General features: G+C 37.8%; 3 protein-coding genes across 7 annotated transcripts; 1 reads left to right on the top strand and 2 right to left on the bottom strand.

The window, feature by feature from the left end:
• Nucleotides 1-8,025: 8,025 nt before the first annotated feature.
• On the top strand, nucleotides 8,026-19,333 carry ABRA (actin binding Rho activating protein). Its single transcript, XM_080802161.1, has 2 exons — nucleotides 8,026-8,764; nucleotides 17,412-19,333. Exons 1-2 carry the CDS (start codon nucleotides 8,100-8,102, stop codon nucleotides 17,887-17,889), a joined length of 1,143 nt encoding a protein of 380 aa, XP_080658287.1. The 5' UTR covers nucleotides 8,026-8,099; the 3' UTR covers nucleotides 17,890-19,333.
• Nucleotides 19,334-26,633: 7,300 nt separating this feature from the next.
• On the bottom strand, nucleotides 26,634-103,362 carry LOC308341128 (oxidation resistance protein 1). Of its 5 annotated transcripts, none has more exons than XM_080800811.1 (15): nucleotides 102,865-103,362; nucleotides 87,402-87,484; nucleotides 82,932-83,039; nucleotides 81,889-82,002; nucleotides 75,604-75,756; nucleotides 68,041-68,225; nucleotides 64,457-65,214; nucleotides 59,729-59,897; nucleotides 57,677-57,839; nucleotides 37,542-37,622; nucleotides 35,540-35,665; nucleotides 34,642-34,794; nucleotides 32,298-32,393; nucleotides 30,415-30,488; nucleotides 26,634-28,548 (listed from the first exon to the last, which is right to left on the bottom strand). In XM_080800811.1, the coding sequence occupies exons 1-15, from the start codon at nucleotides 103,061-103,063 to the stop codon at nucleotides 28,413-28,415; spliced, it is 2,598 nt and encodes an 865-aa protein (XP_080656937.1). In that variant the 5' UTR covers nucleotides 103,064-103,362; the 3' UTR covers nucleotides 26,634-28,412. The 5 variants fall into 5 exon arrangements, with proteins under 5 accessions (XP_080656937.1, XP_080656939.1, XP_080656938.1 ...); XM_080800813.1 differs by having other exon boundaries at nucleotides 102,965-103,186; XM_080800812.1 differs by lacking the exon at nucleotides 37,542-37,622.
• A 15,655-nt stretch (nucleotides 103,363-119,017) lies between these two features.
• LOC308341129 (oxidation resistance protein 1-like) lies at nucleotides 119,018-484,285 on the bottom strand. Its single transcript, XM_080800816.1, has 4 exons — nucleotides 484,136-484,285; nucleotides 393,272-393,436; nucleotides 236,415-236,611; nucleotides 119,018-119,126 (listed from the first exon to the last, which is right to left on the bottom strand). The coding sequence occupies exons 2-4, from the start codon at nucleotides 393,292-393,294 to the stop codon at nucleotides 119,068-119,070; spliced, it is 279 nt and encodes a 92-aa protein (XP_080656942.1). The 5' UTR covers nucleotides 393,295-393,436; nucleotides 484,136-484,285; the 3' UTR covers nucleotides 119,018-119,067.
• Nucleotides 484,286-576,716: the final 92,431 nt, after the last annotated feature.

The following is a 576,716-nucleotide window of genomic DNA, read 5'->3' on the forward strand; positions in this document are numbered from 1 at the left end:
TGGCTTTCTCTCTCTTTCCCTCAATACATACACATTTATACACACACACACAAGCACAGAAGAGGATGTATATAAGATTATCAGTGCTCTATAGAAAGCTTAAATAAGTGAAAACTAAAACTCTCCCTTAGATTTGGTAATGAAGAATTCATCTGTGACTTTGAATAAATTAAGTTTGTGGAAAGAAACCGGAATTGTGAGTTGAAAGAGTTGAGACGTGAACAAAAGGTCACAAATTAAGGAGCAGAGACTACCTTTAAAATACACTTTTTTTTCTTCTTTGTTGAAATATAAATTGACATGTAACATTGTGTAAGTTTAAGGTATACAACATATTGGTTTGATATACTTTTTTTTTTTGGTAAAATTATTACCACCATAAAGTTAGTTAGCTAACACCCTACCAGGTCACATAAAGACACTTGGCTATTAAGGAAAGGAAAGTTTTATAGGATCACCTAGATAGTCAGGGCTAAGAAACTATATATAGACCTCCTTAAGAAGCTTGTTTAGAGGGTGGTGTCACAAGATTGTGAAGTCTTGTCTTTCAAGGTGGGGGTGGAAAGCAAGGAGTAGGGAAATAATTTGTGTTAGAACATAGTCATTAACAGCGCTGACTCTTAAGCCAGAGGGCCTGAATTTGATCCTGTTCTAACTCTTATTAGCTCTGTGACTTGGCAGAACGTAGTCTCCATGAGCCAAAATGATGCCCTAATCTGTATGAGTTCAGATCTTTCTCCCGAGTTCCAATCACTACCTTCTGAATCAAAGCCTAGATGTCCTGCAGGAATCTCCAATATAGCCAAAATTTAATATAGTATTTGTCGAATTCCCAAGTCTATGCCTCTTGTATTTCCATTCTTAGTGAATGAAGCCATCTATGTAAGAACCCAAGCCAGAATGCCCACGTTTATCTAAATGCCTTCATTTCTTTCACATGTAACTTCTCACTGTGACCAATTTATATCAATTCTACCTCCTCATTTCACCTGAAGTACTTATGCCCTCTTGTCCAACTTTACTGCTGCCATCTTGGAGTCGGTTTCAATCATCTCTTACCTATACTACCCTCCTATAGCCTCTTCCCAGCTCCCTTGCACTTGGCCTTGAGCCACAAATCCCCAGTTTGGATTTGTGAATCAGGATTCTAGGGAAGGGAGAGGGCACATAGTTGGTGGAAAAGAAAGTGGAAGCATCTGCCCATTGGCTGGAATTTGGCAGAGTCAACATTGTAACCAGATTGGGCAGATGAGGTCACCTCTCCCGTCTCCCACTTCTAATGGTGGAAACAATCCTGGTCTGCCTAATTTGGAATTAACAAGACTAACTGAAATTTCTGAGTTAGAAGGGCTTAAATGGTGTTGGGGAAAAGCCATAGACCCATCCCTCTACCCCAACCCCCAAAATCTTGCTCTTGTAATACAGAACTTCTTTTGGACTAGAAAAAAAAAAAAAATTCCTGAGCCTCTATTCTTGCCCACACACTACCCTTGAATCTATCCTTCATACCACCAACAAAGTGAATTTGTTAAAAATTTTAATCATGCCATTCTTCAGGTCAAAACTTTATAATATTAGAATTGAAACTACATTTTTTATCAGGGCTTTCAAGTGCCTCCACAATCTGGCCCTGACTATTTAGCTCTCTATCCTCAAATGATAAAATGATGCAAAGTGGTCAAATTCTGGATACTTTTCAAGGTGTATCCAACAGGATATACCAGGGAACTGGATGTGAGATACGAGAAAAGAGGAGGAGTCAAAGATTACTCTTGGCCTGAGCAACTGGTAGAACAAAGTTAATTTTGAGCTGAAAAGATGAATACTGTGAGAAACTCAAGTTGGAGACACTCAGTTTTGTACACATTAGGATTGAGCTAACTATGAGGCAGACATCCAATGAACATGAATACCAGGTTGCTGAGTATATGTGCCTGGAGTACAAGGGATAGGTCAGGATGGGCATAGAGGATGGGCATAGATGTTTGTCATCATAGAGATGGCATTCAAAACCTTGAGTTCACCAAGGAAGTGAGTATACATTGAGCAGTGATGAGGACTCAGTTTTGTATAGTCCAATGTTAAGAAGCTGGGGAGGAGAGAAAGTACCAGCAAAGGAGATTAAGAGGGGGCAACCAGTGATGTAGGAGGAAAACCTAGAGAGTTTTGTTCCAGGTGTCAAGTGAAGAAAACATCTGAAGGAGTAGTAACTATTCTAATGTGTCAAATGTTGAGCTAGAACAAGTACATTTAGAACCAATAATTGATTATTAGATTGCATAATATGGAAGTTATTGCTAACTGGACAAGGGTGGTTTTAATACATTGTGAAGGTAAGATATGTTTGGATTGGGTTCAAGAGAAAACAGGAGACAGAATTGGAGACAGGCAATATATACAATTCTTCCAAAAAGTTTTACTGTTAAGGGGAGTGGAGGAATGGAATGGATATGGGCCCAAGAGACTATTTTTTAAGGTGGAATAAATACCAATATTATTCATATTTAAATAGATATAATAAGCATTTACGTGTTTGTTTTCTGAATTAAGTTAGTGTGACTATAGTTTGGTAATGGGTTTTGTCACATTTGTTCTCTGAAATTTTCTTTAGTCTTTGAGAATATATATAAATTGTTATTGTCTACAATGTAAAAGCGTATACTTCATTATTCATAGAGGTTTGTAATGTAGTCTGTGAATCTAGGTTATTATGTAGAAGATGGCATCATAATCCTCAATAACAGTATAAATAACAATACAAATAGTTTCCATGTGGTGCTCTTAGTGTACTAGGCAGTAGGCTAACTGCCTATAAACACAATAACAACACAAGAGAAGTCAAGATTGCCATTTTCAGACAAGGCAATTGAGTCTCAGAGAAATCAACTAACTCTGCAAAGGTACAGAGATTCTGAAAGAAGATCCAGCATGCAAAAACCAATCTGCTTGAACCCAGTACGTGGGTTACTCATCACTACACTCTTTAAACCTACATGGTGAGTCTCTGCTGGACCCACAGTTCACTAGAATCTAGGACGGTGGTTCTTAACTCTGAAGCTATGTTAGATGAAGGCAGTGCTGGGACTCCACCCAAGACCTGTCTTCAGATCACTTTACCGTCTGTAGTTTTTGAAGCCCCACAGGTAATCCCAATGTGATTTAAGATTCTAATGTGATTCTCAGTGATTGTAAACCACAGAGCTCTGTATTCCAGGAGATTTCAGGAAAGAGTCTGCACTCAACGGAGTTATCGCTAGTACATAACTGAGACCTCATCTGACCCTCATCATGCTGAGGGAAACCTTTTAGACACTGCTTTAAAAGCCTCACTATAAATTACCTTAAAATAAAACGCTATAAATAAGCTTTCTCTCAGGGGCGCCTGGGTGGCTCAGTGGATTAAGCCGCTGCCTTCGGCTCAGGTCATGATCTCAGGGTCCTGGGATCGAGCCCCGCATCGGGCTCTCTGCTCAGCGGGGAGCCTGCTTCCCCTTCTCTCTCTGCCTGCTTCTCTGCCTACTTGTGATCTCTCTATCTGTCAAATAAATAAATAAAATCTTTAAAAAAAAAAAAAAAAAAAAAAATAAGCTTTCTCTTGCAGCCTCCAACCCCTACAAGTGACCCCAATTGACCCTCCCCTCTGAAGACTCACCCCTGCCATGTGTGTGGTATTAATCCTATCTTTCATCAAACAGAATTATTTAAGGAGCTTGAACTTTCTAACCCTATGACTCAACGTCCAGGTATGAATTACAATAGCCACATATCAAGGACCTACACATGCTGGGTGTGCTGTTAGTGCTTCACAGGTGTGAACTCATTTAATCCTCACCCTGACCCTATGAGGTAGATGCTCTGATAACACTCATCTTACAGTTTGAGAAACTGAATCAGAGGGAAAGCAACTAACATAGCCCAGGTCACCCTGGTCACCAGAAGAGCCCAGATTTCCACTGGCTTCTGCTTGACCACAGAGTCCGTATTCCTGGTTACTCAGGACTCAACATCTCCACAGGCATGCCTCAGAGCTTCCTCACTTCAAGATGGAAGCCTTTCCTTCCCAGCACAAATCCTCCTCTTTTCCTGTTCTTTCCCAGCTAATGGCACTTCCTCACACCCATCATTTAAATTGAAATCTCCAGAGCATCCTTGACATGCGTTACCCACACAACTAGTCGGTCTCTCTGTCCTTTTGATGTTCCTCCTCAGTGGCTCTCAAAGCTTTCAGATCCTCCTTTGGTTCTACCTGAGATTATTTTAGTAACCCCTGTAAACAGTCTCCCTATCCTAGTTTCATCTTCTTCAATCCAAACCCCACTTTACTGGTTCTAGATTGGATCACTTGGCAATGCAAATTTGAGAGTGCATTGGGCTTAAAATACTTCAGTGATACAATGAGCCCCAAACGATGAAACAATGACTCCAGAGCAAGGTGTTGTTCACAATGTAGCTCCAACTTAATTCCTCAGAGGCCTGTCGTGCCTCTCCCTAGCCCCTTATCTTTACCCCATGGACACTGTATGCTCTTCTCCAAATTCATAAACTGGGGGCCACAAACAATCTTATCCAAAGACATGCTGCATCATGTTGGCTCACCCAGTACTACTGTGTGTGGACATGTGTATGTGTGTGTTTGTGGGTATTAACTGTCACCATTTAAAGAACTGGGAGAGTTTTTGCAAAAATCCACATTTCTTACCTCTCTTGAAACATTATTTTACCAGTTCCTCATTGTCCTTACCACCCTATCTTGCATCCCAACCCAACTCACCTCACACATTTGAGTGACCTGTATGACCTGCAGGCATTTGAGTTTGTGATCTCTACTCCAGGCTGCTGGAGGGTCTCTAAGTGTATCACATATCTTCATGCCTCTGTAACTTTTTTTCTTCAGATCAGAGTACCCTGTTTCTACCTGCTAAGTTCTCTTTATCTTTAAAAAACAAACAAACAAACAAACAAACAAGAAAAGGATCACCATTTTTGTGAGGTCCTTCCAATAACATCAGTCACCATTAGCTCAATGATCCCATAAAGCTTTATTTCTATTTCTAATGTAGCTCTCCCCACACTATTAAAGCTGTTATGTCTGTTCTCTTCTGGGTAAATCGGGAAAACCTTGAAAGTAGGTTCTGTTTTGCTCAGCTTTCTACCCTCTCTCACATTGCCTGCCATCATGTTTCACCCATCATATACATTCCATGAGCACTGAGTAAATTCAGTTGAAATCAGAAGCTCTTTCTGTCCTTTATTAAAGTCTTTTTATACCCACTTTGTGAACATGAACTAGTAAAGGAACTATTACTTTATGTAGAAAGGATCAATGGTATTATTGTTTCAGATGAGCTTTGAGAAAATGAAGGCTTCTGAAGTCTTTTTAGTAAGAGCATAAGCTGATGATGAGGGTTGGCCCTACTTGACTTCTCAGGGCATTATGCAAAGAAGTCTATAGATTCAACCCCTTACCCTCTTTAGTATTGCCTGGATCAATCAAGTAAAAACTAATATTTTTAAAAAAGATTTTATCTATTTATTTGACAGAAAGAGAGAGAGAATAAGTGAGGGAGTGGCAGGCAGAGGGAAAAGGAGAAGAGGCTCCCCACCAAACAAGGAGCTTAATGCGGGCCTTGATCCCAGGACCCTGGGCTCATGACCTGAGCCGAAGGCAGAAGCTTAACCCACTGAGCCACCCAGGCGCCCCAAAACTAATATTTTTTTCAAAACACTTTCACACTTATGACAAATTTCTTAGGTGGTAATTACTTCATTAAACAGCTCGGCCCCTTCACCTACAGTTTCTAATCTCATGTTTTCATAAGAAATTCACATTGTAAACTACTTATTTCACAATATCTTTATCTTTGAGACTCCATTTTCATTTATTTTGCATCTTCTATTAAAATAGAAGAATACAGGGGCGCCTGGGTGGCTCAGTAGTTAAGTGTCTGCCTTCGGCTCAGGTCATGGTCCCAGGGTCCTGAGATTGAGCCCCCCTGACCCCCGCCACAACCTCTGCTTCTCCCCCTCCCACAACCTCTCCCCCACCTCATGTTTTCTCTCCCTCTCTCTCACTCTCATGTGTGCTCTCTCTCAAATAAATAAATCTAAAAATATAAAGTAAAAAAAAAAAACTAATAAAATGTACATAGGTAGTATATAGACCTTGCTTTAGGGAAGGAATGCCCAAAGTAGACATGAGAAGGAAGCCAATTTTACACACTCTTCTGGAGAAGTAGGAATGAAGAACCACGGTTACCATGGAAGTGAAACCTCAGAAGGAATGACCAGATGGTTAGGAGCTGTCTCAATTTTTTGCCAAGACCATCTGCTGACAGTCCCAAGCCCCAGGCAGTGGACTGCAATGCTTGTTAATATCAAAACTCCAATAACATTTTGCTCCCTCCACTTCATCTCCCTCTACCAGAATTGAATATGGAGCACGTATGCACAGGGAAAAAGAAAAGTTCCTGGGATAGTCAGTCGTAAATTGTCCTGGACTAAGTTCATGGGTATCTCTAACGAACCCCATTCCTTCCCAAGGCATTCCATGTGGGATGAAGAGAATCTAAGAGGAACCAAAGAGTCTGCAGCACATCTACATTCCAAGAAAGTATGCCAGAAATTTCAGACTCAGATTTAAATCTTTATTTTATTAGTTTTCTTTCCTTGTGATCTAATTTCCTCCTAATCGAGAAGGATTTTTTTTTTCAGTTAACATTATCAGATGCTGTTGAACTCAGAGTACACATCTGACAGATTTCTAAATGGAGTATTAAATCATCTCCCAAATTGTTTTAATCTTAGGAGGTAAATGACCTACATGACGAAAAATTGACATCAGCATATTGTTTAAATGAAGTTGTTTCATCATTGGAATTAACTATCTTTGGTGGAGTTTTTATGCTCTTAGACAGCAGCTCTCCATCAATATTGATTAGAGGAAAGGACACTGTTCAAAGTCACAGAACTGTTATGTGAAAAGAAATTCTATTGTCTTACTTTAAACAACTATTCAGTGCTGAGTCCTGAGCAATTTTATCTAGTTTAGCACGCCACCTATATAGTTCATTTTCTCTCCAACTGACCTATTCAGTCCTTTTTTAAAACTATATTTCAATCTTTATTCTGAGAATTGAATGAATGGCTTTTTCTGCATGAACCCAAAGGCCTGTAAAAGAAGGGTATATAGTTGAAAACAAAGTCAAGTGGGATTGTTTCTGACAGCATTCAGTTATTTTGTCTTTAAGTGGTGTTTTTTTAACAAAATATTTTTTCAAAACATTTGAGAATATTTATACTAATAATAATCTATGAAATTCAACATGTGTGTAGATCTCAAAGACTTTAAATTGGACCAAAATTTTGACCATTATCTTGTCTATCAAAATAACCTCTTAATGTAACAATTCAATCTTGGGACCAGAAAACCTGGCCCTTGTCTCCCCCTTATCTGGGCCTCAGTTTTCCCATCTGGACAATGAAGGTTGGATGAGATGATTCTAAGGTCTCTATTGAATAGCAGTGACAACAAAAGAAAAAGGGAACTTGGGATCTTTGATAGAATAAACAGCATGAGTTTTGAATCAGACAGATCTGGGTTTGAATCACAGATATTATTAGCTGTAGAAGTTTGATTTCATTGTACTCTGCTACAAAATGGGACTTAATTAAGAGCTATATTGAGATTTAAATGAGAACAAGCCTATAATATTCCTAGCACAATTTGTGCTCATATTTTATGGTCCTATAAATGGTAGGACCATATTTTAAGGTCAGGAAGAACATAAGGCTGAGCACATGATCAACTCTAGTAATTTCCACTCTGGCACTCGAGAAGAAAGGGAGTGCATATCACTGTCCTTTAGCAGCAGAGATATTCCTCTGCTGTGATGAAACTGGAGACGTCAGGGTTTAAAAAAAGTACACCATCAGGAGAAGGCACCACGTCTTGGCAAGAAATGTTTAACATAGTTTCCACCGTCACCAAACTCTTCCCCACCCACCCTCACACCCTGCTTCTATTTAAACCTCAGGCACTCCCCAGGTTCATACTCACGTTAGCCAGTACCCAGGCTACCGGCAGAGAAGAGAAGGGTGGCATGGCTCCGGGAGAAAAGGAAAGAGAGGAGGCCCCAGCCAAGCGTGCCCTCCGGAAGGTACGCACAGCCACCCTGGTGATCAGCTTGGCCCGAGGTTGGCAGCAGTGGGCAAATGAGAACAGCACCAGGCAGGCCCAAGAGCCCACAGGCTGGCAGCCAGGAGGGACCCAGGACGCACCCCAAGCCCCTAAGTCGGTGGTCAACCCCACTCTACACCAGCAAGCTCAGAGCACCCCAAAGTCCCCCTCCCAAAAGTCAGAGGGACATGGAGATGGACAAAGTTCAGAGGGAGCCACCGAAGTCTCTCCTATCAAAAGGAAAGAGGTGACCAAAACAGTTGTCAGCAAAGCTTATGAGAGAGGAGGGGATGTGAGCCACCTGAGCCACCGATATGAGGACGGCGACATTCCTGGAGCCGGGCACCCAGAAAATGACATTGACAGAATCCTCCACAGCCATGGCTCCCCGACACGGAGGAGGAAATGTGCCAACCTGGTATCCGAGCTGACCAAAGGCTGGAAAGAGATGGAACAGGATGAGCCCACGTGGAGGAGCGACAGCATTGACACAGAGGACAGCGGCTATGGAGGGGAGACCGAGGAGAGGCCCGAGCAGGACGGAGAGCAGGCGCTCACCACCAGAATCAAGCGCCCCTTGCCTTCCCAGTAAGTGAATGCTCCCCTTTGGCTGCTTATACTGCCTCTGAGCCCCAACCAGCCATGGGGGGACTGAGAGAGCAGGAAAGTGCTCCCAAAGTTAGAATGAGAATCTTCAAAAGTAGGCAGGTGGCGAGGTCCTGTGGGGAAGCCTCTGCCTCTGGGCCCAAGGGGCGGTACCAACCTAGACATGGACCTCTGGGTCAAGGGCCTGTACTTTCCTGTTTCTTCATTATGTTTTGAACTGAATACTCCAGTTTTAGCTTCAACAAAGATGAAGCCACCAGAGAAAGATGTCTGCTTTGGGTACATCTTTAAAATAAAGTCTAGGACAAGTAGCAAATTGGCTTATTTCTCTGCAGAAAATGTGCTTGCTGGTAGACTAAGACTGGGCAAATCTTTCCCGTGTCTCAAACCAATCTATAGCATTATCGGGGGGCATGTCTACCCACATAGTGCCCGTGGGACACTGGTCTCTAGGACCCTGTAAACTGCTGGGAGTCTGCCATCTAACTTGAGAGTAGGCTCTGAAGTTAGACAGACCCAAGTTCAAATTCCAGCTCTGCTCTAACAATAGTTGATAATATCGTATTATACTCAAATATTATATATATTATACTCAAAAGTGGCTAAGAGAGTAGATCCTAAGTGTTCTCCTCTCTCTCTGTCTCACACACGAACTGGTTATTTTTCTAAGCCCATTTCCTCCTTTGTAAAATGATAGCAAGAGTAAAATTTTGAGATAAATTCTATTGTATTGGAAGAAGTAAAGGAGATTAAGGCTGCCAAGAATTCAGCACAGTACCTGCTCCCTATGCTCCATATATAAAAGCTGTTATTATTCACATCGATTCTACTATTTGGCAACTTTTCAAACTTTCAGAGAAGGTTTGTTCTGTTGGTAAACAATGACAGAAATGCTATTAAAGCTAGGTCATTAAAATACCACAATTCTAAGACATTTAGATGTCAAATACACATACCCCCCAACAGAGGCTGAGCCAAACTGATACAGTTATTCAGACAAAAAATACGTATTTCCTTTTAAGACAGTAACTCCATCTCCATATAGTAGAAAGTCAGGGTATCTCACTCCACAACTATAGACTATCAAAATATGTGAAAAGCCTCGATATGATGAATGCTTACAAACTGACTCCCTTTGGAAATATTAGTCACGTAGGTATGCTTCTTAAGCTTTATGAAACAATCAGAAAGAAAAGAACAAAACTGACACCAAATTTGACAAAACCTGTCATACAGTTTGTGACTTTAAAGGTGTTTTGAAAGAATTAGAACTATGATATCGCATGCTTTCAAGAAACATGAAATGGCAAATCTAGATAATTGTAATGATGCTCACACATTTAGCACACGCCACAGACGGCTAACATGCTCTGTCCTTTTCTCTCTCACGATCTGATGAAGCAGGGATTATTCCAATTTACGGAGGGGAGCACTAAAGCTCAGAGGGGAGGTGTACCTCCCTCTGAGGGAGCAAGTTAGTAACAAAGCTGAGATGTGCTTGTCTCCAAATGCGGTGTTTTGAAACAGACATCGTGCTATCACTCAGTGCCTTGAGGATGCTGTGGAGAGATCTGGATTTGTGCTCTACTTTCATTAATACCGAAATTCATAATCAGAAATAATAATTCTGCCAGGAAATATGGAACTGTAGTCTGATTCTGGCCTTGTGGATTTGGGGTATGTGTGTGTGTACACGGGTGTGTGTGCCCTTGCTAGAAACGAAATCATAGAACCCAACAGAATAAAGATTGAGGATGGCACAAAGATCTTCTGTCAGCATGGTTCAGATTGGCTTGAGGTGGGAAGTGGACGACAGCCTCTAATGCATGTAGTCTTCTTGGGCACTTTCTACGTTTCTTTATATGTTTATTCATTTAATCCTCACAATGTTCTCATGGGCAGGTCTAAGTATTCTCCACATTTGATAGATGGAGCATAAGATAAAGACATAGTAGAAAATCTGGATAAGATTTTATAGCCTATGGGACTTGAACCCAGGCATTCTGGCTCTTGACCCCGCTCTCTTCACCACACTCTAAACAGGAAGTGGGGACTCACATACAGGACCCTTCTCAGGTTCTTAAAATCAGACACGTACATGGACACCTTCTTAGTGTGATGAAGAGGTGTATAAGTTTTGGATGAGAGACAATTAGGTTTGAATCATGGTTACTTTGGCAAATCCTGTCTCTTTGTCCTCACCTAAAAAAAAAAAATAGATGTAGCTCATAGTTATTTTGATATTGATTATGCAAAGCAATGGACCCAGAGGAACTCCTTAATAATTTGTACACATTATAATACAGGGACCATTCCTTGTGATCCCAACCCTACAGGATACTAGGAGATTGGTCCTCAGGGTTGGGGCAGAGGATTGGGATTAAATCTCCTCTTTCCTCCTTTAGTTCCTTTCTCTTAGTCTTGAAGAACATAGGGTACCAGAATGTTGTACACAGAAACAACGTCGCTTAGTGTCAGCAGTAACCCTAGCTGTGCCCAGGAAGCTTCAGCACAAGCCTGATGGGACTCTCAAATGCTGCTTGAGAAATGATCGTGACATTATTAACTAAGCCTGTGTGAAAGGAGATTCTGTTCATTTATTTTTCATTCTAAGCACCATTCTTTACCCATACCCACCAACAGGGAGAAAATTATGTATCACAAATGTTTAAGTAGAAGGAAAGAGAGGTTTTTTGGTGGTTAAGATGTTCTATGGATTAAAAAAAAAAGTCAGGTTTGGTAAAAAGTAGAGATACTCTTTACTAACAGATTTGCTAACTGGGTTTAAGTATGAAAATGGTTTATATTTAATGCTTTATTTTAAAAATGTTGAGTGTTTTGATTGTGTAGTTACATGACTTGTTTGGTCCAGCTCCTTTAGACAAAGGAAACTGCCTCCCTCTGCCATACAGTAATGGTGCAATATTAAAGTGCCAATCATGCATTCATCCTCCCCACGTTACACTCAGCAAAAATAGTAATAGTGGGGAATGAGAATGCCATTTTATAGATAAGGGAATTGACACAGAGAGACACTAAGAAATGTATGCAAGTCATAGAGTTAGTACGTGATTGAGTTGGGAAGGCTGATGACAGAGCTTATGTTCTTAACCACTCTGTTAGACTGATTCTTTCAGCAGAGAATGGGCTCAAGAAAACTAAAATAGAGGTCAAAGTGTCAGCTTAATTAATGGAATCCCAATAACACCCTAAGTGTAAAGTCTGGGTACAACTATATTGAAGGATTTTGCTAGAAATAGAGCCGAAGTATGGCTTTCTGCTATTTGACCCCAATTCTAGAGCATGGAACCCTTTCTATGGGTCTGAGGACAGTTACCAATGGGCAAGAAGAATCACGGGCCAGGCCCCCAAACCTGACTGATAACAGACAGGGTTAAGTGTGACCCTGTGAGGGGCGTGCTTCCATTCATCAAACTGGCTAGACTTCCTGCGGAGAGGAGCAAGCAAACCAGAGGAGCAGATTCTCCCCGGCACTTCCCTGGGAATTTGGAGAGGGTGGCGGAAATTATTTGCTTTACTGACAGAGAAATGTTCCTGGGCCAAGAGGAGAAATGCTCCCTCTACAGGAGAGTCTTTGGGGTGGGGCCATGAAGGCAGGTCTCTGCTCTCTTCACACAGATTCAAGACTGAGACCAGAAAATGCCACCTGGTGTCTGGGTGGTTCAGAGGGTTAAGCCTCTGCCTTCAGCTCAGGTCATGGTCTCAGGGTCCTGGGATGGAGCCCTGCATCGGGCTCTCTGATGAACGGGGAGTCTGCTTCCCCCTCTCTCTCTGCCTGCTTGTGATCTTTCTCTCTCTGCCAAATAAATAAATAAAAAGAAAGAAAATGTCACCTCCAGGCCCTGTGATATTCGAAACATCATTTGGTGATGCAGGTGAAGGCCACCTCCCAGAGAATTTCCAGCGCCAGAGAACTTGGTTAGGTTTGAAATATACCTTCCAGAATTTTTATTTCCTGTGGGGTTTATTCATATTAAATAATGTACCCACATAATTATTACTCCAAAATTATAAAACTATGATGCAATTCGTTCCTGTATTCTCATTAGATTGCTGAAAAGCCCATTCACATGAGAAAGCAATACTCAAACTGATGTCATTTGATAACAGATGATAACAGATAAATAAGTTTCTGAATTTGTTTCAGTGAATGAACGTACATTTTCCAATTAGAATGCTTATAATGTCTCGTACGGTTAGTTACTTTGCACATAATTGGATAGGGAAAATATTTGTTGATTGACTATAAGAGAATTTGTTTATTAATAATGAAGAAACCAAGAAGCCAAGTTTAGATGAAGTAACTACTATCTTAAAATATGGGTGTGATGTCAGTCTTTGAATATTGCTTTGCTTTCTATAAATTTATACTATACTATCTTCCTAAAGCTCAATCTAAACTATTATTCACATTTTTACTTAAAGATTAAAAAAAAAAAAAGGATTAGCTGGTATACTTTTTCTTATGTTCATTGACCAAGAAGATATTTAAAGTATAAGATTTTCTAATCCTGGGCTACCTGGGGGGCTCAATCATTAAGCGTCTGTCCTTGGCTCAGGTCATGATCTCAGGTCCTGGGATCCAGCCCTGAATCGAGCCCTGCATCGAAAGGGAGTCTGCCCCTCCCTTTCCCTCTGTTCCTGCCCTGCTTGTGTTCCCTGTCTCCCTCTAGCTCTCTCTGTTAAATAAATAAATAAAGTCTTTAAAAAAAAAAGTTCTAATCTCTAATCCTGATTTAAGCATGAACTTTCAGGCTTTTTAGAAACTGGAAATACAAAAACAATACAGAATGTTTAAAAGATAGAGACAAATACTCATTAAGGTATTCCTCCTGGTACTTCATTTTTTATAATCTACGTTCTAATTCTTGCTTATTAGACAAATTTCTTTGCTTTCCTTCTCTCCTATTTTTTGGGAATTACAGTTTGACAATATAACAAATGGACATTAAGATTTAGGAGGTGATTTTGAAAAGATAAATGCTTCACTTCCTCAGAGATTTATTAACTCACTAATTTCAACCCTATCCCTAATGACATAGGGTTTCAAGATTCAGGGACTTTAAGTTCCTAATGCAAATTAGAGGGGAAAAAACCCTACATCAAGGAATCAGAGGCCCATATAACATACAGTTTAAACAAGTTACCTTGGGAGGCTAATTTGAATATTTTTTCTTTCTTTCTTTCTTTCTTTCTTTAAATCATAAAATCAATATGATACCAACAGGAAAGATAATTTTTTAAAAAAGAAAAAACAACAACTGCCATCTGGATACTAACAATTATTTTCAATTGTACACATGCCACTGATTTCCTCATCTTGATGTGTACGCATTTTATATAGTTAGAATTTTACCATGAACTCAAATTGGTATTACTCTGATTATCTTCACAGATGTCTTTTAATGGCTACTTTTTAAAAAATTATTGAATATTCAATAAGATCCTAAAACAGTGTCTGACACACAGTCAGTGTCATAAATACCTTAATAAAAAGATGGAAAGTATGCCAACTTGGCCAGAAGTTTCTTTTCTTTTTTTTTTTTTTTTGATTTTATTTTTCTATTTCACAGAGAGATAGAGCGAGAGAAGGAATATGAGCAGGGGGAGAGGGAGAGGGAAAAGCAGGCTCCCAGCTGAGCAGGAAGCCTGATGCCGGGCTCCTGTGATCATGACCTGAGCCGAAGGCAGACACTTAATGACTGAGCCACCCAGGCACTCCCAGAAGTTCCTTAAAGGAAAGATATACAGTAGCTCCCCCTTATCTGTGGGAGATATGTTCTAAGACCTCCGTGAATGCTTAAAAATGCAGGAAATATCAAACCTATATATCCTATGCTTTTTGCTATACGTACATGTCTATGAAAAAGCTTAATTTATAAATTAGGCACAGTAAGAAATTTTAACCACAATAATAATAGGACAATTATAACAGTGTACTATAATAAAAGTTATGTGAATGTGGTCTCTCTTTCAAAATACCTTATAGTTCTATACTCACTCTTACTCTATACTTACTCTATACTCTGTACTTACTCTATACTCTATACTTACTCTATGCTCACTCTATATTGTTCTTTACTCACTCTTACTATGATGGTGTGAGATGATAAAATGCCTACGTGATGAGGGGTGGCTGTGTGGCTCATATAAGTGTCTGACTCCTGATTTCTGCTTGGGTCATGATCTCAGGGTTACGAGTTCAAGCACCATGTCAGGTTCCACACTAGGCATGGAGCCTGCTTGGGATTCTCTCTCTCCCTCTGTCCCTCCCCACTCATGTGCTCTCTCTCTTAAAAGAAAGAAAGAGGAAGGAAGGAAGGAAGGAAGGGGAAAAAGAAAAAAATGCATACGTGATGAGATGAAGTGAGGTGAATGATGTAGGCACAGTGAATGTAGTGTTAGGTTACTATTGATCTGATGATTCATTAGAAGGAGGTTCATTTGCCTCCAGACTGTAGTTGCCTGTGGGTAACTAAACCTGGGAATAAGGGGGAACTACTAAAACTTACATTTTATAATACAGGACGGAACTGTAGTCAGTATTTGGGAGACACAAGTATGAGTTAACAAATTATGCCATTCTCCTCAATGTCTTCTGAGATGTTTCGAGTCTCTTCTCTAGCAGGATGTCCCTGCCTCAAATCAGGTATGAGCTTTGGGTTATGCTGGGATGGCCCTGAGCGCGTTATTCAAGACTACGCTTGTCATGTATTGCCATGATTCTAAGGGGAGAAGGCATTTGCTCTCATCTGATAATGAGATCAAGCAGCCCTTACTCTGGGATGCTAAACAGGGACAGTCTATGGAGAGGCAGGTGGTGGTGAGGACCCGCAGGGCTGAGAGAAATCCATCCCATTTCAATATGGTATAATTCCTAGCACTTTTCCATACGTGCGTGACTTTTAAAAATTGCAGTAACTGTGTATAGTTTTTTACGTGCTATTTCCCAATTTACTTTGTCACGTGTTTTTGTCCAAGTGGCTACAAAGAATAGCAGTGTTCTACCTATCAGCCGTACCCCCAGTTTGAGCTCTGTCGTAATAATGAAACAGAATGCCTCAAGAATAGTTCTGAACACATAAAACATGGTAATTAGTGAAAGTTTGCCATCTAGTGGCTGTTAATGCCTCTTTTGAAAATGTTAATACAAGTACATGAGTCTCCCTATCCATGTCTGTGTGTCTGTGAGTTTCCTGACTTTGGATAACCAGATTTCAGGAAGTGAGGTTGGGTAGTAAGGAATACCCATGTTGGACGTGTAACTGGGTTTTGAATAGAGATTTGTGAACGTTTGGAAGAAAGGGCTGCTTAGCTCAGGCACACTGCTCACTCCGCAACTGCAGGAGGCTCTGCACCTCCAGTCCCAGTGCTTCTAGGCGTGAGGCCACTTGGTGCAGGGGAGAAGGAAGGGTGGGTGCTTGTGACGTTGAGGACTACAAATCTGATTTTCCATAGTCCAGGAGTTCATGTTTTACTCACGAAGGCAAAGAGATCTAGGAAAAAGGGTCTAGGAGACTGGATATGAAAAAGAGAAATCTCTTAAAGACAAATTTTACCCATTTTAAAATTGGCCTGTACCTTCATGTCACTACCGATCCATACTTTCAAGGCTGTTTTTTGTTTTGTTTTGTTTTGCTTTTTGTTTAAATAAGAAAATGCATTCCACATTGCAAAGACACACACGCCTGTGAAGCACAACTCATCTACTTATTGGACTCTGTACCCGTGGGAGTGACAGACATCCCTGCACAGTGGGGAGGCATTGACTTCAGCCTCAGACAGTGGGTGTTTGAATTCTACCTTTGTCACTGGTTTAGGGGAGTATTTTGCAGAAGTTGCACACAGGCCTGGTTCAAATCCCAGCACTATCACTTACCAGGTTTGTGACTTTAAGCGAGTAATTTAACCACCCTGACCTCAGCTTCCTCATCTGGGAAGTGAGAATAGTCAGACCTGTCTCATAAAATGGTTGTAGGAATATTAATATAAAGTATATAGAAGAATGCCAGCACAAAGTATTCGATAAATGTTACTATTGCTAGCAGCTGTCTTCTATCTTTACAACTTGATATTCCAAAATTTGTGGCATATCATTGATACTAATATAAATATGTTCTCATCAAAAATCTATATATGAACATATATACATATGTGAATAATACAATGTATATATGCTACTATAATAAGCCTTATTTTGGGGAAATAACTGGTTTCTGAAGTCCTATACAAAGTGGTTTCCCTTAAAACATTTATATGATTCCAATGCTAAAATGTCATCAACATGTAATTTTAAGACATTCATGTTTACATTATATTTGTGAAAAGAAGATTTTTTTTCCTGACATAGAGTTTAATGTTTTTTATAGTACACCAAAATGAGGACAATGGTCGTTGTCAGCTCTCCTCAAGTAAAAATAAAGAACAATGGTGTGACTGTTCTAATTTTTCTTCTTTCATTTCTAATTTATTATCTTATGATTATATCGTTTATAATGAAGAAAATTACATTTACATAAAGACGCCTACGCGCAGGAAGTACAAAGACAAAGCAGCACTTGGATGTCAAGTATCAGGATCTTGATTCTTCATTCTCTCTCCCTTTTAGGGCAAATAGATTTACAGAGAAACTCAGCTGCAAGGCCCAACGGAAATACAGCCAAGTGGACAGCCTGAAAGGGAGATGGCAGCAATGGGCTGACGAACACATACAATCCCAGAAACTCAATCCTTTCAGTGAGGAATTTGATTATCAGCTGGCCATGTCCACCCGCCTTCACAAAGGAGACGAAGGCTATGGGCGTCCCAAGGAGGGAACCAAAACGGCGGAAAGGGCCAAGCGAGCTGAGGAGCACATCTACAGAGAGATCATGGACATGTGCTTCATCATCCGCACCATGGCCCGCCACCGACGAGATGGCAAGATCCAGGTTACTTTTGGAGATCTCTTTGACCGCTATGTTCGTATCTCAGATAAAGTGGTGGGCATTCTCATGCGTGCCAGGAAGCATGGGCTGGTTGACTTCGAAGGAGAGATGCTATGGCAAGGCCGAGATGACCATGTCGTGATTACTCTACTCCAGTGAACCTTCCACAACGAAAGCCAGACTCGACCCACTGCTGTCTTAATGCCAAATGCTAATGCAGTAAAAATTAAAATGCAAACCACTCTGTAATAAGTTAGTAAATATTAAACAATTTTTACATAAATGACTTTTTGAGACTCTATTTCTGAGGAAGTTTGAAGATTTTGAAGAAGTACACACAGCCTATCAGAAGGCATTAGAGTGTTATCAGTATACAAGAATGGCATAAATATTTGAAATTCTACTTACCCTTTAGGCAAAAATATTTGGCTATTAGTTGCAGAAATTATTATAGATCTTTAAGCAGTTGCCACATCTAAGAAAAATGCTGATTTTAGGTAAACATTAGCAGAACATAGTAAGATGTGTCATTTTGGGGGAAAGAATTCAGTTAAGTCTGGCAAAACTAAAAATATTCTAAGAAGCTAGACTTTGTATTATTATTTCTATCAAATCATCACTTATAAAATAAACACGTAAGTAAAAAGTATCCAAGTAAGATGTGGAAATTGATGAAATTTCTCTGTTACCTTGGAATTTAAAAGATTTCCAATAGGAGTTAGTTGTCCTTTTTGTATGATTTGCACAAATCACATAAAAACAAACATCGCTGGTGTTCTTAAAGCTAAAAGAGAGGGTGGTATGTTTACCGTCACCGTGAAAGTAGTACACAGGTGAGAGATTCAGAATTAACTGTCTTTGTAGGACTTCTTGGAGGAGTTTATTTTTTCTCAAAACATTAATGCATCATGCTTCTTACACTTATGTCAGTGTATACAATGAAGTAGGAATACAGAAAATTCTACAATGAAGTGGAATATTCAGTGTAAAAGAATCTGATAGAATCATTGGAAAATTAGAAACACATTTGAGTCATTTTAATTTTCTTGATGCTCTAACAAATTTTATGAAATACCCAAGAGTCATAAAATGGCATTATTAGTTTTGCCAAAGTAAAAAAGCTGTTTCATATAATGACAGAAAAGCTTAGTGGGCATTAATCTGTTACTTATTTTTTCTCAGATTTAATGTGTCTTACAAAATTCTAAAAACCAACTAAGATGTGAGGTTTTAATTCTTACTAATTTCACTAAAAGTTGGTAATTATAGTACTTTCGTGTTAAATACAGAAATTAATGTCAGATTATAATACCTCAAGGTAACAGATACATTCATAATTGTTAGATGTTAGGTTTACTGTAACGTATGGATTAAACTACTATAGGAATTATCTTTGTTTTCACATATGATTCTCTTTCAAACTGAAAGTTCCAATATCTTCTTAAAGAAGAATGTGTATTTTTGTTTCCCTAATAGATTTGTTAAATTACAAATTAATGACCAATATTTCTAAACAGAATTTCATATAAGATCTACGCTTCTATCACAGTGAAACCTATGTCAACATTTAAAGTCATGCACAAGAATAAAAGATATTTTCTATATTTTCTGTTCTTGTTTATATATTACTGTTTTAATGTTATATTCCACAATACCACTTATTGTGCTTGAAATACAACAAAATTATAGAGTGCAAATTGGGTTACTTCTAGTATTCGTGGAATATTTAGACCAAGGCTTCAAAAGAATTTCCTCATATTCAGCTCCTAACGATAACAATTATTCAGCCACTGGAGCAGATAGTCCAAACTTCGTTTTGTCGGAATCTGAGGATGGAGTTAGAAAAGTCTTCTCAGAGAGCCTGCATTAACACTCCTCTGAATAAGGTATGGCTGTGAAGTCGGAAATCTAGTTCCCTTAGAGGAAAATGCCTGCTGTGTGAGAGAATTTTATCCTAAAACTTCATGATAAGAAAATATGTAGTTGAAAAACAGCTTTTAGACAAAAAAAAAAAAAAAAAAAAGTAGAACTCGGGTGGTAAACGTCCTTATAGATATTTTTTATAGTTGTCAAAATAATGAAACTTACACATGAAATATACATTATCAGTAGCATTTTACCAATGGTAATTTTATATACTCAATAAGCAAAGTATACAATCGGTTTCCAAATCTTCAGAATTTTTCTTTTCTGAACTTTCAATAAGAAGTTTTAAGAGTTTGGGGGCAGTTGAAATGTACTTTTTAAATACCCCTTCTGTCCAGACCACCAAATGTTTGGTGACTTTCAGTTGTTATAACTTGAAGTTTTAGGACTTCCTGATTCCCAAGTTCACCTTCTTACCATTCTTCCCACCGACCCCCAACAGGAGGGAAGTCCTGTGTTCGAGTTTTTGCACCTATATTCATTTGCCTTCCACTGTGAATTTGCCAAACTCAAGTTCCTTTTCTCAATACTACCAACAGGTATATTGGGTGTTGATTCTCACATGATGTGGGGATAACTCTGTGTAAGACAAAACTTTGAGTCAATGGGAACTCATGCTCAGGGAAGTGCTGCCGAACTTCAAGTCACTCTCTTCAGAGGTAAGAAGAGCAGAAGTCCATCTGGCCCCTGCTAAAGTGGCCTCTTAGTGAAGATGCTCCCTTAGGATTCCTAAAATGTTCCTTTTTATCCCCGATACCTTCAACATTTCTTAGTACACAGTAAGAACAGAGTTAATGTCTATTGAATTATTTGCTTTACAAATGCACTGTATGATCTGACCTCTCAGGCTAGAGGTTTTCAGAGAACTATGGTTCACTTACCATCATCCCAACAAGGGTGCCTGACGACTTTTTGTGCCCATTTTGGGGGCATGTTGGTATCTAACAAAATTACCTTGCATTTATTTTTTCTTAATTTTTTAAAAGATTTTATTTATTCATTTGACAGAGATTGCAAGTAGGCAGAGAGGCAGGCAGAGAAAGAGGGGGAAGCAGGCTCCCTGCTGAGCAAAGAGCCCAGTGTGGGGCTTGATCCCAGGACCCTGAGATCATGGCCTGAGCCGAAGGCAGAGGCTTAACCCACTGAGCCACCCAGGCGCCCATGCATTTATTTTCTGACCAAGAAATTCTACTTCTAAAATTTTCCTTGAAGATAAAACAATATGAAAACATATGCATAATGCATTATTCATTATTTTAAATTGTAAAATACTGGAAAAACCTAATACATATGGGAACATTGCTGAATAAATTACGGTACATCCACACAATGGAGGCAGTTCTAACAAAAACAAAAATCTTTTGAGAACTGGAGTTATTTTTAGTGTGTATACATATGCATGCACACATATACACATACTGGATTATATATGTGCATGTTTGTGTGTATATATAAGTGTACGTATACACACACACACACACATAATAGAGGATAACCAGAAATAATGAAATTGATTTCCTGTAGGGATAGGGGGAATTGGGTTCAAAAAGACAAAATTCTGCAGAGTTTGACTTTTGAATCCTTTAAATCCTTACATATACAAAAAGTAAAATTAAATAAAGACAGAAAAAATGAAATTGAATATAAACAAAAGTAATAAATCGAATTCTATTTCAAATTCTTAACCACATGGATAAAAAGTGTACATAAGTCTTGAATACAATATTTTGATTAAATATCTTCAGTCTAAAGACAAAAAAACAACCTGCAAAGCAATATTCTATTTTTGTTGTACAGGTGTAGCAATTCTGAAACTATAATGGGTATATTGTCAGATTAAGCAAATCAGGAATATATTGGTATCCTCACAGTGGGAGAAGATACAAACATGGAGGGAGGGAAGACAAGGAAGAAGTCCGTAATGTTAGACCGCTATTAGAGGTGTTAGTGTGCGTTCATGATGTGGATTTACTTCCTGTCTCCTAAAAGGCTTCCTAGAAGCAAAGCCATCGAAGCAGCAGCAAGCACATCTAACATTCAGATTTCTGGGTGCCTGGGTGGCTCAGTTGGTTAAGCGTCTGCCTTTGGCTCAGGTCATGACCTCAGAGGCCAGGGATCCAGCCCTGCTCTCTGCTCTCTGGTCAGTGGGAAGTCTGCTTCTCCCTGTCTTCCTCTGTTCTCTCTCAAATAAACAAAATCTTAAAAAAAAAAAAAATTCGGATTTCAGAGTATCATTCTTCTTGAAAAGGAACATGTCTACTTGGAGAAAAGGCTGCTTCTAGGATTGGGTTACAAGAAGTACAGGTAAATCTGGAACAGGGCCAAGCACCCAAGAAAATGGAAGAAATGTACAGAAGTCAGTTTGACAGGGCACTCACTGGTTAAATATAGGACAGAAATAGATTATAACACTTCAAACTAAAAAAAAAAAAAAGCCATTAGTTCATACCAATAATACATACTCAAGTGATAAAAGAAAGTTCTTACAGTAAATGCCAACTAATGAATGTGCTGAGAATGAAAGAAAAATCATTTTACAACAATTTCTGTAATTCAGGCAAGAATTCTTAATGGATACCAAAAACCTGAAAATCTAGAGAATAGAATAACTACAGTATTAAAGTATTTCCCCACGCATACCTTATTAATTACAAAGGGAAAATGACAGTAATGCAAAAGCATAGTGGACACTATATTAATCAATCAATCCAAGCTATTATCACCAATAAGGGGATAAACATATATATGTGCATCTTTATATGCAGAGAACACAGCATCACTTCTGCGGTTTTCTTGCCAAAAATGCATAACCTAAATACAGGAAAAAATTTAGACAAAGCCACGCTGATGAACATTCTATAATCCTGAGCTCTTCAAACATATCACTCATAAAACACGAAGAATGACTAATGAGCTCTTCTAAGTTAAAGGAGATGAAAACAACTAACTGTAATGCAGGATCCTGGACTGGATAATGGATCAGGAAAAATAATGCTTTGAAGGACATGATTAGGACTATTGGTGAAATTAAAAAGTAGATGGCATATTAAATCAAAATATTGTATTACGTTAGATTTCCTGAATTCAAACACTGTAGTGTGGCTATCTAAAACGATACCCCAGTTCTTAGGAGATGCACACAAGTACATATGTAAAGTGTAATAGAATTGGATTCAGCATAATGGGTGAGTGGATGGATGTGTGGTGGAAGGGGGAGATAGTGGGGAGAGGAAAAAGCAAATAGTTCTGTAAACATTCTAACACTTACCTCTTGGTTAAGAAATCCACATATTGCTCTTGGGTATATACCAAGGAATTAAATTGCTGGTCAACAGCTTAGCTTTAGCAGATACTGCCAGGAAAAATGTCCAAAGTTGTTTCACTTCACATTTTCTTTTAAGATAGACTTTATTGGGTATTTATTCTAATACTCTAAGGAATTGCCAAAGTTTTGTCTTTTTCGTTGAACTTTTTCGATTTGATTATATATTGTGTGCTTGAGACATCCATTACATCTGTGTATTATACAAACCTTCCACCCTGTTGCTTGCCTTTTCACTTTTAATGATTTTTGATGAAAAGTTCTTAAAATTTTAATGTAGTAGAGCTCATTTCTTTCCCTTGTGAGTGCTTTTGTGTCCCATTTAACGAATGTATTCATACTCGAAGTTCATGAAGATATTCTGTATTGCTTTACTATTTTACCTTTTCCATTTAGAGCTACCATCTGTAATTTTTGTATGTGGTGTGAGATGGATCAAGATTATTTGTTCATTACACATATCCAATTAATCCAGCATCATTTATTTAAAAGAGCATACTCTCCACTGAGCAAGTACCATCTTTTCAAAAAAAAAAATTTTTTTTCTGGACCCTTGATTTTCTCTCCTCTGTAAATCCTTTGACCAATATCACATTGTCTTACTTAGCTTTTTAATCATAGTATCTGGTGTTCAAGACTACAGCCTCATTCTTCAGTGCTTCCTTGGCTATTCTTTGTCTTTAAATTTCCACATTAATTTAGAATCAACTTAATTTCCAAAAATAAACCTGGCCGAGATTTTCACTGCCAACAGAGATTGATTTGGGGAACTGACATCTTTCAGTATTGTATTGTCTTCCAATCATGAATATGGTATATAAAGACTGAGGTCTTTTTTTTTTTTTTAAAGATTTTATTTATTTATTTGACAGACAGAGATCACAAGTAGGCAGAGAAGCAGGCAGAGAGAGGAGGAAGCAGGCTCCCCGCTGACCAGAGAGCCCGATGCGGAGCTCGATCCCAGGACCCTGGAATCATGACCTGAGCCGAAGGCAGAGTCTTTAACCCACTGAGCCACCCAGGCGCCCAAGACTGAGGGTTTTTTTTTTTTTGCTATATATGCAATATTTTCAATGGTATTACAAAGGGCAATATTCTAAGCTTCATTTTCTAATTGTTGGTTGTACATGAAAAATGAAACATTTTTATATTGAACTTGTATTTAGTGAACTTGCTTAATCTAAAAACTAATTCTAAAAGTTGGATCTTTTTGAAATTTTCCACGTCCACAATCATGTCATATACAAATGACATTTGAAGTTCTTCCTTCCCATTCCTTAGGCCTCCTTTGTTGCTTTTTCACTGTTTGAAACTTGCGGAACCTGGTTGAATAGAAGTGCTGATAGCAGTTATTGCCAGACTTCCTATCTCTGGGAGGAAACTTTCAGCAAATCACCATTAAACATAATGTTTCCTGTACATCTGTCAAGAATAATTTTTTTAATCATTAATGATTAAGGAAGAACCTTTCCTAGTTTGCTGAGTTTTTATCCTAAAACTGGCCGTGAAATTAACCAAAAGCTTCTTTTGCTTCTACAGAGATGATCGTGAAACTTTTTTTTTTTCTGTAAATCTGGTAAATGCTATGTTGAAATGTTAACTGCTCTTGCTTTCCTGGAATAAACTTAATTTGGTTATATTATTCTTTTATATACGGCTAATTTGATTTGTGGCTATTTTATGTAGGATTTTATACCTATATTCATGAGAGACTGTTTTAGAACTTTACTTCCTTGTAAGGATTGTAAAGTTTTGGTATCAAGGTCACGCTGGCCTCAAAAGGCAATATCCGAAGTTCTCTCTTAATACCTTGGGGAAAGTTCATCTAATTAAGACTGACTTTTTTTCCCTTAATACTTAAAAGAATTACCTAGTGGAACCATCTGGGCCTGTTTTTTTTGTGGACTTTTTTTTTCATTAACAAACTCAAATTCTGCAATACAAAAATCATTATTTCTTCTTGGGTCAGGTTTAACAAATTCTGTTTTCCAAAATGTTTTTTCCATCTTACCTACATTGTCAAGTTTATTGATGTAAAAATTTGGTGACAATATGCTCTCCTTTTTAAAGTCTAGAAGGCTCTGTAGTAATGTCTTTCACTTTTCAATGGTACTTTTTCTTCATCTTCCTAGAGGTTTAGTTTTATTTTTTTTTTTTTTTTTTTTTTTTTTTTTTAAAGATTTTATTTATTTATTTGACAGACAGAGATCACAAGTAGGCAGAGAGGCAGGCAGAGAGAGAGGAGGAAGCAGGCTCCCTGCTGAGCAGAGAGCCCGATGCGGGGCTCGATCCCAGGACCCTGGGATCATGACCTGAGCCGAAGGCAGAGGCTTTAACCCACTGAGCCACCCAGGCGCCCGAGGTTTAGTTTTATTATTCTCAGATTTTGTCTTGTGTCCTGGTTTAAATTTTACTGACTTCTGTTCCTATCTTCATTTTGCCCTTTTATTTTTATTTTTTTTAAGATTTTATTCATTTATTTGACAGACAGAGGTCACAAGCAGGCAGAGAGGCAGGCACAGAGAGAGCGGGGGCGGGGGAGGAAGCAGGCTCCCTGCTAAGCAGAAAGCCTGATGCGGGGCTTGATCCCAGGACCCTGAGATCATGACCTGAGCCGAAGGCAGAGGCCTAACCCACTGAGCCACCCAGGTGCCCCCTTACCTTTTATTTTCATTAGGCTTAATTTGTCGTTGTTCTAGCTTCTAGAAATGGAGGCTTAAGAATCTTTTCTTCTGCCTATCACTTAATATTACCATATCCCCAAAATTTATCAAGAATTCTCTCTTTTCACTCAGTCTATAATCTCCAAGGGCATTTCATTTGTAAGTTATGGCTGCAATATCTACTTATATATTGTTGATTCTAAAATTTTTTAAACAGAATGAAATAGTAACACCCCTCCCCATCAGCTCTCTAATTTCTCATAACCAACCTAATTTCCCTATCTGCTGCTTCTCTTTTTCGTACATCACTCATATCAATGGATAATTTACCCAGTTCCTAAGTAAAACACCTAAGAATTATCCTTATCTCTTTCTGATAAGTAGTAATGAAATTGTGTTAACACTAATTCCTAAATCTCTTTCAAATCCATGCTCCCTTTCCCCCATTCTTCCTTCTTGATCACTATTGCTACAATTCTTATTCAGGCCTCATCATTTTCCTCTGGACTGTGTGTAAAGGCTTGTCTCCTGGTCTCAATTTTTTTTTCCTCTACCAATCTAATTTTCAGAGATCTTTCTGAAGTGTAAACGTGATTGTGTGATTCCTCCACTCGAATTTTCTTAATTGCTCCTCTGAGATTAAAAAAAAAAAATCTAAATTTCTTGGCATTGCACATAACGAAATTCTTTATGCCATCAGTCCTACCTTGCTATGCACTCCCCATCAAAAAAGAAAATAACGTAATTTAAAAATATCAAATGACTTGCGTACTTCTTCACAAGCCAAGTACCCTCTTTTCCTCATTTTTTAAACTATGATGCTCTCTCTACCTGAATGCATCCTTCTATCATTACTATTACCACCAACACCACGCTACCCAAAACTACTAAAAGCATTTTTTACACATAAACCATAGTAGTAGCCTTAATCAAAGACTTCTTAGATATGAAAGTAACTTGATTATTCAATAAATCCAAACTCAAATTTGTATTTAAGTATTTGATTTTATTTGGTATATACCACTATGACCTTATTGTAACTGAAATCCAATACAGGATTTTTTAAATTATTTATTTTCTTTTAATTATTAGTCAACTCCACAAAGACAATAATACTGCTGTGGAAGACCAAAGGGGGAAAAATGATGTATTTATTTACAATTCTCTATATTGTAAACATTTAATCTATATACTGTAACTAACTTATAATGAGAGAGCTTTACATAGACAAGGAAGTGATGCCCACATTTCTATTCACATTCAGCGATAGCGTATTAAATAGATCAGATTTTGTTTTCCATTAGCATTATGCTTTCTTTAGATAATTATCTAAACTTTCAAAAGATCTAAATATATTCAAGTCCTATACAACTAAAACTACTAAAGCCAACATATTTGGCTTATAATTTCCTTTTTAGAATAATTTAAAGTGCTATAAGCAACCTGGCAATCAACACTTTCTATAAGAACAAAACTACCTTTAAACATTAATTTACAAGATAATATACAATGTTTATCTGGAATAGCTGAAATTTCAGCACAAGGTCACTGTCACATGTATAACAGCAGGATTTTTTTTTTTTTTTGCATAACATGAAGCTTTGAAATTAACTGATGAATGACCGCCACAATGGCATATTATTGGTTTCCTACAAAAGAGGATAAGAACTACTAGTATATTCTATCTTGTCTTTGTTTTTTTTTTGAGGTCACTTGACAGTAAGTTTGCATATTCAACAAGTCTACTGAGTTACAATATTGTCTACTATAATCATTGCCCTTTTATAACAGCAAATGCTAATGGTAGTTAATAACATATACCACTCAAAAAAACACATTTTTTCCCCTTTTGAACAGGAACCTATATTTTGGGAGTTGGTGTGCAAGAAGGCTAAAACAACAGAACTATAAAACAGTGTATCTGACACAATATGTTGAAGAAATATGTATCTGTTTCATAGTTTTTGTACTTATGATAATGCCCTGCTAAGCTACAAATACGTAAATAGTATATTTTCTCGCTTGATATATTAAGTCCACTAGAATCAAGTTCTCATTCTCCTTTGTATTATATAACTTTACCAGATAATCCAATCATGAAAGCATATGCCCAAACCTGCAGATCATGTGCACTGTGGTCTATCACAACCAGAATTCTCTTCAATTTTCATTTTTATTAAAATGAAATTGAGAATACCTAAAAATTAATAAAGAGAATGTTTTAGTATGAATTAAAACTAGAACTCAGTGGTTTATGGACTATTCGTTATTTTGGCATGTGTTTTTTCCTTCACAAGAATGACTAAGTTGAGCCTGTCCAAAAGTCACCTGTTGCAACCTCACAAATATCTCACAGCATTATCTAGTCTTCATTCTCTCAATGTCCCAATTAGACTGCTCTAGTAAAACAATCAACAGAGTTTTAAAAATAATAAACCAAAAGAGGTTCAAAAAAAGAGCACCATCCTATTAGGAGACTGAGATAACATGGACTATAGATGAGGTGGTTACTATGATTAAAATGCTGCCAAAATTCTGACAAAACTCAAGCTGTTATACTGCATGGACCCACACCATGGTCTAAACCTAAAAAACCCTGGGACAGAAACATGATTTTAAAAATAAATTCTAAAATTATAGCTGTAAAAAATGGTGATATGATTAATTTTAAAGCACAAGTGACATGTTACATTGTATTGCTTAACTTTCCAAACAATGCTTGTCCATGTCAGGTTTGGGCCATTATCCTGCTAAGACAGAGAGCATTACATTTATTCAAAAGCCCAGATTTCAATGTCTTGAATAAAGAAATCTTCCTTCTTAGAAAGTGTATGATTCCCAAATGTTTTACAAGAATGGCTTCTTCCATGGTAGAGATCTCCATCAAGCCAAAGGGCAAATTCTCCCCTGCAATACATAAAAGAAAACAGTTTTAGCAATAATCTCTTAATACTTACGCCCTAAGTTGTAAGATAAATATTGCAGGGGTTGTAAAATAATAATTTTAATGTGACATTTCAATATTCAAAACTCTAAAATCATTCATTTTTTTCAAACCCTTTCCTACTCCTTTCCATACTAGTACAAGGCAATTTTGGTTTGCTCACATCCCAGTATAAAAATCACTTATTGCACAGATTAAGCAACAAAATGAATCCTCTAAAATAACTTCACATAGAATTCTTTTGACTGTACAGGTGCCACTCTGTTATTCTTTGCCTGGTATTACGAGTTTCTTTTTGGTAAATGGTTTTTATATATTTGACATGAGTTAAATATTTAATGTATTTAACATGAAAACTCCTTCTCATCTAACATTAACATGCATGGTTAATGTTAAGAGTTCAATCTCCAGTTCACAACTTAGGAAACTTTAGACTTCAGTTTGCTCCAGGTCCCATATGTAATAGATGTTGAAACCAGAATCTAAATCAGGTCTAACTCCAAAGCTTATACTTAGGCCATCACATCATGATTTACATTTGAGGGCTCCTGTTTGGAATTCTGGAATATCAAAGTCCGTGTTGCTCTAGGTTTCTGAGCTTGGAGAAGGAGACATGGTCTTAAGTTGCTATCAAAGGACCCAATGTTTAGTTTAGCTAACTGTAATCATGTGGTATAATCAAAATCAAGTCCCAGCAGACATCTAATGACATTATGTATGTTATTTTCAAAGATTCAAGGCATCTTTAACAGCTTGAAATTATCAGCCATTTGCCTGTGAGGACTTCCTGGAGAGCTAACTGAATCACATTAAGACTACCAGTTGGAAGTAGGGCTAAATGACTACCTACACCCCACCAATAAAAAAAGGTGTAATTGGAACATATAAACATATGCTGATTCTAACAACTAAGAATAATATGGTTTTTAGTTATCTGATTAGGTCCCTCAGAGAAGGCTATAATAACCATGGTAATTTTTTAATCACTGAAATCATGTCTTCCAAACACCTACCTATAGAAAAGCTTAAGAGAAATTTGTTAGAATCACTCAGGATAATGAATATTCTTGCATACTAACAAGATTCTGCAGCCTAAATCAATTATTGTAAACCCTCAGCTGTGGGAAACAAATAATACTTTTATAAGTTTGGGAATTATTTAGCATAATTTATATCTGGTCCTGAAGGATGGAGAGAAATACCAAAAGAAGGAGTCAACGTTTGCTAAGAAGCACTATTTGAAAAGTCTAGGCTAGGAGAAGTAGAGCAAACTACTTCCAAACACTGTCTTTTAAAGACTGAATAAAGTTGGGGTGCCAGAATAAACAAAAGTTCTCATAGTGCTTGCTATGCAAAGGGAATCAAATTAATGACTGAAGCATACTGTTAAAAACAAAGCAAATAAGAAAACAAATTCCTATTATTCTCCTACATATCAATCCAAATAAGTCTCCAGGGTAGAAGAAAAAGGAAGCAATTGGATCTTTTTAATACATTGGGAGAAACAACATACCATCACGTTTTTTAAAACATTTGAGAAGGTCTAAGATATTAGTGTATTTCACTTTCACATACCAAGGAGTCACTCTACTCTAAAAGATGGGTTTTAATCAAAAGGGAATCAACAGCATTTTAAAATGAATGAACAAGTATTTTATCAATCGTTTCACATACTACATGTAAGTACCTCCCTGTGAACGTATTTTCTTAATCATAATATACAAATTAAGATTCTAATGTCCAAACTTTTCAAAAATAACTGATTTTATAAATAACACAGATGAATAGTTTCTTTAAACACCTCATCGTAAAATGTTCAAGAGACTTACCCTCCACCACCAAAAGCTAGTGAATCCATGTCTCCTTTGATAAAAAACATATTATCTCCTGTCCACTTAAAGACCTACATAAATAAAAAGAAAGCTTTAAATATGTAGATGAAAACAGTTACTATGTAGAGTTAGTTCTCCTAAATCCTAAGTACTTAACAAAGCCTAGACTGATAGTAAGAGGAATAGTAACAGTACGAACAAAAGACTGGGCATAAGGGTCTGATGCTTTGGGCTTCAGTAGTTGTATGACTAAGTTTAAAAGCACACAACTTTCATTTCCAATTCCTCAAATCTTATTATCTCTTTACACATAGTTCTCTTTTCTTATGTATGTGTCAAGAACTGGGTGGTTAGTGAAAAAAGTTGAAGCAGAAAATCAGTTAAAAAATTAATATAGATGCCATTAACTTTTACCATTAAACATAAATGTACACTAATTTGATAATACTTTGCTATAAGGCCAAGGTCTTTTCTTTGGATACAGATTTGCCTATCATCATTCTTATGTAAGCCTACTACATATGTTTATGGTTTCTAGTTTCAATTTTTTTAAAGAGCAGTGAGGATATAAAAGCACTTAAGAAGTCCAAGAGCAAAATTTCTAGATGTTCATATTCTTAAATATCTTTTTTACTAATCTTCCATGGGAATTTTACTTAAACCTAATAAACAGCCATTTCTAGCACCGCACCTCACCTTTATCAACTTTTTCCTAAGTATTCATTATAGTTTTCAATAAAATAAACTTTTTAAACTTTTTTTCAATAAAATAAACTTTAACATTCGCTTTTTCATAGTTATAAAACATCTAATTTGTAACATTATCTGGTAGAAATAGCATAGAAAGATTTAAGTATAAGCACAACTGATGCTTAAAAAATCTGTAACGGGAACCTGGGTGGTTCAGTCAGTTGGCCTCTGGCTCCTGGTTTTTTGGCTGAGATCATCATCTCACGGGTGGTGAGATCCAGCCCCACGTCAGGCTTCATGCTTAGTGGGGAGTCTGCCTCTCTGCCTCTCTCTCCCCCTGCCCTCACCCCCAACCCGCTCACACTTTCTAAAATGAGTAAATATATCTTTAAAAAAAAAATCTGTAACAATTATAAACTTCCAGTTAGCTGCAGGCATCGGTTATATTTTATGAGGGAACAGAAAGCACTGGTTAATCTGGTGAGCCAGTTGAAGCACAAGACATCTAGTGTATTATCAAATCCTTCCTATTCTGCTCATCATAGATACTATTTTTAAAGACTACTTTTTTAACCAACTGTGCTGATTCCTTTTTCAAGATTATAATTTCACTCTTAGGAAAGGTCTGACACACTTTGAACTTTAATGTACCTAAGATGCTGCGACTGCATGCAATGTTTTAAACAGTCAACATATTGACTGAAATTCATGTACATCTCTACATTTTAGATCTTACTGGCACTGGAATGTAGTCAATTTAAGTTAATCAAGCCATAATAAAGAAAAAGAAGTCAGGTAATTAACTGATTTAAACCCAAATGATTTATTTTTTAAGTTTTCAACACTTACATCATGCAACTTAGTCACTGAAAGTTTCTAAGAATTTCACAAAGGCAATTCAGAACAGTAATAATGATGTATACTCCTTACTGAGACCATGATGTATGTCTGGTACTATGTCAAGTGTTGTATATATGATTCTCATTTAATTTTTAAACAATCTTGTTACATTTTATGGTTCCCATTCTATCCATAGGAAAGTTGGACCTCAAAATGGTCAAAAAGTGCTAAGTTACAGTTAGTAAAAGACAGAGATGAGAGTCAAATGCAAGTGTATATGACTACAAAGTGCATGTTCTTTTCATTATGCCATCTCTTTATAAACTGGATTTTGGAATAATTGTCCTTACCTCAAACTCTGGACAGAACGTAAAAACAAAGGTCTCTCCAGTACCATAAAAGCCATCACTCACTTTAAATGGCTCAGATGCTAATGCACCAAAAACCTAAGGATTAAAAAAAGGCATGCTCAATGACATGACTATTAATTTGCTTCATTAAGTATTACCTCATTATTTAGGTTTAAGATGTAAAAACAACCAGAAATGTAATATAATTTTATCTACTTCTACTTAAAAAGGAAAACACGATCAGCTGTTATGAAATTTGCATTATTGTCAAGTACAAAGCCTATCACGTTCTCAATGGAAAATTTTTCCTAGTTTTGAAATCTAAAAGGATGCTTATTGGGGTGCAATGGTGGCTCAGTCATTAAGCGGCCGCCTTGGGCTCAGGTCATGATCCCAGAGTCCTGGGACTGAGCCCCACACTGGGCTCCCCGCTCAGCAGGAAGCCTGCTTCTCCCTCTCCTGCTCCCCCTGCTTGTGTTCCCTCTCTTGCTGTCTCTCTCTCTGTCAAATAAATAAATAAAAATCTTTAATTTAACAAAAAATTTAAAAATTTAAAAAGGATGTTTATTATGACAATTAAACAATCTCAAAAAGTGATTATCGGGGCGCCTGGGTGGCTCAGTGGGTTAAAGCCTCTGCCTTCGGCTCAGGTCATGATCCCAGGGTCCTGGGATCAAGCCCCGCATTGGGCTCTCTGCTCAGCGGGGAGCCTGCTTCCTCCTCTCTCTCTCTCTCTGCCTGACTCTCTGCCTACTTGTGATCTCTGTCAAATAAATAAAATCTTTTAAAAGAAAAAAGTGATTATCACATTTCAGGACAACATATATGCACAACACGCGTACAATAAGGATAACAAGTTACAGAGGGATTACAGGATTTAGGAAAGCAAAAACCCTTTTGCACGGGTAAACATTCTACTACTAAAATGGTATATGCTCTTTTTCTCTTCATTAGACAATAAATTCAATGAGGGAAGGCTTTTGGTCTGAATTGCTTGGACCTGTAATGCTATACTTTTACACAGAACAAGATACAAAACATAAATAACCTAAAAAAAGAATGAGTGAATAAGGAACTGGGACAAGGTATTTCAATGCTCTGGGTCTAAGTTTCCACATCATAAAACAGGAATGTAGAGAGTTTTATAGATGACTTCTATAGTCACTTTAACAGTCTTAATTTTTGATAATCTGTTGATGATCTACTTTTACACTATATTTTTAAAACAGACATTCTTACTGAAAGGTGTAAGCATATATATATATATATATATATATATATACACACACACATATTTCATATAAATATAAACACACAGCTCAATGTGGAATTATCACAAAGCAGTGTCATTTGACTTTCATTTAGAACAAGAAACAGAGCATCATCAGCACTTCAGAAGCTATCCCTGTGCCTCCTTAGCATCACCACCTCACTTCCCCAGGGAAGTTAAAAAGCCAGAATACCATAGATTTGTTTTGCCCATTTATGAAATTTCCTTAAATGCATTTCTAAGACAGTTACTCCTTAGTGTCTGATTTCCAACTCAATATAACATTTGTGACACGAATCTATGCTATGGCATGTAGTAAGCAGTTCCTTCATTTTTGTGCTGCAATTACCTTTTACTGGGTGTATAACTTTGGGGAAGTTGATGAAATTATTTTAGTCATAGTTACTCTTCTTTAGAACAGTGATGATAGAAGTATCATAGAGTTTTGATGATTAAATAAGATAATGCACATCAATGATTAGTCAAATATGTGGAAACAGCACAATAAAGATGTCAGCAGTAGTAGTGTTTTGTTTTTTAAATTAATATTGCTATTTCATCCTGTCATTACTCTCCAATCTGAACTAACTGACCTGAATTAGATGTTTCAGGAACAAACCAAAACCAATACCAATATTTCTCTTGCTTACTTACGGTTTTGTTCTTGGTATCTTCTTCACACAATTATCTTTAACTTTCAAAACTATGCTTCAAGACTCCATAATTTTCACCCTTTCCATGAACTTCATTCTCACCTTGTCCAAATAGATATGAACACCCCTTTCGCTTTCTCTAGGTTCTCACTACATTTGGCATATTTTGCTTATTCCCGGAGATACTAGTATACCTAAATGTTCTTTTTTACCGGACTTATAATCCCTTAAAGGATTCATGCTCCTATCTATCCTCTGTAGCACTCAAAAAAGCCTTCTATATTATAAGTTCTAGTAAAATTATCAGATAAACTTAATAAAAATGTACTAATGGAAATAATTTTTATGAAAAATATATTAAATGTTTCTTTTAATTGTAAGTTCTTAAAGGGTAAGGTGTCTATTTAGTTATTTTTCATACCTGCCCATCACTGTCTTTAATCACCATCAGCACTGGGGTGTCTAAACCTGTCATTGTTCGATAAAGAGTCTTCAAGCTTGTGCCATGCTTCCCAGTGCCATAAACAAGAGTCCATGGATAGCCAATTGTTCTTGGTGGAAGATGCTTGGTAAGCTTTGAAAAAAAATATGTTAACATTTTACTTGATAGCTTATTGTCAATATACAAGACAGTAATGTCAGCTGCAATGTAATGGTACTTTATAAAATGTAGGCAACAAAAATAACAGTAGGAATTATTCTCAAAGATACAGAGATGCATAAAGAATAACTGTACACTTCTCAGAATGAAACAGTAATTGTGCACCAGGAAAAGAAAGGAACATGCCAAATAAGGACATGGATTAGAAGAGAGACAAGAAATAGGGTTTACTTATTGTTTTTACCCTCTGTATTAAATTAGCAGAAATACTGAATGGACTGTTAGATTATTAACAAACTCTCAAATAATGGGCCCTAGAAACTGAGCTTCAACATTTTATAGCTGTGTGACTTTGAGAAAGATACTAAATTTCTCTATGCCTAAATTTTTTCACTCATAAAATACACACAATAAGAGTATCCAACTCTGATAGGTCCTGTAAAAAACATATGACATAATCACATAAACCAAGTAACTACTACACAGTAAGAAATCAAAATTTTGGCTATTACAACACCTCATCTAAATTGCAATTGTTTATTTTAATGTCTGCTCCTAACATCTTCTGTTACTTTAGTTGCTATATTTTGTTTACTTTTATTCACAGGAAAGGAAGACTAATAGCAGTAACCCTACTTCTTTAGCTTGAAAACAACTGAAAAGAGGCCGTTTTACTCTTATGGGCACACACTTAGAAATGCACATATGTATGTCATACCTTTTCAATTTGATCTGGCAGTAAGAGTTCACTGGGATCACTTAGGTTTGGTCGAAAAGATTCAGACTCCAGGTCTGCTTTCAATGGAGCAATCTGCTTTGAATTTAGGTCTTCTCTTGTAGTAATCTAAAAAAGTAAACAGCAGCAGCATGTTAATATAAAACTGCAACATACATTAAACAATGTCTGCCTTTTGAGAGAAATAAAACTTTGTACCTTAAAAAAGTGGGCTAAAACTTTAATTTAGGATTTTAGAAGTCAAAAGATGTTCCATCTAATAACAGTAGTATATCCAAGATAGGAAAAGATTTTTTAAATATAAACAGACATTTTTCTCAACCACTATATGATGGAAAGATAATGATTAACAGCCCTATTTCTGTGTGAAAGGAAAAGTCACATGCAAACTTTAATTTTCCTGCTGAAGGGCAAAAGTGAGCCAGCTAGCTTGCTATTTATCAGTGCTATTTAAAATATGTGGGATTTTTTTTTTTCATGGTAAACATAAAATTTGCCAGAAATTTTAATTAAGAAAACTTTCTGGGTGCGAAAATTTTAAAGAATGATCCAAAGAAAGTATAGCTTTTCATCAGTATGTGTGCATACATAGATTTATTTGCTTCACTGAAAAATTACCATTACTTAGAAAATGACTTCCTTATTATTACTTTCAAAACACTTTTTGTAAATAGAGTTGGACCACACAAGAAATTTAAAAGTCAATTTTTTCATACCTATGTTTTAAGAATTAGACAAATGTGACGCATTAAAAAAGAATATATGCTTTTGCGTGATGGAAATGATCCTAAAACGGTATTCTTAAAATGATAAAAATGTCATTAACTCAAAACAAACTTGGATACAATCTATTCTGTTGATACTTTTTCATATTTTATTATTAGTAAATTATTTTATAAAGTACCATTATTACTTTTATTTTAATATATAAAATGCAGTAACATTGGGAAATAAAAGATATAAAACATAACTATTATTGATGTAACTTTTAAGTCAGAAAATAGAACTCTATTGGAGCAGATAACTAAAATGCAGCAATGTACAGCAACTGATTCCATTAAGAATGAAATCTTGCTAAATTATTTTGTTCCTTTAACAGATTTCTTACCAAACCTAAACAGCATATATTTTCAACCAATACATGTTCTAGAACTGTATTGTTTTTTGATGAGAAGTTAAACTATATTAATTCCTTCACATCATCAGCATGTTTTACCCTTATTCTGATGATGTGAAAGGTTAAAAAAAAAATCCAAGGCAGCATGAGAAGCATTAAAAGAAAAGAAAAATTCAGTAGTTCTAGCACAGCCATGAAAACATCATCTCATTAAGAAGAGGAAAGCAAACAATAATACACAAAACTGAAAAATGAGTTCAATTGTATCACTTTGTTTCGTAAAAAAAAAATCACAAAGATTATTTCATGGAATTTTAAATAATTTAGTTCTGATATCTAGGATATTATTCTAAAGTATTTCTAATACCAACCAGGAATACCTCAAAAACAGAAACAATTTATCTCATTAAAATATTTGATGTGAGGTTGATACAACTGAAATAACCTTAAAGAAGAGAAAATATTTAAGTCTTGTTACTCATTAAAAGGTTTTCAATTGTCTGATAGTACTTCATCTTTCAGATTTTATTTAGTAAAGATTCAATCTCAAACTCAAAACATTCTTCCAATTTTAAAATTAAATGAACACTCCTCATTGCTCTAAGAAACACACAATACTGAGAATAGCTCTACAGTGACAGAAAATTCCTCTGAATATTTTTAAAATGAAAAGATGACAGAAAAGATAATCCTAGAGCTCTTCAAAGCAAAACTGGACTCTTTAAAAACAAAAAGGAATTTTCTGATGGGTTATTTTAGTGCCACAGTCAAAACAAATCCTTTAAAAATGAGATTTGCCCTGACGGAAGACACTAAAAACAGGGAGTGTTCAATCTCCGGAGGGGTTTAAACTACTGAATGGGGCACCTGGAGACGTCTGCAGAGTGTGCGTAGTTCTTCAGTATTTAGAGCATCGATCCTGCGGTGATACTCAGCCACTGACACTACCTGAATATGGAGACAGGAAGACAATAATTCCACTGACAGTTGAGAAAAAGAGCCAGAACAAAGCAAAACAAAAAAATGGAGAAATTTAAATGGAGAAAGAGAACTGTATTCAGGGTTTCTTTCCCCACTCCATGCTGAAAATCCAGGAGACACCGATATCAAGCTATAGTGAAATACACATGAATGAGTTTAAAACTGCTACATCCAACTGGTTCATAATATAAGGTTTATGAACTGCTTCATATAGACAGAATTTGATTGAATAAACAGAATTATAGTTGCTATTTATAAAGGAAACACTACAGAAAACAACATGCTTTGCTAACATCAAAGACAAAATCGAAGATAACATCTAAAATCATAACGGCAAGCATTTTACGAAGAAAAGGCAGTTTCAACTCTCCCCTCCAAATCAGTTTAGCTCAAACATTATATCTTAAAGGCAATGCTGGAAGAATTTCTTCCAGGCAAAGATAAGAAACATACCCATGCCATATGATCTGTATCAGAAAAAGGAGGAGGAAGAATAAGAAATAAAGTACATTAAAAAACCTAAGGTAGTAAGAAAAATAAGCTCTAGAAAGTAAAAATTAGATTTTCAAAAGTGTATCTAATCAACAGTACCTTCTCAGGCATGTCAACTTCAGTCTTTCTACAGGACTCTTTTCAGTTTTTATCTTTACATTATTTCTTTATGTTGGTACTGTAATAGGTATCTGTGACTAAAACTTAATGGCTTTCCCGCATTCTGAATTCCTAAGAAAAATTCTTTACCTTCTTAAGTGCCTAGATCAGTCTCTTGCATAATGCAGCTGAAAGCTATATATGAAGTGGGGCATTAGTATAAAAGTCCATAAAAACACACAAGTTTCCTCAGGTTGATACAATAGCTACAACTTTCTCAGATCATGACCTAATTCCTAAAACAGAAACCATAATATGGTGAACTCTGGTTGTGCCATAAATACGTGCTGACTCTCTTGAGCTATGACAGATTGCTCTTATGATCAACACAGTTAAACCACTGGCTTGGAAAGAGTTGACTTCTAACCTAGGTTTTCAAAAGCTCTTCTTCTAACCAACTAAAATAAATTAACCACCCATATACACTGAGGTAACTCTGACAAGTTATATAAGCCTGTTGAAAGCTATGAAAGACATGAGAATAAGTAAAAAGGAAAAGAAACTGAATAGATATGTTTTCTTATAATATTGACTTTTACAAATTGACAATGCATGCAATGTGATGGCTGATTCTACTTACAAAGAAATGGTTATGATCTCTAGAGCCCTAGAGGATCAGATGTATCTGAGTTTGGGCCCTTTATTTATTTCTCCATAAAACAATGGAATTAATAAGACCACATACAAAATACATTTTTTTATGAAATAAAATGAGGAAATAAAATGCACACATACAGGACATACTGTCCTGCACATAGTAAATGATAGCTATTATTGTTAACATTATTTTTGCTTAATTATTTTTCACAAATTACCCTAAGGACTAAAGGGTAATGTCTGAAGAGCTTCTTTACTTATTTATTGATTGATAGTATTTATTTATTTATTTATCCATAGTAAAATACTTCAGTTTTGAGAGCTCAACTATCTTGTATACCATGACTCTTCTGAAATTAATTTTAAATTTCAGGATTAGATAAAAATATTAAAGACTTTTCTTTTTTTTTTTTTTAAGATTTTATTTATTTGCCAGAGAGAGAGAGAGAGTACACACAAGCAGGCAGAGAGGCAGGCAGAGGCAGCGAGAGAAGCAGGCTCCCTGCCGAGTAAGGAACCCGATGTGGGACTCGATCCCAGGACCCTGGGATCATGACCTGAGCCGAAGGCAGCGGCTCAACCAACTGAGCCACCCAGGCATCCCAAGACTTTTCAATTAAGAACAAAAAAATTTTCAATAAAGGTGAAAAAGAAATTAGATCTTAAAAATTTAAAAAATCACAGCCTGTTTTTCTATGACCAGCAAAAGAAATCTCCACAAAATATTAAATGGCCAGCTATATTTTTCTTTTTTCCCCCAGGATGTTCAATCTGATCAAGTCTCCTAGCCAAGAGTTTTCAAATTATATGACTTATCTACTCCTCTGCATTCCTTCTATCCTTCTGGTTAACATTAATTTTATACTTATTTCTACTAAAGCTCCTTCTGTTACCATATTAAACACATTTCTTTGCTAGAAGTAAAATTAAATTATGCTCACAAAAGGAATCACTTAAAGCTAACCATATCAATATCACTGAGTAGGAGGTATCACTGAGGGAACCATGAACTGCCATTATATAAGTATAAGCTTATAACATTTGGCAAAGTCATAGTTTCTTTTTACTGTCACAAGTCTACCTTTTCTCATTCACACTGTTTTTGTAAAAAGCTGCATTTTGGGACTTACAAACTCATCACTTCCTCAATCCTAATATTTCCTCAGGCTATAATGAATGAAGATACAAGAAACTGTCAAAAGAGTCTGAATTAAGAAAAAGGGTGTGAAATCAAATGAGTACAGAAACATAGGTCATAACAAAATAAATGAATAAAAACATACAGATTCCTAGTATATATGATTGAACTGAATTAGTCTTTTTTTAAAAGATTTTATTTATTTATTTGACAGACAGAAATCACAAGTAGGCAGAGAGAGTAAGGGAAGCAGGTTCCCCGCTAAGCGGAGAGCCCGATGCGATGCAGGGCTCGATCCCAGGACCCTGGGATCATGACCTGAGCTGAAGGCAGAGGCTTTAACCCACTGAGCCACCCAGGCACCCCATGGAACTGAATTAGTCTTAAATTAATTTTTATCCCTTTGGTAAATCATACTTCATGTACAGAATTTAATTACCCAAAAGATGAAGTAGATTAAGTAGAAAATGGACACATCTTTACAAAATGTCCTATACCAATTAAAGATGCAGAGTTTGAAGAAACAAACCTCAATTAAAATATATTCACTATCTTGCTAGAGTCATTTCTTGAGGAATAAAGTGGTTTGCATATACTGCCAACCCCCCACTGTAGGAACTAAGTACTATGACCTACTCTCTACAGAACTGAGTGCTACTCTCCAGTCTTTTCAGTCTGACAAAGGACTCACACACAGAGAAAGTGTTTTCCTAAGCACTTATTTTCAAAGAATACAAATGTAGGGGCAAGATCAAATCCACCAATCTCTATCACAAAGGGACTAACAACCACCAGTACAGAACAAAAGCTAAAACTACAGAAAACTTACAGTTTCTGTCAGAAACTGTAAGGAGTAAGGAGTAAGAGTAAGAGTAAGAGTAAGAGTAAGGAGTAAGAACATGTTCTTCTCCTAGACATAAAGACCAATGCTATGGTCTAATAGTCCTCCTTCTAGGATGTTCGGTATTTCCCCAAGATTACCCCACAAAAAAAAACCCAAAATCTCCCTTCCCCCAACTTCCCGGCAGACTAACAAAAGTCTGGTAGATAGCTGTGAATGTGACATTTTTATTCCTTCCTTATTCCTTACTTTTGTTTCTTAGTAAAGGGAAATGGAGTAGAAAGACAAATATTACCTAATCAATGCCATTTATACTTAGTTTGGTATATGTTTAATATACCAAAATATGTTTAATAAGGAGGAAATCTAAGTTGCAGTAGCTAACAAAAGGGCATACAACAGCATCCTTAAAATCACATAAACTTCTATACACACACACACCAACATCTTTATTATAAAATAAGACCTGGTTTATGTTAAAACTTCGCTCCTTTTTTCCCCTAAATGACTACTTTCAAAGTAACACTTCATGGGACTATAACAAATAAGGTATAAAAGAAGCAATTAGAGAATCATAAATTAGCCAAAAAGTAGAAAGAGGGAAAAAAAGAGATCCACAGTGATTCAAAACCAGAACATATTATCAAAGTTTTGATTTGAATAAATCTATATTTAAAATTACTTCCTCTTAAGTATATTTGTAAGTGACTCAGATTTTCATGAGAAGGCAGATATATTCCCTGTTCTTTTAGTCAAAAAGAAACCTGTTGGGGCGCCTGGGTGGCTCAGTGGGTTAAAGCCTCTGCCTTCAGCTCAGGTCATGATCTCAGGGTCCTGGGATCGAGCCCCGCATCGGGCTCTCAGCTCAGCAGGGAGCCTGCTTCCTCCTCTCTCTCTCTGCCTGCCTCTCTGCCTACTTGTGATCTGTCAAATAAATAAATAAAATCTTAAAAAAAAAAAAAAAAGAAATCTGTTAACCACTCAAAACCACTCAATTACACTATGTGTATGCTGCTTAAGCTTTCTGGAACAATAAATGTAAGAAGTGAATCTCAAAAAAGGGAATAATCTTATTTTCTCCACAGTATGTCAGAGAAAAAGAATACTCATTACAAAATCTTGAAATATATAAATCCACTATTACAGTTGGATATTTCAAAGCTCCTATCTCAGTCATTTATAAATCCAGCAGGCAGAAAATCAGTAAGAACATAGTCAAACTGAAAAACACCTCAATTAACTGGATCTGACATGTATAGTCTACTCATCCAACAACAGAACACACATTCTTCTCAAACTCACATGGAACATTCATTAAGACAGACCACATTCTGGTCCATAAAACATAACTGAACAAATAGGTATTATAAAAAGTATGCTCTCAGACCACAACAGAATTAACTAGAAATTATAACAGAGAAACAGTGGGGAAATCCCCAACTACTTTTCAACAACACATTTCTAATTAATGCACAGTAAAAAAAAGTCCTGGGAGAAATTTTAAATGTTTTGAACCTCATGAAAAAAAGAAAATTCCAAAGTACTGAAATTTTGGGATGCAGTGAAGACAGGAATTAGAGGAAAATTTATAGCATAGAATGCATATATAAGAAAATGAAAGATCTAAGATCAATAATCTAAGCTTCCATCTTAGGAAACTAGAAAAAGAACAAATTAAATCTGAAGTAGAAGAAAATAAGTAATAAAAAAATTAACAGAAATCGATAAGACTGAAAACAAAATACAGAGAAAAATCAATGAAACAAAGAGCTAATTCTTTGAAAAGGTCCATAAACTGATAAATCTCTAGCCAAGCTAACTAAAAGAAGAGAAAAAAGAAATGAATTACGTCAGAAATTAAAAGAGACCATCACTATTGATCCCACGGACATTAAAAGAAAGGAATATTACAAAGATTTTATTTATTTATTTGAGAGAGAGAGAGAGAGAGCATGAGAGGAGAGAGGTCAGCTGGAGAAGCAGACTCCCTGCCAAGCAGGGAGCCTGATGTGGGACTCGATCCTGGGACTCCAGGATCATGACCTGAGCCAAAGGCAGTCGCTTAACCAACTGAGTCACCCAGGTGCCCAGAAAGGAATATTATAAAGGACTCATTACTTATAACTTTGATAACTTAGATGAAATGGACCAATGCCTTAAAAGAAACAAACCACCAAAACTTACACAAGGAAAAACAAAACAAAACAAAACAGATCAACTGAGTAGGCCTATATTGATTAAGAAATTTAATTAGTAACTACTTATCTTCCAAAACAGAAAATATGAGGCCCAGTTCTAGCCAACTAAAATGAATTAGTTACCAGGAAACATCAAGATACTCTACAGAAAGCTATGCAAACTTGTTGGAAGCTATGAAAGACGTAAGAATAAAAAAACGGATAAACTGAACAGATTTCCATTAGTGCCATTATTATTATATTAACTTCTGCAAAGCAACAATGCATGTACTATGGTAGCTGACTCTGTACTTAAAAAGAAAATTATGATCGCTGGCATCTGGATTCACTGATAAATTCTATCAAACATTTAAGGAAGAAATTATGCTAATTCTCTACAGTTTCTTCCAGAAAATAGAGGGAGATGAATTATTTCCCAAATCATGAACTAAACATCTGAACAGACACCTCACCAAAGAAGATAAAACAGAAGGCAAAGAAGAATATGAAAAGATGTTCAATATCATTCATCATACATACAAATTAAAATAATGGGATACCACTACATACCTATTTAGAATGGCTAAAATCAAAAGAACTAACATCAATGCTGGTGAGTATGTGGAGCAACAGGAATTCTCATTTACTGTTGGTACAGTGGAAAACGGTATTGCTGCTTTGGAAAAGTCTGGTAGATTGTTACAAAACTAAACATACTCTTACATAATCCGGCAACCATGCTCCTTCATATTTACCCAGATGATTTGAAAACTTATTTTCACACAAATTCTTCATGTAAAACAGCCTTTTAAGTTTCAAAACTTGGAAGTAACTAAGATGTCTTTCAATAGGTGAAAGGATATATCCAGACAACAGAATATTAAGTCAGCACTAAAAATAAATGAGCAATCAAGCCATTAGAAGACAGTGAGGAAGTTTACATGTATCTTATTAAATGAAAGAAGCCATTCTGAAAAGTCTACATATTGTATGATGGCAACTGTATGATACTCTGGAAAAGGCAAAACCACAGAAACAAGAAAAAGATCAGTGGTTACAAGATATTCAGGTAAAGAGGGATAAATGGAGGCGGCACAGGGAACTTATAAGGTAGTGAAACAATCCTGTATCATCCAATAATGGTATATGTCATTCCACAGAATGTGTAACAGAAAGAATCAACCATAAGGTAAAATACTGACTTTGGGTGATAATAACATACAATGTTAGTTCATAAATTATAACAAGTATACTGTAACAATACAAGCTGTGAATAACAGGAGTACTGTGTGTTGATGGGGGGAGAGGTAAAAGGGAACTCTCTACTTTGCACTCAATTTTTCTATAAACCTAAATTGTTCCAAAAATAAAATCTATTACTTAGAAAAAATCAGGGGAAGGATAAACACAAAATTTGGGGAGGTGGCTAACAATTTGGGGAAAACATGAAATGACAAGGAGAAAGAACATACAGGCTGATACAACTGCTTTGATAATGCTCTAGTTCTTTAGTTGGGTAGTGGTATCATAGAAACTCACTTTATTATTATGCCTCCTAACTTGCATATGCAATAAATATACTTTTCAACTACTAAGTCAAATCAATAAAAGAAAAAAACATTCTACACTGAATATATATGCATATATCTTTTCAGTTAGGTTGCTGACTAGAAAGCAGATGTTTTACATACAGTAAGATGTATATAAATACTAGTTAATAAATTTCCTGTGAACAGGTACTACAGGTAGGCAACACAGTATAGCAGAAAGAATACTGGGTTTGGGTGCAGACCTCTGCCTTATTTTTAATTCTGGTTTTTAGTAGTTTTGTGAAGTTGAACAACTGCATTTAATCTCTCCATTTCTATGTCTTTCAAACAGAAATAATATTTTAAGCACTTTATGGGGAATAAATGATAATATATATAAGCCATATATCAAAATAAACATTGACACATTAAATATACAAAATAAATGTTAATTCCCTTCCCCTGGCTATACTGTAAAGATTTTGAGAGAGAGTAAAAAATTTAAGGGCCCAGGCTAAAGCGAGAATGCATGGATTCAACCAGAGCTCTGACCCTTATTTGTTGTAATATGACTGCCTTTTGTTTCTTAAAATGGAGATCAGAGTAGCAATTTTCACAATGAGGATTAAATGATGTTAAGTGTTTAGAATAATATAGTGTTATTAGCATACAGTGTTAGAAGTAATTATTTTTCTCATTAATATGATCATTATTATCTTGAGCCAAGGTCACTGGAAGATTTTTACATTTAAAGTAGCTCTTCTTATGGACTTTTTCTTACAGAGATGTAAATAATTTATCACAGGATTTTTTTTCCCCTATTTTCATACATGAAAGCCTAAGTACAAAAAAAAATTTGTCTTGTCACATGAAGGCCTAAATATAAACAAAAAAGTTGACTAATGAAATATTGACAGAGATAAAACAATGTTGGTATATTTAATGATTTGTGACTTTAATCTGATTAAGCCTAAATTCTTATTATAAAATAGGCTTATAATGCTCAAGCAAATTACTATTGACAGATATTAAAGAGCCAGGATACAGCATATGGTTACAATGAATAAATAAATAGTTAGAAATTATAAAGTTTAGGTTGTAGGAATAAACTCTAAACTGGCCTTAAAAAAATACAGACAGGAAAGTTAAGCATGCTTGATCAATATGGTTCTCACTGAAGTTCAATGGCAAAGGTTTAACTTCATTCCATGTATTTTAGAACATATTTTACCTATTAGTTATTAGTTAATGTCTCTGAGCCTTAAATTAACTCATTTGTAAAATGAAAATAATCTACATCTGGTTAACACACACAGTTACTATAAGGTGAAATATGACACTATATACATGAGCATTTAGAAAACTGTCATGGTTTACATAAATACATAGCCGTATTAATACTAGCTATATGACAGTTTATCAATGAGGGCTACAGATACCATTCTACTAATCCAGTTGAGTAAAGATATGATGAATTGCGAAAAGCTACAAAATATTTGTTATTCTATAAGAATTATTTTCTATTTTTGGTTTTAAAGCACAAGAATCCCTTCTCAGGCAAAATCTTATTAGGGAATCTCAATCTACAAAACAAGAACTGCTATCCTTTTAAACCTTATTTTCTTACGCTTTTCTTCTGCCTTACAGCTACTAGGGTATCCACTCTAAAACAAGGAAAACAGCTAGAAAACCAGAACCTGAACTTGTCCACACCACACATCAAAACATATCACACTGTATTGTCCCATTTTTAAAAATACATCCTGGTGAGGTAAGGAATGTGACAGTCATGCTCTCTGTGCTCCATGACAGCTTAGTTCAGTAACCATTCATACCTGTTCCCTCATCTTTAAAATGGGGAGTAATGCTGATTCTACAAGGTTACTGTGAAGGTTAAATGAAATAATATATACAGTACATGTATGGGCAGAGCTGAAGACCAGTGCGAAGCATGCACTCCTATCTGATAAAACCACATAATAGCTTCCTATAAGAGTAAAAACAGGAAATGTTGAATGGGTTAAGTTTGTGATGCACATTATAATAATCCATAAAATTCAAAACATGCACATTTTGTTTTGCCTGTATTTCTAACAGATTAAAGTCTTAGCAAACTAATTATAAACACTTATTTGAACTGCAAATTAAAAAAAACATGAATGCTCTCCACAGTTCTTGGTTTAAAAAAAAAAAAAGCTGTGTTAACTGGCTATTCTGATAAATCTGTTCACAATTTTAACAAATTAAATCATTTCAGATGCCTACTTCCCTCTGTGCTGATGTATTACATAAAAAAAATTGAAATTATTCAACTTAAACATAAAAAGACATAACAAAGTACTCTCAAGCCCAATAAAAACACCAGTTGAAATAATTTTGGTATTTTTACATGCTTAACATTTATGGGTGGCAAATGCTTTGGGGGCATCTTCCTAAGTCATTCTTGGTTCTAAGTATTTACCTAGCTTTATTTAAATCACCAATAGTTACAGTAAAAATAAAATTAATATTCATAAGGCAAGTTATAATCCTGAAATCACCACAGAAAGAACAACTGGCAATACATTTTCTAACAATAATGCACACACATTTTTACTGAATAGTAACAGGATTCTCAAAACAGTAAGTTGAAATTTTTCTTGACTAGAGAGAGTATCTTATAAAGTTTTATAATAGGTAGCACAGCTGGAAAATTTTAGGATAGCTTAAAAAAAGCTTTTCTCAAGATTACTAAAATAATTGTCTTAATACACAATATTACAAATGCATCTAATTTGGGATCCAGTCAATAAAAATTAAAGTTAATTCATTCTGATGGTTCTACTCAATTTATTTTTAAGAAAAAAAAATTCTGAATATTTTCCTACAACATCTTAAATTAAAAATTAAGGCAGCAATAAAGATTTTATAATTTCCTGTTGATGTAAAATAGGAAAACCAAAATACTTTTACAAAACAAAATTCCAGTTTCTTATTCATTCCTTTTTTGAAGATATTTAGGATTAGCAGAAGAAGCTTAAAGGTACTTTTCTGTAATCATACAACTTTGTATTCTATAAATATTCCCTTTGCTTAAACTTTCAGAAATTGTATAATTTTGCATCATGTCACCATAAAAAGACTAGTAAACAGACAAATTGAAATCATTGACTAAGATTTACCAGAGTGTATTTATGATTAATTGGTTGATGTCTTCTCCCTTTTTTCCCATACCAGAGACGAGACATTTCCTTTCCAGAGCAAATTAAGTTATATCAAATCTCATAAGGACTGTTTTAAAAAGCATTCTTCCTCTGCTAAAGATAAATTTTCAGCACAAGAGCCCTACTACAGTGACAAAACAGTTTGCTACAGACAAAGATTTGATTGACAAGACAGAGAGCTAATCACTAAGTAGTTTCTATTGCAAAGATAGTTCTGAGTGGAGACTGTAAAGCCAGGGAGGGAAGAGAAGGTTTCTCATGTTGAAGTTTGGTTGCACTGTAGCCAAATGTGCAAAAAAAAAAAAAAAAGGGCTCAAAACTTTAAAGACACAGAGCATGTATTTGCAAGCACCAGTACACTAAGAAGCACACTAAAAAATCTGTCATAAAAAAGTACTAAGTGCAGTTTCCAGAATCCTTCCTAATGTACACAAATGATTTCAACTAACATTTTGTTGTTTTGCTCATGCATACATCCATTCTTTATTTAAATCTAAATATCCAATAAAATGTCATCTTTTATGTGAGCATTTTTTGAGCAATGAGACATCTTTTGAGGACACTCCAACCCTCAAATTTTACAGAATGTCTATGTAAAAGTGATGCCAATCCACTACAATAAATCCTATACAAATATTCAAGTGACCTGAAAATTCCTTTACCTGTTTATATAATCCATTTTTAAACTTCATTTTCTAATACCTAATTTCTTGAAAAGGTACTTACAATTACTATAACCAACCTATACTTCACTAATCAGTGAATATCAATGCATAATAGTATGCCTGAATACTTCTTCCATTTTAAACCAGCTCCTACCCACACCTCCACATTCCATGATGAACATGCACAGAACACAGCTCACTCCACACTAAATATCCTCCCTCCTATTCACACCAGCTACTCCCCCATCTCCTCAACCAGCCCCACACACTTACCCTAAGATCTCTCTCCCATAGTCCTTCATCTGTAAACTCTAACTATCTCCACATGGATCTTATTACACATATAGTGCACCGTAGTCACTACCACCCCCTGTCACGGCACACCCCCTACACACACCATTACATGATTTGGTGGTAGTGGGCTGCCATTTTGAAAACCTTTTATCACTTCTAGACAGATTTTCTAAAATTAAAAATATTATATGTGTACCCAAATGTGGCTGAAATACATACATACACACCCCAAGCACAGGACAGCTTATTTTGCTGGTTATCCTATCAGCATCCATCCCTGCACCTTCTTCCTAATACAGCTTTGATTTTGCTCAAGTATCTTTTCAGCCATGTTTCTGAGAAGTCTTGCTCTGCACCTGGACAGGATGGGTCCTTACATATCTAAACCAGTAGCTCTCAACGTTTAGCTTGCATCACAATCGTCTGGAACATTTGTTGACATACAGACTGCTGGGCTCCAAAACTGGTTTCTGATGAAGCAGACTAGAATGGAATCTGAAAATATGCATTTTAATAATGCTGCTGCTGCTTATGGTCCAGGGACCATGCTTTGAAAAACAACTAAACCACAATGAGATGTTACCTCACACCTGTTAGAATGGCTATTATCAAGAAGGTAAAAAATCACAAATGCTGGTGAGGCTATGGAATAAAGGGAACCCCTGTGTAATATTGTTAGAAATGTTTGCAACCATTATGAAAAAATTACAGAAGTTCCTCAAAAAATTAAAAATAGAAATATCGTATGATTCAGAAATACCACTCCTGGGTATTTATACAAAGAAAACAAAAACACAAATCCAAAATTATACATGCATCTCTGTGTTCGCTGTACATTATTTACGACAGCCAAGATATGGAAAGAACTGAAGTGTCCATTAATGGATGAATGGATAAAAAAGATGTTGAGATATATATATATATATATATACACATACACACACACACACACACACATATATGTATATATATAAAATGGAATACTATTTGCCTGCCAAAAAGAATGAAATCGTGCCATTTGCAACAATATGGTTGGACCTTGAGGGCACTATACTACATGAATTCAGACAGAATAAGACAGATACTATACAATCTCATTTACACATGGAATATAAAACAACAATAAAACCCAAGTTCACAGATAAACAGGTGGTTGCCAGAGCAAGGAGCTGGAGGTAGGCAAAATGGCTGAGTGGGGGCGGTCAAAAGCTACAAGCTTTCAATTCTAAAATAAATATGTCCCGAGGATATAACATACATCTTGACTATAGTTAATACTGTATGCACATTTGAAAGTTGCTAGAAACTATATCTTGAAGTCCTCATTATGAGAAAAAGAAATTAATATAGAAAAGAAATTAATATAGACTTGTTGCGGTGACTATTTTGAAATACACACAAATATCAAATCATTATGTTGTGCACCTGAAACTGATGTTATATATCAATTACACCTCAATTATAAAACAACTGTTTTAAGCTATTTGAGCATGGTTTTGTTTCTTGAAGCTAAATACTTCCCTAATCAATAAACACAATATTTAGCAGACATAAAAAAATGAGCTCAGTAAATCTTTCTTGCCCTTTTTATTCATAGTATTTAGAAAACATAATTAAGTCATTTAAATATTTCTAGACATCCCAGAGTTTGAAAGAAATCTCAATTTACCATTAGCTTAAAATGACAGACTATAAAATGAAGCCCTTTTAAAAACAACCAGTTTAAAGGCTGAACAAAATTCATAACCTATTCTCATGATTCAGATATCCAGTAATCTCCTTTCCTCTACTTTCTTTATTGGTGCTGAAATTAGATCTGATTTCCTCTGAGTTAGGAGTGGTCTACCAGGGCCAACTATACAAAATCCACCCTACTCAATATTTAAAATAATACTTTAGAAGTAATTTTAATATTTAAAAGAATAAATTAGTTGTTCATTGCCTGTATATAGAAATACAATTAATTTTTGTGTGTCAAAAAAAATTAGTCTGGGTGCGCCTAGGTGGCTCAGTGGGTTAAACCTCTGCCTTCAGTTCAGGTCATGATCTCAGGGTCCTGGTATCTAGCCCTGCATAGGGCTCTGCTCAGCAGGGAGCCTGCTACACAACCCCCCTTTGCCTGCCTCTCTGCCCACTTGTGATTTCTCTCTGTCAAATAAATAAGTAAAATCTTAAAAAAAAATTAGTCCGTCATTCATCCATTCTGTCTCTTCTCACAGTCTGTATTAAACAACATTTTGGATTTTTAATGGAAATTTGATAGCCTGTAACTTTTGGCTAGTTACTAAGGGAGAATATTAACAAAAAGCAAAACATTAGTTCAAAATTTTCCTGAAGTAGATAACATCCTAAGCTGACATTTTTATTAGTCAAAACAGAATATGTTAGGCATAATTAATGAGTGCCAAATGATAATATGAGAAAATTTATGAACAGTCTAGAACTGGAGATCTACTCTGTAGCATAGTGACTATGGTTATACTCTACAGCATACCTGAGAATTTGCTAAGAGGGTAGATTTTATATTGTGTTCTTATTACAATAATAATAATAATAATAAAGAGGGTAGGAAGAAATTCTTGGAGGTGACGGATATATTTATGACTATGGTGGTGGTTTCATGGATACATATTTGTCTCCAAACTTACCAAGTTTTATATATAAATTTGCACAGATTTTTGTATGTGAATCCTACCTCAATAAAGTGATTTAAAAAATACTTAATATAGAAATATTATTTAAGACAATTTGTATTAACTCGTATATTCTAATTGCTTTAATTTTTAAATACTTCTTTAAGAACTTAAGAAATCTGTGTCTGCAATGGATATAATGACAGTCCTCCAAATTCTAATTGTTCTTAATGCTTTTGATTTTTACCCTTTTGTCAGATTTACTGAATTACTTTTGGAGTTCTGGTTTGTAATACTATGTGATACGATCAATTTTAAAAAGTGTATTTTTCTTTAATTGCTTTTATCCAAGACATGTGACCTCTCTCATTTTAGTGACTTAGACTTATAAAGAGTACTTTCATTTTGAACAAAATCAATTCTGTATGGATTTTGCTGACTAGGCAAGGAGTGATAAGTAATTTTGTCTTGCTTTATTTATTGCCTCAATTTCAATTTTGGCATTACTTGTGCCTTAATTAAAAAAAAAATCCTTCTGTTTAATAAAATGAATATCAGAATATCTGACAGCTTAAGAAATAAAATATTCACCAAACAAATGAAGTCATCTCAGAAACCAAAAATCAAATGAAATATATTCTTCTTAATATTTTGGCAAGGGTGAGAAGTGATGAACTGACATGATATCCTTCTAATTCTAATCATTACTTTTAAGAATGAAAAATACTATTATGCCATATAATCTACTGGCACATAATACTAGTAAACTCATATTTTAAATTTTAGTCAACAAGTATAAACCTGGAGGTAAACATCTAAATAAATCAATGAAAGCTAATTTAATAAAGTCAATTTCTTAATTGTTTTTATCATCATAGGGGCACTTAATTAGTAGGTTTGTAGTATGAAAGATACTGAACTGTAAGTGGCATAAAATTAACTTTAGAGATGAAAAAATGGAAAACTTTTTCAGCCATTTCTTATCCCAAAAGGAGTGAAAGTCAACTCAAAGAAGTGGAACAACAAGCAACTGTAGCTTAAAAAGCTCTGTTTTTGAGACCTGTATCATCAAGCAGCAAGACTGGCACGCCCAACACATGTGGCATTTTGAAGCCCAAAAAACTTTCAGAGGATTCTAACAGAATCTCTAAGACTATAGGAGATTATAAGACTGATAGACCATTAGAGTCTATTAGAGACTCTCAAGTTGGAACTTAGGGTTGAGGGTGATAGAGCCTGAGGGGGTGTCGTCATTGAGCCATGTGGTGAGCCTGGTGACAGGATAAAACTGACTTACATTACACTGCAGTATCACTTTTACTTCATAAGAAATTTTAAAAATTCTTTTTATATAACATCAGATAAATTAAAAATATGAATGCAAAACTCATTTGAACCTTAAGGATAAAACAGGCTTCAAAGATTTTTTTAAGCTTATTACTGTGGCTGCTGTGTTAGACTATACTACTAGACTCTTGGGTACTTGTCAGGTACATCAAACTTTAAAGACTATTTGATGGACAAGTTCAAGAGGTACAGATCAATGAATTGCAGAGTGATTAAGTTTCTTGGTTTCCCTCTCCTTGTAGTGCCTCTGAGTATACAATGTGATAAAAATCCTTTCAGTGTGTAAGGGAGTTATGCCTGAAGTAATTCAGCCTGGCTGTTATTGATACAAAAAACAAACAAACAAACAAACAACCGTGCTTTTTTAAAAGTCAAGGCATAAAATGATTAAAGAAACCTTTCTCCACAGTGAACCAAATTTACAGAATGCAGATGCAACACATATAATATGAGGAATATTTTGAAAAGTATTTTTATACAACGTAATTTGCATCACAGGACCTTGAAAAATAAAGTGTGGTATGACCAGTACAGTCTGAAAGAATCTTCCAGAGTCTTAGCACTACATATATTCAACACAACACCTAGGGTAGCACACTGGTTTTTCCACTGCTACTGTACAATGTCATCCCCTGAGGAGCTATACAGAATACTGATTTTCATTTGGTCTGAGATGATCCTGAGGCAGTAAGTTTTTTGAAAGCTCCCCCAAATGATTCAAAGGTTCTGGCAAGATTGAGAACTTGGCATGGTGAAAAGGACAACTGACTCTGAATTATAGATTAATTGTTATGATTTGTTAATGAGGATTTTAGCCAAGTAAGAAATAAACTTACAGAAATTATCAATAAAATAAAGATGATAGTCTATGATTAAATGGGTTACTCTAGATCTAATACAGAAGAACATGTTAGCAACACTAATAATTTTGTTATCAGCAAAATCCAGACTACACAACATTCTAGAAAAAAAATCTGATTTCTTAAAAATGAAAATTACAAGAAAAAAAAAAGAAATGCACAAAGAAATGGACAGAGAACCTACATTTACAGACTTAAAGAGACATTTTAACTGAACATTTGGAGCTTAGTTGGATCCTGATTCAAGTAACAAATTGTAAAACTTTATTCATATTACATGTATTTTATAACATATTTATGACATTTGAAGAAATGGAAACTGGACACAAAGAAGGATTACAGACGGAATAAGCTGATAAAGCTGAGTGATGGTATATGCAAATTCATAATACTTTTTATCTCTATTTTTGTACGTTTATCAAATCACAGCACTATCATGAGGAAATAGTGTCAATAAGCATCTTTCCCATCTTTACCTAAACACCTTCCTACACTTTGTTCAAATACCATTAGAATACTTCCCTTGTCTGAAAATCTATAAAAACAATCCCCATCAAAAATCAAAAAATAACATTTTTCACAAAACTGCAAAGCCTCACATAAAACATTACACTCGCTACACATGTTGCTCTACTTCTTGTCACTGGTGACAAGAAGGGAAACTAGGGAAAAGAATCTACAATGAATAGTTTCTTTCCGGTTGCAACATTATTGAACTCCAACAGCAGAAGGATTCATAATTAAGGAACTCATTATGGTTGGAAAATACAAACTTGAGGTAAGCTGATGTTTTTATGCTATTTTATATTGACTAAACTAGAAAAATAAAGAGTATATGGTAAAGAATATCAGTCTCTTACATACCTTAGTGTAATATGCATAGTTACATGCATTTATATGTTATATATATTATATGCATAGTATTTCTCAGATTCTTTCTCCAAATAATCAGGAATCTTAGAATAGAGGCTCTTACTCCTGACCATCTAAAAATCTGGCTAGCCTGCTCTTGGTGAATGCAGGTTTCTATTGCTCTCACCTCTCTCTGGAATTCACTATACAATCTCTAGTACTGTACTTCTTCCTTCCTTCCTGTATGAAACTGGCTCTGAGGATATAGTCATGTATGAAACCCTGCCCTCTGGTGCTTACATTGGGAGAGGGACAGGAGGGACACAGAAGAGAAACCGGAGCAGAGTAAATTAATCCTATGCAAAAGTTTTCCAAATGTACAAATTTCTGGTTAGCAATGTATTTTTGCCTAAATAGCAGTGAGGGATACTAACCTCCTAAGTATTACTAGCTGCTTTACTCAAACAGACTGATGTCCAAGTTAGCTGTCATAATAAATTCATCCTACATTCTCCAGTCACCTATTCTTTACCCTGACATAGAAAAAAGCCCCCAAACAGCAAGCACTTCACATTTTGAAGTACTTTTCTTTTACGTAAGTGCAAAAAAATTCCATTTTTAAAACATTAACATTTAATGTCATTATACATTTAATGTCATTATACATTTGTTCACCAAGCGTGAACCCTAATGTAAACAGACTTTGGATGAAAAAAAAATACGCTTTTTATTTAGGCACTTAGTAACCATCAGGCACTAGGCCAGCATGGTACAAGAGAAATGCAATGCAAGACATATATAATTATAAATTAATTATAATTTTTCTGGTAACCACATTAAAAAAGGAACAAGTTAATTCTGATTTTTATTTAAATCAATATATCTAAAATACTGTCATTCAAAATTAATGGTATTTTACACCTTCTTTTAATTCTTAATCTCCAAAAGCCAGTGTGTACTCTATAATACAGAGCATCTCAACTCAGACTAGCCAGATTTCAAAAGTGCTAAATAGCTACATATGTGTAGTAGCTACTTTATCTACAGGAATTAATATAATTTCCATTACAGCACCTCTCAATTCAGACATTAAATTTTCACAGGAAATATCTGATGCTGTTTAGAGTTAGGTTTATTTAGATTTCATAAAACTTACAATTGAAAAATTCATGTATCGTAGTTGGTCCAAATGTACAAAAAACTTATCCAGTAACTGAATCAAATATCCATTTTAAAATTTAACTGAAAGTAAGTAAAATTAAAAATTCAATTCCTTAGTTGCATTAGCCACATTTCAAGTACTCAACAGCCACATAATAAAGATGTGGCTACAATATGAGACAGCACAGTGCTGTTCCTAGATAATGCAGCAAAACATTTCTAAAATTAATTTCTCTCTCATTTCCTTTTTATTTTAGAATTAATTCTGATTGAAAACAGGTGAGGAGACATTTATTTTTTCTTCAGAAGTTATGACCTGCAGAATCTGCCACAAGAACTAAGGCAGTTCCTTTGAATCAAAATAGTCAATAATCCATCAACAGTGATAGTCAATTATTTCCAAGGTTATGTGCTCCAACCCCAATGGAGAAAAGTTCCTTATTTGATGGAAATTATTGCAACCTCCCTTGCCACCCAAGTTAGAAACTCCACTGTTACTAAGCTGTCATTAAATCCTGTCGTAATACCTACGTTATACCTGTTTAAAAAACTTAATTTCATCCCGTTCCACTCTACCTTCACCTGTTGCTATCCTAGTACAAGTAGTTATCTTTGATCATCTGAGCTACTTTAAAAGCCTCCTAAAGCTAATTTTAAATACACAGGGATTTTACATATGTCAATACCCATGCAACTAACTGTCACCCAGAAAAAAACAGAGTATCTCCAGTATATAAAGTTCCCTCCTGTCCCTGAACCCCTCAACCCCCCAGAAACAGGTAGTCTGATGGACTTCTGATTAGTTTTGCCCTGGTGAACTTCATATAAATGCATATAAATTATACAGTATATATAAGTTATATACTGTATAAATTATATAGTATATACTCTTTTACGCCTGGCTTGGTTTAATTAAATACATTATCTATGAGATTTATCCATGTTGTTGCCTGTGCAAGCAGATCTTTTTTATTGCTAAGTTATGTGGAATTTTATGAATATTCCCAAATTTACTGATCCATTCTTCTGCTGACAGACATTCAGGTTGTTTCCAGTTTGGGGCCTACTGCGAATAAAGCTGGTATGAAGATTAATAATGTTGGTTTAAGTATTAAAAGAACCCAAAATAAATGCTCAGTATATGTTACCTCTTTCCCTCCATTGTATTGGAGTTACAGTTGAAACTGAAGCTGTATATACTACACAGAATGAAATTAAACAATCTAAAATCAAGTTGAAAGACATGCCATGTATACCTTCAATCATTATACATGTTAAGTACATGCACAATAAATTCATATTCCACAAACAACCACAAACATTAACACCATATGACTGACAAAATATACGCCTGTTTAATATCACATTTTAGCATCTGCTCTATATTTTCTAATGCATCATGAAGACATTAATCTAGGCAACCAGAAGAGAAAAACCAGATTTTGTCACCTTATCATTCTGATAACACAACACATGTAAAAACATGATGTGCAATATTAAAAGATGTATCTTTAACCACTATTAAGTGGTTACAGAAAGTTAATTAGTGTTATTCTGGCCATTTAAACAAGTTCAGTAAATTTTAGCATATGAAATTTTTACACTTCGTAAAATTAGCATCAGCTTCCCTAGCATTATTGTAAATTCACTTCAAAATAATGCTCAGGTATGGACTTAGAAGGAATGCTAATTGGCATGAATGTGTTAAATGATTGGTGCACTTCCTCCACGGGAGGTTATATTAAAATGAATCAGATCAGAAATAAATGTTTTATAAAAATTAGTAAAACAGCATTTAATATTCTAAAATCCACTCAAGGAAAGTGATTTTATTGCCAAGCAGTTCTCTCTCTAACATTATAAGGCAAAAGGAAAATGATAAACAGTAAAAAAAAAAAACAAAAAACCAAACCAAGGTTACTAATCAGATTCATTCAATAAACACATGAACAGAAAACCTTTAAGAACTACTCTTTTGTACAAAGATCACTTGCACATTGCCTGTACTACCATAAAGCTATAAATTCACACAAAGTAAAAGGATCAATGAAATCTTCACATTTTTCTTCTCACCTCCCATTCTCTGGCTGCTGCTTCATTAGAAGAATCCTCATTTGTTTCAGATTCTTCAATCTTTTTCACTACTATAAATCCAGGTTCTCTGGTATATTCACCAGTATCTTCTGCATATATTTCTGGACTCCACTGAATGAAGAAGGCATACAAGTGGTCTGTCCTGTTAGAACATATGACTGTTAATAACAGACCTACAATTCTGTGCTCCTAACTATAATTACAAAATGATATTTGTTAAATGACTTCACAAAACTTGAAGATATAAAATACACACAACATATACCATGCTTTATTTAAAAAGATAACGAAGCCCAATGGCAGGAAGACATTAACTTCAAAAAATTTACTTGGCTGTGTTAAGAAATTTACTTGGCTGTGTTCTGTGTTCTGAGAAACTCAGATTTTCCTTGGCATGCTTTTGAGTAAGTTTAGATGCTGTCCATGGTAATTTTTTTTTCATCTTTATAAAGAAACTAGTGGGGTGCGTGGGTGGCTCAGCGGGTTAAAGCCTCTGCCTTCAGCTCAGGTCATGATCTCAAGAGTCCTGGGATTGAGCCCTGCATCAGGCTCTCTGCTCAGTAGGGAGCCTGCTTCCTCCTCTCTCTCTGCCTACTTGTGATCTGTCAAATAAATAAATAAAATCTTAAAAAATAAAAAAATAAAATAAAGAAACTAGTGATGGGAAAGGAAACTGAACCGGCAACTGTGACCTCATTCACACAACGACCTAATTATCTAAAATACAAGTAAACAATTTACTAACTGCCTGTTTTAAAACCTGGACATCATATAGAATTTTCCCATGTTAATAGAAATTTAATTTGTTTAACTTTTAAATGATACCAGGAACACACAACGTATTATTGGTTCAGGGATAGATGATCTAATATTTTAAGTCTCTCGCTCCCATATTCAATTTTGTTTACTATAGCAAAACCTGCTGTTACCAAAGATAATTACATCCTTGATAAACTTATTTGAGGATCAAACACACATTTCAAATATCTATGTTTTCTTGGCTATTAATTAGCCAGGATAATTGAATTTTAAAAAAGGGATTATCATTACCTGCCCTGAGGTAGTGGCCATACTGTTTAATATGGTAAGGAACATTCTTGCTCTAAGACATTTTTTTTTGAAGTTTTTATTTACATTCTAGTTAGTTAACATATTGTGCAGTATTGGTTTCAGGTGTAGAATTCAGTGATTCATCACTTAAATATAGCACCCAGTGCTCATCACAAGTGCCCTCCTTAATATCCACCACCCATTTAGCCCATCCCCTGGCCACTTCCCCCTCCAGCAACCCTCAGTTTGTTCTTCTATAGTTAAGAGTCTCATGGTTTGCCTCCCTCTCTAAGACATTTTAAGAGGTTTCTTTACCACTAAAACTAGGTACACATTTACTTTTTTTTTTTCATTAAATCACAAAGAGGAATAAAATTTTAAATGGGGTAAATTAAAAAGTATAAAGTAGGAGCTAAATAATTTTAAGGGATGCCTGGGGGCTCAGTCAGTTAAGCATCTGACTGTTGGTTTAGGCTGAGGTCATCTCATCATGGGTCTTGAGATCCAGCCCTGGAGTTGGGCTCCACACTCAGCAGAGTCTCCTTGAAGATTCTCTCCCTCTGCCTGTGTGTACGCCCATGAGCACGCTCTCTCTTTTCTTTTCAAATAAATAAAATCTTTAAAAAATTAATTTTAAGAAGATCTAAGGTCAATTTTTAATCATAAACTATTTTTTAAAAGTACTTTTCCACTAGTGTTAAGTGATACATAAGAGATCATTTTAAAGATTTTATTTATTTATTTGTCAGAGAGCGAGCAAGCACAGGCAGAGGCAGAGGCAGAGGCAGAGGGAGAAGCAGTCTCCCTGCCGAGCAAGGAGCCAGATATGGGACTCGATCCCAGGACACTGGAATCATGACCCGGGCCGAAGGCAGTGGCTTAACCAACTGAGCCACCCAGGCATCCCTAAGAGATCATTTTACTTCAAGGAATCTCAATAATGTTTTTGAGCTTTTTTTTTTTTTTTTTTTTTTTTTTTACCTTTCTTGTGGCACAGCAAACCAATACTCGTGTTTCTTATCTCTTTGTGCATACTGTTGCATTGTTGCACTTGCTTGAGATACAAATGTTTTCCTCATTGGTTTTCCAACTCTGAGACACAAAAACTTATGTAATCGATGCCTTCTCTTTTCTTTTAAAAGTGCAGAACCTAGAAATGAGATAGTGTTCATTCAGTTCTCATACACCATGCTTAAATAATTTGGTTTAAGAATGTTTACCTCCAAACTTCTGACAATACAGAATAAAATTTAATTACTGAGAGTCACTTAGATGAATTTTCTTAGGCAACTTTTATTTTCTTAAAAACAAGATTCATGAACTAGCACCCAAGTTATGAACTGAAATTATGTCTAAGCATATTAGGGAAAAAAAAGGGAAAGTTTTAAAAATTCTTGCATTAAATTTTTGCTTGGAACAACTATATTAAAGCAATTACATGCACATATATAATTATCTGCATATTCTCTATCAGCCTTCTAAAATAACATCTAAATAAATACATTTGTAGACTCTTAAGAGGCTTACTTTAATATAGTTATTACAGAGAAAAATTTAATAAAAAATGTTTCTGGAGCTTTTCCATATATATGATGTAGGATAAAACAGTCAGTAATATCCTGGATTCAGCCACCTGTTTGGATAGTTTATTATGAATTATTATGAATTATCTCTAACTCTTCCAAACAGAGATGCTGACATAAGGTATACTGAGGGTCTGAAATTATAACCCAATTCAGGATTTGGGACATTATTAGCTTATGAAGGTGGTATACTGTGGAAGAAAAGGGAACTGAGCACTAGTCATAGCTTCCTTCTGTATAGTATTGTGCAAGGTGCATAAATCTATCTGAGCCTCAATATTTACATCTGATTAAAAGAGTGAAATTTTACCATTTCCCCCACAATTATACTCCACAGTTCCATATTTCTTAAACCTTTTCCTTATATTATAAAATCACTAAAGATCAGAAATGTGGAGTATTTCCCTACTACAGAACCTCAAATTACTTAAAATTAGTTACTTAAAACAAATTTTCATTCCCTGCCCTTTCAAAAAGAACTCAAATGATAATACAGGTATAATTATATCTAAACTTCTCAATTTCTCTCATAATAGGAGCTCCAACCCCATCTAATCCCATACTCCAACAAACCCACTAAACTGAAAGCATTCTACCACATTATCAGGTTAAACAGAACCCCTTTTATTTTTTTCCAAAGATTTCAAAACATAAGGCAACCATCAGACACAAAGATAACAAAGACATTCACACCAGCATTCTTTACAATATCAAAGATAGGAAATATCCTAACAATATGAATTGTTACTAATGAATATATTAACAGCATGGAAATGGTTAAAATACAGGGCCATTAAAACCCTCTTACACTGTTGGTGGGAATGCAAACTGGTGCAGCCACTTTGGAGAACAGTGTGGAGATTCCTCAGGAAATTAAAAATAGAGCTTCCCTATGACCCTGCAATTGCACTGCTGGGTATTTACCCCAAAGATACAGATGTAGTGAAAAGAAGGGCCATCTGTACCCCAATGTTTATAGCAGCAATGGCCACGGTCGCCAAACTGTGGAAAGAACCAAGATGCCCTTCGACGGATGAATGGATAAGGAAGATGTGGTCCATATACACTATGGAGTATTATGCCTCCATCAGAAAGGACGAATACCCAACTTTTGTAGCAACATGGACAGGACTGGAAGAGATTATGCTGAGTGAAATAAGTCAAACAGAGAGAGTCAAGTATCATATGGTTTCACTTATTTGTGGAACATAACAAATAATATAGAGGACAAAGGTAGATGGAGAGGAGAAGGGAGTTGAGGGAAATTGGAAGGGGAGGTGAACCATGAGAGACTATGGACTCTGAAAAACCACCTGAGGGCTTTGAAGGGGCGGGGGCTGGGAGGGTGGGGGAACCAGGTGGTGGGTATTGGGGAGGGCACAGATTGCATGGAGCACTGGGTGTGGTGAAAAAACAATGAATACTGTTACACTGAAAATAAATAAAAAATTAAAAAAAAAAAGCCATATTTTCAAAAAACTGTAATGACACAGGAAACTATTCACAACATAAAATGTTAACTGAAAAAAAGGATACAACAGCATAATCCTGATTTTATATAAATATTATACATGTATAGATACATACAAATACCAAAATTGGTATACATATGTATTTAAGTGTGCATGTATATACACATACACACCAAAAATCAATGATAAATACACCAACTGTTAATAATGATTATTGCATTGATGAATTTCAGATAAAATTTTTATAATTTTACTATAAATCTACATTTGTCAAATGTTCTTTAAGGAACATTCATTAATTCTGGATAAAGAAAAAGGTATTACAAAAGAATTATTTAATCTTTTATAAAACTTTGAGTAAATTAATTCTTTAACATCTACTAGATATCATCAGGATATCTAAAAAAGATGGTGCAAAGAAAATTCAGTACAGGTTATTTTAAAAACTGAATCAAACTTTTTGGATTGCCGGTGGGAAGATAAAATATGTAGCCACTGTGAAAAACAACTGGGGGGGGTTCTCAAAATTAAATTAAACACAAAATTACCACAGGAACTAGCAAATCCGCATTTGGGTATATATCCAGAAAAATTTAAAAGAGGGATTCGAACAGATATTTGTACCCCAATGTTCACAGCAGGATTATTCACAATAGCCAAAAGGTAGAAACATCCAAATGTACATTAACAAAGGAATACATAAAGAGAATGTGGTATGAAAAGTTGACCAATGAATGATGCAGGGGTTAAGGACATGGAATCCCCACGTAGTCAAAAATCTGAGTATAACTTTTGACTCCCCAAAAACTTAACTACTAATAGCCTACTGCTAACTAGAAGCTTTATCAATAAACAGAAAGAGTTGTTTCACACATTTCACATATTGTATTATATATTCTTATAATACAGGAAGCTACAGAAAATAAAATGCTAAGAAAATCATAAGGAAGAAAAATACATTTAAGTACTGTACTGTATTAAAAAGAATCATGTATAAGTGGACCTGCACAGTTCAAACCCATGTTGTTCAAGGGTCAATCGTATACTGGAATACTGTAGAGCTTTTAAAAGGAAGGAAATTTTGAAACATGCTACAACACAGATGAAACTTAAAGGCATTCTCCTAAGGGAAATAAGCCACACACAAAAGAACAAATATTGTATGATTCCACTCACATGAGATGCCTAGTGTGGACATAAAAGTTCATAGAGACAAAGAGCAGAATGGTGGAAGCCAGGAGCAAAGGGGAGGAAAGAATGAGGAGTTACTATTTAATGGGTACAGTTTGTGTTTGGAAAAATGAAAAAGTTCTGGAAATGGATGGTGGTAATGGTTGCACAACAATGTGTCAAGGTACTTAATGCTGATTAATTTTACACTTAAAAATGGTTCCTATGGGGGCACCTGGGTGGCTCAGTGGGTTAAGCCTCTGCCTTCGGCTCAGGTCATGATCCCAGGGTCCTGGGATCGAGCCCCACATCGGGCTCTCTGCTCAGCAGGGAGCCTGCTTCTCCCTTCCTATCTGCCTGCCTCTCTGCCTACTTGTGATTTCTCTCTCTGTCAAATAAAAAAAAAAAAAAAAAAAAAAATTAAATAATTAAAAAAAAATGGTTCCTATGGTCAATTTTATTCTATGTACATTTTAGCAATAAATTACTTTTGAGTTTAATTTAAAAAGTTTATATGCAAATTTGATTGATTTGGAATCAGTATTTTAATAGAATATAAGAAATGTTAGCTAAGATACCTGAACTATACCCCACTTAACCCATTATGTATTGAGGGGAAGCTATTGTGAAATAAGTCAAGCAGAGAGCCAATTATCATATGGTTTCACTTACTTGTGGAGTATAAGGAATAACACGGAGGACATTAGGAGAAGAAAAGGAAAAGTGAATTGGAGGAAATTGGAGGGAGAGACGAAGCATGAGACTGTGGAAACAAACAGGGTTTTAGAGGGGAGAGGGATGGGGGGATGGGTGAGCCTGGTGGTGGGTATTAAGGAGGGCCTGTATTGCATGGATTGGGTGTAATGCATAACGAATTATGCATTGGAACACTGAAAAAATAAAATTATAACAAAAAAGAAATAAAACACAGTCTACTACTATCATTTTCATAAGTACACAGTACTAAAATCCAAAACTAAAAGAGAAATTTTTTTTTTTAATTTAGCCTTGGTGTTTTTTAAAGGAAAACATTTGATCAGACAATGATGAACTTCTGGATACTTGGAATAATTTAAGAAATACATTTTTATGTCTAATTGCACTTTTAAAAAAGATAGAATAATAAACTTTGGCAATTACAAACTGCAATTACAATATTTTATGTGTGGTGAAAAAATTTTAATGAGGTAACATACCAAGAATTAAGAGAAAATGGAGAAATCAAAGGTATTACAGAGCTTGTGTGCATTTTCAAGAAATTGTTTAAAGACAGAACGCTGTGAGTCAGGAGTATCTAAACATGGTGGAAAAGATGCTCATTATGTGTACAATCCACCATGGGATAAAAGACCTTAGACCAGGACTATAGACTACATACTTATTCCCAGAGAAATATCAGTCAAGGGCCACTAGATTATCCCTGGGGAAAGAGGGAAACAATATGCCATAAGATGAATTAACTTTATATATTCCTTAACACTTACCTTCTATGTCAGCAATTGCTATTTTATGCTTAATTTCTTTTTGTGACACCTGCTGAATATTTTCCCTTTGCTGTTTAGTCTGTTGCATGGTATGAGTTTTCCAGAGTTTCCGTAGCTCTTCTACCTCTGTCTCTGAGTCCTGATTTTGCTCCTTTCCTTGTTTTCCTTTGTTGACAGTTGACTTTTGTTTAAAATCTGCTGCTTCCCCACAAAGCATACTTTCTTTTTCACCCTCTTCTGGATGTAGTGAATTCTCATTCAGAAGAAAATCCTGGTCTGTATTACCTTTTATACTTATGCTTTGTTCTTTAGGGCCTGACATTTTCTGAAAATTACCTGTAGCCTGATCTTCCTTAGTGGCCCTTTCAAGATTATTTAAATCTGTTTTAAGAGAAGTAGTCCCAGCTTCATTTGTAGAATGTCCAGAATCAGATTTTAAGTGATCAGGCATGTTAGTAGACTCTGATATGGCTGTTAAACATTCTATGCCACTCTGATTGACAGTCTGCACAGATTCTGATGACGCACCAGATGATTTATCTTGCCGAAGTTCATCTGAAGAGATAAGCTCCTCCCGTATGGGAGAAAGTTCTGATTCTGTGAACACATCCTCAGAAAGAGACTCCTCGGTGCTCCTCGGAGCTGTGCTGGCACTATCGTTACCTGCATCGCGGGTTCTGGAGTCTATTTCATCAGTATGACTTCTTGTCATTTTCTTTAAATGGCAGAAGTCCCTTCCTGATACCTGATCTATCTCTCTGTCAGTAAACAAAATTAAAAGTTGTTACTTTTTAAATTGCATTTTATTTCCCACAAATGTAACACTGAATTAGTCATCACTAAAAAGGTTTCTAGAAAATTGTATAGTATATATCTCAATAGCATATCAAAAATTTGATTTATACAGATAGATCAAGTAATTGACTCAAGCTTTTGCAATGATTTCTTGAGACCTGGGAAACATCAACAGAACTACTTCCTGAATTAATCTACCTGAAAAGAAGTTGGAAATTTAAGTTTTGGGTGAAGCTATAATTCTACATTACAATTTATTCATTACTGGAATATGGAAAATAAGCTTAGATAAAATTATGATAAAAATTTTAAATGTCTTAAAAAATACACTGCTATTACACACATGGATACACGCACACACACAGGGCTTATTTACATTTAAATAGAGATTACACTAAGATATGCAGCTCAAATGCAAAGCTGAAGACCAACTGGAATAAAACGGAGCCAAAAATACTTACAGGAATTCTTTGGCCTACCAGCAACAACTCTTAATAATTCAGAAAGAACTTGTTCAGCTAAAGGTTTAGATACTAGATATGTGAATGGTTCATAATTCTATCAAGATTTCCATGTTTAATGGCATTTATATATATGAGCACTAATGTTCAAAGTCAGTTTAAATTTTGGAAGGAAGCAGTACAAACGTCTATATAAAGCATGAAATGGAAGTCAGAAATTTTTAAAATGATGGTTAAAAAGCAGTTTGTGACAAACGGAAAATAACATGAGTTTACAGTGGGAAAATTACTAACATTTATGTAAATTTAAGAACAGGAGATGAGATGAGACAAAAATAATTGGATATCTCTGGATGGTGAAGCTGGATAACTCTTCTGTTTTATTCTTCCTTTGTAGTATTTTTCAAATTTTATATAACGAATATACATAACACTTTATAACTAAAATAGGTAAAATTTTATTTTTTAAAAGGGTATCAGCAGAATTTCAATTTGTGTCTGTCTTGTCTCCCTTGCATCTGATTTGCCATAAAAAACATAAACATCTAATGTCTCCTATTAAAAATATAATAGTGTCATCTACTGGTGATCCACTCAAATTGCATCTATAGGGTCTTGGAACTTGACAAAATGCAAAAGTTTTGAGAAACTGTACGTTTAAGAAGACCATGAGGTAAGAGATAAAGTTAGCAAATGTAAGAAGACATATGTTTGAATAAGGGCTGTAAAACCTTCAGAGTTAATAAGCTAAAACTAGATATTTACGCCAATGATTTTGCTACTGCTTAATACAGTTCTAGAATAATACCTTTGAAATCAACTTTCCAAGCAAAAGACAGAAGAAAAATCAATCAAACCTTATGCCTCAGTATCACTACACATGACATTATTCTGCAAAACTACTTGCTTTATTTATCTAATCTACTGCCAAATAGTGTTTTTAATTAATTCACAAGGTAGGACTGAAAGGTATTTCTTTTTGGAGGAATTTTTTAAATGTATGAATCAAATGCACAGTCTTACCAGGGACATTCTAAATAATAAAACAGTGATTTGCAAGAAGAGGAGCCCTACAGCATCCTAGTGGAATACTTACAGATCATTCAGCACAAGAGAATTCCAAAGTATCAAAATGAAAGTAGAAAAGCAGGACAGAGGAAAGTGAATCTCACAGTGACTGACAATATATGCATATATATGTGTAATATATATGCATATATATGTATATATTATATATATGTATATATTATTTTTTAAATCTAATCCCTTACTCTTTCACCTTTGTCTCATTCTTCCACCCGCCCCAATAATACTTACTTCCCGAAAGTTACTTTAGATAATGATCTACAAAAATAACTAAAGTAGAAGATATTCTAAGAAATTATCTGCACCCCTACGGATGAGTTTACCAAGCCAAAATAATATCTATTGGATGGGAGGTATAATGGAGAGTTTTTGAATAAGGGATTTTATTCTACTACACGTATCCTAACAACTCATGTACTCTGCCTCAGAAACAAAAATAATTTGCTCTTCTCCTATCCAAGCAGTTCTATACCATAAGGGTTAATTTTCAAACAATGATCCACATCCCCGTGGACTAATAAAGGGATATATATCTCAGTATCAGTTAACCTGAAGCCAGTTTTTAAACTGTTGACAAAGTATGTGTGAAGGAATGGGGAGTATTCTTTTCTGCTGTCATTCCTTTCTTTGAATACTACTTTCTTCTTTTATTTCTTATTCCTCCCTTTTCTCTCCAGTCATTCCTTTGGTCAAGCAAACTACTTTCAAAGGCTGTGCTGGGCTGCAGTCTCACAGCTATGTTATTTGAATCACATGAATCCCTGACCTGTATATTCCAAGCATAACTCTTTCAAGGTTAACTGAGAGAGGAGGATGCTCATGGGATCTCCCTCAAATCTCTCACCAGACCCTTCAGGCTCTTCTAAGAAAAATTTGAAAGCTACCCTAGTCTACTTATACCACCTTAAATTAGTAACAGAAATAATTTAAAAGACTGAATGCTGCATTTGAATAAAAAAGGCTGGTAAACACTAAATTAAAAAAGGTTTACAGGTTACTTTTAAATATCCCATTTCCTGACCAAATATACAAATATAAATCTAGAACAATTCCTAATTATTCAAGGTGTGTTATAAATAATCTTTTCAATACTATATTCTTTCATAACTGATAAAATAAAAACCAGTTTTAATAAAACTAATTAAAAATACTTAAGAATAGAAAAAATACTTAAGAGTATTAAACGAGGGTCAACTATCTAGATGTAATAAAATTCCAAAGGAGTATAAACACCAGTCTTACATGGGTAAGGATTCCTTTATTTTGCTATCCAAAATTTCTTTGTACATTGCAGCTGACATCACCTCTTCCATTGGACACATGATGCCATATTCCTCACAGCCATTCTCTTGAACCAAAGGGTCAGTTTTATGTGGATCAAACATTATATTATTTGGTGTAACTAGCAGCACACCACTGACTGTGCCCTAAGATGAAAAAAGAAAATGACATTTAATGTTCAAATTTTAAATTTTCAGAAAGTATTCTAGCTGTTTTTACTAATTTTGTTCTGATGTTAGGCCATCTGTTATATATAAAAGTAGTATATCCAAGCACTAAGACATTCTCATGAAAACATTTTTTCATTATGGTTTACATTAATTTGCATTCTGCCTCCTGTGTTGTTCCCTCACTACGGGTACCAAATATAGTTTCATGTGCATAAACAGGTTTAATAAATAATGTGTTGATAATTCAATCCAGTATAAAATAAAAATAGCATAATCTCTTCAAAATGCCTTTTTAAAAAAATCTGTATCAACTGACTCTGCTAACTACCTAGCTATTTGACTTTGGGCATGCAAAACTTCTGGGCCTCAGTGTCTTCATCCATAGGAGTAGGTAGATTAGATGACTTCCAGGGTACATAGTAACCATTTTTAATTTAATCATGAAAAGTTATGAACTTTTATATACATTTATATAAATAGCAATATAAATATGAAGTCCAACCTCTTGTTTTGAAATAAGCAAACTGAAGTCCATTAGAAGCCAATCCCACTAATTATTAGCTAATACTTATTGAAAGCTTTGTATGTATCACATTTTACAGACATTATTATTCATTTGATCTTCACAAACACAGCCTGAGATGATTACACAAAAGGAAAAATTAAGGTTGTGAGAGGCTAGGTAACTTATCCTAAGTAATAAATAACATAGCTAACGTGGTAGAACGTAAGTGGTAGAACGAAGATTCAAAATCCAGGCAATCTGTGCCTTTTACTAAAATCCCTCCACATTTGAATCTAAACCACAATCAATCCAACTCAGGTGCTAAATACTCCTTAATCCAATTTTTAACTCCTATTCTACTATATTCTGTAAGTGTAAAAATGTAAAAATGAAGAGCCGTAAGTAGTTACTTCAAAGCTGTCCTGTCTTTCTCTGAAGCTATTGAGGAAAAGAAAAACTAAAATCTGCTTGATTTGGTATAACATCCCCCTTCAAAATCCATATTCAGCTCTGTAAATTTACCTGGCTTAACTTTAAGAATATGAAACTTAAGTTATGACAGACACTACTATTAAAAATGATCAAGTAAAAGAGTAAAAACAGATAACTCTACTTAAAATGGTCTCCCATCTAGGAGAAAGTTATTGCACATGTTCCAGATAATAAAACATGCTTACCATTTGTAGTAACTGCATGCAATATTGGAGAGAAGCATGTGCATGTGTGTTTGCATTTCGGTGAAAAAAAGGCAATCAATCTGAGACTCTAAACAGCACTTTTTTTTTTTTTTTTTTAAGTTCAGACCAGGGACTACCTAAATAAGGAATAACTTTATATAAACCATGGCCTGATCATATTTTGATGGACATTTTAAATAGATTCATATATATAAGTTTGTATTCCTGGATCACATGCTAACACAAATCAAAGAGAGATGGTGAGGTATGTTGTAGGGACATTTACATTGCTATGGATAATCTAAGAAATAGACAATCAAGAGTAGAGTATAGGGGCGCCTGGGTGGCTCAGTGGGTTAAGCCTCTGCCTTTGGCTCAGGTTGTGATCTCAGGGTCTTGGGATCGAGCCCTGCATTGGGCTCTCTGCTCAGCAGGGAGCCTGCTTCCCCCTCTCTCTCTGCCTGCCTCTCTGCCTACTTGTGATCTGTCAAATAAATAAATAAAATCTTAAAAAATATATATATACAATGTAAAAAATCTTAAAGGTTTCTGATTCTCTATCTTCCCTTACTCTATCTCACCTTCTATAAACTTAAGTTATATGAGAAATAAAACTTAAGTTACTTGAGTAATCAGTAAGAATTAAGGAAAGCAGATGCCTGGTTGGCTCAGTTGGTTAAGCAACTGCTTTCGGCTCGGGCATGATCCTGGAGTCCCAAGATCGAGTCCCACATCAGGCTCCCTGCTCAGCGGGGAGTCTGCTTCTCCTGCTGGCCTCTCTCCTCTCATACTCTCTCTCTCTCAAATAAATAAAATCTTAAAAAAAAAAAAGAAAAAGAATTAAGGAAAGCAAACACCAAGCAAAAGCAAAAACTCTGAAAGACCTCAGTTCATTCTTGATTTCATAAACTTCATGTAAGCATTTGTTTTAAATAATGTTATATTATCAGGTTCACTGGCATTGCATTACATATTATCTTTAACTTCAGAGTATTTTTGCAAAGACAATCACTAGGTGTATAGGATAGAAAAGGCCCAGAATTAATGTATTGGTGTGTAGGATAGAAAAGGTGTATAGGATACTGTGTGTATAGGTGTATAGGATAGAAAAGTCCCAGTGTTAATAATAATGCATTAATTCACTAAACCTGTTAATACTGTAATACTGCTACTTTCAGTAGTGTAACTACAGATATCATTTGAAAAGCATCTCTAAATTGTGCTTCTCCTTCTTAGACCAGAAGGGGCTAAAGCCCTATCTCTCAACACTAGTCTGTCCAATCTGGTAATGTTACTTTGTAGGAATTCACCTTTTTTTGCTGCTTTTGCAGATGTGCTAATGTATTCTTTAAGTTTCTTTCCTTGACTCTAGGTGGGACTCTGAGGTATTCTGTCAGATGTTATTCTCTCTAAATCAAGAGTTGGCCATAAGAAACACCCCTTCAACATAAAATTCACAAAAATCTTTTGACAAAGTACTGCTCAAATTTATCTAACGAAGATCAAGTTTGAAATCATAAACCCAAACTAAAGCATTCTTGGTTTCATTCTGTTTAAATGCTGCTTCATAAATCTGAACATATTATCAGAAGCAAGAACATACTATAGTAAGCAGTTTCCAATTAAAATATCTTCTTAATTCATATGACCTTCAGAAACTTTAAGCACCGATTTCTCTTCAGTATTAGTAACTCCCAATTCCTTATTAGTAACTCCAATTCCAATTCTCTTCAGTATTAGTAACTCCAATTCCTTATTACCTGACTAATACTCCATGGAGAAATTATTTCTATTAGAAAGTAAAGCCTGTCTGTAAAAGTTATCACTTACACTACAATATCTGTAAATACTGGAAGATAAAAAACGATTTAGGAATACATCCCAGCAGAGAGAATAGCATTTACGGATCTTGTTTTTTCAGTCTTAAGTCCACTGTAACCTATTACAATTTTGTAGATAAATTTCCACAATTTTTACATAAATAACCCTAATTACAATAAAACTATAGAAAGAGCCAGCCTTCAGCAGATGTTTACCTTCCAAGAACATCAGGCTATAAGCTGCTCCTAACCCTGCCAATGACTTTATCTTTGCTTTGATACTTACATAAAAATTTTATTCAGATAGTTACAACTGAAAATTCTGCTTCCAGCCAAGAACAAATTCTGCCTAAAACTACTAAAGCCACACACACACAATACATGAAATGACTGTTTTCAGCTATTCGAATGCTTGACAATGATACCCGAATAAGGGAAAACAAAGAATATGAACTCTATAAATGCCCTAGCATACTGAGTGGAGAGTTTCCAGGCCAGAGGCAGAGAAAGGAGAGATGAGCACTCCCAACTGAGAATGCTTAGAGATCCATAGAAGGCCTTCGTTCAAGTTTCCAGCTGAGCACTGAATGCTACCTATACGTATGGCAACTATCCCAGGACAAGAAAAGCAGCAGCACTCCAAAGAAGTGGAGGAAACAACTCATAAAGTCAACAGAGAAAGGAATAGCTTGTGTTTTTACCAACCACAGCAAAAAAACCTTATAATTTATAGAGCCCCAGAAAACTCAGAAGGGCATTGTCTCAGTAAAGAGAAAAACTAGCTAGAGTTGCTTTGGTCCTGCCTGACAAAACTTAAAACAAGTTATGTTATGATCAAACTGCTTCTAAAACACAACTGTGTCACAGAAAATAGTACAAGTATACGTACAGAAATATAAAAATACCCAGCACCCAAGAAGATAACATTTGTATCTGATAATCAGTTAAAAGTTACTAGGCATAAAGAAAAATAAAAAAGTAACTCATCACAATGAGAGAAGTAAATAGGAACAAACCCAGAAATGAGAGAAATTAATTAGTAGAAAAACATTAAGACAACTTTTATAACTATATTGTATATTTTCAAGAATATAGAAGATAGACTGTACATGATAGTTATGGACAAGGAAGATATGAGAAGCCAGTTTGAACTAAGATATGAAAACATGCTCAATAGAATTAATAGCAAATTAGACATGGCAGAAAAAACATTAAATAAACTTAAAGGTATAGCAATTGAAACTGTCCCAAACAGAAAGGAAATAAAAAGAACAGAGTACCAATGAGCTACAAGACACAACATCAAGCAGTCTAATATATACATAACTAGGGTTCCCAACAAGAGGAGAGGATGGAAAAAAAAATCTGAATAGGACTCCAAATTTTCCAAATCTGATGAAAACTATACACCAACAGATTTAAGAAGTTGAGTAATCCTAAGCAAAACAAACAGAAAAATATGCCAAGGCATATTATAATCCAATGGTTCAAAGTCAATGATATCGAGACTCTCTTAAAGAGCTGTAGTCTGAAAACTACAGAAAAACTTACGAAAGAAATTAAATGGGACACAAAAAAATGGAAAAACATGCCATGCTCATGGATTGGAAGAATAAACATTATTAAAATGTCCATACTACCCAAAGCCATCTACATATTTAATGCAATCCCTATCAAAATACCACCAGCATTTTTACCACCAGCTAGAACAAACAAACCTAAAATTTGTATGGAATCACAAAAGACCCCAATAGCCAAAGCAATCCTGAAAAAGAAAAGCAAAGCTGGAGACATCATGATTCTGGACTTCAAGCTATAACTACCAAGTTGTAGTCATCAAGACAGTATGGTACTAGCACAAAAACAGACACATAGATCAATAGAACAGAACAGAAAACCCAGAAATGGACTCAAAACTCTATGATCAACTAATCTTTGACAAAACAGGAAAGAATACACAATAGAAAAAAGACAACTTCTTCAACACTGGTGTTGGGAAAACTGGACAGCAACATGCAAAAGAATGAAACTGGACCACTTTTTTACACCATACACAAAAATAAATTCAAAATAGATTAAAGACCTAAATGTATGATAGGAAACCATCAAAATCCTAGAGGAGAACACAGGCAGCAAACTCTTTGACCTTGGCTGTAGCAACTTCTTACTAGGTATGTTGCTGGAGACAAGGGAAACAAGGGCAAAAATGAACTATTGGGACTTCCATCAAGATAAAACCCTTCCACAAAGCAAACGAAACAATCAACAAAACTGAAAGGAAACTCTACAGAATGGGAGAAGATATTTGCAAATGACCCATCTGATGACAAAGAGTTAGTATCCAAAATCTATAAAGAAATTATCAAACTCAATACCCAAAGAACAAATAATCCAATCAAGAAATGGGCAGAAGACATGAACAGACACTTCTCCAAAGAAGACATAAAAATGGCCAAAAGACTCATGAAAACATGCTCAACATCACTCATCATCATGGAAATACAAATCAAAACTGCAGTGAGATACCACCTCACACCTGTCAGAATGGCTAAAATTAACAACACAAGAAACAACAGGTGTTGGCACGGATATGAAGAAAGAGGAACCCTCTTGCACTGTTGGTGGGAATGCAAGCTGGTGTAGCCACTGTGGAAGACAATATGGAAGTTCCTCAAAAAGTTAAAAATAGAACTACCCTACCACCCAGCAATTACACTATTTACCCAAAGGATACAAAACTACAGATTTGAAGAGGTATATGCACCCTACTGTTTATAGCAGCATTACCTACAATAGCCTAACTATGGAAAAAGCCCAAATGTCCATCAACTGATGGATAAAGAAGATGTATACACAATGGAATATTACTTAGCCATCAAAAAGAAAGAAATCTTGCCATTTGCAACGATGTGGATGGAGCCAGAGTACATTACACTAAGCTAAATAAGTCAGTCAGAGAAGGTCAAGTATGGTATGACTTCACTCATGGGGAATTTAAGAAACAAAACAGATGAACATATGGGAGGGGAGTAAAAAAACAAACAAACAAAAAAACCCGTAAGAGACTCTTTTTTTTTTTTTTTTTTTTTTTTTTATTTTATTTAAGATTTTATTTATTTATTTATTCGACAGACAGAGATCACAAGTAGGCAGAGAGGCAGGCAGAGAGAGAGGAGGAAGCAGGCTTCCTGCTGAGCAGAGAGCCGGATGCGGGACTCGATCCCAGGACTCTGGGATCATGACCTGAGCCGAAGGCAGAGGCTTTAACCCACTGAGCCACCCAGGTTCCCACCGTAAGAGACTCTTAAAGATAGAGAACAAACTGAAGATTGATGGAAAGAGGTGGTGGAGGGGAGAGCTAGATGGGTGATGGCTATTAAAAAGGGCACTTGTCATGTTGAGCACTCGGTGTTGTATGTAAGTGATGAACCACTGAATTCTACTCCTGAAACAAATACTGCACTGTCTTGTGACTAACTAGAATTTAAATAAAAATCTAAAAGAAGAAAAAAGAGAGACTCTTAAATGCAACCAAAGAAAACCACAAATGTCATGCAGAACATCAAATATAAAAACTGTAGAAGACTTCTCTTCAGAAACCATGCAAGTCAGAAAACATTGGAGTTCTGAAAGAAACATCTTTAAAGTTCTGAGAGAAAAAGAAAACCATATATGACTTAAGTTGGTAACATACTATAGTTACTTTCTAAACAATATCTGGAGTTTATTCTCCAATTCTGTGTTACTTTACTATATTCTCTCTGCATGCTGAAAGCTCTTTGTTTAAAAAAGCAGCAGGTGTGGAAAGATAAAACATATATTCACACTGGGATTGAATTCTTGCCCTGATAGAGAAACCTTGGACTTATTAACCTTTTCTGAAAAAAAATTTTTTTTTCCTGTGAAGAAGGAATAGAACTACCAACTTCACAGGCTATTCTGAGTTGATGAAATACTTAAAATACCTCATACAGCCTCTGGTATATAGTAAATAATAAATAGTAGTTATTTTCCTTTTTGTGTGTTATACCAAGTTTGTAAGAGTTACCATTCCGAACAGTGCCCAGCAGTGGTCATTTTACTTCAGTTTTTTGAAATACTCTACCGAGAGCAAATCAGCTATACTCTATTACAGTAAATTTATATTCCATTACCATTAACAACTGCAAAAGACCACCACATTCTAAATTAGTTATAAGCAAGGTCCATACTAACCCAAACTAGTATTTCCACCAATATCTTCAAATATTCAAGCAGTTGCTGATATTGACAACTTAAAATGCAAATGCCCTATTATAATATTTCAGTAATAAAGCATGATTAATTTTTTTTTCTAAAGTAGTATTCATTACCTTGCCACTGGTAATATATTTGCAATTAATTTTAAGAAATTTCTCAGTAAATGCTTCTTCTTCCTCAGAAGTTGAAGATACAACTCGTGCAGGTCGAATACCAGTAAAAGTAGATAAGGGAGTTGCTTCTTTCGGGTGGACTACGTCAGGATTCTTTAAAATAATAATAATAATAATAAAGGCACATCAGAGAACTAAATAAAAATTAAATTAGAACATTTTTAAAGCCAAATGAAGTTTGCCCCAATTCTCATCACATTCTTGGACGTCAGTTCAAAATATTCTTTTTTTTTTTTTCTTAAGATTTTTATTTATTTGAGAGAAAGACAGAGACAGCAAGCAAGCATGAGGCGGGAGGAAAAGAGGAGGAAGAGGGAGAAGCAAACTCCCCATTGAGCAGAGAGCCTAACACGAGGCTTGATTCCAGGACTCCAGGATCACAATGTGAGCTGAAGGTAGACTGTTAACCGACTGAGCCACCCAGGTATCCCTCAAAATATATATTTTTTTAATTTAAAAAAATTTTTTTGAAGATTTTATTTATTCATTTGACAGAGATCACAAGTAGGCAGAGAGACAGGTGGGGAGGAAGGGAAGCAGGCTCCCCGCTGAGCAGAGAGCCCGATGCGGGGCTCGATCCCAAGACCCTGAGATCATGACCCAAGCCGAAGGCAGAGGCTTTAACCCATTGAGCCACCTAGGTGCCCCAAAATATTCTTAAATAAAAAGAAATAGGAAAGAATGGCACTGTGTTCACATTCAATAAAGATCTCTAACAGAGCTTAAACTTATATTTTCAATGATTTCTTAATGGGATATATATTTATGGATAATCTGGAAAATGTGAAAACTACATCTCTTGTACCCGCACACTACACACACACACACACAACACACACACTCTCTCTCAATTGCTCCTGAGAAAACAGTTTACTAAACCCCTTAGGTGTTAGGAACAGAGAAAAGACAGAGTGCTTGTCTGTGATACTTAGGTATTCCATTCACTGGAAGAGCTGTTTAAAATATTATGCTACACAGTTTATCAATACCACTGTATAAAGTAGTAATTGGTTAGATCACAGAGTCTTGACTTTTTTTAATGCCATGGACCATTCTCACATTGAGACTAAGAACTTCCTTCTCAGAACGTATTCTGAATATTTAAAATAAAGGATTATGAAGAAAAACAATTAAAATGAAACACAATAATCGAAACATTTAAAATTTAGTTATAATTTTATTCATATTTATAATAGTTATATATAGTTGATACATATATCCTTCTTTATTAAACATTAATAAAACCCAGTGTGGACTGATAATCAAAATTTGAACTATATGGCTATAAATAGTATTTTTAATATGTAGAACTCAAAAATGATTTGAAAATATTTCTGAGTTCTACTGGGGACAAAGTCACAGGTATGCATAGTGCTACTCTATAGTTTGTTTATATTCTTAATTTTCGAAAAATATTATATTTCATTATAATTCACTTAAAGTTGTTTATATCCAAATTCACAGACCCCCTAGAACTCATGGGTTCCCCCCAAAGTTCAACATTCTATACAACGTAGGAAGGCTAGACAAATGTCCTTTATTCTTTGTCTTAAATACCTCTAGAGGCATTTTATACTTCCTGAGTAGATGAACAGTGCCTTATAGAATAGTGTTCATAGTACCAAGGCTCTTTAGAGCTTTAAGATGAAAACTGGCACTTTGGATAGTGCTGAATTGGCCTTTTGAAATAATAAACAAGAATGCCTCCTCTTCAATCTCAAAGATTTTGAGATACTTGAAAAGCACTCTCAAATTTTAACATAACTTTTTCTATTTCAATAAATGGATCTAACTCCTTAAGTCTGTACCAGGACAAAATTTTAGACTTCCTTTCTAAAGTTTATTCCCCTTCTCCTAGTAGATACCCAACAGATATTTTTTGAAGGAAGAACAGTACAGAATATAGCAAAACAATTATATTTAATATACTATGAATGCATTTTTTAAAAACCTAAATGGAATTAGATTGTTAAAGATGCATAACACTGTTCAATCATTAATATCTATTAACAAAGTTCTCAATCTTTTCATTTTATAATAAAAACTAATAACTTTACACTTACCCTCTTGTCTCTGGTAATTATCATACCTGAGTTTTATATGATTCATAAATTCATTCAGCACACATCATTTAAAACGAGGTATTAGTAACAACAACATTAATGGATGCTTATGACTATTTGTTATATTTAAGTGTTATATGAACCTTTTCATTTTACTTTCAAATCATTCATATTAGGTATATATATTATTACCTAAGTTTAAAGGGCACTATGGTTAGCCACGTTCAGTAACTTGCCCAATGAGTAAGACGAAGCTGATATGTAAAAGCCACGTTATCAACATTTGAACTAGTGAGCTTCACTGCAACACTTACACCTTACCTTTCAAATATTTTTCTAAACAATTGATAAATGTGCAAAGGGACTAAAAGCCAATTCCAGAGCCAATGGAAGGCCCTCTGCAAGCTGGTACAAAGCTATCAACAAATTTTGTTTGACTTCAGTTACTGCCAGTTGACAACATTACCTACTACGTAACCTAATCATTTGCAAAAACCATATCAAGAAACACTGTCAAATGCTTTCCTTATATGAAGATAATACCTCGTTGAACAACATGATCGCTTAGGTTCCCTCAAAGTCTCAAATTCTACAACTCAGTATCTATAGCAATCCCGATTTGGCAGTGTAATCCTATTAAAAAGAATACATGAGATTAGCGTAGTAAATGCTCAAAGTATAGCACATAAGCACGTAAGAGTACATTTCTTTAAAAAAAAAAAAAAAAAGCAACGCTTAGAGGAATTGTAATTAGATCTCATCATAACTTATATACATGTACATTACCATCCAAAATATCAGTATGTCTATGTAGCTGGTTCTGTTGGTATTTATAGATTCTGATGCTTTTTTGATTTTTTAGTTTTTAATTTTTTTAGATTCTGATTCTTAATGCAGTGATTTTGAAGCTCCTGCATGCTTTCTGAGATTTCTCTGTGCAATTCTGTTTTAGCCACTAGGGACAGAAAGGTCCTTAAAAATACTAAGTATAAATATTTATCTAATGAGCCTCAGTCACTGTCCCAAATGTTCAAATGTGCAAAAGCAAAGCATCACTAGAACAACTGAAGCAAAAAGGTTGACTTATGGTCATCTTTTTTTGTACAAGATGATTAAATATTATACATTACGATTTTTCCAGCTATGAAGTGGTCAATAAAATGTAAAATAAATGTAAAATAAACACTGTTACTGGTCAGGTACTGGAAGAAATGGATAGCACATCAACTTGAATTAATTTAAATAGTTTAAAAATGGAACAATTTACAAAGATATTATGCAGTGTATACAAAAATCCAGGGCAAACAATAGAGGTGTCCTTATTACCCACAGGCCTAAAGGGAAGTAACAGATACCACAGAGACAGAGGGCTCTTGTGTCTGATGAGATGAGAGGTCAAAGCATGTAGCCACACCCTGAAGTGTGGCTACATGCAGGGAAGGAGCTAAGAGAATAAATATGTCCCCCTCTTGCTCCTTTCTCTTATCTTCTGTCAGTGGTCTTGAAAGACCAAAACTAAGAGAAGCAAAAGGTCAAGGGAGCCCACTGATGTAGTCTAAAGCCCAAGGAGGGTGTACAATGGGTCTAGAGGAGAAAACAAAAACAGCCAGGCCAAGTGCTGTATCTCCTAAGTTTGAGGTCAGAAATAAATGTCAATACTTTCAAAGTACTTAGAATTGTACCTGACACATGGTAAATTTTAGCCGTTTCTTATTTGCTCTTACACTGGTTCTGCCTTCTTCTATGTTTCTTCATCAATATGTGAAGAACAAAATGGGTAAAAACTACTTGACCCTGGAAATTCTCAAAAATAATATTTTTATTTTGAAATAAATTACCCAAAAAAACCCACTGGGATCCTTTGCTAACAAAGCCATGAACATAATATTTTAGCCTCCATGGCAAGCTACTACAGAGCTGAACATCAAAGAAACCTATGGGTGCTTATTAGAATTATAAACTCTGACAATTTCTGGAAAAGCATGTAACAGTGCTAATAAACATTATAATTACTGTAATACAAACATGAATTATATTTAATAAAACATAAGATTCTTGCTTCTAAGGGACTTAGAATGGGAGACCTAAATCCAATAATTATATATGGAGATATAAACAGTAGAGATATGTAGAAAGTTATATAGGAGTATTTTATCTTGTGAATCTAGTAATGAATATATTCCTAGGTAAAAAAACAAAATATAACTAAAGTTAATAAAATTACTGTTCAAATTATTATTATTATTATTTTTTAACTACTGCCTACAATGAGATAGCAGGTGATGACTATCACCCAGGGAAAGGGAAAACTTCTAGGAGTCAATGTTTCTCAAGTCCTTCCTGGATTCATCCTAGGGAGAAAAAATTTATTCATATGACCAGTCATATTAGACTTTCTGGGCATCTCTGACAGCAGCTGAGTTACTACAGATTGAAAGGTCATTCATTAAAAGGTCATTCTTTCCCTCTCTCCCAGTAACATGGCAAAAGTGAGGAAGAGACCATTTTCACAAAAGAGGCTTTGTTGCTCCCTTTTAGCATTCTCTTCTTTTTGATCTTACACTTGTCAAGAAAGCTAGTTGGTAATAACATTTGGGTTAAAGATGAAGGAGAGAAAAGGACCCTACAGTGTTTTAGTCAGGCAGGATACTACAGTCAAGTTTTCACAATTCTGCTTTAGGGTTCGAAAAGGAGGGTAAAATAACCTAAGGCTACATTGCTCTCCTTTGTTGTTAAACTGCTTATGAGTACAGCAATTTGTGTCATGGGAGAATGGCATGGCCATGTTCAAAAAAGTTTTCTTACATCATCTGGTCCAGCACTACCTACTCATTAGAACCTGACTTCCGCTCTCATCAATGGTGAAAAATGTAATATATTCCTTTTATGAGACTGCGTTCTAAAGTACAGTGCTGATGTATTTATACAAATAACATATCCAACAAATAAATATTTGGAAAATGACCCTACTTCTCTCACTCTCTCACACACAAACACACCCAAACACATACTAAAAGCCCCTGGACAAGGAAAAAAAGAGTTAACAGTATTTCATGTACTTTACTCCATGAAAGAAGTGGAACTCGTTTAACAGTATAGCTTAGAAATTAATAATGTCTAATAATTTGTAGGCAAATTAATATTATTCGGTATCTTAAACTTTGAGTGCAAATTGGGGCAGAGAAAAAAAGATGCCTCCTAAAGTAGGCAAGACAACACAGAAGACTCTCCCACAGGAATCTAGTCATTTAATAGAGGAATAGACTTTTTTTTTTTTTTTGAGGAATAGACTTTTATATGTAAACATAATCACTGGGTCATAAAAAAGGAAAAATTATGATTAGTACTAATTTACATAAAAAGGTAAAAAAATAATTTCTTTCAGAGAGATTTTAATTAAAATTATTAAATACAGTTTGGGTCTTTAAAATTCATTTATAAAATGTAACTTATATAAAACATTCCTTAAAAATGCTAGGTAAATTAATCCACTATTAATTACTCAAAATACTTGGAAGAATGATTAAGATGATGGGATTTTTTTTTAAAAGGCAGTGTATCAGGGGCACCCGGGTGGCTCAGTCAGTTAAGTGACTGCCCTCAGCTCAGGTCAAGATCCCAGGGTCCTGGGATAGAGAACTGCATCGCATCAGACTCTGCTCAGCTTCTCCCTACAGTCAGCTTATCCCTCTGCCCCTTTCCCCTGCTTGTGCACTCTCTTTCTCTCTTTTTCAAATAAATAAAATCTTTAAAGAAAAATAAATTCAAGAGTTCTAACTGCTGTAGAAATAGAGAAAACTGAAAGAAAAATCCAACAGGACATGGACTTCCTATCGTGTTACCGTCATGCTTATTAGGTAAAACTCTTTCTTTACTTAAATTATTACATGGTATTTATAAGAGAATGTTGATGAATATCTGGACCACCACCAGTAAAAAAAATTAATTAAATTAAAATAATTCATTTTATTATTAAATTAATTTAAACTGCCTGGTTTAATAAGAATGTTCCCTTTAAAAGCAGAAATTTATAAATTTATGTAGCAAAATAAAAAGGGAAAATTGTCTTAACCATAGTCAAAAAAGGATAAAAAATCATGATGATATGTACATACATAGTGAGATTTATTCATAGCTATCTTTGAAAAATAGGGACACTTACAGTGGCCTTATCAAATTCAGTCTCAGAAGATGTTGGCGACAGAGGACTTATAGGGCTTAGAGATGGAGAGCTCTCAACACTGGAGACATATTCAGGATCAGGAACATATAAAACCTTCAAGAAAGTATTCACATAAAAATTCAGTCAAACTGAAATATCAGTAACGGAATGGTGTTCTAAAAGCAAGTACCATTAACAATGATCTTCACCAATAAACAGAAAAAATAAAAATCTTCAAATTAAAAGAATATTTTTTACCCTAAAATTCTAACAGTAAAAAAAGATGTAAATTCAATTTAGACAAGCTTGATAATAAATACTGTCAAAGATAGGGTGGGGAAACAATAATTCTCATGTACTCTGGGTATTCATCTTAGACGACAATCTGGTAATAGCTGGCAAAATTTAAGATGCACATATCATTTAACTCAGCAATTTCACTTCTAGGATTTTATAGAAATGTCTGCATATAAAAAAGAGAAAAAGATATAGAAGAGTGTTCCCAACAGCAATATCTATAATAACAAAGGAGCTGAAACAGTCTAAAGCTTACTGTGCTTTGTTAATATATCAAAACAGTCAATACCACCTACACATGAAAAAGTCTGAGGTCAAGCCATACTTAAATAAAACATTTTCTAATAATCAAAGTTAGATTTTAAAAAAAGGGAAAGGCTAGAATATTTCTGAAAGAGGATACAAACTATAAATGTGGTTGCTTCTGGAAAAGGAAACTGGAAGTCTGAGATGGGATAATTTAAAATTTTTTATCATGTACATGTATTGCTTTGAATATTGTAATAAGCTCTTTAAAATTACATTTGAAAAGATAATTCACAAATATTATCAATCTTAGTAATTTTCAATTACTAAGAAAAATTAATATAGATATGGGACCACTTTCTCTTCTAGAGACAATATGATTTGTTCAAAGCATGCATAAAATTATTCCTAAATTTTCTATATTATTAACTATACTGCAGTGGATACTTTCTGTGTTGCTACTGAATGCTTCTAAATACCAATGAATTAAAAAAAGATACCTGTCCAGTAACAACTGCTCGGGAGAATAACTTATTTAACTGAACAAGTTCGTTGGGCGTTGTATCAAATTTCAGGGCTATACTATTCAAAGAATCCCTTGATTCAACCTGTTTGAAAGAAAAAATAAGTTTGATCTGTTAAAACAGAAAAACTAAATCATGAGGTTTAATGTTATTAAGATGTCTGTGGACCAATCTCACATTTCATTAACAAGTGGTATTTTCCATCTTTAGATATTTTCCATCTTTCTATCTTTAATTAACTTAAGAAATTTTGTGCTTTGCTGGCAAATGGCCTCAAACTATTATTATACAGTGTATATGCTTTATCATAATATATCACAACTATACGTGGGCCTCTACTTCAAGTAATTTCCAAATACAAAATATAACTTACAAAACACAAATGATTTTTATCTTACAAAGGCTCTAAAATATATAATTCCTCTGAATTGTTTCTAAAACATATGGAACCTAGAAACACACAAATTCTATTTTAGCAAAGTATGCCTGTATCAAACTGAAGATGCTATTTCTAATGATCTTTACATACACATCCTTTCATTTAATTGTATAAATTAGAAAACATATTTGAACCAAAGTAATCTGCTTCCAAATCATTAATATCCTTTAATGATTGTATTTATAGAAATCTTAAGTCATGGGATTTTGCCAATTTCCCTGAAAGAAAAAGTCACTAGATCAGTCAATACAGTCCTTTGGAGTCCTCTATATATAAGGCATTATGACAGCTCTGTAGGATAAAATCAAGTGCATCTAAGTGGTTTTAGTGCACAAGGGATTTAAAATCTAGTTGGAAAATAAGAAAGACCAAAAAGGTTATATGAGGTGAAGAGCAACTTAAATGAAACAACAAATATAACAGAAGTTCTGAATATGGATAGTGTACCGTATTTGCTCCAAATTGTCCAGGAAAGATTGTATTAAAAATATTTAAAAGCTGGATTTTGAAGAAGGAATAGGAATTTGAGAAGAGAGAAGGGAAAGAACATTCAAAGTGAAGAGCACAGGACTGACGTGTTAGGAGACAGAAAAAGTACAACACACTAATGAGTTTAGGACTTTAGGAAGGTGAGTAACTAGTGTTAATTCTGAAAAAGGATGAGATTAGAAAGGCATTTAGAATTAGGCTGGAGAAGACTTTCAAAGTCAAGAAAAATAGATATGTATGTAATGTAAAAAAAATAAATATGTAGTTTTCCTTTAAGGGTTATATAAAACTAAATGTGTGACAAATACATGGGATAATTGAATAGATTTGTTTCCTTCCTTTTATGCAAACTTTCTCATCTATGTAATGAGAGGATCTATCACTTACCCTACTGAGATAATATATGTAGAAGCTCTCTATAAACGAATTTTACTTTGCAGTAACATCTCTAAGTTTCCAAAATACTTTCATATTGTCTCGCATTTTATCCTCACAATGATCTTATTAAATGGAGTGAGTAAAGTAGTAAAAGACACCAATAGTTAAAAAGCAAAGAAGATATATAGCTTGAGTGACAACAGGTCTAGGATTAATGGGAAAAGAGAATAGATGCAGAAAAACCAACTTAACACTACTGCAGTAAATGAGGTTAAAAGTAACAAATACAAACAGATTAAGGTATATAAGGTTTCCAAGTAAGACTCAAGAAAGCATTCATGGAATGAATGAGGTTGTGATGATGGTAGTAGCAGCAGCAGCAGGTCAGGGGAGCAAATGGTAATAAGCAACTGATGCTGAATCCCAAAGTTCCAATCTGGATGAATAACAGACTGAAGGGAAACAAAAATAAGAAAATCAAGCATTGGACAAGGATGGAGAAATTGGTAAGAGGTTTGCTACAATTTGGTAACTATCAAATGAAAGTAGGAAATACAAGCATCTAGGAAGGTAAGAATAGAAAAAAATTGGAGGCTCACTTCACACAGTTTATATAGTAAAGTTCTTAAGATCTGTAATAGATTGTAAATGCAAAAGTGAAAAGAAACAAGGGACCACTTATATTTGGAATCAAGAAGAGTAGAAGAGCCAGTAAAAGAGACGGAAGATACAGTAAAACTGGCAGCAAGAATACCAGGGCAATGAAATACAGTCCAATTAGTTTCAAGAACAAATAGAGGAAAAACAGGAGACATACTCTAAGAAATGATGGGTGATAATGTTCCAGAACTATGAATGACATACTCCTCAGACTGAAGAAACACAGTAAGTAAAAATTTGTCTGAATCAGGACTTATTACAGTGGCACTGCAGAACTATATAAAGAAAAAAGGGCAAACTCCAAAAACAAACTTAAAAAGAGAAGACTGCCTAGAAATGAATAAAACTAAAAAGGCAACAGAGGGACATAAGACAATGGATTAAAACAGTTGTCAGAAGACTGTCAACCTGATAATCTAAATAGACAGGTCAACTAACAGGAATGAGGGTACAGTGAAGACTTTCAGACATCACTTGATTATCCATTCCCAGATCCTCACTGAAAACAACCATTAAGAAGAGGAAAAACCAGAAACCAGAAAGAACGAACAATGAGCAAAAAGCAACAAAGGAAAGGCCTCTGGGTTTGATAATTAGAAAATCATTAGTGCCCTTGGAAAAGGCTCTTTCATTAGAAAGGTATACAAATATTAAATTAGGAAGAAAATGACAATGTATAGCATTTTCAAGATCTATTTTTGATTCCTACTGAAAGTGATTTCACAATTAAAAACATAATGTATGTGTGTTTATATACATACATATAAATTATTTTAATTTTAAAGCTATGTAAATACAGTGATTGATTTATACTATATTTAGGTGGTATAAAATATATTTAAGATAGATCGCAAATATTTCAGAACAAATTCTGAGAGCACATTATGATATCAAAAGTTTTATTTTAAGAGAAATACTGAGGAAATAGATTTTTTCCTCAATATAATAATCATGCTATATAAGTATTTTATATAAAGATGTTATATGAAAGTTTTATAAAATTGTCATAAGAACAGAATATAAGACAGTAAAATTTTATTCAGATTTTAGAAATAGAAATACACTTCTTACTTTCTTCTAGGATTTGGCGTAAGGAATAGACTAAAAAATAGGGAGTAGAAGTCTAAACAAAGACCTGCAAGAGAATGTTTTATAACTTTTCTGGGTAATACTTGATTACTCCTCAAAGGTCACCTGTAACGTTAAGGAAAAATATAACCTCAAGTTTCAACCACTCCCCCCATAAAATAATGGTTCTTAATTTAAATTTCATTCTGTTACAGAGAACACAAGTTTTATTGAATTATAAGAAAAGAATGGTAAACTCCTAAATTCAAAATGAACTACACTTTTACAATGCTTCACAACCGCATTACATGTGTAGATAACATCGTATGCCTCATGCCTATAATCCTATGCCTGTATAAACACTAATGAACACATTAAATTACATGACCCATTATTTTACTGTTTGAACTTATTTTCTCAATTTCTCAATCATGCAGAGAGGGTACAAGCACACTCAATTGAACTTATACTTTAAGATTCTTTAGATGGTAAAAATAATTCTACCCTAAATACCTGATTCCCAACCTTTTAAAATAATACTTAGAATCTCAAAATTATCAATTATACAATATATAGAAATAAAGTGTAAACCAAATTTTTGATAATTTTTTTCAATTTTAAGGATACATGGAAAATAATCAAAATCAAACCAAGACTGGAAGGTTTCATGACACAAATGCAGAAATTGTTTAAAACTGCTATTTGCTTCTTAATAGGGTTGTAACATTAGAAAACACAAAACAACATAAAATTAAGGCCAGTTAAATAACTGTTTATAACTTCATTAACATTACGTAAATAAGCAACATTTATATATAATCAGATAAGCATTACACCACAGACTAAAGTGGATTTCTCACTTCAGTTTTCCATAGTAACCAGAAATGTAAAAAGCTGACTGCCAGAGAGATGTGAACGTCATTTGGAAAACAGAAAGAAGTTCCATTTCAAAGCTAAACAAACTTAGCCATAAAACAGTGCAAATAATCATGATGTGAGAGGTTATTCTGGAAGATAAATGTCAATTTATCTTTTCAGTATTCTATCTGCCATTTTCATTATACTTAACACTGCTGGGCATGTAATGAAGATCACATTTATAAGAGAGTAAATATGTTCCTAAAAGCCTAATCTAATAAAAAGGATTACAACACAGGAATTTTGACTCCCCGTAAATTACCATCTGCAACAAATTAAACTTGCTGGGTAACTGTCTTTGTACCACACTTAACAAAATTTCTCCTTAAGGAAAAATAAAACCTAAAATACAATTAAGAACTCAAGTATGATTAATAAAATAGTTACTTAAAGGCAAGTATTTTTGAAATAAGGCAATTAACGATCTTTGTCTTATTTATTATAGTAGAAACAAAGAATGTCAACGTAATACTCTTGCAAAGACAATAACTTACTGTATACTCAACAGTTCCTTTAGGTTTCTGAAAGGACATTCGTCTCCCATCTTTCTTGTCTAAGGTCTTCTTTTGGCCAGTGTCTGAAAGAAAATGAGGTAAAACTATTAAATTTGTTTTCCTTCCAGAGCAATGTCAAGGACTGTTAATTAGAGCTCACTGGGCAATTATCTAGTAGACTTACTACTACTACAGCTTGCTTCCTGGGATTCTCTGCTCTAAAATGCAACCAACTGCTGAAAAACGAAATGTACCTTCTTGCTCACTAGCTTGCTTGCTTTAAGAACTGACCAGTATGAGACACTATAATAACTGCAAGTCAATTCAAAATATGAGCAACTGTCGTGAAAGGATTATTAAGTGTTATTAAAAACTGAATTGTGGATCATTTCTTTCAACCTATCTAACTTGATTACAATTAACTATATATTTGAAGATATTATTATTATTATAAACCAAACCAAGTCTGTAAAATATAACATTAGTCCTCACAGGAAAAAAATAACTCCACTTCTAAAATCATAGTTAAAGATGAAGTCTTCTCTATGGAATTATTTCAAAGTATTAAATTCCTTATTTATATACCATAAAGTAAATTAAGATATGCTTTTGTATATAAATAAACTTTAGTGCATTTCATTTCAGATAAAGTACTAAATATTTTTTACTTGCTTATCAAGGCATTTCACTTGAACATGTCATTATCACCAAGATTATGGTACCTGTTTCACTTTAAATTTTGCATTTAAAAAATCTCATCTATACTTCATGCAACAACCATTACACTGAATTGATAAATACCACTCCTATCTAAATAATATAAAATGATTAAAGTCAATCTCTAAAAAACAAAAACCAAAACTGAATAAGATAGTTGGGTAAACAGTTCTAACAAAGCATTAATAATAGAACTAATAAGTCTGAATATCAAAAAAGTCAGTTAGTTTCACGGTGCTTAAAAAAGCTCTCCTTCCTGATCACCTAAGGTAACCCAAGTCTCTGTTATTGATCACATAGCATTTGTATGTCTCCTTCTATAGCATCTGACTCCGTTTTAAGTCTCTATCTCTTTTTAATCCCTTCCACTAAATGGTAACCTGCAAAATACTGTGCTTGCTTTGTTCCACAATGCCTCCTCAGTGCCTAACAGCCTGCCATGGCAAGCATCCAGTTTGAATGAACTAATGTTCTGAAGCAACAACTTAAATTGTACCTAGAACTATCACAATTTTCATAAACCATCATTAACTTTCCATAAAGAAAACCAGACAAAGAATTATGGCTCAACCATTATGTCCCTGGGGGTATCCGCCATTATGCCCCATTCCCCACTTTTATTTCCTAAATATTTACAGAATTCTTAAAAACTGAGAGTGGAAAAAAATGTAAAAACTCAGAAAAATAGGCAAAACATATAATCAGACAATTCAAAGAGAATATAAAAATGGCCCTTAAACATATAAAAATATTTTCAATCTAACTGGTAACTAGAGAAATGCAAATGTAACTACACTGAGATACCATTCCTCACCTATCAGATTGGTAAAAATTCAAAAGCCTGACTACATATTGTTTGGCTACAGAAAAAACAGCATTCTTCTATATTTATGGTAGGAACGTAAAATGATATAACGCTTATGGAAATGACTATTATTTTTGCTTATTGTAACCTTTTTCCTCTAATGAATAGCATATATTTTAATTTGATTTTATAATAAAACATTAAATTATTTTAAATCTAAAACAATTTTAAAGGTTTTAAATAGTAATTTCTGTTCTTTTCATAAACAGCAGAGGGAGCTAAAAACACTATCCTCATTTTGCTATTTAAACTTAAGCAATGCCGAGTATAATTACAGATTACTTTTAACTAATAATATATATCCATCCTTAACTGATTTTAGGAATAACCATTAGTGTACATTTACTTTGCCTAACTGAAGTTTTTCAATTTGTGTTTCATAATATCCCAAGAGTTCACTAAATACTTAATCACAATGAAGTTTGCAATTGCTCTCATTTTCGAGAGTTCACCATGGAATGCAGTTCAGAGCATGAAAACCAATGTACCAGATTTCTATAGTTTAAACTTTAAAATAAATTCAAAGTATCCACCTTAATAATTTACAATTATATATTACTTTAATGTTTATTACAAAAACAACTGTAAAGGTTAATAGCCAATTATTAAAACATTTATTCATAAATATAACTACCAGAACACAATGGAACAAACTGATCATTCTACCAGTATGAAAACAGAATCACATAATCACATTATTTGAGACTTTCTGAAAATAATTTCAGTTGCCACCAAGCCCAGTCTCTTATTGGGTAATCGTAATACCTTTTTTTTTTTTTTAAGATATTATTTATTTATTTGACAGATAGAGATCACAAGTAGGCAGAGAGGCAGGCAGAGAGAGAGGAGGAAGAAGGCCCCCTGTCGAGCAGAGAGTCCGATGCGGGGCTCAATCCCAGGGCCCTGGGACCATGATGATCTGAGCCGAAGGCAGAGGCTTTAACCCACTAAGCCACACAGGTGCCCCCATAATACCTTTTATAAAGATAGTTACCAGCATAAAAGAATCTAGACAGTGAGTATGGAGAGGAGAGGTCTTTTTCTTCTTCCCCACAAAAGTTATTACAGTTTAGAAATACAGATTTGTGATTTAACAATCAAAATAATAAACATTTATCAAGTGCTCAGTATGTGCCAGCCATTGTTCTAAGTACTTTACATTTATTACTTTATCTGATTCTTCAACCCTATAAAGTAGCTATCATTATTATCCTCATTTGACAACTTAAACTGAAGCACACTGTTGGTTATTGCAATTGGGAAAATGTTACTGGCATCTAGTGGGTACAGGCCATGCATGCGTTACACATTGCATGCTAAACAATGTACACCACATTCCCCTCATAACAAAGAACTCTCTGTCCCAGAATGTCAATACTGTTAAGGTTGAGAAGCCTTTCTATGTACCCAGCACCTTATATTATTATGTGTGGGATACAATAGGTGTTCCATAAATTTCTGATAGGAAATGAATATATAAAAACTTTCCCAAGGGGAGCCTGGGTGGCTCAGTTGGTTAAGCCACTGCCTTCGGCTGAGGTCGTGATCCCAGAGTTCCAGGATTGAGTCCCGCATCAGCTCCCAGCTCTTCTCCCTCTGACCTTCTCCCCTCTCGTGCTCTCTCTCAAATAAATACATAAGATCTTAAAAGAAACAAAAAAAACAAAAACAAAAAAAAACTCTCCTCAAGATACAATTATCTCGATATATTGAAAAGAGCAAGGAACTTGGATTTTACTCTACCATTGCCAGATGCAGACACTTAACATGTAATCTAGAACAATAAACTCCCATTCTAAGATGAATCCTACAAACTTCTATATTCTGTGTTTTCATAATTTGGTCCAAGATATTTTATAACTTCTACTCTAATTTCTTCTTTTGCTATTTAGAGAGTATTACTTAATTTGCCAACATAATAACAGTTTCTAAAATTTATTTATTGGTTAGTGATTTCTAGAGTAATTGCACCATGGTGAAAGAAAATACAGAAGTTCAAAGCTTTGAGATTTGTTGAAACTTGCTTTATAATCATATGTAAATTAGTAAATACTCCATAGGTACTTGAAAAGAATGTGTATTCTGTACTGTAGGGTAGTGTTATATGTGTGTGTATCATACATACATTTAATCTATCTTCATATCAAAAAGGTCAAGTTTGACAACTGTGTTTTCAAATTTTCTATATTTATATTGATTTTGCTTTTGTATGCTTATTCTGTAAATTACCAATACAGGTTGTTAAAATCTCCCACTAGAATTGTGGGCTCTATATGGTCCCTTATAAATTTTTCTCCTTTGTTTTCTGTATTTTGAGACCATGACACTAAGTTCAAATACATTAGGAATTGTTTTGTCTTCCTGGTAAATTGAACCTTTCCTCAAAATACTTTTTGCCTTAAAGTTTGCCTAGTCTGATATTATACCAGCTTTTCTCCCATCAGTGTTTACTTTTTCTTTTTTCTTTTTTTTTTTTTTTTTAAGATTTTATTTATTTATTTGACAGAGAGAGATCACAGGTAGGCAGAGAGTCAGGCAGAGAGAGGGAGGAGGAAGCAGGCTCCCCGCTAAGCAGAGAGCCTGATGCGGGGCTCGATCCCAGGACCCTGAGATCATGACCTGAGCCGAAGGCAGAGGCTTTAAACCACTGAGCCACCCAGGCACCCCAGTGTTTACTTTTTCTTTAGATTTTCAACCCTTCCTTATCCTTACATTTTACTTTTTTTAAGAGTTTAAGTAATCTTTAGGCCCAACATAGGACTCAAACTCACAACCCTGAGATCAAGAGTTGCATTCTCTTCTAAGCCCTATCCTTACACTTTAGATATGTCCCTGAAGTAGGACCTTATTGTCTATTTGTCTGTTTTCTATTTGTCTGCCAGTTCTGTTACTCTCCTTTCTTTCCTTCTTTTGGATTACTACTTATTTTGTTTTCCACCCATTAATTTAAAGTTACGCATTCTGTAATAATTCTATTAGTGATCAACCCAGAGGTTACAGCCTGAAATACTGACTTATCAGTCTAATATTAAAGAGTACTTCTAGCCTCTTCCTGGACAATGTAAGGGAACTAAAATCTGTATGTCCCTGCCAAGACTTAAATGCAATTATTATTAGGTACTTTAATTATATACATATATATTTTAAAAAATACTATAAATCATTACTTTTCTAGACTGTCAACATTCACTTAGTTTTACCCTCATATTTACCATTTTTATTGCAACTCTGAGTACTTTTACAGAGGACAGACTTCTAGATTGGCAGATTATTTCCCCCTGCTTTTTAATTTCTACTGTTTCTGTTGGAAAATCAACGGTTAATTCTACTGCGACATCATTAACTGTTTGTTCTGATTGCTCTTAAGATTTTTTTTTAAAGATTTTTTTTTTAATTTGATAGATACAGAGAAAGAGCACAAGGAGGCAGAATGGCAGGCAGAGGGAGAGGGAGAAGCAGGCTCTCCACTGAGCAGAGAGCCCAATGTGGGGCTTGATCCCAGGACCCTGGGATTATGACCTGAGCCGAAAGCAGCCACCCAATAGATTGAGCCACCCATTGAGCCATCTTTTAAGACTTTTCATCTTTGGTGGGATTAGTATTGATTCTAGTAGAGGTTTGCAGGGATGCTTACATCTATGAATTAAAGTATTTCATCAGTTTGGAAGTTTTAAATCTCTTATTAAATAATGCTTCTGCCCCACTCTCTCTCCTCTCCTTTAGGGACTCAAATATACACACATTAGAACTTCCCATTGCATTTTTATTAAGCATAACCTTCTCCCATATTTCCTATTCTTTTGTCCCTCTCCCTTTATTTTTTTAAAAGATTTTATTTATTTATTTGACATGGAGAAAGAGATGGCAAGTAGGCAGAGAGGCAGGCAAAAGGAGAGGGGAAAGCAGGCTCCCTGGTGAGCAGTCTGATGCGGGGCTCTATCCCAGGACCCTGAGATCATGACCTGAGCCCAAGAAAGAGGCTTAACCCACTGAGCCACCCAGGCGACCCCTCTCTCTTTATTTTGAATATTTTCTTCTGACCTACCTTTCAATTCACTAATTCTCTCCTATGGTGTTGGCTAATTTGCTGTTAAATTCATCCACAAAGGTTCTAACTTGGATTATATTTTTCAGTTCCAGAATATCCATTTTTCTTTCTTATATTTCTTTCTATAAAATTCTCAACATGGCTATTTTAAATCACAACTACAATATCCAGATTCACTGTTGTTTCTGAGGTCTCATTGTGTGCCTAATTATGTTTTGTGTGCTGCATACTGTATTTGTGAAACTGTCTACTGACAGAATTTGACACACGAAAAGCTGTATTTCTCCAGAAAATATTGTTTCCTTCTGTCAAACAGCTGAGGACACTAGCAATACCAGATCTTGTTAATGAAGATACAGGAATGATAATCTGAAACTAAGCCAATATCTTACGAGAATCTACCTACTTCAGTTTCTCTATACCCTCAGATACAATGTTTAAGGGTCCTAAGTGAGAGTTCACCACCTCGCTTATAGTGGGTCTTATATTCTATCTCTTATCCTTTATACCTGTATGTTGTTAAAAGCACCTTTTAATCTCTCAGTTGCTATTTCTGGAATCAACACATTACCCAGGGAAAAAGCAATCCCAAATTAGAACTGCTCTTCCTTGGCCTCTGTCCTCACTTAGATCCTAGTCTGGTTATATCAGTTTCCTTTCTGATACCTTCAGTAAAATTTATTTTGCTTTGGCCCAGCTCTTCAGATTGTTCTCGGCAGGAGAGTCTGAATTACCCAGCTTGCTATTACCGGGCTCAGAAGTCCCAAAAGATGTTTAAGCAGCGATTTGAAAAAGCAGTATCGGAACTTTAAATTAAAGTCATTTTGGTAGTAGAATGGAAAAGGCAAAACTGGAGGAATAAAACAAGCCTATAAACCAACAATGAAAATAGCATGAGATCCAGTTTTAAAATACTAGAAGTCCAATACTATAACTGAATATTCTAATTTGGGTACTAGCTACTGATAAAAAATGTGATAATTTAAAAAATATTGAGGTGGGAGTCAATATTTTCACACACAATAATAAAGAGTAAAACTTCAAAAGCATCTTCTAAACTACAAGAGATATTCTGATTACAGCTTTTCTAATTAACTGATTCCCTCTATAATGAGGTAGGACAGGGAAAAAAATGCCTGTATTTTCAAACTTTCACTTCTAATGACTCTTTATCCACAATCAAAACAAAAATAAATTTTAAAAATCCCTTGAGTTCTCTTCAACTTTGTACACATGCTCTTCTAGATATCACACTATCTTTCTGCTTCTTTTCATAGTCGAATGCTTGGAAATGAGTCTACTTTTCAGTCTTTACTCCATCACCACCTACTAATTCCACAATGCACTATAATGGCTCCTCTCCTCCTAGGTTCACTAAATCCTGCCTTGGTAAAGAAGAGCAAACTAAGTGGCAAATATGATGGGCCTGTTCAATTTTATTTTATCTGATCTTTGTGAATCAGTCAACTAATTCCTTCTCAGTGCTCATCTGCCCCTTTATTTGGTAATATCTCATATTGTTCTTGGTGTCCTACCCATTAGTTGTTCCCCTATAGTGCCCCTTTTTCTATCCAAAGATTTTTTCAGTGGTCCTCTCCTAAGTAAAAAGCTCCATTACATAAAGTGCTATATAGAGAGAGCCTTGCTAGTTAAAGTTGTTTATCAGGGACCAACAGCATTAGCATCACCTGGGTGCTTCCAGTGACCGCAACTTCTAGTAAACGCAGAATCTCAGGTTGCACTTCAGAACTACTGATTCACAACTGATACGCATGTGCAATAAATTTGAGAGGCACTGTTAATAGAGCTTTTTGAAAGGATCAAACTTGCAGACTGAATAACTAACAGAAGAAATGCGCTTCCCTACTGGTGACAGAAATTTTCAAATCTCTGTCAAACTAATCTAATAGTTTTCTAAAATAGTCATTGTGATAGACTACATTGTTACTGAGTATCCTGTATTCTTTCCTGGGGGGGGGAATATAAAATACACTACATCGCACTGATGTCTGACGTGGCCATGTGACATGCTTTGCTCAATGAAACATGAACATAAGTGATGAGTATTCCAGGTAAACTGTTAAGATCCACATTATAATTCTTAACTCCCTTTTTCCTCTATCTCAAGACCAGGGCTGTTTCATATAGTGGCTGCTCCCTCAACATAGATCCTAGAGGAAAGATGTAATTCCTAAGAGTATTAAACATACACACAAGTACACATAAATCTGATTATTCCCTCTCTACTCCTGATTAAATAATAGAGCGTGGAAAATAAAAGAAGAATTCATGCATAAAAAGCAAATCACCTACTAGGGAGAAAAAAGCAGTCTAGCTTGCTTAACACTTCTTTAAGCAAACATTATTCAATTCCGGAAGACTGAAGTTATGCTAACTATATCAAAATAAAAATTCCAAGAATGAGGAGGGCTTGATAAAAGGACAAGTGGAAAGTACTGAACAATGGTATAAAAATGTAGCTGAAAAACTAATTGTGAATGTTAAAAATATGAAAAATGTAAAAATAATGAGTCAGTATCAGGAGATGGTGAGAAAAAATATGGGAGATGCTAATGCCATCTGAAGCAGGAATTAATAATACCAAGGTCTTAGAATTTTCTCAAAATCTATTTAACTTTAGACACACCATTTAGAAAATACTTTCTTAGGGCAAAAAATACATCTTTCAGTTACCCCTCCCTTCAAGCCTACCATACATCATTCTATCTGTATATATACATAGATCTGGACAAAAATGCTTATCCTAATATTAATTATGTCTCTGGATGTCTAGATTGGAGGTGGCTTTTAAACTTTAATCTTTGCAATATAGGACTTCTTGATAGTTAGCATACATGAATTTTACGAAAAAAATGTCTTACAAAAGACTGGAAGAATATAAGATTCTATCTTCAACATTTCTTTTTCAAGCATATATATGTGTCTTCTTTTCAGGAACTTTTCATTGTCACCTCACTTTTCCTAAGGTCTTTATCATACTGAGAGACTGCCATACAATTTAAAAATACATCTCTTTTCAGAAACTGAATTACAAAATATCTGGTGCATGTCCAAAGGGCTTGTGAAGAAAAGACAAAAACAAAAAATAAACAAAAACCCATTGTGGCTCAGTAATTTGAGACACAGTTTTGAGGAAAATAGTGTTTGTTTTTTTTAACCCTACCTACACATTAGTCACCTGATAAACTTAAAATTAGTTGAAGTCCTAAACTTTTGGTTTATGATTATTATTATTGGTTCCTAGATTTTGGTTTATGATCTAATCTTTGATTATTGTCAGAGCATAGAGATCTCATGCTAAGAGTGGGGACTTACCATCAGAATTTTTTAAAAAATCTACCCAGGAAATTCTAATGTGCAGCCAGTGTTGAGACCCATTGCTTAAAAGAATGCTTTCCAGGGGCACCTGGGTGGCTCAGTGAGTTAAGCCTCTGCCTTAGGTTCAGGTCATGATCCCAGGGTCCTGGGATCGAGCCCCCCGCATCAGGTTCTTTGCTCAGCAGGGAGCCTACTTCCCCCTCTCTCTCTGCCTGCCTCTCTGCCTACTTGTGATCTCTGTCTGTCAAATAAATAAATAAAATCTTTAAAAAAAAAGAAAGAAACAAAAGAGTGCTTTCCAATGACTTTCTGCAGTGATAGAAATAGTTTATATCTGTGTTATCCAATATAGTATCCACTAGCCTTAAGGCTTCTGAGTGCCTGCAGAAGGCAAGTAAGGCTGAAAACTAAACTTTTAATTTTACTTAATTAAAATTTTATTTCTGTAGAAAATTCTATTGAGTAGCACTGCTCTGGAAATCTAAAATCTAGATTTTATGTATGATCTAAAATCTGTAGTTTACAATCTAGCACCTACCCCTCAGTTAAGATACACCATCCGATTAACTATGTGTCTGTATTAATTTCTTTGGCCCTGTCAGAACTGCTTTTATTAACTTGCACTTTGTTGTTATACCACTGAACCACACTAAAGGATGGTGTTAAAAAGTAGCTTTTTGAAATTAGAGGCTATAGTTAATATAAAGATGGTAAGGATACTTTTTGCTATATTGGAGTTCCATGAGAACTTCTCATTATTCTACCACCAATAGTGATATTCCTGCAATGAATGGAATTTTCAGCAATGATGGAAATGTTCTATATTTGTGTTATCCGTTATAGCAGCCACTAGGCAAATGTGGCTATTAAGCACTTGAAATGTAAATAGTAAGGAACCGTGTTAAGGAATCTGGATTCTGGACTCTATTTCTGAATCATCCAATATGATAGCAATAAGGCCCACATGCGGCTACTTTAGTTTAAGTAAAATTAAAAATTTAGTTTGTGTTTCTCCTGCCCGTCTAAGCAATACATTTATTTTAGGGACGCTAATTTACGTCTGGTTACATTTCCCTTTTTTCACTGACTGCTAGAAAACAAAGGCAAATTTTGGACCTTTCTCTAACACACGAATTTGACCTTAAAACATGCCCCTTTTTTGTTCAAGAAAATTTATCAAGAGTCTCGTACTGTAAGTTTGTTGGTGACCACAAAGAGAGCCTTTATAAACAAAAAACTATTTGTAGTTACTTTATTTTTTAATTAAGGTTTCACTTATTAAAGTACAAATATAAAAACCTAGCTTTCCCTTAAGCCTTCAACTATAAGTGCGTTTTATTTATATATCTAGTAACTCCTAATACACTTCCCAAGGTACTTCTGATAGTTGATTAACTCAAACAGAAAACAAACTAAATATTCTTAAATAATCCTATTTATAAACCTGGGTAATTAAATTTTCTCACATACATTAAACTGCATTTATAAATTTACTATATTCTATTTTAAACACTTAAATTGCCTCTAACAAGTAAACCTTTCTAAGAATGTAACTGTAGGTAAATACATTAGAATAAAGCTTTAAATATAATTAAGTTATAAATATTCTCAGTTTCTAAATTAAGCCAAATACTTGCACCTTTCAATTTCAAAAACAATTACACAAATACTCATTTTAAATTGTATTTACAAGACTAATCTGTACATACTCTAATAGGCCTAATTCTCTGAAACACAATTTTTTTTTGCGAGAGAGAGAGAGAATCTTAAGCAGGCTCTGTACTGAGCCTGACGCCTGACTTGACACGTGACCTCACCACCCCGAGGTCATGACCTGAGCCAAAATCAAGTGGGAGGTACATTTAACCAACTGAGCAACACAGGTGCCCCTGAAACACAGTATTTTAAAGACCACATACACTGATTACTCCTAAACTTACTTAAAAAAATATTAGTACTAAGCGTTTAATAAATGAAATATATTACCTGTACTTATTCCTAACCTTACCATGGAAAAAAAGACCCATTTAGGAAAGTAGTGATTCTCAATGTGTGGTCCTTAGACCAGCAGCACCAGTATTACTTGGTAAATTGTTAGAAATGCAAATTATGGGGCCCAACCCAGAAGTACCAAATCAGAGTTTCTTGGGAAGCAGCCCCTCATTTTTGTTTTAACTAGATTTTCAGGTGATTCTGACATAAGTCCGAGAATCACTGTTTTACTGTAGTGTCAAATATTCAGAGACACTTTTGTCCAAAAACACAGATAATACAGGGGCACCTGGGTGGCTCAGTGGGTTAAAGCCTCTGCCTTCGGCTCAGGTCATGATCCCAGGGTCCTGGGATCTGGCTCTCTGCTCAGCGGGGAGCCTGCTTCCCCCTCTCTATCTCTGCCTGCCTGTCTCTCTGCCTACTTGTGATCTCTGTCTGTCAAATAAATAAATAAAATCTTTAAAAAACAAAACAAAACAACAAAAAAAACCCACAGATAATACAAAAGATTTCAGTTTAGCTGTCCTGTGAGATGAGAAGCGATTGTAAAATAAGGAAATCTACCTCATGTTTAAGGAAAAAATACGATGACCTCAAACTTACCATCTGTTACCATGAGAGCAGACTGAGATTGTTTATCAAGGTGAAGTTCTTCTCCCTCATCTACCCCTCCGTCCACCTTAGGCAATGACACTAAGACTACAGACATCTAAGGTCACTCTCCTCCACTGACCAACACTGTGAGTTTTGGGGTTTTTTTAATAGTTACTGCAACAACTGGTCCTCCAAATCTTTTAGAGCCACTTAGTCTTTCATGGGTTCAAAATAAACTATTACCATAGCTTCAATGACAACCTATCCTATGCTTTACCTCTTTTAACTTGTTTTAATTTAACATCATACATGATAGAGCTCTGCATTCTTCTCACATTTTTTTTCCCTAACATGGCCATCACTCTTAGAAATATGAAGATAACACTCAAATGGATTTTACATCCCTTATTTCTTTGTCTGGCTCAGTTTCTTCATCAGAAAAATGGGATAACCGTATCTATCTTATAGAGTTGTTACTAGGATTAATTATTTGATAGTGCCTGCCCAATGTTTCTGGCAACGATTATTTTTGTTACTGTTTCCTCCTGCAAGCTAGTGTTTTAACCACTAAAACTAAATGAAAATAAATTTTAAACAGGACCAAGTGAGATGTGTTTAAAGTATACTGTCACCAAGCAAGAAAACAGAGTTGACATAGCAGGGCAGTTTATAACTAATCACAGTAAGTTGAGACTTAAACTTGATAAATCTACTTATTTACACTTATTTTTTACTGTATGACCCAGTAAGGTGAGTACTTTTAAAGGCTAGGTGAAACAAGTCAGAGAAAGACATATATCCTATGATTTCACTCATGTGGAATTTAAGAAACAAAATAGATGAACATAGGGGAAAGGAGGGAAAAATAAAATGAGAAAATCAGGGACGGAGACAAATCCTAAGAGACTCTTAACTATAGGAAACAAACTGAAGGTAGCTGGAGGGGAGGTGGGTGGGGGGATGGGGTAATTGGATGATGGGCATTAAGGAGGGCACTTGATGTAATGAGCACTGGGTGTAACATGTGACTGATAAATCATTAAACTCTATGTTAACACTGTATGTTAACTAATTGATTTTAAATTTTAAAAAAATGAAGAAAAAAAAAGGCTACATAGTATAGGCTTATGGTCATGCTCCCAAACAAGAACTATACTCAAGGTCCAAAAATTTTTCTTGAATCAAGTCCTAATTCACTCTAGGCAGAAATAAGAATTGCAATGGTGTGATAAGCTCCTTAATGTGTCTAAGTTCCATTTATGGTTTTTTTCTGGGCAACTATATAATGATGGAGTCAGAAAACACTAAAAGCTAGTAAGAGCAAAAGCAGTCACCTAGGAAAGGAGTAAAGGCATCAGTAACACTAACAGTATAGTAAGTGGTTTGTTTATAGAAAGAGTGAAATCAAAAACATTTGACCAGAATTTTATCTAATTCATCCTTAATATGTCAACAGTAAAGGTATTTTATCAACATCATTACTGAACCCAAAACGGGGCAAGATCACTACAACGGGGTCCTGGAGTGCAGCCAATTTACCAGTCTGGATGTGTCTGTACAAGAAATACTGCAATAGTACACAGGACATTTTAAAGAATTGAAGGCAGGGGTGAGTGATGATAGGAATCTTAAGCAGCTATTACAAAAATCTGAAATAAAGGTAGTCACAAGCAGAAAGGGCAAAAGAAATCTTTCAAACAGACTAATACTCATACCAAAAGACAGAAATACAAATAAATAAAGAAAGAAAAGAAAAGAAAAAGAAAAATCCTATAGCCAAATCCATTGGGTAGGTAGCTGCAAAGAGTTCTCATTTCAGCAAAGGCTAACTAGAAATAAAGCACCACCTATTTTTCACTTGTATATATACACGTTGCCTCTCAAAGGAGTCAATCTAGGAGGCTACACTTATTCTAAAATTGGTAATCAAATTATTGCTGGAGCACTTATTTCTTGAACTGCCTTTAGAACTCTGTAGGCATAACTTCATAGACCCACAATGTTTTTACACCCAAATGCTATTTTCTAGATCTACCACCCATCATTTTCACTTGTTGTGTTCTAAATGAAAAAGAGCTCCAAAATTGAGAACCTCTGGGATCATCTAATCAGTCTCATTTATAAACAAGGAAATATAGGACCAAAGAAATTAAGTAAATGTACAAATTCTTTCAGCAAGTTAATGACAGGATGTACCTGCCCACCTGAGTGTGGTCATAACTGGGACATCACGAGGCCTAACTTGTGTCAGAGATCTGGGAGCACCATAAATATTAAACAGTGTGCCATGAGTTGATAAGGCAGCCTCAACAGAAGAGGAATTTTAAAACTGCAACTATGAAGGAGAGCATCAGATATAACAGTCTGCTCAATAAATGTCTTTGAATAAATGAATCTGATGTTTATGTTTGTGCTCATTAAAATACTGGTCATATTCCTTCCTGGTTAAGTTACACCACATATCTCTGAATCCTCCATCTACCTATTCATACGGTTTTGTTTTTTTTTTAAATTTATTTATTTGACAGAGATCACAAGTAGGCAGAGAGGCAGGCAGAGAGGGAGAAGCAGGCTCCCTCCTGAGCAGAGTCTCAGATCTAGAGGCTGGTCACCTATCATTTGTTTTCAATCAGGCAACTAACGACTCATTTTAAAAATCTCTTATTCAAACACTTAAAAGGTTCCATCCCCATCCTTGGTCCCTCCTTTAGGAGAATTCTGCATCTGGTTAACACTTCCAAGGAGAAATATAGTATCCCCCGACTTTTTCTTCTTTTATTTCCATAAACAGGAATACTAAAGAGGATATGTTATGTAAAGTGAGGAAAAATTATTTAAAGGGACCATGTTAAAATTAAGACTTGAATATTCAAGTTTCTTCAAAGTTTAAATTACACACCTACACACACTGGACAATAGATGTCTCCACTGTTTCACTGCTTTAAAATGAACGGCAGGATGTAGGGCTATGGATAGATTTTACACTGTGAGGTTTTCTCTATTTTCTAAACCCTCTAATGCTGGTAGTTTACTCTCGGAACACCAAAATGTATATTAGAATAACAAAAATATAAATGACTAAGAGAGATCTGCCACTTACTAACTTAGAGGAGGCCAATGACACTGGAGAAGTTATCATATGCAGTAGCTCTTCAATGAACACTTTAAAACTCCCTAAGATATCAGTATCGTGCCTTTATGGCTGATTTTTTTTTTTTTTTGAAGAAACGCTAGGAAGTCATTATGATGGAAAAATAAAAAAAAACTAATACAAGAGTGGGTATACTTGTCATTGAGGGAAAAAATAGTCTGCCAAGTTCTGCCCTCTCAAGATTACACGCAGCCTTTCAAAGTATACGGCACAAAAATCAACCTATGTTCCGGTGTAAATTAAGCATTTTCTTTCCCAAAGTAATATTAAGTGAATCTTAACAGTTGACAAATTTCAAATAAAAACTGACCCAAACCAAAACGCCAAACCCGGCAAGGCGATCTTAATTACCTCAAAGACGAAAAACACCGGCATCATAATTGGTTCAATATTCACCTCCCAGTGGGAGGGGAAAAAAAGAATGGATCAGACCGTCCAAGTACTTGGCGGGGTAAAGAAAGTCGAGACTAGGTGAAGAAAGCAGGAAGAGCAGAGCAGGAGAAGCTACGACGCAGACTGCCGAAAGTCTTCCGTCCCTAGAGCAGAGCGAGTCCTTCCCCCCTCAGCCCCTCCCCGCTAGCCGCCCAGCCACACCTGCCAACGCCCCGCAGAGCGACCCCCGCCCACCCAGTTCGCGAGCGGCGCCAGCTGGGGCCGCGCACTCCCACCCCGAGCCCTGACCTCCGCCGCCCCCAACTCCCGCCCCAGCCCTCAGCTCGGGTCGGCCGCGCGGGAGGTGAAGGAAGGCTGGGCTCACCAGGTCCCTCCGGGCTGGACGGCGCCGGGGGCCGGTGGGGCGGGGACCCGCACCCGGGGTCCCCCTGGGCGGGCTCCCTCAGGTAATCCTCGAAGCGCACCTGCCGGGCTTCGCCGCCACCCCCGAAGCCCCACAGGCGGTTGGCAGTGCCCCGCAGAAGGCGCCCGCTCTTCCCCGTGAATGTGGTCAGGTAGTCCATGCTGCCGCGGGGCAGGGGCCCAGGAGGCCGACGGTTTTCGCGGCGGCGGCAGCCACTGGGTGCGAGGCCGCCCGCCCCTGCGACCCGACCGGGGGCGGTGGCTCCGCGCGCCTCACAGGAGGCGGGGAGGGGGAGGGGGCTTCCCTAGCTTGGCCCGGGGGCGGACCATCAGGAAACTATGCGTCGGGGGTGGGGGAGCAGATGGGGGGGCAAAAGTTTTTGAAAAGTTAATCTTGTTGCTTCCAAACGCCAAGTCAGGCAAAACTTCGCTTGTAAAGTAGATGCATTCTTCCTGGAGTAGATTCGCGGACGAAAAGCTGGCGGCTTTTAAGCAAGCCGGACCCGTCCTATCTGCTCCTCCACCCCCCCGTCCGGCTCCAATGGAGCAGGCCTGCCCCGCCCTGCCCCGCCCCGTCCGGACCCGACCGGACTTTCGGGACTGCTGGGGAAAGCAGGGGAGGCTGAGCTTTGGGGCCCTAGGGCTGAGCAGAGGATAAAAATGGCCCAGGGAGGCTCTGCTGGAGTTACGTAGAGTTCGGGGGCCTAGGAGTGAAGTGTCAAAAAGTTTGTGTAGGGGGGGGGCAAAATTCAAAACTTTTGCAGCGTGTAATTTTGGGGGCTCTGTGGGGGTAGGGAGGAAGAAGGGAAGGTTGTTTTAAGTCAAAACTTTGTAGTTAAAACCAACTTAGATAAGATGCTTCTTACCAAGTATTATGAGACCATATTCGAAGAATAAAGCATTAATAGTCACATTTTAAGTTCGTTGTGACATTACGAACTGTTAAGAGTTTGACATTTCATGAATCCGGTCCTATAAAGCAAGGTAATTAAGGGCTTTAGTGTGCAACCTTATTCTTTAGGCAGAGAAGAAGTCATGACTTTTGACATTTACTGAGATCTGATTATTCCTGTCGTTTCCTATCTGTTTATATCACTTTTAGTTTTTTGCATGCATTAAATAAATAAACTCTCTTTCTTGGAATTACCAATTTATTAACGTATGTGAAGAAAAGGTCTGAATTACTTAAGAGTTGAAGATTTAGTCATACCAAATAATGGAGTCCAGAAAAGCCTTCAGGAACTTAAGCTTTTTGCCAAACCAAAAAGATTATCCCCTCCTCCCGCTTTCAAGATGATCTTTTTCCCACCACCACCTTTCAGCTTAAATTCTTACTAGAAAAAACTTCACCATTTTAACAATATCATCCCCTTTATATCCGGTTAAAAATACACAATGTTTGGGCTGTACCCCCAGGGTGTAACTCTGTTTGTGAGAAAGGACCCAGAAATCTACATATCCAGCAATCATCCCTGTGTTCAGATGTTCTGGACCTCCTACCGGACCCACCTGGTAGAATGGTAGGTGGCTCCTACTTTTTCTGAGATTTCTTTTTGATAAGGAAGCATTACCACCCTTAGCACCACTTCTAAAATCTCACAGAGTCTCGGTAAGCTTAAAAATCAAATTGGAATGACTTAAGTCTAATTCTGATTAACTAAATTGAAATTCTTTTTCTGAAATATGTTTCACATATAGAAATATCTAATTTAGTCTGTGATAATCATATCCAAATAGTGTCTGAGTCTTTTACGCTTGATTGAATCTGCACTTTTATATCCAACTAAGCAGGAACCTGTACTCTTATCAGTTCGAATACAGGTTTACAGGCAGTTGGCCCATCCGTTTTTTTTTTCTGCTTCTGTTTCATAGAAAGCTAGAGCTGCTGGAGAAAAAATGTATAAACTTGATGATTATGTGCTTTACAAATTTTGATTTAAACTCAAGTAAGGCCTTAATGTCTCAAAAATCCTTCTATTCATATAATCAATCAGCTTTTTTTCTTATTCTTCACATTTGTTGTCTGAATCATCACTATTCTCCTGAAGTTACTAAATTCATCACTCTAATATGTTACCTTGCCTTCTGCATGAGAAGTCATTAGGCCATCACATATGAACACACTCACTTTTCTTCTCTTTTTTTCTTCAATCTACAACAAGCTCATCTTCCTTTACTTTGCCTCAGAAGTAACTTCTGTTCATGCCATTCCCTCTCCAAATTAACTTTTTAAAAATTTATTTATTTGAGAGAAAGAGAGAGAGAAAGTGAGCTCACAAACAGAGGGGGGGGCCGGTGGGGACAGGAGTGGGGGCAGGAAGCAGCGGAGGAACAAGCAGATTCCCCGCTCCTGCTGAGCCAGGACTCCATCCCAGGACCCTGAGATCATGATCCTAGCCAAAGGCAGATACTTAACCAACTGAGCAACCCAGGCACCCCTCCAAATGAACCCTTGACCTTAGTCTGGTTTATATTGCCTTTGACTTGTCAATGTTATTACTTCTTCCTTGCATTATTTTCTCTCTCTTCACTCTGGATCCTTCCCCTTTTCCTACCTATATCATTCACAGAAATCCTTTCCATCCTTAAAAAAAAAGTTTCCTTGTACCATGTCTGCCTCCCTTAGCAACCTTCACCTCATTTTAAAATATACCTATTGGGGCCCCTAGGTGGCTCAGCAGGGAGCCTGCTTCTTCCTCTCCCCACCCCACTCCTTGTGCTTTCTTTCCCTGTCTCTCTCTCTCTCAAATAAATAAATAAAATCCTTAAAAAATTAATAACATAAGAGAAAATATATTTATTGAGGTACAATTTATAAACCATATAATCCACCTGTTTAAGGTATACAATTCAACAGATATTGTACATGTACAGTTGTTAAACCATTACCAAAAATCTAATTTTTCAACATTTCTAACACCCCAAAAGGAAACCTCTTACCTATTTGCAGTCACTCTCCATGCCCACCCCCCAGGAGCTGGTGACCATTAATCTACCATTTGTCTTTATGGATTTACCTTTTATAGATATTTCATACATATGGAATTATATACTATCTGGTGTTTGGTATCTGACTTTTTTCAGTTAGCATAATGTTTCTGAGGCTTATTCATGGTATAACATTTATTATTATTTTATTCCTTTCTATTGAGAATAATATGACACTGTATGGATATATCACATTTTATTTGTCCATTCATTAAGTTGATGGGCATTTGGATTATTTTCATTTGTGGCTATTATGAAGAATTTTGCTGTAAACATCTGTGTACAGATTTTTTATGGACATATGTTTTCATTTCCCTATATGTATAATAATGTAAGTTTAAGGTATATAATGTGTTGATTTGATACAATGCAAAATGACTACCACAATAAGGTTAGTTAACACCTCCATCAATACACACATTACTTTTTTGTGTGTGGTGAGAACATTTAAGATTTACTCTCTTAGTAATATTCAAGCATATAATGGTGACTGTCTCCTATAGTCAACATGCTACACATTGAAGCCTCAGAACTTTCTCATCTTAAAATCAGAAGTGTGTACCATTTGAACAACATCTCACTAATTCCAACCCCCAGCCCCTGGCAACCACAATTCTAATCTCTGTTTCTATGAGTTCACCTTTTTTAGATTCCACATGTGAGTGAGATCATACAGTATTTTTCTTTCTTTGACTTTTGTTTCCCTTAGCATAGTGCCCTCAATGTTCATCCATGTTGTTGCAAATGACAGGATAACCTTCTTTTTTAGTGGCTGAGTAATATTCTGTGTGTGTGTGTGTGTGTGTGTGTGTGTGTGAGAGAGAGAGAGAGAGAGAGAGAATGAATCTTCTTTATTCATTTATCCAATGATGGACATTTAGGTTGTTTCCATGTCCTGGCTACTGTGTATAATGTTGCAGTGAACATGGAAGCGCAAATATTTCTTTAAGATAGTGATTTCATTTCCTTCAGATACATACCCGGAAGTGAAACTGCTAGATCTTATGGTAATTCTAGATTTATTTTTTTGAGGACCCTCCATACTGTTTTCCACAATGGCTGTACTAATCTATATTCCTACCAATGGAGCACGGGTTCCCTTTTGTCCACATCCTTACCAATACTTGCTCTCTCTTCTTGTTTTGATGGATAGTTATTTTAATTGTTGTGAGCTGATATCTCATTGTGCTTTTGATTTGCATTTTTCTGATGATTAGTGATGTTGGACATCTTTTCGTGTACCTGTCGACCATTTGTATGTCTTCTTTAGAAAAATGTTTCTTGGGGCGCCTGGGTGGCTCGGTGGGTTGGGGCCTCTGCCTTCGGCTCTGGTCATGATCCCAGCGTCCTGGGATCGGGCCCCACATCGGGCTCTCTGCTCAGCAGGGAGCCTGCTTCCTCCTCTCTCTGCCTGCTTCTCTGCCTGCTTGTGATCTCTGTCTGTCAAATGAATAAATAAAATCTTTAAAAAAAAATTAAAAAAAAGAAAAATGTTTCTTGAAGTCTTCCACCCATTTTTTTCATTGGATTCTTTGGGGTTTTTTTTTGTTTTTTTGTTTTTGCTATTGAATTTTTAGTTCCTTATGTATTTTGGATATTAACTCCTTATCAGATAAATGGTTTGCAAAGGTTTTCTCCCATTCTTTGGGTTGGGTTTTCATTTTATTGATGGTTTCCTTAGCTGTGCAGAAGATTTTTAGTTTGATACAGACCTACTGGTTTGTTTTTGCTTTTACTGCTTGCCTTTTTAGTATCATATCCAAAAAATCACTGCTAGGACCAATGTCAAGGAGCTTTTGTCCACGTGTTTTCTTCTGGGAGTTTTATAGGTTCAGGTTTCACATTTGCATCTTTAATCCATTTCGTGTTAATTTTTGTGTATAAGTTAGAAATCCAATTTCATTCTTTTGTGTGTGACTATCCAGTTTCCCCAATACCATTTATTAAAGAAACTGTCCTTTCCTCCGTGAATATTCTTGGCTCCCTTGTCAAATATTAATTAACAGTATATGGATGGTTTGTTTCTGGGCTCCTGATTTTGTTCCATTGGTCTATGTGTCTGTTTTTATGGCAGTACTATACTGTTCTGATTACTATTCCTTTGTAATATAATTTAAAATCAGGAAGTATGGTGTGTTCAATTTTCTCCTTCTTTCTCAGAATTGACTATTTAGGGTCTTTTGTAATTCCATATTAATTTGGGGATTATTTGGTTTATTTCTATGAAAATGCCACTGGATTTTTGAGGGATTGCACTGAATATGTAGAACACTTTAGGTAGTAAGGACACTTTAATAATATTGTCCTAATACTTGAACACAGAATACCTTTCCATTTATTTTTTTTTAAAGATTTTATTTTTATTTATTTGACAGACACAGATCACAAGTAGACAAAGAGGCGGGCAGAGAGGGGGGGGGGAAACAGGCCCCCTGCTGAGCAGAGAGCCTGATGTAGGGCTCGATCCCAGGACCCTGGGATCATGACCTGAGCCAAAGGCAGAGGCTTTAACCCACTGAGCCACCCAGGCGTCCCCCATTTATTTTTTTTATGTCCAATCTCTTCTTCAACGTCTTATAGTTTTCACAGTAGAGATCCTTCTCCTCTTTGGTTAACTTTATTGCTAAGCATTTTGCTGTTTTTGATGCTATTATAAATGGTTTGCTTTATTTCTTTTTTGGATAATTCATGGTTAGTCTATATGAATGCAACTGATTTTCTATGTTGATTTGTATCCTGCAACTTTATAAAATTCATTTATTTATTAGTTCTAACAATATTTTCATGAAGTCTTTAGGATTTTCTGTAGATAAGATAATGTTCTGCAAATACAGACAACTGCATTTCCTCCTTTCATATTTGGTTGCATTTTATTTCTTTGTCTTGCCTGAATGCTCTGGCTAGAACTTTCAGTACTGTTGAAAGTGGGAACCCTTGTCTTCTTCCTGATCTTAGAGGAAAAACTTTCAAACTCTCACACTGAGTACGATGATAATGGGCTTGTCATATATATGGCCTTTATTATGTTGAGATACCTTCCTTCCATACCCAGATTTATTGAGAGCTTTTGCCATGGTGGGATAATGAATTTTGTCAACTGTTTTTCTGCATTTACTGAGATGACTGTATGATTTTTATTTTTCATTCTACTAATATGGCATATATATAACATTTATTGATTTGCATATATTGAACCATTCTTGTATCTCAGGGTTAATTCCCACTTGATCATGGTATATGATCTTTCTATTATGCTGTCAAATTTGGTTTGCTATTATTTTGTTAAAAATGTTTGCATCAATATTCATGAGAGATATTGTTCTGTAGTCTTCTTTTCTTGCAAACTCCTTATCTGGCTTTGGTATTGGGGGTAATGCTGGCCTCATAAAACAAGTTCCAGAGTGTTCCCTCCTCTTCCATTTTTTTGGAAAAGTTTAAGAACTCGTGTTAATTCTTTAAATATTTGGCAGAATTCTCCATTGAAGCCGTCTGGTCCTGGGCTTTTTTTTTTTTTTTTTCTTTTTGTGATATTTTTGATAACTGATTCAGTCTCCTTACTCACATTTGGTCTGTTCAGATTTTCTTTCTTTTTTTTTTTTTTTTTAAGATTTTATTTATTTATTTGACAGAGAGAGAGACACAGCAAGAGAGGGAACACAAGAGGGGGAGTAGGAGAGATAGAAGCGGGCTCCCCACTGAGCAGGGAGCCCAATTCGGACTTGATCCCCAGACCCTGGGATCATGACCTGAGCCGCCAAAGGCAGACACTTAAGGACTGAGCCACCCAGACGCCCCTGTTCAGATTTTCTATTTCTTCATCATTCAATTTGAGTAGGTTGTAGATTTCTAGGAATTTATCCATTTCTCCCAGGTAATCCAATTCTAGGCACACTGGTCTCTTATGAACCTTTATATTTGTGTGTTATCAGCTGTAATGGCTCCTCTTTCTTTCTAAATTTATTTATAGCTGTTTATTCTTTCTTTTTCTTAGTCCAGCTAAAGGTTTGTCACTTTTGTTTGTCTTTTCAAAAAGCCAACAGTTAGTTTCATTGATCTTTTCTATTTTTTTCTGGTCTCTATTTCATATTGCTGCTCTGATCTTTTGTTCCTTCCTTCCTTCTAACTTTTGAACAAGTTTGTTCAAAGTTCTTTTTCTAGTTTTTTGAGGTATAAAGTTAGGTTGTTTATTTAGAATCATTCTTTTTTCTTAAAATTTTCTATGAAATTATCTCACAGTACTGGTTTTGCTATTTCTAATAGTTTGGGTATGTTGTATTTTCATTTTCATTTGTTTCAAGATACTTTTTGATTTCCCCTTTGGCCCACTGGTTGTTCAAGAGGGTGTTGTTCAGTTTACAAATATTTATGAATTATGAATTTTTTCCAATTTTCTTACTGTTACTGATTTCTAGTTTCATACCATTGTGGTTGGGAAAGATATTTTGTATGATTTCAATCCTTTTAAATGTACTGAGACTTGTTTGTGACTTAACATATGATCTGTTCTGGAGACTATTCAATGTGTTCTTGAGAAGAATGTGTATTCTGCTGTTGTTGGATGGAATGTTCTGCATATGTTCTGTTAGGTCCATTTGGTCTAATGTGTAGTTTAAAACCAATGTTGGCTGACTGATTGGCTAATCCATCTATTGTTGAATGTGGGATATTAAAGTCCTTTATTCTTACTGTATTGTTACCTGTTTCTCTCTTCACATCTCCCTTCACATTTTAAAAAGTATATTTAGGGGTGCCTGGGTGGCTCAATTGGTTAAGCCACTGCCTTCAGCTCAGGTCATGATCCTGGAGTCTGGAGATTGAGTCCCACATTGGGCTCCTAGCTCTGCGGGGAGTCTGCTTCTCCCTCTGACCTTCTCCCCTCTCATGTTCCCTCTCACTCTCTCTCTCTCTCTCTGTCAAATAAATAAGTAAAATCTTAAAAAAAAAAAAAAGTATATTTAGATGCTCCAATACAGGTGTATCTGTATTAATGATTATTATATTTTCTTAATGAACTGACATCTTTGTCATATTATAATGACCTTCTTTTGTCTCTCATTATGGTTTTTGACTTAAATTCTATTTTGTCTACCTTAAGTATAGCTGCTCTTGCTCTCTTTTGCTTTCCATTTGCATGGACTATCCTTTCCATCTCTTCACTTTTAGTTTATGTGATCCCTGAAGCTGATGTGAGTCTCTTGTGGGCAACATATGGTTGGATCTTGTTGGGTTTTTTTTTTTTTTTAATTCATTCAGCCCCTCTATCCCTTTTGATTAGAGAATTTAATACATTTACATTTAAATTAACAGGTAAAGATTTGATAAGTAAGGGCTTACTGATGCCACATTATTGGTTTTTGACTGTTGCTTAGTTCCTTTGCTCCTTTTGTCCTCTTTTGCAGTCTTCCTTTGTAAACTGATAGATTTCCATAGTGGTATGTTTTTATTTCCTTCTTTTTATCTTATGAGTATCTATCTACTTCAGGTTTTTGCTTTCTGGTTACCATGAGTTTCACATAAAACATAACAGATTATTTTAAGCTGATAACTTAATTTTAAGAGCATGGAAAGACTCTTGGGGCTCCTGGGTAGCTTGGTACCTTCCACTCAGGTCATGATCTCAGGGTCCTGAGATCAAGCCCCATGTTGGGGCTCCCTACTCAGTGAGGAGCCTGCTTGTCCCTACCCCTCTGCTGCTCCCCCTGCTTGTGCTCCCTCTCTCTCTGTCAAATATATAAATAAAATCTTAAAAAAAAAAGCCTCTACATTTTCACCCCTCCCCCATTTGTTTTTGATCTCTCAATTTACCTCTATTTTGTGTATCCACTACCAAATTATTACAGCCAAACTTATTTGTAATACTTTTGTCCTTTAACCTTTTCACTAGCAATAAATGATGAACAAACCACCATGTTATAGTCTTAGAGTATTCTGAATTTCACTATATACCTATCTTTACCATTGTGTTTTATTTTTTCATATGTTTCTATGTTACCAATTAACATCCTTTTATTTTAGCATGAAGAACTCCTTTTAGCATTTTTTTTTTTTCTTTTTTAGGGCAGATATAGTGGTGATGAACTCCCCCAGCTTTTATTTGTTTGGGAAAGTTTTTAACTTGCCTTCATTTCTCAAGGACAAGTTTGTCAATTCATGGAAATCATATAATATCTAACTGGCAACTATTTTATGGGATAGAAGTATCAGCACTCAAATTTCTGATGGGATAAGCAGAATCACTGATGGAATTGATGAAGCAGACTGACAATAAGCCAAGAGTTTTTGTAAGTGTTAAGAAACAAAGGAATGAATCTGTTTTCCATAGTATATCTGCATCTGCTAGTAAACCTAAAGCCTAACTTGGTGGATAGCCAAACTGGTTACGCTTGACATTAACGCTTTCTGTATTCAAAGTCTTACTACTCCTTTCTCCATTGAGTTACACTTGCATTCAAACTTATCATAAGAGACTATCACCTGTGTCTAAATTACCACAGAGGGGAAGAGTATAGGTCATTGTCTGGATATAACTGTGATCAAAAACCAAAAAGTATATTACGAAGATTCAATTTGACAGAATGGGAAAGAACTTAATATTGATTAAAAACAATTCCCCTCTAGTAGATGCAAATCCAGGATACAATCACTACAAACACTACTTAAAAACCAAGTAACTTTTGCTTAATTTGAAAAGTGTCAAAAAGTATCAACTACTACACTTACCAGAAAAAACAAATAAACATATGTAGGTAATCAAATCAAGCAAGGGCCTAGTAATAGCATCATTGAGAATTTTAAGTGAAACTTAAGTCACCATAACTCACATCAAGTTGCCATATAGTTATTTGAGGACTGTTTTTATATCCTGCATTAACTATTTATATCCAAAGTTGTGAAAACTTAGTAAGACTTTAAAAGTCTTTAGGATCAAAATCCCAAACAGAAGTGTGATGGTATGAAGGCAAATATTTGTAGTCTCTTTCTACTGCAGATTTCTTTTTCTGTGTGTACTCTGTGTGGGGTTGCAGTACAGTATTTACTTCTACAGATGGGACTACATGCATAGCCATGAAGAAGTCTACTCTTAGTTTCTACCTTTCTGGATTCTTCCTCTCCACCTTGTTCCACTTGTCTCTTAATTCTATAATAGGTCTTCGTATGTTGCTGCAACTTCTTCTTTGTGTTTATTGGATAGAATTTTGATATTTCATGTTCTTTTTTTTAAGATTTTATTTTATTTTATTTTTTTGACAGGCAGAGATCACAAGTAGGCAGAGAGGCAGGTGGGGGGGGGGGTGAGGGGGAGCAGGCTCCCTCCTGAGCAGAGAGCCAGATGTGGGGCTCAATCCCAGGACCCTGGGATTATGACCTGAGCCGAAGGCAGAGGCTTAACCCACTGAGCCACCCAGGTGCCCCGATATTTCATGTTCTTAATCTAAAACTGATAAGTGAAACATTTGGATGTGTGGCATATTAAATGCTTTATTTTAATATATTAATTTTAGTATTAATATTAAATATTTTACAGTTATAAAATATTTAGTTATGTTTTTAAAGTGATTTTAGGTTAGAATGTATTAGAAATAATTTTCCTCCCTTTGCTCTGTATTTTTTTAATGTATTTAAAAAATATAAAGGCCAAAATGTAAAGAAAGAACAAAGTAATTTGGGAGAAACCTAAACCTGCTGTTAGTTAATACTTTTACACCAACATGCCAATTTCTAGCTTCAACTCAGAGCTGCTAATTAGGTATTTGCTTTGTTTTGTTTTGTCTTCCTGTTGGTGGGGGAAACTGAACCCTGGGCTCTATTAATTCAAGAAGAAAGCAAAGCATGGCGTTAAAAAAAGAACCTGACTACAAGTCCATCCATCTCTCTTAAAGAAAGTGCTCAGCAGCAATGCCAAGTTCTTATCAATATTCCACTTATTTCAGCCATGGTACATGAACAACTAGTAAGTACTGAGCATAGTATTTGAAAGGAAGAGAACCTACTCATTCCCAAAGTGTATGGAGATTCCCTGACTCCCCACTTCCCCATCACAAATAGCATTTGGGAGAGATGCTAACAATGCCAAGGTGAATCAGCCACAATTCAGGTAGCATATGGAAGAGAAACCCAAACTTAGATGGTCAATGTCAATCTTTAAATGATCCAGCACGAACTGGATAGGTTTAATTTGCAAAGGAATCATGCACTGGTTATTTTCTTCCATTGCAGAGCTACTCTTAAATCTCAGCTTTCTTAGAAAGCAGCAGAGACAGCAATATAACCATATTCTGTGTTGTCCTAACAAGCACGAAGGAAAGTTTGACCATGTCCAGCCACCTCTCAGGAGAGAAGCAGGCCACGCCCCCCTATCCCACTCCCCTGACCCTATCCAGGGACTCCTATGGATGTTCAGCTAGCTCTATACAACCAACAGCATCAGCAGCAGTGGCATGCAAAGCATCTATTGAGTGAGGTGATTAGGCCTCTTTGTGCCTACCTCTTTTCTGAGACTCAAGGAAGGGGTAGGAGGAGATTCCTAAAATATAAAGAGAAATTTTATAACAATGTTGTTGGGCTCTCAGATTGAGCTGGTCCTGCTAACATGCTGCATGATACATAAGCACATGTATTTATGTTTGCTCTTAAACCCTATATATTATGTGACATGAAATCCCAGCTTCTAGGTTCTCCCCTCTTAAACCCAACTCCAGCACTTGCAGTCAGGGTAATCTTAAACCCACAGATCTAACTGTTGTTTTTCCTCTACTTTTAATAAAAACACTCCTTGTTCACAGCAACAGCTTCCTGTTGATAATGAGAATGGGCTGTGAAACCTTTTTCAAAATGCAAATTTCTCAACTCAATCCCACTGATCCCCATTCCAGGGCTGTAGGGTGGGGCTCAGGAGCCTACTCCAATTATGAGCCCTGCTCCTTTGTAGTTCCTCTGGGTGCATCTGCATATTTAGCTCATGGGAAACACACAGTAGTTTCTGAAATAAGGCCATACGTAAGATTGGTTTGGCAAATATTGAGGAGAAGCGATGTATGAGCTTTATACTCCAATGTGTAAAGAATGACCTCTGTTCAAAATCCAGGCAATGCTTCCCACTCCAAATGCCTCCGCCCCTGCCTCAGCGATGAAAGATACCACCTGCTCCAGATGGTACAGCTACTAGATGGGGACACCATCTGCAACAACCTGGATGCCTGAGAAACCTTGTGGATCAGAACTCCTCCTCTCTAACCTCAGCCTGAACTGGGCATATAATATCGGCAAGAAATCGAGAAATAGACACTAATTACAGCAAGCCATCTAGGTTTGGGGTTCATCTGGCACTGTAGCATAAGCTTAGCCTACTCTGATACAAGCATTACAAATGCTTACTTTACATTTATTTGTATTACATATGCTGAGTTAATATAGGTTCCCCCACTATTTGAAAGTGGGGCATTTCTATGAAACCTTTCATCAGCCACAGTGGTATAAAGGGAAGAAGCAATTACCATTAATTTATATGGAAAAGTTTTTGAGCATTCCCAGAATAACCAAAAAAATAACCTCTCTGTGGCTTGGCTGATATCTTAGGACACATCCTGCTAACAGATGCACAAAATAAATCCAGATAAAGATGTCCACACAGTTCAAGGCTACAATGGCTTGATGCTGTGATGCTGAGTGTGGATCCCAGGAAAGGAGGTTTGCAGGGCTGTTCTCCCTGCAGTGGGCAGGGCTGCTTCTTTAAAGACTTGCTTCAAGACAAACACCGAATGCTGTTTTTACTTTTGCCTTTTGTCCCTAAGAGCAAAAATCCTCTTTGGATTTCTTTTGGTTATCCAAAAGAGGCATTATGGTAGGTAGGTCTTGTGTAAAGGTGAAGTGGTGTAACCTGAACTTTCAAAAATCGGGGGATACCTGGATGTTGTAGAGCAGCTGATTTAGGCTGTGAAGTTAGTACATTTTACTTCTAGGCCTCTTGCATCATTTTCATATTCTGAGAAGTATTTTGAGGTTGCAAGACTATTCACCTTGGGGCACCTAGGTGGCTCAGTCAATTAAGCATCTGCCTTGGGCTCAGGTCATGATCCCAGGGTCCTGGAATCGAGTCCCATGTTGGGCTCCCTGCTCAGCGAGGAGTCCGCCTCTCCCTCTCCCTTCCCCCTTGCTTGCGCTTTCTCTCTGTCAAATAAATAAAATCTTAAAAAAAAAAAAAAAGACTATTCATCCTTTTTATATCAACTATGTATGTGAATAAGGATTTTCTTGACATTACACAACCAAAACACAGTAAGCAGAATGCTGAGGCTCTGATGCTAAAAAGAATCCATCCATCATCTGTCATTCCCAGTTTAAAACTGGTATTTCATGTACATCAGCCTAATTCAATATATGTATTTATAATCAGAAAATATCATAAATTTGAACTTGTATGATACACCTATGCCCATAAAATGCTATTTTTGGTATGTATGGGTTTTATGTAAAACTTAATAGAAAAAGTTTGAAAAGAATTGCTTTTAGAGCTACAAAGGAAAAGTTCCAGTTTTCTTTCACAGGATGCCCTTAACATATTAATAGCAACCTTATTAGACCTGAGAGAGGCCTTGGTGTTTATCTAGTTGAGCCATTTATTTTTATCGATTTGTTAGTGAAGGCCCAGATTCATCAAGTGAGTCTCAAGGTCAGATCCTTGAATCTGCACAGAGCCAGAAGAACCCAGGGCTTTCCTCCAGGGAGTGCTGCCTCATGAAGTACTCCATCTTTGGGGCTGAGCAATTAATTGTGACGCTCTCAATTTCCCCAAACATTTGCTGAAGTGGCATGATGGCCCATAAAGTGTTTCTCAGATGTGAAAGCTAGGTCAAACTATCGATTTATTTTTGAGATTTAGCTTTTTTATCTGTAAAGTAAGAGCAAATAATGCCTATCTTAGAGCTCTACTGTGATTAGAAAGGATATCACTCATGTATCATGTGAGGCCCACTGTTCTTTGGCCTTCAGTGAATAAATTTAGATTTATTACCTTCAGATGTCAGCCTACACTTCTAGATCAGGGTTCAGCAAAGTCTGGTCCATGGATCAAATCTGGCCTGGCACCTTTTTTGTGAATGTGGTTTTATTGGAACATAGCCACACCGGTTCTCTTATGTATTATGTGTGGCTGCTTTGGGGCCTAAAACAGCAGAGGTGACTAGTTGTGACAGAGAACTTATGGCCCAAAAGCCTAAACTATTTATGCCCTTGCTATGCTCAGAGAAATTCTGTTGACCTATGTTCTAGATTGCTGAGATCATTTTGAAACTACTTTTTGTTCTTCTACCCACAGTATCATTACATATCTCTTTCACTGAATCAGGCACAGATTTGTCTCCATTCAAGCTGTTCATAGAAATGTTTAATGAGACACGGGGAAGGAGAGGCCTAAGGCACACCACAAGAGACCACCTTCATGGCTGACAGTGATTCCATTCCCTGGGCTCAGTTATCTGAAGAAGTATGAACCCACTAAATGATATTATCCATCAGTTCTCATTTACCAACAACGTTGTGTATTTGCTAAATGCCTTCCTAATATACAGAAGAAGATGAGGTACAGACCCCTCCATTTTCCCCTCCCAAGTGGTTTCCAAACTATGTTGTTTCTATATCCTTCAATTCCATTTCAACCCCATTTTTTGAAATCTGAATTATTCTTCTAGTTACAGTTTTCTGGCAGATCTCCTATTATTGGTGCAGAGATTAGTTAGCTGTCATCAAACCAGGTTATTATTCTTCCTGGGCATACTACATTTCCCAGCTTTCTTTTCGATCAGGGGTGGCCAAGTGACTAAGATCTAGTCAATGGAAGGCTTGCAAAAGTCATGTGTGCTACTTCCAGACCTGGCCCAGAAGAGCATCCCATTGGTAACCCTCCAAGGTCTTTTCCTTTTCATAGCCTGGAAGCAGATGAGCATGGACACCCGAGAGGCCATTTATTAAAGATGGCAAAGCCACAGTTGAAAACAACCTGGGTCCCTGAATCCATCCTTAGAGAAGTCAAGAACATCTTGGATTTGAACGTGAAATAAATTTCTATTGCATTTAAACCATTATATATGTATTTTGATGTTTGTTATGAAAGAGCATGTAATTGTCAAAAATACAGCTATCATTACTGTTATATTACTACCAAAATATCACAGGAAAATATCCTAATAACTCAGTTTTCTGGACCAAAGAGGTTACAAGTCATGCAAAGTGGAGGTAGGTGGTCTTTCACTATAGTCTCACCTATCTTGGCCTAAACATGTCCATTTCACTGTTTTTGTTTTGTATTCTGGTAGCTTATTCTTCTTAATTGAGAAAAATAAAGTAAAATAGGCATCATGCTTGTTCTGCCTTTCTGTTAGTGTACATCTTCCTCAAAAAGAGAGCCTCACATTTCCTTCTTTTTCTCTTTAAGTCTAGGACTTCCCTTTTTAACAGAATGGCCCTAGTTTCTTCACTGTTTCTAAACCTCACTTTTCTAAAATTTTACTCTCTGTTTTGGCCTTTCTGACACTCTTTACAGTTTTATGACATTCTTTCATATGTCCTTGGTAATATGTCCTTCATACTTTCATCTCTTCTAAGAGCCAAGCTCAGAGAACATCTTGTTAAGTCATGCTGCTTCCTCCCCATTTTGTTTTCTCATTAAGATTATTCATGCCTTTGATTTTCATTGCAATGCTACCATCTCTCATGAAGGCCTTAGTTATAGTCTTTGAAATTAGATTAAAATGTCTTATTTGTTTATTATCTGTCCCTCCCTACTATCATTCAACAAGGACAGGGACTCCCTTTACTGCTTAAAACATGGCCTGGCACATAGTAGGCACACAGATATTATATTTGTTGAATGACTGAAATCATGTCTGTCTTCTCTCTAAATTTGATCCTAACCCAATTTTCTAAAGCCCAAGAATCAGATATAGTTATATAGAGATATAAGTTTAGTTTATTTCCTCTCTTCATTATTAAGGAATACCAATTTCTAATACTTTTCTCTCCAAGAGTGGTTGTCAGCCTTGGCTCCAGATTTTAGGACTCCTGTGGAGCTTTTGAAAATTCCAATGCTCAGGCCACTCTCTAGATTAATGAAATCCAAATCTCTCACAGGTAGGATACAGACATCAGGAAAGGACATTCCCCAGGTGATTTCAACGTGCAGTCAAGATTGAGAATCACTGCAGAGTTCCTGTTGTTTCTGTAACACAGTCTTTCCTGTTACTGAAAATTAAGTCCAGATATCAGTAAATATTATGACATCATCTTGAGAGGGAATGTCAGTAATGAACATATATCAATTGTTTACTATGCCAGGCACTGTACTCAAAAGTTTTTTTCATATATTATTTCCTTCATACCTCATGTCCACTCTGTGAGGGAAGTTAATGAACCCTCCCCCTTTTGCATACAAGCTTATGGGGTTAGAGAGGTTAAGGAAAGCAACACTATCATTCAGGTCAGTCAAGAGTCTCTCCGGTGTTTGCTCTCAAGTTATTGATGCTACAGTCTTCGGTCATGGGCAATTTTGCCTCCCAGAAGGGTTTCTAGATTAAAACACAGGACTCTCAGTTAAATTTTAATTTCAGAAGAATGACAAATAAGTTTTTTAGTACAAGTCTGTACCAAATGTTGCATGGGACATACATGAAAAAGTTACTTGCTGTTTATCAGAAATTCAAATTTACCTGGGCATCCTTTATTTTCACTTGCTAAAACTGGCAACTCTACCTGTACGGAATATTCAGCAGTGTCTGGAGATATTTTTGGTTATCAAATGAGGGTGTGATACTACTGGCATCTAGCAGGTTGAGACCATGGATACTGTTTAAGATCTTATAGCGCTTAAGACAGCTGCAGCAACAGAGAACCATTCGGCTTCAAACGTCACTAGTGCCCAGGCTGAGAGCCCCATATCTAATGGATGTTGGGATAGATTAAGTACTCCTGTAACAGCATCATGCCTCTGGCAACTTTTATATTCTGTCTTCAGAAAGCCTTCTTTCTTTATCTTCCCTTCTTCCTTCCTTCCTTCCTTCCTTCCTTCCTTCCTTCCTTCTTCCCTCCCTCCCTCCCTCCAAGATTTATTTATTTTAGGGAGGGAGAGAGCACATGGGGGCAGGGGCAGAGGGAGAGACTCTTCAAGCAGACCCTTCAAACAGAGTGGGCAGCCTGATGCAGGGGCTTGGTCTCATGACCCATGAGATCATGACCTGAGCCGGAACCAAGAGCTGGATGCTTAACCAACTGAGCCACCCAGGTGCTCCAGAAAGCCATATTTTAACCTTTGTCTAGCTACAATAATATGTAATATTCTCTTGCATTTGTACTTTAGTAAGTTGTGCCCAGAGATATCGGACATCTACTGCTCCTGGTGCATCCGCATCTCAAGACAGAGAAGATACAGGGCAGGCTATTGCCACTTCCTGACATATCTTTGTGCTTTCTCTTTCAGTCCCACATTTTCGCCTACAGCTTCAAAATCTCTGTGGTCCTAGTTAAGACACCCTACCCTCTGAAGCCCTCCTTGCACGGATTTGACTTAACTACAATGAGCAGAGAAATCTGGGACTGAAAGAAAGGTGTGATAAAAGCCCATATGGCAAAGGGAGAAGATAGCTGCATGCCAAATGGTTTATTGTTAATGGGATGATGCTTCTTTAGCTGGCAAATTTGCATGTTGTGAATGCATTTAGCATGATGGCAAGTTTTTGAAACTTCAAAAGTTGTGCTACCTTGCAGATGTTTTCTCAAAACTTTAGTAAAAGAATACTGAAATGAATTTTATAAAGGATTTATAAATGTTTTATAAAACATGCATAGCTTGTGATGAATACATCTAAGTAAATATACTTTATAAGATGCATATTTTCTTGTTTGATTTTGGAACCTGTTGAAGACTATGTTGGGTATTCTTTCAAGTATTATGATCAAACATAGGATGTATTTGGTACAAAGAATTTTAAGTACCTCTTTAGGAATTTAAGCTTAAACATTATATCATGTGCCGGAATTTTAATTTCAAGATTTAATTTGTTTTTCTCAAATGTAACTTTATTATATTCACTTTAGGGTATTTCTAAAAACTGATTTGCAAGGTAATTAGTGTCAGTTTCATGCCACCAAAGGTTAGAGCTTAAGTAATTAAGCAAAGATCACTTGTTATTTAAGCCTTTAAAAATATATGCTTATTTTTACTACTTTTATTTTATTTTATTTTTACTATTTTTAAATAGAGGACTATTGTGCTTGAAAATCATCACACTCACTACTTAAATCTCCCAAAAAGAAGAGACCATGAGTTCTGAGTTATATAGAAAAGAGCCATATTCAGAGGTCTACATATCCTTAAGGTCCCAATCAGAATCATCTGCATCAGCAAGGGGATAAAGATAATTACTACAAAAATCTCATATACAGCTAACTGAAATATATGGACACACATACTTGCATTGCATGTGTCATATAGTGGATCCTTAATAAATACAAATTATTTGCACTCATCCAAAATTTGATATTGAGTGTTTATAAAATATGTATGTGTAAATCTGCACCTGGGGATGTTAAGAGTATAAAGAGAGAAAGAAAAGAAATAGGAAGAAACATTGTCTCTGTAAACATAATGCTGCTTCTTTGATTTACCAAAGATAAACCAAAGCAGGGCGCTCAAAGATTTTAGACTTCGTGGCAGTGACAGATTGCAGAGAGGTTATAAGATTCTGTGTATTTTCTCCCAAAGCGTTCCACAACTACCTTAATTATACTTATCTTACCACACTAATTGTTTATATTTCTGTTTTATTTGTTTCTCTGTCTCTGAAACTACTACTACACCTGTCTACATTAATATGACCTTACTACTCTATTGTCATCTGATGCATTCCAGAAGCATCCCAAATGACACATCAGTTTTAACAGAAAAAGCATCAGCCAACAGTTCACACACCCGAACTCTTTGAACCCCCTGCCTCAAACCCTCATCTTATTCTATGAATACTAAACCACCATATCATAAATTATCACATATATCCTGATCATGACTCAATCCTAACAACCAAAAGACATGACTTAAACTTGAAAATCTCAAACATACCAACTATTTCTGCCCACCTTCCCCTGACCAACCACCTTCTAAGCACTACTAAGGCTCTTTGAGGTGGTATTCTCCTGATTTCAGTACTAACTCAGCTTTGTCTTACTAGAAAGTGGTTTTAGAGATATTTTGGCAAACCAGCTTTTGACACGTCCATTAGACTGTGAATTCCTAATGGGCTGCGTCTGTATCTCATTCACCTTAACTGCAGTTTTTTACACAGTTCCTCTGAGCAAGTAGTTCTCAAAGAGTCTTTGGACCAGTAGCATTAGCATCATTTGGGATTTTTTTTTTTTTTTAAGATTTTATTTTAGGGGCGCCTGGGTGGCTCAGTGGTTTATTAAAGCCTCTGCCTTGGGCTCAGGTCATGATCCCGGGGTCCTGGGATCGAGCCCCGCATCGGGCCCTCTGCTAGGTGGGGAGCCTGCTTCCTCCTCTCTCTCTCTCTGCCTGCTTCTCTGCCTACTTGTGATCTCTGTCAAATAAATAAATAAAATCTTTATTTAAAAAAAAAGATTTTATTTTATTTATTTTAGAGTGAAAGACAGCTAGTGGGGAGAAGAGCAGAAGGAAAGGGGAAGAAGGACAAGCAGGCTCCCCACTGAGCGCAGAGCCTGAGGCTAAGCTCCATCCCAGGACCTGAGTGGAAATCAAGAGAACGCTTAACCACTCACTGAGCCACTCAGGCTTTTAAGAAATGCAAATTCTCAGGTTCAACCTTAGCCCCACTGGATGAAAGGATGGGTGGAACCCAGCAATCTGTGTTTTAGTCAGCCCTCCAGGTAATTCTGATGTTCTGGCAAGTTTGAGAACTACTGTAGATTACAGCAGATGGTCAATATTCAAGAAAAGTACAGAAAATAGTGATGAGTATCAAGGGAGGTAGCATAATTCCTGGTTCAAGTAGATAAAGTACGACATGGCTTCTTAGAGAAGTGACAATTTAGCAGGGACTTGAAAGTTTAGTCAAATTTGAGAACAAAGGCTGAATACTGTGGGGTTTAAGGGTGCTGGACTGCATAACAGAAAACACTGAAGGAGGCAGAAGCTAAAATGTGAATGTCTACCTAATGAATTTGGACTTCCTTCTGTTGGTAGTAGGGAGTCACGGAGGGTATGGTGCCCTTAGGGATAGAGAACTATAAGGGAAACAAAAGAAAACTAAACAACACAAAAAACATTGTGTTTTAGTGGAAAAACTATAAAGTATATAGTAAACTCAGCAGGATTATCTGATTTTGACTCTATGGAAGCGACTTTATAACTCTATAAATTATAAAAACTGATAGCAATTCAAAATAATTCCTGTCTATAAACAAAGGCATTCTTGGGGCACCTGGGTGGCTCAGTGGGTTAAGCCTCTGCCTTCTGCTCAGGTCATGATCTCAGGGTCTTGGGATTGAGACCCATGTCGGTTTCTCTGCTCAGCAGGGAGCCTGCTTCTCCTTTCTGCCTGCCTCTCTGCCTACTTGCGATCTCTCTCTGTGTCAAATAAATAAACAAAATCTTAAGAAAAAATAAACAAAGGCATTCTTGTCTATGTGAATTCTATCCAATAGACTGAACTGGCTTTCTTCACCAGCAGTGGAAGAACGTGTCTCCATCTGCACTTTTATTTCAATAATCCTCATCTATTAATATGTCTGTTTGGATTCGCCTTTGAACTGGTTGTAACATGTTGCTGGTTCTTTCATTAATGAGTTAAATACAATATTTAAATATGCTCATTTTTGTCTGTCTTGATTTTATACCTTTTTTGGGAGAAAATTATCCTTAAACAGTATTCTCTCACTGCCTTACTTCTCGGGTGTGTACACACATACATTAAAGCTCTTTCTTTTGCTATAATAATATTCTTCTAAAATACGAAAGAAAATAAAATTCTTTACTATATTTAGTAATTCTTTGGACTATGAGATGTTGCACCCTATTTCCTCTCAAATATATCTACAGTTATAAAGGCATTTTAGGTATTTTGAAATAGTGCTGTATTTTATAATGAACAATTTTAATAGCAGCAACATGGTTAGGAGAAACAACAAACTATTCTAATTACAATTCTCTAGCCAAGGATTCTAATACTGTGCTATAGCAGAGCAAACAAGCTGAGGGGTAAAAGAGGGTGTAGAACATGTTTAAGGAACAGCAGACGATCACGGTTTAAGTACCAGGTTTTGTTTGTACTGACTGAGGGCTAATAAGCAATACATACAATTTTACGCAGAGACTGCCACTGTGGTGGGAACAGAGGGAGAGACTAAGTAATTGGGCATCTACTAGGAAGAAGAGGGAGAGAAAACAACTGGAATATCTACAAAATTGAAAATCACACACATTTCACAATGCAGCTTCCTATCCATAGGGAGCCTCACGGGAGCATAACCTAAATCAGAGAAGTGTTAAAGGACCAGCACCTGAGTGTCAGTAATTCTCTGACTCAGAGTCAGAACCAAAATTCTTTCCATTGTCCTGTTACTCATTTGTTCCTCCTAATACGAATTTGTCTTAAGGAAAATCTTAGATGCTGTAGATTATTCCATAAAATCTAAACCAACAGACCAAAATACAGTGCCATCTAGGAAGAACTACTTGTGGTTCAGACGGGAAGGTTTCTGAAAGCACATTCTTGCTTGTCTGCTGACTCACTCTGTAAGCATGAGGCACCTACTAAACCAGTCAGGCGTCGGTGGCTCATCTATAAACGTATAATGTCTACAGCTCAGGATGCTGGCTGAGTTTACTATTAAGTCTTTGAGAACCATTCTCAGGTTTCTACAGGAGGAAGCCAGAAAACATGAAACATATTACCACAAATACTGCCACTTCATTAGTTGCAAAAGTGGTTGGGTTTTCTTTTTTAATAGCTTGGGGAATTCTCCTTTGCTCCCTTTTCCAGACACAAAAAATGATGTGCTATACAGTTGGTAAGTACATAAAGGGTTTATATGATGTTGAAAGGAATGCTTTTCTATATGACAAATACATACCAGCTTAAAAGGTTTCCTATTGATCACATAACATCAAAAGGCCTTAGTCTGCACTTAAGCATAGACTCCCAACACAATGAGATCAGTACAGGACTCTAGTAAACGCTTGGTTTGGACGAGTATATACCTTAACATTTTATCTGTCAGCCATTAAAGTGAACTACCGGAGAAGAGTGCCATGATGAGAGCAAATACAGGGCTAGAACAAAAGCATCATCAAATGCTTTTTTTTTTTTTTTTTTTTTTTTAAAGAAAACATAACTAAGGCATTAAAGCTAAGATCAATGGCCCAAAGTATTCACAAAGCGCAACACCTACTATAGGATCATTTTTGAGAAAAGGAGCTTGACGGATCTGGCTTTTGCCAGGACTACCTGAAAATGCCCCCAGACCAATGAATTTGTCCTATTTTAAAAATGCTTTGGAGAAAGCTTCTCTGGCATCCTGTTAAATGATTAACCTTTCTTACTATGAGAAACTTCTTGTAGTTATTTCTAAAATTTCTAGAGCATAAGCCTACTTCTTTTGGTATTTTTTTAAAATTATGAAAAATATTGGGACATCAGGGTGGCTCAGCTGGTTGAGCATCTGACCCTTGGTTTCAGCTGGGGTCATGATCTCAGGGTCGTGGGATCAGACTCTGTGCTCATGCTCAGCATAGAGTCTGCTTGGGATTCTCTCTCTCTCTCCCTTTTCCTCTGTCCCTCACCTCACCCCCCTCCCCACTCACATGCACTCTCTCTCAAATAAAGAAATAAAATATTTTAAAAATTATGAAAACTTCTAACATTCAAAAGTAGAAAGAAAAAGGCAACCTACTGAATGAGAGATTTGCAAATGATATATCCAATAAGGAGCTAATATCCAAAATATATAAAGAACCTATGCAACTCAACACCAAAAAACCAATGTGATTTAAAAATGGGAAGAAGACATGAATAGACATTTTTCCAAAGAAAACATACAGATGGCCAACAGACACATGAAAAGATGTTCAACATCACACATCATCAGGGAAATGCAAACCAAAACTATAATGAGATATTACTTCACCCCTGTCAGAATGGCTAAAATGAAAAACACAAAAAATAACAAGTGTTGGTAAGGTGGTAGAGAAAAAGGAACGCTCATGCACTGTAAGTGGAAATGAAAACTGGTGCAAGCATTGTGGAAAACAGTACGGGGGTTCTTCAAAAAATTAAAAGTAGAATTGCCATATGATCTAGTAATTCCATTACCAGGTATCCACCCAAAGAAAATGAAAACACTAATTCAAAAAGATATATGTACCCCTATGTTTGTAGCATTACTTACAACAGCCCAGATATGGAAGTAAACCAAGTGTCTATCCACAAATGGATAAAGATGTGGTTTATATATATATATCATTTTACATATATATAAAACAGAATATATATATAATCACTTTATATACATATATATAAATTACATATATAGATGGATAGATATAGAAATAAAACAGACTATTTCTCAGCCATAAAACATAATGAGATCTTGCTATTTGCAACAACATGGATGGACCTAGAGGGTATAATGGTAAGTGAAATAAGTTAGTTCAAAGAAAGACAAATACCATATGATTTCACTCATCTGTGTAATTTAAGAAACAAAACAAATGAACAAACAGAAAAAAAAGAAACAAAAACAAAAAACAAGAAACAAAAAACAAATTCTTAAACAGAGAGCACACTGGTGGTTGCCAGAGGGGAAAAGGGTAGGAGGATGGGTGAAATAGATAAAGGGGATTAAGAGTATATTCATTTGATGAACACTGAGAAATGCACAGAATTGCTGAGTCAATTATATTGTACACCAAAAACTAATTTAACACTGGATGTTAATTATATTACAATAAAAAAATTATAAAAAGTGTAAGAGAAAGAACATCTGATATAATGGTAGGTCTTCACACATTTGAAGTTAATAGACAATGTCAGAATGTTAGAATTTTTTAACAATTAAAAGATGTTACTTATACAAATTTACATGGAAAAACTTTGAGACAGTATCTTTTGGATGAGGATTTGAGGGTAGGTATATTTTGCCTCTGAAATTGTCTAGTTCTCAATACAGTCTGAAGTCTGATTTATTTACTACTAATGAAAATAAAACCCAAAATGAAAAAAAAAAGTAGAAGAATAGTATGACAGATTCAACAATTTTAAAGATTTTGCCACATTTGTATCACCTATTGCTCTTTTCTTTGCCAAAACATTTTAAAACAAATTCCAGATATATTATTTCACTCTTACATACATCAGTTTACATGTCTAAATTTTAAACATAAAAAAATTGGACATCCATCGTTAAGTATGAGGTGCCATTATCATTCCTTTGTAGAATCCAAGACCTAGCCCAAACCCAACCTCCCCAATAGGTAAAAATGTCTTTTTCTATTGCCTTGTTGAATCATGATCTAAACAAGGTCTACCTACTACAACTGGTTAAGTCTCTAGTCATCTAGACCAGAGCTTCTTAAACTTTATGTGCAAATGAATCACTTATGGATCTTAAGACTCACTAGGGTCTGGGGCAAGACCTGAAAGATTGCATGTCTCTCAATCTCCCAGGTGGTGGCAATGTTGCTGGAATCAAAGTGGACCACATTTGGAGCAGCAAGATCTTAGCAAAAGCCCCATGATATTTTTTTTTTTCCATGCCCTTGGCTTATTGCAGAAATATGTCAGTGATCCTGGGCTATGTCCCATGGTCTGAATTTCCATGTTTCTTTCCACGTGATATTATTTAACTTGTTCCTCTTCCATTATCTTTACTTTCATTAAATAACGTTAGCTTTAAAAACTTGAATATTCAAGGTCACCTTGTCTGTGATTCAAGTAACTACTTACTCTGTTTGAGCATCAGATGCTGTATGGTGACTGTCTTATTAAATAGGTGGCTCTAGAGTCCGAATTCTATGATTTGATTTCTGCCTTCATCACTTACTATTGTATGACTTTGGATTAAGTTAATCCCCCAAGCCTCAGTTTTCTCATCTGTAAAATGGGTTTAATATGTATATTGTATACTACTGTGAAAAATGGCATATGGCAAGTGTTCAATAAATGGAAGCCATTATTGTTACTGACGTTGTCATCTTTTTACTTCAAGTTACAATATTTTAGTTTCTGGGACTTTTCTTCTAAGTCCTAAAACTAACTTTTCAGCTCTTTGTTCATTTAGACTCTCCTATAAATCAGCTATAACTTTTCTTTTCATTTTTTTTTTTTAACAGTACAGATCACAAACTAGGCAGGACCTTAAGAGGGAGCATATTATGAGTTTTCAGAAATTTTCCTTTTCATGTTTTAATTTCTCTCTTTTTTAAGATTTTATTTATTTATTTGAGAGACAGAGAGAGAGAGAGCGAGCATGAGCAAGAGGAGAGGGAGAAGCAGCAGAGAGCCTGACACAGGTTTGCATCCCAGGACCCTGGGATCATAACCTGAGCAGAAGGCAGACACTTAACCAACTGAGCCACCCAGGTGCCCCTTCATGTTTTAACTTTTCTTTCAGATTACCATGGCTCATATAGCCTACAAATAAGACTGATTTTTAATCTTATATCTGCTCATCCAAGTACATCTTTCAAAGGGGGTTAGTTCTTAGTAGTTCACCATAGAAATTTAGGTAATAAAATTGTACAAAATGAAATATTCCAAACCAAACATCTTAAGTGTATATTACAGAACTAAGGGAGTTTGTTGTTCATTCATGTAAATCCCACATAAATTATATAGACTTTTTGTGTGTTATCAGTAATAAAGAAATGTTTTACTATCAAGACTGAGGTTTAGTCAGGGAGTAAATCTTCAAGAGATTACTGAAGTTGAGCTTATAGGACCAGTTTATATTTCCTTCTTTCTTTAAGAGGTTTCCGAAGTTTGGTGAAAATCCGCACATTAAACTTCATACTTCGGGTACAATCCCAAACAACACAATACCTCTTGAATTTTTTTATGACTGGCCATAGGAACAGAGCACATGAATTATATGGCCGTGAAGTCTGCAATTGCAAGTTGAAGCCGTGACTTTCTTTATAATAAATTCCATCAGCACAGAGAAACTTAAAGAGTCATCTTTTTTACAACAAGCAAATGCTGGCTCAGATGATCAGGGCCAAAAAAGAAATTAGGCAACAAGCCCAACATTATTTTACACTTCGGTCTTTTTTCTTTTCCTTTTGAGCTTTCTTTTTCTCAGATGTCTTTCCCATGAGACTATGAATATATTTGTTTCAGAGATGTATTCTCTTAGTTTAACATGAAGAGTAAAGTGAAAAAGGTAGAACTGGCAAAGAGTACTAGGGACAAAGCTAAAGAGCCAAGGGGAATATTTGAAAGTAGTTACTTTTGAAGAGTTATATGCAAAGGCAGCTACATGGTAAGAAAAGAGTAGTGGTATTACCATAGTTTTACTAGCATGCAGTGGTTTGAAATAACAGTATTAACCTGTGATGCAAGCAACTTAGTTATTTAACTAGGAATCAGATGGTAGCCTACATAATTATGTATAGCTTAACAAAAGGCAGCAAAAATTTAAATTTTATACACCAAAAAGAGTGTTGTATAAAAAGTACCCCTTTGGGGTACCTGGGTGGCCTAGTCAATTAAGTGACTGACTCTTGATTTCATCTCAGGTCATGATCTCAGGGTTGTGAGATCGAGCCCCGTGTTAGGCTCTGCTCTTGGCATGGGGCCTATTTCAGATTCTGTCCCCCCTCTCTGCCCATTCCCCCTCCTCCTGCTCACATGTGCATACAAGCACACTTTCTCCCTCTAAAAAACAAAGTGCCCTTTTTTTTTCTGCAGCTATTATATTTTTTCTTAGCTATTTTGTGTGTGTGTGTGTGTGTGTGTGTGTGTGTGTGTATAAACTAAAACAAAATCAAGATCGATACAGAATAAGCTTTACCCAACAAGGACAAACCATCTGTTACTAGAAAATAGAGCATTTCACTTGACAAGTTGCTTTATTCCCAGACATTTAAATGCATTTTACCTGAAATTACTGCTTAAAAGGCAAACACAAAATGGAATTCAATGTAATAAAACTACCCAGAAATGAAATAGCATATATAACATACATAGCCATGTTAAAATTTTAGGCCATATCTGTTTTCCCACATTCACCCAGAAAAAGGGAAAAGGCACAGAAAATGTGTTATGTCATCAATCACTGTAATAATGGATGGCCTTACAAAGCTAGCTCTACACTTACGTGATACCACTTAAAGGTAATACCTGTTTCCACATTAAGCATAGAGAACACTACTTTTTCTCCCCAAACCTTTTCTTAAGATCTGAAGGGTAGGTCTAAATGGATCATGTCCTGTCTTTCTTCATTCTTAATATTTGCAAGATCTTAATCTCCTAAGAAATCTTCTGTCTTCCCAAAATGTATTTAGGTTTAGGGAACATATCAATAACACCTTTTCAATGAATATAGATATTTTCTTTCTTCTTGTCTAGGCTATGAACTAAATATTTCCAGTGTCTCTGATTTTTTTTTTTAAGATTTTATTTATTTTTTTGACAGAGATCACAAGCAGGCAAAGAGGCAGGTGGAGAGAGGGTAAGGGAAGCAGGCTCCCTGCTGAGCAGACAGCCCAATGAGGGGCTTGATCCCAGGACCCTGGGATCATGACCTGAGCTGAAGGCAGAGGCTTTAACCCACTGAGCCACCCAGGTGCCCCAGTGTCTCTGATTTTATTTCAGTTTTCAAACTGCAAGTATTTAAAAAAATTTTTTTTGCACTGTGTCCTGATGAGGGTTATAGAAGTACGTAAGGTATTATACATCACACATAGCAGACATCGCAATTCCCCAGAACAGAGGATGAAAGCTGCACTGAAGGGATTGTTTTCTCAGTTGGCTATTACATCACTGTATCGGTAATACGTTCCCAAGAAAATTTATGTTGAAAATCACTGAACACTTATATATTCTTAGGATCAAATTTTTATTAGTAGACTGATTATGATCTCCTATGGCATGACCTAGGTCACTACTGACACAGAGTAGTCATTCAATAACTATTTGTTAACTGAATTAAATGAATAAACACTAACGGAGTGTAAGGAAAGCACATTATATGGTCACTAAATGCTCTCAATCTAGACTCACATCCATAAAATATTCCACCTTTTACAATTCATTTTAGAGCTACTTAAAAATAAAAGCCACAAAGATATTTTGATAGATTTTTTTGTGTGTGCCAAAAAAAAAGACTAATAGATAAATATAAAATGTGGTGCCTAAACAGTCCAAGGGTGACTATTTCTGAAGACACCCAATTTGCCTTCTTTATTTCATGTTCCATCCATACACAGAAAAGCAACGGCTGTTAACCATCCTCACGAAGTGGCAGCGAGCATCACTGTATATACCTACAGGACTGGGTACGTGCACACTCCAGTGTAAAGAATTTCAAAGTCGTCTTTCCAGTCTTCCAATTCTCCTTTCTGCCCCTCATCTCTTCCCACCTGCATGTTGATCTTTCCTACCTTTCACTATTGAAGCACTACTTGAAATATTAAGTCAGTATTTTCTCCTTCGCCAATGATTTCCATGCCTGATGACCCATTCCCTTAATCCAGAAGCCACTTCTGTGCTCGGTTGACCCCGTGGTGTTATTTTTCTAGGCTTCACAAATGAGGTCAGGTCCCACTTTATACAGCAAAAGGCCAGAAGGAAATTCTCCAAAGGGAACTGGTATAATCTTAATTTGAAGAGAACGCTACAGATCATTTTTAGCAATTCCCATTTAACTCTCCTTAGCATTTACCGAATACTGGTGCAGCCTTGATCCCTATAGAAGCAAAAGGCCTATCGGTCTCTAACCCTACTCACTGTGCTCCACACTCATACGGTAGCCACTGAGATAAAGAAAATAGCTTTGTAGGTTAAAAACAGAAGAATACCTCTACACAGTGGTCTCAAATCTTCAAATGAATTAAGTGCCTTACTAATTTAGGTCTACCCTCGCTCTTATGAGACAGGTTGTTTAGTAGTGTTGCTTTGGAGTTCTGCGGCTCCTGATATGTTTAACTGATAAACTATTTGGCTGTTTCTGGATTTATAAGAGGAAGTTACTATATGGATGGCTCTAGGATACTAGCTAGCTGATCTCTGACTTGTAACTTAAATTCTAATTTTGGTTACACACTAATACTCTTGAAACAAAAATCTGAACACATTAATCTACTGAAAAATACATTTCAACACAGAACATGGCCTGGCAAAGGACAAATGTTTTTCACTAGAAAAGTATGAAGTTCTCATAATCTTAAATTTTTTAAAAATGGCGAGAGCTACATCATTTGGTTGACTTTCAAGATCCTTTGAGACTGTACTTAGAGTGCACTATGGTCAAATGGCAGGAGTTCATACAGCTTTTGACCCATGAGAATGATTTGCAGGTGTATTTTAAGGTTAAGTTCTTATTACTTATTGGTATATTTTTACAATGCCCAACATAGACTTTTAGATTAATTTATGCTTATTCTGCTCTCACTAATGACTAGAGAAACAGAAAGGTATGCATTCCTTCTTCTAATACAAACAACTCCTTCCTTTCTATTACCTTAATAAAGCAACCTTTTATTTATCTACTATTTTTGATTTGCTAAAATGCTCATTTATCTTCCCTTAATAATGCTGGGAAGCGGGGGTCAGGGAGCTAAGATCGAGCTGATATTCATGATATCCATCTTATACATTAGGAAATGATACAGGCAGAACAAATAACTTTTCTGAGGTTGTATAGTTACTTAATGATTATAGGAAGAGCTGCTATCTAAAATCCATTCTTCCCTTCTTCCTTCCAGATTCTATTTGAAATAACAATATACTTAGCCAAAAAAAAAAAAAAAAAGGCTATTTTTTTCACTTTCTTTTTCTAGAAAGCCCTGTGACACAGTTCTGGACACAGACATGAACATGAAGTGAAGTGAAGTTTTGCTTCACTGGTACAGGTGCCCCTCCTTCCTTTCCCACCTTCCTCCTGTCTGGAAGATGGATGTGATGGCCAGAGGTATAGCCTCTTCGAACCATGAAGAAAGGATGAAGAAAATTTTAAAGAGACTTGACATCCTGAATTTATATCAGTGATTTCCTACTTCTAGATTTCTTCCACAAGAGAAAAATACAGCTTTATGTGACGGTAATCAGGGGGTCTTCACTCGCAGACAAATGCAACTGCTCACCTTTAGAGTAGGAGCTGGAATTCAGGTTCTCAGTTTTCAGCTCTGTCATCTTTCCATTGTTGTAGACTACGGTGCCTGCTAACCCTAGGCTACACCTGGACTTGTCATTCCCAGCACCCAGGAGGGGTGTTACATCAAGTCCTACAGCATGAAAACAAGGGTAGTATCACATCTTGGATTTTAATGGTTACCTCTCTAGCTTTAAGCAAAAAAGTGAAGTAACCAGAGGCTGTTTTTGATATTTCTCTCCCTCCCTCTTTCTCTCTCTTCTCTCTCTCTCTCTCACATACACACACACACACACACACACACACGTGGGCGTGCGCATACATTCTCACACACACACACACACACACACACACACACACACACACTTACTCAAATCCTTTCAAGGCCTGCCCATTCCTTTTTTTTTTTTTTTTAAAGGATTTTATTTATTTATTTTGACAGAGAGAGAGCACAAGAGAGCACAAGCAGGGGAGTGGCAGGCAGAGGGAGAGGGAAAAGCAGGCTCCTTGCAGAGAGCCAGATCAGATGCAGGACTCAATTCCAAGACCCTGGGGTCATGACCTGAGCCAAAGGCAGTCACACAAACCAACTAAGCTTTAACTTGAAGCTCTCAGTTTCTTTCTTCTGCCTATCTACCACCAATCAACACTGAAGGGTGAAAGGAGAAATGGAGAATTATCGTCACTGAAATAATTTATGGGATGTAAATATCATGATAGGAGGTTATCTGCGAGATGACTTGCAAATCCACTCAAACCTCTAAGACTGGAAAGCATTGAAGAGTTACTTGTGAGTGAGGGGTTTCAGCAGCACTCTCATCTCATCTAAGTAGCTACTCTGCTCAGTTTAGCCCCCTTAAACAACCTCATTGCCCCCTCCAGCCCCAGCCAATGCAGGTGGCAACACAGCATAACGCAGAGATTTGCTGCTTATTGTTTAGACCTGCCAGGTCCTAGAATTAGAAGAGTACTTTCTAGAAACAGGGAAAGGAAGGAATGTACTTCTGCTAATTCCGTACGTTTAAAAATATCGTTAGTAGATATTTCAACTGTGTAATACAAATCAGGTAATTAAACGCTTCTGCTTTTTAATATATGTCTGGCATGCTATGAACCCTCCAATAAATGTTCCTCCCGGCACCTTCCTCTTTTTTTTTTTTTTTTTTTTTCTCATCCGCTGTCATGTTACTTGGTGTAAAAAGCCTACTTCCTCTTTCAGATCAGTCTATCATAGTCTTTATATTCCTCCCACGAGAATGTCAGTTCTGCTGTGCCTATCAAGCGAAACAAACAAACAAACAAACAAAACCCAACAAAAACAAAAACGAAGGACACTCAAGCAAAAGATTCGGTTTCTAACCTCAGATTTATGACTCTGGCTAAATGATCCTGAGCAGAGCATTTGCCATTATGGCATCCCAGTTTTCTTAGCTGGAAATATAGTGAGGTAGCTTCACCTTGGAGAGGAACTTTTCAGTTCCAAGATTCTATCGGTTAAGCCCATGTTTACACATATGTCATTAATCTCTGCAACAATCTTGTGGGGAAGGAGAGTCACATTATCCCCATGTTGTAGTTCTAGAAAGGAGAGGGGAAGGGGGCTCTATGACTTGACCACTGGTACAGAGCTGGCAGGTAGCCATGCAAGGAACTAAACCCAGAGATTAGCTGCCTTCTTTCTCTGGAGAGAAAGCCAAGCCACCTGATATAAAAAGGAGATAAAGGAGGCACCTGGGTGGCTCAGTGGGTTAAAGCCTCTGCCTTCGGCTCAGGTCATGATCCCAGGGTTCTGGGATCGAGTCCCGCATCGGGCTCTCTGCTCAGAGGGAAGCCTGCTTCCCTTCCTCTCTCTCTGCCTGCCTCTCTGCCTACTTGTGATCTCTGTCAAATAAATAAATTAAAAAAAAAAAAAAAAGAAAGGAGATAAAGGAGGTCAACCAGGTGAGATTTTAAGGCTCACCCTCAGACTCACAGATAGAGGCAGGGAGTTTCACTTCCGTAAGACATGGGATTTTAATTTGTAAATATACCCTACTGTACCACATCGGCTTTGGACTGTGTAGTTGTTGAAACTCTCGGGGAGAGAGGATCCTGTTAGGCAAGTTTGAACGAAAGTTTATTAAAAATAATGTTTGCCCTCCTCTTCATAAAGAATAACGATAATCAATGAATAGTATTTATTTTATAATTTAACATATGTGTTTATGCTGATATATGTGAACTCTATATTTTCGGGAATTATTTCCGTCATACAATTACATACTAACCAGCAGAACATAAACATTCGTGAATTTAAACTATTAGTCTATTCAACATGGAAACATGGAATATGCACACTAGCAATGATGACGGTTACTTTGCTAACGGCTCCATCCTGTATTTTTAACCCATTTCCTCAGGGGCCCTGGTAGTAGTTGGCTGAAGAGAACCAGGGACTGGTAGTCAGAAGCTTCAAGCTCTGTTCCAGGGACCTGCACAGACTCACTCAGTGACCATGTGCCTATCAGTTGATCTCCCTCCTGCTCTCAGATGTGAGACTTCAGGAGTGTTGCCTAACTTCACTAACCTCTCGGAAATGCTACGAATGTAGGCTATGACTCTGGAAAAAGTAAGTAGAATCCGGAGGAAAAAAGCGTAAGATGACTCTTACCCAACTTAGAATGAAGCCTAACTATTACTTTTTAAAAGAGAATTTAAACATTCAAGAGAATTTAAAATTATAGATTGTAAAAGAAATATTTCTAAATGTTGATCTCCTCTCCTTTGGTAACAAAATCCCTCAACTTTATGGAGGGAAATGATTAGAAAAAGGGGGTAATTTTGTCTTCTCTTCACGCCCTTTGACCTCTCTAAGTCTGATTGTGCTCCTTCATAAAATCTGATTGTTATTTGAAGGGCTAGGGCAGTTACACAGTGAATGGAAAGAGGAATTCTTCATTTTTGAGAAGCAGCAAAGCCCCACATATTTTGAAATTCTGTTCAGAGTTTGCATCACTTCTTTATCTGTTTGCCATTTGTTGGGTGCCACACATTATGCTCAGCTCTAAGAATACAAAGACCATGAAGATATGGCGTCTACACCCATGGAACTGCCAACAGATCAGAGAAATTAGATTATTTCAAGAAATTATGACACTACAGTATGGGGAGTATGAAGATGAAGGGGACGGTAGAGGTGCTAGAGGCATCCAGAAAAAGTAAAGCATGTGGTTTATCAGTTGACCTTGGTGGGCAATGGAAGCAAGAAAAAGAAGGTCATTTTCCAGATACTTTAAGTTTTATAGTAATGGGTTTAAAAAAAATGAATATTTAATCAAAGTGAATTGTACACCTGGCAATGAGTCAGGCAGCAGTCAAGTCTATAAAAGCACCGGTTTTGGAGTTGGATAGATAAAATTACAACTCCATTTCTGTCTATGGGTGTGACCTTGGGCAAGTTGCCTGACCTCTCAAAATCTATTTCTTTGTCTGGAGATTATAAAAGTATCTACACCTCATGGGGTTATATGAAGATTATGTGGGAGAATACACATAAGCACCCAGCCCAGTCCTTGAAACCTGGTAAGATGGTAAGTGTTCAGTAAACACTGGTTACTAGTAAGTACTCTATTTACATTTTCTCATTGAACTCTTGCAACGATCCAATGGATAAGCATTCCTAAAATAGGATATAGAACACAGGAGATGCTAGGAAGATAGGTTCCAAATCATGAAAGAATATATGTGCCATGATAAGGAGTCTGGAATATATGTAGCAGGCAATGGTAAATCTTTTGAGGGTTTTTTAAGAGAGAACCACTGAGTTCTATGTTTCAGAAAGATCCTTAAGATGACAGTGTGGACAATGGGTTGGAAGGGCAGGGAGAAGGAAGAAAGGTTAGGAGTCCAGTTAGGAATTCCTTGTAATAAGTTACTCTGAGTAACAGTAGTATGGGAAATCCTAAATGACTCCAAACTCCACCTCCTCCTATATCTTGTCATGGCAAAAGCTTTAGGGCTTGCCTAAACACCGATTCCTTCAACATATGAACTGTACCAGCACTAGTGGTCTTTTCAGATTCATTTTCTTTGTTATTAAGTGGCATGAGGCTGGCATCTGTGAAAGGCAACAAATAAGCTCCTTGATAGAACTGGAGGAACTAAATATCAGTGTGATTTTTTTCTTGGCTGCAGGGGAGAAGTCAAAAACAGATGTTCTAAGAGCATTGGGGTTTGTTACCTTTATCATTTTTTTCATCTTTATATATAGATGATGTCATCATCATTTGTCTGTACATTGACTTGAGAGTAGTAAATCACACAATAGGAGAGTTGATGCAAAACACAGATGTAGAATATCTCATTGTACTATGGATTTACCACCACATACCTAGTGTTTTATCTTTTTCTGTTTCAAAAAGCCATTTTTCCTTATTATAGCATTTAATGTTCCCACTATAAAACAGGAATCTCCACTCACTATTTTTGCTGGAGACTGTCAATAGTAAAAAAGTATACACAGAAGAGCAAGGAATGCAATGGAAGTTTAAAACATGTTGAAGGCTACAATTTTTTCCAAATGCCAAGAGGTAGATAATTCAGGACCGCTCCCTTGTTTATGTAACAGTATTGGAATATTAACCTTAAGAAATTATGAGAAACCAAGTTTTCTTTTGAAATACCATCTCTTTTTATTCTGATTTTTTCCCCTTTCTACATGTGCTCTGATCCAATTTTGCTTAACAAGACTTGCCTTGATTTCAGTTGTTTGCATAATAGGTACTTACTTGTACTTCGAGATACAGGTTGGTAACATGACAGAGAACTATCTGGAGAAAAGAGTCACGATAGAAAGAAGAAAAAGTTTCAGCATTTTATGTTTTTCAAGATTTGCAATTTTAAAATGATAAAAGCAAAATGTGTGCTAGCCCTCTTAAAAAGTTATCGAACACATTAATATCATGTTGCATTTAAAGTATGTTATTGATATAAATTTAAAAATTGGTTTGAGATATTTATACGAGGAAAATTAGAAACTGTAAGTGTTCTAAAGAATTTTTAAAGTTATACAGTATTTATGTAGTGTGTTTGAAACTGAGAAAAGGATCACAACACTAGTGAATAATAACTATGAGATCTTTTCATGAAGTTTAAGACTTGGTGGTAGCAGTTGTTTTTTGATTACAACATCTATAATGTTGGGGTGCCTGGGTGGTTCAGTTGTTGAGCGTCTGCCTTTGGCTCAGGTCATGATCCCAGGGTCCTCGGATGGAGCCCCGAATCACCATCATCATCATCATCATCATCATCATCATTGGGCTCCCTGCTCAGCGGGAAGCCTGCCTTTCCCTCTCCTACTCCCCCTGCTTGTGTTCCCTCTCTCCCTGTGTCTTCTACCAAATAAATAAATAAAATCTTTTAAAAAAAGGAGAATCTACAATATTGAATCAGAAGATCAGCTCTGAGACTTGGAAGAAAAAGCAGAGGAAAAAAACGATTCTTAAATACTATCACAAGTTTAATAAATGTGTAAGAGTTTTTTAAAAAACAAACAAACAAGAATATTAGGGGCATCTGGGTGGCTCAGTGGGTTGGGCCTCTGCCTTCAGTTCAGGTCATGATCTCAGGGTCGTGTGATCAAGCCCCTCGGAGAGCGTGTTTCCCCCTCTCTCTCTGCCTGCCTCTCTGCCTACTTGTGATCTCTCTCTCTCTGTCAAATAAATAAATAAATAAATCTTAAAAAAAAAAAAAGAATATTAGATACTTTATTTATTTATTTGTTTGTCTGTTTATTTATTTATTTATTTTTACTTGAGAGAGAGCAGGGAGAGGGGCAGGGAGGGGGGAGGCAGAGGGACAAGCAGCCTCCGCGCTGAGCAGGGAGTCCTGTGCAGATCTTGATCTCATCACCCTGAGCTCATGACCTGGGCTGAAATCAAGAGTCCACACTTAACCGACTGAGCCACCCATGTGTCCCCCAAATTAGATATTTTTAAAGTAAAACAAAACAAAACAAAAAAAATTACAACCAAGATGACTCATCCAGATAGAAAAAAGTGTTAAGAAAACACAAGACCAAAGCAAAAATAAGCAAATTAATTTAAAAATATGAAAAATGACTGAATTAAAAGCAAAAACCCACCAAACTTCAATCACAGCCATGTCATACAGAGAATGACATTTGTATAAATCCTGTAGGCAAAAAGCAGGAATGACTAGTTTTTAAAAACTGATTTCCAAAAACACCTTAATTTAACCATCAAAAGTTAATAAAAGTTAAAAAGGCCTTTTTAGGGGCACCAGGGTGGCTCAGTCAGTTAAGTGTCTGACTCTTGATTTCAGCTCAGGTCGTGATCTCAGGGTCATGAGATCAAACCCATGTCTGGTTACAGGCTTAGAATAGAGTCGGCTTGCGATTCTCTCTCTTTCCCTCTACCCCTCCCCCTGCACCCACACTCTCTCTCTCTCCAATAAATAAATAAATAAATAAATAATCTTTTAAAAAATTAAAAAGGTCTTTTTAGTTACTAGTCTGAGACAGTAAACATCATACCTCTACTTAATAATTTGATTTTGAAAATTAAGTAACAGAAATGTGGTTAACTCCATAACCCGGACTTGCCTTTAATAAGTAAGCTTGATAGCTTCAACCCTGAGATATTTCTCATATATCTAGATTGATTTTTCATTAAAAAATTTTTTTCCTTGTAAGAAGTTATGTGGCAACACACACACACACACACACACACACACACACACTAACACCTTGAACAGAGCAAAATAGTACTTTATGCTAGAAAACAATTTTTTAATCTTGAAAATTATAGACAGAGTAGCATTTGAAAAGATATGAACTTAAAAGAGCAAATTTCAAGCATATAGAAAAGAAAAAGGTATGTATGCATTAAATAAAACTAATTCCTTTAATAAACTTATAAAGAATCTAAATCCTTTCATGATAAGGTAGGCATATGAATAAATAGAAGAATATAGTTCAGTCTCAAAAAAATTTTTAATTGTCACATATGATGTCGTTTCAGCAAGCTAGGGAAACATGATTGATGACGCAGTGTAGAATTAGCCTGGTGACCAAGGCCGGGGAGGCTACGGGACCTAACCTGTGATGAACTCCAGTTTAGGTTGTCGGCATCTCTCACTGGACTAATCGACTGTCCTGTTTTCTGCAAATCCCTGTTCCAGAATGAACTATTTAATACTCAAATCTGACAGGGAACATCAAACGATGCATCAGCTAGCCATCCTGTAGGATCAGTGACGTGGCTGAACAGAGTATGCAGACCCTACAATACACTCATGTGCTGTTAGAATGAATTTAGTCATCGTACAAGCTCTTCTTGTTTTTCCTTTTTGGCCATGATGAGCCCTTCCTTATACTGAAGCCCCGAGCTCATTTCAAATCTGGCTAAAAGGCAGTTCTGACTTTCGGCAACTCTGATCAAAGAACAGGGAATCAGGATGAGCGTGTGTGTGGTGGGGACTGGGAGTTGTAAATCTCTCTAGCAAGTCATGTAACACTTATATCCTATCTTTTCTTCACCTACAAAATGGAAATAATGTTAGTCCTGCCTACTTAATGGGGATGTTAGGGAACTTTCTGTGCAATTGGGATGTATGTTAAAGGTCTTGTTTTTTTTTTTTTTTTTCCTTTTTTTAAGATTTTATTTATTTATTTGACAGAGGGAGAGGGAGAGCACAAGCAGGGGGAGCAGCAGGCAGAGGGAGATGCAGGATCCCAGCTGAGCAGGGAGCCCAATGCGGGACTCAATCCCAGCACCCTGGGATCATGACCTGAACTGAAGGCAGACGCCCAACCAATTGAGCCACCCAGGCGTCCCTGTTAAAGGTCTTTATGAATCCTGCAGTGCAGAGCAAATTCAAGTAATTCTCTACCAGAAATGGTAGATTTATAATTGAGACACCAGTAAAGAGGAATAACAATTCCAGTGCTCACAAGCAGAAATGATGGCTAATTATGAGTGTACAACAAGTCACTGGCTAACTCTGAGACCTCGTTTTGTCACTGTTACCACTCTCTCCAGTCATGCTTGTATTCTTTGTGTTCCTTGAACCAAACTCAATTTCACCCCCCCCAACCTTTGCACTTACTGTCATCTCTCTACATGGTTAGCGACTCTCTTGGGTCCCTGTATGGCTTCTCATCATCTGGGTTTCAACTTTAATGATACCTGTTCATAAATGCCCCATTGATATCTAACATCATGGTGCCACTGCCCTGCCCCACTCTAATCTCATGTAATCATTTTCTTTTTAACATTTATTATCAAAAAATTGTATTTCTTCTTTTAGCTGTTCATGGATAAAGTCATCACTCTGCAAGAGCACTGTGCCCTTTTTTGGAAGAAGGACCTGTGTGACCAAGCAGTCCGTCACCAAGCAAGATCAAACTGCCAACATTCTGGATGACAGGAAGTTCATAGTGACCTTGTCAAATCAGAGAAATGATCAGCTGGAAATCTGACTTTCCCAGAGGAACCAGGTGAGGAAAGAAAACATACAAGGACAAAAAAACACTGAACAGACTCAGGATAAATTGACTTTTTTTTCCTTTGCCCTTTTATATATAAGATGCTAGAACTGGCATAACATATTAAGCAAAAATAACCATTTAGAGAATAGAATTTCTTGTTCTTATTTGTCAGTACCCTGTAACCAGAATCCTATGAAAAAACAGATTAAAGTAGCCTGAATAGATGAAACTGACAATTTTCTATATGATGCATTTGGATAAGTAAAGACATTCTCTTAAAAATTAAATTCAAAATGTGTGTACTTATTGTTCACATAACTCATTTGCCTATAATTTCCATTCTATAGCATATGGAATGTTATTTTAAAATATTCTCTCTTAGTCTCATCCTCTAAGGCACATTTATTCGTTGGCATCCCTCAACATCCTCTTTCAAAAAAAGTCTTCTTTTTTTTTTAAAGCAGGCTCTGTGCCCAATATGGGGGCTCGAACTCATGACGCCAAGATCAAGAGTCTTGTGTTCTACTGACTGAGCCAGCCATGCACCCCTCTCTTCACTTCTGAGATACTTAATTCCCTTCCACTCCCTATTTACCTGCACCACAACTCACTCTCCAAGGCCCTGCTTTCAGCTTTCAGCAGATCTATATTTGGTGTTTCTTCTTCTAAATTCCAAATCAGAATTATATATAACCCTACTATGACACTTGAAGTACATGATTATAATTGTGTATGCGTCGGTCTGTCTCATTGGAGTCTACTTGTATCAAATACGTAGTCCCAAGGGCTTAGGTTTTACAAAGCACAGCAGGCATTCAATAAGTGTTTTCATCTGATACTTTTCCATAGCGCTAATGTCTTTTTTTAACCATTTCCCATCTGTTCCTTTATTACTACTGTTTGAATGTCAACATGGGTGGGATTGGGTGCATTTGTTTCTATATTTTTCCACGGTAAAAACTCATACCTTCTTTGAAAAAAATAAAATCCACAAGTAATGGAGTGAAGAGGTTTTGCTGTGTCTGGCTGTGCTGTTTAAGCCAGACAACTGTCAATTTTCCATTTAACTGGAAGGAAAGCATATTGAAGAAAATCCTGGCGAATAGATGAGCTATATATAGTTTTGTTTTTCCAATTAATTTACTCAGTCACGTAAGTAAGAACCATACAGTGGTTTGAACACCGACCCCGGAGCCAGGGCCTTAGGTTTGAATTGTGGTTCTGACATTTGCTAAACTGATTTGACCTTAGTCAAATTTCTTTATCTTTCTGTGCCTTAACTTTCTCATTTGTAAAATGGGGGTAATAATTGTACCTAATGCACAGGGTTGATCTGAAGATATATTCAACGATTATTTATTTAGGATGTATACATATCAGGCTCTGCTCTTGATAGGAGCTGTCAGACATGGAAAAAAAAAAGACAAAAATTCCTTCTTCATAGAGTTTGTATTCCAGTTAGCATAAAAAACATAAATACACATATATGTGTTAGTGATAAGAGCTATGGAGGGAAAAAAAAAAAAAAGAGGGAAGAGAATTAGGGGGATATGAGCTGTTAAGGAACAGGTGGGATATGAACTTGTAGATAGATGGTCAGGGAAGTTCACATTTGCAAAATCAACCTGTGAATATAGATTAAAGAAAGTGAGGGTCCTGGCAGCATCAGTTGCTATGGGGGGAGCCTGGAAGGCAGAGGGAACAGTCATTACAAAAACCTTGAGAAAGAAGAATGTCTGGTAGGTTCAAGGGACAGCAAGAAGGTCAGTGCAGTTGAAGTAGAGCGAACAAGGAGGAAATTTTAGGCAATAGGAATGAGTGTGGTGCACACTTGTACCCATGAGGGGGGAAATCAGCGATCAGATGAGGCCCTGGGCACTGTGATGGCAACTTCAGCTTCTGAAGAGAAGCAGGAGCTCCTGAAAGGGTTAAGCACAGGAGTGAAAGAATGAGATTCTGTCTTAGCATTTTCCTCCAGTTTAGCTGTCTTACTGAAAGCTGACTGGCTGGGAATGGGGTAGGAGGAGGGGGACGAGGGAGTTGAGAGGTGTTGCAGGGGAGAGCAAAAGCAGAGGGAAGGAGACCAGTCAGAGGGTACGAGTTAGACTGTAATCGTAGTCAAAAGATGATGGAGTTTGGACCCAGGAGGAAGCAGTGTGGGTGCTGAGAACCGGGCGGATTCAGGATCTATACTGAGGGTACAGCCAATAGGATACCGGGGCTGATAAGATACAAAGTGGGAGAGGAGAAAGAAGAGTCTAGAATTACACCAATATTTCTTGGTCTAAACATCTAGAAAAGTGGTGCTTCCATGAACTGAAATGAGCTAATATAGCTTAATGTATGATTCTTACCATTATGCTAAAATGTATTAACACATTAATTAGTTAATATATGTAAAGCTCTTAGTATAGTACTTAATACCAAGTCACCCCAAGGTCAATGTTTGCTGTTATGATGAATACATGGAGATGGGAAAAATTAAATCCCAGCATATATTCCATTTAAATATGGGAAAATGTTTATGTTAGAGTTACAACTTTTGGTCTTCAGAAGTGCCTGGGTGGCTCAGTCGCTCAAGCATCTGCCTTCTGCCCAGGCCATGATCCCAGAGTCCTGGGATCGAGTCCCGTGTCAGGCTCCTTGCTCTGTGGGGAGGCTCCTTCTACCTCTGCCTGCCACTCCCCCTGTTTGTGCTCACTCTCTGACAAATAAATAAAATCTTAAAAAAAAAAAAAAAGATTGAAATGAGAAATTGGAAGACTCTCCATTGGCAGAGAAAGAATAGGAAATGTGAATTTCAAGTAGTGACCAAACTCCGTCTTCTTCAATTCCCCTTTTCACATCCAAGTCCCTTTAAAAAAAAAAAAAAAAAGATTTTATTTATTTATTTGAGAGAGAGAGCAAGCAGGGAGAGCAGCAGGCAGAGGGCAAAGCAGGCTCCCTGATGAGCAAGGAGCCCAATGAGGGACTCCATTCCAGGACCCTGGGATGATGACCTGAGCTGAAGGCAGGAGCTTAACCAACCGAGCCACCCAAGGCATCGCTTGCAGGTGCCTTTAATACTGGAACTCTTTCTGTTCTTTAGTCTTGCCTCTTGAAAGTACGACTATCCTCAAAAACAACACCACCACCACCACCACCACACACACACTACCTTTTCAAAGCAGTCTGTTTTACACTCACTATAGCAATGGACTTTACATTAAGCGGTAGTATGGTAAGTACCACTGAAGTACCCTGTGTTTTGAAGAAACAGCAATGACACTTATTTTTTACCATTATGTTTTCGAAACTGTGAAACCAATACAATGAAAATATGAGAGAATGCTGAAATGCACGGAAATATCCTAACCAGTGTAACCTGAAGCGCTCCTGGGTTTTATGCAACAGCACCTGTGTTTGTCCGTGGAGTTCATTTCTCATTGGAGAGTTGTAGGTGAAATTTCAAGCTGAAAATATCTGAAGTCTTTTTCATGGCAGAGAAAGGGTCCTGGCTATGGAAACGACTATGTGACTAATCCTATCTGGCTCATTGATTTTGTACCTGTTCCCCTTCATGAATCTCTAGAACCAGACAGTGGGACCCTTTCCACAATTACCACTATGATTTGTATCGTTCACCCCAGTGGGCATTAGCTTATACCTATAATTCTCTTTCGGTAGAAGGTAAAGCTCTATTAAAATGTATGTTAATGGGCATGTTCCATTGTAGTTTCAGTCTTCATGTATAACAGGGCCTGGAAAATGGGTAAACTCAGGGACCAACAAACAGACAACAAATTAAGGTTTGGTTGCTTTGACTGGACTGAGAAACTAAAACAAATAAATGAAGAAAGAAAGCACTAACTGCTGGCAACCACCCCAACCACCTCCACTGTGTTTTCCTCTGAAAGTCGGGGGCATTAGAGAAAATTCTTTGTCATTCAGTGATTCCAAAATCCACTGTTAAACATACTTATGTTATTTTTTTCTAAAGCCAAAGCCTTACAGTAACTTACAGATCGATTTGTCTCTTAAGTGGAAGGAACAAAGATAGGAAAGGAATTTGGGAATCTAAGTACCTCTTTCATTTTTAATGTCACGGAGGTGCTGTGGGCTGTGGTTCCCCTAATTCAATAAAGGATACAAGTTCTGGGACTGGCACACATTCAGCACTGGGATTCAAAATAACTAAAGTTCTAATTGGTGGAAGTCTACTGGAGACAGATTTCACAGTGCTTCTTGTGATTCCGGGAGTTAAGGGACCCTATTGTTATTTCCAATGATAATTAAAATGCAGAACTTACTCTTTTTAGTTTGGGACAAATTCTTGAATTTCTCCTTCTTTCTTCTTTCGAACTTTCCATTTACACATAATTTCATCTAATAACGTTTTGTTTAATATTGATGCTTAAAATTTATAGTCAAATAATACTTCACGGTTTATAAAGTACTTTCATATATATTTCATATTCAGTACTTTCACTGGTTCAAATTTTTTTTTACAAACCATCCCGACAATCCAATGATGAAGAAATTATTCAGGGGCACCTGGGAGGCTCAGTGGGTTAAGCCTCTGCCTTTGGCTCGGGTCATGATCTCAGGGTCCTGGGATCGAGCCCCGCATCAGGCTCTCTGCTCAGTGGGGAGCCTGCTTTCCCCCTCTCTCTCTGCCTGCCTCTCTGCCTGCTTGTGACCTCTCTCTCTCAAATAAATGAATAAATAAAATCTTAAAAAAAAGAAATTATTCATACTATTTTCTGTTCTTTGGATATATAATTTGAAGCTCTCAGAAAAATTACTGGATCCCTAAGTACTCATAGTTTTAAGGAGTAGAACCATAACTTGAACTGAAGTCTTTAGTTTTAAAAATGTGTACTCTTTCCATCTCATTACAGTTAAATTTTGGTAATTAATTCACTAATATAATTCTCTGAGTATTTTCCAGAGGAGTTCAGTCAAGATAGTTGGTTCAGGAACAGATAGAATCACAGTGTTAGGGAGTCAGGGTGAAGGGAGGTAGTGAGGAGAGACCAAAATTGGTTATGGATAAGCCACATAACAGAAAAAGAATACTCTTAAAATATTCAAATGTGAAATGCACAGCATTTAGTATATTGTACAAGTAATAGATCAATCTGTATTTTTACTGCCATACTTCATCAGATCTAAAAAGAATGTCTTATAAGATGCACCACCAAGAGGAAAAAAAGGAAAACAAAAACCTGCTAATTAAACTACGATACACCATTGATCATAAGACACTTGCAGATTTTAAAAAGCTAAAATGTGAAAGAAAAAAAAAGGGGGGGCCGATCTTAGAATCAAAAAAGTAGAAGTGGTAACTGCAGGGAATAAAAGTTCTCGATATTGGTCATAACACAACCTTACTAGACAATCAGTAAGCATTTATTAAGTGCCTGTGGATGAGCACGATGAAACAAAATGTATAATCTAGGTGAAGAAGCTTAAGTGCTACATATGAAATATTAATTACCATCCTTCAGTTTCACAATGTTGACCACTGTTGAAGAAAACAGATCCACTTATGCAAAAAGATGTCCAAGTGTGCAAGTGTCAGGAGAGATGGTAAAGGAGGGAGGAAGGAGAAGAGGAAGAAGCTGGGGGAGGGGAAGATGGCTTGGGGGAGAGCTAGAAGAATGCAGGAGGGGTCTAATTTAACCAGAAGCTTCACTGAAATTCAACAGTGGTCTGAAAACTGTCTTCACCCAATGTCCTGATTATATAAATAATAACTGCTGTCCTGGATGTGAAATGTTACTTTAAAACAATAGCAGCTTTGAGAAAAGGGTGCACGTGTTTTTATAACATCTATAGCTTCATGTCTAACACTGAGGATTTTTCCATTCTTGTATATTTTTTAAATCATGAAGATGGAAAACTGAACAATAGAAATAGTTCTCAAATTTGAACTAAATATAATGATTAAATGTTGGGCAATGCTTCGAGATTAAATTGTGTTATGACTGGTTATCAACTTCCTTAATGACTGAAAAGCTTTAGAATTTCTGATTAAAATTGGAGAGTTGTGTGAGCTGAAACTAACTAATCATCTAAATATTTTACTTGGGCATTTTGCGTATATCATCACAAAAATCTGTGTGCTGAACTGGAAAGATGAAATTAGATTGTTTCTAATTAAAAACATTTCTGTTTCTGTAATGAGAGTTTCGTACATAAATTGCTCTATAATGTGAAATAACTGCTTTTGAAATTACTCAAATAAAAAGAAAAGATACTCAACCTTTTAACTGTGCATTATGCTCATAAATTTATTTCTGAAATAATTTGAAAGAGATATGGTAAACCACATTTTACATTCTGATGTTATCATACAGTTGCTGTGATTGAGGAAAAACTAACCTAATAATGGTAATCACTTCTTTTGAGAGGTAAAATTATAAATAAATAATAATGCAGGGCAATTTCATTTTTAAAAGTCAATAATGAATTCCATCTGCTGCACACCATTAAAAATCAAGGAGGTTACTTACATGCTTCAGATCCTTTTATATCTTTATTCCTTCCACTTAAAAGTACAGGTCGATCCATCAATAATAATGTTATTTTGACTTGTTTGACCAAAACTTAAAAAAAAATGATGAAAACCTCCTATTTCTCTCCTCCTTTCTCTGGAGCCCAGACAACTTAAAGGAATAAAATACTAAAGGAAAACAAATACATTTAAGCAAACTGCTAAGAGGATGGTTAGGAGAAACTACTGAAATGTATTAACAGCCTTTGAAACCCAGAGCAGTGGTGATAAAATCTGAGCGTGTGACTCGATCACTATTATTTCCCTAACTGTGTACAATTTTTCAGTTAGGGACAAGGGAAGACCATATGGAAGTCTTACTGACAAATGATTTCCTGCGAATGCATGAAAAGAAGTCACTAACGACTTGTCATAAATGCTCATCGGACATAAAAATAAACCCTAAATCACTATGTCTGAACCTATTTCTGAGAGCACCTCCTGATAGAATCGTATTTAGCAGCACCACCTATAGCAAATCAGGGACAAAAAATGTACATGCACAGAAAGTCTCTTCTATATCCTGTATTTAGATTTAGTATTTCAACGGAGTTTACTCCCTCCGGGCTTCCCTACCAATCATTTCCTTTCTAGAGGCTGTAACCAACATATCCATAGCTTATCCGGATTTTGAAAAGAGAATAAGTCAGCCTTATCTGACTTTCCAAAAATGACGTGTTTAAAGCAGAGAGCACTTACACATACCTTTGCGAGTGCAGAACATTTCTGAGGTCCTCCTCTCAAGCCTATTCAGCCAGTACTATGCTGCTTTCAGGAAGAGAGGACAGGGATTGTGGTTCTTGTGTTTCCCTGGGTAATACAACACTTCCTCTCCGGGAGAGTGCCCTCTCCTCCCACCGGGTGCCTGACCCCTGGTGGCAGTGTGAGAGGTTCGGAAGTTTCTGTTTCTGCACACAGGAAACTGTACCCGCCTTGTGACTGTGGACTTGTTCCTGGCTCACTGAACGTTTTGGAAACAGTGCCAGCATGCTCTGCATAATGTTACCAAGTTGACCCTACAAGTCTGTCATGGAGTGAGATAAAAGGACTCGGTATCTAACTTCTGTACTGTTTCTTATCATAAAGTAAATCAATGGCATGACCACTTTTAACGAATCTCTATTATTCAGTCTTAATAGCACTGACAGGCGGTAGATTTGATAAGCTGGATACTAACATTCCCAGTGTTTTGTACCTTTACAGATTTTTAAATGCTGTTGGCTCACTGTCCAAACATAAGTTTGATTTTTTTCCCCAGAAACACCCACTGCATCATGAGACAGTGTACCTTATACTAATTTTATACTGTTACAGTTATTTCTTTCCGTATTTCTTCCCTATTAGAACAAGGAAAGAGTCTGCCACAACATCCCTCATCGTGCTGACCTCTTAGTAATTGAGTGAATGGATAGGGGTCATAATAACTCTCTCCTTCCTACCTGGTCCCCTCTTAATCCACACTTCCTGTTAGCTCTATTGAAGTGGATGGCAGCCTCCATAGCCTGACTCTCCTGGACTCCCTGCTCATGTCCTTCAACGTCAGAAGATTTTGGTGGACACTTCTCTTTTATTCTCTCCTGTCATTACACCTTTATGAGATCCTTCAATGCAGCTCACTGAGACATAATTGTTCTGTATTTTATTTGGGGGTAGGAATCACAATCATAGGGTATAGAAATGTTAACTCAGATCCTTGCAAGTCCAAGGACTACTGGATGCCAAGACAGGTGGGCTTCAGGGACCAGTTAAAAGATACAAAGGACACTGAACACTGTGTGCAGACTCAGTACACTGTAATGAGCTGACAATGGTTATAAAAAAGGCAGAGTTCATGTTCAGGACAATGACACTCTGTATCACAGCAAGAATACTAAGATTCTCAATGCAATACAGAATCTATAGACTTTGCCAAGTTCTGACAGCTCCATAATAAACTACTCATCGCCCAGTGAAGAATCTCACCAAGCCAGAGATTTTTAGAGGGAAATGTAGTAAACTGGCAACATGATTCATTCTCAAATAAAAATTTATGATGTCTCATCTTTTCTATGGAGGTATTTTGTATTCACTACAACTCTTTATTTGGCTTCTTTAAGAATTCAGCAGTATTCCCTGTGAATGATATTTGATAAGACAACCTATATAAAACTTCTAGTCAAATTCTAGTCAAATTACAGCATTCTGCTGTAAGTTGGGGCTTAATAGATGCTAATTTCCATTTCTTTCCTTAAAGACGTGGCTAGCTTAAAGTAATGCTAATAATAACAGTGCCTTATTTACGTTTAATGCTTTCTTATTTACAAAGTGCTTCAATTAATATTCTTATGTTATGCACACAACCACACTGGGCGATGCTGTTTTATTCTCAAAAGTTTTGCCAACTTAGCTATATAGAGAAAATTAATGACAGACTGTTTCCCTGCAGCTTTATATGGTGCACAAAAAAGAGAGGACAGAAGTGTTGTGAAGATGTCCTCATGTTCATCTTCAAATAATTCAGCATAGCTGCAGACTCCCAGGGAAATAAAAGCAGCAGGTAAAAATCAGGAAGGAATTGGCTCTTTTTAAAAGCAAGACTTCATGTTAGAAGAAGAAACACACATATAAAAGCCCTGGACAAAATATAAATGCATGGTTTTCAACATCTGCGGAATATGCAAAGGAGGGCTTTGACATTTTTATGTCTCACATAGCCGGTAATGCTACCTATATTTGCATTGCGTTTGAATGTGAACAAGAAAGCTACGAAAACACTTCCACATTCATATCAAACACAGTTGTGAACTGGGATACAACAGATGCCTCTCTCAGGAAAGAACTACGTTCATATTTATGTGCTATATCTATACAACATACCTATTTCCCAATGTTTTGTCATTTGCTCTCATTAGGAATCTGTTAGGAGTTAGACTTGACTCACTTGTCAGCTAAGTGTAGTTCTTTCAGGGTTTTTTTGTAAGATGAAATCAGTGCTTTAATTGTGCTTAGACCTGTCCATTAGGCATCCGATGAATAGTTTCCTGTGAGAGTACTGGCTCTTAGACATTGCTTTTTCCTAGCTGCCCATCATCTTTGGGATCCAGGCTGCCAAAGAGGTTCTCATTTAAAAATATTTTAAATGCTGTGATCAGATATGCCACTGCTCCGACATCTCCTTTAGTTTTTATTCTAGATTCTTAGTTTTTAATTTATTTTTCTAGTTTAGTTTTCATCTATTTTTTATATCTGTTATTATAGCATGTAGATTAACCATTTTATGATAATGTGATTTTATTTTTTGAAAGCATTTAAAAATTTTATTATGGTAAGAACATTTAGCACAAGATCTATCCTCTTAAAGAAATTTAAGTGTATAATACATGATTGTTGACTATGATAATATGACTTTAAATGTCCATGTTTGCTGGTTTACTTTTATGACATGGAGAATTCTGCCTGATTACATAATTAGAGCTTGTTCAAAATGAATTTTTTTTTTTTTAAAGATGGTAGAGAAAAGACCCTTTCCTAAAGGAAAATTTATGATAAAAACTCTTTCCAAGACTTGGGTAATTTGGGAGTCATGTGATCTTCCTATTTATAGATGCTAATTGCTGGCAGGTAGGATTATAAAAAGTACTTTTGGTAATATCACCTTACAATGCCAAGGATACAGTCTTAACCTGAGATGTGATTGGACGTGTGTACCCTTTTCAAAATGCACTCTGCAAAAGAACAGAACACTTTGGCTGGTCCAGAGAAGACATGTAGCTTCTTTAGGAGAAAAGTCACTTATCAAGCATTTAATTTTTTAAATTTTCTTATTTTTTGAACAGAGGTGCTGTTTGTTTGTTTGTTTATTTATTTGTTCATTTGACAGAGAGGGAGATCACAAGTAGGCAGAGAGGCAGGCAGAGAGAGAGACTCAAGCAGCTTCCTGCTGAGCAGAGAGCCCGATGTGGGGCTTGATCCCAGGACCCCGAGATCATGACCTGAGCTTAAAAAGGCAGAGGCTTAACCCACTGAGCCACCCAGGTGCCCCATGAGGTGCTGTTCTTAAAAGAAATTCTGAACTGCTTAAAAGTACCCCCTTATCGCTGGATATATAAAGGGTATTTTTATATACCCTTTTTATATTTTATATACCTCCCAAAATTCCTATAAGTTTCGCATGCATGAAAGAGCTTTCACTAAAGCAAATCTCGGAGCATGTAACAAACTTCATGTTGTTTCCCGAGCTTCCATTAATTCGAGGCCAGCCTGTGTTAAAGCACGGGGTCACAGCGCTGACTCAGACATCTGATACATACGGGCTTTTCCATTTTCTTCCTTCTTGTGAACATACTTTATGACTAAAGAAAAGAAATCTCTTCTAGTTCCGTGCTTTTTCTCTTAGGAAAAATGTCACATATTAAAGAAGGAGCACGTTTTCCATTCTCTTCTTGCCTCCTGTTAACGTTTCTCAGCAATCTGTACTCAGCAGTCAGCGTACCTCCTTGCCTTGTCTGGGCTGCATCAGCCAATGCAAAGGTTGCAGTGAGGAACAGTTAAGGCTCCCGGACCAGTCTGCTTGGGTTCAAATCCCTGTTTCTCCACCTTCCAGATAGGAGGTCTGAGATCAATTATTATCCTCTCCACCTCTGTTTTATCATCTGTGAAACCACGGTTTTAATACTTCCTACCTCATAGGGCTGCTAGAAGAATTAAAAGATGTAATAAATACCTGATACTTAGAACAGTACTTGGCGTGTAATCAGTACTCAATAAATGCTAGCTTGTTAAATTATCATTATGCAGAGAGTGCTATAAAAGCATGTGTAGATGTCTCACATATTGCCCACCATCTCAAGATAAGCCATGTTTATATAACAGTCTTTAGAGTACAGAAATTTCTTAGGATGAACCTTTAAAACAAAGCCTGAATAAACAAACAAGCAAAAAAGTGGAATCAGACCTATAAATACAGAGAACAAACAGGGTGGCTAGAGGGGAGGAGAGTAGGGGTAATGGTCAAAATGGGTGAAGGGGAGTGGGAGCCACAGGCTTCCAGTTATGGAGTGAATAAGTCATGGGGATAAAAGGCACAGCATAGGGAGTATAGTCAAGATACTGTAATAGACTTGCATAGTGACAGATGGGAGCTACACTTGTGAACACAGCATATGTGTACAGTTTCGTATCATTATGTTATGCACCTGAAATTGTAGCACCAACAACTTAAAAAAAAGAAAAAAGCCTTTCACTTCATTCTGTATTTTTATGTTTTTTTTTCTTAATTTTAATTCCAATATAGTTAACATAATGTTATATTATTTTCAGGTGTAAAATATATTGATTTAACAATTCTATACATTACTCAGTGCTCATCATGTTAAATGTAGACTCAATCCCCATCACTTATTTCACCCATCTCCCCACCAACCTCTCCTCTGGTAACCAATAGTTTGTTCTCTAGGTTTTTGTTTGTTTGTTTTGTTTTTTTCCTTACTTGTAGTAACAATTACTATCAAAATACTCATTGGGCCAGAGACCCCTATGGTGTTAGTGAAAGACCTGCCCCTCATGTAGCATACTGCCTACACTTGTGACTTCATTGGCCAGCCAAGTTTGTTCTCTATAGTGGAGTTTGTTTTTTGGTTTGTTTCTTTTTTCCTTTTTTGTTTGTTTCTTATATTCCACATATGAACAAGATCATATGGTATTTGTCTTTTTCTGACTTATTTCATTTAGCGTTATACCTTCTAGATCCATCCATGTTGTTGCATATGACAAGGTTTCATTATTTTTTATGGCTGAGTAGTATTCCACGTTTTTATCCATTCATCTATCCATGAGCACTTGGTTTGCTTCCATAATATAGCTATTATAAATAACGCTGCAGTAAACAGAGGGGATGCATATATCTTTTTCAATTAGAGTTTTCATATTCTAAAAAAAACTTTTAACTGTCTGATTCAGAAAATTCAAAATCTACCAAGAGAAAAAGTGCAGAAAAGAAATAAAGAAAAACATGAAGATCAGTCATCATGCAAATGAGTTGTAGGCTTGATTTCAAGATCCAATAATAACGTTTATAGAAGAAAATGAATGATTATACATATAACAATCTATACAGTACATCAAAATTATGATACCCTGAAAGAAATACATTAAAGTTAATGTCTGATTAAAATATTTACATCAATCAATGGTGCTTTGGTGACTACCTAGTAGTATGTATTTTTAACTTCTCACTTTATAAATTATTATAATTATTAATTATAAAATTTCACTAGATATTAAAAATGTACTTTAAGTATACTGTCTTCATTTCCATATGATGTTCTGCTTTAGTTTCTCTTCTACCCTTACTTATATTTATTTCACATAAACTTGAAAAGAGTATGCTTATCAGAAAAAGGTTTTTTTTTTTTCAGCCAATCTTTAGGATTATGGACATCAAGAAGGGGAAACAACAAAGATCAACAAGAAGAAAATAAAAGAGAAAAATGATAAAGTGATTAGAGACTGATTAAGAAAAGAAAATGGAATACATTTCATTTTAGAAAATAATTCAAGATCTTCCAGTCCTACAAATTAATCCTGGAAAAAAGTAGTTCTCTTGAAAAAAAAAAATAGAAAGAACTCTTGTTTTTTTGTACATTTTTTTTACCAATTAAAATAAATACCAATTAAATAAATTAAAATTATACTATATTTGCTCTATTTAGACCATGTGGCTAGAAACTGCTGTAAAAACTGGAATTCATTACTTTATTTTTTAAAACAATGTATTACACTTCCTGACAACAAAAGTCATGGGCGCCTGGGTAGCTCTGTTAGTTAAACATCTGCCTTCGGCTCAGGTCATGATCCCAGGGTCCTGGGATGGAGTCCCACATTGGGGTCCCTGCTGCTCAGTGGGGAGCCTGCTTCTATCTCTCCCTCTGCCTACTATTCTGCCTACTTGTGATCTCTCTCTCTCTGTGTGTCAAATAAATAAATAAAATTTTTTTTAAAAGTCACTGCCATAGCACAAATGTAAAATACTCTCCATCACTATCTAAAGGCTAGAAAGATCCTAGATTTCAGCTAGGTTAATTTTGGAATAATCAGGAAAGAATGGGGATGGAGAGGAGCAAAGAGAAGAGACTGGGGTGTTCAGGCTGTCTGACCAGCGATGCTAGTTTACACAGGACAAAAGCTTTGCCCCACCTGCTGTCATCTTTCTGATAGCAACTGTCCAGTTCTCCAGGGTCTATCCAGTTCTGGCTCAGTAATTCTTAGGGCAACATCTTTGCACTTGACAAACTCCCTCACATTGTCCTTGGCCCTTAGTATCCCCTTTCCCCGCAAAATGCATGCAGTCTAGTTTGTGTTCTCAGTCTAAGTACAAAAGGATGAGGACAATTAAAATCGATACCCAGACTAAATCCTACCTGACAGAGTGGATTCACTGCTCAACATCACAGGATCTGGCCCTTTCACCCTTATCCTCTTGCTCACTAACTGTAACACACACGCCTTCTGACTATTCCTTGAACACACCAAGCATGCTCCTGGCCTAAGGCCTTTGCACTTGAGGTTCTCCTTTTCTTATAAAGTTCTTCCCAGACATTGTCCTGACTTTGCTTCATCATTATATTTAGGTTCCTGTCCATATACCCCTTCACTAGAGAGGTCTTCCCTCACTCCAGCGCCCAAGGAAGCACCCACTGTATGCTTTCCTTTCATGACACTGTCACTAACTGACATTACACATTTCTGTGTTTCTGAGTAGTCATCTTCAGTAGAACTTAAGCTCTAAGAATGTTCAAGTCCTCACATCCCAAACACCCTCTGAAACACTATAGGAGGTCAACAAGTATCTATCCAATGACCCAACCAGAAGTTACCAGGCATGTAACAGGTGTTCAATGAGTATCTGTGGAAAATCTTGAGTGAATGAATATGTACGCACTTTATGCTAGTTTCAAAAACATATTTATAATGATCCAATTTTTTGTTATTTTGATTTTAATTTTGATTTGATTAGACTTGGAGTGTCATGAATGTTCTCTAGGGGAATGTCATTTAAGTTGAGATTTAAAGGAAGAATAAATCAGGCAAAAAGGACTATGTGTTCCACAAGGGGTTGTAAGCAGGGGAAAAGGAAACTAACTGTTCAGGACAGACAGACGAACATGGGCAAAGGCCTGGTGGCTAGAGAAAGCTTCAGCTGAAAGTGAAGTGTGACTGTAGCATGGTAAGGGAGAAGTCAAGACAAATTCGGGCAAAGAGAGAAAAGAGATAGAAGATGAGAAAAATAAATAAGAACCAGCACCTTCATGTGTCTTGTCAGTTATTTGGAGGGGGACACATTCTGAATGCAGAAGACCACCTGGGAGGGGATGATTATAATCCATTGTGATACTGAAGCTGAATAACAGCAGTGAGGACTGAAAGAATAGATTCATTGATGAGACTTTACAGGTAGGATGGTATAGAATAGAACAGGAATCCTTGAGTGATTGTAGCTGTGCTGGTGGGGGAGGCAAGGTAGGAGAGGTGGAGGAAAGAATCTAGTTTGGTAACAGAGAACAATGAAGAGGCTCAGGTTAAAGGAAGACCTTTTTTTTTTAAGATTTTATTTATTTGGCAGAGAGAGAGAGAGAGAGATCACAAGTAGGCAAAGAGGCAGGCAGAGGGGGTGGGGGAAGCAGGCCCCCTGCTGAGCAGAGAGCCCACCCAATGTGGGGCTCCATCCCTGGACCCTGAGATCATGACCTGAGCTGAAGGCAGACACTTCAGCTGAAGGCTGACTGAGCCCCCAGGAGCCCCAGAAGGGGACCTTATAAAACCAACTGTGGAAAGGTTGATTTTGAAATACCTGTGGAATATCCTAATGGATATGTTTAGTAAACAGTTGAATTTATAGGTCTATTGTTAACCATAATTTTTTTTTGGCTAGAAATTTAGATTCAAGCATCATTTGCTCAGAGATCTGAATTAATATTGCTTAGGACAAACGTATTCTCATTATTCTTTATCTAGCTTCAACTACTGTTAATATTTTATCCCTTTCCTTTTACATTCGTGTTTTCTTTCTGTGATATTTATGTGTACACACACATACACACAAGCAATGTGTGTATTTGCTGAACCATCTGAACATAAGTTAGATGTATCATGGCGCTTTGTCCCTAAATACTAATGTATACTTCCTATGAATATAGATGTTTTTACATAACCACAGAGCTGTTTTTAACTTCAGTCAATTTCACACTGACATAATACTTTTAGATGATCTGCTGTCCGTATTCCAATTTTGACTACTGACCCAGTAATGACTCCAGACAGCATTTTTAATTCTCAAATAAAGGTCAATTTCTTCTGCTACATTTAGGTTTCAGAATTACACAAAAATCTAAGAACCACATTCAGGAGTTGATTTTGTTTGCATTTTACTACCTACAAAAGAAGTACTAATATTTACTTATATTACTAAAGCCCATTTCTTACAGCTTCTTATTTTTTTATTTTTAAAAAAGATCTTATTTATTGAGAGAGAGAAAGTGCCTGAGAGAGAGAGAGAGAGAGAAAGGGAGAACGAGAAGCAGAATCCCCACTAAGCAGGGAGCCTGACACGGGGCTCAAACCCAGGACCCCAGGCCATGACTTGAGCTGAAGGCAGACAGATGCCCCACTTCTTACAGCTTTTCAAATTCTACAGTTCCTTCATCAAAAAAGGGGAAAAAACACCAGGTGAATAAAAATGAGTTGCCCAGGGGCGCCTGGGTGGCTCAGTGGGTTAAAGCCGCTGCCTTCGGCTCAGGTCATGATCCCAGCCAGTGTCCTGGGATCGAGCTCCCACATCAGGCTCTCTGCTCAGCAGGGAGCCTGCTTCCCCCTTCTCTCTCTCTCTGCCTGCCTCTCTGCCTACTTATGATCCGTCTGTCAAATAAATAAATAAAATCTTTAAAAAAAAAAAATGAGTTGCCCAAATTGGCCTCCTCTGTATAGTATTTGTTTTGATACATTTTATAAGTAAACAAAGCTTCTTAATGTACCAGATACCATTCTTTCTCTTACTAAGATCACCTAGTTTGAGTTATATTCCTTTTTTCTCTCTTCGGGAAAGGAAGCAAGTAGGAAAGGATGAAGAGCAGTGGTGGAGGGGGGACAAAGTCTATTCATAGAGTATTGTTTCTAATTAAGGTCACCTTTAAGAAGTATCGAAATTAGCTAGAGTTAATTCATTAGGTTGTCAGTAAGAGTTCAGAGTAGGACAACATAAACCATCAACATTCCAAACCTTGCATGACCAGAGTGGCACAATGGGAGGCTTTATTTATAGGAATCCTTTGCACCCACTTACAAAGTTGCTAAACTGGTTTCTGTTTCCTTTGTGGGTGTTTTGGTAAAAGAAGAAAAGCATGCTTTGGCTTGTCACTGAGAGCTGATCTCAGTGGAAAGGGAACTGACTTACCAGGATTATTTACCTCCACAAGTGCCCTAATTTAACATGGGTAAAAGCCACCCACACATGGACAAATGCTTTCCTCCCCACACCACCCCTCTTTTTATGCAGATATAAGAAATGCACCTGGACTACTCTGCAAGCCATGTCAAAGGCAGAGGTTTGTCAAGTCCTAGATCTGTGATTTAAAAAAAGGTAATAATACATACAGCAGTCTTTAGCTGTCCACAGAAACCACCACCAAGATGACCAAACTATGGTCATCTTATTTCTTCTATGTTTGCCATTAGGCTACTGGAAGATTTGCTGCTAAAATACATGAACTCCAGCGAGCCTTCATAAAACAGACGCCTTAAAAACAAAGTCAAAAGGTAGGGCTCCAGGGTAGTGGTAGAGCTAGGGGCTGTGAGATCAGATATATCTGAGTCTGAATTCTCCCTGTCCCTGACTCTTTAGCTTTGGCTAAGGTATACAAAGCTCTCTAGCCTTCAACTGCCTCTCCAGTGAAAAAGAAGAAATAGCACCTACCTGCCAGGGCATTACATTAGGATTAAATAAGATAATGCAGGTAAAATGTCTAAGTGCAATGTCTGCCAAATGGTAGGTGCTTAACAGGAATTCCCTGAGCCCTTCAGTGTGCTGACAAAGATGGATTAAATACAAAGCAGGACTGATTTAAGGCTGAAGGTATGGAAAGGAAGGACCCGAGGGTTCTTGGGGGTGGAGGCACAAATCAGTGAAGGAAGGAGAGCACAAGAAGGGAGGCTCTGCCTCTAGTCCTGACAAGGGCACAAGCACCTTGAACTCAGGAGAGCACTTGTGAGGGTGGGAAGGAGTACATGTTCACGTGTGCGTGCCAGGAAGTCTAGGGCCAACCTGGCAACCAGCAGGGACAAAGGATGTTTTGAGTCAAAAATGGTCACTTGAATTCTGGAGATATTCTCTGGGACACACAGAAGACTAAGGAGCAGTTTCCCAGTACAAGCTGGACATGTGGTGCTTTCAGCTTGACAGAAAGTTCTACCTGGGGGAGGTTGGCTACATACAGTGAGCTGCCACCCTCACAGAAAATATTCTCAAGAGAAGCGTAGCGAGAGAACAGGAAAGCCATGGACCATGTGTATTCAGGTCAGACGTAACTACCCTGTTCTTTATTTTACAGCTTTAAAGACAGGGTGCCAAAACGACTGTGTGTAAAAGGTACTGAAATGCAGTGGGGGAGGGCTCTGTGCTTATCTGGTTTCTGGGACATGGGTCATCCCATGTCCTCTTTAACAACAAAAACCATTCAGAGAGAATTGCTTCCTTTCTGGGGTTTAAGAATAGCAAAAACTCACACGTCCCCTGTGTGTTTACTAAGTGGCAGGTACTCTGCTGTGGTAGGCAGAACAAAGAACCCCTAAAAGTGTCCCTGTCCTAATCCCTGAAAGCTGTGAACATGTGACTTTGCTTACACAGCAGCACAGAAGAATTAAGGTTGCTTATTAGTTGGCCTTGAGATAGGAAATTATCCGGATGGGACTAGTGTGATCACAGGGGTTCTCATAAGTAGAGAAGGGAGACTGGAGAGTTGGTGGCTGAGTGAGTGAGGGGATATGAGAAAGACTTGACTGGCCACTGCTGGCCATTGGAAGATGGCAGGGGGCCTCCCCAAGCTGGAAAAGGCAAGAAAATAGATCCTTCCCTAGAGTCTCCAGAAAGAAAAGCAGCCCTACCTTCATATTGACTTTAGCCTTGTGAGAAGCATTTTGAACTTCAGACCACCAGAGCTATAAGATAATACATTTGTGTTACTGTAAGCCACTCACTTTTTGGTAATTTGGTATAACTGCAACAGGGAAACCAAATCATCTACTAAATACTTCACGTGGCACATCTGAGGCAGGACCTCAGATTAATAATTTAATCTCATTTTAGAGAAAATTAAAAAGAAGTGCTCGAGAAGCTTAGAGAAGTCCTACTCTGGTGTGATACCAAAGTCCATGCTCTTACCTGCTCTTCTCTCACCTCCCAAATTCTTCTTCTTCTTTTTTTTTTTAAATTAATTAATTTATTTTAATAAACATATAATGTATTTTTATCCCCAGGGGTACAGGTCTGTGAATTGCCAGGTTTACACATTTCACAGCACTCATCATAGCACATACCCTCCCCAATGTCCATATCCCCACCACCCTCTCCCGCCGCCCCTCCCCCCAGCAACCCTCAGTCTGTTTTTTTGAGATTGAGTCTTTTATGGTTTGTCTCCCTCCCAACCTTCCAAATTCTTCTAAAAGATCTCAAGAGGGGCTCAAGTTATCATTTTCCTTTCTTCTAGAAAGTTCTTCAGTATAGTTCTACTTGTTCAGAGATACTTATGTCATGATATAATGGGACAAGAATGGATTTTCACACTTAATAAAAACAATATGAGTATTTTCTAATTAGGGTGACTAGTTACTTTGTAGTGGTTGCTTTCAACCAGGAAATAAAAAGGGCCTTATCACAAATAACTAACTTCCATTCATCGAAGCTTAGTGTTTATGTCGTTTCAACCTAAGTGCGAAGTAGGGGATATGGACAGGGTTTTTAAGCAAGTCTTTGCTCACAACATTAAATCCTAGTTCTCTGTCCTGGTTCTTCCCCTGCAGAAGGCAGCTGGCTGGATTAGAGCAGGCTATTAGGTAAGACTCGGCTGAGTCTTGCTGGAGAAGGAAGAACATTTGATCTGTACAAACAGACCTCAGACAGAAACCAGCTCAGTAATGCGGAAAGGCTGCCATACCTTCCCCTTGTGTTTTAATTCCTGTAGTTTTAATTCCAATAAATATATTTTTTTAACATTTTAGCTTTTAAACTTAAATGATTACAGAGTTTGTTTCTCTATGAATTGTACAGTAACCTCTTCCAAAAGCTTGCCTTCCCCAAGGAAATCTTTTCCTCACACCCTTTCTTTCAGCACAAGGGAACCATTTTACCCTGGTACAGATTAAAAGTCCCAGGATCTCACCTTCTTCAACTTGTCAGATTTCAAGAAATCTAAGCCGAGGAGAACATTATGTAGTGTCTGAGCTATTAACTGACCGTAATCTGATGTGGCTTTTTATCATGAATGATGTCCTGTAGTACCTCAAATGCTTTGTGCAAAGAGATTATGAATCATAAACACATGTACCAGGCCACACAGACACGCTCACACGCTTGTGTACATATAAAACAGCTTCAAGCATTTCTTCAAGCATGAACCTCTTCCTTCCTGTTGTAATGTTAGGCATACTGCATACACTTTTTGAGAACCACTGTGAGAACAAGAAAAACATGTAACAATTATCAAATACTAGGCATGCCTTTTATGTTATTACAAATAACTGTACAAGCATTTCTTAATCAGCTGTGTGCTGGAAAGGCAATAGACCGTTTTATTCAATAAAACTCTTCCTCTTTTCTCTTTGTCCCTGGTTTAAAAACCATTCAACCCAGCACTCTAGTAAAGTAACTGAGTTTGTTACTGCTTAAATTTCTGCATCCGTCCAAGGAAAACAGATGGATGAGGTCAAAAGCAGTGATCTCTAATGCTTCAAGTCTTAATAAGAACAATACTCATAGAATTTCACAGAAAGCCAAAAATTAATACCATATCTAAAGTGGTGGTTATCGACAATACTGTATATGACAGAAAATGAAAAGATGGCATCTAAGAATTTTTAAAGTTTATATAAATATGTGGATTTATCCAATTAATTACATATTTTGTGTTCCCTGTTAAAAGATGGTACATTTGAACATATATTCTCATGAATACAGGGATAAGTTTTCATTCTCTCTCCATTAGTAGCAATGCTTTGTCCTGAGATAGCCCTATTTTCCTGTTTTGCAGTTCTTGGCTATTAAATACCTACATTTTTCATATAACTCAGTAGTCCATGACTGTGGAACACAGCAAATCTTACAGGAAGACAACAAATTTGGGAAGGGAAGCACACGTTTAGGAGTCAAATATTTTGGCTCTAAAACAAATTAGTTGCATAAACCTTAGATAAGTCTTTTAAATTAAATTTAGTAAGATCCCTTCCTGTTCTACCACCTATTTTAGCAATATAATTAACCAAACTAATCAGATCAAATATTAATCAGCACTAACTATACCTCAGAATAATTGCATTCCATTTGGAATGATCAATGATAATGTCACCACATGGAGGACCAGCTTACATAAGGGGAATTTTTTTTAAAGATTCATTTATTCATTCTGGGGTGTGTGTGTGTGTGCATGCATGGGGGGATGGGCAGAGGGAGAGAATCTTCAAACAGACACCCCTGCCACCCTGAATGCAGAGCCAGATGGGCCTCCATCTCATGATCCTGAGATCAGGGCCTGAGCAGAAACCAAGAGTTGGACACTGAACCAACTGAGCCACCCAGGTGCCCCATAAGGGCAATTTTTAAGTCAGTAAGGAAGCGCTAAGAAACATATATTGCCGAATTTATGATTGAAAAAAATCATTAAGTCATCCATACACATAGTACGCATGGTTTTGTGGATATACCACATGTAGAGAAGTGCTTAAGAACAGTAAAGTATGTTTTAAGGAAGAACAAAAGGAAAAGGAGAGCATATACACTAATATTTGGACTTTCAAACCACATTGTGTTTAAGATAGCTATGAAACCTTAGTGGGGAATGGGATACGGATGAGGAATTACACAGTGTTTCTGTCTTCCTGTTGGTATACTCTACTTTTTAGTTCTGTTATGCAGATTAAACTCTGTAATTTTGATAGATTTATTTATTGTGAGGTTTAGGTGACAGTAATGGAGGCACATTCTATACTTTATATGGGGTTTGAGTAAGCTCAAGGTGATATGATTTCACTGCAGCTACAAGTGGTGGACATGTCTAGGGATGTCATCCGAGTCTACATATCCCCCATCCCCATACAGGGGCCTATGCTGGCATATGGATAGTCATGAGCTTTTCCTTGAGCAGACTGTAGGATGAGGTCTCATCTGACTCTTGACTCAAGAGTTGCTCTTCCATGGGCAGATAGTCTGGGCAATCTCAACTAAACGATGTATTCTGAAGATCAGAGACTGTGTAGAGTTAGAGCCTAACTGAAATTGTAACAACGAAGGCCATGCACAAACTAACGGATAAGGAAAGAACTAGTCTACAGAGGAGAATGGAAATGACTTAGAGTGAAAATGAAAGATCTTGGGGAAGCAGGGAGAGAGACAACTTTGACTCCTGACTTTCTAGGGCCAAGTCCTGTCTCCATAAAACCCAGAGTGTGGGTATTACCGCTTGCCCAATCATTATCATTTTTATCTTTGTTTTGACTATGATTGGGTCGGTTTTAGTTTCTTGTGACTCAGTCTTGACTCAAAAGAAAACCACCATTTTAACAGTATGAAACATGCTGCTGGAAAATTTATATACATTTGACCTTACTAAAGCTCTGAAAAAATATCACTCCTATTTTATAGGCAATAAAATGAAAAAGTAAAGTTTTGTTCAACGTTGTAGAGTTTTGTTCAACTCTGGAATTTTCAACTTAGGACTGCCCATCTCCATCATGCCACACAACCGGCACCATTACACCCGAAGACGGTTTCTTCTTAGTAGCTAACAAGGCTCCTCCACAATCACAGATGTCTTTGTTTGCTTGGAATAACTGCAACCATGTCCAGAATTCCCCTAGGGTGATGGTGCGTCCTTACTCTTATACAAGGAAGCCAAAGCTGCCGTTGGAGGTCTTAGCTCTCAGCCCAATTTTGTAAATAGGGTGGTACTACATACAGGGGTTGAGGTCATAATGGGTAACTGGATCTTTCTGAAAGTATGGGCCATTTCAAAGAACTATAGGTGAAAAATTTCCAACTACTCTTTAAGCACACTGATGGTAAGACACGTTTGGGCCTGGCACATAACAGGAATTCATATATCTAGAATGTGATGGTTAATTTTATGTGTCAACTTGGCTAGGTGATACGCCTAGCTGTTTAGTCAAATACCAAGTGTGATGTTGCTAAGAAGGTAATTTTTACATGATATAAACATTTAAGTCTGTGGATGTTGAGTAAATCAAATTATCCTCCATTAATATGGATGGGTCTTAGCCAATCAGCTGAAAGTCTTCACAGACAAGACTGAGATTTTCTTTCTTTTTTTAAGATTTTATTTATTTATTTGAGAGCAAGAGAGAGCATGAATGGTAAGGAGGGGCAGCAGCAGGGGGAGAAGCAGACTCCCTGCCAACCAGGGAGCCCAATGTGGGGTCTGATGTGGGGCTCAACTCCGGGACCCTGAGGACATGATTTGAGCCAAAGGCAGATGCTTAACCGATTGAGCCACCCAGGTGCCCCAAGACTGAAATTTTCTGAAGAACAAGGAATTAGGGCTCAAGACTGGGACACAGAAACTTTTCCAGCTTGTCTGGCCTGCTCTGCAGATTTAAGACTAAAGATGGCAACATCAATTCTAACCTGAATTTCCAGCCTGCCAGCTTGTCCAGTGGGTTTCTGATGTGCCAGCTCCCACACTACATGAACCATTTTTAAAAAAATAAATATCTAGACATAGAGAGATGGATAGATTATATATATTTTATGTATTCTATATATTTTATATGTACATATATATAACACATATATAATGTATAAAAATAATATATACTATTTTATATATATTTCCTATGGTTCTGTTTCTTTGGAGATATTTTATATATATTTTATATTTTATTTTATATTTTATTATATATATGTATATATATATGTATTTATATATATTTCCTACAGTTCTATTTCTCTGACTAATAAAGTTGGCTGAGGTTGCTGGAGTAGAAGCATTTGATTCAGGAGACGCTAAAGAAAAAAATGTAATTTCGAATCCGCAGGCAATCCTTTGTCAAGGTGAAGGTGGAGCTCCGAGTGGAAGGCACTAACCTTAGCAGAATATCTTAGTGAGTAATTCAGTACAAACCTAGGGCCAGAGCTGAGAGTGGAATGGGGGGTGGAGAGCTCAAAAGCTGTGTAACCTTCCTGGTTCCTGGACATCGTGGAGAGCTGGAAGCCAGATGGAGGTTACTAGAGGAGACTGCAGAAGACAAGCAAAGGTTCCAGCCATGTGTCAAGAGGCCGGAGTCTGACAAAGAAATCCCCTGTGTGGAGGAGTTGTGGGTAAGTTCTTAGGAACAACAGTGACCGATACTGCATCTACTGATACTGAATACTGTTTCTTGCTTTTTGCAGCCCTCACCACTTCTTCTCTTCCAACCTCCAATACCCAATAGAGTGTCACTCTTAAGGATTAGTTGTGCTTTGGGGATCAAATGAAGAATGCAGCGTTTCCAGCTTGAAGTACGGTGGGCCAGTGAGCAAGGTTGTGCACCCAGCAAGTGCTGTAACAAAGAGCGACGATTAGAGGCAAAATGACAGGGAAGCAAGTTGCATGTAGTCTGACTCAGTGACAGCTGTTCTTGAAAACAGTGGAAGGTCAATTGTTCATACTTGGAAGAAAAGCAGTTTAGGTGAGATAGCAGGGTAAGTGTTACAAGTAATAGCTGAGAGCAAGTATTAGGATAAAACAATCCTGAGATTAAACTCTACCCCACTGTTGACCAAAGGGCGATGATCTTAGGCAAGATCTTTTTCTGGCCTATTTCCTCATTCATAAAATTGGGTAACTAAAAAAAAAAAAAAAAAAATCCTTTAAAGTCTTCACAAAGAGGGTACACACACAGTACAGAGCAGACTACCCAGCACATAGAAAAAATTCAAACAACAGATATTATCATTAATAAAGAGATGCCTGCACGACTTCTAACGTGGTTTGCAAATGCCGCTTAATAACTCACATTTGTGCCTGATGCTGAGCTGTGACAGTTTTCTTTCCCTCTGAAAGCCGAGCTTTCTGACTACACAGCATCCTGGCTTATCTCTTCACCAACAGGAAGTCACAGGCCTTTTGAATTTTTTTTCCCTGATCCATTTTTCAAAAGGTGTTTGAAAATACACTTAAAAAGTGGTTTGGAAAAAAAAAAATAGAAGATAGTTTGGGTTTTTACAAGAGCGTAATTGTTGGTTTGAGGTCAAGTGGTATGGCGAATAATTAGTACACTGCACAGCCTGGTTTTTCAAGTTTTTCCACTTAATCCCTACAAATGCTTTAGGTTGCTTCTGTTTATTCTGGATTTCTACAGCATTTTCAAGGAACTGTTTCCTAAGACATTTTAAAGTGCTTTTTTATTAAAATTTAAAGTTCTATTAAAGCTTTTATTTTTAGGGAAGACCACTAATATTCAAACATCTACACAATACAGAAAAGTAATAAAAATAACAACCATCCATCATAAGCCCATCACCCACAGGCAACCATTATTAAATAATATGCAACCTAATACACTGAATACATTTTTAATTGCCACTTCTTGAGATCTACTGTAGAAATCTTAACTAATAGTTTTAACTCAGAAGGATAATAGTATTATCCATAATAGCTATAATATATTAAGATATTTTAAAATATTATTAAAACTTTAAAAAATATTAAAATATTTTAGAATATTATTAAAAACTTTTTAAAAATATTAAAATATTTTGATATTTTAAAAATGTAGAAAAACAAGATGACAAACATTAAAAGTCATTTTTTTGTTATTCCTTTTGTATATTACAAACTATATAAAAATATTGTACACTCTATGCATTTGGAGGGAAACTAGTTTGAGGATGAGGACACATCAAGACTTCCTGATTTTAGAAATAATTTGGGGAAATCTATTAGAACAAATTCACAAATATTTTCATAAAGGATGACTAGCTTCCTGACATTATTCTATCTCCTCCTGGTGCTTACTAACAGATCCTGACTCCAGCCACATGCAGTTGGAATATAAAGAGAGAGGTCAGGCCAGGCAGGAGAGAACAACAGAAAACAAAACAAAACATTGGAGCATACCTTCAAGATACACAGGCTGGGATAAATTAACAGAGAAATGTTTTGCTTTTGTTTTTGTTTTGTTTCACCTTTAAATCGGCAAAGATGCTTTTAACAGCAAAAAGAGTCGGTGGTAAAAGTGGAGTCAAGTTCTCATATACCATTGGCGGGAATGTAAATTCGTCTCACCTGTCTAGAAGATGATTCAATACATCCGAATTTTAAAAATCATAAAGAATTTCAAACCCATCAGACCCAGCAACTCCCAATTCTAGTGGTTTACTTTAAATACTGAGAATCATAAAGACAAATGCCATATGATTTCACTCATATGTGGAATTTAAGAAACAAAACAAATGAGCAAAGGAAAAAACAACAACCAAGAAACAGACACTTAACTACAGAGAACAAACTGATGCTCAGCGGGGGGTGGGTGGGGTGGGGGGGGATGGGTGAAACAGGGGATGGGGATTAAGGAGGGCGCTTGGGATGAGCACTGGATGAAGTATGGAAGTGCCGGATCACTGTACTGTGCACCTGAAACTAACATTAACAGTGTATGTTAACTATACTGGTATTAAAATAAATTTAAAAATGAATATTTACTAGGTCATCACTCATAAAAAGTACAAAGAATAAAAACTGGTTTAACCATACAATAATAGAGGAATAAGGGACTGGCTAAACACTTGAGATTAATATACAGTGGAATATTATGCAATCGTTAAAATTCATGTTTTTACTATTAAGCCAATAAAAAGTAAAATGAACTATATTACCATCCTAATTTTAAGACAAATAATATTTTATATATAGACATGCATATATATATATGCATATAGACATTTATACACATACATATGCAAATACATATTAATGTATATCTAACTACTAACTTCATGAAATACAATATTTCTTTTCTTTAAAAAAGATGTATGTATGTATTTATGCATGTATGCAAGGGAGGGGCAGAGGGAGAAGAAGAGGGAAAGAAGCAAACTCCTCACTGAGTGAGGAGCCCGATGTGGGGTTCAAATCTCATGACCCCGAGATCATGACCTGAGAGCCAAAATCAAGAGTTGGACACTTAACCCAATGAGCCAACCAGGCACCTCAAAATATAATAATTCTAAAACTGAGCACCATCTTCTGACCCTACACTGTAGGCCAAAATGTCCATCTCTATTCTTTCAAGATTTAGTAAATAGCACTATCATCCACTCATTTGCTCATGCCAAAATCCCAAGAATCATTCTTGATTATTTCCTCTCTTTCCTCCTTCAAATCCTATTTATCAGCAGCCCTGTTTCAATTTCAAATTTATTTAAAATCTTTCTACTTTTACTGCCAGGATCCTACTCCGAAGCTGCCCTTATCTTTTGTTTGGATCATGACGGTGACTCTAACTGTTCTCCATTCTTGCCCCTCAGTTTACTCATGAAGATCATGTCATTTCCTTTGTGTTAATTTGCTGTTGTTGTGTAACAAACTGTCATGAATTGAGAAGCTTAAAAACAACACTAATTTATTATCTCATAATTCATTATCCAGTTTTTTTGGAACAGGAGTCCAGGCATTGTAGGGTTGTCTGTTCAAGATCTTACCAGGCTGGGGCACTTGGGTGGCTCAGTCAGTTAAGAGTCTGCCTTCAGCTCAGGTCACAATCCCAGGTCCTGGGATAGAGCCCTGCATCAGGCCTCCAGCTCAGTGGGGAATCTGTTTCTTCCTCTCCCTCTACTGTTCCCCCTGCTTGTGCTCTCTCACTCCTTGTGTCAAATAAATAAAATCTTGAAGAAAAAAAAAAAAAGGATCTTATCGGGCTGAAATTAAGGTGTTGGCAAGGGCTGTAGTCTCACTGGAGCTTCTTCCAAGTTCACTGTTTTTTGGCAAAATCTAATTCCTTGCCATTGTAGGTCTGAGGCCTTTAGTAACTAGACACTACCCACTGTTCCCTGACACATGGGCCTTTCCACACAGCAGTCTGCTTCCTAGAGCCAATGGAAAAGCATATTTGCTTTATCTGAATATCTCTGACTTCTTACAAAGATCTCTAGACCCTCTTTTATTTATTTATTTTTAAGATTTTATATACTTATTTGAGAGAGAGAAGGAGGGCACAGAGGGAGAAGCAGATCCCCTGCTGAGCAGGAAGCCTGACCCGGGGCTCAATCCCAGGACCCCGAGACCATGGCCAGAGCCACTCAGGTGTCCCACGAGCTCACTTGATTAGGCCAAGTCCATCCAGACTAATCTCCCTCTGGAATAACTTAAAATCAACTGATTAGGGACCCTGATTATATTTCCAAAACCCTTTGACCTTTGCCATACAACCAACATGGGAGTGGTATCTTCATATTCATATTCATATTTCTGCCCATGATCATTGAATGGGAAGAGATTTACAGGGAATGTATACTGGAGGATAAGAGTCTTGGGAGCTTGTATGGAGTGTACGAATTCATATGTTGAAAACCTTACTCCATTGGGATAGTGAGTGGGGCCTTTTGGAGGTCACTAGGGTTAGATTAGGTCATTCCATTCCAAGATGGAATCAGGTCCTTATACGGAAAGGACCAGAGCCCTCTGTTGGCCATAAGAGGATATATCAAGAAAGCAAACTAAGAAGAGTGTCTTCCTCAGACACCAGATCTGCTGGCATCTTGATCCTGGACTTCCCAGTCTTCCCAACTATCAGAAATAAATGTGTGCTGTTTAAGTCACCTAATGTGTAGTATTCTGTTATACTAGCCTGAACTTGCTAGTACAGAATTCTACCGTCCTCGGCTCTGGGTGACAGTATCTTGCATCATGTATTTTCTCTTTAATATACTTCTTGTATTTTCTGAATTTTGTACACTGACTATATGTTAGCATTTTTCCTCTTCAAAAAAATCTAAAGTCATGTCATTCTTCCACTTAAAATCCTTCCGTAGCTTCTCATCATGTTCTTAGAAAACTCTGAACACCAAGATGTCTCTGCGTGATCTGGCTCCTGTCTGCCTCTTCAGCTTCTATTCCTTTCAGAGAACTTTTAAATTATTTTGTGTTTTGTCCATTTTCCTAAACAGACTGTACATCTAAGGAAAGCAGAGCCTTCCTCCCTTGTATCCCAGGACCTAGCTCAGTGCCCAGTACCAAGAAACAGTTTATATGTCTTGGGATGAAACAAATGTTAATGGAAAATAGGTCTTTTTAAGATCAGCCTATATAACATGAGCAATACAACTAAACTGAGATAATATAGTCAAATATGAGGATGCTTCTGTAGTTAAGGAACTGACTGTCGCATCCATGAAGCAAAGAGTTAGAACCCTCAACAGTGACAGACTCTCAAGTAACAATCACAAAACAGAGAGGCCTATGGATTCTTGCTGGTCAGAGTAATATACTGTTAAAGTTCACAAATCATTGTTATTAATATCCTCAACCACAAAAGAGACTACTTTCACTATCGTCACTGAAATAATTGACATAAAACTTGGCAGCTTCAAAAGGTGATGAGTTCTCGTCACTGGAATTGTTCCAACAGAAGTGAACGGCCACTTGGCAGGAATTTTGAGAAGGGATCTGAAGCTTGGAAAGTAAGTCAGAAGAAACTGCTGTTTGGGTTAGGCTAAGTCATAAGGTAGCAAATTGGGGGTACATAGGCCTCATTTATTTTGTGGATGGGTGTGTTTGGAAGACACAACTTTATTTTAAATTGGTTTTAATGTCTTTAGATACGGCATAAGCTCTCGAATTCCTGTGGTTTCTATCACTCCTATTATTTGCACATGATGGATATAGTCATTTACAACCCCAAAGAAGCATGTGAATTTGCAACTGTTGGACTCTCCAAGGACTCTTTCAACAATATATAAAGGACAAGGTGACATGTTAAGAGAGTTGTTGAGATGGAGGGATGTGAACTTTACACTAAGAATAATCATGGCTGCATGATTTGCAAACCCTTTCTCTACTCTTTATCCTTGACATTCTAGCCTTATAAAATCTCTCATTAACTTAAGCTTGTGGCTCACTTTGAAGATTTTATCTGTTGTAAAAATATTAACTTAACCTTTCCCAGTAAGAAACTTGATAACAATCCAATACATCTGTGGGCCCAAAGAAAAAGAATCTCTTTTTGTTCCTGATTGAAGAATAAATATGACCCAGTTCAGATATTTGAAGAAAGATACATAAAGTAAGGAGTCTCTCGAATCATGCAAATATTGACTTCACCCTCAAAGTTCTTTTTACTTCAGAGCATTGAGTTACCACTGTATTTAATTAGTAAACATTTTGACCACTGTGGTGGACTGACTTCATGTCTTTCCACCAATTTTTACTGTTTCAGATGCTGAATTAGCATCTGATGAAGGGATGCTGACATTTCTTCCTCTCAGTAATAAACAGCCACTGGGAAAAAAGAACAGTTGTGTTGTGTGTGAGAAGGACCTAACACTATCCTCTTACTTGCCCTTCAGCGAGCCTCCTTAATGAAAGGAGGATTCTACAGAATCTACAGGGTTGTCTCACCCAGTGGTTCCTCGTAAGATAGAAAAGGTTATCTTCACACCTGTGTGTGCTTACGCAAAGGACCGTTCACACCTTTGCCTTCCTGAACCATGTAGGAATCAGACATATTAGGGATAAGAACAGAGGCTACAGGCAAAAACTGTTTGGAGAAATAGCTAAAACTAGTGTCAATCTTGGAGGATAAATGAATTTCATAGGTCACACTGTCAGCTTGATCAAATATGACCCAAGTCACTTAGCCATTAGTGATCCATAATCCATAACTGATACTAATGCACATATGATAGCATTTGGCAGGCAATAATATATTCTCCACAGAGGCAGGCTCAATTTAAGGCAGTTACGTTTACTTAAAACACGAGGCACCTCCTGTTAATTTTCTGAGAGCGAGATATGCCATAGTTTGAATTAAATTTTTCAGACTATATTCAAAGATGAAATTTATACTAAAATTTCATCCTGACTGTATTCCATCTGGATCATATGAAAATAAATATTAAGCCCTTCAAAATTAGCAAAGTTCTGCTCATGAGTTTTGTTTTTATATTTTTATTCTTTCCAAAAATATTAAAAGGCACTAGATGGAATTACTATCCAGCTATGTAATACACAGCTTAAAAACAGTTGCCTTTTGAATTTTGCAACTTTTGGTTCACTGAATACAAAATATTAAGCATAAGTCAAAATTAAAATATAACCTCAGATATTCATGAGCAGTTTTTTTGTTTCATGGAATACACTTGGGTTGCTAGGGAGGCAATTTCACACAGTAATAATAATCCCTTTGTGGACTCTAAATATCAGGGATCTGCAGAAATGCAGACTTGCCAAGCTATCTGATTATTTTTAGAAAATGCTCTAAAATTAGGAGATTAAAAAGCACATACAGTAAGGACTCAGACACACAGCACACACGTCTGTGAATCATTAGCACCATCACTTATGATGATCTTTTTTCTCTGGTCTGAATTTTATTTGTGATTAGACTGAGTATCTAGGGAAGTTGTAGTTGTGCAAAAAGACCATTTTGCTTTTAGCTCTTTCCTTTACTTCATTTCAAGCAGTTCAAATTCTATAGAAAAAAACTGAGTAGTAGTTGGAGCCGAGTAATAGTTGGAAATTATTCCTTTCCACTGCACTTCTATGAACTGCCTTTGTTGTTCTGAATATTCAGGTAAGCAAAATCATCTCCACACTCTGGCTAACTCACTCTCTCATATAAATAAAAATAAATAAAAAAAAAAATGCAGGGTAACATACCCCCTAGCCTCAGTCCCTCTTAACTTGCTCTACTTTCGTTTTTTCCCATCGTATTTATTTCCTCCTAACATACCAGGAAATTCATTACTTTTTAGTTTTAATAGATAAGCTCCTTGAGGAGCTTATGTATTGTTAATTGATGGATCTCTTGTACTTAGATGGGTTCTTGGCACTAGTAGCTGCTAATAAATACTCACTGAATTAACTAAATGAGTTACTAGATAAAAGGGAAGTTCGGTAGGAATTTTTGCAAAAATTTAGACTTTGAAAACAATATATGGTAGACTGAAATTACAAAATTAAGGATAAAGACCACTTGAAATACATTTTCAAAAATCTAAAACCTTATTCAACAGTTTTTTTTTTTTTTTTTCACAAGTGTTCCTATTGACTGCTCTCTCTCTAACATGGATCTCTTCGCCTGCCGCTAGGCATGCCACAGTCCCCATTTCCAAAAATACTGAATTCTAATTTCAGTGAGTTACAGAGAATTTGAATACTGCTCCAAGAGTTTTATTTGCTACCTTTATTGTATATGCCTCATTCATATTAGCCTGTGGGCTCATTTACAAGCAAGGAGGAAAAGGCCACTTCCACTATTCTTGCATGCTGGTAAAAGTGACCGAAGAAACTAGATAAACGCTGTCTTTATTTTTTCCCCCACGAAGTATAGCTCCGGCATTCTTAAGGGGAAATGATGCCTCCATTTGAATAGAGAATGTAATGATGTGACTGATTGTTAATAAAGCAAAAAGCAAGTTTCATGTGTGCTTCTTTCTCAGAGGGACCATGACTCTATGTAATTTTATTTTATTTTTTTTTAAATGATGCTTTTTTAAAATAAGATTTTATTTATTTATTTGACAGAGAGAGATCACAAGTAGGCAGAGAGGCAGGCAGAGAGAGAGGTGGGGAAGCAGGCTCCCTGCTGAACAGAGAACCTGATGTGGGGCTTGATTCCAGGACCCTGGGATCATGACCTGAGTCGAAGGCAGAGGCTTAACCCACTGAACCGCCCAGGTGTCCCGACTCTATGTAATTTTAAAGCAAGGGTTGCAAACTGGTGGTCCACGGGCCACATGCGGCCCACATCTAGAATCTCCCACTGGCCACTCTCCCTTCTGGGTAGTACTTGCTCCTATAGGCAGGGAGATTATATAAGACTGAGCACCTTTTAAGGAAGAGAGACCAGTTCTGGTTCCTTTGTGTTCAGACTCTGTTGTCTGTGTTTCATAGATTCCTTTTAACTATTAACAGCAGTATGAATCAGTCTATTTTTACCAGTGTCCTTGGGCTCCAGATCTCATGCCTCAGATCACCCCTGGCTGACATCCTCTGAAATTTTAGGTACCAGTGATTTTTGGTCTCATTAACTGAACTTGTTCTTCTTAGAAGAGATTTTGAACTCATTCACACTCAAAGCAAAAAGACAGATGAGAACTTCAAGTCTCCAAATAAGAGCTACCACTCAAATGAATAATAAAGTCTTAAAATGAAATAGCAGATAAGTAAGCAGTAATTAGGGGAAGGGAACAGGTTTCCACGCCTCCATTCTTATGTGTAACCAAGAGGCCCCCTGGCTTGACTAGTTAACAGGGCACCTTTAACAAACTGCCAAGTGAACCAGATGGTTAATTTAATTTTGAATTAATTTCAAAGTTGACAAAACTTTTCTTTTACAGAGCAATATTGGTGTTAAGATGCCTCTTAGCCTGCTTTTCTTTAAGGATTTACTTTATTGGAAACAAGAAAAAAACCAGCCCTCAAAAAGAGAGAGCCACATGTCCTATCAATTACCAGAGAATAAAAACTAAAGTCTCAACAATTTAATAGACACTTACGTTTTACTTGCCCTGTTTGAGATTGAGGTACGGGAGCTGTTCAGCTGGGCTTGGCGGGACCCTCAACTTCATTCCTTTCTGCATACACCCTGGGCAAATAATCAAAACAGAGTCTACACCTTGAATTTATGGTCTTACATTCTATAACCAGACTAGGTTAAATCAGAATCAAGTAAACCAGGTGGACCAAGAACCTACTACGTATATGCCCCCATGCTAGGTCTATACGCTGTTTGCCATGAAAAGACCAGTTGAGTCAATCCTGGCACTATTCAATATGGCACCTGTATGCAAATTACGAAGAAAAAGAACTCCCCTTGGCAGATGCCTGCCAAGGATATCAACAGGGCCTGGTGTCATGGGGCTCATTGGTTTCGTGAGCAGAGTTGAGGTTGGTTTTCAGCCACAAATCATAGACTTGGTTGGGTCGATGGCCCTTGTGAAGGGGTCAACATGCAGACTTACACACCTTAGGCCTCGGGAAGAAGGAGGTCTAGGTGGGACAGAAGTTATTATTTTCCAACGAGTTGCCTTTACCAACTCTTGTCCTCCCTCCTACAATTTATTTTCCTTCTAATATCCAGGGTGAGCTCCTTACTAGGATTAAGGCTATTCTTCTGATTAAAATTCTCTAATAATTTCTTAGAATTTAGAATAAATTTCTTCCATAATTTAGAATAAAATCCAAGATCCTCAGCATGACCTAGACTCTGGTGCTTTCCCTGCAGGCTTCTCTAATACAGCCACGTGGCTCTTTTTTTCTCTGGCACCTAGACATCCCAAACTCACTTTGCACGCACTGTTCCTCCTGCCTGGCTTGCTGTCCCCTAGATCTTCAAAAGCTCGGTTTCTCCTCTTTAATGTCATCTCGCTCGAGAAGACTGCCCTCAATACTTCTGGAGTCAGAGGAGCTGTGTTTCAGGGCCTGGTTCCACCTCTTCGGATCACTCCTGCCTTGCCTCAGTATCTTCACCAAAGGTTAAGGTTAAGGTTAAATTTAAATAACTGCTTGAGAGTTGCTGTGAGAATCCAATGAAGCAAAGCATAGAAAGCACTTGGAATCATGCCTTTCGCTTGCTCTTCTCACAGGGACCTGTAAATATTAGTCATCAATATTACTACTGAGTGTATCAATCATAAACTTAAGTATTTTATTTACTGATTTTTTTCCTATTTGTTGGCTATTTATTCACACGAGAATACAAGTTTTATCAGTGCAGATTTCTTGGTTTTCACTTCTCCATTTTGAGTATTTTCTAACAGCACCAGGCTCATAGTTGGCATCCAAGAAGTCATTTGTTGACATTTAATATGGGAAGGACAATATGGCAAAGCAGGAATAAGTGGCTTTTCAGTAGTCTAATCCTAAATCTTCCACCACTAGTGTAACCGTGCTCACCTCAGGGACTCAGTTTCCTCTTTAGTATGGCTCTGCTATAGGGGGGAGATTTAGCTTGTTAATTTTAGAAGCTATGATGTGTGAAAAAGCCAAGTTAGGCACCAGGCAGCAGGGGGCAGCAGTGTGTCAAAAATGCACCTGTAGCTTGAGGACCCAGGTGTCCTCTCCCTTTCCTTTAACTGAATAACTTTACATTTAAATATTCCACCAAGTCAGTATGTCTTGCAAGAAAAAGAAAAAATGGACACCCTTAGAGAAATAACGTGTAAATTCTTTTCTTCCTCTAAAAATGGAGTTTTCAATTCAAGGATCAAGAAAGACTCATGCTTGCCTTCTGATTTTATTTCCAAGTGGAAAGCAGTTAGTCATGGGACCTTTAAGAATCAGATTTTAAAACTGTGCTGATGGTGGGAGTCATAGGTCCAGTTCCACTGTTTAGAAGCTGCCTGACCTTGGAATGTTGGGAGTAAGTAGTAAAAGGTACCTTATCTGTAATAACACTATTTAATTTTCAGACCAACCCTATAACTCATAGATATTAAAACACCAAACAATAAGAGATTAAATTATTTGTCTAAGATCATGCAGCTGAGATATACAAACCCTGATAGGAAGCTTTTAACTATTATGTCATACTGTAAGAAACTGCTTGGTTTGGGGCATCTGGCTGGCTTAGTTAGAAGGGGACGTGGCTCCTGATTTTGGGGCTGTGAGTTTAGGGGTAGATTACATAAATAAATACAGAAACTTGGGGCGCCTGGGTGGCTCAGTGGGTTAAGCCTCTGCCTTTGGCTCAGGTCATGATCCCAGGGTCCTGGGATCGAGCCCCACATCGGGCTCTCTGCTTACCCGGGAGCCTGCTTCCCTTCCTCTCTCTCTCTGCCTGCTTCTCTGCCTACTTGTGATCTCTATCTGTCAAATAAATAAATAAAATCTTTAAAAATAAATAAATAAATATAGGAACTTAAAAAAAAACCCTCAAGCCTTTAAAAAAGAGAGAGAGAGAGAGAGACTGCTTGGTTTAAAAGTAAATGAGGGGGGGCACCTGGGTGGCTCAGTGGGTTAAATCCTCTGCCTTTGGCTGGGGTCATGATCTCAGGGTCCTAGGATCGAGCCGCCTCGCATCAGGCTCTCTCCTCGGCAGGGAGCCTGCTTCCCCCTCCCCCTCTGCCCGCCTCTCTGCCTACTTGTGATCTCTCTTTCTCTGTCAAATAAATAAATAAAATCTTTAAAAAAAAGTAAATGAGGGATTCCACGTATTTCTTGTAAATAAATGAAAACAAAGACGGAAGAAATACATTCCTCCTTGCTTGAAAAGTTAGATCATTAAATAAGAGTCAGTGTTCAGTTAACCCGATATCTGAAAGTGCCACGAGAAGTAACTCAAGTGAGCTCAGGTGTCCTCCTGAGATCCACCTCATACCATCATCCTGCTTTCTTTCTACTGCTGCTGTTCATATGTACCACAGGGCTCAGCAGGCCTCACAGCAACTCTCACCTTCATGGGCCTCTCATTCTGAGTCTAAATCTGCATCTTTCCTTTCTCTGTCCTCAGGTTTTCTAGTACTTGTTTTGCTTTTTCTCTTTTCCCCCAGCTCAAAAATACTGGTAATGCCCATCAGTTCATATACTAAAAATTCCATCTAGAAATACCATAAGAAGGAAATACACACCAGAAAGAGAGGGAAACGCATGGAAGGGCATCCAGAAAGGTTTCAAAAACAGGGAGAGGCGCAAAGCCAGGTAGGGGAGTGGATCTAGGCCAGGCAGCAGCCTTAAATGTGCACACCCATCTCACAGAAGCCCACTAACCATTGCACATTGACCTGTTTGGACTGCCAGGAGAAGGTTAGCCTAGTGTTTGAGAACATTCTTTGGTCAAAGTCCGTCTTAAAAAAACAACTGTAAAGTTGTCTTGTATTTTCAAATTCAGCTATAGAGGCATGACAAGCAGGCTTTCCAGAGGTATTTCTGTGCGTCTCCAGTGATCCCAGAGTGCTGCGTGGCATGGGTACTCTCTTTTCCCATTATGCACTCTCCCAATCTCCTAGAAGGGGATTTCACACCATTTCCTTTTTCCTAAAAGAACCCTCATTAACTCTCCCTCCATCCATATTCTCAGTTGATGATCTTGCTACCTAATTTATTGGACAAAGTGAAGCATTCAGAGAACTTGCACAGACTCTCAGGGTCACATCGACCCTCCTACTGGCACCTGCCCCCCACTAGCTCAGCTTTCTCATGTGCTCCTACTTTTCAGCTCATTTAGCTTCCTCTTCTCTCACCCATTCAAAGACAATCCTTCTGAAACTCTGCACTGCATATTGTCACATTCGCCCCTCCTTGCTGGATTACTCTCATTCACATCAAAACATGTTATTTCTCCCACCCTAAAAAAGCCCTCCCTTGAGCCAATTTACTCCATCGATGGGCACTCCCTTTTTCTTTACCCCTTTGCAGAAAAATTCTTTGATTTCCTTTATTTTCCATTTCTAATACCTCTCATGCTCTCTCTTAAATCCAGTCTAGTTGGGCTTCTAGGCTTACTATTGCACTGAAACTGTTCTTGTTCAAGTCATCAGAGCCCTTGACCTTCATAGAAACAATGGTCATCTGAATTCCGATTCAAACCTTGACCTCTATACCCCTTCCTCATACACTTTCTTTACTGGCTTCTAGGAGATCACAGTCTCATAGTTTTTCTCCTATTGAACTGGTTGCCCTCTTTTGCCAGGTCTTCTTCTTCCCAAACTGAAGACACGCAGGCTTCAGTTCTTGGTCATTTGTCCATGCTTATTCTTTTGGTGAGCTCATCAAGGTTTTATTTATCATCTACATATTGAAAACTCCCAAAGCAATTATTTCCAGCACAAAACTCCCCCCACCCCCAACCCCAGATTCACATAGCCAACTTGCTTATTCTCCACTTGTACCCCTTCTGGCCATCTCAAACTTAACATGTTCAGAAATAAATTCATGAATTCTCTGTAAACCTGCTCTACCCTCATATTTCCCATTTCACATGAGGGAAAATCCATTTGCTTGGGCCAAAAACCTTGGAGGAACACTTAACTTCTTATTTTGTTTCTCTTTACTTTCTCTTTACTCTCTCAAACACCACATCCTACCTACAAGGAAAATCTGTTGGCTCTTCACTTAAAATATAAACAGAATGTGAGCACTTTTCATTACTCCATCACTACCATCTTGGTCAAAAACGTTACTATTTCCTACCTGAACCCAACAATAACCTCTAACGGGTCTGTCTGCTTCCATTCTTGTTGGTTCAATGGTTTCCATTTTCAATTTTCTCCATTTCAGATAGAATGAAATGTAAATCAGATCTTGCTATTTCTTTGCTCAAAATCATTCGTCACTGTTTCTTTCACTCTGGGTAAGGGCTGTAGTCCTACGATCCAGAATAAAAGCTTCTAAGATGCTATATTATGTGATCCCCATTATCTCACCAAACTTATCTCCCACTTATTCTCCCCTGTTCATTTCATTCCAGTCACATTCACTTGGATATTCCTGAAATGCATAAAGCAAGTTCCTGCCTCTGGGCCTTTCTTTCTGTCTTCCTGGAATTCTATTTTCCCCAGGTATCTGCATTGCTAGCCTCTCACCTCTTAAAGGTCTTTGCTCATTTTTGTCTTCTTCTTAACGAGATTTACCCTTACTACCACTAAAGAAAATTGCAACACACTCCCAACCTGGCACTCCTGATCTACATTTATCATTCTCTTTATCCATCAGCACTTATCACTTAACTTATTATACAATTTACTTATTTACAATGTTTTTTTTTTTTTTGCCTTTATCTACTTATATGTAAGTTCCAAGAAGAACCAGATTACTATAGTATGTAGAATGGTGAATAATGAGATAATGTAAAATTAAAAAAAAACAAAACTGTTGTAAATTCAGTCAGGCAGAAAATGTAACTTGTAATCTGGATAATAGGTGTATTACCTAGTAAATTAGTTCAGACAAAAGTTGCCTGAGATGATAGGAGAAAAAAATTAATAAGGGAACATGTGATTTACTAGGTTGTTAAAAGGGGTGGGCTTGAAAAGTCCCATTAAAAGAAGAGATTTGGCTTGTTAACCTGTATTTTGGTAGATTTTTCTATAAGTAGCACTGAGAAACCCAGAATCACCATCCACAACCCAAATCAATGACTACAGTCACTGTAATAGACTGGAGATGATGATAACCATCCCCTTGGTTGAACTGTAATTTTTATCACCAGGAAAGCATTCAAAAAAATCAGAGAGATGATGAAGAAATAAATATTACTCCAATTGGATTTGTGTGTATTTTCTACAACATGGTGATTTGATTGTTCTGTCTCTTTACAATCTAAGTTTTAATTTTTAATCACAATCCTATGAACTAAAAGAAGCCAACACTTAGTACTCATGGGCTTCTTATTAAAAAGCAGTTCCTCCAATTCCTTTCTTTTTCCACTCCCCAGAGCCAACCTTGAACTCTCTCCATTCTGAGCTGCTTCAGCCTGAACTGATGTATAGAATAGCTCTCTCAGTGGAACTGCCCCTCAGGAGATGCTCTTTACTTCTTCCTTAGAGGTGTCTCTGTCTTCTGGATTCTACACCTTTCTCTTTTTTGCTTTATTTTTTTGTACTGATGGGGCACCGAAGAAATGGGGTATGGGAGGGAAATTTTAAAGACACACATGTATGAAAATGGCTTTATTCTACTCTCACATATTATTTATAATTTTATTAAAACTTTTGGTAGGAAATAATTCACCATTAGAATTTTGAAGGCCATTGTCTTACAGTTTCCTGCAGAGAAGTTATGTACCATTCTGATTCTTGATCCAGTAAATAAATATGTCCTCCAGAAGATGTGAGGACCTTTGCTTTGTCACAAGTTTTCTTAAGTTTCATGATAATATGCCTGGGTGTTGGTTTATTTTTATTCATTGTTCTTGGTAATGGGATCTTTCAAATTGGAAACTCAAGTCTTTCAGTTTTGGGAAATCTTCCTGAGTAGTTTCTCTGACTTTTCTCCACTCAATTTTTCCTTTGCGTCCCTCTTTCAAGCTCTTGTTTAGAAAATGGACTTCCACTACTGGTCCTCTAATTTTTCTATTTATTTATCTCCTCTTTTCTTCTTATCCTATTTGTTTACTTTGGGGAAGAGTTCCTTTAAAAGGCTTTATTGAGTTTTTCATTTATGCAAACATATCTTTAATCTTTTAGAGCTTTTATTTTTTGTTTTTGAATATTCCTTCCTGTATCACCCTATTTGGGTTTATGGATACAAAATATTCTGTTGAGAGTATTAATGATGTTTTAGAAGCTCCCCCCTCTACCCCACCCCTGTACATTTTCTGTTCCTTCCTCCCCCCCGCCCCCCGTGCATTTGGTTTGGTCAATATTCTCATATTAGAAGCTGTAATTTAAGAGTGCTTAAATTAAGAATTTAAGAGTGTTTAAATTCTGGAATGTACCTCAACAGCTTTCCCATTTAAGAGCAGGACACGAAAAAAGCTTATTGGCAATGAGGCTTGCGTGCTGTACTCTCTACTGTAAGATCCTCTCGTGGAGCTGATTCATAGAATTCTTAACGTCCATAACTTTAGGTCTTTTCTCTTGGGTAAATCTAGTTTATAAACAGACGTTTTAGTCTTATCTTTCAGACTCAGTATCACCAACTGGCTTTTGTGAACTGTACACTACAATTTGGTGCCTCTTAACTTTTCTGTTAGCTTCCCTAACTCCTAAGCCATCTGCTTTCCAGCCTCCAAATTGTTCCTGTTATTCCCTCTTTTGCATTTTGCCCTTTGTCCTATATTTCCTTTTTTTAAAAAATCACTTTACTGTCATTTAAGTTGAGTATTGAAAAGAAACAAACCTTTATGTTGTCTTTTATCTGCCATCTTTAATTGGAAGTCTTGCTTCCAGGCATGATTTTAGGATGTTTGAAATGCTTCGGAGAATCTAATTTATGACATTTATAGACTTGATTTATTAGTTTTATAGGAGTTAAATATCTAAAAATACTGACTTACTGTATTTTATATTTGCTCCATTAAGCATTTATAGCATTTGTTTAAAAAAAAAAAGTACAGTTTAAAATGTTTGAAGAAGCTTCTTTAACTAGGTTTGTAAATGGGAATAAATTTTAAGGGAACTTAGTCTGTTAAGTTTATGAGTTAATGGAATCAAATAACTCTATTCTTATGTAAAAATGCCTAGACTTATGAATTGTGCTTACCCCTTAAAGAAAAACTGTGCTTTCTAATTAATATTCAGTTTACAAGCTATATCTCTAAGCAGAAATAACTTTAAAAAGTCTTTTCCACAAAACACAATCCCTTCTCCCAACTGATTGAACCTGGAGGACATTATGCTAAGTGAAGGAAGTCCTATGCAGAAGAGTAACTCCTACATGATCCCACTTATATGAACAATCTAAAATAGTTAAACTCATAGAAACAGAGAGTAAAATGGTGCTTACCAGGCGCCTGGGAGAATTATTAGTCAGAGGGTACAAAGTTTCTGTTACGCAAGATGAGTAAGTTCTAAAGATCTACTGGGCAACATAATGGGTATAGTTAACAATAATATATTGTATACTAAATAAAACTCTAAGAGGGTAGATCTTATGTTAAGTGTTCTTATCATAAGAATAATTAAGTAAGAAGGGTTTTGGAGGTGATGGATGTTTATGGGATAGATGGCCTCAAGGATACATGAGATACTTATCTCCAAACTGATCAAGCTGTACACATAAATATATACTGCTTTTTGTATATCAATCATTACCTCAAAAAAGTTTTTGATTTTTTTAAAACCCTAATTGGTGAGAATATGTTAAAAACTAGCATAACTAGATCTGTCAGATGTATAGAAGCTATGGAGGTAGAACTTTGTTTCAATTTTGTCTGAGAACCCCACTGTTGAAACTGTGAAGTCGGTACGAAACATCTCCATATCCTAAAAGTGACGCTAAGGAGACTATAACATTGGTTCGGCCAGCACTGGTCCACCACATACCTAAAAGGTATGAAACAGTTGATATGAAAGATGTCAAAAAGGAACTTCTTTGGAGAAAGTCATCAGAATATTGAGTTTCCACCCCAAACCCCATATGGTTTGGTCAAGAACTAGGGAAATCTTCCTTCTCATGTCAAGCCAAGTGAGCATCTTCAAAGTGATTAGTGAACCTAGCTGAGCTGCAGCTGGCTGGCCAGAGAGAGAAGGAGTCTGTGTAGGTATTGACCTTCACTCCCACCAACGGCAGAGGAAAGTAGTGTATTTTCTGGAAACCCGATGCCACGGTGCGTTCCTACCAAGATCCCACAGTAGCTAATTCTGTGGAATTGCTTTAAAGGGTATCTCACGCAAGAGGGGGACACCTAATGAGAGAAAGGTACTCCAGAAGACATCTGAGGGACTGGCAGTTTGGAATAATTATATGTAGTTAAACATTCTTTGGTATAATTCTTAGAACTTCATAAAAATCCACCCACTCTCTGAAATCAGTATTATAACAAAATAAGTCAAATAGTTTTTGACTATGTTGTTAGTGTCCATCAGAAAACGGTGCTCCCTTGTTATTTCATTGACTAAACTAGAAAGACTAGAAAGAAATCAAATAGTATTATAACTATGGTTGCACATTACTTATTATTTTCCTACTACTACTAAAAAGGCCCCTGGAGAAGTCAAAGGTCTCTGTTTTTCTCTATTCTATACCAATTTTCTCTAAGAAATCTTCAACTTGTTTCATGGCCACTTTGTGATCAGTTTCATAGACTTCTCCAAAGTCTCACTGTATTATGTATTAATGATTCCTTCATAAAATAAGCCTGCTAATCAAGTGATAAGCTTTAGCAATTATTTCTAACAATAGAAAATACAACACTGCAGTTTGTTGCTTCATGAGGTTTTTTTTTGGGGGGGGGGGGTTGTACTTTATAAAATGTAGTGTTTTCCCTCCAATTCTGTTATTACACAGCCTTACCCAAAATTTCATAAGGAATTTGGCTTTTTAAAATTAGCAAAGGCTAAAGTTGAAACGTAAAAGACTATTTTTATTTAAAAATAAAAGCACTCTCCATTGTTGAATACATATCCCCCAAAAGAAATTATACTATGTTCTATAATGGCAGGAACATTCCTATTTTGTTCATCATGCTAGATAACCGTAACACAGAATAAATACAGAAAAGAAAATTGCATTGTCCTCAGGTTTGCTAATTTTACATGTCTCGCAGAACAAGTGCCTTGTTTTTAGCTTATTATTAACTTTTACTCTTATACTTCCACTTAATCTTGTCTTACGTAACCTAACAGGCTTTTGTTATTTTTATTTCTTTTCAAGTGAGCCACCCTGAGTTTTAGCCAGTATCTGTTCTTCTTTACATTAAAAAAAAACTGTCTTGCTATGTTTATAACAATTGTTTTTATGAATTATCTGATAGCATTAGAAAATTTATCAGTCACTGGCTGTAAAAGGTGAAATTTTCTGATTTTTCCCCCACATTAACAATTCTTTTGAGACTCTAAATATTTTTTATCTTACTGTGAATACATGTGACATTAAACACATTACAATTTCACTTTGTTCCTCTGTTCTAATGTTTAGCGTGAAAAAGACATTTGCCTCTACAAGTTTCTACTAGTGAAATAAGAAATGTAAACAAGAAAAATCAAATGATACTAATAGAAATAAGATAAGTGTCCTTAAGAGGTTTTTTTTTTTTTTTTTTTAAGACTCATACTGCAGCATCAGAATATTACAGACAACTAATGTAACTAGTGCTTTTTTCTTAAAGTCAAAGGCTGGCAATTTCTGGTACTTACTCTCTAATAGGGTCACTATACAAATATCCAAATCCACTGTTACTTGGATAAGATTCTGTCAGTTGGTTAATTTCCATGCTTCACTAGCAGGACGTGCTTTCCCCCAAATAATGATGCATGTTTCAAGTAAACGAGAAATAGGAATATAAAAGGAATGATTTCAGAAACTTACTTCTCAGCTTCAAGGATATTGGGCATATTTCCTTGGAATTCAGCCTTCTATAGCAGTGGGTTGGTGGCTTCTCTTTCAAACATTCTTGCTATTTCACTGGGTTTATTTCCATCCTAAATTCTAAATATTCAAGTACTAAGTGTCTTTGAATAGCATCATTTCCCTCCATCTTTACCAGACTGTTAGAGTGAGAAGTCTACACCTTCCCACTTGTCTCCCTTGGACTCATTTGAAGAAGCTTTTAGAGCTGGATAAGACAGTGGAAGCCAAAAGAATGAAGAAACAAATACGTGTTTTAGGTTCAAAGAGCAAGTTACTCATTTACTCAAGGAATGTTCTGGGAAATATTTAGCTCCTGAAATTAAACATTTAGAGGCCTTCAAGGATAGTACATTTTTGAAATAAAAAATAAATTGCCTCACCAAAACCTGAAAAAGATACAATGTTTTACAGACAATAACAAGTGTTGACAAGGATGTGGAGAAATTCCATCCCTAGTGCACTGTGGGTAGGACAGTGAAATGGTGTAATCACTATGGAAAACAATGGGGATGGTTCTCAAAAAATTAAAAATGGAACTACCAAAAGATCCAGAAATACTGCTTCTGTATCTATATACACAAGAATTGAAAACAGGGTCCCAAAGAGATATCTGCACACTCATGTTCACAGCAACGCTACTCGTAACAGCCAAGAATTAGAAGCAACCCGATGTCCATTAATTGGTAAGTAAATGGAATGCAGTATGTACATGCAATGGAATAATATTCAGCCTCAAAAGGATGGAAATCTTGTCACATGCTTCAATATGGATGAACCTTGATAACTTTATGCTAAGCACACAGGCTTTCTTCACTAATAAGTGAAATAAGCCAGTCACGAAAAGACAAATACTGTATGATTCCACTTATATAATCTCTCTAAAGTCATCAGATTCAAAGAAACAAAGTAGAATGGTAGTTACCAAGGGCTAGCACTAAGAGGACAAGGGGAGATGGGAAAAAGTCATTTATGGGTATAAAGTTTTTGATATGCAAGATGAAAAAGTTCTGAGCATCTCTTTCACAACAATGCAAATATCCTTAACACTACTGAATTGTATACTTAAAAATGGTTAAGATGGCTTAAAAAAAGATACAATGATTGGAACAATCCTTATTTAAAATATTCTCTGGTATCATTCTGTGTATTTAGAGTCACAGCTGCCAGTCAGTCACACACAGGAATAAAATGCTGGTCATCTGGCACAGGACAGAGAGTAAATGGGAAGATGGAACAACCTTGTTGATACGAACAATACAAACACCACTGAGGTGATGAATGTGTTACCAGATGCGCTAATTATTTTACTAACCAATGAATTTACTACTGAGTCCAGAATTTAGATGCAAGTAGGACAATGAAATTAATCTATTTTATGAACTAATGATTGATCTATTTTACAACCATATTAAATTTTTAAGTTTTTTCCTTCTTGTCTTCCTGTCATATTTTTACAATTATATATATATGTGTACTTATATATGTACACATATATAAGTACACACACATACCAAAAGTTAGACATACATACACATACAAATAGAGTATATATGGTCAATTTTTAATTCCTCACAATGTTGACCAGGAAGCTATGCTGGTCATGAGAACTATGATTTCTACCCCTGAGCTGTATAGAACTAGGTATATCCTATATATGAACTTCTTCTTTGCAAAGTCCAGACAACTTCTATCAGAGTGACCACATATGTATCCACATTAACTTATAATATCAACTAGTAGGAAAATTATTTTATCAATCTCTGTATTTCTGCTTTAGGGAATTATGCTGTAGCAGTCAGTAGAGCTGGAAACAGAACAGAATATAAAGAACAGTTTAGGTATAAAGTTGATAACACCAAGTTATCACAGAGATGGCAACTATAGGAAGCCCCTACTAATTCTAGGGCTGGGGAACAAAAGGAAGTGTTTGTAATCATTAAACCTAGGAACTTAGAGAAGGGTCGCTCCTGGAGCGAACCTGGTTGCCAAAGTAAGGAAGGGAGCTCAGCAGCTAAGTATTCGCAGGAATGGCAAGCAGAGTTCCTGCTCTCTCAGGCTTTGCATTTTCCTTCTGGCGCCCTCTATGGGCAGAGCCTGAAAGTTAGCCGCTGGCAAAGCAGAAACTTGGTTCTCAGGAGGCCCAGCCTGGTCTCACAAAGCTGAATCCACAAGAGTGGATTTCGAACTGAGAGAAGATAACTTAAAAACAGGCAGATGTAGAAATGCGTTCAGTGTAATCCATCATTTGATAAAGGAAATTTTGAAATTTAACTGTCCATGTGATTAGTTCAGAAAATCTGCAGATGATTACTTCAAGCTAACATTATAAAAATATTTCATACATTTAATTATTTTCTGGATAATACAATGAATTCTTCTAAGTAAAAATTAAAAATTATTCCCCCCAAATACAAAGAAACAGATTTACATGGAAGAAATGCTACAAAAACTGTACATAAACATTTCATTCCTATATGCAAGATGAGTTTATATACAATTTTTAAAAATACTTTTCTGGTTTAAATTATTGCAGTTCTCCTGACCTGAAATACGATTTTAATTTGTAAAATGTCTGCAATATTATTTAAATAACAGGAACATCCTGTCTAAATATATAATGATGTCTGACTTAATTCAAGAATTTTCTTTCTAATGTCATAATGAATGACTAATTACCATTATTTTACAGAACAAATAATTTAAATAGCATCCAAGAGACATGCCCAATAGACCCTCAATAAACTATTTAACTAGACCACTGAATATTATTTAAACATAATATAACTTTAATTATCTCTATTAGAATAATACATATACATTTTAGAACATTTAAAAGATACAGAAAAAGTAGAAGAAAAAGATAATCTTACCAGCCCAAGAAAATCGTAGTTGATACTTTAGTGCATTTATTTTCAAGATATGTCTTTTCAATTTTTAAAAGTTATGATCAAATTCTGTGTGCAAAGTTATATCTAGCTCTTTTATTATAAATGTTTATTTTCTGGGATATTAAAACTTCTTGTAAAAAGTTCTTATTTTAGGACTTTTTACTATTCTTCAAATAGACAAGCTTGATTCAATTAAGTGGCATTGTTTTAAAAATGTTACAATTTCAAAAAAACAGAATTTCAGGCTGTTGCTGGTGGTGATGGTGATGGGGTGTGTGTGTGTGTGTGTGTGTGTGTGTGTTATAAACAATACAAAGTCTCTATCTCTTCTCTTGATCTCTCCACTACCATTATTTGTTGTTAATGTGTTTGTTGCTCTTTTTTTTCTTTTTAAAATATTTTATTTACTTATTTGACAGAGAGAGAGAGATCACAAGTAGGCAGAGAGGCAGGCAGAGAGAGGGGGGAGCAAGCTCCTCACTGAGCAGAGAGCCTGATGTGGGACTCGATTCCAGGACTCTGAGATCATGACCTGAGCCGAAGGCAGAGGCTTAACCCACTGAGCCACCCAGGAGCCCCTGGGTGTTGCTCTTTTCTAATTTGCTGTTTTTAATCTGCCAAGGGCTTGGAAATCATATAATCATAAGTGTTAGGATTTTATCCAAATTTAGAGTTAATGTGCTTTGAAATGAGAATCTGAAATCTCTCCTCTGAGAAGACTGCATGAGGTTTGGCACATAAATAAATGAGGGGTCATTTATTTCAGCAATTCAATACGTGCTCATTTTAAAAAATATATGTTCTTCAAGATTCTTGGCTGAATCAAGTTGGTTGGTATCATTAAATTAAAATTAAATGTAAGCAGATATCATTAAATGAGATATTATAATTCCCTTTTACTTAATTTCGTGACTCAGTCGGGCACATGATAGTTTATATTTGCATTAAAACAAGGGAGGAATAAATGACTAAAATAATAAAATTTAATGTAGACATGAAAACATTGCTGGTGCATATGAAATCATACTCCAGGCTATCACAGAGGGTCTGCAAATGTCCTTTTCCAAGTGAGGCAACTTTAATTTATTTAATTATAACAATGGTAGTGAGGGTGATATGAAAGAGATTAGCAGAACAAGCTGGAGAAATTTTCAATATTCTTTGTGGACAGTGGCTTAGCAATATAGATCTAGAGCCTTTAAAATTTTCCTACCTTCTGATTCAATTTCATTTTTAAGATTCTATTCTAATACTTCAAAATGCAGACAAAAATTTATGCACAAAGATGTGCATAGTAACATTATTAATATCAGCAAAGAAGTATCTAGTACTAGCAGCAGAATAAATCCTGGTACTTCTATAGGTTAAGTTACTGCAAACATAAAAACTGCTATTAGTATCCCGTTTTAATGATGTGAGAAAATTATATAATATTAGGTTAAAAAATGCAAAACTGTGTCCAATTACATGAGTAAAAAGAAGACTCTCACGGAGAAAGGTCATAAAGGAAATACACCAAACTCTTAACAATGGTTTTCTCTGGTTAGTGAAATTATGGTTGATTATTAACTTTTTTAATGTTTTTCTGTATTTTCCAAGCTTTCAAAAGTGTACATTTTTAGAGATCAGAAATAAACAGTGCATATGTTAATTATTTTTAAATGCTGGATTCTATAACCCATGGTAACTGAAGTAGAAACATTATTCCCATGTACACCAGTCGTATATTCTGTTCACGTTAGTTTATATTTGGACAGCCTGGAGCGCTCATTGAGAAAATTTGGGCAGATGCATCATTTCAGCTTTGGTGGACAGGAAGTTATACAGCCTCTTTTCTCCAGAGGCTCTCTACCGGAGCCTCCTAGTTTTCTCCCTATCATACATACTCATCCTCTATAGAGAGAGAGGGTTTAACTGCGTACTACACTGTCCAGCACTTAGTTTCTGGCCAATGAGAAATGAACAGAAGCAATGTGATGACTTTTGGGGCTTCTACAAAAAAAAGTTCTGTTAACTTCCTTCCCTTTCCCCTCTTTTCATGGTTAAAATGTAGATGTTAGAGTGGAACCCTAGAGAAGTCTTTTTTGGACCAAGGGATGGGAGATGAATATTAAGGATGCCAGAGGAACTAGAGTAAGTCTCTCCCGTTGACACTGAAAAACCTGTCCAGGACTGCTCACCCTCAGACTGCTGTATGGGGCAAAAATAAAATCTTTTGGCCTTTATTATAATAGCCAAATTAGTATCCTAACTAATCTGCTGTTCTATCTGGCAGAAGCAGCTGGATTTGGTTGATTACTTTTAGAAGATTAGCTCACCATTAATTACACCCAAACTAAAATCACTATATTTAGGACCCATTCCCCAACATTTAAATAGCTAATCTTAAATAACCCATTCTACAGGGCAATTAATATAGCTATTTGAGAGTGCAGAGTACCATGCTACTTGAAACCAGATGTCCCAGAAGCCATCTAAGGTTCTCCTAAGAATGAATTTTTTTTTTTGAATTAAAAATCACTCATTATATGCCATATGGCTCAGACTCAGTTGCTGGAGAAGATTCAAAGTATTTATTGGGATGATGTTGGGAGCACTTTCAGGTCACATGGCTTTCTACGCCAGTGCTGAATTGAGAATCAGGCTCTCAGCTGTTCACAAGAGAATGTTAGAAACTTCAGATCTGACCCTTCAGTATAAAGAAATTTTGCTTTACTTTATATCTTAGAATGCTACACTATGATCCCTTCTTAGAGAACTAAATCTTGAATTAACAATGATAGAATATTGTTCAAGCATTTAAAATGGCTTTATTTGAAAGACTAATGGATGTATAACAATCTATTCTACATTCTCCAAATCATGTCTTCCATTAAATCAAAACACCAGAAAACAAAATATGTATACAAAAAGTTAGTTATTTGACTGGTGTTTCTGGACTAGTCTAGGAGTCCTTGCTGGATATATGGTCTCTGTGAAACGCTGTCTTTGTCTCTTTTCTTTTTTCCTTTCTCTTTCCTCCTCCTCCTCCTCCTCCTCCTCCTCCTTCTCCTTCTTCTGGCAATACTTAATTCAATAAACTCTTCCTTGAATTTAACTTCCAGAAGTATAAGATCAACTTCGAGTTGCCTTTCTTTCAATTATATATCTTGGGCATACATTTAAAACCCAATGTTTCCCATTTAGTCACAGCTACTCTGGTGGATATCTGCTTTTTTAGCCACCTAGCATATAGTCCTCTTACCAGTCATAACAGCACCCTACTCCAATGTAACCCGTGTGCTTCAAGGGAAATTGACGTGACCTTCAAATGAAAAGTAAAATCTATGGCTCTGGCCTAAAGTGATTGGCATAACCCCATATCTAGGCCACATTTATTGAGATAAGAATGGGAAAGTGCTCCAAGTTGATTCATTTAGGCCAAGGCTCAGGATTTTTGTTTGAGAGTAGAAAAAAGTCTTCTTTGCTGAGTATGAGTGAGACAGCATGTATGAGATACAGGTTCTCAACCACTGATAACAGGCTGTTAGTTACTTCAGACTGGACACCTTAATCATGAAGGAACCTGAATGCTAACAAGGTAGCCATCTTAGAACCAAGAAGTAGGGAAGCCTACACAGAATGGAGTTGGCACTGAAGTAGAGTCAAGAAATGGAGACAGCGTGAGTATGGGTCTTTCTCTCATCACTTAAGTGGAGAGATCAAGCCTGATCCTGTTAAGCTGACCTCTGCCTATTAACTTTTTTTACTGTTAAAATCAATTTGAGATTGATTTTTCTGTTGCTTGTAACCAAAAGCATCCTGATAGAGACAGCGAGAAATTGAGATAAATTGAGGGCTTAACTCCAACACTAATTTCATCTCACATTCCTAATAATGCCAATTTCCTCTCTTGAAGGTTGTCCCTGGTTTTTTAACTTAATTACACCACTTTACAGTATGTTTCATTTCATAAACCTCTGCAGACTTTTCTTGCATTACATGGGATGGTGGTGAGAAAGAAACCCACATTAATTCTCTGCCTAGGGGTATCTGGGTGTCTCAGTCAGTTGAATATCTGACTCTTGGTTTCACCTGGGATGATGATCTCATGGGTCTTGGATGGAGCCCTGCGTGGGGTCCACGCTCAGTAGGGAGTCTACTTGAGGATTCTCTCCCTCTGCCCTTCCCCCGACTTGCAAAGCCACAATTGCGCACGCGCACACGTTCTCTCTCTCTCCCCCCCCTAAAATAAATAAATAAATCTTAAAAAAAATAAAAAAGCGCATCTGCCTACTTTGTCTGACATTTATCGTGCACTGTTTTATTTAATTAACTGAAAAGGTAGGGTTCCCACTAATATATAAAGAAAATGAGGCTCAGAGAAGATTTCCAAGGTCACACAGCAGTTAACTCAGCTGCTAGGACTTGAATCTCCAGAGCTCAATCTCTATTATACTAGATTGCTTTAGATGAGTAACAAATTCCAAACAAATAATAACAGGCCCATGCAGGTACCATTTAATATGTGAGTTTTTGAAACACTGGCCACTGCCTGACTCTGTAAATTTGTAAAACATTTTAAGAATTAAAATGTTTTGGAAAAGTTTTGTTTTGGAAAAATTGAGCATTTCTCAGGTCATTTAGAAATTATTTCAGTATCTCCAAAATAAGGCAGCTATCACTGACTCTTTAAAAGAGAAAAACATGAATGTGCTAATTTCAATAGTCTGACAACTAGTAATTATTTACCCTCGATCTTTATTTTCATTTTTTTAAAAGATTTTATTTATTTGACAGACAGAAATCACAAGTAGGCAGAGAGGCAGGCAGAGAGGGAGGAAGGGAAGCAGCCTCCCTGCTGAGCAGAGAGCCTGATGTGGGGCTCTATCCGAGGCCCCTGAGATCATGATCTGAGCTGAAGGCAGAGGCTTTAACCTACTGAGCCACCCAGGCGCCCCTCGAACTTAATTTTCAGTAGGCACCACATATTTCATATGTTTTCTTACTGGAGAGCTATTTTCAGATTTCTTTCCCATCTCTCTAAGTTAGGACTCACAGTTCAAATCTATCTCTGTAGTTAAAGCATGATTCTTGACCATTCTTCCACTTTCGTACTGTAATTTCTCCTTTGATTTTGTGGCAACTTTCTATTCCATAATAACCTCTTTGCTCTGCAGGTGGGGGCCAGCCTCTTTGTCTACCTTTGTATCATCTCTTTCTAGCATGCACTGAAGTTCAAGTTTCATACTTTTTCTTTCAACATCCATTTAACTCCTCATTTTAAATTCTCACTCCCCTCCGTTCTCTACATCTCCACTCTGTCGGCCAGCCTCTTGCCTAACTGCTCATGTTGCTAGCCCTCTTTGAGCTACCTCACAGACTGCAAAAATCATGTCTAAATCTCTTGGCCATCATGAATTAATCATTTCAAATTGACCCCTATGCAATACAGAAAACACAAAGCTATTGGCTCTGGACTTCTAGGTCTACATATACAAGAAATACCAAGGGGCAAAAATCTCAAGTCTGGAGATGCAGACACAGTGGAAGCAGTCTTCACGGTTTTTCTGAATGCAAAGTCAGACTACACAAGGAAGCACAACGGGATACTGTCTGGTGCATTGTTCACGTTAAGAGTGGATGTTAAAAACGTAAGCAAGAATCATGGCCGGGGGTCAAACTCAGATCAAACCATCAAAGCCACACCATGACAGTGCACTGACAGGAAAGCAGGAGCTGTGAAAATTATGTAAGGCCACATTTAGCTGCAACATGTTCTGGTTATTTTCTAAGCATTTGCACCTAGAGATATAAATAATCTATTTACCTTGGAAAAACAGCTCCCACACAGACATTTCATATTTGATTCCATGAGAGTTCGAGAACTCTTAATAGGCTACAGATATTTCACAAGGTTTTACAGCATTTCTGGGATTCATAACACCTTGGGATTACTTAAATGGGCACTGTCAAACTCTTTACATTACTTTAGCGAGACTTTATCCTTGCTGGGTTATAGGACCTTGTATCTCAGCAAATGCAGAAATGGTTATTTACAACATTCATATGCAATAACCTTTTAAAACTGGTTTTTAATTTTTTTTTTCAGCATATACGTACTATCTGTGAGAGTGAAGGGAAAGAGTCAATCTCGGTTGACTGGATTGTGAATTGACATTTATATATAAATGTAAACACTTGAAGAACGGGATATACAGAATATATAAACATTTGGAGAATGATTTGGTAGTATATGTAATAATTCCCTAAAACTGTGAATAGATAACTTGCACTTGGCAATTCTACTTTTATGAATTTACCACAACAGTAATAAAGAAGAAAGGCATAGTTTTATTTGTCTGAATGTTGATTAAAATACTACTACAGGCAAGAATGAACAAACAGAAAACCTGACAAGTCTGATAATAGAGGATCTGTTGAGGAAGCTGTGATATATCTATATTGTAGAATACTACATAGTCATTGAAAATGATGCTGCAGAATCCATTTATTGGCCCAAAAAGATACAGAGAATAAGTCAGGTTCAAAAGGGTATTGAGTATACTCTGGAGCACTTGGGTAGCTCAGTCCATCGAGCTCCTGACCCTTGGTTTCAGCTCGGGGTATGAACTCAGGGTCCTGGGATTGAGCCCTACATTGGGCTCTACACTCAGCGCGGTGTCTACTTGTCCCTCTTCCTCCCCCTCTGCCATTCCCCCAAATAAATAAATAAATAAATACTCTGTGATTGGCATGTTCTAGATGCTGGAACAACAGTACACAGCAACAAGTCAAAGCATATTCCCTCGCAGAGCACATACTCTGCTGCTTACCTTCGAACCACATAGTATCAGCCTGTTTTGTCAATGTGTATACAGAGTTCACCTGTAGTTTAGAAACCTGGCAAACTGCATTTAAAGTTGTTCACTTTGGAGAGTGCGTTTATGCTTCATTTCTTCTATTTCTAAAAATATTTTCTAGTATTTTGTATAATGAACAAATAATCATATTATTTTTAATCTAAAACTTTTGATGTATAACAGCTAGATATAATGAAAACATACTGAAAAGGAGCAAGGAGAAAAGATTTTTCAACATACAGGAAGCAAGCTACTTCTTATAATTCAGATATATTTCATTTACAAAAAATTAAGGCCAATGTTAGACCTCAAAGACAAACCAAAAAAGAAACACCAAGTAGGACAACTATTTCAACAGATGATACCATTCTTTTTACCAAGACGATTCAGGGGGAAAAAAAATTATATATCTTTTAGGTCTTATCTGCTATAGCTCTATATTTTATTCATCCCTTCAGTATAGTCTCAGGATTACAATTTTTTCTGTAGGGACCAGAGGTCGGTGGCCAGAAGGTTTCATTGAAAAGGCAGATCTGAGACATCTAAAATGATGAGGGATAAGAAAAGGAATACAATTTATTGCAGACCTGATGAGCTGTAAGTGAAGGACTCAACATGGAGTTTTAACTACTTCTTTATTAATCATAATTCCATGAGGGAGGTGCTCTCTACTTGTCACACATGAAGAAATTGGAGAAGGTTATCATGTTCATGTTCATGCACTTAGGAAGTAAGGGAACAATATCTGAATTCATATCTGAGTCCAAAATTAGTTCTTCTTTCATTAACTTGGTTGGTAGAGAAAACAAGATATAATAAGTAAAGGAAAGGATCTTACAGATCATATGTTCCCATTTCCTCATATTATACATGGGAACACAGTGACTCTGAAGGGGGCTAAGAAAAACTTGTCCAGGGTCACATTCCATCAGCACTAGAGAGAAATTATCACAAAATATCATAATTTGAATCATTAAGCAATAATTTTATTTTCCTTTGGCCACTGTTCAGTGCCTGTTAGCAAATTATTCAGTGATCTCATATCATCCAGATAGATGGCTTCATGCAATTAATTCCATTTACATTTTAATTGAAGATATTCTGGATTTAGTAACTAACTGGAATGGAGAGTCACAGAACTTTTTTTTTTAATTATTTAGTTTCCATTACCTTTATCAACTCTTCCTAAATATTTGTGTTTTGAAGACATGCATCATTGACATTGTTTCCAAATTATGGAATATATTTACTACTGTGACAGACCAACATGAGCTTCCAAATGTTCCCCACTTTAGTAGTTTTAATAGCATTTGTACTTGGTAATACAATGAATTTTGGCAGTCCATCTCTGGAGAATAAGTTCTTCTTTGGGTAATTACATGGCAGTCTACTCACACAAAACAATGTAAACAGATGAGCCTGAAAAGTGTATCTGAACTCCTTCCTCACTGAGGCAAGCACAAAATGAAAACCGTGGCATCAAAGGAAGTATATCTTCCTTACGAGGCTGCCTCTGTATAAAGCATATGGTGCTGATGAAACTGCAAAGCATCTGTTGGAGCCATGAGTAATCTTCTTAAAACCCAAGGAACCTAGCTGAAGTGTTTGGTCCACCTGTTTTGAATCTAAATAAAGTCAACATCCCATGTACCTCCATCTGCAGAACAAGCATTGATAAAAGATGACCAATGCTGTCTCATGGTTCCTTATCCTGTACCCTATGTGATACAGAGTGTGTGAAAAAAAAAAATCTTCTGAAAGGTTCAATATACAAGTCCCTTAAGTCAAGCTTTTTGCAGTGTACTGAATAAAAATGAAATGGGCTGAAGGAGGGTGGTTTGATTAGAGGGTGGGATCCACTAGTCATGACCCAGAGGCAAGTAGCTACCGCCATAATGCAGATCTGGAGCCTACACCAATGGGACACCAATGGGACCGATGCCCCTGCTCAGCAGATGGGACTTGCAGGGACGCAAGGGCTTCAGGAGAGCCCCTCCAGGTTATCTGTCCACGTTCAGGACAGTGACTGCCTCCTGATGCCTGCTGTGAACAATCCTGGTCAGCTTTATACAACTCCAACAGAAGTAGAAAGAGTCACCAGGAAGCATCAGTGCTATCAGGAAAGGCTTAAGGGAGAGGTTTCGGTAATCAGTGGATCTCTCAAACTTTCCCTAGCAAGCTGCCAGCCCTGCCCTCTCTTGATTACCCAGGTTAGTATCCTTTTATAAGAGCAGTTCTTCAATACAGTGGGAAATCTGTAGCCATTACATTTTTGAACTTCAGTGCCAGTAAGAATTATTTGTTTCAAGTGCATACTCCTGGGTTCCACCCCAGAGTTTCTGGCTTCCTCCATTTTACCTCCAGTTTTATGCTCCTCAATGGTTTTCAACCATGTTGCCTTTTGAAATAGGGTGTATGTCTCTTTCCGGTTCGAGAATTGTGTGTTTGGGAGAATCTCCACCAACTTCACTTTTATTTTCTATTATTGAAAAAAAAAAAAAATTGGGCTTATTTTGTCCCACTTGACAAATATGATGATTTTGGTATTACACTACTTAATATGGTTTTTCGAACTACCTAGTTTTGCTATCATTTCCCTAATTAAGAACTGTTATCTAATTACTAAGGAGTATTTGTATGACTTGTATTTATTCTTGATGTGGGCTTACTGGAATTTGTGAGAGGTGAGATGGGGAGACACGTGGATGGAAGCAGTATTCTTGGTGTATGAAGATGTAGGGGGCACCAGTGTTAATTTCAGGGTAATGTATATTAATGATTAGATATCAAGAGTCTTGGGGCAACCTGGATAGGAAGATTGTAATATGGATGGGACAGGGCTAACGATCAACCAGTTTGTATCAGAATTACTTTTGTACTGGATGATATAGAGCTACGGCTCCAGTTCCCAGATGGTCCTCTCCCTTGGCGTCCAGGCTCCTCCATTTGCCCCCTCAGACCAACTGTGATTCAGGAACTAAAGGACTGACAATCACCTGGCAGGGGGCATCCAGGCTGGTGACCCAGCCCTGCAACTGCATTCAACTGGCCCAAGCCTCTGCCAAAGTGATTGCTAAATATTTCAAATATCACTTTGAACAGGGGTAAAATATAAAAACATTCATAAAATTCCATTATCTTGATTGCGTCAACTGTGGAAGCATGAAGAAACTCAGAGGAGGCGTGAAGACCCACCCTGCTAAGTGTTACCTAAATTACCAACTCAAAGAAGTATGAGCTCAATAACTGGCTGTTATTTATGCTGCTGGCTTTTTGAGTCGGTTTGTTATGCATCAGCAGCAACTGATACAAAAAGGACTATGTGCTTTTTCTCCCCACAGCGGCCTGTTCAAGACGGAAGCTTTTCCCATGTCCCAGAATTAACAGCTCATCCCTTCTATATTTCTCACAGCAACTCTATGAAGTGATGGTTGTTCCCGTTCTACGCACGAGCAAGTGGATGTTTGGAGAGGTGACATGACTTCTTCAAAGTCACAAAATCCAAGAATTCCATCAGTTCCATTTAACTTCAGATCACTGAGGTTACCATCTGCAGTAACACGTGAGATACTTTCGTTCGCTGATGTGTCTTTGATTTTCAATTCAGCTTCTGTGTTAGTGATGTTTAAATTACTCCTTATTGACTTTTCCTTTCTTTATTAAGATGGAGCCTCTTCTCTCAAAAAAAGACCGAAATAAGCAGGACAAGTCAAAGATCTCACCTCCGAGAGGAGGGTTCCGCCACGAACCTGAGTGGCGTCTGACCGCCACACGGGACAACCGCTCTTCTTTATGACTCTGAGGGTTTGCTCTTGTTGCCTCTTAGCTTAGCTAAGATAACACAGAATCTGAAGGGATCCTATGGGATGAATTCAACAAACAGAATCTAGGGGAAATATGGCCTTCTTTCTTTTTTGGGGAGCTGTCTCACGGTAAGATCGTTTCTAATAATTAAGTAGAATTCCACAAACAGCAGTTTTACTGAGAAGGGCTTTTTCACTAAGTTTATGGCTCAGATAATGAACAGGTCCAGGAAATGTTAATACCTGGGTTAGCTGCCATTCACAGTCATCATTTAGAAGAAACCTAGGCCAGAACACTAGCCTCTGTGGGTAACATAACCAACTGTATGATTTATATAAATAAAATTTAAATTAAATTTCATTTTAGATTGAGCACTAACGGGGGCACTGTGAGTGGCTCAGTTGGTCAAGTTCTGAATCTTCGTTATGGCTTGGGTTGGAATCTCAGGGTCATGAAGTCTAGTCCCATCTCAGCCCCTGCTCAGGGTAGAGTCTGCTTGAGATCCTCCCTCTCCCTCTGCCTCTTCCCAGCTCAGACATGCTGTCTCTCTCTCTCTCTTTCTCAAATACATAAACAAATCTTAAAACAAAAACTAAACCAAGCACTAACTTATAGCTACATATGAAATGATTTCCCATCCTTCAGCTACCTTATTAAGGACAGCAAGATATCAAGATTTTTTTTTTTTAAGATTTTATTTATTTATTTGACAGACAGAGATCACAAGTAAGCAGAGAGGTAGGCAGAGAGAGGAGGAAGCAGGCTCCCGGTGGAGCAGAGAGCCTGATGCGGGGCTCGATCCCGGACCCCGGGATCATGACCCGAGCCGAAGGCAGAGGCTGTAAACCACTAACCCACCCAGGTGCCCCTCAAGATGGTTTTAAGTAGCATAAAAGGGAAGGTTTCTTTAAATCCCACTGATTAGTTTTTTAGGTAATGGGTTATAGCTCCTTCGTTAGAAAACAAAATCCTAAATAATTAATTGGAAGGGCTCAATGCAGACAATGTTTCATCAACTACAGTAAGAACAAGCAGTAACAGAAAAAGGAATTGGAGTTTACAGGTATGTGTGACAAGGAAAGGAAAGAATTTGATTCACATCAGTTGAGAGAAAAAGGAAACCGCAGGTGGGTATTTGCTCAGACTGCATAAATAGCGTCATGGCTACAAAATTAATGAGGGAAGGGAATTGCTCAGTTCCAGCTGAGAGAACAGGAAGCCAGGGCCCGGAGCTATGGAAGGAGAACTCAGGCTAGCTGTTAGGAAACCAGTGAGTTAGAACAGTTAGCAGGGAATCACACGCAGAAAAGCCGACTGAGAAGCAGCACCAGCACGGACGTTTACATAACCCAAGAGGAAAGATTATGTAAAGCACAGGCATGGCATTAGTCGGTCCACGTGCCTAACAAGGGGCTCCTGGGCAGCTTTTGTGCCTTGTTTCTCAAGGACGTGGACATCCTACTGTGCTCAGCTGTTTCTGCACGATCTCACTGCATTTAAGAATCTATGAACTGGGTCCTTCTGTACGCTGTTTTACAGATGAAGTGAGAGGGAAGATACTCAGTATCCCCCCAGCTCACGCAGATAAGAAGGACAGAACCAGGACTGAAACATATCCTGTCACACCAACACCTACCAACATCTATGCTCGTCACAGCTCCGCAGCTGCTGATGCTGAGACAACATCGTCTTAAACGTAAAACTCTGTATTCTTCAATCCACCACCATGAGAACTTGGTTTGCCTGAACCAAGGGTCTTAAATGAGAGCACCATACAAAACGCGTTTGTGATACCTCCCTATTCACTAGCCTCCAAACTGCTTATGGTCAAGGCACAAGGGAATGGAAATGTGGATTCAATCCGGTTCTTCCTGCTTCCTTTTACTCTTTTACTCCTCTCTCTGGTTCACAACCTCTGCTCCCAGGATAGCTGTGGGAGACCCAGGCAGGGGTCACGCCCAGCGCTGTGTTTTGTAGAGTTCTCAGACTCTTCTCGCTCTCACAAGAATTTGCATTTTGCTGCAAGGCTTGGGGAGCTGGTTATCTTTGGAGAATTTCCCCCTGCTGCATCTGTTAACATTTCCCCCAAACATTTATTTTGCTCGTTACAATCTTAGCCCCACAGTGAAAACTTCCACTGCTCTGTTTTTGTTCTTTGTTAAAGCTATCGCTGCACAGAACTTATTTTCTCCGAATGGGGGGAAGAAAAGGGTTTATCCATACAAGAACTGGCTCCCCCTGCTGAGGAACTTGTAGAACTCAGGCCAAAAGAAGTAATTTAGAACTGCCTTAGGTGGGAGAGAAAACCACACTGTGGCACTCTCTAACCCATATCCTGATAGGTGAGCAAATGTAACATTCAAATATATCATTAGTCTGCAGCCTGCTGTCAGTCCTACTCATCCCCCACTTTATCATTATTTCCACAATCAATTCCTTCTCTGTGGCAAAGCTTTATTTCAAACCAGAGCATGCAGTGCAGGTCAGAATTTGTCCTCCAATATTTTATTAAACTGATCAAAAGCAGAGGCTAGAGTTTTCAGTTCACATTTAATTGAAACCTTGGAAATAAGCCTCCTCAGTATCATTTGAGAAAACAGATCCTAAGACTCATTAACTATAACCAGCATATTCATTTTATGCACAACGTGAATACGGACATTCACAGTAGATCTGATCCTATCAAAAAGCTGTTTAAGGAAAATACACTCTTGGAGTAAAATACTCACTTTTACGAGGGCAATTAATTTTTTTCAGTACATCAGCTAAGCTATTCAGTGGCAAAATTCCAGTTCCAGAGCATTATACGGTAAGTCACTCTACTGGAAAAGGAAAGTTACTCAGAATGTTGAGTTCTCAGAGTTTATTTGATTCCCATTATATCATTAATAGATAGGCCCAGAATGGACATAGATAGATTGGTAGACAGTTACAGATATGGATATGTACACATTATTTTCTCAAGCCATGGGGAAATTAAACTACATTTTGGTAAATTGTTTTGGTTTGACAGATCTAGGCATGAATCTAGACATAATCTATTGGTTTAACACATAATTGGTATAGGCAGAATTCATTTTTCTACATAAGGGGTAAAAAAACCTGTCAGCTTCGACTACTTTCTGACAAGAATACTTATTAGCCCATATTTATCAGCATGTGCTGGTTGTTTTTCAAAGCAAAGAGATTGGAAAATTATTTCTGTTGGATACAGAAAACTCAAATGTCTTCAAATAGGACACAACATTTATTTTTCATTTTAAACACCCATGGTAAAAACAAGTATATGTTAATAAGGAGGGGGTTGTCATGCTCATCCTTTGGAAAGATCCCTGATCAGACCTGTAGTTGTTATAAAAGGACAACTTAGGGAAGTATGGTTATAGTTGTGCTTCTTACCAAATGCTTTTAGTAATCAGGTTAACAAGCAGGAGACATTCCCAGAAGGGGAACTCTATGACACCTCTTCCTCAAAGAAGTATCACTGTCCAAAGAGAGTATACATGAGAAAAACAAGGTGGGGACCACATGGCCTGCCCTCTTTCGGTGCAGACCAAATGTGGAGCTGCCATATTTTCCCTCTCCAAGGATTGGCAGACCATCCATCACTGAAGATCAGAGACGGGAGGGAGAGGAGAGGGCTGCAGTTCAAGGAAAGGGTCAGTGCCACCCCTGCAAAGGTGTTACCTAATGAACTCTTAATGAAGGAGCAGGTTGCTCACAAACCGGACGCTCTTGGGGGCTGCGAGAAGCAGGCAAATAGCCCCAGCAGACCTGGACTGAGTGGTATCTACAGAAAGGCATTAATGTTTCTTTCTACTCTACATGTGTTTGGGCAATGAGAATTCAAAGCACATAAAGAATCTTTGTGTTAAATATTCATCTTGATTACTAATTCTCACATGGCTCCAAAAAGGAAAAAAGGAAAAAATAAAACAACAAACCATGATATGGTAATTAAACAAGACACCTATCTTATCCTGCCTAGAACAAATCCAGGCATGACTAATAACTGAAATAGATACTCATCTTCAGCATTTAATAAGGGAGCTCCAAAGATGCCCTTGACATTGATCATCAAGATCAAACACAGAATTCGCTAGGGCCACCAAGACACCATGGAGCTTGAAAGGTGCTAAACAAAAGCATTCTCCCGAAAAATTCCCCTTCTATCTGAAAATTCTACCCTGTCTGGAAGAGGGAAACTTGTGCTTAGATACTTCCAACCCCCTACCTGTTCCTCTCCCCTGCCCTATCTCCACATCTGCTCTATCAATAGTCTTTTCAAAGAGATTCTGAGTCATTCATGTCTCTCTCTTTCTCTGTGACTGTCATTCTGACCCAAGTTACTATCTTCCCTGCTATACTGAAATAGCATCCTAGTTGGCCTTGCTGCTTCCAGCGTACATCCAACAATCCATTCTTCACACACACTCACTTTTTTAAAAAAGTATAACTGGGTTCAGATGATGCTTGTTTACATTCCTTACTGTCTATGAGCTCCAGTATGAGCCACCCAATCTTCTCTTGTGATTTCCTCTATTTTCCCCCTCCCTCCCTATATTGGCCTTATTTCCCTCCTTACAGTATGTGTAGGTCATTCCCACCTCAGGGCCTTTGCAGTTGCTACTCCAGGTGTTTGGGAGTCTCTACGCCTTGATGTTTATGTGACTTGGTTCTTACCATTTATGTCATTAAAGAATAACTTCTTTGGAGATAATTCCCTGATGGCCCAATCAGAAGTATCCACCCATTATCCACCCTTCTCTATGGTGTAGTCATATTAAATTTTTTTTTTAAAGATTTTATTTATTTATTTGACAGAGAGAGATCACAAGTAGGCAGAGAGGCAGGCAGAGAGAGAGAGAGGAGGAAGCAGGCTCCCCGCTGAGCAGAGAGCCCGATGCGGGACTTGATCCCAGGACCCTGAGATCATGACCTGAGCCAAAGGCAGAGGCTTAACCCACTGAGCCACCCAGGCGCCCAGCCATGTTAAATTTTTAAACATTATTTTTATTGAGTTGAAATTCACATAACTTGAAATTAACAATTTTAGAGTAATTTTTTTTTAGAGTAATTTTTTAAAGTAAACTTTACCCTCAACATGGGGCTAGAACTTACAACCCCAAGATCAAGAATCACATCATGATCTCCTGACTGAGCTAGCCAGGCACCCTTAAAATGAACAATTTTAAAGTGAACAATTCAGTGACATTCAGTGCATTTGCAATGCTGGGCAACCAACCTCTTTACTTCCATAATATTTTTATGACCTCAAAGGAAATGCTGTATCTATTAAGCAGGTGCTCTCCATCTCACCTTCCTCAGCCCCTGGCAAATATCAATCTATATTCTGTCTCTACAGATTTACCTTTTCTACACATTTCCTATAAATGGAACCATACAATATGTGACTTTTTGGTTCCAGTTTATTTCATTTACCGTAAGGTTTTTGAGGTTCACCCACATTGTGGCATGTATTAGTACTTCATTCTTTTTAATGGCTAAATAATATTCCATTGTATGGATATACTACAGTTTGGTTATCCATTCATCTGCTGATGGACATTTGGACTAAAAATTACTTTTCAGGCACAATATATCTGAAATTATCATGTTCATTTACAATTTTACTTTTCTCACTTGTTTCCCTTTACCACTGGAATTCAAGTTTTGTGAAATCAGGGACTCGACTCTCCCATACTCTATGTCAAGTAAATCACTGTTGAGTAAATAATGGCCAAACTTAATATTCCAGCAAAGTTGGATTTATCAGGAAGTCCATTGCTTTAACCTTCCTTTTTCCACTGCTACTGTAAGGAAAAGTCTCTTAATCAGGCCTTAGCCTTTATTGGCAGAATCTGGACCAACTTCAGTATTTCTAGATAGCTGGTAGTGTTTCCCAAACTTTTGTGGTCATAAAATTCAGCTTGGATAAATGTTAAAATACTCCTGTCCTCTGAATACTGACACGGTAGGTTTGGAGTGGGGGCCTCTACGTTAAAACGCTCATGACCATTGTCACAATCACGAACAGGATATGCTACGATCATGCACATTTGGGAATATTAGCTTAGAGCAGCAGTTTTCAACCATGACTTGAGTAGAGTTGCCGAAAGAACTTCTTAAAAATATCAGTGCTTTGACTCAACACCTAGATACTGTGATTTAATCTAGTTGAAGGATTAACTTTTGGGATTCTAAAAAACTTTTGAAATTTTAAAAAAATCTTCCCAGGTGATTCCATTGGGTATCCAAGGCTTATATTGCTGGTTTTCAACTTGTCTGTCCGTTAGAGTCACCGGGGAAGATTTTTTAAGTCCCTGTGCTCAAGTCTTAACCCAGGCTAAGTTAATTCAGAACATTTAGAGGTGACATAAATCACTTTTTTAAAAAAGTTTTTCAACTTTTTTATTTTTAAATAATTGTAGACTTATAGTAATGTTGAAATAATCACCATGTAACTTTCACCCAGCTTCCTGCAATATTATAAATGATCAAACACAGGAAATTTAAAGAATATTTTTTTTTAAAGATTTTATTTATTTATTTGACAGACAGATCACAAGTAGGCAGAGAGGCAGGCAGAGAGAGAGAAGGGAGGAAGCAGGCTCCCTGCTGAGCAGAGAGCCCGATGAGATGCGGGCTCGATCCCAGGATGCTGGCTGGGATCATGACCTGAGCCGAAGGCAGTGGCTTTAACCCACTGAGCCACCCAAGTGCCCCAATTTACAGAATATTTTAAGTAATCTACAAATATTATTCAAATATTATGAGTTTTCCTACTAGTGGTCACTTTTTGGTTTAGGGTCTAATTCAAGATCCTGCGTTAGATCATGAAACTGGAAGTGAAATTCACATAACATAAAATTAGCCACGTTGAAGAATGCTGGCCGTTTTGTAGAATGATTCTTAAATAGATCTATCTGATGTTTTCTTATAATTAGACTGGATTATGCCCTTTTAGGAAGAATGCCACAGGGATGATATCGTAGCCCCTTGGTACATCATTTGGGGGTATACATAATGTTGATATGTTTTATGATGAGTAATTTTAAAATACTCCAGGTGATTCCAATGTGCAGTCAAGTTTGATAACCACTTACACAGAGGAAATTATGGTAAGTGTGTCCAGAAATGATAACTTGATGGATCCTAGGAATTGGATATTACAGAGAATCTAACAAGAAAAAAGCATTCTGGGATACTGAAAACTTATGATAGAAATATAAATATAGATACAAATATAAATAAACTGGCATTTAGGCTTAAACATTTTTACTGAATGTTTACTACATTTCAGGCACTGGGAAAGAAAGATAAATAGGACATAAACTTGGTCCTTAAGGGAGCTTAAGGTAACGCGGAAGAGAAATTTTAGCATAAAATATCAAGTATTAATACAGATGGTGGCTTAAGTGATGCTCTTTGAGTTGAACCCTAAAGAAAAATGAAAAGTCAATAATGGAAGGTGAAAATGGCCCTCAGGTAAAAGAGGAACTCTGCAAATAAAGAGCTGTAGGCAAGAATAGCAAGATTCATGGCTTGAGGGTAGAAGCGAGAGGCTGTATACATTTTGTTTTTAGTAGAGTATCATGTTTTTAAAAAATACAAGAATAGAAATCGTACAAGAATAAAACGGCATTAAAGGTTTTGTTTTGGTTTTACTTTTTAATGCGTAAGACTTCAGGGTTACTTTTTCCTACATAAGAATTTATTTCTAGTTATGCCTATAATTTCTTTTCTCCTGGTTTAGAAAAATTTTCTTTCCCAAGATGCCAGGAAATGTTTATGAAACACCCACTGCATTCCCGGCACTCTGATCAGTGCTGAGGGGCAATGAAGAGGAGAATGAAACATTCTTTGATATCCAGGATGCTATTCTCTATTTGGAGAAGCAAGTTAAAATGATCCACCCCCTTGACCACACTCAGGCTTCTAGAAACCATGTGGAACTAAATAAAATGAGAACCTAACAACATCACTACTGTTAAGAGATATGAAATATTTATACTAATGAACTTAATGTGATTTAAATGAATGTCATACCTGAAAACCACGGGATGAATACAGGCTCTGGCCACCTCTACCCACCAGAAAAGCTGTATTTCTTTTATCTTTTGAAAATGCAAAAATCACTGAATCATCTCTCAAGACACAGAGAATGCATGGGACAGATGAGGGAGCAGAAGGCCAGCTGAGGACAGAGCACAAGCTGACACCCCGCGACCCCACCTCCCATCCCACCCCCAGTGGGATGGGTGCAACATTCCTGTGGCACTCCCCACTGCCCTAAAGCTAAGGGAGGGGAAAAACAAATAGTTAATTTATAGAGATTACAGTCCAGCAAGACAGGAGTCTCCCTCCATTTATAAATATCCTAGTGATTTACAAGGGAAAAAAAGCATTCTTATCAATAACCTAACTCCCAGAAGGAAACTCCCGACTGTCTTCATGTTAACGCTTTAGCAGAGGGAAAAACGACCTTAACTCGACAATGGTGAGTCCTGTTTACTATACAATAAATTCTTTTGAAAACCTCCCTTTTTTCTTACCCCCAACTCCCAAGCACATAATGGGCCACCCTCACAAGCCTGGAGCAGCAGCTCTTTCTGCCCGCGGGTCCTGTCCCCGGGCTTTAATAAAACCGCCATTTTGCCCCAAAGACGTCTCAAGAGTTCTTTCTTGGCAGTCTGCTCTGGACCCCACCCCACCAAATGTCACCTATATTCCAAAACTATATCATAATCATGATGCAGTTTTACTTTCTGGTTTTTCACAAATATATCCAGCCAACGACCAGCTAAACTTACAAAACGCTATCTATCGGGAAGGCTTACTATTTACTGTCTCCGAGGGCCCTATGGATTTCTACGGGGCCTGACGATACCGAATTCAACTTCGATTCTTATTTACTTATTTATTTATTTTTTCATTTTAGTTTTTATTTTTTAAAAGATTTTATTTATTTATTTGACAGAGAGAGACACAGCGAGAGAGGGAACACAAACAGGGGGAGTGGGAGAGGGAGAAGCAGGCTTCCCGCTGAGCAGGGAGCCTGATGCAGGGCTCCATCCCAGGACTTGGGATCACGACCTGAGCTGAAGGCAGATGCTTAATGCTTAAGGACTGAGCCACCCAAGGTGCCCCTCAGTTTTGATTTTTAAATGTAGCAACAAGTTTAGGCCTGAAGTCCACATACTGACACTGCCTATGAATAGAAACATAGCTGGCTGTCCACACAAGATATTCATGTAGCGGATAGGGGGACATCGGCAAAATCGATTTGCTTGATAAAGAGAAATGGGACTATTTAGGACAGGGTCATAGAGAATGCACCAGCCAGGTTCCCAGCTCAGCTGCTGCAATTCCGACAAGAGGAAGTTCAGCCAAGCACTTCGCCTCCAGGCAGACGCAGCGTGGTGGCCAAGCCTCCCACTAGAGCTAAAGTCAGAGCATCTCAAACAACACATAAATCCTCCCTGTTCTTTGAATACACCCAGTCCCTTGGTATGACTGACTCTGCTGGTACAAAGAATTACTTATGGAGCCCTTCTTTTTATATCAAATCTACTTTTAAAAAATTAGCTAGAAGGCAGGGGGTGCGTGGGTGGCTCAGTCCGTTATGACTCTGCCTTTGGCTCGGCTCATGATTTGAGGACCCTGGGATTAAGTCCTGCATCGGGCTCCCTGCTCATTGGGAAGCCTGGTGTTCCCTCTCCTAACCCCCCTGCCTGTGCCCTCCCTCTCTCTCTCTGTCAAATAAATAAATAAAATTTTAAAAGAAAAACAAAGGAACACCAAGTCCCTCCCACTGGAAGATACTGAACTTAGATGTGATTAGGCTCAGCATTCTAAATGGAACTGTTACCACAAATGAAGATCAGTATTCGAGTAGCTTACCATTTTAGCCTATGTAAGCAACAAATATGCTAAAACAAATAACTAATTAAAAGTTTTTTATATTTTTGTCTTTTACCCAAGTGTTTGAATAGGACTTTAGAGTGTTTTTTTCTGTGGTTCATTTCTTTTGTTAATTGTTGTTTCAACTAAATTTTGCTCATTTCAACAATAAATATTTTCTAATCACAATTATTGCACCCCACCTACATAGCTGCCTGTTGGTTGGATATTATGTTTAATTGGCTATTTCCCAAAATAAACACAATGCTCCAGAATGAGTGAATTTTCCAGATAATTTGCATACTTATTTTAAGACTGCTCTTGATGGTAAACTATCTGAATTCTAGTACTCCAATTATTTGCCCAAATAAACCGAGGTATAACAGAATGGAAGCACAGAGAATGGAAAGATTCATTTGGGGACCGGGAGAAGGTTTCTCAGGAGAGGTAGCATGTGAATTAAGTCTGAGAGCATTAACAGGCATTAAATAGCTGAGGATTAGAGAAGAGACCCATTCTAGAATAAAGAAATCGTTGGATCCTGAAGTGTTGGGACCACTGCTTGCTGCACTGCTCGTCACTTTTGCTTACTTTGGACTTATCTAGTGTCCTGGACAGGTGAGGGAAATCAGAGGGGTGAGGCTTCTGAAGTCTCACTAATAAGCCACACGGAATGTTACTGTGAGGACAGATACTGGTTTCGGCTCTTGCTCTTGGTCTAGTGCACATGGAGTGATGTCTCAGGAGCTGGGACTATAACATCGCTGCCCTGGCATCCCCTGCTTAGAGAGGAGAGCAGTTGGAGACCATCGCATTACCAGTAAAGGCCAGGACCAGCAGCCTCCGCTTCCAAGTCCCACGCCCCAGGAGCACTGTCACTTTGGGTAGATCTGCAAGCAAGTTAAGCTAGAGCTTTCTCACATGTAATACAGGAATGATGACAACATCTACCACACAGCACTGTTGTAAAGATTAAGCTAGAAGTCTAGGAGAAGCTTATTAGTGTGATGCCAAGCAAGAGTAAGAATTCAGAAATACCTGTTATTTTTATTCAGGATGACCTCTGCCACACTGTGTTTCTTTCGAAGGCAGGAGCTGCAGCAGTGAGAACTGCCTTTTGTAATAGGGACCCAGGAAGATCTCCAAGCGGATAATGATAGTTGCCTATTGTCACATATACCTTTAGTTTTTTATCTAAATGATATCGTTTCAAAAACAGAAATTTAAAAAATAAAAACAAATAAAAATTAGAGATGTGATGGGACATTAGCAAAAAAGAAACTTTGGTGTTATGACCAGAAATAAAACTCCAAAATTAAAAAAAAAAAAATAGAACTTTCCCAATCATGCTCAGACGTATTGACTAACATTCAATGTTCACTCACTCACAAGGTCAGCACATGGTCACAGAGTGTCTCCTTCCTATGTGCCTGGCCCTGAGCAGAGTGTGGGAGACACAGATGAACCCATCAGCCGTGACTCCTGCCTTCCTGGAGATTATGGTCTAGAGAGGCATGAAAGTTACTTCCAAAAGGCTTAACAGGTTTTATGGTGGGAAAACCCACGATGCTCTGGGAGTTCTGCTGTCAGATTTGGGATTCACCGCCACCTGTGCTTCGAGGAGCCCTGTTCCTATGTAGGCTGTTCCAACTGCCGGGAGGAGGGAAGCCCAAAGCTCAGATTTATATCCTTGCTGCTGTTTTTTTCCCAGTGATCATGCCTTTGAGGCAGGTGTAGTCTTCACCGGCATTAGGATAGCCTACTTTATGCTGCTTTAATATATTCATGAAAGTGGCAGGGGTTATTTTTGTGTTTGGATCGATTCCAGTAAAGGGAAAGAATTCTGTGATTGGATGTTTAGACAAGTACTGCTTCTCCTGCAGCTGGTTTTATGCTGCCAGAAAATGGCACATTTTATCATATTCACAGACTGCATTACCTCTGAATCCCCAAATATTTTGAGAACTCTAAAAATCAAATCCAAATCTCTTCATATTAATAGAAAATGACAAAGCAATAGGCAATACACATCCCACTAACAGAGTCAGCTCTCTTACACACAGCAATTTCCTACAAACGACTTCATTGAGGTCCCACACATACAGTCTGCTAACAAAAGAAAACTCCTTCAGCTCTTACCATGCATTGTCGAAACAGTGTGAATTACTTTTAATTCACCCTTCTCTACTGGTTTATAGAGAAAATAATATTTGTTCATGTTTCTCATTCAGCTTTTTATATATTATAACTTTTTAAATTGTGATTAAGGACACTTCACATGACATCTACCCTCTTAGCAAAATGTTAAGTGCACTATACAGTACTGTCCCCTTTAGGCACATGTTTATAACTGTTTCCTGTGTCATCTAGTATTTTCCTGTTCTCTCTCTTTTTTCTTTTTTGATAGTGAAAGATTAGACCATGTTCAACCACAAAGCAAAAGGCAGGCAACGGTGACATGAAAGTGGAAAGTTTCTAGTCTGTCCCTCTTTGCATTTACTTGTGTGCCCGGAGGAGCAGTACGCCTTGCTGGAAGGAGCACTGGACCAGTAGTCAAGAAACATGTTCAGCAGCCTCTTACCCTGGAAAAGGTCCCATGAGTTCTCTGACTCTGGGTCTGCTTATGGCAAATGAGTTAATTGAGCAAATTAGTTAATTGCTAAGATATAAAAATGAATGATTCATACCACTTCATAACCATTAGGCCGATTATTATTAAAAAAAAAACCAGACATTTGCAACAACATGGATGGATCTAGAGGGTATAATGCTAAGTGAAATAAGTCACTCAGGGAAAGGCATACCATTTGATCTCACTCATATGTGGAATTTAAGAAGCAAATGAACAAGGAAAAAAAAGAGAAACCAAAAAACACACTCTTAACCACAGAGAACAAACTGTTGGTTCCCAGAGCGGAGGTGGGTGAGGGAATGGGTGAAACAGGTAACGGGGACTAAGGGTACACTTACCATAATGAGCACTGAGTAATGTAAAGAATTGTCGAATCATAGTCGGATATATTATACAGCCGAAACTAATATAACGTGGTATGTTAACTATATTGGAATTAAAATGTTTAAGAAGTGAACAGATAAAAACAAGTGTTGGCAGAGAATATGAAGAAATTGGAATTCGTGCATTATTAATAGGAATATAAAATCGTACAGCCTCTATAAAAAAAGTATGGTGTTTCCTCAAATGATTAAAGATAGAATCCTCATATTATCTACCAAGTCCGCATCTGGGTATACACTGGTATACACTCAAAAAAAAATGAAAGCAGGGACACACACAGGTATTTGCACATGGGTTTATAGCAGCATTATTCACAATAAACAAAAGCTGGAAGCAGCCCAAGTGTCCACCGATGGAGGAAATGGATAAGGACAATGGGGTATACACGTAAAATAGAATTTCAGCCAGCCTTCTCACTACAACATGGATAAACCTTATAGATACTATGTCAAGTGAAATAAACCAGTCACAAAAAGGACACTTACTGAATTATTGCACTTACATGAGGTACCTAGAATCATCAAATTCGGAGACAGAAAGAATGATGGTTTCTAGGGGCTGGGAGAAGAGTGAACGGGGAGTTACTGTTTAATTGATGTGAAGTTTCAGTTTTGCAAGATGAAAAGCATTTTGGAGATGGATGGATGTAATGCTTGCATGACCATAGAAAGGTACCTAATGCCATTGAGAGGTATACTTAAAAAATGGTTAAAATGGTAAAGTTTCTGTTATGTGCATTTTACCAAAATCTTAAAAAATGAATGATTCCTTTATAAATATACCTTACAATAACAAGTCTACCATGCTGGAGCCTGGGAATGTAGTGACAGAAGTCTCCTCAAAGAGGTCACTGTTCAGCAGAGAAGAGAGCGAAGTAAACGGACATCCATGATACAAGCTAGCACTTGCTGGCGTGCTAAGAGGGAAATCTAACAGAGACGGTAGATATCAGAGGAGGAAGTGGCCCAGGTAAAGGCCAATGGTGAGAGTCAAGAGTCTGGTGAAGGAGAGAGAACAGGCCCTTGGGTAGAATGAGAACCCACAAAATGGCACAGAAGAGTCAACAGTTACTTTGCTGAAATGTAAAGTGGGAAGTATGTAACATTTTTCTTCCAAGTGGTTAATCAATGTACCGGCATCATTAAATAAGCTTTCCTTCCTTCTGATTTATGATGCTACTTTTCAAACCTAATTTTTTATGTGAATTAAAATCAGTTTTGAGGCCATTTATTCTGTTCTACTGGTCTACTGGTGGTTATGGCATTGATGTAGCACTGGCTTTGATTACTACAGGTTTATGATATGCTTAAGTATCTTTAAGAGCAAAATGATTTCATTCCTTTCTTTTTATAATGCCCATACATTCCCTGCTTGCTTTCTTCCTAGCTTGTTTTGTTTTTGTTACTCATTATAAAACGGACTCCTAAGTCCCATTTTCTAACTTGTTATTTATGGTTATCGATTGTATATATTTATGATTCTATATATAGTTCTGACTACTTCAGTGTAGTCTTTCATTCAAATGACTTTTCAGCTGAATGTCTTGGTTTTACCAGGTAAACAACTACATTATCTAAAATGATAATATTCTCTCTCCTTCAGTTGCCTTTTTTTCCTAATTTCTATTCGGTATTATATTGCATTGTCTAGAAAAATGATTTTTTTTTTTTTTTGGAAGAATGATTCTTAACCAGAGGTGACTCTGTCCTCAGGAGACATCTGGCAATGTCTGGGGACATTTTTGGTTTCCACAACTGGCATTGGTGCTATTGGCATTTAATGGATAGAGAGCAGGGGTGCCGCTGAAAATCCTACAATGCACAGGACAACCTCCCACAACAAAGAATTATTTGGCCCCAAATGGCATTAGCACTGAGGCAGAGAAAGCCCGATCTATAACTTCCAGAACTGTTAAATAGCAGTGATAAAAGATGGGCAATCCTGACTTTTTTCTATAATCACTCTCTCAGTGATAAGCACTAATAAACTAATCAAAATCTAGATGGTAAATTTACACAGTATATTACTAGGCATCTCGAAGGTTTTTATCTCATAATAGGATAGTTACCAAAAGTTAATGAAATAATAGGAGACAATTTAGGGCCAGTCTGGAGGAACCTTGTTTCAAACTTTACAAATCATCCCGGCACAACTATACAATCTTTCCTATAAAAACTTTCAGAGAGAGGGGCACCTGGGTGGCTCAGTGAGTTAAAGCCTCTGCCTTTGGCTCAGGTCATGGTCCCAGGGTCCTGGGATCGAGCCCCACATCAGGCTCTCTGCTCAGCAGGGAGCCTGCCTTCCCCTCTCTGCCTGCTTCTCTGCCTGCTTGTGATCTCTCTCTCTCTGTCAAATAAATAAATAAAAAATAAATAAATAAATAAAATAAAAAAATAAATAAAAAATCTTAAAAAAAAAAAACGTTCAGAGAGAATCTACTATGTCCTACGATGATAAGTTGCCGCACTATAATTTTTTATCTATTATTATTACTTACTGGGGGACACAGAATATTTGTACATAGTTTTAGGTCAGTCAAAAAAGCAGTGAGCTTTTCTTTGAGGTTCCTTCCACTGAAAATACATGTACATGCTTAACTGCTCTTGTCAATTGATAAGGAATCAGATATACCTTAAAGAGCATTTCTAGAATGGAAGGTTAAACTTTTACCTTCTAAAACAATTTAAACATGATATTGAAATATGTTCCTGCTTACTTGGGCTTTTACTGTAATTATCAGATTTGCTAACAAAAATACCCATAAAAGGCCAAGGAAAGCTGGAAGTTTCACAAACTATTGGTTGATAGGTTAACTTTCATACTACCTGGGTATGGCACGTATCATGTCTCCCTTTGGATGATATGCTTTGACCAGAACACCATCTTGTAAATGAAAGGAAAAAACCTTGTCCTCTCTGCAGTTAAGAGGCAGGATGAGAATGGATAAATATTTAGAATGCTAAGTCATTCAATATTACTCAAGCCAGTGCTTGGGAGGAATAAATAATTCCACCTAAGACTTAGAGAGTTGACCCGTGTGTTCTGTATCACATGGCTGTCAATGCTGTCCCATCTCTGACATTTATGTACAAATATCCAAAGGGGCTAGAGCCTGAAAACTAGATTTATCTCTATCCTCCTGCTAGTAGGAGATGGACTCATTTATGGAAATAAAGATTTGGAAAGGAGATGATAGAAAGGTTACTTGCTTGCTTTCATTACTGGCCAAGCTAAGCTCATGGGTGGATGGCACTGTGAGGTTTGCAGAGGCTTCTTGAATCTTTCCACAAATCATTTATTTCAGTGCTACAGATAGCTAAGAGCATTAGCACCAGCTTCCTGCCACGTTTGTATTTTTGTTTTGTTTTAAACCAGCGATAGTTCGGACTTCTACTCAGCCTCTTTTATAGCTTTATATGCATATAATTCCTTGTATTAAGTCCTTTCTTGGACAAACACCTGGAGTGTTGTGGTTTCTGTTTTCCTAAGCAAATCATAGCTGATATAGAATATCGCTCACCAGTGAGTGTCCACTGGGAGAAATTCACCTAGTTGTGTCTGAAGAAACCAATCTTCATGTTTAAGGATGGCAGAAACTTTGGGGCGCCTGGGTGGCTCCTAGAAATGAGACTAAAGACTGGGAGTCTTAAGCCAAAACTAACAGACTGACCAGCTACATGTGAAATCAATACGGCAAAAAGGAATTTACCATACCATCAACCCTTTTCTTGGGGGTGGGGGTGGAGGAGGGTTTGCTATTGATACAAATTGTACCCATAATATGAAAAAAAAAAGAAGAAGAAGAAGAAACCAGAGATAGGTAAAGGTTTTGCTTAAAAATAAATAAATAAACAAACAAACAATCTTCTGAAATATGGGAACTAATTTACATATAGTTTCATTATTTTTTTTCTCATGACCCTAAACCTCAAGCCAATGTGAAATTTAGTTTCTTGCAATGATATTGCTTTCAGGTTATAGCTAACAGCATGAGATATTTGAAATACTTATTTAAATTGAATTTATTTAAAAAAAATAAACTGAATTTATTTATATTCAGTGATGCTACCACAGTTTTATTAGAGGCAATGGAAATTAAAAAAGAAAAAAAGCCTAACCCACACTGGAAATTCACTAAGATGAAATAATTTTGATTATACGTACGTGAATTTTCTGACTAAACTTTGGCAGAAATATGGATTGGGGAGAAAAAGTAAGTCTTTCTTATGTGTTTTTCAAGTTCTGAATAAGAGTTTCGTATTTAGGAAGCTTCCTCCAAAATTTCTTAGAGTTGCCTTACGAAGACCAACAAAAGCCTATGGGGGAGAAAGAGGATATATTTTTCCCAATCGGGTGTATCACCAGGCTAATAAACACTTGTTTTAGAATGCCTGCTGTTTGTTTGCTTCCTTGTAAACTACTTCATTTTAAGATTTCAAGTTGGGTAATATTTAAAGTAATCTCCAACTATAACCTTAGTGGCTAAACAGTCTTACCAAATCTAAACAATGATCTGTGAAGGGCTTGGGAAGATCACTTTCATACCTATTAAAATGGTGAAGTAATTTCACTGTTTGTAAAAGAGTAGATCACTTTATCCATAGAAAGTGGTGATACAGAGCAAAAAGTCCCCTGCTTTTGTACAGAAGACAAATCTTTGGTTTATTAGTTACTAACTATGAGATCTCAGGCAAGCTACTTAACCTGTCTGGGACTTAATTTGTTCATTTGTTAAATGGAGATAACAAATATATAACTTATAGGGTATACTCAAGATAAAATAGATGAAACGTGTAAGAGCTAAGAACAAAACCAAGTAATAACTTGGATCTAGACAGAATGTTGGTATCCTACCCCTGGTTTGTATGATGTGTTTCTTCTTTACCACCTTTGAGGTCTGTGTGCACTCCCTGGAGTCTCTCTTGGGCTACCCTGTATCTCAACCGCTGAGTGTTAATCCTTGCCTTGCTTCTCCAACTTTCACTGAAACCAACCATTTCCCGAGCTCATCACACCTCAGGGAACTGCTTCCATGCTCCTAAGACATCAACCACCAATCTGCTAAACTTAGTTTTTCCAAAGTGCTGGTAAAGCAAAAAATCTTCTCACAGTGGGGATCAGGGATTCTCTGGGGAAAAAAAGTCCTGTCTTGGTTTTATAATTTGTGGGTGATTTTCAAAGGAGAGCTTGGCTTTATGATATCCCTTGAGAATCACGTTGTGTGCTCTGGCAAAAATGAGTGAATCTTTTCTTCTTCACCACTGCACTTCCTGAGAAGTGCAGGATAAAGGACAATGTAAAGAATAACAGTGAGGGGCGCCTGGGTGGCTCAGTGGGTTAAAGCCACCATCCCAGGGTCCTGGGATCAAGCCCCGCATCTGCATCTGGCTCTCTGCTCAGTAGGGGGCCTGCTTCCTCCTCTCTCTGTCTGCCTCTCTGCCTACTTGTGATCTCTCTCTGTCAAATAAATAAATAAAATCTTAAAAAAAAAAAAAAAGAATAACGGTGACATGAACTTGTCTTTCCTGAGGAAAACTAAGGAGAGACTATAGCATGAGTTTATGCTTGTTAGTAGAGGCACAGGGTTGGGGATAAATGATTTGTGTGATACCTCAGGAGCACCAATTTGTTTCAAATTAACATGATAGTTATCCACTTTCATTTATTTAACACTTATTATGTAGAAAAGGGTTTCTAAGTGCTTCAAAATTGTGAATTATCACACTCTTATCAGCTACTATTAATAGATGTTTGTTAAACATTTATCATGTTTCAAGGGTATCCTAATTTAAAAAATACATTATCTACATTTAATCCTTGGGACAGCATAGTGATATAGAAAATATCTTTTCTTGGCAGATGTAGAAACCAAGGTTCAGAGAAATTAAGCAACTTTCCTCATATCACACAGTAACTGGTTAAGACTGGATTTAAATCTGACTATGTCTGTCTTTATGGCCATGATTTTTACTTTTTATTTATTTATTTATTTAAAGATTTTATTTATTTATTTGACACAGAGAGAGAGAGAGAGATCACAAGTAGGCAGAAAGGCAGGCAGAGAGAGGGAGCCCTATGCGGGTCTCTATCCCAGGACCCTGAGATCATGACCTGAGCTGAAGGCAGAGGCTTAAGACACTGAACCACCCACGTGTCCCATGGCCAAGATTTTTAACCTCTTCCATGGGGCCACTTACTAAGGGACACTCCCAACTAGGGCAGTAATGCAGAAATACTAAGGGAGAAAAAGGAAATCATTTCAGAAGTTTATCAAAATGCAAACACAAGTTGACTGTGGCAAGGCATTATCCTATAAAATGGAATGGCACACACATTACCATGGTTTTGTGCAAAAAGAAAATATAAATATGTTATTTTATAAGGGCGAAGTAAATAAAATATAGGGCAGAGTTGTCTTAGAATCCCCTACTTTTATGGTTATTATTTTCATATGATCCTTCTTTATATAAGGCTAAAAAGTGATCTTGGAACATCTGCCCATTGGTTTTAGAGCTACCCTCTGGGAGCCATGCAGATGACGGTTAATCTTTCTTCCTTAGGGTAGACAAGAGCAACAGTGTATCCCTGAGATCCTGATCATTTAAGATTATATCTCCTTTTTCGTTTGCTATGCCACATTACTGAACAGTTCATTCTGATGGGAAGGATGAGAATTTGCCACCCCAAAATACTGGGGTGGCATAACGGCTGTTTTAGGCTGATTATGTTTAAGCAACAGCAGACACAGGAAAAACTTCGAAAATGGAGAAGTTACGCTTTCGTAAGAGACCTTCACATTTATAAAGGCAATCTCTATTTGTAAGGGTGCCTCCCTCTCAGTAGGAGGAAGGACGACTAAATCTCTAGAAACTCCTATCAATGGAGAAGCAACAACTTACATCTGCCTAACAACCTTACCCTTGTTTATTGTGCTCCGCCAGGTAGTTTCCCGGAACTGGCCTCCCCCACCCCAAACACCTTTTTATCTTAGGTTGAAGATGGTATTTAAAGTGGTGGCTTGGGTTATATTAGGGAACTGTTCAGTTTTCCGGGGCTCTCCCATGTACACAGGAGGTATGCATGTTATTAAACTTCTGTTTTTCTCTTGTTAATCTATCTTTCATTACAGGGAGGATCTCAGCCAAAAATCTAGTAAGATAGAGAGAACATTATTTTTCCTCCCCCACAACTCCTAAAACTACAATCTATGAATCTCTTTTTACTCAAATTGCTGTTGAAGGGGTGCCTGGGTGGCTCAGTGGGTTAAGCCGCTGCCTTCGGCTCAGGTCATGATCTCAGGGTCCTGGGATTGAGTCCCGAATCGGGCTCTCTGCTCGGCAGGGAGCTTGCTTCCCTCTCTCTCTCTGTCTGCCTCTCTGTCTACTTGTGATCTCTCTCTGTCAAATAAATAAATAAATAAAAATCTTGAAAAAAAAAATTGCTGTTGAAGAAAAGCAGAATTCACCACCCCAAAATATGTCAGTTTGGCATAAGGATTATTTTGAGCTAAAAGCAAATAAACTCAAGCAGATTCAGGAAAAGCTCTTTACCTCCTCCTCAACGGCCTTAAATTTATTTGGGAAAGGGGGCACATACCAGGAAGAGAATTATTACCAGAGATACAGCTCACCCTAGAAACTCACCTGCATAACAGGATAACCTTTGTTATCTCTCACCTTTTCATGCCTGCTTCCCCTGACCCCTACACCTCTCCCTAGCTCAAGATTTTCTATGAGCTTTAACTACTTGGCTGCCTTTTGGAGCCTCACATTTTCTTTTCCTTTTTTTTTTTTTTTTTTAAATATTTTACTTATTTATTTGAGAGAGAAAGAGGGTGTGTGCATGAGTGCATGTGCATAAGCAAGGGGGAGCAGCTGGCAGAGGGAGAGGGAGAAGCAGGCTCCTTCTGCAGGGAGCCTCATACAGGGCTTGATCCCAGGGTCTTGGGATCATGACCTGAGCCCAACAGATGCCCAACTCACTGAGATTTATTTACTTGAGAGAGAGAGAGAGAGAGCACAAGACAGAAAGGGGCAGATGGAGAGGGAGAAGTGGACTCCCTGCTGAGCAGGGAGCCCAAGGCTGGGCTAGATCCCAGGACCCTGAGGTCATGATCTGAGCTGAAGTGAGGTGCTTACCCAACTGATCCACCCAGGTACCCCTGGAGTCCCACATTTTTATGGGGCCCCACACATAAAAAATTAAATTTATTTTTCTCCTGTTAATTTGTCTTATTTCAATTAATAGACCAGCCAAAGATCCTGAAGGGGGAAAGGGAAATTTTTTCCACCCCTACACTGTTGAATCAGGTTTTCTGAAATATGTATGTGTACAGCTGGCTTTTTCAAACAAAGAGAAAAATTAACACTCAAATTCATCAAGTTTTAACTTTTCAGTTTGAACCAATTATACAAAGTTTGAATCAATTCTATAAAAGTTAATTTTTCAATTTGAGTCAATTCTTTAAGGTGAACTTACCTGGTCATATTTTGATTTCACTCAGCATTGTGTCAATTTACATCTTATCTGTCTGCATCAAAATGTACAGATGAAATCCCAATGAGACACAGCCCCAAGTTTAAGTCTTATGGCCCAGGGCTAGAAACCACTCTCCAAGCTGACTCCTTGCCTTTAGACATCCCCAAAGCTAGGATAATCATCTTGTGTTCATTTTCCTCTTTTTAACTGACCATCATAAGAAATTTGTCAGCTGGTTCTGCCTAAGTCAAGATGTTTTCTCCATGACATTTTCCTAACCCTTAAGTCTTCTATTTACAAAGAAAGATTTGTTTGACATGAGTCATTCTTAAAGAAGTCCTACCCAATCCCACCACATGACATTTTAAATAAACTTACCATTTTTTAACAACATGCTTAGTGAACTTAGTTTTGGTTCCTATCAAAATATTATTGTAATTTTATCAATTCATACTTTATTAGAGCATGGAACAAGCAAATTGTAGAAGTTCTATTTAATTTTTACTAAAAAATCTGTACACACACACACACACACAAAACAAGCCTCAAGCCAGATCATAAAATGAGTTTTCAAACATTGCCAGTATTCCTCTTTCATTGAGAAAATATGGATAGGGCAGGTTTAGTGTTTCAGTGGGAATAACTCATTAATTATAAAATGCTACTTCAAATACACACATGAGAAGTAAAATTACATGAGCAAAATGAAGTGCATAATTGTGCATATCAATTATTTATAATTGTTCCTTAGGAAGCTTAAATGACTTACCTGGCTTTATCAATTATAGCAACAATAAGTCACAGTTGTCACTTTACAGATGATACAGTGCTTAGGCGGCCATTACATCATCTGATAAATAACAAAGTTGCCACAAAACAACAGGTCACATGGCTTGAAGAAAGGGAAATCTAATGGAAAGAAGCTAGGTTTTAGAGTCAAATGGAGATTTAAATCCTCTTCCCACTGGTTACCAGCAGGGTGACCTTGGGCAAATCATGGGAAATCTCTGAACCTCATGGGTAATATGCAGACTACAGTATTTTATGACAAGGTTTTTAGGATGATTAAATGAAATGCAAATGCACGCGGGTCCCCACATGCACCTGTGCTTCTAACTGCTGATTCTTTTCTCCTTCCTCCCCCCAACTTTGAAGACTCGAGCTTCACATACATTTTCATATATTCAACTTTAACTCCGCTTCACTGTACTCAGAACACCTACTTTTATGCTATTCATGGTTGTGCAGTTTGTCCGAACTATCTGGGGTCATGAAACCCAAACAAAGAACACAGCCACTGAGAAGAGATTCCTTCTCCTGTAAAGGGATTTAATTGTTACAAAGGTTGCTCATTTCAAGGCAGCAAGACAACTGTGCTAAATAAAGAAGTTTGGGAGCCTGCAAGAAAAGACAAATCATGAGGAACTGTTGGAACCATACACAGGAAACACACAGGTCCAACCTGAACCCTGTAAATTTTGGAAAAAGAGCCTAGACTCATTTTAGAACAACAAAATTTAATGAAAGAATACTAAAAATGGCAGAAAGGGGATGATGCAAGTAATCGAACATGTTTTAAAAAATAAATGTTATTTTGAGTTGTATTCAGAAAGGCGTTGTGCCAAAAATCAATGCTCAAAATAATTTCATTTGAAAAGAACACTAATAAAATGCACTTCAGTTAAAAATCTTAAAGTCTAAGAATCAGAGGCACAAGGGAATCTGTGAGCAAGAGGACATCAAAGTTCAAGTACTAACAGGTAAGTGACCCGGGTCCTGGACCGCACAGTTAGATAGGAATAAGTGTGGGAATAGTTTTCAAATTCATCTGATTTTCCATCCTCTTTTTCCATTATTAATGATTATGTATTTAACTCTAAGGTCAGCTGAGGGTCCTACGTATCTGGGTATATTCTATGTGTCTGGGTATATTCTCCCTATTTCTTCCTAACTCAACCAGGACAAGGAACTTAGTCCTTCCCCCAGTTTCCACGGGAAACCCAATCACAGCTAGAATTTCATGATTGGTACGAACTTCCCTGAAAGTTCGAAAGTTCAGGAATCACAGGTAGGGGAGGTGCGGAGAGGACATAAGGCCCAGCATGAGCAAAGAAAATTGGCATCTGGGTTAAAAGATGATTGAATAGACAGCGCTCTGGAGAGATACAGATTTGTCTCTCTGGAGGTATGTATGCACATTTTGAAGGAGGCTAAAACTCTGAGGGACTCTGTTTATCTTTCAAAGAATTGTGAAATCTTAGGGACCTTTTCCAGGGAGGATTCATTTACATTAGGAACAGAGGGGTTTTTGTTTGTTTGCCCCTCTATCCCCCGCCCCAACCTCTTTCCAGAGGGAAGCAGGGCAGTTGTCCATCTCCTGTATAAATGTCCAGATTCATAATGTCAGGGTTCCTGAAGCATAAACCCCTGTAGAAAGATGTAGAACATCTTTCTTCATGTTGCTGCAAGGGGACTGAAGAAAGGGGACTCCGCACTATCTACTGCTGTAGATAATAATTCATCTGATCCAGAAACCTTATTTTTGCTTTCAGTACAAAATAGATAAGTACAGATATTAAACACTTATCAATAATGTATTTCCCCAGGCTAAAACTAATACTGACCAGCTCTTACTTCCTCATCGACCCCCTCCATTTCCTTGTTCCTTCTTCGATGAAATAGCAATTATTTGTTTCATATTTACTAGCCAGATTCAGTACGAAGAGCTTTACACGCATTACCTATTCTAAAACTCACAAAAATTCTATGAAGAAACGACTTTTATTCCCACTGAGTAGATGAAAATACTGATCAACAGTTTTGACCAACACAACCAGTGAATACTAGCGCAGAACAGCCAGCAAATCTCTAATTTCTTTTGTGTTGGAATTTTCACTTCCTGTGATTTTCAGTAAACTACACGGCCTGGTCACAACTCATGCTCTTGACTGATCACATTCAGGAATCAGCTAACATGTCTCCAATGCTCCAAGGTTAACCACACAATTCTATCTATTAATGCGGTACGGTAATTCGTGTATTCTGTAACGCGAGAGCTGTGTATGTGTACTGTGAGACAATATCCACACTCTTATTCTGAAAGCTTCTTGTATCGCAGATATTAAGGGCTGGGAGCTAAGCAGTTTGTTTTGAGAAGGAGCACAAGTCTTAATGATAAATCCTTAGTTCAGAATGACAATTTGGGTGCAAATATTGAAACATGTGTTCTGTGCCCCACCAAACGAAGAAAGCCTTCAGGCCTGTTAGACTAGCCTTGCTACTCACGGACTAGCAGCATCAGTGTCACCTGAAATCTTGTTACAAATGCAAAATCATGGCCCTATCACAGATCTACTGAGTCAGCACCTGTGTTTTATTTATTGATTGATTGATTTGCATACAAATGAACTGTAGAAAAAGTTTACTTGCTGGTCACTGATTCTTGAAATACACACTGATTCTTGAAATCCCACATCCATGATACAGACACAAAATGATGGGTTATTAAATCTTGCTAACCCATCAAAAACTAACTTAACATGGTAAAAGTAATCACATATATATACTTCTCTCTCCATGTAATGTAACTTCCAGTTTGAAGCACACAAAGCTGAAGTGCCCTTATGGGTTAAAGAGCACCTGTGTTTTAATAAGATTCTCCAATGCACACTAAAATGTAGAGAGCAATTCCTTACAGTAGTTTTAAGGCATTCAAGCTGTCCCCTCTGAGTCGTGTTGATGAAAAGTAAAATCAAACCTTTCCCCTCCCCGTTCAGGTGGTATATCATGAAATTGCCTTAAGACTCTGAGTCATTTGCTGTCTGGTGCTCATCCTTAAGTTCTCTGCAAGTCCCAAAATAATGTAGGAGAAAGTTCTCAGACCATGTGATGTGGTATGACTCCGCAATAAACAGGGTGTTTAAGCAGAATGAATCATAAGTGTGATTTACACAAAAAGGAGAGACTCATGAATACTGATCCGACACAGGAAAAAGACGTTTTGATATACATTGACTTTTCTTTAAATCGGATAAAAACCATTTGCTTTAACATCAACAGGTTTCTGATGTGATGCTTAGACATCAACCCCGGTTCAACCCATTTTTCTCCACGGATATTATTACTCCAATAAACTTAAATTGTAACTGATGACCAAAGAAGGGAACCAAAGAGAAGCTGCTGCCCCCTCTTTCTTTCGATAAAGAAAATTCTCTACACAGCTTTCATGAACACCTGCATTCTCTAATGATAGCATGTCAAGGTCCCATCATGATAATCTGCTTTCACAGTTTGGGTCATATGAATGATGTGGTTTCATCTCTTTCCTAGGACTGGTAGGAGCTAAGAAGGGACAGATCTACTGGAGTAGAGAGCTGGAAGATACAACAAGAATTACTTCCCCTGCCCTTGACCATCCTTTCTCAGTTCCTTCTGCAGCCTCTGGCCTCTTCCTACTTTTGTATTTTGGGTAAGACTCTTCTTCTCACTCTAGTCACTTGTCTCAAGAAATTCCTGTATGCCCACGTGCCAGTATGATCTGATGAATGTCTTCAAAACCCAACGCCTGAGCATCAGAACGGCAGATCCAACTGCCTATTTCCACAGGTACTTTAAGCTCAGCCGGCCCACAAATGAACTCAACATCCCATTTTATTTTATTTTATTTTATTTTATTTATTTTTCTCAACATCCCATTTTAAAAGCTATCCCAGGAGTATCTTCCATCTCGGTAAAATAGTAACCTCATTCACCCTGATATTCAAATTTGAAACTCAACAGTTATCCTAGAAGCCTCAAATGAAACATAATGTCATTTTAAGAATTAATTTTTTTTCTTTATGTTAAGAGTCAATTCCTCACCCAGTTGCTGATTTTGTTGATTTTCTCAGGTCTAGCTTTCCTCCTGTACTTAAATTTTAGTGTCAGGCTCCTCTTGAGAGGAAAGTTTTAGGTATTTCACTTTTTTTTCTTACTCTTTCCTTCTCTCTAGTGTCTTCTCTTTCCATCCAGCTCTTTTGTGTATCTCTATGTGCCCTCTGAGACTTTCATTCCAGAAAAAAAGACTTCTATAAGAAGTCTCATTTCCAACTGATGGCTCTTGTCAATGGTACTCAATCACTTATTAAGTGAATGAATAAGCATTCTTTTTTTAAAAAAATTTTTGAATAAGCATTCTTAAAACTACCCATTGAATTACAGTTTAGATAGGCTCATATAAGGGTGGAAGTGAAAAATAAATATGAGAACATGGAGAGAAGGAATTATTATTATTTATATTTCTCTTATTTTAATTTCAATGCATCTTTTTGGCTATACCTACCCCATCCCATTTACCCTATATGTATTTATAAGAATGTTTCTCATGCCAGGAAAGATCTGTAATTTGACAAAATTATTTATGACAGGAAGTGAAACTCTGCAGTCCCAAACAGCATTCCAGATACCCTGTTATTTAGAGTAAATATTATTCTACTGCTTCTGTTATACCTGACTCACTTGAAAGACCCTCAAAAACACTGAAACTACCTAATTAGAAAGGAAATTATTTTGAATGGGTCTATGAGACCCTCAATAAACAGTCAAACTTCAACTCTCCGTGAGCACCTATGGTGTTTTATCTCCAATATACTATTGATGACAATTTTTGCCTTCTTTGGCTTTGAGAACTATGAGAGGAAATTAATGTCCCTTCTATCAATGTATTAAAATTTAAGCAACACATAAAGTTCAAGGACTCTTGACTGCAAATGCTAGCAAAAAGAAAACATTATAATGCAGCAGGCAGGCAGGCACTGTTTAAAGCCTTACAGATTTCAAAATAAAAAATCTTAAAAAAAAAAAAAGAAAAGAAAAGAAAAAGAAAAAGAAAAGAAAAGATAAAAGGGGCACCTCTCCCTCTCCCTCTGCCCCTACCCCCACTCACGTGTTCTCTCTCTCTCACTCTCTCAAATAAATAAATCTTTAAAAATAAAAAAAAATTAAAAAGTCTTACTGACTTCTCTGATGATGGGCTATTTTCCATATACTGAATGTGTAATGTTTTTAATATTTACAACACAGTTCGTTGAAATAAAATGCCTATCAATTCTTCCCTAAGACAAAATACACCAGAAGACTTAAGATTCTAATTTATGAAAGAGGTTTACCAAAGAAATGACCAAACAGAATAGAAGAAATGTGATACTAAGGTTTGTTGGCCATGATAACAGAGACAATATGGGCTCTCTCCACAAGTTAGTATCCATCTAAAGTACTAAAGACTTATTCTTATAATATTTGAAGGTATTTAACTTTAATTTACATAGCAACATGAAACAGGCTAATTAATAGATAACATAACCTTAAAACCAGCTCATTGGGGCACCTGGGTGGCTCAGTTGATTAAGCATCCAATTTGATTTCAGCTCAGGTCATGATCTCAGGGTCCTAACACAATCCTGCCTTGTGCTCTGTGCTCAGCAGGGAGTCATAGTGTCCCTCACCCCCTGCTTTCTCTCTAAAATAAATAAGTAAAATCTTAAAAAAAAAATCAAAATAAAACCAGCTCTTTAATTTCTCCTAGTAGGTATTTTTGCCTAGCGAAAAAGTGTCTCTTTCTTCTTTTTTTTTTTTTAAGATTTTATTTTCTTATTTGACAGACAGAGATCACAAGTAGGCAGAGAGGCAGGCAGAGAGAGGAGGAAGCAGGCTCCATGCTGAGCATAGAGTCCTACGTGGGACTCGATCCCAGGACCCTGGGATCACAACCTGAGCTGTAGGCAGAGGCTTTAACCCACTGAGCCACCCAGGCGCCCCGTGAAAAACTGTTTCTTAAGCTAATTTGCTGAACACAATATTTTCTGTATCCTGTATTCTGTATCCTGTATCATATGCCCATTACAAATCCATATAGCTTTTTATTCATAGGTTGTACTAACACAAGACTTTTAATCTCATAGTCTGTGCAATTTATCTCAAACTTTGAATTAGTGAAGTTTCAGAATAGCTCACTAAAAGCCTGCTTGCGTGTAGATGTGCACATGATTTATTGTAAATCTATTATAAATGGCCACTGAAACATTTATAATTGAATTGTTCAAAGTAATCAACAGTAGTCGAAGTAGTTTCATAATGTGTGGCAGAAATAGCAATGGAAACATTGCCCTAATTGTGCCTAACTTTTAACTATTTTTATTCTTCTAAGTAATATTCTTTTGATCAGACTTGTAAACATGGCCACTATTTCATTAAAGAACGTAAGTACTGAATTTCTTTTCTTTTCTTTTCTTTTTTTGTTTTGTTTGTTTTAATGTGTGAAGAAATGTCATTAGTATGAATTGGGAAGTTAAAAAAAAATCAGGACATACAGAAACTTTATTTCTGAATGTGTGCAAAATCCTTAGAAGCTTTTAAAATTCATACTCTTTGAAAAAGGAAATACTGGGGAAATTAGGACACATTTTACTGTTCAAATTGCCATTAATTCGATCATTAAATGTTCAAAATAAAGTGGTCTTTCTTAATAATCTGTCATTCTCTTTCCCAGTCATGCTTCAGTGAAACGAAGCATTCCTCCAAGTCTCAGTGGGTGGAAAGGGCAAGTTTTGATGGCTGACAGAGCTAAAGGGCTTATTTTAATAGGGATTTAGCAAATTTCAAACAGGATCATGATGATTTCTCAACCATGAAACAATGTCCATTTTAATTATTCCACAATTCTAACCAGTTTTAATTAGGCTGTTTAGAAATCATTAAGTAAATTGACAGGTGTAATTTATTTTTAGTAAGTTATGATTATGCTGCAACTCAAACACCATTCTGTGAAAACTCATTAAAGGAAACCTCATTTAAAATGGAATGGGAAAGCCAGCAGGGGGAGCGCTCACACCTTACCACTAGGTCTTAACTGCAGACCCAAGAGGAAGAGACAAACCTTGTTAGTCCATAGTACTTTACTAACCCACAGGAAGAAGAAAGGTTTTTCTTCTCCGCGGGGGTTAGCCCAACCAATAAGAGGCTGTCACGACGGGAGCCCACAAAAGACCACAACACTTTCAACTCCCAGTTTACTCCAACGGCCCTCCCAACGCCCCTGTTTCTTCTATATAAGGGTAGTCCTTTACTCTCCGGTCTTCTCTATCGTTCTGCCTTAGCTTGTTTGTCCTGAATTGCAGTTTTCTGCTATTCCTGAATTAACACATTTTTTGGAGGTAAAGTAAACGACAGTTTTATTTTTCAGGTTAACAGTGCTAATACAAGCTGCTCAGGGAAACCTGAGAGTTATTGATATTTCTTAATCCATTTATCACAACAATGATGAAGCTGTGTTTCTTGATCCTGGGTTGATTACTTCTGACAGCAGACAATCACAGAGTTAGGGCAAAAAAGAAGGCGGCTCCCTAAAATATGGTGTGAACCCAGGAAAATTAGAGTTTGCAAACTTCTCTGGCACACTATAGGCACTACCAATCTACAGGGATATCAAACAAACATTTTTTCTTCCTTCTGAGGACATCTACTGCTGCTTAGAAAAGTTTAAAATTGTATAAATGTTTAGTAAAAAAGATCTAATTTCTCTAGGAAGACGTAAAGCTTTCATATTTATTTTGGAGTTGAAAAGGAGTTTCTGCTGGTGGGTTTTCCTAGCCCTCCTGTTTTAAAGTGGGTTTTACATAGAATGAATAAGAAAAAGTGACATGAAATAAAAACCCAACTAAATACCTCTTCAACACGTACACACAGACACAGACTCTCATATACTGAATCCCTAGGTCTACTTATCCTACAAATGAACAAAAAATTGAACTTGGGTTCTCGATATCTTTAAATCCGCTATCCTAATAAAAATTGCACATTCTTATGCAATATACATAAAAAGAAAAGAAACGACACTTCTGCACATGTACGGGGCTTCAGAATTTGTGAAAAGCTCAGGTTCACTTAGAGAATTTCAGCTTCCATGTATCACCAGGAACCTCAGCAATGGAATAATTTTCCCTACGTATTCTTGTGACTCAGAAAATACCAGAAGTCATCAAAATGTCAGAACAAACTTCAAAACAAAGTCATTTTTTCTGAAGAACATAATTTAATTTGAACCCTGAGAGCAGTTATCCATTTTAGTTTCTGTGCTTATAGGCGGTGACGTGTATGCCAAGATCATTCCGCTGATTAAATCACAGAGACTTTCTGCTTTTACATGAAGATTCTTTTAGCTTGGAGAGAAGGTTCTGGTTCAGGGGTGACCTAGTTTCATGCTGTGGAATGTGTCGCCTCCAGCAAGATGAGTCTTTTTAATTTTTTTTTTCTCTCCTGTTACAGTGTTTTTCACTTTAGAGTTGCTCTTTTTTATTCTTATAATTAAAAAGTCTGGCTTCAAAATGAGAGGCATACAAGTTATGTGATGATATTTTCAAATGCCTGGTGTACCGCAATTAAAAAGCAGTTAAAATATGTGTCTTGCTTTTCTCTTTTTAGAGTTTCCAAACTAGTTATTACTGTTTTAATTTTGCCAACTACTCAGAAGAATTCCCAGGGAACCCCTAATTCTGTAGGCTCTCTTTTTAATATGTAAGCAGCCCAGTGTGAGTAAGATACAAATTTGTTTTTAACTGTGCTTCATTAAACTTGCAATGTGGAAGGCATTCTAACCTGAAGGCAGGGCAAAAGACAAGAACATTGGATTTCAGATTTTACAATTTCACAGACCGGCAAAATTTCAAAAGGATATTCTGGGGGACATTTCCCAACTTAATCGTGAGAAGCAAAGAGATTTAAAAAGAACAAATCTGATTGAAAAAGTCTACCAAACCAATATATATACTATGTCATCATTTCACAAAAAGCAGTTCATTTTTAACACAAGGAAGGAGGCAGGAAAGAAAAGGGAAAAAGAAATGAAAGAAAGGAGGAAGAGAGGAAGAAAAAGGGACAGAGCAAGAAAGGAAAAAAGAAAAGAAGGAAAGGAGAGTCACTTTAGTTGAATAAGTCAAATCTGATGAAAAACTAGTATTCTTTTTTAATGGCTCTGTTTCACCATCAATGGAATGGATTTGCACTGGGGAAATCACTCACTAAGAGCTCTATTAACAATGTAATTTCATTTTTGTTTTGCTTCTGAGAAGAGACTGTGATCTGAAGACGTAGATGATAAGCTCTTTATTATTAGTTACCCGTCTCTGCAGATTCTTTCCTTGGCTTTGCCACTATTTAGAGTGTGATCATGAGTAAGTCATTCAACTGTCAGAGGCTTAACTCTATAGAATGCTGCATGGTGGTCAGAATCCATGTTCCACTTACCCTTGAAGAATGTTATAAGCAATCATTGATTTCAAGGAGTATTTGCTAGTGACCTAAACAACTAACAATGGGTATGTTAAAATGCTCTGAAATCTATTCATGTTGATTAGATTTGGGGAAAGTGTGGCTGGTTATGAGGGACGTTCGGGTTCATTTTCAACACTCTTCTAGGCAGAAAGAAGAGCTGGCATCAAGCCCGTGATGCAGTATACATGAGCACACCTTCGGGAAACCGTAAGGAATTTGGCTTGGCTACAGTGTAGGGCTGGGGTCTGAGAGAAAGCCGGAGAGTAAGTGGGGGCAGAACACAAAAGGACTACAGAGGAACAATCTGGTTTTCTGGGGAGAGTGAAGAACCACTGCAGGGTTTTTGAAGCAGGAGGCAGTTGATCAGATGTACAAGGATCAAAGATTAGGAGGCTTGCATCACACCAGTCCCAGGTTAGCTTCAAATCCCCGCCCCCAGATCTGAGTGCTGGCTGCTTCCTTGATGCCAGCAACCACAACGACAAGCTCACTCACTGATGGAGAACTTTCCCATTCCAGGCACCATGACTAGCACTCATGCAGATGATTTCACTCTTTTAGTAAAAAAGGAAAGATATGAAGACACTGAGCTTTGGAGATTCTAAGTACCCATGTATGCGTACTTAGAACGGGAGTCCAACGTAGACATCAGGTTCCAGCAGCCCGGTATCTCACCACTGACGGCTGATCAGGTGAGCAAAAGGAGGGGTTTAATAAGCACATGGAATGAGTACACACGGCTTCCTGACATTGACCAAAATCATGTAGGATCTTTGAGAGCTGGTCTTACCACTTTCCCTCTAGGCAAACTGACTCCTGAACCATTCTAAAGAAGTAAGAGCTGGGGGCGCCTGGGTGGCTCAGTGGGTTAAGCCTCTGCCTTCTGTTCGGGTCATGATCCCAAGGTCCTGGGATCGAGCCCCACATCTGGCTCTCTGCTCACCAGGGAGTCTGCTCCCTGCCCCTCTCTCTGCCTACTTGTGATCTCTATCTGTCAAATAAATAAATAAAATAAATAAAATCTTAAAAAAAAAAAGAAGTAAGAGCTGTACCTTAAAAAAACAAGCAAAAGGCAAACTTTCTGGTAACATATATTAAAACATGTCACATTCTTTATTTAATTTCAATATTCTATACTACAGCTTAACCCAAGTGTCTTATTCTTTTCTTGGTAGGAATGAAAAGCATATGGATGCCACTTCTTCAAACAATGCTGGGAAGCTTGAAGGTCATTAAATTTCCCCTCAATCATTTGCTTCTTCATGCTGCAAATGTCAATTCCATTAGTCTTTTCAAACCTAAGTCTATGCAAGGAAAGCAAAAAACAACTCTCTGAAAAATGTATTATGAATACATTAGATGTCCTGTATGTAACTGAAGACATGCTAATTGATTTCTCAGAACTGCACAGGTCATCTGACAAAATTCATCAAATAAAACCTGTGTAGGATTTAAACACATTATACAGAGTAAGTTTTCTACCACTTTTCTCTCTTAACCTATTTTTTTTCTTTATATACTTATCATTCCTTGACAATGTGTTAACCTTCTGATTGTTTATAGCCTGTCCTCCCCACTAGAATACAAGCACCTGAGGGCATGGACTTGGTCTTATGTACTCTTATATTAGCAGAACTTCAAGTAAGGCCAGGCATGTAGTGGGCATTCCATAAATATTTACTGAATTAATAAATGAAAGATTCTTAAATGAATGAACATATTTTCATATGTGGGAGAGTTTGAGTTATACATATGTCCCAAATAAACCCAGAATTCAGTCATCTGAATGTAAGTGGAAATTACTGTGTAAAGAACCCTGACTGATTCACCATAGGTGGTGTTTTAATAAAGGGAAGGTGTTACAGCGACATTAACACAGATAGAATAAAAGGCAAAGACTGGGCTGGGCCATGAGGGTAAACAGGCGATTAACGGAGGTAAGCAGACTGTCAGTTCATATGACAAAGTGAGGACCCGACAGGAAGAGGTCTCAGCTGAAGGAAAGCTCCAGAGGTATTATTCATTCTGACACCTGAGAGCCAAGGAGCCTCCGTATCACACCTGTTTGGAAGCCCTGCTGAGCCAGGAACCTGGGAAGGTCAAGTTCTGCCCTTGTCTGCTTTGTCTGTGAAGTTGCAGAGAGCACTTAAACAGAGGTGCTCTGTCATAAAAGAAGACTTTGGTAACTCTAATGTCGGCAGATAGATAGATAGAAAATAGATAGACAGATAGAAAGTTTGTATTATTTGGTTCATCGTTTTCCATAGCAGGTGTTCTGATCCTTCTCTGAGGAGCAATGAGGAACTAGAATGAAATCTCCAAAGCTCCTCCTGAAACTGCTTAGCCAATTTCCTCCTCTCCTCCTCCACTAGCAAGGGCAAGGTTAATCCTCACAACCTCTGCTAGCCCCCTTTACCAACCACCCCTTTACCAGCCTCAAAGCTTATTTAGCACTCCCTACGCACTTCACGCAGTACTAAGTGCTTGGATCAGGGAAATTAACAGCATCACCCCCTACCCACAGGAATGGGGAGAGCTGGTGCAGAGACAGACATGCCAACACAGGAAGACAAGGGGGACAAGCAAGAGTCAGAGGCCAGGGGAGCTTAAACGCAAGAGGGGGATACTTCCTTTTAATTTATCTGAAGATTCATATATCTCACATCAATAGAGAACAGCTTTCCCCTACTTATTCCAAATCAATGAAATATTACACTTCTGTAGAATGGGTTAGTTCTCTTATAAAAGTGAGTTTATGCTGTGTCATTATTTTGCTGCTATTAGGCTTAATATGTTTCTATTACTAGGAATAATTAAGGACCCGAATCTACTGTCTTTTTTTTTTTTAAAGATTTTATTTATTTATTTGACAGAGAGAGAGATCACAAGTAGGCAGAGAAGCAGGCAGAGAGAGAGGGGAGGAAGCAGGCTCCCTGTGGAGCAGAGAGCCAGATGCGGGGCTCGATCCCAGGACTCTGGGATCATGACCTGAGCCGAAGGCAGAGGCTTCAACCCACTGAGCCACCCAGGCGTCCCCCGAATCTACTGTCTGTACAAGAAGACTGTATGTCTTTCCTAGAGTCTGCTCCACAAGAGATAGAGGCTGTACATAGGTCCATGAAGGAGAACAGTTGTGAGAGTGAAAGAAATTTCTCGAGAAGCTAGTGCACCACTCAGCCCCTAAAAGTTAAATAACCTCAAAATCTTCTAATTTCTTTTAATTTGAAAATTCTTTAGTCCTCAGAATCATCGCTTGAATTTAAATACACTATTTCACTCAAATACAGTATGGCTCTTCATTGAAAAGCCTAAATGTAGTACTTAACTTGGCCACAGGAGGGCTTCTAGGTATTTTCCTCAATTGTGTGATCTAGAAATTGAAACATTAAAAGATACCTTTCAATGAAAGGGCACACTGGCTGGTGGATGGGTTAGTTGGCATGTTTCCTTAAATGAGATCATCTGAGAATTGAAGTAACAATATTGCTCCACTGTATTAGCCATAGAGACTCATTTGGCACAGCTAGGCAGGTAGCCTTATGTATAACTGAAGGCTGATTCTAAAGTGTCACAAGAGAAGGTTAATTTCATTTGCACAGTCTGCTCTCTCTTGCTCATGTCTCCTTAATTTCTCTCAGGTTCTATCCCTCATCCATAAAAATAAAGATTAAAACACCTGCCCAGCAAGCTTCACTTGTGCCTGGTATATGGCATTACCAATAAGGGGTAATTTTAATTGTCGTTATTATCAACACATGTCATTAAAGGATTCTGAAAGACACTTGTTTTGTGACATAACCTTTCAATACAGGCGATCATATATTGCTAATATTTCAGCCTTGAAAATAAGTTACAGGTCCAAATTAGTAGAGCGGTTATAAAAACACATTAAATTAACAATTCAGATATCTGCTTTAACATAATAGATATGCCATTGGCACTGATTATGAATCAAATTATTACAAGTCCAATCATTAAAAATTCAGTAGTGGTAGGGTTATTTGTGATAACTTACCGTACATCTCTCTGCAACCCAAACTCACCATTTAGACTTCTATTTTCTAGGCTTATCTATTTATGCAGCCAAGCTTGTCATTGTTTCTCCCTCATTTTCTCATCTTTAAGGAATATTGTGTTTATATGCTAAACTATTTTCTGAAGGCAAAATACTGTTTTTTTTTTTTTTTTTTTCCCTCAGCCAGTTAGTAAGTTGGAAAAGCAATAGAAGGTGATGGACACGTTGAAGGGTGGGAGGAAAGGACACTGGAAAACAGAGAGGCAGCTGTGCAAACTTTATGGGCCTTTCTAGTTAACCGATTTTTGGAAACATGCTATTGTAAGCTTTAAAAATGGAAATATGAACCTGTTTACACTTCTATCAGTTCTTATTATTTGACTATAAATAACCTCAAAGTCACCATGCCTATCTTCTCTTGAAAAATAAGACTTGAACATTTTCATCAGGAAAGAGGACACCAGAGAGTAGATGTAGGAAGAGGACATAAAATGGCAGAACAGGAAAGCATGGTTTTAGTCACCACATCCTGAAATAGTGCTAGACCTACGTGGAGGCATGTCTTCAGACCTGAAGGATACAACATAACCCAAAGACACAGGAACATGGCTTGACAAAGTCACAGAGAAAACTGATGTGGGAGTCAGAATTAGGAATCTGGCCTCCTGAGTGTGATCTCTAAATAAGAACACTAAAGTTGCTGAGACAAAGTTTTCAAACATCCCATACTGGCTTGGGCTGGTAGATTCTTCATTTTATTTGCTATAAATGTATGCCCTTTGATGTAACTTTGGTTAACCCATGAAGCCATAGTCTCTACTTTAAAGGCTTTTGGATATGACCAAATCTCTCTAAAATGAAGTCATAAGCAAAGCAAAGCCTCCATCTCCTCTTTCTGTGTCGATTTATCTCCTCTGTGCAAATAAAGGGGCATTATGCCTACACAACTCCACCCAGAGTTTACTATTTTCTTAGCTGATGGGTTCTACGTGGCATTCAATCCCTCCAAATCGAAGTAACATGTAAGGCCAGTGCACGCCTGCACAGCTATCTGTCCTCCCTCAGCCTCTATTTTCTTAGTGGTTTTGGTAGTCATGGAGGCACATCAACCACTGTCTCAACACCCTGACAGAACACGGTGAAAGACTTGAGAGCCTGGAGGAAACATGAAAAGAACAAACACAAATAAACAAGAAGCGGCGCGGGCTGTGGGGGGCAAAAATGAAAGTAGGTAGCACGTCAGCTCACACACTGAGGAGCCAAAGACACACATGACTAACTCCCCTCAGGCCAGGACAGGGCCGGTCCCCAAACCTGCTCCCTTATTTAACTTTGCGGAAGGTTTTCAGTGGTCTTCCGTCTCCACGTTCAAACCGCATGAGAAAATGACCGCATCAACCCGCAGAAAGATATACGCATCCTATAAGCAAGGGGGCACGTAACTGCAGATCCCCACGTTCACAGGGCTGTTCAGACAGACGGCACCTGGCCCAATGCATCAAATGTCTGGTGCTCACCAATAGTGTAGAACCTCTTCAGCTCACTCCTCCGAGAAGGATGCTTCTGGGTATTGGTCGCATTGTTCTGCTCTTCTTCAATGATGGGCGTCTTGGGTGTGGGGGGTTTACTGGCTTGTGGCGTCTGCTTTCCTGCAGCAGCCAGAGGGTTGAAACCTGGAGCGGTGATATCCACCGACTGGGACTTTTTCTTCAACCTACAGGTAAAGAAGACCAGATGCTGTGGTTACTCGCTCCAGAGACACTTGTTTCAACTTCATCATAATTTTTTTTTTTCAACAACTGAGTTAATATTTGGCCCTTAAATAGAACAAAGTTTATTCAGAAATTATAGACCTTCTCTACAGTATCTTAAATTCTTCAAATATTTGTGAAACTAGTTGGGGAAAAAAAAATCTGCCTAATCATTTTAACAGATTTTGTTAAAAGGTATTAGAATGTAAGGCGATAAAGGATTTTTATTTTTCTAACAGCAACTAAAATGGGATGTCAGACAAAGACAATGCATTTGGCTACTGCTTTTAGTTCCAAAGGAGTATATTTAATGCTATAGTAAAACACTAGTTAGAAATAAATAATTGCAACCCAGAAGGAAATAATGAAATGATTATTTGGGTAACTAGAGGCTGCCAGGGCTTCTCTGTTTAATAGCATCTTAGCTGTAAAAATTATAGAGTTCACATTATTTCTCCAGACATTCTCATGGATTGCTCACTCCTATGTTTTAGAGAGCTGACATGAGAACTCACATGGAAAGCAAAAGGCTATCCATAAAATCCCCCCCTCCCAATGCATAGAGAACGTTTCTCTTGGTGTAAACATTACTGATAAATGATATGAGATAAGTATAAATATGTCAAGCTACACAACTTTGTATTTGTAATCATAACTGAACCTTAAGCCCAATCTACTCTTGGCTCATGGTACTTCTAGAAGCTAACACTAGGTGTCATTTTTCAAGTCTAGATTCCACATAGAAAACAAGTTGGTAGTTTTCTTTATCAGATATAGCAGCCACTTTGGAAAACAGTGTGGAGATTCCTCAGAAAATTAAAAATAGAGCTACCCTACGACCCTGCAATTGCACTACTGGGTATTTACTCCAAAGATACAGATGCAGTGAAAAGAAGGGCCATCTGTACCCCAGTGTTCATAGCAGCAATGGCCACAGTCGCCAAACTGTGGAAAGAACCAAGATGCCCTTCAACGGATGAACGCATAAAGAAGATATGGTCTATATACACAAGGGAATATTACACAGTCATCAGAAAGGATGAATACCCAACTTTTGTATCAACATGGACGGGACTGGAAGAGATTATGCTGAGTGAAATAAGTCAAGCAGAGAGAGTCAATTATCATATGGCTTCACTTACTTGTGGAGCATAAGGAATAGCATGGAGGACATTAGGAGAAGGAAAGGAAAAGTGAACTGTGGTAAATCGGAGGGGCAGACAAACCATGAGAGGCTGTGGACTCTGAAAACAAACTGAGAGTTTTGGAGGAGAGGGGGGTAGGGGATGGGTGAGCCTGGTGGTGGGTATTAAGGAGGGCACTTATTGCATGGAGCACTGGGTGTGGCACATAAACAATGAATCTCCGAACAGTGAAAAAAAAAAAAAAAAGATACAGTAATCACACTTGAAAATTGCAATTTCCTAAGTTTTGCACATGTTTATACCTCCAGACTCTATTTAGGCTTTTCCAGTACATTCTTCTATATTCTGCCCCACTGTCAGGTCCTGCTCATGTTTATAGACTCAGCTTAAAAATGGTCTCCTCTGGCACTAGAGCATAGTGTTTTAAGACCACTGTCATTGGAGTTAGAAAATCTAGGCTCGGAGTGCCAAGGTGGCTCCGTCGGTTAAGGGTCTGCCTTTAGCTCAGGTCATGATCCCAGGGTCCTGGAGTCAAGCCTGCATCAGGTTCCTTACTCAGCAGGAAGTCTGCTTCTCCCTCTACCCCTCCTCTTGCTCAAGATCTCTCTCTCTCTCTTTCTCTCTCTCACATAAACAAATAAAAATCTTAAAAAAAAAAAAAAAAAGAAAATCAAGGTTCAAACACCATGTCTATCACTTGAGCTTTGAAACCTCAGACATATTATTTAACCATCTGGAGACAGAAAAGCAACAAAGCAACAAGTATATGAAGCTCCTGTCACCCAATTATTTTTATTTTATAGGAGACTGTTACCTAAAGGATAAAAATTAACACTTTAAAGAAAGAATAGCCAAGGCTTGATGTCAGATTGATAACAAGGGAGGAGAAAGAAAGAAGAGGTAGAAGAAATGGGATTCCAAGGTTTCTGGTATAGGAGATAAAGTGGATTAAGATTTATTAGGGGAGAATGAAGGACTCCTAGAATATGTTCCTCCAGGAACACAGTTCCACAGAATCGCATAGTTTTTAGAATATAAGCAGGGTTGCATTACAGATTTGTAGTAAAAAATTTAGATTTTGGATTATCTTGTTGATTACAAAAAATGTTGATTAATTTTCATTGAATATAAAAGCAGATGTTGGCAGGGGGAGATTGGGGAGGTAAGAGGGAGGAGAACAAGGCTGAGTGGGAGAATGGGATTGGGCAAGAAGACTTCCAAAAACCTTCAGATTTGAAGCATCTACAAGTAGACACAATTCATACAGCGACTGTTAAAATTATTAAGTTTTTGTGTGGGAATCAGGGCCGGAACTCAAGACACTATTTACAAATAATAACTTACATATAGTCATAGAGACACCCTGGCAAGAGTCAAAGATCATATGACTGACAATGTGTATCTGGGGCACCTGGTAGCACAGTCGGTTGAGTGTCTGACTCTTGGTTTTGGCTCAGGTCATGATCTTGGAGTTGTGAGATTGAGCCCCGCATCAGGCTCTACACTCAGTGCAGAGTCTGCTTGGATTTCTCTCTCCTCCCTTTGTCTCTCCCCACTTCTCCAAAATACATTTTTAAAAAATTTTTTAAAGATTTTATTTATTTATTTGACAGACAGAGATCACAAGTAGACAGAGAGGCAGGCAGAGAGAGAGGTGGAAGCAGGCTGTGTGCTGAGCAGAGAGCCCGATGCGGGGCTCGATCCCAGAACCCTGGGATCATGACCTGAGCCGAAGGCAGAGGCTTATTAACCCACTGAGCCACCCAGGCTTCCCTCCAAAATACATTTTTAAAAATATGTGTATCTTATTGCTAGACCACACCATCTGTAGTACACTGTGAATTAACATAGTTATCATACTATATATTTACTTTTTCCTTTTATAATTTTGAGAAAAATTTAAACTACAGAAATACTGTTATTTAACCATTAAAATTATTTTTGTTATATTTCTTTCATTAATATTTGTATAAATCTTTTATCTTATAAAGAATAGTTATATTGAAAATAAATGGCATCCTCTGGGCAGCTTCCCATGATATAGACCTTGGTATCTCATATCATTCCACAGAGGGGATTATTCATAATTAACTCTAAGCTTCTATTTAATTGAATTTACTAGAGCAAAAGCTTTTTTAAAGGAATAAAACTATCAATTAGTAAAAGATTCATTAATGAAAGCAGTATTTACTACACTTTAGCAATTTCACCATCACCCATATGATTTTAGCCATACCCACATATCACCCACTTAGTATTCGTGAAAATTGAACTGCTTTCTCCAAATTGCCAACAAATATGTTAAAAAGTGCTCAACAGCATTAGTCATGAGAATCACAAATTAGGACCAAATTGAACTCACAGCACACCCATCAGGATGGCTTCAAGGTGAAAGACATGACATTAATTGTGGAGATAAGGAGCTACTGGAATTCGCCAACACATGATGGTGGGTTTGCAAATTAGTACGACCACTTTGGACAAATGTCTGGCAATATCTGCTTAGCTGAAGGCATGCATCTTTTTACTCACCAATTCTATTCCTAGGATATATCCTACACAATATGTTCACCCAAAGACACAGTCACAAATGTTCATAGAGGCACTATTTGTAACACCTTAATATCCAACACAACCCAAATGTTTACTAACAGTAGAAAAGGGCAAATGCATTGTGATAATAGTTGTACAATGAAACTTGTACAGCAATGGAAATGGATGAGCTACAACTACTTGCAACAGCAAGGAATGTTTTCACAAAAATGATGCTGGGCAAAAGCAGCCCGGTACCAAAGAACACATACTGTGTGATTCCATTAATATAAAGTTCAAATAGAAGAAAGACCACCTCTGATGTTAAAAGTGTGGGTAGGATAACTGCTGAGAGTTATAATATTGATGGAGACATGAAGGAGTTTGTAGGATTCTAGCGATGTTTTGTTTCCTGTTCTGGGTACCAGGATGTGTTTACTTTGTAAAAATCTAATAATCTATGATTTTTGCAGATCTTCTGCACATATGTGCACATACTATCTATATGAAACTGACCAACTTTTCAACTTACTCATTTACAATGAAGATTACTTGCCACAAAAAGTGACAGTAAAAAGAAACAGAATGACAATATTGGCCTTTAGCCTCCCAAAGATGACCAAAGTAGAGTGAATCTAAGGAAGGATCCTTTCATTTAAAAGTATTTTAAAAGAATCACTCTGACTGCTCTGTTGAAGTTTGATTGCAGGCTGCATCTCAAAGGCGAGCAAGCTGCATGGAATGTCCTTCAAGGAGTAGCAGCAAAAATCACCCGGTGTACCACAGAGTCGAGGAGATGTGGATTTACTCTGCACAGGGTTATCTACTTTTTTTAATGCCCTAGTCTTCCCAATAACACCATTCTTGTCCTAGTCTGGAGTTTGTAGGCTGGAGCTGAATGTTACAGTAGTACTACCCACAACTAAGAAAGACATCAAAATTAGTAAGAATAAAGTTAAGAAATACGTTGCAAGTCATTAAGGCAACAAAGTTAATTTGTCCCAACATGGCTCCCCAGAAAAGCATACTTAGACACACTAAGACTAGAAATATCATATTGAACCCTATAAACTCTATGAAATCACCCATATTTGACCATTTTCACCAACAGAAATGTCAATTTTCTTGGGTAAAATAGGTAAAGGGGATTAAGAGGTACAAACTTCTAGTTATAAATGAGCCAGGCAATGAAAAATACAGCATAGGGAATATAGTCAATTGTGTTGTAATCATTTTGTATGGTGACAGATGGTGACTTCACTCGTCATGGTGAGCATTGAGTAACATACGGAATTGTTAGGCATCTAAAACTAATATAACAGTGTACATCAATTACACTACTAAAAGCTATAATAAATTTTTAATATCAAGTTTCTATAGCTCATCTCATCAATTTTATTTCAAAATTAAATTTGAATTTTACTCTAAAGCAAGATTTTTGGGGGAAGGGAGCTCAGAGGAGTCAGAATTTAAGGGAAAGGTATTAAATTTTATAGAAAGAAAGCCAGTTATGCTCTAGTTCTCAGAAAAGATTTTCAAAATATAAGTGTAACAACTTATATCTCAAATTCATACGGACTATTTTTTTAAAAATATTTTTATTTATTTATTTGACACACAGATCCCAAGTAGGCAGAGAGGCAGGCAGAGGGAGAGGTAAAGCAGGCTCCCTGCTGAGCAGAGAGCCCGACGTGGGGCTCGATCCCAGGACCCTGAGATCATGACCTGAGCTGAAGGCAGAGGCTTTAACCCACTGAGTCACCAGGCGCCCCCATACAGACTATTTTTATCACTGTAAACTGTTTCAGAATTGATCACTTACTAAGTTAAAGTCTCATATTGTAGCATGGCAGCAATGACAGCTTAGATTGGAGACAGTGCTAGATACAACGAATGAAGTTCTACATCACTTAAAAATGTCTCCATGTCCCACAAGTCCTTTTCAAGTAGCCTCTTTGGAAAGAGCAAGTAATTGTGGGCTCCAAAGGCCACAGGCAAGCAGAAAATAGCCCTAAGGCATTTTCCCTGTCCCTTTCGGCCTTCCTCACCAGATCGTCTTCTCAACCAACCCTTGAAGGGTGTTAATGTTTTCATTGTTGTTGCAGGAGTCTGGAACACTGCCAGTACCTTGAGTAGCTTCACTGGCTTGTCTAAGAAAATACTTCCCTGTGCAGGTTTTTAGACACCAGAACTGTGTGGGTAACTGAATTACCCCTTTAAAGATCCTAAAAATGACTACTGTGATTGGCAAGGAAACGTGCAAACTGCTACCTTTACAATTTCCAAATTTCACAAAGGGAAGTCTTTCTCAATTTTTAACAATGTTCTTAATTAAATGTGTTAAACAAATGTAAATAGCATAATGGAATATGTAGGTGTACAAGAGATAAAATACTCCTTGATATTAAGTGAAACATTACAAACAGAGACAAAAATAATCTCTTAATTGGCACCAAAAGAATCTTTGTTTAATGTGCTTTGCATTTCCAGAGGAAAATGGGGGCCGACATCTTGGATGGAGAAAAGGAAAAGAGGGAAAGGAGCCGTCCCTTTTGCCACTGCCCCACCATGTAGACTATCTAGTGGTTCATAATCTTTGCCCTTTATTCTTCCTCTGTTTTTGAGCAGAAAAGAACAATTCCTTCTCTTCTCCACATGTATTCCAACAGCTTTTTTCAGCATGGTAACAATGTTGGACACTTTTGAGGCTCAGTTTTCTCATCTATAAAATGGGGATAATGGGGCGCCTAGGTGGCTCAGTGGGTTAATAAGCCTCTGCCTTGGGCTCAGGTCATGATCTCAGGGTCCTGGGATCGAGCCCCGCATCGGGCTCTCTGCTCAGCAGGGAGCTTGCTTTACCTCTCTCTCTGCCTGCCTCTCTGCCTACTTGTGATCTCTCTCTCTGTCAAATAAATAAATAAAATCTTTTAAAAAAATAAATAAGTAAAATAAAATGGGGATAAAACATACCCAGCTGGGTTCTATAGATTACGTAAACATCCTCTGTGAAAGTGCCTAGCATAGCACTCACACAGGACATTCTCAGTAAATGGGGGTTCCAACCTCTTTGTAAAAGGATGTAAGGGAGAATGTAATTTTGTTCTTCAAACTTCCAAGGGATGCTGCAGAATTAGAACAGTTTCTCAGGATCCTTCACTGCTGCACTACTCAGGGGCTATGCTGCATTTTGTAAGGGGGTCTCACCTTCTCTGTGGTATGGATTTGGGGGAAGGAACAGAGAATAAAGATTAGGCTATATGGGAGTCTTCTGTGTGGTGTACAATGTGATATCTCTCCTGTAAGAGTCCGCAGATCTTCTGGAAAACAACTGAATCCATCAAATAGTTCACTTGAGTGCATACATTTTTTAAATCTTTATGAGTTGAATTAAAATAGCAAACTTGTAAGCAGTGGTATAGACCAGAGAACCATGGGAAGGACAAAAACTTGAAAGGAAGTAAGAGGAGGGCTTTGACTTTCCTACTCTGTAAAAATAGGATTCATGCCCATTTCAACTAGTTCTTCAAGGAGCAGGAAAAGCCCTATAGGTCAATGATGAAATGAAGTCATAGGAACTAGAGGAAAAAATAAGTGGCAGAAAACTTCCAATACCAACCAGTTTAAATGGGATTACCCTCATTATAATCAACTAAATTTCCTTCTTACATAATTTATTTCTACATTACTAGGAACATGAGAAACCTTCCATGTATTTTCCAAATCACTGAGTAGAATGCATGCATCTTTGCTTAGATGAGTTAATGGACACCCCAAATGTCAGGGTTTGCACCAACAGCAACTAAATATGGCTTTACGTTGCCAACCATAGAGGACTGCTCTCAAAGATCTGGGTTGGTTGTCTATTTCAATAGCTTTGCCCATGGAGACAGCTTCTCTTAAGCTTCTTTACCTTTAGCCCTTAATTACTATTGTTTATTACTTGTCTACTCTTTTGGACATCCCGTTCCTTTTTCTCCTACATTGTAGGGTTTTCATCTACTATCACTAGCCTTCTATCATTTGCCATTCAAGTTATAGCCAAGCAATGCTTGTCATCTTTCTTTGTCTGCCAGGCTCCACATCTTTTAATGGTTTTGTCATTTTGTCTAAATACTACATAATAGAATTCTACCTTAAGCCTAAACTAAATCCTGCCATGATTTAAATGTGTAAGAAAAAAAAAATGGTTTCATTTAGTTAGAGTTCTTCACTGTCTTAGGATGCCTTGGGGTATGGCAGCAACAGTTGAGAAAATCCACAATAGTATAATGAGAATATTCCTTAGGTCAGAGGAATTTAAAGTGGTAAAACAATAGAATATGAAAGCCCCATGTGTATATATTTGACTGTGTGCCTCTAGAATAATAGCAGAGTGGTTAAGACTATGGCCATGGGGCCAGATTCCCTGAATTGAATCCCTAGTCTGATATTTACTAGCTCGTAATCTTGGAAAAATTTCTTAACCTCATCTTGCCTTGGCCCTCTCATGTGTAAAATGGAGGTATTAATAACCCCTATGTCATAAAACTGACATGAGCATTAAGTTAACCTTTATAAAATGACTTAAAATACTTAGCATGTAGTGAGTATTATTATTTGCTTTAAACAAAAACACAAGCAAGCATAAACAGTCACTGAATGTTTATAATATACAGAGCACAGGCCATGTATACATCATTTCATTTACTGATCACAATAAACCTATGAGGTAGTATCATATTCCTTATTATTAGAGGGGGCAGCTGAGGTTTAGAGAAAGAGACAGGGCTAGAAACTAGTGATACTGGAATCCAACCAGTACATTTTGACCAAAAGGCCACTCTTTGGAATTAGGGGATAGAGATAAATTTCAGCTGTGATATTTCCCAGCCAAGGGACTTTTGGCAAGGACCTGGACTTTCTACACTTCTTATTTTCTTACCCACAATGGTGGTAGTCATGCTATCTGCCTGCTTTACCCAAGAGAGTTATTGTGGGCACAAAATATGTTAAGTCATGTGAAAGCACGTTGCAAAATTTCAAAAAATCTACAGGACTGGTACTAGCTATACAAATTCACTCTTTGCCACATTAATCTGTTGTATACTAACAAATGTGCATGTATACACATAATACACGGATGTATGTAAATGGCTGTTGCCCTAAAACCCAACATTTTGTAGTCCTTTCCAGTAATTTCCAGCAAGAAGACCATCTGTGGTTTGCACAACTCATTACTGTTAGCAAAGCTGTCTCCTTGCTTCCTAAAAGAGCTGGTGTAAGGGTATTTTTTTTTTTAAGTAGTAAAGCTGCTGAGAATGCACATTTGTCCAAGTTGGATACTGTGGCTGCTGCAAAAATCTCAAGTCACTCAAAAAGAGCTTTGGAGAGCAAATGCCTAAAAAAATTTCACATTTCAAAATTAAGGCCTTTTGTTACTCCTCCTGTACAGTCTGACTAAAAATCAGCAGCTAAAAACAAACCACACACTCAGCAAAAAAAACAAACATATTCAGAAGTCCAACTGGAAGAAAATGACAGATTGGAAATCTATGCATTAAACCAAACAAACAAAGAAACAATCCAGCAAGATACAGACTATGCCAATCACAGGCTGCTTTGTAAGTGCTATGCCTATACTATTCTTGGTGGCCCCAACACAGGAACAAAGCAGAAAATCTCATTAATGTAGAATCAGGATTTACACAACACAACCTTTTACAATTCTAAACCAACGCAAAGTGTTCCAACAGAAGTATCCTTTGGGAGTGCAAATTGGTATTAGTTAATGGGACACCAAAACTAGGTACCTTGTTATAAAAAGACATGTTTCTAGCCCTGTCTTCATCCTAAAAAACACACTTTCCTATTTGGAAACACAGACAACAGAGAATTCAAGAATTAAGCCACAGGTGCCAAGATATGTAGGAATGGTTTGCTAGAAATTCTCTTGTTAAATGCAACCGAATTCAACTCTGTGAAGGGCAAGATCAGTGTCTATAACATGAGTTACGTAGAAGCATACATGAATTCACTGCTATTATACCTAATTCTATGCTAAAAATACCAGAAATTAAATCCCAGACCAATCTGCCTCTCTAGAGTTTAATAAGTCCTGACATAAAAGGTGAATATTTCTTATAGACCTTTCATGAAAAAGACATCCAAATCCTCCAGGTTTGCCAGCTGGTTTATTTATACCTGTGTTCACACCAGCCGAGAGAGGAGAGAGAGTAAAAAGCCCTTTCGATGAGGAGTCCTTACCACCAGATTAACTTAATCCCTGTATTCACAGAAATCTCAGTCTGTTCATCAGTTTATTTCTAGGATTTAGCATGGTTCTTGGCATCTAGTAGGCAATAAGTAAATAGATTACGGGATGAATGAATGATCTCATCATGGGGAAAAAAACCACAAGAAGTAATACAAAAAGATAAGCAAGTTCACAAATAAAAAAGCTATGAAAATAAACTAAAAGAGTAAGACTTTGGAGAGTTCGGGAGCAGATACAACGATCAATTTAAGTCATTCATTTAAGATAGCCTTCTTCCCACCCCACTATGGGAATGCGCTTTTGAATTTAAAAAAAGGAAATACTTTCAAAATCTCCACTACGACCGATGTGAACAATATTTCACTTCTTTATTCACTAAACCCAGTCTTACCATTTGTAAGGAAAGACTCTGTACTTTGATAAATTGATATCCTTACACAAAACTTTTCAGTGGTGGCATGGAGAAGAGGAAGGAGCAGGGACTCTGGAATTGGGTTCAAGTTCAGGATCTACTGCTTTTAAACAACTTAAGAAGAAACATTTTAATTTTATTGACTAGAAATATCTACTTAATATTTTTGGAGCACTCATTAAGAGTTTTGCACATTATCTTTCTACTATGAAATTTCAAAGCACTAAGTTAATAGTAGTAACATTTTCACGAGTTTCCCTTTCCATGTACTTTCCAATTATACTACTATATTACAAGCATTCACCTTGAAATTACACAAATTTCCAATTTATTTCAGTTTTTGCCTTGGAACTTCAAAGCCTTTCAACTGGTAAATCCTGAAAGTACAAACACATTATGCAAATCCAAAGATTAGGGCTTGAAGGATTTAGAAGTCAAATTCTTATAAATGTTAAACAGTCCTCTACAATAACTCATAGAGATGAAACGTAATTTTATGACCTTTGATGAAATGATTTGTAACATGCTATTGCCACACTGAATGCATTCTGTTTATTCATTTTAGTAAGAAGAAATCAGAATAAATAAGACTATCTTAAGACTTAGGCTTCTATCCAACATTGCTGATTAAAGGAATCTATTTTCGACAGGGCCTATTACACACTATCTGTATAAAACATATGGACCAGCTGATTAAAATGTAGTTTTGCTTACGTACAACATAAGGCAACTCTGAACTTAATCAAGATAGCTTCTGTAGGTAATGATCATCTGGACCAAAGCCCAGTGGTTTACAGTTAAAATGCCAATGTAGCACAACAATCTCCCATCTTAATTTCCCCAAATGAAGATTCAAGAATCAGGAAATGAATATACAGAAAAATGCAGGTCTTGTGTTTACATATTAATTCAGGATCTTAATGGAAAACATAACTCTGGTTAATCCATTGCTTCTTTACGTCTTTTTTGTTTTTTTTTAAGATTTACTTATTTATTTGATAGAGAGAGCATGAGCAATCGTGTGGGGCGTAGGAGACAGTGGGAGAAAAAAAACGTTAGCAGACTCCCGCACTGATCATGTGCCCCAGGGCTTGATCTCCTGACCCTGGGATCATGACCTGAGCAGAAACCAAGAGCTGGATGCTTACGTGACTGCGCCACCCAGGGGCCCTCTTCACCTCTTTAAATTTAGATCATCCTTTGATAGATATAAAAAATCCATAAGTCATGCTAACTGTTTTCAAATGAAAATGATGCTTTATGGTTTTTAAATGTAAGATTGCCGTGTTGATTATATTACTGATTGAAAATGATTTTTTTGGAAACTGCCCTACTTAGATTCTGATCAGCTGCCCTGGTAGGCATGCTATGTCCTCTTCCCCAATTTGAAAATCACTGCGGTATCTGTAATAGGTTTCTTCCGTTCAGGTGATAGTAATTTAATACATGAAGACTACGTAGGGCCCTCAGTACAACGGAGGTGGATTTTAGACTTTTTTCAGATAAACATATTATATAACATTTAAAATTACATTAAAGAAATCATTGTCTTCTTCCCAGTGGCTCCTCAACAAACCTACTTTACCTTTCCCCACTGTTTTAAATCTTTTTATTTTTCCTATTACAGAAGACAATGTGGTCTTCTTGTTAAACCCCATCTCGCCACGTGCTCTCTGATTGCAACGGCGTCCTCTCTCATACTCGAGGTTTTAATGTACTAACCACTCTCTTCCCTCTGTGAGTCCTGAACCAACTGAGGAAAGATACAGGGGTCAGGGACCCCATCACAAGAGGACGGCTTGGAGACGCAGTGCCCTGGTGAGACTGACACGTGGGCAGCGGGTCCCAACGAGAGGAGGCAGAGGAGGCTGGGCCACAGTCTAAGACATCCCTCTTCTTCTTTTGGGGAGCCACAGGTATTAACAACCAAAGCTCTCTTTTAAATCATTCAGAAAACAAGGAAATGTCTTTTTTTCTGCCCAAAGGAAAGGATGTAGGAAGGGAGAAAATGTTCCTCTAGGTCACTTTCTCGAGGCTTTACTCCCTGGTTTGCTTCCCATTCTGGTCACTGATGACGCCGTCTTTCCTCACCCATTCCCACCAGCACTTAATCGGGGGCTAACAGCTCCCTTCCCTTCAAGTCCTTCTCTTTCTAAAGCTACCTTCCCATGTCTTGCTTTCTCTTCTCTCCTTTTCAGCGCTCAGCATCATCTGCTACTCACTGTGCAACATTCTCTGCTTGGCACCTGCCACTTTCAGAAAACGGAACATTTAGGTACTCAGTCACTTTATGGGGTCAAATGCAAGGTGACTTTTTGGTGTTCACTTCTCTTAACCTTTTAGCTGTGGGATGTAAATGGGGAGGTGGACAGCGCAGAGGTTAAGGCCATGGACTCTGGAGTTAGAATGCCCAGGTGTCGAACTCACCTCCTTATTACAGAATCTTGGGCAGACTACTAAATCTCCCTCTAAAATGGGTAAAATGTGTTTAATCATAGTACCTACCTCAAAGAGTTTTTAAAAGGATAATATAACACTATCCATATAAATATTCAGCACGATGTGTTCTGGTACATACAGATGTCTTTTTTTTTTACCGTCCCTCTATCTGAAGAAATTCTAGCTCAGATTTCCTGATATGCAATTCTTCTAATATTTCTTTTTTCACTATTCCTTGAAGGGTCTCTTTTTTCCTATTCAATCCTAAAAGTTTGATTTTCCAGAGGCCTGATGGAGTTGGGCCTCCCTCTGTTCTAATTTCATGATCTCCTTAGATGTTCTCATACATTCCCTTGAGATGAAATATTTATATGATTTATATGATATCATTTTATTTATTTGTCTGTTTATTTATTTTTGAAGACTTTATTTATTTATTTGATAGATCACAAGTAGGCAGAGAGGCAGACAGAGAGAGAGAGAGAGAGGGGGAAGCTTGCTCCCTGCTGAGCGGAGAGCCTGACTGCGAGGCTCTATCCAGGACCCTGAGATCATGACCTGAGCTGAAGGCAGAGGCTTAACCCACTGAGCCACTCAGGTGCCCTGATTTTTTTTTTTTTTTTTTAAATTTGAGAGAGTGCGAGCACAAGTATGAGTGGGATGGGGGAGGGGCGGAGGAAGACAGAGAAGGAGACGAACCTCTGAGCAGGGAGCCCAGTGTAAGGCTCGATATCAGGACCCCATGATCATGACCTGAACTGAAGGCAGATGCTTAACCGATTTAACTACCCAGGTGCCCCTGAAAACTACCATTTTTTTACCTCCAGCGCAAACCCTCCCCAGAATTGCAAAGTTAAATATACCACTAGCTTCTTGGCATTATCCATCACCTGTGGCACAGCTTAAAGTGAACATGTCCCTAAACAAATGCTTGATTTCTAAACTCACCCCAACCTTCCTTCTTCCCTTCTCTGTCTCTGTAAATGGTACCAGCACCCCCACACAGTTCCTTACGCAGAAACGTGGAAGTTAGAGTTGCCACACTCTCCACTTCTAATTCATCAACAAGTGCTCTTTATCCTGCCTTCAAGTTCTGTATTAAATCTCTCCACTTCTCTCCATCTCCACCACCACCGCTTTAGTCATCCCTCTTCTGGGTTACTGCCAAAGCCTCCATACTGGTCCCCCACTAAGACTTTCCTCTCCTACTACCTATTCATCTTACAGCAGCCAAAACAAGCATTTTTAAACATAAAAGAAACAGATCATTTTCCTTCAAATCATTGAATGGCTTCCCACTGTGGCTGGGTACATTCTTAGCTTCTTTCTGTGGCCCATCAGGTCCTGCAGGTGTCTATCTCCTACTTCACCTTGGGCTACTCATTGTCTTGGCCTATTTCTGGCTCATGCTGTAGTCATTTTGGTGTCCTTCAAGGTTCCCGAACATGTCAAGCTCTTTCCATCCACAAGGTCCTTACCCATATTAATCCTTTCAGCCGGAATGCTATTTGAGTTGCTATTTCCTTCTCATTTTTCAGTCTCCTTAGCAAAACCATCACCGATGACACTAAGTAGGCTGCTCTCATTTCCTGCTCCCCACCCCCCACTCAGTCCCAAATTATTCCTTAGCACTCTGCTCATCTGCTTCTCACAAGGTCTAATAATATATTCACTCGTGTTCACTTTGTTCTGTCTCTCTCACTTGGCTATTGGGGCTGAAGGCACAATCCCTTTACGCAGAGAGCACAGTGCTCTGCACACATTGTGTCCACCAGAAATATTTCCTACATGGACGGATAAGAGAATACATGATCTCTCCACATAGATTCCACACATGTCTTGATTCAGAAGATCTGCAAGTAATGAGATTGTTTATTTTTTTTTTCATTTTTAGTTTGGCTCAATCACAATGTCCCAAATCAATCTTTTTTTTTTTGAAGATTTTATTTATTTATTTGATAGACAGAGATCACAATTAGGCAGAGAGGCAGGCAGAAAGTGAGGGGGAAGCAGGCTCCCCGCTGAGCAGAGAACCCGATGTGGGGCTCGATCCCAGGACCCTGAGATCACGGCCCGAGCTGAAGGCAGAGGCTTAACCCACTGAGCCACCCAGATGCCCCTCTCCCAAATCTTCCTTAAGAAATTACAGGGGTGCCTGGGTGGCTCAGTGGGTTAAAGCCTCTGCCTTCAGCTCAGGTCATGGTCCCAGCGTCCTGGGATCGAGCCCCACATCGGGCTCCCTGCTCAGTGGGGAGCCTGCTTCCTCCTCTCTATCTCTGCCTGCCTCTCTGCCTACTTGTGATCTCTGTCTGTCAAATAAATAAATAAAATCTTAAAAAAAAAAAAAGAAAAGAAATTACAGTCAGGGGCACCTGGGTGGCTCAGTGGGTTAAGCCTCTGCCTTCAGCTTGGGTCATGATCTCAGGGTCCTAGGATCGAGTCCCACATCGGGCTCTCTGCTTGGCAGGGAGCCTGATTCCTCCTCTCTCTCTCTCTGCTTGCCTCTCTGCCTACTTGTGATCTCTCTTTGTCAAATAAATAAAATCTTTAAAAAAAGAAAGAAAGAAAGAAAGAAAGAAAGAAAGAAAGAAAGAAAGAAAGAAAGAAATTAGTCATAAATCTTTGGTTAGAAAACACAAGATCAAAGGGGGAAAAAAACAAACAAAATTCAGATGAATGGATAAAGAAGTAGTGGTATATATCTACAACAGAATACTATGCAGCCATCAAAAGAAATGAAATCTTCCCATTTGCAACAACATGGATGGAACTAGAGGGTATTATGTTGAGTGAAATAAGTCAATCAAAGAAAGACAATTATCATATCATCTCTCTGATATGAGGAATTTGAGAGGCACGGTGGAGGGTTTGGGGGGTAGGGAAGGAAAAAGTGAAACAAGATGGGATTGGGAGGGAGACAAACCATAAGAGACTGCTGATCTCACAAAACAGAGGGTTGCCAGGGGGCGGGGGATATGGAAAGGGTGGCTGGGTTATGGACATTGGGGAGAGTATGTGCTACGGTGAGTGCTGTGAAGTGTATAAGCCTGACGATTCGCAGACCTGTACCCCTGGGGCTAATAATACAATATAGTTAATAAAAATAATTAATAAAAAAAAAACTTCCTAACAGTTATGTAAAAAGAGCACTGTCTCCTAATCTAAGACCTGAACCAATTTTGAAAGCTAAAAATTATGGTTGAATACAGTCCCAGAAATAGGCTTAGGCTAGAAGACCCTTTTAAACATGTGTTGCTAGACTGGTTTATGCTAATGGACATTTCACTACTGCATTTTCCAGGCCCCATACTTCTGCAGGTGGTAAATTACATTAAGGGAAAAACCAAATAGAAATTGGATGCAGAGAAGCAAAATATTTTACATTAACAAAGCCAGGAAAAAAAGGCAGTTATAAAAAAAAATAACCAAAAAACTATATATTATGTTCATTTCTAATCTTATTAAGGACAAACAGAAATTCCTACATAACTTCTTATTTAAAACAGTTATTCAGTCAATTCATTAAAGAATAAAAATAAAATCATATGATGGCAAAAAGTAGCAATCTATATTTAAGACTGGAGGCTTTCAAGTCTTTTTTTTTTTTTAATGGCAGCATTATGTAACTTTCGCTTTACATGTCCACAAATGCTTGTCTAACAGTGATTACTTATATAATTTATAGCCATTTTTTTCATAGCACAGAAAGAAAGGTCAGTGACACACAGGTGTGCTACAGTGACGCTGGGTCGAGCCCTGAGGAAAACACATTGTGGAGGAGGGCTTTGCTGACACTTAGATCCCGGGCAGCTGCTGTGAGGTGCAGGCAAGTCCCCCCGAGCAAATGTGGGGTCCCTGCACAACCTCCAGGCTGCTCATCTGCTTCCGACCTACCGCCAGGGGTGACAAAACAGGCTACGCCAAGATTGTCTTGGGCACAGGCCCCCAGTCACCACAAACAAGGACTTCTTTGAAACAAACAAACAAACAAACAAACAAAAACCAACTTGATGACAAGGGACCCAAAGTTGTTCTACTTTCTTAATTGTAAGCTATTGCAATGTAATTAAACTTTACTCTTTACTAAATCTTAGGCCAGTGTTTTACTTAGATGTTTCTGAAGCATAACTGTCGACCTTTGCTTGCCCTTCATACTAGCATAAAAATCAGTTCCTTGTAGAATACATTTGCTAACAGAGCCTGGACCACCCAACACTTCCCACCAGGTCATGGCGACACAGCTAAGGGCATCCATCCTTCACTACCGAATGTTTCAGGATCCTGTTTAGGGCACAGGAAAGCAAAGACTCAAAACTACAAGTAGTAAGTCAAGGAAAAGGGAAAGTATGAAGACTGCCAAAAACATTAGGTTATAAGTTTATAGAAGCCCAAATAAATCTGATTGTTCCACAAACTTATTCTTCAGAGAAATATTTAGAAAACAATTTATATGATGGCTTTTCCATTCCTAGAGAAAACGTCAGAACTAGCATTCACTTTAACTTTCTAAGAAGTTCAACCCAAACGCCAGGGTTGGTGTTTTAAACTGAAACGGTATATAAAATACTTATGGAACAGTATTTAAGCCCCCTTTTCCTGAGCACTTAATAAAATTCAAATGGCCTAATAGGAAAGTCTCCCACATAATAGTTTAAAAAGCATCTGCCCCATACATGGCTCAGTCAAGATTATTTTAAAGTTTTATTGTAGGCTTGCTGTTGGATACAAAATGAAGGCATACAACTGTCCCAAGAGGGACAGTATGTACAAAGCCTAAGCTAGGCCCAACGTGGGACTTGAACTCATAATCCCGAGATTAAGTGCTCAGTTGACTGAGTCAGCTAGGTGCCTCAAGGACTTCCAATTTTTTAGGGAACCCAAGTTCAACTGCTGAACTGTACAGCAGCAGTAATGGAACTAGTATTTCTTTATTCATGTAATACATTAAATAAATAACAAGTAACTGACTTTAATCTGTATAGCATAAACTACTTGAGGTCAAGGATTGTCTTATTCATATTTGAGCCACCAGTGCATCTTGTCAGGAAGGATAATACAGGCTATCTTTAACATAACCACCATTAAAGGCTTGACTTCATCTAAGGAGAGACGGAAAACCCTGGTACATACAAACACCACAGCAAGGACTATTTTGAGCCCTTCTGATGAACACTCATGTGCTTTCTAACACAAATATGATAATGGCAGTCCAGTATTGTTCTGGGCTCCTTTTCAGAGCAGCGTTCTGCCATTACTAGAAATAAAACCTGACATAAGACAGGTCACCTGAACTTCCTCATGCTCATCTATGCAATGCTGGTCATCATCCCTGTGACAGTTGCCTAACAAGGTTCCACATCTTTGTGTTTACCAAATAGCTAGCAATTCCCTTTTATGTTCAGGCACTGTACTAGGCTCCAGGGATGTACTTGCTGGCACCAGCACGCTGCATCTTGTTAGGTGAGAACGAGGAGACTCATCTCTTGTTGGGCAGCATACTTAACGGGTTCTTTGTAGTCCAGTCCTCACTGGCCATCTCTCATCTACTATTTCCTCTCTTTGGATAAATGTAACTCTTCCCACTGGTCACTAATGGCTCCTTCACCAGCCACTGTGTACGTGGGTCATGCTCTTCCTGCTGCGGTTACCTCCCCCCCCCCCCACCACCCAGGTAGCCCTCTCAGATAAGATATTAAGACTCGTTCAGGCCAGATCTCCTTTGGATGGCCACATCTTGCAACAAGAAGCAAGCGCCTTTACCTTGTGGGTCTTGGCAGACCCACAGCGCAGCAGCTCTTTGCATCCCCCTGTCAGATTCTCCAGACAGCTATCATCCCTATTCTTTTTGATTTCTTGGGGTCTAGTCAAAGCCTAACCCATTGTTGACCCCAAGTTCTCTGAGTTATCTCAGTGAAGTTCCATGCACAGATTTAAGGGGAGGTAAAGGCCTCTCTCACTTCTTGTTGGGGGGCTGGGATACAACAGGACTCCCAGAACACCAGCAGCTCTCTGTGAAAATCCTATCCTAATCTCCAAACTGTTTTACTGGCTGGAGGGGTTGGTCAGCTAAGAGTCACAAAATCAGTTCCTGATCATCAGCTTTTCAAACCTTGATTTGGTGGTCTCACACTTCATTCCGTAATGGAATAACAGATGCTTCCTCAGTTCCAGCTAAAACAGAGCAACTGTTGAATTCTAACTTCCTGTTACAAATCTAATGCACGTTTATGAATCTTTCTTGAGGTCCTTGCTCTCTGGCTAAGGAAAAGTTGGAACTGCCAAAAAAGGTGGTGACAGAATGGAGATATCCCTCTAAATCAGTGACATTTCTAGTTAAAAATCATTTATATATATATATATATATTATTCAATTATTTTCTGTATCTCCCTTGAAAGCTTACTGAGTTTGATGCACTATGCTAAGTGCTGGGGATACAAAGATGAAAAGAAAATGGTGGCTATCCATTTTCATATCCATTTAGGACATAAAAAGGAATGGATTTGGGGTATGTGGGTGGCTTAGTTGGTTTAAGTGTCCAACTCTTGATTTCAGCTCAGGTCATGATCTCAGGATCTTGAGATCAAGCCCAGCGTGGGGCTCCACACTCAGCGGGAGTCTGCTTGACTCTCCCCTGTGTGTGCTCTCTCTCTAAAATAAATAAATCTTTTTCTTTTAGAAAGGAATGGATTTTAAAAAACCAGAATTATAGAAAATAATACATACTCTGGTTACAAGAAGGTAATTCCTTTCCAACTTTGAACTTTCCTATAAGAAATTCTAATATTCATGTGTATTTATTTCTGACCATGTTTTACTTAACCATAAGAAATTAAATTCAAGTATTTATGAACTGTGAGTCATTGCTATTAAGAATGATTTGAATAAGAGAAAAGTGATGTTGGGATTATTGAAAAAAGAAATAAAAGTAAAGCAGAAGGCAGGGACGGGATGGGGGAATTTTGTTTTATTTCGTTTGTCAAGAAGCTCTGGGCTGAAATGAGGTAGTCAAATTTTATTTTACAGAAAAAGCTTCTATTACCAAAATGTTACCCCCCCAAAAGAGATGTTAGACCAAAAATGGCAAAATTAATCTAATTGTACAATAAAGAGCTAAACTCTTTGATTTGAGTAGAGTTAGCTCTACAAGCACTGAGGACATCATCACTCACACTCTTATTTTGCCACGGATAGGGAAAAATCAGGTAGGCAGGTACTGCACATAGGCACTTGAGAACCACTAGTCTGAGTGATCTGTAATTCTACAGGGAGTGAATTTACTTCATTAAGAATCCCTTTATTCAAATCCATTCCACCCCTGCCCCCTCCCTATGCCTTACAACAAAGGGACAGACTTCCATATAATTTTCCAAGCCCTGCATTCAGGACTGGCTACATATTTTGTGGTGTCCTATGCAAGATGAAAATGCAAGGCCCCTTGTTAAAAAAATATTAAGAATTCAAGACAGTCACAGCAGAGCATTAAACCAAGTGTGGGGCCCTCTGAAGCACAGGCCTTGTGCAGCTGCACAGGTTGCACACCCATGAAGCTGGCCCTGTCGGTGCTGCCTGATATGATTCCCCTCCACTCAAACTGATTTCCCAAAGCACACCTTTTTAAAAATGATGCTCCAGCACTTATGAATCTTGTATAAAGAAACATTTCCAGAATGATAATCCAGCCTGATGATGTCTTTGTGATTGGTCAGAAAATCATATCCTGCAAGTCATAGCTTAACCCCAAAGTACTGTAGATTATGAATTTATAAATATTGTCTTAACCTCCTAGGAGTTGATATTTCTTTAGTCAGTTGAAGTTGATCTTTGGATCTGTGGTGTTATGTTGGAGCTTAAGAATAATATCCTACATGTACACAATTTGATCAAAACCACCTGGATGGTTCAAAATAATCTCCATGTGGAGAAAAGGGTACTAAGAGTCTCAAGCTGTCTGGGATGGGAAATAGCTTTTGCAAAAATACCTTTTTGCACCAAAGCAGGAAGTGTTAAGATAAATAAGATTTTGATTTTCCAGAGGTAGGAGGCATTTCAGAACAAGGGTGATTTGCAGAGTCCTGAGAAAAGTATTCCAGCTATCATACTAGGCCTGCCATTATTCCTTCTTTGGAGGCTACCATGGTCTCCTCCTATGGCTTCCATTCTTTCCTCTCACTAAACCCATTTTTCACACCAAGAGCAAAGTGCTCCTTTAAAAACATAACTCAGATCAGACCATCCAATGCCTTCTTATCTTCGCTGAGAGTAGATTTAACTACCTGTCATATCCTGCAGGATCCCACAACCCCTGCCTCCTTTCATTGGCCGCATCTCGGCTCCTCCTGACTCTCTCTGCTCTCTCCATGCTTTCCTTTCTGTTCCTAGACAATGCATGAGCCTCAGAACCTTTGTACTGGACGTTCCCTTGTCTAGAAACTCACCTTCTCTAGAAAGTCACCTGCCTGGCTCCTTGTCACCCAGGTCCCAACAGTCTCTTTGCAGAAACACATTCCTTGATGGCTCAATTGAAAGTTGTCAACTTCCCCATCACCTTACTTGATTTGTATTTTCTTCAGACCATTTATCATCAATATATTTTCTTGTGAATTATCTGTAGTCCATAACATTTCTTCATTAATGATGTGAGAGCTGGAAGTTTGCCTGCCATGTTCACTGACAGATCACTAGTGCTTAGAACAGAATTTGAGATGGTACAGCAATTCTGTTACACACTCAAGTATTTCATTCTGCATTAACTAAGAAGGAAACACTACACACTTTCTACCACTTAAAAGTGACGGTTCACCTGCAGAGATTTTTAGCTAGAAGGAAACATTCTACTATTTAAATAGACGTCTTTTCTACAGAGATTTTTTAAATATGCAGGAAAAAGACTGACATCTGCAATGTAGCACTTCATGTATGGTACCTATTGTGTTTCTCCTCGATGACTGTACTTATAGCTTTGGCAATTTCTTAGGAGCTCATGTAAGTAGTCTACAAAAGATGAGAATCTGCATCATAAAAATCTACAGAGCATCACAGTCAATAGCTAGATATTAGTAGTCACTTGTGATTCTTGGGTCATTGGGCTTTGTCACAGTAAGCAAATAAAAGCTCAATGACTACATATTTAGCATTCATTCCTCAACGTCACAGGCAACAAAAATACTGCTTTGTTATTCACACAATGATTTGAAATTGCAAGTCACTCTAAGACAGGGAACAAGGTCAGAGTATTAGAGGAAGAACAGGTTTTTTTTTTTTCCTACCACATACTGTCCTATTTAAGTTGAAGGATATTGCTGGAGTCCAAACTGAAATATTTCTTTATCTCATTTACCCACATGACTAAGTATTTATCTTTGTAGTCTTTCTAACCCAACATAAAATGTAGAATATGATTCTATTTGCCATTCAAGAATCAAGTATGAAGAGGGAAAATTCTGAAGATTGTTCGTAGTTCTTTTTTTTTTTTTTAAAGATTTTATTTATTTACTTGACAGAGAGAGAGGTCACAAGTAGGCAGAGAAGCAGGCAGAGACAGAGAGGGGGAAGCAGACTCCCTGCTGAGCAGAGAGCCCGATGCGGGCCTTGATCCCAGGACCCTGAGATCCTGAGATCATGACCTGAGCCAAAGGCAGAGGCTTAACCCACTGAGCCACCCAGGCGCCCAACAGTTCCTAATTCTTATCATGCATCATTTGATTAAGGGGATTAGAAATTTTTAAAATAGGAATAGGTTCATTATGAGTTTTCTTCTTATATGATATCAAAATATCATATAACTTTGAAAGGAAAAACCCTATAAATATAAGCAGAATCTCTTTTGTTAATGTACTGCTGACAACAAAGAATAAAAAAAAAAAGGAAAATCATGCAACACAAAGATTTGTGTCACAGAATGGGGAGAAACTAAAATAAATATACTTTACATTACATGCACACTTTTCCTTTCCTGATTTAGGATGTCCCACACTGATCAGTCATCAATAAAGACCACAAGAAATAATAACATTTTTCATGAGGATAAATATTAGCCCAAAGCAAAAGTAGTAATTAACAAGTAGTTATTCCGGTAATCACCTCCTGGGCAAAATTATAGTTGTTAAAGTAAACAGGACACTACATACTTTAAAAATATCTGTTCATTTCCTAGCCAAAGATTTAAAACCTGCATCAGTTGGTTCCTTGCCATATAAGATGAGGAAGTGAACTAATGGCAATGAAATTGTCCTGGGGGGAAAAAATCAACTCCGAGCATTTTTGAAAAAGATTTCTAAGTGACATTTTATAATGAGTCCCAAGATATATCATGTAACACACACAAATACATATGGACACACACACACATAAATAAATTAAGATGAAATCATGATTTAAAACAACAGTCTTAAATAAAATTAACTTAAGTGAGCTATATTCTTATGGTCCATACTGTGATGTGAAGGATTTTGGATTTCATATAAAGGTTTGACTGACGCTAAAACAAGGAGGCTGCAAACAATCTCACGAAATTTGCTCATTCTCATTTCTGGGAATCTCTCTAAGAAATTTTGGAGGCTATTGCCTAAGAACAATTACCAGAAAATTTCTAGCAAGCAATAATAATAAAATAAGAGTCATATGGACAAAAGTCAGAGATGAGTCATGATTTCTGAACTTAGTTAAAAGTACTAACTAATCCTATAAATGAGTTTTCCTGGGCAATACACACGTATTTTTTTCCTGGGGGGAAAATGGGGCCACAAAAGGCAAATATTAAAATGTGTATATTTCATAATAAGAAGATAAAACACACTGACATATGTCTGATCCAGTAAAAATAAGCTCCCCCACCAAATGTTAAATTAACAAGACCATGTAAATTCTCCTGGTGGGGGGGCCTTAATCACCTACTGGGGCATTATAATGCAATTGAAACAAAAAATTAGGGTTAACAAATATAAATGCCAGCATTTTCGTTGCAGATTTCAATCTTTATCAATACATGTTTTTGGTAACTAGAGGATGAGACTCCAGTAGGTATTTCCAAGAGTTTCGAGTAATAAAATCTTCACCAGATGAGCCAGACTTTTTTACAAGACACTTCTACTGTGACTACTTTCTCATTATTTCATGGCTAATACTTTCTCTTTATTTTTAGATAAAAGCAAGGCAGGCAGAGAGTATTACAGAAAAATCCTAGCTGAATGTGTGTAAAATTTTCTAATAGATGAAAAAGAATTACCTGTCATGATCACAAAGAATGATTAAGTGCCAATGACTCACACTGCCCCATTAACTGAGTCCCAGTATGAATTTAGAATGATTATAGGTCTGAGGTTTTTTTTAAGTCAATATGTCAATTTAGTCAGTGCTGGAGTATTCCAAGAGTTTATTTTATCATCATCAAAAGCATTTAAGACATTCCCCTTTAAAATATCCTGGGTTAAGTACTGAACTAGTGCATTTTACCCAGACGACAGATGGAGTGGATGTAAAACTGACTCCACAAGCTTGGGTGTGTCAGACGTAATCACTTTTCTTTGAATCAACTTACATCTAACACTGGGCATTCTGTGGCAGCAAATTCAAACCTCGCCCAGAACTGTGCAAAAATCCCAGGGTCTTAAACATCACCAAAGCAAAACAAAGCACCCCCTTCCCTTTGCCCACTGCAGTTGTTCGTCTCACTGGTTTACCTTTGTCACAGTTGGCATGGAACACATTAGTCCACCCACTGTCCCAGGCTGCATGGGTCCCTCAAAGTCTGTGACTGTGCTGGTTTTGTGCCTGTGGCAACCATGGGAATCATTCACCTGGCTGTGGCAGTCCTGTTAGGGACACCGGCGGGTCATCTTTTCAGAGATCTTGCTATCTCTTGATAATGCGTTCGTCACCACTAACTCCCCTGGCTTCCAGGCACGTATTGTCCTCCAGCCATTGGGTGGAGTCACGTGACAATTAGCTGTTAGTGCAAGTTACGTGTATGCCTTCTGGTCCATTAATCACCAGTGAGACACCCCCTCCCAAACCTCTTTTTCTCCTCTGGTACAGTACTAGTAGTGTTGGAGATGGTGGCTGTTCTGTCTGCAAGATCCCAGAGTAAGGAAACAACGGAGCAGAATGAGCCCATGCTAACCACAATGGAACTCAAACCTGAATGAAATATAAACCATGCTGCTTAATACTGCTGAGACTTGGGGCTAGTTTGTTACTGGAGAATAATTTAGTCTGGTGCTTCTCACACTTGAGCAGGCATCAGAATGACCTGGAGGGCTTGTTAAAACAGAGATTGCTTCACCTGGTTCCCAGACTGTCTGATTCAGTAGGACTGGGGTGGGGTGGGAGAACCCACGAATTTATATTTCTAACAAGTTTTCATGTGATGTTAATGCTACTTTGGCATTAACTAAAGTATTTAGCAAGGACAAGACATTGAGAACCACTATCCTAGGCTATCCTGACTGACACACACTGCCCTGGAGTGATGCACAAGCCTTTCTTCTGAACTGCAGTCCATGTTCAAGGGTTCCATAGACTTGGTTGGGAAAAATGACTGTGCCTTTATTTTCATTAACCTCTAAGTAAAAATGTAGCATCTCCTTCTATTACAAACGTAGGCAATAAACCACAATAGGATCAGCAGTACCTATAAATCCATCATGAATGAAAAGCAGACTTATTTTTATTTTACTTTATAGCTAAAAATCTGTGTTCAACACCATATCAAAATTAATTATTAGATATGCTATTAGAAGTTATTTTATGCATCAATAAATAACCAGATGTGACTATACCTCAATCTTTAAAGTATTTTGACAAATGAATTTCAATTTCATAGGCTTCCTTTATAATTCTCTCCTAACTACTGAAGGAGACCATGGCGTAGAAAAACTAAGTAATATAGCATCATCTGCTCAGCTCAGGCTGAATTCTTTCCTGTCTTGGGATAATTCTTTTTCCTCTAGCTGTCCTCAAAAGAACTATTCTCTCTTCTATCCTACCACAGGATACACTGCATAATCTCTTCAACAAGCTCGGATTTACAGAAAATTAAAAAAGAGCAGGCTTTCAGTAACGTCTGCTTTTCACACTGCAAAATTCCCTAGGATAGGAAAACTAGGGAACTGGATAATTCCTTGGGAATGGGGGCAGGATTTCAAGGGGAATAAACTTAAGGTAAAACTTCAAAAAATTATCCTACCACATTCCACCTACATGGAATGGAATACTTTCCTCTCCTCCTTTCTCTATATAAATACAAGTGTTCATCTTCTCTCAAGACTAGTGCAAGGGGTCTCTCTTCCCTGAAACTTTCAATAGTTTACCTAGTCTTAGTGTTTTATTGTACTTGGCTCTAATACTTAATTTAATATGTGTGACTGCATATTTACAACTTGAGGTTGATAACACATTCCTCAAAATGCTATGAGATTAATATATGCAATATTTAAATATTATGTGTCCATGTTTATTGCCATTACCTATATTCATTTGGTCATTTACTGAATCACAGGTATTATCAAGTACTGGTCTATAGAGAAATTGGGGATTTCTCTCAGCACGGGGAACCTATGTGTGTCAGGCATGGCTGGGGCTGGGAACACAGTGATGATCAAGATAGAAAGGTCTATGCTCTCATAGAAGTTAACTTCTGTTGGGGAATATAAGTAATGAGTAAAATAATGAAAGAATAACCAGAAAATGCCCCCCAACGTGTTAGAGAATCTAAAGAGAATTAGAAGAGGATTAAAAGCTACTGTTGCCATCTGGGAGCGTGTTAGAAATGCAGTTTCAAGTCCCATCCTAGACCTAGTAAACCAGACTTGACATTTAAGTATGAGCCCACATGGTTTGTATCTTTCTGTTTAAAAAGCCCTGGTGGGTGACTACATAGTGGCACATAGTACACACTCAAAACTGACTCATTTAGTGACAGTGCATGTTCACTGACGGAACCCATGCTATGGTTTCAGGGGGATAAATCAGGATACTGATAAAAGCTGGAGACGGTAATGTTTTACAGATACCTGTCTTCGGTATTTAAGCAAGCCTGAAACATTTTCAGAGCTTGTTTCATTCCTCACAGTATATACCTACTGTGTGTGTGGAAAACCACTTAAACAAACAAACAAACAAACAACACTGTTTCTAATGAGACCATAAACAACATATTCAGCTTAAAATTTCACTAAGTGCTGGGGGTGGGGTGGGGGAGAAAGGGCACTAAAATCCACATACTGCAAAAACCCGATGCTTCTGAATCCTCAGCTTCTAGACGGCGCTGGACTAGCTAGTAGGAAAAAGTCGGGCTGTGGGAGAGGTAGATGGTGGAGGTGGGCGGGGGTCTTCTGGTCCTGCTGTTGCAAGCCATGATGGGCAGCCAGTTCCCTTACCTCTGTACTCAGGTGCCTCCCCTAAAAAATGGGGCCAATAATAACAACCCAGCAGTGTTTACTATTTCCGAGATGTAAATTCTTTTCTTTTTAAATCAAACACTTTTAAAAATTGAGGTACAGTTGACATACAATGTTACATTAGTTTCTAATGCACAACATGGTGATTCAACAATCCTACACTTTAGGTTATGTTCACTGCCAAGCGTAGCTACCGTCTGCCACCATACAAACGTTATTATAATGCCACTGACTATATTCCCTCTGCTGTACCTTTCATCCCCATGACTGATGCATTCCATAACTGCAAATTCTTTCACCATATTCTGATTTAATTCTCCGAGTGACTATTAAGGTAGATATCATCATGCCCTTTCCAGAGAGAAAGAATGAGGCCTGGAGGCGTGGAGATCGCAGTCCGGATCCTGTGAACACCAGCTGGAAGAACTGGTGCTTGACAGCAGGTGCAGAGGGCAGGCTTCACAGCACTTGTTCTTACCCTTAGTTTCCATTGCCTCATAGAGCTGTTTTGGTAATATAATACTAAACTGACCTTCACTCTCAGGTCATTTTTCTTTCAGTCTCCTCTCTTATACTGACGATAAATATTAACTTACAACATAACACAAAACAAAACAGGGTGCCTAGGTGGCTCAGTCAGGTAAGCACCTGCCTTTGGTTACTTCGGTAAGGTTATGATCCCAGAGCACTGGGATCGAGTCCCACATCAGGCTCCCTGCTCCATGGGGAGCCTGCTTCTGCCTCTGCCTCTGCCTCCCTCCCTCCCTCTCTCTCTCTGCCTCTCATGAATAAATAAACTAAATCTTTAAGAAACAAATCAAAACAAAATGGCTTTGGTATTCCTCAGCAGACCCTGAGCCCCCAGAAGAAATAAGCACAGGTCAGAAAGATACTGACAGGAAAGAGTGGAGTCCTGGAAGACACGGATATGGAGGTAACCGTGTGTAAAATGGGGAAAGGGGAAAGAGTGGGAGGGCATGAAAGGGGGAAACGGATGTGAGGATACAGGGAGCATGCATGTGACAGATGGGACACTGGCACCTGAGGGAGGCAATGTGCCCTGAGATGGGCCGCCGGCTGGACTGTGCTGCAGGCTGAGTGGCTTCTCTCTGAACTGTCATGTGGTGGGACATTGCTTAACCCCAAAGTTCCCCGCTGCCATACCCGTATCTATAACTACAGCACCTAAGGAAGTAGAACAATCGCTAAAGCATTTCAGAGAAATTCATGTTTAAAACTGGCTCAGTGGAGAAGGTTACTTATCCCAAAGGTCTACTGTGGCTACTTCCGTATACGTAACTGCACCTTTCCAGAATGTAGAAAACATTATGATGTTGTCACAAACCTAGACTCTTCATAAACTTGGACTCTGTTTTTAGGATTTGGACTGGTGGAATTTTGTTAAAGTGTGACAAGACAACTTGGTAAGAATGAACTTATAACCTACGGTCTTGAGGAATAACTTGGCCCAGGAGTCTACAGAGTTTGTGAGGCCATTCTTCCGTTTCCCAAAGATTTAGCTCCTTAAGCTTATTACACAGCCCAAGTAAGTATGGCAGCAATTTAGAACATACTAGAAGACCTGGAAGATGGTCAGTGGACAATGCTGCCTTGGGGCCTGTTTCCAGCACTGGAGGGAAGAATAGCAAGCATTAGGCATTCCCTCACACACATCACTGCGCAGGAGGGCTCTGGGCGGCTTCTGCTTGATGTACCTGCAAACGCACTCCAGAGAGTCATAAAAGCAGGAATCCCGAGGTTTTAAGGACGACTGTACTCAATACAGTGAACACACTGGGGAACTGAGTCTCTTGTTTTCTTCTCATTTTGCTTTAGATTCCCTGAAGCTTTCAGACACAGAGCAACACCCTACCTGAAGACCCAGCTTTCTTTTTCAAGTTTTCCTCTGAGGGTTTTCGGAGCTAACTCCCCCCTGAACAGATCAGGGACGAATCATGAACTAGCAGCACGTGGCACCTGCTGAATCAGAGCGCTGAACAAGGGAGCACCTTCAATCCTATGCAAACCGTGCCCCCGAGGCACATCACGGGTGGTGGTAGGGGCACAGCAAACTCACAGCTGTAGGTGCGGTGGTTACACTTTCAAGAAAAACACTGACATTTTTCAAGAAAAATCTGATAGCTGCCATGCACGTGGCTACCTCTCAGTTTTTTGGACTTAATTACCCAACTGCTAGGTATTTCTTTTAGCCTCATTAAAAAAAAGCCTACATGAACCCAGAACATTTGAGACCCTCAGGTGTGTCTTCTAAGATATAACCACATGTTATTTTATATACCATTTTTCACTTTAAAAATTTTTTTTGTTGTTGTTAAATCTGGAGGCAACATAAAATACAGGTGGCTGTACAGATACCTTAGAAGTTTTAAGCACGGATCTAAATATTCACATAAATCATTCCAGTCAACCCCGGAGAATGACCTTCTTAGCCTCATTTTATGGATGAGGAATGGGCGTAAGAGGTTGAGTCACTTGCCCAAAAGCCACACACGTTCAGAGCACGTGTCACTGGCACTAGTGCTTCTCATCCCACACCCTGCTCCTTGCTGGCCAGGGGCACACCAAACAGTGTGACAATGTGGGACACATAAGTCAACAAACCTCTGCTCTTTCACAGACTTGAAAACTGAAAATTTCACACCTCCAATATTTTCACACTTCTGAAATGTCATGGATTTCATAGGAGCCTTCTGGGGGGGTTGGGAAGAAAAGATACATCAACACGTTAATTGTATGTACTGGCCAAAATATGCATTCTGTTTAGATAAAATATGAAAAACAGTGTCGGTCAAGGAAAAAATTGTATACTCACTTAGGGGTGTGTGTGCATGTAAATGAAAGCTTCTACACTCATGTGCCGATTTCAGTTCTACTAACAAATAAAATACAAACACAAAGGGGGAAAATTCGTGAAAGATAACAAAGATAAACTGGGGGTGGGAAAGAAAAGAAAGGAAAACTTGAAAGCGAGGCCAGTTATGTAAGCAAGATTCACCACCCAAAGTGTATACAGCCAAAAAAAAAAAAAAAAAAAAAAAAAAATTCTTTTGTGAGGCACCTGGGTGGCTTTGTCAGTTAAGCATCTGCCTTCAGCTTGGGTCATGATTTCATGATTGGGTCCTGGGGTTGATCCTGTGTTGGGCTCCCTGCTCAGTGGGGAGTCTGCTTCTCCCTCTACCCTTCCCCCTGCTAATGATCTCTCTCTCCCTCAAATAAATACATTAAAAACCTTACGAAAGAAAGAAAGAGAGAGAGAGAGAGGAAGGAAGGAAGGAAACAGGTGTTAAGGGTAGTGATCCATGTCCCATTTTGCCTACAACAGTCCAGTTTAAACCAGCTATTCTGGAACAATTATTAAGAGTGCCCCTACCCTTTCCTAAGTGTTTCAATCTGGATACAAACTATATGGTCACTTCAGTTATGGGAAGAAAAGTTGTTTGACAAGCGAGAAAAATATACTGCAGGAAAGGTTAAATTATTTCCTCAAAAATGATACAGCATAGGGAGCCTTAATACATACGCCAAAGTCAGTAAGAGGCAAGTATTTTTCATAAAACTTTGAACAAAAAGCATAAAATATAAGCATTTTTCATAAACTCCTAAGAACAGAAGACTGATGAAACACATTTTATTAATAATCAGAACTTTTTTTGGAAAGTATTACTCTTTGTAACCATGTCACGATTCTCCTCAGATACCTTAATAATATTTTGTATTGTCTAAATCATAACTAGTTTAGCTACTATTCCAAACATACCACTACAAATTCTCAAAAAGTAAAAATCGAGTGACTAATAAATATTTACCTAGTGGCTACTACATATAAGATGCAAAATAATGTTAGATACACTAATATAAAATGTGTGTGCTTTTTGTACATAACCTTAATTATTCAAGGGAATCTATTTCCTGAGAAAATATAAAATGATGAAATTTTCCAGCAATTGCCCAAAGTCACCCCAGTGATGATGATAATGCTCCCTGGGGCTCCTTCTGCACTCTTCATCCTGACATTGCCAAGTCATACAATAGCTTTAAAAGTAATATTCAGGAAGGCTTGAATAACTCAATAATATGAGTTAATATTCAGGAAGCCCTCACGATACTGGGGATATATACCCAACATTACTCAAAGCTGCTCTTTACATCTAGAATTTTTAGGTTAAAATTATACTGACATTAAAGATATTGTTACCATATAATAATTATAATAACATATTTCCATTTCAGAAAGAAATTATATACATAAACTTAATTGTAGTACTATGCTGACAATCTACAAATTCCATTTCTTCCTAGATGATAAAAGGCAAGTTGAAAAATCTCATTTTCTGCATATAAATCAAACAAGAATATTGATGAAATGTAAAACAATGAGAAATCTCCAAAACTCTTAATACAAACAAAACAAGCTTATTTCCTCCAGCTCCAGGCTATTTACGATATAAACATACATTTTATTATGTATGTAATCGAAATACTACAAAAAGAATTAAGGGCATTGCTTAAAAAAAAAAAACTATCAGTATTTTCTTCCTTTATATATTCTTCCTTTATGATTATTAAACAAATTTAGAAAAGACAGGCCAGATTTGAAAATTTTTACCAAGATAGGTTCTTTAAAATGTCTAATTTTTGATGAAGTTGGCTCAGAAACCTAGAAGGTCGTATCTAAGAGAAAGTATGCCTGCACGATTTGCTGGAAGAAAACCAATTTGAAACATAGGGTGCAGCTTCAGTGACATAAGCTAAACATAGAACATGAAAGTAGAGGCAATTAAAGGCTCGGTAGGTAACATTTCTTTGAAGCATGCACAATAGTGGCTTGGACTAACAGTCTGAAATAATTTAGTCTGAAATTGGTGCAATTTTCTTTTACTTGATTAATTCCATCGCTGTTTATTGAATGATCTCAAAAACTTCTACTGGGGCCCTGTCCCGGGCACCACAATAGTTAATTTTATGAATGAGCCTCAGGCCTTCTGCTAAAGAAGCATAAAGATGTGGAGGGAGGTAAGGAAACAGATAATGATCACGATAACAATGCTAACTGTGATGACAATGCCATTATTAGAAACAGCATTAAGTTGTCGATTGCTCTCCATATTCCAGGCACTATATTAAGCAAGACAGCAACTCACTCCAGGTAAGAAACATGAAACCCCAAGAGGTGCAGTATTCACACAGGTCCCTCAGGGAGAACTTGATAAAACTGGGATTAAAAGCCAATGCTCTTAGCCACCATGCTATGGAGGTGAGAGAGGAATCAGAGGAGTGTGGAAGGAAGAATATGGCCTGAAAAGATGCCTATGTCCTCATCTCTTGAACCTGTGAACAGATCACCCTGCACAGCAGAAGGGACTTTGCATATGTAATGAAGTATCTTGAGATGGGAAATGGTCAAGGATCTGGGGGGGCCCAAGGTAATCACAAGGATCCTCAGAACCAGACAAGGTGTTAAGAGTCAGGGGGATTTATGACCACAGTAGAAAGACAATACAGGATTAGAGAACACACATGGCTGGCTTTGAACATGGAAGAAGGAGAACCAGAGGCCAAGGAATGTGAACATTTTCTAGAAACTGGAAAAGGCAAGGAAGCATTTCTCCACTAGGGCCCCACATCTTTCAGGGGTTCTCATCTTTTTCTTTGTCTTTGTCCCATCTTTTCTCAACTGCCCATCACATACAGTTTGAGGATTAATGAAAACAACAACAACAATAGTTCTTTGGACATCCTGTGGGGGAAGGGAACATTCCAGAAATTTAAGAATTGCTACTACGGTTGTTAAAAATAGAGAGAAGTCAAGAAGTGACAAAACGCTTGTGATACACTGACTATCACAACTCCTACAGCTTCCCACCTACACAACTAGCCAACTTCACAACTGAAAACACTGCACTGTAAATATGCCAAAACTATTTACATTCCCAGTAAAGTCTCTTAAGTTCGTTCTTTAAATCAAGTTAAATTTTCATCTTTTGTGAGTAAATTCTGAAGTCTAAACCTTTATATTCTCAAGCACTGCCTGCAGCTCAGGAATAACTATGAATTAAACAGAATAAAACAGGTACAAATACTGACTAGATTCACAGCGACTGAGTGATATAATCGAATGCCGGATCTCCATGCAAAAGCAAGTTTATGAAATTAATCAGCCATCTCTAAGTAGTAAGGATAAACACCTGAAATTGAATCCCTCTATATTGGTGCAATGAAGGTAAATGCTTGGCTTCCATGTATGTATGTGCATGTGTGCATGTGCACCGACAATCCCAGGGGGTGTAGTGGTGTCCCCTGGAATTCTGTAAGTGAATCTAGTCTAAGGAACTGTGTCCAGTTAGCAGTTGAGAAAAATGTGATGAGCAAATCTAAAGTGATACAGTAGAGGGCAATAAAGACTAATAGGTAGATGAGACATGGCAGAGTATGTCAATGGAACCAAATGAAAGATTTTGATTTATGATTCCATTAGGCATAGTAGCATGACAGGCATGCATAATTATAAGCAGCATATGGTTGGTAAAAATTCCAAAAATAATCTAAACCAGCACAGTCCCAGGGAAATGGACAATATAAGACAGATATTGACATTGTATTGTTCAGGGCATACACTAAATACTTAGACCAAAAAAGCTGATTATTGATAATATATTTTTAAAAAGGTAGTATCATATTATGTTAGGCTATAGTTGTGAAGGTGATTAATCTGGAGAAAAGTCACACTTTTTCTCATCTTTTGAGGAGATAGGTACTGAACTGTATTCAACAGTACTGAATAGTATTCAATAAAGAGTATCTAGAAATTATCAAAATTGTAGAACTTGAAGGACACTTCAAGCATATGGAACTTAAACACTAGATTATTTAAATGCAGTTGAATTTAATTCTACTTTAGAAGTATACACACTTACACACCAGTCACTCACATACACACACACACACACATTCTCCAACAACTTTTCTTAGAAACTATTCTATTTTTAACTCTGACTTGCAAGAAAACTCCTTCCAACTGCTAAAAGTTTATAATGGGTTTATAATGAAAAATAAGCAGCAGGAGAAATTATATAACAGTTCCTTCCTAAGATCAAATTATTTTTTAGAATCAATCATATAGATTATATTAAATTTAACTCTTAACTAGCTCAAAGGCACCAAGGACCTCCCACCAAATTCTCATGGTATTTTACCCATTCCTATCTTAAATATTCTCTCTTTTCCTGGGTTTACTGAATCCAGTGTTTCTCTCACAACAACAACAAAAACAACAACAACAAAAATCACTGCTCTTCATTGTTTTTTATAGGTGCTCTTTCTGCCAGGCACTTTCTTACTGTTCAGACAAAAGAATTCAACTACAAGATATTTTGTTGCAAGTATACGAATTACCTTTTTTTTTTTTTTGCTAAAGATCAAATTTTGGTGATTTGAGTATGTAATACAGTAAAAAGCAAACTACTTGGACTCCAATAATTTTGAATTGATGAATTTTAGTCAGGGCTTGCTATCTTATTCTTAAAAAACATATTAAGAATGGGGGTGGAGTTGTGAAATAATGATAAATGCCAAAAAATTAGGAACTCCTTCAGTCACACAATCCTCATGGAAATGCCAGTTTCATAAAACTCACACACAAATAATAAACCATTCTCACCTATTTATATAACAAAGTCACTTAAGAAAGATATCATTAGGGGTGCCCTGCGTGGCTCAATTGTTGAAGTGTCTGCCTTGGACTTCGGTCATGATCCCAGGGTCCTAGGATTGAGCCCTGCCTCAGGCTCCCTGCTCAGCGGGAGTCTACTTCTCCCACTCCCTCTCCCTCTCTCAATCTCACTCTCACTCTCTCTCAAATAAATAATCTTTAAAAAATAAAAGATATATTAAAAATAAATTTTAAAAGATACCACAACTAATAATAATTTTGTCAAGTTAAGGTTAACATCACTAATTAAACATAGGAGTAAGTACTATACTAACTGTATGACAGGGCCTTTCTAAATTACTTCCCTTTCACTCTCTTTTATTCTGAGAGCAATTCCAATCCCCAGCCAACATGTGAACCTAGTTATACCAGCACCTTCTAGCTGAAAATGTGCAGAATCAATAACAGCAACAACAGCTAACATTTATCAAGGTGCCCTAACCTTCACCTGAATTATCTCATTTCATTCTTAAAATCATCCCAGGAGGCAGGAGCAAACAATCACAGCACCATCACCAACAGGAATGAAATTAATAGAAGTAACGCCAGACACAACTTGATAGTCTTTATCTGTGTTGACTTATTTACTTCCACAGTAACCACAGGAAGTAGGTACTAGTGTATTTTCCTCATTTTACATATGAGGACATTGAGGCACAGAGAGGTTGTGTAACTTGTCTAGCCCCAAAGGCTATGAAATAGCAGACCAAGAGCAAACTCAGTTTGGCTCCAGAATCTCTGCTTGTAACCACCACACTATGGCCGTCTCTTCTCTCATGGCAATTCTATGACACCCATACAAGTCTATTATCCTCAGTTTACAGAGGAGAAAACTGAGACACAGGGAATTTATGTAACTGAATAAAGACAACCTAGCTCAGAGGTAGGCAAATTTTCTTCTGTAAAGGGCCAGATAGTAAGCGTTTTGGGCTTTGCAGACCATATAGGGTTTTTGTGGCAACTCTTCAACTCTGCTCAGGTAGCACTAAAGCAGGCATAGACATTACACAAATAAATGAGTGTAGCTGTGTTCTAATAAAACTTTATTTATAAACACAGAAACTATGACTTTCACATAATTTTCACGTGTCAAAAAAAGTCTCTTTAAAAACCTTTTCAACAATGTACAAATCATTCTTAGGGTGCAAGCCATTCAAAAACAAGCAGCAGCCCAAACTGGAAAGACCAACTATACTTTATCTACCCCTGATGGTTTGTAATTGTTGTGTTGCTCTATTAATCCCAGGTATCTATGTCCAGAGCTCACATTTCAACTACTCTACTCCAAAAAAAGTGCTTCTCAAACTTATGTGTACATAGGGGTCTTGTTAAAATGCACTCTTTTGATTACCATATGCTTTCCTAGTCTCTGAAATCACACCCAATGGTATGCTGCTGTCCATAGCCAGGTGCAAAAAAACTTGTGCTTTCCAAGCACGCTCTGAGTAACAGTGACCCCTTATCCTATGGGGGTGCCAATTTGCCTGGCAAATATAAAATCCTTTAGATTACATTGTCTATAATCTTGTCAGTTCAAAGGGAACATTAGTCTGGAATTCACATGAAATATATTTCTTACTGCATCCATGATAGCATAGTACATCTGAGTAATCAAACTTTTGCTTTCAAATTGGATAGCCTTTTTGCTTTCTACTTATAGTTGTAAGGTTCATGTCAGTGACAAGGAAAAGCACAGCCAGAATATTAAAGAAACTGTGGTCTTCTCACCTGATTTTTCTAAGCAGAGTATTGAATAGGCAAAACAAATTTCTGCCTCTGATGAGACCCAACATTAAATGCATAGAAACAACTGAATAGGCAACTTGTTTTAAAAGTTCTGTGATAATTTTTCATGCTAATCAAGTTTACCCATGGAAAAATGGAAATAATTCCCTTTTAGAAATCTCTGCACTTTCCACTAGAAATTAAACACCCTTAACTTCTACTTTATTAAAATGTCCTTTCCTCTCCCTATAGATTTGTGGTCATATCACAAGGCTCTTTTTAGAGACTTCTAGAAAATAGAAAGACTTACATTTTGTGTGAAAAGAAAGGGTTTCTGGTTATCTTGGGAATTTATTATTTGATATAACAAAAGGTTACATTTAGTTTTCTTTTAAACCTATAATCTAGTACTCACCATCCTAACATTTGTTTTATTTTTCTGAAGAAGCCCTGAGATGCCTAATGAGAGCATTTGCTGCCTAAATAAAACACATATTTTTTATAGCCTTTTCAAGCAGTGTTTTCAAAGGCACTGGGAGAAAGGATGATGTTGTGTGATGACTACCATTAGGATACAGTGATATTCTTTGACCTTTATTTAATCACCATCATCAAAAGGCATTTACCAGGTGCCTCGTGGTGGCAGCAGCTTATTTGTGTCACGGCGTTAAGTTCCATCCTGCCTTAGGGTTGGAAGGAAACTTGAGTGGTCACCTTATCAAACTGAGCTTCCAACCAAAAATATGCTGACCCATTCAGAGAGCCCTTTCTCTCCTTTTCCAAATGGTATACAGTATTTTTATAACCTTCCCTGTCAACCACTTCATAACAAAGTCAACTGACCATGAGTGAAAAAGCAGATTTTATAGGACATATCAGATTGGGTAATGCAGCACGCGTGCATGTGTGCACAAACACATACACACACACACACACACACACACAGACTGACAAAAAAGCACAATGCTTGCCCTGGCTAGGCAGTTTGCCACATGGCTTATTGTTAGGGTAAAAACCCCCCAAACTCAACCAAACAAAAACCTCAGAGTACAAAGTTAAGAGCAGCTTCAAAAATCCAGGGACCTGCAGCCCAGACCAGACCATGCAAAGTGAGTCCACTGACTGTTGCAGCTTACCAGGGAGACGTTCCCAAGAAATATAATCACTGGATACTAATACTTAGATGACTGAAAAAACACAAATACTAACTTTAGAAGAAAACATGATCTATCCCCATGCAGTGACTAGAGCAACAGATTAATATAATTTAATTATATAATTCTCCTCCATGAGCTAAGCATAGGGTAGTAAGTTATTTGTTTGCATGTAGATATATCCATTACCAGAACAATAAATCTGTCTTATGTGTTGAAGAGTATTTACTCTGCTAAAATTAAACCAACTGACATTTGAGGGTTAAGTAAGTACCTAGGGTTTGTGGTTTTTTGTTTGTTTTTGGTTTTGTTTGTTTGTTTTTACCATTTAGCATTCATTTACCTTCCTCCTTCCCGTAACTACATCCCATCCCTATTTCCCTCAGGAGCAACCTCTCTCCTGCTCAGTTACCTGCCTCTACTGAACCTGAGTCTACATTCCAACCCTGCGGTAGGGCATGTGATCCAGGACAAACTCAGTCCTCAGAGTGTTTGCCCTAGCCACAGCTATGGGCTCAGGAGTGAGAATCTCTCTGTTCTTCTTTCCCATTGTCCCTAAAACCCAGAAGATAGAGACAGGAGTTACCACTGCTGTGTGGAGAACACATGAAGACTGAGACTAAAAACAACACAACAAGAGGCATCAACAGGAGATAGAAAGGAACCAAATGTGGATGATATTTTTTAAAGCCCTGAATCCAGAAGGTCCCGAGGTCTGGGCTTTGCAGCTTATATGAGTCAATAACATTCTTTTCTGTTTAATCAAGCCATTAAAAAAAACTTAATTGATTCAATGCCTTAAAATTAAATAAGAGTAATATGCCATTCATTTAATCTTTTGTGCACATACATTTTAATTGTGAATAACTTCAGTCAGGTAGTGAACAAACTGTCAACTTAGCCTAACTGTATAGTTTTTGAGGTGAAGTATTATGTCTTATATTTCTTTGTATTTCCCAAGACACCTAACAGTATATTTTTACAGCATATTCTCAAAAACTTTTTGTTTGATTTACTGACTTACCCTTTCATTTGTGAATGGGAAATCCACAGAAGATCTGAATTGGGGAAAAATAATAGCTCAGTACAATTCAAAACATGGTCTAATGTTAATGTTTATATATGACCTACTGCTACTTTTGGAGCAAATGCTTACTGGCTTATTTATTCAACAAAGTGCTTTCCTGCATATCCTGAATCCAGTCATGAGGAAACATCATTTTATAAAATAACTGATCATTGTTTTTCAAAAGTGGCAAGGTCATGGAAGGTAAGAAAACTGACACAGCTTGGGAGATATGACTGAGACATGGCAACAGAGTACAATGTGGCATCTCAGAACAGATCCTGAACTAGAAAAAAGACAGTAGTGGAAAAACTTATGGAATTCCAATAGGGCCTACAGATGAGTTAACAGAATTCGTACACGCCCATTTACAGGTTTCAATAACCGAACTACAGCAGTATAAGAAGGTGACATTAGGAGAAGCTGAGGCAAGGCACGTGGGGACCCTCCCGGTATTTCTTTTTTTTTTTTTAAAGATTTTATTTATTTATTTGACAGAGATCACAAGGAGGCAGAGAGGCAGGCAGAGAGAGAGGAGGAAGCAGGCTCCCCACTGAGCAGAGAGCCCGACACGGGGCTCGATCCCAGGACCCTGGGACCATGACCTGGGCCGAAGGCAGAGGCTTTAACCCACTGAGCCACCCAGGCGCCCCCCTCTCGGTATTTCTGTAACTTTCCTCAGAGTCTGAATTTATTTTAAAATAGAGTGATTAAAAAAAAAGAGTATTGTCCTCTTCCAAGTAGCCTGAATATACCCCCAATAATGTTGTTATTGCATAAGTATTTTTGGAATTTATGTCAGAATTGTCTTTAGAGCAAGGATGTATGTATGTATGTATGTATGTTTGTTTGCTTATTTATTTTTCTGACAGAGAGAGACACAGCCAGAGAGGGAACACAAGCAGGAGAAGTGGGAGGGGGAGAAGCAGCCAAGGGGCAGGGAGCCCCATGAGGGGCTCCATCCTAGGACCCTGGGATTATGACCCGAGCGGAAGGCAGATGCTCAGGTGCCCCTAGAGCAAATTTTTAAAACAAAACAAAAAAACCTCCATTACTTCATGAAAATAAATGAAGGAAACCCTACTGAAGATGGGGTCCAGAAGCACTGAAGCGGGGCGGGGGGGGTGCTCTTGTGAAGGTACTACTCTCTGCTGCCCGCAAGACCAGCAGAAAGAAGGAAGACAAGAATGATTTCAATAAGAAAGGATGTTTTTCACATAGAAATTTTATCTGCCAGCTTTAAAGAAAAGGAAGGATGGTCCCTCCCTACCCAGGGACCACACACCAACCACCACGTGCAGCCAATGAAAAGCCGCCACAGCCCTGAACCCTGTCTTGTCCAATAAACTCCTGTTCACAACAACCCTTCCCAATTTCCTCCTAAAACAATAAAAGCTGACCACCCCCCACCCCACTTTGTCTCTTCAGACTTGCTTATGGTTCATCATAACTTATTTGTCCCGAATTGCAATTTCTCAGCTATTCCCAAATACACTTTTTTAAAAACTTAATTAAAATTGCTCTTTGTTCTGTTTCAAGTTAACAATTTGAAAATCAGAATTACTAGCTTGATAGTCTCCTGTATTTATGTGAGGCCCTTGAAGAACCTTCAGCACTGGGAGCAATCTAAACTGTGATCCAGGAAATCTGTGTTTTAGCTCAATCACCAAGTCTAACTGAATCACTTGAAGCCAAAAGTAGGCTCAGCAGGGCTTCATTTCCTCTTATTCTATGTCTACATTTACTTCTTTATACTTAATACAAAAATGTACTTCCTGTGGGAGAAAAAAAAATCAATAAATATAAATTGAATTGGAAGTAAATTACTTTATAAATGAAATTTATAAGGCTATAGATAATTGAGTCAAAAACAACAAAATCAAAAGAAAGTCATGTAATTTCTAACTTTTATTTTTAACCTCCAAAGAATAACCAAAAGATGGTCAAATTACACTGGGACAGAATGTAAATTATTTGAGTTAAAAGAATAGTTACTGAGGAAAGTTCTTCTTCCCTGCCACCCTCCCCTCCTGAAAAAAAAAAAAAAAAAGTTATAGCTCTACAGGGTACAATCCATTCCTCAAACCAAAAATATTAATACTACCTCCCTAATCCTGCAATATATTCCAAGCTTATATTACGAAGATTCAATTTTATGAAAAAACGATGAATGTTCACCTTTTTATTAAATTCAGCAATCATGTAAAGTATGCAGCTATAAGTCTAAACTGAGTTACAGTGCAAGATACAAAATTCATAAGATACAGGTCTTGCCCTCAACCGAGAAGCACAGTGTCTAGAAGGACAACAGCTATGTCAATGTACAAAATATAAATATGTGGAATAGCAGAAGTTCATACGAGTCACAGAAGTAGGGCACTGGAGAAATTAATATTCTTTGGACAATGACGTTAGAGGAGGCTTCTTAGAGAAGATAATGCCTGAGTCAGTCTCAATTTATGAACAAGTAAATTTGAGACTTACATAAAGTGGCTTATCCTACATCACAGAGCTAGTTTATGGAACATTCAAGAATAGAACTCAAGTCCCTGTACTGTCTCTTGGATAAAGTACTATAATGACTTCCTGTCACCCTGTTCAAGTTGGTAAGTTGTCCATTTTTAATCTATTGAGAGAGAATGCTGACAGGTAATGATGTTCCTCAGATTGTTAATGACCACTTTATTTTTTATTTTTTTAAAGATTTTATTTATTTATTTGACAGAGAGAGAGAGCATGCACACCAGCAGGGGGAGGGGCAGAGGGAGCAGCAGTCTCCCTGCTGAGCAGAGAGCCTGACGGGGGCTCTATCTCAGGACCCTGGGATCATGAGCCAAAAGCAGATGCTTAACTGACTGAGCCACCCAGGTGCCCCTAAAAACCAGTTTAGTCTTTAAGGTGCTAAGTCAAAAATCATGGTATCATCCTTGATCTGTCTCCTTCTCTCATATCCGGTAACTGGTCCAGCAGCAAGCATGCAGGGTAATCTTTAAAAATACCCGTAATTCTACTACCTCTCATCCCCTGGTCACCTCTACTATGGTCCAAAACAAGATTATCTCTTACCTGGTTTCCCTGCTCGGCTAGTCTGTTCTTAACACAGCAGCCAAAGTGATTCTATTGAGATGTAAATCTGATCATGTTCCTCATCTGCTCAGTCTCCTCCAGCGGCTTCCCTTTTCACTCAGAATTAAAGCCAAAGTCCTAACTACGAGCTACAGGGCTCTACCTGGTTTAACCTCCTATTGCCTTTCTGACCTCATCTCCTACTACTCTCCTGTCCCTTGCCTCCATTCACTCTCTCAATAAATTCATTTCAATTACCTTCTCCTCTTCAATACTCTTCAAACACATCAGGCATACTCCCACCTTAGGCCTTGTACTTAATTTTTCTTCTATTCACACTCATATTTAGATCCTTCACTTCCTCCAGTAATGACCCAATAATCAATCACTCTCACACTGAGGCGTTCCGTGGCCAAATCATCTAAAATTTCACCCACACACCATTTCCCATCTCCCTTTTCTATTTCATATTTATTCTAAGTACTGAAAAATATTGAACATATCATATAATTTATTCAAGTATCTTGCTTATCTGTCTGCACCCTCTTCTCTAATGTGGGCTCCAAGAGGGCAAGAACTTTTATCTTTTTTCTCCATTACTTTATCCTTAGTACCTAACATAGAGTAGCACTCATTATACACTTGTGAGGGAATAAATGAGTACAGATGTCATGACAACAGAGAATAAGTCCTTTCAAAGGGCTGGAAAGAAACAGGTTTTTTGAAAAGATAAGCCAAATTGATAAACCTTTAGCCAAACTCATCAAGAAAAAGAGAAGACTCAATAAATAAAATAAGAAACAAAGGAGGAAAAATAACAACTGGCACTACAGAAATACAAAGGGTTATAAGAAAACAATTATGAGGGGTGCCTGGGTGGCTCAACTGGTTAAGCAGCTGTCTTTGTCTCAGGTCATGACCTTAATATCCTCATCGCATAGGGCTCCTTGCTCAGTGGGGAGCCTGCTTCTCCCTCTGCCACCGCTCCCCTTGCTTGTGCTCGCTCGCTCTCTGATTAAAAAAAAAAAAAATTATGAAAAATTATATGCCAACAAATTAGACAACCTAGAAGAAACTGATAAACTCCTAGAAACATATACCCTCCCAAAACTGAATCAGGAACTAACAGAAAATCTGAACAGACCAATTATTAGACATGAAATTGATTAAGTAATCCAAAAACACTCCCAATAAACAAAAGTCTAGGACCAGGCGGCTTCACAAGGAAATTCCACTCAACATCTAAAAAAGAGTTAATATCTATTCTTCCCAAAATGTTCCAGAAATGGAAAAGGAAGGAAAACCTCCAAATAAATTCTACAAGCCAGCATTACCCTGATACCAAACCAGACAAAGTCACTACCAAAAAAGAGAACTACAGGCCAGTATCTCTGATAAACATAGATGCAAAAATCCTCAACAAAATATTAGCAAACCAAATTAAATAATGCATTAAAAAATCATTCACCATGATCAAGTGGGCTTTATTCCAGGGATACAAGGGTCAGTCAATGCTCACACATCAATCAATGTGAAACATCACACTAATAAAAAAGGTAACTACCATATGATCATCTCGCTAGGCAGAAAAATCATCTGACAATAAAATTCACTCATGATTACAACTCACAACAACCTAGGTTGGGAGGGAACATACCTCAACATAATAAAGGCCATTTATGAAAAACCCACACCCAACATCATACTCAATGGTGACAGACTGAGAACTTTTCCTCTAAGATCAGGGATAAGACAAAATGTCCACTCTTACCACTTTTATTCAACAGAGTGCTGGAAGTTCTAGCTGCAACATCAGATAAGAAAAAGAAATAAAAGGCATCCACATTGGTAAGGAAGAAGTAAAACTTTCCTATTTGCAGACCACAAGACACTATATATGGAAAATTCTAAAGACTTACATAATAACCACTAGAACTGATGAGTAAATTCAGTAAAGTGACAAGATACAAAATTAGTATGTGGAAAATTACTGCACTTCTATACACTATTAGTGTATAGTAAAAAAGTAGCAGAAAGAGAAATTAAGAAAACAATCCCATTTATGACTGTACCAAAAAGAATAAAATATCTAAGAATAAAATTAGCCAAGATGAAATATCTATACCTTTACATATATAAAGAACAAGCCCATGCTCAGTGATAGAGAGTAGGGACCAGAGATGATAATCCATGCCTAACATCTACCAGTACCCAACTATTTGTTAAATCAATATATTAATAATAACACAGGAGATTTCTTCTAGCTTTAGGATAAGACCTGCTATTTAACAACTATGAAGTCAACAACAAAAAAGCCCCATGGATGGCACTGCCAAGAGTCTCCCCCAACTGACACTTATATGGTGTTAATGTCAAGGACCATGGAAAAATCAAAGGGTGGCTGTGGTAAGGTATATTTATCATGTCAAAATTCCTCCAGCCCATGAAGAAGAGAAAAAGCCATAACAGAAGTTAATAAACAAATGGTTTCTTTTTTATGTATTTTTTTCTGATTTTATGTCTTTGCATGGTGTGTGTGTGTGTGTATGCAAAACACTCCACAAGGAACAGGCTTCCTTTCTTCTCACAAAGATACATCTATAACCCACGATTTTGTGTGGTTTAGAGATAAACAACATATATTTTCCTCATCGTTTGATTTTACTCCATTAACTCTACCACCAATTTCTTATGACAAAATAAGATTTGAAAAATCCCTACATCATAAGATATTTTGAGGATTAGTAAAATACTGGGCTTGAAAATGTTTTTGTAAAGTATTAAGTGCTCTTATTATTCCAAAGGAAACATTTGTGGAATACTTTCCCATAAAGGTCCTAGATTCAACTCCATAGACTACAGACAAAACAATGAGAATATAATCTGAGAATTCCAGAAATAATTGTGTTAAAGTAAAATCCATACATAAATAGCAAAAACAAAGATAGGTTCACTTCTGTCCTGAGGCATTCTGCAATGCAAAAGCATTTGTGCTTTTTTTTTTTTTTTTTTTTTTTTTTTTGGCATTTGTGGTTTTGAGTGAAACCAATTATGTATCGATGAAGAAACTGAGCTATGAGTAATAACTGACTATTTGTTACCCAGATGATTCAGGCTTAGGACTCAGATTTTCCTGACTCTAAAATACAAGGATAAAGCACATACTGAGCTTTAACTACGTGCCAATATTGCTTCAAGTCTTTATATGGATATCACAATGACGCTGCTGCTCTTACAATCCCTCCTTCCCTTGACAGGAGAAATGAATTGTCTTGACAAAGACAAATTAAGTAATTTAGAAAGCCCACATAGCTTGGAACTGGCTCAACTAGAATTTGAACCCAGGCAAGCTAACAGCCCCACGATGCTCTCGATCTCTATGCTCCTTCTCTAAGTAGAGGTAGACTGTCAGCCTTTCCTCATGCCTTCTTGGTCTCATGGAAAATTAGTTCTTAGGGTGGAAAAAATCTTAGCACAATGGTCCAGCACCTCCAAAGGGCCACAGAAAATAAACAGATACACTAAATCTGTGGTATTAAAATTCTACTAAAGGGAGGAAGAGCTTAGGAAAAAGGTCTAAGAAGGCTCCTTAAAGAGAAAGGAGGGGCAATTATTGAAAATACCGCCTCGGATCAATACCTCTTAACCTAGAAGAAGTCAACACTTACTCTGTGTATTAAGTTGAGAATGGACTCAATAAACCCTCATCCCATTAAATCCTTTCCCATGACCCTTGAAGAAATGACTAATTGAAGGTCTCACAGAAGAACCGCTGAGGTAGAGGATCCAGCTTTATGAAGGCTGACAACCAGCCTCTCTCCCTGCATTCTTCCTGCAGCCTCCTTGACATGCTGTTTTGTTTCCCTAAAATATATAAAATACAGGCTTAGGAGAATGAGTACTCAGTAGAGTGCAGTGGGAAAGGCACAGTATTTGGACACAGAAGAGTGGAGGGGACGTCCGCCATTTACTAGTGTTGACAAATCATTTCAAACCCTTAGAGTAGCAACTCTCTCATCTACCAAATGGAAGCAATAAAGAATGAGGAAAGGCATAAATAACAAAGATGTTTGTTTAATGTCAGGTAGTGTTATTACTGGAAGGAATGTCGGTGGTTGTGCTACTGAAATACAGTAATAATTATGTGTGGAATTTAAGAAAGAAAACAGATGAATGTATGGGAAGGGTGAAAAGAAAACAAAGGAGAAAGGGAAACAAACTAAAAAAACAACAGAGAACAAACAGGGCTGTTCTCAGAAAGGCGGGTGGGGCTGGGCTACAAGGGTGATGGGCACTAAGGAGGGCACTTCTGATGAGCACTGGGTATTGTAGGTAAGTAACAAATAACTAAATTCTACTCCAGAAACCAATACTGCACTGTATGTTAACTAATAAAATTAAGTAAAAATATACTCTTCTTCAGGCAATAAATAAATAAGTAAATAAATGTACATTGATATATTATCTCATTTGAGCTTCAAAATAAAGTGGAACAATCGATTTCTAGGTCTCTTGAGTGCATAGGAAAAACAGAGTTCAGAGAACTTAGTGCATCACCTAAGGTCACACAATTAGCGAGGGTCAGAACCATGGCTTCTATCCTGAGGCAGTGCTCTTCCAGGCAAATCTTTCTGTTAACCATCAGTACAGTAGTAAAGTGGCAAATCTCATTGATTTTCTGATATATTAATTGGTTTTAGAACAACAGAATAAATGATTAAGTTGAGAAAATGAGTAAACATTCCCACCATGACAAGGTTTTTGCTGACTAAGATTTATTCTTCATGGGCTCTTAATAGATTTTTAAATAGTTTAACTAAGTCTTGTATTGTATTTGCTGTTCACTCAGAGAAGCATGTGTTCTCTAAAAAGTTGGCCACAAGAACTGAAGAATATATGAACAGGTAATGATGGAAACAGAGGGGGGTAAATAAAGTAACACATTCAATGCAGAAATTACAATTATGAATTCAACACAATATTTCATTTATGTTTTTACATATTGCCTAAAGTTTAAAAATCTGATAAACCTTTAAAGGTTAATAAAGATTATTGTAGGGATGTAAACATACAAAAGTGAAAAATCTCACTTCATTTCTCTAAATGACCTTAATTTTGCTAAATTATTTACAGTATCCTTTCCCAAAATATTTTTGAGGCATGCAAAACAGACCAGTAGACCAACCAACCAACCAAACCCTGTCTCTGAGATCACCGAAGATCTTCTTGTATTATAAAAATACTACATTAATACTGCTAACTAAAAAATGAATAATGAAAAGGAAATAAATCCATCAGTATCCAAGTCAGTACCCTCTTCTCTAAGCATAAGCTTCAAAAATACAGTTCAAATAATATCTTTAGATGTTTTCTTATAGGTGTTAATGAATAACTGCGGTATTAGTCAGATCTGATTTACACTCATTAAGGAGTAACTTCCTTTGGTGCAACTGCTCTTGGACGAACAAATTCTCAAATATATGTGCTTGGCTATGTCTCCTTAGTGTTCTTTCCTTCAGGCTAAAGGAAGGAACTGCTTGTTCAACTTCTTCCTATCTTGAATATATATGTAATATACAACTAATACACATTTTATATTGACTTAATAAATACTTACTTACACATTAATTTATCACATCACTTTATATTTAATAAGTATATAATATAAAATATGTAATGTATAATTATATATATTTGTGTAAATACAAATAAGTATCTTCTATATATTAATCTGTATATATAGGTCCTAAGTACTGTTTTTCTCTGTGAGATTTTATACAAGCTTATGGAAGTAGAGTTGAATGCCATTTGATTGTATTGTTTAACCAAGTCAATATATATTTGAGAAATGACTATGTACCTCAAATTTGACCAGCACCTATGGAAAAAAACAAAGTAGTATAATGTATGGCAACTTTCTTCGATCGATTTATAGCCTAGTTGGAGATATTCAATTTTAAAAGTACACAGAGTAATCCTAGTATAATTAAATACTCCATTATCTGATACTAATAATAACTGCAATAGGAATTTATAGGATTATCAAGTACAGGTCACATATGCCACAATTTCTATTGCCTTGTCCATGGCACACATTGCTAACAGACCACTGTACTGAATGCTGAGTCTGGACCCACGACTTTAGAACCCTTCTGTAGGTGAAGTACATTAAAGAAGTAATGAAAGGTAAGTTTGGTGGGTTACTGCTGGAGTTCAGCTGTACAGTGCTAAATTAGCTCTTGGAAACTGAGAAATATGTTAAATGTGCTTGACATATTTTTCCTCAAAATTTATTACTGGTTTTGTTATTGCTATAATTTATTATTATAGGTTTTATAGAAACAACTTGTTTTTAAGGGAAATTCCTTATAAAAAGTTTGACTCATGATAACAACATGCTTCAATAAAATTCCTTAATGCCCCATTAAAGATAGAATTTATACTCTTTCAGGTTTCTAAATTTAGAGTTTAGAAATGACTATAATAATAGGTTGTCCATCAGGGCGCCTGGGTGGCTCAGTTAAGCATCCGACTCTTTGTTTGGGCTCATGTCATGACCTCAGGGTTGAGATGGTGCTTCACACTGGGCATGGGGCCCGCTTGATATTCTCTCTCTCCCTCTCTCACTGCCCCTCCCCGACTCTATCTCAAATAATGATAACAATACTACTACTACTACTACTACTACTACTACTACTACTACTACTACTTCTAGTTTATTTATCAGTAATGACAGAGGGACCTAAATGGACTTCTATAAAACTAGGGATAGTATGGGATGCTTTTTATTTTCCACAAAGGAAACAGTAAAGAGAAAAGTTACATACTTTTCCCAAGGTCACAACTAGACACACACACACATACACACACACACATGCACATTTAGTATGCTCAATCATTTGATATCACTTTCAGATATTTTTAAAAGATTTTATTTATTTATTTGACACATAGAGAGAGATCACAAGTAGGCAGAGAGGCAGGCAGAGAGAGAGAGGGGCGGGGGGGAAGCAGGCTCCCTGCTGAGCAGAGAGCCAGATGTGGGGCTCGATCCCAGGACCCTGGGATCATGACCTGAGCCAAAGGCAGAGGCTTAATCCACTGAGCCACCCAGGTACCCTTCACTTTCAGATATTTTATTTGCAGAGTTACTCTAAGATACCTAGCTCCTTTTCTGTATTTCTTTGGTAGGGGCTAGTTTACACAGGATGAGCCTGAAGACACAGAACAGTGAAAGATATTTAATCAAAGTTTGTAGAATTTTCATTGCAAAACCACTGGTGGCTCCATGGTAAAAGCTTTATGTCTCTACAAGAACCCTGACCACAGTGAGTATGGGGGATGGAGAGGGATAAATTCAAAAGAGGCAAAAAGGCACAGCCTATGGACAGTCTGAAATCTCTGCTGTGCAAGACAAAGGAAAGTGTCAACCTTTCTTAGTACATTTCATAGTGCAAATATCATACACCTGCATCTAGGAAATTTCTGAATCACCGTGGGATGATTCTGGCTCATCTGTCAGTCACCTGTCTTAGGCCAGTGTACATGCCTGGTTCATTCTGAGGATAGGGAAGAATTTTTTGTCTTATAGTTTTTTAAAGTTTTTTCCTTAATGAGACGTATTAAGGAAAACCCCAAGCTTTGAAACATCCTAGCATGGTGTATGTTTACTAACTTACTTTTATAAAATGGTAACAATTTTTTAAAAAAGGTTTCATCAGCAATGTACTTAATTTTGCCCAGACATACGGCACGGGGTTTAGCCATTTTTAGAGACTGCTTTTTAAAGTCCCTAACTACCATTAGAAATGCTTCTGAAACCAAGGCTACAGGGTGGCCCTATCACTTGACTTGGTATAGATGTTTTCCAAATGCTAGGCAATGGCATGTAGGAAACAACCCAGGTCTTCGAGTCTCATTAGAATCCACTGTGCTCTTTTCCACGCAGTCCCCAGGTAACTGGAAACAGAACACCAGGTACAGGGTACTGTGAGTTACATTTCTTATACATAAAAAGACGATGGTGGAATTTAATCCTGCCCTTGGAAACTGATGGTGGCAGGCTCAGATAGTGTCCTTAAAGTCTTTCCAGATATTTCCAGGCATAAAGATACCCTCAGTGATCTATCCTTTGGGTCACTGTCAAGTCGTGAAGGCACTGTTTGAAAGCGCTGGTGTCAAAGGTAAATTTAGAGTAAACTACAAGCGACAGACTGGAATCCACGAGGCTAGGACCACTTCCATCTTGTCAACCACTGCATCTCTTATACCTAGCTGCAAGCAGGCACTCAGTATGCACTTACTATGGTCAGCTGACCGTCAACTCTACAGCTAGCAGGAAGGAGACACCTAGGAATGCTCTACCTGCCGCCCCTTGACTTTCAGCACGTGCAACCCAGCTGGCTGGTGGCACTGGGTGAATAGTGAGGGTCAGCCATGACGTCATTTTCTGGCAGCCTTCGCTAGATCACAGGAGTGTCTTTTATTAAATTAAAAGATTGTTCTTAGTGAAGAAATACAAACTGTGACAATGGATGCAGCAGGAAAAACCTGGCATGGATTAACGAGGCCGTGCCATTATAGACACTGAGCTGAACAAAGAGCAGCTATGCTAGGTCCTGGGCCTGTCGAGACATTGGCCCACCTTCTCCCTAGTGAAAGGCTGCTGTGTAAGACAGAGAATAGTTAGCTAATTGCAGATGAGAATAGGAAGACAGACAGTCACTCCTAACCTTTAGTGCCCAAAGCCAGGCTATGCTAGTAGAAAAGCAAGGTGGCTGGAAGGAAGTAGCTTGCTCACCTGAGTCCAAGTGCCTGGTGCAGTGACTGGCACACTGGGGGTAGGTAGTAAATTGCTATCATCAGTAAGTAAATATCAAATGAGTAAACCCTAGTCCAAAAGTGGAGAAAGACTGAACATTTTTTATTAAAGTTATCTTAAAAATATGATAAAAAAGGTGCCAGTCAGATATCTTAGCCCCTCACTTAGAGGTCAGTTAGTGATGGATCTTTATGCAAAATGCTCAGAATAAATACAACTGCAATTCACAGAAAACACACACATGTATTTATTTGGTCTCCTGAATTCCTGAGTCCCCATTCATCTCTTATCCCTGGTTAACATGGGACTCTGATAAGAATCCAGCAGAAAGGGGCACCTGGGTGGCTCAGTGGATTAAAGCCTCTGCCTTCGGCTCAGGTCATGGTCCCAGGGTCCTGGGATCGAGCCCCGCATCAGGCTCCCTGCTCAGTGGCGAGCCTGTCCTCCTCTTTCTCTCTCTGCCTGCCTCTCTGCCTACTTGTAATCTGTCTGTCAAACAAATAAATTAAAAAAAAAAAAAAAAAAAAAGAATCCAGCAGAAAGAGGGACTAGGCGGAGAGATTGCAAAGGTTCCAGGCGATCAAACAGCTGCCTAATTTGCTGTGATGGAATCTATCACAGATGGTTGTTCTGGATGCCACAGAAGCTACAAAGAAAAAATGCAGGTGGAATGGTGATGTGGGGGAAAAAAAAACTACAATAGCTCTCAAGACAGATTCAGTTTGTCTTTTTCCTTCAAACTACACTGATGTTATCAATTAGCAACATAATCATCTCATCAATAAACCAGACAGTGGGACTAGATTTACTCAAATTCAATTATTTCATCATTTTTTTCCAGTTTCCTTGTTACTATGTAAATAATCAAATGTTGGGTTTTGGGGTTTCTTTTTTTTTTTTGGCAAATAATATTTATCTGCCTCTGGTTAAATATCCTAGAAGAAGCTCAGAAAATCCTTGGTGAAAAGCTGTCAGCTTGATCATATGACTCAAGGAACAGATTTAAGAATCATCAGAGGGAGCAGGAAGTGGGTATGGTAGGGAAGGACAGTATCTGTATTCTACTCCTGTTGTCTGCATCCTCTGGGTGACTTAGGATGACTCACATCTCTCTTTCTGAGTGCTTGAAGTGACTCAGTTTTGTTTTGTTTTTTAATTCTCTATTTAATTCTATATCATACATAGATCATTTCCTCTGGAAAGCAAAAAAATAAAAAAAGAAAAGAAAATAAGAAATGATCTTTTTTAGTTCTATCTGTACTCCAAGTCAGTTATTAACTCCATTGTTTAGGAGGTTGAAGTGAAATGTCATTATATTTACACCATCTAATAGTAAAACAAAACAACAACAACAACAAAACCAGTGATGAAAATATTGTGGAAAGTAATTTTTAAAGGTTTTGAATTATGGGACATGACAAGTATGACTTTTAAAGCCCAGAAGAAAAAAATCCCTTTTGGAATTGGGGAATTAGTTTATCATCAGGAAAACACTAAATGTATCTTCTATGGTATCAGATTCAGTGGATCATAATCTAAAACACATATTCTCAAACTTCTGCGTCCATAGGAATTATCCAGAACCCCAGGACTCCAAAGCTCTGGCATTTCTATCCAGTATCCCCTGTGAAAGATGCAGGTTGGACCAGACAACATTTTCAGTGACACCGTCCCAGGCGGTCACCACCTGTTCCTTTGTCAGGATCTCTTTGAGAGTTACAGTAACATGTGTAAGTAGAATGACTCACGGCTAACATTAGGGATTTGGACACAGACTCTTTGACACAGACTCTAATGAAAGGGGAAGGCACTTTTAAAAGATGGGCATTTGACCTTGGCTAATGTTTTTATCAATAGGCAGTATTTCAACTGAGACTTTAACTTTGCTCCTAAAGTTACTAAAATTGCTTTTAGTTGTCTTTCTTCAAGCTCTGATCTGTTCCTTTTAGTGCAAAAGTTGTGAAGATATAAATAACTGTTTATCAAATAGTTTTTACAATACTGATAAATACTGGGTTAGTCAATTCTCATTTGTTTATTTTGTAAAACGGAGTCCTTGACCAATACAGAACTTAAATATTCTCACTAAAGCAAAATAACAAGTTCTTTATTGGCTGATGCGTGGCTGAGGGCACCAGCATCAGAAGTCCTCCCAGGACAACCTTGGAACAATGTTCTCTCACTCCATACTGCTCCTAAGTCAGGAATGAGATATATTACACTGTGTTTATTCAAGTTTTACCGGAAAATAACTGCAAGCATCAAGAGTACAGAGAAAAATACCACATAGCTGGTTCTTATCTTTGCCCATGCAGTCACAAAAAATGTGTGAAGTGTTAAAATAAATGTATACAAAATGCTCACAGGGCACCAATGAGGCAGAAACTGAGATCATCTGGGGAAGCAAGGAAGGCGGGCTTTGAGACGGCATTTAAATTGGATCATGAAAGGCTGGTGTTGCTTTGAGAATAGAGAAGTAAATTTCATGCAGAGCGAGTAGGAACGAGGGCAAAAGCACAGGGTTGCAAAAGTATCTATTTGCACTCACAAAATCTTGTAGTTCAGTGAAAGAGTGTGTGGGATTGAGCCAAGGGGAGAATGGACTGGAAGCGTAGGCTGGGGTAAGAGTCACAGCAGCATGCATTCAGTCCACATACAACTCACTTACTTCACCAATTTTGAGATGGACTTTATTCTCTTAACCTTTAACACCTTCGAAATGAGGATGTGGTTGGGCAGGTGGCAGTTATTATATTACCATCCTTGTGAATGCACGTAAACACTTGCAAAATGGATACCAGCAGCTTGGAAGAAGATTCCTTTAAGAGATGTTTCACCACAGGGGTGCAGTGGGTTAAGCCTCTGCTTTTGGCTCAGGTCATGATCCCAGGGTCCTGGGATCGAGTCCCACATCAGGCTCTCTGCCCAGCAGGGAGCCTGCTTCTCCCTCTCTCTCTGCCTGCTGCTCCGCCTACTTGTGATCTCTCTCTGTCAAATAAATGAATAAAACCTTAAAGAAAAAAAGAGAGATGTTTTACCACAAATAATCCGGATGTGAGAACATCCGGCATGCGGCATGAAACATGGCTACCAATAACTCGGAGATAGAAAGACATTCAGAAAAGGCAGGCTTTCACTACAAAGTTGTAAAATCAACCTAAACTAAATTAAATTTATTTTGCTTATATTTTGTTTTTTACTTATGTAAGAAGTGACAGATAATAAAAACTTTGTTCTTTGTTTGTTTATTTGTCTTCCCTGAAGAAGTCTAAAAAGTCTGTCAGGAAGAATGAAATTAAAACTCAAAGGGACATAAGAAAGAAAGAATCATGCCATAGTTTAATTTGCAGCTTATTTTCCCTTCGTGGTCCATAAGAAATGGTGGGTTTCATGATCACGGACATCTTAGATTTGATGAAATAGCTTATTTGGCATGGGGAATGTGTACCCAGAATCTGCCACGCTCCACGCTAGGTGCTGGGACTATGAGTGAGCAAAACGGGATATATCCCGAATCTCACACTGCTCCCAGCTTACAGTCTCGATGTGGGGCTGAAAGCCTGAACTATGCCTTCTACAGGGAGCCCCCGAGGGTTTTAAGAGCAGGAATGATATGATGAGGTATGTTTTGAGGAAACTTAGCTCTAGCATTGATATATAGGACGGAAGGCAGGAAAGGGCACTGCTGGTACAGAGAAAGATCTTGAAATAGTTTGTGTAAGATATAATGGGGGCCCGAATTAAGGCATGGCCACAGGCAGAGAAAGAAAGAGGATTTAAGCAACATGACTGCCACTGCTCATAGTTCTTGATCAAAGAAAACTAGCAGACAATTTAAACTCCCTCGACACGGGTGGAAATACAGTACAGCATTTGAGAGCTACTTAATCACCAAACAGATTTTTCACTTTCAAAGTGTTATGTGCACTTTGGCCTGAAATCGTCCAGCACTGAAGTCAAGGCACTGTGCTAAGCCCTAGGAATTCAAAGAACTGAGTCTTCCCAGGTGAAGAGGGGAGAAAGAGAGAGAGAGAGAGAAAGAGACCGATCAAGAGGTGATGTGATTATACCGATGTGACTATGTGCAGTAATAGCTAAGGTAGGCTCTGGGAGAGCTCAGATTGGAAGCAATGCCCAGAGATGGGAACGATCTCCAAGGGGAAGTCCCATCTGACCAGAGGCCTGCAGAAGTGCAAAGAGCCCACAAGTTAGACCTTGCAAGAAAAGGCATTCTGGTCAGAGGAAAGCCTGTGCAAAAACACAGAGTTGAGAAAGAGCAAAGAACATTTGGAGCAATTTTTAATATATGGACACGCCTATCAACAGTGGGGAGAAACAGAGGGACCTTCCACCCAAAGGGCCTTACTTCACATTAAAGTGTTTCAATTTAATTCTAGAGCACTATAGACCCACTAAAGGATTGCTTATATTTCAATTTATCTCATTTAAATAGGCCTTTAAAAATTTTATAACTCTAAATTGGACACATAAAATCAACTCTGCAAAGAGTTTTTAATCAAGTTTCAAAATAAATGATAAAGGGGCGCCTGGGTGGCTCAGTCAGTTAAGCGTCTGCCTTTGGCTCAGGTCATGATCCCAGGGTTCTGGGATCCAGCCCCACATCGGGCTCCCTGCTCAGCAGAGAGCCTGCTTCTTCCTCTCCCTTGCCTGCCACTCCCTCTGCTTGCGCTCTCTCTCTCTGTCAAATTAAAAAATAAAATATATTAAAAAATACATTATAAAAAGCAAGGGAAGTGATTACTAATATGTCCTATTAAACTACACAATTAATTGAGAATGCCTCTGAAACAGCAAAGTTCCAGGAGCAACAAATTGGTGACCAATTTAAAATTTTATTCCTTTACAAGTGTAGTAGCAAGTAGCCTTGGGTTGCTCTGTTTTCAGAATTATTCCATGATACAGTTCAAAGTAATAGGAAAGGTATCTACAGATAGTGGTCCAACGATCCTTTTTTATAAAGATAACAAAATATGGGGAAAATTTCCAGTTTATTCAAAGTTTCTCTTTTATATTTCTGAACATAGTATAAAGATATATATACACACACATATATATACACACACACATATATATATACACACACACATATATATACTTATATATGTGTGTATGATATATATACATATGCATATATATATATTTATAAAACAAATGATTACTTTAACATCAACATTTTGTGATGCCACCAACTTTGGCTTTCTTTTTCAATATTCCTCTGGCTATTCGAGGTCTTTTCTGATTCCATACAAATTTTAGGATTATCTGTTCCATTTCTTTGAAAAAAATGGATGGGATTTTGATAGGGATTGCATTAAATGTGTAGATTGCTTTAAGTAGCATAGACATTTTCACAATATTTGTTCTTCAAATCCATGAGCATGGAACATTTCTCCATTTCTTTGTCTTCTTCAATTTCTTTCATGAGTACTTTAGAGTTTTCTGAGTATAGATTTTCTGCCTCCTTGGTTAGGTTTATTCCTAGGTATCTTATGGTTTTGGATGCAACTGTAAATGGGAAAACATCAACATTTTGGTTTGCTGTCATGTTTATAGAATAGATTTTAAAATAAGCTGTTTTTGAGTTCAGATTTACATGGATTTCACAAACTTAAGAAATTCCAAAGCATACAAAATTCAGCTAATATCACCTTCTCTTTGGCAGATTAGGTCAGCACCCATCTGACATAATTTTAAAATCACCACTGAAGAATGAACCCTTCTTTATCTTGAGTCTTTGATTAAACACATGACCTTCCAAGAAAGAAATCAAATGCAGATGGAATCAGGAGCGAGACCATGCTTTGTGTGCTCCACCACAAGAATTGTTTTGAAATATCTGGTAGACCCTGGGACCCTGCACTTTGGACACAGCAGGCATCTAGTCAAGTGTGTCCCCTTCCCCCACATAATCTCATGTCTGCATGTGGTTTTAGCTTACCCCCCCACCCCAGGTGCTTGAGCACACCACAGCCTTCCTGATATTATACTATATTTGTTACTTACATGTGTAACTCAGTTTTACCCACTAACCTGTAAAACTCTGGAGAGCAAGAATCGTATTTCATTCATTTTTTCATCTTTTTATAACAAAAAGTCAAATGCCTTGCCAAAAAAAAGCTTAAAAAAACTATGTTGAAGTAAACTACAGATATGTATATAATACTTACAATTTTATTGCTAGTCTCAATAGATACTAGCATTTCTAGTAAACAATTAAAATTTTATACTATATAAACTTTGTTTCTTTGTGCTATTTTTATTTAATTTTTTGTGCTATCTTAAATCATTAATGTTCCCATCAGCATATTTCAACATCATCAAAACTATTTGAGAAAGGAAAAGGGAAAAAAAAACCCATCCTATTATTTTATTTTATTTTTTTATTAATTATTTTTGTCCTATTACTTTATATAAATTGCTTTACGACTGAGCTGGCTTTGAAGTGAATGATTACGTATGTGCAGTTTCTCAAAATGTCAAAATTAAAGAACAAATCCCTGAGTCTGAAGAATGTATTTTTAAAGAATGACCACTTTGATGTGTTTTCTAAACAAGTTTTTGTTTCTAAGTGAGTAGAATTCATCTGTATAACTAAAATATATATTTACATTAGAGCCAGTACACACACACACACACACACACACACATATATATATATATTATAAGATTTCTAATATTATGCACTCAGAAGTGGCCTTAGATGCCAGATGGTCCAGAACAGAATGTTCACAGTATCAGTGTTAAAACTCACATTCTCAGATGATTGTATTCTTGTCAACACCTCAAGAGCATATTTTTTTTGTACCAAGCCCTGAGTGAATAAACACAATATAAATTTTTTTTTCTTCAGAAATTTAAGATGTGAATAAAGTCAGGCTCCTCCTCCAGCTTTGATGGGTTCCACAGGAGCACAAAGAATGTGTTCTTTGTCAGTTCCCAGTTCTTTTTTTTTTTTTTTTAAAGATTTTATTTATTTGACAGACAGAGATCATAAGTAGGCAGAGAAGCAGGCAGAGAGAGAGGAGGAAGCAGGCTCCCCACTGAGCAGAGAGCCTGATGTGGGGCTGGATCTCAGGCTAGATCCCAGAACTCTGTGTTCATGACCTGAGCCGAAGGCAGAGGCTTTAACCCACTGAGCCACCCAGGCGCCCCCAGTTCCCACTTCTTGATAGAAACAGTACTGAGTATGTTTGCTGCTTTCCAGAACATTGCCAGTTATGCAAACTTGCTTCAGCTTCAGAAGTAGTTAAAGCCAAAGAAACAACTCAATGAGTTGCTTATTCTTCAGAAATAAGAAAATGGAATTAGTTTTCTGAGGCACAAAGAAGAAACACTAATCACTATAGAGTAGCTTTGTTTTCAAACTAAAAAGGAAAAACAAACAAACAAACAAACAACTCTTTAAGAGCTCTAGGAGGGGCACCTGGGTGGCTCAGTCCTTAAGCGTCCGCCTTCGACTCAGGTCATGATCCCAGGGTCCTGTGATCCAGCCTCACAACGAACTCCCTGCTCAGTAGGGAGCCTGTTTCTCCCTCTCCCACTCCCCTTGCTTGTGTTCCTTCTCTCACTGTCTCTCTCTCTGTCAGATAAAGAAATTTTTTAAAAAAGAGCTCCATGGAGCTCAGGAGGTCCCAGGACGACTTAGAGATGTCTGTTTGCTCTACATGAAATGCTGACTGGTCCCACAGGAGGCATGGGACTTTGCTGTAGAGAGTAAACTGTTGCATCAGTCGTGGGAAACATATTCTTAACATAGAATATCCCAGGCAATGTGTTTATTTCAGAGCTTCTTGTCCTTGTTTATTGTTTTAATCGCTTCTGTTTCTCCTGTTCAATCCAAAGTTTAGGACTGCAATGACTTAGTGTTGTTTTTGTTTTTTTTTGTTTTTTTTGGGTGTTTTTTTTTTTTTTGTCTTACCAGTAAAAACAACATTAAATGGAAATGTCCTAACTTTTGCATTTCTTAAAGTCTTTCAGTTTGCTTTAAAGAATCTAAACTGAAGATACTACACACAGACAAACATGGTAAGATCACTTACAGACTTTAAGGTGAGGGGGAGCATTTTAAGAAATGTGCCTTTGGGATGTGGCCAGGCATAATTTTGATCAAGAAATCACTAAGAAATTGTAGTATTATGAGGAACATCTTCATTATGACACCTTAGCTTTGGTTAAAGCATCTGGCTCATCTCACTCTCTGTCAGGTGTCTATTTCAAACTCTTAGACAACTGAACATTCAGTTATTCAAACATCCATCATAGCATGAATAAATTATGGTTTAATCATCCCATGAAATATTATGCAGCAATGCAAACCTGAGCTATAACTCTTCTGTCCTGGAGTAAGCATCACTCTACTATGACATGTAATTTGGGGAGAGAGAGAGAGAGAGAGAGAGAGAAAGAGAAAGAAGGAGTGTGTGTGAGCAGAGGAGAGGGACAGAGAAAGAATCTTAAGCAACGGGGCTCGATATCATGACACGAATCAAAATCAAGAGTCAGACCCTTAACTGAGTAAGCCACCCAGGCACCCCATTCACAGTATGTTTTTACTTTTGTTTAAAATATGGATGGATGTGGGATAGTATATAAGTGTTGTTTAAGTATGAAGAAAAATGTAGAAGGATAATCTCTACTGCCAGGAGAGTACATTTAGAAAGGGGATATGGACAGAATGGGAGAAGATATTTGCAAACGACATATCAGATAAAGGGCTAGTATCCAAAATCTATAAAGAGCTTATCAAACTCAACACCCAAGAACAAATAATCCAGACAAGAAATGGGCAGAGGACATGAACAAACATTTCTGCAAAGAAGACATCCAGATGGCCAACAGACACATGAAAAAATGCTCCACATCACTTGGCAGCAGGGAAATACAAATCAAAACCACAATGAGATACCACCTCACACCAGTCAGAATGGCTAAAATTAACAAGTCAGGAAATGACAGATGCTGGAGAGGATGCGGAGAGAGGGGAACCCTCCTACACTGCTGGTGGGAATGGAAGCTGGTGCAACCACTCTGGAAAACAGCATGGAGGTTCCTCAAAAAGTTGAAAATAGAGCTACCCTAGGACCCAGCAATTGCACTACTGGGTATATATCCTAAAGATACAAACGTAGTGATCCGAAGGGACACGTGCATCCGAATGTTTATAGCAGCAATGTCCACAATAGTCAAACTATGGAAAGAACCTAGATGTCCATCAACAGATGAATGGATAAAGAAGCCGTGGTATATATATATATACAATGGAATACTATGCAGCCATCAAAAGAAATGAAATCTTGCCATTTGCAACGACATGGATGGAACTAGAGCGTATTATGCTGAGCGAAATAAGTGAATCAGAGAAAGACAATTATCATATGATCTCCCTGATATGAGGAAGTGGAGAGGCAACGTGGGGGGCTTAGGGGGTAGGAAAGGAATAAATGAAACAAGATGGGATCTGGAGGGAGACAAACCATAAGAGACTCTTAATCTCACAAAACAAACTGAGGGTTGCTGGGGGAGGGGGGTTGGGAAAGGGGGGTGGGGTTATGGACATTGGGGAGGGTATGTGCTATGGTGATTGCTGTGAAGTGTGTAAACCTGGCGATTCATAGACCTGTACCCCTGGGGATAAAAATACATCATATGTTTATTAAAAAATTAAAAATTAAAAAAATGTAAAAGAAAAAAAAAAGAAAGGGGATATGGCGTAACTTTTTCCTTATACATTTTTATACTGTTTTCTTTGCATGAGTAAGCACATGTTTTGTAATTTGAATATCTAATGAAGAAAGTGTAAGTAGAATTTTTCAAAATTAATCTTGATCTGAATTTGTTTTTAATTTTATTAATCTATTACCAAGCTACTATTGACCCTACTGCCACCACTTACTAGTTGTGTAAGACTAGGACAATAGGGATTATTACAGGGACTATCACACCAATCTCACAGAAGTGGTTGTTATCACTGCTGACACACGTAAAGCACACTAAAGAATAGTGACTCATATTAAACAATAAATATCATCTTCTAGTATCAGTGGGGGCTATCTGAAGAAATAATTTGCTAAGGTTTCTGGGAAACTCCTCCAGTTTTGTGAATAAAGCATATTCCATGTGGCTACCTACTTTTGGCTCAGAACTTTGGATAGTTTTCCTCATTTAAATATTGATGGAAGGAAGGCAAGAACTGTATGTTTTTCTCATTATTAAACAAAGAATCAAAAGTGATCAAACTGGTAACATCTGCTGAAGCAGATTAATTCTTAATTAGGAAATTTTAACCCTCAAAGTATCTTTTTAATTCAAGCAAAAAATATATATGTGTATATATATATTTTTTTAAAGATTTTGTTTATTTATTTGACAGAGATCACAATTAGGCAGAGAGACAGGCAGAGAGAGAGAGGAGGAAGCAGGCTCCCCATGGAGCAGAGAGCCCAGTGTGGGCTCAATCCCAGGATCCCAGAATCATAACCTGAGCCAAAGGCAGAGGCTTTAACCCACTGAGCCACCCAGGCACCCCAAAATCTATATATTTTTAATTAAGTTCCCAGATGACTGTGGTTTTCTGGCTTTTAAGATGTAAATTCGTGGTCACCTTTAAAAGTCTAGCCAGGCAGCTAAATGCTAATTAAGTAATGTGATTAAATATTCAAGTTGCAAAAATTATGTTTTTTTCCCTCCTTCAATGTTTTTTTGTCCCCCACTTCAAAACTCTACATCAGAAGCAGAAAAGCTTTAATTATTTAAAACAATGTAACACTGTAAGATAATTTTGATACCTAAATAATGTTAAAAATATCAATGCTATTGACTACATCTTACCAAAATAAAAAAAGAAAATGCAATCTTTATAGTAAAAAAAAAAAAAAAAAAAAAGGATAATTAGTCAGTAAAGGGAATTTAGTTTACTTCTGAGGTAGGAGATGAGTTCCTGCACCTCTGTTATATCTAATATTCCAAAGGATCACATGGGCATCTACCACTGCTGATGAACAACTGAAAAAGCAAGAATACCCAACAGATTTCTGTGTTGCTAGACCTACACCATTGTTGGTTTAAAACAGAAAGTACTCAGAAAACTATTATTCTCAGAAAAATGTAGACAAAAATTTTCATGACTTCTTTTTCCAATTACTTACAAATGATTTTAAATAATGTAAGCTCAACAGAACATACTGAAATATATATTAAGTGCTTACAATAGTTTTAATGGAAAATAAAAGGTTTGGTGATCTCCCCATGCCATTTAAATCACACAGTAAAAGGTGGTAGTAAATGGTAGTGCTGAGATAAAAACAAGAAAAACATCATTTAAAAATTACAAAGCATTATGCTTTCAAAAGGGATCAGGATGTAACGGATATAGCAAACCAAGCCGTTAGAAAGGTTTTCTCTTCCTATAATACCTATGCCTTTGGCAGGCTGCCTTGTTCATGGTCCCATTTCATCAGGAAACAAATGGCCATAGAAATCCATCTGTTTGGTCCCATAAACACTAAGATTTGATTTTCCACTTGTACAGAAATCAGAGATCTATTTGATAATGGAACTAGGAAACGTTTCTGCATAATAACAGAGGAAGTAACAACAGAGGGAGCTGGGAGATCCCACCTACCCGGGGATGTTTTTGTCCTTCGTCATTTCTGTGCAGGTGAGCAGGCAACCTTATAGCCCTGTGGGAGCCCAGTCTGATCTGATGGGTGTTCTGTTACCTGTGAGCCTGGTACTTGATGTCTCACATGCTCCACCCACACCTCCACCAAGGGCCCATGGTTGGGAGAGGAGCTGGTATGCAGAAAAGCATCCAAGGAAAAAAGAGACCCAAACTCCACACGATAAGCTGTTATCCCCCTAAAGAAAATGCCTTTCAGTAAATACAAGGAAGGCAGGTGTTAAATGCAATTGCTCTTGGTTAAGTATGTGAGAAATATGTTCCATAAGTCTATTTTTCTTTGTAGCACATAATTTAAATCATATGGTAAGAGGTAAATGATAGGTAGCACTGAGGTGAAATTTCCTTGTAGCATATAAAGAAAGCGCAGAAACAAGTTAGAGACACAGCCCATTTCAGACTCTGAAGCACCAACGAACATAACATTGATGTCTACACTGTTCTCACTGTAAGTCACTGTGTTCTTACTGTGTCCTAGGCTTTGTGATAAGTGCTTTAAATGTATTACTTCATTAATTTCAGTAGGCTGTGAGGTAGGTACTACTCATATTTTCATTTAACAGAAGAAAGAATGGAGTATTTAGCAAGGCTGAGGAACTTGCTCAAGGTCAAATGACTAGAAAATGGCAGAGACAGGATTTGAACTCTGACTTTTATGACTTCTAAGACTGACTTCTTGACCACTTTATCACATTTCCCTCACATTATTACATTACTTTAGTAAAGCCCTCATACTACCAGAATGTTCCTCCTAAAAATTAAAAGAAAAATGCATAGATAAGGTAGATTTAGTAATTTAAAGTAAAGCATTACAAGAGCTAAACCTGTTACTGTTGAATTAATACCCTCAAAAAGTTTTAAATGTCATCAAAGAAGCATTTAGCTTTTAACCTGTTTTCAAAATCTGGACTATAGATAATAAAATATTAAAAACCTACAACTCAACACCAAAAAACCAAATAATCCAATTAAAAACTGAGCAGAAAACATGAACAGATATTTCTGCAAAGACATAGAGATAGATATCCAACAGGCACATGAAAAGATGCTCAATATCACTCATCATCTGTGAAAGGCAAATCAAAACTCCAAAGAGACATCACCTCACACCTGTAAGAAATGTTCAGAATCAAAAACACAAAAACAACAAGTACTGGTGAGGATATGAAGAAAAGGGAATTTTTGCACCGTTGGTGGGAATGCAAACTGGTGCAGCTACCATGGAAAACAGCATGCAGATTCGTCAAAAAATTAAAAATAGAATTATCGGGCGCATGGGTGGCTCAGTGGGTTAAGCCGCTGCCTTCGGCTCAGGTCATGATCTCAGGGTCCTGGGATCAAGTCCCGCATCGGGCTCTCTGCTCAGCAGGGAGCCTGCTTCCCTCTCTCTCTCTCTTTGTCTGCCTATCTGCCTACTTGTGATCTCTCTCTCTCTCTCTGTCAAATAAATAAATAAATAAATCTTTAAAAAAAAATAGAATTATCATATGATCCAGTAAATTTACTACTGAGTATTTACCAAAGAATATGAAAACATTAATTCCAAAATATATATATACCCCTATGTTTACTGCAGCATTATTTAGAAGAGCTACCCAAGTGTCTATCAATAGATAAATGGATGAAGAAAATAATGGGGTGTGTGTGTGTGTGTTTACATATATGTATACACACATACATACTTATATACATATAATAAAATATTACTTAATCATAAAAAGACTGAAATCTTGCCATTTGTAACAACAATGGGATGGATCTAGATGGTACAATGCTAAGTAAGGTTAGTCAGTCAGAGAAAGACAAATACCATTTGATTTCACACATATGTAGAACATAAAAAAAAAACAAAAAACAAATGAACAAAGAAAAAAGAATGAACAAAAAAAACAGACTCTTAAGGGAACTGGTGATTACCAGAGGGGAGGTCAGGGGGATGTGTGAAACAGGTGAAAGGAGTTATGAGTACACTTATTGTGTTGAGCACTAAAGCACAGAATTGTTGAATCACTACATTGTATACCTGAAATATAACACTGTACATTAACTATACTGAATTTATTTATTTTTTAACTATACTGAATTTTTAAAATTAATTAATTAAAATAAAGAAATAAAGTTGAAATGTGGAAGTACACTAAGAACATTAAGGAACAAACAGAGCAAACATGAACACCAAATGATAAGATTCAAGAAGTATAACAACAAAGATCCTTTCACACCTGCACAACATTGAAAAATCATGGCAGTACCTCTCAGTACAATAACTAATGATCATAGTAATGGCCCTGCATTGTCAATATTTCAAAAGCCAAGTAAATGTGCCATACTTTTTAGAAAGGTGCCCATCAAAGTTATTTTAAAAACTATTTGTGCTGAGCTGATCATTCTTATAAAAGCATAAAGTTCCCTTAAGAATGTTTAGGAGTCCTCAGAACCTTTAACATAATAGATTCTCTTCAAATGTTTGTTAAACAAATTAAAGGAGTGCAAATGCAAAATCTGGAAAACTCTGACACAGACAGAATATCAGAATTAGTGGCATTACCACTTATGATCAATCATTTGTTGAACTCATTCTATAACCTAGTAACTTTGCATATGCCATTAATAATCAACAATGACACTGAAAAAATAAATATTGGTATGCCAATTTTATAGGTGACTGAGACATTGAAAGTTTATGTCAACTGCCCAAATTCATAAAACATGTAATTGGCAGAGCCAGATTTCTAACTCAGAGTGGTTTGATCCCAAAGGCTGGACATTTTCTCCTATCCCAAATTCTTCATACAATGATGAGTGTGCAATCAATAACTATGTATTAAATTAATTTCAGAATCAGTTATATTTGATTTTAACATTATTCATATATGCTTAATCTTTGCAGCATGGTGTTAATATTCCTATCTTCATAAAAGATAGGGCGATAAAATGTTTTAAATTTCATTTCATAGAAGACTACCAATAATTGGAACAGTTTTTATCAGTTGAGAATAAAAAAAATAGATTTTTAAAAAAATTTAGATTAAAAAAAAAAATCTAAGGAGAGACAAGATGGCGGGGAAGTAGGAGGAGGCGCCTTTTCAACCTGCACCCTAAAGTGAGCTGATTACCTACCAAAGAACTCCGATCACCCATGAAATCAGCCTGAGATCAGAATTATACACGTCTGGATCTCTACGGGGGCCAGAAGACGCCAGTGGGCAGGTAAAGTGGAGTGGGAACGTCGGACTGATATCGGAAGATAAACAAAAGGGGGAGGGAGCCACCAGAGGCGACCGACTGGAAAATAATACCCCAATACGAGAGTGCCCGGCATCTGGGGACCAGCATTAACTTGGAGTCTTGTTGAAAGCACTCAAAAGAGCAAAGACTCGAGCAGGGAAAATGTGGGAATCGGGGCGGATAGGGATAGGGGCTTAAGTCCCCAGACCCAGGGCAGCATCCCCTGGCGCTGAGCCAGAGAGTGCGGCGGAGAAACCTGGTCTTTGTCCCGGAGCCGCCAGTGCGCCCGAGAACGGGTGGAGTCCGGCTCCCGTGAGGGGCTGGGAGCCACACCAGACGGCAGAACGCGCACCTTACTGGAGATGCTCGCGTGCCTCAACCTCCCCTGAGAGAGGTGCACGAACGCCCAGCCTGGTGTTCTCGGACCCACGCGGCGATAGAGCCGATAGAGCTGGAGGCGCCGCGCCCCAAACCATCCCCTGGGAGAGGTGCGTGCAAGCCCTGCGCTCTTAGCCCCAGCCAGCGGGAAAATCTCAGTGTGGGATCGCTGCTTGGAACCTCTCTGGCGCTCTGGAGCTGCCCAGACAGCCACAGCTGCCTTGGTTTTGCGTACAAGCAGGAGATCCTGCGTCCCCAGGGACCGTGACTCAGAACCTGTTCTGCCAGCGGCCCAGCGGCTGCAGCACCTGCAGGGGAGCAGACTGAGGCTTCTCTCTGAGAGGGAGGTTGGGGTGCAGTTTTCTTTCCTCTAAACCTCCAAAAACCATCAAAAGCTGTCAAGGCGAGAGAAAAGAAGTGAACAAACATAAAAACCTCCAGAGAACAAAAACCTGAAAAAAACGTTTTTCTCAGAGCCCACCCCCTTGAGGGGGTCGGGAGGACTTAACTCAGGGAACATCATTGACTGAAAACCCACGTGGCAGCCCCCTCCCCCAGAAAACAAATCAGGAAAGGAAAAAAAAAGACTACAAGAGAACAACCACCACTACTTCATAGATACAACTTTTATTTTTAATTCTTTCCCACTATTCTGGTTCATTTTTTTTCTTTTTTTATATAGATAATTTTTTAACCTATTTACCATCACAGTGAGAGGTCCAGTACATCAAATTCCATGATAAACTTCTAACCTGAATTTTTTGATACATACACATGTGTTTTTCTTTTGCTTTTCTATTTTCTTAATTTTTAAAAAAATTTTTTAATTTAGTTTAGTCCAGTTTATTCCTTTTTTATTTTTATTTTCTAATATTCATATAGAGTTAAACTTCAAGGTAACCCCCTTTCTCCAAGCAATGCTACCCCTATAGGTGAACCAATTTTTAATCCCCCTTTTTCTTAGGAAAGTTGAGTCCTTTAACAAAGATATCAAGATACATCCAGGAAGAATCAAAATAACCTTCCTCGCCCACACCGAGAATCTATAACCATGCTCCCATCTTTTTCTTCTGCCAGTGTCTCTGTGTATTTATGTTTGTCCGGATAGTATATAAATCTTATACTTGGGGTTCTTCTTGACGAGGCTCCTCCTTTTTTTTGCTTATATATATATATATATTTCCTCTCGTCATATAATTTTATCAGTCTTTTTGTTTGTCTGTTTTTGTTTGTATACGTCATAAACCTTACCCTGGGGCCCATTTGGGCTGAACCTTCACTTTTATCTTCCCTTTTTTTCCTGTCTCTCTCTCTCCCTCTTTTTTCTTTTTCTTTTCTTTTCTCTCTCATTTGGGTGGGGAATCCTGAGTGCTCAGAAGCGTTCCAGGGTGCACCTTGACTGCACCACGGTCAATACATCCAGCTACATCTGTCCAGTCATCTCTCACCAAAATGACTAGGAGGAGGAATCCCCAACAGAAGAAAAATACAGAGGATGGGCCTTCTGCAACAGAGCTAACGGCTATCAACATAGACAATATGTCAGAAAGAGAATTCAGGCTAACAATTATCCAGGCAATAGCTAGGTTGGAGAAAGCCATGGATGACCAAACGGAATTGATTAGGGCAGAATTGAAAGCGACCAGAGAGGAGGTTCATAATGTTAGGGCAGAGCTGAAGGCCACCAGGGATGAGGTTCACAATGCTCTCAATGAGTTCCAATCTAATCTAAATTCTCTAAAAGCTAGGGTAACTGAGACAGAAGATAGAATTAGTGATCTGGAGGACAAACAGATAGAGAGAAAGGATCAGGAGGAAGCCTGGAACAAACAGCTTAGAAGCCACGAAAACAGAATCAGGGAAATAAATGATGCCATGAAACGTTCCAACGTCAGAATTATTGGAATCCCTGAAGGGGAGGAGAAAGACAGAAGTCTAGAAGATATAGTGGAACAAGTTTTTCATGAAAATTTTCCCAATCTTGCGAATGGAACAAGTGTTCATGTACTAGAAGTAGAAAGGTCCCCCCCCAAGATTATAAATTCAAAAAAAAATCCAGGCACCTCATAGTAAAATTGAGGAATCATAATTGTAGATACAATCTCTTGAAAGCCGCTAGGACAAAGAAGCTCCTTACATACAGAGGAAAGCCCATCAGAATAACGTCAGACCTGTCCACAGAGACCTGGCAAGCCAGAAAGGGCTGGCAAGATATATTCAGGGCACTAAATGAGAAGAACATGCAGCCAAGAATACTTTATCCAGCAAGACTGACATTCAAAATGGATGGAGAGATAAAGAGTTTCCAAGACCGGCAAGGCTTGAAAGACTATGCAACCACCAAGCCGACACTGCAGGAAATATTAAGGGGGGTTCTATAAAAGAGGAAAAATCCTAAGAATAGCATTGAACAGAAATATAGAGACAATCGACAGAAAGAAAGACTTCAAAGATAACACAATGTCAATAAAAACGTATCTCTCAATAATCACTCTCAATGTGAATGGCCTAAATGCACCCATAAAACGACACAGGGTTGCAGATTGGATAAAACGACAGGACCCACCCATATGTTGTCTACAAGAGACCCATTTTGAACCTAAGGATACACCCAGACTGAAAGTGAAGGGATGGAGAAGCATCTTTCACGCCAATGGGCCTCAAAAGAAGGCCGGGGTAGCGATTCTCATCTCAGATAAATTAGATTTTAAACTAAAGACGGTAGTCAGGGATACAGAAGGAAACTACATCATTCTTAAAGGGACTATCCACCAAGATGATCTAACAATTGTAAATATCTATGCCCCCAATATGGGAGCAGCCAATTACATAAGAAAACTATTAATCAAGATAAAGAGTCATATTGATATGAATACATTAATAGTAGGAGATCTTAACACGCCTCTCTCAGAAATAGACAGATCATCGAAGCAGAAAATCAATAAAGAAATAAGAGCATTGAATGACACATTGGACCAGATGGACCTCATAGATATATACAGAACATTCCACCCTAAAACAACAGAATACTCATTCTTCTCAAGTGCACATGGAACCTTCTCCAGAATAGACCACATACTGGGTCACAAATCAGGGCTCAACCGATACCAAAAGACTGAGATTATTCCCTGCATATTCTCAGATCACAATGCTTTGAAACTGGAGCTCAATCACAAGGAAAAGTTCAGAAGGAACTCAAATACCTGGAAGCTAAAGACCACCTTGCTTAAGAATGCTTGGATCAACCAGGAGATCAAAGAAGAACTTAAACAATTTATGGAAACCAATGAGAACGAAGACACTTCACTCCAAAACCTATGGGATACAGCAAAGGCGGTCCTAAGGGGGAAATTCATAGCCATCCAAGCCTCCCTCAAAAAAATTGAAAAATCCAGAATACACCAGCTGTCTCTACACCTTAAAGAACTGGAGAATCAACAACAAATCAAACCAACTCCACACGTAAGAAGGGAAATAATCAAGATTAGAGCAGAGATCAACGAGGTAGAAACCAGAGATACAGTAGAACGTATCAACGAAACTAGAAGCTGGTTTTTTGAAAGAATCAATAAGATCGATAAACCATTGGCCACACTAATCCAAAAGAAAAGAGAGAAAGCCCAAATTAATAAAATTATGAATGAAAAGGGAGAGATCACAACTAACACCAAGGAAGTAGAAACAATCATCAGAAGCTATTATCAACAGTTATATGCCAATAAGCTAAGCAACCTAGATGAAATGGATGCATTCCTGGAAAACTATAAACTCCCAAAATTGAACCAGGAAGAAATTGACAACCTGAATAGACCGATGTCTAGTAACGAGATTGAAGCAGTGATCAAAAACCTCCCAAAAAACAAGAGCCCAGGACCTGACGGATTCCCTGGGGAATTCTATCAAACTTTCAAAGAAGAAATAATACCTATTCTCCTGAAGCTGTTTCAAAAAATTGAAGCAGAAGGAAAACTTCCAGACTCTTTTTATGAAGCCAGCATTACCCTGATCCCCAAACCAGGCAAAGACCCTACCAAAAAGGAGAATTTCAGACCGATATCACTGATGAATATGAATGCTAAGATTCTCAACAAGATCCTAGCAAACAGGATCCAACAGCACATTAAAAAGATTATCCACCATGACCAGGTAGGATTCATCCCTGGGTTACAAGGATGGTTCAACATTCGCAAATCAATCAATGTGATAGAACAAATCAATAAGAGAAGAGAGAAGAACCACATGATCCTCTCCATTGATGCAGAAAAAGCTTTTGACAAAATCCAGCATCCTTTCCTGATTAAAACGCTTCAAAGTATAGGGATAGAGGGAACATTCCTGAACTTCATCAAATCTATCTATGAAAAACCCACAGCAAATATCATCCTCAATGGGAAAAAGCTTGCAGCCTTCCCATTGAGATCAGGAACACGACAAGGATGCCCACTCTCACCACTCTTGTTCAACATAGTATTAGAAGTCCTAGCAACAGCAATCAGACAACAAAGAGAAATAAAAGGTATCCAAATTGGCAAGGAAGAAGTCAAACTCTCTCTCTTCGCAGATGACATGATTCTTTATATAGAAAACCCGAAAGACTCCACCTCCAAACTACTAGAACTCATACAGCAATTCAGTAATGTAGCAGGATACAAAGTCAATGTCCAGAAATCAGTGGCTTTCTTATACACTAACAATGAAAATACAGAAAGGCAAATTAGAGAATCGATTCCATTTACTATAGCACCAAAAACCATAAGATACCTCGGAATAAACCTAACCAAAGAGGTTAAAGATCTGTACTCGAGGAACTACAGAACACTCCTAAAAGAAATTGAAGAAGACACAAAAAGATGGAAGACCATTCCATGCTCTTGGATGGGAAGAAAAAACATCGTTAAAATGTCTATACTGCCCAGAGCAATCTATACTTTTAATGCCATTCCAATCAAAATTCCACCAGTATTTTTCAAAGAGCTGGAGCAAATAATACTAAAATTTGTATGGAATCAGAAGAGACCCCGAATTGCTAAGGAAATGTTGAAAAACAAAAATAAAACTGGTGGCATCACGTTACCTGATTTCAAGCTTTACTACAAAGCTGTGATCACCAAGACAGCATGGTACTGGCATAAAAACAGACACATGGACCAGTGGAACAGAGTAGAGAGCCCAGATATGGACCCTCAACTCTATGGTCAAATAATCTTTGACAAAACAGGAAAAAATATCCAGTGGAAAAAAGACAGTCTCTTCAATAAATGGTGCTGGGAAAACTGGACAGCTATATGTAGAAGAATGAAACTTGACCATTCTCTTACACCGTACACAAAGATAAACTCGAAATGGATAAAAGACCTCAGCGTGAGACAGGAATCCATCAGAATCCTCGAGGAGAACATAGGGAGTAACCTCTTTGATATCAGCCACAGCAACTTCTTTCAAGATATGTCTCCAAAGGTGAAGGAAACAAAGGCAAAGATGAACTTCTGGGACTTCATCAAGATAAAAAGCTTCTGCACAGCAAAAGAAACAGTCATCAAAACAAAGAGGCAACCCACGGAATGGGAGAAGATATTTGCAAATGACAGTACAGATAAAAGGTTGATATCCAGGATCTATAAAGAACTCCTCAAACTCAACACACACAAAATAGATAATCATATTCAAAAATGGGCAGAAGATATGAACAGACACTTCTCCAATGAAGACATACAAATGGCTACCAGACACATGAAAAAATGTTCATCATCACTAGCCATCAGGGAGATTCAAATCAAAACCACATTGAGATACCACCTTACACCAGTTAGAATGGCCAAAATTAGCAAGACAGGAAACAACGTGTGTTGGAGAGGATGTGGAGAAAGGGGAACCCTCTTACACTGTTGGTGGGAATGCAAACTGGTGCAGCCACTTTGGAGAACAGTGTGGAGATTCCTCAGGAAATTAAAAATAGATCTTCCCTATGACCCTGCAATTGCACTGCTGGGTATTTACCCCAAAGATACAGATGTAGTGAAAAGAAGGGCCATCTGTACCCCAATGTTTATAGCAGCAATGGCCACGGTCGCCAAACTGTGGAAAGAACCAAGATGCCCTTCGACGGATGAATGGATAAGGAAGATGTGGTCCATATACACTATGGAGTATTATGCCTCCATCAGAAAGGACGAATACCCAACTTTTGTAGCAACATGGACAGGACTGGAAGAGATTATGCTGAGTGAAATAAGTCAAACAGAGAAAGTCAAGTATCATATGGTTTCACTTATTGGTGGAGCATAACAAATAATATAGAGGACAAGGGTAGATGGAGAGGAGAAGGGAGTTGAGGGAAATTGGAAGGGGAGGTGAACCATGAGAGACTATGGACTCTGAAAAACAACCTGAGGGTTTTGAAGGGGCGGGGTGGGAGGGTGGGGGAACCAGGTGGTGGGTATTAGGGAGGGCACAGATTGCATGGAGCACTGGGTGTGGTGAAAAAACAATGAATACTGTTACGCTGAAAATAAATAAAAAATTAAAAAAAAAAAAAAGAATGCTACATTGTTGAGGAAACAATTCAGTTGCACAGAATATCTCTGTCATACCTATGATAAAACTGACTGCCAAAATAAAAAGCCATTGTTATGCATTAAACTGTGTCTCTACCACCCCCTAACTCCTGGTACCTCATAATATGACCTTACTTGCAGACAGCCTTTACAGAGATAATCAAGTTAAAATGAGGTCATCAGGGCGAACCCAAATCTAATATGACTTGTGTTTTTATAAAAGGGGAAATTTTGGACACAGCAAGAGACATATACATAAGGAGAACACCATGAGAAGACTGCAGTTAAGCTGCCACAAGCCAAATGACTACCAAAAGCTGGGAAAGAGGCCTAGAATAGAGTCTTCCATTGAACCTCCAGAGGGACCGTGGCCTAGCTGACACTCTGTTTTGGACTTCCTGCCTCCGGGACTATAGGACAAAAAATTTCTTTTGTTCTGAGGCACTCAGGTTTGTGGTATTTTGTTACAGCAATCCTAGCAAACTAATACAGCCATAATTCTACTGTTTTCCTGAATTAGGATGTACTACAGCCAAGAAAGTGGTTATTCCTTAAAGTCCCTGAATTCTGATGAAATGTTAACCTCTCAAATGCTGGTATTCCAAACAGAAACCTTAAAATTGACAGTTAATATCACTTTGCTCAGAGGAAGGTCTGAATGTAAATTGAAAACATAAGGTGTCCTGAGTTTTCTAGATAATCTATTACTAGACATTGGATCAACTAGGTAGCTGAATGACTGACTGCAGGTTTTAGTTTCCAATAGGATGTCATGATGACCAAGTTCTAAACCATAATTCCTATATTTTTAGAAATAGAAGAGTTTTGTATGCTAAAAAAAAAATGTCCAAACTGTTGCCACAGCAAATGATTTAGAACTGATTTTTAAGTAACTTACTTTCCTCCCCTTTAAACAGTGTTTTTATTTGTCTTATTTAATCAGTGCATGACTTACTCCATGTCTGGGGTTGTAAAGTTTATGTAATAAGATACTTTGTGGAGTAGAAGTTAGGCTTGCTCTCTGTTGCTCAGCCCATGTTAAGTCATCTGGAGTGTGTTGTGCTAAGACAAATGTATTAAAATTTATATCAGTACAAAAAAAAAAAAAATCTAAAAGCATGGTCCTTAGATGTAAATGACCATAACAAATAGAAGGGGCAGGAAGAGCAAAACATATGACATTTAAAGGAGATGTTGGGGGTGGAATAAAAACCAAGATTTCTTCCACCAGAGATCACTGTAAAAATTCAATTTCTAAGTGGAGAAGCTCCCAATGAGTACAGAGAAGCTTGAAATAGGACAGCCGCAGGGCATGTTCATACCTTGACTGGTGAAGAGAAATGGTGAAGTAGAAATGAGGGCAGTTTCCTTCAACTATCGGCCAACAGGTTGGGGAACCACCTTTGCATACAACCAGGTATCCTCCTTATGGATTTCTAGAAGGTTACAGGGAAGGGGAGTTGAGCCACCTCCCATCACACTCACGTCTTTCACTCTCATCCATCGGTTTGGACTGGAGAAGGAAACCGTCACAAGGCCAACCTCCATTTCACAGTCTGTAAGAAAGACCTCTGCTGGCGTCCCTCTGCACATGCTGGAGTTTGAAAAATATGCCGAAACTGTGGTCTTGTTAACGCTTCTAATCGCCAGCACCCTACTCCAGGAGACATTAAGGCCAACTTGCTTGTAAGGTAGGACTCTTAACCTGGTGCAACACCACCACAAATACCTATTTTTGCCAATCTACTTCTGGAGGAGCTGTTTTCATCGCACTTTGAGGGAAGAGTACTAGTAAGACAAGCCTTGCCAAGTGTAGAAATGTTCCTAAGGCTTCGTGATCTAAACAGTGTTAAGCTGTGAACTAATTAACGTGCGTGTCCTTTTATTTCTGTCCCTAACATTTTTAATCAGGTAAAAATCTGAATAAGTGGACAACTAGAGTAAACATAAAAGGCAAGAAAAAAGTTGAAGAAAGGAAACAGATGATGGGCATAGACGGAAATCAAGGAGGACGTCCTATGCCTTGGCAAAAATGGGGAGACTGCATAGGAACCAGGCATAGCAAAAGCTGGTATGATTTTAGCACAAGCTGGATGTGGTACCATCTGGGGTGCTGTCCTGAAACATGACCCAGTTAATAATGAGCACTTCCCAAACTACGGTCACGAGGCTGCTAGCTTCGGTATCCTGCAGATGCATTTGCTGGCACTATGAAAATGCTAATGTTTGGACAGACTCTTAGAATTCAGCAGTTAGGCCTCTTGGTACTTGTCACATCTTCATTGTTAGTTTGTCTTACAATGATTCAGAGTGCACCCTTCTTGGGTATTTAGTGCCTAAATAAGCCTCTTAAATGACTACAGACTTGTCACTAGCCTGTAGAGTTATACTAGAAGTAAAATAGGTGAGATTAGACTGTTTCGTCCACTGTGCTACAAGGTTCTTTAATAAGAGGAAAGCAGGTGGATATTATCACAACTGCTTTAGCAGTTTCCATTTAATTCCCTATAAATAAAAGCCTCTGTTGGTAGACTCATTAGACAAAGGGATTTAGAAACATCAGAAAAAGAACTCTCCTTGAATTCCTAATGCCTATTGCCCAAGGTCATAGCTAAAGTACTTTATACTTGTTCTTAAATACATGATTTATATTAAATTCTCTCAATGCTAACATCTGTATGTGTGTATAGAAGGGGGGAATGTGTGTGTATGGGTGGGTGTATGTGTCTGTGTACACATACTTTCTACGAACATTCTGGAATTAAATATTTTAGATGATAAATTCCTTTTTAAAAACTCAAATAAGGGGGTGCCTGGGGGGCTCAGTGGGTTAAAGCCTCTGCCTTCGGCTCAGGTCATGATCCCAGGGTCCTGGGATCGAGCCCCACATCCGGCTCTCTGCTCAGCAGGGAGCATGCTTCCTCCCTTCTCTCTCTGCCTGCCTCTCTGCCTACTTGTGATCTGTCTGTCAAATAAATGAATAAAATCTTAAAAAAAAAAACAACACAACAAACTCAAATAAGGAGGGGCGCCTGGGCAGCTCAGCCCCTTGTGTGTCCAACTCTTGATTTCAACTGAGGTCATGATCTCAGCATCCTAGGACTGAGTCCCACATGGGGCTTTGCACTCGGCGTGAAGTCTGCTTGAGATTCTCTCTCCCCCTCTCCTTCTGTCCCTCCCCCTACTCTCTCGAATAAATAAATCTTAAAAAAAATAAAAAAGCTCAAACAAGGATTGAAAATACTTAACAGAAGTTCCTAAGTCCAAGCTCAGATATAAAAATACACAATGGTTAATAGTCATGCTTGAAGAATGGTACAAATTGGGAAGGTATAAATTATTTTTATGCATTTAACATGAGAACTATAATTGATGAGAGAACACTGATCATCTAGGTTAATGTGCTGTACTGGTATTTTGATTTCATTGTAGCAGTACTTTATATTTTTAATGTGATTTTCTAGGATGAAACATGAACCTTGATTTTATTGTCTAAAAATTCCAACTGCCGAATTGTCTCTTTAATATATTTAACTGCCTATATTCGAAGAGTTTATAACTACAAACCAAATCCCATGCCTCCCTAAAAAAAAAAAAAAAAAAAAAAAATGAGAGTAGAAACTGCAGACAGTAATCTGTTCATCAGTGGCCTGATTATTTTTCAGATGCATACCTAGGCTGATATAAAATTTAAAAACTAAATTTGAATGACTTGGAAGCTAAGACAACAAAAAGAAATGAAAAGCATCCAAATCAGCAAGGAGGAAGTAGAACTCTCACTACTTGCAGATGACATACTACATATAGAAATCCAAAAAACTCCACCAAAAGATTGCTAGAACTGATAAATTCAGTAAAGTCACAGGGTACATGATCAATATAAATGTAAATATAATGTAATGTAACGTAAATGCAATGTAAATCTGTTGTACCACTATATACCAATATGAAGCAGCAGAAAGACAAATTAAGCAATCAATCCCATTTACAACTGCACCAAAAATAATAAGATACCTAGGAATAAACCTAACCAAAGAAGAGAAAGACTTGCACTCCAAAAACTGTAAAACACTGATGAAGGAAATTGAAGAGGACAAAAATAAATGGAAACATATTCCATGATCATGGATTAGAAAACCAAATATTGTTAAAATGTCTATACTACCCAAAGCAATCTATACATTTAATACAATCCCTATCAAAATACCGACAGCATTTTCTCAGAACTAGAATAAACAATCTCAAAGCTTTTGTGGAACCACAAAAGAACCCAAATAACCAAAGCAAACTTGAAAAAAGAAAAGCAAAGTTGTAGGCATCACAATTATGGACAACAACTTATAAAGCTACAGTAGTCAAACCAGTATGGTACTGACACAAAAACAGACACAGAGATCAACAGAACATAACAGCAAACCCAGAAAAGTACAGTCCATTAATCGTCAACAAAGCAGGAAAGAATATGCAACGGGAAAAACACAGTCTGTTCAATAAATGGTGTTGGGAAAACTGGACAGTGACATGTCAAAGAATGAAACTGGACCACTTTCTTATACCATACCCCCAAATAAATTCAAAATGGATTTAAGATCTAAATGAGAGACCTGAAACCTAGAGAGAGACCTGAAGCCTAGAGGAGAACACAGGCAGCAACTTCTGTGACAATGGCCAAAGCAACTTATTTCTAGATATGTCTCCTGAGGCAAGGGAAGCAAAAGCAAAAATAAACTATTGGGACTTCATTCAAAATAAAAAAGGTTCTATACAGCAAAGGAAACAATCAACAAAACTAAAAGGCAACCTATAGAATGGGAGAAGATATTTGCAAATAACATAACCGATAAAGGCTTAGTATCCAGAATATGGAAAGAACTTATAAAACTCAACACCCCCAAAAACAAAAAACAGAAACAAAAACAAAGGGACACCTAGGTGACTCAGTCAGTTAAGCGTCTGCCTTCAGCTCAGGTCATGATCCGAGGACTCCTGGGATAGAGCCCTGCATCAGGTTCCCTGCTCAGTAGTCAGTAGGAGCCCATTTCTCCCTCTCCCATTCCCCTTGCTGTGTTCCCTCTCTTGCTCTCTCTCTCTCTCTCTCTGTCAAATAAATACATAAAATCTCTTAAAAAATTAAAATTAAAAAATAAAAAGCTAAAAGACTGAAAAGCCAAAAATATAAATACAATTTTAAAAAGCAAATGTCAAAAAAAATAAAAAATAAAAAAAATAAAAAAGCAAATGTCTTCTAAACATTAACAACAGCAAAAGCGACAATGCAACTGTCATTTCCCATTATTTTGCTCCAGGTGGTATTTTAAGAGCCTTTCATGTATTATGTCATTGAGTTATCCCAACAACAATGGGAGTGGGACTTTCATTAATGCAATTCATATGTAGGTGTGACTGTGGCACAGAGAAGTTAAGCAACTGGCTCAAGTTCACATGGCTGGGAAATTAAGAACAGTGCTAACCCAGCTCCAGGCCTATCAGACAAGCTATAGAGTCCTGTACCAACAGGCCATATCTCTAGCCTCCTGTCCTAAATATGCTGCTACCATCTACTGAATCCTAAGGACAGCACTGTTAGGCACTGTTAAGTACTTAATAAACCTCATCAGACCTAACACTTAACAGCAAACCTGTGAGAACAGCATCACTGTCATCCCAAGATGATAAAACCCAATCTCTGAATGGTTAAATAATTTGTCCAGCTGCAAAGCAGAAGACTCAGGCTTAGAGTCCCATGCTGGTTTGCTCCTTATTCCTGTACTGCCTTCTTTTCTGCACAAAGGTATGAAAATGCACTAGTGACATCCTAACAGCCCAGTCCTCAGGCAGTGCCAGTTCAGTAGCAGGACCTGGGGCATACAGCTGGGTGCAGAGTTGAGCACCAGCTGGGAGCAGGACAGTCTCAAGCTGGAATTCTGCTATTGGCTCTCTATGGACCAGGACAAGCTACTTAATCCGAATAAACTCCTTTGAAATGAGGATAATGAAACCCAGGATAATGGCAGCCCAGAAAAGAGTAGGTGCTCAGTATTAACTCTCTTACCCAATGACCCTCAAACACATTTTGAAATTACTGACCAAGCTTTAGAAATAAAGGAATCTAGAGCTTCCTTACAGCTGGGAGTAAAGACCTGGTAAAAAGTAGGATTTTAAAAGTATTCCTAGTTCCTACTCTGGTCAAGTAGAACAGCATTACCCAACAGCCATATAATTTAAGCCATAAATGTAATTTTAAGTTTCTTAAAATCCACAATAAAAATAATTACTTTTATTAAGATGTGATCTTACCCAGTACATCCAAAGTATTAGCATTTCAACACGTGGTCAGTACAAAAATTTCTAATGTTATATTTTGCATTTTTTCTCATATTGCGTCTTAGAAATTCAGGGTATATTTCTCACTTACAACACGTGTTGATATGAGCTCATGCCTCCTGTATTGGACAACTTTATAACATATGAAGACATGACCATTTCTCTGGTCTGTGATGGGTTTTTCAAACCTTTTCTTTCTTGTTTAGTCCACTCTCGATGTGGACATAATCAGTCAAAAGTCTAGTCCTTGTATACCTACTCGATCTCCTAACGTTTACCTTTACGCTGATATTCATGGATGCACTAGATTCACCCTATTACAGTCTATGTGTGAAAAGTGCCCAAAAGTCTGAACTGCTCATTAGAAGTTGAATGCCTGAAGCACTTGCTTGCCCTATTAAATGGCACCTTGTATATGCTCCCCTATGTATTTTTCTTTCTCTTTGCCCACACCTTTCCAGCTAAATGATAAGCCCCTTAGGGCTTTTGTAAGCATTTTTACAGCCCTAGCTTCTAGCACAGGGTCAGACACATATGAGAAAATCAGTGCATCTTAGGGATGACAGATGATCTTGAGAAGTCACCTTGCAGGCTCTACCGTATCTACCGCAGTACCTTGTCGTAGATGCTTAATTCATTGTGCCTAAGTGAATGGACGTTTCTTTACTGGTAATTTGAAAAGCTCCATTGCACTCAGGGTGAAAACACAGCCACTAAAGAGATTATGTAAGAGGGCTGTAGTGATCATTTCAGAAAGAACCTCATTTGCCATCCCTCATTTACAGGGAGGTAATTTCAAACTGGGACCATAATCTTGGCTTCCTGGTTCCTAATCCCACACTTTCTATTAGTTAAATTATTTCTTTCTGCTTGCACTACTCTGCTTAATTTTTCCAAAGGGGAGAGTACTATCCCCAAAGCTGAAGGTCAAAAATACTGAACCAAAGATTGTTGAAATGCCGAAGACTATTTGTATTAGTGGGAAAGATTCAAAATAGTAATGCAGCCCTAAAATGAAAGGTGAGGAGAAAGTCCATTCTATGCTAAATATCCTTTATTTTGTAGATATGAAGAGGAACATTTTATTTAATCCAAAAATATGCTATGAAATTAGACACAAAATCATTACATTTTTACCTTAAATTTAGAGAATTTCTATCTTTTAGAAATAAAATTTTCCTGTATGTTGATAGTTTGTTAACTTTTGTTAAAAGATATATCACAAGCATGCTGATGCTATGAAATGTCATTTCCTTAACAAATGACATATTTTTTTCACAAAACCTCAAGAGATTGAGAAACTATCTCACAATGGATTTTTAAAGACAATTATCTGGAGAAGAGATCAGTGTAAAGGATTAGAGAAAGTGCTTTGGAGCCTTACATATCTGAATTTGAATCCTGACTATGTCACTTACTGCTGGTGGATCAGAGGTGCATACAATGGACAGATATTTTGTTTTGTTTTGTTTACCAGTCATCCCTGTTGGGGGGGGTGGCGCATACAATGTATCACTTCTCTCTACTTCTTGGAGTTTGAGTTGTGTTGACCCCACTTCCCTGCCCCCAGGGGAGCATGTGATTTTATTCTAGCCAATAAGGAAAATCTATTCAATTCCAGGACCGTGTAGGAGCTGTAGGGAAGAAGCATGGCCGGTCACTAAGGACTGGCGAGCAGAAAGGATATAAGCTGGCAGCTGTTGGAAGCCATTCAGCCACCTTAACAGGCAAGACAATGTGTGAGAAGAAAACAGACAGGGAACCACAGCCAAAAGATGCAGAGAAGGAAGTTATATCCTTTGGTGTCAGGCATGACAGAAGCCAGTTCTACCCTTTACATGAATTATAAATATCTAGGTTTTCCGTCACTTGAAATCGTAAGGTCCTGATAAAAATGGTAAAGTATGAAACTTCTCTCAACCTTAAATATTTTTAGTGATAAAAAGGAACAAATCACCCATTTTACTAGGTTGCGGTGAGAAGTCATTGACATGAGATTCATAAAATCCCCAGAATAGAGTGGGAAGTCCTCGGTTTAACTGTGGCTATTTGACTTTAAAAGGGTCAGAAAGTGAGATGGTTAAGAATATAGGCTCTGGAACCAAACCGATTATGTTTGAAACATAGTTACACTACTCACCAGTGATACAAATTTGAGTGAGATTACATAACCTCTCAATTCAGGTTTCCAAATCTATAAACTGAGAATAATAATATCCATTTGATAGAAGCATCAAGGCCTTTAGAAATAACACATGCGAGGGCCTCACTAACTGCCTGGCACATGACCAGCAGTCATGAGATGATAGTTGTTTCTGTTGATGCCAATTTCAATAATTACTAACTCCAATATATTTTTATAGCAAAAGCATTATAAATAGTATCCATTTTCATTTTTAGACAGAAAGTCATGATTATTTTAAATTTTTCCTTGAAGGAAAAAAAAATGTCATGTGGATTTCCAAAAAAAACAAACAAACAAACAAACAAACAAACAAAAACCCTAGTGTGATTTTTAAAAACAGATGTGACACCCAGAATAAAGGAAGTAAAGCCTCACTTTACTCTTACTCTATCTGATCATTTTTGGAACTTAATTTTAGGTTTGGGTGCCCACAGGATATGGCTGATCATGCAGATATGCCCAACCACATCCCACAAATAAGTGATCAGAGCACGGAAAGGTGAGGATATATGTCACATGAAGGACACTTGTCATATCTGGGGCTGCTGAGCTTAGGGAAGACACAGAGGGCATGTGATAGGGCCACACTCTCCAGGCATGATGACAGAATGGTTCCAGAGGACTGGACAGCAGAGTGAAAGAATGGAGACTGTTTCCCTGTTTACTTCAAGTCAAACCATACCCACTTTCCATAGTTGTATGGTCACCTCTGCCCCTTTCACATCCTACATCTAGAGAATGTACTAGCTCTTCATCTGGGACATAAATTCATACCTATGAGTCCTCAGCGTGCTTATAAAGTCACACAAATATACATGAATCATTCAGGCCACTATGAATGATTAAGCAGATGTACTGATATTTATCAGGAAGAGCTGGTTTCCTTTCATAGCATCAAAGATCCTCACAACTGAGAGTAATTGGGGAGAACATCTGACTGAACAACCGAGAAGCACAGATTAGTAGATAATGCTGTGGTTCTCTGTGTTCAGAAATGTACATGTAAATAGCAATAAAACTCCCAAGTAAGACATTGTTGTCAAGAAGAGTCCTTCAGGGTCTGTATTAGGATACCGAAGATAAGTATAATTTGCAAAAAGAATATTGTTAGTTGCATGAAAGTGGAGGTCATGTACAAGAACCAATATCTTCTTTACCCTGGACCTTGTAAATTCAATTAGCCAACAAGTCATTTATGCTCCACCGCCAACTATATATTAAAATTGGCTTCTTTTCCCACCAGTATTATCACCTCAACAGTAGTTCTCAGTTGGGGCCAATTTTGCCCCCACCAGGGACACTTGGCAATATAGGGAGATATTTTTGGCTGTTACAGCTGAGCAGGGAGGTGGGTGATGCTACAGATATCTAGTGAGAAGAGACCAGAAATGGTGCTTAAATACCCTATAATGCACAGCACAGCCCCCCAGTTCCCCAGCAAAGAATGGTCTGGCCCAAAATGTCAATAGTGTCTGGGCTGAAAAATTTTGCCTGATCTAATTCACTAATGAATTTTTTCTCTTCTGGACTGCTGGAAACTTTACTCCTTTTCAGTAGTTGCCCTCCCCAACTAAGGGCCCCTTACAATCCACTCTCCAGCTAGTAGCCAGAAAGGTTATATATATATATATATATATATATATATATATATATATATATATAATAAAAATGTATAAATATCTTGTATATACTTATTATATTATACAGATTGACCCCTGAACAACACAGAGGTTAGGGGAGCTGACCCCCTGTGCAGTCGAAAATCCAAGTATAGTTCTTGATTCCCCCAAAACTGAACCACTAATAGCTTCCTGCTGGCCAGAAGCCTTACTAATAGCATAGGTGGTTGATTAACATATACCTATATATGTATTATTCACTGTATTCTTACAATAAAGTAAGTGGGAGGAAAAGAAAATATAATGAAGAAAATCACAAGGAAAATTCATTTACAGTATTTTACCGTATTTATTGAAAAAAGTCCACATATAAGTAGATCTGCACCATTCAAACCTATTGTTCAAGGATCAACTGTATATGAATATTATATGTTATCTGTGTACATCATATGTGTGTTACGTATTATTATATTGATTATACGTATGTCACTTTCTCATGGGAATTCGTCTGGGCTCGAGGCACCTGGGAAAGAGCAATGCAGGAAGTACATTCTGAACTTCCCTTCTCTTCCTGAAAAAAAAAAGGAGACAAAAACTGCCATGGAAAAGATGGCTTCCCTGCACCAGAAGAAAAGAAACCTTCTTCAACCTGGAGTCAAAGCTGAGATGACTGTGTTCACACAGGCCTTGCTAAAATAATTCTTGTCTTTCTTTGGCCTCCCTGTGTACTTCAGCTGCTTTTCCACATGGTGCAACCTAGCACAAATGCATGTAGGTTTTACCACTTCTTTGGGCCTTCATTTCCTAAGGAGAGTTCCCCCGTCATGCAAAACATACATGTTTTTCTTGTTATTCTGTGTTACATCAGTTTAATTCCCAGATCCAGCTGAAAAATCCTAGGAAGGTGGTAGTCATATTTTGCCTCCCATCAGTATTATTACTAATTATAACATAATTATATTACTAGTCATTATTATAATAAATAATGTTACATATGTATAATATCACACACACACAAATATAAATCTGGTCACCCCCTTTCCCAGCTAAACCTTTCTGGTGGTTTACAAGAATATCTAGGAATTCCTAGCATAGGATACAGGTCCTACCCAAGCCTTTAAAGGCCCTCGCTGTCCCACCAACCGCATCTTCTACCACCCCCTCCCTCACTTCCTGGGCCACACAGACCTCTGTATTCCTCGAGGACAGCAAACTTGTTCCCACCTTCAGCACCATTCACTTGCTGTTCCCTCAGCGGCAGAGACTGTCCCTAGAAGTCTGCATGGCTGACACCTCCTTCCTCTCTCAGCTCAAGGATCACCCCCTCAGAGGTTCCACATGACCTCCACAGCTCAAGCAATTCTGCTCCCCTCCCCCAGCCGCACTTCACTTTCAGTCACACTGCCCTGTGTCATCAGCTTCTCAGCACCTCACAGCATCCTCGGGCATTACCTCATCTAAGTATTAGTTTGCTTCTTCTCTCTCTCGCCCACTGATAGTGAGCTCACAGGGAGTAGAGAGACCTCAAGTATTTTTCCACACTTGTGTCCCCCACATCTGGGATAGCACCTGATTCCTAATAGGAACTCAATGAATAACTGATTGATAAATAAACGAATGATGTCTTCTGAATCCATTCAACATTTTTCCAGCTTTATTAAGGTATAATTGTCATTAATCTTTAACATTTTTAATTTATTTTTTATTTTTTTAGTTCAGTTTTTTAAAGATTTTATTTATTTGAGACAGAGAGAGAGAGAAAGTAAGTGGGGAACGAGGGGCAGAGGGAGAAGAAGAGTGAGAAGCAGACTCCCCACTGACAAGGGAGCCTAATGTGGGGCTCAATCACAGGACCCTGGGATCATGACCTGAGCAGAAGGCAGACGCTTAACTGACTGAGCCACCCAGGCACGCCTACCATTACTTTTTAATTTTCCTAAGCACAGATCAACTTTTTAAATGTTGAAGTAAAGACCAGATTAATAACTATCCAAAGTTTTACAAATTATAAATTAAGTGAATTGAACTCAGCTTTTTTTCTTTCCAGAATCATTTAACAATGAGGAAGGCAAAATTATTACCCCCCAAAATCAGTTTTCTTTTTCTTCTCTGTTTTAGACATTCATAACTTCACAGTCAAAACACATGACATCACTGGTAAACTATGCTATTTCAAAGCATATTGAAAGTTCTAATTCTTTTGGAAATTGTCTATGTTACGCCTCAGTATTATAGGTGTCAATGGGTTTTTCCAGTGTTTTTACTCATCACCTCTTCATTTAATAAAGTTCACAATTTTATAATAAAATCAGCTTTTCTCAAACTTTAGCAAGCAAAATGCAAAACCCTGAAAAGTTTCTTTATGATTGAATAAAGAATCAAGATGGAATATTAGTTCTGCTTAAGAAACTTGGGACCAGGGCCCCTGGGTGGCTCAGAGGGTTAAAGCCTCTGCCTTCGGCTCAGGTCATGATCCCAGGGTCCTGGGATGGAGCCCCACATTGGGTTCTCTCCTTGGCGAGGAGCCTGCTTCCTCCTCTCTCTCTCTCTCTGCCTGCCTCTCTCTGTTGAAAAAATAAATAAAATATTAAAAAAAAAAAAAGAAACTTGGGACCACAGTAATTCAAATGATCATATTGCCATCTACACCCATACAAACATGCATGCATATAACACCAGAGTAAAATAATTTAATCAGAGGTAACATTACACTAGAATTTTGACAGCAGAACACATACAGCTTTAGGGCATGATAACAGAAATGAATGACATTTAAAGGTAATATTAAACTTGTTCTTTAAGGAAAAGGTTTTTGTGATGTTGATCTTTTTCCCTTCCTAAAATGACTTTTAGGTTTTCACATGGACCTTTGGTGGGTAGTAGACTAATACTCAGAGCAAAAAAGAATTCAATGTAATCACTTCTATAGATGATTCTAACTACTGGGGGGAAAACACAGATGTTTCTTCTGTTATATGCCTACAAGGAAAAATGAATAAGGAAAGCATATTTAAAAGAATGTTTCTTTCAGTACTGTTTCTAAAAGTAAAAACTAAAAGTGACCATACTCTAGAAGTATAGGGACAGATAAATAAACTGTATAGGATAATACATCCCAGTTAAAAGGACTGGACTAGAGAGGCGGATGGAGATAACAGAAAGAAAGAAAGAAAGAAAGAAAGATAGATAGATAGATAGATGGAGGTAGACAGATCTGAACAGGGACATATTTTGAAACCAATGTTGACTGAGAAAAGCAAATTGCCACAAGATACATTCAGTATGATATAATTTATATAGTTTTTAAAAATGTACAACAGTATATTCCTATATTTCTTTATTCAACACATATTTGGGGGGCATCTACTTCATGCCAGCCATTATTCTAGGCATCAAAAGGATATAACCATAGAAGAATCATAGAAAGGATGTAATCATAGAATTCCTAACCTAACAGAAGCTTATAATCTGATGAAGGAGTAAACAGCAAACAGATAAATGCATGCACACATATATACACATCCAGATTCTAGCAGGTGGTGGGACACTTTATGGAGAAAAGGAAAGCCTAGTAAAGGATCCTGATGACAGTTCAACTCTACATTGGTTGGTCTCCCCACCCCCACCAGGAGATGACTTTTGAACAAAATCTGAATGCAGGCAGTGATCTGATGGAGGCACATGAGACAGGCCTATTATGGACAGGTAATCCAGGGGGCAGGATGAGCGAATGCAAAGACCCAAAGATGGAAACGTGCTTGGCAGTGTGCCCACTATGCTCCCTAAATAGCAAAGGGGCCAGAGGCGGCCCGTGCACCTGAAGCACAGGGAGGAAGGACACTGGGAGGCCAGAAGTTAGGCTGGAAAGTGGGTCATGCAGAACCTTGGTGAGCACGGTAAGGGCTTGGCATTTTATTCCAGGTGTGCTAGAGACCACTGAAGGGCTAGAAGGAGGGAGGTTTTTGAATCTGATGGTATGTTTTTAAAGGACTAATTTGGCTGGTGGGTGTTGCTGTGAGAAAGGAAGAAGCCAGGAACAAGTAGCAAAATGGTACAAAAAAGATGACAGGCTAGATGATTAAACTGGGGGTGTAGTAGGATCAGGTGAAAAGGCATTGGAATTATGATAAACTTTACTTCAGAGACCGAGTCAATAAACATTGTCTGTACATAAAATTATATGCAGTAACAACATTAAGAATACATGTATTAAATACACATAGTATCTCCTCTGGGACAGGAGAAAGGGGAATAAGAAAATACAGGCAGGGGCGCCTGGGTGGCTCAGTGGGTTAAAGTCTCTGCCTTCGGCTCAGGTCATGATCCTGGGGTCCTGGGATCGAGCCCCACATCAGGCTCTCTGCTCAGCAGGGAGCCTGCTTCCCTTCCTCTCTCTCTGCCAACTTGTGATCTCTGTCTGTCAAATAAATAAATAAAATCTTAAAAAAAAAAAAAAAGAAAATACAGGCAGTTCAACTTTCTAATATTGAAGAGGAAAAAACTGTTGATGTGAATATGGTATAATCTTAATATCTATTAAATTTGGGCTTGGGGAACCCAGATGTTTGCTTTATCATCTTTGTAAGATTCTGGTTTTCATAGTTTTCCAGAAGAATTATATTCTATAGAAAGATAATATCCATGCTTTCTTTCCACTGTAAATCATTAATTAAGCCATGTATTTAACTAATATTCCTTGAGCACCTACTCATGCCAGACACTGGTATAGATGCTGTTGAAGCTACAAAGTCCTCATGGGGTTTATATTCTGGGGGAGGAGGCAGACAGTTGAAGAAACAGATAAATAATAAAATGCCATTTTAGATTAGAGGCTATGAAGAAAAATGAAGTATGACGCCAGAGTTACTTTAAACTGGTTTTAGCTTAATTCTCCTATAAGAGAAATTCAACATTCAGTTCTATTTTTGTGCTTATAAATCACGAACTTAATAAAGCATCACAGGAGAACGAGAAGCTGACAGTTACAGGGAGATTACAGAGCACGGACTCTGGAGTCGGAAGTTCTTGGTTAGAAGCTGGCAAGTGTTCCAGTTATCTGCTCTGGCTTAAGCAACAATTTATCCTCCTCACCACCATGTTCATCTTATCCTTTTTATTAAATCTCATGACTTTATAAGCCAGGAATTTAGACTGGGCAGAGTGGGGACAACTCATCTCTGCTCCATGACACTGGAATTTCAGCTGGGGTGGCTCAAAGACTTAGCATATCTCGGGCTTCCTCAGAGCGTGGTGGCGTGACGATAGTAGGACTTCTTCTGTCAGCTCAGGGCTCCAAGAACAATTGTCCCTGGAATTGTGGACAGAAACTATAAGGCTTCTTATGACTCAGTCTCAGAATTCCTAGAATATCACTTCTGCCAATACAATCGGTCAAACAAGCCACGAAGGCCAGCCCAATTCAAGGAAAAAGGGATTAAACTCCAAGTCTCACTAGGAGGATTCGAAGAATTTAATCTACCACAGCAAATTACTTAATTAGTCAAAGATACATTTATTTAGTCCATAAAATGGAGCAATAGTGTTATAATGTTTCCTTCAAAGCATTATAAGAAGAAGAAACAACCTATGGAAACTGACTGGTAGCTAACAGGGTTTTGAAAAAGGTTTTGTCCCTGTACACTGACAGGGGACTAACTAAGAATCTTCCAAACTATGTTTACCCGAGATGAGGAGGGTCCAGGAAATCCCTGAAATCCATTGCTACCTGTAGGATATTCATAAGAAGGCTCCAACATTTTTTTTTCAGAACTTAGATTACCACGATAAGAAGATAAATAGAAAAGCCAGATCTAAGATACTCCAAACTCTATACATCTGTCTTAGTTCTCAAAGTTTCATGACTTCTATAAAATAGGTAGCAGTTTTGTTTTGGAAAAGGTAGGGTATCATTTTACACCCAGCAGGTGTTTGGAAGAGGAAAGAGGTAAGTGAAGTCTTTATTCTTAGAATTATAAAATCAATAAAGTTTACTTCCTGAGGCAGCTGTTAAAACCAAGCTATTTTAAACATAGTAATGAATGTTCCTTCACTTAGTTCTGAAATGAAGTCAGATAGGTAAAGAGCACAATTCTATATTTGAAGAGAGTATGGGATAAACATAACTCTCATTCCCATCTGTGCTATATACAACTGTATTTTTAAATGGTGATTTCATCCTATTGGTTCTCTTTTAAGACTAGGCAAACTAAACTGGTCCATTGGTTTATATAATACAGGAAGTTTCTTTCAACTCTTTGTTATGGGCCTTTGGATGCATTCATTTTACAAGGGATTATAACTTCAGGAAAAAATGCTTAAAGAGAATAAAAGATACCAGTATATTATGTAAATAAAAGCACTAAAATTCTATCCACTCATTGCCTCCATAATATCTTTAAGTACCTATAGTATCCCTCTACTTCCTAGTTCCAGATTTCTTCTTATTTGAGAAAAATAGGCCTTATACTTATTTAAGTGACCACACTGCCCAATACGGTTGCTACATACGGCTTTAAAGTTAAAATTAACCAAGATTAAAGAAGATAACAAACTTGGTTCCTCAGTATGGAACAGTGAAATTATTGACCATTTCCATCATCACAGAAGTTCCGTTTTGTTTTTCTTTTCTTTTCTTCTTTCTTTCTTTCTTTATTTTGGAATTTATTTATTTATTTCATTTTTCTTTTCTTTCTATTCTTTTGTTCTTTCTTTCTTTTGAGATTTATCTATTTATTAGAGAGAGAGAGAATGAATACATGCACAAGCACACATGAATGGGGTTAGGAAGAAAGGGAGAGGAGGAGAAATCCTCAAGCAGACACCCCAAGCCTGGAGCCTGACATGGCGCTCAATTCCAGGAACCTGAGAACATCACGTGAGCTGAAATCAAGAGTTGGATGTTTAACCTACTGAGCCACCAGGCGCCCCAGAAGTTTCTATTTAAACAGCATTAGAGATAATTTTATTTGTAGCCAAATGTATTGTAAATGCTACAGATGCTATTATTTTCATCACTAAGGTAAGGGCAGAAACATTCCAGTCCCTGTCTCCCAACTAAGCCCATTAGCCCCCAGGTATCTGATTATTAATTCCATATTGAGATATCACACATTGATTTATCACGAGCCTTTTATCTCAGACTTTCTTAGAGGATTAGATTATTCCGCAGAACCTCTTCCTCACATAGCTCCAAATGCTTAAGCACGTTCCTTACAGATAATTACAGAACTAAGGAAATTAATATTCCTCTGCTAATATTCCAGGAAGAAAGGAAAAACAGCCACATCCATGTCACAATAACGACAGCTGCCAAGCAACTGACTTCAATACACAGTGATGTCTCCTTCAGAATTTGCCAGTTTCTTTTATTTTGTTAAAAATGTATCCAGAACGAGAGCTGAATCTGAGACCTACATCACCCACAGCTGTGAGCCTGGTTGTTGAAGTCTTCCAGGAAGCCACGTCCTACCATCTCCTGGCTTCAGTGAACATGGTCCTGAATCAGTCCACCAAATGTGGAAGCACATCATAGCATTAAAGTCAATGGGAAGAAATCACTGATGAGGCAATTTCTCATAATTTTCAATTAGTTGTAGTGTGAGAGGGAAAAATTTGAAAATGTCAAAGATATTTCTGACAGATTTCCTGATGTGGTAATTCCAATTTTCATTTACTTATTTACTGGTAGGTCATTTACTTATTTACTGGTAGGTATACTGAGTACAGTAATAGTAGTTAGTATTTATTATTTACTACAAGCTAGGCAACATTGTAAGACATATTCCATATGATTTCATTTAATCCTCAAAAAAGAACGCTGATATAGGTACTATTATCATTCAAGGCATAAAGAGTTTTAAAAAGTTGCCCAACACTACCACTGAGTAAGCAGCAAAGCTCAAATTCAAACCCACACAATCTGCCTCACTCCTCATCACTATATTCTCTGAAGCTGATCATGTTCCTAAAGAAATAAGCTAAGAATTATTCAGTGACTTATGCAGAGAATATCACTTTCATCTGTGTACTGAGATGCTCCAGGAGAAGTCTAGGACCACACTGAAACTCCTTTTCATCACCTATAACCCGACTTCTTGAAGGACAGAAAACATAGTTTGTGAATATGAATATTTTCCACAATATAAAGTTACTTGAGATTCAGTCGTGATTATCTTAAAAGACTGAATATAAGAAGACATACAAAATTTAAAAAGTGGGATGTATATGCCATAAATTACAGGTCTTTAGGGTCTGGGTAGCAATTAAAAAAATAGTAATCAACTGAGCCACCCAGGCGCCCCTGTTCAGGTCATTTTTTAAAGAATGGGAGCTAAGGGTTCCAAGATAAAGGACTAACTTTAGAAAACAACAGATAATTTCAGTGACAGAAACTGGTCTACAGAGCTGTATTACTGTAGGAGAAATGTCCCTCTCACTATCCTAAAAGATAAAGGACATAGGACCCGTAAGAATAGGGACTGACTTACACCTTTACTTCTTTTTATTTCAATTTTTTGTATTGTTGTTATTCAGTGGTAAATCTAACAAATTCACAAAATGCATTTGGACAAAGAAATAATAATATTCTTTATAAGACTGTAACAAAATAAAAAATAATACTAAAAACTAAATCATCTAAAGTTAAAAATATGCCAAATACCTGCAAACCTGGGGGAACTGCAGCACTCACTTTTCATGGGCTAATCACAAATTAGTCTTCAAATTATTTTTTTGATTGATGATGAAGGAAAGTCAGTTCACACTGGGCTAAACAGATAACAATCTCAGAGATGGTGTAGAGAGAAACCTGTATTTTCTTTTTTTTTTTTTTAAAGATTTTATTTATTTATTTAAAGATTTTTAAAATTTATTTGACAAAGAGAGATCACAAGTAGGCAGAGAGGCAGGCAGAGACAGAGGGGGAAGCAGGCTCTCTGCCAAGCAGAGAGCCTGACATGGGGCTCGATCCCAGGACCCTGAGACCATGACCTGAGCCGAAGGCAGTGGCTTAACCCACTGAGCCACCCAGGCACCCCTAAAGATTTTATTTATTTATTTGACAGAGATCACAAGTAGGCAGAGAGGCAGACGGGGGGGGGGGCGGGGGGGGGGAAGCAGGCTCCCTGCTGAGCAGAGAACCTGATGTGGGGCTCGATCTTAAGACCCTGAGATCATGACCTGAGCCGAAGGCAGAGGTTTTAACCCACTGAGCCACCCAGGTGCCCCTAGAAACCTGTATTTTCAAAAGAAAGAAATGTAAACACTAAAATGCATAAGAAAAATGTTCATTCTCACTAATAAAAGAAACATGAATAAGGCATCACTTAAAATAAGTCATCAGATGGAGAAAAAAAATCAAATTATAGTAATCAATAAAAGAGAGAGTCTAGGGAAATTTGAATCTCATAAAACTGCTGGTGGAGGTAAGACCTTAAAAGAGGACAATCTGACAAAATTCATTACAGACTTCTAATTTTACACACCTTGGTCATCATTTCCACTATTATGAATTTATGCCAAAGAAATGGTTCTGGATGTAGGAAGATTTTGTTAGATGTATGCTTATTATAGTGTTATCCTAAAGGTGAAAAATTAAGAAATAATCTGATTGTGACACAGAGAACTTGATTAAGAACATAATGGAATATGTAATATAATGTTTGCTCTCTTTTACTAGGTAGCCATTTAAATCATATTATTGAAGCGTATTTAATGACATGGAAAATATTCACAGGATATATTTTAGTAGGAAAAAGCAAATGACAAATCATAACAGCATGAATTCATTGAATATACAGAAAAATCCCAGGAAAGTCACAATAATAGTTAAAGGTTTACTCAGATGATTGAATTAGAGATAATTCTAATATTCTCCCTTTTGTTTACATGTACTTTCTAATTTTTCTCCAAAGGATAAAGATTAGTTTTTTACTAAGAAAGAAATAATTACTTCATTGAAAAGCTTCTTGATAAAGGACTTAAAGGGATTTTTGCCTTTTCACTATTCTTATCTAAGGTAGTATGATGGAATTATTTTTCTATGGATAGAGGCTCCTGAGGGTAAAGAGGTAGGATTCATCTCTCGGAGGAAGGCGAGCAAGATCTTAAGAGCTGTCCCCTTTTCATTCTATCCTCATCTTCTGTGGTTAAAAATGCTGCCCAGGGGCGCCTGGGTGGCTCAGTGGGTTAAAGCCTCTGCCTTTGGATCAGGTCATGATCCCAGGGTCCTGGCATCGAGCCCCACATCGGGCTCCTTGCTCAGCAGGGAGCCTGCTTCCTCCTCTCTCTCTCTGCCTGCCTCTCTGCCTACTTGTAACCTCTGTCTGTCAAATAAATAAATAAAATCTTCTTAAAAAAATGCTACCCACATGCATAGCCAATGTCTCCTCTGCTTTTTAAAAAAATCCAGTTTTGCCTTACCAAAGGTTTAAATAATGTAGAATTCCACTAAATAAACAACTGTTCTGGCACAAGTTAAATTAGCCCAACAGAGGCTTAGAAAGTAAACTTTATTTAGAAGCATCTTGGGAAAAGCTAATTTACCTGCCAGAATTTAGCCAACTTATTCTTTCAAACTGCTCCTAGAATATATCTTAGCTATAGTTCCAGAAATACAGAAATAGCTCCTTAAATGAAGCCCCATCATTTAATTTGAACGACAGTTCCAAAATTGAATACCTGGCAGACGTTATTTTACTTATAAAGGATGGTCAAGAGGATAGTTGGTAACTACATTTTAGAACAGATCTTCATTTTTGAGGATATTCATCAAGTGCTCTTTGAGGGTGACATATATAGTTTAGAAAGACTAAGTGTCCAGTGATAAAGCCAAGGAATCCCTTGAAAAATTTTTCTTGGTTAGTTTTTATTTAACTAGATGCAAATTTCATCAGTTATAAGAAATCAAACTCCCATAGGGTCAGACACTATTGGTTACTGTGGGACCAAATAATAATGAAAGGTGGCTCAGTGAAAGCACAATCCTGGCTGGGTAGACACTAATGTTTTTGAGTTTTGGGGGTCAGAGCATCTAGAACCCTAGGGAAATGCTGGATATTTATGCCGGCCAGCCATGGGACCTTCTGTCCTGGCCAATACCAAAGACCATTTTGACTTCCTTTGCATGCACTGTTCAGATCATTCATCTTTTAAAAAGTTCTGAATAATATTTAAAAATCTATGTAATAGCAAGTGCAATAAGAGTGTAATGATTTAAGATTAGACAGCACAGGGTTTGGTGTTAGAGAGAAATGGATTCAACTGATCATGACCTTGGGCAAGTTACTTAACTTTCCCCAGTCTTTTTAATCTGTACATCTGGGGCAATAAACTTAGCTACAGAGTAATGAGTACTAAATGAATGCTCTAAAATGGCATAAAATGAGCGTTCCAGAAATGACAGTTAATGCTGTAAGGGTGAATATGCACTCTGAGAAGCCCTTTAGCTCTTTATTTGAACCAGTACCTCTAGAAAACACAGAAAACTATATAATGTGACTTAAGATGAAGATGTTATTACTCTTACACTTTTGAGTATTTTACGATGCTTTAAATGAACAATTTTTTCTAAGATGGTAATACAGAATTTGGGACATTTTTCAGTTACCTCAAAAATAGATACAAAGTGATCATTCAGAATTTTTGTTTGTTTTTTAAAGAGAGGTGCTCTTTTTTTTTTCCCACTTTGGGGGGCGGTATTTGTTCTTTAAATAATGTATTATGTAAAATATACTATAGGACACAGAATACCGTGTCTTCTTTTTGGAATTATCAATTTCTAACTTAAATTATATAGAATTTCATCGCATTTCTTTAATTTTAGGTCAATGCTTCATGAAAGGAGGCTTACTTTCTCGATTGCACAGTGCCCTGTATAGACTTAGTCAGCAGTAACCACATGGGGACCAATGAATGCATTATTATGGCAGTCACAATTCCACCTTTATTGCATCCTAGGAGCCTAGACAACCTAAGCCAGTGATGACAAAACCCTCTAGGAATACAATTTTAACATTAACTTAAACTTCCAAGGAGCTAAAAAAAATTCTTAAAAAAATTAAACATCTATAGCCTCTAGCAGAGAACTACCCTAAATAATCAGAACACTGGGTATAATTGGCTGGTTGCTCTTACAGCTATCTGGAAATTATCAGTCCATTTGCATATATTTAATGGAAAAGAGACTTTCTTGATGTTGTAGATTGATTGAATTAATGGTTCTAATTACTGGCCTCTCATATTTATGCTTTTTCCTCTTTACATTTGCATTCCCCTCCCAATCTGACTGAGCTCAGTCAAGTGACTTGCTTTACTTTGGCCAAATAGAAGCAAACTTGATAAAAGCAGAGGCATGAAAGAGCATTTGGTCAATTATGTTTCCAATCTTGTTTCTCTAAGATCACAGTGAGAACCTACCCAATCTAGCCCTTCCAAGGGATCTGAGAGACAAACATATAGAAGGGAGCCGAGATGTCCTAACTGAGGCAATCCTGAACCAGTCCACAGCAAGACATGGAAGAGAACCCATCCAAGATCAGCAAAACTGGCCCCCACCCCCTCAACTAACCACAGAGAGTGAGCCCAGCTGAGCCCACAACCAACCAGCTGATCTACAGCCATGTAAATAATGATGAAGTCTTATTGAATTAAACTACTGTGTTTTGGGAGGGTCATTACATCTTACTATTTTGGTGATAGATGATTAATATACTTATAAGTAGGTAAAAAAAAAATCTGAGTTTTCCAATTGGGACTTCTAGTTATACAACTCAGAACTATTTTATGAGGTCCAGGGAAGATGGAAATTCTACATTCATGTTTTCCACAGTGTGCATGTGTGTATGCATGTATGGGGCAGGGTATACCTGGTATTTCACAAAATCACCTATCTGGAAGTGGTATGAAAGACGTTAACATTTCTATTTATGTTAATAATTCTATTCTGGGAATATGTTTTTTCACGTACAGAATATATTACAGTAGTTCATATATATATAATTTATTAACATATACAAACATGTATTGGAGGCACATATTTTACCAATAGGTATGTACTCCCAAAAAAGTCCTGAGATGACTGATCTTGCTTCTGTTTACACAAGGTAATTTTCCTATTCAGCAAGAGTTTCTCATAGTTTGGGCTTTCATGATGGGTCATCTCTTCAGGAACGAAGGCCAATTCATCAGTGAGGTGTAATTCTCTTCTGAATCCGATGAGATTTTTTTTTTAAAGATTTTATTTATTTATTTGACAGACAGAGATCCCAAGTAGGCAGAGAGGCAGACAGAGAGAGAGGGAAGCAGGCTCCCCGCTGAGCAGAGAGCCTGATGCAGAGCTGGATCCCGGGACCCTGGGATCATGACCTGAGCCGAAGGCAGAGGCTTTAACCCACTGAGCCACCCAAGCGCCCCTGAATCCGATGAGATTTTAAGTATTTTTAAAAATTACTAGTATTGGGGTGCCTGGGTGGCTCAGTGGGTTAAGGCCTCTGTCTTCGGCTCGGGTCATGGTCCCAGGGTCTTGAGATCGAGTCCCATATCAGGCTCTCTGCTCAGTGGGGAACCTGCTTCCCCCCCACTCTCTGCCTGCCTCTCTGCCTGCTTGTGATCTCTGTCTGACAAATAAATAAATAAAATCTTAAAAAAAAATTACTAGTATTCAGTTAAGGTAAACTGAAAAATAAATGTAGTAACTGTATAGTGATTTTTTTTTTTTAAATGCATGGTTAGCGTCTAGAACAATTGCATTGGGAATACAGAACACAGTCTCTTTGACTTGAAAACACGTCTCAAATATTAATACCCTCACTGGCCATACCAGTTATGGTGTGGTATCTTACAATACTTCAAGCTATATTACATATAAACTATTTTTACTGCCAAGTACTAGTCAACATAATTATTTTAATGGATATAAAGATTTAGGAGTACGTGATTTTATAAGAGATTGCACATATTAATGGTTTATAGTGATTTTAAAATGCAGCTAATTTACTTTTTCACATAAACTTCAAAATAACTTCTTCATTGCAACTAAAACTAAAATGATCCATTAGTGAAACAGTAAGGAATGACATATTTATTTTTCAGATATAAGAAAACTGATAAGAAAGATATATTCTTCATGACTTTAGAGAGTAAAGATAAATGTTAAAACATAAATTCTATGAATTAACAAATAAAGATATATGACCTCCATTTCATAACCAATTTTACAAGGTGCTATATCTTGAAAAGAAAAGTAATTTAAAACTGTCAAATTTGCTTCAGAATGGCTTTCTTACATATTAAATTCCTCTCCTAACGTTACCATATATATTTCCTTCCCCCCCTACATCAGTCTGCCAAGTCCATACACATTCATATTTAAAGGTATTTTTAAAACACAAGTGATTTTTCTCCCCCTCACATAAAAGTGTTTTCCTTCTTTTCTGCCCCAGAGTGTTAAATATCATAGGCTACTGACTGTCTGAGAGCTCAGTTTTAACCCTTTAAAGGAGGGTTGGAATACTGTGTACATGTTTATTCAGATGAGTTGTATTATTTCTGGAAAAAAAGAAGAGCTTAGTGTAAAGTCTGATTGACGTACTGATTTCCATCGTGTTTTGAGTCATGTCTAATCCCATAAAATGAAATTAATCTTTCAGTTCAGACTTTTGCACTTGGACTGGTAAATAAAAAGTTCAATTTATTTAGAAAATTCATTGACTTACTACTCAAATAAGAAACAAAGAACCAGAGTGTGGCTAAGACATTGTCCCCCAACAACAAAGCAATCTGGACAGACAACAGGGCTAAGGGATCCACAAAGGGAGTGGGCGGTGATATAGAAGGACAAGTCTCCTCACAGGCCCCATGGATTTCAGCTCCCCATGCCTCTCCCCATATAATGGGCTCATCCGTCAACCACTTAGCTTCTGAGCCAATAGGATATTGACTGGATGCAAGCTCTGGGGACTGAGATGTTCTTGGAAGATCTTCAGACAGACTCACCATGTGACCTCAATGAAGCCCATCAATACACCACTTGTCTCTTCGAAGTTCTTTCTGTGCAAACAGAGCAGAAACAATAGCCTGCAATGCAGCTGCCTCACCACAGTGTGAGGAGACCAAATGAGCACATCCCGTCACGTCAGCGTAGGCTCCCATCAGTGAAGATTCTTGGTCCAGATAAGATATATGTTCGCACCCAGAGCGCTCAGAGCGACTGAAGTTGTAGTTCACCACTCCACACAAAGCCCCTGCGCTTCCCTTTCTCAAAATGTCACATGCAAATGTGTCATGAACAGATAAATGCAACCAATGTCAATGGAGTCAGCAGTGTCTTTGGTGATAAACATAGGAGTGGAATATTTTACTTAACTACGTTTTCCTGATAATGCTACTATATTTTTAATGGTTATAGGTTTGGGTATCAGCATTTTTCCAAAACTCAAAAGGATTTATGTTCTGAGGATTAATATATGTTGATTAATATATGATTATATATTATGATTAGTATATAATCATATAATAATATGATTAATATAATACATGTTCATTATATATTTTTTTAATTACATAAAAAAGTATGAAGTAAAACAATGACTATGAATTCCATCACCCAGAGATAACCACTGTCAACATCAGGGTGACTCTTCTAGATATCTTTATGGATGTACGCACACAATACATATACACATATGTACATAACTATACATATATTTAAAATCACACCTACCTATCAACCTAAGTATATTCTATTTTGCAACCTGGTTTTTTTCCCCAGTTGTTGTAGGTTTCTATTCCTCTTCCAAAAATAAATAGGTTAACAGTGTGATTTTCAATGGCTGCTGAACTCTCCTCCATAGCAAGGATAAACACTATTTTACTAACCTCCACTACTGATATTTTTCTTAATGCAATCCAAAAAACAAACCACCATCAACAGAAAAGAACTTTGGCACCATTTCAAAAGATCAGACATTTTGTTGTGAACAAAGGGCCAGGAAATAATGAGACATTATAAGATACAGAAGAACATTAAAAATATGGAAAAATGGTGAGAGTAGATGACCATATTAATATACTTAAAATGAATCATGTATATCTTATTTTCTGCAAATATTACATATATTGAGTAGTTCATTTACAAAGTAAAATAAAAATTAAAGATAACAAAATCCCAAATTTGTAGACTCCACAGCCCCAAATGAACCTCCTCTTGATTGATTTAGCATTTGTTTGTTTGTTTGTTTTGTTTTTAACTTCCTTGAAATCACATTCTCTATCCCGGCATTTTTGTCAAAAGTTGAAATTTAGGATTTTCCTTAGTAGCTCTGGCCACTTGATCCTGAGTGGACAGCTCCATCTCTGAGAAGGCCCCCACTTCAGTGAAACAGCCCTTTCCCCAAGCCCTCTGTCCCCTGCCATCCCCAGCCACTTCATGCCGGGGAGCAGCCAAGGACCCACTCATCTCCACTGCTGTCCCTAGTCCCTCGAGGTTACTATACTCTCTCTTGTAATTTCCTACACTCTGGTCAACCCTTTGTCAGTCATCCTTTTATTAAACTCTCCTCAAGTTTCTCATTTTGAGTATGCCATCTGTTTCCGGTTGGAACTCTCCCTGAACCATACATATTTTATAAGTGTAAAGACACTACTGGAACATTGATATGATACAGTAGAAGTTGAAACTTCTATCAGGCCCCGTTTTCATCACAAAATTTGGCTGACTAGGAAACTAAAATATTTTTCTGTGAACAGTAATAGTGTTTGTAGCTATATTTGGAACAGAAATGTTGATAAATGAGTCCATCGGCCTTAAGACACAACTGAAATTTACTTAGAGTATTAGGTGTTTTCTGATCACTTTTGAAATGAATGAATTTCCTCAGGCTCAAAGTCTAAAGCGAGAAATAATTAGTTCCTAAGAACAGGACTATACATAACATAGTGTAATCAACCTTATTCAGATTTGAGTGATAAATCTAAAGTTTTAAGATGTGTACATTCTCTCTGATTTGCACATATTGTCTTACTTGCAGTAAGTAAATGACAGTTTGTCATATTTACATAGTAGTAGAGTTCCAAATGCTAAGACCAATGGAATATTTAATATCTGACAGCCACCATGTTCAGTATATTATGTGAAATACTGTATAACCCTCCAATGGTCATATGATATAAATACTATAATTGCCATTTTTCAGATGCAGTCACGCAGCTGCTATAAGGCAGAGGTGAAACTTAACAGTTCAAGACACATATACTAAGTATAAGACATGAAAAATGTTTCATTAGGGGTGGTTGGGTGGCTCAGTGGGTTAAGCTTCTGCCTTTGGCTCAGGTCATGGTCTCAGGGTCTTGAGATTGAGCCCCGCATGGGGCTCTCTGCTCAGCAGGGAGCCTGCTTCCTCCTCTCTCTCTGCCTGCCTCTCTGCCCACTTGTGCTCTCTCTGTCAAATAAATAAATAAAACCTTTAAAAAAAAAAAAAGGAAAGAAAAATTTAGGCACACAGAAAATCTATTTGATGTGTAATATTCCATTAAGTCTTTTTATAACCCTTCCCAGGCATCAATCTGATTTCTTTGTAATGTTAATAAACATTTTAAGTTAAGAGAAAACTTGCTAAATCCTGGGCAAAGGCCCCTATCAAGTCTCTCTGGCCTCAAATGGCTAAGTCATGCAATAAATAAAATCTTCAAGAGCTGTTACTTTCAGTTTAAATCTGGAGATCAGAAATAGCTTAATAAGCAGCACTTTGCCCCAAGGTGCAAACATTACTTAAAAGAGAGCAGTCCAGAAGGACTAGGCTGTAAGGGAGTGTTCGCACCATCCCTTGAACAAGCCTAATGCACTGGGTCCTATGTGCGCTGTGCACTATGCTAATCACTGTTTGCATTAGCTCACTGAAAACTCATAACCTCGAAAGTAGGTACTATTATTATCCTTCTTAAATAGACACTAGAACCCTAATTCCCAATGTTTTCTAAATGTGCCCGTAAAGTCTAATGCAACAAAATAAAACCATTTTCAACCAACCTTTCTTCTTTCAAAGAAACAGCAACAGCAACTGCACCGACTGCCCTCCTTGTCAAGATTTTAGCATCCAATTAATTTTCAATTGTAACTTTAAAGTATAATAAAGAAATCTTAGTGACATCTGATAGTGTGTTAACAAAAATGCCTTCAGGATCTGCACCAGCTTTATAAATGGCCAGTCCTCGCGTCAGTCTGTCCTAAATTAGCAGCAATCTGATGTCACCATTCTCTCATAAGCCCAGGTCCGTGCATATTCTGTTAGAACCATCTCTGCTGCTTCTTCATCTTTACAATTTTTCCTTTTTTAAGTATATTACAACTTGAAAAAAGGTCATCTCCTCTAACGAGACATTCTCTAATCTTGGGATGCCTCCACACTGTACCTACACCAATCACAACACTTTTAGATTATCTTGTAACTATATGATTATTTGTCTACAAGCTTTTTCCCCCCAGTAGTCTTCATGCCTAATGTGGGGCTTGAACTTATCATCCTGAGATCAACAGTCGGATGTTCTATTGACTGAGTCAGCTGGGTGCCCTTGTCTATAAACTTAAGGGAGGCGCCTGTGTTGTTTACCTGGCAAAATACTTAGGAGTTTCTCAAAATCTATTGAGTGGAAGAAAGCCCAAGCAAGATTGTTCTAAGAAAGGAAAACCTCAAAGCTATGGAGTGAACTATTTGAAGATAATACATTGAGTCAGGTACCACACCATGCGCAAATGTAGAAACAGGCCCTCCAGGGATGTACAATCCAGTAAAGGGAAAAAGACAAAAAAACTTACACAAGATAATAAGCAAAACGGCCTAAATTCAAAATGATACTGGAATTCTGATAAGGGAGCAAAATTTTCTGACTATGAAATCACCAGATTGTACAAAAGAGCGTGTGTTGCATAAGAAACTTAATTATGCATTTTTTTTTTGTTTGCCAGGAACTGTTCCCCAGAAGAAGCCATATGATAAACATCTACCTCTCCCTCTACACACATGTATGCATACCCTCTCCCTTGTTCTCTGTTGCCCCTGCGCCGACGTGTGCGCGTACACACACACGCCTCTTAAAATAATCAAAAGATAAAGGAAATTAATAGGCTTTTATGTAGCCTACTCTCTAAATTAAAAAAAAAATAAATCTTGGTTACTAGAACTGAAATTTCAGTGTTGTCCAACAGTCAACATCAGCTATTAAATCAAACTGCAGATAACATAATGATGTCTTCCGTTTTGGCAAAGTATCTTAATACCAATAAAGGATGCCTTATTCCAAGTAATGAGACAGATGGCAATAGATTTTAGGCCTACTGAAAAAAAACATGAAAATATGCTGAATATTTACAAAGAAGAGAGGCTTTAAACAGGGTGAAAAGTGAATGATGGCACTGTCAAGGCATTTTAACAGTGGGCCACCATGGAGTCAAATAAAGGAAGTCAGCTCTGAGAAGACATGGCACCTGTCACTTCAGATATTTGTTCCTATTTCCAGGAGTTTCTACTCTGTTATAAAGGATGACTCAGATTAAATCCAGGCCATCATTCCTCACGGTAATTGGGTTGCTAATTCCGCAGCCCAGCTTTCGACTTCTGCTCAGCAGTTGGCCGAAGGTTATAAACTGTACTATTTATTAAGCCTTATTAAGACTGCTGTCAGCTGTAATCATATTGCTCCTCTACACAAAACCTTCAGTGGCTCCCTGCTGCTTTCCTAATTAAGTCCATACTCCTCAGCTTGGCATTTAAAAGTCCTTTACAATATGTTGTTACCCTTCCTCTCCAGTCTGTATGCTCACCACTCTGCCAAAGGCTGTTCTATCTGGTAGTAGTCTCAACTACTTCAAGTTGCTCTAATACCCTTCCTGATACCCACCCTTTACCCAGGTGGTTCTGACCAGAATGTCCTTTCTGCTTCCCACTATTAACATCCCATTCCCAACCATCTGTTGGTTTGCCACCTCAGGAGCTTCCCAAGGGAAACGTGAAATAGGTCTCCACATAGAGTTCACGGAGAGCCCAAGGAAAGGCAGACCACTCCAGAGTGGTCATGGTAGGCTGAATAAGCAAGGCAACTTACATAGGAGGCTTGTCTTGGGCAAGATGAGTAGATCTCTGTGCCTGCCCACCAGAATCTCTAAAGTTTATAAGAGGTCTTAACTAGGTTCAGTCACATATATTATCCAGATGGTCTCAGCAACACATTTCTATCTCAAAGGTGTACCCTGGGGGGGAAGCTTCTAGCATGGAGAAGGTAAGTGGAATTCACTTTCCAAGGATAGGGGAGAGGTTGAGGAGATCCCCAGGTCCAGCTTGCGGGTCAACCGGTGGTCATGTTTCCTTCATGACCTCCTCCAATACCATCTCCCTATGTGACTAATACTTGCCAAACTTACCAAACTTTCAAAAATACCCTATTACAGAATTTAAGTGGTGTGAGTGAGGAAAATATCAAGTTTGGGTGAGACAGATATGATTCTGAATTCTAATTTTTTTCTATTTGCTGATGACCTTGGGTATGTTAAATGAGATCATACATGTACCTATCCTGTCATAGTGTCTGGCACATGATAGAAAATCAATATACACTTGTTTCCTTTTTCCTGAGCTCTCCAGTTCAACATGGTCTCTTTTCTCTTTGTATTACATATGACAGAAAACACTCCAACTGTGTCACCTGGGAGTCATGCATGATCTCTTAGCACTTGTCACATAGGAAACATTTGTCCTTTCATCAGGGATAAATCCATGATAGCATGTTTAAGAAACAAACAAACAAAATTAATGTCAGAAAGCAAAATCCCAAATATCAAAAATTAGTTTATAAAGTTCGGAAATTTAACATAGCTCCTTAGCTCCTTATTAGGATGAAAAAATATTATTGGTTAAGGAGAAAAGAAAGGACACTGCAGTACAAATGACAAAATTATTATAAGATATTCAATTAAAAGTAGATAATAGCATTAGCTGTATTTTAAATTTGTTATTTACAATATGCTAACCACCATATACACTGAAAACTGGGTCTGCTTTAAAATCTAGAAACCCCCAGGGTACCCGGGTGGCTCAGCTGGTTAAGTCACCGCCTTCAGCTCAGGTCATGATCCCGGAGTCCCAGGATAGAGTCCAGCATTGAGCTCCCAGCTTGGCGGGGGGTCTGCTTCTCCCTCTGACCTTCTCCCCTCTCATGCTCTCTCTCTCTCTTCCTCAAATAAATAAAATCATTAAAAAACAAAACAACAAAACTAGAAAACACCTAATTAAGAGTATTTTCCAGATAGCATGGAGTTAAAATCTAATTACGGACCCTTAACCAACCTGTTAAAAGCTCTTTTCAGTGTTACTGAAAATTTGATTAGCTCTTATTTGATTTCACTAATTATATCGAGGATACTGTAAAATTCTAAAGATTTTAAAGTCTTAATCTTGATAGATTGATGTCTTTCTAAAAATATTAGTGCACATATTAATAAATCACAGGAAGTATTGGAAGGGTTAGTTAACTCTGAGAAGAGTGCATAGGGAGTACAATAGAATTCCTAGGGTCAGGTACCTGCATATGTGCTGAATACATGTTTTGGCCCAATATCAAATGACCACATATTGAAAAGCAGTGTTAGATCAAAGTTAAAGGTGGGGGGCAGGGATAGGGTGGCAGGATTATGGACATTTGGGAGGGTATGTGCTATGGTGAGTGCTGTGAATTGTATAAGACTGATGACTCACAGACCTGTACCCCTGAAGCAAATAATACATTATATGTTAATAAAAAATAAGTCAAAGTCAAAATCAAACATTATCATAGAATGAATATACTAAAAACAGTTCTGTGTATGATAATGGAGCAGATTAGGAACAACTCTAGAAAAACAAGGCATCCATTTTTAAAAGCTTTTTTTTTTTAAAGATTTTATTTATTTATTTGATAGAGAGAGAGTGAGTGCACAGGCAGGGAGAGAGACAGAGAGAAAGGGAGAAGCAGACTCCCCGCAGAGCAGGGGAAGCCCGATATGGGACATGATCCCAGGACTCCGGGAGTATGACCTGAGCCGAAGGCAGTGGCTTAACCAACTGAGCCATCTAGGCTCTCCTATTTTTAAAAGCTTTAAATGAAAGCAAAGCTGAGCCTTGCCTAAAACAAATTTTTCTTGAATTGTTTGTCAAAACTGTTTGTCAAAAAATGTTCTAAGTCAGTTACAGACAACCAAATGGATGCCCTGGCAACCAATGGGAACTCATATGGTATTTATCAAGAATAGCTTTTAGAATAGCAAGTTAACATCTATCACTGAATTTCTATAACACGTTAAGCATGAGTGTTCTCTTTATAGGACAGTAAGAACAAATAGGATTACAGAAGAAATGTAAACATCATTATCCTGCAATGAAATATACATCTTTTTTAAAGGTAAATGTTTCATCTGATTACATAAATTATATATATATATATATATCTACTATAAAGCCTTTGGAAAATATAGAAAAACACCAGAAGAGAAACTGCCCCAAATACATTTAAGAATTATAGTTCAATCTCCTCAGTTAACCAAGAAAAATAGGGGTGCGCATTGCCTGACTTGATCATTAACATAATTCTATTTCAGGTCACAGTTTTGGGTCTAAAGCTCCTGACTCCCTGTGTACTTCACCTTGAAAAATGATTATATTTGTTCAGGAATTTTCTGTGTCAAAATAAATTAGGTTATGGAAATTGATAAAAATATTTATGGAGGAATTGCTCACAGCCCAAAGATCTGTTTGGTTCTGGAGGTTAAAAGCTGCACACTGTTATGTACGGTGACAGTTTTAAAGATGTCTGGTGATTGTTTCCAAGGTTGGACCTTAAAAAGCATTCATATTTATAGGTCGGTCTGAGACAGGAGATGTAGCTCGCTTTTAGTCTCGGGGCCAATTTTCCCCATCCCAGCATTTGAAGGATAGGCTGCCTACTGGGATTCTGAGGATTGATCATTATGCTACTGGATATGGCTAAGGAAATTTCCCGAGAGACACAAAAAACCTGGGACAGCCTGATACAGTCAAAAGTGAAAGTTGCCAGAAAAAAACCCTAGGTTCAAATGCTAAAACTACTAGCATCTCACAAGAATTGTGGGAATTACTTAATAACAAAAACAATAAAAAATAACATTTTAAGTGTTTAATATTAATATGTATTGGAGGGGCGCCTGGGTGGCTCAGTTGGTTGGGCGACTGCCTTCAGCTCATGTCATGCAGGATCGAGTCCCAGATCGGACTCCCAGCTCCATGTGGAGTCTGCTTCTCCCTCCGACCTTCTCCCCTCTTACGCTCTCCCTCACTCTCTCTCTCTCAAATGAACAAGTAAAATCTTTTTTAAAATAGTAGTATGTATTGGAAATATAATAACAACTTTATGGGGGGGGCTGGGTGGCTCAGCTGATTGAGTGTCTGGCTCTCGGTTTCACTCAGGTCATGATTTCAGGGTCCTGGATCCGGGCTCCTCTCTTCCTCTCCCTCCCCTTCTACCCTCCTGACCTGCTGACACTCTCTTTCCCTCCTCCCCCCTAAATAAATAAAATCATTAAAAAAAAAAACCCTTTATAGGCATTTTCACATCCAATCTTCATAATAATCCTGTGAAGTAGGTTCTGTTTCTCTCCATTTTATTGCTGCGAAACTGAGGGTAAGAAAATAAAAACATCACAGAGCCAGTGAGTAGCAGTCATGACTAGGTCCTAAACAGTTTAACCTCTAAGTGTTCATTCACTTCCTATGATGCTACTGTTAATATGCCGTATGCTCAATGTCTGTTATAGTCTAGCACTTTCACTGTCCTGAACATGGAACAGGCCCCTTGGGTGTCACTATATCTAAAAGGATATATTTTAGGGGTGCCTGGGTGGCTCAGTGGGTTAAAGCCTCTGCCTTCAGCTCGGGTCATGATCCCAGGATTCTGGATAGAGCCCCACATTGGGCTCTCTGCTCAGCAGGGATCCTGCTTCCTCCTCTCTCTGCCTGCCTCTCTGCTTGCTTGTGATCTCTCTCTGTCAAATAAATAAATAAAATCTTAAAAGGATATATTTTAATCATAAAGGATCAAAGGCAAAGTAGCCCAAAACCTTAACTCTCTGGATGCTAAAAGGTCAGAGTTCTAAGATTTAATGTGCTGTACAGAAATCAAGGACCTTGCATAAGGAAAGCCTTACTATTGCATTCTGAATATTTATTAAAAAATATGCAACAAACAGAGGGAGGAGTCAAGATGGCGGAGAAGTAGCAGGCTGAGACGACATCGGGTAGCAGGAGATCAGCTAGATAGCTTATCTAACCATTGTGAACACCTATAAATCCAACGGGAAATCGAAGAGAAGAAGAGCAACAATCCCAGAAACAGAAAATTGATCACTTTCTGAAAGGTAGGACCTGCGGAGAAGTGAATCCAAAGCGACGGGAAGATAGACCCCGGGGGGAGGGGCCGGCACCCGGCAAGCGGCGGAGCGACGGAGCACAAAATCGGGACTTTTAAAAGTCGGCTCCACTGGGAGACATCGCTCCAGAGGCTAAACTGGGGGGAAACCCAGGCGGGGTCAGCATAACCCCAGGACCCGCGGGGTCACAGAAGGACTGGGGGTGTCTGAGTGCCGCAGAGCTCGCAGGTATTAGAGCGGGGAAGCCGGCTATAGCGACAAAGCCGAGGAGTGAGCTCTAAGCCCGGGGTTACCTTGTGCCGGTCGCAGGCTGGGTGGGCTCGGAGTGCGGCCGGAGGCCACGGAGACAAAAGCGACCCGGCGCTTTTCTCCAGCTCCAACAATTGACTGCTTTCCTCGAGGCGCGACCGCAAGCCAGGGAGGCGGGGCTATTGGGCGCTTTGCTCTGAGAGCGCACTGAGGAGCGGAACCCCAAGCTCTCGGCTCCTCTGGGCCGAGAGATTGGGAGGCCGCCATCTTCATTCCCGTCCTCCGGAACTCTACGGAAAGCGCTCAGGGAACAAAAGCTCCCGAAAGCGAACCCGAGCGGATTACTTAGCCCGGCCCCTGGCAAGGGCGGTGCAATTCCGCCTGCGGCAAAGACACTTGAGAATCACTACAACAGGCCCCTCCCCCAGAAGATCAACAAGAAACCATCCAAAACCAACTTCAGTCACCAAGAACAGCGGAATTCCACAGCAGGAGAAAGCAAATCCTACCTGGACAAAATGACAAGGCGGAAAAACTCACCTCAAAAAAAAGAACAAGAGGCCGTACCGAAGGCTGGAGACCTAATCAATACAGACATAGGTAGCATGACAGATCTAGAGTTCAGAATGACAATTCTCAAGGTTCTAGCCGGGCTCGAAAAAGGCATAGAAGATATTAGAGAAACCCTCTCCGGAGAGATAAAAGCCCTTTCTGGAGAAATAAAAGAACTAAAATCTAACCAAGTTGAAATCAAAAAAGCTATTCATGAGGTGCAATCAAAAATGGAAGCTCTCACTGCCAGGATAAATGAGGCAGAAGAAAGAATTAGTGACATAGAAGACCAAATGACAGAGAATAAAGAAGCTGAGCAAAAGAGAGACAAACAACTACTGGAACACGAGGAGAGGATTCGAGAGATAAGTGACACCATAAGACGACACAACATTAGAATAATTGGGATTCCAGAAGAAGAAGAAAGAGAGAGGGGAGCAGAAGGTATATTGGAGACAATTATTGGAGAGAATTTCCCTAATATGGCAAAGGGAACAAACATCAAAATCCAGGAGATGCTAAGAACGCCCCTCAAAATCAATAAAAATAGGTCCACACCTCGTCACCTGATAGTAAAATTTACAAGTCTTAGCGACAAAGAGAAAATCCTGAAAGCAGCCCGGGAAAAGAAGTCTGTAACATACAAGGGTAAAAACATTAGATTGGCAGCGGACCTATCCACAGAGACCTGGCAGGCCAGAAAGAACTGGCATGATATATTCAGAGCACTAAACGAGAAAAACATGCAGCCAAGAATACTATATCCGGCTAGGCTATCATTGAAAATAGAAGGAGAGATAAAGAGCTTCCAGGACAAACAAAAGCTGAAAGAATTTGCAAACACCAAACCAGCTCTACAGGAAATATTGAAAGGGGTCCTCTAAGCAAAGAGAGACCCTAAAAGTAGTAGATCAGAAAGAAACAGAAACAATATACAGTAACAATCATCTTACAGGCAATACAATGGCACTAAATTCATATCTCTCAATAGTTACCCTGAATGTTAATGGGCTAAATGCCCCAATCAAAAGACACAGGGTATCAGAATGGATAAAAAAACAAAACCCATCCATATGCTGCCTCCAAGAAACTCATTTTAGACCCGAAGACACCTCCAGATTTAAAGTGAGGGGGTGGAAAACAATGTACCATGCTAATGGACATCAGAAGAAAGCTGGGGTGGCAATCCTTATATCAGATCAATTAGATTTTAAGCCAAAGACTATAATAAGAGATGAGGAAGGACACTATATCATACTCAAAGGGTCTGTCCAACAAGAAGATCTAACAATCTTAAATATCTATGCCCCTAACATGGGAGCAGCCAACTATATAAACCAATTAATAACAAAATCAAAGAAATACATCGACAGTAATACAATAATAGCAGGGGACTTTAACACTCCCCTCACTGAAATGGACAGATCATCTAAGCAAAAGATCAACAAGGAAATAAAGGCCTTAAATGACACACTGGACCAGATGGACATCACAGATATATTCAGAACATTCCATCCCAAAGCAACAGAATATACATTCTTCTCTAGTGCACATGGAACATTCTCCAGAATAGACCACATCCTGGGTCATAAATCAGGTCTCAATCGGTACCAAAAGATCGAGATCATTCCCTGCATATTTTCAGACCACAATGCTCTGAAGCTCGAACTCAATCACAAGAGGAAATTTGGAAAGAACGCAAATACATGGAGACTAAACAGCATCCTTCTAAAAAATGAATGGGTCAACCAGGAAATTAAAGAAGAATTGAAAAAATTCATGGAAACAAATGATAATGAAAACACAACAGTTCAAAATCTGTGGGACACAACAAAGGCAGTCCTGAGAGGAAAATATATAGCAGTGCAAGCCTTTCTCAAGAAACAAGAAAGGTCTCAAATACACAACCTAACCCTACACCTAAAGGAGTTGGAGAGAGAACAACAAAGAAAGCCTAAACCCAGCAGGAGAAGAGAAATCATAAAGATCAGAGCAGAAATCAATGAAATAGAAACTAAAAAAACAATAGAACAAATCAACAAAACTAGGAGCTGGTTCTTTGAAAGAATTAATAAGATTGATAAGCCCCTGGCCAGACTTATCAAAAAGAAAAGAGAAAGGACGCAAATAAATAAAATCATGAATGAAAGAGGAGAGATCACAACCAACACCAAAGAAATACAAACAATTATAAGAACATACTACGAGCAACTCTATGGCAACAAATTTGACAACCTGGAAGAAATGGATACATTTCTAGAGATGTATAAACTACCACAACTGAACCAGGAAGAAATAGATAACCTGAACAGACCCATAACCAGTAAGGAGATTGAAACAGTCATCAAAAATCTCCAAACAAACAAAAGTCCAGGACCAGACGGCTTCCCAGGGGAATTCTACCAAACATTTAAAGAAGAATTAATTCCTATTCTCCTGAAACTGTTCCAAAAAATAGAAATGGAAGGAAAACTTCCAAACTCATTCTATGAGGCCAGCATCACCTTAATCCCAAAACCAGACAAGGATCCCACCAAAAAAGAGAATTACAGACCAATATCCTTGATGAACACAGATGCGAAAATTCTCACCAAAATACTGGCCAATAGGATCCAACAGTACATTAAAAGGATTATTCACCACGACCAAGTGGGATTTATTCCAGGGCTGCAAGGTTGGTTCAACATCCGCAAATCCATCAATGTGATACAATACATTAATAAAAGAAAGAGTAAGAACCATATGATACTCTCAATAGATGCTGAAAAAGCGTTTGACAAAGTGCAGCATCCCTTCCTGATTAAAACTCTTCAAAGTGTAGGGATAGAAGGCACATACCTCAACATTATCAAAGCCATCTATGAAAAACCCACCGCAAATATCATTCTCAATGGAGAAAAACTGAAAGCTTTTCTGCTAAGGTCAGGAACACGGCAGGGATGTCCGTTATCACCACTGCTGTTCAATATAGTACTAGAAGTCCTAGCCTCAGCAATCAGACAACAAAAAGAAATTAAAGGCATCCAAATCGGCAAAGAAGAAGTCAAACTATCACTCTTTGCAGATGATATGATACTATATGTGGAAAACCCAAAAGGCTCCACTCCAAAACTGCTAGAACTTATACAGGAATTCAGTAAAGTGTCAGGATATAAAGTCAATGCACAGAAATCAGTCGCATTTCTTTACACTAACAACAAGACAGAAGAAAGAGAAATTGAGGAGTCAGTCCCATTTACAATCGTACCCAAAACCATAAGATACCTAGGAATAAATCTAACCAAAGAGGCAAAGAATCTATACTCAGAAAACTATAAAGTACTCATGAAAGAAATTGAGGAAGACACAAAGAAATGGAAAAATATTCCATGCTCATGGATTGGAAGAACAAATATTGTGAAAATGTCTATTTTACCTAAAGCAATCTACACATTTAATGCAATCCCTATCAAAATCCCATCCATTTTTTTTAAAGAAATAGAACAAATAATCCTAAAATTTATATGGAACCAGAAAAGACCTCGAATAGCCAAAGGAATATTGAAAAAGAAAGCCAAAGTCGGTGGTATCACAATTCCAGACTTCAAGCTCTATTACAAAGCTGTCATCATCAAGACAGTATGGTACTGGCACAAAAACAGACATATAGACCAATGGAACAGAATAGAGAGCCCAGAAATAGACCCTCAACTCTATGGTCAACTAATCTTCGACAAAGCAGGAAAGAATATCCAATGGAAAAAAGACAGCCTCTTCAACAAATGGTGCTGGGAAAATTGGACAGCCACATGCAGAAAAATGAAATTGGACTATTTCCTTACACCACACACGAAAATAGACTCAAAGTGGATGAAGGACCTCAATGTGCGAAAGGAATCTATCAAAATCCTTGAGGACAATGCAGGCAGCAACCTCTTTGACCTCCACCGCAGCAACTTCTTCCTAGGAACATCGCCAAAGGCAACAGAAGCAAGGGCAAAAATGAACTATTGGGATTTCATCAAGATCAAAAGCTTTTGCACAGCAAAGGAAACAGTTAACAAAACCAAAAGACAACTGACAGAATGGGAGAAGATATTTGCAAACGACATATCAGATAAAGGGCTCGTATCCAAAATCTATAAAGAGCTTATCAAACTCAATACCCAAAGAACAAATAATCCAGTCAAGAAATGGGCAGAGGACATGAACAGACATTTCTGCAAGGAAGACATCCAGATGGCCAACAGACACATGAAAAAATGCTCCACATCACTCGGCATCAGGGAAATACAAATCAAAACCACAATGAGATACCACCTCACACCAGTCAGAATGGCTAAAATTAACAAGTCAAGAAATGACAGATGCTGGCGAGGATGCGGAGAGAGGGGAACCCTCCTACACTGTTGGTGGGAATGCAAGCTGGTGCAACCACTCTGGAAAACAGTGTGGAGGTTCCTCAAAAAACTGAAAATAGAGCTACCCTACGACCCAGCAATTGCACTCCTGGGTATATATCCTAAAGATACAAACGTGGTGCTCCGAAGGGGCACGTGCACCCGAATGTTTATAGCAGCAATGTCCACAATAGCCAAACTGTGGAAAGCGCCTAGATGTCCATCAACAGATGAATGGATAAAGAAGATGTGGTATATATACACAATGGAATACTATGCAGCCATCAAAAGACATGAAATCTTGCCATTTGCGACGACGTGGATGGAACTAGAGGGTATCATGCTTAGCGAAATAAGTCAATCGGAGAAAGACAACTATCATATGATCTCTTTGATATGAGGAAGTGGAGATGCAAGGTGGGGGGGTTTGGGGGGAGGTAGGAAAAGAAAAAATGAAAAGATGGGATTGGGAGGGAGACAAACCATAAAAGACTCAATCTCAAGAAACAGACTGAGGGTTGCGGGGGGGAAGGGGGATGGGAGAGGGTGGTGGGGAAATGGACATTGGGGAGGGTATGTGCTATGATGAGTGCTGTGAAATGTGTAAACCAGACGATTCACAGACCTGTACCCCTGGGGATAAAAATACATTATATGTTTATTAAAATAAAAAAATTAAAAAAAAAAAAATATGCAACAAACATATATTTACTATGGAGTACAAATCTACTGCATTAGAAACAGGGGATGAAGTGTAGGGTTAGGAAACCTCTCCTGCAGAAATTACTGGCACCTGGGTGGCTCAGTGGGTTAAGCCTCTGCCTTTGGCTCAGGTCATGATCCCAGGGTCCTGGGATCGATCCCCGCATCAGGCTCTCTGTTCGGCAGGGAGCCTGCTTCCTCCTCTCTCTCTGCCTGCCTCTCTGCCTACTTAAGATCCCTGTCAAATAAATAAATAAAATCTTAAAAAAAAAAAAAAAGAAATTACATATGGGGAAAAAAGCATCATTTATGTATCTCCCTTATGATACCAAGAGCTTCTTGAATGAGCCAGGTATGTCCTTCACACTTCTGAGCCTTCACAGTGTAGTACATAATGGGTATCCACTGGGTAAAATTGTCCATGTCTAGCCCGGCCTTAAGTGCTACGCAGGAGCCTGCCTTGCCTCAGTCCGCTGCACTCTCTTCCCTCCCTCTGCATCATCCTTGATGACATCCCCCCTTCCCCAATGCAGCAAATTGGCCCACATGGAGGTTTCAGCTTAAGTATCATTTTCACAGAGAAATCTCTCTTCTGTACATTAGTTCATATTTTCCTATAAATCATTCCCATCTTATAAGAGACTTTTCCTTCTTCTGAAATATAATTAAACACTCATTTTTGTAATTAATTGTATAAGGGCAGAAACAGTGTAGGTCTTATGTGCTGCCATAATCTCCACATCTAACCTAGTATCTAATACCTGGTAGATAGATGCTCAGTAACAATTTATTCAATGAATAAATGAGTGAAGAAGAAGAAGTATTTCTGAACAAATGAACCTTTTTTTTTTAAAGATTTTATTTATTTATTTGACAGAGATAACAAGCAGGCAGAGAGGCAGGCAGAGGCAGGGCCCGGCGGAGGCGGGGGGTGGGGGGTGGAGGGGGGCGGGGGGCGCGGCAGGCTCCCCACTGAGCAGAGAGCCCGATGCGGGGCTCGATCCCAGGACCCTGGGATCATGACCTGAGCCGAAGGCAGAGGCTTAACCCACTGAGCCACCCAGGCGCCCCCAAATGAACCAATTTTAGAAGACACACATAATCAATCATTTCTGGAGGCCACAGATGCAACAGAAATAGATATATCCTGAGAAGCTTAGAGTTTAGTACAAAGCAGAGTCATTAGAAATCATTGCTGGGGGCGCCTGGGTGGCTCTGTGGGTTAAGCTTCTGCCTTCGGCTCAGGTCATGATCCCAGCATCCTGGGATCGAACCCCACATCGGGCTCTCTGCTCAGCCGGGAGCCTGCTTCCTCCTCTCTCTCTGCCTGCCTCTCTGCCTACTTGTGATCTCTGTCAAATAAATAAAATTTAAAAAAAAATTTTTTTTCTAAAAAAAAAAAAAAAGAAATCATTGCTGTTTTCTCCAAGATATTCATTTTAGAGTCGGTTGTTAGACACATTCCACCACTTTTCCTTCGCTTACATCAGTCATCCACATAATGATTTACTATTTTTCAGGCCTTACCCTACATTAGTTCATCCACAGTTTAGGTTGTGAAGTCAGAGGCTTTTACTACCTTTTTGCTTTGTCTATAAACAGTGGCATCCTCATTTGGCTCAGCACCCATTTGCAGGAATTACCTTGAAACTGAAATAAATTCAGTGTTCAAGGAGGCCAAGGCCCTTTTGGAAGGCTCCAAGCTCTTTTTGAAAGAAGATTCTGGATTGATTTTATGCTAATGAACTGATTTATTGAATGATGAGTCACACCTTTCTTCTAAGGATGTCACTAATAGCCAGTATCTACCACTACTCCATGTAACTGTCCCTCAGAATAATACACTGCTTAAACTATAACTTTAACTAATGAGGAGTTGTACTGGTCATGCAAGCATACTTAAAGATGACCTTGAGAAAAACCTGTACTAGCATGAGGCCTCTAGTGGAGGGGATGATACACGTCCTGGAAGCCGAGCAGCCGGGAACGCCAGCCAGTTCAGGGTGGAACGCTGCCCTGCTTCCCTTTTTGTTTGTCTCCCCTACATCAGAGAAAGCCTCCTGTTAAGGCAACCCTTTAAGCACATTTGCACAACTAGGAATCTCATGCTGCTGGACCAGGCACACCCTACTCCTCTTCTTGTTTACATCGTTTACCTCTAAAACTTGTGACTGACATACAACTCACATTCCTTCTTGTTTACCTACTAGACATATGGCTAATGTATAACCTTTTCTTCTCCTTTGTTATCTTGTATCTAATAAATACAGGATTGAGGAGTTGTTCATGGTGACAGTCCTTCAAGCTGTCATCCCCTGCTCCCATTCTCTTAGAGCTGACTAGTTTGTGCCTCATTCTTCTCCCATGCCCTGTTAGGAAAGCGGCAACTCCACATACAAAAGAGACTTAATATTCATTGGATTTAATTAGGAAAGCAAGAAAGTAACAGGATCTTTAACTTTCGAGCTACATTAATTTAGTTCTCTTTTCTGGCAAGTTCTCTTCATTGACAAATGGAGTATCAAAGCTAGAAAGATGTTTACAGAGTACCAAAACCATAATTCAGTAAAAAAATTATTTTGTATTATTTTTTTTCCTTCCAGAAATAAATAAGGGACACCTGGGTGGCTTAGCTGGTTAAACATCTGCCTTTGGCTCAGGTCATGATCCCAGGGTCCCAGGACTGGGTCCCATATCAGGCTCCTTGCTTAGCAAGGAGCCTGCTTCTCCCTCTGCCTCTTCCCCCATGCTAGTGCTCTCTTTCTCTCTCTCTCTCTCTCCCTCTATCAAATAAATCTTAAAAAGAAAAAAAAAAAAAGCATAAACGCAAACTCAAAACTTTTTCAGTCATCTAGACCTTAGATTGTTACTAAAATAATAGGAAATTATATATTCATCATCAGGCTTTGGGTTGATATTTTATCAGTAGTTTTTAAAAAGATCACACACACGCACGCACATGTGTGTATCTCCTGTAGGCATTAAAAAAAAACAATTCCAATAAATCAAAGAAGAAATTCTTCACTTTGCTGCTGAGTGAAATGAGACCTTCCCATAGACTCTCTGAGGCAAAACATTCATAAGACTCTTTAAAGACTCTTAATCTCACAAAACAAACTGAGGGTTGTAGGGGGAGGGTAAGAAGAGGGTGGTTGGGTTATAGACATTGGGGAGGGCATGTGCTATGGTGAGTGCTGTGAGGTGTATAAGCCTGACAATTCACAGACCTGTACCCCTGGGGCAAATAATACATTATACGTTAGTAAAAAAAAATTTTTTAATAATAAAAAAAGAAAAAAGAAGACTCTCTAAGAAAGGAGTAGGATTAGAAAGTATATTTTAAAAAAAAATCTAATTCACTAAACTCATTTTAAAGACCATACTCAGTTATTTTACAAAGTCTAAGAAACCCTATCTAATTCTTTTTCTATAATTAAGCCCAACTGTAATTAAACCTTTCATACAGTGCAACTATATCATCCTACTATATAAAGCTAGTGAGTGAATCACAAATATTCTTAAATATTTTCTAGAAGTTGTGAATTAATTTTCATGAATGTAATTCCTTTGAGCTCTACTTAAAGTTACTCTCTAAGTGTTGCAAATTCTGAGTTTCACAATTCCATTGGCTTTGGGTACCAAGTACATTAAAAGTCAAGTAGTTCTTATAGAAGATGAAACAAATTTAATTTCCTTGGAAAGAATTTGTTTTCTCAATTTTCATTATTTTTTCTTGTTTTCTCAATTTTAATTATTCCTCCCCAGGCCAAACTGTATAATCATTTCCCCAAAATTAAACAGTTATAGACAAGAAAAAGTAGCTATATACCCCCAAAAAAGAATTTTTTTTTTGACAAAAGCCCAGTGATGCTACCAATTTCTCTGCTTTTGCAAAACTGACTCCCAGAAGTGATTCTAGAAAAGCTAACAGTCATGGGGAAAAGTGATATGATCACTCATGTCTAGTCATAGTATAAGCATTATTCTATATTGAAGCACACCAGGCAGTGGAGAGAAAAGCTCAAGAGGTTCACAGTCTAGAGGAGGAAATAAAATATTACACAATAAATACCATTCCAGTGATGATTTCTTCCTGTATGATCCCTTGGCTAAATCCCTCTTGGTGGATCAACTTCACCTTTCTGCTCTGCCTATTGTCCTCCAAAAACACCTGACCACAGAATAAATGGTCTTTTTCCTGGAAAGCTAATGGGAATATCCTATTGCAACTCCTGCCTGTTTTCCTCAAACAAGTCATACTGCTACCTGTGTGCATCCTACCCAGAGAGCAACAAAAATTGAAAAATATGTAAAATTACTTTGCTGGATTAAAATTGTCATTCAAGGGGTGCCTGAGTGGCTCAGTGGGTTAAAGCCTCTGCCTTCAGCTCAGGTTTTGATCCCAGGGACCTGGGATCGAGCCCCACATCTGGTTCTCTGCTCAGCAGGGATCCTGCTTCCCCTCTCTCTCTGCCTGCCTCTCTGCCTACTTGTGATCTCTGTCTGTCAAATAAATAAATAAAATCTTTAAAAAAAATACATAAAATTGTCATTCAAGAACAGAGAAAGACCTGCCCACTGAACTTGCCACCACTGAGACAGTAGTGTGTTCTGATCAGAGCCCTACAGTCTACATAAAGAGAGAAGACACATGAACGCAACTATCTCCTACTCTCTTTCCTTGAAACAGTGAGTAAAACCCTGTTGTATCCAAAACCTTCCGGAACAGGGGACCCAGAAGAGAAGGGAGAGGAACAGGAGGAAGAGGAACAGGAGAAGGAGGAGGAAGAAAAGAAATCTTACCAACAAAGAACTGATACTAACATGAGTCATATCTGGATATGGCTGAATATAGTTTTGGATTTAAAAAATTGCAAGGGTAGTAAAAGGAAACCAATGAATTAATGTATATCTCTTGATATCCTGAAATGTCCATCTCATTGCTTATCTTAAAAGGACTAAAAGTGAGTATAATCCACAGAAAAGAACCACCTCTGGTTTTGGCAAGCACCTAAGACAATGTTGTAATTCAGGGTTTCTCAAGAGCAAGACTGTTGACATTTTAGCCAGGTAATTCTCTGCTGTAGAGGGGCTGTCCTGTGCGTTGCAGGATGTTCAGTAGCACCACTGGTCTCTACCCACTAGGTATTAGTAGCAGCTTCAAGTTCTGTAAAAAAAAAAATTGTCTCCAGACATACGTCCCCTGAGAGGTAAAACCACTTCTGGGTTGAGAACCATGATTATAACTGTGGGGACACTGTCAACAGCACCTGGGACATTAGTGAAGGCTTCCCAAACAGTGGTGCTTGAGTTGAGTTGAGGGTGAGCAAGTCTTTGTCCAGAAGGCCAAAATAAACCTTTTGCCCTTGAGTAAATTTAATTGGTGTGATCTCAAAACTGAAAACGTTCAGGGTCAGCACTAGCCATTTCTGAGCCAAACCATTCCCCAAATTACACAGGCACAGTTGCTCCACCATAGTCTCCTTTCTTCACCACAATGTGCTCTGCAAACTTTACACTGATGAAAAGACAGTAAAATGTAATAAACAGTGGTAGTGGCTAAATCACTAACTATGTAATCATTTAGCTTTTGGGAGTTTCAGTGCCAACATTTATAAAAGGAAGGTGTTCAATTAGCAGATGACCTCCAGTGCCCCTTCAGATTAAGAAATTCTTTGACTCATCTTTCTTGTTTCTCACAGTAGCCTCTCTGCTCATTAAAATGGACACCTTTCATGTTATATTGATTTTCAGTGGGCAGTAATCAAACAGTAGTTCTAATAAGCTGGGTACTGAAAACTGATAAGTAATGCACACTCAGTTTTCATGCCCCTCTAGCATCAATTATTCAGAATTCAACGAAGAAATCGCTCGCCTTTTAGACAAATCCCAGTGTTACTGCACTGACAATGAATTACACTGCCCAAGATTACCTCAGAGAGTCACAACCTTGTCATGTCACAGATGTGTACATGTATCATATCGATATATTTGAAAAATTCTGAAATGTTCCACATAGAAAGGGAAGAATATAGTTCGTTATATAAACCATGGTCTTCAGAGAACTTTGTTTAACTCACTATTTTTTGAAGCAGTTTCAGATCCACAGCAAAACTGAGCAGAAAATTCAGAGTGTCCATATACCCTCTCACCTCATAAATGCACAGCCTCCCCTACCAGCAACATCCCCCACCAGAGGGGTACATTCGTTACAGCTGATGAACCTACAAGGGCACCTCATTATTACCCAAAGTTCACAGTTGACATGAGGGTTTGTTTGCTCTTGGCCTTATACACTCTATGTGTTTAGACAAATGTATAATAACATCTATCCACCATTAATAGTATCATACAGAATAGTTTCATTGCCCTAAAAATCCTCCATGCTCAGCTTATCCACACTTCGCCTCTAGCAACCACTGAATTTTTACTGTCTTCATAGATTTGTTTTTTTTTCCACAGTGTCATAGTCAGAATCACATAGCATGTGGCCTTTTCAGATTGGCTTCTTTCACTTAGTGATATCCATCTAAGTTTCCTCCATGGCTTTCCATGGCTTGACGACTTATTTCTTTTTAGTGCTGAACAATTATTCTATGGTCTGGATGTACCACTGTTCATTTATCCATTCGCCTACTGAAGGGCATCTTGGTTGCTTCCAAGATTTGGCAATTATGAATAAAACTTCTATGAACATCCATATGCAGGTTTTGTTCTGACATAATCTGATACTTTTAAAAATGCAGTTTGATGTATATGAATAAGCAAGCCAGAAATAAATATCACAGCTTATATTTTTGGCTGAAAACTAAGTCAAATTCTATTAAGCAAACTTCTAATTTACATGTTTCTGAATAAACTCAGCAGTTACATTAGCAAGCCAGAAGCAATAGGTATTCCTGTAGTACTAAGTACTCACACAAGTATAAAAGCAAGCAGTATGGCAAGTATGGCAAGCAGAATCTGAGACAAGATGAGATATATAAGATACAGGGAAGTATAAGATACAGGGAAGAAAATCCCAAGTATGTTCTAACTGTACAAACTGTAGATGCTTCCTACTTCCTTAGGAGGAATGGGGGACTGATTTCAGAATATGCTGTGTATCTTTTAGAGTTCACTGTATATGAATATATAGGATAGAGTTCTTTAATATGGTGTTTATTAATTGTTTTTTTGTTCCATTTAAAGAACCCTTTCAGTGTATCAGTTAGCTATTGCTGTAAAACAAACCATCCTGAAATATAGGGGCTAAAAATGACCACTTATTTAACTCATGATTCTGCGGATAAATGGGTTATCCACATTTGGCTGGTCTCTTTTTGTCTTACCAACAAAGAACTGATATTAATGTGAGTCACATTCCTCCTCAGTGTCTTCCCTCCGCATCAGTTCTCAGGTGCAAGTTGGTTTTGCTGATCTGATCTCTTTTGTAATCTCTCACATCCCTGTGCCTGTGGCAGAGACAACTGCGCTGATGCAAGTCTAGACCATATTCTCTCACACATTCTCTCACCACTCCAAGAGTGGAAGCACGTGAAGGCTCTCGTAGCTTATCCACTGACCTTCAACCAAGTCACTTCTTTGGGTTCTCCTGACTGAAACAAGTCACAAGGTCTTCTTAGATTCAAGGGAAGAGGAAACAGACTTCACTTCTTGATGTGAGAAGCTGAAAAGTCACCTCATGCAGGCCATGGATATAGGAAGAAGTGAAGGATTTGGCCACTTTTGTAATCTGCTACATCTTGGTTACCACACTACCGGGACAATAGTATGGTTTAAACTTTGAACTCAGAAATCAGCCACTGAAACTCAAATCCCTGCTTTGCCATTCACTGGCCAAGTACTATTACCCTCTCAAAACCTAAATCACTTTACTTGTAAGATGGAAATAAGAACAGTAACTACCTTATTGTATAGTCATGAGTGGTAAGCACACTGCCTGGCACAAAAGAGCATTTGGTAAATGTTTTTTCATGTTATTGTTTTATTATCATTACTATCTCTTATGAGAGAAACTTACCTCACTCCAAGGAACAAAATTATTTTGGACAGAAAGAGAAAAAATGCCTTCCCCCTCAAATAATTCATCTTCAATTCATTTGTTTAAGTCATAGTTCTGAGCACATAGGAAGAGCAGAGGAGTTATTTCTAGTTAGCTTTCATTTTTATTATGGTGAATGGTTTTTTTCCCATTTTCAGTGACAAGAACAGAATCATAAAATTTCTCATTTGCTAGATAGATTTAAGTAAAAATATATTTATATGTCTGCCTTTCCATCTGCCTTTAGCTTTTTACTTCCTTAAATTTACTTTCACCATACATGCTAACACACTGAAATGTTTGAGAAGTAGCTACTAAGCAATTAAATTAAATTAAGAAGTAAAAAGGATCACTTAATCCTCCAAAATATACCTACTTGTATCTATCTGTCATAAATCCATTCAACAGGACCATGGTAAGTTTAAGCATGTTTTATTTACATATTAAAATGAGATATTCTGTCTCTAAGAGTGATTCAGAGTGGAACCTTGTCGTGGAGATATTTTATTATAGACATTTCATTTTCTAACACAACAAATATAAATCTTACTCATTTTCCTAATCCAAAACGGGAGAGTCAGTATTTTAATCACGAAATTCATCTGTCAACTCTAGCTGTAAAATCATAATATAAGACCAATTTGTGTTAATTTTGAAAATAAAAGTTTCAAAATGTTATTGTGAATATTGTAATACTCAGAAAAAGAGAAAACTGATTTGAAAGGAACATTTTTGTAAATACTGGATAAATACTGGGATTCTTTCAGTCCAAAATTGTTCATTCTATTTTATTCTCTTTTGAGGGTATTTTTAGGAGGACAGCCATAAAACCAGAATAAAACCCAGTGGGAGTTAACTTGATAACTTTGTCATACATGTGTATTTTTATTCAGTATGAACAGGATTTCCAGTCATTCAGATGAAATTTCCTTTATTTACGACAGGGATATGTAGCATTTAATAAGAAGTACTTCTGAGCACCTACTATTCACACGTTGGTGATGATATAAAGGAAAGCAGGCAATGTTCCAGATTTAAGGATGTTGCAGTAAGCTCAGGAATATGGAACCCGCACATATGAACGATGTAAGAGTATCCACAAGAATATAAATCCAAAAGATCACTGAAATCGTTCAAATATGCAGCCGCTAAAAGATACAGAGTTAAAAAAATCAAAACAGCTCGAAGGTTAATAATCAAGAACTGATTCAGAAAAAAGTGAGTCTTGAAAAGGGCAAAATACAGATTATTTGTGAGAAAAACTAAAGTGTTAGGGGCGTTGACGAAAATAGAACAGAATGTACACACATCATTCCTTTATATAGCTGCCTGGTGATGAATTTTCTTGATCAGCCAGAAACAAGGAGACTTGAAACATAGAAAAAAATACATTGAGATTTTGTACAGAACCCTATGTTGTCGCATAGGGAGCAAAGCACAGGGGTCAAGAGCTTGCAATCTGGAATCAGACTCAGACTGCCTGGAACCAAACCCGATTCTGCCACTCACTAGCTGTGTGACGTGTGCGACTTAACTTGATTTCTTCGTGCCCCCATTTCCTTATTTGTAAAACAAGGATAATCATAGCACTTTCCTATATGCCAGATTGTGCTTTGTCAACCTGGCTGAGGCAGGCATTACGTTACATCCTTGTATGGTTCTGATCACTCAGGTCGAATGAGAAATTTACCAGAGATGCAGAGTGGAGGGGAAGCAATGACCACCTCTGGAAGTCTCTGTGGTTAGATGTGAGGAGGGACAGACACAGAGATGTGTCGCTCCAGCCTGTCCTGGCTTTTCCTCACCCCCTACCCTGAAATTCTTCCTTACTTGGAATGCTGCTGACCAATGACAGGCTCAGGTCTGTCAGCCGGCACCTGACTAAAGACGCACAGAGATGGAAGCTACGGAAAGGTCCCAGCGTCACACAGACCTCCCCATCAGCTCCCCTTCACATCGTCACTCAGCTGCTACCTGGCTTCTCAGATGGACTGGCAGGTGACTTCCCTGATCTTATATTTCTTCTTCTGGAACTTCATGTCTCCAGCTCCCCTCACAATTGTGTAAGACCTAATTCCTATAATAGGGCCCTTTATGGCATAATGCTTATTGTGACGGATCCCCTGAACAAATGTTGACTGAGATTCTTTCCCATAAAGTTTTGTGAGTATCACCTACAAATTTACCATTTGTAAAATGCTTATTAGCATAGTTTCTGGTATATAGTCAATACTTACAAAAATGCTTGTTAAATAAAATAATCTCTAATTCATTTAGCATCAGGCAAATGAGGAAGAAATAAAATCTGTGAAGAAAAAGGATGACAAGCGGCAGTACTTGCTGTGATATATAGCAGTTTAGATAACTAGGGTATAGGAATTCCGACACAGGGTAATACAGTGAGTAATAAACCGACGTAATAGGCAATTAAGAACTTCTGACGGAATAGTAACAGATATTATCTACTGAGCGCTTTCTATGTGCAGGTACTGTTCTAAGTCTTTTATATAGGTATTTCATGTAATTTTCACAAACATCCTGTGAGGTAAGTATTTATTCTCTCTGCTTTGCAGAGGAAATTCATGAAGAGCATGAAGTATCACTAATTCTACGGTAAGATGTACCTAAGAAACCATGTATGAAGGAAATCGTCCCATGTCTCTAGCCACTGAAGTTGGGAGGTGCATCTAATACACGGGGAAACACAGTGTTCTACATTCCTGGTCTGTGTTAATAAAGTATGCTGCAATTTTTATCAGGTCTGGAAATCTCACAACATACTAGAGATTCTGAGAGATTCTATTCTATAGAGAGACCATTGTTGCTGCTGGTTGCACATGTTTTTGGGGCCAAAGAGGCTATAAGTGACATGAGAAAGCACATGTTGACACAGTGGAAAAACTGGGGGTTCTGGTATCGAGACAAATCTGCATGTCATCCCTGACTCTGTGCCCTCATGTGTGATCTTGAGAAAGGCCTTCACAAGTCTGATCCTAATTTTCCTCAAAAGTAAAATGGAAGTAATGATAGCCTCAAAGGGCTTTTGTAAAGATTTATGAAGTAACATGTAACTATCTGGACAGTGTCTAGTATATTATTAGGTACTTTGTAAATGGCTTACTGATATTTTAATTTATTCTCCAAATTCAAGGTCTGAGAAAAGAAAAATAATTAAAAAGAAAAGAAAAAGCCTGAATTTGTTGTTGTTAAAAAAAAAAAAAATACTACCAGCATTCTAGGATTCCCATACATAAGACCAGTTGATTTCCTAAATGCCCTTGAAATAAAACAAAGTTCATGTAGAAATGGTGAGTATCTTTAGTTATAAATGCCTGTTAGTTAATAGAAACTGTTATAAATGCTGTTAGTTAATAGAAACTGTTATAAATGCCTGTTAGTTAATAGAAACTGAGCCTCGTGGCTTAGTTGGTTGAGCAACCGACTCCTGACTCCTGATTTCAGCTCAGGTCATGATCTCAGGGTCCTGGCACTGAGCCCCAGGTCTGGCACCGTGCTCAGCAGGGAATCTGCTTGAGGTTCTCTCCTTCTCCTTCTGCCCCTCCTTCCACTCATGCACTTGCAGTTTCTCTTTCTCTAAAATAAAGAAATAAATCTTTAGAAAAAGAAAAGAAAAAAAGAAGTGCATTTGCAATTTACCTCACAGTTCACATCAGGAGAACACTCACCTCTCCTACAGGAACATATAATCGAAATAGGTTTTTCTTACTTAGGATATGGAAAGTTGTACTTGAAAGAATTATAAAAAGGACCATGATTCATTAAATTTTATTATTCCTCTCTGCTGTGGATATTAGCTAGAATTTTGGCAATTACCCACTCATAGCACTATATGCACTCTGTTTCACTACTCAGCGTTTCATCGCTATACTGTGTAAGATATCACATGTATCTGTAGTCCTAAAAAGAAATTTTACAACTTATTTCATTTTTATTCCATTTTTCATTGGGTGATTTCTTTACCTTTTTCATTATCACCTGAATTGAATGAAATACTAGGAGAAGAAAAATAGGGATTCCTGATCATAGTCTGACTGTCTTATGCTTCAGAAAAGCTTCTCTGGAGATAGTGAAATGCTAGTTAAAATAATGGTCACTAACTATTCATATCTATCGCTGTAGCACCCTTTTCTGAATCATGAGTTTAAAAAATGATATCCTGGATGAGATAGATAGCAACAGATTATGAAGCCCAAGATGAGCTTGTAACATTCATTTTTATTTCAACTGTTCTCAGCCGGGTGAACAGTTGGGAACTAGAGGAAATAATGATGATTAAATGTGAGGATTGTTACTGTCACAGTTGTATCACTAAATATAATAAAAAGTACAGAGATAGAGCCTTTTACATTTGCCAAATCTTTACTCATCTCTGCACAAACACAATGAAGTATGCTAGGATAACTGTGGAATTACTGTATCAGTGTCAGACATGGGGAAACTGAGTCCAGACTATTTACGAGGCTTAATATCTAACTGGTAGTTGCTTTAATTTAAACTTCAAAACATTCCAGTGTGTTCGGGTGGCCTTTGGGGCACCAAAACCATTATGGCAGGTACAAATAAAGACAATAGGGATAAAAGTTAGAAGAGTTAGTATTCCAAATTGAATGTAACTATCTCATGGGGGAAGGACTAAACTGAAATTTTAAAGAAAATGAGACCAAAAATTCCCAGATGTGGATGTACAAGGAGTCATTTTAGAGAACAGTAAGAATCAGTGAAGCAGTGATGTATCAGCAGGGAAAAGAAGCTATGTTTATTCTTAGACATCTGTACTACAGTTCAATTTAAAAAAATCTAATTTAAAAATGGGCAGAGGAACTACACAGACATTTTCCCAAAGATATCCAAATGACCAACAGGTACATGAAAAGGTGCTCAACATGACTAATGTTCAGGAAACATCAAATCAAAACCATGAGCTATCATCTCATACCTATGAGAATGGCGGTCATCAAGACCACAAGAGACAACAAGTGTTAGCAAGGATGTGGAGGAACAGGAAACCTTCTGCAATGTTGGCATATTCCGCCACAATGAAGAACAATACAGAGGTTCCTCAGAAAACTAAAAATAGCACTACCTTGCTATCTAGTAATCTCCCTTCTGGGTATACACACACACACACACACACACACACACACACACACACACACACACACAAAGAAAGCAGGTTATTGAAGAGACATATGCCCCTCTTGCCCATTTGTAACTTCTTTCTCTGATAGCAATAAACTTGGCTCTCATTATCTGTAATTTACATATATACATAATACATATAAAGTAATTTCAGAATCGCTAATAGGTACTCCAATGAAAAACAAATTTGCAGGGCGCCTGGGTGGCTCAGTCAGTTAAAATCTGCTTTCAACTCAGGTCAAGATCTCAGGGTCCCAGGATCCAGTCTCGCATTAGGCTCCCTGCTCAGCGGGGAGCCTGCTTCTCCCTCTCCCTCCGCCCCTCCTCACTGCTCATGTACTCTCTCAAACAAAATCTATTTAAAAAGTTATAAAAACAAATTTTCCAACTGAATATAATGTTCATGCATAGTTCTTCTTGTTTCTGGCTTTATTGTATCCAATCAAAACAGAGTTTTTAAGAGTTATTTAGGTAAACTACTTTTTTCCTCACTATCTTCAGTAAGGTTAAGTCATACACTTGCAAAAAAGTTAAGATTTTTTTTGTCAGTCTGCATTCCATCCCGGGATCCCTTGACATCCTGGTTATCTTTTCAAAAATGTATTTGCTTACACTGTTGTTCACGTTTGTGATACACATTTCTATGGACTTTGAAAAGTGCATGGAGTCATTTATCCCCCATTCAGAGGGTATGCAGGACAGTTCCATCTCCTTAAGAATTTCCTTGTGCACCCATTTTATTCAACCACTGTCCCTTCCCCCAACCCTGGCAACCACTGATCTATTCTCCATCCCTATACTTTTCCCAGAATGTCAAACAAGTGGAATCATAAAATATGCAGCATCTTCACTCTGGCTTCATTCATGTAACAAAATATACTTAAGATTCATCCATGGTGTTGCTAACAACAGTTCCGTCATTTTCATTGTCCCATAGTGTTTCACTGTATAGCTATATGACATTGGCTTATCCACGCACCAGCTGAAGATATTCAGGTCGCTTCCAATTTCTAGTGATTGTCAATGAAACTGTTATAAACATCTTCATTACAGGTGTTTGTGGGAACACTGGTTTTAATTTCTCTGGAGTAATTACCTGGGAGTGGGGTTTCTGGATCCCGTGTCAAGCATATGATTTTAATTTTGTAAGAAATTGTTTCCTTTTACATTTTCTTCCCCCATTCCAACAGAAATTTAAACATATCCTTTCAAATTGTCTTCTAATTTTAAAGATTTCATCTTTCAGAAATAGCAACATGTCATGATTTGTGGGTGGATGTGTGTCAGTTGCTAGAAATATGTTCCTTCCCCACTCAACTCTAGAATAAAATATTGTGTCTCAAAATGCCCTGTCATTGGTTATTTAATCATCTAATGGATAGTAAATCTTTAGAATAATTATGGTCTGCTTTGTTAGGCAGGGATTCCATGAAAAAAAAAAAAAAAGATTTTCTATTATTTTCCTAACATGTAAGTTCTACTTTCATAAAATGTACTTTTAGCTGAACTAGCTAAAATCACCTAACAAATATGCAAGTAATTTTTCCTTGGCCAATAATTTATTGTGTTTCTGACAGTATACAATATATAGGAATATGAAGTTCTAATGAGAATAGTCTATAATCCACTTATGTCAAACAGTATAATTTGATAATAAAAACATATATAGGAAGATAATTATATACGTCTATGTAATACGTACATAAAATTGACTACAGTAGTTACATTTTCAAAGCTCCTATATTTCTAAGCTATAGATATATTTCTAAGGTACTTTTTACGATCATAATCTGAACTATAGCTATTTTTTCTTATCTTTTTCTATTAAATTTTAAATTTTAATCCAGTTAGTTAACATGCAGTATTATATTAGTTTCATGTATACAATATGTGATTCAACAATTTTATACGTTACTTGGGGCTAATCACGGTACATGTACTCTTTAATCCCCATTGCCTATTTTATCCATTCCCCCCTCCCACCTCCCCTCTGGTAACCATCAGTTTGTTCTCTATAGTTTCAGAATCTGTTTCTTAGTTTGCCTCTCTCTCTCTCTTTTATTCTTTTGTTCATTTGTTTTGTTTAAGTTCCACAAACAAGTGAAATCTTACGGTATTTGTCTTTCTCTAACTTATCTCTCTTATACCGCTTAGCATTACACTCTCTAGCTCCATCACATTGTTACAAATGTCACGGTTTCATTCTTTTTTATGGCTGCATAATATTCGTGTGTGTGTGTGTGTGTGTGTGTGTGTGTGTGTGTGTGTGTGTGTGTGTAAAATATATACCACACATATAAAATATAGCTATTTTTTAATCAACCCTACATTATAGATTCCATTACTCATGAATGTTTCCAAGAGAGGGAAAGTAGAATAGAGAAGTATCCCAAGTTTTATTTTGGTAACATTTAAGTGTTTACAGATTTTCAAAGAATTAGATATGATATAGTTTTTCCTATCTACTATTTTATCAAGGCTGTTTACAAATAGGTTATATGAGTAATATATATCAAAAATAGATTATAAAATAGATTATAAGTAATTTGTACTTTTATTCATTACACAAATTAGTAATTTGAATGAAAAATTCAAAGCATTGCTATGAGTCGGTGACTAGATTCCCATTCTTAACTGTGTTGTGGGACTATGAGGCCCTATTATGCTATAGTAATCTAAGTGGTGAACAGCTATCCCACGTAGCTTATGATGCACAGAGATGGTGTTATCAATTTATCAGCAGAAAGTTTGTTTTAAAGAGAATAGATAAGCTAATGTTCATCCATACTGTTTCTACTATTTTCTTTTTATCATACATTTGTGAGATCAGCTTGAATTATAGGTACAGACTGTGGTGATGAAAAGATTTAGGGTAATCAACTCATTATATAAGAGTACAGAAACAGAAACCATATGGAAGCCTTGATTCAGAAAGGAAAATAATGTCTAAATTAAGTGGAGGAACAGGAAGGGGGAGGAAACAGTGGCAGATCCTCCAGCTCTCCTACATTGGGAGCAATATGATTCAAAAGGGACCTGAGTAAATTGTTTTAAAGCTGTGGCAGCAAGAATACTGTTTCTGTTTAGACTTAATGTTATGTGAATTGTACACCTACTGGGTGACAACCCTATCTTGTTAGGAAATACCAAGCCATATTTATCTTTATTTATTTATTTATTCCAGAAAATTACTCCCCCCATTTATCCATATCTTCTATAATACACTTAAATACTTTAGGGTAATGATGAGGTTATAAGAAATTTTTTCAAGAATTTCATTCTGTCATTCCTTGCTTAAGGAATATGAGGTGCCCTTTGTTACCATTTTTTTAAATGATGATAGATCAAGAACACCATCACTGTATATCACAAGATATACATCACTGTATATCTTGTGATGATATCACTGATGATATCACTGCAGATCATCATGTCATAACATGTTTTACATATGTTGGTAATACCTGACTACTTTATTTACTTGTCAATGTGAACTTTCAATAAATCCTTAAGCTCTATTAATAGTTCCTCATATCCCTTCCTTTGTGACCTCACTTATACTGTAACTCAGCCGGGAAAAAACCCTCCTCTGCTCACTAACTCAGGTCAGCTTTTACCTTTTTCAACTGCCTACCAGACATCCCACTTAGATGTGTTAAAGGCACCTCAAATTCAGCATTATCCTGAACTCCTGAAAGCAGGATGGTCTAATTTAGCTCTCAAGTGTTTTAATTTCTTCCAGATTTTTTCTTGTTATTGAGTTCCAGTTTCAAAGCATTGTGGTCTGAGAATATGCAGGGAATAATCTCAATCTTTGGGTATCAGTTGAGACCTGATTTGTGACCCAGTATGCAATCTATTCTGGAGAAAGTTCCATGTGCGCTCAAGAAGAATGAGTATTCTGTTGTTTTAGGGTGGATGCTCTGTATATATCTATGAGGTCCATCTGGTCCAGTGTGTCATTCAAAGCTCTTGTTTCTTTGTTGATTTTCTGCTTAGATGATCTGTCTATTGCTGAGCGTGGAGTGTTGAGGTCACTTATTTGTGGAACATAAGGAATAAGCATGGAAGACATTAGGAGAAGGAAGGAGAAAATGAACAGGGGGAGTCAGAGGGGGAGACAAACCATGAGAGACTATGGACTCCAGGAAACAAACTGAGGGTTTTAGAGGGGAAGGGAGTGGAGAGATGGGTTATCCTGGTGATGGATATTAAGGAGGGCACGTATTGCATGGAGTACCAGGTGTTATACGCAAACAATGAATCATGGAACACTACCTCAAAAACTAATGATGTACTGTATGGTGACTAACATAAATAAATTAATTAATTAAATCAAATAAATGAATATATATATATATATACACATATACATATATGTGTGTGTGTGTGTATATATATATATATTTTTTTTTTAAAAAGCAAAACAAAACTGAACTCCTGAATCCTTGTCACCATCCCTATCTTCTTCCTTTGCCCTGTACCACAGTAAATGGGGTCACCCTCTAACAAACACATGTGTGAAGCAAGAATTTCCTATATGCAAGAAAACTTTTGCACAGTAAGAGAAATTCCCTGTCATTCATTACTGAGGCTCAGCACCCATTGGTTATTCAACAGTCTTGGGATCTCTTTTGACCACAAAGCACCGTGAGGGCCCTACTGCCATAGATGAGTATCGCACACAGGATAGTGCTCATTGCCCTGTTTCTTTTCAAAGTCCTGCAGCTCAGCTCTTACATGTCATCCTTGGGGAAAGGAAGTCTTTGTTGAGTCTGGGGGTCCTTTGTGGTACAATGTGGCCTGCTGATGCCTCCCTACCTCCAGAGTAGTGTTAAGGAATATTGCAAAGTTTGCTATTTCTGGATTATAGATTTGCAGGTGACGTATTCCTTCTTTAAAATTTTCTCTTTTGTAATGTATTGCTTTAACATCAAAAAAGCAACTAGTGTTTGGAAAAACACTAAGAAAAAAAAACAGATTTTTAAAAAGTACTGATTTTTTTTTTTTAATTCTGAGCTCGCAGATCTCAAAAGAATGTACAAATATAGTTCTACTTCATAGAAAATCAATATATGATAAAGAATATTTACTGTGGTATATGAAAAAAAGTGGCACAGATTTGAAATCTTCCTTAAAATAGAGCTTTTAAGCTCTATGTTTTATTTGTTACATATCAATATCAATATTCACTACTCAGAAAATATTTTAAAGAAGGAATTCAATGTTCCCTCATGACTCAAGTCAAAGAGTGCATGTCTGGGTCATGGAATACTGACATCATTTTAATGAAAATGGTTTCATTTATATTAGCATATGCATAATACCATCTATATAAACTTTTAGCAAAGCATGCCACAAATTTCACTTGGGATATTAACCCTGGTAAAATCAGATATACAGCAAAATATTAAATTATTTTTCATTAAATACAATCTCTGCATTTTTAAAAAAGCTTTAATTATGAAAAGGGTCAAATATGTACAAGAGTAGGGGAATAATATAATGAACCTACCTAATTCAACAATTAACAACTCATCACACATCTTCAATAACTGTCAACTCATAGCCAATCTTGTCTTACCTATATCTCCATTCACTTTCTTCAACTCTTAGTATTTGTTTGTGATTGTTTGTTTTTTTAGTAGGTGCCACACTAGACTCAAAACAGGGCTTGAACTCATGACCCTGAGATCAAGACCAGAGCTGAGATCAAGAATTGGATGCTTAACCAACTGAGCCTCTCAGGTGCCCCAATTCCAATTATTTTTAAGCATACCCCAGACTTCATAACATTTAAATTTCTACATTGTTTTCAATGGCAAACCCAATAAGAGACTAATGGCAAACATTAGGTTAAATGTTACCTTCAATTTAGTAACACTGACGTTTCCCTTCTTAAACAAAATGTAGAATCATAGCTACAAAGTTGGTGGTCTCCTACAGAAGAGGAGAGGATTTTTAGGGGCTCCAAAAGGTGGCAAGATCACAAAAGAGATCCTTATAGTCCAACCAACTGCCTGCTAGTGACTTAGAAAGAGGCTAGTAGGCTCTAATTCCTTGGTAGCCTCTATCAGTAAACCAAACTTAAGCCAAAGTCAATGCACTGGAATCCAAGAAAGTAAAACTTAAGAATAATCAAACATTGGGGTGCCTGGGTGGCTCCGTGGGTTAAAGCCGCTGCCTTCGGCTCAGGTCATGATCCCAGAGTCCTGGGATCAAGGCCCACATCGGGCTCTCTGCTCAGCAGGGAGCCTGCTTCCCTCTCTCTCTCTCTGCCTGCCTCTTGGCCCACTTGTGATCTCTGTCTGTCAAATAAATAAATAAAATCTTCAAAAAAAAAAAAAAAAGAATAATCAAACACAAACAGCCAACTAGGCTTCCTCAAATAAAGTAACAGCTTAAGGTACAGGTAATCGAATAATTTCTTTGCTTTGTTCTCTACAAAAACATTTGCATCTTCTCTATGAAAACTTTACTCATAGCTCCTATTGGTAGAGTGCTCCTACCTTTGGTGTCCCCCATTTCAATTCACGTATGCTCAAATAAACTCTTGAAAAATTTTAGTATGCCTCAGTTTACCTTTTAGCAATAGGAAACTATGAACTTCAAGGCAAGTAAAATGGTAGACTTCCTTAGATGCTGTGCATCTGAAGTTCAACTTAAAGACTTTAAAGTCCCATAAATCCTGATGGTAACAGGTGGCATAACAGCAGTATTAGGCCAAGGGCAAGGGCTGAGAGTCTTTGAAGGACTAACCCATATGCATAAGCATAAGGCGGGGACATTATTGTTCCAGCACTTGCCCAGAGTTAGTCAAGTATTTTATTTACCGGGCCCTTGAGTAGTTTTTTCTGAGACTGGAGAAATGAGGATTATATTTATTCTCATCTACTCTTAAAGTGAAACTCCTAGCATTTACTTCATGAACTCATTGTGTTTACCGTAACACCTCTTCCCCCTTGCAATTTGTTGCTTCTAATTTGTTATAGTCTGGAAAGGTACCATCTAAGCTTTCTAACACTGGATCTACAATAAAGCTGATATTTGCCTGAGGGGTTTACCCATGGAAAGCACAGGGGCAATGGATATTGCTCGATCTATTTTAGGACATAAGAAAATTCTAAACTTGATTTCTGGTTCTGGATGTGTTCTAGGATGGCTAAAGTTGCAAAATAAATTATCCTCAGATAAATAAGGTATTACCATAAGTGGATTTAGAGCCCCTGAAGTCAACAGCTTAGTACTGATCTGATGCCTGCCACTCCAGTATTTGACCATAATGGACACTTTCTGAGCAATCTCATTACTTGGAAAATTGAGTGCACTTATATGACTTGTCTATAGCAGGTACCCTCCAATAAGCTAAGCAAAAATTAAACTCTAAAAGAGATGCCCCCCTAGGCTTAAAATGCTTTTTTGTTTTTGTTGCTCCTAAAATTCTCCATGCAGGAAAAGAAAAAGCTATTTTGAGTTCTACTTATAACCCCTGGGTTTTTCCATTATCTGCTAAATATCCCAATGCCTTCACAATATCACCTTTAAAAAGATTTATTTAAAAATAAAAGAAGTAAAAGCTAGTTCAATAACCTCAGAGAAACACCCACCAATTTCAAAAGAATGACTTTCTTTCCCAGATGCATGAGAACAGTAGCACAAGGCTCCTCCTAGCACAGACTGGAAAATGTGATTATGTCTAGATGGAGCAAAAGAGAGTTGCTATGGAATTTCCAGCAGTGTTTGCATGTTCAGTGCTGGTTACTTCAGCTGAAACTCCCACTAGCAAGCAACTGGAGAGAATTGGGGGGGGGGGGTGTCTCTGTACACCTGCATCTCTGGCTTTTTGCCCTCTACCCACTATGTTGCATTTGAAGTTATGCTTCAAGAATAGCTGATCTCTAAATCCAGTAGTTCATATGCCTTTATTCTTTTGTTTTTTTAAGATTTTATTTATTTGACAGATAGAAAGCAAGAGAGAGCACAAGCACAAGATAGCAAAGGGGAACAGCAGCGGGAGAAGGAGAAGCAGCTCCCCGCTGAGCAAGACTGATGTGGGGCTCAATCCTAAGACCCTGGGATCACCACCTGAGCTTAGGCAGACACTTAGCCAACAGAGCCACCTAGGTGCCCCATATGCCTTTATTCTTATTTATATCTTGCAGCATCGCATTAATGACCATTTTTGTCTTTTTACAATTCTTGTGTGTGTGTGTGTGTGTGTGTGTGTGCGCTCAGCTTCCATAACAGTCTCCTAACTTGGACCAGCACCCCTTACTAACTCCTGAACTTCCCATTTCTAGCTGTGTGTTTCAGGTATTTATTCCTCATTGCTGGGTTACTGAAATAGCTTCATAATTTTCTCCCTTCTATCTCTTACCCAGCTCTAATCATCCAGCTTACTAATTTATAATCATCTTCTTAAAAGAGCCTTTTCAAAAAAAATCTGCTAACACCCATCAGCCTGTCCACACAGTAGATGAATAGCTCCTTAGTTCTAAGCTCCTCCCTCCAATCTTAGCTTCTTCTGTTTCTCTGCCTTTCTCTCTCCTCTGCTACACCTGGAAACTCATTGTCTCAATGTCCTCCTGCCAATCTCTGTGACTGTTCACCACCAGGGATGTGTCCTATGTGATCCTGCCCACCCTTCCTTTAAGACCTAGACATGGGGAGTGGGGAAGGCAGAATAAGAAATACAAAGGCAAGAGGAGAAGGAGAAAAATCTCCATTACAGCTCCTCTGTAATTGAGGATATCACCATAACAAGCAATGCTTTTGGGGGCCCTTCTTAATGATTAGATTGATTATTCCTCAAGATAACTTCCATTATTTTTTATAAGAGACACATGATCTCCCAGAAATGCAATGCTGTTTCACTGGCGAACTCAGAGCAGAGACAACTTAAGGAAATACTTGAAGAATCTCCTGTGTGCCCCATTCTGGTTCTTGACATTAAAAATCAGATGATTTTAAACTTGCCATGGGCATTCTACTCCAACTTTCTAATACTGGAGAAATGCATTTCCTCTAGTCAACCTTCCAGTACTGGAGGGACACACCATGGGCTGGAAAGATCCTTAGACTAATCAGTTTACAGGCTTCAAGTCCTCTGCATTAATTAGGGCTCCTGTTCACAAGGAATGCAATATAGCTAGCTTAAGTAGAAAGAATTTTATTATAGGCTGGTAAGTAGCTATAAAAATTCCCAACCACAACATAAGAATGTTCTAGAGAAAATCTTGAGGCTGCCGCCACCCCCTGCTCAGCAGCTATGATGCCAAAGACCAGACCAGCAACGACAGAAGAAAGGCCTTTGCTGCGTTTCCTACATCTCATTCCCGTACACTCCAAGTCAGACAACTGAATCTGTCTGGCAGAGCCCAGAGCAGGAGTGGAACTCTAGCTGCAAGGGAGTCTTAGAGGTGCTTTTTGAACTTCCAGCCTCTGTATACAGGAAGATACGCTAGAATGGGAGCAGCAGGTATCAAATAAGCCAATCGGTACAATCTGGCCCATGCACTCACCGTACAGTGAATGAGTCTGCTTCTCTTGTGGGTAACACACCGGATAATGAGGCCGTATACAGACTCGATTACGACTGCAGGCCCTGCACTGAGACTACTGAGGTCCAAATCACATCTTAGTCCCTACTTGTGTGATCTTGGGCGTCATGTACTAGGTCTGTGCATTTTGTCTATAAAGGGGATATTTGTAATACTTAACTCTCCAGCTTAATGTGACCATTAGGCACATTAAAATGTAAAGTGCTAGGAACACTGCCTACTATAGAAAGTGCTCAATAAATGTTAATTATCATTATTTCTAGGAAATTGTAGCTTTTTAAAACTTACGTAAGCTGCACTAAGATCTACGTGCTTCTTTATCACAGGATGGGGTATATGGATTGCAATAAATGCAACACATGATATTTGCAAAGTACCAATAAGAATTCTCTCCCTAGACTTCTTGCCAGCTTGCTTTTGTAATGCTGCTATGAAAGAATGGGGGGGAAAAATCTGTCATCAACCTGTCTCAAATTAGGTAATTGCCACAGCCTATGACTGCTGTCCCTGGGAAGGTAACCGAAGTATTCAGATACTTTTCTTCTTTGAAAGGATTGCACAGTTCTGCCTCAGGGCTGTGCAGACTCTGAGCCTGAACAAAACTCTATTTCTAACCCTGAAAAAAAAAAATACAGAATGTAGACTGGAACCAGAATGGGTAATAACAAAATACTATTTAATACTGTTTTGAGTCAAGAATTTAAGGGCAGTAAAACAACAATAACCACCACAAAAGCTTCAGAAAACTCTTGGTAGCTAGATAACTGGAAATTTCCATCTCTGTACTAAAAGAAATGCAATTAGGGCCGGGCCAAAGAAAAGAGCCTCCCCTGATTTGGGCAAATACCTAAAACAGCTCCTCATGCCATTTCTTGAGCATCTCTGCTCATTAGAAAATTCTTTCACATAAGGTTCAGGAATCTGTCTGCCAAATTTAACCGACTGGCGAGTTCTGCAAACTGGTACTCTATGAAATCATTCTCCTCTCACCAGGCGCTGCAGTCCTGGAATAGGACTGTCAAGGACCAGCAGCTGTTAATATATGGAGCCGTATGGCACTGTCAGTGAGGACACGGGCTTATTCTCCCTCTTCCTGTGTGATCTCTGGGAGGCGCTTTAACCTTCCTGTATTCATTTTATCATCCGTGAATGGCAGTAATAAGTATGCCTACTTCACTAGATTGCGGGAACACCAAATGAGATCATTTAATATTAGTTATCATTAATGATATCATCACCATCACCAACATCACGATTCTGAATGGGTCTTAGGATTAAATAACACTTTTTAATTAAAACATCTTTATGAGATGCAATTCTATTTTTATCTACCTCTACTAGATAGGCTTCCTTTCGCCCACCTCCTCCATAATGTGGTAGTTAAGTGTACACCATCCTTTGCATGTGATTTAACTCTTAGAGCAGACAGATGAAGCCTTCTTCCTTGCCCGTCTGTCCTTGCCCCATACTTCTACTAATGTCAGGTATTACAATACATATGGGAGTTCATCACACATCTGGTTTATATTACTATATGGACACATAAAATCCCTGGGTCTTTTCCTGAGGAGCTGCTATTATTCCAAGTATCTCTCATCCTATAGTTTTATTAGTGATTTTTAATTTTATCCCAAGTGCTACATGATAAAAGAATTCTGCTTAGAGACAGCTTTGACTTGACTGGTGTGATTTATAGGTTCAGACCCTTTACGTAAATAGGATAAACCCAATAAAGATGATTCCCATGGTATTGAAAACCAATGATCTGTCTCCTCCACCAGACTAGTAGCTACATGAAGCCCAAGTTTGAGGCCTGATCATCTATTTATGTTTCGGCCAAAAGTGTGCACTCAGTACAGGCTGAGCCACTCACCTCTATGTAGTAAAGGAATGGTTTGTTTCCTTTGTTTTCATCAACCATGTGCAAGACAACCTGACAGATTGTGAACACTGCATCAATTCCTTCATAATGTAGTATTTCAAATGATGCAATGACAAGACACACATCTGGTTTACAACCCATGTTTCATTTTAATGCAGTCTTATAGCTGCTGGGAGGATGGAACACATGTCATTGATAACACATTTCCAAACTAATTCAGCATGGCTTATTGCAAGTGGTGAAAATATATTTAGATGTACAGAAACTAATGATATTAACTATGTAAAATGCCTGGACGTGTTATAGAGAAATTTTAAAAAACTTTTCATGCTATAACCTAATTAAAATACTCATCAACAGTATTCTTGCCTCATTAGATGAGCATCTCAAGGAATGACAACTGCTTTTATGCTCATTTACTACTAACAATGGGAAAACATGATTTTCATTAAAAAAAAAAAGAGAGAGAGAGAGACACCTTGAAATGAAGTGAGCGTGCTCTGCAAAGATGGGCTTATCAATCTCCTCTCCCCACATTCAAGTCTCCCTCCTCTCTGCCTTTGGAGGCAACCAGGAGGAAAAAAGTGAAAAGACCATTAAAGTTGTTCCTTCCAGGTAAGTCCAGTATTCTTCCTTCCCAGAGTCACCCTAGATGCACAAAAACAGAGTAGCTAAGAGCAAAGAATTCGGATATTACCTGTCAGAGGCTCAGACCACTTCCTTCCACCTACGTGAGTAAATTATTTAACCTGAATTCACTTTAGTTCCCTCATGTGTAAATCAGTGATTACCCAATGCCCAGGACAGGTATAAAAATTTACTGGGTTTATATTACAGAGCACCAACATAGTACTTAGTATGGAAAGCTCTCCTATAGTCCCCAACCCCCACTCTCCCAAACAAAACAAAAAAACAAAAACAAAAAAAAATCACTGTGGTTCACAGACCTGGACAGAATTTGGAACAGAGGAGGGAATACCAAATTGCTGGGACCCTTTGACAGGGCTGGACTGTGGGGTGACAGCGCAGTACTCATAATCATGGTTTACGTGGATTAGGACGTCAAGGTCCTAGCAAGTGCATCAACGCTGTTGGGGAGGCCTGAGCCGGGGCCAGGCTGCAAGGAGGTCTAGATCAACATGACATGAAAAAAAATTCAAGGACAGGATGGAAACATTATCAGGATTTCTATTTGAAGGAGTTATAATCCATTGAAAAAATGAGCAGTGAGAAAATATGCAGAACATTGTATGTTTAAATCAGAATGCTACCTATCTATTAAACTTGGGGAGGTAGGTCAGAAAACAAAGAGAGACAATGCAACTCCCAACTTACAGAAAGACTCACAAACACTAAGAAAGCTGCAAGGACTTTCAATTTCCTTTCAATGGAATGGTTTAACTTTACCACGAAGAAACAAAGTATCCAGAGAGAATGTGAGTTGACCAAGGACACAAGTAATTCCTGCACAGTCAGGACTTAAGGCTGGGTCTCCTGACTTTTAGTGAGTTAAAGGTTTTATTTCCATACATTTGTTCTCCAGATATTGATATCACATCAACAGGAAAGCTTCACATAGAAACCATAAAAACAAAGAGAAAATCATTTGAAGGAGGGTCATAATTTAGAAAGAAATGCCTAGAGTTTTGTTTATTAACTTTGCCACAGCTAAGAGTTTAAAATTAGTAATCATTTCACACATCTACATGCCACCTGGAGTTGTGGCATGACTAGAGGTATATTTAGGCTACGGAACTACTGGAATTGTAAGGAACATCAGGTGAATTTTTTTAACTAAAATCTTGCCTTAAACAGAATGTCGCTATAAAAAAATTCAATAATACAGAATATTCTATAATAAGGAATATTTCTTCCTGAACAAATCAACCCTGATGATTTGATGGAAACTTCAGTTGAATATATTATGAGAGAATGTGAGGAGAGAGAGAAGTCTCATTCAGATCAACAGTAAATGATGTGAGCAGTAAAGATACATCCTGTTTGTTTGGGACTCCTATCTGAGAATGGTTGAGGGGCTTCAAGAGTTGGCCAGACAGTCATTACTAAAGGGTTCTCCTTTGTGTTTTCTATTCTGCCCCACCCTGACTCAGCCTCCTCTCTCCTACTCATCACCTTTTATTTAATAAGGCGAATCTATAGTGTCTCCTTTCCAACCCCTCTTCCTCACACATAAACTGAGTGCACAATGGTTCTTGCCCTATTATACCAGAGAAACTCTTCTGTGTCAACAATAACCAAAATCCTAACTTCCACACTTAATATTTTATATTTCCTTCTAATTCTGTTGGAACCCTTCATTATTTAGCTATCCACTCTGCATGGAAATTCTCATTCCTTTAAAATTATACATTGGTTTTCTCCTGAATAAATTTGAAGCAAAATCCCTCAATTCAATATCATAGCAGTGACCATTGCTATTTTATGTTTCACTGCAAAAAAAAAAAAAAAAGATATATATGTATATATATATCTTTTTTTTTTTTTTTAATTTGACAGACAGAGATCACAACAAGGCAGAGAGGCAGGCAGAGAGAGAGAGGAGGGAAGCAGGCTCCCCGCTGAGCAGAGAGCCCCATGCGGGGCTCGATCCCAGGACCCCGAGATCATGACCTGAGCTGAAGGCAGAGGCTTTACCCCACTGAGCCACCAGGTGCCCCATATATATCATTTTTAACCTCTCATTAATCTCCTTCTTCATACATAGAAATCATATCTAGTCTTTCAAGTTTTTATCAAAAAAGAAACTATCATGAAATCATATACCTGATAAGGACCTGATAAGGACCTAGGATATATAAAAGAAAAAACCGTTGTAGTTTAATAATGAAAAGTCAAATAACCCAATGGATATATGGGCAAAGGATCTGAACAGCATTTCTCCAAAGGCATACCCAATAAGCATATAAAAATGTTTAATATCAACATCACTAATCATTAGGGAAGTATAATTCAAAACCACAGAGATACCACTCATACCTAATAAAGATGGCTCTATTAAAAAGGCACATTATAACGAATGTGGACAAGAATATGGAGAAATTGGAACACTCATACACGGCGGTGGGAATGTAAAATGATGCACAGCCACCTTGAAAAACAGTGTCAGTTCCTTAAGAAATTAAATACAGAGTTACCAATATGACCCAGCAATTCAGTCCTAATTATACGCCACGACAAATGAAGATAATGTTCATACAAAAACTGGTACAAGTATGGTCATAGCAGCATTATTTACATTAACCAAAATGTGGAAACAACTCAAGTGTACATCAGCTGATGAAGGGATAAATAATGTATATCTATTTATATAAGAATATAGTCTATATTCACATATAGTATATCTGTTTGATAGAATATTATTTGGAATGATTTGGAAAAATGAAAAGAAATGGAGTACTGATGCCTGCTACAACGCGGATAAACCTTAAAACCATTATGTGAAGTGAAAGAAGCCAGTTACAAAAGATCATATATTATATGATGCCATGTATATGAAATGTCTAAAACAGGAAGATCCATAAAGTCAAGAAGTGGATTAGTGGTTGCAGGTGGCTAATGAGGAGTTCGAAAGGGAGGGATTAGGGAGTGACTACCAGTGGGAATGGGGTTTCTTTTGGGGGTGAAGAAAATATTCTATTGATTGTGATGATGGCTGCACAATTCTGAATGTACTAAACATTACTTAACTGTATTTTAAATGAGGGTATTATATGACATATGAAGTCTATTTCAAAACAGTATATATAGCATATATATTTTAAAACACCATGAAAACCAGAATGGACAGGAATGGCCTCCAGGAGCACATATTCCTGTTCATTTTAAAGATTTTATTTATTTATTTAACAGAGATCACAGTAGGCAGAGAGGCAGGCGGGGACGGGGGGAAGCAGGCTCACCACTGAGCAGAGAGCCCCATGCGGGGCTCGATACCAGGACCCTGGGATCATGACCTGACCCGAAGGCAGAGGCTTTAACCCACGGAGCCACCCAGGTGCCCCTTCCTGTTCATTTAAAACATTAAGGAATAAGAATTATTGTTTTTAATTTGTATACAAAAAAACTGGTCCCAAGTTTACATCAGTTGTATGCCACAGCTAAAAGAAAAAAGCATGATCTTAAATGCTGACAATAATCTCCTCCTGTCAAAAATAAAATAAAAAAAAAACAGCTGAAACTGTTAGTTAAATATCAGAAAGATTTTCTGCATATCAATTATATCCAAAGTAATTTTTTTGGTAAGCACACTATAAATCTAGACTCCAAGGAGACAATTTTATGCCATCTGTTCTCCTTAAGCTTGCATCAGAATCACCTGGAGGGCTTGGTAAAATGCAGATTGCTGGATCCCAGCCCCAGAATTTCTGATTCAGTCGGATTAGGGTGGAGCCTCTAACATATTTCCAGCTGATGCTGACTCTGACAGCCCAGGGACCACATTTTAAGAACCATTCAGTAGTCTATACTACTTACTATTTAGTTACTCGTGGTTTTATTTATGATTAATTTTTCCTGATCAGCTCCCAGAGAGTTATGCTAAGAAATCAAAACTGTGCTATGAGCAATACGGTACATCAGAACCGCCATAGTAGAAGGACCGCTTGACTGACAGAGAGCTATTGCGCAAGACTGCAGTGTACCAAACGGGCCAACTCTTGAGCTTGAAATATGGGGAGACCTAGGCAGGGCTGGCAGATATAGAATCGGAAGGCCCCAAAGAAAGGCATCAGTAAATCAGACTAATGCCAAAGAACAGGAAAAGAGATCAATAAAGTTTTGCTCCTGGGGACAATGAGATGACATGCACTAGAGCATCACTGCATTCCAACCAGCCTTCAGTTCCTGAACCACATTCTTAATTCTGTGTGACCCAACGGTACAGGGGTCTCATGTTCCCCTGACACTTTCTTGGGCTGCTGTTTCTCAAGCTACAGAAAGCTTGCCTGTGTTACTGAGATGCATGTCCTCATTATTCTAGACTTATTCTAGACTTATTCCTACAATAACCTGTCCCTACTTAAGAAAGACTTGAGTGGGCAGCTTTTCTTGAAAGTCCAATGAACAAATTTCCAAAAAGATCTTAACAAGACAGGGTTGATGGGCTGGTTCTAACAAGATGATGCTTGATATAGATATGTGCTCATTATGGAATTCGAGCTCATATTTGATAACCACATGATAAAACTGACAAAAACAAAACAAAAATGAATTTGTCCTGCACTTATAGGAATATAGAGCCAGGGGCACCTGGGTGGCTCAGTGGGTTAAAGCCTCTGCCTTCGGCTCAGGTCATGATCCCAGGGTCCTGGGATCGAGCCCTACATCGGGCTCTCTGGTCCGTGGAGAGCCTGCTTCCTCCTCTCTCTCCCTGCCTGCCTCTCTTGCCTACTTGTAGTCTGTCTGTCAAATAAATAAATAAAACCTTAAAAAAAAAAAAAAAAGGAATATAGAGCCAGAAAAAGAACATAAGGATCCCATGCTGTACTACGTCAAATCAAACCTGCCTTTTGTGTTATTACCAGATTTTTAATAGAATCAAAGAGAAACTAAGACATGTCCAGAGTAGAGTAGGAGGGTCTGGAAATCATGTAACTGAAGGTTAAAGGAATCAACAGGTTTAATTTGAGAAACTTTAAAGAAATGGAGATGAGGGGAAGAAGCTACAAATTTTATCCAATAATTTTAGTGCCACTCCAAATAACACCAACTACGAGAAAGAAAAAAAGATTCCACAGTCTAAATTTGGGAGACCCAGATTATTTTATCTTCCTCTTAAATACCTCCTGTATAGATCAGATATAGAACACTGCCTGACATGTAGTAGATGCTCAATAAATATTTATTGAATGACTCAGCCCAATAAAGAATTTGTAAAGTAATGAAATTAAATAATCTACTGTTTGAACTACCACTTCCCCAAATAACTTGACTGTGGTCTCCCCCACCTTTCCTCATGATACCTATTAACACATATCATGAAATCAGTGGTCTTCAGAAGACATTTGGGAAAATGTTATATTAGACATAGCACATATGGATTTGGGTAAAATAAAAAGAAGGCAGTAACTAAAGTAGTCTTCATAGATCCAATGTAAAGAAAAATATGTAGCAGAGAAACTCAAGATCATAATGGAGACTAAGAATTCATAGGAAGGGTTTTCAGAAAAGGCTGGGTGGCCACTTGTTGGGGTTTCTGTTGATGGGATTCATGGTTTGGGTAATTAATCAAACTAGATAAGTAGTTCCCAGACTCTTAATTTTATAGAACCATAAATCTGAAAATTAAAAGTGGAGACTTCAAAAAAAAATGAAGACTTTTGAGCTAAACACTTCTGCTTTTATCAATCAGGGATAATAATTATCATTTATTATCACCTTCATCTCATGAAAGACTATTCTAATACCAAATAATCACGCAGTTCATCATTTCAGACTAAAGAAAGAAATTTAGCAAAATCAGAGCAGTATTATCTTTTTTTCTTTTTTTTTCTTTTATTTTGTAATGGGATGCTTTGCCACTGACTGGCCTTTGTCCATGAAGCCCAGCTTTGTAACCAATGCCTTATGTGACCTCACAGCTTCCCTCTAGAAAATACTCTATTATTTTAGGCACATGCCCTGTCAATGACAGCCAATAACTGATGATGATGAGAAAAGGCAGAGGCAGTTAAAATGGGCAGATTTCAGAACAGAAACTGAGGAAATTTTTCCAAAGTGTAAAAAAATCAATAGTACAGAATAGGAACAGGGCTGTTTTATTTTCTTAAACACCAGAAAAGTTCCTACCTCAGCTCAAATGAGCCACAGCTCTAATTTAGAGTTGAAAATACACCCACAAAACTCTTCAGTGTCCAGTAACAAACGTCCGCATACTTTAGACCCAGAATAACCCTAGAACAGTCGAATCACTTCATCTCCTATGCCCCTGTAGGATTTTTTTTTTAATTTTAAATCCAAATCTTCCCACCTATTCTATAAATACACTCCCCATTAAAATGCCTGGCTGGGGAGTCAGATCACGTGCTCTGGTGAATTCAGCCATTCATCAGTGCACAGCACCCCTTGAGTATCAGGTGCCAACAACATGTAGGATGACCGCATCCCTGTCTTAGCAGGTGGCTGTCCATGCACATTCTAACTAGGAAGCTGAAGTTTCACTAATCTCATCACACATCTTCTGGTAACAGCTATAACTCAATGCTTGCCTTCAATCGATCCTATTTACAACTTGCCAAATATAATAAGCATTTTATATGTCTGTTTTATTCTCCACATGCCAAATTTGCAAAAAATATGGAGGGATATCAAGAAAATTCTCACTTCAAGAATATTACTTTCTCTTATTCAGCTTGTAAGAACCTAAAAGTAAGAAACATAATGATGCTCTCACCATGCAAGCAAATGCCTTTTAAATCCTTTCATATCATCATCCTTACAGTTACTTCAAATATCTAGCCAGTTTTCCAAAAAACACTGAAAAGAAAAAGAAAGACAGAAGCAAACCTTAGAGACTCTTAAGTGTAGAGAAGAAACAGAGGTTGCTGGAGGGGTGGTGGGTGGTGGATGGGGTAAAAGGGTGATGGATATTGAGGAGGGCACTTGTTGTAAGGAGCACTGGGTGTTGTACTTAAGTGATAAATCACTAAACTCTATACCTGAAACTAATATTATCCTGTATGTTAACTAACTGGAATTTAAATACACTTGAAAAAGAAAAAAAAAAACACTAAAAAGAATAATACGGATTTGAAGGGGATCATCAAAATTTCAGTGAGCAAATTCTGTATCTGAATGCAATTTCATGATATTATACAAACCTCAGGGGAAAGGTCTAAATGAAAATGCACCCAAGGACACCACTTAGTTTGAATTTCAACTTTTTCTGTCATATCCATGAAGGCACTTTGTATCAGTTATCTAAAACCAAAGAGTAGTTAACTTCATCTAATTTCTTTGTCAAATGTTGGCATAAAACCAATTTTCGATTACAGCAGGAGTCTGCGAAGCTAGTGTGCATAAAGCTGAAAAACCATCTGGAACAATAATAGCCCTCCTACGTGAAATTTATCAGTCAGAAAAGATGGTAAATGTCTCAGAACTTCAGCCTTCTACCACAAGCTCCCAGCAGCAGCAGGGAGCCCTGGTGCACTGGCTCTAGCAGGGGAGGGTTTTCAGTCCCCGCTGCCCTGAATACTAACTTAGCACTGACGTTATAAATTCAAGCACCATTTTATCTAAGCAGACCGAGACGAAAGGAAAATTTTCACTTCCGTTCAACTTGGTATCTATAATTAATAGTTTCATCTCACCAAATATCATTGATGTGACCTCTGCAAATGGGAATGTGAGAGCATTTGACTTTCCAAATTCTGGGGAATCAAAACACATCCAAGGCTCAAGGCTACTTTTTACGAAATATAAATAGTCTTATTACTTAGGAGGAGCCTTAAGAAACAGCACTGAGCAACGAGCCGATTTTGCCCATAATAAAAAATGAGTTTGCTGAATCGCCAGGAGGAAAACTGTAATGTTATCTGATAAAGAACATGTAATTATTAAGAAGAGAAGGAAATGCATAAATGTTAAACATGACTAAAAATAAACAGCAGGAGAGAAGTTATTATAACCCTATAGAGGAATTCCTGGACCACATATGGTAATGATGCCTCCAGGAAGAAGGACGGATTAGCCACGCCTCCTTACATAGACAGGGGCTTGCCCACATCTGTAAAATAGTATTATTATATGCTTGTGAGACCATTTTATCCCACTGTAGCTAATAAAGTCATTTGTAAGCTTTCTCAATCACTAAATCCACAACCCCACAGTGCCAGAGGGAGGTGGCAGATATCTATGGATGATTCCTTCTCTGATCTGGATCACATACCATTGACAATTAGTATCTTGGATTAGAGCCTGTTTGAAAAATTCCCAGTCCACCAAAAGTTCCAGACTTTCTGATTTTGTAATTCACACACACACACACACACACACACACGAGAGGAATGGGATCAAGGTTGTGTTTCCAATTTTTATTTTGCCAGGTGAAGATATAAAGAGAAATAACCTAACTTCTATCTATAATCAGTGCCATAAAGGAAACCATATTTTATCATGAAAAGTGTAGAAAGGTAACAGTCTTAGAATAAAGGTGAATTTCTTTCCCAAGGAAGGACACATGGAAATGTTATGGCAGCATTCTCTCTAGAACACATGTTAGCACTTGGACAGATGCTCTCTGTCATCTGGTTCCTCACTGAAACCACACACACATTAAACAACCAGTATGGAGGAGACACTTCATTGATTAATGTACTTTTATGTTTGTATATTGGAATTAGCCTTAAAGTTTATGATGGTGAGAGGTTTAAAAATATATGTGAACTATAAGTTGGATAATGGATAATATATTTTCAATTTCCACAATTTACAAAAACGTTCACTGATCTCTAAAACTCCTTAACATAATATAGAATATTTCTATTGATAAAATATCCTTTATATCATGTCCCTAATTATTCGGATGTATCAGATTTGTTGAATCTTTTTAAATCGATGATAATGAGACACAGGCTATATTCATGAAAAAGGTTTTTCATTTATGTTTTTTCTTTCATTATTACAATGTATTACATTACATTCTTTCCTATTAATCATCTGCTGAGTGTTTATGTTAAGAATACAGTATGAATTGCTTTCATAAAATTTGAAGATCACAGAGAACTCCTTTCGAAATAGAAATAAGATCAAGAAATAAGATCAACATGCAATTCTTGCCATTACTAAATTTCACTGAATTTACATTTTAGATAAATTTTCTCCTGTAAAATGGTCAGTGAGGGCAAAGTTTCCTAGCACATTTAGAATATAATCCTGTCTTTCTAATGAGCTACATGTCCCCCTCTACCTCTACAAGCTCAGGTCCTGGCATTCTCCCTTCTACTGGTTCTTTCTATCAAACCAGCTTCCTTGGTGTTTCCTCAAACACAGCAGGTACATTTCAGTCTCAGAGCCTTTGTCCTTCCTGTTTTTCTGCCTGAAATGATTTTCTGCTGAGACTTGTATTGCTTATTTCCTCTCTGCTTCAATGTCACCTTGCTCAAGAAGCTTTCCTTGGCCACTTCCCCACTCCCCACCATCACTCTTTTTATTCTGCTGGGTTATTCTTCAAAATATTTATCACTCTCTGATATTACAAAACATATTTGCTTATCTGTTTATATCTGTCTGTCTTCAGCCCTAGAATGTAAGCTTAATGAAAGGAGGGACTTCCATTGCACTCATCATTCTATCCTATCCACAGCATTGCAAACTACACATTGTAGGCACTGAAAAGTGCGTGTTGAATGAAGACATGAACGAATATAAATGCAAGAAAACATTTTCTAATTTACATAAAAATGTACTGCTAGTCTAGATAAAACTAAACTATACTACTCCACCTCTCTAACTGCATAGGAATTACTTTTAAAGTCCTATAAAACTTATAACAAACCTATTCTTTAAAAAAAGAACATAAAACCAAGTATAAATAAATACATATAACCCTTTTAGTGACCACCCAATTGAGCTGAAAAGTGTTTTTGTTTCCTTAATTATACGGCAATATTTTTAAAATCAAGGTAAACTCTCTTCACAATCTTAAAAACAAATAAAAAATAAAATCCAATAAGCAAACAAACAAACAAAAAAAGACAATGGGGGGATATATACCAGGATGAAATGGTCCCTGAAAATTTTATGCACCAACAGCAAATGATGTTTAAGATTACAAATTTAATTTTGATCATGCTGAAAATATCATACCTTAGCCTACGTAACTTTTAATAATTAGAATTATCTTGTAGACCATTCACTGGCCTTTATCTTAATTATTCAAGTCCAAAAAGGGCTAATGTTTAGTAACTCTATACTTTAAAGGTTGAAATGAACTGCCCAGGTTTATGTTAAATCTTCTACAGTCTAAGCAAATACTGCTTTAAGTATTTATTGTAGTTCTTCCATAAGAAAGTATATTATAATTCCCCTGAGAATGATGAAAAGACATTATTTCACAGTATGTTTATAGACCTGGATGACATTCAAAAGGAAAATGATACAGCCCATCATCAATCCCTGAAGAGCACTTGACTTTGGTGTTTATACATTTTTCCAATACGGACTGTGAATTAGTGATAATCAATCACCTGTTTCTAATGACTTGTGACCAGTGGCAAGCTTGGGAAGGAGGGCTGGTCAAGATTACAGGTGTAGGCTCAGGCCACGGAAGAGAGTAGAACTAACTGGTCTCTGTGGGAATTGAACCTGCAAACCCAAATTCATTAACTCTACAAGAAAACAGACTCCTCTAAGCTGACCAAAATTTACCGATTTTCTTCAAAATGTGATTTGTGTCTAGTTGGCACAAATGTTTAAGAACAAAAATAAAATATTCTGTCTTACTAATTATCTGATTATTCAAGGAGAAATAATTCGAGGTTGCTACATGGAGAAAAATATCCAGAAGTTTCCTATAAATGTTTAATTTTTAAAAAGCTGTTACTAAAGGCACATAGCTCAAAGCCAGATATGATGAAGGATGCTAAAAATATAATGTGTTTACTTCAAGTGTCAAGCCCAAATCAAAATAGGATTAATTGTGTTAATAATGAAGGGATTTCTATTTGAAAAGGCATATTACGACTACAAAGATGTACTGAAATTTTTCAGAATTTGGTAAACCGACTTTCATCCAAATCACCACACTTAAAGTATTATGTGATTTTGAAGACATGTTTTTATTCCTCTTAAATTTTCATTTTTGGCTATTTTATTCTCTCCCCTTCTTCTCCTAAGTCATCTGCTCTTCAAACTCTCCTGTACTCCATTACTCTTCTGTGTCCTGGATCTGCTCCTTTACCAGCTGAACATCCCCTCACACGAGGATTCTTAAATTTTAGGCTTGCAAACCCACTCTCTCTTTCCAGCACCTTAATATAACAGGCATTCATTCAACAGGCACTTACATTCCGGGAAACACAGTATTTCACCACCTAAGTTCTTCCTATCACTCAGAAAATCTCGTCTTTCTTTCAGTTAGAAACACTAGCTTTATATTTATGTCTAAACTTCTCTCTCTCACTCTCTCCCCATAACAGACTGTTGACAATTCTGCCTTTTACCCTTTACTACACGACACAGGGTAAAAAATTTCCCTTTGAAATCTCTCTACTTACCCACATTTCTCCCCACTGTGAGTTCTGAGCCCTTCAGAAAGAGGTAATTCAAGCCTCTACCTCCTCTACCACTGCAAACGTTGCCCCTGAGAGCCTGCCACTTAACAGTGTAAATAGGAAAAGTACTTTGCAGAATCACGGTTAAAGCAACCTTTGAGAAAAGATTCTGACTTTTGCCCTGTCTTTGGTATAAACAGACTGCTTCTGTCTCTCCAGAATCTTGTTTTTCCTCCTAAATACTGGTGCCGAAGAATGGTATAGGGGGATTCGCTTTTTCTTTTATTCACTAAAGAACTTAAATAAAAATATTATAATGTGAATATTCTGACAAAGAAAAGTATCTACACTACTAATTTTGCATCTTTCTCATTTCTAGAGTTCTAACACACTATTACTTTTGGATAAAGAAGATAAGACAAATTAGTTTTCACCCCCATCAGCATTACTGTAATTGCCAGCATTCACAATAATATTTTATACTATAATTATATTTAATAGAGATCATTTACCACTACTAAATTTAGTCAATACATCAATAACTTACATAACTTAGACTTTACTATATTTCCAATCTATGGACATCCATGATGGAATGAATGATTTGTTGACTTTTAATAAAATTCTATTAATCAGCTGTAAATAAATACTTCCTTGATTAGCACATCTTCAGTATTTATAAGGAACTAAATCCGGTAAAATAGCTAGTGTACAAGACAGGTCCTTTCCTAAAGTAAAAAAGGAGATGAGTTGATAAGACACTTTCTCAGAAACACGTTATTTTCTCCCTAGCCTTGATGTCTGCAATCCAGAGAGCTACAACATAGGGCCTCACTCTCACTGTGAATGACAGTACCTTGTGACCCACCAGTAGTTGGTAATTTTCCTCACAAGAGAAATACTTACAATAGTAAAAAGTGAAAATTAGAAAAGGTACAATCTAAATGAGTGAAATAAATAATGCTACTCCCACAGAGTGTGACCCAACCTTTACACAGGATTCTGTTGCTCTAGATCCATCAGAGAGAGGACCACGGAAATTACACAGTGACAATGGAAGATGGGAAAATATCATCGATGGCTTGAGTTCAGTTTGGCAAAACTTTGTGAGTTTAAGTAGAAAAGAATATATATCAGCATTTATAAATGTAGCTTTCTACGTATAGTAAGATTTTGGTCGTTTTTTTGTTTAGTTTTTTTGTTGTTTTTTGTTTGTTTTTACTGCTGCTTTATATTTTTCTATAGTGTTTGACTCTTCATAATTAGCATATTCCTTCATTTTTAGAAATAAATACAAGAGACATATTTGCACTCCTGAATAACAAACCATTTCTTCCCTTACAGGAGAAACAAATATCCATTTTGTTTCCCCAAACATCTTGGACATACCTTTTACTTATTTTTATATATTTCTCTTAAAGATTAATTTATTTGTTTTAGAGAGAGGGAGAGAGCATGGGGGAAGGGGCAGAGGGAAAGAGAGAATCCTGAAGCAGACTTCCCGCTGAGCGTGGAGTCTGACGCAGGGCTTGATCCCACCACCCCGAGATCCTGACCCGAGTCAAAACCAAGAGTCGGCAACTCAACAGACTGAGCCGCCGAGGTACCCCACCCTGAAAGTACCTTTTAGAGCACTTACTACATTAAGTCAGTTATTTGATTACTTAGTCTTCTTGGCTAAGAGATGAGCTCTTATAAGAAGAGTCATTACTTCCCATTAAGACAGCATCCCTGTGGTGAGCCCAGGACACAGTGTATTACGGACGTTCAATAGATTGTGACTGGTTACTTGGCCTCTTACTTTCATTCATCCAGTGTCTTCTTTTTCCCTGGCTCTAGCTCAATTACCTTCGCCTCTCTCAGGTGCCACAGTGTTTAAGACGCAGTGAACAAAAGATGAAATGTGCACAGGCATCACAACGAAAATGATTTGGTGTCAAGAAGATGGCATTTGGCAACACCAGTTAGGCCACCATAGGATCACTCTCCGAACTCTGGTTGACAGGTGTAGAGTAACACTAGTAAATGAGAGCTGAGGGTGCCCAGGGTTGTGGGGAGGAGAAAGTACTTGACTTAGTATTGGAGGGTCTCTATGAGATGGACAACGGGAAAACTCATTTTAGTTGAATTACAGCAAAATGCTGGTATCTTTCTGTTGTGCTTCCTCTGTATCATGATGAAAACCCGACAATTTCTAGCCTGTCACAAGACAAGTGGAACGAAGATTCATACTTTGTCATTTAGGTAGCTCACCTTATGTAATGTTGAAGGCTCACCTTAGTTTCTGATGGCAACAAGCTCTTCACCTCCTCTAGGAAATTAGGACGCTCACCCACTACCTCCAACACTCTACCCTCAATACTATTCCAATGCCTGACAGGGTTCACAGGTCCAGATACTCACTTCCTTCCAAGAGAGGCCCCAGGATATCTATATTTGAGGAAATTAAGGGAAGCATTCTGGTTGGAAATGGGAACTAGGGCACTCGCTGTGAAACCACACACACATAGCAAGGGTATCGCTTTAGCAGATAGTGTTCGTTTTATATGGGTAGCTTGGTGGTTAGGGGTACCAACTGGCTGCCTGCATCCATTGCCTAACTCTGCCACTTAGTGGCTGTATCGTATTGGGCAACTTTCTACTAAAGTTTGTGTGTCTAAATTCTCCACTTGTGGAAATGTGAAAAGCACCACTACATTGCTAATAAGGTTGTGTGAGGAGTATGGTAAGTATGTTAATAACCACAAAGTGTCTAAAAAAGTGGCTGGTACAAGGTGAATGTCATGTAAATGTTCACTCTTGGTAATATTTACTTAGCTTTCATGTCAGAAAAAATTGAATGTTTTCAAACACTATATATATATATATATATGCACATATACATTATATATACATGCATTATACATATTACATATAATCTTATCAAAATATTAAAACACAGACAGGTTGAAGATGGTCATCAGGGAAGAAGCACTAAAAGTCCTTTCACATATTGCTTGGTATTATACCATTTCCCTCTTTGTGCTATAGAAATAGCACTCTTTTTCAACTCTCTCTGCTTCCTCATGTCTCCTGCTAATTACCTCTGCTACCAGCAACAATTCTTTCCCTCAGATTATAGCCTGGAATCTGTCACCTGTTCACAGATGTCTGCAATGATTCTGCACATCCATTGGTCTCTATCTCAACCAAAGTCAATTCAATCATTGCCTCCATCTGGTAATTATTTACTGAACAGGAAGATTCATGAAACATCTGTTTTATGTTACCATGTGATTCTTATAATCAGTTCTTACCAGTCTCCTTACCTGATTCACAATGCAGTTTCCTAGAAATTTGGACATTTCCTAGATTGTATTTCTTTTTGAGATTCAGTATGAAAGGGCCAGATTATTTCACATTTTTTTCAAATGTCATACCCATAAGTACTAGAGCAAGGAAGTTTCTTTTAATATGTGAAAAAAAGATAATTTTCCTATACTAGGTATTTAAAAGCTGGGAGGATTGCTTGGATAGTTGTTAACATGAATTTCTAAATTCTTCAGTTGCATGTAGGGCCCCCTTTCCAGTAAGCCTCAGAGTGAACTTTTTTAAATCAACACATGAATATGGTTAGATATACACAATGTCATAGTAAGTAGACCAAACGGTTCACAGTCCAGTGGGTTTTGACAATAAACTGCTAACATTAATGAGATAGCCAAACAGAGGGGAGTCTGGCAAAAGTGGAACTCAAAAGACTCACAGAGATAAAGACTGACAGGGTTACTCTAATTCCCAGACATGAAGAATCCGCCCTGAGAAACAGATGGGAGCGTCTGGCAGGTACATCCTTACCGACAGACAGATCCCGCCAGGTGTACCCTGTCCCTATCTGGATTCCCTTAAACACTGTAGGCATGGAATGCTCCCTGCGATGATTATGCAATCATCAGCCAGACCTCCGACTTAGAGTCCCACAGGGTTTTCCACAACAGTTACAGAAGGCACTGGTGGGGCCAAATCAAGCATTTCATGCAGTTAAAAATTACATCTCTTATTTTAAATTAATAATCTGTCAAACCAGTTTCTTTTCCAATGTCGGTATTTTCATGTCTTAGTTTCTGAATTTCAAAACAGAGAGCCAGACCCTGGACTATAATAATTTCACCAAATTAATGTCATTACAGCCAAACCCCATACTGTTGTATAATGCAGTAACACTGGTAAAAGAAATTAAGAGCTCTCTGCATGGAAATCTAATGGGGAACGTTAGTTGTAGTCAGAATTAAGGATACAACTGTATGAATTATTTCTGTAAAATTTGTACCTGTGAGATTGAAAGAATTCTAACAAATTTCAGATATATGAATTCTGTAGGCATCAAAAAAATTTTTTAGAATGAAAATATTAATCTGCCTTTGAATTACCTATTTTGCATTTTTTCACTCATCTGTCCAGCATGAATGTATAGAATAGCTACTAAATTCCAAGTGCTGTGCTAGACACACTTAGCACAGTGGGCTGGGACCACAACACACAATCTCTTCTCTTTGTGGAGTTCACTGTGTTTTGAATGGCCCTAACATCCCATTGAAAGGATGGCCTTTGACCAAACTATTTTATCACATCCAGTCAGATGTTAACTGAGATATATACCACCGACAGTTCAAATGTTTGCCCTGTCCTGATTCTGGGAGCCAAGCCATCCACACCCTGTCTTGAGATATGACAATCATACCTGCATTTTAATTTCCTCCACCCTCACCTGCTTCTTGTTTGTCTCTTCTCCTCATTCTCCTTCCTGTCTCCCCGCCTTCATCTTTTTCTTTCTTCTTTGGCATGCAGCTCACTTTCAAAGACTCATCTCCAACACATGCATTTGCCAGGGGTATAGTTTCTTTAAATAAATGTGTCCTTAATATCTTCCAAGGGTTTGGGGGCACCTGGATGGCTCAGCTGGTTAAGCATCTGTCTTTGGCTCAGGTCATGATCTTGGGATCCTGGGATCAAGTCCCATGTTGGGCTCCCTGCTCAGTGGGAGCCTGCTTCTCCCTCTCCCTCTGCTCTTCCCCACCCCATCCCCTGCTTGTGCTCGCACTCTCTCTCTCTCTCAAATAAATAAATAAAATCCTTTTTAAAAAAGTATCTTACGGGGCTTCTAGGTGGCTCAGTGGTTTAAGCCTGTGCCTTCGGCTCAGGTCATGATCCCAGGGTCCTGGGATTGAGCCCCACGTCGGGCTCTCTGCTCAGCAGAAAACCTGCTTCCTCCTCTCTCTCTCTCTCTCTCTGCCTGCTTTTCTGCCTACTTGTGATTTCTGTCTGTCAAATAAATAAATAAAATCTTTAAAAAAAAAAAAAAAAGTATCTTCCAAGGGAGCCTGGTTGGCTCAGTTGTTTGAGCGTCTGCCTTCAGCTCAGATCATGATCCCAGGGTTCTGGGATCGAGTTTCACATTAGGCTCCCTGCTCAGTGGGAAGCCTGCTTCTCTCCCACCCCCTGCTCATGCTTGATCTCTCTCTGGGTTTGAAGGGGCTCACATATTCTACGGAATTCTTTTTCTTATTTTAATGGTGATTTTATTTTAATAATATTTTTTACAGTAATAATTCATAACTTTTTTTCGTTTATTTTTACAGAATATATTTTAGCTTCTTTAATTCATTTCTTTTTTTTTTCTTTTTTCAAAATGAGATCCTTTGCACCCAGTGGGAATCCAAGGATATATATTTTAGGGAGTCTATAAAAACTGGGTCCTTCGGAAACACGACTCTACATCTAAACACATAATTTTACCCTTTGCCCTAAAGAAATTTCTTACTTAACTAAAAATAAATAGATGGAGCTAAGTGGCAGGAACCAGTCTCTCAAGCTATCTATATTTCCAGCACAAACCAAAGACAAGGATGGGATCGGCTCCAATGAAAATGGGCAAGATTACCAGGTCTTTCTTATATTTACATATTTATATATTTATATTTGTATATTAACATATATTAACATTAATATATATTAATATATTAACATATTCTCAGCTCTTTATATTTATTAAAAAAAAAATCCAAAGTCCTAAAAAATGGCTTCCATTTCATCCCTGCTAGTATTGCTCTTGGCTGCCATAGAAAAGTTGTTAATCATATGCCAAAAAAATCTTCATACTTCTTATTATAAATTACAACAGCATTTAAACATGAACTGGAAGTCAAAGATTATTCAGAATGCCAGCTATTTAAAGATATGAATCTATCAGGGAATCTTCTCTTCCATATTAGAGTTCTGTTCAGTATAGTCTGGGTAGATCTGCTGAAAGAGGAGGTCTGAAGAAAAGTACTGACAAGAAAATACCTATCCAATCCTTACAGCTTCCCTTACAGCCTGTTATTCCTGTAGCTGGGATTATAACAGTAGCTAGGACCACTGAATAAGTGTTTAATTCCTACTTATCTCTCCAGTAGGATGTCTGGAAAGAAAGGCATAGGATGTCACCTTTCATCCTATGAAATTATGGATTCATAAAAGGCTACAACCCTTTCCAGAGTGCCCAGATACCACAGGGCTCAAAGTGCTAAAGTTTCATTTCTAGGTAGCTTTCCTTACCTTAATCCAGGGCACCAATCTCTGGAAACCAGACTTTTAAAGTTCTTTCCCTGCTCCAGTTCTGACAGTACAACTTTCGCACAAAATATGGCTTGAGGATATGCATGCATTTGGATTAGGTTAGAAGGTGATTCACTTACCACGATAAATTAGATACAGACATTGCAGCAATTTATGGAGGAGTCTTGTGGAGCAGTCTTCTCTAGGTTTCAGAACAGGGAATGAGCAGGTCGAGTAGACAAGACCACTGGGAACTAGAATTTTAGCTTTGTTGCTGGAAAGATGCACTTACAGTCTGAAATAACCTATAAAGAAAAGAAATAAAATGGTATCTATAGAACGCAGTCTATATGACTTTTTATAAATATATTTCATCCAGGTCAATAGTTTGGTCATGGTATAAGACATAGAAAAATAGATTTTTCTTAAAATATAAGACATACTATAAACCAAAGATAAAATTAAATCAACCATATGATAAGCTGAATGCTTTACCTTCAAAATAAGTTTAAAGAGCAATACAATGTTCATCCCCTGAAGCACAGAATACAGGGAAAGAACAGAATGTGTTTTTAGATGCACCAATTTTTTTCTCCATATGGCCAATCAGTTGTGCTCTAAGTTAGTTTTATATACTTATGCTAAAAAGATCAAAACAAAGATCCTAATTGGCCATAGTATGCATTTAAAAAAAAAGCTCCTTGGCACAAATTAGTATCATGTCCAAAGCTGTAACAAAAAAATCATTCACTACTACTTCTGAGCAAAGTAAATTTACATTGAGTAGCATGCGGAGGAAAGCCAGTATGTATTTACCTAACCTTTTCACATATGTTTTATGAGCATCTACTCTGTACTGTGTCCCATGATCTTGAACCAATTTTTTTTATTAACATATAATGTATTATTAGTCCCAGGGGTACAGGTCTATGAATCGCTAGGTTTACACTTCATAGTACTCACCATAGCACATACCTTCCCCAATGTCCATAACCCCACCACCCTCTCCCTACCCCCCCTCCCCCCAGTAACCCTCAGTTTGTTTTGTGAGATTGAGTCTCTTATGGTTTGTCTCCCTCCCAATTCCATCTTGTTTTGTTTATTCCTTTCCTACCCCCCAAACCCCCCACGTTACCTTTCAACTTCCTCATATCAGGGAGATCATATAATTGTCTTTCTCTGAATGACTTATTTCACTAAATGTAATACCCTCTAGTTCCATCCAAGTCGTCGCAAACGGCAAGATTTCATTTCTTTTGATAACTGCATAGTATTCCAATGTGTGTGTGTGTGTGTGTGTGTGTGTGTGTATCCCACATCTTCTTTATCCATTCATCTGTGGATGGACTTCTAGGTTCTTTCTGTAGTTTGGCTACTGTGGACATTGCTGCTATAAACATTCAGGTGCACGTGTCCCTTCGGATCACTACATTTGGATCTTTAGGGTAAATACCCAGTAGTGCGATTGTTGGGTCATAGGGCAGCTCTATTTTCAACTTTTTGAGGAACCTCAATGCTGTTTTCCAGAGCGGTTGCACCAGCTTGCATTCCCACCAACAGTGTAGGAGGGTTCCCCTTTCTCCACATCCTCACCAGCATCTGTCATTCCCTGACTTGTTAATTTTAGGCATTCTGACTGGTGTGAGGTGGTATCTCATTGTGGTTTTGATTTGTATTTCCCTGCTGCCGAGTGATGTGGAGCACTTTTTCATGTGTCTGTTGGCCATCTGGATGTCTTCTTTGCAGAAATGTCTGTTCATGTCCTCCGCCCATTTCTTGATTGGATTATTTCTTTGGGGGTTGAGTTTGATAAGTTCTTTAAAGATTTTGGATACTAACCCTTTATCAGATATATCATTTGCAAATATCTTTTCCCATTCTGTTAGTTGTCTTTTGGTTTTGTTAACTGTTTCCTTTGCTGTGCAGAAGCTTTTGATCTTAATGAAGTCCCAATAGTTCATTTTTGCCCTTGCTTCCCTTGCCTTTGGTGATGGTTGAACCAAAATTTTTGTAGGGTACAATTAATTCCATGATACTGTATTAGGAACTTTAGTTCCGGTCATTAACCATTAACCCAGTACTGTTCAATTAAATATTTATTGAGGATATACTACATGCACATACACAATCCCAGGTAGAGTTCAGGGGTAAGGATGAATGACATATAAATAAGACATGTTTCTGCCTTCAAAGAATGTTTTATGTAAGAAAGATGATTATAATAAAATGGAGTAAGTTTTCTAATAGATGTTTACACGGAGTATATAGGAGCAAAAAGACGAGCTTTCACCCCAGTCTTAGGGATTTGGAAGGACTTCTCCTTTTTTTTTTTTTTTAATTTTATTTATTTGACAGAGGGAGAGATCACAAGTAGGCAGAGAGGCAGGTCGGGGGGCGGGGGGAAGCAGGCTCCCTGCTGAGCAGAGAGACGGATGGGATGCGGGGCTCAATCCCAGGACCCTGAGATCATGACCTGAGCCTAAGGCAGATGCTTAACCCACTGAGCCATGCAGGCGCCCCTGGAAGGATTTCTAAAGAAGATAATGGACCAAACTACTAACGTTAGGTTTGGCTGCAGTTTCAAAACAAACAAACAAAAAACTAAAAAAAAAAACAATCCAAACTCAGAGTGGCTTAGAAAAGACAGTATATTTCTCTCTCCTATAAACAAATCCTGAGTCTTAAGAAGTCCAAGGAAGATACAGCAATTCTATAAACACGTGAGATGGAGACTTCCTTCTTGTCATTTTACCATTCTTGACATGTGGTTCCCCTCCATGTTCCAAGTGGCTGCTGAGCTTGAGAATGTCTGTGTTCCAGTTAGCAAGAAGAGGAAAGGATGCTTTCTGAAATTTACACATGACATTTCTGCTTGTACTTCACCGGACAGAGCTTAGTAACTTGGCCACTCTTATTCTACTGGAGACTGGGAAATGCAGTCATTATTCTAGGCAGCCACAAACCATGGTACCTATTAGAAACCAGGGATAAACGTGGGTATTGGGAAAAAATTAGCATTGTCTGCCATTGTGTTTGTGACTTGGTGACCTTTACCCACGATATTTTATGATTCTGTACCTACTGCAAAGTGACAAACATAGGGCAGAGGTGAGGTGCCATCAGTCCATGGTTTGTTGGTAATTTTACATATTTGATACATAATGTGCTAAACATCAAACTTCTTCAGTTTTCTTAAATCACTCATAGAATCAACAAAATATTTTGTGTGCCCTATTATTTACCAGACTCTAGAATGAAGGGCACAAGACTAATAAAATATGGTCTTTGCACATAAAGAATTTACTTACATAAATGCCATCATGTAAAAAAATGAAATGCACTCTGAAAATTGCTGAGTATATACAAGGGCATACGAGCAGCTACAGGGGAATAGAGAAAGAACCATAATTCTAATGGATTCTAATTTTAATAGACCCTGTCTGCCAGTTGAGTAAGCAGCTGTAAGATCGGTATCCTAAACAGTCTCCTTGCATTCCCAAAGAGGTTTTCAAGTCCATTCTGCCCTTGTTAAAGCATATGGACTTCCATCTATTAAGGACAGAGGGACTCCAAATTCTGCTCTGAAAACTGGTAACTTCCAACTCTCAAAATCTGTTATTACCTGATTCTTATCAAGGGTTCAGTTACCAAGAATGAAAAAAAAAAGTATGTGCTATTGTCTGATATAATTCATTCTAGATAATCTTAATTCTTAATTCTATCTTTAGAGAGATGTGTATCTGGATATCATTATTCTAATATGAAACCAAATTACCTTTACTGAATTATACTTTGGGGTTTTTCCAAGAGTTTGCATTGAAGGATGTCAATAAAGATAATAATAAATAAGCAGTGAAATCCAGGCCTGTGAAATCAGCTATAAGGTTTAGTGGGCTATTTACTAACATAAAAATGTTGCCCTTATGAGCACTCAAAGAAAAAACGTGCTAAGTTTCAACACTAAGAAAACTATTATTCTAAAATTCTGCCTGGCTTTAATCCTATGGGGACATTAAGTTTATTTCTTTGCTTTAACTTACGAGAAGCTCTGCAACAAATTTGTCACATTTCTTTAAGAACTATTCAAGGTTTCAAGGTTTGCATTTTTATCCTAACTTTTTTTCCCATTTCTGGCCACTTTAATTTTTAACATGTTTTTGATAAACACACATACGTATACAAACATACGCACATACAGACATACATGTGTGTAAATACATAGAAAATCCTCCCTAAGTCTTTTTTAGGGTGAGAAAGAATATAATTAAAGACAACAATTCCAGATTTGCCTGCTTCTGCAGAGTGTAGGAATAACATGTGAAGAAATTTGATCTCAGGATCTTTGATCAAACCATATGAAACCATTGTTTTTTTTTTTTGTTTTGTTTTGTTTTGTTTTGTTTTGGTCAAAATGGCCAAATATTATCAATGTATACGGTGCAACTTAATATAACTGAAGGGTTGACCAAGACAGCCTAATACTGTCGCCTTCACCCTGACTCAACTTTACACAGGCTTCTTCCTGACTCTGGACCCCGACCTCTCTTTTCTTAGAGTGTTTACTATAGAAAATTTGCAATTATAAATTCTTTCTCTGCCCCCTTTGAGATAAGAATCTATCCGTTTCTTGCCAGTTGTACAACTCCAGTAATGTCTTTCTCAAGGACTGGGGAGCCATCCATTGGAAATGTAATCATCAAAGAAGATTGTGCTCTACCTCCCAGTCTCTGTGGGAAGATAGGTGCCTGACTTAAGTACCAATTAGCAAACACAGATGGCCTGATCCCATTGAGCAACCTCCTCCTAATACCCTCCAGTACTTATCAACTAGCTGACTCTTAGCACTTAAAACTCTCCTGTCTTCTGTTTCAGCAGAATTGAGATCAGTCACTGTTCCCTATTCTAAAAGTCTTGAATTAAGTTTTCCTTGCCTGTTGAACGTGGCCTGGTTTAATTTTTCTTTGGGAAAGTGTTTTTTTTTTTGTTTTGTTTTGTTTTGTTTTGTTTTTTAATTCCTTTAAGTTCAGGAAAATCTCCTAAGAAGCTGGCAATGTTGTTAAAAAGTACAGTCTTTTCTCAATGCCCTCTACCTGTAATAACTACCAACTTAGATTTTGAAAAGTTTATGTTAAATGTGGATTTATAAAATAAAATATTAGAAAATTGCATTTTTTTTCTGATGGTATACCTAGGTGCTTATAAGAAAAAAATGTATGAACATAAAAAAATTCCTATGGCTATTCATAATGATTACAATAATTACTCTGGGATTCATTTGGAATTAAATCATCTTTTATTTTTATTTGCATCCTATAACTATCTAATTTATTTCTTCAAGGATACATACCCACAAGGTAGTCAATTAAGTTTACTAAATTTTGTAACACAAAAAAGACGATGATGTGATGCTTTCAAAGGTCTTAGAGAAATGATTCATTTCTTAACAATGAAACCTTTCCAAAGAAAACATCTTTAGGATCTTCAGAAAGGTTAAATTTTCTGTACATTTTGATGATTCACAATCTTTTTTTCCAAATAAGGATTTACTCATTTATTTGAGAGCAAGAAATAGAGAGCATGAGGAGAAGGGGGAGAGAGAGAGAGAATCTCAAGCAGACTCCCTGCTGAGTGCGGAGCCTGCCTTGGGGTTCGATCCCAGGACCCAGAGATCATGATCTGAACCAAAACCAAGAGTCAAATGCTTAACCGACTTGAGGTACCCAGGGGCCCCCATGATTCACAATCTTTATGCAAATCCCAACATCGTTCTCCACACTTAAGTATCAATTTATAGTTTTAAAGCAAAATTCTAAAATTACTAATAGCCTCCACTGTCATAAAGAGAATGTTTTTCACATTAGGGAAAACTTTTTAAAATATATGGATTGATTTGACTCTGTCTGAATGCCCAGCCATGATTTTAAGTTATAAGCATAGGCGCAACGGTTCTCTTGAGGTCACTCTTTTAGCACAATGTTAAGGAAAATAGTATGTCAACTTAATACAAGATCCTCATTTGACATATTCATTAAAAGTGACTAACTTGAGACACCTGGGTGGCTCAGTCGGTTAAGCATCCGACCCTTGATCTCAACTCGGATCTTGATCTCAGGACTTTGAGTTCAAGGCCTGAGTTGGGCTCCATACCCAGTGTGGAGCCTGCAAGAAAGAAAGAAAAAGAGAAAGAGGGAGGCAGGGTGGGAGGGAGGAGGAATGAAGGAAGGAAGGAAGAAAGAAAAGAAAAAAAAAGTGAATAACCCTTGAACACAACAATGGATTATTGAGATTATATTTTACCAAAATAATTCTTTTTAATCATTTTATCCATGAATAAGATTTGGGGCTTCAAATTGAATTGAAAGGAATACCACATTCTAATATGTTTGTTTTTCTGTAATCACCTTGCCATTTAGTTATATAACATGAAAGAACTACGGTAAGGTGACTTTACTAATAAGTAAAAAATGAATTTTCACAGCCTAGTCCAATGACTACATAAATGATATTGTAACTTTACAATGTTAAAATTCCATGAAGAGCAGGTTAAATAACCTATCATATGATAACTGTATGTTTTGTTATACTTCATACTTAAGACAGTAAATCTATTAAAAAATTACTTGGGGGGCACCTGGGTGGCTCGGTGGGTTAAGCCTCTGCCTTCGGCTCGGGTCGTGATCTCAGAGTCCTGGGATCGAGCCCCGCATCGGGCTCTCTGCTTAGAGGGAAGCCTGCTTCCTCCTCTCTCTCTACCTGCCTCTCCGCCTACTTGTGATCTCTGTCTGTCAAATAAATAAATAAAAATTTAAAAAAAAATTACTTGGAAGAAGAATGAGAATGATTAAAGGTTCTGAGCATAAGCACTACTGAGTGTCCATAAGTGAAGCGCCCTTGCTTTGCCTAGAAAAAAGAGAGCTTAGAATCCAAAAGTGATACTATTTATTATAGAATAATTTCAAAATGGGTAAGACGAATGGTCCATTGGATTTTGTTTAATTCCACTAAAGGCATTGTGAGAGATAATAGGCATAAAGTGAAGAATAAAATGCTTCAAGTAGAGAACAAACTTTTTAAGATTCAAAATAAATGTTAGAAAAATGAATAATCAAGAAAAGAGTAGAACATGTTGAATTTTTCAGGGTGGTTTCCTTATTATCATCAGATCAAAGTCCTCTTCCTTGCTTTCTGGTTTCCCTATGGACTAATATCAGTATTTGCCAAACTAGCCTCCCTACTCTAGTTGAGCTTGCTTGCTCAAATACTCATTCCTGTGTCCTGACTAGACTACGAAGTTCTGATTCTTCTCTGTGGCCTGGTGTTTTCTTCTTTAACTGCAACTATCCAAATTCTTCAAGGATCAATACAAGCCCCACAAATCCTAGGAATTCTTGCCTCATAGTTTCAGGTTTCTCTGATAGCCCCTCTTTCTGAACTTATATCCAATTTAGTAATTAAAATACAGTAAAGGGGCACCTGGGTGGCTCAGTGGGTTAAAGCCTCTGCCTTCGGCTCAGGTCATGATCCCGGGGTCCTGGGATCGAGCCCCACATCAGGCTCTCTGCTCAGCAGGGAGCATGCTTCCTCCTCTCTCTCTGCCTGCCTCTCTGCCTATCTCTGTGAAATAAATAAATAAATAAAAATCTTTTAAAAAAGCAATAAAATGTGTACATAATTTTTATGTATATTATTTTTACTTGCTTCAATAAACTCTAAGTTTAAAAGGTCAAAAATAGTTTTTTAATGTTCACACTCCAAAGCATCTAGATAAGTTTCAAGTACTCTCCACCTATGAATGAACTAGTGGACAAAAATGCAGTATTTTAGCAGCAATATGACTTGAAGGACTGAAAAATAATGGTTTGAATACGAACTTTTCTTTTTATCGTCTCATACTGGTATTATGAATTTCAGGATCTCCAGAGATTTGGAAGAATGTAAGTCAATCACTGGGGAAAGATATTCTTTTTCTTGGGAAAATTCTGGTTACATATATGGACAAATCCTTAAAATAAAAATAAACAAGAAAACCAAACTAATAGTTTGCCTTTTCCCTTTATCTTACAGATGTTTCTCTAGAGATAATATTTTTAAAAATAAGAGGGTTCTGCCTTGAAGTTTTATAATTTATATTATCACGTTAATTTTAAAATAATAAATTTAGGCATACAGATCAAAATCAAAAGGATATATAATGAAGATAAACAGTTCTCCCTTTTCTGTCCTCTGCCCCAGCCATCCAGCCAGATCCTCTTTACAACCGTTTCTACCAGTATCTTTATCCTCGTAGAGATATTCTCTGGATGTCTATCTATACCAAACTATTCCTAGCTATCAATTCATCTCCCCATTTATTCATCTACTTAGTTTTCACAAAATGGCGAAATTATACACATTTTCTCTGGCACCTGGTATTTTCACATACATGTGTAACCATAAGCCCACATACAATATTTCCCTATAGATCCACACACAGAGGTGCCTCATTACCTCTAAGAGTTGTAAATAACTTCACTGAATGGATTTACCCTAATTTATTAGGCCATCTCATAGTAAAGGAGATTTAGTTTGCTCCTGATATTTGCAATTACATGCAAGCCTGCAGTATATATCCTTATATATCCGATACAATGTAAAAGCATGCTTGTGGATAAATACCTGGGAAATAAAATTTCTGGGTCAAGTCTATGCATATTTTTAATTTTAAAGAAACTGGCAGATTGCCTTTCATAGAAGGTGTACCAGTTTACATTCCTACGAGCAATGTATAAGCTTAATTGTTCTGGTATTACTGCTTTTTAGAGTACCAATAAGCCAGGCAGATTTTATAAATACAGTTCCTGAAGTGTATTCAATATCCCAAGCCAGAAATACTGTTCCACACATCCAAGTAGGCACTAAGCCTGGTTATCCTACTGCTGGGATATCTTTAGAATATGTTCACTTTTCTCCATTCATACCACCGGTGTCTACTCATGTCTGTGCAATAACAATGACCTAATAAGTAGTCCCGCTTCATTTAGTTCTCAACCAAAATATTCCTCTGCAGCACACTACAGATTGAGGGCTCCGTGTGTGATGCAGTGATTTTCTAGCTAAGAGCAGCAGAACGGAGAGGCAGGGATAGTGACGTTAGGAAAACCTGGGTGTGCTTTCCAGCTCTGCTTCTTGCCAACTTCTGGCCTCAAGAAAATTTTTAAGTACATTCCCTTGCTTGTTTCTACACTTGATTTTAGCCAATTCTTTATTTTTTTTTAAAAATAGAAATGTTAATCATACTTACAAGGAAGGTCACAATGAAAATTTTTTAAAAAAATGCATGAAAGGACTTAATATTGCCTGGCACATAGTGATAATGCTGGGGCTCCTGGGTGGCTCAGTCAGTTAGGTGTCTGCCTTTGGCTCAGGTCATGGTCCTAGGATCCTGGAATGAAGTCTCACATTGGGCTCCTTGCTCAGAGGGGAGCCTGCTTCTCCCTCTCCCTCTTCCTGCCGCTCACCCTGCTTGTGCTCTCTCTGTCAAACAAATAAATAAAATCTTACAAAAAATAATGCCAATGATGATGAGAATAATGAAGAAGGAGGAGGAGACTGAGATGATAATAAATTTGCCCCAGTATCCATAAATTGCACTATTTGCCCTCACATTAAGGCCCCAATTCTTTGAGATGGTTTATAAGACTCGAGATTATTTAACACCAGCTTCCCTTCCCACCTTCCTTTCTCATGGAAGCCCCACCACCCTTTCTCAACCCTACCCTCCACAAGCCACTCTATTTCAGCTAAATGGTCTTGGATTTTCCTGACTCCACCGTGTCTCTCTAGCTTACAGGCCATTCCATTCACATGCTAGTCCCACTGCATGTTATTATACACATACCCTTTTCCCCCTCTGCTGGCTAATCATTACAACTCAACATAGACAGCGTTTTGTCCAAACTTCCCTAGTCCTTGGTAGGTGTAGCCCCCACGCTCTCTTCTAACACCTTGCCCTGAATGCATGAAGATGTTTAAGAATAGTGGTTTAATTCTTTAATGCAGGTATTTCCCTCTAAACTGCAAATTCTTTGAAGATGGACAGAAAATCTGAATAGCAAACCCAAGGCCTAGCCTAATACTTGGGACTAAGAAGGTACTCAATGTTTGCTGAAAAACAAAGAATAAACATCTGAAATCGAGAAATGTAAAATTCTAGATTGCTGAACTAAAAGCAGTGTTCCCTTTTCCTTCTAAATTATAAAAATATTATTTCTACGCGGGGCGCCTGGGTGGCTCAGTGGGTTAAAGCCTCTGCCTTCGGCTCAGGTCATGATCCCAGGGTCCTGGGATCGAGCCCCACGTCGGGGTTCTCTGCTCAGCAGGGAGCCTGCTTCCCCCTCTCTCTCTGCCTGCCTCTCTGCCTATTTGTGATCTCTGTCTGTCAAATAAATAAATAAAATCTTTAAAAAATATATTATTTCTATATTTTTATCATGTTTATGGGTTCCAAACTTCTAAATGTTGTTACTTTTTAAAAATAATTATTAAATTTTTTTTGAAACTTGGATATTAATTAGGGAATATTAACTGTGGAAACTTGGTAGAAGTCATTCCATTTTGCTAATGTTTTGCTACTCAATTTTGCCCAGAATATAATTTAGTCGTAAAATATTTAAACTAACATCTTTGTTTGGATATGCAAAATAGGACCAAACAATCCTGATATTCTAACTACATCAGCAATCATCACACAGACTTTCTAATAGGATATAGACGTGTTTCTCTAGAACAATGGAGTGGTTAAGGTCAGCATGGATGTAGACCAAAAAGAGTGTAAGTTCCACATTGTTTTTACACACTATTGATACCTAGCCTGAAAATACAATCTTTGCAGAGGATTGAGAAATCCCACATATTAAAACTTCAGATCAGCACAGATGGTAACCCTGGAGACAAGCTAATGCAAAGCTTTATGTGTCCTTTCACTGCAGAGCAGCTGTCATTTTACTTATATTAAAGCCATTTCATGGGAGGTATTAGTATTCAATTGAGCATGTCAGTAATTGGTCTAAAAGCATTTATCACAGAGACATGGCTATATTTATGATTATCCTAAGTACCCACTTCAGAAATATCCCCTATGTTCAACTTACAGAAAGTATTTGCCATAGCCAAAGAAATAAAGGCTTCTGGATGTTACAGTAATTCTTAAATAAATTATCACGCTCAACAAAGGTCACCTTAAAGCAGTTTGGGATTATTATCTTCAGAATAATTGATTATACCAGATACTATTATAATTCTCTGAGAATAAAATCATTTTACTTTTATATAAACTACAAAGATACCTTTTCTACTCATGCTGTTGCGGTTTGATTTCAATGTCTCTTGAACGGTGATGTAATCATAAGCTTCTATGTAGCCTCTGTCTTCCATCTCTCCCTCTTCATGGTCTTCCTCCCCCCTATTCCTAATTCTGTACAACCTTTCCTTGTTTCCACTATGACTTGAAATTAGTACTTTTCTTATTTCTTCCCTTCACTAACCAACTCCACAAACCGTCCCTCTGCACCCACCATCTTTCCCTTTTCACCACCCACTTTTGTTTGCCGGTTTTTATTTCAATATCCTGATCATCAGTCAGCTGGCCCATATGTAACCACTAATTCCTCTGTCAGACTCCTCTCTCTGTCCACTTGTTCTGGACACTCCTTCTTTGACTTCCAGGATGCTGAAGCAGCTAGGGTCCCCTCACCCTCTCTGTTCTTCACGGATCTATCACCTTCTTCCCATTTCCTTTATGTGGATATTCGCCAAAGCTCTGTCTAACTTGGATTTTCTCAGTGGATAATTCACAGATTTCTATGTACCTCATCCTTTTTCCTGACTTCCAGAATCATCATTCCTAATTATTTATTAAACGGTTGCTGAATTATGTGTTTGTTTTTGTTTTTTTTACTGCTCAGTAATAGCTCTTTAAACCATGGTCTCCTTTTTACCCCCTAATACTACCACCTGTGTTCAAGCCCTTACAGTCTTCTGTCTTGACCAGCTTTTTTTTTTTTTTTTTTTTTTTCAGATTTTTAAAGCATCTAAAAATAACTAATGAAGGTGTATTTCAAAATCTTAAGAGTGGACCAATGACCAAAATCCTAACTGAAAAAAGTTTTAAAAGGAGATTATGCTGAGTGAAATAAATCAAGCAGAGAAAGTCAATTATCACATGGTTTCACTTACTTGTGGAACATAAGGAATAACATGGAGGATATTAGGAGAAGGAAGGGAAAAGTGAGGGGCGGGGGAAATCAGAGTGGGAGACGTACAATGAGGCACTGCCGATTCCGAGAAACAACTGAAGGTTTTAGGGGGGAGAGGGATCGGGGGATGGGTGAGCCTGGTGGTGGGTATTAAGGAAGGCACGTATTGCATGGAGCACGTGCAATGAATCTTGAGACACTACATCAAAAACTAATGATGCAAACGTGGTACTCCGAAGGGGCACGTGCACCCGAATGTTTATAGCAGCAATGTCCACAATAGCCAAACTGTGGAAAGAGCCTAGATGTCCATCAACAGATGAATGGATAAAGAAGATGTGGTATATATACACAATGGAATACTATGCAGCCATCAAAAGACATGAAATCTTGCCATTTGCGACGACGTGGTTGGAACTAGAGGGTATCATGCTTAGCGAAATAAGTCAATTGGAGAAAGACAACTATTATATGATCTCTTTGATATGAGGAAGTGGAGATGCAAGGTGGGGGAGGGGTTGGGGGGAGGTAGGAAAAGAAAAAATGAAAAGATGGGATTGGGAGGGAGACAAACCATAAAAGACTCAATCTCAAGAAACAGACTGAGGGTTGCTGGGGGGAGGGGGGACGGGAGAGGGTGGTGGGGAAATGGACATTGGGGAGGGTATGTGCTATGATGAGTGCTGTGAAATGTGTAAACCTGGCGATTCACAGACCTGTACCCCTGGGGATAAAAATACATTATATGTTTATTAAAATAAAAAAATTAAAAAAAAAAACTAATGATGTACTGTATGGTGACTAATAGAACATAATAAAAAAATAAAAAAAAGAAAATTTTTAAAAAAGAAACAATTTTGAAAATTAAACAAAAAAAGGCTCTTTAGTTCATTTTTTTCCTATGGACGGGTTCTCTTTTTTTTAATTGGAGTATAGCTGACAACAATGTTAAATAGGTTTCAGGGGTACAGCACAGTGATTGGACAGCTCTGAACTTGACCCTAAGCTTAACACCAGCTGTCACCATCCAGTGCTCTTACAATATCACTGACTATATTCCCTATGATCTGTCTTTCGTCTTTGGGCAGCTTAAAATATTATGCATTTGGGGGTGCTTGAGTGGCTCATTTGGTTACCCATCCGACTTTTTGATTTCAGCGCAGGCCATGATCTCAGTGTCATGATCTTACGGTTGTGAGATCAAAATCTGCAAAATGTGACAGGCTCCATGCTGGGTGTGGCGCCTGCTTAAGATTCTCTCTCTCCTTCCCTCTGCCCCTAGATGCCCCACCACCCAGCCCTCACACATGCACACACAAACTCTCACTTGCTCTCTTTCTCCCTAAAAACATGAGAGCTTTAGTGTTGATAAGCAGCATGCTGATGTTTGGAAAATAAGCACTCCTACTCCCCTGAGCACTAGCGTCCTCTGGTACACAGTTTACAAATCATTGGCTGGAAATGGTTGCAATGGCCCCAAAACTTGCCTCTGACCCCTAATACATATCAAAAATTAATTTTATCAAGGCAAAGCACTTACAGATGCAAACTCCTTGTTTAGAAATAGAAGTAGTCATTCCAAATGAACAGCCAGTCATTCCACGTAGATTTTACGCTTGGGATCCTCTTCCATATGGTCTAGCCTATATTTTCTGGCTTGTCTAAATTCAGGTTGGGTTACTACTGTGCAGTGAATTTGTTTCCACCCTCTGCTGAAGGTCTAGCCCAGCACTCTTACCTTGGAACTAGTCAAACATATTAAATTGAATTCTCGGTGCAAAACTCAAGGTTTTCAGGTATGCATTATCGTGCTCAAGGGTAGCACTAAATAAATGAGGCTTTTAAAAAGTATGATATATCTAAACTGCCTGGTGTTTTTAAGAATTTACAACAAATTTTGATGAGTCACTAAAGGTTCAGTCTCATGTGGAAAGCCCGGTGGAAAGCATTGCCAAAACTCGGTTTAATTAAAAACAGAAAGAAACAAAGCAGCAGATTGGTTTTCTTTCCCCCTAAATAAATGTTTCAAATTAAAAAAAATATATCTTAGGTACACTTAATGAATCTTTCTATACTCTCAAAACATAAGCACTTACACATTCAGAAGTAACTTGGGAGAAGTGGGAAAAGCCAGCCACGGACATAATGCATTTTTGGAATGTAATTTATACTTATTGCTGCTGCTTTTCTGAAGGCTTTTCAGGCACTGCTTCAAGGCCCTTCGCCATTCAGCCGGAGTCACCCTGTTTATCCTCATCTCAATTATCCCACTCTTCCTGCCTCTGAAGCCCTGGCCATATGTGCACCTGGTTCCTCCTCCAATAAACTAAACCCTGCCATGCCTGTTTGCTCAGAATGAACATACTGATCACTATGTTCAAACTTCCAGCAATGTCTGCCCCTTACCTTTCAGAAAACGTACTTGTCCTGAAGAGTCCAGCTCAAATATCAACATCCCACACTTTAAAATTAGGTAGAATTGTGTATCCCCTTCAACTTTGTATCTTTTTTCATGATATACATATTTCTACTGTAATATTTATCATATATGTCACTAGTGTTATGGCTTATTATCTGCTAAAGGTAGGTTAGTATTATATTAAATTATGTAACTACTTAAAAAAAATAGTCATTTACTTAAGAAACATGGAATTTGAAGTTTCTGGCCATAGGGGTAGTGGAGTACCCTTATGTTATAACAAATGGACAGATAAACAGAGAGAGGACATAGTAATATTTATTTAAAATGTATTTATTTGTAGATAATATTTTAGAACAACTACAAAAGCAAAAGGAATCTAATATTATTTATTCATTTATCTGGGTCCTACTAATTCTCAAAGCGATTAATTGTATCTTTACATTTTTTTCTTCAACCATCTACTACATAGTGTAGTTTATTATCTAAAAGAGCCAATAAATACCCGTTAAATTGATTTTAGTTGAACTGCTATATTGTTATAGTCATGCAAATAATTGATTTTTCTTCTGTTTTACAATGAAGGCATTTGCGTAAGAGATACTCAATCGATATAAGAAAAAAACAGCCTACTTCCAAGAGGAGACATTTAAAAGGTAAGAGCATCCTGTTGATAATCACTAATCAGTCCTGACCTGTAGACAATACCTTTTCTTAGGGAATACAGCAGCCCAAAGTAATACATTTTTCAGAGATACAGATACATACACCAGAAAAACATGTGTACGTCATTCTTTGCTTAGGCAAGTATTTTCTTCTTTTGGGCATTATTTGAAAAGACCCAACATGCTCAAAACCCATTCACTTCTCTTAAGTCCTTTCAACGAGGCTGGAGAAGAAGTGACTTCTCCCAAAGAGCTTTTGATTTTCATATTGGAGGGACAGACATGCTTAATTAAAATTGAAACCTGAAGTAACTTTCGTGTTTTGGAGCTAAACAGAAAGTGCTTCTAACCATCAGAGTATCACTGAAGATTCACAGAAGCTACAGTCTTTGCAGGCACGCAGTCCTCTTGGCAGAGAGATTACGCCACTACTGGCAAAAAAGAATTAGGGATTAAAAAATAGTTCAAATATTCAGGCTGAGATGAAAAACAAAACAAAAAGCCTTTTTCTTAGCTTATCACCCAAATTATCTTTCTTTTTTTTTTTTTTTTAAGATTTTATTTATTTATTTGTCAGAGAGAGTGAGCACAGGCAGACAGAGAGGCAGGCAGAGGCAGAGGGAGAAGCAGGCTCCCTGCTGAGCAAGGAGCCCGATGTGGGACTCGATCCCAGTACGCTGGGATCATGACCTGAGCCGAAGGCAACCGCTTAACTAACTGAGCCACCCAGGCGTCCCTCAAATTATCTTTCTTCACAGCAGCGCCTACTCAACAATTTCTTCATCAGCTCTTCATTAAACAAAAATTAACTAAATCTCAACCCTAACTCTTTATGTTCTTGTAAGACTCCACAAACCAAAGAAATGAGCTGTCACAAATTAGGACTCCTTGAGTAAGGACTGAATGCCTGCTTTGTCAACCAAGTGCTGTGATTTGAGAACCATATGAAATGCAATTTAATCTTCAACATTTACTTAAGGGCCCTGGATGCTCAGAGTTATATAAATACACAGGTTTTAGTTTAACATCAACTTTAAATTTTCACTTAAAAACTGTGTCAGCCTATCTTCCGATGTGTAGTGCCCTGGCTTTTTTTTTTTTTTAATTCTCTGATAAGATGACTTTTTTTTTAAAGATTTTATTTATTTATTTGACAGACAAAGATCACAAGTAGGCAGAGAGGCAGGCAGAGAGAGAGGGGGAAGCAGGGTCCCCACCGAGCAGGGAGCCCAACGTGGGGCTCGATCCCTGGACCCTGAGATCACGACCCGAGCCGAAGGCAGAGGCTTTAACCACTGAGCCACCCAGGCACCCCAAGATGACATTCATTTTTAAAAAGCCAAATTTTATCAAGAGAATTGGTATTAATGAAAATGTATTAACTACCTCTGTCAATAGTTTTCTTTAATTCACTGTTAAAAACTGCTTTAAGTTCATCACCAAGAAGCTGCTTCCTCTACAACTTCAAATGCTGCTCTCTTGAATAGTCGTTCAATCTTCTACGCCATTCTGGACTTGAAGCTGACGCTTGACTTCTTTTCCCAATGATCAAACTCTTTCATCTTCTTCTTCAGATCTTCAAAGGTATGTAGTGCCTCAGTAACATCTACATGGCTTCAAAGTTTATGATTATCCAACCCCTGCATGAGATACTTTTCAAGCTTTTCAAACAGACCCTATTATCCTTGAGTAACTCAGTGAAGCTTTCCAAAACAAGTAATATATTGTTTCGAATGTTCTCACAAGTGTAACAAAGCCCATGCATTATAGATGGAAGTAGATGCATGACCAAGCTTATGTCTTTTATGTGTTCACCTCACTCAATATATTTTATCCCTCCAATATTCTTTTTATTTTTAAGATTTTATTTATTTATTTGACAGAGATCACAAGTAGGCAGAGAGGCAGGCAGGGGGGTGGGAAGCAGGCTCCCTGCTGAGCAGAGAGCCCGATGTGGGGCTCGATCCCAGGACCCTGAGATCATGACCCAAGCCAAAGGCAGAGGCTTTAACCCACTAAGCTACCCAGGCACACCCCTCCAATATTCTTCTTAATGCATGGGACTTTCTAGACTTTCTGTGTTCACCAATGTTCTTCACAAGCTCGTCCATTTCCTTAGAAAACACTGACATGATTGTGGAGTGAACTGCTGAGCAGTGACAGAAGAAGTCTCTTCATCCTCCTACAGGGACTCACCTACAACTTAACAGTTCCATTGTTGCAGTCATATAAACATGTTATAAGCAGAATTCCTATTTGGATAGCAAATTTTGGGTGAAAATTTCTGCATAACGTTACAGCAAATATTTTGATGGCAAGAGCTCAGAAACTGAGGGCTCTTTGTATTGCAGAAATATATGTGTTAACCAGTCTCTAATTTAGAATCTTTGAGTGAGTAACTTCCCAACTCCTAGTTCCTCCTGGTGCTCATCAGAATTAATTGTCACTAATTAAGATACCTTATTGGAGTTTCTGCATATTTCTTATTTCATTCACTTGCATTTACTGAGTACCTGTTATGTGTCCGGCAGTATGGAGGGGAGATAAGAATTAATAAAATGCCCTCCAGCTCTCAAGGATTTTGCAGCACTGCAGAAGCAGACAAACATAAATACAGGAATACAGTATGGATTACAGAAATCATGGCAAATATTCTCATAATAGAGCTGAGGCACAAAGAGAGATGTAGGTGTTTGCTCACAAGGAAGCTGATTTCAGGAAAGCATTCATGGAGATGATGCTTGACACAACTTCTGAAAAGTGACGTGGGAGCAGAACCAGCCAAGGCACACAGGAGGTGTGGAGGAGCGCAAACAGCCTGACATGCGAGGGAGCGGCCCCTCAATCATAAAGCAGAGCAGTGGAGAGGAGTGAGAGGTAGTCTGAAAAGGGATCAAGGGCTAGCAGATCATGAAGGGCCCCACAAACACACAGGTAATTCTTGTCATGCAGAAAAGTAATTGTTGACACTTAAACACATTATATACAGAATTCCACCTTTCATGCATTAGCTGGCCAAATCTTCCTGTTCATGGCTGCCATTGGGAGAAAGGCCAGCATACTGTGGCATCCCCTCTGCAGTAGCAGTTTAAACTCCTGCAGCAGTTTAAAAAGTTGGGTGCTGGTGGTCACTGCATCCTGACCTCTTGGGGATTATGAGAGGAACAAGGTGGGGATTAGGTGGGAAAAGAATGTCTGCCACAGACACTTGTGGACTGCACTGAGCCTCACCCCAACCTTGAGTTACCAACCTCCTGATAACCAGGAAACCCCTGCCTTTGGGGACATTTCCCATAAACCCTTAAAGTGGTCTCGTGCTGTGCAGGACAAAAAATAATGGAAACCGCTAGTGATTTTTAGCTCTTTGATAATGGAACACACTCATTTTATAACACATATGTTAATTTTTTTTAACTATGGCCATCTGATTTAAAACATTCTCAGAAATTTCCTGGGTAAGAATGAATGGGAAAATCTATACTTGAATTTTGCAACTGACATTGGTTATTTGTTGTGTCTAACTTAGACAAACTATCTAACCTCGCTATGTGTCGGTTTCTTCACTTCCTCATGAGGTTGTTATAAAGATTAAGTAAGTTAATACATGAAAAACACTAAAGCAGTGCCTTAAACATGTAAAGAACTCAATAAATACTAGATGCTTTCGTTATGAGCTTCTTAAGTGTTCACTGCTTCTTTTTTCTAGCAACGGTTTGAATTTCCATCTAGGAATATGCCCTCCCCTAATGGGATATGGACTATGGGATAGGAATATGCCACCCCCTTGGATGTGGGCCAATCAACATGTTACAATACACTAGCAATGGTGATTGGCTCATGAATAGGCACACAGTCCAGTTAACAAAGAGATACTAAGAGTCTCTTGATGGGGAGGTTTGGAGTTTCTTGTTTTCTTTCCGGCTGTACCGTAAAACTGAGAATTGTGAAGCCGCAGTGGCAGCCACCATTTTGGTATCACATTTAACCTGAGCCTGGAGCCAACACAACGGAAGGCAGAACGGAAGTAGGAAAAGAAACCAATTCCTGTTGACATAATTCAATCCAGATCCATTCCCTGGAATCTTCAGTTGTCATCAGTTCTATTTTGCTTAAGGAATTTGGGTGGAGTCTCCTCTTACTCGTAATTGAAAGGGTATTGCGTAATAAAGAAATTATCCTACAGGCCATAAACAGACACTGAAGGAGTTTAAGGAAGGAAGTAAGTTGAATATCATTCTAGCAGCACTGGAGAGAGCTGGTAAAGGAGGCAGGAAGACAAATCAGGAGAAAAGGATAATAATATAAGTAAGAACTGATGAGGACCTAAAAATGAGGGAGCTGGGATGAGACGGTGCAGTGGAAGGAGACAGAAGGATATTCAGTGCCTGACGGGATCTGCAGAAAGAAGAACGGCATGGAGTCAAGGATGACTTCCAGGCTTTTCATTTTGCTGACTTGTGGATGGTGACGCCATTTATCTGGATAGAAAGATGGATGGTGGAGTAACATTTAAGGGGAAAAAAATGAATTAACATTGACATGTTCAGTGTCAGGTGCCCATGACATAACTAGGCAGAGATATCAAGAATTTGACTGAATAATCCAATCAGACATGAGCAAAAAGTCTGGCCTAGAGCTTTATGTTAGGCAATAATGAATGGAATGGCCTGAAGCCTTGGGCATTGGTGAGTTAGCCAACACAGAGTATGTAGAAGAGGACTGTGCTCAGAATCATGAGAACATAAATACCTAGGGGCAAAGAAAGAGAATCCAATGAGAAAGGCAGGGGGGAAATGGTCAGAGGACGGGGAGGAGAACCCAGGAGATAGCACGGCACAGAGCAAGCAGAAGATGTTTTCAGAAAGCAAGACACCAGCAGCATGAAATGTGGCCTAGAGGTCAGACAATAAAAAGCACTTCTGTTTGCTGTAATACTTCCAGTAAAGGTGGGAGCAGATGTCTAATTTCACAGAGTTGATATGAAGTGAGGAAGCAGATAGACTTAGAGAGGACTATTCTTTTCAAGAACTTGGTTTAAATGAAAAGGAGGTTTTCCATATAAATTATCATGTCATCTTGGAAGAGAGGGAGTTTGACTTCTTCTTTGCCAATCTGAGTACCTTTTATTTCTTTGTGCTGTCTCATTGCTGTTGCTAAGACTTCTAGTACTATGCTGAACAACAGTGGCAAGAGTGGGCATCCTTGTCGTGTTCCTGATCTCAATAGGAAGGCTGTCAGCTTTTCCCCAATGAGAATGATATTTGCTGTGGGTTTTTCACAGATGGATTTTATGAAATTGAAGAATGCTCCCTCTATCCCTATACTTTCGAAGAGTTTTAATCAGGAAAGGATGCTTTATTTTGTGAATGCTTTATCTGCATCAGTTGAGAGGACCATGCGGTTCTTCTCTCTTCTCTTATTGTTCTATCACATTGATTGATTTGTGAATGTTGAACCACCCTTGCATCCCATGGATAAATCCCACCTGGTCATGGTGGCTAATCTTTTTAATGTACAGTTGGATCCTATTAGCTAGGATCTTGTTGAGAATCTTGGCATCCATATTCATCAGGGATACTGGACTGTAATTCTCCTTTTTGATGGCATCTTTGCCTGGTTTGGGGATCAAGGTAATGCTGGCTTCATAGAAAGAGCCTGGAAGTTCTCCTGGAAGTTCTCCTTCTGTTTCTCTTTTTTGAAAAAGCTTCAGAGAATAGGTGTTACTTCTTCTTTGAGTGTTTGGTAGAATTCCCCAGGGAATTGTCAGGTCCTGGACTCTTCTTTTTTGGGAGGTTTTTGATCACTGCTTCAATCTTGTTACTAGATATTGGTCTATTCAGTTGTCAATTTCTTCCTGTTTCAGTCTTGGAAGTTTATAGATTTCCAGGAATGCATCCATTTCTTCTAGGTTGCTTAACTCATTGGCATATAACTGTTGATAATCACTTATGATGATTGTTTCTATTTCCTTGGTGTTAGTCGTGATCTCTCCCCTTTCATTCATAGTTGTGGAGAAAGGGGAACCCTCTTACACTGTTGGTGGGAATGCAAGCTGGTGCAGCAACTTTGGAAAACAGTGTGGAGAGTCCTCAAAAAATTAAAAATAGAACTACCCTACAACTCTGCAATTGCACTACTGGGTATTTACTCCAAAGATACAGATGTAGTAAAAAGAAGGGCCATATGTACCCCAATGTTCATAGCAGCAATGGCCACAATCACCAAACTGTGGAAAGAGCCAAGACGCCCTTCAACAGACAAATGGATAAAGAAGATGTGGTCCATATATACAATGGAATATTACTCAGCCATCAGAAAAGATGAATACCCAACTTTTGTATCAACATGGATGGGACTGGAAGAGATTATGCTTAGTGAATTAAGTCAAGCAGAGAAAGTCAATTATTATACGGTTTCACTTGTGGAACATACGGAATAAAATGGAGGACACTAGGAGAAGGAAAGGAAAAGTGAATTGGGGTAAATCGGAGGGGGAGAGGGACCATGAAAGACTGTGGACTCTGAGAAACAAACTGGGGGTTTGGGAGGTGAGAAGGGTGGGGGGATGGGTGAGACTGGTGGTGAGTATTAAGGAGGGCATGTATTGCATGGAGCACTGGGTATGGTGCATAAACAATGACTTTTGGAACACTGAAAAAATAAAATAAAAAAAGAAAAATAATAAAGGAAAAGGAGCAATGTGGCAGTAGTTTGCCTATAAATGTCTGAAAACCAGCACTAAAATCTGGTTTGTAGCATCTGCCTATTTCCATCATGTGAACCATTCCTCTACAGAGGTGATTTCAATCTACCAACATGGCATTAATGAAAGCAGGGCTGGGAAGTGGGGCTCACAGTTGGCTCTCAGGGAGCATGCTGGCGTGGCTGGATTCAGCACACAGATGAACTAGGGAAAGCCACCTGGATGAAGGGTACAAAGTGTGGAGAAAGAGCTAGCATAGAAGGAAAAGCTAACACAATATAAAAAAATAGATAAGGAAGCAACAAAGAAAATTCTTGAAGAGATTAGGTCAAGAACAGATGGAAAGATGTAGTACGGAAGAAAAGAAAGAAAACCTCCTCTGGGGATTGACAAAAAGAGTTGAGGTTGAGTGTAGATAAAATTTTTTTTTAAAAAAAGGTTTGTTTATTTATTTATTTGAGAGAAAGAGAGCATGTTGGGGGCAAGGGGTGCAGAGAGAGACAGACAGAGTTTTAAGTAGACTGCACTAAGTGTGGAGCTGGATGTGGGGCTTGACCTCATGACACTGAGATCACAACCTGAGCTGAAACCAAGAGATGGACATGCGGCTGGACACTCAAGTGACTGTGCCACCCTAGTGTCCAGAAAGAGGAACATATTTAAGTACAAACATGGGAAACTGTACTAATTATGACTAAGACAATTCACAACATCCAATTCCATTGAGAAATAGAAGGCAAGATCCTTGGTTGGCAATCAGGTGGCATTGGGCTTCCAGAGTATAGAGGAGGTACCAAGTGGGAAACGGGAGCAGATGGGAACCAGAGGCAAATACTAAATATATATGTCTGTGTGCGTGTGTGTGAAATACTCACACACACATATTTGATGTTCCTATCTTCCCCCACTAGATTGAAGTTCCTTTAGAGAAACAAGGCTAACTTATTTATCTTGGTTTCCCTGACGTATATCAGAGTTCATTTAGTTGTCTTTTAATATTATTATTTGTTGATAAGTAGGTATATAGGTAGCTTGGCTGATCGGATAAACAAGGAAAAAATATGTTGATATTTCTAAAAGGACATACTGTTTTAAAGGTATTTATAGGGGATACAGTCAATGGTATCATAATACAACTGTTTGGTGACAGATGGTAGCTATACTTGTGGTGAGTGTAACATAATGTATAGAGTTGATGAATCACTATGTTGTACAACTGAAACTAACGTAACATTTTGTGTCAACTCTTCTCAAATAAAAAAATAAAAAAATTTTTTTGAAAAAAAGGAGGTACTATTTTAAATGTCTTCTCTTTCTCAATCTCAGCCAAATCCCATTGAACTGAATTTAAGTATCATATTTATGCCATTTGTTGTTGTTGTAGTAGTAGACCTACCAGAGCACCTGTATGGAAAATAGTGATCTTAGTCCCAAAATACAATTTTAATCAAAGGTGGTGGTTATAAAAGGGGCTATACACACAGAGATGACACAAAAATACTACAGTCCCTGCCCCTCTTTTTTACAGAATAGGTACCACAGAACTTTTAGCAGCAACCGTTAAAATATTTTCAATGCTCTTGAGTCAGATAAACTGTCTAGTTTATATCTCTCACTTAGTATCTTTATCTGCTGTGTTTATATTTGCTTATTTCTGCAGTATGAATAATGCAAGTTTATCCAATGTATCTTTAGGATTATAGTGAGATTTGCTATAAATGTTTTGCAAATATCAGTAACTGTTGAATAAAACAGAGGCTTCAGGAGAAAAATTCGAGATTGTAAAATTGTAGCAGGGAGAACAAATTTATAGCAACTTAATCCAGCCATGTTCCTTAGTGCTTTTGTATTCTTTATTAATTAATTCATTCTTTGATTCATTTGACACATTTTTTTAGAGATTTTATTTATTTATTTGATAGAGAGAGAGATCACAAGTAAGCAAAGAGGCAGGCAGAGAGAGAGAGTGGGGAAGCAGGCTCCCTGCTGAGTAGAGAACCCAATGCGGGACTTGATTCCAGGACCCTGAGATCATGACCTGAGCGGAAGGCAGAGGCTTAACCCACTGAGCCACCAAGGAGCCACTTATTTGATACATATTTAAATGCCTATTAAATGGGAAGCATTGTTCTATGTGCCAGTAACATAGCAAAAAAAGAGGAAAGATCTATCCTCACATGGTTCAGATCATAGTGGTACAAAAAAAATAACACTAACAAAACAATAAAGGGTTATATAATATCAATAAAGAATAAATGCTAGGAATGGGCACCTGGGTGGCATAGTCGATGAAGTGTCTAACTCTTGGTTTTGGCTCAGATGGCGATCTCAGTATGGCAAGAGGGAGCCCTGCCTCAAGTTCTGCACTCAGCATGGAATCGACTTGAAATTCTCTCTCTCTCTGCTTCTCCCCCATCTCTCTCTAATATAAATAAATAAGTGTTTATTTTTAAAAAAAGATAAATGGTAGGAAGAAAAATAAAACAAGGTAAGGGACCAATGGGTGATGGGCTACAATTTTAGATACAGTGCTCTGGGAAGGCCTATATAAGGAGATGTTATTTGGGCAGAAAATACAAAAGGGAAAAATTTAATTTCCTTTCTATTTATTGGTTCATTATTTATTGTTTATTAGTTTGGATTATAAATGATTTTTTAGAAGTCTTTTTTCAAAAATAAAAGTAGAGGATGCAGCAGCTCGGTAAAACTTCTAAAGCATATTCTTTTTTTTTTTTTTTTAAAGATTTTATTTATTTATTTGACAGACAGAGATCACAAGTAGGAAGAGAGGCAGGCAGAGAGAGAGGAGGAAGCAGGCTCCCTGCAGAGAGCTCGATGCGGGGCTCGATCCCAGGACCCTGGGATCATGACCTGAGCAGAAGGCAGAGGCTTTAACCCACTGAGCCACCCAGGCACCCCTCTAAAGCATATTCTTACATATACCTTTGCTTCTTTAAAATGGAAGGAAATAAAGATAATTTTTTTTTATTTTTTTTTTTAAGATTTTATTTATTTATTTGACAGACAGAGATCACAAGTAGGCAGAGAGGCAGGCTGAGAGAGAGGAGGAAGCAGGTTCCCTGCGGAGCAGAGAGCCCGATGCGGGGCTCGATCCCAGGACCCTGGGATCATGACCTGAGCCAAAGGCAGCGGCTTTAACCCACTGAGCCACCCAGGCGCCCCGGAAATAAAGATAATTTAAATGCTTCTTGGTGACTTGTGGTGGCAGATCATTATTATGATCCATTTAAGTCAGGAGCTTTTTTTCCCTTTTCCCTCCCTGACAGCTGCTCTAATCCCGACATATCGGCTGACCGCTGCTAATTGTTATGGTATAAAAAAATCAGAGCCAAGGCTGAAAGGATTCAGTGAAAACACTTAAAACATTCTGACTGTTGGTCTTAAGGTTTGTCTACAGAAGAGTTTTTGGTTGTAGGCTTATAAAAGCTCTTTCACTAGCTCTAAAAATTGTGTCTTATAAACTGACTCTGGGAAAAGGAACATATCAATACACAATGTTATTTACGTATCAGATCAAAAAAGCTAATATTTATTGTTTACTCTATTTTAGAGTTTGTTCTAAGCAGTTTACCTCAATTAATCCCCCCAAAGCTAAACTTGCTCCCTCACTTTTATTATCTGTAAAATAGGAAAACAGTGGCATCTTCTTTTGAGTTTTACTGATGACTTTATGATTCATCACATAGTACATTTAGCAGAGAAAGAAGTATATTTCTTATCAGAGGACAGTGCTTAAAGACTCTGAGACAAAAATGAACTTGGCATGTTCTAGGTAAACAAAAAAGCCAGTATGGCTCATTAAATATGTATACCTAAATAGTATGTGTTATTTTGCAGGATATTCCTGCTTATCTGTTTTACCTATACTTTTGTTAAATTTCCCTATGCGTATAGCTAAATGCAGGCAATGCAGGAGTGACTCTCAAATGGTAAGACATTTCATTGTGGAAACAGAAAATGTAATTATTTTCCGAAAGACAAACATGAAATTCGAAATGTGAATCTCCCTATAAGAAAAGAAACAGCTTTAACCAACAGAAAACTGAAAAAGAAATCTCTATTGTTTATTTAGGTGCTATGTGTAAATTCCTTCTTTTGACAGATGAGAGGAACTTGAGAGGACAGAGACTTCACAACCCCATTTGCTAAGGAATCAGATCAAGACCAGAAAGGAAATTTTAAAAGGGGGAGAGACAGAGAGATAAAGAAAAAAAAGAAATGATAACAAGCAAGTACATATTTCCTTTCCAAGTAGTAAACCATTGTATAGATTTCAAGAATCACAAAATACATTTCAGAAAATTGCAAGTTATAAAGCATGTATAGTTTAGGCTATAATCACAGTTCATGAGTTATACTTGTGCAGCATTTCAGACATATTTAGAATGCCTTAGCCACAAAATATGCCTTACTACTACATGGTATACTCTGTAGCTCTTCTTGTCTGCTTTTGTCTCCTGATCTTTCTCCCTCTCCTTACACACACATACACACACACACAAATATAACCCTTCATTTTTAGAAAAATTTGTAAGTCAGATTTATAATAGTGTATTAGGCTTGTCTGTTTCAGTGACTGTCTATATTCAGAAAATTCTCTGACTTTTATCATAAACCAACTGCCACAAATGTTGACATATATGCTGAAATATACTTTAAGTAATTTAGAGAAAGAAATGTTAATTTTTCTTCATTTACTAACTTTTCCTCTTTCCCTCTGTATTTCTTTGTTTACACTAGTGCCATATTTTACATAAGCTCTTACTTTCAGTTGCCTTATTTATTTTAGTCAATAAGCAAATATCATTTGCCAAACGTGTAGACTATAAAATTATTTTATCATAATAATAATGTCTTCAAAACTGTTTCTATTCCTTAAATATGTCATATGATGGAGACATTTGGCCTTTAAAAAGTACGATTAAAATCTCATCTAGAAACAAGAATATTCATGAATTATCTTTATTTCTATGTTAATTACAAAACTTAATATTTCAAGTCATGTTTTACAACTCAGACATACTGCCAATTAGAATATTTTCTAAGCATAGTTGCTTGATGTTAAATTTAAACATATTTGTAAAATACGAATGCAGTTTTATTTATGAAGAGTTTATAATATCCTATCATCATGTTATAGATATTTGCCTACTATCTAAATTAAGCTCAGTGCCTAAAATGACTCTTGTTAGCATGAGCCATTAGTTTATGTCAACATTTCCAGGTCATTAAGAAGCCATTCTTGCCCAGCACTTAGGATATAAAGTAACAGGGAGTTCTGTCCACCTGCCACAGTGCCCAAAATTCTCTAATTTGGCATTCATCTCCTAAAACAGGCTGAAGTAATCCACCAAAAATAACACATCTTCAAAAGAGAAAGTTGAAGTCAGTGTACTGAGGCTTGCTGTTGTCCCTCCCCAAATGTAGTAATGAGCCTTTTATGGGGTAGGGCAAAAAATTCCACCCTGAATTAGTTAAAGCTGTGGACACAATCTGATTGCCAAGCATCCCTTTGAATTTAGGCATAAGTCTACATCAGAAATGTGAATATGAAGTAACAGTATATTCCAGAGGGATTCGTGGTAAGAAAAACAGGCCCCTAATGACGAGAGTCTGGCACCTTGCTCCCAAGGAAGTAACTCACAAGGCCATCATCTGAGTATCCTGATGGAACACATCCAAGTCTCCAGTTCTGCCACCAGAACCAATGAATGCCCGCAGTAAAATGGCCACTCTTCCGTAAAGCACACAACAGAAGATCTAGTGTCCTTGGTAATCCATGAAACAACAGACAATGTCTACTCCTCTTGTATACTGTCAGCTCAGACCTTGCCGTCCCTGGATAAACTGTGATCCTCTAATCTGCTTTTTGGCTACACTTCCTCACCTCCCTTCTTCCCAATGGGTCTAAGGAAAATTAAATTGGTATTAAAGTCAACTTTCGTATTTATATCTCGTGAGTCCCCTTTATCTAGCTCAAATCTCACTCTTTTAGAGGAAAATCAAAGACCTCAAACCTAGTTCTAATTCTGGACCCAGAGAATTAGTATTCAATCAGATTAGGAATCAAATAATCCAGGAATCACTTAGCTCAAATAACGTTCTCTGATTTTACTTCAGTGAATGGTGTACTATAGTGATTGCAATCAAAAGGGCATGACAGGCTGACGGAGAGGACAGAACGAAAGATCCAAACTGTTAGGCCCTCCCATGGAAAACAGGCTGAGTACAACTCAGCCTCTAATTCTGGGTGGCCAAGAAGGCAGTATCAGAACAGCAGGCATTCATTCAAGTATTTGGGGGCATTTACTACATTCTACTGCTCCATTCAGGATATCCAGAAATCAAGGAAAGAATTTGATCTCAAAGAGCACAAGGTGCAGTGTGGATGACTGAGATGTAAATTAACAATTAAAATTAAATCATTATTTTATTTCTGGGCATTAGAAGAGGAAAACAAAGGATAAAAAGCCACTGAACTAGGCAAGGGAAGGTGGGTCTGAGCCAACTTCCTAAATTAGGTCATGTCAAAGTTTAAAAAAAATGCCAATTAAGGCACTCTGAGAGAGGGACAAAACATATTCCAAGGCCACAGAGAGAGGACGGTGTGTCCAAATAGTTAGGGATAGCTAAACTGTAAGTGGGTTTGTGAGATTTATGCATGTGACTGTGTGTTTAGGGTAGGACATGAGGTGAAGCAAGACATGTGGGTGTGATGTTTCAAGAAAGTTATAACGCAACTTTTTTTTTTTTAGATATGACACATAAAGCACAAGTAATCAAAGAAAAATATTAAGTTGGATTCAAAATTAAAAACTTCTGTTTGTCAACTGACACTATAAAGAAAGAAAGTGAAAAGACAATGAACAGAGTGCGAAAAAATATTTGCAAATCATCTACCGGCTGAGGCTCTAGTATTCATGACATGTAAGTAACTCTCACTACTCAGCAATAAAAAGAAAACACAACCCAATTAAAATGTGGGCAATTACTGAATTAAAATACCATATGTTTTATAATGTTTAGAAACCGGAGCTGTCACACATTGCTGGTGAAAATGTAAAAGGTGCTGTGGAAAACAGTCTTGACGGTTCCTCCAAAATTTAAACATAGTGCTATCATGTGACCCAGCAATTTCACTCCTGGGTATCTCTACAAGAACACTGACAACATACATGCACACAAAAACTTAAACATGAATGTTCATACACCATTTTCATTATAACCAAAAAGTAGAAGCAACTGAAATGTTCATCAGCTGATGAGTGAACAAGATGTAAGGCACCCATACAAGGGACACTGTTCAACCATAGAAAGCAACGGAGTACTGACACATGCTCAACATGGATGAACCTTGAAAACATTATGCTAAGAATACAGACAAAAAAGGTCACATATTGTATGATTCCACATGTATGAAAAGTCCAGAACAGGCACGTCTACAGAGACAGAAAGTAGATTATGGCTGCCTGGAGCTGGGAGAGGGAAGAGTGGGAATTCACAGTTAATGAGCGTAGAATTTTTTTTTCAGGGATGATGGAAATGTTCTGGAATTACATAGTGGTTATGGTTGTTCAGTTTTTTGAATATATTAAAAACCACTGAATTGCATACTTCAAAGGGGTAAATTTTATGGCATGTGCACCAATTTTTAAAAAAAGATTTAATGGGTTGCCAAAGGAAATTCAAACTTTACAGGCACACATGGTAGGTCTGAGTTTCCACTCTAAGGTAAAAGTCTCCAAAAGCCAATTTTATCTTAGATTTTCCTATGATCAACCCTTGTACTATAAATGCATTCAGCTTCCTACCGACAAGTTACTTAGGCATCAGTAAAAATCTAATTCATTACAATAAGCGTTGCAAGTTTCTTAAGTATACATGACAAGATCTTGTCAGGTTTTCTTCCATAATATTTTAAAAACTGAAGCTCCAACTAGAAGAGGATCCAACTAGAAGAAATATGATTCTTAAAACAGATTCTTAAAACAGTATATGCACAGCTCAAATTTTGAAGCTGTTAATTTATCATGTTATCCTAAGTTTTACCTTGATCCCCTCTCAGCTTTGCATCCTAATTCCTTAACACATGACTTGATTTTATAAATTCCCAAATCTAAAAAATGTTCTCACTTTTTTTATGGGAAAAAGAAGTGTCTGGGGAGTAGGGAGGAAGAAAAGTAGATGCACATGCACACATATCCTATCCTAAGAAAGAAATATAACAAATGGTGCCAAAAGCTTACTTGAAGATTTTTATGCAGTGTCTCTCATCACAAATCACAAAGAATAAAACGTTTGTCAAAATGAGATTTATGGCATTTTCCTCTGCAGTTCAACACAAATTATTTCAAAGCCATCATCTGTTATATTTTTATTAAAAACTAATAAAAGATCTGTTTAAAATAATTTTATAATTTATTTCTAAGACACCTCTAAGATATTGCACTTGAATTGAGTTTGCAAAGAAATGAAATGTATTTGCATTAAGTATTTCAGTGACAAATTAATCTATGGTAACAATAACTTTAATTGGGAAAAACATTTGGAGCAATTTTTCAAACATTTCATTTCAATCAACTAATGGAAAATATCCAATCATATTTGCATAGAGTTAATTTTGAAATGTTTTGTTGATATTAGACAATTAGAATGCATTACTGTGCTTTGTCATTGAATGAGATGTCTGTTCACTTGAGGACTGAAGATAAAGTAAACTTAAATATTTATAAAGTAGGGCAAATAGTACTGGAGTAGTAGTTCATAAACAAACAAGTAACAAGCAAGTCTTGAACAAGACGGTCATTTATTGTACTGAAGTGATTCTGGGCAACTCACCAATACTCAATCACAGCAATATGCAAACAGAATAACCCCAAAGTCAAAAAGATATCTACAATGAAACCTAGTTCCTCTTAGCACTTCATACTTCTTTAACTACCATTGTTTCAAACCAACTGATCACCCTTCATCAAAACTATCATGTGGCACTCAAAGAATTATTATTTCTGAGCCCTTAGAAAAAGTTGCCAAGAAACAGCTACATATTTTTGTAGAAGAGATGCTTCTAACATATTTTGCTGGGTCAAATCTTCTTGGTTGAATGTTTCAAAATTGATCAGAATGAGAATGTCACCAGCTCTTTGTACCTTGATAACACAGACCAAGGAATTCAATAGCACTGACGTGCACTTACATGGATCATGCTGGTTCTCTCCAGTGCAAGAAAGGTAGAGTCTTGAGAGGACAAGCCATAATTAAGAAGGAATTCCCAACACCCAGCAGTCATAAGCCACATTCATCCAGAAAACAAAACATGCCCAGAGAAACTTTCACCCATTAGCTGATTTTTATATTTCTTCTCGATACCACAAAGGAGCACGTTTTCCTTTTTTACAGTACCTAATGCTAAACTGAGCTTCCATTGAAACAGACAGCTTGGTCCAAGAAAATTAAAGAACTGTGAAAAAGTCACAGTTTTTAATCCAAAGGACTTATTTCTGCAACACTTGCATGCTCCTGACCTTAGGGTGAAATAATTTCTTCCAATGAGGCTTCTACATTACCATACTGTGAAGCTGAACTGAAAACAAATACATGAAGAAACCAATTGTATTTTGATGAATGAACAGCTGTCCTCATTCAACATTATTTCTTTCAAGTCCTCAATTAAGTGCCTGGCATTGTGTTAAGAACTGCAAATGCAAGTAAGATATATTTGCTAAGCTTAAACCATTCAGTCCAGTGGGAAAAATAAAGGAAGCAGTATGTATAAAAGCCAAGAAATATAAAAGAGAATGGCAATTCAGGAACCAAGAGCTTTGCCGTGGCTAGATCATACGGCAGTATGGGGGACCGGCCAAAGATGAGGCTAAGGAGGGAGACAGAAGTCACAGCAGAGCCAACATTTATTAAGAATCAACTATATCACAGCTGTTATCACAAACACATCACATACATTTTTTTTCATTTAGTCCTTACAAAACAAGTTGATAAGGCAGATCGCATTTTGATCACCCCATTGTAGATGAGGAAGCTAAACTAACTATAAGGACGGTATGTACACTGATACCCATGCTGCCCAACTAATAAGCAGAATTGTGCTTTGATCTTGGCTCCCAGATTCTGGATCCTATTTTATCATAAAAGGTCTGTGCACAAAATAATAATAATTACTATTATTATAATTATAATTATTATTATTTGCATTTCCCTCAGAGGTAGAAAGAGATCACAGTTGAGTATTACACAGAGAAGTAGCACCAGGACCCCAAGGTTGAACATGGGTTAGAGGAGACAGACCATAGAGCTGGCAGATAACTAGAGGGCTAAAGGGTAATCCAGGCTGGAGATGATAGAGCTGTGAATTTTGGCAGCAGAAATGAAAAGGAGAAATGGACCTATCATAGCATTATTCATTTAGAGATGTTTAAATTTCTAATTAAGGCCTATGGAATAAGAAATATGCTCTTAATAATCCCTAAAATTCATCAAATACTTGGTCTAGAAAGATAGTAGGTGATGAGGAATTTTGTTACAGTGCTATTTCTGTTCAGGAATCTACTTTTTTACTATTTTTTTTTGGTCTTTTATTCTTGGCTCTAAACCAAAATTGTCACTTTTCTCTATATGAATCTCAGAAAGGAGGCTGACTGACATTGTGTCTGTGTCTGTATGTGTCTATATTCCACCAGCCCTTCCTGAGGCATCGAAGAGTATAGTTATGCCTTCTTTGCTCATCAGAATGATCTTTAACTTCTCATGTGGCATTTTTTAAATGTAAAAGAGAATTTTACTGGACAGAATTAAAAACAAGCCAATAATAAAATGTCACATACTCTTCTCCCTTGTTGTGGAACACGTGAAGCTCATCTACAATCATCGGTGCATCTTACACCTCCCAGGCTTGAAAGGGTCCCCAAATACCCTTACTAGGACACCGTCTTGATTCATAGAGCAACGAAAGACTACCATCCTTCAAGTACAATTCGTGTCCTGACTCCTTGGCACTTACAACAATTTACAGAGTGCTACTTGATAGAACACAAACATAATACACACCTTACTCCAATGTAGTCTGTAATATTTCTCTAGTTCTGAATAAACAGTATAATGAACGGAGGAGACAGCCATTCGAATGGAGGGAAAACATGCTCCTATTTTTTGGTAATACTTGTATCCGAGCTGTCCACAGTTCTTTGAGATGAAGACTAACACTTAGAAGATGTTCTAAAATATAAATGACTGACCCGATGAACTGCCCTGGTGGAGAAATCTGCTATTTGCACCTGCTGACTGACACTTGGCATCAAAAGGAACTGAATCAGACGATGGTAATTTGTTACTGTTGTTAGTTTTGCTTTTCTGGTTTAAGAGTGTTTCATTCTCTGTTCATGCCATTTTACCTTTCCCACCACAGACAGGTACTCCGTCCATATTAGTCAGAGTTTCTTACCTCTCTGGATGTAAATTTATCCATACCCACATGGCCAAGAAGGGCCAAATGTAACCCTTCCGAAGAAACTATAAACGTTAGGGGAAAGATACTCTTGGTCTTTTCTCTGGGATTGTTAGCTATGAGGCCACATAAGCCTGGCACTGACAGCCAGCCATCTTTGCTGCCATGTGTTGCCCAAAAACGGTGCCAAAATAAGAAGTTAGTAAAAACAAGAGAGACACACAGATATCCAAAATTCTAGTGATATCACCAGATCCACTGCACCCACTGTATTTGAATCAACCCACACCCTTGATAAACTTCCCATCCCTTTTTCAATTCAGCTAATTTGAATTGAATTTCTGCCACTTGCAGCTGAGAGCATTCTGATTACCAATGCAAGACCAACAATAAATTAGTTTCTTCTCTTTGAGAACACAAAATAATAGAATACTGGTTAAAAATAGGTACATTATATAATGAAATAAGTTTATGTTTTGCTTATCAATAGATTAACCTGAATTATGAGCTGGTATATATAATTCCTTTGGCACCGAGTAACCAACTTTTATTTATATTTATATATAAATATATATATTTATATATAATATATATTATATTTATATTAAAAAATAACAGACTAAAAGAGACTTTTTCAAAAGCAGAAAACAGAAATCTGAGGACTTCAACAAGATTTAAAACAATGTGGAAGAGCTGCATTTAGCAAGGTACATTTTCAGTTGAGGACAATGGAAAACATGAGTGAATATATTTCATGAATTATGCATTGTATCAAAACCTCATTTGGTAAGCATTCTGACCTCTGCTATTTCTGTGCTAGTTTCTATTGTACTCTCAATTAATCAGAAACAAAATTAGCATGGTAGATAATAGATAATACTAGAATTAAAGACAGAAAGTTGAAAACCCTTATAGTAATTTAACATTTAAAAGCATGAAATTAGTTTTGAAATTAAAATGAAACCAAAGAGCAGGAGAAAGAAGTACCCACTTTCCGGTTCAAGCTAAATTTTTAGGAGGACATAAAACTGCTCTATATTTTTATTCTCCACAAAGTGGTTCAAATGCGGATGAATTAAATAAATAAATAAAATTGCAGAGAGCAACGAGTTGATCAATGTAGGTTCTGCGTTCAAACTGAACCTAGCACAATGAAAAAGAATCTCATGGTGGTTAACGGTGGTTAGATATAAGAGAAAGCTTTTATAAAGGACACTTCATTACTGAAATTACAGATAAATATTTGCATCATAGATGAGAAGTTAAAATGAGTATTTGTGGTCGTGAATTTTCTAAAAATTAAAATAATTTAATGATTTTGCTCATAAAGGAAATATTAATTATGTCAATTATAAATTCACTCCCTCTATAAATTATGTACTATTTTATAAAGTATAAGTTCTAAGCAGAAAAATTAATAAAAAGGTGCCATGGGGGCACCTGGGTGGCTCAGTTGTTAAGTGTCTGCCTTCGGCTCAGATCATGATCCCAGGGTCATGGGATCAAGCCCTGCATCCAGCTCCTGGCTCTGCAGGAAGTCTGATTCTCCCTCTCCCACTCCCCCTGCTTATGTTCCCTCTCTAGCTGTGTCTCTCTCTGTCAAATAAATAAAAAAAAATTTTTTAAATGAAAATAAAGGGTACCATCTCCTACAAAGTCCTGCAAATCTTTCATGATGTCCCTCAATCCTTGCCCACTTTCTGACCTTTTTCCCTACTGCTTTCCTCTGCTCTTTCTGCTCCAACCCAACTGGCCTCTTTAATGCTCCCCAAAAGTTCCAGGCGTGCTCCAACCATCCATGGGCTGTTCCCTCTGCCTAGAATGTTCTTTGGCTTGAATTCACATCCCTCACTTCCTGTCTTCCTTCGGGATTTTATTGGTGCATAATTTTCTCAAGAAGGCCTACCTTGGCCATTCTATCTCAAATTGCCCCACAGAACCTCTCAATTCTCCTTACACGGCTCTATGTCATTTCTCTCTTCTTTTTCTTGCTGTTTAGGAAACTATATGATTTAATTTTTATTGTGTTTTTGTCTAGTCTCTGTATCTTCCTCCTCTTTAATTTTTATTATGTCTTGTTTGTTTCCTACTCCCTGTCCCATAAAAATGGGCAAAGATCTGGGTCTGTTTTGTCTGAGAACTGAAGTAGTACATTGCAGGTATTCAATAAATATTTTTTAACGTTAAACAAACTGATTATTGAAGTATAGTTGGCATACAATGTTATATTAGTTTCACTTGTATAACATACTTCTATATAATACACAATACTTACCATGATAGGTGTAGTTACCGTCACCATATACCACTAGTACATTACTACTGACTATATTCCCTATGCTGTACTTTTTTTCCCCGTGACTTATTTATTTTATAAATGAAGTTTGTACCTCTTATCCCTCTCACCTATCTTAGCCATTCCCCCAACCCCCTTCCCGCTGCAAGTAACAGTCTGTTCTCGTATTTATAAGTCTCTGTTTGGGGTCTGTTTTGTTTGTTTTTTTGGTTCCTTTGTTTTCTTTTTTAGATACCATGTATAAGTGAAACCATATGGTTTTGTCTTTCTCTGACTTATTTCACTTAGCATAACACCCTCTATGTCATGTCGTTGCAAATGGCATGGTTTGCAAATACGATGGTTGCAAATACCATGTCACTGCAAATGGTAAGATTTCTGTCTTTTTTATAGCTGAGTAATATTTTATCATGTGTATTATCACAGCTTTATTCATTCATGTATCAATGCATGTGGATGTTGTTTCCATATCTTGGCTATTGCAAGCAATATTGCAATGAACACAGGAGTGCATAAATCTTTCTGAAATAGCGTTTTCATCTTCTTTGTGTAAATACCCAGTTATGGAATTACTGGATTGCATGGCATTTCTATTTTTACTTTTTTGAGGACCCTACAGACTGTTTTCCATAGCAGTCATACCAATTTACATACCTAACATTTCACGAGGGTTCCCTTTTCTCTACGTCCTCACAACACTTGTTATTTCTTTCTTTCTGAAAATGGCCAATCTGACTGGTATGAATTCATATCTATTGTGGCTTTGATATGGATTTCCTTGATGATTAGTGATGCTGAGCATCTTTTCATGTGGCTGTTGGCCATGTAGATCTTCTTTGGGAAAAATGTCTATTCAGGTCCTCTACCCATTTTTAGTTGGATGATTTGGAGGTTTTGATGTGGAGTTGTAGGAGTTCTTCACACATATTGGATATTAACTCCTTATTGGATATATTCTTACACCAATCACAAAAATAAACTTGCAATAGGTTATAGATTTAAGATTAATAGATTAATGACCTAAATGTGAGATGTGAAGCCATAAAACTCCTGGGAGAAAACACAGGCGTTAAACTCTTGCACATTAGCCTTGGCAACTGTTTTCTGGGTATGTCTCTTTAGTTAAAGAAAAGAAAAGTAAAAATAAACAATTGGTACTACATTAAAAGCTTTGCTGAGAGAAGGAAACCATCAATGAAATAAAAAGGAAAAAAAAGAAAATTCAGTGAAAATAAATGGGAGAAGATATTTACAAATGATACAACCAATAAGGCATTTAATAAATATGTACTGAATGAATAATCCGAAGGTTGAATTTGGCAATGTTAAGTGAAAATAAATGTTATATAGAGCCCACTAGTTTCTAACAACACTGGTAATCACCAAAAAGTAATTTAATTACTAAAACTGAAATTGTGTAGAAGAGGAAAACTATAATCAATTTGGGCCCAAAGAATACACCTGGGCCAAGAGGGTAATAGAAATACATCACACTATTCACTGGTTTGGAAGGTCTTTGCTCCTACAGATTAGAGAAGAGGGAGAGGAATGGAGAAAAAGCACATGGGGTAGAGGTGAGGGGAGAAAGAAGAAGAAGGGAGACTTCTGATTATCCAATCTTCTCTTTAATCTGAAGAAAACAGAGTCTATAAAGTTGCTTGCCCATGGCCAATCAGACATTGGGAAATCAAGCTGGGGCTTAGAATCATACCACAAACAATTAAAGCAGAGTAAAAACAAGTGATAGAAAAGAACAGTTTACTTTGCGAATATAATGTTAACTTTAGAATCGTTTCACTTAATCCCAATCATTTTGTTTATGTATACTGTATTTCAGTTTTTCGTTTTGTTATTGCTTTTGATTTTGCTGTTTAGCCACTTACATTGACTTACTTGAAAAAAATTCATTAAGTTCTTAACTGTATTACTGGTTCTGTGCTGGGCACCGCGGAACCAAAAAAGAAGTAGGCTGGGAACTTCTGGTCTCCTATATTGATTTGCTTGAATCTTTGATTTCAGTTGACTTCATTTCTCATTGTCCAGAACCATGAGTATAACAACTTCTGAATCCTGTGAGTCCTTCTAGTGAATCGTCAAGCCTGAGGGTTGTGATCTTTTTGGACCTACTTTTAGAGCCATCGTCATGTCCTGCTAACTCAAGGAGGCCCTTCCTCATCCAGGCCTGTTTGATTTCTCCCTTCTTTGCCACTAAATTGCATATTACCCCATCTTTTCAAATGTTTTGTTGATCTTTGACTTGAAAATCTTACTGCCCCAAATGGATAATTACAGAACTCTCATTGATACTGTACATACAATGCTATACCTAATCAGACATTCAATAGAAATCTGTTACGCTGAACTAAATTCAGATACTTATTAGCAACTAATCAAATACTTCTAGATTTTGCAATTCAAACAAGATGGTTACAGTGGAAATACTTTGCTCATTTGCATGCTAAATTAAAAAACAAGTATCATAACCAATGATAGACTTTCTTCTTCCACTAGCCAAGTGAAAAATGCACTGTGGTCATAATAGCAGGTGATGGTTGTTTTCTCTTCCTACCACTTAATGGTTCATGTGTTGCAATGAATTATTTGTATATACTAATCAAATTTAATGGCAAACTGGTAAAAAGGATATTGACTCAGAGCACAAAATATGTATGTGAAGCAAGTACTATTCTTTCTTTGAAGAGCGCTTTCAATTATCTATGTTTTCCTTTCTTTTAAGATTTTATTTATTTGAGAGAGAGCATGCATACAAGTTGGGGGGAGGGAGAAGGATGGGCAGAGGGAGAGGAAGAGGGAAGGGCAGACTCCCTGCTAAGCAGGAAGCCCAATGCAGGACTTGATCCTAGGACCCTGATATCCTGACCTGGAACCGAAGACAGACGCTTAACCTACTGAGCCAACTAGGCGCCCCTCAACTATCTATGCTTTCACCTTAGCATCTGCTTTCCATTTAAACATATCTCAGGAACTTTTATCATCATAAAAATATTAGGGACACATTTTTACTGCTGAAAGGATCCTAAAAAAAATTTAGCTCACTGAGGAAATGGGAACTCAGAGAAGTTAAGTGATTTGGTCAAAGACATACATACAATTTAATGAGGAAGCTGGTGACAGACTCAGTTCCCACAATTTCCATCTAGATTTTAATTGCAGTAGCATTTTGTACTTCTCAATTGTGAAGACTCATATACAAATCTGATCCTTCCAAAACAGTGCCAACATATTTCAGAACTGTTTCTGATTTCTCAGAATATAAAAAAATATGTTGCTGGAAAATGCGCAAGTAACCCCAGTAGCCAGAAACGTATTCTCCTTTTTTTTTTTTTTCTGGCAGTAAAGTGCTCCCCAAGTATTTGTGAGAGACCCAAGACTATGCCCATTGCTTGGATGTGGCTACTCTGGCTGGCTGCTACCATGTGGACTCTGCTTTTTCTTTCCCCTTCTGCCACAGCCCCCTCTAGTGGGTAAGTCCTGTTAGATACTAGCACATACCAGATACCACTCCCAGTCACCCACATGATTTGCAGGCCCCCCCAGTATTTCTACCGGGTGCCATTTTCACTTTGACTTAGACTTGCTGGTTCCCCTAGCTATAGCCACTGTTGTGTTCTTTGGCCAGTGCTGGTAGGCACTGCTGTTTTGTATCAGACCCCGTGGCTATCATTTCTCGTGAAACTCCCTTTACGTAGACGTGATGTATTGAGTCCCCAGTACAAGAATTACTATAGTGCCTTTTATGTGACAGAGAAGAACTAAAGCACACGGACCCAATTCTTAGATATTATTAAGGCAAACAGTCTTAGAGCTATTCCTCTCCCTGGAAGTCAGATATTGACTAAGGAGAAGATCTAAGAGTAAAGACACCAGGCTATTGATTCCAACAAAACTATTCCAGGCTTTGTTATTAGATGAATTACTAATAATAGGAATATGTCTTTTCCCTAGGAAGTACTCCAAGTTCCTCAGCCAAATGGTGGTTGCCATTTTCTATTCAACACACTAGGAGAACTTTCCTCCATTAGTGAAACTAGTTCTCCTAGTCTTGAATGCTTCTTGGAAGGAGGAGAGATGGAGTGAGACGTGTAGATAAACTAAAGTTATGACAAGCAGTGTGATCACAGATGGCACATTCTTGCCAAATATTATAATTATCAGCAGTCACAGTCAAAATATTCGTCCAAACCCATTATAATTCCAAACATGCCAAAGCACCTGACTTTGTATATTTGGTATCTCAGGGTCTAAAAGATCAGTCACCAGGATGATGACTCCTGGCTGTACATACATCTCCTTTCTACTTTTATTTTATAAGCAATAAAATAAATTGTGATATATTACGATCACCAAATTCATTCTTCTGCAGATTCTCATATACGAATGTTTTCACCATTAAACAGAATTTTATCTTGTAACAAACAACAGAAGTGGTGTAATTATTTTTCTAAAGAGAATTTTAAAATAAAAATAATCTGTGCATATTTGAATAGAAATGTAAATGTAAAATATATATTAAGATTTTTTTCTATATAGTCATCTTCCTAAAACATTCAGATCCCAGTGAAAAATATTAATCAAGTAAAATAAACGTGACTGGCAAATTTCAGGTTGATTCAAGAGCCGATGTGTATGAATAACAGGGATAATGGATGACATTTTCTGAGCACTCACAAGAGTAATCCGCATATATATGGTGACTACTGTCACGTATTAGCTCATATAATCTTTTTTTTTTTTAAGATTTTTGTCTATTTTACAGAGATCATAAGTAGGCAGAGAGGCAGGCAGAGAGAGAGTGGGGGTGAGGAAGCAGGCTCCCTGCTGAGCAGAGAGCCAGATGTGGGACTTAGTCCCAGGACCCAGGGATCATGACCTGAGCTGAAGGTATGAGGCACCACGCTGGTGCCCCATTAGCTCATATAATCTTTGCAGCAACTCTATGTAACAGAGTTGAGGAGACTGAGACAAAAATAAGTTATCTGATAATGGTGAATGGCAGAGCTGGGGGTCAAAACCAGTCTGATTCTAGCCCTAGAGCTCTTAACCCATACACTATATTGTCTCCCACAGGTAGCAGGTCCTCTATAAGAAAAACATGCAAATAAATTACATGTAGATTATTTCTAAAGGGAAATTCTGTAGATTCAGAGAAAATAGTAGCAAAATAAAGCCAACATTTATCTTGTTAGCAGAATATGTTACATGACATTACACAAAGAGTTAATCAAACAATATTAAGACAACTTATTGTTTCATTGGGGGAAAAAGATTTCTGTGAAAAAAAAATAGAAAAGTTCTCTCCACAATGTCCTTCCTCTTTTGTCTTTTATTACTTCCATTCTTTTCCTAAAGGGTCTGTTATCCACTTATAGATGGCGAATGCATTTTTTAAAAAAGATTTTATTTATTTATTTGACAAAGAGAGATCACAAGCAGGCAGAGAGGCAGGCGGAGAGTGGGGGGAGGGAGCAGGCTCCCTGCTGAGCAGAGAACCTGATGCGGGGCTCGATCCCAGGACCCTAAGATCATGACCTGAGGCAAATGCAGAGGCTTAACTCACTGAGCCACCCAGAGGCCCCTGCATCTTTTTTTTTAACCTACAAAATTTCTTGTATACTTCAGAAGGCCACACTATTAGTGGGAATTATGGAGAAAAATATAAAATTTGAAACTAAAGGATGTGGATCATATTTCTAATTATTTTACCTTGTATTATATGAGTTTTTTTTCAAACACAATACACATTGTCTTATGGCTGTTTTTACAATATCAGCAGAGATGAATAATTTTAACAGTGACCTTATAGCCTAAATATTCACTAAATGGACCTTTATAAAAACAAGTTTGCCTACTCCAGGTCTCATACTGTTCCTTCATATAACAACGTTTTGTGATTGCTCAGTTTCTATTTAATTGAGCAATAAAGGTAACCAAGGTTGTATAAAGAGGTGTTACAACAAACTAGTTTTCCAAGGAATAATCTGGAGCCCTCTCAACCAAAAGTGCAGATCAAGTTCTTCCAACATCAAACACAGCAGGTATTTGGTAATCCATAATTAGAGAAGTGTTTATTTCAGAACTATAGCATAAATCATCATTCTGGAAAAAAGTACCTTTCAGGAGAGCTAAAAACAATTTTAAACATCAGTTGAAATGAACTTTGGGGTAGAATCTGGAGTCTGTGCCTTTGGTTGGTGGGAAAACATGAATGTAGAAGGGCTACACTCTTTCCCTTCTATCTCCTCACTCCTACTTCCCACTGCTCACCTAATATCCTCTCAAAATAGTCTTTAACACCATTTAGAAATTGGTGTAAAGATTATTTGAGTTTAGTAACACCTAGAGTTGCTTGGTCTATCTGTGCCTTTCACCACCACCAACAACAACCTCAACATCCCCCTCCGAACTCCTGCATCTTACCTGTTCCTACCACACCTTGAACCACACACTATTGCCAATCATATGCCCACTGGCCAAAGACCCTTCCTGTGATAAAGACTCTATTTCATTAACTGTAGTAGCAAGATGAATATGCTAAAAACAAACAAACAAACAAACAAAACAAAAACGAACTAGCAAATCCATTATATTTTTTCTTTGAAATAGAAATTGTCAACTCAAAACATTTAATATGAGAAAATGTATTTAAAGTCATCCATCCTTCTATCAATAAATGAAATTTTTCACAAAGTTCTGTTTTTGTCAATTGTGATACCAAAGTCCATTTTAGTTAAAAATTATTGTTTTCAACATATACTTTGTAGAGGTAAAATGAATCCTAGATTTGAAGAAATTCTCATCTTGTCACATGAAGTACTACCATAGATCTGTGTTTCTAAATCTTATGCATATGAACCAAAACTTAGCTGTCAAAGCTGGACACAAGTAATAACTGTTGTCAGGAATGACAGAGAAAAAGACAAAGGAAAGAGAGAAAGAATGAGGATTACAAACACAGAGTGATTTCATATTTATCACCAAGAAATTTCTTGCAAAAAGAAATATGCACTCAGTAATTCTTAGCTAAAAACACATTACCTATTTTGCCCTAAATCCTAAATGGAAGTCATATTCGGTTAGTGCCATTGTAATAAGGCAACGGAATGATGGGAAGACTGAAATGTTAAATATAAGTTTTCTTAGTGATTCCCTCTTCTTCCCTTCTAAAGAGAATTTCTACTACCTGGTCTCTGTGGGCTAAGCAGAGGTAAGAGACACAAATATTGGGAGAAACCTAAACCTATGACAAGGAGATCCTGAAGGCAGGAGTGAGCAACGAGAAAGAAAAGAAAATGTCTCTGGGGACACGGTGGGTACAACGAAGCGGAGAGTCTCAGGACATTATGAAGAGGGAGCAGAGCACCCGAGTCCAACTTCAGACTTCATGGGACGTGTGATCTGGCCGCATCTTTACATCTCAGTAATAGTCACTGTTGCCCCAGGACCTGCAGCCTGAGAGCCCGAAAAGAAGTATTACCTGAAAAGAGGGAGAGATTTACAAAGTGCCACTTCACTCAGCTTCTCAGTCTCACTCCAGACCACAAAGGACACCTCTCAAACTGCCTGGACTTGGAAACAGAGAAAAGAACCTGCACCGACCACAGGTAGGCAACCCCTCCTCTCAAACAATTTCAACCAGGACAAGAAATGCTGCTGGTCAGCAAGGACTCCTGATCAAAAAACCTGGGCTAACAAGCCAAAGTCTGAAACAGAAAGGATGCCTTTATTCCTCCTGCCTGAGGCTACCGAGCAACCCATTTATCTTCAAGGAGCTCTTCTCTCAAATATTGCCCCAGAATGCTGCCTAAGGGGAAGTGGCTGCAGCTGCTTCTTAATGCAATTTTTGTCAGGAAGATAAGTTTCCTCATTGAAAGGGTAAATGGAAGAAGAAAAGGCTTCTGCAAACTGTCATATTTCACAGGAAAAGGGCCTTTTAAAATTCCCTGGGAGTTTGATTTTCTCTGACAAACCAGAAGAGCTCTAATTGCCCTGCTTGGAGATAGGCAAGATAGGCCTTGTTTCTTCAGTCCAAACCTCGACAAAAAGTTTAGTTCTCTGAAAGGCGGCTCTCCTATTAAATCACGTTCCTTATGGATATAAAGTTGGCCAATCACCAGTCTGAAAATGTGCTGCCTTTAGTGGAATGTGATTTTCTTTAGTCAAAAGAAAGTCACTTTTCAACTTGTCCTTCTGGCTCCCTGGCAAAGGAGTAGTGAGCCTCCTCCTTACTTTTTCTCTGGCTCCATTTCAATGCCATCAGCTAAACAGAAGGCTTTTCAATAGGCACCAACCCAAAATTACTTCTGCTGGAAGATCTCATGGAACGAAGCACCTGTAAAACAATTGATTTTTTTATAGTATGATATATTTTAACTGGCTAAATTACTTTCATAAGGAATCTTTAGAAAGCCCACAGGTTCGGTTGAAGGCTAAGGCAAAAATGTGGGAGCAATGTTAATTACCTTGGCAATATATAGGCTACTAGAAATGTCAACCATGCAGTCATTCCACTTAAACATTAAAGATTAACATACACCTATAAGATGGAAGACAATATGGATATTCTCTCCCTCATTTATTAAAATGGTTATTGACAACTGTAGATAGATCTAGGACCATCCCAGGGTCTAGTGGTAAAAAGATACATTGTACCTGCTCTTCAGAAAGACTAAGAAACTAGCAAAAAAGCAAGTATCCTATAATAATAATATAGCATAGTCATACTTGTGATATGAATAAAATGAGTGAAGGAACACAGAGGAAGTAATTTGGCCAGGACTCAGGGAGACAAAAAGGATGCATGAAGCCTTACCTAAAAGGGAAAGTCTAGCCTAGCTGAGCTTTGAGAAAAATCTGAATTTGCCAGGCAGGAGAGTGATGACAGGGCATTTATTTCAAAGACATTGAAAGTCTGTATGCATCACTTTGAGGAAAGGCAGAAAACCTGGTGAGCCCAAGAGGCAGAGTGAAAGGGTGTGAGAAGAGGTTAGCAAGATGGGTTTTTGTAAGGCCCTGAATACCATACAAAACATTAAAACTTTCTGGAGACTCTAAGGACTGTCAAAGATTTCTGAGTAAGGAAGAAACTTGGAACAAAACTACAGGCCAGAGAGACTACCATGACTTTGCCATTTGCTTAAACTAAACTTGAACAATAGACAGTTTATAACAGACTTTTAAAAAAACACATTTGCTTTTGGATTTTATAGTTAGTCAGTTCTAGGATAGGGACAGAGAAGAAATCCCAACCAACTACTTTAGACTTTTCATTTTGTGGGCATGCTTACACTCAGATACCAAAGTTAAACTTGAATAAAATGGTATTTTCAAATTTATCAGTTTTGTACCCTAGTTATTAAGGCTGGATTTCTGTTTAAGACACCTATGTCTATAAGCACCGGATATACTCAGGATTTATAAAATTTATATAAGAGGGACTGGAGTCTAATATTGTAATCATTATTATAGTAACATTATTCTTTATGTAACAGGTTCATTTTCTTTATTACACTTTCCTTTGTGTCTTCTTTTTGGGCAGAAGGAAGAGTAGAATGTTGATGTGCTTTATGGTGGCTGAACGCAAAAAAAACTCTTTTCATGGGGGGGAATGTAGAAAAGATGCAAAAAAAAAAAAAAGAAAAAAAAAAGAAAAAGCATGAGAGAGAATTCTCTTCATAAAGATATTCTGAAGGCATCCTGCTGTGTCAGTTAGATCCTACAGCTGCTCAAAATAGGAAATATCTGGAAGCACTGTGCTGTGTAATGGGAGAGGAGCTCTCATTTGTTAACTTCCTTGCTCCAATGGTGTCCTAGCTAGAAAGTCATCTGGGGCATGAGCTAAAGGAAAATACACATTAGGGTTACATTTTATGCAAAAATGTATTAATATGATTAATATTTAAAATCAAACCTGAAATTCAGAATGTTCACTTGCCAAAAAATTTTATACACACACACACACACACACACACACACACACAGGCACACAAGCACACGTATACATAAAATAAGTCTTGTTTAAACAAGCTTTAATATGAAAACTATTTCAGGTCTGTTGCAAACTTGTTCATAAAATGGAGTTAAACAATTTTATAGTATCTTTTCAAACAGAAAACAATTATATTAAGCCATCAGCCTTTCCTAGCTTTATGTTTTACTAAAGTTTTAAAGGGAGAAGTTAAACACTGAATCTTTATAGAGATCCAAATAAAATAAAGAAACAAGGATGTGATTTAATATTGTAGGTTCATTGACCTTCCTTTGTAAAAACAAAACAAAACAAAAAAATCAGTGTAAGTGAATAGTTATAACCCTCAATGACCAAGAGAGATAAGAAGATGGGAGATAAATGCACAATGTAATGAGGGAGGATTGTCCAAAAAGCCCTCCATGTTTTCAGCCTAGATTCTTTTCAATAAAGATTGATTACAGCCTTCAAGGCAGAATGTATGTCATTATTCCTCAGGAATCCCATCATGGGAGGCTAAACTCCTCCTTTGCTATTTTTATTAGCCTGTGTGTGTCTATACCTGAAAATATACAGGGAAAAAGAGCGTCGACTCCTGTATTTTATAAATGTACCTTCATGTAACCAAAGCAATGGATGGGTTTGCTTTAGGATTTAATCATCCAACACGGGTAGCTACATGTCTCCAATGTTCAGATTTTCCTTTATACCCATTGCTACCAACATTGCGCCACCTCAATGATACGAATGTACTGTGGATTTACTATAGCTTTTTATTTCACAAAGGTTATTACAAAATTATGTAAACCAAACCCCTCTGTATATGATCTATCCTACAGATTATCCATTTATAAAGGATTTTGAGAAATATGTTTTGTGATTCTTCTTTAGTTCATGTCAAGGTTTGAAAATAATATATATACCAAAAAGGGGTTTTCTGAACTACTCTACACACCTCTTGTTTCCAGGTGTGTTCATTTGGATTTATTCTTTGTGGAATTAAGAGGCAGTGTTACACGTAGGCAGAGATTCCAAGAGAATCTGACAAATGGAATCGGAAGTCCTTTCTCCACACACTCCCACCCGGGCTTTGTGAACTTCACTTCCCTCTCAGTGAAAGCAGAAAAATAACAGTTGTATTTGTGATCAATTACACTTTCTGCTACCTTACACATGTCTTCTACTGCATTTCTTTGATTCCAAGTTGCCAATGATTATAAGCCTCACTTGTGAATTAGTGAACAGTTTTTCTGAACATTGCTGAATTAAGTGAGTCAAAACATTAGTCTTAGGATCAAGAAAAAAATATTTTTGAGGAAATGCTTAGCTAGCTTTAAAGATCTCCAACCATCAATTACTTTGTTAGGAGGATGCCATCCAGTTATAGAAGGTCCTATAGATAGAGATATAGATATTATATACATATATACATACATCCTATATATGTACATATATCCTATATATACATATATATTCATTAAAATAAATGATTTGATATATATATAAATTATTAATTCAACAAAGTTATTGAATAAATTAATTTCAACAACAAAGCTTTTAAATAGCTTAAGGTAGGGAAAATGGAAAAAAGAATTACCACTTATGGGATACTGGCTACTTGCCCTGTGCTACGTGTTTTACATAAGTTCTTTCTTTAAAGATTTACTGCAATCCTATGAGATACATTCTACTTTACCCACTTTACACTACGAAACTCAGGCTCCAAAGAGGTAAAAACAGTAAAATACTTGACCACAATAAGGCATCTAATAAGCAGCAGAATGGCCATTCAAAAAGTCCAACACCCTTTCCATTATAATGCCTCTCCAAGAAATGTCGAATTGACAGGTTTACAAAACACTAACAAAATCGCTGCTAAAATATACTTTTACATGCTCAAAGCAATGTGTTTAGAAATGTACCTTTAATATTACTTCAGCTCAGTTCTTCAGGAATATTTACTCTCTCATCACTAATACTTACGCCAATGTCTTCCCCAGAGATAATTCTGAACGACTCTACTATTAAATTCTAATTAATGTCAACTTTTCAAAAATTCAGTTAAGATCCCATTATTTTCACATAAGTCAGGATACTCTTTCTTTAATGAGACTTAACAACTGATGACTTGTATTCTATTCCTGGCAGTACATGCCAGGAGGGAGGCAGTGAGGAACTTGTGTGATGGCAGGCTGGCCTGGTTCTGAGTCACGGCTCCACTAGGTTCCAAGGGACCCTGGACCAGTTATTGAGCTTCAAGACACAGTGTCATTAGCATTTAAGAGTTCATGTTCTACAGCTCTTAGTCCACGGCCTAGCACAGAGTAAGCCTAGTTCATTCCCTCCATACTTCAAATGTTACTCAGGTACAGAGCCTATAAAAGGGAACTGGAAATTTCGGTGCATTAAACTGTAGCAGTGAGGAAAGCGCACTCACTCTGTTTCATACAAAGAAGTAATTAAAACTAATTTTAGGGCGCCTGGGTGGCTCAGTGGGTTAAGCCGCTGCCTTCGGCTCAGGTCATGATCTCAGGGTCCTGGGATCGAGTCCCGCATCGGGCTCTCTGCTCGGCAGGGAGCCTGCTTCCCTCTCTCTCTCTCTGCCTGCCTCTCTGACTACTTGTGATCTGTCTCTGTCAAATAAATAAATAAAATCTTTAAAAAAAAAAAAAAAAAAACTAATTTTAGACTCAGGCATATAATATTCAGCCCCATTGCTAATTAACATATCAAATATTGCCTTCCCTCTGGGATTGGAGGAACACTGGTGAAAACTGTGTAACAGTCACAACATGTGCCTTTTAGAGATCACATCTTGATCAAAACATCAAGAACCGTGGCGCAACTTCAGTTTGCAACAAATGAGAAATACCTTAAAGGGTGTTTCCCAGAATTTGTTCCACAGACACTAATCTCTAAAAGAAAAAGATCTCCCCGTAATTTCAATTTCATGTAAAATATTCCCTTTTGGTAATGATCATGTGCTCTGTGACCATCTGCAGTAAGGAAGCCTATTTAACTTTATTTACAGATTTATAATGACCCGAATTCGCATGATCACAGATTTCTTTTTCTTCACATAACATCTATTAAAGTAAGTTCTATGGAAACATAGTCTAAGATTCAACGTCCTCTTTAAATCACCACCAAGAAGTGCATTAAAAAAAAATTGCTTCTTTAATCTCTAGTCAAAGTAATGGCATTATGGATCTCCTCTTCAGTTTTTAGAAAAATTGTGCTATAGCAGCATGAGGGCATGTTAAAATTTCAACTAATTTTGTGCTGAGGGCTACAGGATGAGAACGGCATATGGCAGGGAGTCTTACACTTTCTACCTACATAAACTGTTTTAGTTCCATAAAAAGCTGTATGATTTATTTATTTATTTTTTTGGCAATGGATTCCTGCTACAGAAATAATGTATTTTTAGGCTATAATACGGCTGGAAGACTTCATTTTTGTCCTAGCAAGAGGGAGCAAAAAACATATTGGACTAGGGATTCTTCCTCATCACAAAATAGCAACATGTATCTCACAACTGATAACTCTGCTTATTGTAAGGAAGGAAAAAAAGCTCTTCCATGGTAAAACAGGTGTCAGCTTACTGGTCACCAGTTTAGGAAAGTCTCATTAAATTCAAAATATCCAAATGAAAATCAAACAACCATGGCAAATAGCGGGCCTCATTTGCATGTTTCTAAAATCTACTGCAAGATAGAATATGCTATACCCTAATTATATTGGTTTCCAGTGGATTTAAAATTAAAATTACAACTTTCTCATTAAAAAAAGGTGTATGTACTTACGGAATTTAAAAAGTTCCAAGAATGAAACTGTAACTCTAACAGCATGATTCTAAAGGAATAGTAAATCTCAACCCATCTTTTTTTATTTTTTTTTAAGATTTTATTTATTTACTTGTTAGAGAGAGCACAAGCAGGGGAGCAGCTTAACCGACTGAGCCACTCAGGCATCCCAGTCTTAACCAATCTTGAAGGCAGTCATGATGATAGCAACTACTTCTCAACAACCGAGAGGCCAATATCCTACCATCTTGAAATGATATGTCACACAGCATTATGACTATTTGGAATATTAGGATAAAAAATACAAATTTAAAAAAATGAAGATTCTCCATATCCTCCTTACATTTCACTTGACTTAGTGGTCTTTGATGTTCTTCATGATCACTTGTTTCTAATGACCACTTTTCTAAATAAGAAAATACCTCCAAAGTACATTCTAGGCAGCTCAAAGGAATGGCTCATCCAAACACGTCTCTTTTCGGTGGCATCTGATCAAATGGCCTATGAAGATGAAACACAGATATATACCAACGTAGGTACCCTTCATTAACACCTGAGGGGTAATTTTAAGTTCAACTCATTTATAAAGTCATTAGCTGACACTTCATATTATATAACAAACTACATAGGTTGCTATATTAAATTAAGCTTTATAGCTAGCTTTCAAGAAACTAACATTTTTTATTTTGACTGTTCATAAGTAACCTAGTTCATCGAAGTCCACCAGTCTGAGTCACTCAAGTTTGAGAACAATACAGATGGAATGTTGGTGTCCACCCAAAATTCAGGTTAAAATGTAATTAATTTCCAATGTGATGGCATTTAAAGGTGGAGCCTTTGGGAGGTGATTAGGTCAGGAAGGCTCTTATAAAAGAGGCAACACTAGTGCTTTTATTAAAGACACCCAAGAGATTTCCCTTGCCCCTTCTCTTGTACAGAAACACAGCAAGAAGACAGCCGTCTATGAAGCAGGAAGTGGTCCCTCACCATACACCAAATCTGCTGGCACCTTGATCTGGGACTTCCCAGCTTCCAGAACTGTGAGAAATTCGTATCTGTTGTTTATAAGACACCCAGTGTATGGTATTCTACAGCAGCCCTAACAGATGAAGAAAGGAAGTAACTTAATAAATGAGGAAGCATGTATAAATATCCAGAGCAGTAGTGAACTTTCAGTACGACTTGCAGTGATTCTAGCCTAAATTCATACCCCCGTGCATCCTCTCCTACAATGAGTAGAGCTGGATGATCTAACTGATAGAATTCTGTAGAAATGAAGTACAGCATCTGAGGCAAATGAAGTACAGCATCAAGGCACTGTGGCTTCTGCCTTGTCTTCCTGGCTTGCTCACTCTGACAGAAGTCAGGTACCATGTTGTGAGGACACTCAAACATGGAAAGGCCCAGATGGGGAAGAACGAAGGCCTCCTGCCAACAACTAGCCGTTGTGAATGAAACACCTTGGAAGCCACCCCGCATCAAGCCTTCAGATGACTACAGCCCTATCTGGCAAACTGATTCAATCTCTTGGTAAACCTCCAATCAGAGCATCCAGCTAAGCTGCTTCTAAAGCTTTGAGCAGCAGAAACTGTGTGAAATGATAAATACTTATTGTGTGTTTCAGCCATTAAATTGTGGGGTAGTTTGTTACACCATAATGGATACTATTAAGTTTTGGAGTGATTTGCTGCACAGTAATGGACAAGAACACCCAATAAACCAATCCACAGTGTTTTGTAGCTCCTGACGTGTTATATGTCTGTTTCATAAATAAGGGGTGTGTGTGTGTGTGTGTGTGTGTATTCTAGTGGTAAGGTGTGTATACATATTCTAAATTTATGTTCTAGTGGGAAGCACTGAGTAGAGACTTTCAAAGAAGTGGGGCATTTCTCTTGAGTGTCATTCACTGTATGTTGAATCACAAAGAGCACACAAATGTAAGTTCCACCAGGGCATGGATTTTGCCTGTTTTATTTTCTATTGTATCCTCAAGACCTGGAATAGTGCCAGATTACATTGGGTGCTTAATAATTAGTAGATGGATGAATGTATGCACAGTAGGGAGGGCATCTCCCATGTAATTCCCATTAATTACACTCTTTACTTTGGAATGCTTTCTGATATTACAGAAAGGAACACCAGAGAAGAAAAGGAATATTTGCTTTGCCAGGTCTACTTGAAAGACACAACCTGCACTGCTACAAATGTTCTTCTTTGCCTTCTTCCTTTTTCTGGCTACAAAGGACCCTCCACTCAAACTGAAGCAGGCCTTAGGCTGAACTAACATCGATTGCAGCTGTTTATCTTCATGCACTCAGTAGAGTTTAGTAACACTGTGATTGTTAACGACTACACAGAAAGTGAAAGAGGGTAGAGAAGGAGTGTATACTCAAGATTGACTCCCTTCAAGAGTATATTGAAATGATATGAAATCCAATTATTTCAACCTCTTAAAATCTGTAAGACTCCCAGTTAAACAAGTTGACCTCTATTCCCTCTTATAAGAACACACAAGTAATCATAAAATGTATTTTAAAAGGAATAAACCCAGAACTACAATAACCATAGAAAGGGAGATAATGGCAGAGAGAGGAGTGGGGGAGGTAGAGAAGAGCATAAATCCAGGATGCTAGAAGGCAGAATAATGGGAGCAAACTGACGTAGAGCAGAGAAAGCTGAAAGTACAATGCCAAGAAGGGGTAAAAGAAGGAGTAAGAGCCAAGAAACAAGCAAATTAACTGGCAGAAATCAGAAAAAGATGGGAGTAGGGTGCATCTTGTATTCCTGAGGGTAGTGGCAAAGGGGGACCTAAGAAGAATGGTTGACTGAGCATCTAAGAAGCACAGAGGCCCTTTGGTCCAATCGTCCACCCCCCGCAACCAGATGATTGCAACTCCTCCACCCATGCAGGGACTTACTGTTCAGTTTCCTGAGAAGGTAAATCAAATTATAAAAGATCCCAGAGTGAGGTAACTGCTAAGAGTGTCATAAAACAGGGAATAAGTAAATGTCCAGTGAATGTCTATGTCCTTGAAAGTAATCCCCCTGCCCTATCACACACTCCAGCCACCCTGCTCCAGTTAGTTCTAAGAATGAGGGCAGCTTACGAGGAAGTACTTGTGATTATTCCTCTGCGAGCAAATTGGCAAACAAGATAAAATACTTACAGTTAATAGTAATTTGGTATAGAATCTACAGATGTAGATGTAGACAGATACATAGATACAGACATAGAGTTTGGTGTGCATATGTCAAATGAAATGATCAAAAATGAAAAAGTGAACAGGGAAGTCAAGTTCTACCCATAATTAACAGGCAGACAATATGACTCTAAATGCTTTATCTGCAAATATAAATAGACAATCAAGATATAGATCAAGGAAACAAGAAAGAAGGAAAACTGCAGAGAACAAAAGCAGACAGACAAACATGAAACAAGTACAGGATATTATATACAATTTGAAAATTAATGATAAGAACAGAAATAATACATTCAGTAAAGAAGAGGAAAGAAAAAATTGAAGAAATCTCACAAAGTAGAACAAGAATAAGAAAAAGATGGAAATTAGAGAGGAATAAGAAAATCAGAAGACCTACCAAGTTGGTCTAATATCTATATTACAGAAGCTCCAGAAATGCAAAACAGAAAACCAAGAGAATTATAAAATGTTTCAGAAAATATACTAGAACATAAGTCACCAGATAGAAAGGAACTACTAAGTATTTCATATACTGAATAAAAAAAAATGATTCAACCTAAAGTACATCAATGTAAAATTTCAGAACACTGGGTAAAAAGAGAAATCTCTAAAAACTTTAATAAAAGGAAACTAAAAAACTAGAAAGCAGGCCAAAGTCAAAATATTAGGTAACAGGATAGCATCATACTTCTCAATAGCACCTGAGTGCTAAAAGAAAATGGAGAAATGCCTTTAAAATCTGGGGGTGGGGGAGTATTTTTAATCTATATTTCTATACTCATTCAGACTTCAACCAAATGTGAAATTAGAATAGAGACATTTTTAAACTATATAATATCTCAAAAATGTACCTTCAATTACGTAATTTCTCTGCAAGTTATGAGAATGTGCCTACCTAAAATGAGAGAAAAAGCTAAGACATGGGAAGACCTGAGAACAGAGGGAAGGAAATACAAAACAAGAGAGAAGGAGAGGGAATTTGGGGATGACAACAAAGGGAAATTAGGTAAGACAAATGTGTAGCAGAATTACAGAACTGATTCAGATCAGAACATGAGGACAGACAGGTGTAACACAGCTGCATGAGAGCTATCTCTAAGAAAACAAAAATAAAAATAAAAACATGGTGCATTTAGAATGAATGACAATGCAAAGACAGAAAAGAGAAAATGCATCCATTTTCTCCTTCTGTCCAGAAAAACACCATTATTACAGAAATGTAATCAACAATGAATAACATTCATGGTCATAATTTTATTATTAAATATTGATTTCAGTGAAAAGTGACTTAACCAATTGAAAAAATGGAGGAAAATACATTTTAAAAATTATCCCTTTTATAATCAGAAATCTGAAAACATTACACAAATGTGAAGAAATTAAGGTATTCAGAAACAGCTAAATCTAAGAAAAAAAGCAGCTTAAAGTGTTGAAAGGAGCTGCCCCAAGGAATAAAAATAAGAATAGGGAGATGAAGGGAAGGGACATTTTGTTACAGACCCTATAAATTCACAGACCCTATAACCCCAAAACTACCAACCTTTACGCTAGACATACATGTTAACTGTTTAAAAAAATTTAGGTCTAAAAGATCAAACCTAACTTAATTGACTATCCCAAGAAGTATATAAATATTATATTTAATAAGACATGAGAAATCTTCATCCACATATGAGTACAAAAGGAAACAAATAAACTGCATTTCCCAGAGGAAAAATCCTTTCCTCCATAAGAATGGGAAATTCAATTTCTTCACTGTCCATCTGACATAAAAGTCTTAAACAACTAACTTCCCATATTAATATAGTCCAGATATAGTTGTAAAATCTAACTAATAAAAAAGCTAAACAAATGAGATTTGAAATGGGTCCTTCAAGAAGGGATATAACTACCTCAGGTATCCTGGAGTATATTCCCGCTACTTTGTCTACATAAACATGTCTCTCTCTCTCTATATATATATATATATATACACACACACACACACACACACACATATATATCTACATACATATATACACATACACAAGGACACAAAAATTATTTAAAATTTGAAGCAGAAATATAATTTTGCTAACTTGCCATAGAATTGATTTTTTTCTGAAAGTGTTTTGCTCCATATAAGAATCTCAACTTGCAGATCTGTAAATTTTAGATAGATCATTTATGAGTATTACTCTGAATAAAAAAACAGAGCTAAACATTTCCATGACTTGGTAGATTTTAGAAAAGCACACATTCTAAATTTTGAAGGTTTTAGTTCCAGAGGTTGCACATCATTTGTTTTCCAATTAAGTATATGGACTTTCTTGATGACAAACCCAGTAAATTTTAGGAAAGAATATATTATAGAAAAATTAGGGATTTCATGAGTACATTTATATCACCCACAAAATAGCTATGTTTACAAATAGATTAAGAATAGGTTTTACAACAGAAACAAAAATCGCATTATTTTCTTTTATGAGAAAATCTCTTTCTTGTATTATAAATAATTACTTCCTGTTGTCAGAGTTCTAACTAAAGCTTTTCAGAGTGGTATAACTGAAATCACATATAGTATCAAATTGAGAAATATCTGTGTTTTTCCTTGTCAATACTTTATAAATAATAACAGTAATAAGCAGGTAAATACTGAGTATTTTCCTATGTCAATATATACATTTAGCTGCCTTTAAACTGCATTTATGTAGAACTCTTAGTACTACACAGTATTTTATACGAGAGTCTCTAAATGCATTCTAGTATTACTTAAAAAGGATAATTTACAGGATGACCAGGCACATACTCTCACCCTAACCCACAGCCTACTCCTACCCCCCAACCCTAACCCCGACATTCTGGAAAAGTCTCTGAACTGCAGGATATCAATCACATACCCTCACCCTAACCCTAACCCCAGGTCGGAGAACATGGATTCCTGAACACATGGTAAGAAAAGATGAGAAGCATCCCAGCAATTCTAGAGAAGACCTAAAACATTGAAGAACTGGTAATGTTTCTGAAAACAGCTGTGACTATAGAGATATAAACAGAAAGAACAACTGAGTATCTATATAAAGAGTATTTGGAGCCTCAAATCCCCTGTTTGCCTTAGCACAGTAGGTGGCTGCCCTATCTATTCCCATACCACCAGAAGTCCAGGATTTTACCATCTGGAAAGGTCTCTGAACTCCAAGACACCATGCACATACCCTACTCATAAGTCTAACCATAACTTTAACCCTAACCCTACCACTAACACTTAACCCTTAACACTAACCCTTTATCCAATCTTCACCCTCTTGAGAGGTCTCTGTACTGCAGGTTCCCAGGCACATACCTTCCCCCTGACCCTAACCCTTACCCTAATGCTGACCCTAGATGTGAGAAAGTGGGTTCCTGAACATACAATAAGAAAAGCTGAGAAGCAGCCTAGTTCTTCTACAGAAGATCCCAAACATTTAAGAATTGGTAATATTTCTGAGAATGGGTATGAAGGCAGAGATTAAAGAAAACAAAAGGACAATCAAATATTTATTTGAAGAGTATTTAGAGTCCTAAATCCCTTCCTTGCCTCAGCTCTGTGGATTGCTGCCATGTCAATTCTCACCCCAGCAGAAGTCTGGGGTCTTATTCTCTGGAGAGGCCTCCGAACTGGAGGATGGCAGGCACATACCCTAACTCTAATTCTAACCGTAGCCCTAACACTAACCCTAAACCTAATCCCTGGAGAGGTCACCAAACTGTAGCTAATGAGGCACATACTCCATGATGGCAATAACACCAACCCGACAACTTACCTTGGCCCTAAACCTCAGTAGGTGGGAAAAAAAGAAAAAAGAAGAGAAAAGAATATTTAGTATATATGTGCCATGGAATATTACTCAGCCATAAAAAAGAATGAAATCTTGCCATTTGCAAGGACATGGATGGAGCTAGAGAGTATTATGCTAAGCAAAGTAGGGCAGTCACAGAGAGAATAATGCCCCATGATTTTATCCATATGTGGAATTTAAGAAATAAAACAAAGAGCAAAGAAAAAAAGAAAGAGAGAGAGAGGCAAACCTGGTAGCTGAATCTCAACTCTAGAGAACTGATGGTTACCAGAGGGGAGGTGGATGGGGGGATGGGTGAAATAGGTGATAGGAATTAAAGAGGGCGCTGGCTGTGATGAGCACAGGGTGTTGTATTAAAGTGCTGAATCAGACACCTGGATGATTCAGTTGGTTTAGCAACCACCTTCGGCTCAGGTTGTGATCCTGGAGTCCCAGATCGAGTCTCACATAGGGCTCGAGTCCCACATCGGGCTCCCAGCTCCACAGGGAGTCTGCTTCTCCCTCTGACCTTCTTCCCTCTCATGCTCTCTCCCACTGCCGATCTCTCAAATAAATAAATAAAAATCTTTTAAAAAATAAATAAAAAATAAAGTGTCAAACCACTATACTGAACACCTGAAACTAATATTACACTGTATGTTAACTGGAATTTAAATAAACATGCAGAAAAAAATAAGGCAGCTCTTTTAGGCATTAATCTATTATTATTAATTATGTTAATTAATAATATTATTATTAATATATTATTATTAGATTATGTAAAAGCTCCTTGTTATGTAGATATTCACCTGTAGCTTCTTTCTTTTTGGTATTGGTCTAATTAAAAAGCACTTAACCGGGAGGAAACTGCTAATACACAGAGCTGGCAAGGAATTCTTGGATCCTTCTGGGTGTGACTTGTATTTCTGACCTATTACTGGAATAGACACCACTCATTTTCTGGAGGTGGACTCTGATAATCGCTGCCTTGATTCTATATGCTCCGAAATCTCATTCTAAGAATTTGCCCATTGACCTAACGTCTTGAAAGCGGCCCACAGACTGCAGGAAAACACTCACAAGTCAACATGTAAATCAATTCTTAAATTCATGCCACTACTCTAACAATTCAAACTGTTCCTTCATTTGAAATGTATCGCTGGGACTCAACCATACCCCCACGCCACTGTGCTTCCTGCTGAGGATGCACACTTCTCAAGGACACACATATGGTCCCTACTATTACATTTTCACATTCTTGTGGGAGAAGCTTACATTCCCATGACAGATACGTATGGAGAAAAAGGGAGAGAGGATGCACAACAGGACAAAAAATCCTGGAGTCCTGGAGTCCCCCCCAAAAAAACGCCAGCATGAGACCTAAGAAGTCTGAGCCACAAATGCTGTGGAAAGAGTGCTTGACACTGAGAGAACTGCATGTGCAAGAGCCCAGAATGAAATAGACTAAGATGCATTCTGGAAACCAGAAGATTATGGATGAATGCGGAATGTGGGGGCAGGGGAAAGGGTGAAAAATGATGTAGCTGGAAAGGTCGGTGGGTGCCAAACCATAAAATATAAAGGTTTTTGAGTCTTATCCTAAGGGCAATGGGAAAATTGTGATGTCTTTTAAATTTTATTCTCATCGAAGTGCTATTTATACACAATTACGTATTTGACTGATGGGTAAACTTGTTTGAGAAGCAATGATCAAGGGCACCCACACCTTCTTCCCCAGTACTATTCCAAGGAGCAACCTCTTCTACCCAGTTCTTCTTTTAGGCCACTTGATGGCCCCCAATTCCAAATAAAATGCTGATGTCTTGATGACTCAAGCTATTTATTTTTCCTTTTCTACAATTTTTGGCAATCATATTATTTTTACAAATTTAAATACAGAATCAGTATCCCCTTGTCCTGATTGTAAGATGAATCTATGAATGCTTCTACATCTCCCTCCATCTTCACAATCCTTTTTACATCTCTCCCCTTTGGCCACCTAACTTTTTTTTTTTTTTTTTAAGTATTATTGCAATCTCATGAACATCTACATTCTAATTTGAAAATCAGCATAAATTTACACAGACTGAAATGCAAAGACACTAAGTGTACAACAGCATATGTGTTAGCCAATGTGCACAGTACCATAACCAACATGCCAATCAAGATATAGAACCTCTCCATTTTCCTGGAAAGTTCTCACTTCCCCTCACTGTGTAGTCAATTCTCAACCCCCACAGACAACCCCTCTTCTGATTTGCTATCACCCAGATCAAATCTACCTATTTCAGAAAATTCATAAAAGTAGAATCATATAAATTGTACTACTCTTTCACTTAATATGAAGCTGTTAGAGACATTCATGTTTATGTATGTATCAGAACTTTATTAAAAAAAGAACTTCATTTTTTCTACATTGCTAAATAGTATTCTCTTATAGAAACATGTAACAATTTGTCCATTCTATTGTGGTTTTTTCCAGTTTTCAGCTATTTAACCTACTATAACCATGTCTAACTATTCACTTGTTCTGAATAAATACCTTGAATTAGTTATAGGGTAGGTATATGATAAATAAAACCAAGTGATAATAGATTCCCACAGCTTTAAATTCCCATTTATTATAAGAATGAAAAAATTATTAACTTTAAGGATTTATACATCAATGCTTTGTGAATCCAAAACTGTTGAATTTCACTTGAAGATTAAATCTGAACAATTATATCTAATATTGCAATTTAAGAGTCATCAAGAAAATTATCCTTTGGTATCACCAAAGGAAAAACATCTTAGTACAAGGAAATTTTCAAAACCAACTGTGTAACAGTATCAATAGTTCTTCAAAATCTAGAGAATCCTATTCACACTTCATTTAATGGAAAAAAAGAGCTTTGAAGGTATGGTGAAAAATGCACAATGAAAGTAGCCTAAAAAAGTAAAAAATAACCCACTTTGCTTCCTAAAAATCTAAGCCCATTGGAAAATCTCTTACATACCTCTCCTGAGTCATTTAAGTAGCTTAGCAAAGAGTCCTCTAGTTTTTGCTCTAGAATACAAACTATAGCTTTGTGTTAGAAAAAGCAAATAAAAAACCTCTCTATCCCAGTTACAGGTGGGAACAAAACAGAAGGAAGGCCCAGTTGACATTGTTATACAATACTGATGGAACAAAAAGAAAAAGCAGAGAATCAATCTTAGACACAAACACTGCTAAGAATAGATATTGGGGGACACCTGGGTGGCTCAGGGGGTTAAGCATCTGCCTTCGGCTTAGGTCGTGATCCCAGTATCCCGGGATTGAGCCCCTCATCATCGGGCTCCCTGCTCAGCAGGAAAAAAAAAAAAAAAAAAAAAAGAATAGATATTGGACCTAGAGAAAACCAAGGGGTACACTGGCTGAAGAAAAAAACATGAGTCAGAAACAGCAGAAAATAATGGATGAGTGCCTGGGGATGTCTGAAGGCAAAAGGGGATTTTGGAAATTATTATCCACACAGCCAAACAAATAATTAAATATGATTTTAATCTAATTTTCTCAAGCTAATATAAATAAATCAAAGATAATTTTTATTATAGTGAAAAATGAACTATTAGCAAAGTCATAAAAAATTATTTAAATCTCCTAAACTAATTTAAACTTATTTAATTGGAGCATTTTCCTTAGCTAGAGCTGTTAACACTTAACAGTATATTTGCTAAATCTACTCCTGAAAGTAACATTGAAAGCACGTACTTTCACACATGATGAATCTTAATCTGGAAATATATATCAACTCTTTTGGTTATCTTTTCCTAAAATATATTTTGAGATTATGGAAAATTTTTAAGATAACACAAATTTTACTACCAGAAAAAGGGAATAAACACAGAAGAACAATTATTAAAATACAATTAATTGGTGAAGTGACTGCATGGGAAAGGAAATAGTGTAACACCTTCAACTATAATATGATTTTTTTCTATAAACAGTTTTATCTTAGCCTAACTAGAAATTTCTTCTCATTCGAAAGGCAAAAGCACAAAATCTCTGAATCTAGTTTTATTCTTTCCTTTATAAAATTTTATATCACTTAAAATGGCATATAGTAAGAGGAGTAATTCTGGCATAGATTATTATACTTTTATCTCAGTCCAAAACAAACACATAAAAAAGTTAAACTAGGCATGTGGGCTTCTATCTATATATTACCTGCATTATTAGCTACTGTGAATTACCTTGTGATCATTCCAGCCAACTGGCACTAATTAACAGTGAAACTAAAGTTCCTTTGAGTCAAATGTATAACCTGCCAAGAAATTTTCCCCCAAATAAAGACCCGAGTTGTCCATACAGTAGCTACTAGCCACATGTGGCTATTAAGTACTTGGAAAGAGGAGCTGAATATTTTTAATTTAATTGAAATATGCTAGAAGTGTAAAATACTGGATTTTGAAGACTGAGAATAAGAAATGCTAAAGAGCTCACTGATATTTTCTCATAATCCTTATAAATTGAAATGATTTTTTTTTTTTTTTAGCACATTGGGCTAAATAAAATGTATTATTAAAACAATTTCAGGGCATGTGGATAGCTCAGTTAAGTGTCTAACTCTTGATTTCAGCTCAGGTCACGATCTCAGGGTTGTGTGATGAGGTCGTGCTCTGAACGGGATGGGGAGCCTGGTTAAAATTTTCTCTCTCCCTCTCCCTCTCCCTCTGCACCCGCCCCAACTGCACACAAGCATGTGCACACACTCTCTCAGTAAATAAATAAATACATAAATACAATAACTTCACCTGTTTCTTTCTTAAATGTTGCCACTAAAAAATTTAAAATTATGTTGTAGCCCATGTTGCATTTCTCACAGACAGCTCTTGTTTAGACTCTTTGGAAGAAAATAAAAACTGAGTACCTGGTTCAGACAGGTTTTAAAAGCTATGCATTTGTTTGACTTTATTCAAATTAAAATGCACAACGATCAAGCCTAAAATTTTGGGGGACTAACAGGTTGGTTCTGACACTTTATTAATAAGGTGTAATTCCAAGCTTAGACTTCATAGACTTCAGGAAAAATCAAATTCAAAACACTTAAAATGTGTCTTCAAACAAAAACACATAGACTATAAAATGGAAAGAGTCCAGTTGTTCGACTTTAAAAATAAATATAGGAAATATTTAGGAATGTAGATGATAAGGCAAGATTCTGGGCCAGCAAACCAGTTCAGTTATCATTTAGAGATTAGAAAGAAATTAAATTACAGCATAGGAACAAACTAAATTACAGAGGATTTGATTTAAAACAACTCAAATTTAATCAGAATTCCAATCACTAGCAGAAAGAGTTGACTGAATCCACTTTCTTGAAAAAGTAATTACAAATAATATATACTGATGGAGCCAAACAATTGTATTTAATGAAACGTAAGGTATTTTCATACAGAAATTTTTGTACACTTGTAGATAAGCAAATAATAATTTGCACAGCTAAAAAAGAGAGGCAAATAATGCAATTTTATCTTAGTAACCGTACTAAGATAAGTGAAATGCATTCTAGTGTTAAGGCACTAACAAATATTAGAATTTTGGAAGGTGAACCACATACTCAAGGACATTTACCTGAAATGTACTGGAAGGGAAATCACACCAATTTTAAAACATTTTGCTAAAATTTTAATTAAAACAAGTTTATGTATTATAAATATTTTGTCCCAAAATATGTAAATTGCTCCACTCAATAGATATTTGTATTTTTGAACATGTGAAACATAAATCCTAAAAATACCAACAGTGACTGTGAATCCTGCTTTTTAATGTATTTGGTAGGTTTACCTCAATGACTCAATGAAGTAATATACACAAATCTCCACGTTCATGGCAGAGTAAGCATCCAATAAAGTGTATTTTTCCCAATAAACGTGAAATGTATACATTAAAAACAAAGGCAAATTCAGCCAAATAAATATAGAAAAATTAAACAAGTTATTCAGGACTTTCCTTTTCATTTACATAATTTTAAAAAGACAGCTGTGCATTCTGTTTTCTTTCTTCTCTCAAAATATTCAAACCATAGCTTTTTTTCTCCCACATGAGTTTACTGCCATACTTAGGTCATAATTCCTAGATGATTCTCAATTTTTTTTAAGGTATAGGTTCATCCTTCACTATGAAATGTATTAAACTTATTATGGAAAAGCAAACTGCTGAATTCAAATATAGTAGGAAGTTCTTCTGACCAAAGAATGATTCTAGAATTTGGGGCAAAGAAGACTGACAATAAAATTGACAAAAGTTGCAGGTATCCATGAACTCTTTATAAAGTTATGATGTCAGTACTTTCAGATGACCTCCATCTTGCTATATGTAAGTAGGTCCTTGTTTGGTTATTTCTTATCCCTATTATCAGTAACTTTACAAAATTCATGTGATAGAGGATTTTGTTCTCTCTTCGAAGGAAAATATGGCCAAATTACATTCTTATTTCTGATTCCTCAGAGGAAGTACTTTTACTTGAAATATAAACAAGTTATGTTAAATAACTGAGGCATTTACTGAGTCCTTAAAATAAGGGTCAACATTTTTACATATTCTCAAAAAACTCTTAGGATATCTCTGCAAGTAATGAAGCATTTCTGAGGAGGTTACTATTATTCATTCACCTTTTTAACACTTTTTAACACTTAAGGATATTAAAGTTCAAAGAGTTTATTACTTAACTTATCCCAAAATATACAGACTCTGTATTCCTTAGATTCTAAGATGGGTCTGCTCTACTTTGACGCATTCCTGAAACTGGAATCCTACTTACCATCAGTGGTGTCTTCATTTGATAAAGTTCAGTAATGAGCATTATAGGAGGGATTTGGACTTTGATTTGTCTAAGGCAAAACCCTCTGTTCCCCTACAGAATTGCATAACAGGAGTCAAATGGGTCTAAAATGGGTCTAAGTCTCAAATTGACTAAGCTCCCATTCATGGTAAATTTCAAAGCCTGACCACATTTTTATTTTCCTATTGAGCACTGAAAGCAACCCACTGAAATATAAAAAATAAATCAATACAATAAATGCTTTTTTGTTTGTTTGTTTTTAAAGATTTATTTATTTTACAGAGAAAGAGAAAGGGGGAGAGAGAGGACGAGCAGGAGATCAGAGGGAGAAAGAGAGGATCTTGAGGCAAGGCCACACATTGTGGAGCCTGATGTGGGGCTTGACCTCATGACCATGGGATCATGACCTGAGCTGAAGCAGAGTCGAGCGCTCACTCGACTGCCCCTCAGGAGCGCCTACAATAAATACTTAAATAGCACAGTCTACCTGTAAAACATGAAGACCCCTCCTACCTTAAACTAGATGACTCAACTTTCTAAGTAGTGAAATCAATACATAAGTATACCTTAAACATACACTGACTGCAAAATTTATAAACACTACCCTATCAGTAGTAACAAGCAACTCTTCCTCAAACAATCTGATTCCAGGTAATATTCAATATTCCTAATTTGGGGCAATTTTCCAGATACGGTGCAACAAGCACTATACTGAAAGTCAAGAATCCCAGCTTTGGGACACCTGAGTAGCTCAGTTGGTTATATGTCTGCCTTCAGCTTGGGTCATGATCCCAGGGTGCTGGGATCAAGTCCCGCACTGGGCTCCCTGCTCAGTGTTGAGCTTGCTTCTCCCTCTGCCTGCTGCTCCCCCTGCTTGTGCACCCTCTCTCTCTGACAAATAAATCAATAAAATCTTTAAAAAATAAAAAAAAAGAATCCCAGCTTTATTCCCCAGCTTTTATATGACTTTGGTTTTATCACTTCATATTTTTGGACCTAAAATTGTCACATTTTACAACGTAAGGGTTTGAGCCATTACAAAATATTCTACTTCTAAACCCAAATTATCCATTCTCTAACCCAGATATAAAAAAGAAAAAGAAGGGTAAGAAAAAGAATCTAATTGTCCCAACAGAAATTATCCAAGAGGGTTTCTGAAGGGATAGCCCGGAAGGCAGCTGTATGAAGAAATTCTTTCTCCCTAGTGGAACACAAAGCACTCATACATAGTGTTCCCAGCCTTGAGTCAATTGAACCTCTTCAAAAAGGTAACGCAGAAGAAGTTCTTTTTCAATATCTGTACCACGGGCTTTCATGAAAGAGTAACTGAAGCAATGAGGGTTTTCACTGCAGGCTACATTTTGATCTGTCTCTGAAATGTCTGTACAGCACAGTCCTTGTGCCACAGATGAGTCATTGCATGCCTTGGGTAGAGTATCTGTAGAACATCATAAAAACAATGATTCACAGTGCATTTTATGCTGCAAATGACTCATTAATTCATTCTTCTAAACATATTAACAGTGGGATCTGTGTATAACAGGGAAAATTATGTATGTTCAACAGAAATCTGGAAATACACATATGAAATTCATTTAAAGGGAAAGAAATCTTTCAGGTTATTCACTGGAAAGAGCCTCTCTATCCAAATGGAATAAGCCATAAAACAGAGAGACTTAAATATAAATCTCAGACACGGAAAAGGGAAAAGATCAGGGTTCCAAATTAAAGGTAATGGATGAAAGGAAACCATCAGGCTCAGTCTGGGACACTGTTCCATTGAAAGGGTGACTTTAAAAGATGAGATCAGGCTCTATCGTCAGGAGTCAGGACAATACTCAGAGGCTCAGAAAGGCCAATCTTTCTGGATAGATCTGATGAATTCTATCAACTAACTCTATAATTTCTTTTAATCTATACATCTAGTCTTATCTCTAAATGTGCTTTCCCCAAATTCTATACCCCAAGGCTTTTACCTCACTTCTTTCTTGACTTTTAATAAAATTCTATTCATCCTTCTCAAGACAGGAACTAGTCCACTCCTCAAGAATCTGCCATTCTCTTCATGGGCCAAAGGACTCCGCAAACTCTCCTCTAACATATCTTGTCTCTTCTACAAAACTGTGATTTAGTTTCATTGTTTCATTCATCCACTACAGTGTTCAATCAATACTTTCAAAAAATGAAATAAACTGTTTCCTCCAGGCCTTAAATCACTAAGAAGTGTTTCTGAATGAGATCAGACTGTCTTTAAGCACATGTAGCGTGCCTGGCATAGAGGAGATTCTCAACAGATATGTGATTGGAAACTACAGGGAGTGAACTTTATAATATAGAAACAGTGACCCAATGTCCTTAATAGAATGAATGGAAATGTGAGAGATGAGGAGATGGGGGGCAACATGAGAATAAATGAGGTTAAAGCCGCAAGCAATGGCTTATTCTTATCTAGCACTACTTTCTCAACCACCTGGAAAAAATACCTAGAAATAAATGGAGCCGTTCTCGTGGGTACAATTACATTCTGAAAACTATACTGCATTCACTGAACACTGATACTCTCCCAACAAAAAACAGCATTCATATTGTACCTCACCATAATGAGCTACTATGCTACAGTAGCTTACATTATTGTTCAAAAATACTGCTGCATATATACTCATTTCATGCTGACATCAGGCTTGAGCATGACTTACTTTGACCAACAGCATGTGGGAAGAACTGACACAGGGGCAGAAGTTCTTGGATCAATTACAAAGTCTGTGATGGTCATTTTTTCTCTCTGCATTGAGCTATGCAATATTCAAGATTTAGGCTACACTGTCAGCCTGTCCAGAGTAGAATGCTATGAAAGCTACAAATGGCTTGCAGTGGACATGATTTGTAGATTGAGTGCAAAATAAACTTCGGTGGTCTAAGCCACTAAGGTTTAGAAGCTGATTGCTAACACACAATACCTAGTTTAACCCAACTCATTACATGTGTGCATACATGTGAGATTACATAAGCAGTGTATCATATATAAACACATACACACATAAAATACACACACATACCTATGTATAAACAGGTCTTTCTTGTGTTTTGTTTTTGAGGGGTTTCAGGTCACTAGAGGGGAAGGAGAGGAGTGTCAGTGAAGACAGATTGGTAAGGTTCTTATTTGTCTGCCAAAAAACAAAACTGCTTTTGTTCTGTTTTCTTGCTCAGAAGGGCCTCCTTTCTATGAAACAATAAACATAAATACCATTTGCTACCCCATATTAAATCAGCTATGTGCTTGTATAGTTCTGGTTCTGATTACCCACCTTTGCATCATTTTCTATTCCATTCTACTCTACTCTATTCATCTACAGAAAATACTCCATAAAACATAGGTATTATAGAGACAGAGACTACTCGTCATGACTGACTTCAATTATAAGGACTTATTTTCCTCTAATCCCTACTTGATATGCATCAATGAGCAGGAGCAAATCAGACAGGCTGAAAAGCAAATAAGAAAAAGATTGTGTTACCTATCTACCAAAAATGTTTTTGCAATTTTTTTTTTTTGCAAGATTTATACTTGATCCATTGCTGGATCACTACCTCCCACAGTGATTAATTTTATGTATCTGCCAGGGCAAAAGCTTGCCATCAAAAATCTGTTCTTCATGTTAAGCATCTGTTCTGTATTCATTAAGTACTCTCACCAGTTTTTGTTTATTTCCTTTATCCTGTAGATTTTCCGCTACTCCTTTCCCAAGGTGTTCTTAGGTAAAGGTATTCTTAACATGATAAAATACTCTTGATAAATATTTATACTGAATCCTAAGATTAGTAAAAATAAAAACTTACATGCAAACAGCACAGCATCCAGTACACAGCAAACACTTAGTAAGTGGTAGTATGCCTCCCCTTAAAAATTATCGAATCACAAGACAAAATAAAATAGAATCTTAGAGTCTACTTGTCTAATATATTCCCAACCATGGGGCTCGAGTCACTTTATGTTGACAGTACACGAATGAGTAATATAGTCACTGGCCACACTGGTATTGATGATACGGTAAAGTTAGCATGAGCATTAAATGAGATAATGCACATGAAGTAGGCAGCAGTTTCAGGCATAAATGCCTCTAATTACTCGTGGTGATGACCTGGACTGGAGCTGTCACCACAGCTTTAGGATGTACTTGGACTTCTCTGGTAAGTGAATAGTAATTTTTTCAGAGCAAACCAGTCATCACATAGCATCTACTACCAGGTTAGGTCAAAATAAGGAACAGAAATTATAAGCCCAAACTTAGGAACCCCTGCACCAGCATGGGCCAGGAATCAGGTGCCAAAATCTGAGGATTATTCTTGTCCCAGCATCATCTTTCCTCTCTTAAATCTGCCCTGGCTTTTGGCCCAATCTCAGGAACAGCAAAAACAAACATTCACTGCTTGCCCAAGGAGAGAATGACAGCCAGAGATCGTATTTTGTCCACAATAGGTATACTGGTCTCAATACTCCTCATCAATACAGCCCAGGTACATCACAAGAATTTAGTCAATCACAGAAAGCTCATGGGAGAACATGAGCGCTGTATGAGGCTCATCTATAAGTGCCTCCCTCTTTGATGGTAGGAACTGAAGAGGGTATTAGTCAAGTTACTTAACTTCTCTTTGCTTTGGTTACTCATCTATAAAATGGACTTAATAATGGCACCGCCCTTCCACAGTTGTTATAAGGAATAAATGAGAAAACATCGGCAAACCACAAAGGGTAGGGATTCACTTATTTTTAGTCCTCAATAAATATCATTGATATCATGATTATTATTATCATCATCTACATTGTCATTAAGTAAAAGAGCTTGAGGTAATCACTAAAGCCTTCTCATATCTGTTTTTAAGAAGAGCAACAGGAAGGATACCCTTAGGTATGAGCACACTCATAGCCAAGTGAGAGTTGATAAAACCTCGGATTGTCTCAAGGCAAAACAAAACAATGACAGGGTTGGTACAATACAAATTGATGATGAACCCGTAAGTCCCTGTAAGAACAGCAGACTGGTCACTCGGCAGGAGACTGTGAACCACGGTGGCTCTGAAAATTGTTGCATGTCTGTGATCTTCCCTGATGAGTGACAGACCTAAGGGAGTAACAGTCGTGATCCCAGGGAGCAATCACGAGGAGCAGCAGACAGGGTCAAGCTAGAAGACTGCAGGTTCTGAGATTTCCACCAAGAAGGCATGACCCACTCTCCAGGGCAAAGGGTTCAGTGTCATTATCCTATAATGTGGCAAAGAGACTGGTGATACTTCATTTTCTTCTCCTTAAAGACAAAACCCATCTCTGATTTGTCATTCTACTCCCCAACAGTTCCTAATACTTTAATGATACCTGGTACTTTCTCACACAGTAGATGTTAAAAAAAAAATCTGTTGACTGAAAAAAGTTTGGCTCCAAATATTCTAATTGGTTAAGAAATCTGGACTCACTGGATGATGACTGGTCTGCTTGAAAACTGTAATCAGACCCTAAGATTTTTAAGGGGTTTCTGCCAAATACCACAACTGAACTCCAGCAAATGCTAAAGCAGGGAAGAGAAACTGCTGGGCCCCACCAACTTAGATCTCCTGGTAACATTATTTGTGGTATAATGAGTCATTCCCTCTATAATGAGGTTATTATAATATACATATGCACTAGTGTCCTTTATTTCTGAACAATCACTCGTGTCAGCTGCTCTCTTTTAAAAGATATGACTGAGAAGTCCAACGTGTAATATTCATTTAAATATTTAAAACCTTTCTTTAATATTTGAGGATACAATTGAGGTCATTTACCTCAGATTTTGGCTGACCTAAAGAAATCTTTACTATAGTAGTCACCCCAAACCTGAATGCTAACCATTCTGCCCAGAAGTATATAGTTGTACTTTTGTTCTTTGAAATCAATGGTCACATTACTCAACTTTTATAAAGTTTAACTGGATATCTATACTGTTCAAGGCATTCTACTGGATACTGGAGTTATAACACACAGTTTTCCTTCTACTTGCTTATAGTTTGAGGGGAGGCAGGGAAAAGTAAGTCAAATAGTGCTATAAGAAAAGTAAAACACGGAGTGTGAGAAATAAACCTAAGAGAAACACTTAGATCAGAATGGTTAGAGGATGTAGAAGGCTTTCTAAATGATGGTGTGTAAGCTACATTTCAAAGAACAAGTAAAGTTTAGCTTGAGTTGCCCCGTGACCCTCCTTCATAAACATGAATTAATTTATTAAAAAAAAAAGTCTTCCTAAGCTCTTTTACATGTGCCTACTAATCAAAAAAAACAAAATCAACAAAGCATTTGAAAATCTAGAAACCATAATTTTAAGGTGTTGTTCCATGGGTATTTTATAACTTATCAGTATGTAGTTCCATTAATTTGGCAAACAGAGCACACCTCTAAAACTGCAAAGTCAGCAACTATTCAAGAATATGCCATACCTTGATCTCAGGGTCCTGGATCGAGCCCCGCATCGGGCTCTCTGCTCAGCCGGGAGCCTGCTTCCCCCCCTCTCTCTGCCTGCCTCTCTGCCTACTTGTGATCTCTCTCTCTCTCTCTCTCTGTCAAATAAATAAATAAAATCTTTAAAAAAAAAAAAAAAAAGGAATATGCCATACCTGAATAAGCCGGAGAACTTGGTAAAATTATGGCTTTCAATGACGATTTCATCTAAAGCAATGCTCCTGGGGCACCTGGGAGTTAAACATTTGCCTTTGGCTCTGGTCATGATCTCAAGGTCCCAGGGTCTTAGTCAGCTGCTCCCTCAGCCTGCTTCTCCCTCTGCCCCTGCCCCTCCCCCGCACCCACTCATACTCTCTCGCTCACTCTCTTTCTCTCTCTCAAATAAATAAATAAAATTTAAAAAATAAAATAAAGCAATGCTCCTCAAAGTGAGGGCCACAGTTGATTGAGTCTGCCCTGGAAACTCTTTCTCATCTGCAGCAAAGTGAGGAACGTGAACTAGAATGTAAATCAATGTACCGCATCTTCATTGAGAAAACCGCGCTATTAAAAGAAAGTCAGCCGATTTACATTTTGGCTCAAGCTCCTTACGTTGTCACAGATCAGTGGCAAAAGCTAGAGACCAGTACTGTGAGTAGCACGGATCTAAATGAAAATCACCCAAGTACGACTGTTCTCTTTCCCTCAAACCCAGTATCTAATCTCGTCAGCCAGGGAGAGAGGTGCACTGCCATTCTGTGTGGGCCACCTTCTCCCACATCTTACATGCGTCCCAAATGCAGCCTCTCTGATCACCTCCACCGCTAGTCACGGTGCGGACGCCTCTGACTTCTCCCATCTGCTCTCGACGTGCTCCTGCCACTCTGCTTCAGCCCCTGACCTGTGCCTGTGTCTGGCCTCCCTGGCAGCCAGGATGAAACTTCCAAAATCATCAAATGGATTAGGTCACTCATGGGTTTAACAAATGACTTCAACATTCTCCGAGGACTGCTTTCTTGGCTATCCTGCTACCTCGCTGGCTGCGGCTTCTCAGGCCCCAGGCTTTGCCTCCATTCCTTCTGGTTCACTAAATATTACTCTGTCCTCAAGCAGATCCTCAACTTCCTTCTCTTCTCTGTCTACACATAATATTGTTCCTCACCTTCAGGCTTATCAAGCTCTGTCACATTATTCACATTACTGGAATATCTTTTCTTTAAAGCCTTTATATATGTGCTTAACTTGCTGGTTGTCTCCACCGACTAGAATGTAAAGTTTGTGAAAGCAGGGATTTCTTTAGATTTATTCACCACTTGTTCCCCCCACCCAATGTTTGGCAAACGGTAAGCACTTAGTTTATGTACTGAATGAAAAACATGAATGAATAAATGAGTTGGCTTCCAGTTATGGAACGAGTAAGTCATGGGGATAAAAGGGAAAATGGTAAACAAACAAACAAACAAAAAAAACACAATAAAAGTAAGTTTGGAATCCCTGAAATTAATACAGAATAAAAACTACAATCAGTTTAGAATACAGTAAGCTGAAATATATTATACAAAAATACATGTTTGGAGGTGGGACGTGTTCCTATATCAAATTGCAATCAGACACTCAGGCTATAGGAAAGCTCCGGACCTTCCCTGTGCTTCTGTCACCCAGATGTTGCTCCTCCGTGACTCATGCTGTTCTGCACTGGAACAGTCCTTTCCTTGCATCAGCATATGTACTGTCGGTCAGCAACTGTATCAAGTGCAAGGGTCATAAATTCAGAATTACCAGTTGGACTGTTGTAGACCTCACTCTCTTCTTTTCTGATTTTTCACAAAATTTAAGGAAGCTCCCACATCTTCCAATATACTTTGCCTGCCACTTCTGAATTCTCATCGCCCAGGAACCCCATCTGTTTGCATGTCCCACAGTCTCTTGGCTGAGGCTACAGGTCCCAGCAATCAAGCTTTGCATTCTTCATGGGCATGGCCATGGCAACCGGACATGCGTCATACCTCACTCCTTCTGGCAGAAAGATGAGCAGACTGAGATCCAAATGAACAGGAAACTTTGCCGCACAAATGTGCGTTTTCCAGCCACTTACCTGTGTGAGACTAGAAATGTCCTATCTAGCTAGAACAGCCTAGAAGGACTCTGTTCTTTTAATTATATATGCTTATAGAAACAATAACTGGTAACAAGCCAAACACTTGGAAGCAAACCCCAAATTTAAACGTGAATGCTAATCTTTGTTTACTAACAATCTCCTATGGATACAGAGGTAAGAACTGTTTTTTGTTTTTGTTTTTTTGGTCTCCAAGGCAATCGTTTATTAAGCCATCAGTTCATTAAAGACAGCACAGCAGAGTTTCATTATCCTCATGCTACCCCCCCTCGTGAAGCATTTTTCTTTTGAAAATGTGATGTTTTCACCATTATATTACCTGGGAGGGAGAAACCTACTTTCCTATCATAGGAGCACAAGGGATAATAACACCTCAGTATATTCTGTGATACAATGTAGAAAATCGTTGTTTATTGTATTCCCCCCTCTCAATGGAAGTGAGCTAACCAAAATGCTTCACAGTGTTCTCAGAAACCATTCAGGCCATACCCTATAAGACAATGTTTTCTAGTCACTGAATTACGCTATGCAGAGCAACTCCTCTTATAGCTTAGTAACCAGGTTCTATTTTTAGCTGAAGGGCTTATCTTGTAACCCTTCTTAGCAGAAATTAATATCCATGAGACAAGCACTGATGTAAGATAAAGTGAGTCTAAATAATGCCTCTGACTCCCCCTCGTTTTTCCTTTAGCCACAAACCATCCTAATTTATAGATGTTTCGTGTCTCCCTCTTCATAAAGAATTACGACAAAATAAGCCACTGACTAAACCGCATACCAGAAATGTCATTACAGTTCCTCTGCTTTCCACTTGAGGGTCACAGGACACTTGACATACTCATTGCCATTACCACACTTTGTATCTTTTCTTCCCTGCCTTTAAAAGGAAATGTCTGTAAGAAACTGATACCTAGGATACCAAACGGAATGAAGCTGTGGCAGCATTTTGCATCCAAAATGACTGACTCATATTTCCTAGCTATTTAACGTCCACATGAGAACATAAATGCCCTTCATTGCTGAGTTACTAGAAACAGAGGATAATTTGTCTTTTATTATTTCTACTGCTTGTCCTTCTAATCTTGTTATTCATGTGAGAGACCGTTACTGGAGTTGTAATGTCTTACTTGTTGAACAACAGACCCTAGAATGCCTCATGCCAAAAGCGAATGTGTAACAAATAAATGGACCCCTGGATTTCAGACGGTGGAGCTGTAAGTAAGAATCAGCCGGCTACCGTTTGTTTGTTTGTGTAATACACGGCAACGGCGCGTCTCCTATACATGAGAAAAAGTCGGATGCTACTACTTCAGAATGTAGCTTAAAAGATGCAGCGCTATTTAAAGGAAATGGCAACAGGAGTGGAAAGTTAGCACATTCCTTGGCTTCTCTTGCAAACCCTTTCTGGCTCAGGGAAGCAGAGATGTTCAATTCTTTCACTCGCGTACCAGATGACGTCTTTGGACCTCTCTCCCCTCCTGCTGCCACCTGAATGCTGGGGCAGTTTATCGGCAGCATATGTTTTCATTCTTTGGGTTGAAAGTAACAAATACCTCACTCAAAACAGTTGAAGCAGAAGTAGAAAATAATGGGTTCGTGCAACTGAAATACTCAGAAACAGCTATTTAGTGTGGTGGGATCAATGGGCTGAAATGTGCCTTTTCCTCTTCTGTTTCTATTTTCCTTGAAGTAGCTTCATTTTCAGGCAGACTTTCTCCATTTGGTGACAAAACTCCATCAGCAGCTGTAGATACACATTCTAACAGCTTTGTGACCTCCATGAGGAAGAGAGCATCATTTTGGCGTTCTGCCAAAATCACAGGGAGTAACTCCCTCCATCTTGCTGGCTGACATCATATACCTACTCCTGAACAAACCATTCTGGCTAAAGTTGGGGATACTCTGGCTGACTGAGTCACATGCTCACCCCAAGAGGAAAAGGAACAAAGGAAACAGGTGAGTCCCATATCAGCCATGGAGCTGAAAAAGTTGATCCCAGTGGTGGGGGCAGTCCACAAAGAAATGTTGCTCAGACAAAAGACATATATTCATGGAAACACATTCTCAAAAACAAATACCACCTGAAACAGAACAAAGCCTTTTGATCCAATGGTTAGGCTCTGAGGCGCTTACTGATATTGTGTGCAAAGATGCCAAATACACAGGAAAAAAAATTCTCTGCAACTTTTCTAATCACCTCTTCTGAATATCCTTGTCTCGAGGACCTTTCAAAGTCCTTTACAATGTACAGTCACCATGTATCCTCTTACGTCTTCTGTGTACTAGGTAAAAAGAACCCCAGTACTACTAATAAGCCACGTTAGTACAGGTGGGTGCCAACTGTCTCAGAACACGCTGCCTTAGCTTCGGGTGAAACAGTTCATAAATTGTACAAATGTAGGCACATGGACCCTGGGTTGACACCTTGAAACGGAAGAATGTTCCTCTTATTCATGCCCAATGCCTCAGAGTAGCCAAAAACAAAGTCCAACTAGAATAATACAATGAGCTGGTAGCTAATTCGTTCCATTGGTAACTAATACTATAATGAGGCAGACCTGATCAATTACTTTGAGGACAAAATTTTGCCATTTTGAAAAGTACACACATGAAATGAAAATTATATTTTATATTCTCACTCAAATGATAAAAAGATTGCAAGAATTTTAGTTCAAAGTAGTGGCTAAGAGGATCATATAGACATCAGTGTTCAATACTACTATGGCCCATGTTCGTTAATCAAATGGAAAATTCAAAACTTTTCTATAAATTTAAACGTACCAGGGATTACCAACCCGGCAAAGAGCTTTCTTGCAAGCCAATTCAATTACATAGTATCTTCAGCCTTTTATAATGAGGTCCAAATAAACAGGCAAACAATCACAACTAAAATAGCAAGCTGGTATCTAAATGACTTTAATAGCCTCTTTTCTAAAAAGATTGGAAACAATGTAATAGCTTTTATAATGGAAACGTTATGAAGAAGTCTTCAAAGATGCATGACAAAAGCCAGTGGTTTAGAATTCCCCTAGTTCAGAAGTTCAAAGAAACAAGTAATTTTATCTTGGAACTGAAACCAAAAGCTTGCTAGCAGACTTGAAGGAATAGTTGTAATAATGAATATGTATTATGGTACAGGTGTCATGTCCATTGTGCTTAAATAGCAGACTTTTTTTTTTTTTTTTTTTTTAATTTTTAGGCATCCTGCTTTTGTTTAATGCTATCTGTTCTCTTGGAAAAGAAATACAGTCACTCTGTATCGATGAAGGATCGTTGATCATGTCACCCCCTGCTTCAAAAACAAAAATCCTCAGTCTGGCCAGGAAGATCCTGCATTGTCTGATGGCTGGCTTATCTTTCCACCTCCACTTTGTCCCATCCTTATCCTTCTCCCAGGCACAGACTTTCATTTCCTTGTATGTGACGAAATGTTTCCTCTGCTAAGAACACTTCTCTACTCCTTGCCTCAACTCCAGCCCCATACAGCTCTGAACCTAGGGAGCCCCCTCCTTTCTCAAGCACAGGTCCCTCTATTTTTCAGCCTTCCTCCCATCCCACCTGCCTGGTCTACGGAGCACCTTCTGGACACTACAACCAATGCTTTTCCCTCCAACACCCATGAGGGCAGGGAGCATGTTTGTGTTGTCCCTTATTATATTCCAGTGTTAAGCTGAGTGACTGGCACGTACTAGAATCCCAAATGTTTGTTGGAAAAATATTCCATTAAAAAAAAGAAGAAGAAGAAAAATGTTCCATGAAATCGAAGCCTAATGTTTCCCTGTAAGTATATTTTTGTCAAAATATATTTTGATTTGGCAGATATCACTGTGATCTGCATTCCTGAGACACATCAGGAAGGTCACAGTGAAAGTATTTTAGTGACTTCAGGAAATTCCTAGATAACTGTGAGGTTATAGACAGACACAGGTCAATGATAGAAGTTAAACAAAAGCAGATTTTGCCCCAGAAGAGGCAAAACTTCCTGTCAGGGTTGTCAAAATGAAGTAAACTCCCCTGAGGTATTTAGAGAATCTACACAGAGAATCTACAGATTCTCAAAAATGTACCCTTTGCATTTACAAACTGGCATGAAACTTACTAGAACCAATGCTTCCTACAGAATAGCACAGCTGGCATTTAGCCAATCAAGCACAGATCTGGTAAATTAGAACTCACTCAACAGTCCTGGCTTTCTGGACCACACCCTGAATGGAACTTACTACTCAGATTCCAAGAAAGGTTTTAGGTTCTTAACCTTTCTAAGCGCTATGAATCCTTCTGGGAGTCAGTTAAGGCCTGTGACCTCTCTGAAGAATGAGATACACAGGACTATAAAGGAAACAAAATACAATGAAATACAACTGTCAAATTTTAAAAGCATGAACTGTGACATGGTAAACATGTTTTTTTTTTTTTTTTTACTAATTGAATACAAAGATCTAACAACAGCTCCAATAATAACACTTTCAAATAGGGATGAATATAAACGACTTTAAAAAAATATCTGTAGGGGCTCCTGGGCGGCTCAGGTGGTTAAGTGTCCAACTCTTGATCTCAGCTCAGGTCTTATCTCAGTGTCGTGAGTTCAAGCCCCACACTGGGCTCCAGTGGCAGATTTCACACTGGGCATGGAGCCTACTTAAAAAAAAAAATCTACAAACAACTGTAATGTGATGTGATATCATCTGTGATTTCCACTGGCAAAAAAGTCACAGGTACTACCAAGGCTTCTGTGTTTTGTGACCTGTACTCTCAATTAAGGGCAATGCTAAATTTCATTTGGATGTCAGTAACAGTAAAGATGTCATTTTTGTATCTAGTATTCTGAGTTCTATCCATGCTTGCAAATTACAGGTTAAAAACCTCCATTTTTGAAGGACATTACTTGAATTTTAAAGATCCTTTAGCCTGGAAGAATCTTTGATCAACTTGATGTAAGTTTAAGGGAGTGGAAAGGCTGTATATATATTTACGGAGGCCTCTGAGTTTCAAAAATAGAATGGTTTATAAATCAGTAGTATTTTATGCATTATAATGAAAAAGAACATGCAGATACTATGTAGGTTTTTTTCTTGCTGAGAAAATCAGGACCTTCAAGTCTCTCCTACCCTTACAATCAACCCCTCCCGGCAACTCCTGCTTTCTCCGTAATTCTCTCGATCTACTTCTGAATGTTTGCATTTTCTAAAGTGCTGTGTTTTTCATGAAACATTCATGGCTACTGCTCTAATGGTTACCATCAGTAATTACTGGCACAGGGGTGAGGTCAAGCAACTTTCCTTTTATTCCTTTTTATTGTCAAGTAGAATTCTGCTCTGTGGAATACTACCACAATCTGTTTATCCATTGCCCAACTGAAGGACATCCCGGTTACTTCCAATATGTGGCAATTATGAATACAGAGGCTACTGATGTTTGCATTCTCTGGGTCTATCCTCAGTCTTAGGCCTTAGTCTGGGTCTTGGGTTGACTTTTCCTCAACATTTCTGCCCCGTCTTCCCTGCGTCAACCAAAATATGCTCTTGATCTGTTGCAGATCTCCAGCTCGTATCAGTATGGGATACTGGGCCCAGTGGGGTTTCCGTCCCTCCTCCAGAGGCTTAAGGCTTTTGTATATGAGGGAAGAATCTGGGTTTGTAGGTGAGATTTTGTGCCTGTTCCCAGGGGAAGCCTCTCACTACCTGCACACCTGAGGAACCAAGGGGTTATCTGTCTGGTCCACTTTCCTGCCCCTGAGCTTTCTAGTGAACACTGAGCAGAGGCCCGTGGGGGAGAACGAGTGGGGAGTGCATATTCTCCTTGTGCCTGTGCTCCCATTTATTGTCAACTAGACTGCTGGCCTTCACTTGACTTTTAAGTATTCATTTACGATTTTAAATGCTTTCTTCTTCTTCTTCTTCTTCTTCATGTTTTAAATTTTTTTACTATTCTTAGTTGTGGTAAAACATGTATGACATAAAATTTATCATCCTAACTATTTTTAGGTGTACAGTTCAGAGGCACGAAGGACAGTCACATGGTTTCACAACCATCACTACTATCCACCTCCTGTTTAATATCATACCACTTTTTAAGTTTCAACTACCCAAATTTTTTTTTTAACGATTTTATTTATTTATTTGACAGACAGAGATCACAAGTAGGCAGAGAGGCAGACAGAGAGAGAGGAGGAAGCAGGCCCCCCGCGGAGCAGAGAGCCCGATGCGGAACTCGATCCCAGCACCCTGGGATCATGACCAGAGCTGAAGGCAGAGGCTTTAACCCACTGAGCCACCCAGGCGCTCCATCAACTACCCGAATTTTTAAAGGAAGCTTGTGTCATTACTTTATACTAAAATTAGAACTTAGCATAAATAGAGGATAAAATAAAAAAATAAATACAATGAAAACAAAACAGTGTTACTGGACTTCTAAAAGCTTTACATCTGAAGCCTACTCTTCATTTAAAAGGGAGATTTAGGTGTATTTGAGAGGTGTTACAAACTAGCACCAAACTGAAACTTTCTCCTTACCTTAGTGAGAAACACTGAAAGGGAACAGATTCAAAGTTCTTTCAGTTCAATTCAGTACATATCCATATGCCACCCAAAGTCATCCTGCATAAAACCAGTCATTGATCCCATACCTTTAGAAACACTGCTTTAGCCTAAGTCCCCTCCAGTCTTCACATTAATACATTAACTTTAGAGGTTCGGGGCTAGTTCTGCTGGCAAAGACAGCCTAGAGGAGGAAAGAGATTAAGGAGAAAAATTACTCCCCACTTCCAACCCTATTTTTAGAATGGTAAAATGAAACAAAGATAGTAATGATACATGAGCAAGGAAATCCTAGAAGACCAGAAGGCTATAAAAGATAGTAGGCATGAATATGGCAGGGCTGATACCAATCAGGTAAGTACCCGGGAAAACAATGCACATACATTTGTAAACCAGACTCTGATTAAACAACCAATTCGTTCAACAAATAGTTACCGATCCCCTGCTTTATGACAGATAGCGTGTGGGATCCTGGATTGTTCTTGATCGGTGACAGAGTAACCTCCGAAATAACATGTCTGCCTAAGAGCTGGAGACTATGTCTGCCATTTGAACTTCTCCTTCTACCAACATGTAGTACCATACTCAAGGCTCAATAAACGTTTGGGGTTCGCTAGAGCCCTCGGTACTCCTAGAAGAGAATCTTCAACATGGAACCGTGGGCAGTTATCTAATCTAGGCGCCCTTCACATTCAGAAATCTCTTCTACATCAGCATGACAAATATTTACCCAGTTTACGCTGACTGCTTCCAGAGCTGTGGCCCTCACTAACTCTCATGGTAGCTCATTCCTCTCCAGAACCCACTAATGTAAGAATGTTTCTGCTCACAGCAAGAGAAAATGGGCTTCCCTGAAACTTCCAGCCATGGGTCCTAGTCTCTGTATATGAACAAAGATGGCATCTTTCTTCCTTTCAACATCTGGAGGCTCATATGATATTTATCTTAAACTCCCCTTTGCCAAGTTTATGGTCTGCAGTTCAAAAAAACTGTTCTTAAAAGCTGAATTGTTTTCTACCAGTTTTCCACTGGACAGAAGATTATCTAAAAAAGAGTGCCTAACACTTGCCATGATGCTTCAGATAGAGTTTTATTAGAGAGAATGATAGGATATCACCCCTCCTGCTCTTCAGACCTAGCCGTGTGCACTGTTGTTTGTCTCACCCACACCACACTTGTACTAAGTTGGATGGTGTTCCTCCCAATTTCATGTCCTCCCTGGAGTCTAAGAATCTTACCTTATTTGGAAGTAGAGTCTTAAAAGATGTCATTGCTTATGTTAAGATGGGGTCACACTAGAATAGTAAGGGCCCTTAATCCAACGCGACCTGTGTCCTTATTAGAAGACAAGAGACAGAGTCAGACGCAGCGGAGGGTGAACACCATATGACAACGGACAGAGACTGCAATGACACATCTATAAATCAAGGAACGTCATGGATTCCTGGACGCACCAGAAGGTAAAAGAAAGGCATGGAACAGAGTCTCCCCGTCAAGTCTTCAGAGACACAACAACCCCCACCAACATTTTGACTCCCGAAGTCTATCTTTCAGAACTGTGAGACAATGAATTTCTGCGGTTTGAAGTCACCCAGTTTGTGGGAACTTGTTACAGCGGACTTAGGAGAGTAACACAGTATTTTTGTCTTCAACATAGATACTCTGCTTAGATATTATACTCAGGGCTCCCCCCACCTTTTTTTCCTTCTAGTAATTCATCACCACCGAAGCACGTTTCTCCATCATGAATCTCTGTAACGGACATTAGTTCAGTGTGCCTGCCCAGCATCATCTATTTCCATTTCTCTGGTAGCAGCAGATCATGGATTATGTCTTGGGCTAATTCCTTGGGCTCATTAAACACAGTTGTCAGTGGACTATCAGTCAAGATGTCCTGTTCTTTCCCAGAACATACTCTCACACTCTCTCTCTCCCTCTCTCTCTCTCTCTCTCTCCCCTGCTGGGAATCCTGAGCCGTGACCATAGCGACACAAAGATGGAAAAGAGCTAGAGTTGGTTCATCCCCATAGTGGGCTATCCTCTCCAAGGTCTTGTTTGTCAGCATTTCCTTCAGTTCCATGAACTCTTCCATCAACTACCCAAGGAATTCCTTTCTGCTTAAATTAACCAGGATCAGTTCTATTTAATTTAGTTAGGGATGCTGATAAATTAGAAAACTGAAGCTCTGTATTTTGTTCTGTTTTCTTTTATTGTTTATCTTATTTTGCCTTACAAATATTAGTAGGGTGAAATTTCAGTTTCACTCAATTCCCTCCCACAAAAGTCAAAATGATTAGCTCAAAATACCTCGAGGTACAACTATCTATAATGGATTTGTTATTGTTATTTGCAAAGGCTATGTGTTTCAGTCCAAGAAGAGGAAGCTGATAGAAAACTTAAAATAATGCATAGTTCAAGTGGACTACTAGCAACCTTTTTATTTTCACACTGAGGATGGCAAAAATAATTTATTAACTGCAATACCCAAGAAAAGTTTCCCCATAATATTTAATGACAAACATGATGTGTACCTAAGAATGAAACAAAAATTCTTAATACATAACATAACCAGCAGTTGTGCCAATAAGGCTATGCTAAAATGTCATCTCCCTAGGTTTTCTTATTTCTTTTCTTTTATTTTTTCATTTAGAGTGAAGGAGAGAGAGCATGCACATGGCGGTGGGGTGGGGGGGGCAGGGAGAGGGAAAGAGAGAGAGAGAGAGAATCTTAAGCAGGCTCCAAGCCCAGCACGGAACCCATTGCAGGGTTCAATCTCACAACCAGACCCTGAGATTATGACCTGAGATGAAATCAAGATCTGACGCTTACCCAACTGAGCCACCTAGACGCCCCTCCCTAGGTTTTTCTAAAAATCGCTGAATATTTCCATAGTGCCAGAATGGTTCTTTTCCCTCTTGGCTGTTTATTTTAGTTCACATAATTAAAAACTATATCTTATTCTTTCTCTATTATATACTTACGAATATGATTGTTTATTTGAAATTCAAAACCATGCTGGTAAAGAGTTAAAATTGCACTTTGATAAATACTTCAGTGATATAAAAGAGTACCTTTAAACTTCCTTGGCCCTTTTAAGAATTTAAGATCTAAATAGATCTAGTGGTAATAAATGTCCTACTTATTTCTGTCATTCTTTTATTTTTTAACTCATTATGCTAGAATATATATTCCCTCATGTTGGGAAGTAACTATGGGAAAACCAATTTTTAACCTTGACATGTTCACCTCACTCATCACAAGTAGATTATATTTTATAGTAGCTTAAAAGCTGGCTTTAAAAATGCAATGATGTTTATGTCACTAAACCATCTAGATGAATGAAAACAGAATAAAATATTTTTTACTCAAAGCTATTTATCATGGCTGTTAACATTCTTCTGCTAAACTGTGGTATGTGCCTGTGACATCTTGTCACTGTGATTTACATAAAGATTTAAACACAGATGAGAAGGAATCCTTAGTCTATTACTATACTAATTCTCAATGTAAGACCACATTTTATCTTAGAAAACAACTGCATTTAAAAGTCTTCTGTGGAGGGAGAGGGAGAAGCAGACTCCCTGCTGAGCAGGGAGCCCAATGTGGGGCTCAATGCGGGCTTGATGCAGGGCTCAAACCAAGTACTCTGGGATCATGACCTGAGCCAAAGGCAGACACTTAACTGACTGAGCCACCCAGGTGCCCCAACAAATGTTTATCTGCAACAAAACATAAATCTCAGTGTCTATCCATCCAGTCTAATGATGTATAATTAAGGATGAAAGCTAATATACATTGGTATCTTTTAATCATGACGATTCAGATCTATTCAGTAGTGGAGAGGGGAGAATTCTCTAGACTTCAACCATGACTTGGATGAAATAAAACCATGACTACAACATTTTTCTTTAGGGCTGAATAATAACATAAGTGCTGTAGTGGCCCCTTCTTCTTTATCTGTTAATACAGAATCTTTCTTCTCCCCAAAACAAACTCCTACCTTTCTATAGGAAAACATATACCAACCAACCTATATCATCCTGGCCACTGTGACTGGTACACTAGGCTCTTACCTAACTGGAGCCAGCAAGATATGAAGGGGATGTTTCTTGGGATTTCTGAAAAGAGCAGTTTCTTCGTTCTTCTGCGACAGCTATGAGAAGATTCTCACCTTCACTGGATTTGAACCTGAGAGAATAAAGCCCTACAAGCTTCTGGCAGCCATCTTAGAACCCCAAGGAGAGACCCTGTCACAAATAGATCCAACACTCAGGAAGGGGAACTAAGAGACTGCAATGGGTTGGGGGGACACCTGTGGGGTGGCTCAGTCAGTTAGGTGTCTGCCTTCAGCTCAGGTCATGATCCCAGAATCCCGGAATCGAGCCCTGCATTGGGCTCCCTGCTCTGTGGGAAGTCTGCTTCTCCCTCAGCCCCTCACCCGGCTCATGCTCTCTTACTCTCTCAAATAAATAAATAAAATTAAAAAAAAAAAAAGTGCAACAGGAAAACAAGGAACTTGTCACGTGGTATAGACCCTAGATCAGGTCCTACTTAGAGACACAGTTCCCTCCTGTACCCAGTTACGTAATTATGAAGACTTTTTTTTTCCTTAAGCCACTTGAAATTAGGTTTTCTGATTCTTGACAATAAAAGAATCTGAACTGATTCAAGTATAAATGATCACCTTCAAGGGCAAGGCTGAAATATGGTAGGATTAGCAATGTACAAGGACAAAGGGTGCTAGGATTGATGCTAACATCTTTATTCGCTTATCTCCCTCAATCACAACAAAAATCATACTCATAATCTGGTATCTGATTTGTGATTCTCAATAGATAGGAGAAACTAGAAAGCCAAATAATTTGCCCAAGTTTTCACAGCCACCAGCTGAAAAAAAAAAAAAAAAAAAGATTTGAATTCAAGTCTGTCTGATTCTAAAGGGAATGTCCTTTAAAAGTTGCCATCTGTCCTGGTTTCCACTTTTAAGTCTTTCATTACCGCAAACTGATTACATATCTTCACCATAAATTACAAATAAGACAGCATACATAATACAACTTAACTTGCAAAGTACCTCTAATGTGTATAGGTTTTTACATTTTTATTGAATCCGAAACTCTTTTCAAGAAACCACAATGGCAACAGCATTAAACTGATTTAAAATAACAACATCACGGGGCACCTGGGTGGCTCAGTGGGTTAAAGCCTCTGCCTTTGGCTCAGGTCATGATCTCAGGGTCCTGGGATCGAGCCCCGCATCGGGCTCTCTGCTCAGCGGGGAGCCTGCTTCCCTTCCTCTCTCTCTCTGCCTGCCTCTCTGCCTACTTGTGATCTCTGTCAAATAAATAAAATCTTTAAAAACAACAACAACAACAACAACATCACTATGACCTTTGGCATCAGAACCACGAGAAGGCCAATCTTCAATTTTCTGATCATTAATAAATGTAACCTAGCTGAAGAATATTATCCATAGTGGTACTTTTGGTTCTTAGATACCTTTACCTAAAATTCTATTTATGTTCACCCCAATTAGGAAAAAAATGAATATGTCCTTGATCAATCTGATCATTAGGTGAACAGTTAAGCTGAACTATACAAATTCAATTACAGATCCACTGATTTTTATTTTTATTTATTTACTTTTTTTTTACGTATAGAAAACCTGGACTATAACAACTGAAAAGAGACGTTCTTCAAATAAATAAGCATTTTTAAATAAATAGAAGAAATATGGATTTAACCAAGAATCTAAGTGTGCTATTACGGTGGAGAAGGTTTGAGCAGAAACTTGAAAAAAATGTAGACTCAGCTGAAATGATGCAGTGACTGCTGAACTTGAGCAAATCACTTCATAATCCTGAATCCCCAACACCTCATCAGTTAGAAGAAGACATCAGATGACTTCACCGCTGACATCCCTTCCTAACCTATGATGCACACCATGGCCCTTTTCCCCCCTCCCTTTGCTCATCATGACCTTTCTGACTCCCTATACTCTCTGCTCCCCCTTCTTGGACACCAACCATGTAAATTCCGGCACCAGAAGCATGGATAAGACCACCACATCCATATTTAATAGGCATCTCCACTTTAAAAATATTTCTTCTAATCCTATCATGAACTCTGCAGGAAAAAAAGAAAAAATTATCACCATTTCAAAAATGAGGAACTGGAGCTCCATGAAGTTAAAAAGAAGTTCATCTAAAGTCAAAAAACTACTAAGTAGAAGGACCAGATTTGGCTGCAAAGTTCTTGATCCAAAACTGCTATAGCTCTTTCCTCATAATGCGTGGTTAGCATTCTGCTTCATCAGTTGGTGTTTTCCAAATATATCAAGTGATTCTCAAGCCTGGTCACAGTATTGGTTCAAATCAAAATTGTTAAAATCAGGCTTCAAAATCTAGAAAACTGACATCTCTGTTTTGGTCAGTGGGGTCCCAGACCAATGTCAAGTAGCATCATGTGCTTGTGTACCACAGGCTGCTGTCAGCACCCGTGACTGTGCTCCCAATGACAAACAGCACGTCGCTTTTACCTTCTTCAAGAAGACAGAGACAACTCTAAATCACAAAATTAGAAAGGACTGTATCAGTATCAGCTTAGCCCAGTATTCTGATTCTAAATGACATCACATAATAAATTTCCCAGAGATAGAAGAGACATGCTATTTATAATGAAGGCTGAAAGCCTCAGGAGATGTCCTGGGCTATTTGTTTCTTCAAGATGAATATGCATCTATAAACAAAAGTAAAACCTTCCACAGGCAGGTCGCCTATTTCATGCATTGCTATCGCTCATCCTTAATGATAATAAACTATAATGAAATAAAAAGAAGAAACCCTCTTTGCCTTTGCCATAGCATAAATTTCAAATCCTACTTTTGCTGTTGTTGTTCTCAAGTTCGACGGGAGCAACATACAGCGTTTGATAAAATTCTCTGCCCTCACGCTACCTTTCTTTCAACTGGGATGATAACTGACATGCCACGATGACCAGCAAGTTTTTTTTTAAGTAATGGAACCGCTATATTAATCCATGGGCCCCTAAATAAGGTGTATGTATGACCTAATGTGCGGAACAACAAAAATGCTCAGTTCTATAATCTTTCTATTAGTCACCTCAAAACAGTGACACGGCTTGCTCAGTCTCTGAAGGTGTGTCGTCAGAGTCTCTACTGCAAACACGATTAGGACAGAACTGATTTCAAATTCTGCTTCCTTCTAACCATCATACCAGCCATCCCAAGGCTTTCTTCCACCAGGACTATCAGCAGCATATAAGGGCACACAGCTATTCAACACGCGAACTGCAGGGAAGGGAACCATTTCTCCTTGTTCTGATGTCAAACACAATCAATAACCACTTCCTAAAGAAAGAAAATGGGGAGACAAGAACTGACCGCGTTCACCCTAAATCGCTCATGCCCTCTTTGTCTAGTCTACACAGACATCCACATAACCTTCCCCTCTGAAGGTCTGTGTTCAGAAGTATTTTGAAGAATTATGCTGTATCTCTATAATTGCTCCAAATTTCATGAAAATGAGTAACCATCCTGTTTACAGATACAGTTTTAAAGATGTGTATAAAACAGGGGCGCCTGGGTGGCTCAGTGGGTTAAAGCCTCTGCCTTCCGCTCAGGTCATGATCCCAGGGTCCTGGGATCGAGCCCCGCATCCGGCTCTCCGCTCCGTGGAGAGCCTGCTTTCTCCTCTCTCTCTGCCTGCCTCTCTGCCTACTTGTGATCTCTGTCTGTCAAATAAATAAATAAAATCTTTAAAAAAAAAAAAAAAGATGTGTATAAAACAATGCATGTTCTCTGAATGACCTTAGTTTTGAAACTGACTGCTATGCACACGGCAGCCTACCCTTAAAGATGCCAATAGTCCCGGTACCTACAACAGGACTTGCTACCGTTGCATTGACAAATGCTTGCTGAATTTGTAATACATGATTCTCATTGGTTCAAATCATATCCATGAGCTTTTATATAGTCCAATGACAGGGACACTCCACCAACACCAGTTTTGTTCACACTGAAGTTCTATTTTCCTTGGTTCTTTCACCATTCCCCTGGGAAAGAGGAAGCCTTCCTAACAGCAACTGAACGAACAACTGAAAAACAATTCAAACAGGCAACCAGAGACACTGAGGTTGACTTTGTGGGAAACAAGCGCTTTCCCACTGCTTTTTTGCAAGAGAGACACCAATCTCTGCTCCAAATGGAAACAGGGAAGAGCTGTTTATGTCTGTACACACAGGAAACAAGGGAGGGATTACTGGGTACCCCAGAGACTTAGCAAGAGTCTGAAGTCTCTTCTGCTACAGAAACTCCTGAGGGACTGAGGGATGGCCATGGCCAGGAGTGAAGGGAATGGTTATTAGAACGAGAAAGGAAGTAAGCAGCCCTAATGATGATCTCTGTAGAATGAACTGTGGTATCAACCAACCAATCACCAAACAATGGGGGGGGGGGCAAGGAGAAAAGGTCAAATAGTGACCAAATCTCTTTAGTTCTTCTAGACCTCCTTGTGATAATGACAAAGCTTTTATCTAGTAAGTGTTGTGAGTTCCTGCATACCGTGGTCTTAGACCTGTTCCCTGATCTTATTACATTCATGAGTGTAAGCTATTGCTCTTTTTCTCTAGGCAAGAGTACTGTGCTACAAGCTAGAAAGGTCTGTTTATCAACACATGCCATGCTGTCAACTTAAAATTGGAACTCAATACATGAAAATTATATGGGATTCTTACCTTCTTGCGTTGATGTCTACAAATACTAAGGTTTCACTTTGGAACATTTTATGAGGCTTCTAATAAAAATTCATCTAACATTTTTTCCTCCAATTCTGTTCAATCCCTCACCACATGAAAAAAATTACTAGTTGTAATCTTAATTAATTTTAATTTTAAAAATTTTAATTATGTACGTTAAAGAGCAATTACCAAACCAGTTCAGTGGAAAATATGTAGCTGAACAGTTTTATAACTTGTTTTCATCAAAAATGTTTACTCAGTTCATATGTACACTATACAACCTATCATTGTAGACATTCCCAATACAGGCTAGGATTTGTTTTCAAGACTGAAAAGAAGTTCTGCTAAAAGGAAACCTCTTCAATTTCCCTAAAACAAGTGTTTTTGAACATGGAGCCATTTTGCAAAGAAAGCCTCTTAGTACTAACTACTCCTACTAATTTTCAAGATGAATTCCAATAGCCATATGTGAAAGTATCCTAACAAGAGTTGTTTTTATTTCAAAACATATCTTGTGATAAGGCAGGGTTTTTCAAATTCAGCCCTACTAAGATTTGGAGTCAGATAATTCTTTATTGTGGGAGACTGACTACCCAGTGTGTTGTAGAATGTTAACAACATTCCTGGCCTCTGCCCACAAGATGCCTGAAGTACCCCTCTTCCCAAAAAATGTCTCCAGATGTTGCCAGTGTACCCTGGGGGAGGGGGGAGGGGCAAAGTCACCCCTCTAGAAAACCACTGTTCTAAGCCTATCAAAAAGATACCCTGAGGTAACAGGTGATTTCTCTCCTTCCATATTGACTAACATTTCTTTCTCTCTCGTAGTTCTGTCTCATCAAGTCATTTCAGCACTTTTTTAAAACGCCTTTACCTTAGGACAGCAAAGATTTCACTGAATATTTCTTAAAGCATACCAGGGCTTAGGAAACAATCCTCCTGGAAAATTACTGTCAAAATATGCTTCTGAGGACTAAGAACCAGTCCAAGGATACAATCCTATTTCCAATGCAAGAGATGAAGGATAGAGAGAGAAGGGTTTTCTCGTTTCACATTAAATTTAACATTTTATAAATGAAGACTTCACCTCCACATGGTCATAAGCTCTTCAGGAGCCTCAATTCTGCCCTTTTTTGGTGGGGGGGGGACACCCAAATCAATTTACGCAATAATCACTCCTCCTTGACCTCCAAACAAACAAAACAGGGCAAACATATAAGGTTATGTTGTATCTGTACAGCACTCCAGGGAGAACAGAATTGATGGCTAACCTTAACTACATGTTCTAACAATAATCAATGGAAAAAAAAAAAAAACATAGTAATAGAAGGAGAAACTGACAGCATTAAGTCTTTATTCAGTCTTCACCTTTCAGATATCCAGAATCACGGACATATTTCATAAGGTGCATCTCAACAGTTACTGTTCTAGAAACTGAGAAAGCCACTGTCACATGGAATATGAGGATGTGCCCTGGCCATGAAGCTTGTTGTCCTTTCTGCTGTATCCCTCCACAGGTCAGTGATCACCCAGCAAGACAGCCCATACCATGATCCTCACCACTTTTCTAGAGTTCTCACTTCCCTTCATCTGCGGCTCCCCCTGCAATTTGGATGCAGGAACTATTTCTGGTGGTTGCACAACCACCTCAGAGCCCAGCCCTCTTAGGAATCCGCAGACAGTAGATAAGTTCTCACTCTTCCCTTTCCGAGTCCTTCCATAGATGGTACAGGTTTCCAGAGTCACCTTCATCCTCATTTCCCCGTATCTGGTAAAGTCCCTCTAAAAATATGGCAACGGCAGAGAGCATTGAAAGCTGGATGGAGTCTGAGAAGGCGCAGACGTGGTAACAGATCCCGCCCCCCCTCCCATCTCCCCGGCTTCCGATCCTGTATGCTGAAGATGCTTCTTCCCTTCTTGCGGTTGGTGGGTGAAATTTTTCCAAGTCAAAGAGGCGTTTTTGCATAAAGCTTTTTGCATTAGACGCTTGTTTATTCTATTAATCTGGTCTTATTTTCTTTTTAAGTTACATTTACATGTGGGAAACTCACGGAAGATCCCTGGTCTCGAAAACCCATGAGTGCTGGTCACTCTGCCGGGCTTCTGGGTCCCAATGGCCATTTGGAGCCATCATGCTTCCGGAGTCCGTGGGGTAACATCACCGCGTCACCTGCAGGGGCAGCAGAGTGAACTGCGGACCCCCGGAGTGACGCCCCAGGTAAGGAACTGAGGCCGGAGCCCCTTTGGCCGCCGGGACTCCTAGGATTCCCCCTCACCCCTCCCTCCCCCGCACAGAAGGGACGGCTGCCGCCTCGGGGTACCAAATCAGAGCACAAGACTGGAGCCAGGTTCGGGGTGTTCGGGGTGTGCAGGGGACCGGGAAGAGATTAGAAAGGTGCATCATTGGACGAGCAAGGAATGTGACCCTGGGGAAAGGAGACAGAAGAGACGTAGGAAAACACGTTTCCCTTAATCCCCTCCCCGTGCCGCCTGTGGATCCCGGGATCTCCTCGTCATGGAGACAGACTGCAGCAACAGACGCGACCCTGGGCTGGCAACACGCACACACTCGCGCACACACGCCCCGCCGCGAGTTGCACGCTACAGACTTCTGCCTGACTTCCCAGCCCAAAACACCTTACCTTCCGGGCCAGACCACGGATTCCTACGGCCCAGAAGAGACACCACCCCTCTCCGCCCCCTGCAATACACACATTCCGACTCCAGACTGCACTCCGAGGAGGCCGGGAACCACTTACGGGAAGCCCAGGCAGTTCCCATGTAAATAACTGCCCTCCCGGCTGCCTGATCTGTCCAAATCTCCCACTAGCTCGCCCAGAGCAAGCAAGCGGCCCTGCGACCAAGCCAGGTAGGAAAAGGAGGAGGAGCCTGGGGTGCAAATGAACCTCAGAGGACCGCTACTAGTATTCAGGGGACCACACGTAGCCTTAAACCCCTTCCCGAGCCTTTGGCTCACCAGCAGCCCGGTTCCTCCATCCGATCTCTGCACCGCTGCCCTCCTCCTGCTCACCCAAATCCCTCAACGATTTTTCAGCTGGCCCTTCCAGGCCACTTTCGGCATCCATCTCTCTCCAGACGGTTCCCAACAGTAGCCTCGCATACTCACTCCAAAGACCTTGATTCAAGGCTGCCTCGCACCATCATTACAGCGCCCTGAACCTGGCACTAATTCCCCAAATTATCCGGGTCCACTCGTTTTCTCCGGAACCTACTGTCCCTTCCACCAGCGTCCTTTGCTCTCTTTCAAATCCGCTTTTCACGCGCCCCACTTTCCATCTCTGCCGCTCCGGCCAGGACACGCTCACACACACACCCTGCAACAGCCCCTATACTGCGCTCTCACGCCGCTCCCACCCTAACCCCCGGAGACACCCCGCTTTCCCTCTGCGGCTCTTCTCGGCCGGGCACCCGCACCCAAACCTAGCTTCTCCAACCCGCACCAGCCCGCTCCCCGCCTGCCGGGTCCTTTCCCCTCACCTCGCGGTCCTTCCCCTCTGCCCAAGTTGGCCCCCTCGGCCCCCGCCAGAGTCAGTTCAGCCCTCCTGCTCTGCCGGTCGCCCCGGCTCGAGCATCCCGGCGGCCGCCCGCTCTCAAATTGGCCACGCGGCTCGCCGAGGCGCCGGGCATTCGGGGCAGCGGCTAGCCGCGCCTCCCGCCAGCCAGCCCGGGCTCCCTGGGGCGCAGAACCTTCGTCCCACCGCCCAACCACCTTACAAACTTACTTGCCGGTCGCCAGGAGGGGGCTGCGGTGAGCGGCGGCGGGCCCCGAGGCGGCGAGTGCGCCCCTCTCGGCGGGGCTAGGCGGCGCGGCGCCGGCGCTGCGCTCCTGCGGCCGCGCGGTGAATGGGCTCAGCCTGACGCAGCCCAGTTCTGCCCGCGCCGCCGCCGAGGCCGCCGAGCGCTTCCACACATGCTCAGTTTCCGGACCTGCCTGCGTGGACGCTACCAAGAGCGAGGAGCGGCGGGGGGGAATGGGAACAGGCGGAAAGCAGCCACCAACGGGCGGCTGCGAGCGGGAGGCTACCACGTTGGAAGCCGGGGAAGAAGACGGACGACGCGCCGCTAAAAATAGCTCCTGCGGAAACCGCGGCTCTGGCTTAAAGCGCCCCCTCCCGCGCGCGTCCCCGCCGCCCGGAGCGGAGCCTGCGCTCGATGCCGCGGCGGGGACCGGAGCGCGCGCCCAGTCCGGCCCCTGCCGCCACCTTTCAGAGTGCCTCCTACCCAGGCCCCAGGGCTGCCCGCACTATTGGGGGGTGAGGGGAGTGGGGGGAGTGGGGGGAGTGGGGGGGGGTTACTCCCGCCCGCCGGGCAGTCCAATTTCAGGTGTCGCCAAAGACACGGAGGAAAGTTGGGCTAAAGCGATGAAAAAGCTCCGCCACAACGAAATTGGCTCCGATTTCTGGAAAAAAAAAATCATTTTAGGGGGTTGCTTGGATTTGTTAGGAGGAAGAAAGGGCGACGTTCAGCATCCCAGGAAGCTGCTAACAAGCAAACTTCTTTTCCGGGCGTTTATGACTCCGTGGCATATTCGCTGACACCCATCCCGATCTGGCTGGTTTTGTTGTTCTTGTTTTCCGAACCGTAATTTCTTTGCCCCATGTTCTACCTCCAACCTTCCTCCTCCAACCCGGCTTTTAAACTGCACAAAGAAAAGGACGCAAACTGGAGAAGGGTAGATCCTGCTGGCGGAACTGAACGGGAACCTGGCCATTTGGTGACGGTGCGCGGCCAGGGTTCCGTCGGCCCCGTTGCAGAGCTCGGCCCCGATGTCTCTTCCTTGGTCTCCTGAGCATCCAACACTTACAGCCTCATGAACTCTCAAAGCCACAGATCCTGCAAATTAACTATTTCTCCGCTATTAATTTTCAGTACATTCTACCTTAATTCCAGATGATATGCTTTTGAAATTTTTCCACCTTTAAACGGCGACTTAACAAGTGTTTCCAATTCCCGCCTTTTTCATTTATTTCATTTCTCACAACTACCCTATAAGGGAATCATTATTTCAGTTCGATAGATAAAAACTTTGGTGTTCAGAGATGCTCATCTTTTACCTGGAGTAATACTGTAATGTTGAACCCAGAGTCAGCCAAACTAGAAATTCCTGTGGTTTCTGCATAACCTACTACCCAAAATCTATGCCTTTACCTGAGATAAGGGCTCAGGAAATTTAAGAATAATTCTCCGTGGAGTGCTAATAATTGAAAAAATGCTGATTGGGAGCTTTGTTTTACTTTTTCTTTTTCTTTTTTTTTCTTTTCTTTTTCTTTTTTTTTTTTTTTTCTTTTTACTGATTTCTTTCTGGGCATTTATAGTTTAGATTTCCATGTGTTCTGTGGAAAGTGACATGTTACATTTTTATTCATTTATTCAGAGAATTTACTGAGATCTTGTAAGGGCAATGCTTTCACTTAGAATGTATTTTATAATATTATCTTTGCTAAGGCTACTTTCTTTTGCTGTTGTTACAAATTAGTGAGGTTTTGCTAACCCCGCTAATTGGGTATGTTTTTCGTAGAACTGTAGTGGTATAGATCTGTTTGAGTAAAAGTTGTTGTCTTCCCTCCTGAGTATCCTCCTCCCCTTCCCACTTAAAATTCAGTGTTATGTCCAGCCCCAAACAGATGATCAATTAATGTTTGATTTTTACTTGATAGTTTTTAGCTCCTTAAATCATTCTACCTTTAAAGGATGTCTCCAATAGATGGCATCTCCAGGACTAGAGGCACTTTGAAATGACAACACCATTTTCCTAATGTTCCATGGGTGATTCACTGGGAAGATGAAAATAGAATTTCCTTAGGGCATCCATATAACTCACCCATTCCTTTCTGTAGGCAGTGAAAGAAGATGAAAAATATATTTTATCTTTATCCCGGTTGTTCTTCTTCTTTCTCTCTCAGTAATTAATCCTAAAGTGGTTGGGATTGACTGAGTATCTTTATGATATAACATGACACTAAACATGATCATGAACTGGGCAGATTATGATTTGAAAGTTTAGACTTTGATTTCCTACCTAAATATGTAATCGAAAACATTGCATACAGGACTCTTAATAGCAAAGGACAGGAACTCGGCTCTAACTAAACTAGGCAAACAAAAAAAAAATGCACTGGGTTACATACCTCAAAAGTACAAGGGGTGACAGGACCGAACCATAGCTTAACAGCATCAGCAAGAATAGGTTTCCCTCTCTCACTTGGTGTCAGCGTTGCTTTCTGTGTTGATTTCATTCTCCATCAGACTGTGTCCAAAGTGCAGTTCCAGCCCTACACAGCTGACCAAGTTTTCGATCTTGCAAAGAAAGCAAACCTTGTGCTCTGATGAGCCGATCAATCTTTGACGAAGGGCTCTGGTTGGATGCCCTGGGTTGCACACACACCCTTGTGCATCCTCTGGGGGAAGAAACCTCTCAAAAGGAAAGTATCCAGTCAGCAGCAGAAGGGGTAGGGGATTCTTGCAAGATAGAAATAATAGATAGCCACCACAGCTATGTTTCTTCATAGGCAAAAAAGGACAGCAAGCTCCTGGTGGGATATCCATGGGTTTGAGTTACTCAGAAATGAGCAAAAGAATAATAAAGCTTTGAAGTGATTTTTCCTATCTCCTTTTAGGTTCAGATGCTTTGATTTGCCTGCCTAAGGGTAGCAGTTAGTCTGCTTTTTGTTGCCTTTTCATCTTTATTTCAGGACCCTGGTTGTTTCCAAAGTACTGCCACTCATTAAAGTTCTCAAATGAGCCCCAGTCAGCTGAGGCCCCCAGTCCACAACCTATCTCTATAAGGAAAAGGACATTTCCCATATTCTTTTTTTTTAATTGAAATATAATTAATATAAACTTTTCTATTAGTTTCAGGTATATAATGTATTGACTCAATATGTTCCATATTCTTACAGCTCATTCTTTCTTTTCTGATTTCACATACTTGATCATTATGTAAACCGCTTGGTAATAGTGGGCCTTTTCTCTTCTGCCTCCAATCTGAACATATGGGGGAAATGCTGTTCTTCCTATAATAAATGTATTATGTCTTTCATAATACATTATACAATAATGTATACATAATGCAATACATAATACAAATAATTATTTACGTACATGATTGTCACCCTTTTTCTCTTATCCCCAAATCCAAGCAATTCTGATGTTAAATCTTATAATATTTATATATGAATAAATGAATGTGATCCCTGAATCATTTCATTTAAAGCGCATTTTATAGTTACAGTAAAATCATCAGATCCAGGATCTTTTCCTTAGTTTCTTCCTCAGCGACTTTTGGCACATGGGCTTCTAGGAATTCACAACACTTGTCACAGCACACCTTCTTAATCCACAGCTTTAATTATTCCTCCTTTCCTTGCCTAGTTCTGTTGCTATATTTTACCCTAATGTTCTTTGCCTTCTTTTACAGTACTCTCCCATTTGTTTTAGTGATACACATGCCTTGTTTTCCTCCCCCACTGAACCAAGTTCATGGAGGATTGGGAATAAGGCAGATTTATATATGTGTGCATTTTTATTGTTTTCAGTGTTCAACAGATGCTTGCTGAAGCATTAACAGATTATAAGGGTAAGGTGAATATTTAGACTTGAAACAGGGAAACTCGTGGGGCTAGCATTAAACCCTCTGGTTTCAGGAAGTGGAAAAAAAAAAAAAAAAAAAAGCTGTCCAGGGCTGTTGCTAGAGGTAGGATGGAACAGGATATAGACTGCCTATTTCACCATGTTGTCTGGAGATAACTCTTTTATTTTTATTTTTTTTTAAGATTTTATTTATTTATTTGACAGATCACAAGTAGGCAGAGAGGCAGGCGGGGGGGGGGGGGGGAAGCAGGCTCCCTGCAGAGCAGAGAGCCCAATGCGGGGCTCCATCCCAGGACCCTGAGATCATGACCTGAGCCGAAGGCAGAGGCTTTAACCCGCTGAGCCACCCAGGTGCCTGATAACTCTTTTATAACCCCTTCTTCCCTCCTTTGCTTTTTCTTACTAAATTTCTCTAACGTGGAATTTCTTCAGTACGATCTGTGCCACATCACCTAGTAGCTCTAGTTTTTCCAGATCCTGGCACTGACCGTGGAGCATATTCTGCTTCTATTACATAGAGACAGCCCATTTTAGACTGCTGGGCACTGGGCTCTCTCTCCATTGTACTTCTTTCATGCTGAACTACCTTTTAGAAAATCAAAACAAATTAAGAATGCAAAGTAATTCATAACTGCATTCTTTAAGAGAAAGGAAATATCAAGATGGCTTCATTGATGAGCTATTAAAAGCTTATCTTCTTGATAGCCACTTTCCCATTGTAAAAAAAAATAATTTTTAATATGGAGAATTAAATGAGAGTAATTCAAAGCCACTAATCCCCAAATCATTTTCTCATTTTATGTATAAATGTCATAACAGATCAACTAATGATATTTACTAAAGGTATAAATGTTCATTTCCCCCTCTCTCTGTACTTCAAGGCAGAAACTGCTCACGGTGATAGTCATGGGACATTAAAAATGCTCATAGTATTTGTGAATCAAAGATGCTTCTTGACTAAAAGACTTCAGCTCTGATGGCCCTTTCCTCAGGGAAGAAGAATGTGGATAATCACATTCTTCAAATATCAGGCTGCTCTTTACTTGCCTCTAAATCTAACACAAATATTACTTAGTTATTGAACAAGCAGCGAGGTCTTGATACAGCTGCAACTCTTTACTTCTCATTGAGTGCACTGCTCTAACAACAAATGTTCTTAATGTATGATCTCAGATTCTCAAGTATTATCAGGTACTTCTATGTGTCTCATTCGGGGTAGACACTCACTTTGCACAGTATTTATCATTCAATTCTCATAGCAATCCACGGACGTACTCTATTATTTAGCATCTTTTTGGTTATACATAAAGAAAACCAATCTAAGCCTGTTTAGACAAAAAAGAGATTTTCTGGTACATTATTGATGCAAAATATAACCTCTAGAAGACAGGGACATCTATGATCCTCAGAGGGCAGAAATGCTGTCATGATTCTACCCACTCTTCCTCAATCTCTCTCTCTTGTGTCAGCTGTATTTTCCCACCTTGCAGACAGTCTTTCTCTACAACCTGCGTAGTCCAAGAATTCCCAGCCCTCCCATTATATAAACACTGAGTCTATTGCATTTGTTTGGTTTTAATATGCCAAGAAAACTTAGTGACTTGCTTTCAAAAAAAAAAAAAAAAAAAAACACCATGAAGAAGAATAGAGAATCCTGACAGACACCAACTTAAGCAAGTGATGAAAGTTATAATTAGAGATGTCATGTGGATATATTTTCCCTCCTGATATGATGTGATAAGGGCACCTTATCTCTGGGGAATTATTTCCAGAAAACTACAGTTCTGGTCCAATCATGAGAAAATACCAGACAGACCAAAGTTGAGGGACACTACAAAATACCTAACCAGGGTATGAGCAGGGAGCCTGCTTCTCCCTCTTGGTCTGCTCTGCCTATTTGTACTCTCTCTCTCTCTAATAAAATCTTTAAAAAAAAAAAAAAAAAAAAACCTAACCAGTACACCTCAAAACTGGCCATCATGAAAAACAAAACAACAACAACAACAACAAAAACTAAGAAACTGTCACAAACCAAAGGAAACCTGAGACACACAGATGAAAAGAGTGTTATACCCTGGACTGGATCCTGGAACAGAAAGAGAACATTAATGAAAAATAAAATAAAATCTGGAGTTTAGGTAACAATAAGGTACCAATGTTAATTTCTCAGTTTTGGCAAATGTGAGATATTAAACACAGAAGAAACTGGGTAAAGGCTGCACAGGGACAATCTATACTATCCGCACAACTTTCCCATCAATCTAAAACTATTCCAAAGTGTTAATTTTTTTTTAATTTTAAAAATACATTTTAAAATATAGAAAACAAAGCTAATGTTAGTCAAACAAATTTCTGGGAGAAAACCATTATCCAACCAACTTGGATTAAGTGTCCATCCTAGACCAACTAATTGGGAGGAGCAGGCAAAGTCATCCAGCAGAAAGATGTCCCCTGGGTCCCACATTTGCTAGTCTGCCATTCCCAGAGAATGGGAGAGGTGGAGAGAAGTAGACAGTTATAAGCCAGGCAGTTGTCCAGTTGGTAAAAACATGGAGGAAAAGCTCAAAGTCAAGGGAGTGAGTATTATATTTCAACAATTCTAAGATAAAATAGCCCTCCAAGATAAAATTTAACATTTATGAAGCTGGAATGCTTCTTTCTTTTTTTTAATTTTTTTAATTAAGATCATTTATTTATTTATTTGACAGAGAGAGAGATCACAAGTAGGCAGAAAGGCAGACAGAGACAGAGAGAGGGGGAAGCAGGCTCCCCGCTGAGCAGAGAGCCTGATGTGGAGCTCGATCCCGGGACCCTGGGATCATGACCTGAGCTAAAGGCAGAGGCTTTAACCCACTGAGCCACCCAGGTGCCCCTGGAATGCTTCTTTCTTAGTGATATTAATTATGGTTTGGATTTGGTGAAAGATAGTAATTTGCCCATGAACATAATAAATCATGAGACCTAGATTTCAAACTTAACCAGTCTATTGTATGGACTCCAAAACAAAACAAAACAAAAACAAAACAAAACAAAAAAACCTTTGAATGTCATTCTTTACAGGCTTCCCTTCATATTGGCCATAGTACCATATAACACCAGCGCAAATTATGTCAACCCAACCTGCAAAAACAAACGTGGAATTGAAACCATGGCAAACTTGACCTAAGCACTTATTATCCTAATAAAATTATCACCAAGACACTATACATAGCTAGAAAATTAGATGGAATTCTGGGAAGTTAGGACAGTCAAGGACCAGGCTTTAGGTTATTTTACGTGCATTTTGATATTTCAGCTTAAAGAGCTAGAAAGAAGATAGATTTATTTTAAAAATAGATTTTCTTAGCCATGTACCTCATTAGTTTAATGAGATATTATGAAACTAGGAAACGTGGCTATTTATTGTTTTACCCCTTTAAGACACCATAGCATGCTATTGAAATATAACCTGAAAATGAGACAAATCCACCATCAATTCAATTCATAATCACTTCTTCCACACCGGTTATTAGCTAATGGCCATATGAGGCCCTTGTGATGTATTACAAAAAGATATACTTGGTTCCTGCTTTCGTGGCGCTTCTATTGTATAATTACAAATGAGCTAAGACTTAAAGTCGTAGGAGTTCAGAGAGCCTATGACCAGAGAATTTCACCTGGTCTGGATGGACAGAAATGGCCTAAAGAATTGGTGCTCAAGCTGAGAGTCGAAAAGCAAGTAGAAACCTTTACTGAGCACTTGCATGCCAGGCACTACATTGTTTGTTTTACCCAACCTGAGAGATACTGTTCCAAGTGGCCAGCTCATCATACGTCCAAATCTCTTTCTAGAGATTTTACCTGTAAGCAGAAGTTGGAAGGCTGAACATCTGCTCTTCCCAAATATCTTTGTACCTGAGATCCCAGCTATAACTTGGCCTCCACCAACCAGAAGCTCATATTTGACTTTTGAACTTGGACTTGAGTACATGGGAGAGACATGCTGAACTTGAGACTTGCTGGAACAGTACTTGCAGGTGTTGCAGTGTCTTCCTGATCTTTGGATAACAGTTAGTGACCTGACAGTACCCCAGTCATGGCTACAGTGGAGTGATTCTCGAGCTGAAGCCACAAAATCTATGTAAACTCCACCTCCCTTGTGGCAGAGGTAACTGCTCTCCTGGTGGGGTATTTCTGGGGTGTTGTTCTGAAAGTGGTTTCTGAAAGCTCAGTATATAGAATGCTCTTCTAACTATTCTAATGATTTTTCTAAGTACCTGTTCCCTGAATAATTTCTTCTCCATGATATAAGAATCACGGTGTGTTCTATCTGCTACTGAGCAATGGATCAGACAGCATTTGGTGCCATAAGTGTTTGCAGACCATTAAGAAAGGATATCTAGGATCTGTTGTCCGACCTGGTTTGGCTGGAAGGGTATGAGGTACTAGAAGTCCATAATTAGTCACCGGGCAAGTGTTACCTACATTATAACCTTGGGTTATTTAGATTATGGCCTGTGGTTAACTGAAATGAAGTGCCCAATGAAAGTGTTTCTAAAATTCAATTGAGTTGTTCTAGTAATGAAGTCACCTTTGAAAAATCAACAATAATTTGTATAATTACTGAACTAAGATTTTGAGAATCTTCTTTTTGCAGAATTCATATAGCTTGTGCATAAATTAAACAAGTGAGTTACATGGAGGATATGATTGCAGGCACTATCCTTGTATCTTTCAAATATTTGGTGGTGATACTTTTCTCTATGATTGCCCTAGGATTGTGGTTTTACTTTGGCTTATTACTTATCACTTTGCTAGGGAGTTAAGGACAAGGTTTGGGGGGAGGTTTACTTTGGGGGGAGTGTCTTTCTACCTTGAAAGCATCATGAAAATGTCAGGAAGTTAATTAATAATTGCTGAGTATACTGTTATAACCCTTTGCTCAGGGGTGGGGAAATTAAGCACAGAACTGGTTTGCAGAAGCACGGAGCCCCCACTGACCCTAACTCAGCACAGAATTTCTATTTATCACTTGTCAGTGGACCACAGTGGCACTCTGGACCAGAATTAGAATGTAACAATCCCCAGAAAGGTCTGGGTACTTCACTATGCCCAATATACAGTCACCCTGGTAAATAGTTACAGGTCCTTTGGGGAAAGAGGAGGAGAAATAATCAAGTATCTACAAGGATGCAAGATTTCTCTCTGAGCGTACCTAAGCTCCAGTGCTATAACCTCGGTCTGGCAATCAGGTGTCTGAATTATTCACCACTATATTCTCAGCACATTGTTGGCACATAAAATAAATGAGGATTAAACAGATAGGTGTGTTCTTTATGATACTTCCTTTTCTAAAGAATGGTGAAACTTTCATTCCAGCTATCTTCTTCTAGTAGAGATGAAGTTTTTAGTGCTAGGCATTATAATTCAGAAAGGTTTTGAATTCTGCTAAGACAAGATTTGATGTGAAATCATTTGGAGGATGAAGCATGGTTTGGAATGGGTAATAAACATTATAAATTTCTTCAATTCTCAGTGATTTGTATTGAAAAGAACTTTCATTTACAAAAAAGAACAGAATAATTACTTACTCTCGGAAATGTTAGGAAGATATTGGTCACATAGGGCAATTATGATATTCTATTATGTACTTGTTGTTTGCTTTTACCATTTAATATTGAGCAAACATTTTGTGAAATATGAAAATGGTGCATATTTAATAAGACAAGAGGTCAAGGAAACAAAAGAAATGAGTAAACAAAAATAAAACATCACTAAGACTTGATTTCTTATTTCTTATTTCTTTCTTATTTCTTATCAGATTTTGTTGAAAAAATTGGGGGGGTATACAGTATTTGTTGCTTATCTAAATAAGAATTGATAAAGAATTTGTTTTTTTACTAAAAATTAAGTTGCATTATTTTAAACTTCTAGAATAAAATATTGGAATGAGCAGAGACATCTAAATAACCAATATATTATGCCAACAGAGAAGTATCTATACAGGAAACCAAGAATCTACATGTCATATTTTGTTAGCGCAGGGCAGATGAATTTGCTTTACCTACCCACCTCCCACCATCTGTCTGGTATCAGCCTAGATGCCACTTCATTGACACCCCATCCCCACCAATTAGAGCTGGGCTAGCCACTCTTCCTAAGCACTCTCATCTTGTCATAGTCTAGCATACATTCTTCTGTAATGCTTAATGGTTGCAATTTCATATTTTTTCATCTGATGTCCAAAGTGAAGAGAGGGGCTATATTTTGTTTCAGATAACATCCCCAACACTCAAAGCATGTCCAGGCACAAAGCAGCCAGCAATAAACATGAGTTGAATAAACAAGGAGACAAAACATGACACTTGACTTCATCTCCACTGACCAGAACATCTCAGATTTGAGGGAGAAGGATCTGGTTACACAGAGAAACAAGGGTGGAGGTTTGATCATGGGCTTAGAAGACCCACAACCTGGACTTGCTTTTTCTTCTAAGGATCAGCAGCATTTTGAACTTTGGGGAAAAGCATAAATCATAAATGAAATAACTTATAATCTGGACTTCACTAAAATAAAATCTTCTGCTCCAGAAGATAATAAATGAGAAGATGAATAATAGACTGGAATAAAATATTTTCAAAAGAGACATCTGATAAAGAGCTGTTATCCAAATTGTACAAAGAAACTCTTTAAGCTCAACAAAAAGAAAACAGCCAGATTTTAAAATGGGCCAAAGACCTTAACAGACACATCATCAAAGAAATTATACACAGATGGCAAGTAAGTATATGAAAAGAAGCCCCATATCATATGTCATCAGGGAAATGCAAATTAAAACAATAATGAGATATTACTTCACACCTATTAGAATGACCACAATTTGGAACACTGACAACACCAAATGCTGATGAGGATGTAGAGCAATAGGAACTCTCAGTTATTGCTGGTGGGAATGCAAAAGGTACAGCTACTTTTCAAAGACAGTTTGGTAGTTTCTAGAAAACTTAACATACTTTTACCACCCAATCCAGCAATTATGTCCCTTGGTATTTACCTAAAGGAGCTGAAAAATATGCCCACACAAAAATGTGAACACAAGTGTTTATAGCAGCTTTATTCATGATTGCCAAAACTTGGAAGCAACCAAAATGCCCTTTAGTAGGTAAATAGATATACCACGTTATATCCAGAGAATAGAATATTATTCATACTAAAAACAAATGAGCTATCAAATCATGAAAAGACATAAAGGAATGTTAAATGAATATTATTAGTTGAAAGAAGCCAATCTGAGAAGGTTGTATACTGTCTGATTCCACCTATATGACGTTCTAGAAAAGGCAAAACTATGGAGGTGTCAAAAGGATCAGTGGTTCCTGGGGATGGAGTGTGGGAAGGATGAATAGGCAGAGCACAGATTTTTAAGGTGGTGAAAACACTCTGTATGATATTATAATGATGGGTATATGTCATTACCTATATGTCTAAACTCACAGAATGTTCAACAACAAGAATGAACCCTAAGGTAAAGTATGAACTTCAGGTGATTATGATGTGTAAATATTGGTTCATCAGTTTGTAACAAATGTACCATGCATATTTTCTGACCACAACATTATGAAACTTTAAATCAATCACAAGAAAAAAATTGGAAAACCACAAATACATGGAGGTTAAAGAACATCCTACTAAAGAATGAGTGGGTTAATCGGGAAATTAAAAAATAAGAAAATACATGGAAACAAATGAAAATGAAAACAAGATGGTCCAAAACCTTTGGGATGCAGCAAAAGCAGTCACAAGAAGGAAGTATATAGCTATACCAGCCTAACTCAAGAAGCAAGAAAAATCTCAAATATACAATCTAAACTTATACCTAAAGGAGCTAGAAACAGAACAGCAAATGAAGCCTAAATCCAGAAGCAGAAGGGAAATAATGAAGATTAGAGCAGAAATAAATGATATAGAAACAAACAAACAAACAAAAACACCAGTAGAATAGGTCAATGAAACTAGGAGCTGGTTCTTTATGAAAGAATTAATAAAATTGATAAGCCCCTAGCCAGACTTAGCAAAAGGAAAAGAGAGGAACCAAATAAATAAAATCATGAACAAGAGAGGAAGGATCACAAGCAACAGGACAGAAATACAAACAATTATAAGAGAATATTATGAAAAACTATATGTCAACAAACTAGGCAGTCTGGAATTAATGGATAAATTCCCAGAAGCATATAAACTACCAAACACTGGAATGGGAAGAAACAGAAAATTTGAACAAATCAATAATTAGCAAAGAAATTGAGTCATTAATCAAAAATCTCCCAACAAACAAAAGTACAGTGTCAGTGGCTTCCCAGGGGAATTCTACCAAACATTGATCTCATGTTCTAATTCACTGGACTCATTGTTATTTCTCCAGGCAAAAATATTCTGCCCTTTGGAACAAAGATCTCCAAATCAACAGAACTGAAAATGGCAAGGATGGCATCTTTGGTTGTGAAATAAATTCTTTGACCAGGACCAACATTGTACAGAATGCCATGACAGTGAATAAAACATTCTGAAAGTTCAAAAAAAAAATTATTACTTATTCTTCTCAAACTGTTCCAAAAAATAGAAATGGAAGGAAAACTTCCAAAGTCATTCTATGAGACCAACATTACCTCAATTCCAAAACCAGACAAAGACCCCACTAAAAAGAAGAATTACACCAATATCCCTGATGAACACAAATGCAAAAATTTTCAACAAAATCCTAGCAAATAGAATTCAGAGTACATGAAAAAAATTATTCACCACGATCAAGTGGGATTTATTCCTGGATTGTAAGAGTGGTCCAGTATTTGCAAATCAATCAAAGTGATGTATCACATTAATAAAAAAAAAGGATAAGAACCATGTGATCCTCTCCATACATGCAGAAAAAGCATTTGGCAAAGTACAGTACCCATTCTTGATTAAAAAAACCCAAAGCAGGGATAGAGAGAACATACCTCAACATCCCAAATATACTACTCCAGTGGGGGGATGCTGATAATTGGGAGGCTATGCATGTATACAGACAGGAAATATATGAGAAACTTCTGTACCTTCCTCTCAAGCCTAAAGTTGCTCTAAAAAACATAGTCTTAAAAATCTTTTGTCTTTTAAACTTTTTCTATTTTTATGCCATTGATTTCTGCCATTATCTTTATTATTCCTTTCCTTCTAATTACTTTGAGTTTAATTATGTTCCTAGCTTAAGATGGCAATTTAGACAATTGATTTTGAAATTTCTTCTTTCCCAGTACAGGCTTTCTACAGCTATGTTTTCCACTAAGCACAGCTTTGGCTGTATCACATATGTTTTGGTATGTTGTGTTTTCACTATCACTGAGTTTAAAATATATTTTTTTAAGATTTTATTTATTTATTCGACACAGAGAGAGAGGGAACACAAGCAGGGGGAGTGGGAGAGGGAGAATTAGGCGCCTCGCAGAGCAGGCAGCCCGAAGCAGGGCTCGATCCCAGGACCCTGGGATCACGACCCGAGCCGAAGCCAGACGCTTAAAGACTGACCCAACCAGGTGCCCCTAAAATATTTTTAAATTTCTCTGTTTCTTCAAGCCATTGGCTATTCAGCAGTCTGTTGTTCACGCTCCAAATACTTGTGAAAAGGTGTCTACTTCTTAGTGATTCCTAATTTAATTTATTTTATATTTTTGAGATATTATATATGCCAGTATATTGACTGTTATGGTGAATGTCTCATGTACAACTGAAAAGTATGTGTATTCTGCAGGTTTTTGGTGTACTGTTCTATAAATGTTAATTATGTGGAGTTGGTTAATAGTATTGATGAGATGTTCTGTATCTTTACGAATGCTTTATCCATAATTACTGAGAATGGAGTGTTAAATTTTCCTGTTATGTTATGGATATCTTTCTCAAATTATGAAGGGTTTTGCTCCATCAATTGTGTTGCCCTATTATTATCTATACATATTTAGGATTGCTATGTCTTAGTAATAAATTGCCCCTTTCATTACCAAATAATAATTTTCATTACTCTGTTTCATAATAACAGTATTATTAATATAAATATTGATGGAATAATACCAGCTCTCCTATGCTTTTATAACAGGTCTTTCTTCATCGTTTTTGCTTTTATTCTATGTATGTCTTTGTATTTAATGTATAGATTTTGTAGACAACTTATAGTTGGGTCTTGCTTTTTTGTAATTTTTAGCGTCAAGTTCATTTACATTCAGTAAAATTATTGTTATGGTTTGGCTCAAGCCCACTATCTTCCTATTTGTTTTCCATTTGTGCTTTTGTGTTTTTGTTCTTTTAGTGCTCCTTTTCTTGTCTTTTTGGGGGTTAACCAACTATTTTCTTTTCTTTTTTTTTTTTTAAGATTTTATTTATTTATTTGACAGACAGAGATCACAAGTAGGCATAGAGGAGGAAGCAGGCTCCCTGCTGAGCAGAGAGCCTGCCGTGGGGGATCCCAGGACCCTGAGATCATGACCTGAGCCGAAGGCAGAGGCTTTAACCCACTGAGCCACCCAGGCGCCCCAACCAACTATTTTCTAATATAACATTTATTTCCTCTACTTATTTCTTAGCTATATTTCTTTTTAGTTTAAAGATTTTATTTATTTATTTGACAGACAGAGATCACAAGTAGGCAGAGAGGCAGAGAGAGAGGGGGAAGCAGGCTCCCTGCTGAACAGAGAGCCCAATACAGGGCTCCATCCCAGAACCCTGAGATCACGACCTGAGCCGAAGGCAGAGGCTTAACCTACTGAGCCACCCAGGCACTCCTCTTTTTAATTTTTAAGTGGTTGTTATGGCACTATACCCTTTTTATTAATTTATTGTATTTTAAGTGATTACTCTAAATAATAAAATGTATCCTTAAACTGTCAGAATCTAATTCGAATCAGTATTGTACCATTTCACACTACACTGGATATTTGCCACTTCCTACCTCTTATTTCAAACTTTTCACTTTCACCTGCATTTCCCACTTCACACATGTAATAGCCTTAGAACAATGTAACTTAATTTACTTGTCAATCTCCTGTACTTTGCGTTATTGTGTAATATCCTTGGCTTCTACATATGTTATAAACCTCACCTTACACTGTTATTGTTTTGCTTTCAACAAAAAGAGTCAATTGCCTTTTAAGGAAAAATGAGGGGGAAAAAACTCAGACTTTTACATTTACTGATTTACCATTATTTTCTATAGCTCCAACTTTCTACCTGACCTCATTTTCTTTTAGCCTAAAAGACATCCATTTCCCATAGCACATTTCTATCTACAAGATTTTCTATATTGACTTCTTCAAAATGGCAGTAGGATATTGGTCCTGCTTGCCATTGTTAGATCGGTTGTTTTTCTAATTTCCCATCAGTTTACAGATTAGCTACCATTAGGACACAGACCCCACATTTAACCTAATCAGCTGTAGATGAACTTTGAGGATGAGTTACATAGGACAAAATATTGCTGACTACAGCTATCTCTTCAACAGAAACTGCAGCTGGGTTAGTTTAACCTATAATATTAATGCCAGCTACCACTACCTGAGAGTTTATGGGGCTTTAGTCTAGTTTGACGGTTATCAGAAATTATTTTATCTAATCCTCAGAGTTACCTTAAGAGGTAGTTATTTTTATGTCTCGAAGATATTAAATACATTTTCTAAAGTCACAAAATCATTTGTTGTAGAGCTGGAATTCAAGCCTCAGCCACATGACCTCAAAGATTGCATATTCTTAAAAGCCATGATGCTGCGCCATTTCCTATAGGAGTTACTGGTTGCTAACAATGCCCAGAGGACCTACTTGAAGATGTGCTGTAAAACAAAAGAATGATGAGTAGAAAACAATTGTTCATGAATGATGAAATTTTAGTTGGGACGTGTTGGCATTAGAACTTTTTAGACATACAGAGCTAACTCTAGGTAGATGTCTTACATATGGCTACAAATTTATTTATAAATGAGTTTTTTACTAGAATGATACAATATGAGTACCAGTGTTGCATGAAATGCTGAATCACAGTATTGCACACCTGAAACTAATACTACACTATATATTGACCAACTAGAATTTACATTAAAACTTAAAAAAATGTAGTAGAAATATTAACCATGAATACAGTTATATGAATGTTCTATTTTCATGAAAAAGTTCTTAGAAAATTTAGTCTTTTAAATAGATAATAGAAGGAAGGAAATAATAATAAACCAAAATTCAGATGAATTCAGAATTCGTCTTTGGATGGTGAAATTGTATCTTCTTTATTTATGTTATTATGCTTTTCTGTATTTTTCAATACAATCCAAAAGATGGCTTTTATCATAAAATGTATTTCCCCTTTGATGTTATGAAAGGCTCAAAACACTTGAAACATGTAGCAGCTATGATTTTTTTATTCTGTTAATACATCTGTGCAGGAGATTTTCCCTTTGACTCTACCTAATCCAACCAAAGTCCCCAACCTGCCAGGCTGGTGGGAAATATAGCCTTAGATAATCCTGGAACTCTCCCTCATGAGAGTCCTACAAAGGCCCTGGATGTTGTATGAATAGTACATCAGAAGTCCCCATTTTTCATTGATCCACACTGATTACTGCTCAAATGGCCAGTGTCCAGGAAGATCTGGGTGTTTGAGAGCCAACAGATCTCTCACTATCTTCTCACCCAGCATGTAGGAAACTGCCGTTTTCCTGAGGTCCTGCTATTTGTAGGATTTATGGCCCTCTTCTACTTCTAGGCTTGAGTAAATCATCTCTCTATTATTTCTCTCAAGTCCCACAAAGCACTTACCTCTCTTCCCTTTTCCCAGTGGGATAGATATCTTTTTAGCAAGGCTTTCGCAGAAAGTGGGGAGAAATCCTGTTTTTAGGCATTAAAAAAAACAAAACAAAGAAACCCCTCCATTTGTTCTTTATGATGAGTAGACAGCCAAGGATTTTTGGCAGTCAGTGCTGAGCAAAGCTTCAGCTAGGTGCTGGAGTTGAAAGGAAGTCACAACCCACCTGGGAAGATAGGACACCCATATGGAGAAATAATCATCCAGAGAGGGCCAATGATAAATATTAAGTATAAATTGGTTGGTATTAATTTTATTATCATCTCATCCCAGTGCCTTTAAATCTTTTCTTTATATTTTTTACTTCCCTTTATCTGCATTTTTTTTCCATATGTCCTTAATCAGTATCCTCAGTCCTTTTTCCCAAATGGAAGCAGACAGATTTCTTCCTTCCTACACAGATTACTCAGTGGGTATGTCAGAGAATTTTGAATTTTGTTTTTCTCACAAAGCAAATTAGAAATTTGAAATGTCAGGTAGACAGATGTGTGAAAAGTTCTTGTCAGGTACAGGAAGGGAGATGATTCAACATCTATACATATAGGAAACACAACAGCATTCAGTGCTATTATGTTTTGGAGAGTATAAATCTCATAAATTATTTCAACAAAATCTCTGCCCTACAGAAAGTTCCTCGAGAAACACCACCTTGTTTAAACATTAAAATGATACTGCAACACAACTGACTAGCTCTCTCATTTCACCCCAAGTTACCAATTTGTGAAACTTTTTATGGAACATTTCTTTCTTCTCTAAATATGCCTTTATTAATGAAAGAAATCTAAGGTTTTCTTAAATGAGCTAGTTTATCCAATACAGTATAATCTCATTTAACTTTCTTGGTCACCTCAGTGTCTGTCTTTTTAATACATCAGAGAAGGGAAAAAAAATGAGGAAGACGAAGAATAAAGGAATATCTGACTAGTTACAATTTTCTAATATCAGAAGATTGGAATGAAACACAGAGAAGCCCATTTAACCCCCTAGTCTCGATCCAACATTTCCTCAGTGCTCACTTTTCTTACAACCATTACCATTTTGAAGCAGACATTGATTCTTAAAATTCCCTATTTTCAGGATCTCAAGAACACAAGAATAGTGTATACTAATGCATTTTGTATTGTGCATTATTTTTCTGAGTTGAAAGAAGATTTCTTCTTGGACATCACAGTTTTAGTATCAAGACTTGGGTTCTAATCCTCACTTGCGTTTCTGGACAATTAGTATCAGAGATGCGACCTTTACTCTGTGTTTTGGTTTCCTCATTATTAGTAAGATGAGGGAGAGACAAGAACCAAGCTCCTAGGACTCAGTTGGGAGGGATACAAGAGCTACTCCAATGGTCACAAAGACTGTAACACAGAAAGTACATATTTGGCATTTTAAAATTCTTTCTTCAATAAAAAGTAAAAGAGAAACTAATTTATGAGTTATATCCAGAAGTTTGGGATTTGTCCGTATATTTTTCCTCTCTTTGGATGTACATCGGATGTCACTAGCCAGAAGCTGAAGAGTTCTGAGGAGAGCCTTCTAAAATATGTATATTCCTGTGACGTGCTTTCTGCCGAACATGTGATTTGCTTCCACCATTTCTTGACTTTGATGTCTGTTCATAACCTAACTGTGATGTCATTTGGTGTTTTGCATCTCAATTCCAAATTATCAGTTGCCCTTCACTACCTTCTGTTTTCTCCTGCTGGCTTTGCCATGTGCTTGCCCACAACAATTGGCTTTGTTCTTCTTGCCTCTGGAAATTACCCTGGCAGGGATGTGTGGCAGAGTTCAGGACTGTGCTCTCCAAAGGAGCATAGGAAGTAATTTAAAAGCTATTTTGGAGTCAGAGCCAAGGGAAGAAGTGTTAGTAAGACGATTATATCAAAGGCTAGTACTTTATAACTCAGTATTTGTTTACTTATTGGATTCTTTTAGCTCTTTTCCTCAAAAGAGAGCAAGCTTCTGAAACTTCTTCAGTCCTGAAATGAAAGATAAACCTTATTTAAATTTTAAAAGACAGAAGAGCATTAGTGGTATCTAAGAGTGTTTGCGGCTCACTGCAATTATTTATTTTTATTTTTATTTTTCACTCTTTCCGTTTTAAGTAAGCATTTAATGAAGGAAATGCAATAGATTCTGTGTGGATACCAAGCTGAAGCAGAGGCAGACTATGTATTAAGAAGCATTACCTATAGAATAAAGAGCAAAAATGCTAGAAAATAAAAAAAAATAAATCAAATGTTAGAGGAATACATCTCATGAAAATTTAGAGGAAAGGGAGATTATTTCTAGCAGGGGAAATTGAGAAAGCTTTTTTGTGGAGGGAGTTGTCCTTTTCCTCTTTTATTAATTGGTATTTTGTTGTGCAAAAAGATTCACCGGTGACTAAGAAAGAAATCATGAAATGCCAAAGGATAAGCACAAGGAAACTTATTTAATGCAATAAAACGTTTACTTCCAAAGTTTAGCAGTAGAAAGGTGAGCTGGTTAAGTCTATGGTTAAGAGTTAGAAGCTCAACCGTAGTTTAAGAAAGGCAATGCATTGGACCATATAACTGTAAAGCCCAGAGGGACATTAATTTTATGCATAACTGGATCCGAACAACCTCATCGGGCTCACCAGGCACTCTATATCTCAGCCTGATGACTGTACTTTATTTTTACGTTAGTTTTACCATCAGGAAAACTCTATATAGTGACCATATTGACTACTGGTTGTTCTAGGCTATAAGCAGCAAGGTAATCAACTGTGATGGAAAAAGATATTGAGGCTGATTTTGGGGCTCTATTTGGCAAAACTTGGGTTTCATGCCTGTCCCTAAGCCAATTGCTGTGGCCAACGGAAGGTGGTGTTTTGACTGACCAAGTCCAAATTACATAGGAACCCACAGAGCCTGAGAATGGGTCAACCCAAGGTAACCCCATAGACTGAGAATAGGGAGAGGTGGTTCGTTACAAAAAGCAAGGGTGGTATGACGAGCAGAAGGATGAGTGAATGTTGGGACAGCAAGAACACACAATATTCCACGACCAAGAGGAAACTCTATGCCATGGGGTAAGAGTGGCTGACTACGCAACTCTGACCACCTCCCTGGTCACTGCCACCATCTTCCCGGCACCACAATGTTCCTTCATTAATGCTCGGGCTCAAGTATATTTTTTTTCAAAAAGCAAACTGATGTCAGTTGGGTCCCTCTGGCACAGCTGAGCTCAACAGGATCTTTATAAAAAACACTAAGGAAAGGGAATAAATACTATTAAAAGATGAGTGGAGGTATACTAACATTTTCAAGAGTTTATTTGAGTAAAGCTTAATTGCAATTGGGCAGCACCAAAATGGAAGTGGTTAGGAGAGCTCCATGGAGAGGAGTGAGAAAAGGTAAGCAGAGCCGGTGCCCAAAGGAAATGATTTGACTGGCTGTAGATCCCTATTTATGACTGGTTCTGATTTCGTAACCATGAGGCATATCCAAGATTAGGTTTGGGTTTGCTTACCTAGGCAGCTCCTGCTTTCGAGCCACCTCAGTCTGATGACCTCATTAATTCATTGAACAATACACAGGGATACCTATAGTAGTATTATAAAGATTTCTTTTTGAAAAAAATTAGCAGAAGGGAAAATACTGGTTGCCACCATCTTTTTCCTGCTCCCTTCTTTCCTGATAATACTGAGATTTTTGTCCCAATACTTTTATCTCTCCCATGGTGTCCAAGTACTTCAAAGGAAGCTCAATGCTTCCTTGGCAACAAAGGACCTGATAATAAATGTGCTCATGATAAGGCATGAGAACCCATTGAAAAAAAGAAATGAGATATAATGAAAGGTTTCCTGGGGTTTTCTGTAAAGACATTTCCCTCTTTTTAAGGATAAGCCTCCCAGAAAAAAAACTGATGCTTCTTAGGGCATGGAATGTAGACATTAAAATTTACTCTTATTACTATTACTTTGCTACCAGAAAGGAAACCTCCTTTCCCCTCCTTCCTCTATTTCCTTCTCCCTCACTACTTTGGCTTCCTCTTTTCCCCTTTCCTTCCTTCTCCTCCTTCTTTTCTCTCTTTTGCTTTTTTTCTTTCCCTCTCTCTTTTTTTAAAGATTCACCCATTTATTTTAGAGAGGGGGTGGGGAGGAGCAGAGAGAGAGAGGAAGTCCCGAGCAGCCTCTGTGCTCACCGCAGAGCCTAACCTGCGGCTCAGTCCCAGGATCCTGAGATCATGACTGGAGCAGAAACCCAGTAGATGCTTAACTGACTGTGCCACCCAGGTGCAGTGCTTGCCCTCTGCTTTTTCCCCTTTATAGAACAATAGCAAAACCAATGCAGAATTATATCTAAAAAATACTAGTTTTGATGCAAAGAGATGGGATTATCTAGTTTGAGTGCAACCTCAGAAAGAAGCAGTGTCAAAGTGCGCACCACTACAAAAACAAACAAACAAACAAACAAAAAACAAACAAAAAAAAACATTGATTGTGTTTATTTCCCAGATTGCTGTGCCTCTTGGTTTCTTCTCTACAGCTCAATCAAGGTGATCTGATTTTTTCATGACCCATAAGATTTGGGTTCTTTATTCAAAAACATCTTCAAATAACATTGGCCAAAACATTTATCATGGACCTGTTCATTTCTGCATGTCCTTCTCCTTTCAACTAGATTAATTGCCCAGTTGCCCAAATTTAACTACAAATAATGATCGACCTTTTCATAAATACTTTCACAATGGGCATTCCTTGGGGCTGTGATCTTAAAGGTAGTATATCTTCTCTTGGCTTTCTTTTTTGTTAGATTCACTGTTGGCAGCAAAATGTCAATTTCTGCATCTGTTTGTATGTTCAGAGCCTGACTGACATCACGGAAGAGGAGAGTGGAACTGTGTGTGAAAGGTCGGGTCAAATTTTATCTTGCTTTGTACTGGTGAAGGCGTTGGACAGCTGAAGCACTAGCTTGCTCATTCCGCTCAGATGATACTGGCTGTGATACATGTTTTCACACTTGTGTGAAAATTTGTCAAAAGCTCGATGAGAATAAATAGAATGTGGGAAAATGGACACTTGGAAAGAAAATGCTTCTTTATGCTATGGGTCACTCTTTGCATATAAGAAAATTACACAGTATGAAACCCATTTATGTCTGTGTGAAAAGATACGTGGGGCATCCATGAAACCCATAGCATAGCTTAAGAATGACAGTGACATTTTTAATAATGAGTCAAGCTAAGCCCAGTTAGAATAACAGTGTATTCTTTCACATTTCACCTGTTTTCTTTCTAAAAAGTATAAATAGTTTGGGCACATAAAATCATGCAAGTATTTGAGCCTTAAATGGGTTTTTAAGGGTTTAAATGGGTTCGAGTTATTGTTGTTTTAACCCTTTATTATTCTTGTTATGATTTTTTGTTTGTTTTCGTTGTTCATGTCATAGACCTCAAATTAAACTCTGTGATGGTTAATTTTATGTGTCAGTTTAAGTGAGTCATGGTGTGCCTAGATAAAACATCGTTTAGAGTATCTGTGGGGTGTTTCTGGATAAGATTAGCATTTGGGATCCCTGGACTCAGTAAAGTCCACTGCCTCCCCCGGTGTGGGTGGGAATTCTCCAATCCCCTGTGGGCCTGAATACCACAAAAGGCAGAGGAAGATGAACTTGGCCTTTTTTTTTCCTGCCTCAGTATTTGGGCTGGGATACCTCGTCTCATCTCCTTTCCTCAGACTGCGAGTTATTTCATTGACTCCTCTGGTTCTCAAGTCTTTGTACTCAGACTAAATTATATCACTGGCTTCTCTGGGGATCAAGCCTGCAGATGGCAGATCATGAAGCTTCTCAGGCTTCCTGACTGCATGAACTACTTTCTCGTTCTCTCACGCCCTCTCCTCCCTCTCCTCCCCTTTCTCCCTCCCCTCCAGTCCCCTCCATCTTCCTCTCCCTCCTCCCACATTCTCTCTGTTTTTCTAGACAGCCCTGACTAATATGAAACCTGTACAGCAATATTCTACAAAGTTTGTTCCCTGGACTCTGAGGTCTGAAGGAAACTAAAACATTCTCTCTGGAAAAGAAAAGGGTTTTGTTGTTTAATAAGGTTAGGAAACACCAGGCATCACAAGATAAGCTTCTTTACTTCAACACCCTTTGGAGCCTCTAGTAAGCTAACTGTGCATGGGGACTTGCACTGAACACAGAACTAATATGCAACATTTCCCTGGCTTTTTTTTTTCCCTTAAATCGCCAAAGTTTGGGCAACGCATATCTTATAGCAGTATTCTTCCTTAGAACACACTAAGGAAAAAGGCCATGGTAAGCCCTCAGGAAGTGGGTAGGGCAGGACTTACAGTTTTCATTTTGCTTCAGACATTTGGATTCTCCGGTAAGTAGATAAATTCCGCAGCTCTAAATTCATCTGCTCCATTTTCTTGTTTACTGCCAGCGCGGAGTTCCATATAAAAAAAGTCATTATCAAAATGTCACACTCTAATAGCTTAGAGCAGTTCAGAAAAAGTCTTGTAAAACTATACACATTTTTAAAAGTCTGAACCAAGAAATATTGAGAGGAATGAAAGTTTCAAAAACATTTAATTCTATCCTGAAACCAATATGACACATGACACTATATGTTAACATAGCTAGAACTGAAATAAAAACTTGAAACAAAAACATATACATATAAATTTTTAAAACCTTATACTTTAATTATGTGTGAGTTATTTGAAATCATGATGGTAATATCTACAGTAACATCATGATCTCTAAAGTATGTTCTGAAGAATTTCATAATGACTTATACAAAGAGCAGAAATGATAGCTCTTCAATTTTTATTCCCACTAACAATGAATGTAGAGAGCAAGTGAATTGGTATTTTCAACTTTTAGTGATTTTGAAATAAGTCAAATGAAAATTTTGCATTTTCACAGTGAAACTCAGAAAGAATACTTACCCAGATAATTTTTTGAGTTAGATTTTTTTTTTTCTTACTGAGAATTTCCTGTAAATGACTTTAGCATCATTGCAAATATAAACCTAGTTGCCTGTTAGTTGTGCTTTCTGGGAATTTTACTTTACATTTCATTTATTCATACATTCATTACTCTGATGTAATGACATATAATATGAATGAAGATTTTATTAGGGTACCTTCTTGTGAGATCAAAAATAACCATTTCTATCAGTGCTAGCATGATTTCCTCTTCCTCCTATGAGCTGAGAATATCTGATCTATAGAGCAGGCACTTATAATCATTTCGTAGACTTACTGCTACATTAAATTTTTTAAAATAAATATAAAATTATACATTTAAAAACCTTCAAGTCGATTGATGGTTATATGAACAACAAAAGAAAACCCCAAACCGTTTTAATCCTTAACATCTCAGGCTGCAGTGAGTCCTTCCCTTGGTTCACAGCAGCCTGAGAGGGAGAGAGCATTGCCCATCCTGTCCAGCCTGCCAACCTGCTCCCCGGCATGCCACTGTTAGGTCACTCTCTCTGCCTTACCTTCCCTGGTCTGTCACTATGGGAACCTCTCCCTGATCTGTAGATATTCACAGGCAGTTGGCGCATGGCCACAGCAATTGTTCTGTTCCTGGGATTACTGTATTATCCGCTGATGATGTAATCTTACCCTCAGCAGAAACGAGATGAAAAGTCAGAGCTTCTTTCTCTCTAGATTACTATTTCACTTATAAATGGAGATCCCATTTCCTCCCATTTTATTTCCTTTCCCTCCAACCATCCTCTCCCCCACCCCCCATGATATAATCATTCCCGTTCTTTGGTTCTTCAAAGGTAGTCAACAGAGCAGCCTTGGAATCAGATAGGTCTGGACTTGAGTTCCAGTTACAACTCTCATTAGCTAGTTGGTCTTCAAAAATAACAGACTTGGTTCCTTCTATGGCAGAATAATATTGATAATACAAATTTCATAAGGTTGTTGGGAGTATCAAAGGAGATAAATATCTATTAAAAAGCTCTGGCACGGGGGAGACAAGATGGCGGGGAAGTAGGAGGAGGCGCCTTTTCAACCTGCACCCTAAAGTGAGCTGATTACCTACCAAAGAACTCCGATCACCCATGAAATCAGCCTGAGATCAGAATTATACACGTCTGGATCTCTACGGGGGCCAGAAGACGCCAGTGGGCAGGTAAAGTGGAGTGGGAACGTCGGACTGATATCGGAAGATAAACAAAAGGGGGAGGGAGCCACCAGAGGCGACCGACTGGAAAATAATACCCCAATACGAGAGTGCCCGGCATCTGGGGACCAGCATTAACTTGGAGTCTTGTTGAAAGCACTCAAAAGAGCAAAGACTCGCGCGGGGAAATTGTGGGAATCGGGGCGGATAGGGATAGGGGCTTAAGTCCCCAGACCCAGGGCAGCATCCCCTGGCGCTGAGCCGGAGAGTGCGGCGGAGAAACCTGGTCTTTGTCCCGGAGCCGCCAGTGCGCCCGAGAACGGGTGGAGTCCGGCTCCCGTGAGGGACTGGGAGCCACACCAGACGGCAGAACGCGCACCTTACTGGAGATGCGTGCGTGCCTCAACCTCCCCTGAGAGAGGTGCACGAACGCCCAGCCTGGTGTTCTGGGACCCACGCGGTGATAGACCCACGCGGCGATAGAGCCGATAGAGCTGGAGGCGCCGCGCCCCAAAAAATCCCCTGGGAGAGGTGCGCGCAAGCCCTGAGCTCTCAGCCCCAGCCAGCGGGAAAATCTCAGTGTGCGATTGCTGCTTGGAACCTCTCTGGCGGTCTGGAGCTGCCCAGACAGCCACAGCTGCCTTGGTTTTGCGTACAAGCAGGAGATCCTGCGTCCCCAGGGACCGCGACTCAGAACCTGCTCTGCCAGCGGCCCAGCGGCTGCAGCACCTGCAGGGGAGCAGACTGAGGCTTCTCTCTGAGAGGGAGGTTGGGGTGCAGTTTTCTTTCCTCTAAACCTCCCAAAACCATCAAAAGCTGTCAAGGCGAGAGAAAAGAAGTGAACAAACATAAAAACCTCCAGAGAACAAAAACCTGAAAAAAACGTTTTTCTCAGAGCCCACCCCCTTGAGGGGGTCGGGAGGACTTAACTCAGGGAACATCATTGACTGAAAACCCACGTGGCAGCCCCCTCCCCCAGAAAACAAATCAGGAAAAAAAAAAAAAAAAAGACTACAAGAGAACAACCACCACTACTTCATAGATACAACTTTTATTTTTAATTCTTTCCCACTATTCTGGTTCATTTTTTTTTCTTTTTTTATATAGATAATTTTTTAACCTATTTACCATCACAGTGAGATGTCCAGTACATCAAATTCCATGATAAACTTCTAACCTGAATTTTTTTGATACATACACATGTGTTTTTCTTTTGCTTTTCTATTTTCTTAATTTTTAAAAAATTTTTTAATTTAGTTTAGTCCAGTTTATTCCTTTTTTATTTTTATTTTCTAATAGTCATATAGAGTTAAACTTCAAGGTAACCCCCTTTCTCCAAGCAATGCTACCCCTATAGGTGAACCAATTTTTAATCCCCCTTTTTCTTAGGAAAGTTGAGTCCTTTAACAAAGATATCAAGATACATCCAGGAAGAATCAAAATAACCTTCCTCGCCCACACCGAGAATCTATAACCATGCTCCCATCTTTTTCTTCAGCCAGTGTCTCTGTGTATTTATGTTCGTCTGGATAGTATATAAATCTTATACTTGGGGTTCTTCTTGACGAGGCTCCTCCTTTTTTTTGCTTATATATATATATATTTTCTCTCGTCATATACTTTTATCAGTCTTTTTGTTTGTCTGTTTTTGTTTGTATACGTCATAAACCTTACCCTGGGGCCCATTTGGGCTGAACCTTCACTTTTATCTTCCCTTTTTTTCCTGTCTCTCTCTCTCCCTCTTTTTTCTTTTTCTTTTCTTTTTTCTCTCATTTGGGTGGGGAATCCTGAGTGCTCAGAAGCGTTCCAGGGTGCACCTTGACTGCACCACGGTCAATACACCCAGCTACATCTGTCCAGTCATCTCTCACCAAAATGACTAGGAGGAGGAATCCCCAACAGAAGAAAAATACAGAGGATGGGCCTTCTGCAACAGAGCTAACGGCTATCAACATAGACAATATGTCAGAAAGAGAATTCAGGCTAACAATTATCCAGGCAATAGCTAGGTTGGAGAAAGCTATGGATGACCAAACAGAATTGATTAGGGCAGAATTGAAAGCGACCAGAGAGGAGGTTCATAATGTTAGGGCAGAGCTGAAGGCCACCAGGGATGAGGTTCACAACGCTCTCAATGAGTTCCAATCTAATCTAAATTCTCTAAAAGCTAGGGTAACTGAGACAGAAGATAGAATTAGTGATCTGGAGGACAAACAAATAGAGAGAAAGGATCAGGAGGAAGCCTGGAACAAACAGCTTAGAAGCCACGAAAACAGAATCAGGGAAATAAATGATGCCATGAAACGTTCCAACGTCAGAATTATTGGAATCCCTGAAGGGGAGGAGAAAGAAAGAAGTCTAGAAGATATAGTGGAACAAATTTTTCATGAAAATTTTCCCAACCTTGCGAATGGAACAAGTGTTCATGTACTAGAAGTAGAAAGGTCCCCCCCCAAGATTATAAATTCAAAAAAAACATCCAGGCACCTCATAGTAAAATTGAGGAATCATAATTGTAGATACAATCTCTTGAAAGCCGCTAGGACAAAGAACCTCCTTACATACAGAGGAAAGCCCATCAGAATAACGTCAGACCTGTCCACAGAGACCTGGCAAGCCAGAAAGGGCTGGCAAGATATATTCAGGGCACTAAATGAGAAGAACATGCAGCCAAGAATACTTTATCCAGCAAGACTGACATTCAAAATGGATGGAGAGATAAAGAGTTTCCAAGACCGGCAAGGCTTGAAAGTCTATGCAACCACCAAGCCGACACTGCAGGAAATATTAAAGGGGGTTCTATAAAAGAGGAAAAATCCTAAGAATAGCATTGAACAGAAATATAGAGACAATCGACAGAAAGAAAGACTTCAAAGATAACACAATGTCAATAAAAACGTATCTCTCAATAATCACTCTCAATGTGAATGGCCTAAATGCACCCATAAAACGACACAGGGTTGCAGATTGGATAAAACGACAGGACCCATCCATATGTTGTCTACAAGAGACCCATTTTGAACCTAAAGATACACCTAGACTGAAAGTGAAGGGATGGAGAAGCATCTTTCACGCCAATGGGCCTCAAAAGAAGGCCGGGGTAGCGATTCTCATATCAGATAAATTAGATTTTAAACTAAAGACGGTAGTCAGGGATACAGAAGGACACTACATCATTCTTAAAGGGACTATCCACCAAGATGATCTAACAATTGTAAATATCTATGCCCCCAATATGGGAGCAGCCAATTACATAAGAAAACTATTAATCAAGATAAAGAGTCATATTGATATGAATACATTAATAGTAGGAGATCTTAACACGCCTCTCTCAGAAATAGACAGATCATCGAAGCAGAAAATCAATAAAGAAATAAGAGCATTGAATGACACATTGGACCAGATGGACCTCATAGATATATACAGAACATTCCACCCTAAAACAACAGAATACTCATTCTTCTCAAGTGCACATGGAACCTTCTCCAGAATAGACCACATACTGGGTCACAAATCAGGGCTCAACCGATACCAAAAGACTGAGATGATTCCCTGCATATTCTCAGATCACAATGCTTTGAAACTGGAGCTCAATCACAAGGAAAAGTTCAGAAGGAACTCAAATACCTGGAAGCTAAAGACCACCTTGCTTAAGAATGCTTGGATCAACCAGGAGATCAAAGAAGAACTTAAACAATTTATGGAAACCAATGAGAACGAAGACACTTCACTCCAAAACCTATGGGATACAGCAAAGGCGGTCCTAAGGGGGAAATTCATAGCCATCCAAGCCTCCCTCAAAAAAATTGAAAAATCCAGAATACACCAGCTGTCTCTACACCTTAAAGAACTGGAGAATCAACAACAAATCAAACCAACTCCACACGTAAGAAGGGAAATAATCAAGATTAGAGCAGAGATCAACGAGGTAGAAACCAGAGATACAGTAGAACGTATCAACGAAACTAGAAGCTGGTTTTTTGAAAGAATCAATAAGATCGATAAACCATTGGCCACACTAATCCAAAAGAAAAGAGAGAAAGCCCAAATTAATAAAATTATGAATGAAAAGGGAGAGATCACAACTAACACCAAGGAAGTAGAAACAATCATCAGAAGCTATTATCAACAGTTATATGCCAATAAGCTAAGCAACCTAGATGAAATGGATGCATTCCTGGAAAACTATAAACTCCCAAAATTGAACCAGGAAGAAATTGACAACCTGAATAGACCGATATCTAGTAACGAGATTGAAGCAGTGATCAAAAACCTCCCAAAAAACAAGAGCCCAGGACCTGACGGATTCCCTGGGGAATTCTATCAAACTTTCAAAGAAGAAATAATACCTATTCTCCTGAAGCTGTTTCAAAACATTGAAGCAGAAGGAAAACTTCCAGACTCTTTTTATGAAGCCACCATCACCCTGATCCCCAAACCAGGCAAAGACCCTACCAAAAAGGAGAATTTCAGACCGATATCACTGATGAATATGGATGCTAAGATTCTCAACAAGATCCTAGCAAACAGGATCCAACAGCACATTAAAAAGATTATCCACCATGACCAGGTAGGATTCATCCCTGGGTTACAAGGATGGTTCAACATTCGCAAATCAATCAATGTGATAGAACAAATCAATAAGAGAAGAGAGAAGAACCACATGATCCTCTCCATTGATGCAGAAAAAGCTTTTGACAAAATCCAGCATCCGTTCCTGATTAAAACGCTTCAAAGTATAGGGATAGAGGGAACATTCCTGAACTTCATCAAATCTATCTATGAAAAACCCACAGCAAATATCATCCTCAATGGGAAAAAGCTTGCAGCCTTCCCATTGAGATCAGGAACACGACAAGGATGCCCACTCTCACCACTCTTGTTCAACATAGTATTAGAAGTCCTAGCAACAGCAATCAGACAACAAAGAGAAATAAAAGGTATCCAAATTGGCAAGGAAGAAGTCAAACTCTCTCTCTTCGCAGATGACATGATTCTTTATATGGAAAACCCAAAAGACTCCACCTCCAAACTACTAGAACTCATACAGCAATTCAGTAATGTAGCAGGATACAAAGTCAATGTCCAGAAATCAGTGGCTTTCTTATACACTAACAATGAAAATTCAGAAAGGCAAATTAGAGAATCGATTCCATTTACTATAGCACCAAAAACCATAAGATACCTCGGAATAAACCTAACCAAAGAGGTTAAAGATCTGTACTCGAGGAACTACAGAACACTCCTAAAAGAAATTGAAGAAGACACAAAAAGATGGAAGACCATTCCATGCTCTTGGATGGGAAGAATAAACATCGTTAAAATGTCTATACTGCCCAGAGCAATCTATACTTTTAATGCCATTCCAATCAAAATTCCACCAGTATTTTTCAAAGAGCTGGAGCAAATAATACTAAAATTTGTATGGAATCAGAAGAGACCCCGAATTGCTAAGGAAATGTTGAAAAACAAAAATAAAACTGGTGGCATCACGTTACCTGATTTCAAGCTTTACTACAAAGCTGTGATCACCAAGACAGCATGGTACTGGCATAAAAACAGACACATGGACCAGTGGAACAGAGTAGAGAGCCCAGATATGGACCCTCAACTCTATGGTCAAATAATCTTTGACAAAACAGGAAAAAATATCCAGTGGAAAAAAGACAGTCTCTTCAATAAATGGTGCTGGGAAAACTGGACAGCTATATGTAGAAGAATGAAACTTGACCATTCTCTTACACCGTACACAAAGATAAACTCGAAATGGATAAAAGACCTCAACGTGAGACAGGAATCCATCAGAATCCTCGAGGAGAACATAGGGAGTAACCTCTTTGATATCAGCCATAGCAACTTCTTTCAAGATATGTCTCCAAAGGTGAAGGAAATAAAGGCAAAGATGAACTTCTGGGACTTCATCAAGATAAAAAGCTTCTGCACAGCAAAAGAAACAGTCATCAAAACAAAGAGGCAACCCACGGAATGGGAGAAGATATTTGCAAATGAAAGTACAGATAAAAGGTTGATATCCAGGATCTATAAAGAACTCCTCAAACTCAACACACACAAAACAGATAATCATATTAAAAAATGGGCAGAAGATATGAACAGACACTTCTCCAATGAAGACATACAAATGGCTACCAGACACATGAAAAAATGTTCATCATCACTAGCCATCAGGGAGATTCAAATCAAAACCACATTGAGATACCACCTTACACCAGTTAGAATGGCCAAAATTAGCAAGACAGGAAACAACGTGTGTTGGAGAGGATGTGGAGAAAGGGGAACCCTCTTACACTGTTGGTGGGAATGCAAACTGGTGCAGCCACTTTGGAGAACAGTGTGGAGATTCCTCAGGAAATTAAAAATAGAGCTTCCCTATGACCCTGCAATTGCACTGCTGGGTATTTACCCCAAAGATACAGATGTAGTGAAAAGAAGGGCCATCTGTACCCCAATGTTTATAGCAGCAATGGCCACGGTCGCCAAACTGTGGAAAGAACCAAGATGCCCTTCAACGGATGAATGGATAAGGAAGATGTGGTCCATATACACTATGGAGTATTATGCCTCCATCAGAAAGGACGAATACCCAACTTTTGTAGCAACATGGACAGGACTGGAAGAGATTATGCTGAGTGAAATAAGTCAAACAGAGAAAGTCAAGTATCATATGGTTTCACTTATTGGTGGAGCATATCAAATAATATAGAGGACAAGGGTAGATGGAGAGGAGAAGGGAGTTGAGGGAAATTGGAAGGGGAGGTGAACCATGAGAGACTATGGACTCTGAAAAACAACCTGAGGGTTTTGAAGGGGCGGGGTGGGAGGGTGGGGGAACCAGGTGGTGGGTATTAGGGAGGGCACAGATTGCATGGAGCACTGGGTGTGGTGAAAAAACAATGAATACTGTTACGCTGAAAATAAATAAAAAATTAAAAAAAAAAAAAATGTTAAAAAATCAAAAAAAAAAAAAAAAAAAAAAAAAAAAAAAAAAAGCTCTGGCACATAATTGATATGCAATACATATAAAGTCCCCATGGAAAATTCTCTCTTTCTGTGCAAACTCCACACACTTTTCTGTAATTATCTTCTACTTCCAGTGAAAACAGCAGAGTCAAAACTATTTGCTAGTCATTGCACTGGACTCTTCAGTGCAATAAAATAATTAGGAATTAATTTATTTAGCAAGCAATTAATGTGCAGTCCTTGTGCATTGCACTGCGCTGGAGAGAGTATAAAGAAATTTAAGAGACAGCCTCTACTTTCTACAAGAAGTACTACATCTATTTGGTTAGATAAGAAATGAAACAGCAAAATATCAATTCAAAGTTATATATATAATAATTGCAAATATGAGTGCTGGGAAGTTTTTTTTTGTTAAGCTAGAAATCTCAGTGTAGGAATATTTGGAGAAGGCCTTTTGAAACTAGCTGAAATCTAGCCACCTACAAAAGGATGCTTAGGATAAAATGATTCCACAAGACTATTTCTGTTTTCTGTTTCCAGCTTGCTGTTTTGAAGTATTCCATGTTTGATATTCTGAATATTTTCTTCAATCCCCCCGTGACAAAGTCCGAGGATAGCTTCACAGATGGCTTTTAATTCTAGGGAAAATAACCACCACCTTAACCATGAAATAAGAGATTATCTTAGAAATTGTTTAAGTTATATAAAGGGCAAGAGGCTATTGTAGTTAGGTATAGGATAGCTTTTTAATAACATTTTTTGGGATAACTATTACGTAATGAAGTTATTTGATGTTATAAGTTAGAAAGTATCATGTTATAATGATACAACTGTAATTCCTCTTTGACCGTATGAATTTGTCCACTCAATAGATACTAGGAAGTGTCTTTCATAAACTAGAGGTAGCCCCTGCCCTCCTGAAACTTACGGTTTAGTGAAGGAGAGAGGGATATACACCCAAATATGCAACTAAATAAATAATCACAAGTTTTGATGAATGATTATGGAGGACAAGAATGAATACTTCATGAGAGATGATGCGAAGAGGGACTGAACTGAGATTTGGGTAAGTGTCACAGAAGGCCACTCAGGAGAAGTGACTGGTACACTAAACTGAGAGAATGAGCAGGGGTGAGCTAGTGAAAAGTAGAGGGCAGGAATTCCAGGCACAGGGAACAGCATGTGCAAAGGTGCTGAAGTTAGAAAGATCTCAGTACAATGTTGCAAGACACTTAAAAAAGGTGAGTTAACTAACACACAAAGAGCAGGGAGGAGGAGTATGAGGTGACACTGAGGAGGGTCTCGGAGACCATGGCAAGGACTTTGGGTTTTATTCAAGTAAAAGAGGAAGCCATTGAAAGTTAATGGTTATCTTTATATAGTGATTGTTATAAAATAGCATGAGTAAACACAATATAGTAGCATATTGTCTGGTTCTTAGCAAGTGCAAATAAATAGTGATTCATTATTATATCATTATCAACACAGTAAAGGATTAAAACTGATTAAAGGCGATTAAATCTGAGAGGTCAACTCCAAGGAATTTCTTAGAATTTTGTTTTGTTATTCCTGAGCCTCTCAATTCTATATGTTAATATGACAGATTATGACCTGTTTAAAATTGAACTTTAAGGAACTAGTTCTTAGAGATTCCAGCATCCTCTATGCTATAAACCTCCATGGTATAAAGATGCCAGGATTCTTCAGTTAGTCAAGAAATGAATGTTTTCAATGGTAATATCAACTCTTAAAATACATTGAGAGTATGTTTCTTAGAATTCAAAAAGTTGAGTACTGTTATGATCAACAATACATGTATATTTTAAGCACATACTATGACTTTAGTACTTGGGCTATGAAAGTCTATGAGAAATAGTCCTGGAGGGGTCTGGAATCTGAAGGATCAAGTTAAAAATGCACAGGAAAGACAGGAACAGGTTGGCCTAGTGCAGGAATTCAGAGAGGTACCACCAAGAATGGAAACAGTTTGAAATTTCCTTCTGGCTGGAATATGAGCTTAGAACTGAAGAGAGACCAAGTCTTTCAAACTATACAAGGAAATGTCCCTAAATATATGTGATGTTATTTCACTGTAAGATATTAAAAATATTGGTGCCAAATGCATTATTCAGAGAAATAAGTCTCCTTCCTACACTTTTCACCAGTGAGAAAATCTAAAATTGGAGAAGTTCACCCAGATCTGATTAATTAACTTGAAAGAAATTCCACACTTTTATTAGGAGCAGCAACAAACATGAGAAGATCTATTTTAGACCTAATTTTAGCTTTAATAAAGGCAGAGTCTTCAAAAAATGACTTTTCAAAAAGGGTACAGCAATGATAATACTTCATCAAATACTAGTGTTGTGTTTATAGTCACAGGATCATTTAACAGGTTTGATTTTGCTTCTGTTTTGTACAATTTGGGTTAAATTCAATGGAGCTTTTCTCTTAATTTCCTAGATACTAATTTCATAAATTGATGTTACCTCAAAATTTTAATTTTTTATAAGATTTTTATTTATTTATTTATTTGACAGACAGAGATCACAAGTAGGCAGAGAGGCAGGAGGGGGGCGGGGAAGCATGCTCCCCACTGAGCAAGGACCCCCGATGTAGGGCTCAATCCTAGGACCCTGAGGTCATGACCTGAGCCGAAGGCAGAGGCTTAATCCACTGAAACATTCAGGCACCCCTAAAATTCTAATTTCCAACTTACATTTTGAGTTTGCTCCATCTAAATAAGTATACGTTCATTTTAATTTTTCCAAGATTACTTTTTCAAGTTTCAGGAGGACTAACCTTATCCCAGCTCTGGTGACCAAAGTGACATCCCCTTTATTCATTCCCTGATAGAATTTGCTCAGACAAATCTGGGGAAAGAATATTGTCTGTTTACAAGAGAAGTGTATAAAACAGACTTTGAGAAACATTTTTTTGAAGATTGTATGTATGTATGTACGTATGTACGTATGTATTTAGTTAGTTGGTTAGTTAGGTTAGTGAGAGAAAGAGAGAGAGAACATGAGGTGGGGGAGGAGCAGAGGAAGAGGGACAAGCAGACTCCATGCTGAGTGCAGAGCGCAATACAGGGCTTGATTTCAAGACCCCAAAATTGCAACTTGAGCAGAAATCAAGAGCCCAACACTCAACCAACTGAGCCACCCAGATGCCCCGATTATGGGAAACAATTAACTGACTGTTTAAGAAACAGACTCAGAGCCAAGAACAGTCAACTTATTGCCATTCCATATTTAAAAATCAATAGGCAATTTTTAAGAGCTTTTCAGGTTTATATAAAAATTTATCAAAGAGCATTTCCATATGGCTGCTCATCCTTCCCCTCTCAGGCATAGTCTCCTCTATTATTAACTACTTGCATCACTGTGGTGCATTTGTTACGACTGATGAGCCACTATTGTTGCATTATTATCCACTAAAGTCCATAGTTTGTGTTGCATTAAACTATGGGTTTTGGCGAATGTAACTGATGAGCCACTATTGTTGCATTATTATTCACTAAAGTCCATAGTTTATGTTGCATTAAACTATGGGTTTTGGCAAATGTATGACACCTACCCCTATTACAGTATCGTGTGGAATAGTTTCACTGCTCTAAGCATCCCTGCTTTCCACCTGTTCTTCCTGCCCTCCTTCCTTCAAACTCCTGGAAATTGCTAATCTTTTTACTGTTTCCATAGTTTTGACCTTTCCAGAATATCACATAGTTGGCATTATATAGCATATAGCCTTTTCAGATTGGTTTTTTCCACTTAGCAATGCGTATCTAAGTTTCCTCCATATCTTTTGCTGGCTTGCTAGTTCCATTCTTTATATTGCTGAAGAATATTCCACTATCAATGTCCCGCAGTTTGTTCATTCATTTTTCCTACTGAAGGACATCTTAGTTCTTCCATGTTTTAGCAAGTGTGAATAAAGCTGCTATAAACATCTGTGTCCTGGTTTTTGTGGACACACACACACACACACACACACAAAACAGTGCATGACACAGCAGGTTCTCTAATATGGCTAGCTCTTACTGCAATCCAACTCACAACCAATTAGTTCATACACACATTATCTAGAAAATGTGAAAGGGAACCATTATCTGGAACCAAATAAACTTTCGGTTTGGGCAGAGATTGCTACAACCTCAAGAAAATTACTTTACTCTTCCTCCTAGGAACATACTAAATCTTTGTTTTGCAGTCTCCTTTGCAATCAGGTATGTACAAAGTCCTGGATTTTAGCCAGCGGAATGGGGGCAGAACTGATGAGTGAGGCTTGCTCCATAAAAATCTTCTCCATGGGTTCCCCCATTCCCCAGTCTTCTTTTTAACACTGAGATGAAAGCCGCCAATGCCATTTTGAAACTCTCGGAGAGGGCAGGGCAGCCATCAGCCTAAGTGCCACATAACTGTGTGTAGATATCGTCCCACAAATCAGAACTCTTGAGTCAGGCTGCTATGTGAGCAACAAATGAGCTTCTATTGTATTTGACCTAATACAAATTTTGGGGACAAATTTGTTATAGCAGTGCATATCACCCTGATGTAATAGTTAATTGCATTATCACCACCACGAAAAATCAGTAGTGATTTTATAAAAAGGTACAAAACCAAAATAAATTAATATACCTAAGACCTACATAGGATTTGGTTTGATCCTTCACAAAATGTCACTTCAGAAAACAATATGATTAAACACATTGTGATTGAACATACTAACAGCAAACATAATTATTTGTATTATTTGTATTTACTGTTCAGTTTGGATTATATGTTAAATTTTAAATAATATCCAACATAGTGATTTGATCTTTTTGTATTCTGGCTTTGCCACTTAAAAGTGTGACCTATTTTAATGGTCATATAATGGTCACATAATGGTCATATCATATATACAGAAACATTACCTATATTCCATGTGTCATTTTAAAAATTGGATAACCTTTTATTTAATTGATATCCCAATTCTCTTAGCTATTCCCTTATTTTTATACAGTCAGGTGGTTTCTAAGGTGTTATAATAAATATAGTGGTAAAATAAACATCTTTTGACCATTTTTCTTTTAGAATAAATCCTTAAATACAAATCATTAGGTCAATTATACAAACTTTTTTTGACTCTTGATATATTTTTCCAAATTACTTTATTAAAAAGTTGTCCCAAATGATTACTTCACAAGAATAAGTGAGTTGTTAGACTAGGTTCCCAGCCACTTTTCTAAAATTAGGACTTAGAATTTCAAAAGGAGTGAGATACATTGATCTTGTGGTAATGACCATTAAAATAGGTCACACTTTTTGTATATTCACAGGAATCATAAGTCACCTAGCTCTGTGTCTGGCATATTAAAGTACTTAATGAATACTTGCCGAATGAATGCATAAATGAATGAGTAATAAATAAGTGAATAAATTACAAAAGAAGTATATAAGGTCATTTATTCTAGTTTTGATATTTTCTCTACATATTAAATGTTCTAAATTTTTTTTTAGAAAATTGTTCATTATTAGGAATGGGTGTGTCCTCATCCTAACATACTTGTCAAGAAAGTGGAGTTGGATCTCCAGCAATCACATCTGAGGTTGTTTATAATCCCTTGAGGCAATACAATGTAGAAAGAAACAGAAAACAACATCTGAAATAAATTGCTTTAAAAAGAGCCAAGAAGGAAGCTGCAAGACGAGCTATAGGCACTGAGTTCAAAGGCAGTCATACCTTCTTATGTCTCTGACCTCTTCCTCATCCCTGGGCATGGTAGATTGGTTTGTGAGTGGACACATGAGCCAAGTTGTATGAATGAATCCTTTCCAAGGGACTAGGGAGGAAAGAGAACATAAGATCAGGTTTGTTTGTTTGTTTATTTGTTTTTTTGAAGTTGTAGTTTTAAGAGTAAATCCCAGATGTTGTGTATGTGTGACTATTCTGTCAAAGAGAATATTATATATAAAGGGATTTCAAAAAAATGGAGGAGCAGCTATTTGTTTCCTGTGAGGGTTCAAGTTAATTTCTAAGTTGTTTTTACAGGAAAGCAAGTGAAAAGTTCAGCATGCTGAAGGATAACTCCTGGGGTGCCTGGTTGGCTCAGTACTTAGAATATGTGGCTCTTGTGCTCGCTTCGGCAGCACATATACTAAAAAAAAAAAAAAAAAAAAAAAAAAAAAAGAGTATGTGGCTCTTGATCTTGAGATTTGAGTTTGAGCCCCACATTGGGTGTAGAGATTACTTAAAATAAAATAAAATCTTAAAAAAGTAATAAAAGAGAACTCTCAGTCAGAAGTGTTTTAAAACCAAGTCCCTTTTTTTCTTAAGGAAAAAAAAATAGAATAATCTTATTCTTTTCTCATGGCTTGTCAGGATTCCACTTGCCAGCTCATTCTCCTTGTTCTAAAGATTTAGTCAGAATTCAGTTAAAAAGTTCCTCACTGTTTCAGCAAACAGCTGTTTCAGAAGGAGAGGGTGGACCAAAAAAAAAAAAAAAAAAGAGGGGGCTATTTATGGTCAAATGCTCTGGGTTGTTCCCACCACAGAATCTCCTTCTTGAGATAAACCGCCTTTTTCTTTCATATCCAAGATAACTGGCAAGGATATATACTTTCCAAAATGTCGGTGTCTCTTTCCATTTGGCTGTTGTCCACCAGGCTTCTCCTTGGTGTTCCTTCCTGTAAAAGTACTATTCTTCCTGCCCCTTGGCTCTCAAACTTATAATGACTTGCTTTAGCCAATGGAATATGAGCATAGGTGATGTATGCAATGTTTGAGAAGTAAATTTAAGAACCATTTTAAAGTTCTATCGTTGTTCCTTTCCCTTTACTGTGAGGATGGCATGTTCCAGGTAAGAGCTACTCCTTTGCCTTAGAACTTAAAGCAGGCACAGCCATAGCTGACCTCTAGGCAACATACAACATAGACAATAAATAAACTTTGTTATTATAAGCCACTGGTATTTTGGGATTGTTTGTTACCCTAGCATAATCTAGGGAAAGCTGAATATACTATAGCCAGTCACCATTTTCCCTTTCTCGCTTGGGCACTGAGAGACAGTTTTCTACTCTATAGTAGAGAGCACAAATCAGCTACATACAAAAATTCTTAGGGCATTGTGAAAGACAGACACATTAAAAAATATCTGATGCTTTCTATTTCCCCTGTTATAAATTATATAGATTATTTTCTACAATAACATACCATCTTAAGGGTATTTTACCAATACCATATGTTCAAAAAAGGAGGTAAAGTTACATGACAAACACCTTAAACCCCTCTCAGTCTGATATGACAGGAATGGCCAAGAGACCATGGTATATTCCACATCTCAATTTTTTCCCTATTGATTGTGAACAGATGGGAGCAGTCTATTTAAAGAATAGTAAATCCTGGTATCTGGCCATTATCCAAAGCAAAGTGAAAGAAGGGGGTGGCATTCATCTGGCTCAGTAGCAGAGATAACTAAAAATAGACACCCAGCCCTATCACAGCAAGGCTGAGGGGTTGCTAGGCAAGAGTGCATTTTCCTCAGTAGTTTAGGGTTATCCATTCACAAGTTTTAAATTGCCTACTGATTTGTTACATACATTGTTCCATTGTTGTGCTCATTAAGCATTCACCTCTATGTCCTCTCCATTTTATATAAATGTAAGATACAGATTAAGATGATTTACAAATTGAAATAGGTCCTTTTCTTTCTGAGCCCAATAAATTCAAGTGTGATGCTCTGTGATTTTTATCCAAATACTGTAACTTCATTCTCAAAAGCAACATTTTCTCTAGTTATAAAAGTTACACTATTAATTAGGGTCTCTATAACAGAAGATGTGGTCCTCTGAGGGTTACTGATATTAATATTAGATGCTTTAATTACATTGCCACTCATTTCCTGAGCAATTGTTAGAATCGCTAAGTCTTTTCCCATAGATAGAGGAGTAGTTGAATAGGCAATAATGGTCTCCTAGAGCAAAGCCAGATAGTCCTATCTATCCTGCAGTGATTTTTGACTTCCAACCACAAGAGTAAAACAGGTCACTGAAGACTACTGTATATGTAAACATAGTGTGGATAGGTGAAACATAGTGCTGACAAGTGTATTGATTGGAACATCAAAAATGTATTGGTCCTACCAAGGCTTGCAAGTGGCTGTTGTACCATTCTCAGCAGATCTCACTTCTTTCTGCATACTTATGATGTTATTGATTATTGATAAAATTATACCCTAAAAAATTATACCCTAATTGAAATAAACAATCTACAAGACCATGAAACAATATGGAGGAAACTCACAAATATAATACTGAACAAAGAAGCCAGATACAAAAGAATACATGATTACAATTTCATTTACATGCACAAAGCCAGGTGAAATTGTATTAGAAACCAGATTGTATTTGCAGAGGAGGGAGACACTAGAAATTGCATGAGGACATGAAGCCTTCAGGGATGGTAGTCATATTTTATTTCTTGTTTCAGGGGTAGTTACACAGGTGTATTCCATTCATGGTAACTCATCAAAATATATACTTCTAATTTGTGCACAATAAAAAAGGAAATATATACTCCAGAACTAAAGGCAGAATCTAGGGAGGTGAGGTCTTAATGATGTATTTTGAAAATCTTTGTACTGTGTAAGTCCATTAAATCAAACTTTATTCTTTTGCTAACTACTTCTTATCAACTAACAGCCTCCATCTCTTGAACATGGACAAAGTCTGACCCACAATTAAATGTTGACTGACTACACATTTCAAATCATACCATAGCACTGCTCATTCATTATATAATCTCCCTAACCCTAAAGCTAAGCTGACTAACGTGGACCAGACATTCTTACTTGACCTAGTTCCTCATTCCATGGATTTTTAAAAAGATTTATTTATTTATTTATTTATTTATTTATTTATTTATTTATTTTAGAGAGAGAGAGAACGATTGCAAGGTAGGGGAGGGGCAGAGGCAGATGGAGAGAGAAAATCTTAAGCAGACTCACCCTGAGAGCAGAGCCTGACATGGAACTCAATCCCATGATCCTGAGATCATTACCTGAGCTGAGATCAAGAGTTAGATACTTAACTGACTGAGACACCCAGATGCACCTTTTCCATGGAATTTTTAAAATTGGATGGTCTTGGTAAAAATCTAGGAAGATTATATGTCCAAATACTATTTAGCTCCATGTAGAGACTTAAAAGAGTCTAGTTTTCTCTGATTTACTCTGCAGGGTCTGAATCTTAAAATTTCTATGGACTTTTCCATTTGTTGTTTTAATTAAATTATATACATACATATATAGATATAATATACATCATATATGTACATTATATGTTATATATTTTATATGTATAATATTATATGTTATATGTTATAACATATTTCATGTTATATATTATATGTATAATATTATATATGCTTTATGTATATTATACATGTTATATATGTGTATTATAATATACATAGTATATTTGATAGTTTTTAAAATGAAATTTATTTTGAAATCTCTACCACTTAGGGTGCTAACAAATGCTTACTGAATTTTATGCCTACTTTTAAAAATTATGTCCAATTAGCCGACGTATATTATGCCTGTTAATAAAAACATTTAATTTATAGTCAGGCATTATTATGTGAGCTCTAGTCCTCATATCAGGCTTACTCAGTTTCTGTACACACCACTTATCATTGCTTATTTTTCTATAAATTTATTTCCCCAGTAGCTATGGTGGAAGTCTAGCACTTCCATAAAGCTGTGTCCACCTGTAGATGCTTTCTAGGTGATGATTAAGTGTTATTAACATTGAAGTCTATAGTTGGTCTCTGGTAATGGGAATTAAGTTTTCTTAGTTTGTACAGAAAGCCCTGGGAGTAGTTTCCAGGTATGCTTTAAATAGGGATGGATGGCTTTGCTTTCCAGGTCCCATAGATAGTTGTGACCAGGGAAACGTATGTAAATTAAATCATAATGACAGCATGATCAAGATTAGCTTATACTAAGAACAAATATGGCTGGGGACCCAGACTGGAAAAGTAAAACTCTTATCAAGTAGAAATTGTTAATATCAAATAATTTGGTAATTTAAAGTTATATTTTTCTTGTAGTTGTTCAGTTCCACATACAGTTTTTCTTGGGTTCTTAAGCATTCCATAACTAACCAAAACTTGCCTTTTATTTGGTCAAAGGAAATTTTCATTTTTACTTAGTATTTTTGGTGAATCATAAAGTCATGAATCCTTGATTTAATTCAATAAGTGAGGAACCTCATATTTATATTATTTTCCCCAAATTTTTGTTTCTTGTTTCATGAATCATATATATGTATTTTTAAATTTTTTTATTATTATTTTTTATAAACATATAATGTATTTTTATCCCCCGGGGTACAGGTCTGTGAATCGCCAGGTTTACACACTTCACAGCAATCACCATAGCACATACCCTCCCCAATGTCCATAACCCCAACCCCTCTCCCAACACCCCTCCCCCCAGCAACCCTCAGTTTGTTTTGTGAGATTAAGGGTCACTTATGATTTGTCTCCCTCCCGATCCCATCTTGTTTCATTTATTCTTCTCCTACCCCCCTAACCCCCCATGTTGCATCTCCACTTCCTCATATCAGGGAGATCATGGATAGTTGTCTTTCTCTGACTGACTTATTTCACTAAGCATGATACCCTCTAGTTCCATCCACCTTGTCGCAAATGGCAAGATTTCATTTCTTTTGATGGCTGCATAGTATTCCATTGTGTATATATACCACATCTTCTTTATCCATTCATCTGTTGATGGACATCTAGGTTCTTTCCATAGTTTGGCTATTGTAGACATTGCTGCTATAAACATTCGGGTGCATGTGCCCCTTCAGATCACTATGTTTGTATCTTTAGAGTAAATACCCAGTAGTGCAATTGCTGGGTCCTAGGGTAGTTCTATTTTCAAATTTTTGAGGAACCTCCATGCTGTTTTCCAGAGTGGTTGCACCAACTTGCATTCCCACCAACAGTGTAGGAGGGTTCCCCTTTCTCCGCATCCTCACCAGCATCTGTCATTTCCTGACTTGTTAATTTCAGGCATTCTGACTGGTGTGAGGTGGTATCTCATTGTGGTTTTGATTTGTATTTCCCTGATGCTGAGTGATGTGGAGCACTTTTTCATGTGTCTGTTGGCCATCTGGATGTCTTCTTCACAGAAATGTCTGTTCAATGTCTTCTGCCCATTTCCTGATTGGATTACTTGTTCTTTGGGGGTTGAGTTTGCTAAGTTCTTTATAGATTTTGGACACTAGCCCTTTATCTGATATGTTGTTTGCAAATATCTTCTCCCATTCTGTTAGTTGTCTTTCGGTTTTGTTAACTGTTTCCTTTGCTGTGCAAAAGCTTTTGATCTTGATGAAATCCCAACAGTTCATTTTTGCCCCTGCTTCTGTTGCCTTTGGCGATGTTCCTAGGAAGACGTTGCTGCAGCTGAGGAGGAAGAGGTTGCTGCCTGTGTTCTCCTCAAGGATTTTGATGGATTCCTTTCTCACATTGAGGTCCTTCATCCATTCTGAGTCTATTTTCGTGTGTGGTGTAAGGAAATGATCCAATTTCATTTTTCTGCATGTGGCCGTCCAATTTACCCAACACCATTTATTGAAGAGGCTTTCTTTTTTCCATTGGACATTCTTTCCTGCTTTGTTGAAGATGAGTTGACCATAGAGTTGAGGGTCTATTTCTGGGCTCTCTATTCTGTTCCATTGATCTATGTGTCTGTTTTTGTGCCAGTACCATGCTGTCTTGATGATGACAGCTTTGTAATAGAGCTTGAAGTCCGTAAGCCACTAACTTTGGCTTTCTTTTTCAATATTCCTTTGGCTATTCGAGGTCTTTTCTGGTTCCATATAAATTTTAGGATGATTTGTTCCATTTCTTTGAGAAAAATGGATGGGATTTTGATAGGGATTGCATTAAATGTGTAGATTGCTTTAGGTAGCATAGACATTTTCACAATATTTGTTCTTCCAATCCAGGAGCATGGAACATTTTTCCATTACTTTGTGTCTTCCTCAATTTCTTTCATGAGAACTTTATAGTTTTCTGAGCATAGATTCTTAGCCTCTTTGGTTAGGTTTATTCCTAGGTATCTTGTAGTTTTGGGTGCAATTCTAAATGGGATTGACTCCTTAATTTCTCTTTCTTCTGTCTTGTTGTTGGTGTATAGAAATGCAACTGATTTCTGTGCATTGATTTTATATCCTGACACTTTACTAAATTCCTGTACAAGTTCTAGCAGTTTTGGAGTGGAGTCTTTTGGGTTTTCCACATATAGTATCATATCATCTGCGAAGAGTGATAGTTTGACTTCTTCTTTGCCGATTTGGATGCCTTTAATTTCTTTTTGTTGACTGATTGCTGAGGCTAGGACTTCTAGTACTATGTTGAATAGCAGTGGTAATAATGGACATCCCTGCCGTGTTCCTGACCTTAGTGGAAAAGCTTTCAGTTTTTCTTCATTGAGAATGATATTTGCAGTGGGTTTTTCATAGATGGCTTTGATAATATTGACGTATGTGCCCTCTATCCCTACACTTTGAAGAGTTTTGATCAGGAAGGGATGCTGTACTTTGTCAAATGCTTTTTCAGCATCTATTGAGAGTATCATATGGTTCTTGTTCTTTCTTTTATTAATGTGTTGTATCACATTGATTGATTTGCGGAAGTTGAACCAACCTTGCAGCCTTGGAATAAATCCCACTTGGTCGTGGTGAATAATCCTTTTAATGTACTGTTGAATCCTATTGGCTAGTAATTTGGTGAGAATTTTTGCATTGAAATTTGTTCGTTAAGGATGTTGGTCTGTAATTCTCTTTTTTGATGGGATCCTTGTCTGGTTTTGGGATCAAGGTGATGCTGGCCTCATAAAATGAGTTTGGAAGTTTTCCTTCTATTTCTATTTTTTGGAACAGTTTCAGGAGAATAGGAATTAGTTCTTCTTTAAATGTTTGATAGAATTCCCCTGGGAAGCCATCTGGCCCTGGGCTTTTGTTTGTTTGGAGATTTTTGATGACTGTTTCAATCTCCTTACTAGTTATGGGTCTGTTCAGGCTTTCTACTTCTTCCTGGTTCAGTTGTGGTAGTTTATATGTCTCTAGGAATGTATCCATTTCTTTCAGATTGTCAAATTTGTTGGCATAGAGTTGCTCATAGTATGTTCTTATAATTGTTTGTATTTCTTTGGTGTTGGTTGTGATCTCCTCCTTCATTCATGATTTTATTTATTTGGGTCCTTTCTCTTTTCTTTTTGATAAGTCTGGCCAGGGGTTTGTCAATCTTATTAATTCTTTCAAAGAACCAGCTCCTAGTTTCGTTGTTCTATTGTTTTTTTGGTTTCTATTTCATTGATTTCTGCTCTGATCTTTATGATTTCTCTTCTCCTGCTGGGTTTAGGCTTTCTTTGTTGTTCTTTCTCCAGCTCCTTTAGGTGTAGGGTTAGGTTGTGTATTTGAGACCTTCCTTGTTTCTTGCGAAAGGTTTGTACCTCTATATATTTTCCTCTCAGGACTGCCTTTGCTGTGTCCCACAGATTTTGAACCATTGTGTTTTCATTATCATTTGTTTCCATGAATTTTTTCAATTCTTCTTTAATTTCCTGGTTGACCCATTCATTCTTTAGAAGGATGCTGTTTAGTCTCCATGTATTTGTGTTCTTTCCAAATTTCCTCTTGTGATTGAGTTCTAGCTTCAGAGCATTGTGGTCTGAAAATATGCAGGGAATGATCCCAATTTTTTGATACTGGTTGAGACCTGATTTATGAGCCAGGATGTGATCTATTCTGGAGAATGTTCCATGTGCACTAGAGAAGAATGTGTACTCTGTAGCTTTGAGATGAAATGTTCTGAATATATCTGTGATGTCCATCTGGTACAGTGTGTCATTTAAGGCCTTTATTTCCTTGTTGATCTTTTGCTTGGATGATCTGTCCATTTCAGTGAGGGGAGTGTTAAAGTCCCCTACTATTATTGTATTACTGTTGATGTGTTTCTTTGATTTTGTTATTAATTGGTTTATATAGTTGGCTGCTCCCATGTTAGGGGCATAGATATTTAAGATTGTTAGGTCTTCTTGTTGGACAGACCCTTTGAGTATGATATAGTGTCCTTCCTCATCTCTTATTATAGTCTTTGGCTTAAAATCTAATTGATCTGATATAAGGATTGCCACCCTAGCTTTCTTCTGATGTCCATTAGCATGGTACATTGTTTTCCACCCCCTCACTTTAAATCTGGAGGTGTCTTCGGGTCTAAAATGAGTTTCTTGTAGGCAACATATTGATGTGTTTTGTTTTTTTTAATCCATTCTGATACCCTGTGTGTTTTGATTGGGGTATTTAGCCCATTAACATTCAGGGTAACTATTGAGAAATATGAATTTAGTGCCATTGTATTTCCTGTAAGGTGACTGTTACTGTATATTGTCTCTGTTCCTTTGTGATCTACTACTTTTAGGCTCTCTCTTTGCTTAGAGGACCCCTTTCAATATTTCCTGTAGAGATGGTTTGGTGTTTACAAATTCTTTCAGCTTTTGTTTGTCCTGGAAGCTTTTTATCTCTCCTTCTATTTTCAATGATAGCCTAGCTGGATATAGTATTCTTGGCTGCATGTTTTTCTCATTTAGTGCTCTGAATATATCATGCCAGTTCTTTCTGGCCTGCCAGGTCTCTGTGGATAAGCCCGCTGCCAATCTAATATTTTTACCATTGTATGTTACAGACTTCTTTTCCCGGGCTGCTTTCAGGATTTTCTTTTTGTTGCTAAGACTTATAAATTTTACTATTAGGTGACGGGGTGTGGACCTATTCTTGTTGATTTTGAGGGGGGTTCTCTGCACCTCCTGGATTTTGATGCTTGTTCCCTTTGCCATATTAGGGAAATTCTCTCCAATAATTCTTTCCAATATACCTTCTGCTCCCCTATCTCTTTCTTCTTCTTCTGGAATCCCAATTATTCTAATGTTGTTTCATCTTATGGTGTCACTTATCTCTCAAATTCTCCCCTCGTGGTCCAGTAGCTGTTTGTCCATCTTTTGCTCAGCTTCTTTATTCTCTGTCATTTGGTCTTCTATATCACTAATTCTTTTTCTGCCTCATTTATCCTAGCAGTAATAGCGTCCATTTTTTATTGCACCTCATTAATAGCTTTTTTTGATTTCAACTTGGTTAGATTTTAGTTCTTTTATTTCTCCAGAAAGGGCTTTTATCTCTCCAGAGAGGGTTTCCCTAATATCTTCCATGCCTTTTTCAAGCCCGGCTAGAACCTTGAGAATTGTCATTCTGAATTCTAGATCTGACATATTATCAATGTCTGTATTGATTAGGTCCCTAGCCTTCGGTACTGCCTCTTGTTCTTTTTTTTTTTGTGGTGAGTTTTTTCGCCTTGTCATTTTGTCCAGATGAGAGTATATGAAGGAGCAAATAAAATACTGAAAGGGTGGCAAAGACCCCAGGAAAATGCACTTTAACCAAATCAGAAGAGACCCCAAATTGTGGGGGGGGGGGAGAAAGGGGATAAAAAGAAGTTCAGGAAAAAAAAAATAAAAAAAAGACAAATAAAGAAAAAATAATAAATATATATATATATACATATATATATATATGATAAATGAGTCAAAAAACATTAAAAAAGAAAAGGGTAAAAGTTAAAAAAAATTTAGTAGAAGAAAAAAAAATTAAATTAAAAAAAAATTAAATTAACCACAAGACTAAAGAATCATGGGGAGAAAGCCATGAGTTCCGTGCTTTGCTTTCTCCTCCTCTGGAATTCTGCTGCTCTCCTTGGTAGGTGAACTTGGTCTTGGCTGGATTTCTTATTGATCTTCTGGGGGAGGGGCCTGTTGTAGTGATTCTCAAGTGTCTTTGCCTGAGGCAGAATTGCACTGCCCTTACCAGGGGCTGGGCTAAGTAATCTGCTCGGGTTCGCTTGGGAGCTTTTGTCCCCTGAACTCTTTCCGTAGAGTTCCGGAGGACGGGAATGAAAATGGTGGCCTCCCAGTCTCCGGCCCAGTGGAGCTGAGAGCTCAGGGCCCCACTCCTCAGTGCGCCCTCAGAGAAAAGAGCCCAATCACTCCCATCTCCCTGGCCTCTGGCCGCGCTCCGAGCTCACCCAGCCTGCGACCGGCTCAAGGTAACCCCAAGCTGAGAGCGCATTCCTCGGCTCTGTCTCTGTAGCCAGCTTCCCCTGTCTAATACCGGCGAGCTCTGCGACACTCAGACACCCCGAATCCTTCTATGACCCCGCAGGACCTGGGGCCACACTGACCCCATGTGGGCTTCACCCCGGTTTAGCCTCTGGAGCGATGTCCCTCCGTGGAGCAGACTTTTAAAAGTCCTGATTTTGTGCTCCATTGCTCCGGTGCTTGCCGGGAGCCGGCGCCTCCCCCGGCGATCTATCTTCCCGTCACTTTGGATTCACTTCTCCGCCAGTCCCACCTTTCAGAAAGAGGTCGATTTTCTGTTTCTAGAATTGCTGTCCTTCTTCTCTTTGATCTCCTGTTGGATTTGTAGGTGTTTTCAGTGGTTTGATAAGCTATCTAGCTGATCTCTTGCTACCTGATGTAGTCTCAGCCTGCTACTTCTCCGCCATCTTGACTCCTCTTCTCATGAAACATATATTTTTGTATAAATCCAGGAAACAAGTAAACTTCACTTTTATGTCCACTTGGGCTTCAACAAAGAAATATCCAAGTCCTTCATCTGTAGTATCTTTCCAGTAGTTATAACAGAGTGTGTAACTGGAGTGGGAGGCTGAACTGATCTATTGATGAAGTTTATTTCCTTCACTTCATTTTTCCCTATCCGTTGGTCTTATCTGCTAGGAGGAAGGTGACTAGGGAGATAGCACCATAAAGATGGGGTCCATTAAGACTGGTCCCAAAAGGGAGTTTCCATGAACAGACCCAAATCTGCTAACATTTCAGAGTGGTGAGGATTTTGATCTGGGACTTAAGTCACTTATTCAATAGTTCCATTACATCCATTGCTTGGAGATAAGAGCAAGGTAGAAGTCTCATTTTATATTCATATTATGCTCCCTCCCACAGACAATTCTAATTGTGAAATCTCTTCCCTAAGCCGTTATTTTGGGACCGGAGATCCTGTATGTTTGAACAACATTCTGCAAAGACTACTAATGTTGTCTGCATTAACCAGGAAAGTAATCCTATAACCTGAATGAGAGTGACACACAAATCTATTTTTCATCTGGATGGTATAATACGTCCCAGAAATAGACATGCATGTATTGCTAGACATATGAAAAGATACTCAGAACCATTCATAATAAGACAAACGCAAAATGCAACCAAATGGAGAGGTTATTTTTCATATACAAGACCAGCAATGTCAAAACAGTTAATAACTTTGTCAATGAGGGATGGAGCGTACATTTTTACAACTTCTGTGGAGTGTAATTTGGCAATACCTATCAAAACTACAAATGCATTTGTACTAGGACCAAGCATTTCTCTCTCCAGAAATTTATTCTACAGATATATTTGCACCATACAAAATAATGCGTGTAGGACATTCATTAAAGCATTAGTGCTGTAGTAGTCACAGACTGGAGCAACTTAAGTGTCACTCAATGTGAGAGAAATGAAATGTAGAATGCTACATTCTTAGATCGAACAACCTGCAGGCATTTAAAAATAATGAGGAAGCGTTTTGTGTGTTGAAACAGAATGATTTTCAAGATATATGATATGAAAGCAAGATGCCAAACAGCGTGTGCAGTATATGACTGTTTATGCAAAAAAAAAAAAAAAAAAAAAAGAGTGAGGCTAATAAATGTTTGCTCATGTAAGAACAAAACCTCTCTGGCAAGCTATGTGAGAAACTGATAATGCTAGTGGCCTTAAAGGTAAGGTGATGGGGAGCTGGGTGGGGGTGGGGTGCAGGATAGAAGGGAGAGTTTTTATTACAGGTCTTTTTGTATGTTTTGAATATTGAAATTGGTAGATAAATCACCTACTCAAAATATAAGTGCAGTTAGAAAAAATAAAGAAAAGATGTATTTTCCTGATGAGCAATCTCACTCAATCAAGATTTAAAAAATGATCCTTATATTAGAAATCATACCAGGCCCAGGACAACTATAGTTGCTACAGGGTCATTTAGCTTTCAACATCTATAACTAATCTGCAGGCCCCATCTGTCTTCAGATTAGGCCAAACTGGCTATTTAAAGGGAGAGTTAGTTGGATGGATTACCCAGTTCCTCTTATTTTCAAATTGCTGTTATGATTTCAGTCCCTCTGGGTTCTGGTAGGGCTTTTGATTTGTAATTGTGTGCAGTGGGGGAGCTCATACCCTATTACCCTGCACAATATCCATGTTATTCAACCAAGCCGAAGCTCATCCTTCCTACCATGTTACTAGGAGCACACACTAAGAGAGAAGTAAAGCCACCCTAGGGAATACCTGTAATCTCACGCAGCCAACAAAAAAACATTATAACTAAAACTCAGGATCGCTGCATCTCCAGCTTCTTTATTGGGCCAAAGAGTCCCTCCCCTGAGCCTGGAATTAGTGCTTCCTCTGGGCCTATATCTTATGGCCCTAAAGTTATATTTATATGTTTTCTCCAAAATACCTAAACTCTGGCATAAGACTAATGTCTTTCCAGAAAGACTGGATACTGTATACAGAGAAAAGAAAATTGAGCTATTTATCCTTTTCCTTAGGCTGCTTAGGTTAAATAGGATAAATTGAAATTCACTTACCCTAGCATTTCTCCTTAAAATCAGAAAAGAGTTCTAGTAGAGTGATTATTAAACCACTTTGCCTATTTGCTGGTTATGCACACACATGAAGTCTGGAGGAAGATGCAAACCTTGAATTCAGGCTCAAGAATCACATTCCTAAACCATGCTGGGAACACAGGAATTGCGTGGCATTGGTGAGGTGGGGAAAACATATAGTGGAGTCTGGAAATGGCCTCTCTGCTCTTTTTAAATTATCTTCTGTTCACCAGAAGAGAAGGAATTTTGGAAAAGGCACTGGATACCTTACAAGACTGTCTCTCTTGCACCTCCCAGGTCCTAGACTCTTGTTGTCTGTTCTCTTTCTTTAGCTAATGCATTATTTTTCCTCCCCAGGTTTTCCCATTTTCTCCTCGGTCTCAGGTATACTTTTTTGTTGTTGTTGTTCCATTCAGTTCCATATTGGATGAAAAAGCTAAACGAGGCAAGGATCACTGAATGTTGCCAATGGACTAACAAAATAATCATAATTCCAACACTGAGCCTCAAGATGGTTTCTCACGATGCAAAAACAGTCTTTTTCTTCCTTTGCCTTGGATTACAATTCTTTTTTTTTTTTTAAGACTTTATTTATTTATTTGAGAGAGAGACAGTGAGAGAGAGCATCAGAGGAGAAGCCAGAGGGAGAAACAGAGTCCCCTTGGTGTTGGGAGCCCGATGTGGGACTTGATCCTGGGACTCTGGGATCATGACCTGAGCTGAAGGCAGGTGCTTAACCAACTGAAGCACCCAGATGCCCTGGATTACATTTCTAAATCCTGATTTTCACTCTCAGTTTCTAGTAGATGCTAGGATTGGAGGAAGCAGGAAAACCTCACTTTTTTAGGAGAAAGAGGAGTCCAACACTGAACCCAAGTTTAAAAGCATGCTTGTTTAACCTAGAGTCAGATTAACTGGACATCTTCACCTTTGACTATGACTTCTCCCAGCTCCTTATATTTCCATTTTGTTCAAGAAAAGTATCTATCTTCTTTACCAGCTTTTCCTCGACTCAGCTCTTTACTTAATATGAATAATTAAAACTATGCAACTAAGAGTATCAGAAAGCTCACAGTCAAGCTAATTTATTTTAATTAAAATTGGATTCACAGAATTCAAAGTGGTCCCACTAGGCAAAAATATGCAGCCAAAATCAGAAGATGCTTTGGGAGCCTGGAGAAGCTCAGTCAGCATTTCCAAGGACCAATACAGGTTTCAGATCATTAAAATGACCTTAGAGAAAGTAAATGGAAATTGTGAAATAGATACAGATATTAAGGTGTATTTCAGTGTTTGGTGTGATGGGACCAGAGCCTCCTCTGGGCTTCTAAGTTGATAGGCCTGAAAAAAATAATCTATAAATATCTAAACTGTATGCACACAACTGTAAATTTGGGGGTCCAAATTAAGGTTAAGGTAAAAATGGGTTTCCTCCGTTCAAGTGCAGGAATGGAATGCCTACAATGCACAGAAAAGAAAATCCTTATTCTATAATTCTAATTCAATTTTAAAAGAAGCATCTTGGCAGTAATTATATATCAAATGACACCAGCCAGTTACCGAAGCCCATATTATAATAGCAGCATGTCCTAGATTTTCCATTTATTTCATTCCAAATCCTTACGGCAATGTTAACCAGTCAAACGCCCAATTCTCTAATGCTCTCAGGCACTGCCTACTAGCTTAAAGCAGTTTATGATTATTTTAGGCTATTGAAAGTTGTCCATAGTGAGTAAATCTTTCTCAGCTATGGCATGCCTTGTTAATTTGCCATTGGCTGAGCAACACTGCACCTTCTCAAAATACCGTCTCTACCTTCAGTTGGGTGGAATCTTCTAGGACTGTTGACCGCACCCTCCATTGAACAGGTCATTAGTGAAGGAAATGAGCCAGATGTAGAACATTTCCCATTCCTATGGACTTAATTACTATTCCTGGCCTACAAAAAGCATTAAAATAATATTTTTCGAATGGGCGCTAAATGGATATTTGATGGTGATCATCTTTCCATGATGCTTGTGCTTTATCGCTTCTGCTTGACATTCTGCTGGACCCTGTGTCTCTCTTTTGTATTTGCTACTTTTCTTTAAGTCATTACAACACAGAGTTGCCACACCTGTCATCCAGAGGAGGTCGGACAAGAGAGAGACAGAGACAAAGATATGACAGCAACAAATTAAAAAATGGATTTCCCAAAATTGCCATGGATGTGAAGTTCACATTCACTCACACATACATGCTGTATTTTACTAATGGGGAAATATGTGGTTGAAACATATATAAAAAGGAAAAAAACAATAGAAGAACTAAGTCAGAAGGAGAATGACGGCAAATGCATTTTTAAGCATTCTTCACTCCTGCGGCATCAGAGCAAGTACAGTCTTTATCTCTAAAAAGTCTTTCAAGATTTTAACAAAGTAGAAATGATCATCTTTACTGAAATATTCCACTTAAAATGCCTGATCTGGAGCGCCTAGTGGCTCAGTCAGTTAAGCGTTCCACTCTTGACTTCAGCTCAGGCCATGATCTCAGGTCAGGAGATCGAAGCCTCGTTTTTGGCTTTGTGCCATGTGTGGCACAAAGATTCTCTCTCTCCCTCCTCCCACCATCCCTACACACTCACCTGTGCAGGCTCTCTCTCTCTCAAAAATTAAAAAAAAAAAAAAAAAAACTAAAAAGCCTGATTTACAGTTTTATAAAATAAAAAATTTGTAGTACAGGCTAGGTTGGTATGTGGACTAATTTGAAGAAGACCTAGTGGGTTTCATCCGTCCAAGACCATAATTTGCTTAGGGTAATTGGTTTTATCTTTCTACTTCACTTCATCCTCAGGGCCAACATTATAACTTGTTAAAAAAGATTTTTATTGATTTATTTGACAGAGAGATAGAACAAGTAGGTTGAGAGGGAGAGGGAGAAGCAGATTCCCCGCTGAGCAGGGAGCCCGACATGGGGCTCGATTCCAGGACCCTGGAATCATGACCTGAGCCGAAGGCGGACGCTTAACCATCTGAGCCATCCAGGCACCCCCAACATTATAACTTTTGTAGGTGCTAAGCATTTTTGCCTGTGTAGGTCCCTTTCCCCATAAAAATATTCAAAACTCTATTTTTCAACTGGTATAAAGTTAAATATGTTAATATAATATATTAAAACATTTTCTTCAACCTAAACATTCTTTTTTCTTTTTCTAATTAAAAAAAAATTAAACACTTTATGAACCTCTAAAGGCATTATGGCCCTAGGCATGATGCTTACTGTGCCCCATGGATGGTTCACTTTATCCATCCCAGGGTGTGAGCTGGAAAGAAAGATTACTTGGAGTGCTGGAGCTAGTGGGATCTTGAAAGTGGAAGTTCAGTGTTTCCTTAGGTACTGGGCCAAATAACCATTATATTGCAACAAAAATACACTATTAAAACATACCTAATTTGTACAATTCAAGGATGGGCAGTCTTTCTTTAAAGATCTAAATTTGAATTAAAAGTTGAAACTTTACAAAGGACTACCCGCAAATGCGTATATGTTAACAAAACACCAAAAACTTTTAAAGGAAACTTTGTATTATTAAAGTCAATTGTGATAAAAACTAAAAGGAAAAGCAAAGGATGCATGAGAGTGAGTAACAGGGAGACCCAATCTAATTCTGGTGGTAGTTTATTCATTCTTTCCCTCTTTGTTAGACTAAAGATGGTAATGGTCATACTAATGACCACTGACAATTCGGATGAGTAGGAGACTTTGTTTAAGAGGCATAAACAGTTTCCAGCTAAATAATGAATGAAATTGTTGTAAACCCTTATCCAATTTTTTGTTGGTGTTAAAATGGTTGGATTTTTACCTTCAGAACTGCAGCCTCAAAGCAATAGCATCGTTATGTCCGTAGTATCCAAATCTTTGTGTTAAATGCCCTTTTGTATCTCTCTCTCTCTCTCTCTCTCACTCTCACTCTCGCTCTCTCATGTACACATGCATCACCACCACCACTGATGCCACCACCACAGCGGATCCCCAAATCACAGTCTGAAGCAATTTCCAGATCTCCACATTTCCCCCTCTTCATTTCAATAGAAACACAAGATTAAAACACCTGGCCACTTAAAGCCTTATAAATTATATCCAATCCCTTCAGCCAACATTGTTTAAAAATGTCTAACAGGAGCTAGCTCCCAAGGTCACATATGCATCCCATATGTGATTGTATGCCTTGCCTCTGTTTGCATGTCTACCTCTCAGTAAGCAGGTAAGGCAGGCCTTATGCATAGAGTCAGTCCCTTGTTCTCAGAGACAAATGTATTTTCCATTTTTCAATGTTTGTTGTTTTCATTAGAAGGGGCTAATGGAGGTATACTTTGTCCCGTCCTTGGCTTGTTTGACTTACGTCAGCATTCTCTTTTGAAATATGCCCCGCGTCTTTGCGGTTGGCACTCAGTGGCAGTAAATGCTCCTAATACCTCAGAAACATCTCTAGCCTCTGTGGACAGAGAGAGGATAGAAACCTACAAGAGATCATCTTAGCCACCCCTCTTTGGTCTCGGGGCAATTCATTTCTTCCTCCCGCCTCTCACATAACTCCTTCATGCTGACAGCTGCCATTTTGGGGATATCCCTCCACTGTGTGTTGAGTCTTCTTTCTCACTCAGCTTTCTACTTACAACTTTTCCAGATGTTTTTACTTTTTAGTCCTTGAGGATACATGCCTTCCTGTTTGGTTTGACTTTGGCCGTAATTAAGTGAAAAACAAGTATACACAGTGGTGCTGCCCAATTCCACCATTCTCTGAGGCACAGCTGTGACAGGCAGTACGAACAAGCCCAGAAAACCCACGATTTAAGTACAATTACGTCAGCTTACCTTTTTGTTCAACAGATATGAAATTGAGGTGCCTGAGTTTGGGAATATTCGGAAATGTCTCTTTTTTCTCCGGCACCTAGCCCAGTACCTGACAGCCTAGCAGGGACTCAACAAATGTTTGCTGAGGGAATGAGTTTGTTTTCCCTACTGTCTCATACACTCCTTGGGCCGACATGATTTAATAAGGTGGACTTGGGTTAGGAGTTTAGTGTGTGCTGTGGCCCAATCTTTGACAATGGTGCCATGGCTATCCTTTCCATAGTCTCCTGTGGGGGAATGGCTCTTCTCATCTCACAGGGAGACGGGGAGGGTCTCATTGGCAAACTCTTCTCCTCTAGCATTATGTATTTATAAAGAAAATGGCTTTGTTTGTTTTTGTTTTGCATTTTAGCTAATAATTCAACCATTGCCTCCTTGGGTTAATTTAAAATTTTCAGGTAGCTACCATCTGGTCTCATGGATTTATCTGCATTTAGTTTGTGCCTAATTTCCAGAATAGCCTGGGCATTTGCCAGTGTTTGCACCTTGTACCTGAACACTTCAAAAGCAATTTGGGAGTGAGATGACTCCAAACTTCTTCCCTAAAATTGTTGATAAATAATTTGTCTATTCACTCTCCTATCTGTTATTTTCCTTTAATATGCCCTGTATAGCACGATTTTCAAATGACTGTTTTTTGTCTTTAAAGACACAGCTTTGTGGGCACCTGGGTGGCTCAGTCAGTTGACTTCCAACTTTTGATTTTGGCTCAGGTCATGATCGCAGGGTCCTGAGATCGAGCCCCGTATTGGGCTGTGCTCAGGGCGGAGTCGCTTGAGATTCTCTCTCTCCCTCACCCTCTGACCCCGCCCCCCACTAAATCAATAAACAAAATCTTTAAGAAAAAATAAATAAAGACACAAATTTCACATTATAGTCCCTGGATGGTACTTTTTGTCTTTGTTTCCCATTGATACAACACCTGCTACATTTGAATGAGCTTAAATCTTTTCACTTTCCCTAGATTTTTTTTTGGAAAAAGAGAGTATTTCCAGCATAACCTCTCTAAATTTTCCAGCTAAGTATGTCAGGTTTTTTTTTTTTTTTATTGTTGTTTAAATATATAGTCAATTTGATTGTATCTTTAATCTCAAGGTTCATATTGGCAGTCTTAAAGAACTTCTAGAATTCTTATATATTAATACATTTCTATGTAGTTTCATTGAAATTTTCTATACTTTGTACCCTCACTTACCAAAAATACCTATTTTTAGTGGTACTAATATAGTAAGATGGATTTCAAAAAGAAACATGACAAGATGTTTGATGGTATAAATACAAGCAAATAGAGCACTGGGATAGATGATTATTATCATCTAAATTGAAGAGTTTGAGGATGGAAAAAAAATTATCCTTAAGTGCTTTGAACATAGCAAACATGAAATAATTAAGAGATTGAGTCAACCTTAAAGAGGGTGCCTGGAGTCAGGCCACAGGGCTCTGTAATTGACCTGAGGCTAACCAAACAACAGTTCACAGGAAGAACTGATGTAATCTTAGACTACAAAAATAGTAGTATAAGAAGAAAAAGAATCAGCCTATGTTCTTATCTCATCTGTACTGTGCTCCTCCTCCTACATGTCAGGACTTTTTTTTTTTTTTTTTTTTTTTTAAATTTAAAGACACTGCCAAACTGTAGTATAATAAGGTGAACAAGATGAAATTTCACCACTCTTGAAAACAATGATAAAAACAAGACAAAGTGGCCAATGTGGGAACATGAATGATGACTTCAAGTACTTGTGGGTTATCGCATGAAATAAGGATTTATTCTAATTTAGGTCTAGGCAAAACAAACGAACAAACATGTAACGTCAGTAATTGGAATTTAAGAGGCTGCCAGCTTTAGTTCAGGATGAACATTTTTGAAGGTCATTCTAACACAGCAGTGATGTCGTTTTGTCAGGCAGTAAGTCCCCTGCTACCAGCTGTGAACGCAGATGTTGGATAAAGCTCCGTCAGAAATCCCATCAGACTGGATGTTAAAATAATTCACCATTTCCCCTTCAAATCCGTGAAACTTCTAGTTTGGCTAATTCCATTTTCCACAACCAGAGAAGTAGCCTGATTTTCAGTGCTGTGCTTGCCTTCCCAGCCTATTCAGAGAAAACTCCCCATACTGAGCTCGTCACAGTAATGGACCAGTAATTCAGACAGATGTAAGCTAACATTCCCTGTGTTTTTATCTCTAGAGGAAATGTTAAGCAACACAGCCTACCCATAGAGGCCTGAACCTGAGCCTGTGAGTTGGATGCTGGCTATCTCCCTCCTTTATCAGCAGTTGTAGACACCTACTGCAAGGGGGCCATTCGTCCAACTGGTAGTGCTAGGGAAAGAGATTGCTGTCAGACAGTTGTGGTTGGCTGACCATTTCTCATTTTCAACTGTTTCTCCTGACCTCCTTCTGGATTTTCACTAAATAGAAGCTGAGTCCTTCAGTGAGATCACTGGGAAAGCCGTTGCTTACCTAGTACAAGCATCGCCACTCCCTCTCCTTCAGGACTAGATCATAACACCTAATAGTGGAGCTTTAACAACTAAGGTACAGCCATGAGCCAAAGCTCCTGGAGAGCTTTAAAGACATCAGCACCACCAACAACAGCCCAACAAACACACTTCTATTTATTTAAATATTTTTTCTCAGAATTGTTTTCTTGCCCATACCTGAAAGCATTCCTAAGTAAGACGTGATCCTTCATGACTTCCCCCTGGGCAATGTAACATTTCTAGTCATATGATTGCTTAAGCATCTTGTACAACTAATTCCTTAAAACCACCCTCACTTGTAACTGAGAGGTCTGAGGAACATACTAGATATTTAATGGAGTCGTAGAATCTTAGAAGGAAACTTCAGAGCTCCTCAAGTTAGAAAAGTTCACAAGTGCAGGAATTTCCTTCTAAAAGATCCAGGATAAATGGTCATTTGTTCATAGAGTAATTCATAAACTATTTTTTGAGTGGCTACTATATTTGAATGTCTCTATTAAGAGATCTCACTACCTATCAAGGTAATCTTTGAATAGCTCTGATAGAAATAATTTTGTTTATGAACCAAAATATTTTGATGTTATAAAGGATATATTTTAAAAAATCTTGCTTTTAAAGATGTGTTTATTTGGGGGGGAGAGAGAGAGAGAGAGAAAGAGAGGGAGCATGAGCAAGGGTAGGGGCAGAGAGAGAGGGAGAAGCAGACTCCCGCTGAGCAGGGAGCCTGACATGGGGCTCAATCCTAGGGTTCCTGAGATCATAACCTAAGCCAAAGGCAGATGCCCAACAGAATGAGCCAGCCATGCATCCCTAAATATCTTACTTTTATAGTGTGATCTCTGAAACAGTTATTAATAGAAGTTATAGGAAAAATAACTTGTCACAATGGAAATTGCATGATCTTTGAAGTAGAAGTTAATAGTTTATAGAATTTGCTGGCACTGCTGTTACTAATGATAAAGCTTCAGGCAAGTTCTTTGCATTATTCTCTATTTGCCCTCACCTCTCCCCATCCTCCTTCCTTTCTCTGTGCTGAACTTTTCCGAGTACAACACCCCCAGATCCCTTTCCTTCTGTTGCTGGGTGGGTTTGGCCAATAGATGGCATCCTCCGGAGGCTGGAGGATGGGAGGAGATGCAGTAACATTAGAGAGGTCAAACTATCTGTTCTGCAGCAGACTTCCTCCATTCCCGGTGGTTCTGTCAATGGTTGTGTTGCTCTGGGATTGCATCTCCTATATGATGACTTTCTTCCTTCGAGCATTCAAGTGCCTCCAGTAACATCCATCTCTCCCCTTTCCCTTTTGGATCCAAGTGTGGATGTGGCTTCCCACTGTTGCTAGTTCCCATGGCCACTATTAATGTCCTCTCAGCCATTTCCAACTTTAAAAATTGTCCCTTTCAAATACAGCATCTGTTTCCTGTGGGTCCTGAACTGCTACATTTTTAAATCTCTCCGGACCAGAGTTTACTCATATGCATGGGGATATTAATAGCTACACCCAAGAGTTCCTGTGAGGGATTAAATAATACTGCCTCTGTGATCTAGTCTGGTGTCTGGCACACAGTAAGTATTCCATAAATATAAGACTGTATAAACATTACAGCTGAAAACATAATCATCCTAAGAGGGTGTGCACCAAGAGCGTTCTTCCCATTTTTACCTACTGGCAGGATCCTTTTTCCTATACGAATATAGCCTGACACTCAGGAGTGGAAGAAACATGCAGTATTATCAATATTGTGTAACAAGGAGCGTTGCTTCTCTTAAGATCCTCGTTCTCCCCTACCAAGCCCATCTATCTTTTTCTCCCTGGGTGTCTAGTCATTCAAGAATGAATAATAGGTAACACTTCACAAGTTGAAAGCAGTGCACTTCCATTCATTTTATGAGCAGTACAATTATCTAAGAACAGTTTAAAATACCACATCACACCGTGGGTTCTGTTTTTATATATAACCAAATTAAATGCTTATTAGCATGTACACACTTGAACATAGAGAAAATCTTCATGGCACATTCTTTCCCATGAGCATCTTCTTCCCTTAGACTTTGCACATACTTCTGCATATTGCTTATGAAGCTGTTTTGTAGTTAGTTGTTTGCATTTTGCTCTTCTCCACGATACGTTTTTACCCATAGCACCTGGCAGAGTTGCCTTTCACTCAACAAATATTTGTTGAATGAATGGCACATAAAAGTTAACAGGGACCATTGCTCTTATTTAGGATCCAAAATAAGATGCAGATGGCTTGGCAGATGGCATGTAAGGTCATGCAATGCCTTCCCAGGGAGCCAGAAGTTATTCACAGAAAGCCATTGCGTCACCACTGTGAGCAGCTTGAGCACTCCTGTGAATCTTAGCAGACAGGTTAGCTCACAAGGGGATGATTAGTGGGGGAGAGTGCAACATCCTGTCCCATTTCTAAAAGATGATACATAAAAGTAAAAGAAATAATGGCCTGAGTACATCAGAATTGGCCACCGAGAGCCTTATCTTGAGCTGAACCACTGTCTGTGTCAACCACCCAAAAAATGATATGGTTATTTCTTCCTAAGATATTTTGGGGTCAGATGTTCAATATGTTAAAGTAATAGACAAGCAAGAAAAGATGATTACAAATGATATGAAGTCATGGTTGAAAATATACCAGCAAACAAATCCAAGGTCTATTAAGAATTCTTTCATTGAGATCACATTCTTTTATACTGACTCCCATCATCATTCAAAAGATATGCAGTGATTTAAACAGTATAAGTACTTGATTTCTTACAGTGTGAAGGGAATAACATTTGTAGTCTTTACTCTCCAAACCTTTATTTCCGATGTGAAACAAAAACTAAAAAACAAACCAAAGAAACAAACAAAAACTTAAGTATCAAATGCCTTGCCGTGCTCAGAACATGGCATATTTCTTTGTGTGGCTTTATGCACTGTACCCCTGCCTAACATGCTTTCCTCTCCTTTTTATCTACCTAACTCTAAATGTGAGGCCTTCCATGATTACATTAAGGACAGGATAATTTCTCCTCCCATGTGCTTCCCTTATGAAATTACCTTTGCACAGTAGTCTGTGACCATAAACTGAGTAAAAATCATTGGGCAAACTCACATATAGCTAGTTAAGATTATTTTGAAATAGTTGTCTTATAGGGTTCTTGTAGTCTCCCATTATTTTCCCCAACAGTCACAGTAGTATCAGAGGTGCCCCTAAGAGACTACCTGGCTCCATTTATACTCTTTCCTGTTCCCACTGTGAAGCAGACACCTTTCAGTGGATGTTTTGATGTACTGTATGGGGCACGAAATGTAGGCCTTACTCACCTAGCTCCTGGTGGTGTAACTAGTGGGTAGCCTCCACCTGTCAACCCTCTTTGGCTATTGCTTCAGCTGAAGATAGCCTCCTGATACAGCTGGCTTTCTGTGGTGATCCAATTTTCTTTCTCCAACCTGGGACACTGTGAATGGGTTGTTCCATCTTCAGGCCTCCCCACAGGGTCAACTGAAGCTTTCTTTGAGGTTATATTGCTGGTCTACTTTTCCTCATGCCCAATTATGCCTGTTTCTCTCCATTTTCCTTACAGGTGGACTGAGATAAAGAGCACTTCCTAATAAACCTTCTGTATGCAATCTCTTCTCAGAATCAAGGAACCCAACCTGTGACAGTCAGTGGTAGGAGGGACCCAAGAGAACCCACTCAAGGATAGGATTTGGAGCAGGATCACGCAGATGCATAGCAGGCAAGGAGGACCCCATGACTGGTGGTAGGTTAAACACTGTGAGCCCCAGTACAAAACAGTGTGATTGTTAAGACTTTCATCTGTAGAAAATAAGGATGACAGACAGGTAGAAGGTGGTGAACTAGCCGGTGTGATGTGTGAAGGGTCTGAGAAGTATGGGGGAAATAGTAACCGCAGGGAGGGAGCTGGTGGCTCCTGCTAAACATGACGAAAGCTTTAGAAAAATACTGAGAAAAAACAAAACAGAAGACTGAGAATGATTCATTGTCACTTGAAAGCTAGGTGTGGAAGCCAGGGGGCCTTCTTGGTAGCACAAGAGAGGCACTCCTCTTGTGCCACAGCCGGGCAGAGAAACCAAGCACCAGGCCCGGGACTGAATGAAGAGTAGTTGGGTTTCAAAAAAAAAAAAAATCCATCCTTCCAGGGCAGGTCTATGACACCAAGATCAGGGCCTTGGTTAAAAAAAAGAAATGGGATCGTGACCTATGGGATGGATTTGATGTCCTAAAAATCTCGAATTCTCAGATCTCCTTGCATCCTTTGGGCCTCCAAAGAAAGTCTCATTTCTTCTCTTTTCTTCCTTCCTTTTTTTTTTTTAAATTTATTTGACAGAGAGAGATGGTGAGAGAGGGAACACAAGCAGGGGGAGTGGGAGAGGGAGAAGCAGGGTTCCCATGGAGCAGGGAGCCCGAGGTAGGGCTTGACTTGGGATCATGACCTGAGCCAAAGGCAGATGCTTAAAAACTAAGCCATCCAGGCATCCCGAAAGGCTTATTCCTGTCAAAGACTAGTAACTTTCTTCCATTTGGAAGTAATGCAGAACCCCTCCCCGCAAAGACATGTGTCCTCCATTTCCCCAGGATCTGCCCATAGCTCCCATTAGTCCACCAGGCTACAACAATGGTTGAATTACAACATAAACTCAGCTAGAGATGTGCTGGGCTCAATAAGGAAAGGGACTACATCTCCACATTACTGCAGGACATGCTAACATGCACCCCTAGGATGTGGAGAATACCTTTTGTACTAGATTTTGTGAGTGCTTGATTAGGATAGGCAAAACATAAGGACAGGAAAAAGGAGGGTTTATTTATTTATTTGAGGTCACTCCACTGAGACAGATGACTGAACACCTTGGCAAGGATTTGGGGAGATGGTGAGGACAAACTACTAGTCACTGACCACACATGAGGTATGAATGCCAGAATTTCCAAAACACAGCATAAGAAGAAATGAAAGGGCTCAGAGATAGGGGTGTGGTAGAGGGAAACGATTAGAAATGCATGACACAAGGCCAAAGTCCCACCAGGGGACTATAGTCCACAGAAGAGCCTGGAGCTTATGCTGTTCACTGAAGCAATACAGACTGTTCTGTTGAGAAGGTTACCAGCATGAGAGAAAAGGTCTGGGTGGGCATGTTCTGTAGACTAGGCTGAATGACAAGATTTGCAGTAGAGTGGCAAAATCCTTGGAACAGCAGAGTTTGATGGCAGCACTTAACTGTTAGAAGTCAGACACATTTTAATGAGCGGCAAATTTAGAAGGGCTGCCCTGTAGGGTCTGTCAGAGAGTCATGGAAATGGTTGATAGAATATGGTGTCTCTAGGGGCAAATAAATGGGCAACTAGTAAAAGTACTACTGAAGCTGTGCAAATAAAAGAAATGAAGAATGAATGATTGGGAGGCTGAGGGCAGTTGGTCCCAACGTTAGGATACCTTGCCTAGACCTGAAACAGCTATTAGACCTGGAAACTAATTGACTGAAGGAGAGACTTGATTCCTAGAAGTAAGGACCCCGATGTACCACAGCAAGTGTGCATGTCATGATTCTTACAGGTATTCCTCTGTCCCTAGTTTTAAGCTGCTAAATTTGGGGGTAGTTTGTTATAGAGCAATAGAGAACCAATATGGCTACTCTGGTACTTTGTGCATGAGCCCATCAAACAGCACTGGTTTGACTGGGGAAGGACCCAGAGTGAGTTGTCTTTCCTCCTAATTATGAGACACTTCTTCCAGAGTGAGAGCCTTTGGTGACCAACACTTCTCTTCATACACTGGATCTGTCCATAACATTTCCTCAAATTTATTTGTCATTGATCCTCACTTTTTTTTTTTTTTTTTGCCTTCAAATGCAAGACCATCAAGTCAAACCATTAATTCTTCACAAGTTAGTATAGTTCTTAATTTTGGACAACTGTCCATTTAAGTAAAGAGGACAAAAACGTCTACTGTCCAGAGTTTTGCCTACCGATAAGTCTTGCCTTCTCCATTGCCTTTAAAGTGATGCTTAGTGTGGATACAACCGTCCAGCAGCCCACTTTCAGTTGATAGCAGCACAGTGAGCAGAATTCCCTCTCAAACACACAGTGGTGGGTGCAGGAAGAGAAGGTGATGTTCTTTCCTGTGAGTAGACACACAGGTCCATGCTTTTAGACAAGGATTGGGGTTTGAGTGTCTCATTTGGTTTTTCAGCTGACCAGTGTTGTTAAAAGTCCATGCCCTGTTTTGTCTTACTTTCAATACCTCGTGCCCTTTGTATGCCACTGGTGACACTCATTTCTGAAATCTTGCCTTTGGCGGGTATTTCATTCCAAGGACGCTCAGGGGATAGTTTACTATTTTGTCATGGCCGGTCATGGGCTACCACTTTCTGTTCCTTAAGAGTGACTCCATGTTCCCTAGCTCCAAGATTTCTTGGAGGTTCTGTGCTATAGCCACTGCTGGCACTATTTTTTATAAAGTCAGGATTCTTATTCAACACCAACAGAAACTAACATTGACTGAATTAGACTGAAAAATAATATGTTGAACAGATAATGGATTACTTGAAGAATTTTGGCAAAACAGAAATAAAACAACAACAACAAAAAACCCACAAGGATCCAGTCAGAAAACTAGTAAGTATAAAAGGTGATGGCATAGCCAGAATCAAAAATAAAGCCAGTATTATTTTTCAAAGATTTTATTTATTTGACAGAGGGAGAGACAGTGAGAAAAGGAACACAAGCAAGGGGAGTGGGAGAGGGAGAAGCAGGCTCCCTGCAGAGCAGGAACTCTGATGTGGGGCTCGATCTCAGGACCCTGGGATCATGACTTGAGCCAAAGGCAGACACTTAACGACTAAGCCACCCAGGCATGCCATAAAACAGTTTTGAAAAATATTCCAGTGAGAAGACTAGTAATAATGCCACCAGACATGAATACTGCAGCTTGCGCCCACACTGTTACTGGCACTGGGCACTGGCTATCACCATGGTGATTGTGCCAGTCCTACCTCCAGACACTGATGCTGTTGCTGTCACATCTACAGCAGAAAGAATTTCCCTGCTTCTTGATATCACTAGCTCTAGACTCTACATCCAAGTCAGATACATTTGATTGGCTGAGCCTGGTTCACAAGCTTCAGTAGGAGCCTTCACTGGAGGCTTAGAAAGCAATGAACTGGACTTTTTGGCTTTTATAGAAGGACTCCATTTCCTATTAACACTCTATTTAGAGAATTTCTGAAACAGAAGGGAGGACAGTTATCAGTCAGTGAAGGAAAAGACAAATGCCTTCTATATACGATTCCTCTGTTCACTGGTTCCCTGGTCAACTTCTCCCACTATATTTTATGTCTACCTTCTTTGGGAAGCCATTTGTTTTAGGATTTGAGAATATACATTTCCTTAGCTTGAACATGCTAACTGGCAGCCTGAAGTCTGATGAATTACAAAGCTGAACAACGAAAACAAGAATTACATTTTTTTTTCAAGTAAAGAAATGCGTACAAAAGGAACTCCAAGTTACAGAAATACACAAATGTTTGAGAGTTATTTGTTTCAGTAACTAAAATCCACAATCAGTTCCAGGGAGCTAGAAATTGGCACTGTATTATACGAATACAAATGAGTTACGAAAAAGAGTTGCGTCAGAGCCATTAGAAGTGAAGTTAACAAATTCAGATTAACAAAAGTGAGTGAATATTTTGAAGATATTAGAATCTGAACTTAAGGTCTTTCACAAAAGCGTGAGTCATCCTGAATGAAAAATAATTTTACATCTTCTGAGACAACTTCAAATGAGATGTTTAAATATAATTTGGCCTCTGGCTTCCTTTTCACAGATGAGCCTTACTAAATACAGAGAGGACATGAAAACCTATTACACACATTACGGAAGACAGAAGCAGTAAGACTCCTTTTACCCCATGGCTGAAGGCATTCATGGCTAAGAGAAAATTGCTACAGACTTATCTAATGATTTGAACTTATTTCACCATCCTGTTTCAAGGAGATGTGTCAACAAAGGCTATAGTTAGGACATGTTTTTTATATGGATACATGAAGTGGGTAGTTGGGTTTTAAGCAAATCTGGAAAGGTCATGGTACCTATCAGAATAATTGCAAGTGCCGTATAGTGGATCTAAAGTATGGGTTCTAACACAGGAAATATGCAGGTAGATCATGGATGTTTAGGAAACATGCTCACAGAGACCATGAGTCTCCAGAATGATTCTTCCCAGGCCTTGACAAGCAAGCCTCACCAAGTCACCTACTGGTGGCATATTCAAGTTTGTGTACTATCTATTCCTAAAAAGATTCTCTATCATTTTTTTACAAAAAAAGTCAATCATAAACAGAAAAAGTATATAATTTACCTTGATGTACCTATTTCACAGCTTCAACAAGAATCCATAGATACGTGACCATTTCCTACCCTTCCTATATTATTTTTTTTAAAGATTTTATTTATTTGACAGACAGAAATCACAAGTAGGCAGAGAAGCAGGCAGAGAGAGAGAGAGAGAGAGAGAGAGGAGGAAGCAGGTTCTCTGCTGAGCAGAGAGCCCAACATGGGGCTCGATCCCAGGACCCTGGGATCATGACCTGAGTCGAAGGCAGAGGCTTAACCCACTGAGCCACCCAGGTGCCCCCTTCCTATATTATTTTGAAGCAAATACCTGACCACGTAATTGGATTTGCAAATAATTCTAGTATATATCTTTAAAGTTAACAGCTTTAAAAAAAAATAACTGCAGTACAATTACAAACAAAACAAATATTTCCTTAGTATTATTAAATACTCAGTTGGTGTTCTAATTTCCATTAATCTCATAGATGTCATAACTATAACTGTGTTTTCTTGGAAGGCGGTAGAATCAAAATCCAGATAAGGTTCATGCATTACGATTGGTTGAAATGTTTCTTTAGTCTTTCTCCATCCATGAGTACCCCCTTTATCTTTGTCTTTCTGTCTTCGCACAACCCTCACAACTTATTTGTGGAAGAAACCAGGCCATTTGTTCTGTAGGGTTTCCCAGTCTGGAGTGGCGAATTTCTGAGAACAAAAAATAGCAATATTGGAAGTGTGAGGACCCCCAGCCCTGTGCTCCTGGCCCCTACGAGGAGTCTGACCTTGCCATGTAAGTTCTTTGGGACATCGTGTCACAGGGTCCTGGCAATAACAAAGAACAATGAGCTTGGGAAAAGCCAGGATGGGAAATTTGCCTCTAAAGTTGACAACCTATACCTGTCCTGGTACAAGGAGGAAGGAATGAAGATAAAAGACTGAAGAGGGAAGAAAAAGAGGCGCTGGAAGGAAAGTAGTCTGTGGCTGTGAGCCCCTGTAGATCAGGAGGTCACACTGGGAGAAAAGGAGGCCTGGGGGAATAGCTGGCATTTCTATGGATAATGTGGAGGTCCCAGAAACAGAGACAGGCTTTTGCTTTTTTATGTAAATTAGATATAGGCTAATCTCCCCCGAAACCTTTGGGTTTTTCTTTTTTTTTAAGATTTTATTTAATTATTTGACAGAGATGACAAGTAGGCAGAGAGGCAGACAGAGAGAAGAGGAGGCAGGCCCCCGCTGAGCAGAGAGCCAGATGTGGGGCTCGATCCCAGGACCCTGGGATCATGACCCGAGCTGAAGGCAGAGGCTTTAACCCACTGAGCCACCCAGGTGTTTTTTACGAAGCCAAGGAAATATTGGAATTACTTTTCTTTTCTTTTCTTTTTTTTTTAAGATTTTATTTATTTATTAGAGAGAGAGAGAGATCACAAGCAGGAAGAGAGGCAGGCAAAGTGGGGGACGGGGGAAGCAGGCTCCCCGCTGAGCAGAGAGCCAGATGCGGGGCTCGATCTCAGGACCCTGAGATCATGACCTGAGCTGAAGGCAGAGGCCCGACACACTGAGCCACCCAGGCTCCCCTGGAATTACTTTTATTTGAGATTATTTTTCATCACATGGAATGTGGGTTTTGTCTTGTTTTAATGTGACACTGAACAGAAAACTGGAACACATGGGTTCCCAATTCCTTCCCTTTGATCCATTCCCTCAGGTTTCTTCTCCCAGAATCAAGTGCAGGATGGTGTCTTTTCACCCTCCCTCCATGCTAACTGGAAGTCAATGTTTGTCCCTTAATCTTTCTTTCATCCTACCCTATTTACTAGGGTCTTTCTCAGTTGATACACTTTTGGCTGCAAGTAATAAAAACCTTACCTTGAAGTTATAAGAATAAAGCAAATTTATAATGTCATCTAACAAGGCGGTCTGAGGTGGGGCGAGTTATTCATACATCTCCAATCAGTTTGCTCTCCAACAGCTCAGTTTTGCCCTCCTTTAGCACCTTGAGATGGCTGCAACAGTTTGAACAATCCTCCTCAGCAAACCATGTCTAGAGGCAGGAAACAATTTTTTTTTTTCCTTCTGTGTTTCTCTTTCAAAGCAAAAAATCCTTTTTCAGAAAGCATAGCTAATTTACCAGCTTTCCTCTCTTGTCTCATTCTCCAGAACTGGGTGCTGTGTGTTTTCCTAAGACTGGCAAGAGAAATAGAATTATCATGAGTCCATTGGCTTGGACTAATCGAGACCTAGACTCTTTTGGCTGGGAATCCTAACACCTCCATAAGCACAAAGTTATGTGGAAAAAAACATCAGAACAGGGTCTGTCACTATGAAAGGGTGAGGTGGGGGATCCATTCGCTTAGGCATCCAACTGAGTCTGGTATAGGCCTTACCAGGCACCGAGACTGGAATTAAAAAACTACTATAGAAATAACAACATTCGTAGAGAGGAAAAGGCTTCTTATTAAAGACTTATTGGATTCTTCTTCCCCCAAACTCCTGCCCCAGACATCCCCCAGGTCCTCAATAAATACCTTAAAACCATTGAATCTAAAATATTTTATTTATGGGAATGAAGTGATTGAAAGGATTATAAAATGCCTTTGCACACGAGGCTGGGAGGTGAGAAGTTCCTGTTTTGGTGCTACTTTTTATTCTTTTGAATCGTAAGGGTCAGCGCTGGGCTCAGAGGAGAGAAAGCAAAATTAAGATGGATAAAGGAATCCTTCCCATTTCATATCATGTTCAGCACGGCAGGAATTCTGAATAGACAGTGTGATAGGAAATGGAGCAGGTACATTTGAATGGAATATCCATTTTGTTGTATCTATTAGAACCTTGGCATAAAGGTTAGCAGCTGAAGAGAGAAAACAGGTAGAGAAAAGGAGGAACTAGCTCTCCAATTTAATTGTCTAGAGACTTTCTCAGAAGCAGGAGCCAAGGAAGAAGAAGAAAGTTTTAACAAATAGGCTTGATCAGGTAGGCCTCTGGATTCTAGAAACAAAATTTAAGGTTTTTTTTTTTTATCATTCCTCCATTCACTCATTCATTCATTCAACAAGTATTTCAAACTCACCCCTTTACTCCTTCCCCTCTAGCTGTGTTCAGTCTTGTTCACATAGATAAACCTGGACTATTTTTTCTGTAAATAGGAAGATACTTGTACATGTCTAATTATTCCCTATGTATAGCATTCATTACCTCTTTGGTCCTGGGTGAATCATATGCTGTATTGAGATATAGTTCTATTTGCTATCCCTACTGAGGCATTCAGACATGTACTGAATAAGATTCTCTCCTCCACCATCTCTCTCTCTTTTTTTTTTTTTTTTTTTTTGTTATAGGCGTTCCCTGAATATGTTCATCCACTCTTGGTCTTTAAACTCCACTTACACATTGATGACTTTCATCCTGGTATGTTCAGCCTAAACTTCTTTCCCTTTATCAAGCCTTAATACCAAGTTCTACATGAACATGGATATCTGAAAATCTCACAGGCTTCTTACTTTCTCCATCTCCAACCAAAATGGGTCTCCTCATTTGTCCCCTGCTGAACCTTTTTCAGGTAATCAGAATAAAAAACATTTGTTGACTCATTTATTCTACCCAACCTTGGTGCTGAGTGTTTTGAGTAATCAAATGTTACATATGCCACAGTCCCCTTAAGATCTTACTCCTTCGTGTTTCACCTTCTAATGAAAGAAGAAAAGGAAACAAGTCAGTGACAACCCTCTTGTCTTTAAAAATTCTGCATTCTTGGTGACATATTTAAAAGGGTATATGTTTTAACAGTGTAAGTTTGAAAAAGAACATTTCTGCTTTCATCTCAACAGATGTGGCTGAAGTAAGGGATTGAGGTTATGCCAAATAAAGTAAATGACTTAAAAGCCAAAATGGCATGATGAAGCAATGCTATTTTTATCAAGATGACTGGTCTGATTGGTGGTGACCTTGAAAGCTTTCATGAAGGTTTTAAAGTGACATGAATTAGGGAGACAAGTTGGAGAAAGCAATGACTCATCTGCATTAAGTGAAAAAAATGTCTTAACAAGAAGAGAACTCAAGTGGACAAAAAACGAATTCAGAAAAAAGACTTAGATCACATAATTAGCTTTCAGAGAATCAATCTACTTCTTATCTGATAAAATCTTTCATGATGATATGATATAAAGGTCTGTATCCTTTGTTATTCCTAAGTATAAAAAGTTCCTCTAGTCTGATTTCTTGATGAAGATGATTCAAAGGTAATACCTCAATTATGACTTCTGTGAAATGTTTTTGTACATTTTGGGTTAGTGATAATCATAATACTGACATACAGTTAAAAATAAAATACTTAATGTGGCTAAATAATCAGGACAAAGAAAAAGTGAGTATTTATTATGTGGTCCTCATGTCACAGATACTATCCTTTAATTAAGTAGGGTAGAAATTTGTAGGGAAGTGAGTCACACTCACAAGCTTCTTCTGTATGAGGTAAGTATTGATAAGTTCTGCAAAATACAAACATAGAGCTATGGGAATTCAAATAAAGAGAGTTCAAAAATAACAGTGGTAACAAAGAGGTCTTCATGGAGGGATGCCTGGGTGGCTCAGTTGGTTAAGCATCTGTCTTCAGCTCAGGTCATGATCCCAGTGTCTTGGGATCAAGTCCCATGTCAGGCTCCTGATGAGAGAGAAACAGGGAGCCTGTTTCTCCCTCTGCCTGCCACTCCCCCTGCTTGTACTGAGTGTGTGTGTGTGTGTGTGTGTGTGTGTGTGTGTGTGTGAAATAAATAAATAAATAAATAAAATCTTAAAAAAAAAAAAAAAAGGAGGTCTTCATGGAAAAGGAATCCCTTGAGCAGGGCCTGCTTGCTGGATCTTGATGTTGGCTATGGAGTAAATCAACATGAGGAACTAGACCATATACGATGGGAGTTGTGAGATAGCAAATTCCAACTTGTTTCCAGGTTAGGTGATGAATCAGAATCATGGTAGAAGAATAAAAGAAGGGACCAGAGAAATAAGTAGGGAGTATGGTAGTAAGGTGCTTAAAGGTGGTCTAGAGAAAAATAAAAGGTAGGTATTTGTTGTGGCTTCTCATTGGATCCCTGTGTGGGTTTCCATCACTGAGTTGTGTTTATTTCCAAAAGTTCAAGGAAGATGGGTCAGAGATCTGTTTAAAACAGAGAGAAGGGTGTGCATCAAACCTAAATTTGGATAAAGACCTGACTGACTTGAGAAGCGATAACAGATCCAGTTTTACTGATATTTACTCTATGTTTAGAGAAAGAGAGATATTCAGGCAGGAACCTGGGAAGGTAGTCGCATTTAGGTGTTGGAAGGAGGAAGAAGAGCCAGAAAAGAATCAAGCAGTGGTCAACTGTTGCAGATATGTAAACAAGAGATACACAAATGGAGAAAGGCCCTTTGAAAAACCAGCTTCACTAGAGGAAAAGCTAAATTTCAAAGTGGGATCCCTTCCACTGGGGATGCACAGAAGCATAGTAATTAGTAATGCAACTCTAACTGTGGTTACAACAGGAGCCACTGCATTATTAATCCTTATTTTCTTCTTGATAGTTTCAAAATACAGAAAGAATAGATTTTGCTATTTACTACATTTATTGGCTTTTGAAAATGTTAACTTAGAAATTTAGTATCTTGGGCAAAATTACAGATCATCCTTGCTCTGGAGCTCTCAGCTTGGTTGGTGCTAAACAGAATTGATATATGGGAGTAGAAAATAGAACCATGGGGGGAAATTGGCAAAGCTAAGGCTAGAAACAGGAAGATAAAGAAAGATGAGCCAACACTGTCTTTGTTATCTATAGTTGCATAACATAACTCAAAACTTAGTGACTTAAAGTCACCACCATTTTATTATTTCTCTTGATTCTGTGGGTTGCCTGGGCTCAGCTGGGTGCTTCTTTTGCTCTACATGAGGCTGGCTGGGAATGCAGTCATCTGAGTCTATTGGATGCAGTGTCTAAGATTTCTTTCCATGTGGCTGGAAATGAATGCTAGCTCTCAAGATGGGTGTACCTGGAGCTTTCAACTGGAATATTGACATACGGCCTTCGACGTATTTGGAGCATCTTATAGTACGGCAACTGGATTCTGAGCTACAGTGTCCCAGAACAAGCATTGCAAAAAGGGGGAAGCAGAATCAGTCACCCTCTTAAAGGACAGGCTTAGAACTGGCACAGTGTCACCTCTACCACACTCTATTATTGAGCAATTGCAGGCTGAGCTGGATTCAAACAGAAAAGAAACAAAAGCTGCCTCTCAATGGGAGGAACAAGAAAGAATTTGCAGTGAATTTTAATACAGCAAGTGAAAGAGATCAATTAGATAGGGAAAAAAACCAAGGCAGAAGGCTGTTTTGCTATGAATTTTTTACTGTTTATATGTATTATGTTATATATATATATATATATATATATAGTATGAGGAATTTCCTGAGATATCCAAAGATGCATGGAAAACTCTCTTAGGTAAGTATCATATCATGCCTAAACCAAATTTGGTCCTGAAAGGAAAGGGGCACATACCTAAAAGGGCCATCTTAGCAAAAGAACACGGGAAGCAGGAAAAAAATAATCTGTTTTTCCCCCACCACTAGAGGGAGGAAATCCTCAGAACAAAGGTTCTCAGCAGAGACTGTATGTAATAGTTTGACTGAGTAGATTGGGGCTTGGAATTATTTTAAAATTTGCTGTCAATGTAACTTTAATTGAGACGTGAAACAGAGTATATCATGTGATTTTTTTTTTTAAGATTTTATTTATTTATTTGACAGAGAGAGATCACAAGTAGGCAGAGAGGCAGGCAGAGAGGGAGAGGAGGAAGCAGGCTCCCCGCTGAGCAGAGAGCCTGATGTGGGGCTTGATCAGGACCCTGGGACCATGACCTGAGCCGAAGGCAGAGGCTTAACCCACTGAGCCACCTAGGTGCCCCTATTTTATGTGATTCTTATATATGTATTTAATTTCTAACTGTGGGTTAATGTATTCTGCATGAAAGTAAGGCATTGCTATGGCAAAAGCACCAAAGAACATTATTCAAATGAAATGAAACCATGAATAGAATGTTCCATGTGGGAGTAAAAATAATTAACCATTAATAATGTCACCTTTTACCTCTTGCATTTCATCATTAAAAATATTTCTAAGATTGAAAGTTAAAGCAGGAAATTTTTTTTAGATGGAAAGATCTACAAAACTGACTCATTAACTTTTTTAATCGTTGAAAATATCTTCAGTAGGATAGATCCAAATCCATACTTAGAACAATAGAATCCTGAGGCTTTCAAATACTCAGGCTTAGGAATGAAGTCACGTAGAACATTGGTTCAGCAAATTTTCTCCAAATTCAGTAAGAAATTGAACTTTTCTTTCTTCCTCCTTCCCTCTTTCCCCCATTCCTTCCTCTCTTCCTCCCTTCCTTCCTTAATTGAAACAAGTCTTCATTGTGTGCTACTATATTCCATTCACTGGACTAGCTAGCCCTAGGTGTACATTTGTGGGTGGATAATAGAGACATGTTTCCTGACTTCACAGACCTTTTAGTCTGTGGGATTCAAGCCACAAAATCTGGATATATTTTGGATATATATGGATAATAAAACAAATAATTATAATCAAAATTTTAATTACATAGATCAGGCCAAATTTCAAAGGAAATTGTGCAAGAACCCTTGAAGAATTAAATGACGCTTTTGTTTCCTTTTTAATCCCATCTCACATTTTCAACATCTTAGAATGTTACATTTGTGAAGACAGTGTTCTCTGTAGGACACCTAACCAGAATTTTTTTAAAAAGTTTGTCATCTTTGTTGAATTTGGAATTCTGTCACCTCTTCTGCCTATCCTCTTCATTATCTAGAGTGTTTGACACCACCTCAATTTACTTAAGTGCATTCATGCCACTCTTTTTCATAATGACTCCACTCATTCTCTCTAGAACCTACGGAGCATTATCTGTTTATTTTTAATCATCCATCTATGTCATGGTCAAACTCCGAGTCTTTCCGTGTAGTTAATAAGAGAGATGTGTTAAGAGCATCTTTAATTTTTCTGGATAGATGATTCTTGAATATTTATCTCCAGCTCAGTTCTCCCCCGTACTCCGCTATAAATCCAGCTGCTTATTTCATATTTCCATCTGGGTACCTTGAACCCACTATTTTAAAAACTAAGCTGCCTTCTCTACAACACTTGTGCGTCTCCTGAGATTCATGTCCCCATTCACCAGGTCTTCATTGAGTTTCTCCTTCAGTCTGTGGAGTGTGCTGCTAGGCTTTAATCAGATCATATTGTAACTGACTCATTACTTGTCAATCTCCCTATCTGTGCTCTGATTTAAACATCACTGATTTTCCAGGTCCTAGTGCAGATTAGGAGAGCACTAGATCTATGTCTTAGGGTTTTTTGGGGAAAAAACACGAGTTGTTCTCCCAGAGCACTATTCCTCTGAAGGTTCCTTGCATTTATCATCTCCCTGACCCTCACCATCTTCAGTCTTAAGACTTTGCTATTTGCAGTTATGGTCAACTTACATTTTCAGCATCCAGAGATCTTGCCTAGATTACCTATTTCTGTAAGTTTGGTAATTATGCTGATGTTAAGTGCCTATTTCTAATATTATATGGGTATTTAGCAGTAGCTTATTGAAGACTAGATCATAGAAAAAATGTTTAGCTATTATGTATCAAGTAGGGACAGGTGCTCATAAACTATCTCTATGAAAATAGCTTTAAAAAAAATGTATCTTTAAGGGCCCAGTGTTGCGCAGGCCTATGCATACAGATGAAAACACAATCATACAGCACAATAAATGACTGGAAGAATGAACCTCTTTCAAAATGTGATTCTCAGCAGATAAAATATAGAAAAATAGCATGAAATGGGAACCAATCACTGTTTGGCTCTTAATTTCATGACTTACATAAAGGTAACTTGGTAAAGTTCTTATTTAATTTGCTAAGGCTCTTCTACACATAACTTTATAAATGAAATGAAGATAATATTCTTTTCTTTGGTTTACCAGTGCTATGATTTACTTGTTACTACTGAAGACTCTTCATGGACATCCACGTTTGAGAACGGATTGATTGGTTATTAAGAACCAGGGCTGCTTTTGACTACTTGACAAGATATTTATGGAAAGATTATAGTTTAGATCATTTACTCTGATTGTGAGAGAGTTAATTTCTTTAGAAGATTATGCTGAAGACAGTCTTTGGTACAATTTAATTTAACCTCTTTATTTTACTAGATTTAAAAAAGGAAATGAGGGCTTAAGTAATTAAGTGACTTATCCAAGTTGACCCAGCTTTATTGGAGTCATGTGGCAGATTTAAAGTACGCTATAAGCACTATGAAGTAGAAAGTATGTCAGTTTTACTCACTGCTGAATATTTAGTGACTGCCGTATTGACTGGTATAGCATAAATATTTAATACATATAGGTTGGATGAATGAAATAATAAAGAATTAGTAATATCGATCTTTTTTTATACTTTTCCAGAGTTACGAAGTCTATGAAGTCTCTCTAACTTCAAATATATGCATTTGTCCTTCTTTGCTTGTTAATTATCACAACTAAGGTTATTGTTCTTTAGCGAAATGGTGGGTTAAAGAAAGCATGGCCCAAACCTAGAGACTATGCAAACCATAGGAGCCAAATCCGTGAGAAATAAGCCCTACCCTCAGGGGAAGGCAGAGACCATTCTGTCCTTATCTGAGAATGCAGCAGTCATTAGCACATGAGTGATGGGTGGGAAGACAGGCCTGCAGAATGGAAGTCTGAGGGTATTTTGCTTCATAAAGTGTAGAAATGGCACAAAGGATGTTTGGAAGCAGATGGTAGGGTAAAACCACAAACCCAGGTATCAGCTGCCTATTCAGCTCCCTGGTCATTGGTCTGGGGTTCAGGGTCAAGATTCATCTCTAAAGAACCATGGAAGGCTCCTGTGATTATCAGAAAAGAAAGGAAATTGCAATTACTTGCTTCAACCAGTACCTTACCAAACCAATTAGCCCAAACCAGGGCTAAGCACTGAATAACCCAAACAGGGATTGAACTACTGAAAAAAATGATGAAGTTATTGTTCCTGAACAAACTAAATGTGAAAACTAAAATTATAAGTAGGTTAAAGTTTTCACAAAAACTTTGGGCTCCTTTGGAACATTATCCTTTTTTGGTAGCATTTGCAACAGAACATGTTCACAGGAAGGAGTTGAGGTGTTACCCTTAGCATAATGTAATATTCAGTAAGTAGGAGCAGATAAAAAACTGGCAGATTGATGACCAGCATTACTGTTTCCAGTCTGCTTTTATTCCTGTAATTTATGGTCAAGGGTCCTAGTCAGATACCTTAAAAATTCAAAAATTCCTCATTTCTGTCATACATAAATTTACAAAAAAATTTTTAAGACTAGAATCTTGCCATAAAGTTCTTTGAAAGACAAAATTAGAATGTTCCAAAGGAACTTCTGTACACATATTGTAAAATTTAATACTTATGGGAAGATGGACTAATTTAAAACTATTAAGGTATTGTTGTGCAAGACAGACAATAATAGAAATTGGATTGTAGGTCCTTACTAATTCTAGAATAAAAATAAGTTCAGACACATAAACCAAGTCCTCAGTGGAAGGGCAACAGGCCAAACAGCCAAACAGATTTTCCATTTTATTTTGTCGGAAACTGGGATCTTAATGGTAAATCTCATGGACAGGATTTATATCTTTGAAATTAATTCATATAGAGCTAGTGCAACACACTATTAATATGACAATTTCCTAATTGATGCTGATTGTTGATGAAGTAAATGGCAGTCGTTGGTCTAATATGATCTAATAAGATGCCCATGAGAAGGAGAAAACTTTCACTAAGAGAACTCCAAGATCATTCATGGCAAAATCCCAATATCCTTGTTCCCTGATTTTTTGGCCATTACTTTCTCAAAGCTTAAGCAACTTGAATGATACAATTCATCTGCTTACTTTTCCACTACACTCTGCTGCTATAGGCCTGGAGTCAGAGCTGTAGGCAGGGGCAAGAGTTTTCAGGTTAGCAACATACAGAAAAATAGGAAAGTAGGGGTTTACTTGCCCCTTGCCTTTGAACTCTGTACCTTCACAGATACCCAATGTCCCCATCTTGGGCTTAGCTTCAAACAAGGTTTAGAGACTATTTCTCTATCTGTTGTGATTTAAGGAAATGTAGCTCAGTATTTCTGTGGATAAGAAACAAATCAGCCTCAGAACTGAGCCTGCTCTGAGACTATCCCCAGCTCCAGAACCCAAGTTTTCCACGTAGTCTTTATGAATTACCCCCCACTGAGGCTGCAGTTCTAAAGATACTGGTGTCTGTGGGATATCTGCTCACGGAAATAAGAGTCAGGGCCAAGAGACATTAATAAGAACCATGATCTAAGGTGGGGATCATTTTAAGATTTTTAAGGAATAAGATGATATTCCAGTTGGTAGAGCTGGGCATGATTCTGTCTAGGCAAAATCACCAGCATATTTTATTCGATACTAAGTATCTTGCCTGAGTATTGAAAAGGATCTTCTTTAATCCCTCCTGTGGTGAGACATATAAACAGGGTATAAGAGGGGATCAAGTTATCTCAGTAGTGAGAGCAGGATCAAGTAGATGGGAGGGTAGCCATACATGCACTAGTATACTTGATGCAATGTATATTTTCAATTACTTTTTGGGCTAGGACGTGGCAAAAATATTGGGAAAAATGTTGCTATTATGCACCTCTGCTAAATAAGTCCATGAAACATCAGTTAAATGATTGAACACACAGCAGACCCAACGTGTCATGTTTTTAAAGACTGTGTAGCATTTTGGCCTAGCCTGCTAGCCAGCAACCAAGAACATAGCTCTTAGAGATCATTTTGGCTGTGATTTCTACAGGAGACTGCTTATGGGCATGTGGGTATAAGCATGTGTATGTTTCCCTTAATGGAAACTTTTCATCTGAAAAGAGAGATTTTGTTTAGAAAAACTCTGAAAACTGGAACCTCTTAAATCCGAGTCTTTTGGGTCCTAGATCCCTGCAGCTCTGCCTATCAAATTCTGCACACAGCATTTCTGGCCTGCTTATTTTCCAGGCCATTCTTTTTCATATTTCATGTACAGGTTTTTAGTAACACAGAGATTCCCCACATGGGGTTACAGTAAACGTTAAGTAATAAAAACAGTCTGAGGTCAAATGCACTTAGGAAATGCTAGGCAGAACAAAGATGAACAATTTTCTTTACTGTAGAATTTTGCAGGGACACAAAGAGGCTAATAGCCGTTAATCGCTGAGAAGAATTGGAATTCTGAATCTGAAAACAGACCCTCCTCTATGTTTTCTCACCCATGAGGAGCTCCGGAAACTATTTTGTATTTGAGCACATTTTGGAAAAAGCTGCCACGGAACCCAAAGGAAAAACTTGAATAGGACTTTATCCTTTCAAGTTGATTCCTCCTTTGCTGCTCTAAAAAATCAGGAGGAAATAGTTTTTGTAAGTCAGATTCATTGAGATGAGCAAAGAGCAGACCTTCCTTAGTTTTAACTTTGCATTCCCTGTTCCTTTGTCTGGCCCCATTCCTTTGCTTTGAGGCATGAATTTTCCTTTCCTAAAATAGAAAAGGTTGTTGTAATCAGTGAAGCAAAATCATGGGTCTGAAAGGTGTATTTTTAGATACTATTTGTATCATAGACATGACAGCTATATGCTCAAATCAACAGGAGACATTTTTATAAAAAACAATCCTAGGCAAGGTACTATTACTAGATGTTTGACATATTTATTTTAGTTGCTTAAAGTATATAAAGTAATATATGCAATAAATAACAACCAGGAGATTAAAGTATATGACATGAGCTATAAATTAATGTTAACAAGTCTTTAAGGCAAGAAAGGGCATGCTTGTTTATAAACTAGTATAATGTAGAAGTGTGAGAAAATTTGGGGGGATTTTTATAGAATTCAGAATCAAACCTTCTACTTTAGTTATTATTATATTACCCTCTAATCTTGATTTATTTGCTTTGAAAATCTCCTTTTTTTTTTTGGTCAATGGCAATAGTAATTAAGATTTAGTAGAGCTTTACATATTCCAAGGTACAGTAATCTTATTTACTTCCCCAAATTCTATAAGGTATGTATAATCATTAATTCCCTTTCAGAGATGAAGAGGGTAAGTAAATAGCTCCATTGTAATCAGCTATAAATAAGTCTTAGAGCCAAGATACGGATCCACTTTTTTTTTTTTTTTTTTTGACAGAGAGAGAGAGCACAAGCACAAGCAAGGGGAGCAGTAGGCAGAGGGAGAAGCAGGCCCCCTGCTGAGAAAGGAGCCCAATGAAGGACTCAATCCTGGGACCCTGGGACTATGACCTGAATCAAAGGCAGATGCTTAATCCACTGAGCCACCCAGGCGTCCCTGGATCCACTTCTTAAAACACCAAATCACAAAGTTCAAGTGCCATCATCTGTGCTATTTGAATAGCTTTATCACTCAAGGTCTATATTTAATGTATGTGATGATTATATATGTAGTACTTTGAATCTTCATCTAAAAATATGTGAGCAAAACATCCAGTTATATGATTAGCAATCACGTTTCAATTAGGTCAATGGTAAATCTTTCAGATCATGATTATTTTAAATTTCTTCTTCCTTATTCCCCTTGGTTTACCAACTTTTCCCCCATTTCAGTGCACTGGAGAAAAGGCAGTGAATATTCATAGGAGATGATAGAAAAGGTGTTCATCTAAGTTGCTCATAGAATCTACTGGATAACTTCACAGCATACCAGGGTCACATACTGGGTTGTCCAACATTCCAGAGAGCACAGGGAGAACCTGACACATGCTTCTAGAGCAAATGCCAGAAAATCCCCAGGTATGCAAAGGTGCCATTCACCTGGATAAATAAACCATTTTTGTTATATATCTGGGCCCTGGTTGTTTCTATCATCTTTAAAAGGATCACACTCAACACTGCAAGCCCATTGTTAGGGCACCTAAAAATCCATTAGTGACCATTCTGAAAGGAGGTATTGACACAAGGATACCTCAATCACCACAGTTGACCCACATCATATGGCTAGATATCAAAGATGTATGTTGGTTTATTTCAAGCAAACTACCACTGCTGTGTTTTCTTCTTTACTACACATCCTTTATCAAAGTTTTTCGGGGGTCCCGTGAGAGGGGTGAGGCAGAAGATATTATTTCTTCCCATTCTGACTGGAGATTTTATCATTTGCCCTTCCTCCTTCCCCAAATGTTGTCATAAAGACCTATATAAATGAGATGGTGTTTTTCTCCTAAAAATCTCCTTCTGTCAATGACAACATACTCTGTAGTTGTTATTAGAACATAAATATAAAATTCGTTTTAAAATATTCCAAATGGACTCAAACTTAACAGAACCAATTATATCTACTAATCACAGTATCTTTTTTAAGAGGCTGTATACAATTTCCTGCCACCTGCAAACTCATTCTGAATACCTCACAAACATATGCCTAGGGAAAAATAACATACATTAGATGCTCTCCAGGATTTATTAATTTTCATTAGACTTATTCTGACTTTTTATAGGACAAAGGCATGTGTACCATAGTTTATTTCCATACTTATCTCTAAGCATAAGTTTGACTAATTTAAAAGATATATTCATCAAGTGGCAAGTAATTTTATGGATGGAAAAGCTGATCTGGGAGGGGTTAAGGTTAGCCTAAAACCACAAAACTTGAAAAGATAAGTAGAAACTGAACTTTAATACTTTTTTTTTTTAAAGACTTTTACTTATTTATTTGACAGAGAGAGACCACAAGTAGACAGAGAGGCAGGCAGAGAGAGAGAGGGAAGCAGGCTCCCTGCTGAGCAGAGAGCCCAATGCAGGACTTGATCCCAGAACCCTGAGATCATGACCTGAGCCGAAGGCAGAGGCTTAACCCACTGAGCCACCCAGGTGCCCTGAACTTTTATACTTTTATCTACTTGTTCTGCTTTTGATATTCTGATGTTTGACAGAAAATGGGAAATACGGTAAGAAAATTGAGTGCTAGGCTTTTCATTTAGAAGCCCTGAACTTGAATCCGAGCTCTGCCAGTTACTAGTTGCATAAACTTGGTAAGTTATATGTCCTCCCTGGGCTTGGGTTTCCTCATCTGTGTGCTGGAGAGAATACAATCAATGTAGAGAGTTTGTAGAAGGATTAAGTGAAAGAGCATATGTGAAAGCACCTGGCTTTGGTAAGTGCCCACTAAACTGCTAAGCAGTATTTGTTGATTTCCACTAAGCAGTTTCACTGAGGGAAAAGGATACTATCTGCTTCATTTATACATCTGACATCGAGGTACATGACTATCGATGGGAGAGAGGCATTTTTACTCTAAGACAAGACTGACATGCATCTAAGGAAAGTAATACTCCAGTGTCAAAACTCTGTCCCATAGGGTTGGTGAGGTTGAAACTAGTAGAAAATTTAAAGTTCACATTTCAGCAGCACCTGGGTGGCTCAGTGGGTTAAAGCCTCTGCCTTCTGCTCAGGTCATGATCCCAGGGTCCTGGGATCGAGCCCTACATCGGGCTCTCTGCTCAGCAGAGAGCCTGCTTCCCCCTCTCTCTCTGCCTGCCTCTCTGCCTACTTGTGATCTCTCTCTCTCTCTGTGTCAAATAAATAAATAAAATCTTAAAAAAAAAATAAAGTTCATGTTTCAGAGAACTGTTTCCCCCTAATGAGCTATTACATCTTTTCAGACCCCACTAACTGTCTCTGCAGAGGCCTGGGCTCAAGGTCAACTGATAGGGGTACAGCCTTGGAATAAGCAAGGCTCTGCATTCCTTACCTGCCGTAAGAAATCCAAGACCCTCTCTATTTATACCTGCTCTTAGAGCATGTCCATAGATCCTTCTCCTTCTCATAAAATAACCTCCTGATGTCAGGAGCTAATTTTTGCCTCATTCTGATGTTAAATCTCCACCCCAAAATGAAGATGGGATGTATGTTATATATATGTTTGCTCAATACACGTGTCTATTTTTTTTCATGAATAATAAGTTTCCCCTCCCCTTTCATCAATATGTATATACTCTCCTACCCCAAACTTTCCCTTTAAAAGCCCTGCTCCTTAAGTCAGACCTGGGAGATGGCCTTTAGACAGTAGTCCACCTCCTCCCTAGGTTGCCAGCCTCCTGAATAAAGCAACCTCTCCTTTCCAACCAACATTTGTTTCATGAGTATGAGCTCTCAAACAGCGATCTGCTGACCTTGTGTCTCAGTAACAGCGTGAACAAGAGGAAATATCTGTGCTAAGAACTTGTCTTAATGTTGAGAAAATTGTCTGAACAATGCATCTCAGGAAATGAGGACAGTGCACTGAGCAATTTAATTACATCCCCAAATAAGGAAGAGGGAAATGAGAGATGAGGAAAACTCATAAAAACTCTAGAAGGGGTACTTTTTATGTAAGGGGGAGAAATTGATAGAAACTGGACCACAGGATAGAATTGAAAATAGGGGAGAGTAGCCCCAGAGAGAGAATCCAAAAGGCAAAATCCTTAGACAATAATATCAGAACAGACTGCTGTATCAGAGCAGAGAAGACTCTAAAACGGTCCACTGTCTTCACCAGGAACCTGGGGTGAGCTTCTAGTCTGCCCATTCCCCACTGTTCGAGTTCTCATTACCAGGGAATGGCCTTGACTCAGGGGTTTTTATGTTGAAGTTTTACTGACTGTACTGTGGCGAAAAGGTGCAAAGGAAATGTGAAAAACTGGTCCAGAAATATGGGTGGATTCCAGAGCAGGAGCAGAGGAGAATCAGAAAAAGTTAATTCAGATAATTCATGTTCTAATCATCCAGCAAAACACTCGTCTTTGGAGATAGGATAACAAAAGCATCTAATTTTATTTTTATTGTGAAACTAACCCTACTCATCTCAGACTTGCACTGGTGACATTTTTAATGGGAAAGTACAATAGTTCTCCTGGGCCAAAAATCAGTGAGCAAGGGATTGTCGACTGTGAGTCCTTCTTCGGAGAGAGAACAATGAGAGATTGATACCAGTGAGAGACTGACATCATTGCAACGTGGCATGACACTGTCATGGAGAATAAACCTCATTTATGCTACGTTGTCCTTGAAGTTTTAAGATGTAACCACAGAAAATTAGGAAAGTCTAGTCTGTTATTAAATCTTTAATAAGATCATGTATGGCTTCCTTTTCCTAGCATGCTGTGTTTTAAAGCCAAATTCAAATTATGAAGAAGTTGGAAAAACAACCCCAAATCCTATTCCCTTAAATAAATTTTATTTTAGGCAGGCATTTGCACAGTTCTGCAGCATAACCAACAATTTATATAATCTCTTGTGAGTCACCAAGGGAAGCTGGCATGATTGACCTAAATGCTTTTGATGTGCAACAAAGGAGGCTAGGGAAGTAATGGAAATGCATGTGGAACCCCACGGTAATGTTTACTACCTTGGGATGTTTCTCTCCCAGGTCTCCTCTGCAAGACTCACTAGACACCACATGGATCACGTATATCACTATTAATTAAGTGTAGACTTGAATCCCATTTGTCTCTTCTTCATTTTGATGTTTGGGGGACATTAATTAAGAGTATAAAGCAATGATGTGACAAAGCTAAACAGAAAGGAATAGCATATAATAAATCACCCTATTTAAGGTGTCTTTTTATAAGAACTGTTTTTTTTCTTTTTGTCTTCTCATTATTGCTTTTTGGTCCAAGGGGATGTCCTTTTTTTTTTTTTTTTTCAAGAATGCATAAAGTTCCTTAATCTGCCAATTCATAGGACCCTTGGGGATTATCAATTAGGAAATACTGGCTACAAAAAGGATAAAGTTTTCAAGTTGTGATGGACTTCCAAAACAATTACAAGAGTTGTAAATGTTTCTTAAAAATAATTTGAACAATTCTGAAGTATCCAAAGTAAGAAGTGAAAATCTTGTCCTTAATCTCCTCTTCTCTCTTGAGAGTGTGGTATGGATTCTTCAGGAAGTTTTCTCAGTGTTAATCCAACCATATGTAGTAGCTTTGTTGTTGTTACCAGAACTAGAATAGATTCAGGCTATGTATTCATTTCTTCCCAGAACAACATAAGCTTTGAAATTGTTCCTTGCTGGAATAGAGAGAAACATCTCATTCTTTTTAATGACTACAAAATATTCTGTAATATAAATCTACCATAATTCATTTAATTTGTCCTCTCTTGATGACCTCTTATATTCTCTACTTTTTTTTCTTCTTTCAGAAATAAACATTTTTTACATATATGCATAAATAGTACTGAAAACATTTCCATATGATAGATTCCTAGATGTGAAATATTTAATAAAAGAATGATTTTTAATTTCCATAATTGTTCCCCAAAAGAGTGTGTTGATTTGTTTTCTCACTCCAGTGTGTGAGAATGCCTGATTCCTCACATGCTTGCCTACCCTGGGTGATATCACTGTTCTTAATTTGTGGTAATTTAATAGATGATAAATGATGTATCATTCCTGTTTTAAATTGCCACAAAAGAAACATCAGTGCTTTTCTCTTTGCGTTATTCACTTATCCCTTCTCTTGATCAGTTCTCTAGATAGAATCGTTTTATACCCACATATTTTAAAAACTTGCTATATTCCCACTGGATGTATTATTATAGAATTGCAGCAATTGAGAGTGACAGAGAACTCATGATCTTCTGAGGCAACCTATTTCATCTTTCAATGGCCTTGCACTGTATGAAAGATTTTTTCCAAGGAACCAAAAGTTCTCTCCCTGTAGTTTCCACTTATTATACAGTTCATGACCTTTTAATATGAAGTCTAATGTAATTGCCCTAGCAATTTCTCCTTTTCCTAATGCTGCTTTGCATATCTATTAATTAGCTCAGATTAATTGCTAAATAGAAGCCTTGCTTTCCTTCTTTGGGACCCTTCAAATATCCCAGATTAGAGGTTTATTATCTTCTCAGGCAAACAGTAGTTATGCACTGTCTCCAATTCTATGCCTCCAATCACTCCTATTGTTTGTGACTTGAGACATGACAGCATCAATGTCTACATTTTCTGAGATCAAGAGAATAAATATGGCATTCATAGAAAACCATATAGTCTCTTCTAAATGATAACGGTTATAGCTAGATTTGTTACTTGGGGAATGAATAAAAATTAACTAGACTGGCTATGTTATGTTAAAGGGAATAACTTATGAAAAAAATCAATTCTCAGGTTTGGTTTAATTAGGAAATAGACTTTTTGTTTTTCTTTTTTTGGCATTTCATCTTCTGGGCGTTTATGTTTTCTTATTTCATATATTTAAAATAAGAGATATTTTTATCTAGGTTGTCACTGATTCTTGTTTTTCCTTTTTTTTTTTTTCCAAATTGAAATTGGATTATTTAAGATACACATTTTTCAGTCTCTATTCCTGGAGTCAAGGAAGGAGGCCTTCCTCTCACTTGGGAATGAAGTGGGAAGGGGAAGTGGGTGGTCCTAGCTCTTTTTTTTCTTTTCTGAAAAGCAACTTTTGTCAACCAACTGCAGGGGACCTAACTTGATAACTGTAGATGTGAGGGTTTCCTTTTTCTGTTGTTGACTTATGCCATATTCTAGGTGAGTGGATTATTATTAAACTTCTAGAGTTGGATGAAACAGTTTCAGATTTTTCTTTCTTTCTTTCTTTCTTTCTTTCTTTCTTTCTTTCTTTTTTTTTTTCCAAATTTCATAGCTACATAAAGGGAATCAGGTGGTTTGGAAAGCAAGCTTCTGGGGAAAATTTTAAATTAATTTAGTACTACCAAGTTGCTTTCCGACTATGTTTGGATCTATATGTAGAAAGGCTGCTTCAATGGGAGAACAGGTGGCAAAGTTATTGAGATATAATGAAGTTTTTTTTTTTTTTTTAAAGCTATTTTAGGTTTTCTTCTAAAGAAAGTAGGACTGGATTCCATTTCTATTGAAAAATCTTTTTATATGGATAATAGCAAGGTGCATAAACTCAAATAGAAAAGAAGCTTTATTTAAGCTTATCACTCTTAGAAATGCCTTTAAAAATAACCATTTAAAAAAAAAAGAATCACAGACTGTATGTGATGGTTAGTACTATGGATCTGTGAGAAAGTATCAAGTAAAATTCAATACAGACTGTCCTTATAGGCAGTTCTGGAGATAGAGAGATATAGGTAGATATTTAGGCTCCATCAGTTATTGACAGTGTGACTTTGGAGAAGTCATTGGAGGGAATCTCGGCTTATCTTTAAGCTGAGAGTCCACTTCCTTTATCTTTAAGATGGAGATAAGGATAGCACTTCCAACCTGAAATTTTCCAGGATTTGTGAGAATTAGATGGCATGACTGCAAAGACAAATGAGATAAATGATTTAAAAATAATAATAATTCTGATCAAGTTATATCACTTCTTGAAACATTCCAAAGATTTCCAATTATAACTAGATTAAAATTCAGATACTTTATCTTGGCTTGCAAGGTCCTATATGATTTGGACCAAAGTTAGTTTTGCAGTTTTTGCTTTTATATTTGCTCATGTTTTTTATAGTCCAGACATGCTGGCATTTTTTCCCCCCTGACAGTTTCTTGAACATAAAAAAAAAAAAAAAAAAAAAAAAAAGTATTTCTACCTGAAAATCTCTGAATTTACTATTCCACTTTTTAAAGAAATATTCCAGATTGATTGGATTCAGGAAACAACTTAAATTTTTTCTCCTCGGAGGGTTTTTCCAACCTATTTAAAATAGTACCTGTACTTCAAGTAGGAAGAAAGCAGCATGTGCCAGAAGCCTCGGCAGCAGGGAAAGAAAGCAGCTGCCAACCCAAGATTCCATAGCTAGTGAAAATAGCTCTCAAAAAGGAAGGTCAAAGGGGTATGCTTTCTGACAAACTAAACCAACTAATTTGTCACCAGAAGGCCTGCATTAGAAACAAAACAAAACTTATAAAAACCAATATTCTGAAAAGAAATCTTCAGTCAGAAGGAAAATCACTTCAGGCAGAAAAGCAGAAATTTAAAAAGGGCATATTTGTGTATAAATATAAATGAATGTTGGCTATATAAAACATTAATTGAAATATCTTCAGGGGACACCAAGGTGGCTCAGTTGGTTAAGCATTGGACTCATTTTTGCCTCAGGTCAAGATCTCAGGGTGGGGAGGTCCAGCCCCAGGATAGGCTTCCGGCTCAGCAAGGAGTTTGCTCGAGATTCTCTCCCTCTGCCTGTTCCCAGACCCTGCCCTCTCAAAAAAAAAAAAAAAAAAAAAAAAAAAAAGAAATGTTTTGTAAATTTTGTGTATGACAAAATATGTACAACAAAAAGAGTATGTACAACAAATATGCATGTGATAATACAGAAGCTACAGGAGGGGGTAAATGTTTTTTTTTAAAGTTTTCAGTTTCTTCAAAATACATTATATAATTAAAAGGAAAAAAAAATCACAATTCCATAATCAAATTTGGAGCTTTTTAAGAATTATTTATTTTAGAGAAAAACAGGGATGGTGGTGGGGGGGCGGCGAAGGGAGAGAATCTTCAAGCAGCCTCCCTGCTGAGTGCAGAGCCTGATGTGGGGCTCCATCTCATAATTCCGAGATCATGACCTGAGCTGAAATCAACAGCCCAACACTTAACCAGCTGAACTACTCAGGTGCCCCAGATTTGGAGATTTTCAATTACTCTCTCAGCAACTGATAGAATAACTCGAGAAAAGATTAGTAATGACAATGTTGATCCAGCCCATGCTACCAACCACATTGACCCTAACTGATAGTTACATACCACTAAACCCAACAACTACAAAACAAGGAAACTTTTTAAAAAGTGCAAGGGGTAGAAAGATAGATCAGATATTGGCCAATAAAATGGCTAAATATTTGGAAATTAACATATTTCTAAATAATCCATTGTGAAAGAAGAAATCACAAGAGTAACTAGAATATATTTTGAACGGAATGATAAAGAAAACACAGCCTATTAACATTGGTGGATACAGCTGAAGCAGTGCTTAGAGAAAAATGTATAGACTTAAATGCCCATATTAGAAAAGAAGAGAGGGGTGCGCCTGGGTGGCTCAGTGGGTTAAAGCCTCTGCCTTCGGCTCAGGTCATGGTCCCGGGGTCCTGGGATCAGGCCCCGCATTGGGGTGGGCTCTCTGCTCAGCGGGGAGCCTGCTTCCCCCTCTCACTCTGCCTACTTGTGATCCCTGTCTGTCAAATAAATAAATAAAATCTTAAAAAAAAAAAAAAAGAGAGAGGGAGAAAATCAATTAGCTTCCATATTAAGAAGCCAGCAAATGGGTGCCTGAGTGGCTCAGTCATTTAAGTATCTGATTCTTGGTTTCAGCTCAGGTCATGATCTCATGGGTGCCGAGATGGAGCCCAGCTTCCGGCTCCATGCTTACTTGGCAGGAAGCCCGCTTGAGGATTCTCTCTCTGCCCCTCCCCCCATGCGCTCACATTCTCTCTCTCTCTCTAGAATAAATAAATCTTACAAAAAAAAAGAAGCCAACAAAGAAGAGCAGAATAAATGCAAATAGCTAGAAGGAAATAATAAAAATAAGAATAAAAGCCAATGAAATAGAAAGTCAATAATACATTTTAAAAAGAGCAACAAAATTAATTCATCTCTAGCTAGACTGTTTAAGAATAAGTGAATGAACACAGAAATGTAAACTTGATTTAACGTTAGAAAATCAGACAATTTAATTGACATTATTACTAGAATCAGGAAGAAAAACCATATGATTATCTAAATAAAGGTAGATAAAGCATTTGACAAAATCCAATATCCATTTACGATAAAAACTCTCAGGAACAAAAAATAGAAAAGGACTTCAACCCAATAAAGAGTAGCTACAAAACCCTACAACTAACATAGCACCTAACAGTGAAATCATGAACTCCTTCTAATATTAAGAACAAAGGAGGGATGTTCATGCTCATCACTTCTATTCAAAGATGTACTGTCGCTGAGGAAGTGATTCATTTATATACACTGGCGACCGTCTCATATACTGCATATTAGCTTTTCTTATTCTTTTTATGGTACTCTTTGGATCTTGCTGTATACATTTGTGAAAGGGTGTCATTTCACTTGTTTTATTGGTCATATCCTGCCTGATTAAATGAGGACCGTCAGCAAGGAGGGACCATGCCACAGAAAGTATACTTCTCATCCCAGCCAACATCTTAACCAACCTACAGATAAAGACTGGCAAAGAAAGGGTGCTTTAGATTCTCACCGAAGCCTACTGTAGGAAAAGCAACTGCATGTACAAAGAATGGGTGGTAAGTTTGACTGTTTCCATTTATAGAGGGCAAATATTTGTGAAATACGAGGTTAATTTTGTTTGTATCTCTGCTGGGCTGGCTGAAAGTGTTTATTTCAGAAAAGAAAAAAAATGTTACAGCACTGTAGGTACAAGAAACATAACACTTTTTCCATTGTAATGGCATCTTTTAACAGAACTATTTATTTACCTGCCCATGTTAAGTCCAGAGCAAATTAAGAATTATAAGGCAATGCCTACCTGTAATCCCCCTTAGAGGTGATACTGTCACAGCAAACGATGGTGAGGGTCTGCCACATGTTATAAGAAGAGAAAACGAATGTCAGATCCAACTGTTCAGTTGTCTGGGTCCTTCCTATTTACCAGGTCTAGAATTTGAGTTACAAAAAACACCAGGATTTTTTAAAAAGTATTTCCTTTCATAGATTTGTATGGGAGAACCTGTGAACAGTCAAGGACTATTTCCAGATAAAAGTTATGTTGTGGCCTATAGAGTAATAGCAACATGTTTGGCTCTTCTGTGTCCCTGAAACCCCGATAACAGAAAAGATTTATTTCTGGTATTAAGGTGGCTTGATGAATCTATCTTTACCCTCACAGGCATTTTGCTATTGATGTAGATCAAACTGGAAGCAAAGATTTGGGGAGCCATTTACAAAAGGTTAAGTGTTAGTTGGCATTTGGTTGCAAACCTGGGTTTCTCTTTTGTTTCATTAAAAATGTTTCAAGTGAGTGCCCTCAGGTGTTCTAAGATCTTTGTTTAGTTTTCCTTAGAAATAAATGCACCAAACTAGGAAGAGGGACCCAGGAAGCTCCTCCTTCCTCTTCCCTACCATTCACTCTCCTCTACCTCTCTCCTGCTATTTCAGCCTCTGCTTTCCCATACATGGACTCAGGGGATCAGTCCTCTGATAACAAAAATGACTTGCATTACCTCCTATTTTACTTCTGTCACCTTCAATGACATCAAGAATGACAAAGAAAAACAAGAAGGAGGGCAGAGAAAGTGAATAGGACCTTTCCAGAAATGGAGCTCATTCTTCATCCACCCCTAAAAGCAAATCCAAAAACTGAATCACCATTTCACTCCTGGGATAGAATTCTGATAATACTTTCTTTTAAATAGGACACTGATTGGAAAAAATTAATAAATTTTCATAAGTACCACCAAAGTTTTGGGTTGATTTAGAGATGGTCAGGTAGTCTTTTTTTAACAAATTGATGAGCCAGGTTGGAGTGGAGAAGAGGGAAAGACAATTTACTGTGGGTTTAAAAGAACACAGTGAATGAGTTAGAACAGTATTATGCTATTCATAATGATAACAATGAAAATTTGTTTATCAGTTACTATGTGCAGCCTCAGTGTTAAGTGTTTCCATTGGAGAAAGTACGATTGGGAGGCTGATATAACTTGCTTCAAAGTCATGCAGCTAGTAAAGATGAAATAAACCCAGTATTTCCTGACTACACTGCCCATATTCTTAAAGCTCAACTACAACTTAATACTGCCTCTCTTGAAGCAGAAGGAAATAGGGACACCATTCCTGGTGGAAACAGTATAACCAATGAAAAAAAGGAAATAACAAATATATTGTACACAGGAGACTGCACACATTTGTCTGTTTAAAAAGTAATTACATACTGGAGTGTTATGGAGCCCAAATTGCAATTTTCTTTTGACATTCTTTTAAAGTGCTCTCACAGCCTGAAAATGTTGTTTGAAAATGTTTCGTACAGTGGGAAAGTTTAAAAATTGAACTTTAAAAAGGAAAAATTTAAAAATTGACCTGAAAGTTGCCTGCAAAACTCGCCATCCTACAAACTTCCCCAAATTGTATTTCCTCTGCTAAAGAAGAACTACTTTCTTTTGGGGCAGAGCTTGTCTTAGGACATTAGACTGGTACTTTCCTACTAACCAGTTGTTACCTGTTGTTCATTCACATGCTATTCAAGAAAGACATTATTAATTTGGATGTAAAGAAAATTTGGAGAGGAGCTAATTTGTCATCTAAATTGAGTTTTTAGATAATAAATTCTAGGCTATGGGATATCCAAATTAAAATACCCTAAGAACTGCTGGGATTATAGGAAGAGACCATGAATGACAGATTCGTAATGAAGATTTATGTTTGAGAATCAGAGAATAACAACATTTCATTGCTTGAAGGGATCTTAGGCAGCATCTGGTACCAACTTCTCAATTTACAGATTATGAAATTGAACCTTAAAAGCTTAAATGACATGCAATTTAGTGTAAGAGAACTGGCTCCAAATTTTTTGACCATCAACTGAGTTCAATACTCCTATCATGCCATCAACCTATTATCAGCATAGAGAAGATCACTAAGACTATGAAGGAAGTGAATCAAAGGGGAGTGGGAAAAAATGAATTCAGAGAATTCACTTGGGGAAAGAATGCTGATCTGAGAGTTTTGGGGAATTTTTATAATTAAGTTATGTGTGGAGAAGGAAGAGCAGCTTATGAAGAAGACTGGTGATTAGGGAGTTGGAAGGGAGGCAGGAAAATTATTTTCCCAGAAATTAATCCTGAAATGTTATGAAGTTTTTCTCATATTGTGTTATCTAGGGGCACAGAAGTGACCTGTCAATTGAGAGTATTGAGAATGTAAGTTTTAAAAGGACAAATAATGTTTTTGTGAATTTTGTTCATCATGCATCCCAAGCACATAGCAGACCCTCAATAAATATTCACTGAATGAATAAAAATTGTCCATATGTGTCCATAATTGAATATGGTTTTTTTTTTTTTTCTGTTGTTAAGACTCTTAAGTGAGTCATGATTTTGGAAAAGGTAACTGGAGGCTTTATTATAGAATTAAGTTAGTTTCTACTTAGCTCAATGATTTTTTTTTAAAAATTGCAACTGACACACTAACTTTGAAATCAACTTAGATTACCTGCAATTGTACTGATAATTTGAGTTAGAAACTATTC

Source organism: Martes martes (genome assembly GCF_963455335.1).
Source record: "Martes martes genome assembly, chromosome: 4".
NCBI lineage: Eukaryota > Metazoa > Chordata > Mammalia > Carnivora > Mustelidae > Martes > Martes martes.

Coding starts and splice junctions, on each gene's coding strand:
- ABRA (XM_080802161.1), top strand. CDS start 8,100: ATGGCTCCGGGAGAAAAGGAAAGAGAGGAGGCCCCAGCCAAGCGTGCC. Junction 8,765..17,411: donor AAGCGCCCCTTGCCTTCCCA/GTAAGTGAATGC, acceptor TCTCCCTTTTAG/GGCAAATAGATTTACAGAGA.
- LOC308341128 (XM_080800811.1), bottom strand. CDS start 103,063: ATGGACTACCTGACCACATTCACGGGGAAGAGCGGGCGCCTTCTGCGG. Junction 75,757..81,888: donor CTGAATTTGATAAGGCCACT/GTAAGTGTCCCT, acceptor ATTATTTTAAAG/AATCCTGACGTAGTCCACCC. Junction 57,840..59,728: donor TTTGCTGTGCCACAAGAAAG/GTAAAAAAAAAA, acceptor ATGTTCTAACAG/GACAGACCACTTGTATGCCT.
- LOC308341129 (XM_080800816.1), bottom strand. CDS start 393,294: ATGTCTGTATCTAATTTATCGTG. Junction 236,612..393,271: donor TCTGTATCTAATTTATCGTG/GTAAGTGAATCA, acceptor CTTTACCTGTAG/GTTGAAGAAAAAGTCCCAGT. Junction 119,127..236,414: donor GAAGAGGTTCTACACTATTG/GTGAGCACCAGA, acceptor CTTAATTTTCAG/TAACAGGAAAGACTGTGTTA.